The following is a 576,716-nucleotide window of genomic DNA, read 5'->3' as shown; positions in this document are numbered from 1 at the left end:
CAAATGGTTCACCCTTAGTATTTTCGAGCGGAATTGGGTGTACGGGTTCGGAATCTGCGACTATGGTATTGTGATGAAAAGATATTTCAACCTTTTCCTTAGTTAGAAAGTCTATGCCGATAATTCCATCAGTTGGAATGGGTAAAGGGGTCTCGAGAACGTGAAATTTCTCGGGATTTGTGAAGAATGTAATTTCGGTGGTTCCTAAAGTGTCGAGTCGTTCAGTAGTGATTCCCTTTATGGAAACTGAGTCCCAGGTATCGATTACTGTGCGAGGGGCCAGTGCGTCTTTTCTAATTACATTTATATCAGCACCCGTGTCGACTAAGAAACGAGCTCTGCCGTTTCGCAACTCCGGGGCTTTTAGAGTAACGACTGGTCCTCTACCCTGGACTTCAGACCACATTACGAATCTTCGACGGTCAGAAATCTGATTGATGATGGACGCGTTTCCGTGAGGTTCGCGCTGTTCGACGTCGCGTCGTTCCGTCGAACTGCGTTGGAGTTTAAAGAATCTTTAGATGGCGCGGGAGAAGTAGGTCTCGAATTATTTTGCTGATTTTGCGGGTTATTACTGGTGTTGTAATTCCCGTAATTATTTCTGTTATAGTTATTATAACCATTATTACCATATCTTTGATTATTGTTATCGTAGTTGTTACGATTATTGTAATTATTGGGATTATTATTACTGTAATTGTTGTTAGAATTGTTCTGATTGTTATCGTGGGGAGAATAATTTTGATAATATGGCGTATTGTATGGTACTGGAGGTGGGTATGCTCCAGGAGGTGGGTATTGATATGGCATTGGAGGTAGGTATGGCATTGGAGGGAAGTAGCCCGGTGGAGGGTAGTATGGATAATAACTTCCAGGTGATCGACTTCGTGAACGATAAGGCGAATTGCTACGCTCAGGATAGTTACGTTTGTCACGTGGTGGTGTTGTATCTCGCACCGGAGATCTACTATATGAATTAGAAGATCTAGTATGGTCTTCGCGAGTGAATCTGAACGGTATTGTATTTCGACGTTCTTCGTCTTGAAAACTTACTGTTCGAGTTCTGCGCGGTAGATCAAGATTTACGGATTCGGATTGCGCGTAGGCCAAATAATTAGAATTACGGTGAGAGCTACCTCTCAGGTCTTCCTCAAGCCTTAATGCGATCTTATATGCATCATCGAGAGTGCCAGGATTTTGTACACTTACTCCGTATATTAAATCGTCTGGTAATCCACGTTTAAATGACTCGAGGGCTAAACCGTCTAGCATTTTCTTCATCGCGGTTACCTCGGCGTCGTTATTAAAGCTTTCGTTCAAGGCGGTTACTGCGTTAGCGCGAATTTTCTTTATTCGAGTGTAGTAACTCAGAATTGATTCGTTTTGTTTGAGTCGGATAGCTTGGATATCCGCGCAATATTGTGGATACGTTTTCTTAGTGGCAAAATATTCTTTAAGCGCGGCTGTGAGAGTATTCATTGTATTAATTGTTTTATCCGCGATCGCGTCTCTGGCTGTTTCCTTAAGTTTGGACTTAACTCCGTTAAAATAAGTGTTTTCAAGATTTTCTGGTACAATTGTAAGACCGTTTCCTACGTCTTGTAAGAACGCTTGTAAAGGCATGTTTTTACCATCAAAAGTTGGGACTTGCATTAACGCTTGATGTAGCGTCATACTTTCCCCGAGGGACGTGATCATTTGATCCGTAATATTCGCATGTCGGGTTATGTTCTGGACTTGTGCGTCTAAAGCGTCTTCGCCATGTTCCGACATTTTGATTATTTATGTTGGAAAAGGTTATAGGGGTAATATAGAGATAATAAGAATGAGAATCCTAGTAAGTAGTACGGGATTGGCAAGGAAAGCTAGATTTGCAATAGTCAGACGCAAGTGAAAGGTCGCGCCGACAGAAAATATTCACTAATTAGTTGTTACCAAATTTTAGATAGCCTTGTATTAAATTTATAATTTGTTTATTGTAAAGTAATTAGTGTTGAAAATGTATTAATTATTCAAATGTAAGTGTTGTGTCTGTTTGTGTTTGTTTATCCTTAGTTTCAGGATTTTTATTGATACTACTGTCAGGTGAATTATCTATTTCCTGAAGTTGTACTGAATGGTTTGATTTTTCTCTTTTTACTGGATGTGGATTCACTGTCCCTTTTTCTAGTATAGCTATTAATTTCCGTATTTGAAATTTTCTCCCGGCACGGTGGCCACGTTTCATTGGATAGTGTTTGAAATTGTGTGTAAAAGTAAGAGTGAAATTAGTTTATTTTATAGAACTGCAATTATTTTTTTTTTTCCGAATGTGGGTGATTTATTTCCTGATTTTGTAAAGTATTTGTTGGATTTTGTAAGGATAGTGGTATTGTTACGGGAGTATATGGTAATTCTCCCCTATGGTATATTGCAACTAATTTTCGTAACTGATACTTTCTTCCGGCGCGTTTTCTGGTTCTCATTAGATATTTCCAGGCTGTACGTACAAGATACACTTCAAAATTGTTCCACTGATCAATTAATGAGTGAGGTAATTTAATAACTGGTCTTACGAAATATTACAAACTTTTATGGCTTCTTGAAAATGAGTGGATGAGTGAATAATGAATGAATCGCCTGGAATCCGACAAGAAGTCTGCGGTCTTCTAAGCAATCGATGAAAGGTTGAATAAAATCCGACAATAAGTCTGCGGTCTTCTAAGCAACCTCGATTAATGAGATGAGTAATGAGTGAGTAATAAATGTTCCAAGATTTGCCAAAAATAATTTGCAATTTCGGGTGCGAAAAAGTAGCGAGTTTATTGCACGTAAAACCCGGTAGTACTATGAAATGAAAGAATCGACTTATCCTTAGAAAAACCACAAATTTATTCACTGAAATTGACTCTAAGTTTAATAATTGAATTTATCGGTAATAAATTGAGTTTTCTTCTAATATTTGCATACGCGGGTCAAGGGGCGCTAGCGTGTAATTAAATTTCAAAAATCTTCTAGGTATATCGACTGGTATAAGTTTGTAATTAATAAAATTCTGTGATCTGTTAGCGTGTAAATATTTTGTTATAAAAGGGCACGGTGGTGCGTCTTTTACGATTGCAATTAATCTTTCTATGTAAAATTTTATTTTTGTTTGTTTATTGCGTTTTAGTGTAGATGAGTTAGGCATATAACGTGTAGTGGTAATAATATGTGTGGCTAATGGAATTGTAGGTAACAATAAATTGTAGGAATCTTTAAAATATTAAAACTGAAAGTGTAAAATTTCCTCAAATAAAGATTTATTTTGAAATAAAAATGAAAGAAGATTTTCAAAAAAAATAAAATCGCAAATAGTTTTAAGAATCGAAAAATTAAGATTTTAATTTCAGAGAAATTCAGAAAAGTTTCTTGGGAATAATTTGGAATTTTATTCCAGGATTTTATTTAAAAAAAAGTAAAATAAAGATTAGTATAAAGAAAAAAAAGGAATGTTTCAGGTAAAGGTTGAAAGTTTTAAAATTTTATGATTTTGAAAAGATTTCGAATTAGTTTTGACGTGTTGAATATTTTTGAATTTTCTGCGATGGAAAAAAAATGATTTTAAAAATTGAAATAATAATTTTTGGTTGTGATTTTGAGAAAAATAGTTTAATGACTGAGTTAAGAAAATAAAATCAGTTTTTGTTTTACTTTGAAATGTCAAAAAGAAAAATTTTGTTTTGAGAGTTTAATGTAGTTGTTTAATTTGTAAAGAAATTGATAAAGAGATTTCTTTTTGAAAAGTAGAAAATATTGTTGATATGAATTTTAAAAATTTTAAATATAGAATTTTTAAATTTGAGAATTTATTGAATGTATAAAATTTATAAGGTTTTTGGAGATTAAAATTTTGAAGATTAAAATTTGAGAATTGAAACTTAAAAATTACAAGTTGAAATATAACTCGGAAATTCCAACAAGGCAGGACGTTTGTTTTTTTGATTAATTAAAATTATAAGAATCGAATGAAAATTTATAAAATTTTTTAATAAAGGAACGATTCACCAGCGTATCCCACCGCTGTCACCAAATTTTTCGACTGTCACGATCGGAGAGAGTGAAGGCGACGGGCGAAGGGTTTTATTTAATTAATTATTTAGTAAAACTACCCAAAATATTTATTCTATTACTCAACCAAGGAGCCTAATAGGACCGTCACGTGGCTAGTGTGAGAATGTTTAATATTTGGCAAGTTTTTATATACTAAATAAGTCTATTTCGTACCGAGCGGAAGTACGATAGACAATCCCGATCGTTGACCTGCGTGGCTTTAGGGTAGGTCAGGGATTTTAAAGCGAGAGGGAAGTAGGTAGGTGAATATGGGCCCTCGAGAAGTCCCTGTTCCTTTACGTCTGTCTCTTACTGTACCCGTTAACTTACGAATGTTAGAGTGAGAGGTATAAATAAGAGAAGATGTTTTTGATTAAAAAAAGAAAAGAATCTGTATATTCTGGTATAATATTATAATAAGGTTTACATTGGGTATGTTATAGGTTTAACAATATGTATATATATATATTTTGACTTACCACTCAGCTGGAGGTGGTTTACAAATCTGCGCTGATCACACTCTCTCTCAATTCACCGATTTGAATTTATGATCGCGAAATTGTTTTATTTAATTCGCCGGAACACTGCACTGTGGCGTCGTGATTTTACCTCAGCGGAATTACTGCACTATCCGGACTCGGAGCTACTGGGGTGCCAAGCGGATACACTCCCCTATCTACCGAATACGAATGCGGATATTGAAATTTGTTTTTAGGATTTCGATCTAGGAGTCTGGATTCCTAGGCTATAGACCGTCACGAGACCGATGATCCTGATTTGGGTGAGTCGAATCGACCGTGATTTTCGCGAGTTTCTAAAATTTAAGTATTTGGCCAAGGAGTCCGATTGCCTAGGCGGTGGACCGTCACGTGGACAACGATTAAAATTTTACCTCTGATTCGCGGTACTAACCGGACTTAAGCCGTTAGAACTAATCGGTACTTTATTAAAGTCTGGAGAGCTTCGGAGAGATTATTTTTGATCGACTCGAGATCCGGCAGAGTTTAATTCTGATTAGCGATTGACTGCCTTCGTTAGATTTTCGGCAGTTTATATACTCTAGTTTTTGAAGGGAAAGTCATAGATTTTTGGTGCAATCATTGGGTCCATCTCATTAACATGATGAGTAAGTACATGATTCCGGGAATAACTTTCTAAAAATTTAGAAAAGTCCATATATGGACATCGGATGATATCGTTTTGTCAACAACAACGGATGAGTAAGTGCTCTAATAGAAAAACGAATGGCTAAGTGCGTAAATCCGTTTAGTCATATCATGGGAACGTATGCAGTGATTTCGAAATATGTAAATTAGATGGTCGTAAAATTTTTATGACCGTTGAGTCAATTAGAGGTCCGGTGCACACGTGCAGGTGTTCCGTTAAGTCGCAGCTATACATACTTTGGGTACTACGCCCGTACGCATACATACATACATTCTCTCTTATAAATGTGTTGTGAATAGGTGTACGCAGGTAAGTGTGGATGCAAGATGAGTATACGGCTAGACGACATAATTGGGTTTGAGCATAGGCTCTGCCCTTTTGATGGAGAGGAAAAGAGAAAGGTATATTGTCATATCGGTCGATCTCTGTTTTCTTACTCGTCGTGCATGCACTTACATAGGTACCTGAGAAGATCTCAACGCAAAGATTTTTGGGTGTGGCTTTGTCTACAGTTTCAATAATAATAAAAAAAAACAAATCCTAAGTTGCAGTTAAATCGCAATTCATATGTATCAATCGTTACAGTTTCAAAAGTAATTTCGCGGTTTTTAACAGGAATTTACCGATTATCCTGTTTCCTCGAATGTTCAGGTGATTTTGAATTTCTTTAATAGTTAAAATGTAAAAATCTATTATTAAATTTTCCTTTCTTTTTCCAAAATCTATCTGGTAAACTTATGTCTAGTAGTATGTTTCTTAGTTAAAAATTTTTTTTCTCTTTTTAAAATAAAGTGGTGGTAAAATAGGAATCTTCCTCAAAGATAACCATAGATATGTTTAAATTAATACAAAAATTTGTAAATGTTTTCAAAAATGGCCCCGAAAATTACGGGATCAGTTCCTAAATAATTAGAAGAAGATTGCTATTTTTACCACGCGAATTTTTTGTTTGATTATACATTTCTCTTATCTTATTTAGGTTGATTATATTGGTGCATTGAAGTCGGAGAGACGGAGACCTCTGGATGTACGAGTTGGAGTTGTACGCCGATTTGCGGAGAAGGAGACACGAGTTGGTGTCGACGGGTGCTCTTGGAGTTCGATGACCTCTGGTTGATCCTTAATTTGGACTGCCTTTGGTTTGAGATCGGAGGTACGTTTGGTTTCTATTATTGTCTTGTGAGGTACCTCGACTGGCTGCTTGTTTTTCTTGTAGGTGAAGCAGCGCCTCTTGCCTGAGCAGATACAAAATTTGAGGAAAACTGGAACGATGAGAATGACACACAAGATGACGAGGATGGACATATTTCCCGCCGTCATCGTTCGTTGTATCTCGTCCTCCTGATGATGCAGCGCTATTTCAGACATCCGGTTTTCTGTTTCTTCTAGTCCTGCTCCCCAGGGTTGAAATTTATCGATTGTGTTTAACGGGTCGATGTTCTTTTTAAAGAGAAACCCTGAGACTTTGGGCTCAGCTGTTAAATTTGTTGACAGTGTTTCCAAGGTTAAATTTAACTTCGGCAGCGTGATATTCAGCTGGGTGATTTCTTCATCTATACTTTTGATTAAGTATTTTCCGTTTTTCATTTCGCATCTGCCCCGGATATGGATCATCGCTGTTCCATTGATGTAGTAGTCTTTTTCGACTGGGTCCAAACATTTGAGACTTAATTTTTCCTCTTTGCAAGTCGAATAAGCCCAAGAGTTTGGTTGATTGAGCTTTATCCACGTAGTTTTGCAATCGGGGATAATGCGGATGTTGCAAGTCCTCGAAATGTCTTCTGTCGATTTCAAGAGCAGCTTCATTTCGCAGTCGACTTCTTCAGGATCTTCTGTAGATTGAAATGGAATATCGGGACGACACGATAGATCTTCTCCGATGGTTCTGCATTTATTTATATATTCAGAGTCTGCCAGGAAAAATCTTCGCAGGCCTGGATCTGTAACCAAGAACTTTTTGGATGGTAAAATGGTCAATTTCATAAGGCCCGGTGTAATAAACATCGAGTTTATTCTTCCTTGGCTCTTTTAAAACATAAATGAAATCACCAACCTTAAAGGTTCTGGCATGTATGTGCCGATCATAACGAATTTTGGAATCCTGTTTTGCCTTATTGAGACAATCAGCAGCGATTTCTCTAACTTCTGATAATCTTCCCATAAGGTCAGCGAGATAATCAGAATAAGTTTCGATTCTGGAATAATCGGGGAATTGGGTTGGCAACCGAGCTCTTCGACCAAACATCAACTCAAATGGAGTGAATTTGGTGGAAGTATGCACATTGGTATTGTAGCTCAACGCAGCAAGACCCACATATCGATCCCAGTTCGGATACTTATCTGAAATCACTCGCAAAAAGTCTATCAGTGGTTGATGGCTCCTTTCTAAGGATCCATTTGACTGGGGGTAGTAACCCGAAGTCGTTAATCGTTGTATTTTTAAAACTTTTGCAAGCTGTTGTATTATTTTCGAGGTAAATGACGTACCTTTGTATGAGAGGATGACTCTCGGGCACCCATAATAACACATATATCGATCGACAAGGGCTTCAGCCACCGTTGTCGATCGGATATCGGGTATCGGGATCGCGGTTACGGCTTTCGAAAAGTTATCCTGAATCGTTAGGATATGGACATTTCCACTTCTGGTCATTGGAAGTGGTCCAACGGTATCGATGGAAATTTTCTCGAAGGGCTCGAAGGGAGTATCGGTTATCATCATTGGTTGTTTAGTTTTTATTCGCGTGAGTTTGTTCTTCTGGCAAATTTCGCATTTCTGGATAAATCTATAGATCTTTTCCTTCATGCCGGGCCAGTAGAATCTCTCGCGGATTCGCCAATAAGTTTTCACGACACCTTTGTGGCCTGCTATAGGGCTACAGTGGTTTTCTTCGATGATTTTATCGCGTAATTCTTCGGCAGGAACTTCTATATTTCCTTCGCAAAGAGTTACCTCGATTGGACAGTCGCCCAATTCTTGTATGAGATAAGGCTTTATGTTCAAATCGTCGAAATCATCCCCCTGTTTCGCTATGCGGAACGTATAAATCTCATGCTTGAACATGGACGCTCTCAAATTTCGTAGTCCTTCGATTAGATCTGTTAAGTCGATTTTTTCAAAATGATTTTTCTTGACGAAAACGGTAAAGATGGAGCATTGACCCAATTTTGTGACAAGTACGTCACCCAATTTTGGTCTAGCCGCTTTCAGGTCTTCTCGATTGATGAAAGTAAGATCTCTCAACAGACGTGAAACTGGTTTCATCATCTCGCAATCCAGAGACAGGAAATGCACCATGTGATCTCTCACATACGTGATTCCATCTCGACTGTCTTTGAATTTAATTCGATTTTCAGGCAGTTTCTGAGGTCTGTCAGATTCAGAGCCAGATGAAGAAGAAACTTCAGGCGGTGAGTAGTTTTGACTACTCAAATCTTCGGCTATGTCCGAAGATGGAGGATCGAAGACGCACCATGGAGCTTGATTCGGAAATTTAGGTGGCAAATCGTCATCCACAGCCGGCTCATCCCCCAGTTGTTCGTCAACAACTTCCAGATGTGTCACATGGCGAGGATCAGATTCGTTTGCCTGCTCATTTCCGTCGTCTTGTTCTTGGTGTACTTCTACTTGAATCACCGTGGCTTCGTCATCTTGTGTGATCTCTGATTTGTTTGATTGAGAAGAGCTCTCTTCTATTCTCGTCAGATCATTTGTAGAATTGTTATTTGGTGATTTGGGTTGCTGGTTTTCGTTCAGCAACGTTTTTTCATTTTCATTAGTTTTTGGAGAGACTTCCTCCATTCGCTTGGGAGTTTCCTGGTGTGCTATACTGGAAGATGCAGCTGGAAAATCTTCGGTGTTCAAGGTTTGACAAGTAGAAGGTCTTGCTATGATGGTAGAATTTCGATTGTCTGGTTCTACCTCGTCATTCCAATAGAAGGTTTTGGAATGGTCATCGTATTCCAGCCCTTTGTGCTCTTTCTGTGCAGCTCTCAACACAGTGTGTTTCCACATGGGAGTAGATGGACTTGAACCACCACTCAAATATTTTTCGCGAAGTTTGGTAGCTCGCGACAACGGTGGAGTTGCTGGATTTGTTTCAACTTGGACTTCTGGTTCAGAGCAGCTGGCTTCGCTGGAGTCTTCATCTTCTTCAGTATTTTCATTATCTCGAAGAAATTCTTCTTCTTCTTCTTCTTCCATTTCTCCGGATTCGTCCGGGTCTTCGTTTTCATCGTATTCGTGCGGAAGGTAACTCTGTTCAAGATATTCTCTGACTTCCTTGGCCACCTGAGGGCTGACTACTGGCAGTGGATTGTAGTAGTCGTCTGGATGGACAGAGCAATCTGCTTCTTTATCTGGGATGTTAACGGTTCGTTGTTCGAGAGCTCTGTTGAAACGTTCGAATGATTTTCTCAAATCTTCCCGCATTTGTTGTCGATTGATCGCCACGCGCGAATTTTCATCCCCCTGATCGCTGGAACTTTTATCCTGTTCGTTCATCAGGTACTCTTCGTTCATGAGTCGGACTGCTTCTTCTTCCTCCTCATCTGTTTCTTCAGAATTCGTTTCAGGTTCTGGTTCTGGGTCTACTGGAACTTGAGGGCCTGATGATGGTCCCGGTTGATTTTCTTCGAATACGTCGTCTTCGATAGACCCTGAAACGTCAGGTTCAGCAGTACTTATTTCGCAATAATTTACCTTTTTCCGATTTGGGTTCAGTTCTGTAGCTCGCCTCATTCGTAGACGAGATGCAATTGTATCACGAGGTTGCGGAGCGCTGTTAACGCGGGGTTTATTTTTGCCTCCCGGTTTTCGACCTCGTTTTACTGCTGCTACTGCCTCGTCGTCAGGACAAGAATTTTTCTTGAGCGGTAACATTACAGCTTCTTTGATGGGTGTTTTATCTGAATTGATCTCTGCCGGAGATCTTCCTTCGGGATTGTAAGATAATCCTTCGGCATATTGCTCGGAGATTTTATGACGAACAACAACAGAGAATTTATATTCACTTAATTTAGATCTCCATTTGATTTGGCGTTCTGTAACGGTTTGGCTATCCTTCAACCAGGACATACAAGGACTGCTTGTATACAAGGTGAAGGGCTTACCATAGAGGTAAGGCCGGAATTGTTGCACCGCATACAAAACCGCCAAACATTCTTTTTCGTTATGTGTATATCTGGTTTCAGTTTCTTGCAAAACTCTAGATGTACATGAGACAATTTTCTCGACATTTGCATCTGGGTTTTCAGGAGTTTGATCTTCATTATCGAGTTCTTGGCTCAAGATACCCGAGATGCCAACATCGGATGAACTAGTTGCTAGTATAAATGGTCGATTAAAATCTGGGTAAGCGATGAATGAATTCTCGCACAATGCATTCTTTATGTCATCGAAAGTTTTTTGAGAATCAGCTGACCAGACGAACGGTTTAGTTTTTCTGGTAAGGTCAGTGATTGGTTTCGCTCTTTCAGCGAAGTTTTCAATGAAACGTCGGTAGTAGTTAGCTAGTCCCATAAATTTGCGCGCCTCCGTATGATTACGGGGGTGGGACGCATTTTTAAGGGATGAAATTTTCTTTGGGTCGGGTTTTACGCCATCTTTAGTGATAATGTGACCCAAATATTCCACCTCGGGGCAGAGAAATTTACATTTCTCGGGCTGAAGAGTTAGCCCCGCCTCTCGAAGGCGGTTGAAAAGTCTTTGCACTCGTACTTCGTGCTCTTCAAGTGAAGATGCGTAACTTACGAAATCATCCAGGTAAATGAACAATTCGGTGCCTTTTAAACCACTCAAAGTGGAGTCCATCATGCGTTGGAAAATTGCCGGAGCGCACTCAAGCCCAAAAGGCATACAGCAGTATTCCTAATGGCCATCAGGGGTAGAAAACGCAGTTTTCTCAGCATCCCTGGGATCCATTGGTACTTGATGGAAACCGCTTGCAAGGTCAAACACGCTGAAATATTTCGCTCCACCGAGTTGATCTAGAATGTCAATTATGAGTGGTAAGGGATAAGCATCCCCGATGGTTATCTTATTCAAATTTCGGAAGTCGATAACCATTCTCCATTTTTTATTACCTTGCGCGTCAGATTTCTTAGGGACGATCCACGAGGGCGAATTATACGGAGATTTTAATTTACGTTTAATTCCTTGTTTGAGTAAATTATCGACTTGTTTCTTTATTTCCTCGCGATGTTCTTGAGGAAAACGTTATTGTTTGATTCGGACTGGCGTATCACTTGTGGTTTCGATTTTACAAGTGAACTTTTTGGAGCGACCCAAACGATCGCCAGGAAGATGAAAAATATCATGATTTTTCTGAATGAGTTTAAATATTTGTCTTTTTTCGAGTCGATTGAGATGGTCCGTCGGAATTTTATTAAGGATCGCGTCGATACGCTCCCTTCTGGATAAGGATTTCTTTTCGGGTGAGGAATCAGATGTTTCAGAATTTCCATCTGAAAGATCTGGATGGTCGTATACGAATTCCTCGAGAATCTGAGGCTCAATGCTGATTTCTGCCGGGTCAGATGTAGTATTGATGACCATACACGTCGCTTGACCTTCAGCCACTGAGACAACAGCTTCGCCCATTAAGAGTCCTTCCTCCAGAGGAATCTTACGGAGATAGCCTTGTTTGATTTTTGTATTCAAGATAGGTACGGAAACAGACATTCGCATACGGGGTGGGATTACGTATGAACGAGATGGTTTTACTCCTAGGCTGAAGTATAGAGGTCGGGAAGGTCGAGAGAATAAATTCAGAGATTGATGATGGTACGAGATTTCTGCCTGTTCCTTTCTCAGGAAGTTGTTTCCCAAAATGCCCACGCCATTGAAGGGTAAATTACCCTCACAAACGTGAAATCGAATTTTGGTTCCCAGAACTTTCAGTTCGACAGTACCGGTCGTCTCCATGGGATGCCCATTCAAACCTTGGAGTAGCATCGTGTCACCACGATCCACTCTAATTTCGGGTTTAAGGGCAGAGGAATTTATCAGACATACATCCCCCCCTGTGTCTACAAGAAAGCATTGTAATTCTCCATGAAGGGAATTACACGAGTCAAAAATTTTTGGACCTGTCCCTAAGGACAGGATATACCCTCCGTCAAGGTCGTCTTCCATCGTAAAAGGGATAGGACGGGTAGGTCGATTTTTGAGGACCAACGTATTCCAATAAAAGGAAATGCCAGCTCGTTCTTTGATGAAAAATTCGTTTCCAAGGATACCCGGGTAACCTCCAGGTGATCTAGGTACAACCTGGAAACAAACATCTACTTCAAAGACGTTGAGCGTCACAGTTCCGATGATTGGCATACTGCTGGTCGCTATGCCGCCCACTTTACCTCCGTTTTCAGGGTAAAAGATGGTATCATCCCCCAGAGCGTCGATACAAAGGAGGTTCAGGTCAGAACCTGTATCCAATAAAACTTCGCAACCACCCTGGAAGAGGTCTGGAGATTTTATCCAGACTCTCGGACCTTTACCGATTACTAGTGCGAGGGCTTCGGGCGTTGAAGGATTTTGAATTCCTTCGCAGTCTGAGGCCTCTGCTGGGCACTCATGGATCGGCGAGGCTCGCGGGGCATACTCGCAGTCGCCTCGGCCTGTCGAGCGCCCATCAAGTTTAAATGATCGTCGTTGTTTTTCCTTGGGGCGGATTTATTCGAGTCGCGGTGAGGGCAGAACGGACAGTCGCAACATGGAGCGGCTAATTTCAGATGTTCCAGTTGTTCAGTGTCTATGTCATCGGGGTCAAACGTCACAGTCTTTTGTCTGGCTGGAACTTGCTCATCTGTACGTGAACGTGGAGGGCTTTTCTTGTACGTTCGTGGAGTCAAATCATCGTCCCGGTTCTGACTACGTCCCCCTTTACTTGAGGTGTAAGCGTAAGTTAAGTAGTCTGCGGACTCTGCACTGTCGTCAGAGTCTACACTGTCTTCGTCGTCTGTGTCATATTTACTCTGTCTGTGGTTATTTTTAGAGTAACTAAATGTTCGCCCTCTAGTCTCTCTACGATCGTCGAAATCGTCATAATCCCGACGAGGTCTCTGATAGTCGTCTCTCGAGTAGCGTCTGTTATAGTCTCGGTCATAGTCTCGACGGTCTTTATGAGGATTACGTGAAAACTCGTTAGAATCGCGTTTCCGAGCAGGCCGCAAACATTCGCGAGTTCGCTCTTCTTTAACCGCCTTGTAAAGCTCTTCTAGCGTTCCGGGGTTTTTTAGACGCGCAAGACATTTTGGGAGGTCAGGCAAAGCGGAGTAAAGAAGGTCGAATGCAACCTTTTCTTGTTGCGACATGATGGCATCTCGATTCTCGGCTGGTAGTGCAGCTTCCAGGCCTTTGATCATTCTGCGTAACCTGAAATAAAAATCTTCGATGGTTTCCCCGTCTTTCGGGGACGCTGCAGCTAGACGTTTGTGCCAGATAAGGGCAGGATCGCCGTGACGAAACCTTTCGCCCAGAGCGTCGAGAAGTTCTTCAACGCTGTGAATCGGAGTATATTCAATGATGCTCTTAGCACGACCCGAAATTCTCTTTGCGATTTTTGCAACGAACATGTTATGGTGGTCTGGGAGGATGCATGGTAACCAGCTTCATACGATTGCGTCAAATTCTCTGAAATCTTGTTCGCAATTTGGGCCTTCGCCGTTAAATTTACGTAGCTCTCGATAGAGATCTTTGGCCATATCGTACTGAGTTGGTGGGGTGTTAGAATCGTGCAAAGTAGCATCCAGCCGGATGAGGGGTCTCTCGTTGTCGGGCATTTCCGCTTGTAAGCCGTGAGCTGGGGGAGGCGTTAGATTCCTTCGCCTCCGGTGTTGTCTACTACGAGTAATGGTGGTGACCACACCCTAAGGTGAGGGTGAAGCGACAATTTTATGAGTCGCTAAACTCGAAATGTAAATTGCTGACTTAGTCAGAAAGAGAGAGAAAGAGTTACTTTCGACAGCTCAAAGCTGGGACAATAAAGTCGATGTTTGACTTTTCGCTGACTCTGCGGTTTGATCGCGAAGTCGCGGACTGTGAACTCAGGTGTTTCGCAACTCGATTGAGGGGCAAAAAACGCTGAGTTCGCAATACGTGGAGTTGCTAACCGTTAGGGTGTGGCAAGTCCACGAAGACAGGGTGTGGCACTTTCAAAAATGCCACGGAAATATAATTTTGAAATTTTTTTTTTTTTTTGAATTTTGAAAATAGGAAAATGACCACAAATCTACCTTTAATCTCAAAATTGGTAGAAAAATGATACCTGTGGCTCAAAAGGAAGGATTTTTTAATTTCGAAAATCCCACCGCTGCCACCAGTGTTCTTTATGTTATGTCCGCCGCTTAATTTTTAATTATTTATCCGGGATTTCTCCCTTTGGTAGCGATAGTAATTTTGGACAAGCGGGTTGGAGGGTGCGGACAACAATAAAGAATACGAGGAAGAAATTATCTTCCTATAATTTATTATTTATAGTGGATCTTTTTGAAAATTAAGAACCCAAACGCCTTCGAAGAGACTGGTGCTCTTGTTTAAGCCAAAGTATTTTATGATGATAGAAAAATAGTTCTTTCACCTACCTTTCGATGTCAATTCTTCTAGTGCGGCAGCTATCATCCCTCCAGAACTAAACAGCTCACTCGGCCTTCCTGTAAGGTTAATAGAATGGGTGCGGCTGGGTTGGTAGGATGATGTCTTATGTACTACTTTCGAATGAAAATCGAACGGCTTGAGTGATGAACTTGATCTTTTATTTAGTATTTTAAATTACAACGTTTTAACAGAACGTCACTTGTTCACTCTAGTTTTTCACAACTTTTATATAATATGTATTATAAGATTATTTATCTTATCGGATATTTTAAACAGATTTTTATTTATAAATGCGTCCTTTCTCACACCCAAAAGGGGTTTTAATGCGCAGAAACTCGGCACAAAGTGAGATCACAAATTCACGTGATTTGTGTCACAATTCACTCGAACCGAATAGATCTTCGAGATCTTTCAATTGCAATTAAGAACTATACTCTACACGATAGTTGACTATCAGCCGAGTATCTAACTCAATTGGCAATTTAATTTATTAATAATGACCGTAAATGAATAAATTAATATCCTACACGAACTTAATCAGCCGGATACCTAGATCGATTTACGGTATAATTGATTTGAATTTTTGTAAATGAATAAATTAATATCCTACACGAAATTAATCAGCAGGATACCTAGATCGATTTACAATTTATTTAAAGTGAATTTTGGAAAACCGTAACTGATAAAATAATATCCTACACGAAATTAATCAGCCGGATACCTAGATCAGCAACGATTACTTATTGCCACGTCAGAAGATTTCTGCAATAAGATTACGGGCTATCGACGCCGTTTACGCGGACCAAGAAGTTTAAATAAAACTGAGGCCCTGAGCCATGGTGCTCAGGCTTTTTATAAACTTTGCTTTGACAATTGATGGGGAATTTTTAATTATCGTCATTGGTGGAAAGTGACGACAGTTTATTGTTTATTCGTTAAACTTATTGCAGTTGTCTTTCCACTATTCTTTGCCGCATAAAAAGGTGAAATAGCTGACGCTGCGTTTTCGCGCGCTTTGCAAAGAGGAGCTCAGAAATAATCATTATAAATAATTATTAAAAATAAAAAAAAATTATTTGGACATAACATACTGTACCATACTGTACTGCATCATTACGGTGATGCCCTACAAGCTCCCTTGTGCAATGGAGGTGCAGTGGCTAGGAAAACCACAGAGAAAACCTAGCCAGTACAGTTTTGATTTGGGTGAAACTCCAGTGATCGATAAAATTCCTATTTTACCGACCACTGGATCTTCATCCCGCGCCTAACGATCAGAGACCTTCGTTCGAACCCGACGCGTGGCTAAACGGTCACCCAGCCAAGTCGTGATCATGCTCGATGCTACTTAACTTCGGTGATCGCCCGAGCCACGCGCGTGCCGAACGGCTGCCTCAGCCGTCTAATTAATTATTTATTAATTTCAATAAATAGTTTTAAAAACAACTTTTTGTTTCACAGCTTGATGATCAGAGCATTTTTTAATTATTTTTTCGTTTGCACTACGAATTTTTCCAAAAACGATTCAATTTTTTTGAAAAGATTCTCAAAATCGTCGCTAGGTGGTGCCTTGCAAAAAGACAAATGATAAACAATAGATAATTACCGAGTTTGTGGTTTCTACCATACCAAAATGCCTCCTAGAATCGGAAGTTTTTATAGAATCGCCTCGTTTCTCCATAATAAGTACAGTAAACGCCTAACTTCTGATATAGAGTTTCCGGATGAGATCGTAGAAAGAATGATATCTCAAAATGATGTTGAAAACACGTTAGCTGATGAAGTACAACGAAATGGCTGGCAACGGAAAAAACTACCATTCCAGTCTATATCATCAAGTGATCTAGAAGATTTTCCAGAAATGACGGAAAAAGATCTTCAAATTTTTTTCACTGGATCTTATCAATTTAAACAAGCGATATCGTACTTGTCAGAAATGATAGATGACTCGGGTAATATCACTATTCAGTATGTTAAAGACCATTCGAATATACTAAAAGCTGAAGTTCAATCACGTCATATAAGCAGAAAAGTTAATAGATGCTTCATTGACTATAAACCAAATGCTATTGGACACAAAAGTGTCGTGAGACACAGCTGTGAGTGTGAAAATGGTCTTAGAACTATTGGATGTTGCTTCCACGTTGCCGCAATTGTTTATTATTTGTCGCACGAAAGATACTTATAAAAACTTCCAAGGCCTGCTGCAATATTGAGTAAATTATTCAACAAAGACAATACTACAGTTGTAATTGAAGAAGACAGTGACGAAGATTAATGAAACTTTTTTCTGTGAAATATTTATTATATTTATACCTCTGATATATTTTTTTTTCTTTTCATTTAATTGTTTATTTATTTAAACCTAATTTGATTTTGTATAAATCATCAAGCTGTGAAACAAAAAGTTGTTTTTAAAAATATTTATTGAGATTAATAAATAATTAATTATTTTTAACTATTATAATTTTGTACATTGATGAAAAAATTTTTGTTATTGTTTTAAATACAAAATATTATTCCTGATAGCTACAAACTATCTGAATATTCCTCAAATTAAAAAAGTATAGACTAAACTTTTTGAATAGATGCATTAATTGAGCTGAAAAATGGTTTTTATTTTTTTTAACGATGGCGTACCTTTTTCAAAAATCTGAAGAAATTATGTGTTATAGGGGAGTACATAAGGCTTAAAAAAAAAATAGTTTCATAATTGTGCCAAAATTGTATCATAGTTAAAAAAAACAATTTAGAAAAAAATAATTTTTTTTTCAAGGATCTTATGAAGCTATAAAACTGTTAATTATTTTTTTTGAAAGCTATTATGAGCTCCTCAAACATACTAAATTTTTAGACCAATCGGTCGAGCCAATCCTGAGAAAAAAAAATTTTTCTATTTTTTACATAATATTTATTTTCTTGGAAACGGATTTAGTTAGACATCTGAAACTTTTAGGATCTTAGTATTTTATTAGTACCTACATATCCTCTAAGTATCATTCAAATATATTTCCGGGGCCGATTCACCATACTTATACCCCTAGGGCTTTTCAGGGGGGCCGTTCTGCCCCACCCTCCCCTACTTAATATTAATTTTAAGGGCTCAAACTCTCAGGGAATTTTTTTTGGAGTACTTCCAACAAAATTTCGGGATGGGAGCGAAAAAAAAAATAGTCGGTTCAAACGAAGCACCCTAATATATATATATATGTAATTAAATGTGATTACACCTGACTAATTGTCAGACCAGTGACCATACACTGTAAAATATTACGGTGTAAAAATTAGACCCGGAGGACTTTACACGGCCGTGTAGTGTAAAATATCGGTGTAAAAATTCTCTCGGTGTAAATTTTCCATCCGTGTAATCATAACCCGGTGTAATCTACTTCTTTTACATCGTTCCATGTTACTCGGTGTATTTTTGTTGAATAATCATATACATTTATTTCAATTATACATATACATATATACATAGGGGAGGGCGGGGGGGGGGGCAAAATGGGTCCCCTAAAATTTTGGATACCTTGAAATATTTGGGGGCAAAATGGGCCCCCCAAAATTTTGAAGATGAAAAGTATTTGGGTGGGGAGAGGGGCGAAATAGGCCACTGAGCCAAAAAGGGCCACTGAGGCAAAATGGGCCCCCCATAATTTTGAAGTTTAAATGCGTTTTGGTGGGGGGGGGGGCAAAATGGGACATTGAGGCAAAATGGTCCCCCAAAATTTATTAACATGAAAAGTGTTTAGAGCGTGGGGAGGGGCAAAATGGGACACTGAGGTAAAGTGGGCCACTGAGGCAAACTGGTCCCCAAAAAATTATTAACATGAAAAGTGTTCGGGGCGTGGGGAGGGGAGAAATGAATCACTGAGGCTCAATGGTCCCCCAAAAATTATTAACATGAAAAGTGTTTGAAGTGTGGGGAGGGGCAAAATGGGTCACTGAGGCTAAATTGTCCCCCAAAAATTATTAATATGAAAAGTGTTGGAAGCGTGGGTAGGGGCAAAATGGGACACTGAGGTAAAATGAGCCACTGAGGCAAACTGGTCCCCAAAAAATTTTTAACATGAGAAGTATTCAGGTCGTGGGGAGGGGCAAAATGGGTCACTGAGGCAAAATGGTCCCCCAAAAATTTTTAACATGAAAATTTTAGGGGCGGGGGGTAAAATGGGCCGGAAGACTTTGAAATATATATATATAGGGGAAGAGGAGCGGCAAAATGGGCCCCTTAAAAAAAAAATTTGCAAATCCTCAGTTTTTTTTTACTTGTTTTACTTTTTTTTACTCCTTTGCCAAGTATTTGACCTTAATTTGTTCTGTCTATTAGAAATAAAAAATCGTAAAATGTGGGGCAAATGGGCCCCCATCAAAAAGTTTTGATAATGTGAGTTTTTCAGCTTATTTCACTTTTTTTTCCTTCGGCTGAGTTTTGAGTGTTAATTTGCTGTGTCTATCAAAATTAAAAAATCCTGAAAAGTTGGGTAAAACGGGCCCCCCACAAAACTCAATGTATGTTTCTCGCTTGTTTTATGTTTCGCGCCAAAACATATAATGTTTCAAATAAACTGCGCATGCAGTTTTTGAAGCCCGTCTGCTCATTTTACCCCCCCTTCCCCCAAAACTTTTCATGCTAAAATTTTTGGGGGACCATTTTGCCTCAATGTCCCATTTTGCCCCCCCCCCACCCAAACGCATTTCATCTTCAAAATTATGGAGGGCCCATTTTGCCTCAGTGGCCCTTTTTGGCTCAGTGGCCTATTTCGCCCCTCCCCCCACCCAAATACTTTTCATCTTCAAAATTTTGGGGGGCCCATTTTGCCCCCAAATATTTCAAGGTATCCAAAATTTTAGGGGACCCATTTTGCCCCCCCCCCCTCCCCTATGTATATATGTATATGTATAATTGAAATAAATGTATATGATCATTCAACAAAAATACACCGAGTAACATGGAACGATGTAAAAGAAGTAGATTACACCGGGTTATGATTACACGGATGGAAAATTTACACCCAGAGAATTTTTACACCGATATTTTACACTACACGACCGTGTAAAGTCCTCCGGGTCTAATTTTTACACCGTAATATTTTACAGTGTATGGTCACTGGTCTGACAATTAGTCAGGTGTAATCACATTCAATTACATATATCTATACTAATATATAAATCTATAGGCTCTGTCTGTACATTTTGTTTTTATTTCGAATGATGCGTCAAATATCATTTTTATGACCTACTCATATCGTATTTACCCTTTTTGGAATTTTTGTCTGTCTGTCTCTCTGTCTGTTTGTACCTTTATAACTGATCAACCACTCATCTGATTGAGATGAAATTTTTTATACATATACAAGATGCTGTCACTTAGAATATAGGCTACTTTTTAAATTAATGATTAATCAGAATTCGGGTGTATAAATTATTTTTCTAAAAGTACAATAAAAAAACAGTTAAATTACAGCCATCAATTGTTTTTATTCCATTAGCGTCAATTGTTTTTATATAACGCATATTAATTTTTTTTTATATTTTTTTTCATAGATTAGATTTTGTTTCATTTATCAATTGTTTCTGTCAATTAAATTGATAGGTTATCCCAATGCCTTATTGAAGAACTAAATAACTTTATTAATCCGTCAAAATAAGAGTTTCTCATCTGACTTATTTGTAACTAAGTAAGAATGTAAATCTATTTAATTTATTACTTGAATTTATTTAATTTTTTGTATGATATATAGGATTAAAAAGACAAAATGACATATCTTACACAATATGAAAAATAAATGAAGATCATAACCTATAAATAATCATTTATATTATTTATCAACCCTTTTTGTGCATTAACTTATATAAACAATTTGGTTTGAAAGATAAGTACTTGATTTTGCTTAGTTATTTATAATAATTTTTTTATTTTTGTATGCTAAGTTAACCAAGATTGACCAATTCAATATAACTTATAGTGATTAATAATTTTATATTTTATATCTATACTTCTATACTAATATTTAAATCTATAGGCTCTGTCTGTACATGGTGTTTTTATTTCGAATTATGTGTCAAATATCATTTTTATGACCTACTCATACATTATCTACCCATTTTGGAATTTTCGTTTGTCTGTCTCTCTGTCGGTTTGTACCTTTATAACTAATTAACCACTTATCTGATTGAGATTAAATTTTTTATACATATACAAGATGCTGTCACTTAAAATATAGGCTACTTTTTGAATCAATTGTTACTCAGGATTCGGGTATTTAAATTATATTTCTAAAAGTATAAGAAAAAAACAGTTCAATTACAGCCATCAATTGTTTTTATTCCATTAGCGTTAATTGTTTTTTATATTTGTTTTATCGATTAGATTTTGTTTCATTTATCAATTGTCTATTATTATTGAATTCGGGTCCATGCTTGTTAATTAATTAATAAATATCATTGCGTTTTTGGTCTGATCAACCTGATATTTATTAATTAATTTATCAATTGTTTCTGTCAACTGAATCGTATATCACAGTTTATTAAACAGTCAAAATAAAAGAGTCTAATCTGACTTATTTGTAACTAAGTAAGAATGTAAATCTATTCAATATAGTATCTCTGGAACTATAAGGCTTACGGATATAACAGTGCTATTGCTGTTACTCTGGTCGTCCTTACTAAGAGCGCCACTGGAAGTAATAACGACCTCCCAGAGCCGGATCTTGGATCGTCAGGGTCGGTGTAATTTTGTTTAATTGTAAGAGAAGGAAGAGGAAGGATAATTTATAAATAAATCAATATAATTTTAACTTTCCACTTTTATACCTTTTTATTTAATTAAACCTTTTTAACTTATTATCGTATAACCTTGTATGTTGCGTAATCACAACTACATTCAAATTTGAATGTAGTTGAACTTCCGGCAAATAGAGGCAGCACCTACTGGGGCCTAGTGTCCATCTATGAGAACTTGACTTGCGCTGTGCGACGCATGCGCATGTATTTTTCCTGCCTCGTGGCAAGAAGACCGACGCCATTATCTATTCGTTTTATATAATTTCAAGTGACACCACGTGTTTTATATAATCTATTAAAATTGCGCTCATCTCGAGTAACTAATTAAAAGTAATCAAGAAACTACATCAAGGGTTCATAACTTTATATAAAAATATAATTATTTTTATAATCGCGAGCTCCAGAGCTCATAAAATAATTAATAAATAACATCAAGAAATCCAGTGTTCTACAACCTGTTCCTGAGGAGGTTATTCTCGACGGAGAATCGTACAGGTGCTTAATTTCTACCTTATAAATTAATTCAAGTGTTCATCAAACCAAAAGACTCAGTTTTGTTATTTATTTGATTAATATTATGCTCAATTTTTTAATTAAACTAAAAGTTATTTTTCGCTCAGTAGCCTCTGTTATCATGCTACCACGTGTTCACCAGATAAATTAAAATCAGTGTAATTTATCATGAGCTCATTAAATTCAATTTAATTAAGTGATCATCCCTATTAAAAACTCAATAAAAAAAATATTTATGTATTCAGTGCTATTAAAAATAGTAATTAATGTGTTCAATAATTCACTTCGCTCAGTAACCTCTGACATCATGTTACTTATTATCATGACATTTTTGCATTCAACTCAGTGTTCAATTAAACTCAACTTGATTATTTTTAATTCATTATTTACTCGAGCTCAACTCAATAATTTGTATTCAATTATTCACGTATTCATGAGCTCAGACATTTAACAGTATTTATAAATTAAATAAACTATTTAATTTGCAACCCAGTGATATTTTGTGCTGTGACAAATAAAAATATTGTTATATTTTTAAATATGCGTATTTTTCAAACATCCCAACCACCAACCAGTCCTGGCATGTCTTTATTTAATTATTATTACAACATTGTACCTTATAAACCTTTTAAACCTTATAAATTCAGACACATTTTAGCACATTACATTTTGATTTATCCGGAAAAAATAACATAAAATGTTATTTTTTTAACTTTTCAGCGCCGATATCTTTTGAACTAATCAACCGATTTTGACGTTTGAGGTGGCAATCAGCGCGTTTTATTGAGTTCTAGAGCTGATTAGATTTTGAAATTGATCAGATCAGTCACTTCAAAGATAATCGAATAAAACCGTATTTTATCATTTCTTTCGCCAACGATATCTCTCGAACAAATTAACCGATTGAGATGGTTAAGGTGGCATTCGACGCGGCTTATAAAGTTCTAGAGCTGATTAGATTTTGAAATCGATCGGTCAAGTCGTTTCTGAGAAATCACTAACAAACTAAAAAAAAAAATTTTTTTTTTTTCGTAATTCGCCAATATTTTCGAGTCTACTTAACCAAATGATCTGAAATTTTCAGGAAAGTTGAGGGCCAACAAGCTCTTTCGATTGCCACCTCAACCATCCAAATCGATTCATGAGTTAAAAAGTTACAAAGAGTTTACACACACACACACACACACACACACACACACATACACACACACACACACACACACACACACACACACACACACACACACACACACACACACACACACACACACATACACACATACATACATACATACATACATACATACACTCGGACATCATTCTGAAAATAGTCAGAATAGCTTCCTAGGACCTCAAAACGTCGACATCTGATGAAAACTCGACTTTCGAAAATCGGGGTGGAAACAATAACTTCCCAATTTTTCGAAAATCGTCAATTTTCTTAGCGGGAAGTTAAAAATTGAAAAAAAAAAAATTTTTGAAAAAAAAAAATTTTTTTCAAAATTTTTTGTTTTTTCAATATTTTTTGACAATCAATCTTTTTGATCAAGGAAACGAAGGTTATCGGTAAAAAAAAACATTTTCAAATCGAAAAAATGAACAAAAACCGAGAAACTACCAATTATGGTGATTTTTGACAAAATCGATAAATTTAAAGCTTTGGGGCACTAAGAATGAAAAATCGCAGCGATTTGAAATTTTCAGGGTTTTTTCAGGACACTTTGAGATTGAAAAAAAGATGAAGATATCCTTTGTTCATCCGTTATATCCAAAGTTATAGCAAGATTTCCGAATATCCTTAAATTTGTGAATTTTGACCTGTTTTTTACTAAGCATTATCGCCTTAAGAAAAATTTTTCTATCAAATGCCACTAATTTTGCCTTATAGAGAATGTTTTCCAGTTTTCGAAACCCTGCTTCCATTCTCTGTACGACCAATACATCCGGAGTTATTGATTATCAAAGCCAAAATGGACTTTTTTGCTTTGATCAATGGTAACTCGGCGCCAAATATTCGTAGAGACTTTTTCAGGCCGCCAATTAAAGGGCATAAAATTTCCTAGAAAAGTCACACGGTCGGATTATTCAAAACAATTTATTGACGCCCATAGAAGTATTAAAAGACCAGCAAAAATTAAAAAAAATTTTTTCGTTGGTTTTCTTATGATTACTTCGGAACCGTACATGATGAAAAATTTTGAGGTCCAGATCTTAAAACTAGAAACTTGAGGCTACAATTTGCTTTTTTTAATTTTCTTATACGACCATTTTTCACCGAGTTACAGCATGTTGAAAATTACCTAAAAATTTCGGATTTTTTTTCTATCCCTTAATTTTTGTGACCAGTGTATATATATATATAAATACTAGCCGTTACCCGCCCGCTTCGCTGGGCGTAAATTACAGTTAAGTGATGATTTTTTCATTTCATGATTAAAAATATTTCTATACCTATGGCTTTGACCGATGACTTCCTCGGTAATTGTATTGATATTATTGTAATGAGCTATAAAGAACTAATGACAAAATGCAATTAGAAATAATTCCACCACAATCATAACGATGGGACAAAAAAAGTTATTTGCTTATTTTTTTTTTAGTTGAAAATATAGGTGTCACGCGTTTTGGTCCCAAAACATTTCATCCCCGACAGCTCATCCCCGACACATTATCCGCACGACTAATCATCCTCGGACAATTAATCCCCGACAATATATCTGTGAGATAAATCATACCGACGACTGTTCATCTTATGACATCTTAACCATGACAATCTACCTTATATTGATAATTATTTCTAATCATTTTTTATTTTAATCAATATCTGTACTAATATCAAGCACATCAAATCAATGAAAAAAATTATCTATACTTTTTTCCATCAACCGAATATTATGTAACTTTGAGTTTAGTGACCCAATGATTTAATTGGAACAACAACAATAATAATAATAATAATAAGAATAATTACAATAATAATAAGGATATTATCTAAAAGATCATTTAAATGTAGTCAAGTATCGCGACTTCTGGATATTATGTTGTCTTGTATATTCAGTTGTTTTGTATAAGTGCCTTAAGCAATCGTGATACTAATTAGTTAACTATATTAATCGCTAAAAAATAATGTTAATAAGTAATTAAGAGATAATATTTTATTATTAATATAAAGTAAATAATTATTAACGATCGATTATGTACTATGGTGCTAAATGATGTGGTTATGAGAAAGTGTGTATTAAAATTATATTGATAAAATGTTCATAATTAACTATATTTATAGCTGGTTTATTGTATTTAATATTTTTATTGAAGTATCAATTGTCCAACAGGAAAATTATCGGGTATTATTTGTCTAAGTGTAAGTTGTCATTGTCATGAATCGTCGCGGGGATGAATTGTCGGGGATGAATTGTCGGGGATGAATTGTCGGGGATAAGTTGTCGGGGATGAAATGTTTTGGGACTAAAACGCAGTGAACCGAAAATATAAACGTCTCTTTCATCAGATCTCGGACAAAAGACGGAGTTCTTAATATTTTGATTGAAATGTAATTATTTTTTGTTTTTTCTTTAACATAGATTCATCGAAGTAATTCACTTAAAGAGTGTATAAAAAATTAATATTGTACCTTTGAAACCCATTTTACACTGAGAAAAAAAAAACTTTTTTCAAGTATATAAATGTTTGTATCCTACCGAGTAAATATTTGTTTAATCTTAGTAAAAATGTACTCCGATCAAGTATATTTTCTTAAAATAAGTATAGGAATTCTTAAATCAAGAAAACATTACTCGGTTAAAGTACATATTTACTATGATTAACAATATTATTTGTTTGTATAGTACCGGGTAAATATTTCTTTAAATGAAGTATTTATACTTGGGAAAAGTTTTTTTTCAGTGTAGTACATAAGTTGACGATACAATTAATCGTTATACTTAATTTAAACTTTGTAACACATATATTTAAAAAACGGGAATACATTAACATTTGACACTCCCGCAAACTCCTTTAGGAGTTGAATCTATTAAATCCGGTTTATGAGAGATACTTACATAGAAAAAAAAGTTATCTTGAAATAAGAAAATATTTTGGAAGACAAATGTTTTCGGGAATCAAATCAAGATTTTCTTGAGCCGAGAGAATTTGTCTTGGTTAAAAAAAATTTGCCTTGGTCAGAGAAGATTTCTACTTTATCTGAGAAAAATTAGGTTTCCAAAAAAATTTTCTTGAATCAGAAATATTTATCTTCAGTCGAGAATTTTTTTTTCTGTATACATGACAAAGTTAACGTTCATGCCGAGTTTAAACTCTGTAACACATATATTCAATGAACGGAAGCATATTAACCTTTAACACCCCGCGAACCCCTTTAGGAGTTGATTTTATTAAAGCCGTTTCATGAGGGACACCTACATGACATAATAAACGTTCACGCCGAATTTCAACTCTGTAACGTATGTATTTGGATAACGGAAGCACATTAACGCTTGGCGCAAACCCCCTTAGGAGTAAATTTTTTCGAAGCGGTTTTATAAGGGATACCTACATGACATAATGAACGGTCACACTGAATTTCATCTCTGTAACACATATATTTTAAAACGGGAGTATATTAACGTTTGACGCCCCCGCATAGCCCTTTTGGAGCCGATTTTGTTATAGTTATTTAGTGAAGGGTACTGACATGACATAATAAACGTTCAGGCCGAGTTTTGAGTCAGTTAGACCTATACTCAAAAAACAGGAGTATATCATCATTTGGCGCCCCTGCGAACCCCCTTTGGAGTTGATTTTATTAAAGCCGTTTCATGAGGGATCCCTAAATGACATAATAAACGTTCATGCCGAGTTTCAACACTGTAACGTATGTATTTGAAAAACGGAAGCATATTAACGCTTGAAGCCTACGCAAACCCTGTTAGGAGTAAATTTTATTAAAGCCCTTATGAAGAATACCTACATGGCATAACAAACGTTCACGCTGAATTTTATATCCGTAAGCCTTATAGTTCCAGAGATACTATATTGAATAGATTTACATTCTTACTTAGTTACAAATAACCCTGGTTAAAAAAGAGAATTAAAAAGGATTGAGCCATGTAACGGGGCCATTTAAGATAGGATTGGTAGTATTAAAAAGGATTAAAAATATTGAAAAATTAATTCTTTTTAATGCTTTTGAATTCTCTTTTTTAATCAGGGAAGTCAGATTAGACTCTTTTATTTTGACTGTTTAATAAACTGCGATTTACGATTCAGTTGACAGAAACAATTGATAAATGAAACAAAATCTAATCGATAAAAAAAATATAAAAAACAATTAACGCTAATGGAATAAAAACAATTGATGGCTGTAATTGAACTGTTTTTTTCTTATACTTTTAGAAATATAATTTAAATACCCGAATCCTGAGTAACAATTGATTCAAAAAGTAGCCTATATTTTAAGTAACAGCATCTTGTATATGTATAAAAAATTTCATCTCAATCAGATAAGTGGTTAATTAGTTATAAAGGTACAAACCGACAGAGAGACAGACAGACGAAAATTCCAAAATGGGTAGATAATGTATGAGTAGGTCATAAAAATGATATTTGACTCATAATTCGAAATAAAAACACAATGTACGGACAGAGTCTATAGATTTATATATTAGTATAGATATTAGACTGGGCCAAAAAAATTGACTATTTTTTTTTTCATTTTTTGTTAAATTCACTCCTTCGAATGTTATTCAAGGTTGAATTTGAGTCAAAACGATTTCAATAACGTGAATAACTTTCGAAGGAGTGAATTTAGCAAAAAATGTTAAGAAACCTTTTTTGTAGAGCATTAAATATCTTTCGAAAACCTGTCATGGTCTTTATTAAATATTGATTGATTCGTCAGTTACAAAATTTAAAAGTAAAAATGTTAAATCGAAAAAATATATATTAATTTATTAAGCTTAATTAATCGGAAACGGCTTGTCTGACGAAAATTTTCAATTTGACCTTTTTTGTAGGGAATTTAATTTTACATAAGAATAAGTGGAAATGAATTTTTTTTACTTCAATGTTTTAGCAGTTCTGACGTAAAACATCAAATTATGAATTAAAATTAAAAATAGCGATGATAGACCTCTTAAAATTAATATTAAGGGCTCAAACGTTCATGAAATTTTTTTTTTGTCATTCTGAATAATATTTTCGATGTAGCTATGAAAAAAAAAAAATAGTCAATTTTTCGGCCCAGTCTAATATATATATATATATATATATATATATATATATATATATATATATTATATATATACATACATATATAAATTTTTTAAGGGGTCTACCCTCTTTAGACGGGCAAAGATAAGGCTATTTTCACGAATTTTTTTGACCAGTATACGTCATAAATATGGACATAAAAAGTGTTAGGCCTAAAAAATACACTATTTGATTACACAAGAAAATTTTTTTTATATTTATTTTAATCAGTTTTTATACATAAAAATGAGGGAGAAGACTCGTCCAAAAAAAAAGATGAGTGTGCGCTGTTGATAAAATATCTGGAATGGATGATCTGAAAAAAAAAAAAATAGTTTTAGATTCAGTAAGTAAATGGCTATAGCGCATATCATACGATTTTTTTTTTTTTTTTTTTCAAAAATGACAAAATGGCAGCCATTTTTCGAAAAAGTACGAAAAATCACGTTTTTTCCGTCGTTCTTTGCCAAAAATAAATAGTTAAACTCAAAATTTCAAAAATCGTATGATATGCGCCATAGCTATAGTCATCAAGAACATGTGGTTAAATTTTGGTAAGGTTCGGTTGAATAGTTTCGGAGATTTTATCAACAAGCCGTCCAAAAACGTCATTCCGAGAAAAACGCGTTTAAAGTTTTCTGTAACGAAAAATCGTGAAAAAATCTTACTTACGTCTAATCAGCGATGCCTGCACCATACATTATGCCTTCATCTTCTTCATAGTGCACATTTTCATCCAATAGTATATTATAATATTATACATTTGTCAGTATACCTGAAAAAGGTTGCAGCTGCTAATGAATACAAAGGCAGGTAGGCCGTACCGCTCCGAAAACGTCGTCCAAAAGTACAGTTAGACTGCTCGGATCTTTATAAATTTTCAGTATGATACTTTTGAATATGTATACTTTCAAAAAATACAAAAAAAAAAAATTCGATTTTTTCAAAATTCTAAAGAGGTTAGACCCCTTAACGAATGGTATTTTTGAACTCTACTCAACTAACTATGATAGTTTATGACGAAATTCCTTGAAAAATCGACCATGAGGACAAATACAATAGTTAGATTTTTGAAAAAATCTACCTAAAAATCGGTCTATCGGTAGACCCTGCGGGCCAGCCCAAATACTTACCGCGGGCGATTCCGAGTTGAGCGTGAGACCCAAAATTTACCTGAGCCATGTCCGAGTTGAGCGCAGGGTCGTAATCTCCTCATCCGACTTGAGCGCCGGATCATAATACCCTCGTCCGACTTGAGCGCAATCAGTAAATTCATATCTGACCGGAGAGAAACTCTACAGTGGTAATATTACCAATTAAATTTTTAAAATTTCACACGGTAAAGTCTCGCAAATAGTAAACTTTTGAACGTTATGTTTCCACATGGGGGCAAAGCAAGTAAATTCATTACCACTTCTCGATCTCAAGGTCAGAGCATTGAAATCAGTGCAATCCATCCGTAACTACGGCGGACGTAGTTTTACCCATACATTTTATTATGAGCTGCAAAAAATATTCGGCCCACATCCTTGTGATTTAATTTCAAAGTAAAATCATGATCTTAGAGCTCGAAAACATTAGTATAAATACATTTTCGAGCTCTTCGAGCTCGACAATACCTTTGCTTCCCTTTGTCACGTAACCATTCAAATTAATTAGTAATAAGTAATTAAAAATAGTGATTAAGTTTAAATTTGAGTGGTTACGCGGGCATTTCGTTGCCACGCCGGTGAGACAGCGTTTGCTCGCGCATGCGCGCGGTGTGACTGAGAGCACGTGTGTGCGAAAATTTTAATTTTTAATTTAAAAATAATTACACTTATCATTTATTATTTATAAGGGAATATTTATTATTTTGCGTTATTCAGGGGACATAATGTGTGGTCACATTATGCCCCAATTATTATTTTTATTTTATTTCGAATTAATTGGATATCCGGGTATTGTGGAAATGAAAACAGTCACCACAGAGGAGGGGAAAAATCGATATTTTCCCCTGCAATATCGACGGATAACATGCGGTGTTAAATAATTATTATTTAATGATATATATGTTTTACGATTATTATTTTGGTAAAAATAAATACCATATATATATATTCGATTTATAATGTATCATTCAGGTGGGGAAAAATTGTCTTTATAATTTAAATAATTAATTCAAAGGCCCGGGGCTAGGTAACAATGATAATTATAATTAAGGGCGATTGTTGCGCCACGTGGGTGGCCAACAAGTGGCCGGCCCATTAAGTACTCAGAAAGGTACGGAGAGTACAACTGAGCAGACGCTGTGTCACTTTATACGTTGCGGATACGTTTTGAATCTAACTCAATTAAGTTTGTGTAATATTATTATAAATTGTAAGCTTGTGATCGATCTAGTAAAGATCAATTAAATTGTCTCATTCTCCGGGTACGAGGTCTATTTTTTGGAAGTGAAGCAGTAATCAGTAAGTACTTTGATTTCTCTCCATGCATTGTTACCTGTAACCTCCCCGGGGATTGTTGGAATTCGCGAGTCTAATGATTTGAGGGATCTATATCTCACCACCCCCTGAATGATACCTTTTCATTTATAAAAGAATTAAGGGTGATAAAATAATTATATTTCATTTAATTTGTGATTTAATATTGGAAATTGCGCGGCTGTGGTAGTCCGCTGTATGGATGTATCGATAGTCGCGTATATCGATAGCTACCTATATCTATACACCTATAGCTATAGCTATACACCGGCTACGAAAATAAATTCCTAAGCCGGCGACGTAATAGTTCGCAGGAAAAATTCCTGGGTAAATAATAATAATTATTAAAGGAGAATTATTATTATTATTATTAATTTATGATTTATATTATAATTTATTATTATTATTATTTAATTAATTAACCCCAAATTATTATTTATATTTTTCTTGTTTGTCTACCCCAGCGGTTAAGCAATTTATATTATATTTTTTCTTATTTAATAATTATTGAAAGGGTGATAATTATTTATTTTAAATAATCCATGTAATAATTGGAAATTTATATTGTGATTGAGAGTGAGTGTGCCGTATCTTTCTCCCCCTGCAAAGTGTAAAGGGGTAACCCAAGGTGGTGATAAATATTTTATGGACATTTTGTTTATTTATTTGAGTGAATTATTATTATAATATATTTCTGTTTTATATTGGATTTAAATTCAGAATTTCTTTTGCATTATATAAATTCTGCCCCCAGGGGTTTATTAAAGATTATAATTTATATTATCAGTGGAATATTGTATCAAGGAATTTTTGATAATTTATATAAAAAATTGGAACCAACAATTCTCGGGGAAATACTTTATATTTATTTTCCTGGGTCTTTTCCTGCTATATTTAATTTCATTTATTATTTATATATATATTTTCAACTGTGCATATTATTTTCTCTTCTTGATTATTTCTTTTTTTTATTATTTCTTTCGATTAAATCCGCCTCGTTACTGGCTGTACTCGCTCGGATTTTCCCTCGCAAATTTCCCCCTGATAAAAATTTTGTCCGTTTTTGAGAAACGGTCTGGCGCCTACGTGCACTAACCCAGCTTGAGGAGCTGGTCCAGGCACACTTTATAATTTATTATTTACAATTTTAATAACGGTATTATTTATTTATAAATTTAAAATTTAATCGAGGTGACATTTATCAACGTTTTATTTTTCCGGACTTTCGAATTTATAATTTCTTTGTTTTTATTTTTCACGTGGGTGACCACATGCAGTACTGGGATATTTCGCGTCTCCGTCGCAAAATTTAGACTAGTATTTGTTATATGGCGCCCAACGTGGGGCCAGGGGGTCATTAAATTTGAAAATTAAAAATTTTTCTGTGTAAAAATAAATTTGCGAGTTTCCACGGAGGAGTGGGTTAAAATAAATTTTTTATTGACGGGTAAAATAAAATTTAAAGATTTACCTCATCTAATTTATATTAATTTAATAACTATATATTATTTTAATTTATATACGCGTTTATTACATTTAATCGGTATATATTTTTACATTTAAAATGGAATCGTGGGAAGAAATTTTTGCCGAATCTGACCGGTTAATTAAATTAATGTCGTCGGTACGGGTACGTGGTGGCGCGACGGACGATGAATCTACCGCGAGTAATAATGACGACGCGATTAATAACGGCCAAATAGTTAATAATGATAACGCGGCAAATAACGTGGACGCGGATAAAGCGGGTAATGATAAAAACGCGAATACGGATGAGAAACGGGATTCTCACGTGAGCGGAACCGATGACGATATTTCGAGCGCAAGACTCGAAAACAGTCGTGGGCTTGCACCCCAACACATGATACCAACGATCATCCCAAATCGAGCGAACCGATCTGGTCGGGAGGTAGAGATCGTGGGTGAACACACTTCCCTTGCCCATGCGACTGACCCTGGGCATAGGCGTGGCCGGGGGCGCGGGAGAGCGTTACGGACGGCCCGAAGTGTGGAATCACATGACCCCTCTACTCCACTGCCAGAATCTGAGCTCACGTGGATGTTACTGCGACCGGATGATGAAATTCGTATGGTCTTATTCGGTTTAGGGTTATCAACCACCGGGGGTAGAAATAAACGACGCGATCGGTTAAACCGTTATCATAAACGGGCTCTGGGAATTCCGAATATACCCTGGGATCCAACGCGAGATGAGTTGTCTCGCAATGTAGACGCACGGGCGACTGAATTAACCGACGAGGAGATTCGTCGATACCTGCTGTTGCAGCAGGTGAATCCAGCAGGTACCCGTGAGGTAATTCAGGATCGTTTTCAGCGGTTATTGCGACGCGAAGACGGGGATTACGAGGCACCCTGGAGTCTCGCTACTGATGAGTTGATCCCAGTTGGCCCGGAGGTACCTGAATTTCCTAATGGCATGAATGGCTATGTCACCGGGGCAACACTCGTGCAGGCACTGCGCATGCTGGAAGAAAAGATGGAACGCGGACAGCAGCAGTTGATCGAGATGTTGAGTCAACCCGCGAGAACTGACCCGATTCGCGCGTCTTCACCACACGGTGGTCCACCAGTACCTGCAACACTGCCAGAGCTCAGCGCAATACCTGCTGTACCTCAAACCACGAGTTCCAGACGTAACGCGAGGTCTGTCAACATACACGACACCCGCGTACATCATCAGGCGATGAATCCGCTGGCAACACAACCTGGTGGCAACACAAATCAACCACCACGGCAAAATACCAGGTCTGGTGCCCCTCCCACTGCTACCCCGTCACATGTTCATTTTCAAACACCTCTGAATCAACACCGTGGCCGAGTTTCGGACCGACATCCCAGCAGTTCATCAAGTGAGTCGGATTCAGACGATAGTTATACGTCTTCCTCATCTGAATACCACTCCCACCGTAGCTCGGGCCGCGAAAAACGCCATTCATCACGCGTGTTCGCTCGAGATCACGGCGCCATTGCTAGAAATTGGAAATTATCGTTTTCTGGTGATGGTAGTATGACCAGCGATGAATTTTTGAGACGTCTGGTCGTGTTAACGCGCAGTGCGGGGATTCGTCGTACTGACAGACTTGCTGTGCTGCCAGAAGTCTTCAAAGGCAAAGCGGAAGTCTGGTTCAGCGCCAATTGCCACCGATGGTCGAGTTGGGACTCGTTTAAGTCCGAATTTTTGACGTGGTTTAAGAGTGGCGGTCGGCAGCGTGAAATTCGGGCTGATATTCGTGCGCGTAACCAGGGGTCGAAGGAAACGGCGCGTGATTATTTAATCTGTCTTCAGAATTTATACTCGCGTCTGAGACATCCACCATCGGAGCGTTCGCAAGTCAAACGGGCAACAAAGGGGTTGTTACCCGCTTACTGGGACCATTGTCCACTCGGTGAGTTTAATACTTATCATTCGCTGTTGACGAAAGCCACACTGGTTGAAGAAAGATGGAAAGCAGCGAGAAACCACCGTCAACCACCACCGAGAGAAGAAGCGAACATAAAAGAGTGTTCGTATTCTGCAGGTATCCGACCTCCTAGAGATAATCGAGCTGTTATGCATGCAGTTGAGACTACTGCAGAACACTCTGAGTCAACCAGTGGTTCACAGTCGGCCCAGGGGAAGAAAAAGAAGCGTAAATCACGCAGATCTCGCCGACAGAGAGTTGCTGATCAGGATTTGGCACCTGTCATGCCTGCTGGACCTGATCAGTCGGTGAAACAAGTCACTGACGGGGCAGTGAAACTCCCGAATCAACGCGGGAACGTGCAAAGCCCGCCACCGGACCGACAACAAAGCCAAAGTGCGCAGAACCGCGGCGCAATCCCGAAAAATAACTCGGGAATGCCACAACAACCCCCGAGGACGTCAAACCTGCCTCCGAATAATCCTCCGAGGGGTTCAATGAACGTGAACAGGGGCAATCAAATGCCTCCGGGTTATAATAATAATAATAACTCGTCTTTTGCTCGTAATTTGGGGCAAATGGGGCAAAACAGACCCGCGCGTCCGCGATTCTGTTATAATTGTGGCTCGCTTGAACATTTGGGTTATTATTGTCAAGAGCCACGCCGAGATATTTGCATGAGATGCGGTGTAATTGGAAAGACAGCTGTTACGTGTGTCTGTCATGTTGACAGTCGCCCCAACGCCTTCCAATTGCCAAAAAACGACGAAGCAGCCCGCCAGTAGAGGGTGGCGGTGCTGGACGTTCATCAATCCCTCCAAAAACAGTCACCAGGGAGCGGGATTCGATGAATTTACGTCGTATTGTCGTCCAGGCCGATATTCATGCTGTTTCTGTTCCACCGTGTGAGGCCAAGTGTGAAGAAGATGCCACACTTGATGAATTAACCGCGGTAGATGATCGAACAGCTGTTTCAATGCCATTTATGCGTCAACCTGGTGATGAAAATGATAATTTTTGGAAATTACGTCACGGTAAACCCCGTCCCCAAGTCACTATCAGGGCTGGTACTCGTAAAAAGGTTGCAATTATTGACACCGGGGCAAAAACGACCGCTTTTGGCGACTTCGCGAGAGAATTAATGTATGACGGGTTCCCATGTCTTTTTGAAGCTCGACCGACGCGTTTTGGGATGGCAAATCGAACGACTGACGTGAGTGGAGGCGTGGTAAATGTAAAAATGACTCTCGATGACGTTGAAGAGGTCATATTTCCGGTCCATTATATTCCTCGGTTGGGAAACCTAAATTTAATCGGTACAAATTTCATAAATCATTTTAATATGGAATTAGATTTAAAAAACCGATTTTGGCGCATACGTGGCGGTACCTGGCATAATTTAACGTTTGAACCTGAAAATAAACCGCGTAGTGAAAACGTCGCAGCGGTACACGAACTCACGCAAAATGAAACTGCGCAGTTACGTGAATTTTTAGACGCGCAGCGTAAATTAATGCCACCGGGTTTGGGTTTGACCTCGCTGGTTGAGCATGAGATAAGACTCAAAGACGAGCGACCTATTAAACAACGTGTATATCGTCGATCACCAGTGGTCTTGCAAGCATTACACGAGGCTATTGATAAAATGCTTGCCGATGACATCATTGAGCCTGCTCCAGCATCGGAATGGTCCAGTCAGCCTATCATGGTTAAAAAGCCTGATGGATCATACCGCATGTGCGTTGATTTTCGCGACGTAAATACTGTGACAGAAAAAGACACATATCGACCGCCGGATATGATTGAAATACTCGAGAAATGTCGTGATGCGCATTATATTACGACACTCGACATGAACTCCGCGTTCTGGCAAATTTTAATGAATCCAAACAGTCGCCAATATACTGCTTTTTGGGTCCCCGGTCGCGGTCTTTTTCAGTATAAACGTATGCCGATGGGTTTATGCAACGCACCGGCGAGTTTTCAACGCGTAATGGACAAGATAATTACCCCAGATTTATCCCCATATGTTTTTGCATATCTGGATGACGTAATTATTGTCACCCCGACGTTTCAGAAACATCTTGAGATGTTAGATGTTGTCTTAAGTCGGTTACGCAACGCCGGGTTTACTTTAAATTTCGATAAAAGTAAATTTTGTCAGCCCCAAGTACGATTTTTGGGCTTTTTACTCGATAAAGATGGACTCAGGCCAGACCCTGAGAAAACAGAGCCAATTTTAAATTACCCGCGGCCGAAAAATGTCAAACAAATCCGACGTTTTAACGGTATGATTAACTGGTATCACCGTCACTTAAAAAACGTCGCGTGCGTGGCCGGTCCGTTGTATCGTTTAACGCGTAAAGATGTACCGTGGAGATGGACGGAAGCTGAGGAAGAGTCTTTCCAGTCTTTAAAGAAAGCACTCGCAGAAGCTCCAGTCTTGTCGACACCGGACTATACGTTACCGTTCACACTATATACGGATGCAAGTCAGTGTGGACTTGGTGCAGTCTTAGTACAACGCAATGGTGATCGCGAGTACTTGATTGCGTGCGCGAGTAAGGCACTCAGTAGCGCGGAAGCCAACTACAGTACGACCGAAAAGGAATGTCTAGCGGTAGTGTGGGCCGTACGTAAATTTAGACATTACCTCGAAGGTTTTAAATTTACAGTCGTAACTGATCATGCCAGCCTCCGGTGGCTTATGAACGCGCGGGATCCGACGGGAAAATTAGCCCGGTGGGCTATGGAGCTCTCTGAGTACGATGTGAAGATAGAATATCGGAAAGGGGCGGAAAATGAGGCCCCGGATGCCCTCTCGCGGATTTATGAAGACCAGGAATTCGTCGTGAGTCAAATTAACGCGCTGGGTGAGGCCGGTAATGACGAGTGGTACGAAGAAAAATGTCGTCTGTTAATATCCGACCCGGAGGCACTACCTGACTACCATTACGAGAATGGTAGATTATATCGAAGACGACCTGATTCGATGCGGCAGATACTCGGGGAAGATGACCATGACTGGAAACTAGTCATACCATCTGACCAACGAGAGCGTATACTGCAGGCAATTCACGATGACGCGCAAGCAGGTCACTTGGGTGTTCAAAAGACTTACGCGCGGGCAATCTACTGGTATTATTGGCCTGGAATGTTTCGTGACATACAAGATTATGTTAAAAACTGTGAACGTTGTCTTGAATCAAAGCCAGTACAACGAAAACCGATTGGTTTCATGTCACCGAGAATACCGGGTGAACCATGGGAAGTCGTAGCAGCTGATACGATGTCGTTTACGCGTTCTCGCGCGGGCTACTCGTATTTACTCGTGTTTGAGGATTTATACACACGATGGATCGAGTGCGTACCGGTTCGAGCTGCAAACGGTAAAACTGTAGTTAAAAGTTTTCGACAGTTTGTTATCAACCGTTGGGGCGTACCGCGCGTGTTTTGGACCGATAACGGGCGTGAATATTTAAATCGAGACGTCGTAGAGCTCGTTCAAGAGTGTGGTATCCAGCATACTACCACCCCACCGTACCATGCCCAAGCTAACCCGGTTGAAAGGGTCAATCGTAATTTAAAAACAATGATTATGAGTTACTTGGGTGATGATCATCGCGACTGGGACGTAAATATTCATGAATTCCAGTTCGCGTATAATACTGCGGTACATGAGTCACTCGGAGTGAGTCCAGCGTATCTAAATTTGGGCCGTGACCCATGCCCGATACGAAATTTTTGGCATACAGACGATAATGACGTCGTGGTTGATGATAACGTTGACCGCAGTGGTTGGATACAACGTATGGATCGTATGGTAGAGTTACGTGATATTGTCAACCAACGTATCCGACGATCATCAGAACGATACGCGGCTTATTATAATAATAAACGTCGAAATATTTTATTTGAGATAGGCGACCACGTGTATAAACCTACCCACGTCTTATCGAAAAAGAGTGAGCAGGTTGTGGGTAAACTTGCACCGCGATATGCGGGCCCATTTGTCATCTCGAAGGTGGTAACTCCAGTTATCGTTGAAATGGAGACTCCCGAGGGCAAATGCATCGGACGTAGCCACGTAAAATTTTTAAAATTAGTGAAACGAGCTGAAAATGTCCGTCAGAGGCAGGTCGATGCAGTCGCATGGTTAAATGTCTTATCTATATCTACTACTTGACTTCTATGCGCTTATCTACTGCTATCTATCACTATTATTACTCTGTTGCTTGTCTACCACTGTTCTACTGCTACCTACAACTATAACTGTCGCTTGTGAATATTGTATTAATACCTCCAAGGGAATTGATATAAAAATTAAAATGATTATCTAGAAATGGCGCTATCCAAACAACAAGTGATGCGGTATGTTGAGACGTACCACGAGCAGGGGGGCATCGGAATGATACCCCGAGGTTCCGCGACATGGAAGGCGCATCTCACACTTCTGCTGCAGCAGAAGATTAAAGCTATCAACAACCTTTCGATACGCCGGGCCGACCTTCGACCTGGATGTGCCAGGTGTGGACAGCAGGGACACCCAGCGAGACGGTGTACGGGCCAACCTCTGGAGGACCGCCCCTTTTGCCAGGAGTGCCTCTGTTTTTACACGGGCGAATGCCGGGGAGCACACGGCCGACTCCATCTGGCGGCGCGAGGAAGGTGCATGATCTGTGTACGACAGTTGCAGTATGGAGTATGCACCAACGGTCACGGGGATGCGGCAGATCAACTGAGCACACTCCCGTGGCTTGGCTGGCTGACTAGTGACGAGCGCATGCGGCGGGTCTATTGCTTGGACCAGACGGGTCCCAGTGACCCTAAAGTGGCGAGTTTGGAGGCTGCGTAGGAAGATGGGTGGCTGGATACCACTACTGTCCTACCTTTTTTTTTTTCTCCCTAAAATTTTATTATTATTCTAATTTTTTTATATTTAATAATTTATCATTATTTATTCAATTACTATGTTCATTACGTTGTAAGACGCCCGGGGTAATAATTACCCATCAGTTTTTTTTGTTCCTGACAAATAAAGAAACGGCGCAACCCATTAAACTTTGAGTTCATATTTATTTGTGAAAGTAAAACTAGTTCACCTCCTCCCCCTCCCACTGATGGTTCGTGCGAGTTGGCGAGTGACAGGTTGGTCGACATTTCATTTGAGTTTTGGTTTATTAATTTTCTTTTGATTTATTTGATTATTTTGAATTTATACCCAGTACAAGAGATCCAGGTATAAATATTGAGTTTCAGGTTTTCAGGTGGCTGTGCCGGCGAGGGAAATGCAGAGTCTCGCCCGTATTTTAGAGGGCTAAAACACGGCCTGGTGGGGGGGTGTCACGTAACCATTCAAATTAATTAGTAATAAGTAATTAAAAATAGTGATTAAGTTTAAATTTGAGTGGTTACGCGGGCATTTCGTTGCCACGCCGGTGAGACAGCGTTTGCTCGCGCATGCGCGCGGTGTGACTGAGAGCACGTGTGTGCGAAAATTTTAATTTTTAATTTAAAAATAATTACACTTATCATTTATTATTTATAAGGGAATATTTATTATTTTGCGTTATTCAGGGGACATAATGTGTGGTCACATTATGCCCCAATTATTATTTTTATTTTATTTCGAATTAATTGGATATCCGGGTATTGTGGAAATGAAAACAGTCACCACAGAGGAGGGGAAAAATCGATATTTTCCCCTGCAATATCGACGGATAACATGCGGTGTTAAATAATTATTATTTAATGATATATATGTTTTACGATTATTATTTTGGTAAAAATAAATACCATATATATATATTCGATTTATAATGTATCATTCAGGTGGGGAAAAATTGTCTTTATAATTTAAATAATTAATTCAAAGGCCCGGGGCTAGGTAACAATGATAATTATAATTAAGGGCGATTGTTGCGCCACGTGGGTGGCCAACAAGTGGCCGGCCCATTAAGTACTCAGAAAGGTACGGAGAGTACAACTGAGCAGACGCTGTGTCACTTTATACGTTGCGGATACGTTTTGAATCTAACTCAATTAAGTTTGTGTAATATTATTATAAATTGTAAGCTTGTGATCGATCTAGTAAAGATCAATTAAATTGTCTCATTCTCCGGGTACGAGGTCTATTTTTTGGAAGTGAAGCAGTAATCAGTAAGTACTTTGATTTCTCTCCATGCATTGTTACCTGTAACCTCCCCGGGGATTGTTGGAATTCGCGAGTCTAATGATTTGAGGGATCTATATCTCACCACCCCCTGAATGATACCTTTTCATTTATAAAAGAATTAAGGGTGATAAAATAATTATATTTCATTTAATTTGTGATTTAATATTGGAAATTGCGCGGCTGTGGTAGTCCGCTGTATGGATGTATCGATAGTCGCGTATATCGATAGCTACCTATATCTATACACCTATAGCTATAGCTATACACCGGCTACGAAAATAAATTCCTAAGCCGGCGACGTAATAGTTCGCAGGAAAAATTCCTGGGTCAATAATAATAATTATTAAAGGAGAATTATTATTATTATTATTAATTTATGATTTATATTATAATTTATTATTATTATTATTTAATTAATTAACCCCAAATTATTATTTATATTTTTCTTGTTTGTCTACCCCAGCGGTTAAGCAATTTATATTATATTTTTTCTTATTTAATAATTATTGAAAGGGTGATAATTATTTATTTTAAATAATCCATGTAATAATTGGAAATTTATATTGTGATTGAGAGTGAGTGTGCCGTATCTTTCTCCCCCTGCAAAGTGTAAAGGGGTAACCCAAGGTGGTGATAAATATTTTATGGACATTTTGTTTATTTATTTGAGTGAATTATTATTATAATATATTTCTGTTTTATATTGGATTTAAATTCAGAATTTCTTTTGCATTATATAAATTCTGCCCCCAGGGGTTTATTAAAGATTATAATTTATATTATCAGTGGAATATTGTATCAAGGAATTTTTGATAATTTATATAAAAAATTGGAACCAACAATTCTCGGGGAAATACTTTATATTTATTTTCCTGGGTCTTTTCCTGCTATATTTAATTTCATTTATTATTTATATATATATTTTCAACTGTGCATATTATTTTCTCTTCTTGATTATTTCTTTTTTTTATTATTTCTTTCGATTAAATCCGCCTCGTTACTGGCTGTACTCGCTCGGATTTTCCCTCGCAAATTTCCCCCTGATAAAAATTTTGTCCGTTTTTGAGAAACGGTCTGGCGCCTACGTGCACTAACCCAGCTTGAGGAGCTGGTCCAGGCACACTTTATAATTTATTATTTACAATTTTAATAACGGTATTATTTATTTATAAATTTAAAATTTAATCGAGGTGACATTTATCAACGTTTTATTTTTCCGGACTTTCGAATTTATAATTTCTTTGTTTTTATTTTTCACGTGGGTGACCACATGCAGTACTGGGATATTTCGCGTCTCCGTCGCAAAATTTAGACTAGTATTTGTTATACCTTTTTTATAAGCTTTTCAAGCTCAAAAGGGTTACGGTTTATGTTAAAGTTAACAAATTTAGAATCCAAAATAATCAACGAATGAGCGTTTTTTATATACTTATTTACAATTGTGTTCAATAATTAGTTCAAAAATAAGTATTTACGTGATACGTTGTATCTACATCGTGTAAGTATATCGTGATACCAGCGAACATGACGATTTTTGAGCAATCACTTCCAATCACTTATATAGAGAAGAACATATCAGTTTTGAGTAATTATGATGTTTTTAAATAAAAAAAAAGATATAGATTTTACATTCATTATTCCGTCAACAATATCAGTTCCAGAGCTGATCAGATTTTGGAATTGATCGATTCCATAGTTTCCGAAATATTCACGAAAAACGAAAAAAAAAGATTTTTTTCCTTTCTTTCGTCGACGATATCTCTTGAACAGATTATCCGATTGAGACGGTTGAGGTGGCAATCGGCGCGTTTCATTGAGGTCTGGAGCTGATAAAATTTTGTAAATGATTGATTTAGTCGTTTCAACGATATTTGCAAAAAACCGTTTTCTATTATTTCTTTTGTCGACGATATCTTTCGAACGGATTATCTGATCGAGACGTTCTTGGTGGCAATCGAAAGCTTTTATCGAGTTCTAAAGCTGATGAGATTTTGGAATTGATCGATCCAACAGTTTGACAACGGGGCCAGTCTTGGCACAATACTGGGCTACCGAGGCTCGGCCTCCCAAGGTTGGTCCGAGATCCGGCCAACGTTCAAGTGACAAGCCTTGATTTGCCAGTCTTGGGCCAAGATTCAGCAGACAATTAATTGGCAAGCCTTGGTTTGCCAGTCTTGGGACAAGGTTCAGCCAATGCTCAAGTGACAAGCCTTGGTTTGCCAGTCTTGGGACAAGGTTCAGCCACTGCTCAAGTGACAAGTCTTGGTTTGCCAGTCTTGGGCCAAGATTCAACAGACATTTAATTGACAAGCCTTGATTTGCCAGTCTTGAGCCAAGATTCAACAGACATTTAATTGACAAGCCTTGATTTGCCAGTCTTGGGCCAAGATTCAGCCAACACTCAAGTGACAAGCCTTGGTTTGCTAGTCTTGGGCCAATGTTCAGCCAATACTCAAGTGACAAGCCTTCGTTTGCCAGTCTTGAGACAAGATCAGCCATTATTCAAGTGACAAGCCTTGGTTTACCAGTCTAAATAACAAATGGTACATAAAAACCCCTGGCTTCTGTGAATAGCGTAACAGTGGATAAGACGCTTGTGTAGCAGTTATGAAGGACCAGGTTCGAGACCCAGCAAATGCAAAAAAAAAAATTAGTTCCATCGATCCACCTGATTTCTCTGTGTACAAATTTATTTCCATATGTTACCATCACGCACATGTTTACTAATATTTTTTTTTTTTAAATTTATTTTTAATAAGCACCTAGCTTATTTAGCAACAGTCTTGGCACAATACTGGCTCTCGATATTGGGCCAATACTAAGATGCAGTCTTGGCACAACACTATCACTCAAGCTTGGCTGGGTGTTATCATTTCGATGCTTAGACAGACTTGGGCCAAGCTTGGATTTCAAGCTTTCCCCAAAGTTAATAAGTCTTGCGTCAAGCCTCGGCCAAGCTTGGGCCTATTGTTTCTTCCTATAAGGGCATACAGACATTGCTCTGAAAATGTCAGAATGGCATCCTAGCGCCTTCAAACGTCGAGATATGATGAAAACCCGATTTTTGAAAATCGGGGTGAAACCAATAACTTTCCGAATTTTTTGAAAATCGTCGATTTTCTCAGCGGGAAGTGAAAAATTCCCGAAAATCACCTATTTTTTCGATTCTCACAGTGGCTACCCCCCTTAAGTAAAAATTTCATGTCCAAACCAAGTTAACTTGAAAATTCTCCCATAGACTTAAATTTTATTACCCGAGCACTTAATTTAACATCATCTAACATCGATGAATATTACAGTTCCCACGAATTTTCCGTTGATTTTATTACCCCGAAAAGTAGAGTAATTCTCAAGAGCTCCTGTCTTTTAAATCAAAATTTTATTTCCTTCTGTCTCGCTACTAATGGAATTAAAGAGTTCATATCCGTCCGCTAATGAAACTAACGGTTTCCCATGGACTCGGGTAGCCGATAATTTTCTGACGATACAATTTTCAGAGGTCCAAAATTAAAATAAATGTCACTTAAATTTACGATTTCCTATGATGAAGTCCTAGGCCAAGGCATCCGGATTGCTAGGCTGGATTATAACAGGGTATATCTCAACCTTGCGAAGTTTGACCCCTTTATTAATTGTTGTTAATAAGCGCGCCACTGGAAGATAAGTCTCGGCCTTCCAGAACCGGAGATGTTAAATAAAATTTCAGGATCGTTGAAGTTAATAAGAGTGAGGAAATTGAGGGATTAAATTTATTGAACACAAAATTTTATTCTATATAATTCCCAAATTTTATTTACCAAATGACAATGATGCCCACCGGGCTTTTATCTTACTTATAATTAACTTATAACAAAGCTGTTTACCGGACTTTTTATTCTTACAACTAACTAGTCCCCTGGACTTTTATTCTTAAAATTAATGAGTCCCCTGGACTCATACGCAAATGGCCACCGGCCAGATCCCCTGGATCTTTATTAATAACAAATTAAAATAAAATGGCAGCTTGCCAGATCCCCTGGATCTATTAATCTAAAATATTTCCACCGGAAATTTCTTCTATTTCAGACACACACACACACACGTTTTAATTCTTAAGTCCCCAGGACTGTTTTCACACACACACGTTTTATTGATTAGTTGTCCACAGGACTAAACTCACACGCACACGTAATTACAATTTATAATTTTACTGACTCTACAATTTTCATTCCTTTAATTTATTTTAATAACTTAATTTTTTTCAACAAGACAATTTTAAATTCTGGGTCCTTTCAAGCATCAACGTTGGGTCAGAAAAATTTAGTGATGCTGAAGTGACGCCAGGGACTCACGCTATCTCTCTCTATTTCGCGCGTCTAACTCTGTCTCTCTCTAATTCGTGTACTAGTTGTCTTCGCATTAATCTTTTACTTAAAACAATTTACAATTTGAACTGACATCAATTAATTAATAAAATATTCTTTTAATCACTATATTCACAGCACTGATTTTTTTATTAATTTTAATTTATCAGTTTTATTATTTATTGTATCTCAAATTAATTTTATGACTAAATTTTATTTAAATTATTATGGAACAATTTCTTAATTAATAGTTTTATAAATTATAATTTCTGGCTTTCCTGCCGAGAAATTAACGACGGACCGCGTCACTTATTTTACAGATTCTGGCTTTTCTGCCGAGAATTTCCTCGTAATATTTTAACCCGGAATGGCAATTGCCCACGAATTAACTTCTTAATAATTATGATTCTTATTGATTGATAATAAATTCTGGCTTCCAGCCGAAAATTTATTTACCTCGGATATAACTTCCTCGATCCAAATTTATCGTGGCGTCTCCTGAAGTCTCCTGCCGATTTCCGTGTCAGTTTCCACCTCGTATCTTCCTCCAATTTTACTTCAAATTTAATTTATTAATCTGTGAAAATTCAGTACAAATTAGTCAGGTAAATTTTAATGTATTGGTTTCCTGCCGGATACAAGAAGTAATCATCTATTAACAACTTAAGCTTCTGGAAGGTTCCACTCGTAAACTCTCCAAAACTTAGATAATTACCTGTTGCTTTTCACGTGTGGTAACTCGTCTGTGTCCTATGCCGGTCCGTCCGACTGTGTGTATTTTCACTCTAGTTACTCACTTATAAAATCTAAGTTCGCGATCCCTCGGACCTTATCGGAAAATTAACCACTCCTATTTAAATTCTAAATGGATCTGCAAGACGAGCCCCTTAAATTGGCGCGCCCGGTGACAAGTCGATAAAATAGTAACGCGTATGGGGTACTCAGGGTAATTGATCAACCGCGGAAAATCAGGTTGATTTAAATTGGAATATTTAAATTTTTACCCCGTTATGAGATACCTAGATTAAATTTCTAAGTTCGCATCGAAATTAACTAAACTCTGTCACGTGACGTCCACCACCTAGGCAACCAGAGTCTTTGTTCGAGACTAGTTGATCCTTTTAATAAAACCTTAAAAATCATCATAAACTCACTCGAAAGCAAAGCTGGTTCATCTGTGTAGCGTGTAGTGCGTTCGTGTGAGACGGATTCGACTTTGGAGTGAATGTGTACAAGTGCACAACCACACATGTTCTTTTTGTACATTGTTAGGGTATAATCTATTTTTTACAATAAAATAGACCCGATATCCGCGTTTCCCTTATTTGCTGCTGGAAATAACTTGCCGACCAGGACCAAGCAGCGATGCCCTGGTGCTTATATGATGTAAAGGGCGCCACTTAGTTTTGAAAAGATAAAAACTAAGAAAAATAATTTGACTAGCTATAGTGATAGAGAGAGGCTCAACCAGGAGTTCGTAGGTGTGGGTTGTCCGCGGCGACTTATTATTATAAACAATATTATAGTAGAGAAATAGAAATGTATTAAAGAAAAGTAATTATAGATTACAAAAGAAATAAATCATAACCCATACATTACATAGAAATGAAAAATAGACAATAGATTAAATAGGGAATACCACTCTCGCGAAGCCAACAGTATACGTAAAAATTATCCAAAACTTACAATGCGCAGTTCTCGACACGCTCACTTATTTATTGCTACGACGATCTCGTGCGGGTTCACGTAGACTCTGGCGACGGAGATGACTCCTTGGAGATGTATCAGGATCGGCTACTTCAGCTTCCCCTGGATTTTATATGCACCCTCGTGCGTTTGCTTCGTCGCAGGTGCGACAAGATCCAACCAAGTCGGATTCATCAAGTTATGATAAACGCCGTAACGTTTATCGGTATTGTTAGAGATAACACTCAGTGACTCGAGTTTATCTCTCAACAATGAGTATTATAATACTACCACCAGCACGCGACTTGCGTCTGATGATCAGTATAAATTATTTATTTAATTTATAAAAACTTCTAGAGTAACAACAGCGCACTTCTGACTTGTGCCTGAGGTTCACCCTTAATTATTTAATAACGAGTAATAATAGCGCACGCAACAATAGTGCCTATTATTCACTCTTGAAAGTTAAATGATTAAAATAAAAACTCGGTGGAGCAAAACACAACACGTGCTTGCCCTTTAGTGGTCTTGTTCTAAGTGTCGCCCGTAGCGTCTTACACCGCAATGCCCCCCTCATTTTCCCATTGACCCGAAGATCACCGATAATGGTCGAAAATGATGCGTTCGGGTTAATTGCAAGTGCGTAGACTTTTTTAAAGTTGACGCGGCAAAATTAAATTAAAAGCGCGCGCGTTACCGAACGACGGTAAATAATATTATTATTATTATTATGAATTTATTTACCCCGTAACAACATTGGTCTCTTTATTTGCTGTCCTTTTTCTCCGGTATACAAGTGCTAGTAATTTAAGTTATAGTGAACCTCAAGTAAGACAGAGAAAGAACACGGTCTTCTCGAGGGCCCATATTCACCGACCCGACATCCCTCTCGCTCAGAAATCCCTGATCTACCCTAACGCCACGCAGGTCATTGAACGGGACGGTCTATAGTACATCCGCTCGGTACAAATAGACAAATAAGTTATAAAACTATACGAAATTATAACATTCTTATGTCAGCCAGGTGACCTCTAATTCCTTGGTTGGATGACAGAATGAAAATAATTTTATACCCGGGAAAAAATGTTTTTATAAAATTTTATAAAATGATTTTTTTTTCCCGGATGGGTCACCCATCCAATTAATGTCCAACCTCGATGCTGCTTAACTTTTGTTATTGAAGAATCGTAGTCTGCTCCACTCGTCTATTGGTCACTTGTAGCTCAGAAAAATTCGTGGCTGTATTGATGATTACTCATGAATTCTGATCAGCCATATTTTGTAGTATTAATTTATAATTGTATATAAAAAAAAGATTTGAATAATCCAACTATCGACTGTTTAATGGACATAAAATTTTAAAATTAATTAAATTTATTGATTTTCAATGATTTATATCTTTGAATTAATGGCGAAACCTTTGAACTTTTCCTTGAGTAATAAGGCATTTATTTTAATTGATAGTTAACAAAATAAAAGTTTAAAAACATTAAATTCAAAATTATTACACTATGCAATATATTTAGACACTACAAATGTCCCGATTTTATCAGCCTGGCGAACTACCACCCGAAATTTTCGTTACCGACGCTCGCTAAATAAATGCGTAGCTCCCGTGACGTCGCAGGACGGCACGAGGAGGGGAAAGACGGTCACAAACCTCAAACCTCAAGCATTGATCGACACTTCGATCTATCCCCTGGTAGTGACCACCACGCGAGATTTTCTTAGTCATTCTTACTAATATTCATACTACTATTAAGCGACTACTCATCAGAACCTTAAATAACTTAAAAGTTATTGTCTAATTTAATATTATTAATTATTTTCTACTCATACATTATTAATTTTATATTAGGTGATTACTCACCACGTTTATTATCATTACTAGTTAATCAACTCTAGTCTTAAGTATAAGTATCCAGTTTATTAAATATTCCATTAATTGCGTTACCGAGACATTACAAGTCTTGTTTAAAGTGTTATTTTTGTGAAATAAAGTTGAGTTTATCGTTATTGACGCAATACATTATTACTGAACCACTGCCATTCACTTGTTCATTTGCTACGACCGTCTATGTTCAACCAAAAGGGTCAATCAAGGACGCAGAGTATTGTAAGTAAATAAAACAATATAACTGGCAAACGTGAGAACTTTTGCCAGACAGCAAAAGCATTAATAAGAATTAATACATATAAATCAGGGAGCGGAAAATACCCGAACAGCGTAACCCAATTAAACGTCTTGATGAGTTCTGAATGAGTTCCTATTTATGATTTGGACGTCTTAAAAACACGTTAAAGAAGTCTTTAAGAAGTTCTCAAGATGTCGAATGCGCCACCTAGCGAACTCAGTAAGACATCTTTAAAAGTTCTCAAAGAGTTCTCAAAGAGTTCTTTTTTCTGACTCCGCAAATAAGACTTCAGAATGAACTTACCATGACGTCTTAAGGAGTTCCTAATTTTGACTTCATTTTGACTTCAAAAAAGTTAAAAAAAGAATACATTTAGACGTCACAAAACTGACGTCTTATTTATGAAGTCTTCAAGAACTTTTAATTTAGAGTTCTTAAAAATGACACCTTTAAGAAGTCATTATAAGACTTCTTGAAGATTCCTTCAAAAATACGTCGTAAAGCAGTCATTCTGACTTTAATGCTGTCTGGGAATATAATTGAGCATTATTTTGAATTTTTTTCGTTAAACTTTTTCAAGAATCGAGTGCCGGTCGAAAAATGTTAAAGACTTTTGTACTATGATAAAAACTATTAAAAACTTTTTTATCTTCCTTTGCATCCAATAATTGTGCAAAATATAATTTTTCTTAATGTAAATAACTTACAAAAAGTTTTAATAAAATCAAACTTATTCAATATTCAGAATTTTTTTTTTTTCTACATTTTTCCGAGGCTACCCTGTATATATTTAGGTAATCAATTATATTTTTTATAATATAATTATCATATTTGTTTATCACCATATTTTGCCTGCATTAATGAAATTTTTAACGTCCCGCTGAGAAAATCGACGATTTTCAAAAAATTCGGGAAGTTATTGGTTTCACCCCGATTTTCAAAAACCGGGTTTTCATCATATGTCGACATTTGAAGGTGCTAGGAGGCTATTCTGACATTTTCAGAGCGATGTCTGTATGTATGTATGTGTGCGTGTGTGTGTGTGTGTGTGTGTGTGTGTGTGTGTGTGTGTGTGTGTGTGTGTGTGTGTGTGTGTGTGTATGTAAACCTCTCATATCTTTTTGATGAATGAACCGATTTAGATGGTTCTTGCGGCATTCTAAAGATATCTTCTAAACTTAGATTTTCAAAAAAATTTTAGACCATTTAGTCAAATAAACTCTGAGATATTTAAAAAATACGAAAAAAAAAATAATTTTTTTTTTCGTTTTTTTTTGGATATCGTGAAAACTGTTGGATCGATCAATTCCAAAATCTAATCAGCTCTAGAACACGATAAAAGCTTCCGATTGCCACCAAGAACGTCTCAATCAGATAATCCGTTCGAAAGATATCGTCGACGAAAGAAACAGTAGAAAACGGTTTTTTGCAAATATCGTCGAAACGACTAAACCAATCATTCCCAAAATTTCATCAGCTTTAAACCTTTATAAAACACGCCGATTGCCACCTCAACCGTCTCAATCGGATAATTTGTTCAAGAGATATCGTCGACAAAAGCATAGAAAAAAATCGTTTTTTTTTTTCATTTTTCGTGAATATTTCGGAAACTATCGAATCGATCAATTCCAAAATCTGATCAGCGAGATACATCTGATCGAGAGATATTGTTGACGGAATAATGAATGTAAAATCTATATCTTTTTTTTTTTCATTAAAAAACATCATAATTACTGAACATAATTACTCAAAACTAATATGTTCTGCTTTATATAAGTCATTGAAAGTGATTGCTCAAAAATCGTCATGTTCGCGAGTATCACGATATATTTACACGATGTAGATACAACGTATCACGTAAATACTTATTTTTGAGCTAATTATTGAACATAATTGTAAATAAATATATAAAAAACGCTCATGCATTCATTATTTTGGATTCTAAATTTTCAAACTTTATCATAAACCGTAACCCTTTTGAGCTTGAAAAGCTCACAAGAAAAGAGAAACAAAGGTTTTTTTGAGCTCGAAAATGTATTTATACTAATGTTTTCAAGCTCTTGGAGTTCGAAAACAGCGGGAAGTTTAGGGGCTGGCCTGCAGGGCCAACTGATGCCCAGATTTTTTTTTTTTATGGCCATTGAAAATTTTGTCTATTTACTTTATACTTCTAACATTTTTTATAATAATTTGTAATAAACTTTATAAAATTGTGTGAAATTTTATCAAATTTTACAGAATGTTACTCCACACTAGATGCAATAGTGACATTAAATTCTCTAAAGTTATATAAAATATTATAAAATTTAATATAATTTAATAAAATTTCATACAATTATATGAAATTTTATCTAATTATTACTCCCTTTATGAGATCTTACTTTATAAAATTGTATAAATTTGTATAAGATTTTATAAGATTGCATACAATTTTATGAAATCGTATACAACTTTATAAAATTTTATAAAATATCATCTAAATATTACTTCTCTTCTAAGGACTTACTTCATAAAATTATATAAAATTTCATCTAATTATTACTTCCCTTTTAAGATCTTACCATATAAAATTTTATAAAATTTTATAAAATTCTATGAAATTTGATAAAATTATATAAAATTATATGAAATTCTATAAAAGTTCGCTGTACAGTCTTATAAAATCTTACAAAATTTTATAAAATTGTATAAAATTTTATTTTATTTTAAAAAATTTCATAAAAACATTTTTTCCCGGGTACTATAATTTATAGATTAATAATTGGTGCCCAATCGTTTATATGTTCTCACACTAACCACGTGACGTACAATCGATCTCCTTGGCTGAGTTATAGAACGAGGTCATTCGGTATTCCGATATTAAATAATAAATTAAAAATAACCCTTTCGCCCGTCGCCTTCACTCACTCCAATCGTGACACCATCACGTTACAGTAAACATTGTTACTTGAAATTACGAATGTTGCTATTTGTTATGTGAGTGATTACTATTGTTGATGAGAGTGATTATTAATCGATGATATTGTAACGGGGTAGAATGCTTCCACATTACAATTTAAATTTAATTTCGACACGCGCCAAAAGATCCGCCCTCCTTCTCCAACAACTGTCAATAATTGAGAAAATGCAGTCACTGATGCGCCGGGGTTGCTACGGTCGAGTCCCGACATTTGGTTTTAGGGGTTGGCTAACCTGAGTGGAGAGGTACGAGGCCAGAGATGACGAGCGATTGGTCTCTTGGCTCGCAGCAACCGCCGTGGACGGACGTGCCTTACTACAACTACCACTAACATCTTGGTTTCCACAAATTTCTATCTACTCCTACTACTACTACACGTGCTGCTAGTCATCATTCAAAAATGGGCCAAGAGCGTATAAGCCCACGGCTCGTGGAAGCTTATTCCTTTTATTAAGTTAATTAAGTTTATTGAAACCGTTATTTATATAATATTGATTGTGGATTGGACCTGGTTGATTGGAAAGGATTGGAATGGTTCGGTGGACTTGGAAGGAAGGACTGGTTATGGTTTTGGTCTTGGAGGAAAAGGATTGGTGGAAAGAAGAACTGGTTAAGGTTGGAGATTGTTGGAGTAAGTGAACTCGTTTTGTTATTGTCGGGTTAGCTATTTGTTTTGTAAAATAATATTTTATGATTGGAGTCGTTTACTAAATTAGAGTCAGTAGAGTCACATTGTCGTTAATTAAATTAGCCGAGTCAGTTATCTTTATCTAGGTCAATCATCGAGTCAGCGTCATCAGTCATTTTGGTTATTGTTCATCTTTCATCAACTATCTGTAAAGCGGCTTCGTTAAATAAATGCCATGGTTTTTATGTTTAAATTTCACATATTAAATTAATTGATCCTACCTTCCTGATAAGTTAGGTATAAGAATTCTTTCTTCTAATTTTAATACTGTGTGGTCCAGTACGGGGCTTATCCTCACCTTGAGGTACTGAGACAGTCAGACAGGTTTCGCAAAACACCTTAAGTTTGTAGTTGTATAGTTGTATTACTAGCAATTCTCTTGCGATTATACTTTACTGTCCAAGTTTTCTGATTATTATAAATAAAGCTAGTTTAATTAAATATTACTGTACGTTACCGGCGATATACTCGCAATATAAAGCTATACTTTGCCATCTACATTATATCCAGCGCTTGCATTTTCTTGTAAGTAATTTGTATTGTTATAATTGGCAAAAAACAATCATTGCAATTGTTAATTATTCACTTTATCTACTATTTGTTCATCCTATTCATATCCTATTTTACTGGTAAGATCCTTAAATAGTAATTCGACTATTGATAAGAATAATCTAGAATTTTATAAGCCGTGAGGTGGGTTAATAGGTTTCATCATACGTTGCCGAGTTTGAATAAGTGCGGGTTCTTGCTTTGCAAGAATCCTAGCCCATTGCTCTGTCCCAGCAAAATAAAAATTTCGTAAAGGCTAGCCTAAGCCAGGGTTCAACCCGCGAATGCTGGTGGCTGCTGGTAAAAATCACAAAGAGAAAAAGCGATTTGTCTCAATGTAAAATATATGTGCGTGTATTTCACATATATTCTAATTATATATTTTATATACTTTATTTATATGCCAAATATATTTCACATACACCATGAAATATATTTTATTTCCATGGGGGTAAATACAATATCTCAGGAATAATTTCGACTCATTATTCCGTTGAGTTAAAATAAAGTATTTTGGTCTAAGAAATCAGTTCTGTCAATTGTTTCGTATGAAAGTTCGTTAACACAATGAATACACCGCCGGAAAAAAAAAACAAAATTCAAGTAAACATCCCGACTAGAATTTTTCATAAGGGCCTGATGAGGTCCTTATCGGGTTAACCTGATTCCAAATAAGGTCCCGATCAGGGTATCCTGACGAGGATCCTGATATGGATGCAACGCTTAAGACCCTTGAGGTCCTTATCGGGATTGCCTTATCAGGTCCTTACCGGGATATCCTCATCAAATCCTTATCAGGATTACCTTATTAGTAATTACACTAATGCAAAAAATTAAAGGAGCAGAAAAATTTTATAAATTTTTTAGTGATTTTTGGAAGGCTGTAACTTGGTGAAAAAAAATCGTATCGAAAATTTAAAAAAAGCATTTTATAGCTTGAAATCTCTAGTTTAGGTGTATTTTTTTCAAAATTTTTTAAAAGCTCCGATTATTGCGCAAACATGAGAAATACCGCGAGCCAAAAAATTTCTAAATTTTTTTTTTTTTCCGAAGAGCCCACGGACCGCGGAAAAATTCTTTCAACTAAACGAATGCATACATCGTTTAGTAAATTTATTCAGCTTCAATTTGGTTTTTTTTTAACCTCGTAGGACGATTTGTCGCAGAGATATCAGCCTTCAAACAGAAAATGATCCTTTTGGCTTTGATCTTCGATATTTCAGGTACCAATGATCGCACAGAAAGTTGAAGGGCGGCGTTGAAAACTTGAATAAATTTCCTACAAGACCCTGTCATCATTTTTTGAAAAAAAAAAATTTTTTTTATTTTTAACATCCATTAGAAGAAAGTACAAAAAAATGACTTTTTTTGGTTTTTTAGTAAATCAACCGCTACTCTGCAAATATCGATAAAAAAAATAATGTTGCCAGAGACTTTTTTAGCTTAATGTACCCCCAAGACCCCTGTAAATTTTTAAATTGATCTATCGAACCGTTTTTTGGGAATCATCGATCAAAGTTTAGCTAAACAATTAAAGGAGCAAGTTTTGTTCTTAGTAAAATCGAAGAAAAAAAAAAAGGCCATTCGGCAGTCGAAATGGAAGGTAGATTTATAAAAAGGCACATACAGACATATCTTGTGATACATGTTAGTGTATATAGACATGATATGATATTAGGCTCGTTTTCTTAGAGTGAGGGTAAAAAGAGACAACGACTATTTTCGATAGAGAACTTCAGATAGTCGATTCGACAAAACATTTTATAGGTAACCTAACAAATAACCTTCACGGAAAAAACTATAGAAAATTTTATTAGTATGAGATCATAATTGTAATTGCTATTACGATGGCAAGATCAGATATAATTTTAAAACTACAGGTACGATTGAAACATCATAAATATTAAAAGAAATACTTTTAAAATATAAAATAGCTGTGAAATTTGCAGTTTATTTTGTTCAGAATAAAGTACAACTGACAAAATTGTATTATAATGGAAAATACATAAGTTATGTGGAATGAAAACCTTATTTTCAACTTTTATTGATTTCATGAAAATTTCAAGGCTATCAAATTATTGAAAGAAATACTCGAAACATAAAGGTTACGGTCATAAATTAAAGCTTATTAGTCAAGCTTTAGAATACTTTTTACAGAAATTATCTATGAGTTTCAGTTTTAAAGTTATATAAACTTTAAAAGTGAATAAAAACTGATTTTTTCGAAAAATCGTGAAAATTTTAAACAGCCATAACTTCAAAACTATTTGAACGATTCAGCCCATCTTTGAACTTGATCAAGATAATCGCCTATAGAATAAGTGTGAAAAATTTCATTAAGATCCGATAAGAACTGTAGGTGCTATCGTAATGACAAGACCAGTGATAATCATAGGGAGTAGAGGTATATTTGATCCATCATAAGTAATAAAAGAAATACTTTTAAAATATAAAATAGCAGTGAAATTTACAGGTTATTTTGTGCACAATAAAATACAACTGACGAAACCGGATTATAATGGGAAATTCATAAGTTATATGGAATGAAACCCATATTTTCAACATTTTTTGATTCCATTAAAATTTTCAAGGCCATCAAATTATAGGATGAAATGGTCGAAATATGAAGTCTAAGGTCATAAATTAAAGCTTATTAGACAAGCTTTCAGATACTTTTTACGGAAATTGTCTATGAATATTAGTTTTAAAATTATATGAACTTGAATGTGGAAAAAAATTGATTTTGTCAAAAAATCATGGAAATTTCAAAAAGCCATAACTTCTAAACTAATCAACCGATTTTGCCCATCTTCGAACTTAACCGTGATAATCGCCCATAGAATAAGTGTGAAAAATTTCATTAAGATCTGATAAGAATTGTAGGCGTAATCGTGTCCTCAAAACTGCGTTATATCCCATATATATATATATATATATATATATATACATACATATATAAATTTTTTAACGGATGGTATTTTCGAACCCTACTCAACTAATTATGATAGGTTGTGACAAAATTCCTTGAAAAATCGACCATGAGGACAAATACAATAGTTAGATTTTAGAAAAATCTACCTAAAAATTGAAACTTGTTTTTTGTGTTCTAAATTTTTTTTTTGACATTTTTTGGAAATTTTTTATTTTTTTTGTCATTTCCTTGCATTTGCTGAGTTACCAACGCAAAAATGTGAGAAAAGTCGAGAAAAAAAATTTTTTTCATTTTGATTATGATTACACAATTAAAGGAACAAAACTTGCTCCTTTAATTGTTTAGCTAAACTTTGATCGATGATTCCCAAAAAACGGTTCGATAGATCAATTTAAAAATTTACAGGGGTCTTGGGGGTACATTAAGCTAAAAAAGTCTCTGGCAACATTATTTTTTTTATCGATATTTGCAGAGTAGCGGTTGATTTACTAAAAAACCAAAAAAAGTCATTTTTTTGTACTTTCTTCTAATGGATGTTAAAAATAAAAAAAATTTTTTTTTTTCAAAAAATGATGACAGGGTCTTGTAGGAAATTTATTCAAGTTTTCAACGCCGCCCTTCAACTTTCTGTGCGATCATTGGTACCTGAAATATCGAAGATCAAAGCCAAAAGGATCATTTTCTGTTTGAAGGCTGATATCTTTGCGACAAATCGTCCTATGAGGTTAAAAAAAAAACCAAATTGAAGCTGAATAAATTTACTAAACGATGTATGCATTCGTTTAGTTGAAAGAATTTTTCCGCGGTCCGTGGGCTCTTCGGAAAAAAAAAAAAATTTAGAAATTTTTTGGCTCGCGGTATTTCTCATGTTTGCGCAATAATCGGAGCTTTTAAAACATTTTGAAAAAAATACACCTAAACTAGAGATTTCAAGCTATAAAATGCTTTTTTTAAATTTTCGATACGATTTTTTCTCACCAAGTTACAGCCTTCCAAAAATCACTAAAAAATTTATAAAATTTTTCTGCTCCTTTAATTTTTTGCATTAGTGTATTTTTAAAAAAATATTTAATTGCAAAAAAAAAATAAGAGAATTTTAATTCGATCGAGAACGTTATCTATTGTATTGAGAGCATTAATTAGAGGGGGAGTAAACATATTTATTATTGATGAAAAAATCCCGATAACTGCTGGGCTCGAACCTGCGTCCTTTCGATTCAAAGTCCTCGATGCTATCCACTGGGCTGACATACACAAGTGATCTTGAAAGTGTAAATATAATATTCATTACGATGTCAAAGAATAACTAATGGAGGTAACTAACTAATAAGAGGTAAAAAATCTGTGCTACAATGATTGACGTGATTTTTATATAATATTCTTTTGTACTTTTTTAAATTTTTAGCCTGTAAATGAAATATTTAAAGGGATGGGATAACTATTTTTTTGAATAAGGATATCCAGATAAGGTCCTGATCAGTAACTCGTCAGGTTAACCCGATGACAAATAACTTTTTTTTTAATAGGGATATCCTGACGAGGTCCTGACAAGGAACTTGTCAGGTTTGTCCTAATCCCTGGTGGACGTCTACGACGTCGCAGTGCGCGTCACTGCGACGTTGCACAATATAAATCAGAAAAATAGCTTAGTCGTATCATATCATACAACAATAGAGTAAATTAATGATAACAGAATTAAAACAACTTTGAAAAAAAGAAATTTTGAAAACTAATAAAAAATACATTCATAATATCGCGGTTCCAATTTCCCGCGTCTATCCAAAGTCGTACGACTTAGAAAGCGACTTAGAAATTTTAATGATAACGTGTAATGGAACAATTAATAATTTAACTTTTAGTAATTAAAATTCGATTCTATGAGTCAGATTAAACTATTAACGTCGATCCGTAGTCGTACGACTCAGAATGCGACATGAAATTTTTCATTGCCCATATAAAATAAGATTATTCGTAATAAATGACTTGGTCATTTTAATTTTACATTATCCACGAAAAATAAAGACAATCAAATTACCAAAATGCATAGATAAAATGGACCATCCCACCATCCCTGTCATGACAGAACTATTGATGTCGACCCAAAGTCGTACGACTGGGAAAGCGACAAGGAATTTTTTACTGCCCGTATAGAACGAAATTATTATTAATAGATTTTATGTTAATTATAAATCGATATTAATAATGAGACATGAGTGTACTGAGATCCAAAAAGCCATTAACATAAATCACCACCATATCATGTCTGTCTTGACAGAAGTATCAAAGTCGATCCAAAGTCGTGCGACTGTGAAAGCGACACGGAATTTATTATTGCACGACTCATAATGCGAAGCATTAGGGAGTGCTTTACGATCGAAAATTTTTATTCACCTCCTTTCTACAACTATTTCTGTTATTATCGTCTTATTAGTGAACAGAAACATCTCACATGATGCACCAATTTACAGACAATGTAATAAAGATTATTTCTGCGATTTTCAAAAACAAATTCAGTGCAATAGAAACGAGAAAATCATTAAAATAAACTAAAATATTTTCCCGTCAAGCAGTAAAAAAATTTTGTAGCTTGAAAACACAATATCTCGAAAAAGAATCCATAATTTAACTCCATTTTTTTTTTAAATGACTCGTTGTGCCCTAGAAGGATTTGCTTTCGAAAATGGCTATCTAACTTTGTGTTATGCAATTGTAATTAATAAAAAATTAAATCGCATTTTCTTTAATTTTAGCCTAAAAAATATGTGTGGACATTCGTTTTAACAAGTGCGAATGCGTGGTATTTTTTTTCTCATACTATAACCCAGTGTGCCTGCGCCATACTTTTAACCGATTCATTTGGCGCGAGTATTTCGAAAATAAAAATATAAAAAATTGAGATTAGACGAATAAATAAATAAATAAAAATAATAAATAAACAAGTGAAAAATAAAAACAGAAAAAAAAAGTAAAATTTTTCACAGATCGTACGGCGAAAAATTTCGGAATTTTTTACGTTTGAAATTTATTATTGTTTTTTTTTTTATTTTAAATAAAATTATTTTTTTTTATCATTTTTATATAAATAAATAACATTTGTCCTTCAAATTTTATTTATTTTTATTTTTTTTATTTTGCCTGCGACATTACCCTTTCGGAATATTTTAATGTTTACGATCAAATAAGCATTATGAGTCGTGCACTTTTGGATTTTCCAAACTTTTTTATATATGCAATCAGATTATTATTAATAAATTTTATGCTAATCGTAATTCGATATTAATGATGAGACATGAGTGTACTGAGATCTAAAAAGCCATGAACAGAAATGACCAAAATATCAGTTCTGTCTTGACAGAAGTATCAAAGTCGATCCAAAGTCGTGCGATTGTGAAAGCGACACGGAATTTATTATTTCATATATACAATTAGATTATTATTAATAAATTTTTAGCTAATTAAAATTCGATATTAATAATAAGACATGAGTGTACTGAGATCTAAAAAGCCATGAACAGAAATGACCACCATATCATGTCTGTCTTGACAGAAGTATCAAAGTCGATCCAAAGTCGTGCGTTTGTGAAAGCGACAAGGATTTTTTTATCCCCATATATAAAAAGATGTTTATTAATAAATTTTTTGCTAATTATAATTTGATATAAATGATGAGACATAAGTGTACTCAGATCCGAAAAGCTGTACATAAAATTAACCAACATATTATCCCTGTCTTGACAGAACTATTGAAGTCGTACGACTGGGAAAGCGACAAGGAATTTTTTACTGCCTAGATAGAATTAGGTTATTATTAGTAAATTTTAGGCTTATAATAGTTCGATATTAATAATAATCCATGAATCTACTGAGATCGAAAAACCTATGCATAAAATTGACCAACATATCATGCCTGTCTTGACAGAACTATTGATGTCGATCCAAAGTCGTGCGACTGTGAAAGCGTCAAGGAATTCATCATTTCCCATATGCAATTAGATTGTTCCCTCGCGGATTCGGAATTACTTCGAAATCATGGTGAAATTTCGGTGAGATCATAGTGGAAAGATAGGGAACCCATGGTGAAATGACAGTGAAATCACTGTGATTTTGTGCCATTTGCTTACTGTGATTTTATTACCATTCGATGGTAATTTTATGATGATTTCACCATCGATTCATAGTAGAATCATGATAGTATTATAGTTAATTTACAGTAGTATAGCTGTAAGTTGACAGTGGTATTACTGTGTATTTACAGTGATTTCACTATTAGTTTATCCTGGATCTGCAGTGTTTCAGTCATGCTTTCTCGGTAATAATTCCGTCATCATATAGTGATTTCACAGCAGTCTTACTATAGATTCTTCGTGAAATCACAATAATATCGCTGTGAGTTGACAGTAATATTACTGTGATTTCTTAATCATTTAATCCTGGATCGGCTTAGTTTTCATCGAGATTTAGGGGCAATATTGAGATTCTATATTTATTGATTCAAAGATAATAATAATAAAATTAATAATAATATTGTAATAGCAACAATAATCTTAATCTTGGTTTTTCAATAAATAATTTTTCTTGTTTAAAAAATTTTTATATTATCTCTTTGTACGACTTCATGTAATTCCTCTGGAGGATTAAATGCGCTATTTTTTTACCCTTGGTAAAGAAGGAATTTTAATTTTTCTCAACGTATGATGGGACTCGAACTGCCGACCCTTCGATTGAGAGCAGCTTAAGTCATGTACTTTAGCCCGCTCGGCCACCACACGTATTTGGAACTAAATATTTAATCTGTTACTTTATGCTATTCAATACTATATATACTCAAGACTAAGCTTTAAGAAAAATTATTTTATTGAATATTATAAAATTAAAAGAATTCGATATTTATTATTATTATATTTACTATTGAAATATTAATCTAAATGATGTTCTCTTTATTTTTTGCAATATTTCAAATTCAATTTATACAGTTTTGAAAAAAAAGTTATTCATTTTTTTTTAATTATTTATTTTTTTTCATAATTCTGAAGAATTTTACCGTCTTAAGCTTTTATAAAATTAACTATATTAGATAAATACAGATAAAGTTTCGCTCGGAAATTCCTAAAATAGCTAAATTTATAATAAATAAAATACATATGTGCCCAAATATTTGCTAAACTTACAAATAATTATAGAAGCATTTATGAAATAATTAATATTATTTTTTTTTTAATTTCATTTCTATCGATTAATGACATTAAAAATTCGAATTTTGATTTTTAAATTGGATTAATGATAGATGTACCGTATCAGATCACCATCAAAGTAGAGTTAAATCATGAAGAGAATACTAATAATCTGCTGTGAAAATATCATAGAGTCACAGTGCTAATACTACTAGGTCTCCATGGGATCACAGTGAAATCATTGTAAAACCACTATGAACTGACTGTGAAACTATTTTTAAGCCGCAGAGTTAACACCATCAGATTACTATGGAATCACAGTGAATTCTTAGTGAAACCACGATAAACTTATTGCAAATCCATGATAAAGCCTCAGTGTTACCATTGTTGGGTTACCATAAATCGATAGTTCATCGACAGTAAGATTATCATGAAACTATGGTAAATTTATTGTAAGCCTACGAAAGAATCACAAGTGAAATCACAATGAAACTACCATAAAATTACTGTCAAATTACTACAGAACCACAGTGACGAAATGGCACAAAATGACTGTGAATTCACTATGAGATTACCGTCAATACTCAGTAAACTCAAGGTGAAATTGATTTCACTGTGATTTCACTGTGATTTTACAGTAACTCCGAATCCGCGAGGGAATTGTCTTGACAAAACTAGTGAAGTCATTTCGAAGTCGTACGACTGGGAAAGCGACAAGGAATTTTTCACTGCCAATATTGTATTAGATTATTATTAGTGAATTTCATGCTACTTATAATTCGATAGTAATAATGAGACATAAGTATATTGAAATCCGAAAAGATAAAAATAAAATTGACCAACATATTAATTCCGTTTTGACAGAACGATTGAAGTCGATTCAAAGTCGTCTGATTGGGAAAGCGACAAGGAACTTTTTAATCACCACGTGTAATAAAATGATTTGATAATTTCAATTATTCTAATTATAATTTAATTTAATTAGTGAAATATTAGTGTACTGGAGATTTTAAATGACATAAATGCAATCGACCAACATGACGAAACTATTCACGTCTATTTTAAGTCGTATGACCGAGATATCGACGTAGAACTTTTTGATCACCACGTATGATAACAACATTCGATAATTTTATTTATGCTAATTATACTTAAGTGTTAGTAGTGAGACATTAGTGAAGTGGTGTTCTGGAAAGCCAGAAGTAAAATTAACCAACATACCATCCCTGTCGTGACAGACCTATTGGCTTCTATTAAAAATCGAACGACTGAGAAATTGACATTGAATTTATTATTACTGATGCGTTATAAGATTACCATTTATTAATTTTACGTTTATTATCGTCCGATTAAGTCCGTGATATATTTATACAGTAGAATGCCTAAAATGCGCAGACTAAATTCAGCAACAAACCATCGCTGTAGTGACAGAACTATTGACGCTTATCCTAAGTTGTACTACTGAAGAAGGGACATAGAATTTTTTATCTGCTCAATAGAATATAATTATTGTTTATTGATATCATGCCAATTATAATCCGATATAATTAGCGAGACATTAGTGTATTCAGATCCGAAAAGCCACAAATAAAATTGATCAACACACCATTTCTGTCGTGAGAGAACTATTGACGTGGTTCCAAACTCGCACGACTGAGAAAGCGACATGGTATTTTTTAACGCCCGTATAGAATAAGATTATTCTTCATTAATTTAATGTTCTTATCAATTTGATGTTATTTGCAAGAAATGAAAACAATGAAAATCCCTCAATGCATAGATAAAATTGTCCAACACACTATATCCCCGTCGTGGCAGATTTATTTACGTGTATCTAAAATCGTACAACTAAAGAAGCGACATGGAATTATTTATTGCCCGTATAGGATAAAATTATTCTTTATCAATTTTATAATAATTATAATTTGATATTATTAGTGAGACATTAGTGTACTGAGATCCGAAATGCGGTAAATAAAATTGACCAGAACACTATTCCTGTCGTGAGAGAATTATTGACGTCCCTAGCAGACCTGATTTACCGTAAATTTACGGTAATTTTACCGTAAATCTACCGTAGAATACCGTAAAATTCGAGTTGGTTTACCGCAAATTACGGCAAACCCACCGTACATTACGGTAAATCCACCGTAATTTACGGTTAATAGGTATTTTACGGTGGATTACCGTAATTTACCGTAATTTGGGTCCGTTAGGGACGTCTATCCAAAGTCTTATGACTGAGAAAGGGGAATGGACTTTATTATTGCCTATACAGAATATGATTATCCTTTATTATTTAAATTTTATCAATTTTATCGACCGGCGACGTTCAATTGTTGTACGTCATTAAGTATGACTCCGGGAAAAACGAATCGTATATGGTCATATGGCTATATGTGGATCATATATACCCGTGTATGACCATATACGGCTCAGACATAGTTCCCAAATGATTTTATATATGTTTATGTATGGTCATATATGGGAGCCAAAAAAAACTAATTTTTCCTTTCTTGACTTGCCATGAAAATATAGTTAAAGATGATGAAAAGAAAATCTGGTAAAGTTTGAGCTCTTAATATTAATATTAAGTGGTACTGTTTCGTGATTTTTAATTTCCCATTCAAAGACCATGGAAAAAAAAATTTTTCATTTTGGAATTTTGTATCTCACCAATGACTCATTGTACAGATATGTTGAGTTCAAAAGTTAGAGCTTGAAGTCAATTTATAGTAAACTCCAAGATCTTTTTACTTTGTCGACGAAATTATCAGACTTATCTCAAAATTTTATAAGAACTTTTTTGTTGAAAATTTTATTCTCTACAAATTATTATCAGTAATGATTTTTTAAATTCCGCATTGTTTTCTAGTTATTTCCATTTTAATGTCAGGCTCTCAAAAAAATGATGTTCTGATTGATTTTAAGAGCTTGAGATTAAAATGAAAGTAACTAAAAGACAATGCGGAATGTGAAAAACATTATCTAGAAATAATTTTTAAGGAATAAAATTGTCTAAAAAAAAGATTTTAAGAAATTTTGTGATAAGTCTGATAGTTTCGACGGTAAAGTTAAAAAATCTCAATATTTACTATAGATTTGACTTCGAACTCTAATAACTTTTGAACAGATGGGTTTATCAAAAAATGATAAAAGACTTTATTAACTTCATGCTATGAGAATTGAACATTTTCCAAGACGAACCACTCTCATCGCGAGAAAACTATTGACATCGATCCAAAGTCGTACGATTGATAAAGCGACATGAAATTTTTTATGACTTATATATAACATAACGATATTTTATTTAATCAAATTCAATTATAATATAACTAAATCTGTAAACGAGTAGTACAGTCAAGAGCCTGAAATTTAAAAATCGAAAATGCTTTTATCGATGTCCTATCCAAACTATCCACTTTAGCCCAATGTCGTACGTCTGAGACAGTGACATGGAATTTTTCATAACGTTTCCATAATAAAATAATGATCTACTTTATGGCTTTTTGTATCTCATTACACTTATGTCTCATCATTAATATCGAATTATAATTAGCATAAAATTTATTAATAATAATCTAATTGTATATATGAAATAATGAATTCCGTGTCGCTTTCACAGTCGCAGGACTTTGAAACGACTTTGATACTTCTGTCAAAACAGACTTGATATGGTGGTAAATTTCATTTATGGCTTTTTGAGTCTCGGTACACTTATGTCTCATCATTAATATCGAATTATAATTAGCATAAAATTTAATAATAATAATCTCATTGTATACCCTCGCGGTCCTGCAACCACCGTGGATCCACGGTGAAACCACCACATCGTGGACCCACCGTGGAACCACTGTGGATCCACCGTGGTTTCGTGACATTTCACCACAGTTGATCCACAGTGGATCCACAGTGTATCCACGGTAAATCCACAGTGTATCCACGGTGAATCCACAGTGTATCCACGGTGAATCCACAGTGAATCCACGACAAAACCACGGTGGATCCACGGTGAATCCACGACAAAACCACGGCGGATCCACAGTGGATCCACAGTAGACCCATTGTGGATTCACCGTGGTTTTTCCGTGGATCCGCCGTGGATCCACCGTGGTTTTTCCGTGGTTTTACCGTGATTTGACGCGAGATCTTGACATGATTTTTCAGTTGAAATAGTGATAAATGAAGACATTTCTAAAAATCTAACTCAAGTAAAAAAATTTTTTCCGTAGTTTTATCGGATGAAAACGTAAAATTAATTTTTGTACGCGTGTAATTCAAATGGAAAAATAGAAATTCATTGAATCTCATTAAGAACTGAGATATAAAGCTGTGCTTTAAAGGGAATTTTTTTTTGTCTAAAAGCAGTTTTTTCTTTGGACCACTCTAGTATGTATATATAATAGTGATACTTTACATAATTTTTTTATCGACTTAATTAACCTAAAATATGATGCAGCAATCATAAGACTTTTTTTTTGTCCAACTTTCTGTAAATAATAATTAACGTTACCTCGTTGATTTTCAACAACCTCACGAATAAAATTATCTATAACATTGTTTTGGAGTGATAACTTTTACGTAATTTTATTGATCAATTCCTGAAAACTAACTAGTAATTTTATTCAAACACGATATCAAATGTTGCAAAGCATGTAATAATTAGCTGATTTGCTCAAAAAATTCTGTGGACAAAGTCTTTCGAAATTCAAAAAATTTTTATCCCAATTTTTTTTTTAATTATGTATTTGTTAATTAACAAAATTTGTAAAAATGGAAGTAAACAATAAAACCTCGATAATTCTTAAACCGGAAGTCACAAATTTTTTTCTTCTTTTGGACTTGTTCGTTGAAGGCTTTAGAACAGATCCTCGTTGGAAAAATTGAAGATTTTCTATTTTTCATTTTTTTACAATGAAAAATGCTGAAAAATAAAAAACATAAATAAAGCAGAAAAAAAATTTTTTCTCATGATCCCGAGTGATGCGGTTTTTTATTACAAAAAGCCATACGAAAATAAATTTTAAAATTTTTTTACCATAATTGTTTAAAAAATTTTTAAAAACAAATGCGTTATTTATAAGATAGTTGAAAATTTTTTTTTGGAAATATAATTAATAATCAAAATAATGATTTTTAAGATAAAAATCATTTCTTAAAAAAATTTTTTTGTTGCTTAAAATCGCATTTGTTAGTTAACAATTTTTTTTTGCAAAATTTTTTTTTGAAGTATCAATTATCGTCGGCATTATAAATTCGTCTTTTGACACTTAAGTTTCTAGCAACAAATTATTTTGCACACGGCAACGTAATCCGCCAAAAATTTTAATAAATATAAAAAACTCCAAATAACACTTTTCACAGCTGCACAAATTTTCTACAGGAAGTTTTAATACACGAAAAAAATTCCTCTGCGGCAATTCAATTGGTTTTGTTAAATTCTATTAAACTAAAATTGATTTGGGACAACTAAATTTTATTACGTTAACATGATCTATTTTCTCAATTTTTAATAAATGATTTAATAGACTCTATTTGGTTGACATTGTTATGTCCGACTTCGCAACCTTTTTTTTTTTAAATTCATGTTGAACGCTCCAAAGGAATAAATATTCCATTTTCTCATAAGAAACCTGGAGTAGTTCAATTGCAGAGATTTATTCTCCCGTCTTCCATTCCCTTATTCTTAGTCCCCACTTAGTAATAATTATGGTCACTCTAATGCGTAGCAACACCCACAATTAACATTGAGCTAAATTAAGTTCCGTCAACGGGACATCTCGTACTATGTAAGACGTTGAAAACCCCTCCTTCCCAAACTCGGACCCCCATGGTTCCATCTACGAAAAATTTTCAAGAGCAACCACTCTACCGAGCACAGGCTTGCTTTCCGGTCACTAGTTGAATTCAAAGTTTTCAACAAAGAGTCGCAATTTGGTACATAGTATCTTTCGAAAAAAAACAAACCGCGGAAAATTTTATTCAGGAAATAAAATTCGCAAACCATAATATACAAATAAAATAAAACCGACCACGTCGCTTTTATAAAAAAAAATACAAAACAAAGTAAAGAAAAGTTATAGCAGTGAAATAAAGAAATATATATATATATATATAAAATATACCGCTCCAAGAGAGAAAAATAAAATCGCATCGCGAAGAAAAATCTTTAAAGAAAAGAAAAGTAAAACAAAGAAAAAGTGTTATCGGTTGTGAGTCCGTAGTTAAGTGTTAATAGCACCGTTTAGTGCATTGAAAATTGAAAACCAGATATTGTAACTAACAGTGAATACATGCGGGAAAATAAAAGAAATAACCTTTAAAGAGTATCATCTCTAATTCCTTTGGGAAAATTAAAGGAATTTTATTCCATTTAAAACACAAAACTAATCTAATAAAGAATAAGAAAATATCAGTGTATACTTAAGTGTAACAAATGTTTATGCATAAAAATAAAAGCCTTTAAAGAGTATCATCTCTAATTTCTACTAAGAAAAATTAAAGGTATTTTTGGTTTGTAAGCAATTAAAGTTTAATAGTTGAATAAAACGAAAGAAAAAGTGAAAGACTGTTTTTGTGCTTCATTAATTAAAATTAAGTTAGTTAATATTGATCACCCTTCCTCGCCGGGTTATCGCTTGCACGAGAGAAAGAGAAATCGTCAACCATTTCAAGGAACACATCTCAGGAGTCCAAGGGCCTACTACGAAGGAGTCTTCAAAAGGGGAAAATAATCAACGAGAATTATCACAGCAAAGGTAGGAAGTTTATAAGCGACTATTTTATCTTTAAAATTCTTTAACAAATTTTCCATCGGCCTCAAAAATTTAATTGGAAAAAGGACGCTATAAATTCCAAATCGTATGTATCAATTCGCACATTCTATAACTCATTTTTAGTAACCTAAGAATTAAAAGAAAACTTACATCGAAACGTATCCCTAAAATAAAATAAAATAAGGCTTGAATAAAACATTTAAGCCGAAAATTGCATGTGTTAGTCCGAACGCCCCAATCCACGCAACCAAATATTAATTAAATAATAGTCGGACATAACAACATTAATAATTCTCTCTCTAAGATAATAAAATCATTTGGTTAAGTTAAGAAAATATTTATTTAATAGACAACTAAATTATTTTACAGTGCCAACAACCCCAAATATTAAAGCAACATATTATTATATCAACTCTAATAAATATTACTTAGACACAAAAAAATATATCCATTTAGAATAAATATATATATATATATATATATATATATTTGTTCGAGATTAATGAATATATATATATAATCCTAATGATTATTGATTTAAAAAGTTATGATGCTCAGCAGCAGCAGCGGAAGTAGTTCAGTGCTCACCACTAGATCGCGCCCACCTTTTGTAGTGTCCCTGGTAAGATACTTATTTTAGAAGTTATAAATTCTGATCTTGAAGCATTCATGGAATAGTCCAGTCGATGCGCACGAAAAAATGGTCAAAGATCATTTTTTCGGTGGGTAAAGATCGATTTTGAAAAATTTTTTTTTCAAAATACTAGAAAAAATATAAAGAAAAAAGTTACCATAAATTTGGAGGGTGATCTTTTTTTTTTTATAAAAAAATTAGATGTAAAATGAAATATCTCTAAAAGTATTGAGAAGTTATCGAGACAAACTGGTATCATTGTTTTTGGGATTTAATAACGAACAAAATGAATTTTGAACGAAATCTCTACGACGAATAGTTGCTGAGATAAAAATTATTAAAGCGCGAAAAACGAAAAAGCGCGTCATTTCGTTCGCGCGCGGATAAACAAAAGAGTGTAACTCGGCAGCAAATCGATACTTTAACAATTTTTTTTCATTATTCTCTTAGTAAATCATATATCAACCATAAAAAAATTTGGTAACTTCCAAAAAAATTTTTTCGAATTTTAAATTTAAAAAAAGTAAAAATCACTTTTTGTTAAATAAAAAATAGAAAAAAAGAAAAATAAATAAAATGACCTAATGGATAATTTTGTTTGAACCATTACCCAAATAATTACGGGTAATGACAGTTAAAAAAAATTTTTTTTTCATAAAAAAACCCGTTTTAAAAATTTTTGAAATTTATCAACAATTAAAAAAAAAAAAAATATATTTTTTTTGATACGACAGAAATTCATCTCGCGAAATTCTGAATCGAATGGTATATACGAATTTTTGTCGATTTTTTGAAATTTTTCCTTTATAATTTTCAATATAAGGACTTAGAAAAATTTCTTGCTACGGGACTTTAAAAAAATAGGACTTCGGATATCTTCGGGAATTGCTAGAGAGAGAAAGTAGTCATTATCCGTTAGAAAACGACACTACGTCTTATGCCTACTTTCTCTCTCTAGCAATTCCCGAAGATATCCGAAGTCCTATTTTTTAAAATCGATCTTTACCCACCGAAAAAATGATCTTTGACCATTTTTTCGTGCGCATCGACTGGACTAGAATGCGTTACTCGCTGAATGTTAGCAGAGAGGTGATAATCCATTTTTGATAGTAATACAGGGGTATCTTGTATTACACTATGACATTAATGTTTTCTTGAACTATTTTTGTCAAAGTACAAAAAATAAATTTTGAGGTGAGATCAAAATATACATACGCGCTTTCGCGCTAAGGCATGTGAAAATCGGTCTTCGGTCACTTACTATCAACCCAGCAAAGATGAATCTAGTTTATAGTAAATTTAATTTTTTAAGACTTATAGCTTTACATCGTAATTCAATTGTAGTTTCACTCTCGAATTTTTCATTTTTTTTATTTGATAGTTGGTAAAATCTATTTTTAGTTAGTGCTTATGTATTAAACGGTATAACTATACCATAAAAGTACGTTGAAAACGTACTGCAAACACGACAAATAAAACCATAAAACCACTATGAATCCACGGTGGGAACCACCGTGGATCCACCGTGGTTTCAACGTGGATCCACTGTGGAAACCACCGTAGATCCACCGTGGATTTATAGTGGTTTCACCGTGGATCCACGGTGGTGTCACGGTGAAACCACGGTGGATCCACGGTGGATTTATTGTGGTTTCAAGACCGCGAGGGTATATGAAATAATAAATTCCGTGTCGCTTTCACAGTCGCACGACTTTGATACTTCTGTCAAGACAGACTTGATATGGTGGTCAATTTCATTTATGGCTTTTTGGATCTCAGTACACTCATGTCTTATTATTAATATCGAATTATAATTAGCATCAAATTTAATAATAATAATCTCATTGTATATATGAAATAATAAATTCCGTGTCGCTTTCACAAGAGAATTGGCAGGGAGCCTAGTATATGGTGGGGACAACTGAAACGATCGCAGCGCTCGCTGTGGATACAATTTCGTTAAATCATGCTCTCTTTGAATATAAACACATGAAAATTAAGTTTAAAAATAGTTCATAATAGTTATTGTGTCGTTCATGTTTGCCTTTGCTCATCGTTTAAGGTTAAAACAATATTTTATAATTTATTGATTCAAATCCGGGTTGGATAATGATTTTTATCATTGGCTAAAAATTATTTTTTAACCCTTCGTTACTCGCGCTATACGGTGATTCCCTGTACAACACTACTTAGGCTAATAGAGTTGGCGTGAATATGAGTGAGACACTAGAGAAAGCGCGTGTAACGGAAGGTTAAAAAAACATTATGTTTTTTTAGTTACGATTTACAAGCAAATTATCATGAATTAAAATAAAATTATTTTCTTCAATTTTGTTAAAAAACTCAATTGACTATTCTACTATTTTTTAAACCATTATCATTGTAGTTGTCATATATTATTCGTTTTGATTTTATCGGTTAACCTTATTCTATTCTAAAATAATAGTGTTTATTGTTTATTAAAATTTTTTACACTTAATTTTTTTATCGAAATATATTCAATTTAATTTTCTCTATCAAAAATACAATTACACTTTTTTATTTATATCATTATAAATTTTTATATTTTGATTTTATAACGAATTTTTATTTTTTACACTGATTTTATATATCTTTTATAATTCTCGAGCATGATTTTTTGTAGCCATCAGATGTCGTTTTCGTCGCGCTCCCTGCCAATAAGAGAAATCTCAAGGATGAGTCCGAAAATCTCCTTATTAAGGCTGGACCACACAGCTGCAGAGTTAGGTTCTAATATTAATTTAATCAATCACTTAATGAGTGGTCGCCAGACTCAACATCATTAGTCGATCAAGAATAACTATTTCAATAAATTAAATAAAATATATCCAAATTTATTTATGACAATTTTGTGGCAAACAGATATGTTCTCTAATTTAATATTCAATATTTTTAACAATAATAAATCTTTAAATTTCCTGACAATATTAACGTGTTTTAAAACTTAATTAATTTTCAGTTCAATATAAATTTCTCAAATTATAATAACAATTATCACTTATTCTAAATAATTTGCTGGTGAGGTAAAATCTATTCTAAATCACACATACACACTCTGTCCGCAATTATAATTTTTCAATGCCGCAAGTTCTGGGTTGACTTTCCGAACCTGAATTTTATTTTAATTATTTTTATTCTAATAAATTTTATTTAAATAAATTTTCCAGTGATACGGTCGGTGAGACTCAGCACCAAGGTCACAATATTTAATAAGACGCTACCGACTAAATTTTAGCACCTTCTAGAGAACGGTCTGTGGGACTCAGTATCTCTAAAAAAAATACCTGCTAAATTAAATTATTTCTAAATTCCAAAATTATTAATTATTAATTAATTAACCAGTGGTCGTTAGACTCAACTGAATTAATTACTTAATACGACGCTTCCTAACAAAGACCAAACCCAGACACTCAAACAATATGGCGACCGAATGCTCTCGAACCCACGCCGTAAAATTCACTATTTCTTTTATAATTTATATTTTACCTTGAATAACGTAATTATCAAATTTTCCCGATAATCGAAACTTTCTCATAAAATTTATAACATACACTTAAATTTCCCCTTTTTTAACAATAAAACCGGACTATTATTTATTACCAAAATTTTCTGTTGAAACGTGGGTGACTCGCCTCCGCCATTACATGTCCACTGAACGTTCTGCTGTTATGTTTGACTCGTCGTCGTACGCCTTAGCTTGTGACGCAGATCTTGCCTTCCTGAGTATAATGATATCTCAGCAACCAGGAGAATGTTGAATTTATATACGCGGTCTTTAGACTCAGCGTATTAATTATTTAAAAAAAAAAACTGGCTTCCACTGCAGCCACAGCTTCAAAGACGTTATTTTAAAGATGATTTGTTCGGGGTCAAATTAAGACGCCCGAGACGACGATGTCCAATAAGTTAATATATAATTGGGGTCTTTCGACTCACCATAGCAGCAACGTGATGTTAAGACTCACTCTTATAAATACTTGTGTAATGTATGGATGATCTTAAAAGTGACTGATCGCCAGCAGCACCAGGCAGTGAGTGTCGCAACTTGCGACTCTGAGTATTTACGAAGCAGCGAAGTCCCCACTCTCGGATGATGTCAGTACCGTATACTTCTTTATAAAATTTATTGTCAACCTATAACAGGCGGGACTCGGGGCCCCTCATGGTACCCGTTTGTCACACGGCCGAAAGATTTTAACCAATCAATAACAGTCCCAGTATTAATTTATTTGACGGCGTGGGGGCAATGGTAATGCGTGGGCCGAGAGCGCAGTCGAATAAAAATTCAAATAAAATAATTAATTTAATTTAAAAAATCCCTGTTATAATGTTTTTTACATATATTGGATTATGTATTTATCATAATATATTTACTTTTATATAATGTTTTGTATTTTTCTATATATATTATCTCATATAATGCTCAATATATTCTTATCATATATGGATAGTATATATATAATTTATAAGTATAATATAATAAACTTGATATATATATCCATATATTTTGACTCCTATAATTAGTGGTATATGGTCTCTATATAATTGATTATATATGAAAGAATTTATATGATTAAATATATATGGTTCGCGGTATATTGGAATTATATTTTTCCAGTATATTAAAACTTATATCTTTCGCAATATATTGAAATTTTATTTTTTCAATATACTTTTTCAATTTCTACACAATTCCACAAAAAAAAGTCAAATTTATTATTTTTTCTCCTTCTTTTCATTGACCTTATATTTACTGGCAACCTTAGAAAAGTAAACAAAGTGCCATATATTTTACAATATATTGGAAACCATATATTTTGTAATATATTGGAAAACATATATAAAAAATATAAAAAATACTATTTATTAATTAATATACTACTTTCAATATAATATACCAATATAAAAAAGATGTATTAAAATATATATGTAAAACATACATAAAAAGTCATAGATTGATAAATACATTGATAATATATTCTAGCAATATATTTTTTTTCAATATATTATCATATATTAATACGGCAAAAATATAAATATTATTTTATGTATTGTACAATATATCACATTATAATATTCATATATTTTATCATATATGTTTTCACATATAAAGTTTTTGCATACGGGTAACCACTGAGTATAGTTAATCAAATTTCTTATCCTTCAATTAATTATTCCTAGTGACAAGGAAACGGGTTGAGACCTGGCCCTGACAGTTTCATTGTATATAAGTTAGTCTAGTCAGTCAACTTAGTACCAAGAGGCTAGGTTGACTGTTAATAATAACAAAATCTCTTGGTGGCGCCTAACATGTAATCCTTGCCAGTCGCCATTGTGATCGTGACTTTGAGGTGTGGTTCACCTTAGCATACCAAAGGGTCATCGGTTATAACTTGATCAAATATTCTGAAATTTTCAGAAAAGTTGACGGCCAACAAGCTGTTTCGATTGCCACCTTAAACATTCAAATCGGTTCATTAGTTAAAAAGTTACAAAGAGTTTACCCACACACACACACACACACACACACACACACACACACACACACACACACACACACACACACACACACACACACACACACACACACACATATATATATATATATATATATATATATATATATATATATATACATGCATACACTCGGACATCATTCTGAAAATAGTCAGAATAGCTTCCTAGGACCTCAAAACGTCGACATCTGATGAAAACTCGATTTTCGAAAATCGGGGTGAAAACAATAACTTCCCGAATTTTCGAAAATTTACAATTTTCTTAGCGGGAAGTTGAAAATAATACCCGTTTTTCATTGATAATTTATTTAAAAAAATGTAAAGCGCACTTGAAATAGAATATGCAAAATGACGTGAAACTTTAACTTTTTTTATATATGTGAAGATTTTGAAATCTAACTAACTTTCAATATTTTTTTAATCTATTACTCTAAGCAATTATTAATTTAATTAGTAAATAATAAATACTGATTAATATCAAACACTGATATTGGAATTTCGAAAAAGTTTAATTACCTACTTTAAATTGTTAATTTTTTGTAGTTTATTTAATTTCAAAATTAAAAAATATTCCACCAGGTAAATAAATTCATACCTTCCTGGAAATGAAAGGTAAAAAAAATTTTCTAAGGCAACAAATTTTTTAATAATATGTTATACAAAATAATGAAAAAAAAATAAATTATTTTCATCGAGTAGAGTACTTAAAAACAAAAATTTCAAATTGTTATAACTTTTTTTAAAATATAAAAAAAAAATTCATCTCCGAGAATAGAGTTTATAATTTTTTAAATAAAACAAAAGAAAATTTTTGAGAAAATCTTCATTTTCCAGCGAGTTATGGTTTTCCTAAAGCTGTAACGATCATCCCCTAGCTTCTAGCCACTCTAACTCTGTTAATTTTAATAATAGCCAAAAAAGTAAAAGGACCATTTTTATGTAAAATTTAAGGCTCCATAAGTTTTATTGAGAACTTTTTTTTTCTAGCCCTTACGGTTTTTTCAAAATTTGTAAAAAACACTTTTTTTGAATTTTTTTCAACCCTACCCGGAGGGTGCTTGAAAAATTTTCTTCACTATTTTATTGTAGACACTTAAGAGTAACTTATATCAAAAGTTCTGATACTTATCTTAAAATTCGCATTTAAAGGTCTATTTTACTGGACTCAAAAGTTTCTTGCTATAAATGACTTTAAAATACAATAAATTAAACGCTTAACGATACAATTATTATGTCATAAAATTTACGAATAAATCTTGAATTAATGACACTAATTGAATCAACAAATATGTAAGTTTATTTAATCAAGTTAGTATTAACACAATTGTATTACGTGAAAATAGTGTAACGTTTAAACTACAACTTCGTCACAAGTTTCTCGGTATACAACGAGATTAACATTCTGTGAGAGCTAGTGCAAGAACCAATCTCTCAAATAGAGTGTCCCGACAATAGTTTCCACCTGACTTTGTACGAAAACTTAAGTTACTAACTGCAATAAGTAAATGCAAACTAAAAACTGTGTAAAGACTATTACCGTACATTAAAAAAATTTAATTTCATTTGTAAATACATAATATACATTAAAAATTTTATATCAAATATTTCAGCTATGGCAGAATAAATTTTTGTTGAAATGATTTTTGTATTAATACTTATTGTTGGTAACAGAGATTGAACTACAAATTTGTCGTTAAGTAATCGCTTAATGTTATTAAATAATGAAAATGAAAGTATCACTTAAGTTCAAAAAGTTCATAAACTTATTAGAAAAATTTATTTATTCGGAAAGCAATAATATTTACAAAGCAGTAAAATCGTTCGGCTTCACACTGAGACTGCAAAAAAGATTTCCTTTTAAAATTGAAAATAAAATTGAAAAAATTAATTAATTCACAAATTTAATTGGGAAAAACAATTCTCAAAAGAAGTTATGTATAATTTTTTGTAAAAAATGATTGAAGTTTAATAAATAAGTTTTGGCTTATGTTTTTCATAATTTGACCATAACTTTTACTGAACGTATTATTTGGAAGTGAATACATAAAAATATATCATCATAATTATAATAAAAGTAGAGCATCAAGGAACACAAAAGTAATTATTCTTACCGAGGAAGTCTATAACTAACAATTTAAAATAACTTTTATTCAAGCATGTCTATCCCTAAATACGAAAAATGATTTACTCCATGCTAAGTGTATATCTATAGTTTAGTCGATTCAAATTGTTTTAAATTATTTCAAATTGTTTTGAATCATTTTGAATTGTTTTGAATCATTTCAAATAATTTTTCTCAATCAGGGATGTTTAAAAAATATTTTATCAATCAAATAAATTGATCAAATTTAAAAAAAAAAGCTTTCTTCCAATGTAACATTTGTTACTGATAGCTTACTTCATGTAACAATTTATTTCATTGAGAAAATACACTTGCAGATTTAACCACGATTCCATTATTAAAAATTTTTAAAAATTTATTTCAGATTAATGGTTGAATTTTAATTTAAACAAAGTTTAAGTGTTTTATTATTAGTTTTAAAATTAAAAAAAAAATACCGCAAGATAAGAGACCCAATACGCAATCACTCATGTATTTATATATCTGTATCTACTAAATTTGACTAAATATAGATATATGAATACATGGAGTTGTTATGTCCGACTATTATTTAATTTAATATTTGGTTGCGTGGATTAAGCGTTCGGACTAACCAATGCAATTTTCGGCTCAAATGTTTAGTTCGAGCCTTATTTTATTTTTAGGGACACGTTTCGATGCGGATCTTCTTTTAATTCTAGTTATAACTAAATAGAGGTGTCTTTCTATTTATATGTATATATAATATGTTAACCGATACATACAGTTATGAAATTATGACTCCCTTATTTCCTCCTAAGTTGAGGCTGATTGAAATTTTGTTATCGAGTTTAAAAGAGAAAATAGCCACTTATAAACTTCTTACCTTCACGATGATAATTCTTCTTCGATTACTTTTTTTTCTGGGGGACTCCTTCGTTGTGGACCCTTGAACCCTTGAAGTGTGTTCCTTGAACTGATTGCCGGTCTCTGTCTCTCTCGTGCAAGCGATGTTTGAGCGAGGGTAGGTTGTTAATATTAACTAAGTTATTTTTAATTAATCAAACACAAAAACTGCTTTCACTTTGGTTTTCTTTTTATTTTAATTTAGAAACTTTAAATTGTAGCAATGATAAAATGCCTTTATTTTTTCTTAATAGAAATTAGAGATGATACTCTTTAATGGCTTTTATCTTTATTTTTGAACATTTATTACACTTTTTGTATACACTGATATTTTTCTATTCTCTATGTTTTTAATTTTATGCTTTACCGGAACAAAATTCCTTTAATTTTCCTGAACGGAATTAGAGATGATACTCTTTTAAAGGATTGGACTTTTATTTTTGAACATGTATTCTTTTCGTTACAATATTTATTATTTCAATTTAATTACACTGAAAGATGCTATTAAGCACTTAACTACTAACTCACAACCGATAACACTATTATTTATGGAAATTTTCTTTTTCTTTGTATTATAAATTTTTCCTCGCTGTGCGATTTTATTTTGCTTTCTTTGAGCTGTATATTTTAATATATATTTTTTTCACTGCTATAACTTTTCTTTACTTTTCTTTTCTATATTTGTTATAAATATATAGTATATATATTTATTTAATTGGTTTGATAATTTTATTTCCTGAATAAAATTATTTGAGAAATTGTGTAAGGATACTGCTGTACCTAATTTGCGACTCTTCGCTGAAGTTAATCAACTGATAACCGAAAAGCAAACCGGTGCTCGGTAGAGTGATTTTGCTCTTCGAAATTTTTAACGCTGCAACCATGTGGGTCCGAGTTTGGAAAAGAGGAGGTTTTGGTATCTTGCAGAGTGTGAGATGTCCCGTTGACGGAACTTAATTTAAGTCAATGCTAATTGTGGGTGTTACCACGCATTAGAATAATTGTTGTAAGAAGTAAGTGGGGAACGAAGAATAAGGGAATGAAAGACGGAAAAAGAAATCTGGTACGACGTTTCGTACCGCTCAATTGAACTAGTCCTGGTTTTTCTTATGAGAAAATGGAATATTTATTCCTTAGGAGTGTTCAACATGAGTTTGAAAAAGTTTGCGGTCGGACATAACAGAGTGAATAAGTAGGGGAGACCGGGTATGGTTGTCTCACGGGTTGGTTGTCACAGCGGTCATAACAGACAACTTACCGAACGAAATATAAACATTGATCAGCGTCGAAAAATCGGTGGCGAAAGGGAGGTTATGCCGTCGTGATTCTTGGACGCCGATCGATGAACTGATCGCCACAAATGACCGCTGTGACAACCAATCCATGAGACAACCATACCCGGTCTCCCCTACTCGTTTCCTGTTCGGGTACTAGGTTTTTTACCTTATATAACTGCTTGACAAGTATATTTTGAAAAACGAAAAAACAAATGACATATATATTCACAAAAAGTGGAAATTGAAATGACGAGAAATTTTTCATGAATTATCAGATTTAAGTCTTTTATTAATTACAAATAAACAAACACGATTTGAATAGTGAGTTTCAGAAAGGCTCTTGAAATCAAAAATATAAAGCTGATAAAAAAGTAATTAGGCTGATTGACTAAGTACACTGAGAGAAAAAAATGTATATTTCCAAGTAAAAATTCTTAATTCAAGTATGAGTTTACTTAAATAGTGCCGAGAAAATATATTCTTAGTTGTAGTAAATGCATTGCCTGTAGAAATTTATGAGTAGATTGAAGCAATTGCTATACAAATAACAAATATTATACTACAATGTAATAAATTTTTTCTTGTTTTTAGTATTATGAGTTAAGTAAACATCCCGAATAGAATTTCTTCCTGATTTGCCTAAAGTACCATAAGGACCTTATCAGGTTGATATAAGGTTTGCCTTATCCCTGGTGTACGACTGCGACGTCGCGCGACTAGTCGCAGTGCGCGTCACTGCGACGTCGCACTATATAAATCAGAAAAATAGCTTAGTCGTATCATATCATACAACAATAGAGTTAATTAATGATGACAGAATTGAAACAACTTCAGAAATTTTGAAAACTAATAAAAAATACGTTCATAATATCGCGGTACCAACTTCCCGCGTCTATCCAAAGTCGTACGACTCAGAAAGCGACTTAGAATTTTTAATGATAACGTGTAATGGAACAATTAATAATTTAACTTTTAGTAATTAAAATTCGATTCTATGAGTCAGATTGAACTATTAACGTCGATCCGAAGTCGTACGACTCAGAATGCGACATGAAATTTTTCATTGCCCATATAAAATAAGATTATTCGTAATAAATGACATGGTCATTTTAATTTGACATTATCCGCGAAAAATAAAAACAATCAAATTACCAAAATGCATAGATAAGATGGACCATCCCACCATCCCTGTCATGACAGAACTATTGATGTCTACCCAAAGTCGTACGACTGGGAAAGCGACAAGGAATTTTTTACTGCCCATATAGAACGAAATTATTATTAATAGATTTTATGCTAATTATAATTCGATATTAATAATGAGACATGAGTGTACTGAGATCCAAAAAGCCATGAATGAAATTGACCACCATATCAAGTCTGTCTTGACAGAAGTATCAAAGTCGATCCAAAGTCGTGCCACTGTGAACGCGACACGGAATTTATTATTTCATATATACAATTAGATTATTATTAATAAATTTTTAGCTAATTATAATTCGATATTAATAATAAGACATGAGTATACTGAGATCCAAAAAGCCATCAATGAAATTGACCACCATATCAAGTCTGTCTTGACAGAAGTATCAAAGTCGATCCCAAGTCGTGCGACTGTGAACGCGACACGGAATTTATTATTTCATATATACAATTCGATTATTATTAATAAATTTTATGCTAATTATAATTCGATATTGATAATAAGACATGAGTGTACTGAGATCTAAAAGCATGAACAGAAATGACCACCATATCATGTCTGTCTTGACAGAAGTATCAAAGTCGATCCAAAGTCGTGCGACTGTGAAAGCGACACGGAATTTATTATTCCATATATACAATTAGATTATTATTAATAAATTTTATGCTAATTACAATTCGATATTAATAATAAGACATGAGCGTACTGAGATCTAAAAAGCCATGAACAGAAATGACCACCATATCATGTCTGTCTTGACAGAAGTATCAAAGTCGTTCCAAAGTCGTGCGACTGTGAAAGCGACACGGAATTGATCATTTCATATATACTAGGGTGGCCCAAAAAAACCGACTATTTTTTGTTTTCGAGTCTCTTATGAAAATTTGTTGGTTTAAGATCTTTTAAGACGCCTCTCCAAAAATCAGCTCGATAAAAAATTTTCAAGAGGTCGCTCACGAATTTTGAAAATTTTAAAAATGATCGAAAGTCTGATTTTTTTGTTCTAAATTTCTTCTTTCTCGTGGCAGCTATAGTTTATATTTATGAAATCATGACTACGCTGAAAATTTGAGCCCAAAATTAAAATATTTAAACGGCGCTCAAGAATTTTGAATATTAACTGATAATATGTAACTAATACTTTGAATTAGTTTTTGTATTTTTTTATAACTCAATTATTGTCATTTCACTCAAAAATAACTTTTGCATAACCGAAAATATACAGGACGGTCTCAAACAATAAAATTAGGTAAGTTTTGAATAAGCAAAAAAACCTAAAAATTGAATTGAAAAATAAAAAAGTATGTAAATAACTTATTATTTATATATCTCGGGTTGTATTTTTGTTCATCATGATACAAATTGATGGTGAAAAAATTGAGAAGCTTTATTATTAATATTCAAGGGTCGCTCGAAAACATCCAAGAGACAGTACTCGAAAACATTAAAAATTCTTGAGCGACGTTTAAATGTTTTAATTTTGGGCTGAAATTTTCTGCGTAGTCATGATTTTATAAATATAAACTATAGCTGCCACGAGAAAGAAGAAATTTAGAACAAAAAAATCCGAATTTCGATCATTTTTGATATTTTCAAAATTCGTGAGCGACCTCTTGAAAATTTTTTATCTAGCTGATTTTTTGAGAGGCTTCTTAAAACATCTTGAATCAACAAATTTTCATAAGAGACTCAAAAAAAAAATATAGTCGGTTTTTTTGGGCCACCCTAATATATACAATTAGATTATTATTAATAAATTTTTAGCTAATTATAATTCGATATTAATAATAAGACATGAGTGTACTGAGATCTAAAAAGCCATGAACAGAAATGACCACCATATCATATCTGCCTTGACAGAAGTATCAAAGTCGATCCAAAGTCGTGCGACTGTGAAAGCGACACGGAATTTGATATTTCATATATACAATTAGATTATTATTAATAAATTTTATGCTAATTATAATTCGATATTAATAATAAGACATGAGTGTACTGAGATCTAAAAGCATGAACAGAAATGACCACCATATCATGTCTGTCTTGACAGAAGTATCAAAGTCGATCCAAAGTCGTGCGACTGTGAAAGCGACACGGAATTTATTATTTCATATATACAATTAGATTATTATTAATAAATTTTATGCTAATTACAATCCGATATTAATGATGAGACATAAGTGTACTGAGATACAAAAAGCGATAAAGTAGATCATTATTTTATTATGGAAACGTTATGAAAAATTCCATGTCACTGTCTCAGACGTACGACATTGGGCTAAAGTGGATAGTTTGGATAGGACATCGATAAAAGCATTTTCGATTTATAAATTTCAGGCTCTTCAATGTACTACTCGTTTACAGCTTTAGTTGAATTATAATTGAATTTGATTAAATAAAATATCGTTATGTTATATATAAGTTATATAAGTTATATATACTTCTGTAAAGACAGGCATGATATGGTGGTCATTTCTGTTTATGGCTTTTTGGATCTTAGTACACTCATGTCTCATTATTAATATCGAATTATAATTAGCATAAAATCTATTAATAATAATTTAGTTCTATATGGGCAGTAAAAAATTCCATGCCGCTTTATCAATCGTACGACTTTGGATCGATGTCAATAGTTTTCTCGCGATGAGAGTGGTTCGTCTTGGAAAATGTTCAATTCTCATAGCAAGAAGTTAATAAAGTCTTTTATCATTTTTTGATAAACCCATCTGTTCAAAAGTTATTAGAGTTCGAAGTCAAATCTATAGTAAATATTGAGACCTTTTAACTTTACCGTCGAAACTATCAGACTTATCACGAAATTTCTTAAAATCTTTTTTTTAGACAATTTTATTCCTTAAAAATTATTTCTAGATAATGTTTTTCAAAATCCACATTGTCTTTTAGTTACTTTCATTTTAATCTCAAGCTCTTAAAATCAATCAGAACACCATTTTTTTGAGAGCCTGACATTAAAATGGAAATAACTAGAAAACAATGCGGAATTTAAAAAATCATTACTGATAATAATTTGTAGAGAATAAAATTGTCAACAAAAAAGTTTCTATGAAATTTTGAGATAAGCCTGATAATTTCGTCGACAAAATAAAAGATCTTGGAGTTTACTATAAATTGACTCCAAGCTCCAATAACTTTTGAACCAATGGATTTATCAAAAAATAATAAGAGATTTTTTTTGTAGAACGTTTAATTTCCTATCGAAGTATACCCTCAACATATCTGTACAATGAGCCATTAGTGAGGTACAAAATTCCAAAATTAAAAATTTATTTTTCCATGGTCTTTGAATGGGAAATTAAAAATCACGAAGCGGTACCACTTAATATTAATATTAAGAGCTCAAACTTTACCAGATTTTCTTTTCATCATCTTTAACTATATTTTCATGGCAAGTAAAGAAAGAAAAAATTAGTTTTCTTGGCCTCCCATATATGACCATACATAAACATATATAAAATCATTTGGGAACTATGTCTGAGCCGTATATGGTCATATACGGGTATATATGATCCACATATAGCCATATGACCATATACGATTCGTTTTTCCCGTCATACTTAATGACGTACAACAGTTGAACGTTGCCGGTCGATAAAATTGATAAAATTTAAATAATAAAGGATAATCATATTCTGTATAGGCAATAATAAAGTCCATTCCACTTTCTCGGTTATAAGACTTTGGATAGACGTCCCTAACGGACCCAAATTACGGTAAACCCACCGTAAATTACGGTAATCCACCGCAAAATACCTATTTACCGTAAATTACGGTATTCTACGGTAGATTTACGGTAAAACTACCGTAAATTTGCGGTAAATCAGGTCTGCTAGGGACGTCAATAATTCTCTCACGACAGGAATAGTGTTCTGGTCAATTTTATTTACCGCATTTCGGATCTCAGTACACTAATGTCTCACTGATAATATCAAATTATAATTATTATAAAATTAATAAAGAATAATTTTATTCTATACGGGCAATAAATAATTCCATGTCGCTTCTTCAGTTGTACGGTTTTAGATACACGTAAATAAATCTACCACGACGGGGATATAGTGTGTTGGACAATTTTATCTATGCATTGAGGGATTTTCATTGTTTTCATTTCTTGCAAATAACATCAAATTGATAAGAACATTAAATTAATGAAGAATAATCTTTTTCTATACGGGCGTTAAAAAATACCATGTCGCTTTCTCAGTCGTGCGAGTTTCGAACCACGTCAATAGTTCTCTCACGACAGAAATGGTGTGTTGATCAATTTTATTTGTGGCTTTTCGGATCTGAATACACTAATGTCTCGCTAATTATATCGGATTATAATTGGCATGAAATGCCAATGCATGAAATCAATAAACAATAATTTTATTCTATTGAGCAGATAAAAAATTCTATGTCCCTTCTTCAGTGGTACAACTTAGGATAAGCGTCAATAGTTCTGTCACGACAGCGATGGTTTGTTGCTGAATTTAGTCTGCGCATTTTAGGCATTCTACTGTATAAATATATCACGGACTTAATCGGACGATAATAAACGTAAAATTAATAAATGGTAATCTTATAACGCATCAGTAATAATAAATTCAATGTCAATTTCTCAGTCGTTCGATTTTTAATAGAAGCCAATAGGTCTGTCACGACAGGGATGGTATCCCGATGAAGAAAGATTTTGTCTAATCATATATGATCATGCATAATTGTCTATATATGATCAGATCCAATATTGGCCAGGTCTGATCATACATAACTTGATCTGTTTATATATGAACAGATATGATTATAAATAACCATGCATGAACGAATATAGTCATTTTTGAATCTCATTTAGAATATCTGTAAATTATTAATTAAGTAACTTAATTAGGATTTATTGTCTTTATCAATGTAAATGTCGGCTAAAATTAAATAATAAAAAAAAAAAATTATTGTCCGTTGAATACTATTTTACTTCGAGGTCACCCGTCCAATTAATGTCCCATGCCGATGCTGCTTAACTTTGGTTATCGATGGATTGTAGTCTGATCCTCTTGTCTGTTCTACACTTATAATTAAGAAAAGTTTATGGCATTACTTAACTCAAATATTCAAATTGTTACTTTATACTTTTAAATTGCTGCCGAAACCTTTGAACATTTTTTAAGTATTGAGGATTTAAGTTTGATTGATAGTTGACAGAATAAAAATTTAATAACTTTGATAATAAAAAATTGTTATATTATTTTATATATATATATATATATATATATATATATATATATATATATATATATATATATATTAGAGTGGTCCAAAAAAAAACATTTTTTTTTTTTTTTTCGAGTGCTATTGTCTCAATAGCTTCTTTTAGATATAAAAAAAATCCCCTCCAAAGCCCAACTTGATATTTCAATTTTTCATGAAGCTCAATGAATTTCTATTTTCCCGTTTAAATAACATGTAAAAAATTTTTTTTAAGTTTTCATCCGGTAAAACTACGAAAAAAATTTTTTTTTTAATTTTTCGTAAATTATTCTTGTAGGAAATTTAATTCTCTACAAAAAAGTACTGAAGTAGTTTTTTCGTAATCCTAATGGGTAAAAAGTTATTGAGCTGTAAATACTCGCAATAAAAGAAAATTTAATCAGTTATGATTTTAGAATCTATCTTGTGTCACATTTCCTTTTGCGAAGTATTTAATTATGTAATTTATGTTTTTTCCTAAATAAAAAAATTAATTTCAGCATACATCCGTAAGTATTACGAATAAAATTTTGAAAAAAATTTAAATTCAATTTTAAAAATTCCTGTCATCTACTTTCCGTCGATAATATCATTCGCTATACCTTATATCGCCATCTATCGTAGTAACTTTATACATAACACGTGAAGAATATTATTAATCATAATACTAACAAAATGTCAAGTGAATCTAAAAATCAACATGTGTATTTAGTAGGCTTTCAAAGCAGTGCATTGAACAAACGAAAATTGCCATCTCAGCGACAAGTATTAAGTGTTTTTTTTTATAATTTGAATTTCCTCAAACAATCTGTTCGTGAAAGCGCACGAAATCCCTCGCAGATTTGAATCACGGTGAAAACACGGTGGGTTTGTTCCATTTTACCACTGTAATTACGCGGTGTATCCACCGTGATTACACGGTGGCTTGACCACCGTGTTTACACGGTGTTTCCACTGTGATTACGCGGTGGATACACCGTGGAATCACGGCGGTGAAATTTCCCAAAGCCACCGTGGAATCACGGTGGATGCACCGCGTAATCACAGTGGAAACACCGTGTATACACAGTGGTCAAGCCACCGTGGAATCACGGTGGATACACCGCGTAATCACAGTGGATACACCCGGTGGTGAAATGGAACAAACCCACCGTGTAACCACGGTGGATCCACGGTTTTTACACGACCACGGTGTTTCCACCGTGATTCAAATCTGCGAGGGATGTATTGAATGAGGTTAATGACATTTGGAGTCTTACTGGTATACCAGTAATTAAACCATGTAATGCAATTTCAAAAATTGTAAGACTCCATAACGAGTGGATTCTATTAAAAAAAAATAAGTCTTGCAATACACAAACCCAAAAGTCGAAAGAAAAACGATTTTCTTTAAAGTTGGATCAAATTTTCGATTTAGCACTCCAAAAGTCTTTTAACCAGCTCACAGAAACACAAAAAGAATTTTTATCAAATGAACGTAGTGCACATAGATCAAGCCCTATTATCTTCGAAACAAATTCACAAACACACAGTGATGAAGGTATCTGATTTAATATTAATGCTTAATTTACTGAATTAATTGGTTTGAATTTTTATCTAGAATAATTTTTGCAATAATTTTTAGAGTTAACTCGAAGTTTTTCTGGCCTATCTACATCAACTGGCAGTAAATCTTTTCCAAGTTCAGGTGAACTCAAACGTGAAATTTCAAATTTTGAGAATGAGTTACCTTCTCGTCTTAGACCAAAAAAGAAAAAAAACGTGATAGATCAGAAACTAGTTGCGACCCTAGATCGCACACAAACGAGCGATCGAATGGCTGCATACCTAGTGAATTCCGTTGCTAAGAACTTCGACGTGGATGTGGATAAGATAAATACTAGCAGAAGTTCTCTACGACGACATCGCATGCATCAACGGCAAGCAACTGCTGAAAATTTGAAAGAAAAAATTATCTTTCCATCATGTTTAGTATTGCATTGGGATGGAAAACTTCTTGATGATTCAGAAAGTGTCAAAAAAGTTGAGAGATTGCCGGTAATAGCAACAGGACTAGATTTTGAACATATTTTGGGCGTTCCCAAATTAGTTACTGGAGACAGTAAAAATCAAACCGATGCCATAATTAAATTATTAGATGAATGGAAGATTAAAAACAAAATCAAGGCTTTATGTTTTGATACTGCTGCTGTTAATACGGGTAAGAAAAAGTACTCACTTGGAATGATTTATTTATGTGCTAATTTAAAATAATTTTCGTAGGCTTGAATAATGGAACATGCATTCAGCTTGAACGTGAGTTGAACAGAAATCTTCTTCATTTGGGTTGTAGACATCATATATACGAGTTGGTGCTTAGAAGTGTCGCAGAAACGTGTTGGCCGGTTACAAGTGGTCCTAATGTTGCAATATTCAATCGCTTCAAAAATAATTGGGAAAATATAAATAAAGAAGAATTTGAGACTGGAATTGAAGATTCTGAAGTTGAGATAAAAACCAGAGACATGAAAGACGAAATTCTACAATTTATTTCAAGTCAAATCAAAGTAATATTCTCATTTTGTCTATAATTATTAATTTTCTTTTTATATTAATAATTTTTATTATTTTAACTGCTACAGGAATATCAGCCGCGAGCTGACTACAAAGAACTGTTGGACTTAACTTATATTTTTTTGGGAGGAACTCCATCAAGTCACTTTGGATTCAAACGACCTGGAGCGATGCACCATGCAAGATGGTTATCGAAAGCTATTTATTGTCTGAAAATTTTTATGTTTAAGAGTATATACCATCTATTCTCTTTCTCACACACATGTGAACGAACGGAACTGTCCTTGTTGCACTTACATTAGCTAGTGGAAATTTCAAATGAGCCGTTCTCAGATATAAACTGCAATATCCGAACGAAAAAAATTTCATTCGATAAATAATAAGTTTACGCATCGAATGACATATTTTATTTAATAATTTGGGTCTTTACCTGTGAAAACGGTTCATTTGAAAATCACCTGGTACACTCTCTTAAGAAGCAATTTAAAGTAAATGCCAAAGAAATACCTCAGCTCCGAGACATATGTCTATTTATCGTTACAATTTATGTAAAAGCGTGGTGTCAATGCCCTAATGCCATTAAAGCTCCAAATCAGGATTTACAGTTTTTGAAAGACATCATCAAGTACAAAGATATCAACAGAAAAATTTCGAGTGCAGCTATGGATACATTTTTAAGACACGGGTGGTACTTGTCAGAATCTCTTGCCCCACTATCTTTTTTCGACGACTCAATACCTCGAGAGATTAAATTAAAAATGATTAACTCATTTAAACATAATGAAAGTGTTTTAGATGCTAAACGGATCAGAGTACAAATATCTGAGAATATTTGTGCCCTAGATATGAGTGAATTTATTACCAAAAAATCAACAGTTTTATTTGATTCATTTAACTTGCCATACGATTTTCTTAACATGGATCCTATGTTATGGAATACAAATAAAAACTATATTGATTGTTTGAAATTCTTCAAAGAACTAAAAGTAGTCAACGATGTGGCAGAGCGTGCGGTTGCTTTAATTGAAAAATACAACCAATGTGGGACCAAAGATGAAGAACAAAAACAATATCTGTTACAAGTAGTTGCTGCTCATAGAAGAGAATATCCGAATTGTAATAAGAAAAATTATTCATAATTCGCAGTTAATACTTCATCAAAAGACATGTGTAAATTATATTATAAATAATCTAAATTTTGATAAATTTTGAAATAAATACATGAAGTTACCAAAAAAGTTTTCAAAAAGTTGAAAATTATTTCAAATCCATAAAAATTAAATAAATTATCCAGTAAAATTGTCAATTCCCTCAAAAAGTTGATTTGAAACTACCTTTCTTCAAATTTTCTTTTATTGTGAGTATTTGAAGTTCAATAACTTTTTACCCATTAGGATTACGAAAAAACTACTTCAGTACTTTTTTGTAGAGAATTAAATTTCCTACAAGAATAATTAACGAAAAATTAAAAAAAAAAATTTTTTTGTAGTTTTACCGGATAAAAACATAAAAAAAATTTTTTTACGTGTTATTTAAACGGGAAAATAAAAATTCATTGAGCTTCATGAAAAATTGAGGTATCAATTTTCCAAAGCTACGCTTTAGAGGGAATTTTTTTTATACCTTAGAGAAGCTTTTGAGATGATAGGCAAAAAACTTTTTTTTTGGACCACTCTAATATATATATATATTTTAATGGAACTATATACATAATTAAATATTTATAGGTTTCATATATATAAAGTCTGGTCAGATCTAATCATACATAGACATATATATAACTACATATAAGTTTATATCAGTCATGTCTGATCAGATCCAATTATATATACCCAGATAGCAAAATGACGTCTTGATGAGTTCTGAATGAGTTCCTATTTATGATTTGGACGTCTTAAAAACACGTTAAAGAAGTCTTTAAGAAGTTCTCAAGATGTCGAATGCGCCACCTAGCGAACTCAGTAAGACATCTTTAAAAGTTCTCAAAGAGTTCTCAAAGAGTTCTTTTTTCTGACTCCGCAAATAAGACTTCAGAATGAACTTACCATGACGTCTTAAGGAGTTCCTAATTTTGACTTCATTTTGACTTCAAAAAAGTTAAAAAAAGAATACATTTAGACGTCACAAAACTGACGTCTTATTTATGAAGTCTTCAAGAACTTTTAATTTAGAGTTCTTAAAAATGACACCTTTAAGAAGTCATTATAAGACTTCTTGAAGACTCCTTCAAAAATACGTCGTAAAGCAGTCATTCTGACTTTAATGCTGTCTGGGTAAACTTATGCACGACTATACATGAATTTATATTAGCCATGTCTGATCAGATCTAATCATGTATAGACTTATATATGATTATATATGGGGTTATAACAGCTAGGTATGATTATATCTAATTATATATAGACTCATATATGATCAGATCTGATCATATATAGACTTATATGTGGTTATAAATGGAGTTGTAACAGCCAAGTATGATCATATCTAATCATATATAGACTCGTATATGATCAGACCTGATCATACATAGACTTGTATATGATTATATATGGGGTCATAACAGCCAGGTATGATCAGATCTAACTAAATATAGACTTATATATAAATAGATCTGATCATATATAGACTTATATATGATTATATATGGGGTTATAACAGCCAGGTATGATCATATCTAATTATACATAGTCTCATATATAATCAGATCTGATCAGATCTAATTATATATAGACATATATAATCAGATCTGATCATATATAGACTTATATATGGGCTTATAACAGCCAAATATGATCAGATCTAATTATGTATGGGGTCATATATAATTATATATAATTATATATGACCCCATATATAATCATGCATGATTATATATAACTTCATATATGATTATATACAATCATATATGATCATATATATGAACATATATAATCATATATGATTAGACAAAATCTTTTTTCATCGGGATGTTGGTTAATTTTACTTCTGGCTCTCCAGAACACCACTTCACTAATGTCTCACTACTAACACTTAAGTATAATTAGCATAAATAAAATTATCGAATGTTGTTATTATACGTGGTGATCAAAAAGTTCTACGTCAATATCTCGGTCATACGACTTAAAATAGACGTGAATAGTTTCGTCATGTTGGTCGATTGCATTTATGTCATTTAAAATCTCCAGTACACTAATATTTCACTAATTACATTAAATTATAATTAGAATAATCGAAATTATCAAATCATTTTATTACACGTGGTAATTAAAAAGTTCCTTGTCGCTTTCCCAATCAGACGACTTTGGATCGACTTCAATCGTTCTGTCAAAACGGGATTAATATGTTGGTCAATTTTATTTTTATCTTTTCGGATCTCAATATACTTATGTCTCATTATTACTATCGAATTATAAGTAGCATGGAATTTACTAATAATAATCTAATACTATATTGGCAGTGAAAAATTCCTTGTCGCTTTCCCAGTCGTAAGACTTCGAAACGACTTCACTAGACATCAATAGTTCTGTCAAGACAGGCATGATATGTTGGTCAATTTTATGCATTGGTTTTTCGATCTCAGTAGATTCATGTATCATTATTAATATCGAACTATCATAAGCCTAAAATTGACTAATAATAATCAAATTCTATCTGGGCAGTAAAAAATTCCTTGTCGCTTTCCCAGTCGTACGACTTCAATAGTTCTGTCAAGACAGGGATAATATGTTGGGTCATTTTATGTACAGCTTTTCGGACCTGAGTACACTTATGTCTCATCATTTATATCAAATTATAATTAGCGAAAAAATTGTGAATAAAAATCTTTTTCTATATGGGGATAAAAAAATCCTTGTCGCTTTCACAGTCGCACGACTTTGGATCGACTTTGATACTTCTGTCAAGACAGACATGATATGGTGGTCATTTCTGTTCATGACTTTTAGATCTCAGTACACTCATGTCTTATTATTAATATCGAATTATAATTAGCATAAAATTTATTAATAATAATCTAATTGTATATATGGAATAATAAATTCCGTGTCGCGATCTCAGTCGCACGACTTTGGATCGACTTTGATACTTCTGTCAAGACAGACTTGATATGGTGGTCAATTTCATTGATGGCTTTTTGGATCTCAGTACACTTATGTCTTATTATTAATATCGAATTATAATTAGCTAAAAATTTATCAATAACAATCTAATTGTATATATGAAATAATAAATACCGTGTCGCTTTCACAGTCGCACGACTTTGGATCGACTTTGATACTTCTGTCAAGACAAACATGATATGGTGGTCATTTCTGTTTATGGCTTTTTGGATCTCAGTACACTCATGACTCATTATTAATATCGAATTGTAATTAGCATAAAATCTATAAATAATAATTTCGTTCTATATGGGCAGTAAAAAATTCCTTGTCGCTTTCCCAATCGTACGACTTTGGGTCGACATCAATAGTTCTGTCATGACAGGGATGGTGGGATGGTCCATTTTATCTATGCATTTTGGTAATTCGATTGTATTTATGTTTCGCGGATAATGTCAAATTAAAATGACTATGTCATTTATTACGAATAATCTTATTATATATGGGGAATGAAAAATTTCATGTCGCATTCTGAGTCGTACGACTTCGGATCGACGTTAATAGTTTAATCTGACTCATAGAATCGAATTTTAATTACTAAAAGTTAAATTATTAATTGTTCCATTACACGTTATCATTAAAAATTCTAAGTCGCTTTCTAAGTCGTACGACTTTGGATAGACGCGGGAAGTTGGAACCGCCATATTTTGAATGTATTTTTTATTAGTTTTTAAAATTTCTGAATTTTTTTCAATTCTGTTATCATTAATTTACTCTATTGTTGTATGATATGAGACGACTAAGCTATTTTTCTGATATATATAGTGCGACGTCGCAGTGACGCGCAGTGCGACGTCGTAGTCGTCCACCAGGGTATAACGGCTAGTAATTTTATAAAACTGTAATATTTTCAAATTAGAAAAAATTTTATGACTTGTTAAATATAGATTTTTGTTATAAAGAATTGATTGTTCGATAAAATTTATTAGTATTTAGTAGAGAAAATAAAATAAATTTGTTATTAAAGAAGCCCAAAAATCATTTATTTGATATTTTTAACCTTTATGTTTATGTATTTGTGCTTTTTGTGAGTTACGTATGGAGTAAATAAGCAAAAATAAAGTTCAAAATCTCAGATTAACAGAATTCAAGTGATTTTACAAAAAAAATATAATCTAAATATAGAGTATGATTTTTTTTTTTGCAGTTTTATTGGAAAATATTTGAAATTTTTTATTAGTATTATTTTTGATCGCAGATATCTTTGAACGGTTGATTTGAGGAACTTTGACCTTCAGACGTTTTTTGTAGAGCGTGAAATTTCCTATAAACCCTCTCTCTGGGATGTCGCGTAAACAAGCCATTCCGAAGTAATTAAAATTCGAAAATAAAAAAAAATTTTTTCCGTGTTATTTAAATGGGAAAATTACAAATAAATTGAAGGAAACCTTAATATTAATATTACGAGCTCTAATAGGTGCCAAAATTTTTGTTTTTACATGTACTTTCAACATTACAACACAATTGAAAAAAAAAAAAATTTTTTTTTTTTGAAACACCCTAATATATATATATATATTAGGGTGGTCCTTATTTTAAACGTTTTCGAATTTTTATGCTCCCAGAGGCTTATGTGGTTCGAAATAAATAAAAAAAAATTTCCTCAAAGTTTCAGATCTCTATCTCAATTTTAACCTGTGCCGCACAGCGATGTAAGTTTCCCATTTAAATAACACGGGGTTTTTGGCATTGAACGATAAATTTTTTATTCCGGCTGACGGAAGTGTTCGAAAAATTTGAAACTCTGTAGACTTTATCCTTATATTAGCAGCTACACCTCAGAATTTTTACAGATTTTCAGCTACTATAATTTTCGGGGTACCGCACGATAAAAAAAAAAAAAATTTTTTTTTTTTATTTTTAGCTAAAATTTTTTTCAAATAACATATGAAACCACTCTGCATCCTTATCAGAAGTTCTTACTTTTTTCACTCTCGCACCCAAGTGGGTGAACGGCATATCTTTGTTGCACTAATACAGTAATCGGGAGCTTTGGACGAGTTTTTCTTATGAACAAACGAATGTTTGCAAAAAATTAAAGCGCACTTCACTAGATTAGGCAATAGTTCATGAATGTGCAGTAGAGTGACCCTCAAAGGGATGATTTTTTTAATTTATTACGATCACCTCTCAAAATGGTTTCAATTACAACAAAAAAAATTCCCTTAAAGTTAAAGCTCTTAATTTTATCGAGAAGAGTTACCGCAAAATATTTTTTGTGATTTTTTCAAGAAATATTTTTGTTTATGCTATATGACTTTGTGTCTTTTTCAAAAATACATTATGCATTCAATTGACATCTGAGATCGGTATATCTATGCCACTAATCATATTACGCCTTAGTTTAACATTTAATAAATATTATCAATAAATTAAATTTCTATCAATATTTGCTTAAATAAGTTGGTCACCGTTAAGTTTATTATTTGTTTTAAGCAATAAATAATAAACAAAAGGTTGATAGTTGTGTGTATTATAATATCGAAATAATTATTTATTTACAGTTTTATAACTATAATAAATTATTAATAAAATCGATCTTTTTTATAAATAAATAAAATAAATTGTAAAAATCACGAAAACGAAATTTGCGGCACGTGGTCCCGTTGGAATTAAGAGCTCAAACTTGAAGGCAATTTTTTTTCTTTCGTAATTGAAACCGTTTGTAAGGTGATCGTATTAAATTCAAAAAATCCTTTTAAGGAACACTTTACTGCACACTAATGCAAAGTTCCTGATTATACTGTATCAGTGCAACAAAGATATACCGTTCACCCACTTAGGTGCAAAAATGAAAAAAAGTAAGAACTTCTTGTAAGGATGCAGAGTGATTTCATATGTTATTTGAAAAAAATTTTAACTAAAAATAAAAAAAATAATTTTTTTTTTTTTTCATCATGCTGTGCCCCCAAAATTATAGTAGCTGAAAATCTGTAAAAATTCTGAGGAGCAGCTGCTATTATAAGGATAAAGTCTACAGAGTTTAAAATTTTTCAAACAATTACTTTAGCCGGAATAAAAAATTAATTGTTCAATGCCAAAAACCCCGTGTTATTTAAATGGGAAACTTACATCGCTGTGCGGCACGGGTTAAAATTGAGATAGAGACCTGAAACTTTGAGGATATTTTTTTTTATTTATTTCGAACCACATAAGCTTCTGGGAGCATAAAAATTCGAAAATGTCCAAAATAAGGACCACCCTAATATATATATATATATATATATTGTGACGTTATTTTTTTGGACGAGGCTTGGATTAAGTTGACGTCACAAGCACCAACTGATTTTGGGGCATAACCGAGCATGGTAACTCAAGATTTAGAGTTTAGCTACAGTAAATTACAATTTTTATACAGTTTTTTTTTGGTGATTGAGTTATAGTTTAAGAATAAAATATGGAGTAACGTTTGGCTACAGAAAATTTATTATGGGATATGGGTTGAGATTAGAGTTTGGTAAAAGATAAAGTTTGAGTTTTGGAATTTACAGTTTTTGGTGTATTGAGTATGTGGAAAAGTCGGAGCAACCGTGGAATGGGGCTCAAGTAATTGCCACCCGGTTATATCTGATGTCAGAATGCTTGCCTGACCCTATGAGACTTCCATGTGGAGTGCAGAGGTCTAGCTGAAATGCTAGCGCTCCAAAATAAGGACTATGGACTAGGTGTATGAGATCAGTTTTTGCTATTATGATTGGCAGGACTCAGCGATGGTTTAGTGACCACTATCGTTGTGGAAGCCGCTATTTCGGGTCATTTTCGGAGTTTTGGGTTTTGTTGGTAGGCCACAGTGGACAGCTTTGACCAGTGTGCTGCTGAGGGTAACCGTTGGTCACTTAAATTTTAGAATTTAGTCTGCGATCTCACCGAAGCCAAGTCCAGGAGAGCGCACACATTGGGATATCCATGCTCAATATCGAGTTGGAGTTATGGAGTAAAGTATAGAGAGCCGGCATAAATGGCGATGATGTTTTTAGTTTGGGGAGTACAGTACAGGGATTCGACTCTGGTCGCTCGAAGCGAGCAGACGTGTTCAGGAGTGATGCTTCAAAAAGCTATACGTTGGAATTATCGTTACAGAAGTATTATGTTAAACAGTGTGAGACGTTACTTGATATTTTATCCATCAGTAATCACACGGAAAAAAAATTTTTTGTAACCGCAAGATAAGATAACTTACAGTAACAAATTTCTGCGTTAATATACGGATAATGAAGCATTCGTTATGACTACAATGTTTTTGTAACTCTAGCAAATCGTTTGTGGCGCCTAGCAATGGTTTGTAACTGCAGCAAAACTGTTGTGTTGCAGTAAAAAAAGTGATTTGTTAAAATAACAAAATGAGTTTGTAGCACTAACAAAATTTTTGTCCCCACAAGCTAAAATTACTTAGAGCAACAAATGCTTGCTTTGAAATACGATGATATTGATATCATTTGTACTCATAACAAATAGGCTTCTTAATTACGACACAATTTCATTTGTTATTATAAAAAATTGATTTGTTACCGTAAGCTAATCATGTTTGTCAGTATAACAAAATTTTTCGTTATCCCGTCTTTTGTTATGAGAACGAATTTTTTTTTTTCCGTGCAGGTATGAGATAATTATTATAAATAATTAGTCGAGTTCGAGTTAGAATCTTGAGGTATTATGCTACGGTTTTAGTTCAAGAACAGATGTACGATCTGTGAAAAATTATGAGAAAGTAGTTACAGTTTAGAGTCATGTTCGCGATCTATTGTTAATATTATTTTTATGAAATAATTATAAGGAATATGTTAGTCAGTAAGTTAATTATTGCCTAATTAACGTCAAAATGAGATCCAGGTACGTTTGTCGTACGATTTTGCTAAAGAAAATATGCTAGAGTAATGAATTTAAGATTATTGTTCTCGTTCACCGAGTACTATTTGAGTATCGGCTGGCTGCAGTTATTTAATTATTTTAATTAATTATTTTTAATTAATTTAGTTACAAGGTTTTGACGCGCATTATTTAGATGCCAAGTTGCCGTCTGGATTTACTCCCCCCAAGCCGCCCAACTTTAATTTGGCTTGACTAATTAGTGTGCTACATGGCTTGGGGAAAGTAGAAAATCTTAGAGGGGACGAACGAAACAAGCGGATAATTGCTGTGACCCAAGAGGAATCAATCAGAAGACGACACTGGAGCTCTAGTGCGCCCACCGATCGGTCGTTTTTTTTCTTGCGTTACTTTGCAAAACAAATTCTTTAAGTATATTCCAAAAATTTAATCCAGTGAATTTTGAGTGGTTTCTTTTGCTGTGTGGTTAAGTAAACTAAGTGCTGCAGTGTCTTGGATATCCATCTCCAACCATTCGTTGCGCCGTCGTGCCTGGATTTTGTCAACCTCAAGGACATCACCACTGGAGGCCCGGAGGATGGACCGTCGACCGATACCTGCAGTAAGTCCCGATATTTGGTCGCCACTTATATATATTCTATAATATTTTGCATATAAATCATCTCTCTTCAACGCGATAAATTTTCCGCCAATTTTGCTCATTTGCCACGATATTTATTCCCGCGCATATCACTCAATAAATTTCCTCAAGTTACTTGTCATAACTATACACATATATAGAGTTAAGGGGAATATTGTACAAGGGATTTGGTTAAATAAAACATATAATTTACATTTATTTGAGTATTAAATATCAATTATCACCAGAGTCCTATAGATTTTAAGTTGAATTTCAGCCGCGTGTCCCGCTCACACAGTAAAAAATATTGTGTAAAATCAACACAGTTTGTGTGTTAAAAACGGTTGACACAAAATTTGTGTTGAAATTTCGACACAAACTTTGTGTAACCCCTTTTTAACACAAAGATTATGTTGAAATATCGCCACAAGAGGGCGCAAAGAATTCCATAGTAACACACAAATGTATTAATAAAGAGTGTATAACACATTTTTTATGTTACAAAAAGTGACACAAACTTTGTGTTAGTTTAACACAAACCGTTTTCGACACAAATACACAATATTTTTTACTGTGCAGGACGAGCCGACTCACCTCTGAGAATATCAAGTTTCCCGACTCAGAACCAGTAGTAATCCACCTAAATCTATGATTAAATTAATTAATAATTAAATTCGGGAGATATTTATTAACTGTGGTTCGTGGCTACTGGACACGAAGTAGCCGGGGCCCACCGTTATATTGCTTGTTGGGAACCCGAAAGAAACAAGTGGAGTGGCCCTTTACATAGGGTATGGGGAGAACTTGCGTCCCACCACTAATCTATGCAAGCAGTTCACCAGAGCTGAAGTCTGGTACCATGGGGGATCCATTCCAAGCCCCACTTCGACCAGAGTCTCTCTATTTCCTGAGATGGGAGGAGTGTTTGGGTCCAAATGAGGTCGGTCTCGTGGTGGTTGTTGGTGAGGCACCCACATGCAATGCATGCCTAATGGGTAAGCTAATGTGGGCTTATGTTCATATTTCGGTTTTATAATATATGGTGGTGTTGATTATAAAAATAGGGACCACACGCAACGCGAGTATGCCCAGAAGGACGAGGTATCGGCTTCCGTGGAGGAGGTGGACTTAGGTCCCGTTACATTAATTAATTCGTCCGGATTTACCTGGCGAGTGGGCAACCCCCGCCATTTCGTGCCTTAAAACATCATGGCGGCCACAAAAAGCTCGCAGATTAGAGATCACTAGGTGATGGATGAGGGCAAGTGTTTATAATGGCGTGTCTGAAATCTTGGTGATTATATTCCTAAGTGGAGGTAGCCCTTATGGGTTGGGGAAGAACTTGCCCCCCACCACTCCTATGCAAGCAGTTCACCAGAGCTGAAGTCTGGTACCTTGGGGGATCCATTCCAAGCTCCACTTCGACCAGAGTCTCGCTATTTCCTGAGATGGGAGGAGTCAAACGGAGGTGGGCTTAACGGCCCCGTTGCATTAATTTTTTCGTCCGGATTTACCTAATTGTTGTATTTTTCGGATTCAGTATTTTGTTATAGCGAGTAAGATTATTTGTATTATATTCTAGTATTTTATTTATTGTTAAATAAAAATTGCAAATCCGCTAATAATTTACACGAGTTTGGGATGATTTAACCCGGACCACTCCCTCTCTCCATAAACCTACACACTGAGCGACACCACGGCATACCGTAACTCTGTTCTTAGTGTTCCAGTCTCTGTCTTGTTTTGCTTGTAAGTTTTGAACATTTTAGTTTTAGTTTTGAATTTTACTTCTGCATGGTTTTGGTGATAATTCCACAGATCAAAAATTATCCAGTTTATTTATGCGTGGTTTAGGAAATAACTCCACAGATCAAAAATTATCAAAATTTTCGTAATTTACTGGTTTGGTGATTCCAGTGATAAAAATTACCTGGCGCCCTATTAGTATTGAGACTGGAGGCTAAAGGCAGAGAACGAAGTTGTAGCGCAAAAATTAGCGTATAGTTTTTGCGTTATAATATATATATATATATATATATACTTCATATACAGGCATACATTATTCTATATATTATTTCTGAAAAAAATAAATATTATTTCAAATTTAATTTTTCCCGCGACTATATTTAAGCGCCCTTCATGCGCCCCAAATAGAGTACAGACCTGATGTTTACATCTGTCAAAATAAAAAATAACTAGATGATGAATTTCACGCTGAAATTTATTCGATATTACGCTTAGCAGACAATTTATAATTACTGTGAGTTATTTGTTAAATATTCTACATATCTGTAAAATTACGAGTATGTTGCCGTTTTTCTGATAAATGTTTTTATTAATTTGTAATATCCTTTGTAAAATAAATACGACATTGACAGTTCAAGGTCATTAAAAATTTAATTTCTCAATTTCACGTTTCAGGACATTTTTATCATAACTTATAAAAAACTTACACAAACTTGGATTCCAAAATTTAATTTTATAAAAATTACATACCGAATCTATAGTACCATTCACATGTGTGAGTGAATTCGTACGCATCGTAAGTGGAAATCTGTCATAAACAAGGAGAATACAGGTCATAGGCCGACTGCCACAATTAGAAATAATTAGATTCTAAGAAAATAAATTAGAAACTTTTTAATGTAGTATTGGTGCAACAATACAATAACTTTTTGTGAGAAAATAATCTTTTAAGATCTCTGAATTAACTCAATACATTAACATACTTAAGAGGATATGCCATCTATTCTCTTTCTCACACACATGTGAACGAACGGAACTGTCCTTGTTGCACTTACATTAGCAAATGGAAATTTCAAATGAGCCGTTCTCAGATATAAACTGCAATATCCGAACGAGAAACATTTAATTCGATAAATAATAAGTTTACGCATCGAATGACATATTTTGTGTAATAATTTGGGTCTTTACCTGTGAAAACGGTTCATTTGAAAATCACCTGGTACACTCTCTTAAGTAATGTATTTACATCATTGATTTGTCAAAATATTTATTTGAAAAAAATAAAATCAATAATAATAATTAGACTTATACACTAGTTTAAGCTATGATCTTCAGTTAAATTCTTCAAAGAATATCACACAAATAAATCATGTTTAGAAAGCACACTAAGCTAAAAGCAGATTAATTAATCACCTTCATCTTGATTGGCATCCTGTACTGTAAAACTATAATGATAGATAAGGGAAAAAAATGCTTCGGAAAATATTTTGTTGGCTAATAGTACCCACAAAAATATTTTATTTAATTATAACGAAATTTTCCACAAAAATAGTCTCACAAATTGTACGTTAAAATCAATAGTGTTTACGACATGGCTTAAAAATATGAAATATTACAAATAAATTAAATATCTTATAATTTCTGTGGTTTGATTCATCGAATTGATGCTAAAAATATTTTAAATTAAAAATTTCATTTCCTACACACTGATTTAAATGAAATATCTTTATAGACAATTTCAAACCAACTGCAAAAAAACGTTTATAAATAGAGTATCACCAATTATTCAGCTGAGACCGTTTTTTAGATTGAAAACTAACGTTTAAAAATCTATTTTACTGTAAAATATGTGGCCAACAAATTTCAATTTATTATTTTTTTATTTAACTCAAACATGAGTTATAAATATTAATTATCGTTCAGATTCTTAAATTATTTCAACAGTACTGCTTCCAGGGCATTTATTCTAAATATTTCAAGTCTATATTATTATTAAATTGATCGTATGACAAGTTAATTAAAAAATTTCAAATTAAAAATTGATGATCATGATCACAAAGCTGTAAAAACTTAATAATCCTACTCGGGAATACATTTGTCTCATTTACGTATCTTGGATACATAAAATTGTATATATCAAAGATATTGAAAAGCAAAAAATATATCTTAATATTTTACATTTGTGTAAACTGTGCAAATGATTAGACGAAATGACTTGGTTTTTTACTCACATTATATTTTATTATTTTTCTTTCAATAATCGAATATAATAAATATAATGTTATTTTTTAATCGGATGAATTTAATTTACAAATATTTATAGAAGGTTTTTCATTGTTATACATAATTAAGTTTTAATAATAAAATAAATATATATTTTGCCTAATTTATCCTGAGCAACCTCGACATCCACAGTGTATGCATTCAACTATCCTACCTTCTTCTAATTTTCCTTTAGGTACTCGGCAAATACAATTCGTACCGAAATTTGTATCTCTTGTTTGGATACATCTTAAACAGCATAGATTTTCATAGCCCACTTTTTTCCATTTCGCTATAAGGTTTTTATCAGCAATATTTTCATTTAAACAATAGTCATATAATTCTGAAAAATTAAAAAGTAATAACTATTAAAATCAATATCTTATTAAAAACATATCACAGAAATTCTATTAGACCATGCTTACCTCTACTGATTGCTTTTCTCCGATAAAATAGGTCATAGATGTACCTAGATTTTTGATGATGAATTTTGAAAATAGGCCACAAAGACTCTTGTTTTCTTTTTCCTTCATGAGGTTCTGTTTCAGCTAAAGTTTTATAAGTAAATAAATAGTAGTAAAATTTCAATGGTAAAAAATAAAGTTAATACCTTTTTTTTTTTATTAATAATTGATGGCAATCCAATCCATTTTCGTAAATTCTTTATTGGTGATATTTCATTGGCCTCTCCGTGCCAAAATCCTCAGACCAACTGTTGAATTACATTATTCAACATTTATTTGCAATTTACATTTTCAATTAAGCAATATTTAATATTTTACAAGTTATAATATTTTGTGATTATTTTTTTTTTTTTTTTTTTTTTTTATTTAATTCACCATGTATGTAGGCCAGCGTCGCCTGTCACATGGTATACAATATTAACTCAGCTCATTTTTCCTATACCTGGTATGTTTTTGTGCGGCTGTGGCCCGACTTGTGCTTGTACTGTATTGCATCATTACAGTGATGCCCTACTACCTCCCTTGTGCAATGGAGGTGCAGTGGCGTAGGAAAACCACAGAGAAAACCTAGCCAGAACAATTTTCGGTTTGAGTGAAGTTCCAGTGATCGATAAAATTCCCATTTTACCGATCACTGGATCTTCATCCCGCGCCTAACGGTCAGAGACTTCCGTTCGAACCCGACGCATGGTCAAGCGGTCACCCAGCCAAGTAGTAGCCCGAGCTACACGCGTGCCGAACGGCTGCCTCAGCCGTTCAATGTTTTGTGATTATGCAAAAACTTTTTCTATTATAACTATTGAATTCGGAGGAAATAGGACCAGAAAATAAATAAGTTACTTGAAATAAATTGAACATTACGTCATTTATTTATGACTTCCTCAGCAACTAAAAACAACATAAAAACACAAACTATTTTTCAGCACATAAAAATTGTTACAATAACAGCCATTAGGTTAGATTATTTACCTTATTATTGTAATTCAATTGTCTATTGTATAGAAACTATGGAGAAAGACCTTATATCGTAAAATTATTGCCATAATCAGACTCATTATTATTGTAAAACTTTGATTTTAAATTAATTATTGTTAATTAAACTCAAATTTTTAACTATTATGGTTGTCTCTATGTCACAACGGTTTCAAATATAATTTCATATTATTATTATTGTTATTATTATTATTATTATTATTATTATTATTATTATTATTATTATTATTATTATTATTATTATTATTATTATTATTATTATTATTATTATTATTATTATTATTATTATTATTATTATTATTAACTAAATTAATTAATTGTTAGTAACTGATTATAAATCATACTGAGGTTATTTACATCTGATCTGAAATTTACCGTGTCATTAATTTTTATAAAATACATTTCACTAATATTTCTTTTTATCCAATTTGGTTCTTTGTCAACAATTGTAATATCTCCGAATTTAAAATTATGTCCAGTGTCAAAATGGTGAGAACTGAAAGCTGTTTTATTATCCTTGATAATATTAATATTCCTACAATCATTTTTATGTTGTGCTACTCTTTTCTTTAACTTCTGTTTTGTTTGACTCACGTAACATAAGTTACATTCACATGGAATTTTATACACTATATTACATTGGTCCAGAGTTTCAATCTTATCTTTAAGACTTGAGTATAACGATTGTATTTTCTTGATATTATAACTAGCTAATTTGATGTTGGTGCCTTTTTCTATTATTTTAGTGTAAATTTTATTTAAACAATATTATAAAGAATATTTTATCTGGAATCAATATTTAAATTTAAATTGAAAAAAAAAAAATACATGTTCATCATAGGTTAATTTTAATAGTTTATACCTTAATTATTGTGATGATGATATATTGCATCCTTTTTTCCTTTTTTTGTTTTTCTCAATAATAATTTTCATTATTATTATCTTTTTTGAATTACATTTAATTATTGGCAATTAATTGGATATTCGATGTGAACTGAAGTTATATATTGTTTTCTTAATTTAAATTGAATTAATTAATTAAATTTATAAAAAAAAAAAGGAAAAAAGGATGCAATATATAATAATCACAATAATTAAGGTATATATAAACTATTAAAAGTAACCTATGATACACATGTGTTTTTTTTTTTTAATTTAAATTCAAATATTGATTCCAGATAAAAAAAGTTTTCCATAATCACAAAATATTGTAACTAACTTATAAAATATTAAATAGTGCTTAATTGAAAATGTAAATTGTAAAATAATGTAATTTAACAGCTGGTCTGACGATGTTGGCATGGAGCGGCCAATGAAATATCACCAATAAAATATTTATGAAAGTGGATTGGATTGCCATCAATTATTAATAAAAAAAAAAATAATACACCAATCAAAGAATATATTCAAGCAAATAAATTTATATATATTGTAACATGAGGAAATTCGACATCGACCCGTGGTTCAATATTATTTGAAATATAATAAATAGTTTTTTTTTTCGGTATATATATGTATATTAGAAGACCTTGGGTATTCCCGATCTAGCCAATCGAGTCAAATTCATGTACGAATCAAATTCACGCCTCATCCAAATCAAATTCAATTTTTGAAACCAGATCCAATTCATGGATCGGCGACGGGACGAACCTCAGGGCCAAAAGACCTCACACTCTTTATGTGAAAAATTCTTTCGACAACCACTGGGATACGAACCCACGCCTGGCCAGTGATCAAGTTCGAGAGGCCTAGGTCTTACGCCTTAGACCGCTCGGCCATGATCACCGGTTCATAAATCCCCAGTTCCATACGTGACTTGAACGTGTACACATCGTTCAATTCTCTCTCATGTGAAATTTTTAAATAAAGTGATTAAATAAAGGTGATTAAAATAAAAGTGCTTCTCGTATGCGGAAAAGTGATAATATATTAAAGTTCATTGTTGAAATTAAATTTAGTATATTAAATTAATTTATTTATAGTAAATTGAGTGTGTTAAATTAAAAGATCACGGCGTGGGCAGGGGCACACCACTCCAGCCTGTGACTAACCTACAAAATAAGCTTAAATAATTAAAAAAAACATGAACAATAAAAGAAGATTAGAGAGTAAATCTACGAAGGACCTCTCCCCGTTGTATTGGAAAAAAAAAGCTAACCTCTCATTTGATAAGACAGACAGTAGTAAATTCCATCTTATTGTGCAACTCGCCCCTGGAAGTAAATTTGTGGAGCTCACCAGGCTGAAATTCATCCTCCATCAACCGGTTAGATGGGAAAAATTGAAGAAAAAGACCGTTTTCCAGTGCAGAAGATGCCAGAGAGTAGGACATTCAAGCGATAACTATCACCTAAGCTTCAGGTGCGTAAAATGTGGCAAAGACCCCGGGTCCATAAAAGCAGGCAACAAATGTGAAGTGGAGAAAAATAGTAATAAAGAAATGCTAAAATTTATCAACTGTGGAAATAACGGATACACAGCGTCACAGCAGTCACTCGAAATGAGAAAAACTCTAAGAATAAATAAAATTAATAAAATAAGTAAGTTAGTCAGCCCAGGCTTATCATTCGCTGAAATGGCCTCCCATAGGAACCAACACTTCCCGACTATCCTCAGCCAGTCAAAACAAAAGCCAGCAGTTGAAGAGCACGATAAGCAAGCATTTACCGGCAGTCCAGGGAATAACTACAATTTTACGTCAATAGAGGACACTCTAAACGAATTAAAAAATAGCGTAATGAACATATTAGAAATTCAATTCACTGAAATGAACAAAAAAATCACGGGAAATTCAAGAAATATTGAATTTCTATTATCAACTTACGAAGATTAAAAATGGAGGACAACGAGCAGTCCCAACTTAACAGCTGGAGAACAAAACAAAAACAAAAAAAGATTTGACTTCGAGGAATTCATCAATATCAACCAGATCAACATAGCACTGATCTCAGAAACAAAACTTGATAGCAAACACAAACTAGGATTTCTAAACTACGCATTCATACGAACAGATCGACCAAATTCCAAAAACGGCGGGGGCACCAATACTCATAAACAATAAAATAAGTTTCACAACCATACTATACCCAAACTTACAAAATTAATAAAATAATTTAGTATACAACAATTGAAATAAATGTCAATTCTAATAACACACTCATCATATTTAGTATTTATGCAGCTTGTAACAATAATAGAACATTTATTAATGAACTTAATAAAATATATACAGAACACGAATTGCGAACCTCCAACGTTTATTTCATAATGGCAGGAGACCTTAACGCCAGAAACAGAAGCGGGGGTGGTCACTACACAAATAAAAGAGGAATGCCACTAAGTAATTGGGTTGAAGAGCACGGTATCTGAAACAAAACAACATTATATACCCCAGATAAACCAACTTTTCCTAGTGCAGGATCCTTCCTGGATCACTGTTTAGCAGACACCCGTATCGAATTGACTGGATTAAATAACAACAAGCTTACTACTTTATCATACGACAGCGACCATTCTGCTATTACTTTCAACCTTGATTGCGCAGAAATATTCAGGGGATATGCAGAGCCCACACAACCATCTATCAAAGGCCCTGGGACGATAAGAATACAGAATCGGCCCCAGAAAAAAATCGGGCTCATAACTTCAGGATATATTCGTACCTATGAAATATTTCGATACAGCAAGTTTCAGATTTTTATCTACTACCACGTCTGAATGAATCGAAAAATACTGAAAATAATTAAAAATTGTTATTCTTTGCGTCTTGTTAATCGAATGATCTAGTAACCGGATATGATTTAGGGCATGATGGTAGCGTATTGGGAAAAAAGTAAGAGCCATATTTGTCTGTAAGAACCTAAAAAAAACACGAGATTTTATTCTTAATTTTGATTTTTAAGCGTGTTACGATAATCGTAAAAATATGAGACTATTTTTTTTTAATTTCCCATTCGATTTCCGACGAAATGATGAGCTTAGGAAATTTTTTTTAGGGGTACCACATTTCGAAAAAAAATAAAAATCGATTTTTTTTCATGATTAACTTCTAAAATGATAAAATACAAAGCTTTTGTGAATATTGTACTGGTAAAAACAACGAAATAAATTCAGAACGCTCATATAAAAGTAATTGTTCTTTATTCAATAACGACTATATTAATATCTAATTATAAACTATGAAATAATAGTTAATTCTGACATAATTTTGAAAAACTCCAATTAGAATAAACTCTTAATAAATTCAAATCTTCAGCATAGAAGCGCTTTTGTATGAGATGATCGCTGCAACATCGATTTCCATCCGGAATAGAAATTCTTTTTTTGATAAAGCATTGCATACGGGCAACTTGAGGAACAACTACCATATTCCGGTTTAAACAGAACATACACAACAATATCTATGAGTTGCAACTTTTCTTTTTATTTGAACTTCAATACATTCTTCTGTATCATCAACACATACAACCTCTAGATTAAATGATGGATCATCAGTACTTGACTGAGACAAAGTCAGCGATGATAAGTTCGATTTAGTTCTTTCTAACAATTCACTTGCATCTGAAAGTAATTCATCTTCCAATGATGTATCCTGATCCTCGTCATCAAGTTACGTTTTCTTATATTTTTTTGAACGACAATTAAAACACAAAACATCACCATCTACAATTGGATGATCAAAAATCGTTGAAAAATCTTCAACATCTTAATCAGATTGTAGATGTTTCGGAGTTCCTCTCGTTTTTTTTATGAATTTTGAACAAATGCAACACTTAGAATTATTTGCTCTAGGTGTCAACATATTTTCACTTAAATAAAAATATAACCAGATAAAATGAACTATTGAATGCAAATAAAGGCACGACCAGTTCTTGATTAGAATGTCAACAGTACGTAATTTTGAGGTTATCGGCAGAAATAGTGGATTTTCATGAAAACAAAAAACAGTGTTATCAGTTTCGAATTACAGTGCCATCTCATGGTTTTTGAATGAACTGAAAGTTGAGCGGGAAAGTATAAATTATCTGAAAACTCGTTGAATTATGTAAACAATAGTATTTGATACAGATTTAATTATTATAGTTAGAAATAAAGATTGCAATAATAAATATAGTTCATTATATGTAAATAATTACTTTTATATGAGCGTTCTGAATTTATTTCGTTGTTTTTACCAGTACAATATTCACAAAAGCTTTGTATTTTATCATTTTAGAAGTTAATCATGAAAAAAAATCGATTTTTATTTTTTTTCGAAATGTGGTACCCCTAAAAAAAATTTCCTAAGCTCATAATTTCGTCAGAAATCGAATGGGAAATTAAAAAAAAATAGTCTCATATTTTTATGATTATCGTAACACGCTTAAAAATCAAAATTGAGAATAAAATCTCATTTTTTTTTGCACACCTCGGAGAGGTAGTGCTCTACTATCACCAAATCAAAAAATCACGATCCACTCATCTTAAATCATTTCCACCAACTTTATATTTAGGTTCTTACAGACAAATATGGCTCTTATTTTTTTCCCAAAACGCTACCATCATGCCCCAAAACATATCCGGTTACTAGATCATTCGATTAACAAGACGCAGAGAATAACAATTTTTAATTATTTTCAGTATTTTTCGATTTATTCAGACGTGGTAGTAGATAAAAATCTGAAACTCGCTGCATCGAAGTATTTTATAGGTACGAATATTTCCTGAAGTTATGAGCCCGATTCCTTTCTGGGGCCGATTCGGTATTCTTATCGTCCCAGGGCCTTAAACTTCAAAAAGACAAATTGGCGTTAACTGACACATCATCTCAACGATAATTATACAGAAAAATTACCACATGATAGAAACTTAACAATAGATGAAATCAACTCAAGTATCCTCAAAATAGAAGAAATTTATTCCCGAGAAGTTTTTTTTATAAAATTTTTTCGAATTCCGCATTGTTTTCAAGTTATTTTCATTTTAATGTCATGCTCATCAAAAAAATAGTCTTCTGATCGATTTTAAGAGCTTGACATTAAAATGAAAATAACTAGAAAACAATGCGGAATTCGAAAAAATTTTATAAAAAAAACTTCTAGGGAATAAAATTGTCTACAAAAAAAAGTTCAATGATATTTTGTAATAGGTCTGATAGTTTCGCCGGAAAAGTAAGAAAATCTCAAAATTTAATGTGAATTCGACTTCAACTTCAAATAACCTTTAAACAAATAGATTCCTCAAAAAATGATAAGAATCTTTTTTTGTAGAGCATTCAATTCCCTATAAAAATATGCCTGCCAATTATTCCTATGACGCATCGTTAGCTACATATAAAAATCAGAAGACGTAAAAAAAATTTTTTCCATGTTATTCTTATGGGAAATAGAAAAGTGCAATGCGGACAATGTTAAAATTAATATTAAGATCTCTAATTTTCACAGACGTCTTTTTTATCTAAACGAAACTTTTGAACTTGTTTGGAAGAAAAAAAAAAATTTGTTTGTTTTTTGAATCACCCTAATACACACATATATATACACACACACACACACACACACACACACACACACACACACACATCGCTCTGAAAATGTCAGAAGAGCATCCTAGCACCTTTAAATGTCGACATATGATAAAAACCCGGTTTTTGAAAATCGGGGTGAAACCAATAACTTCCCGAATTTTTTGAAAATCGTCGATTTTCTCAGCGGGAAGTTAAAAAAAATAAAGATTCATCAGACCCGGCAAGTTACAGACCAATAAGTCTCACCATCAATATCAGTAAGTTTTTTGAAAAGCTCATTAAAATCCAACTCATGGAACACGCTGACGTAGAGAAAATTATACCAGATAATCAGTTTGGATTCCGAGCGAAACATTCCACTGTGCATGCAATTAATAACGTTGCATCCGACATCAAGAAACATCTCCTTTTAGGCAGACTGGTCGGCACGGTATTACTGGATCTGGAAAAAGCGTTTGACTCGGTGTGGTTAAACGGTCTAATATACATACTAATCCTACTCAAATTCCCCGATACACTAGTTTTATTAATCTGCGACATGATACATGGTAAGTCCTCTATCACCTGGGATGGTATTAACATATTATCTTCAATTTTTTATATTCTGGAAGGGCTTCAACAAGGCACAGTTACGTCACCAACGTTATTCATTATCTATAGCAGCTAAATTCTAAACTTATTTGAACTAAATTCGAATAATAATACACACTCTGGGGCTTATGCTGACGACGAAACAGTATACGTGGCAGACAATAAAATACCGGCAATACAAACAAAACTCACCAAGATAGTAAATCAGACATATCACTACTATAAAGAATGGAATCTCAAAATTAATCCACAGAAATGCGAGACCATTCTTTTCAGAAAAACAGTGAACGAAATCTCCCCACTGACGGTCCCACTCATCAAAACTTTCAAAATCACAATTACTGACAGAGACACTGGAGAAGAATACGAAATCCCTAATAAAGAAGTAGTCAAATACCTCGGAGTTCATTTTGACTATTTATTTAGAATGAACAAACATCACACAACACAGTTGGATAAAGCAAGGAAAGCTTTCAGAGCTAACCACAAAATATTCTACAACAGAAACATTGAATCAAAAGCTAAACTAATCTACTATCAACTACTTGTCAGACCGATCATGGCGTATGCGGCTTTAATATGGTGGAATGTAGGGCCGTCAGTGATGGAACTCTTCCGAAAATTCGAAAGATCGTATATAAGAACATGCTTGGGTAAATACCGCTCAGCCGAATCCGACTATACCAGGTGCTTAAGCAATAAAATAATTCATGATCTTGCCAACATACCAAGATTTGATACCTTCTGTCTAACACTGACAAGGAATTATTTTAGCGCCATCTATCAGATAGATAACGACATCATCAAGAATCTGAAAATTAACGATAACTCACAAGTGATAAGGATGGCAAAAAGTAACTACTCGCCCCTCGAGATGTTTACGAATCTGGATAAATTAGGATGTATCCAGGACGAACATAATGTACCGATGATATACCATCTTCAAAGGCACCGAGCTAGAAAAGCAATCTACATTGACATAGAAAACATCCCTGCCGAAAAATGGGTGTATTCTACAGCACTGCCAGACAGAGATCAGGAGTCACTAGACAGATTGGCAGAGAAATACTGGTGGCTTCAAAAAGAGGCCAAGCATATGGACGAATTGAAAAAGAGAGCCAGACTGAAAAAAGCTCAGCAACGACAAGAACAACGAGCAAGAGCAGCAAACAATCGTAGTACGATCCGAAATGACTGATATTCACATAATTAATTATTAAATAATTTATATTTAAAAAATTATATTCGTAAATGATAGATAATGCCTTAAGCAGAAATTTTTTGTATATATGTATATAATGTCACCCATACCCCATCCCCCTCCCTTATCCCCAACCTCTTCCTTCTCCTCCACTACCTCCTCTTCCCCCACCCCATTACCTTCAAAGGCTTGTGACAGTGACAATGGTTTTTATTTAAATTTTTTGAAATTTCTTTTTTCTACCATTGAATTAAATTTTGATTTTGGTTCTAAGCAGAAAGCTGAAACTAAAAAATAACAGATCGCATAATGGCATCGAATAATTAAAAAATTATAATGCAAGAGTTTTAGATAAGAGCATCACCTGATGCCAAATCAAAATAATAAGTGATATTAATGATTAAGTTGTTTTTAAAGAATTTTTGTTACTTATATATGTATAAAGAAATAGTTTATAAATAAAAATCTTTTTCAAAACCAAAAAAAAACCGGTTAATAAATAGTTATCCGATGAGCAAATTCTAGTGACATCTCGAATCAAAAATTTCGACTTCGACCGAGCAATCGATCCAACGCATGGATTGCGAGAGATCCGGCTGAGACGTCGAACTGAACAGCCGCGTTCCGGTATTTTGAACAATTCGACTTCGACCAAAAAGAATAATTTTGATTCCGACTTTTGAACAGTGATTTGCGACTTTCGAGAACGATCCGAGTTGTGATTATCGAGTAATTAACGCAATCGACATAGAAATATTTTCGACCGACCGTAACCGCCTTTTTGTGACTAAGTGAACAAACATCGGCGCGAAACTGAACAAAGTGTACGATCGAATTTCTGATGAACGAGTGAACCGCGTTCGTGTAATAATTAAAAATTAATTAATTAATTACGCGTAATAACTGTATGATAGTGCAATTTAACGCAATACAGAAATAAAATATTATTTCTATTTTCTTTCATTCGAGCAATTCTGAGAATTACGGATTATCTGTGTCTAATTCGCAACAGCAGTCTTGTCACCTCACCGTGTAAGAATACTCTGACGTCACTTGTCAAATATTTCGCTAATATTTAGGCTGTATGTGTGTCTCCGGACAATAAAATAACTGATTTTTTTTTATTTATTCAACCGACTGTTTTCTTTTTGAGTACGAACTGACTTTGTTTTTCGATCAACTACGACTTTTGTGAGAAATTCCATTCATATCGAGTCAAGCCGAGACCGGCAATTTATATTTTGTTTGTAACCGATAATTTTTGTGATACCGATCAATTTATTTTCTGTATTCAATATACGACAATTTAATTTTTTTGTAATTCTGATAAATTATTTAATCGTTATCTTAAGTGCCTGCCCTTTCCCGATCCGCTACCCTGAGCCGATTTATTTTTGATAATTGTTTATTGGTGATTATAAAATCACATGGCGCTCAACTTTAAAAATTTTGAACAAGGTTGCCAAATTGTACGTGTATTCGGACTTCATTCCGGTAGATCCTCAGTGGTGAAAAACCCGTTATAATATATACACAGAAAAAAAGAAATTCTCGACTGAAGGTAAATATTCTTGATTCAAGGAAATTTTTTTGGAGACCTAAATTTTCTCAGATAAAGTAGAAATCTTCTCCGACCAAGACGAATTTTTTTTAACCAACACAAATTCTCTTGGCTCAAGAAAATCTTGACTTGGTTCTCGAAAACGTTTGTCTTCAAAAATATTTTCTTGACTCAAGATAACTTTTTTTTCTGTGTATATATATATATATATATATATATATATATATATATATATATATATATCAGGGTGTGCCATTTTGAGGCGACTTTTTTTTCAACAAAAAAACAGGCTGAAAACTTGAGGGAAGGTAAGAAAAGAAGCCTGTTAAAAGCGGAGCTCTTAATATTAATATTTAAAGGTGCCTACTTCTAATTTTCCATTTCCCATTTAAATAACATGGGAAAAAAAATGTTTTATTTTTGTATTTTTCTAGCTCAGCATTCGCACCTCACATAAATAAGTCCATAAGATATTCTTGCAGAGAATTTAACGCTCTACAAAAAAGTTATCTTATCATTTTTTGATAAATCCATCCATTCGAAAGCTATTGGAGCTGGAAGTCAAACCTATAATAAATTTCCAGATCTTTTTACTTTTCCAGCAAAACTATCAGACTAATCAAAAAATGTCATGGGATCTTTTTTACAGACAATTTTATTCCCTACAAATTATTTGCAACAAAGTTCATTCGAATTCCGCATTGTTTTCTAGTCCCTGGCGGTTTTGAATCACCCTGGAAACACGGTGGATCCACGGTGGTTACACGGTGGGCTTTTTTTCATTTTATCACCGTGGAATCAGGGTGGGTACACCGTGTAACCACCCTGATTCCACGGTGGTAGCACGGTGTACCCACCCTGATTCCACGGTGTATACACGGTGATAAAATGGCACAAACCCACCGTGTAACCACCCTGGATCCACCGTGTTTCCACTCCCAGGGTGCCTCCAGACTATTCCAGGGTGATTCAAGTTATGAATATATCTCTACAAGAATATGCTATGGACTTATTGATATAAGGTGCGAATGCCGAGCTAGAAAAATAAAAAAATAAAATTTTTTTTTCCTACGTTATTTAAATGGGAAATGAAAATTAGAAATAGGCACCTCTAAATGTTAATATTAAGAGCTCCGCTTTTAACAGGCTTCTTTTCTCACCTGCCCTCAGGTTTTCAGCCTGTTTTTTTGTTGAAAAAAAAAGTCACCTCAAAATGGCACACCCTAATATATATATATATATATATATATATATATATATATATATTAGGGTGGTTCGTTTCAGAGCAATATTTTTTTTTTCAAGGTGCTGACTCAAAATCTTGTAGAATATATAGAAAAAAAAATTTGGTCAAAATTTGAGCCCTTAACTACTATTTTTAGAGGTCACCAATTCATTTGCCGGGTTTCCCGTTTAAATAACATACAAAAATCATTTTTTTACACTTTTCTTCACCGTAACCTGTAAAGAAATTTTTTTTCTACTTAGATCATAATTTATTCTTATAGAGCATAAAATTCTTTAAATAAAAGTATGTCACGAAAAAATTGTCTGACGAATATTTTTATTACGTAATTAGTCCTTAATGTGCTTTATATGAAAATTTATCTTTAATTGGATTCAAGGGCTAAATTATTGACTCTATGAATAAAAGTCAAATAACAATTTTGTAGGGCTTATTGAGCTTAACAAATTTGTTGTATGGAACTAAATTCTGTTATCAATGGCTCAACAGTTATGAGCTAGTTAATATAAATTTCAAGTATAATATAATAAATGTAATATAATTAGACTTTTTTAACTTCCCGCTAAGAAAATCGACGATTTTCGAAAAATTGGGAAGTTATTGTTTTCACCACGATTTGCGAAAATCGAAATTTCATCAGATGTCGACGTTTTAAGGTTCTAGGAAGCTATTCTGACTATTTTTAGAATGATGTCCGAGTGTCTGTATGCATGTATGTGTGTGTGTGTGTGTGTGTGTGTGTGTGTGTGTGTGTGTGTGTGTGTGTGTGTGTGTGTGTGTGTGTGTGTGTGTGTGTGTGTGTGTGTGTGTGTGTGTGTGTGTGTGTGTGTGTGTGTGTGTGTGTGTGTGTGTGTGTGTGTGTGTGTGTGTGTGTGTGTGACCAGTCTATAACTTTTTAGCTAATGAACCGATTTGGATGGTTTAGGCAGCAATCGGAAGAGCTTGTTAGCCATCAACTTTTCTGAAAATTTCATATCATTTGATCAAGTACACGGAAAGAACGAGATTGGACTGGGTACAATGTCGGATGGTACTGAGTCCCATCTGGTGTGAAAAAAATTTACACATTGGACCTGCTACAATCTACATTGTAGTGGCTACAATGTACATTTAACTCAGTCCAATCTGAGATTGTACTCAGTTCCATCCAAGATGGGGCTGCGTAACATGGGACTGAGTCGAATCCCGCGTGGTGGTGGCTACGATCTTACATTGTAGTCAGTCCAATCTATAGGATGGTAACCAGTCCTATGTTACCGATGGGACCTATTTAAATCTAACATTTATTCAGTTACCATGCTATATTTAACTGACTACAATGTAGGATGGGACTCAGTACCATCTCACATTTATAAATTTAATGCCGTTAAAGGTTACTTTATTTGAATTTACATAGTTTTATTTTTCAGTGCAGTACAAGTGTTCATGTTCATTTGCATATTTTCATCTTTTTTAATTTATATGTGTTTATTATTAAAGTAAATTATTTTCAATTTTTATTCTTTTAATATTTAAAAGGTAAGTTGCTAAAAGTATCAAATTTTAAACAATTTAATAACGTTTTACATTATCTCAAACACTTTGTCTTCAAACTAACTATTCTTTTTTTTTATTTATTTAACGATTAAAATAATTAATGATACTGAAGTTAGCCGACGTCTAATAATTTTTGGATTTTTTTTTAAGCGAGAAATTATGAAAGAAAAAATATTTCCAAAAATTGCACTTATAGTCTTTTAAATTTTCTACATGTGCATATTTTTAGTTTTGTTTTTTTTTTTTTATTCAAATTTAATTGTTCAAAAAAAATCAAAAAATTTTTAATTGTCTGCTAAATTCAGGATCGTAAATAATTAAGCATATTTTAAATATTAAAAAAGGTTATGCACAATAAAAGTTTAAAACTTGCTCAATTTTTATTTACTAAGCATAGTTTGAATTTTTATGAATTTAATATATTAATTTGATATATTAAATTCATAAAATATATATAATATATTAATTTAATATATTAAATTCATAAAAATTCAAACTATACTTAGTAAATAAAAATTGAGAAAGTTTTAAACTTTTATTGTGCATAACCTTTTTTAATATTTAAAATATGCTTAATTATTTACGATCCTGAATTTAGCAGACAATTAAAAATTTTTTGATTTTTTTTGAACAATTAAATTTGAATAAAAAAAAAAAAACAAAACTAAAAATATGCACATGTAGAAAATTTAAAAGACTATAAGTGCAATTTTTGGAAATATTTTTTCTTTCATAATTTCTCGCTTAAAAAAAAATCCAAAAATTATTAGACGTCGGCTAACTTCAGTATCATTAATTATTTTAATCGTTAAATAAATAAAAAAAAAGAATAGTTAGTTTGAAGACAAAGTGTTTGAGATAATGTAAAACGTTATTAAATTGTTTAAAATTTGATACTTTTAGCAACTTACCTTTTAAATATTAAAAGAATAAAAATTGAAAATAATTTACTTTAATAATAAACACATATAAATTAAAAAAGATGAAAATATGCAAATGAACATGAACACTTGTACTGCACTGAAAAATAAAACTATGTAAATTCAAATAAAGTAACCTTTAACGGCATTAAATTTATAAATGTGAGATGGTACTGAGTCCCATCCTACATTGTAGTCAGTTAAATATAGCATGGTAACTGAATAAATGTTAGATTTAAATAGGTCCCATCGGTAACATAGGACTGGTTACCATCCTATAGATTGGACTGACTACAATGTAAGATCGTAGCCACCACCACGCGGGATTCGACTCAGTCCCATGTTACGCAGCCCCATCTTGGATGGAACTGAGTACAATCTCAGATTGGACTGAGTTAAATGTACATTGTAGCCACTACAATGTAGATTGTAGCAGGTCCAATGTGTAAATTTTTTTCACACCAGATGGGACTCAGTACCATCCGACATTGTACCCAGTCCAATCTCGTTCTTTCCGTGTAGACTCGAAAATATCGGCGAATTACGGAAAAAAAAATTTTTTTTTTTTGAGTTCTCAGAAACGACTTATACGATCAACTTCATAATCTTATCAGCTCTAGAACTTAATATAACGCGTCAATTGCCGCCTCAGCCATCTCAATCGGAGTATTCGTTCGAGAGTTATCGCGGGAGAAAGAAATGGTAAAAATCGGTTTTTTGCGAATATCTTCGAAACAACTAAACCAAACAATTTCAAAATTTTATCAGCTCTAGAACTCAATAAAGTACGCCAATTGCTGCCTTAACCATCAAAATCGGTCAATTCGTTCCTGAGATATCATGAGAGAAAGAAATGCTAAAATCGGCTTTTTCGAAAACAATGACACACAAAAATATTTTCGAGCTCGAAGAGCTCGAAAATATACACAACAATGTTTTCGAGCTTAAGGAGCTCGAAAACAGCGGGAAGTTTTGGGGCTGGCCCGCAGGGTCAACCGATAGACAGATTTTTTTAGATAATTTTATGCTCTATGAGAATAAATTATGATCTAAGTAGAAAAAAAATTTCTTCACAGATTGCGGTAAAGAAAAGTGTAAGAAAATGATTTTTGTATGTTATTTAAATGGGAAAACTGCACAGAAAAAACAGTTAACTTGGTTCAAGAAAAATATTGTCTTCCGAATTTTCTTTCTTGATTCAATAAAAGTAAAACACTTGATTCAAAAACTTTTTTTTGGTTCAAGACAGTAAATTCTCTTGCTCCAAAAAAATTTATTTTTGAAGCGAAATTGAAAATTTCTTGGTTTAAGAAAAAATATTCTTGGCTAAAGAAAATAAGTCATCTCTTGCCAAAAAATCAACGTGTTGAACGAAAAAAAGTTTAACTTCGGCCAAAAAACTTTCCTTGCCCGAAGAAAAAAAATTTTTACTCCAAAAAATCAAAGTTTTAAACGAAAAAAAGTTAACTTGGGCTAAGAAAAAATTTCTTGTGTAAGAAGGACACTTTAATATATTTCACTTGCTAGTAGATAGAACCAGATATTTATTTAACAGTTAAACATTATTGAACCCGACAACTAATCGTATAATATGGACAGTTAATAATAAGTAATATAATAAGGGTAAGGGAGAGAGTAGCTAGATGACGTCACGTTGGGTCCTCTCGGAGGGTCCCGTCGGAATGCCTCTTCTTCGTCAGCCTCAATGTCCAACTCGCCCTTCTCTAGTGGGGGTGAGCCTTGTCACAGGCTGGGGGTAGCTCCTGACGTCAGAGGCTACAGGCCTCAAGATGCCTATCGAGCAAAAGGCTCGATATTCAGGAACGAGTAGCTTACACTTGGCCCAAGGAAAAAATTTTCTTGCTCCAAAAAATAAACGTCTTGATTGAAAAAAAAAACCTTTCGGCCAAGACAAAATCTCTTGGCCCAAGAAAAAAATTCTCTTGCTGCGAAAAATAAATTGCTTAAGTGAAAATAAAAGTTGATTGGGCCAAGAAAAAAAAATTTCTTGCTTCAAAAGTTTGCTTCTTCAATAAAGACTTAAATTTTTCTTAGTCAAAAATGTATTTTCTCTTCGACGGGTTGACGTGTTAATTCTTTTTTTTTTTTAGTCTGAAACGTAATTTTTTTTTCCGAACTAAATTATTCAAGACTTGAATTTCACGTAAACTTTAATATTAAATATTAAAGTCATGATGTATTATAGGGTATACTATAGTACAATTCAAAAGAGTACTTGTAGTTCTGTCAAATGACAGAAGAGTACTCGAACAAAATCGTAATGAAATTTGAAATATAACACTTCTGAAATAAATGTCTTACCAGGGACACTACATGTCGTAGGCGCTATCTCGTGGCGAGCACCGAACTACTCCCGCTGCTGCTGTCTAGCACCGGTGACTTTCCCCTTCTCCATATCGATCTTTTCTCCCAAGAAATTTTTTCTCTTGGCTCAAGCAACTTTTGTTTTCTTGGTCGGAGAATACAAAAATACTTGCGTAAAAAGAATAGTACTTGTTCCGAAAAATTTTATTTTCTTTAACCAAAAAAATGCAATATTGCTACAAAAAAATAATGTGTCTTGCTCCAAAGAAAATATCTCTTACTTTGAAAATTATAAACTCTTGAAACAAGTGAAAATTTTTTGATTTAAGCGTAAAAATATGTTGACGTGAGAAAAAAAATTTTGATTCAAGATAAAAATTTAAAGATAAATGTTTATTTGGGGCAAGTAAATATTTATTTTCCGAATCGGTTGAAAAAAATTTCTTGAATCAAGTATATTTTTCTCGATTCAAGTTAACTGTTTTTTCTGTGTGGCAAATGAATTGGCGACCTCTAAAAATAGTAGTTAAGGGCTCAAATTTTGACCAAATTTTTTTTTCTATATATTCTACAAGATTTTGAGTCAGCACGTTGAAAAAAAAAATATTGCTCTGAAACAAACCACCCTAATATATACATTAGGGTGCGTCATTTCGGAGCCAGATTTTTTTTTTTTCAAGTGCATGTGGAAAAAACCATAGTTCAACACAAAAAAAAAGTCTCGCGCAAGAAAAAAAATCCTATGTCGATTACAGACCTAGCTCATTGAAAAATTCGATTTTCCTATTTAAATAACATGGGAAAATTTTTTTTTTAGCTTCAAGTATTTTTAACCTCGTTAACAAATCAATAGATCAAATAGACTAATACATATTTTTGTAGGAAATTAAACGCTCTACAAAAAAGGTCTTATTATTTTTCGATAAATTCATCTATTCAAAAGTTATTAAAGCTCGAAGTAAAGTTGGAGACCTTTTTACTTTTCCGGTAAAACTATCAAACTTATCACAAAATTTTATGAGGTCTTTCTGTTGACAATTTTATTCTCTACAAATTATTGTCAGTAAAGTTTTTTCAAATTCCGCATTGTTTTCTAGTTATTTTCATTTCAATGTCAAGCTCTTGAAATCGATCAGTACCACTTTTTTAAGAGCTTGAAATTGAAATAAAAATAACTAGAAAGCAATGCGGAATTAGAAAAAACTGCACTGGTAATAATTTGTAGAGTAAAATTGTCAACAAAAAAGACCCTATAACATTTTGTGATAAGTCTGATAGATTTACCGGAAAAGTAAAACCATTTCTAACTTTACCTGGAGCTCTAATAACTTTAAAACAGAAGGATTTAACGAAAAATGATAAGAGACCTTTTTTGTAGAGCGTTCAACTTCTTACAAAAATATGTATAGTTTATTTGATCTATTGATTTGTAAACGAGGATAAAAATACTTGTAGCTAAAAAAAAAAATTTCCCATGTTATTTAAATGGGAAAATCAAATTTTTCAATGAGCTAGGTCTGTAATCGACATAGAATTTTTTTTCATGCGGGAAAAATTTTTTTTAGTGTTGAACTATGGTTTTTTCTTGAAAAAAAAAAATCTGGCTTCGAAATGAAGCACCCTAATATATATATATATATATATATATATATATATATATATATATTGTAACGGGTTTTTCACCACCGGGGATCTACCGAAGTGAAGTCCGAATACACTTACGATTTCGGCAGCCTTGTTCAATTATTATCAAGTTGGGCGCCAAGTGATTTTATAATCACCAAATAAACAATCATCGAAATATCGGTTCAGGGTGGCGGATCGGGGAAAGGTCAGGCACTTAAGATTACGATAAAGAATTGATCAGAATTAAACAAATAATCAGTCGTATTTTAATTACACAAAATCGTTGATCGGTATCACAAATCGAAAATAATCGGTTTACAAAACAAAACAAATAAATACCGCTGTCGGCTTGACTCGATATAAACAAAACAAAATTGATCGTAGTTGATCGGAAAACAAATCAGTTCATTGCTCAAAAAAACATAGTCCGTTGACGAAATTTAAATGATATATTTTTTTTGTCCGGAGACACACATACAGCGTTCGTATTAACGAAATACTTGACGAGTGACGTCAGAGTATTCTTACACGGTGAGGCGACAAGACTGCTGTTGCGAATGAGACACAGCTGTTATCTAGATAATCCGTAGTTCTCAAAATTGCTCGAACGAAATAAAATAAAATATAAAATAATATTTTATTTCGGTAACGCGTTAAATTACACGATCAAATAATTATTACGCGTAATTAATTATTTAATTAATTATTATTACGTACGCACTGCACTTATTTTTTATCAGATCGGTTACACACTTTGTTCAGTTTAGCGCCTGTGGCTTCGGCTTGTTCACTTGTTCACGAACTCGGTTATTGTCGGTCGAAATTATTGGTCACGATCAATTGGTCGTTGATCAAACTCGGATTGATCTTACATGTCGTAATTCAAATCGTTTATACGTCGGAATCAAAATTGGTCGTTTGGTCGGGTCGAATTGTTCAAATACAAATAAAAACGTGGCCGTGCAGTACGGCGTCTATCCCGGATCTCTCGTGACGATCCCAGTGTTGGATCGCTTGCTCGGTCGAAGTCGAAATTTTCGATTCTAGATGTCACTAGAATTCGCTCACCGGACAATTATTTATTATTTCAAATAATTTAAAACCACGGGTCGATGTCGAATTTTCCTCATGTTACAATATAAATATCACATATATATATATATATATATATATATATATATATATATATATATATATATATATTAGGGTGGTTCAAAAAACAATTTAATTTTCTTTTTTCGCTCTTACTCTCTGAAACGTTAGTGGTTGCACGGAGAGAAAAATATCGCCAGATTAAGTATACGTATCGCTATTCTGGGTATACGCTGTATAGTCATCTTACTTAAAGATACGCTGTATAGCCAATTCAGCTATACAGAATATCCTCACAGTGGATCGTCAAAATGACGATCCGTATCCTTATTTTAGGCATTTTATGAATCGCTGACATGACTATTGCGCAAACTCTGTATTTAGGCATCCGGCAACCGAGAACGATGATACGAATAGCCAATTTAGCTATACGGATCCTCACGCTGACGATACAGATACCTATATCAACGAAACTACATATCGTTATAAAGGCTATTCGTCGTATTGTTAAATTAAATAAACGAACACTTAACCTAACCCAAATACATATCTTTATTTTAACGATACTATAGATTATTAAATTAATACGAGAGTATTCCTAAATTCGGTATACGACTTGTTATTCTGACGATACGTCATTTGAGAATACATTGGATAGTCATTCTGGCGATATTTTTCTCTCCGTGTGCGGGCCAGCCCTAAAACTTCTCGCTATTTTCGATCTCCTTGAGCTCGAAAAGACTGTTGTGAATACGTTTTCGAGCTCTTGAAGCTCGAAAATACTTTTGAATGCCGTTGCTTTAAAAAAAAAAACGTTTTTCACCATTTTTTCTCCAACAATATCTCTCAAACGAATCGACCGATTGAGAGGGTTAAGGTGGCAATCGACGTGGTTTATCAAACTCTAGAACTGATTAGATTTTGAAAGCGATTGATTCAATTTTTTTGTAGATATTCGAAAAAAAACGTTTTTCGCTATTTCTTTCATCAACGATATCTCTCAAACGAATAAACCGATTGAGACGATTGAGGTGGAAATCGACGCGTTTTATCAAGTTCGAAAGCCGATCATATTTTGAATTCGATTTATTGCTTCGTTTTTGAGATATTTCAAAAAAAATAAAGAAAATTTTTTTTTCAATTCTTTCGACAACGGTTTCTTTTGAACGAATGAACCGATTGTGATGGTTGAGGTGGCATTCGACGCAGCTTATAAAGCTTTAGAGCCCAGTCGATTTTGGAATCAATCCATCGAGCGCATTAAGTCATCCAAAAAAAAACATTTTTGAAAAAATTTTATTTCTGAAATATCTCGGAACGCACTCTACCGATTAAGCTAAAATTTACATTTACAGCTTCTAGACATTAACAAGCCGCGTCGAATGACACCTCAGTGATCAAAATCGATCCATCCGTTCAAGAGTTATAGATATTGAGACAATGTGAATTGTCGTCTTCGTCCTCAGCCTTGCAGTTCCCATTTTTCACCGTCTCGTTGCCGTCTGAAACTACACAAGTCATAGTGCTGTGGTCACATGACTAATTATCACGTCGACGCATGTCCGTAAGGATGCAGTGGGGACAGAGTCCCGAGGCTAGCCCTACGCCCAAAATTATCCGTCAAACACTTCGATCCTGGATCACTTAGCGTACAGACGTCTTCCTATTGATTATTCGGAATCAATACTAGCAATTTACTTGCGATTCTGTTAATACGGGCAATCTACTTGCATTCTTCGTAAATCGGGCAATTAACTTGCGTTACAGTTTGCATTACTAGCAATTCTCTTGCGATCATACTTTACTGTTCTAGTTTATTAATTATTATAAATAAAGTTAGTTTAATTAAATATTACTGTACGTTACCGGCGATATACTCGCAACATAAAATTATACTGTGCCATCTACATTATATCCAGCGCTTGCATTTTCTTGTAAGTAATTTTTATTATTATAATTGGCAATAAACAATCGTTGCAATCATTAATCATTCACTTTACCTATTATCTGTTCATCCTATCCATATCCTATTTTACTGGTAAGATTCTTGAATAGTTTACAAAAGTATTATTAATGAAGTTATAAATAGTAATTTGACCATCAATAAGAACAATCTATAATTTTAAAAGCCGTGAGTTAAGTTGATAAGTTTTCACATACGTTGCCGTGTTTGAATAAGTGCGGGTCTTTGCTTTTCAAGAACCCCAGCCCACTGCTCTGTCCAAGTAAAATAAAATTTGTTAGAGGCCAGCCTAAGCCAGGGTTCAACCCGCGAATTCTGGTGGCTGCTGTGAAGTTAGTCAGGATAGGTTCCTAGAACCTCAAAACGTCAAAATCTGATAGAAATTCGGTTTTTGAAAATCGGACCGAAACCAATAACTTCCCGAATTTTTGAAAATTTTCAATTTTCTTAGCGGGAAGTTAAAAATCCTCCCAAAAGATGAGCTCTCTAGCTCAACTCTAAGAGGTCGCTATTTTAATTTTAATTTCCCATCTAATTAACATGTAAAAATTTACTTTTTCACTAAAAGTGTAATTACTCGTAAGCTGCCCAATATTTTTCAAATTTATACAAAGATCTCCAAAGCTGGTTCCTCAAGCTTTCCAAAACCCTATGATAAATCAAAATTATCGCCAATTGAAGCTAACAAAAAAAAATAAAAATTAACAATTTCATTTTGAAATACAAAATCGATACTATTCAGATAGCTTCAATTGGCCCTATCCAAAAATTCCCATAGAATTCACTCAACTGCGACAAAAACCGCATAGAATCCTATAGACTGTATTGGTTCCTATGCAGTTTTTGTCGCAGTTGAGTGGATTCTATGGGAACTTTTGGATAGGGGGCGTTTCAAATATGATAATTATGACTTATCATAGGGTTTTGGAAAGCTTGAGAAATCAGCTTTGAAGATCTTTGTATAAATTTAAAAAATATTGAGCTGCTTACGAGTAATTCACTGATCTCTATATAACGTTGTATAGAGATCAGTGGAGTAATTACACTTTTAGTGAAAAAGTAAATTTTTACATGTTAATTAGATGGGAAATTAAAATTAAAATAGCGACCTCTTAGAGTTGAGCCAGAGAGCTCATCTTATGGGAGGATTTTTTTCTCGGCAACCACTAACGGTTCAGGGGGTAAGAGCGAAAAAAAAATTAAATTTTTTTTTGAACCACGCTAATATATACAATATATTGAATATAGATATTGTATATATTAAACAAGAAATAAATAAATACCTTCACGCATTTTTGATTCCAACTCTTCTAAAGTTGGTTCGATGAGTTCCCATCCTTCTGGTGGTGGTTTCTTACTTCTACGTACTTTTGGCATTTTTTTTATCAAATATCTAAATTTGACTTTACAAATATGCTCACAAATATTTTCAACGTTTAGAGGTTAGCTTAAGGTGTTATTTGTTGTTACTGATTATAGGTTCAGTTTTAAAAAATAATGTTATTATATCTCACGTGGATTAAACACGTTTAAATAATTACTGAAATGGACTATCAAGTATTATTTTCTCACTAACTTGTAAGAAAATCTAATAGGATACAAAAATTGCTTGAATAAATGGATGTACCTATAAAAACATAAACACTACACGTATACTGGAGCTACTGAGATCGTTCCCTTCAGTTAGCATGCAATTCCCATACCCCCACCATTAAATGATGAGCAAGCTCTCAGTAGTCTCACTATACACACTGCTGCCAGAACGCGGACGAAAAGTTCGGTAAAGTTCCCCTTCTCAAGCATCGTTTCGGCTGTATGTGATTTGTGATGCTAAAGTGATGCTTGGAAAGGGAAGCTTTTCGTCCGCGTTCTGGCAGCAGTGACACTACATCATCATGTGATATACATAACCCTGATAGCCACACTTTATAATTAAATATAATTGCTCAGCAAGTTCTGCAATGAAACATTTACGGCTAACTTAACGACAAGTTTCTGGCAAGCCTCGCCTGGATAATACTTGCGTGCAAGTTGATGCAAATCAATTGCCGTCATCTGAATGTAATTTAACAGAAAAACTTGCCGTTAATTTCAAGTGAAACTTTCAATCAACTTAACGTCATTGTCTGACAGTAACACTTGTAGTCAAATTGAATTCAAGTTACAGACAATGTACTGTCAACTTAATATAAAGGTAACTGTTCGCTCTCCAACACTTTCCTTTAAGGGTGGGCCGCACCTAACGAAATCCTGAATTTACGAATTCTAATTACTTTTTGAATATTTATGGGACTCGGATGATGAAAATCTTCCGAGGAAGTTCGTCTTCTGCTTTTAGTCGGAAGCTAATAAAATTGCTGTTATGATAATTATTTAATAAATAATTAGAATTCTTAAATTCAGGACTTCGTTAGGTGCGGCCCAGCCTTAAGTTGGCTTCAGAATACGGCAGTAGCTTAAAGTTAAAACCCTGATAGCCACCTTAACCTAAGTTAACTTCAAGCTACTGCCCTAATAGCCACTTTAGCTTGAAATTGACAGTAATTTGATGTTGAAATTACCTGCTGCTCGAATTTGCCGACAATTTGACAGCAAAAGTTAAAATGAACAATTTGCGGTTAATTTCCCTGATAGCCGAGTTGGCTAGAAACTGGCGTCAAACTAACAGTCGCAACTAGTCGCCAAGTTAGCCGCAAAAGTTGGTATTTCCAAAGTTGATAGACACTTTCTCAGAAAGTTGGCGGTAACCTGTAGCCAAAAGTTGCAAAAGCTAGAGTTGTCGACAACTTGTCGTCAAGTTGGTCGCAAACTAATGAATGCCAACTTTTTGACGAGCAACTCGTGCTATCACCCTGATAGCCACACATTACTCAGTAAGGCTTACAGAGCAACACTTTCGGCTAACTTAACGAGAAAGTTTCTGGCAAACCTTAGTTGGATAATCCCTAATAGCCTCTTTGCATTAAAATTGACGGTAATTTAATGTTGAAATTACCTGAAATCTGCTGCCCAAATTTGCAGACAATTTCACAGCAAAAGTTGAAAATAAAAATTTGCGGTTAATTTTTCTTCAATTTTAAGGTAAACTTGTACGAAAAAAAACGGTCGGTAATGTTCATTCTTACCATTTCAAAAGGTAAGCAAATTTATACATAAAATTGTCTACAAGTTGAGCGTAAAAATATACTTAACAATTTTTCAAGTCAAATTAACGATAAATTGACATAAAATTTACCTGACAATTAAAGACAACTTTTTTCTAGTCAACTTTTGAAGTGAATTTGCATTCTAATTCGGGCATTGAATTTACCTCAAATTCAATAGCAAGTTGCATACAACTTGTCGTAAAAAACGGAAAAGTCCGAAGTTGACGGGAATTTGAAAAAAAATTCAACGAAACTTTTGTACAGTAAACTTTTGCTCAAGCAAACTGTGCTATTAGGGATACTTTCCTTTAAGTTGGCTTCAGAATACGGCAGTAGCTTGAATGTAACTTGACAGAAAAACTTGCCATCAATTTGAAGTGAAACTTTCAATCAACTTAGCGTTATTGTCTGACAGTAATACTTGTTGTCAAATAGAATTCAACTTAACAGACAACTTACTGTCAACTTAAAGGTAACCTGCTTGCTCTCCAACACTTTCCTTTAAGTTACCTTTAGATTACGGCAGTAGCTTGTAGTTAACTTACGGTTAGGGTGACTATCAGGGCAGAGGGTTTTCCTCAATTTAGGAAGTAACTTTTTTTACGATAAAAAAAAGTCGGTAATGTTCTTTCTTACCATTTCAGAAGGTAAGCAAATTTATACATAAAAATTTCTACAATTTGACGGTAAAAAAATACTTCACAATTTTTCAAGTCAAATTAACAATAAATTGACATAAAATTTGCCTGAAAATTGACACCAACTTTTTTCTAGTCAACTTTTGAAGTGAATTTACATTCTAATTCGGGTAGTAAATTTACGTTAAATTGAATAGCAAGTTGCATACAAATTATCGTAAAAAACGGAAATGTCCCAAGTCGACGAATAATTGAAGGAAACTTTTGTAAAGTAAACTTTTGCTAAAGCAAACTGTGCTATTAGGCGAATACTCATCCATTTTGATATTTCAGCTCAATTAATTTTTGATTTTTTTATTATGAAATATCACTAGTTAATGTTAAGTACTACCTACTTTGAATAAATTTTGAATTTAATGAATAACATTTTATTTATGAAATTGTTTTTTCTTTTAATAATTTCTTTTTTTCATTTATTTCAGACCAATATATCATGAGAAATTATAAATAACTAATTAATTATAATTAAATCAAAAGCTTAACAAAAACGCTCTTGTAAAATGTTTTTAAAATCGTTTTCAAAGTAAAAATGATAAAAACATTTTATTTTTATTTTAAAAATTAATTTTTCTTCATTTAATATTTAAATACTTTTTTAATTTTCTTCGTTATCGACTTTCCGAATAGTCTTATCTATGAATTACTTCATTATCGACAATATTTTTTATCTGTGGATATTGAGTAAAGATGTCTTTGAATATAGAGGACTTTGAGTAAACATAATATAGATGAGATGTCTACAAAAATTTAGTGGAGTACAGTTGTCATTGAACATAGTTGTCACTGAGTATAGATGTCGTCTTTGTGCTTGAGTAAAGAAATTTTGAGTATAGATGAGTATTCGCCTGCTATTAGTGTGCCACATTTTGAAGCCAATTTGAAGGAAAGTGTTGGAGAGCAAACAGTTACCTTTAAGTTGACAGTACATTGTCTGTAACTTGAATTCAAATTGACTACAATTGTTACTGTCAGACAATGACGTTAAGTTGATTCAAGCTACTGCCGTATTCTGAAGCCAACTGAAAGGAAAGTATTATCCAGCCAAGGTTTGCCAGAAACTTTCTCGCTAAGTTAGCCGAAAGTGTTGTTCTGCAGACCTTACTGAGTAAGGTGTGGCTATCAGGGAAACCTCACGTTAACCGTTCCGCACGCTGTTCACATGTCACGTTCCTCGTTCCTATGTTTCTACATACATCTCGTTCTCTGTTACCCGCGTTTATTCAAACGTCTCATTCTCCGTTCCTCCGTTTCTACAAATGTCTCGTTTTTCGTTTTTCCGTTTCTACAAATCTTACTTTAATCAAATGTTCGGTTTATCGAAAGGAACTTTATTCAGAGATAACGTTCATCAGAACGGACATTATGCATCCATTACGTTGTTCATTCTGACGTTTCTCCGACCGTAACTTTTATCTGTCGTTCGTTTATTCATACGTGCCACTACACACTTTTACTTTTTATGCAAATGTGCGTTTTGTGTAACCTCCGTTAGGCACAGGTTGTGGCACCCATCTTAGTAACATACTACATTTTTCTTAATTATGTACTAATTACTCTTATCACAAGCTCTGAAGCTCAGATTCTGACTAACCAAAATATTCTAAGCATTTTTTTCTTTCCGCTGATATCACTTTCATTGAAATCTGAAGTCACATTTTATGAAATAGAGTAAACTATGTGATTTTCCATAAGGATCAATGGTAAAGACAAACATTTTTTAATATTTATATCCTTTTTTCAGCTTTCTGTAGACCTTTAAAAATTTAACTGGTTCATTATCATATAATAATGTGCCAATATGCCAAGTTTCATTAAATTCTGAACGTCAATTCTAAAAATGATAGTACTACCTGACTGGGTCGTACTGGTCGTACCCAACAAATTCTCAAATTTTAAATTTCTAATTAATTGCACGCCTCTGACACGATAGCAGGAGAGGTTGTGCTCTATAATCGAGTCGTCGCGAAAACCGGATTTTCCTACCTTCAATCTTTTTAAATATTTATTGGACTCGAATGATGAAAATCTTCCGAGGAAGTTCGTCTTACTCTCTAAACATGACTTAGTGAAAACAAGTGAATATTCACTCATTCAAAGTGCAAATCGAACCACTAATTGCAAAAAGTGGTTCGATTGGCACTCCGAAGTAGTGAATATTCACTTATTTCACTTATTCATGTTTAGAGAGTATGCATTTTTCCGGAAGCTAAAAAAATTGCTAACTTATTTGTATTTATGATTGACCAATACTAGGGTGTGTTCGAAACGTCACTGTATATAGGTAAAAAAAAAAAAACTTTGTAACGTGAAATGTCTACATAAAAATTGGTTTGGTATAAAGTGATAAGCAATCTCTCTAAACATATCCCGAATTGTATTCTATGTATTCGTTCAGAAACATTCAACCTCTTGTTGAAACACAGATTTTTTTTTTTTTTTATTTTCAGTCAGAAAAAATCACTCACCCGTCACTATGTATGTTAATGAGTAAGATAAATTTTTTATCTTGAACAAAAAAAATTTTTTTTTTTTTTTAATTTAAGTAATTAAATATTTTTATTCATAATAATCATATTCTGAATGGAATTTTATATAAACAAGTGGATCAAAATATTATAGCTATCTTTATAATTTTCTATAATGTTGTCGTTTTTAAAAAAAATTATCGAAATGAACATCAACGACCTCTATAGAGTGTTCAACAAGAAAAAATGTATGGCCTTCAAAGTAAAAACGTTCGCGCAGGCGTCGACATAGCTCTCCTAGCTCCAAATAATCCAACCAGATCTAACTTCTCAATTGTTCTCAATAAACTGAATTTTGTATTAAAATTAACGTCACGAACTTCAATACGTTTTACAGCAAACAAACTTTTAATTCACAATTTTTTTAAATTAAAAAATAAAATTTAAATTAAAAAAATGCCACGAGGTAATTTAATAAAAAAGTTTTCTATTTAGAATAATACTGTGAGAAAGTAAATAATTTTTTTATTAATATAAATTTTACAACCTCTACAACTTTTCAAGGTTCTTTTTGATGATGTGTATATTGTTATCTTGATTACAATTTATATTTATTTTTTTTTTTGTTCATAGGAAAATTTGTTAATCACAAGGGTCGAAATCGTCATTTCACCAATCCTGAAGAATTGGAAGAGCAACGGCGTCAGGATGAAGAACGAAAAAAGTGGAGAGTCAGTATTTTATAGGTTAACCATCCGCGGAAAACCTTGGAGAAATATTATTTTTTTAAAGTACTAAGTTTCCGAGTATTTCGGTGACAATAAACATAGAAATTTATAGAATGATGTCCTTTTTTTTATAGCAAAATAAAAAACAAAGTGATACATCGAGTGATGAAGATGAGGAACCTAAAGCTAGCAGTGCCAAGTCTGTAGATCCTGATGCTTCGGAGTCCGATGACAGTGATAGTGAATCCGAAGTAGATTCAGAAACTGAAGTAATAATAGAATAACTTAAGTTATATTATTAAATGAATAAATTCTTCATAACACATTTTTTTTTTTCATTTTTAGGGTAAAGCTAAAGGCGTGGAAAATTTAATTGAAGTAGAAAATCCAAATAGGGTGCAGAAGAAAACCAAAAAATTATCGAAATTGAATGAGTCATTAGCTGAAACTACAAAGCCTGAACTCTCTCGAAGAGAAAGGTCTGTATTTTTATTAATAATTTCTTTATTTACTTTTTTTCGTTAATGTTTAATTAATAATTTTAGTCATTGCTTATTAAAAACAGTAATTTTGAATTATATATTGATAATTATCAACGCTCATTCAATTTCTAGTTCAATTATCACTCATACGATTACTAATGCGATATTTTAATAAATTTTATTAAAAAAAAAAATTGAATTGTAGATAAAGTAATACTAGTATTTAATTTACTCCGTAAAAATATTATAATTTGTAATTAAAAATACAAGTCATCAAGTAATGATAAATTAAGTTATCACATATTGCCAAAAATTAATTTAAGTTTCATCATATTTTAATAACAAGTTTGAACACATGTAAATGTTTACTCATATATTCCTAATTGATGATTAAAATGTAAATTATAATTAATTGATAAGAAAATATACATAAATTATTTGGTAAAAGTATATTGTAGTAAACAGAACTAATTTAAGGTATAGTAAAAACTAAGTTACTTGGTTATAACAATTGCTACTGTATTAGTGATAATATTAAAAAAAAATTTTTTTTTTGTTTTTACAGGGAACAAATAGAAAAACAACGAGCATATGCAAATTATCAAAAACTCCATGCTGCAGGAAAAACTGACGAAGCACGTGCTGATTTAGCGCGTTTAGCCATAATTAAACAACAAAGAGAAGATGCAGCGAAACGAAGAGAGGATGAAAAAAAGCAAAAAGAAATGGCAGCTCAAAAGAAAACTGAATTGACGCAAAAAGCACTTGGAAAACGAACTTAAATATGTATAATATCTTTACTGTAACACATATTCAAACTTTAATGTAATTTTTTTTTTTTTTTGTTCATAATTACATATTAATATTATGAATGATTATATGATTCAATCTCTACTTTCTTATCAATAAAAATTTATTAAAAATTACTCAAATAATTAGTATTGTTATTTCATCACCAGATGGCGAATTGGTAATACAGATAAATGAATTTGCTTATTTTTTTTTTTTGCCCGTCATTTCAATTGCGTGATAGTTTATTAAGTATAAATAATAAAAATTAAAAAAAAAAAAAACAGTTCTAAAAACATAAGTATCGACTAATAAAAACAATATATATTGTTCCGAGGAAATAAAATTAATTAGTAAGTTAGAGAAATTTCATTTCATTTAAAGAACAATGTTGAAATTAAATGTAAGATTAAGAATACTATATATAAATAAAAAATAACAATTAACAGCGGAATTTATTTTTTTGTTTTCAGATTACCACCAACAAATTGCCGGTTCAGGTAGAAAGGATTTTTGAAAACTTGGTCACTTTGAATTCACCAAAATCACGAAAATTTTCTAAAATGTCGTTTGAAACAGAGAAAGGTAGAAAATAAAATACTTATTATACATGATTTAATAGGATTATATTGACAAAATTTCTATTCTCAGTTTTTTTGATTAATTAAAATTAGATATCTTTGATATTAATTAAAGCTAGTAAACAGCTAACCCGCCTACTGAATGTTATTTTAATAATAAAATTATTCAAACAATAATGTTCCTGATCGAGTATTAGGTCTTTCACCTTATTGTACATAAGAAAAATGGATGAAATTAGATTGCCAATTTTTTATCGTTAATATTTCACTTTTTGTATTTTTTAAGTCAACAAATATTAATTATGAAAGTTGGGGACTCGATGATACAATTTTTTTTTGTTTTATAAAAAAATCTATAAATATGTATGATAACGTTTTTACTGTCATGTTCATGTTGAAAAAATGTTTTTACATATTATATTAATTGAATAAATTATTTATATTATCATAGAAAAGCTTATCCAATGTAGTGATAGTTCTCATCGATAGCTTTATTTACAATCTAATTTAACTGGTTTTATTGAAAGTATAGATATTTGCCGACTTAAACATGATATAATCATACATGTTATTTTAGTTTAATAGTTAAATTTTATTTTTAAGAACGTTTTAAAATTTGAATATGAATCTTTGAATAAAAAAAAATATATAATATGTAACAGCAGTTAGAAATACATTTAAAATAATAAAAAATAAATGGCGTAATCCTCAAAAACACGCAAATTGGAAGTACAACAAAAAATTAATTTCTCCAAGTGATTTTGCAACTAATAACCCAAGTCTGATGCCTCAAATTTTAATTGTTTTTACTCCAAATTTGTTCTAATAAAACATACTTTCCAACATGAGCACAGATTTATTATAACACAATTGCAAATTATTTTCAAGTAATGACATTTAATTAATTTTTTAGAACGATTTTTAAAGATGGAATTAGTAGAGAAAAGAAAATATTATCACACAGCTGATATAATAACTTCAGATCAACTTATGACATGGCCAGATTATTGGAGAAAGAATAAAGATTCCATAAAGTCAATTGATACTGAAGAAATAGAGAAGACTAAAAAAGAGTTAGCCAATAAAATATCGATAATGCAAGGTGACATTACGTCTTTAGAAATAGATGCTATTGTCAATGCTGCAAATTCAAGTCTGCTTGGTGGTGGTGGAGGTAATGATAATTATAAATAAATTTTGTTACTTTCACTATCTATTACATAACCCATAGTAATAATAATTATTATTATCAAATTGATAATTTATGAAACCATTTCATTCAATAGTTGATGGAGCTATTCATAGGGCTAGTGGGCCAAATCTCAAAAAAGAATGTGCAACATTAAATGGATGCAGAGTTGGTGAAGCAAAAATAACAGGAGGTTATAAGTTGCCAGCTAAATGTTAGTATGATAAATCAAAAATATTACTTTTTATTAAAAGAAAAAATTTAATTGTTAGATGTTATTCATACTGTTGGACCACGTGGAGAAAACCCAGGAAAACTCAAAGAATGTTACTTAAATAGTCTTAATGTCGCTAAACAAAATAATCTAAAAACAATTGCTTTTCCATGTATATCTACTGGAGTTTATGGATATCCTCAAAGACCAGCTGCTAAAGTTGCTATAACTACAGTCAAACAATTTTTACAAGAAAATGTTAACGATGTAATTTGATATCAATTTTTTATTATTAATTATCACCATTGTTATTATTTTGCCTCAAATAATTCATATTAATATGTTTGTCTATATTTTTACAGATTGAAAAAGTTATTTTTTGTCTATTCCTAGATACTGATAAAGAAATTTATGAGGAATTGCTCCAAAAATATTTTGCTACAGATTAAACAGTTTGCAAGCAATTAATAACGTCGTAGTTTTTATATCCAACCCAATTATTATTTTTTCACCAATTTTAAGGGTATTCGCAGATAGTGCCCCCCACTTTTTAAAAATAAGCAATGACTTTCATCTGTCATAACCGTATACAAATTAATTTCATCAATTAAAGAACAATTAAAACCTCAATTGAAAAAAGAACAACGTAATAGTAATTTCGCCGAGATATAGAACTTTAAAAAATTTACGTACAGCTGTTATAAGTTAGGAGTTGAAAAAAATTTGTTGAATAAATTTTAGTCTAAAAAATTTGAAAATTCGAATTATAAAGTTGAGATGAAGATTTTACTGAAATTTAGAAACAAATTTCGTTTAACTTCCAATTGATATTAACTGTAAGTAATTTTTTTTTAAATCTATATCCTGGCGAAATTGCTACTACGTTGTGATTTTTTAAATTCATGCTTTAATTCGTTTTTAATCAATTGATAAAATTTTGATACGCTTATGACAATTGAAAGACATTGAAAATTTTTAAAAAGTGGGAGGCACTGTCTGAGAATGGCTTTAAATAAAACTTTCCTCAACCTAAAATTATTATTTTAATCTAACGACGTATACAGTAAAATATTTTCCAAAAAAAAAACTAACTACATAGCTACTTCACTGTATATTTTTTAATAAATTCTTTTATCAACAGCTCTAAAAGATGTTCGAGAAAAATTTTTTTTTAAATGTTAGTTATTAAGACTTGAACAAAATTTAATTCAAAACATGTATATAATTTAAAAAGAGGTTTAACTCAGAAAAGAAACCTGAAAAACGATGATCTTGAAACACATGATTTCTGATAAAATTTCAAAACCTCAAAAAATTTAATAAAGATTATCAAAATGAATAATAAAATAATTTTTAGGCCATTTTATTCAGGGCTTGAAAGTTATTCAATAAAAATACCAAAAATTATTTTATTCAAAAGTTTTCGATCACGATATCTCGTGATCAGATTAACAGATTGACGCGGCATTTGCGACAATTAAAAGTTCTATACTATGAATTAGATTAGATTTCGAAATTAATTGATCTGATCGTTTCCAAAATATTAGCAGAAATTAAACTATTTATTTTTTTTCAAATTTTTCAAGTAACTCAAATTTTAATAAATCGATTGATCTCATATGAGAAATAATTTTGATGACTCACTAAGTCCTTTCAATTACTGCAAAAATGATCTAGAGCGATCAAGTCATGTAGTAGTTATAAAACATTATACCATACAATTGTATTGAGGATGTTGTAACGAAAGTGAAACTGATCTTTTTAAATATTTTAATATCTAGAAAACAAATGCCTTCTTCTCTTGTTTTATAGAAACGCGACTAGAGTCAGTCATTCATATATTGACAATTACACAACGAATATCTTGTATCTCAATAAACATTCTTTTTTTTGCCTTTCTTTTACCACTGTAAATTGTGTTATTTCTTATTCGAGTGTTGTTATTGTAATATAAATGATAATAATTTATAAGTTACTAGTTATTACAATATTAGTTTACAAATTGCTCCTTAGACCCCAAAACGTCGATATTTGATGAAAACTTTAGTTTTTAAAATCTATAACCAAAACCAATACTTGCCTATTTCTTTTTTTTTTTTTTTTATTTCAAATTTTTTTAGCGGGAAGTTAAAAATAAAATAATTGAAATAGATGAATAATTATTGTGTGATGGCAGCACATTAGAGAGCAAATGAACAACATACAACCTAGAACGAGGAGAAAAAGGTAGGAAAAGATATGTACATCAGCGCCATAATTTAGTGCTCCAGCCGCATCGTCTCGCCTGACGATCAAGCCCTGACGGTGGTAGCCATCTTGAAAAATGAGAATGTGTAATGTCTGCATGTGGTAATAGGTGGGGGACGTTTGTTAATGTGTGGTGCATTTCGATCGTGAAATCTGTCACAAATGGGTAAATATTTAGAGTATTTAAGTGTTTAATTGACTTATATATTATTAGTTTTATTGTTTTTACAGTAATTATAAAATAAAAAGGTTTAATTGTGGCGGGGGCATGAGGCGACCGTTCGATCGTGAGTGAAGAACGGGTCTTGTGTCAACTGTAGATACAGTTTCGAGAATTCCCTTCCGCGGCTTCTTTTGTATATTGTAATTATATCGTTTTATATATGGAGTATTGTTATAACGAACAGTGGTGATAAAATAAAACAAATAATGAGTGTTTAATAATTTTGAATTCTTAAGGATTATTAAATTAGCGGGTGAATTATTTATTTATTCTGCTTTGAAGTATCATGGACAGACATACAGAGTCCCGTAATCCTGAATGGCTGCCTACTTTCTAGGTTACTGACGGATAATCATGTCTGTCTGTTAAATCTGGTAGTGTGTAATATTTTTAAACCGTGTAGTTTATGAATAATTATGTATTATTAGTTATATTTTATTTTTTATTAATTTATTGTCTGTTAGACTGAAAATTAAATTTAATTGTTAGCACACTGTTAGCTAGATGCATGTGTCAGTCTAAATCAGACAAACCTCCCCCGCTGGTTATTCTAGCGCTGTCACCGCCGTTAATGACTTTTACCTTAGATAAGCGTGCTACGATTCTTTATATATGCAACTGTTTGCCTACGTAAGTGTTTCTACTAAAATCACACGCGAGTGGTGAGTATAAAAATATAGGATGAGAAAATAGTATATATACATGTATATAATAAAAGTTATGTAGGAGGAGTTCAAAATTACTCACTAACTAGTACCTAAATAATTTCTAAAATCGTTTTCACACATTGAGATATTTTATTTCAGTAAAAATCTTACCCTTTCATTTTAAGCTAATCACTAATCTAACAAAGTAAATTCAATTTTATATAATTTTATCTTAATGCTCTTCTCGCTGGTTGAACTTATTTATTTTTTTTAAATTAGCAACCTCGAGAGAGTACTGCAGTTCGAATCTGCGAGGTCGAATCAATGGTGAACAAGTTTACCAGTCCCTTCACTTTCAATGTGATTATATTGTAAGACATAGTGATATTAAAAGCCGCTTCTTCCGTTGCTATTTTTCTCATATTTTTATTATTATTTATTTATTTCTTCGTTTTTTTCCAAGGTCGACTACGCTTTCTTTTGACGTCCTCGTTCTTAAGTATATCTATATTCGGAAATGAGAGACATCACCTTCGATCGAACGGCTTTCCTGGATTTTATTTTTTTATTAACTAGCAATACTTATATTTTTTATTTTGTTTTTTCTAATTCATGATTTTGCCGCTAATAGCTCATTTTTATTTATTTTTAAGAGAAACTATTTCATTACAAAGTACAAGTTAATAATATTAAAAGTGTGTATATGTGTTGATAAAATATAAAGAAAATATATAAAGCTTATGAGATTCACGGGGCTTAAATATTTGAGCCAAGTGTAACCAATTTGGCAGCAAGGTCTCTCTCTCTCTTTTTGGGCCAAACGAGCAAATGCTCGTAGAATAACGCCCACTCTATCGTCCAATCATCAGACTAATTGCGAGTTCACCGACTTAAACTAGACAGCAAATCATTTAAAAACATTATATTTTGACAATTTCCTCAGTTTTTTCTCATATGTATTTCTTACAGAGTACACATATACTGTTCTTTTTTTTACATATACTATATCCACACATAAATATAAATACATATATTCACATCCGGTCAGGAAATATCCTTTGAAAAAAAAAAAATGCTGTTATTATGTGGATAATTTCTCGAAAAATATTACTTTTGTTAAAACCCAAGTTTTATATACTTTTTTTACTCAGCGGATGTATAACAATAAAATGATAATTTTAATTACGGAAATGTACGGTTATTTTTTATAAGTATTATTAATTTCTTAAAAAATGTTAAATTAATATAAATGTATAAAAACAAAATTAAATATATTTAAACTTTGACAATAATTACGTTCAGCTCAAGTACATCGTAACTTGGTCAGTTAGTGATATGATGATAATATTGCATGTATGTTTGAGATCGATGCTTATAAAGTTGTGGATTTGTGTAAATTCTAAAGGTCAGGTTGGAATTAACGTGTTCTCTATTAGCGTTTGTTCTAGGTTAGTAAGTGCATGATGAAAATAAGCTAAAATAAAATAATGTCCACGTATTGCTTACACAAAAACAGTATTCTTATGATTTAATTGGATCTATCTTTAAGTAGTTATTATTAAAGTTGAATAATAATTTATTGGACGAATAGCATTTTTTGTTGATAATTATGGTAAAAATAGCGTTAATAGCCAGATTACTCAATATTTATTTAATAATTAGTGAAACAAGTATTATATTTATCAGAAAAAAAAAAAAATTATTTTTTAGTTTGAGAAATTCTCTGTTTACAATCAGTAAAATTTTTAATTTTTATATTTTAGATAGCATTTTATGAAATTTATTCTTCGGTCTGGTAAAGTTCCCCCTACATCTCTATATTTCATGTTAGTGACTGTAAATTAGTTAGTATGAATGATGTAAAATATAGGTTATTTCACTTAAAAAATTACCTGATGTTATATAATTTAATTTTTACTAGCAGTATCAATGAAAAAATAATACTCAGTTAAAGTGCCCAGTATTTACTATTTGTAGCAGCAGTTTATCTCGTGATATTTAAGTAAATTTTATCTTTTTATTTTCTCCATGTCAAGTAGTAATTAATATTTTGCACGACTCATGATGCGAAGCATCAGAGTATGCTTTACGATCGAAAAATTTTTTTTACCTCACTTCGGCAACTATTTCAATTATTTTCTTATTTTTCGTTAATAAAATTAAAGGTAAAAATGTATAACTGAAGCGTGTCTCATTTTAGACTGCAACTTTAGTTCTATATGATTTAAAAATCAAAGCTTTTTTTTTAACCGCTTCTTTAAACCAGAAAATCGATAAAAAAAAACTGCGAAATTTTTATTTTTAAGTAAATTAAATAGTTTATATATAGGGACTTTAAAATAAAAAAATATTCTAACTGTAGGTTTCTAAAATCCGATATTTTAACGAATAAAATTGTTTTAAATGTAAAAGGAAAAAAAACGCTTTAACATAGGGCTAACCCTATTATGATGTAGAGAGCTTTTATTGCTTTGTATTACAATACTCAACTAACGCGGAAGGAAGCTGACCTCCTTCACTTGAGGTCTGGCCTGAATCAACATCATCAACGTCACGTCAAGTAGCGCATTGCAATCAACAATATTCGCCATGATAAACGTTTTTAAGTGGTTACTCAATAAAAAAAAATATTACTACTTAAGTTGTGCAACAAAAAAAACGCAAAAAATTTTAACAAAAAACATAAATCATAAAATGTAAATTATCGCAATTGTTAATATATATATATATATATATATATATATATATATATATATACGTACACATTTTATATTGAACAATAAAGATAATTTATTATGCTACGTCATACACTTTCCACGGTAAATAACCGCAGCGATACGTAAACCTGTTGAGGAAAAGATCACATGCTTTCACCAATTTCAAGCAAATATTTATATAAATTTATATTATTTCTATGAAGTGCAAATTTTTTTGTCTCTTTTGTCGAAATTTATAATTTATTAAATATTTTATTTTTCTTTTTGTTTTTTTTTTACAGGCGTAAAGGCAGAAATCATAGCATTGAAGGGCTGGAGGGTTTAAGGCAGTAATCCTGGCTGGCCTATAATGTACAATAATACCATGCGGAGCACATTGCAAACTGTTCCAGAATCTGTGCCCGCTGACCGCGTCACAAATTCTAAAGTAAGTTTTAAAATTTTATTTAAATGTAAATTTTTGTCCTGGTAAATAGAAAAAAAAATATTTGTATTAGTCTTGTCTTGAAAGAAAAAAGGAATTTCGATCATGTTACAATAATTATTATTGTAACAAACGAAATTTTTATTGGTGGATGCATCATTTTGAAGCCTCTGCTTTTTATCATAAATATACTTAATGGAAGTGGTGCTTTCATGAAAATATTGTTTATTATTAATTCCTGAATTCATAGTATTTGATAATTTCATACATTCTCATGTCCTCGACTTTTTTTTATAATTGATGAATAATCAATACAAGTGTAGTGGTCAGTTGATTGTTGAAGAAAAAAAAAACATTGTTTCTATTATTGTCAACTATTTGTGATTCAAGTGTTTTAATAATAAGACGGTCGCTTTCAATAATTGTTCGTTGAGCTCAATTTCAATTCCATCCGTGAAACTCTACGCTTTGACATTTGCCATAAATCATTTACGCTATATTTTAATTTATTTGCTTATTAGTAAAACTTATTTGTCCCTACACATAACAGTGTTAATTATTTTTGAGTTTTATTTACACGAACTTTTCAACTTTAATATTGCAATCATTAAGTACAATTATGTATAATTTATCATTATTTATAACCGTTGCATGACACGAGCTAAATACTCAAAATTATAATTCAATTAAAAAAATTTAAAAAAATCCCGTTAGCCAGCCACTATAAAATAAATTAATAAAGCAAATGATATTAAACAACACTTTTTACAAATAGAAAAATTAATAATTTTATAGAATTAAAAAAAATTATAATATGACTTTAGAAGCAGTAAAAGTTAAATTTTATTCAATATCACTTATGTAAAAATTGCTCTGAGAATAATTAATACACGGAGAAAAATGAGAATCTAAAATACACGAAATAATAATAGAAAATACATCAAATTTTATTATGCTAGTCTACCAAACCTGAAACATGCCACTTTTTTTTTAATTAGTGTAATCTATGCTTATAATATTCGTAGTCTAGCATAACAAAAATTACAATCATACTTTAAAAACTGAGTTGAGTAATTTATAAGAATTATTACTTAGTATAGTAAATTTTGTAGTTCTTAATTTTATTTTTATATTCTAGCATAATATTTTCTATCAATCTATTTTTTTACAATGCCGGCATAATAAAAATTGGTGAGCTATATTTCTCGAGAAAAGTGTGTGTGTGTGGGTGTGAGATAGCTTTGTCTCTCAACTGAAGATTGCACTAGTTTAGTGGTATGGTATAGGAGTGAAGTCAGGTTTTGAAGTTCATTTTTTTCCGATTTACGGGCGCGATCACTGGTCCTGGTAGTTGATTGACAAATCCTCTATCCACATAGCTGATAAACCTCAAGTGAAATTTCATTTCATTGACACATATTTACCGAGTTATCCTTTGTTTTATTCAAATATTAATCCAAAAAGAGACGCCTCGTACGCTAATGTTACGATAAAATAAATCTTGAATTTTTTTTTTTAATTAAGAAATTTATTGATAATCAGCTAGAAATCCGTGATTTTTTTAACTTCCCGCTAAGAAAATCGATGATTTTCAAAAATTTCGGGAAGTTATTGTTTTCACCCCGATTTTCGAAAATCGAGTTTTCATCAGATGTCGACGTTTTGAGGTCCTAGGAAGCTATTCTGACTATTTTTAGAATGATGTCTGTATGTATGCATGTATGTATGTATGTGTGTGTGTGTGTGACCGGTCTATAACTTTTTAACTTATTAATCGATTTGAATGGTTAAGGCGGCAATTGAAAGAGCTTGCTGGTCATCAACTTTCCTAAAAATTGCAGATCATTTGATCAAAAAGACTCGAAAATATTTGTGAATTACGAAAAAAAAAAATTTTTTTTTTTTTAGTTTTTTATTGATTTTTCAGAAAAGAGTTGAACGATCGACTTTAAAATCTAATCAGCTCTAGAACTTAATAAAACGCGTCGATTGTCGCCTCAAACGTCAAAATCGGTTCATTAGTTCAAAAGATATCGGCGCTGAAAAGTTAAAAAAATAACATAAAATGTTATTTTTACCGGATAAATCAAAATATAATTTACTAAAATGTGTCTAAAATCATAACAATTCTTCCTCTTTATAGTCTTTTTTGATCATCAAATGTCATCTAACTTGTTCTTTAGTTTAAATCATATTATCAGCAAAAAATTGAAAAAACACAGTTTTTAATATTTTTCTCGGATTTTTCATATATTATTGCTCTCTGACCTAAGTCAAAACTCACTCAAATCTTGATTTTGATCACTGACATTGATTACTCCCTCAATAAATTTATTTCATTGAACATAATTGGGAATAAAAATTTAAAAACCGCTTCTTCATTAATAATTTTCGATTCTTAACTTGTCAAACTTTATCAAAAAATGTAACTTGATAGATCTTGAAAAGCTCATAAAAAATAATCGCACACAGGAAAAACAGTTAACTTGGTTCAAGAAAAATATTGTCATCCGAATTTTCTTTCTCGATTTAATAAAAGTAAAACACTTGATTCAAAAACTTTTTTTGGTTCTAGACAGTAAATTCTCTTGCTCCAAAAAAATTTATTTTTGAAGCGAAATTGAAAATTTCTTGGTTTAAGAAAAAAAATTCTTGGCTAAAGAAAATAAGTCATCTCTTACCAAAAAATCAACGTTTTGAACGAAAAAAAGTTTCACTTCAGCCAAAAAACTTTTTCTTGCCCCAAGAAAAAAAATTTCTTACTCCCAAAAATCAAAGTTTTGAACGAAAAAAAGTTAACTTGGGCTAAGAAAAAATCTCTTGGCCCAAGAAAAAAATTCTCTTGCTCCGAAAAATAAATTGCTTAAGTGAAAATAAAAGTTGATTGGGCCAAGAAAAAAAAATTTCTTGCTCCAAAAGTTTGCTTCTTCAATAAAGACTTAAATTTTTCTTAGTCAAAAATGTATTCTCTCTCCGACGGGTTGACGTGTTAATTCTTTTTTTTTTTTTTTAATCTGAAACGTAATTTTTTGTTTTTTTTTCCGAGCAAAATTATTCAAGACTTGAATTTCGAGTAAACTTTAATATTAATATTAAAGTCATGATGTATTATAGGATATACCATAGTACAATTCAAAAAAGTACTTGTAATTCTGTCAAATGACAGAAGAGTACTCGAACAAAATCGTAATGAAATTTGGAATATAACACTTCTGAAATAAATGTCTTACCAGGGACACTACATGTCGTAGGCGCGATCTCGTGGCGAGCACCGAACTACTCCCGCTGCTGCTGTCTAGCACCAGTGACTTTCCCCTTCTCCATATCGATCTTTTCTCCCAAGAAATTTTTTCTCTTGGCTTAAGCAACTTTTGTTTTCTTGGTCGGAGAATACAAAAAATACTTGCGTAAAAAGAATAGTACTTGTTCCGAGAAATTTTATTCTGTTTAACCAAAAAAATGCAATATTGCTACAAAAAATTAATGTATCTTGCTCCAAAAAAAATATTTCTTACTTTAAGAAATATAAACTCTTGAAACAAGTGAAAATTTTTTGATTTAAGCGTAAAAATATGTTGACGTGAGAAAAAAAATTTTGATTCAAGATAAAAATTTGAAAATAATTGTTTACTTGGGGCAAGTAAATTTTTATTTTCCGAATCGATCAAAAAAATTTTCTTGATTCAAGAATATTTTCCTTGATTCAAGTTAACTGTTTTTTCTGTGCAGGTAGTAGCATTTTCGAGCTCGAAGAGCTTGAAAATATATTCATAGTAATGTTTTCAAGCTCCTTGAGCTCGGAAACAGCGGGAAGTTTTGGGGCTGGCCCGCAGGGTCAACCGACGCCCAGATTTTTTTTTTTTTTTAATCAAGAGACACGGTAGAGTCTTGCGCCAAGTACACGTTACATGTGATCAAAAAAAAAAAAAATTAACATTTTTGAAATCTAAAAGAAATTCTGAAACTAAATCATAATGTATATGTGTGAGTGTAGAGCGCGAGCATACTGTGTATCTTTACCGTAGACAGAGTAATATTCGGCTCGCATTTTTTTAAACTTTTTTAAAAAAATATTTTTTTACAAAATTCGTATTTCAGTCGGAAGATAATTGATTGTTCGTCCTAAAATTATGAAAGTTTACTCATTTTAGTAATGAGAACTAATTTAAATAACTAAAATTCATTAGCATATTCTATATCGTTCTCTTTTAATATTTTTACAAATTTTTTCATGCGTTTGGGGCACTCACATAGAATAAATATAGTTAAAAAGATTTCTATCGACTAAATTGAGAGTTTGAATTAAATATCGTTAAAAATGATTGGAATTCGATTATTTTTCGATTGTATTTCAATTAATAGGTCCTCAAATACTAGTTGACTCCAACTTTCAGTTGAATAGATACACTGATAATCACTTAATTCGAAACTTTAAAACAACTTGATAACTGCAGTTTGCCTTTGTTCAAAATCTATCGTTTAAATTTGACAACAAATTGACAAAAACAATCTAGAAGATGAAGTTTTGGTTCACTTCCCTAGCGAACCTGAAATACGGTAAAAAACCGAAATTTCGGTGAATTTACGGTAAATTACCGTAAACTACCTTACAACCCCGTAATACCGTAGTATTCCGTATTGCTACCGAATTTTGCGGTAAAATTGCGGTAAGTTACGGTAATCTACCGCAAAAATCCCGAAATGGGTATAAAATTCTTTTATGGTAAGCCTACCGTATTCTTACCGTAAATTTTTTGTCTGCCACCGTAGAATACAGTTATCTAAATGTATTTCTGTAAATTTGGCAAGTACTTAAAGTTTTACTACAATTTAGTAACTTTTACCATCTGGGACTCAAAAATAAAAGGCTAGAAAAAATGGCTAAATCTACCAACAAATAAGATAAACCTATCTTAGAAAATCTACTACAATTCAGGTATGGGTTAAATTGGAAATGCTATGAGAAAAATGGACACAAAAAAGTTGATGTACTAACATTTTTCACTTTCATTTATTCATGGTGTCCAAAAATTGAAAGTATAGAAAATTTAAAGCTTACAAACCAATAAACGGATGTTTATGCAAGATTATTATGGTTGTAGGAAATTGAACGCTATACAAAAAAAGTCTCTTATTATTTTTTGATAAATCCAACTGTTTAAAAGTTATTTGAGCTTAAAGTCAAGTTTATAGTGAATTTTGAGATATTTTTATTTTTCCGGCGAAACTATCAGTCTTATCACAAAATGTCATAAAAATTTTTTTGAAGGTAATTTTATTCCTTCCAAATTATTACGAATAAAGTTTTTCGAAATTCTGCGTTGTTTTCTAGTTATTTTCATTTCAGTGTCGAGCTCTTAAAAGCAATCAGAAAACTATTTTTTTAAGTTTTTCCTTCTTTTAAGTTTCATACATTTGAATTTGCCGGGCTATTTTGAGACAGCTGAAACCTGAAACACGCTCCCTCGTGTGAGTAGCTGAAACTTGCTCCCTCGCCAGATAACCAGCCATTAGATTTTCTGCGCAGTGTCTCCTGTTCATTTTATAAGCGTTACATTATTGAATAATTATCATTGTGGATTTAAATGATAAATCAATTGATTTCAAATAATTGAAACATGAAAATTTATGTTATGTGATTTTTTACATTTTTTGCGTGAGAATATGCTTAACAAGTGATTATAATAATCATTTTAATTTTTGCACTGCAAACTCAAGTGTTTTACTTTTAAACACATAAAATGTTTAAAAGCTTGTAGTCACTTTTTAAACATTTTATGGTGTTTTATTTAATGAAAACGTTTTAAACGTTTAACTTTAATGCACTTAAAGTGTTTTTATTAAATCACTTAAAATGTGTTATGATCTAAAAACATTTAAAGTGTTTTATAAATTTTTTAATAATACATAAAAAATTAAAAATCATTAAATTATTTTTGTAGGATTATTTGTTTATTTTATTTTTTTTTAAGTTTCAATTCATAAATGAATAAAAATTACATAAAATTATAATGAATATTCTTAGGGAAATTTCATTTTACATTGCATGCAAATTACATTTTTGTTTTTTTAATTATGAACTATTGAATTTTTTTAACGTAGGTGTTGTTTTGTATTTTTAATCAAAAATAAACTTTAATTAAATTAAATTATAACAGAAAGAGAAAACATTTGAACAAAAAACATTTTAGTTTCACACATTCCAACTCTAAATCACTTTTTTTCTATTAAAACTTATCTGTTTTTCTTACATAAGAAAATATAAATTGCTATATATAGCAATTATTTTATTGTATTCGTGTATCTATAGATTATTAATTTTTAATGAAGTAACGTACTAAAAAAATATTTCCATAACAATTTGAGTTTTGCATTAATAAAAGAAGAAATTAAGATTTTTTTTTCAATAAATTAAAATTAAATAAAATGCTTGGTAATTATCAAAGTAAAAATTAAGTCCAATACATTACTTATTTATTTTCTTCTTCTTTTTCTTTTTCTTCTCGTTTTCGAATGAACTTCAATAAAACTTGATTTTTTTTAATTATAGTTCCCAACACTTCACTGTCGATGTACTCTAACATATTTGAGTACTGTTTAGGAAATACCGTGTCCCAAACATAGTAAGCTGCTAATAAAGTAGCTACCACCTTTGGTACTGTAGGATTGGAAACTTGAACTCTGACATTGGTATCAGCAACAATAAAAGCAGCGCTGATTTCTTTATTATCAGAGTATATAATAGCTCGAGGAGACTCGTTCTCTTCAGTCACAAGACAATCAGTAGATGAACGTGCCTGTAATAAAATAAATTTTGAGTAAGGTAAAAGATCCAGTTATTGACACTGGCCAAGTTATTTACACTTGCAATTTTATTTTAATTAAAAAAATAAATCAACTCTAGTAAACTAATAAGTATATTTTTGAAATCATAAATTTTAAGATAATTTATTTTTTAAGAATATTTTATTTTTTTAGTTAAAACATAATTGCAAGTGTCAAACAACCATGCCCGTGTCAATAACTAGGTTCTTTACTTTAATATTTATTTGTTTAAGTACATATTAAAAGCACATTAAAAAATGATCTAGCTTTTTAAAGTCTTAGTTTCTATACAACTAGAGTATTAATAAACTCACTTCATAATAATAGAAAATATAATAAACCTTACTTGTTTAAAAGTAAACAAAGGCTTAACTTCCTTCTTTACTTTTCTGGTCACAGCATCATTCAGTTTCATTACAAGGTCAATTTCAGAATTTTCATCTTCATCTTTGACTTGAAAATAATTTTTCAATCGAAAAAACATCAATTGTATGTTTTTAAATATCGAATCCTCAGTAGTATTTTTTAAATTATAAAATTCGAAGAGTATCTGTTTAAAATGAATTTTAAGGAGTAATTACTTTTGTTAGAATATAAAAAAATTAAAAAACTAAAAAAAATCACTTACCGAATCACAATCATTCAAATGGGGATATTTTTTTACCACTTCCAAAATTGATTTAGCTTCATTTTTTATCCAATTGAGACGCTCATTTAATGTTAACTTAATAAGACGTTGGACATGAGGCGTATTACCTTCTTTCCCTTGTTTTTTCTCCAATTCCAATAAAGCTCGGCTAACATTTAATGTAGAAACCTCAGATCTATAAAATTTAATTCATTTATTACAAATAATTTTGATAAATAATCATATTGAGAGGAAAAAATATTTTTATAAAGAAAATATGTTTGGCTAAAAAGATTTATGCTTAATAAATTCTTATCAACAGAAATTTGTCAGCTGTTTTCAAAATCAAAATACATTTCAAAACAAAAATTTCCAATAAAAAATCTCTCAAATGAAAAAAATATAATATCTATAAAAAAACATATTCTTTCTTAATCTAATAAATAATTATGATATGTAAAATTATTTAAAACATACGTTTCATTTGATACTTCCACTTTAGATGTTTTGGAGACATGATTGATATTTTCTTCTGCATTTCTTTTTTTTCCTTGCTTTTTTAATGTGGTTCTGTGATTCCTTACCCAGGTACTTAATTGAGTCCTCACTATATCCTTTAATAAAAAAAAGTTTTGTTTTAACTGTAAGTCTAGTAAATTTACTGTTATTTTTATTAGATTATTGTAATTGAATTATTGACTAATAAAAAAAATACTTACGTAACCTTTCGGACCACCTTTTAATAATGGATAAGCTGATACAATGGTGCTAGCAAGATTTTGGTAGTCAATTTTTATCGGCTGTCCATCAGTTGTCTCCCATAAAAATGATGCCCAATGATAAATCAAATCTTTTTGTGATGCTAGAACTCCCAAATCTTCAACTTTTTTTTTCAAATCATAAGTTAAAGAAGGTAATATTGCTGGCATCTTGATAGAACCTGGTCCGGTTTTAACGATACTTATAATTTTCTTTGACTGATCAATTTTTTTTTCGTCAAGACTAACTTTACTATCTAGTGGGATTTGCGACTAAAAAAAATAAAGTTAAATAAATACATAATACTTAAAAATAATCAAATTACATATTAATTTTAATTGATGATGAAAATTCAACTTAACAATTAATTCAATTTACTAACCTCAGAATTTTCTTTAGTTGATGATGCATCATCATGTCCATTTTCGATTAATTTTTCTAATTCTAAATCATTCAACGGTTCTGTATATAGAATTTTATAGGGTAAATTTCCATCATTTCCTTCTAAAACATCAGGTACAGACTCAGGTGTTGGCAGTAAAAGAATATTCAACTTCTCTTTATCTTTTACAATGTCATCATCTTCCACGTCGATCCACACATCTTCATCATTATCTTTTTTTTGTACAACAATAACTTTATTTTCAATAAACTTTTTTAAACACGTATCTCGTTCACAAATATCACGAATTTTGTCTCGTATAATTGCAACGTCAGAGACACTTGGATCACGTTGAAACTTTACACATTTTGAACGCCCTTGCAAAGAACAAAAGACTTTTTTGTCCATTTTTATAATTTTTATCAATAAAGAAACGACTTTACGAATGTATACTTAAACTTATTGTATTTTTTAAATTACTTATTAACAACAATAAATTTACATTTGTTATTAACACGACAAGGGTAAGACTTATCATGGAATGCACCTCAAAAGCGGGAAAACAAAATAAGAACGAACCTTCTCGTACTGCCGGACTCGCTAGCTTGTGTACGTGCGTGTATGTGTAACAAGCGCTAGACCGAGATGCCGCGTAGCGCCAATGTGTATGGGTGAGATATACACATAACTTGACTGAGAAGCAGCGTTAATCATCTTCCAAAACAATTTAAACACTTACACATCTAATAACTTATGTATTTATCTTGAACTTATTGTAAAGTATGCCTATGTATATGCACCATTTGAATTTTCAATAATATATTTTACATTTATGTGAAGTACTCTATTTAATAAGTGTTTTACAATAAAAATGTTTTACAGATAACCGTTTTTTCTTCTAGAAACGTTTTATTTGCTAACACCTGATTAGTTTCAAAACGTTTGACTGTACACTAAACGTTTCACAAATTAACAATGTTTTATTATAAAACAGTTTGAAGTGTATTTATTGGTAAAACAGATGAAATGTTTTAAAACTAAATACTAAAGTGTTTAAGATAATTTTATTAATCACTTAAAACGTTTTAATACAAAACATTTAGATTAAAAAAACACCTCAGTGTTTTACTTTAAAACATGAAATAAAACACTTGAGTTTGCAGTGTGTTTATGACATGCTGAGTTTATTGGTTAAGTTTAGCGTTGTTGTAATAAGTTAGGAAAAATAATTAAATTCGATTTATTACGTGCTATTTACAAGAATTATTTTATTTTTAACTTAAATTTAAATTTTTCTAATAAATTAATTTATTCTAAACTTAAAAACCAGATTTATAGAAAATTTCTAGATTTTTTTACTTTTCCGGTGAAACTATCAGGCTTATCATAAAATGTTAGAGTGTCTTTTTTGTACACAATTTTATTTTTTACAAATTACCTCCAATAAAGTGTCTCAAAACTTCGCATTGTTTACTAGTTATTTCCATTTTTATGTCAAGCTCTTGAAATTGATCAGGACACTAATTTTTTTTAAGAGCTTGACATTAAAATGGAAATAGCTAGAAAAAAATGCGGGATTTTAAAAAACATTATCGGAGATAATTTTTAATGAATAGAATTCTCAACAAAAAAGATTCTATGACGTTTCGTGATAAGTCTGATAGTTTCACCGAAAAAGTAGAAAGATCTCGAAGCTTCCTATAAATTGGACTTCAAGCTCCAATAACTTTTAAACAGATGAATTTCGCAAAATTTACGGTACAATTACTGTTTCTGTGAGCATATCTAATTTTACGGTATTTTTCGATATCACTACCGTAGTTTTCGGTAATGTCACCGTAATCAAGTACGGTAATTCTACGGAAAGTTCCGGTAAACTACGGTAGATTCCGCGGAAATCACGGAAAATTCCGCGGAATCTACCGTAGTTTTTCGAAACTTTCCGTAGAATTACCGTACTTAATTACGGTGACATTACCGTAAACTAGGTTAGTGATACCGAAAAATACCATAAAATCAGATCCGCCAGGGTTTCCAAAAATGTGTCCAGTACATAATATCTAAATGGCAGACAAAAAGTTGATTTACAAAAGTTAACGGTTATAAGTCGTTTTTACTCATGGTTTTGTTCTAATAAACTCAAAAATCACAAAACTGATTGATTCTAATAATTTTATAGCTTTAAAGGCTGCAAAACTGCATTGAATGCTGCCTTAAACATCATAATCGGTTAATTAGTTTGAAGGATAGCTGCAATAAAAAAATTTAAAAAATAACAATTTACTCAGTCTTCTCGAATAACGCATAATGTAATTCATCATATGTTCCAAAACTTATACCGACCCTTTGGCGTCATAGTGCTTGATGATCGCTGCATAAATATTATTTCCAAATTTTTGAAAAATTACTGTTTCTGAAATTTTTTCCGGATGTTTCATATATTAACTCGCTAGTTCAATTCATAGTTTAAGTAACTCTTTATCTTTATCATTTTTATTGATTTCTGTCTAAATACATTGAATTTATCAAGCATAATCGCCAGCAAAACTTGCAAAAATGATCCTTATTGATGATTTTAAATTTCACGAACTCTCGGAGATTAATACACTGTAAAAAATCACCGGAGTAAGTCCAAGCGGTGTAGGTGTTAAAATCAGCGGTGTTAAATTTCAACACCGAAAGCGGTGTGAAAATAACGCCGCCGCCGGTGTAAATATTCTATACCGGTGTTAAAAAAAATTCTCCGGTGTTAGAATAACACCGCTGCCGGTGTAAATATTCTAGACCGGTGTTAAAATAACGCCACCGCTGGTGTAGATATTCTTTACCGGTGTTAAAATATTTTACTTTGTGAATATTTGTACTTACTCGATCACTATACTTGTTAATAAATAATATTCTTTATTAATTTTCATAAAGAACTGACATTTTTTGTGTTTTATAATCTTTAAAGTTAATATTCCAAGCGGACGCAGTTTACCCAGCTTTTACACCGGTATTACTCCGCTTTTACACCGATATTACTCCAGTTTTACACCGGTTATCCCGCTTTTACACCGATTACCCTGATTTAACGCCGGTATTTTTAACACCGGTGAATTACTCCTCCTACACCGGTGTAATTTTATTTAAACACCGGGTGGAATTAAAATGAGTCCATTTTTAACACCGCTCTTTTTACAGTGTACAAAACGTTACTTTGTCGATCTCGAAAGACTCGACAAGACTAATGTATTCAAAAGTATTGTTGAGCTCAAAGAGTTCAAACATGTATCGACGATAATGTTTTCAAGCTCAAGCAGCTCGAAAACCGCGGGAAGTTTCGGGGCTGGCCCGTAGGGTCAACCGTTTTTTAGATTTTTTTCTTCTTGTACATCTCAAGCGCGAAAGCACTAAGTATGCTTTACTGTCGCTTAAATAATTTTTAATGTTCCATTCAATTTTATTTATACACAGAACAAGAGTAATTCTTGAACCAAAAAGCACATTGTCTTCGGAATTAGTTTCTCGAACCAAGCAAAATATCTTATTTTATTAAAGTAAGAAATTATTTGGAGCGATAAATTATTTACTTCGCGGAAGACATCATTTTCTTAGCCTGAAACCGTAATTCTTCAAATCAAGAAAAAACTTTTTTAGGCCAAGAAATTTTTTTCTTGGCTCGATGAGAACATTTTTTTCTCAACTCAAGAAATTTCTTTCTGAAGATTGTTACGTTATTAAGTTACGAAAAAATGTCTTGTTCTAAAGTTAATTATACGGAGATTTGAAGAGTTTTCAAATTAATACTGAATTTGAACTGAAACGTTAAAAAAAAATCATTTTTAAAAACTATGTATTCCAATAGTAGCAAGTGATTTTTCTATAAAACAGTAAATTTATCATCACTTATATAAGTGAATAAATTAATAAAATTGGCTTTGGATCCGTGAAATTAACGTCAAGAATTTTTTTTTCTTAATTTTATGTCAGGCATTCATTGGTGTACTTTATTATTATACTCAGCCAGTAAATGACTGACCAATCATTTAATGATGAGTGAGAATTTGTTAATATCAGTGAATCCCGTCTGTTTAATTTTATTCGTCCGTTAATATTATGAAATGGCAAAATCAAATTTTTCAACCAAAACAAATAAAAGAATTGCAACTTAAAAGAATGCATCAAGTAAGAAGTAAGTTACTAAACGTAGTGCAGCTAATAATTCCAAAAAAACTTTATACAAGATTTTCATATATCAATGAAATTTCGAAAGAGGCTATTAAAAAGGTTAGCCCTGATTCAAAAATCTGATTGAATCTGATTAAAAAATTGAATCGGATTCAATCGGAAAAATGACCGATAAAAATTTATTATTTTCCCATTGAATCCGATTGAAATTCAATCTGTAAATCAGAACGCTTTTTCGTACAAAAGGTTTCCTCCTAAACATGGATATAGCTTCTGTACTAAACTGTGTCAAAAAAAAGCATATCTATAGAAATTAATTTTGATATTTTAATTAATAAATCCAATACATTGGTCATTAACTGGACTATGTCCGGTCATTCAATGGACGAAAACGGTCATTCAATGGGTCTTTCAATTTTACACACGTGATGAAATGTAGGAAATATCACGGAAAAATTAGAAGAGAAATGATTTCTCAATTCGATTATAAAAGTTCGACTTAGTTTTAAAATAAATTATTTAATTTATCTATCAAAATAATTGTCGGTATAACAAATCAGTCACTGGACATTTCACCCTATATTTACTTTTAAACCAATAATACTTTTAGAATCTACATCACAAACAAGAATATATTATGGCACAATTCCTTAGAAGTTTCGAAATGAAAATTTTTACAATAGCTAGATTTTAAAGATATCTGTTTAAAGTAGTACTATCGGTTTTAGAATTGACTTTTAGAATTTAATGAAACTTGGCATATTGGTACATTATAACAAGATAATGAACCAGTTGAATTTTTTAAGGTCTACAGCGAACTTAAAAAAGATATCAATATTTAAAAATGTCTGTCTTTACTATTGATTTTTATGAGAATTCACAGAGTTTTATTTCACAAAAAGTGACTTCAGATTTCAATAAAAGTGGTATCAATGAAAAGAAAAAAATGTTTCGAACATTTTGGTTAATCAGAATCTGAGCTTCAGAGATTGTCATAGAGTAATTAGTAGTAAATAATTAAGAAAAACGTACCATGTTAATTACATGTGGCAACGCCGCCGAATAGATTACGACGCGCGCAAAATTTAAACATGCATCCAATGCGGTATGTGGGGATATCAATGTTATACACATTTCTTAGTGCAAAACATACGACATATTTTTTATTGATACCAGTTACATTAGTAAATAATGCAGCAACCCATTTTAGTAAACAAACATGTAAAGCTAATAACTTGTATAATAGAGTTTGCGCAATAGATTTTTGCGCATGATCTTAAATTTTGAGTAAAATCGAGTTACTGTAAGCATACTTCTATCTCTTTTAGTTTTACGTGGCGTTGAAATACACTAATGCAAAAAATTAAAGGAGCAGAAAAATTTTATAAATTTTTTAGTTATTTTTGGAAGGCTGTAACTTGGTGAAAAAAAATCGTATCGAAAATTTAAAAAAAGCATTTTATAGCTTGAAATCTCAAGTTTAGGTGTATTTTTTTCAAAATTTTTTAAAAGCTCCGATTATTGCGCAAACATGAGAAATACCGCGAGCCAAAAAATTTCTAAATTTTTTTTTTTTTCCGAAGAGCCTACGGACCGCGGAAAAATTCTTTCAACTAAACGAATGCATACATCGTTTAGCAAATTTATTCAGCTTCAATTTGGTTTTTTTTTTAACCTCGTAGGACGATTTGTCGCAGAGATATCAGCCTTCAAACAGAAAATGATCCTTTTGGCTTTGATCTTCGATATTTCAGGTACCAATGATCGCACAGAAAGTTGAAGGGCGGCGTTAAAAACTTGAATAAATTTCCTACAAGACCCTGTCATTATTTTTTGAAAAAAAAAATTTTTTTTATTTTTAACATCCATTAGAAGAAAGTACAAAAAAATGCCTTTTTTTGGTTTTTTAGTAAATCAACCGCTACTCTGCAAATATCGATAAAAAAAATAATGTTGCCAGGGACTTTTTTAGCTTAATGTACCCCCAAGACCCCTGTAAATTTTTAAATTGATCTATCGAACCGTTTTTTGGGAATCATTGATCAAAGTTTAGCTAAACAATTAAAGGAGCAAGTTTTGTTCCTTTAATTGTGTAATCATAATCAAAATGAAAAAATTTTTTTTTTCGACTTTTCTCAAATTTTTGCGTTGGTAACTCAGCAAATGCAAGGAAATGACAAAAAAAATAAAAAATTTCCAAAAAATGTCAAAAAAAATCAAAGAAAAAAAAAAAATTGAAACTCTTTTTTTGTGTTCTAAATTTTTTTTTTGACATTTTTTGGAAATTTTTTATTTTTTTTGTCATTTCCTTGCATTTGCTGAGTTACCAACGCAAAAATTTGAGAAAAGTCGAAAAAAAAAATTTTTTCATTTTGATTATGATTACACAATTAAAGGAACAAAACTTGCTCCTTTAATTGTTTAGCTAAACTTTGATCAATGATTCCCAAAAAACGGTTCGATAGATCAATTTAAAAATTTACAGGGGTCTTGGGGGTACATTAAGCTAAAAAAGTCCCTGGCAACATTATTTTTTTTATCGATATTTGCAGAGTAGCGGTTGATTTACTAAAAAACCAAAAAAAGGCATTTTTTTGTACTTTCTTCTAATGGATGTTAAAAATAAAAAAAATTTTTTTTTTCAAAAAATAATGACAGGGTCTTGTAGGGAATTTATTCAAGTTTTTAACGCCGCCCTTCAACTTTCTGTGCGATCATTGGTACCTGAAATATCGAAGATCAAAGCCAAAAGGATCATTTTCTGTTTGAAGGCTGATATCTCTGCGACAAATCGTCCTACGAGGTTAAAAAAAAAACCAAATTGAAGCTGAATAAATTTGCTAAACGATGTATGCATTCGTTTAGTTGAAAGAATTTTTCCGCGGTCCGTAGGCTCTTCGGAAAAAAAAAAAAAATTTAGAAATTTTTTGGCTCGCGGTATTTCTCATGTTTGCGCAATAATCGGAGCTTTTAAAAAATTTTGAAAAAAATACACCTAAACTTGAGATTTCAAGCTATAAAATGCTTTTTTTAAATTTTCGATACGATTTTTTTTCACCAAGTTACAGCCTTCCAAAAATCACTAAAAAATTTATAAAATTTTTCTGCTCCTTTAATTTTTTGCATTAGTGTATGAAAATACCACAAAAGTCAAATTACACAAAGCACACATTTGACACTTGTAGTATCGATAGTACTACTTTAATTACTTTATCACTTAGTAGCTTTATTTATGTAATAAATAATTCTTTTTAACTCTTTACAGTAATTCATACTTACATAAATACATGCTTGCAAATGACATAATGATAAATACGAAATTGTTTAAGTATTTTGATAACAAGACCACTAGATGGCAGATAAAGCACTTAAACTAAGCTGTAACATATCTTTGACCATTGAACAATACACCAAAAAGGCAATTGCAAAGAATAAGGCTGTGAGAAAATGTAATTGGATTGTTAAGACTACTTTTTTTTTATTTGATATCTAACTTTAAATTGCTATGAAAAATCGATACTGACAAGCAAGAATAGAAGACCTTCAGACGTCTGACGAATTGCACTATCGATTGTATAATTAATTAATGCATTAAGCTAATAGTAAAATTGAACAAATATTTAGAAGAGCGAAGATGACCAAACTTAAAAAAAAAGATATATACTTTTTTATTTAATCGAAAATACTTTGATTAATATAACTTTGAATCAGTCTAAAGTCAATGCTGTTCCATTAATTAATACACGCAGAGAATTTTATAGTAAAAACTCCCAAAAAATATAAGGTAATGGTGGGATGCCTCGATATTCTTGAGAACTATACTATTTGTTTCACTAATTTTTCATAAAATTTTATTAAAATATACTCCTAAAAACAACTATTTTTACCATGCCATATAGTAATGTCTCTCACTTATCGAAAAATCTATTACTTTATTTCAATATTTACAATACAAAATCACTAAAAAAAATCTGGGCGTCAGTTGACCCTGCGGGCCAGCCCCAAAACTTCCCACTCTTTTCGAGCTCAAGGAGCTTGAAAACATTACTGTGAACATATTTTCGAGCTCGAAAATGCTATTACCTGGGATTATTTTTTATAAGCTTTTCAAGCTCTACCAAGTTAGGTTTTTTGCTAAAGTTTGACAAGTTAAGAATCGAAAATTATTAACGAAGAAGACGTTTTCAAATTTTTATTCTCGATTATGTTCAATGAAATAAATGTATCGAGGCAGAAATCGATGTCAGTTATCAAAATCAAGATTTGAATGAGTTTTGACTTAGGTCAGAGCAATAATATATGAAATATCCGAGAAACATATTAAAAACTGGGTTTTCTCAATTTTTTTGCTGATAATATGATTTAAACTAAAGAACAAGTTAGATGACATGATATGGTGATCGAAAGAGACTATAAAGAGGAATAGTTGGTATGATTTCAGACACATTTAGTACATTACATTTTGATTTATCCGGAAAAAATAACATTTTATGTTATTTTTCTAACTTTTCAGCGCCGATATCATTTGAACTAATGAACCGATTTTGTCGTTTGAGGTGGCAATCGGCGCGTTTTCTTGAATTCTAGAGCCGATTAAAATTTGAAAACGATCGGTTCAACCGTTTCGAAGATATTTGAAAAAATCCGTTTTTCACCATTTCTTTCTCCAACGATATCTCTCGAACGCATTAACTGATTGAGATGATTAAGGTGGCAATCGACGCGTTTTATCAAGTTCTAAAGCTGATCAAATTTTGAAATTGATCGGATAAGTCACTTTAAAGATAATTGAAAAAAAAGAGCCATCCGGCCTTACCCGGAATGAAAAGGTAGATTTCTCATTTAGATACAAAAATTTGGTGAACTTCATAAAAAATAAAGTACTGAATTAAAAATACGTTACGGTAGTGTAAACAATTTTATATGTTATTTCTAATAACTTCGAAATGATATGGCATAACCTAAAATTATTTAATAAATAATAAAAAACGATGATTATTACATCAAATAAGATACTTATTTAAAGCTACAACATGAATTTCAAGGAATTGAGGTATGCCATATCATTTCGAAGTTATTAGAGGGGTAAGCTGCAAAAATAAGCTTTTTCTATTTTTTGTGAAATTTTCGAAATCATCAAATTGTTAGACAAGATCTTTAAAAAAACAAGTAATATAGTGAACATTGAAGCTAATCATGCGAATTTTAAGATACTTTTTACAGAATTAAGTTATCATTTTCGGTTTAAAAGTTATTTACAGATAAAGCCAGAAAATTCATTTCCATGACAATTAAAAAAAAATTTCAAACACCCACAAAATTATTTAATAAATAATAAAAAACTATGATTATTATATCAAATAAGATACTTATTTAAAGCTACAACATGAATATTTCAAGGAATTGACGTATGTCATATCATTCCGAAGTTATTAGAAGGGTAAGCTGCAAAAATAAGCTTTTTTTTTTTTGTGAAATTTTCGATATCATCAAATTGTTAGAAAAAATGTTTCGAAAAATCAAGTATTACAGTGAAAATTAAAGCTAATCGTTCAAATTTTGAGATACTTTTTACAGAATTGAGTTATCATTTTCGGTTCAAAAGTTATTTTAGGATAAAGCCAGAAAATTCATTTTTATGAAAATCAGAAAAAATTTCAAACACCCACAACTTCCAAACTAATCGACCGATTGGGCTCATCTTCGAACTTGATCAAGGTAATCGTCCAATAAATAAGTGTATAAAATTTCATTAAGATCCGTTAAGAATTGCGAGCGCTATCGTGATGACAAGGCGCGTTATATTGTATATATATATATACATACATACATACATATATAAACTTTTGGGTGGATGGTATTTTTTGACTCTACTAGGTAAAATAAGATATATGGTGACAAAATTCTTTGATAATTCGATCATGAGACCCATTGCAATAGGCCGATTTCTAAAGAAATCTACCTAAAAACCGTTTTTTACCATTTCTTCCCCAACGATATCTCTCGAACAAATTAACCGATTGAGATGGTTGTGGTCGCATTCGACGCGGCTTATAAAGTTCTAGAGCTGATTAGATTTTGAAGTTGATCGTTCAACTCGTTTCTGAAAAATCAATAAAAAACTAAAAAGAAAATTTTTTTTTTTCGTAATTCGCCAATATTTTCGAGTATACTCGATCAAATGATCTAAAATTTTCAGGAAAGTTGACGGCCAACAAGCTCTTTCGATTGCCACCTTAAACATCCAAATCGGTTCATTAGTTAAAAAGTTACAAAGAGTTTACACACCCACACACACACACACACACACACACACACACACACACACACACACACACACACACACACACACACACACACACACACACACACACACACACACACACACACACACACACACACACACACACACACACACACACACACACACACACACACACACACACACACACACACACACACACACACACACACACACACACACACATACATGCATACAGACACTCGGACATCATTCTAAAAATAGTCAGAATAGCTTCCTAGGACCTCAAAACGTCGACATCTGATGAAAACTCGATTTTCGAAAATTGGGATAAAAACAATAACTTCCCGAATTTTTGAAAATTTACAATTTTCTTAGCGGGAAGTTAAAAAACTAAATGCAATAGAAAATTTATTAATTTAAACTTTATCAAAGATCTTTCAAATTCGAGTTCGTTCAATTACGTGACATATTGAGGCGCAAGCGAGCATCTCTATGTAAAACATTGTGTGAATTTTCTTTTGTATTATAATTATAGATATTGTTTTCAAATGCTTATTATGAAATTTGTGAAAAGTTTAATAGTTAGACTATTTTTATTATTATCAATGGTGATTTATTTAAATAAATTAATTATAATTTATTTTATAAAATTAACATGCTTATATTTTTTTGTCACAAAGTGATTGTATGTATGTTGAGCTATTAAATGCACCTAACCCAATTTTTCAGTTTTCTTTTAATTATGATTTTCTTTTAATTTATGTTTTAAAAATATTTTAACTTAGCATACTCAATTAAGATACAAATGGTAAAAATTTTTAGAATAAAACTTGCCCTGTTGCTTTATCAAAATTACAACGCACATTGTAAATTCTGTTCAGTGAAAAATTTTTATGCTATCGGTATTTTTACCATAATTCTACACTATCCTCGTGCTATTATTACTATAGTAATTTTCATATAAATTTTTTATGTAAAAAATACCGTAAAACTCTCTGAGTATATATTGGGCGAGTCATAAATGATTCCCTTGAGACTTCTTGAGCGGTACATTTCCGTTGCTGTTGAGAGCTAAAACAACTGAGACCATAATGGATTAGAAGTATGTCGCATGGTGCTTGAATAACGGGATTTCGTCGCACTTATTTGTTGTTTCAAATGAACTGCTCGACTTATAAATTTAAAAATAATACGAGTGAAATATAATATGCGTTCATGTTCATATTTATTTATATGTGATTTTTTTATTTTGACCTCTCAAATCTCAGTTTTTACGCAAAAAAAATCCTCTTTAAAGACAAGTAGTCGTCACCAAATCAGTCTGTTAATTTTAAACCAATAACTTTTTAAACATTGAATTACCAAAATTAAAATTTTTTTTTTCAATTTTGAAAATCTTTAAATTACGGTTATTTCTAAATTATCGGACCAGTCGTGCTTTTTTATGTACTTCACAAAAGTATTTCTCAAAAAATATACGTGTGAAATTTCATTTTAGTATTCTAAGATATACAAGAGTTATTGCAATGACAAGGTTTCACGAAATCATACGAGTACCTATTTACATTCATAAAATTTGAAAATATAAACGTTAAGTGACAAAAGAAGAAGGACAATAAAGCTTATACGATGAGCTTAAAGGCCATTCTTAGACGGGGCTCTCTACTTTTATTTAAATATTCAATGACCTTGAACTTTCGTAATCGTATTGAAATTTTATTAATTGATTTTTAAAAAATTCAAGCAATATTTGAAAAAAGGATAAAGTAGTTATAATTTCACTAGAATATAGATTTTAAAAAAATTATTTCATAATTTATTTATCTACAAAGTTTGATATTTTCTGTCACAATATTGGCATAAAGATTTTACTAAAATTTACTAACCAAATTTAGTTTAACTTCTAATTGATAGTAAGTGTAAGTAATTTTTTAAAATTTATTTACCCTAGCGAAATTATATTTACGTTATCCTTTTTTTAACCATTGCTTTAATTTTGTTTTATTAACTGATTAAACTTCAATACAGTTACGACAAATCGAAGTCAAATATTTTTAAAAAATAAGAAGGGGGATACTGTCTAAGAATGCTTTCAACATGCATTTTACCAAATTCACCTGGGTCGAAAAGTTTGATCTGTATTAAAGTAAATAAAAGTTCTAAGTTTTTTTTTACTTTTACTTTTTATTTGTATTTGATTAACATGTAAAATATGATCGATTTTTGCCCGTACTATTTCTTATATAGACTACTTTCAGAAATCAGACTTTTTTCTAAGAATATTTTGTCTTTTGTTTTTATCTAGATAAAAATTGGACACTCTTTATTATGTTGAGTTTGTTTCTGATCATCTTTAGGTCGGAAACAGACTTGAATTTTTTTTTAAATAACTATAATGATAAATAATAAAGAATCAAAAACTAACAAACAAAAGTTTAATTTTATTTCATTGATATCAAATAATGCTTATTTTATTAAGTAGATCAGCTCGAGGAGCTCAAAAATATTATTGTTAATACCTGCTCGAGCTCTTTGAGCTCGACAATACTTTTAAATGCGTTGATATTTTCGATCTCTTCGAGCTCGTAAAATGCTACATTTTGCGAATTTACTCACAATTTGCGTATTTTTATGATCTATTGAAAAAACGGGACTTTAAAAATTTTTCTTGCGCTGATTTAGGGATCCACGAGAGAATACTCGTATTTTTGTCGAATTTTCGCCTTTCAGTTAACTTCATATCATTGTATGACATGAAAGTAGGTGACCCAAATTCTTTTTTATAGAAATCTCTTCAGGTTAGCATCTTACTAAAATTATATTTACAATATATATACTCAGATAGTCAGATTTGCAAAGTAAATAATTGCTCAGCAAGAGTTATCATCAACTTGACGACAAGTTGTTGACAGTTATAAGATATTCCTATTTTTGACTACAACATGAGTACAAATTGAACCACGAGTTGTTGTAAATCGACAATCAATTTTTGAAGTCAAGTTGACAGGAAGTGTTGATGGAAAGTTGTGGAACGAAACTGAAGAAAAAAAAGTTATTTTAATTGGATGGACGCTGATAGCCACTTTGGTTACAATTGGACAGAAAACTACTGCCGGAATTTGACGTAAAATTGACTGTAAAGAGTTGTTGTTTAATTAGTTGACGTCAACTTTCCTATAGCTTCTTGTCAAATTGAAAATAACTGTTGTTTTTCGGCTACTTCCTCGCAACTTTCAGGCTACTCTTCCTGTAAACTTACTTCCCAAAGGTGACAGTCGATGTTTGTTCGAATATCTCATAGTTAGCAACAACTTGTCGTCAAAGTGAAGGAAACTTTCACTGATTTGAAATTGACGGATTAAAATGCATAAAAAAATAATTTGGAGCTTGAAGAAATAACTTAATTTTTTAACTCTCAGAAAAGAGTTTTTTATCAAAAGAATAGTGAAGTAAATGATTTTGCTCTACAAAAATATTTGAAATCGTCCAAAAAACAGATTATCTGTAAAAAGTTGCGCCAAGTACACGTTCAACATTGATTTCAAGCTACATTGAAATTAATATTCTTACACGGTAAGAAATATTTTGCGGATATCACTATGCCAGTATGGGCGTGAACGCCATACTCTATGGTATCGGAGATTTTTATAGGTTATAAAATTGTATGCATAGATGATTCAACCATTGCGGGAATAGTAACATTGGCAATAGTTGTTGCGGACGCCGCAATGTCAGTATGCTCACCAGGCCTATACTGCATTGCCGTATCCACATTACTTTTGGCCAATAAACTTAGTCTAATGACATCTATATAGTTTTGGTGGTAATACGATAGCATACATTGATTGACACGCCAGAAATTAGGGCGGGAAAAACTAATAGCATTGTGCCCTCGGCACTGTAGTATGGGTCTCAGGGCCATGCTGTTTCGTCGTGCCTGCTATTCATACGTGTGAGCAATACAATAGCTCCAATACTATACAGTATAGTAAATAACGCCATACTTCTAGGACTCGTTACAATACTGTCTTGGAATATTTCACATACTATTTTAGTATCTGTCTTGAGACGATACCAGAATGGTGTTGAAGGCTATGCATTTCTTACCGTGTACAATATGAGTAAATTAATATTATTACATGCCCAGCAATGCACCAGCGGTGATAAAAATGATGTAGATTAATTAATTAATGTAAAGGGACTGAAGTCCACCTCCGTTTTACCGGAGGGCGTTTCCGCGCCCTTTTGTGCATACACGCGCTGCGAGGTCATCCCCATCTTCCGACCCAGATGGACTCTTAGCCGAAAAATATAATCAAGTGACGACTAAGGTGGACATTACCGGAGGTATAATCAAAAATCCTCATTGCGCGTGGTATCTAACCACAGCCACCACAAGTCCTACCTCTTTTGGTTCCCAAACACTACCATCTCAGAAAATAAAGAGACTCTGACCGCAGTGGGCTTTGAAAGTGGCCCCCCGTGGTACCAGACTTCCAGCGCTGGTCAACATGGTTGCTTGTGGAAGTAGTGGGATGCAACTTCTCCCATACTCTATGTAAAGGGCTTCCTCCACGTTACCTTTCTGGTTCCCAACAAGCAACTATCCGCTTGTTCATTCCCTGATAGATTTTCTACTTTCCGAGCTGTGAGACACTCTAATTATTTCAGCCAAATCAAAGCTAGAGAACAGCTCGGGCAAAAAAAAAAAGAAGAAAAAAAAATTAATTGAACGGGGCTGTTAAGCCTACCTCCGTTTGATGGGAGGCCGACACCTCACCCTTTTGGGCATACTCGCGCTGCGTAACCCTATTTATAAAATCAATTTCCACCATATATTATAAAAGCGAAATATGAACATAAGCTCACATTAGCTTACCCATTAGGCATGCACTGCACGTGGGTACCTCACCAACAGCTACCACGAGTCCGGCCTCATTTTGACCCAAACACTCCTCCCATCTCAGGAAATAGAGAGACTCTGGTCGAAGAGGGGCTTGGAATGGATGCCCCATGGTACCAGACTATCAGCTCTGGTCAACTGCTTGCGTCAGATTAGTGGTGGGATGCAAGTTCTTCCCATACCCTATGTAAAGGGCTACCTTGACTGTTATCTTTCGGGTTTCCAACAAGCAATTATCCGCTTGTTCGTCCCCTGCTAGATTTTCTACTTTTCCCGAGCTAGTTACACTCTAATTATTCAAGCCAAATCACAATAATGAGCGCATCGGGGGGAGGGGGGGGGGAAGAGTAGAGCAGAAGAACTCATGAAATGACGGACGAAGGGTCAATTTTTTCTGTCAGCCGAAGAACCGATCGGCAGTTCGAGTTCATCATACGCCAGAAAAAATAAATTTCTAGTAATCCTGGGCCGTTGCAAAAAATTGGTATTTTTTGTTTTAAATTTAATATTTTTTGTTTAAATATTAACGTTGACAGACTATGTATTACTCTAATACTGAGTAATTTTTTAAAAATCGTATATTTAATCGATTATTGTGAATACATCATCTTAATCTATTAATTTTTACTCCATACGATTAATTTTTACTCCCCAATATACCATTCTTTTAAAACCATTAACTTTTTGATGAAAAACTGCTTATAACTCGAATAAATTTTCTTATCTATGGAAGTAATTTTTACTCTAAACTGCAGAGTAATATTTCAGTAGTCTCTGTTAATCTTCGGTTAATATCGGCTTCAATTAAATGTCTTTTATTTTGCTCGCGACAACTTACGTGTTACGCACACAAACGTAGGGTTGGAAAAAAATACGATCTCTGTATCTCTCTATAACTCTGGATCTCTCTCTGAAACTTTCGTTTCAAGTTAAGTAAAAAATGTTTGTGAAGAAATAAACCTAAATCTCACGATTAAGAGGTAGTTTAACGTTGCTTAACTTTGTTATTTCAAAACCGATTAAATAATGAACTCTTTTTTTTTTTTTTTAAATTCCGGACATGATTGAAAAATAAAATAATTTTAAAAAACTAATAGATCTGTGACTTTAAACGAAAGTAATTCAATTTCTGTCATAAAGACTGAGATTTTAGACCGTCGAAAACGATCGGCGCTTCGATCGATACATTAAATCATAGAACTACATTAAAATTGATCAAGCTCGATTAATTTTATACCAAAAAAAAAAAAAGGATAAGTACAAAAGTTCAATTTGTCACGAGAATAAAATTAAAATTAAACATGTAATTCTGAAACCCTTTAAAAGAGAAAAGTTAACAAAAATAAACAACAACGTTGACAATATTGAATAGTTTTAGGTATTTCTTGTAGAGTATTTAACACACTAAAAAAGTTGTATGACATTTTTTCTAGAAAATTGATAGCTGGAATAATAATAGCCATTAATTATGATTTTTTGGGGAAAATAAAAATTTCTGAAGTTTGAAGTCTCATAACTGTTGAAACATTGTAAATGCATCCATGTCACTAAAAGCAATTTTAAAGAGGACTACGGGCCCTATAAAACGAGCTCAAAAACCAGTCGATTTCTCAAAAACTGCCTGGGTAGGAATTTTTTTTTTTAAATGTGATGTCGTTCCCATGCTTTTTAAATGGGAAAACTTTAAAAATAGATCGCGATCTCTTAAAATTAAAATTGAGGGCTAAAATTTTCAGGAAATTTTTTTTTTGTCGTCTACAATAAAATTTTCATGTAGGCTAAGAAAAAAAAAAATGTTCGAAAAATAAAAAGCACCTTAATGTACATACATACGCTCTCAATCGTTGAATCATTTTCTACAATTACGTAACCAAGTTTAAAATATCATTAATCAGAGAATTACTTTTGAGAAATAAAATTAAATGATTCTGATATTCAAAAAATTTTTAATAAACTAAAGGACTATTATGGATTTTTTTAATATTATCGCAACCATATAATCACCGACCTAAATGTTTATCGATATATATAACTTAAAGTCTATTAAACACCCTTACAATATTTTTTTTCTCTTCGTAACTGCATTGAATATTAATAAAACCTTATAGTATTTATTCATCCTTACAATAATCACTATAAACTGAAAAATAAAATATTGAATCTTTTAACTATTTTTATAGAACACGATCTACTTGATTACTCTTGCACTAATTACTGTAAACTTGATGCATGCCTCAAATGCTAAGCATTAAAGTGTGATTTACTGGCGCATAGTCGCTGTTTCGTAAAATACTTACATAAAATTATTTCAATAAAATGATTCTCAATTTGGTATTTGTTCAGGGGTTTTAGAAACTTGAAAATCTGATTTATATGATGGGCGATTTTTCCAATAGATGCACTCGTTTATAATTTAAGAAAAATACAATTAAAAAGTTTTTCACAGTCTCGGTTTCAAGGATAAGAATTAAGGATGTTAGTCTGAGTCGCTGTGATTTGAGCCGTCATAAGTAATTCATCAACGTAATTCTTATTGCAGAGGTTGTCACTCAATCTTAGAATTAAAATCTATTAAATATCAATAATCAACTCTTTCCTATTCAAAAGATATCAGTTAAAATTTATGAATTTTCTGAAATTTTTCTCAACATTTATCATCGATGTGCCTTTCTATCTTTTTTTAATTTATGTATTCGTATACCTTTTGCTCTACCCTACGCATACTATCTTCCCATATGTGATTTTCCTCTCCATACTCTACACTAGTGTGTGTGTAAGAGACATATGATGATGATCATGATGTAGGTGTTATTGTATAGGTGTCAAGGTGTATCGCATAATTAATTTTTGCTTGAGTCAATTACGTTACGAGAAATTTTGCTATGAGAGATTTTTGCTGAGAAGTTTTGATGCGAAAAATTATCGCGCACAAAAAAAGGTGGGGAGCCAAGTATATATATATATTAGCTATAGTATGTATATTCAGTACTATCGTCCCTACAAAAAAAATCTGTCTATCGGTTGACCCTGCGGCCAGCCCCAAAACTTCCCGCTGTTTTCGAGCTCTTCGAGCTCGAAAATACTTTTGTATTCCACTGTTTTCGAAAATAACCGTTTTTAGCATTTCTTTCTCCCACAATATCTCACGAACGAATTGATCGATTTTGATGGTTGAGGCGGCAATCGACGTGTTTTATTGAGTTCTAGAGCTGATTAGATTTTGAAGTTGATCGTATAAGTCGTTTCTGAGAAATCAATGAAAAACTAGAAAAAAAAAAATTTTTTTTTTCGTAATTCGCCAATATTTTAGAGTCTACTTGATCAAATGATTTGAAACTTTCAGAAAAGTTGATGGCCAACAAGCTCTTTCGATTGCCGCCTTAACCATCCAAATCGGTTCATTAGTTAAAAAGTTATAGACCGGTAACATACACACACACACACACACACACACACACACACACGTACATACATACATACATACATACACTCGGACATCATTCTGAAAATAGTCAGAATAGCTTCCTAGGACCTCAAAACGTCGACATCTGATAAAATTTCGATTTTCGCAAATCGGGGTGAAAACAATAACTTCCCAATTTTTCGGAAATCGTCGATTTTCTTAGCGGGAAGTTAAAAAAAAACATTAAACTAGCTGTTGATATCACATTTTTATTCATTTTATCTGGAGGTTAGCTTTTCATCATACTATTTTTCAACTTCCCGCCAAGAAAAATTAAAATGGCAAAAAAAGACAAGTTGTTGGTTTCGATCTGGTTTCTAAAACCTAGTTTGAAACAGATCGCAACGTTTCGAGGTCCTAGGTAGTTATTCTGACTATTTTTAAGATGATTTCCGAGTGTATGTAAATATTTTACAACTTTTGAACGGATTAACTGATTTAGATTTTTGATGTGGCATTTGAAGCAGCTTATTAATTTCTAAATTCTATGAAAAGCTAAGCTTGATTGGTACACTGCCTTCCGTGTTATTCCGAAACCTAAATTTCGAAAATATGTTTTTCCGATAACTCGGATCGAAAGTAGAGCTTGATTTAGATTTGGTTGTCTTAAATCTTGACTAAGTAAGACGAAACCAAGGTGAATCCGCGGTGTTTTAGATTAACTGGCTTACTCTCACGGGAGGTATCCCTCTCTGATTTCGATGAAACTAAGATATGTTATTATCCGCCGAAATCTAAGGGAAACGTACTTTTTTTTGGCTGCGGAAAAACATATATTTAGGGGATGAAACCACCCCTCAAAGACTCTAAAGGGGTGTTTATCAAGTTTCGTATACTTGTAGTTTGAATAATCGAATGGGACCAACGGCATCATTTTCGGGGTGGAAAATAATAAAAAGTGTCATTGGTGTTATAATAAAAAAATAAATAGAACAAAAGTTATAAGGGTTGAAATCCACAAAAACTTTTTTTAAAAAAAAAATATCCAATGGATTTTAACGAAGCAAACGGCAATCGAAAGAGAAAAAAAAAGTATAGGATACGTCTTTTTGGGTTTTTCCGAAAAATCAAGTTTAGGGGGTGAACAACCCCTAAGTCTATCTACATTGACCAATATGAAAACATCAATATTTTTATTAGCGTTGGTTTTAATTCATCGAGAATTATTGTTTGATACATTTTTAAGCAACGAGAACATAATAATAATATTATTTTCTTATATTTTACTTACCTTATTATTTTTAATTCTACATGGAACACAGTAAAAATTATTGTGTATCTGTGTTAAAAACGGTCCGTGTTAAAATTTTTGTGTTGATTATTTTGTGTCAAATCAACACAATTCTTTGTGTTACTTTAAAATTTTTAATCGATTTACTCTTCAACACTTTATAAATGTTACTTACACGGAGAGAATTTTATGCTAAAAGTTACCATCACACTCACGCACACATGTACACACACATGCACACGCTTACCCACACACATGCACACACGCGTGCGCACGCATGTACACACGCATACATGCGCACACTTATCCGCACACATACACACCCTTATCCGCACACACCCTCGCGCACACAAGTACACACCCGCGCACACTTACCCGCACAAATGTACACACACATGCGCACACTTACCCTCACACATTCACACACACCCTCGCGCACACATGTACACACACGCACACTTACCCGCGCATTCGCCCGCACACATGCACACACACATTCTTAGTTAAGAATTTTTACAATATTGAATGGAAATAGTTAATAGTATAATAATCGATATTATCAACATTTATTAAGTGTTACTTCAAAATCAACACGAAAAAAGTGTTGAAATTCAACTCAAATAGTCTGTGTTGGAAAATAACACAAATATTGTGTGGACCGTTTCTAACACACAGATTGTGTTGATTTTAACACAATATTGCACACCTCAATCGCGAAAGCGTTAGGTGTGCTTTACTGTCACTCTCTCACTCTCGGCCCTTTCACGGACTTTAAATCCTCTCTACTTTCTTTATAGTACACCAAAGTTGTTAATGATATATACCATTTTAAAGGAAATTTATTAAGGAACATTTTTCAATGCAATCCTTATTTGATTAATGATGTGATTAATTTTAAAAAAATGATTTAGTCCGAAGCCCTCAGTGCGTCAATTGTGGTGTTCGGACTCGTCTAAACACGATAACTTTCGAAAAACAAGACTTATCGACTTAGTTTTTTTTTTATTATCTGTGTATTTCTGATCACAAGAACCCTTTCAAAAATTACTATCTGATTCCTTTTTGTTTTGGTGTAATTAATAAAAAACGTGAAAACTGATTCTTCGTGAAAAATTTAGCTGCTATTTTTACTGTTGTTATTATTTTTTTCATTGTTTCTCTCTATCAACTACTGGTGGCAGCACTAGCGTATCAATATGTTTGAAAAAAAAAGCGACATTTAAGACAAAACAAGGCGGGATATTTAGAAAAAAATGTTAGTAAAAAAATATTAAACTGAAAATAAGAAATAAAAATAAAAAAATCAAATTGATAATTTGTAAGTTGAATAAAAGTTCATAACAAAAAAAAATATATTAATATTATATAATAATAAAAGTAATGATTAAAAATAAATTGAGCGATTGAGGTGTGCACTTTTGGATTTTCCAACATTTTTTTACTGTGAAGATATGCCAGGTGGTCACCCCCGATTTTGCCGCTGCTGAAAGATGTTATTTTACTTAAAATTCTAAAAGACTAGAATTTCAAAAGAGTAGAAAGAAACAGTAGATACGTGTTTTAGTGTTAAATATATATATATATATATATATATATATATATAAAACATATATATTGTAAGGGTATGCTCATGCTTCCCCGTACCAGGAAGTTCGGACAATCCTCCGTCAGTAACTCGGGCAATTTTGAGTACTGGGTTCTGAAATACCTAGTATCACTGAGTACGCAGCTTGATTACAGAATAGGTGGGATGATGTAATTAATTTATTTTGTGTTATGATTCTTTTTATTATAATATTATTTTATTGGTTTAATTCATTTTCTGATCATTTACAAACGTAATCTACTGAATATATGTACATTTATATTAGAAAGATAACTAAAAGAACTATTTCATTAATGCGTAAATGAGAGATCCTGGGTCTGATCTCATGAGTAATATAATCGATTAGAAAAATTTATTTTATACGATATTACTATTTCTTGTGACAAAATCTAATAGTTTAAATAATTTATCTTAATCATCTCTATCAACACGTTATAATTGAAATTTCAAGATTTATGTAATGTTCAACAAATTAAAAGAAAAAGTAAAATTTAACAAGATTCTAAATATAAATAACTCCGTGTTTGGCAAACTTGTAATTAACTGCTTGTAGACTTACATCGATGATCTTCAAATAAAGCATTCTGGACGTGGACTGCAAAAGACTTGATTGACTCTTTGACAAGACGATTAGCAACGATTCGACATTATGGCACTGATTTTACTATACAGATTTAAAATGTAATTTATTAACTGACTAGATTTTTATAACAATTAAACTGACTAGACTTTTTCAATACATAAACGGACTTGACAATAAATTAACGGACTTTACAATAAACCGACTAAATTTGATTAGTATAAAGAGTACATTAGAGATATGTACTTGGTGAGCTGGAGAGTGTAAAGTAAGGACCTCGCTAGGCGTCCTCAGCCCTTCTCTACAACTCCCAGCTAAGTGAGAATTCAAGTGAGATCTAAGTCGCTGACTGAATTTATTGTCAATTGCTCGCCCTTATATAGCCGTAAATCTAGGAGGGGTCATTCACGTGACCTCGTCTGAACTGCCGTCTATGATGTTTGACACACTGACCCATGGGCCTCTTTCGGAGCCTCAGCGAACCGGGTAGCGAATAAGTGAGCTGATAAGGGTAGTGAGTGAAATTCGGGACTTTATAAAATGGCGCGACCGATTTGAGCAGTCGAACCTCTAGCTGCCCCGTCACAATATACACGGGAAAAAATGCTGGAGTAGAATTTACCACACCAAACTAGTAAAAATTTTACTACACTTTGTGGTCGCCGCAATGACAACTGTAGTAACATAAGCCACAGTGTGCGTGATATTTTACTACTATAGGAGTTCTGCTTACTACTGTAATGTGGTAAAACTTTGTAGTTTCCACAACTACTCAATGTAGTATAAAATACTTATTTTGTGGTTTTGGGAACTGGTCCTTCGAGCCGGATTTTAATAAAGTGTTGTGCAACGTGAAATAATAGTGAAAAATTAAGTTGGAAAAAGTGGTGAAACTACAAGTGCAGAGCCAATCAGTACAGCGGATTACAAGAAAACACTTACCTTTCTAATTATACCAATGATTTCTCAGATAGTACCGGATCAACCTATTCATCAAGAAACATTGAAAATTCCATCTAATATTAAGTTAGCAGATCCTTTGTTTTATAAGCCCGCACCAATTGACCTGCTTATAGGTGCAGGTACTACTCTCTCTCTGCTATGTATAGGTCAAATCAAAATCTCTTTACCTGCACAGCAAGAATTATTCCTTCAGAAAACACTGCTTGGTTGGATTATAGGTGGAGCAGCGCCTTCAAGTAAATACGTCAAACCAGCAGCATGCCATGTTACAAATATCAATGATTTTGACCTAAATAAATTCTGGGAAATTGAAGAATGTCCAAGCTCCAAAAGATTTACTCCAGAGGAAGAGGAGTGTGAGCAGCATTTCCAAAAACATATTACAAGAGATCCAACTGGTCGCTACGTAGTAGCACTACCATTCAATCCACGTATTCCAGCATTAGGAGACTCATACCACTTAGCCCTCAAGAGATTGATAAACACCGAACAAAAATTAAAAAGAAATCCAAGTTTAAAGACTCAATATCACCAAGTTATACAAGAATATTTAGATTTAAATCATATGTCTCTAATTCATGATCAACCGACAGCCACCACCAGTTATTATCTTCCGCATCATGCTGTAATAAAGGAAACAAGCATGACCACCAAGGTGAGAGTTGTATTTGATGGTTCAGCAAATACAACAACAGGTATATCATTAAACGATAAACTGTTCACTGGACCTACTATTCAATCGGACCTTTTTTCACTTTTAATTCGTTTTCGAAAGCATCCAATCGTTTTAACAGGTGACATTGAAAAAATGTACCGACAATTTTTAGTGCGGAAAGAAGACAGAAAATTTCAACGTATATTATGGAATCATGGTAATAAAACACAATCCTATGAATTGAATACAGTAACCTTTGGACTTAGACCCGCACCATACCTGGCTATCCGTTGTTTACATCAACTGGCCCAAGATGAAGGTCACTCGTTTCCCATAGCAGCCAAAATTCTGACGGAGGACTTTTATGTAGATGATCTACTCACTGGAGCCCAAACCAAATTAGAAGCGATTCAAATGCGACAAGAAGTCTCCCATATACTTGCCAAGGCTGGTTTAATTATTCGTCAATGGGCATCAAATGACAGTGAGGTATTAAAGGATATTGCCAAAGAAAACATTAACCCTCATTTACAGTTGGGCGACACAACATTAAAGACTTTGGGCGTCTGCTGGGAGTCAAAGACCGATAGCATAATGTATACAGTTAATGCTATTACCATTACAAACCAGACTAAAATCACAAAGAGAACTATTCTGTCTGAAGTAGCGAAAATTTTTGATCCTCTAGGACTATTAGCACCTGTTATTATCATAGCTAAAATTCTTCTACAGAGATTATGGTCCGAGAAACTCGATTGGGATGAATCTTTGCCACTGGAACTTCACACTGAATGGAAAACCTACTGCAGTCAACTGCAGTTATTGAACCAGATATCTTTTCCCCGGACGATTATGTCATCAGCAATAAAAAATATACAGCTACATGGATTTTCAGATGCAAGTGAAAAGGCATATGGTGCTTGCGTTTATTTGCGTGTACTTGACCATCAAGGTAAGACGCGAGTACAATTATTGTGTGCCAAATCAAGGGTTGCTCCATTAAAAACAATTACCATACCAAGATTAGAGTTGTGCGGTGCACAACTTCTAGCAACGTTAATTACAGCTACAGTTTCAGCCATTAAGATGACATTTGATGGAATTTATTGTTGGACTGATTCAACTATAGTTTTACATTGGCTCAATACATCACCTCAGCATTTAAAAACGTTTGTTTCCAACCGAGTGGTAGACATTCAAAACAAAACGATTATTGACAAATGGCACCATGTACCCACAAAAGATAATCCTGCAGATCTTGTGTCAAGAGGGGTTCTACCTGCTGACTTTCTTTCAATGAAAATTTGGAGAAAGGGACCTCTATGGTTAAGCGAGCCCCAGAATAAGTGGCCAGTCACTAATTTACATTTCAGTAAAGAAATACCTGAGCAACGGCGCTTCACTTGTCTGTTTACCACCAAAAGAGAATTTACAACATTTGACAAGTTTTCGAATCTTGACCGTCTGATGCGTTCGTTGGCTTATTGCTTCAGGTTTGTAAGAGGGCGTCAAACAAAAGGCCCATTAACAGTAAAAGAATTACGGGAAGTAGAGATTCGAGTAATTAAGGCAGTTCAACGTCAAGCTTTTGCCGAAGATCTTAAAATTCTTAATAAATTGGACTTGTCAAAACATACAAATGCTCAACTTTCAAAATTAACCCCAATGTTGGATGATAATGGGATAATGAGAGTCGGTGGTCGTTTATCCTTCTCTAATTTACCCTTTGATGCAAAACATCCTATTATCTTACCGAAAAATAACCATGTCACCAATCTTTTTATTCGTCATACACACAGGATACATTTACACTGCGGAGTGCAACAAACATTGTACATTTTGCGGCGCAAATACTGGATTATTGAAGGTCGAAGCCAGGTATACAAAATCCTCAACAAATGTGTACAATGTTGTAAAGCCAGACCTCCTACTACTAATTATCTTATGGGTAATCTACCTAAGCCTCGAGTCAATCCCTCACGTCCGTTTAGCCAAGTTGGAGTAGATTACTGTGGACCGTTTATCCTTAAGGAAAAGAAATTTCGCAATCGGGCACAAATCAAATCGTATGTTGCTGTATTTGTGTGTCTTGCAGTGAAAGCAGTCCACCTTGAATTAATTACTGATTTGACATCCGAAGGTTTCTTATCAGCATTGAGAAGATTTGTCTCACGACGTGGGTTGTGCCAAGATATATATAGTGACAATGGGACCAACTTTGTTGGTGCAAATAATATTTTACGAGAATTGACCGATGAACTTTCCACGGCTGAGGCTCAAGAAAAAATTCAAGGGTACCTTACTACCAAAGGCATTCAGTGGCATTTCATTCCACCACAGGCCCCTCACGTTGGAGGTTTATGGGAAGCTGCAGTAAAAAGTTTTAAAAGGCTTCTACAACATGTGGCTGGACATGAAATGCTGTTCACATATGAACAATTTAACACTTTAGTAATTGAAATCGAAGCCATCTTAAATTCAAGACCACTAACTCCTATTTCCTCAGATTCAAACGATCCCTTAGTCCTTACCCCCGGCCATTTTTTAATTGGTGATTCGCTGACCAACCTTCGAGGTCATGATTTTACAGATATTCCAACTAACCGCTTATCAACCTGGGAACATATTCAAAAGGTAAAACAAGATTTTTGGAAGCGGTGGAGCTTAGAATATCTTAATGAACTCACTCGTAGAACGAAGTGGGACAAACCTGAGCCTAATATTACTCAGGGAGCAGTCGTTCTCCTTCGAGATGATAATTCCCCACCAGCACAATGGGTGATGGGGCAAGTTATCGAATGTTATCCAGGTGATGATGGTATTATTCGTACAGTGAAAGTGAAAACCTCAAGAAATACTTTTGTTCGAAATATTAAAAAACTTGCAATTTTACCTGTGTGCGATGATTCCAATCAGAGCAAAAATTGAATATTTAGAGACATTAAGTTGCTCGGCTATGACCTCTCAACGGGGGGAGAATGTTTAAAGTTATGACTGATTTTTATAATATTGTAGTTCAACATTTCTAATTTTTATTTTATTCCAAATATTTTTAAGATAACTATCGGCGTTGAGAGCATAGCCAATTTTAATTCCATTGTTTGACAATATTTTAGTTTTATGATTTAAGACCCTTTTTTTTTTATATATTGTAAAACTTCAAAATGTGAGTTTCTCTGAATTTGAGTTTAGATAATTTACAACTTAATCCTAAAGGCCTCTTAAAATTTATTCCTTAAGTAAAATTTAAACTTATTTTCCCAGACGACGTCGTCCAGCTGAACTAAATTACTTTATTGCCTTTTTCCTTTAAATGTCTTCTGTCCTAAGCCTATGTCGATATCATATGGTCTCCAGTTTTCTCTAAATAATTTCTAGCCTTTCTAATGTCTCGCTCTTTTCTCTGGTCTATCCTTTCTCGCAATACCTCCTCCTACTCCAAGGATTGTTACTCCTACAATTGCTGATTCCCAATCACAATGTCACGTTTCCCACCTTTTCTAAACACTTAGATTTTTACATACAGTTCAAGGGTCCTGAGGTTAAAGGGTCTCAGATACAAGACAAAAATAATAAGACAGTTACCACCAAGAACCCAAACCGTTTAGTTGAGACTTGCCTAGTTCTCATCCTTACCAAAATTCAAAGCAAATTCCATTTTGAAGTTATTACCGAATTTGTTCATTGATTTATATTCACCATTTTTGTTCAATTAATTTATAAAAGCATTTTGTTCATTATTAAATTACATCAGTTACTATATTGAAATTCAAAATAAAGAAACATTAATAAGATATTAATTTAACTTATTAAATTATTACAATTGCATGAACATTAACATCCCATCCGCGATTGTGATAAAAAACAGGAACCACACAATTTTATATGAATTGGTATCTGTTACTATTTTTGGAGCCCACAATACCAGATTACTTGTACAATCTACTCCAATGTGTGGTAAAATGATTGAAAGAAGAAAATAACAGCGCCACCTATAACTTTTTTACTCCATTCTGTGGGTATTCTCAACTTGTGTCATTGTATTTATTATTATAAATAATATTATAAAACATTATAAATAATAATATTTATAATTAAAAATATTTATATACATAATTAAAAATCGAGGCGTGCAATTATAATTTATATAATTTAAAAAAAATATATATATAACAAATATAATACAAAAAAATTTGTTTTGTATTACCTGTCATTCTTCCTTTTGCTTACCTCACCTACAACTTCTATTAAATTTTATTTCTATGCTCTTATCAGTGAATCGTGATTTTAATGCAATTTTTCAAATCATTGCCTATTGAGTATTTGTTATTTATTAGAATTATAACTTTTAAATCGATGTTTTTTATATTTTCTATTAATAAAAATTAATACTTAATTATTCTAAGTTTATGCTTATACGAGAATTTATTAATTACAAATATATTTTTAAAATTATCATTATCGGGTATTGATAAAAAGTAGGCTTTTGAAATTTAAGTCCTTATTATTTTAAGTTATTCATTAATAAATTCATTTTTATATCCTTTAATTTGATATACTATAAGTCTGAAGAATCTAAGATTAATTTTTATATTTTTATAACGTTTTCAATATCATAAAAACTAATGATCGTTATCTAACAGATATTTAATTAATACATTACGAATAAAATATATTCTACTATGTTGTGGAGTAAAATGAACCACAGTGGTTATTTAATGCTAGTTCTTATTACTACTTACTGTAGTAAATGGTACTACAGGTTGTGTACCACAGTGTACTAGTAACTGTTACTAAACGTGTAGTCATCCTATATATTACTAGTCAGTGTAGTAAATGGAACTCCATTTGTAGTAAATTTAACTACACATTTTTTTCCGTGTATATATATATATATACAGAAAAAAAAATCTTGACTCAAGATAATTTTTCTTCAACCAAGAAATTTTTCAACAGGTGGAATAAAAACCAGGAATTTCTTGAACGAAGTCAAATAATCTTTTGAATTTTAAATCTGGAATTAAGAAAAAAACTCTTAAGCCAATACACATTTCATACTTGGTCCAATAATAGAAGTACTTGTTTTAAAAATTTTCATTTCTTGGTAGAATAAACATTTTTCTTAAACTAAGCCTGTTGCTTACTTGAACCAAGAAATAAAAATATTTGGTTCAAGAAAGTTATACACTTAATTAAAGAACAATGGCGTTTTGAAATAATAAACAGTACGAACTTGAACTAAAAATAAAGGTAGTTGGTTTAAAAAATTTAAACTTTTGGTTTGAGTAGTACATTTTCTGATCAATCGCACAAAAAATCTCAAACCAAGATAACTATTGAATATTTTTTTTTTAAAAAAAGGTTTTGTGAATTTCAACCCTTATAAATTTTGTTCTATTTATTTTTTTATTATAACACCAATGGCACTTTTGATTATTTTCCACCCCGAAAATAATGCCGTTGGTCTCATTCGATTATTTAAACTGCAAGTATACGAAACTTGAAAAACACCCCTTTGGAGTCTTTGAGGAGTGGTTTTATCCCCTAGATATATGTTTTTCCGCATCTAAAAAAAAGTACGTTTCCTTTAGATTTCGACGGAGAATAACATATCTTTGTTTCATCGAAATCTGAGAGGGACACTTGGTATACCTTCCTTGTTTAGTCACGATTTAAGAAAACCAAGTCTAAATCAAGTGCTATTTTTGACCCAGGTAACATCAAAGTTGTTGAACCGGTTGATTGTAATTTTTTTTGTGGTGTCAGAGGCTGAAAAACTTGCGTCGATTGCCGCATTGGAAATCAAAATCGATTAATGAGTTCAAAAGATATCGGTGACGAAAAATTCAAAAAATAACAATAATCGTAATTTTTTTCTAATTATTTTTGATTTTTTGAATTTTCATAGATCAAGGCTAAACATGACTTTTTTCGAACTTAAGGAGCTCGAAAACAGCGGGAAATTTTAGGGCTGGCACGCTGGGTCAACCGTTTTCCAAAATGTTTTTTTTATTTTTCGAGCGTTTAGTTTTCCATGAAAGATTAATTACAAGCTTACGTACATATATCAATTATCGTATGTCATACAAACGTATGAAAAAAAAAAAAAATAACCAAATCAAGAACAAAATGTTTTATATATGATATATATGGGGCATTCCACGCCAAATCAACCACTTTTGAACTCGACCCCTTTAATTTGGCTGAAAATTTTTTCTCTTTTTCTACCCTATCAAAAACGTTTCTCATAATTTTTTCAAATTTTTTCACCCATCCGAAAAAAAGTTATAAATTTTTGAAAAAATGGCTTTTTTTTATTTTAAATAGCTATAACTTTTTCAAAATTCGACTGATTGGGACGTTTTTTTTTTCAAAATTTTTGTTTTTAAATGTACTTTTTGAAAAAAAATACAAAAAAATTATTGCAACCTATCTTCATTGTTTTTTTGTAGATTTTTAGAAAAAATCAAAAATTTTTCGATGTTTACCATTTTCGATTTTTTTTTTTTATATGAAACTTTGACATTTTCTGCAGATCCTCAAATTTTTTCAGAGTGATGTTTTTTCGATTTACATTTTTTTTTTCCAATTGAAAAAAAAATTGTTTACAACTAGCCTTATTTTTCATGACAGCATGCTTAAAATTTTTGAGAGTGCTCAGAAAATTTTCAAATTTGGAAAAAAAAAATAAAAACAATAAATTTCAATGGCAATGTTCGAAATAATTTGAATTTTGTTCGAAAAATCAAGTTTAAAAATAATGCTGGCAATTCAAAAAAAATTCCTTCTACACTCATTGTTTTATGGTTAAAAAAATTTTTTTTTTTAATTGCCAGCATCTGTCCAAAAATGAACCAAATGAAAACTTTTTTTTTTCATTTTCTTCGTTTTTAAATGTAGTTTTCAGAAAAAAATACAAAAAAATTATTCAGAAGGTCCTTCTATTTTTAAACTTGATTTTTCGAACAAAATTCAAGTTATTTCGAACATTACCATTGAAATTTATTGTTTTTATTTTTTTTTTCCAAATTTGAAAATTTTCTGAGCACTCTCAAAAATTTTAAGCATGCTGTCATGAAAAATAAGGCTAGTTGTAAAAAATTTTTTTTTTCAATTGGAAAAAAAAAATATAAATCGAAAAAACATCACTCTGAAAAAATTTGAGGATCTGCAGAAAATGTCAAAGTTTCATATAAAAAAAAAAAATCGAAAATGGTAAACATCGAAAAATTTTTGATTTTTTCTAAAAATCTACACAAAAACAATGAAGATAGGTTGCAATAATTTTTTTGTATTTTTTTTCAAAAAGTACATTTAAAAACAAAAATTTTGAAAAAAAAAACGTCCCAATCAGTCGAATTTTGAAAAAGTTATAGCTATTTAAAATAAAAAAAGCCATTTTTTTCAAAAATTTATAACTTTTTTTCGGTTGGGTGAAAAAATTTGAAAAAATTATGAGAAACGTTTTTGATAGGGTAGAAAAAGAGAAAAAATTTTCAGCCAAATTAAAGGGGTCGAGTTCAAAAGTGGTTGATTTGGCGTGGAATGCCCCATATATACATATCTTTATCTTAACATGAGTATTCTAGATTTGCATTTTCCGGATTTTCCAACAAGTTTTTCTTTCTATTTTTCTTTCTTTTCTGAGAACAATAAAAAGAAGTTCATTCATATTATGCATTGTATATGTAAGTTTATTTGTAACTACCTTTCGGGAAAACTACTAACTGATTTAGATAAAATAATAATAGATATATTCTTTAGATTTTCACGGGTACTCCTATAATATCTATAAATGGATTCGGTGCATTAATAAGTTTAAAATTTTTGTTTTTTCACTTAATTTTTTAAGTTCGAATATGAAATAAAATAATAATTTACAAGACAGACACAACTATTGTACATATAGTTATTACACCAAGATCAATAATTTTATGATATATCACAATTGATTAGTTATTCCAGAATATTTTATTATTCATTCGATTTTTAAACTTGTCCGTCCTTATATTACATTCTTTTATGACTTGCATAACCTATTACATCAATCCCCCCTTCTTCAGAGTTAATACTTAGCAAGTAACCAGAAGGTTTTCTTCATTATAGTAAGAACATTAGTTACACAAGAAAATGAATCTAGGCGCGGTTATGCCGTTTTAATTTTCTATTCAATCGACTATGAACACCAATATAACATAATGTAATCTATCTAATACAAATGAAGCTCCATTGGTCCGTACTCTATTCGGCGACGCATCATGTTACGAAGAAGATATAGTATAGAACAGAGAATAAGTGAAGATAGATATAAAGAAGAAGAGGGGTAATATCGTATACATATATATATATGCGTGTGTGCGTGTGTGTTGTGTCAGTGATACGAGTATAGCAAGTATCTGTCGGTACATGGCATAAAACAGTCAAGTCGCGAAGTAAAGGCGGTCGAAGGCTTTCAGCTCAGCACAGTATTAAAAAGAGACGGAAGAGAGAGAAAGAAAGAGAGATTATGAAATTAAAGGAGTGGGAGAGAATAGACGTGGGGGATAACAGAGGATAGTATACTGTATTGAAGAAATATAGAAGCGTAGTGTGACGCACACAGGCCCCCCGGTACGACATTGGGTTACGTATCAAGCCAAGATCCAGCAACAAAGCTTACTGCTGGTTACCGCTACACATGTCCCGATACTGTGTGTTTCACATACTCTTGTTACTTAAACTTAATATTAACTGTAATAACTGTTTAATCAGTATGAACACTGTGTTTTTGTTTTCTAAATATAAATATTATTTACTTAACATGAATTTAAATTATTAAGTGATTAATTAAAAGGTGGATATAATTGTTTTACTGTGATTTAAAACCTGAAAAAAATAATAATAATAATAATAAAAATAATGCCACGTAAATAGTGCGAGGATAGAAAGAGAAAGAGAATTTTAACATTGCCTCGTGGTCATTTGTGTGCGCCAGCTGGACTTCTTAATTGTATATACGAAGATGCTTTCACGTACTAAAAATCAACGTTGCGATTAATATTAAATTTATAGCTTGTCTATAAGAAAAAAAAAAAGGTTTATAGTGAATATAAATAAATCGTAAGAATCGATTAATTTCAAGTAGATTTTTTTTGTTTAGTTTGTTATTTTTTTTTAATCTTACTTTACTAAAACTAATCGTTATTTTTTTATTTTTGTAATTGTTATACTTATAACGATGAGTAACGTTATGGCACCTAGATTAATTCACATGCACTAATAGTAGGAAGGACATGCGTTAAGAAAATGTGTCTGGTGTTGTGGGAAAATATAAAAATATATGGTAAAATGAAATCAAATTGAAACGTTGCAACGTTGCAACATGGCGTGACAAGAGAATAAGTTAAAGCTAAACTGTCAAGCTGGCCAAGAGAAGTTTCCGTGCATAGTCATAAATGTGCCACAACCAAGTACTTTTTAACTTGATTATGTTAATAGTATTAAGAATACGTTTTAAAGCTTGATGCTTCAGTGTATAGTTATATTAATTTCGATTTTTTATTATTCATTGGAAAATTTTTCATCAGTTGTCAAAATTAATCAAAAGTTATAGATAGTTATGTCAAAGTTCGTACGTTAACTTTTACTGTATAATCCATCGAAAATATTACAACTATAGGTCAAGTAGATAGATGTCCTGGTCGTGAAAGATTAAATTGTCAAGTTGATTGTTAAACTTGTGGGTGTACTAGTCAATTTAACATACTTGTCTCGTTACTGAGCTGCATGCCATGTAATTGATAATTAGTCTATTATATTATCACCTAAATGATAAATTTAGTTAGTTTGCATTAAAAATAAGTATTGAAAAGTAAAAATAAAAAAAAAATATACTTATTATTTAGTATTTATTATTTTGTTTTAAATTCGCGTGTATTATAAAAATATTATTGTCTCATGAGAATGTTTTTTTTTGTTCTCGTTATCGTAAATTCAATTACCCGTAAAATCAACAATTACAAGTAATTGATAATTTAAAAATATAAAGCTATAATTATGTCGTTATCATTTTATAGTTGTCAATTGTGTTGAGCTTAATATAATTTATGATATAAGGATTATTTTATAACTCAATAAAAGTTTACTATTTATACATATTAAGAGTCAAACTGACTTGAAAACGCAGTGAACCATTAACACTCGTAAAATATAAGAATAATTACAATCTTCACGGATGATGGCTAGATGACGTCAGTTGTCTGATATTCACATATTGTTTACTACGTAAATTACAAAATTGTTAAAGAAAACCATAACTTTCTCCTATATGTCATTAGAATGTTTAAATTAAATTTTAACCAGTGAATTTATGGAAATTAAATATTTTTAATTATTATAAATATTGAATTCTGATAAATTATTTTGACACTTGTATTCAGAAGAAAAAAAAACATGAAAATAAACATACAATTATTTATATATTCATTTAATATATCATTTTAAATGCAGAGAAAAATAAAATTTAATTTTAAGAATAAAATAAAACAAATTAAATAACTTTTTGATCCTCGCACTATAATTTATATAAAATAAATAAAAGTACAAATATAAAAAAGTGATTTATTTATTTACTTATTTTTAATAAGACTATAAGATTGTGTAATTGAATTTATCTTTAAATTATTATTTTGAATAGTGTTCATCAATCCAATTTAATTTAAATAAATAAAGTATTATTGAAAAATAAAATAAAATTAAAAAACTTATTATTGTGAAATGTATATCTAATGATACGCATGATGGAATCAAGTGGGCATAGGGTAGCCCCAACAAATAATCTATTAAAAAAAGTAGATTATAAACCCAATGAAAGTGCCAATGAGAGATCAAGTGGAGGCGGTGGTGGAACTCATATTGCTGCAACTGTTAAAAATACTGTTCGGAGATTGTTACGTCGAACTAAAAGTCATCGAGATACATCGTCTGTTTATCCTACTACGATAACATCCAATAGTACTACGACTAAAACAACAACAGTAATACAACCAGCAATAACAGCATTACCAAATGTAACTTCGGTTACTAATTCAAGAGCTACGGTCATAAAAAATATTGTTAATCCAAATGATGGATCTGTGAGAAAATCTCAACCTCCACCACCAGCACCTTCTTCTCAGTATCGAGACTCTGCTAACAGGACAAATACGAGTGGAAGCAAGCGATATTCAAGAACCCGATCTAAGTTGAAGGTAAGGACAAGATTTAAATTGAGATTGGTAATTCCTGTCCGAAGACCATCTGTCTTGTAAGCAAAATAATGATTCATCCACAGTATAGGTGTTGTATTTAACCATCACGTATATTATTACTCTTTTCCTGTTCAATTTGAATATTTTTTATTCGCTGTTCACTACTTTTGGCACTAGTATTAAGTTGGTGGATAAATTGATATTAAATTCTCTTATTTTTATTGTATCATGAACCACATATGAATTACAAAAACACAATTTATCAAAAATACTTTATGATTACTGCAATAAAAAATGTTTCATGTACGAAAAAACATCCTTTTTTTATTAGGCTCTTTAATGTATTTATTGATGAATTAAATTTCAAGGTCAATTCGAATTTAAAAAATAACATTTAAACATCTCAGTAGCTTTGATTTCTTTTGTTCCACGCTTTGTTAGCATATCAATATACCTTGTATGGAGACTAGATTGGAATGATGACGTAGTTAACCATTTTTAACTCATAAGAGTTGAAACTTTTGTTTTTTTATTTTCAACTCTGATGACTAAATTAATTTATAAAATATCTTCATTGTAAATTTTTTTGTTAGTCTCACTTTACTTAGAATATTACTTATTGACAAGAAGATATACGCTAGTGTGTTTGAATGAGTAATTAATAATTGAGTTTTATGAAAACTATATATTTAAATAATGAAAAAAAAAAAAAAAAAAAAAATTCCATTTGATGATTAATACAAACTTAATTGAATGGTTTTATAATATCCATGTTTTATTGGTTTAAAAATATATATAATATATGTATCAATAATAACTATTTGGAAGTAGTTTTTTAATAACCTATATTTTGTTACTCTTTATTTAGAGTAACTTTATTTAGAGTGAATGAAGTAATAATAATAATAATGATAGTGTAATAATAGTAATTAATATTATACATTGATATTTCAACTAACCATAAGATTGAGAGTAGTATTAAGCATTTATAAAAATCAATGTTTTGCCTTTATTTATCTATAAATTCAATATATTTTATCATTATACTTTCATATTTACAATAAACGCAAATCAATATACTTTTTATGACAATATTTTGAGTGAACAACATTATTTTATTACTATTATTAGTAACATGATATCTCTAGCTTTTCTATAGCAACTTCCTTTCACTACACTACTTGTTTTAACAGCAAAGTACACCTTAGATAGCAAACAATAAAACAAAGAAAATAAATAAAGAAGCGAAAGTAGAGACAAATAGGTTGCTACTTTTGTGGTTAATTATTTGCTATTTTTATTTTTACATTTTACAAGTGTAGTAATTGTACTTTTAAAAAATTGATTATATTTTGTATAGATTATATTTCATTTGTATATATTTATTTTCAATAACGTTTCAATAAGATTGTTTTTTAAATGTATGTGAATTTTATTTCAATGAATGTTATTAATTATTACTATATTCAAAAATAACTGTCTGAATCACAATGTAACAGCGCATGACTTGACACCCTGCATTCCAACTAAACGCTACAGAATCAAAGGAATACAAAGGAATCTTTATTTATTTTCGAGGTCACAATTGGTCTCTTTTATATATATATTAAGGTGGGTCAAAAAAATCAACTATTTTTTTTTTTACAAGTGACACGGAAAAATGGGTTGCTAGACACCTTAAAAAAATTCTAACCAAATATGAGCTCTTAATTTTAATAGGAAAATGGTGCTCATCGCAGTTTTTTTATTTTTTTCTCAGTCTAATAGAAAAAAAATTCATACCTCATCATTAATTGATTGTACAGAAAAATGTTCTTGAAGAATTTTGTAGGAAATTTAATGCTCTACAAAAAAGGTATCTTGTATTTTTTCCGTAAACCTCACCATTTGAATGATATTGAAGATTTAAGTTTGATTATTTTAAAACAAATTTCATTTTTGTTTATGAATTTTATAACTCGACAATAAATGACTATTATAAAATGCGCAATATAAATTTTTGTAGGAAATTAACTGCTCTACAAAAATGGTGTCTTACGTTTTGGCGATTACATTAAGCGTTCAAAAGATATTTATCATCTAACTTTCATGTGTACTGATTTTAAAAGTTTTTGAGTAGATAATTGAAAAATTTCAATTTAACTTATGAATTTCATACAAATTTCGTTTTTTGTCACTAATATTAGTATTATTTGAGTTTTATTTTCAAAATTTTTTTGGAATAATTCTAAACATTTTATTTTTAATTATTAGAAATCACGATTATGTTGTTTTTTTTTCGATAAAGTCTCCAAAATGGCTTTAAAAATGTTTCCACTGTAGCTGGATATTGTCCAAGGGAAAATTTCTTCTCTAGAAAATTTTTGTTTTGTATTTTATTTCTTATTGCAAGTTGTTAAAGAGCATCGAAAAAATTACCCGACTTACAACAAAAATTTTTTGAAAATTAATAACTCAGTTGAAAATTGAAATAAAAAACTTTTTTATCACTAATTGGACATTGTTTTTCTCTGAAACTGAAACATATCATAATATCTTTGTAATGAAAACTTTGCTTTTTTTATCAACAAATAATTAACTAAGCGATAAATAATGTAAAATTTATTTTTTTAAATGTAGACAAAAATACTTACACGTAAAAGAAAACTTAAAAATATTTTAAAGTTTCTCAGTTGATAAAAACTGAAATTCGTGTAAATTTCCTCAAAATTAATAATTTAAATTGATATTTTTCGAATATCCAATCAAAAACTCTTAAAATCAGTGCACATGAAAGTTCGATGATGAATATCTTTTGAACGCTTAATTTAATCACTAAAACACAAGACACCATTTTTATAGAGCAGTTAATTTCCTACAAAAATTAATATTGCGTATTTTATGATAGTCGAGTTATTGTCGAGTTAGAAAATTCATAAACAAAAATGAAATTTGTCTTAAAATAATCAAACTTAATTTTTCAATATCATTCAAATGGTGAGGTTTACGAAAAAAATATAAGATACCTTTTTTATAGAGCATTAAATTTCCTACAAAATTCTTCAAGAAAATTTTTCTGTACAATCAATTAATGATCAGGTATGAATTTTTTTTTCTATTGGACTGAGAAGAAAATAAAAAACTGCGATGAGCACCATCTTCCTATTATAATTAAGAGCTCATATTTGGTGAGAATTTTTTTAAGGTGTCTAGCAACCCATTTTTCCGTGTCACTTGTAAAAAAAAAAATAGTTGATTCTTTTGACCCACCCTAATGCACATCTCATTAAAACTATCGAAAACATAACTCATCACGAATAAATTAAATCTATTCAATAAATCAAAAAATCTTGCGAAATTTAAATAAGTAAAGAAAGATAGGAAATTACACAATTTTCAAGGAAATCATCATTAAAGTTACTACTATATAAATAACAGTATCTTTATTCATTTCTATAATTAAAATGATTATTTTTTAACTGAGGTTTCTATACGTTACAAATACTAATACTTTTTTGTATTGAGTCAGTGAAAGTTTTTATTTTATTTTATTTTGTTTATTTATCGTTTTTCATTTTATTTTTTTTTTTAATTATCGCATCAAAAAAAAAAGAGTAACTTACTCGGCTTGTTATTTAAATAATTATTGTACACGTTAATTCTGTAATCAATATTAGTTCCATAAAATCTCAAATTTACACATCTATTTATACCTGACTATAATTCATGTCAAATCCCATGCATTGATAAAGACTCATAATTATCAACTGTTTGAGGTCATCAGACGTAATTTATTATCTGCCTGGTTTACCTCATCAATTTAGGTGGAAATTTCCGGAGAAAAATAAATAATAATATTTACAATATATATATTCTTCACTTACATTTATTTATGGATTACAATAAAAATAAAGTAAAAAGAAAACCAACAAGATGAAAAATAATAATAATAAAAGATAAATACAGGAAAAAGTTAAGAGAGGGATACTAAGTGTTTTAACTTCCTGCTAAGAAAATTGCAAATTTTCAAAAATTCGTGAAGTTATTGTTTTCACTCCGATTTTCAAAAATCGAGTTTTCATCAGATCTCGACGTTTTAAAGTCCTAGGAAGCTATTCTGACTATTTTTAGGAGGATGCCCGAGTGTATGAATGTACGTACGTATGTAAATATTCTATAACTTATGAACGGGTGAATCGGTCTTTGAGGTAGCATTCGACGCGGCTTATTAATTCCGAGGTGCTGTGAAAAATTGAGCTTTATCGGTACAGTCTGTTTATTTATTTCATATGCCAAGGCAACAGCCGAACGGCAAATTTTTACAAAAAACAATAATACAATCACATAATTTTATTAAAAATATAAAAATACATTGTAAAAAACAGTTTAAACATTAATTTAGCAATACAATAGCAATAGAATAAACAAGCCTAGTAACTAACTATTTAGCTCAAGATCTAGGAAATAATTAAACGCTTTAGTTTCAAATATCTCAACGGAAAGTGAATTTACGAGATCAATCAGTAACTCTTGCCATAGACGAATATCTGATACGACGAATGATTGCTCGTAGGAGGTAGTGGCAAAATTTTGAATTTTAAAAGAAATATTATTATTCTTTACTGCTAAGCCAGCTTAGATTACGACGATGGTGCGTGATATGCTCATCTCGCTTTAGATTGAAAATAAATTTGACTGCATTATTGACAATCCGCTGTAATTTACTATCAAGCCCCTTTGATGAGTCTAAGAAAACAATAGAGCAGTAATCAATAATTGGCAAGATAGTAGCAGTGACCAATAATTTTTGGCAAGACTGTGAAAGAACATTTTTCTTGTATTTAAGACTGTTTAGCGTAGCATAAATTTTCCGAGAGAGCTGTGAAACATGAGCATCCCACAAAAGATCATTTGACAATCGAATACCTAAATACTTGGTAGTATTTACATATGGGATAATATTTCCATCTATCTATAATAATTTGTGGTAGCTGACAATCTTCAAGTAATTTAAGTTCACGTCTACTGTCCAATATCATAACTTTTGTTTTCTGAAAATTTATCAGCAGATTATTTTCTCTAGCCCAATCAGCTACAGCCTATACATCGATAGTAATCTGAGCAGCCGCCTCATTTAGCCAAATAACTTAAAGTGCACGGAGAGAAAAATATCGCCAGAATGGCTATCCAATGTATCCTCAAATGACGTGTCGTCAGAATAACGATTCGTATACCTAATTTAGAAATACTCTCATATTAATTTAATAATCTATAGTATCGTTAAAATAAAGATACGTATTTGGGTTAGGTTAAGTATTCGTTTATTTAATTTAACAATACGACGAATAGCCTTTGTAACGATATGTAGTTTCGTTGATATAGGTATCTGTATCGCCAGCGTAAGGATCCGTATAGCTAAATTGGCTATGCGTATCATCGTTCTTGGTTGCCGGATGCCTAAATACAGAGTTTGCGCAATAGTCATGTCAGCGATTCATAAAATGCCTAAAATAAGGATACGGATCGTCATTTTGACGATCCACTGTGAGGATACTCTGTATAGCTGAATTGGCTATACGGCGTATCGTTAAGTAAGATGACTATACAGCGTATAGCCAGAATAGCGATACGTATACTTAATCTGGCGATATTTTTCTCTCCGTGTGGAGATAGGCCCATTCATCATCCGCAAAAAGTCCATACTTGCAGTATCTTAGCCTCTTTGCTACTCCATTTATTGTAATCAGGAATAGAATCGGACCTAAAAGAGAGCCCTGAGAGACTCCTGAAGTAGCACTGACTGGTATTGACGGAATATTTGAGGAATTTATAACAGATTGAGATCTCCCAGTGAGATATGATTGGAACCAAAGGATAGTTTCAATGGAGTAACCCAATTCGTATAATGTAACAAATAATATTTTTTGGTCGATGTGATCAAAAGCCTTCGTATAGTCACACCTCAATCGCTCATTTTATTTTTAATCATTACTTTTGTTTAATTTTTTTTTTTTTTATTAAAATTTTTTCTAAATATTCCGCATTTTTGTTATAGATGTCGCTCTTTTTTTTTAATCCTACTGTTTTACGCTAATGCTGCTGCCAGTAAGTTGATGGGAAGAAAAAGAGAAAAAAAAAAATTTACTTTTGTAATAATAACAAAGTAAAAATAAAAATGGCAGCTAAATTTTTCGTGAAAAATCAGTTTTACGATTTCAATAATTGCAATTAAACTAAAAGGATTTAGACAGTAATTTTCAATAGGGTTCTTGTAATCAAAAATACAAAATAAAATGATACTAAAAAAAAAGTTAGGCCGATCAATTGTGTCTATCGAGTTATTTGGTTTACTAAGTTTCATACACGACAATTGACAACTCGTGTCACTAGGATTCAAATAATTTATATTTAATTAATAGAATAATTAATCGACTTAATATTAGGTCGAAATTAGTCTTTACTAAATTGTCTTTGTGTTGGTATAAAATTTGACCCATTTTAGTGTAATCGAAAAAGTCTAGAGATAATTTAATGTGAGTGAATGAGTCAAAAAATTTAGAGCGATCATAAAGCACCTTCAGCGCTTTCGCGCCTGAGGTGTGCAATAACTTTCGATTCTCATACGTATGCGGTGGTGGAGCGCTCTGAGTTCCAGGGACTGGACTCTGTTCGCGAAAGGTCGGCGGTTCGAGCCTGTGAATCGGCTGAAATTTTTCTGATGATTTTTCATAGAAAAATACGAACGACTACTTATTATACCGACTAAATCAGTTATTCATAACATGGACAAGGATGCCATCAATTAGATGTACGACGATGAGAAAACAGACAATGGGAGAAGGGAGAGGGGGGGGGGGTGAAATCAGAAACCCGAATAGAACCTTGTACTACGAGAGTAACGGTAAAAGCCGGAAAAAAATAATTCACAATAAACAAATATTAAATAAAACCAAAAAAAATAAATTTTTATTATTTGAAATAATAAAAATGAGGGTTTAGAACAAAAATTATTACTATGGTTGCATAAGATAAAACAAGGAGCGACTATGAAATTATATATATCAACTTGGAGATTTTTATTGTTTGAAACTTTAAAATTTATTCTCTAAGTTTTTATTTTTACTATAGTCAGTCTAAAAAATATCATCCTGCCAATGAAACTATACAATTCGAAATAATAATTTTTACTATTGGAAATTTTAAAAGCTATATGTTTACCCCGTACTTTTTTTCTTTAAGCATAAGTATATTTTAACAGAACACTCATATATTTTAACCTTATACTTTATAATATACAACAAAATCACACCCGGGCGCTGCAGTAATATTTGAAACAATAAAAAGTATTGATAATTCGAGTAAATTTTAACATTTTTTTTTTTTCCGTGTACACAAAATAGGTTTAGTCGAAGTTCTCTTCTCAATATATATCTTTTTTTGACGCTTCGTAAACTGTCTGGGCGTAGTTATCTGCATGAACTAACTTAGATGCACTCCAATAATCATGTAGGATAATACCTTTAACGGATTTTTGTTGGCTTACTTATTTATTTCTTTTTTTCTTGTAAGATAAAAGATTATTATTAAACCGAATAATAATTTTTAAAAATGTATAATTTTACTAGGCTCTGTAATAAACCGTAAAATAAGTAACAAACAAAGCTTAGTTTTTTTCTTATAAATAAAATAATTTAAAAAATGTCAGGTGTTATAAGTAAAAATGTGTGAGGTAGCCACATGTAATATAAGTTTGTGTCATTACAGTTGCCTATATCGTGTAGTGGGCGTTGTAAGTGTGTATTTTAAGATACACTCATGTGATGTCTTCTCCCAAGTTGATTTGAACAAGAACAATTTATACGGAGGCCGTGTATCACTCATAGTAGCATAGCTTTGGTTGGTCAGTGACTGTGTATACCGATTAACAGCATTCACTGCCGCCACCTGACGGTAGTAAGAAACGAGTCTCCGTGAGTTGTCAAGACAATAATCCTTTACATTGAATAAACTCAAGTATTTGATTCATTATTTAATTTAACATGCTGTTACATAAGTTAAAAGTATGTTATTAATACATGCATAAATAAAATTTTTTGTGACGAAATTATACAAAAAAAAAAGTGAGAGAAAGAGAGAGGAAGGAAGACTGACAAGTGTCAAAGAAATATGTGAAACAAAAAAAAAATAAATATAAAGTATCAGCAGACGCTTTAAACCATCGTGTATTTTATGTTAACTGCGTTGTTACTATGAAACTTAATGATTGCATAACTGCATGTCAAACGGAAGCGGAAGAAATACGCTGAATAAAAGCAATGGCACTAATCAGATTGCAATTCAACTCATCGTTAACATGGAATTTTTTTTTTTAAGTGTGTGACAACAATGTTTAATTATTTGTTTTATATTAATTTATTAATTTCCAATGTATTTGTGTCTGTTTTATTTAACTCAAGATCTAGAAAATTTCTCATCTAAGACAATGTTTTTTGAAACTCATTAAACCTCTGTACTTCAACTCTATAAATTTACAGTGTAAATCAAGAGTCTATTGTATGTATATGTATCAGTCTAATTGTGATCAGCTTTAAAAACATACTGATAACAGAATAATAATCTCTCTGTAAATATTACAGCAATATCGAGCTATTAAAGTTATATATTTTCGATCGTTTGCTCGACAACGATGTTTCAAACTTTCATTTTTATCCAAAAGGAAGCGTGGGCGCTCGAGCGAGTTTTGAGAAGCGATTGTACACGAGCTAGAGGTTAGAGACTTTCTAAGCGCTACATAACGTACCAGTAAAGCCGCGTGTGTCTGTCTTGTAACCACGAGAGATACTTTGTTATCCTTTGAAAAACTTTTAAATTATAAACTTACATTTAACATCTATCCTCTATAATAAAATTTGTAAATATAATTGATTTAAATTTCACAAAAAAAAAATAAATAAATAAAAAATTTAGTGCTTATCAGACAAATTTGCAGTAAAAGTGTAATATCAAACCGGATTACATGTTAAAAGTTAGCATTTAAACAGTGAATGTTTGAATCAGTGCTTAAATCGAGCTTAAAATTATATTTTATTACGACATTGCTTTGGTTTATATTTTTTTTTTTATTTAATTGTATAATTTTTTTTTTTTTTTTTTTTTAAATTGAATTATGTCTATGAGTCATATTAAATTTTCCTCCTTTACAATATCGTATATAATATTATATCGCATCGGTAGATCAGTTTCCACGCACTCAAAGACGGCTTTCGTGAATCCTCGATCATGACTCACGCATAGTTCCACTCGTTCTTGTTTCACTCGGTCCACTGGCTTTCCTCCTCTTCCGTCCGCCTCTTTACCGCACTACCTTCAATTCTGTCTGTGTCGGTTTAAGTAGTAGACTTCGAACCTGCGATCGAGTACGAAGTAAAGGATAAATCGACCATATTAAGAAGAAAAGAGAACAACAGTAAAAAAAAAAAATAAATAAAATAAAAGGAACAAGTTGGATAAAATAAAAAAAAAAATATAAATGAAGGAGTGGCATTGGAGTAACGTTGCATGGTCAACGCGTTGTTCAACTTGTGAACGAAGATACTTCTTATGCTAGTTTTAATCCTAAAATGATAATGATACTTCAAGTTACAACGGCTATAACACTAAGCACAAAATATAGCTATCAAAAGTCGCTTATCAGCAGCTGGCTGATAACAAAATTGTTACGACGGGGCTTGACTATCGTATTGAGAGAAGAAATCAACCAGTTATTTCTTTGCGGGCGTTACGTTGTCTTAACATTTTAAAAAACAATTTTTTCGTAATATATACGTTTACTGATGTATTTTATGTAAAAAAAAGAAGTCATAGGTTGTTATAAAAATTTATTTTTATATTTATATTCATTTTTATTAACTTTTTAAAAAACAAGTATTTTTTTTTTTTTTTTTTAATTACACACACTCAAGTCTTGAAGTAATCAAATCAATTTGTGACAATACTGCCAAGGCTTTTGATTGATGAGATAAGACATCAAGACAAGGCCAGACATCTTACACGACACATCTAATTTTTTTTCAATTTTAAAAATCATAATTTTTTTTTATACAGAAATAAAAACTGGTGTTTTTTTTTTTTTTTTTTTTTTGTAATACAATACTTGTTGCTTATTGTACGGCTTGCTTATTTGGTGTCTCCTGGTTTATTTGTTAATGGTAAATATAAAAAAAAGGTCATGTGCATTGTTGAAAACGATAACTGCTTGCTAATGAGACTTTACAACGTACTCAGGACATATTTTTTATTTTCTTCATTTTAACAGAACACGAAAAACTTGTTGGTATGATTATCAACGTGAAAAATTTGATTTAAAAAATTGTAAAGTTGATAATTTGAAGTGAACTTGATAAGAAGTTAAAGACTTAACGCCATGGCTGATCGAGGTAGTCGTGTTGTTGAACTACGTAGTGTCGAACGTAATGTTCAACCATCTCAAGGTTTAGTTGGATCAAGAAAAAATTTTTTGATAGTTGGATCTCAAAAAAATAATGAGTTTGAACAGGATGATGTAAAAAATACCGAATCATCAACATTTGATAATCTCAAGCAGTGGGAATTAATTGAAGGTGATCGAGGTCTTAGAGTTGTTGAAAAACGACCAACTTTAGAATGTCCATTACCACAGAGTTTTGACAAATATTCTATACCTTCTTCGCCATCAGTTTCTCAAAAATTTCCAACAGATATTGAAGTTGAAAGAAGCTTTTGGAACGAAGATATCGTACAAAAATTTAAAGCTTTTGAACGATCTAGTATTATTAAAACTGTATCACCTCCAATCAAACCAATGAACAATAAAAGTAATAATGGTGAAACTAATTGTGAGAATCCAATTAAATTGGATACTATTTTAAAAACTGAAAATTCACCTGCGAATCATAGTATAGACATGTTGGATCAGCTGGAACGGCAGGTTAAAGCTATTGAAATGGGGACTATTGCTGCTCGTACTAAATTACGTGACAGTACAGATTTGCAGCCTCAAATTCAACTGCGTTATCGTGAACATGAAGATTTATTAAACAATGTTACTGATGATGAAATCGATGGGTAAATTAATTATTATTTTAATCATCATTAAAAATTATTATAGATTTATAATTATAAAAATATAAAAATTAAAGTATTAAAATAATTGGATATACTAAAATAAAGGGCATCGCCACTACAACGAGGTGAGGCTATGCGAAATTCTACTGGGAATGCAGCAATCAAAAGACCAGCAGTTAAGTTATCAAGAACAGCATCAGATACTAGACGTGGTCAGGAAACAGAAATGCCTTTGAAAGTTCAATCAAGAGCCCAGCAGTTAGCAAGGGTAGTAAGACCTGTAGTAGTTAAAAAAAGTGATTCTCGTCACCGTCCTGAAGTTAGTGGAACCCTCAAACCTCTCACCGACATCATGCAGAAAACTATTCAAGTTCATCAGAAGGTATTAATGGTTAATGCTCTTCATTTATTTTATGATTTTTTAATTTATTAAAGAACTTGTATATTTACAATACTCAATATAATGTATTTTAATTCATATATATGTGATGATGTAGGGGTTGCTAGTAGAATTTGTCAATCAGCTGACCTTTCTCAAAGTTTATTCTCAGCAAGCTCCTTAATCTAGCCGTATCACATATGGGACTATTAAACTAATAGTTTCGTCACTATCAAAAGAAAGTCGATAACGCGCATGCGTTGATAAGCAGGCGAGCGGATAGCGACAAGGGTGACTGGCTCGCGCACTTTGCCATGTTGGCGGGAGTGGCGTCATGTATTGATTCTCCCTTTCATCCCTTAGTTCATGAGACAGTCGTGATTCGAAACTGTTGGTTCTCTATATGATAAAATAAAAATGATTCTATTTTTCTTCTAATAATGAACAAAAGATATTTAAAAAATGATAATTTAATTTTAATTAGATAAAAGAGAACCATACATGTTTTTAATTTAGTTATTTAAATTAAGTTAATTATGTGACATGAAATATTTAAAAATATTAGATTAAATATTTTTATTGATAACAGTTAAACATATAAATAATAATTGTGATAGTTTACAAATGTTAATAATATTTTCGAGTTGGAGTTCGAGACATTATCTTGTGGCTGGTTAAAAAATTATGACGCTTAAAGAACAAAAAAAGGTATCGCGACCGAATAAAAAGCGTGTAGTGAAGGTGCTCTTTTGGGATCGTAATAGAACTTCATTTAATTTCATTTATCCCATTATCAAGCGATATCGTAGATTAAATTAAATAATTTGCCGATAAACAATTATCACCCATATTGTTTTATTTTCTTTTCGTATAGTATTTAAATCATTTTTATGTCTTAAATTTATTATCTAATATTGAGGAAAATACCACTATCATTTTATAATCTGTTTTTACAATATTGAAGAATGATTTGGGGACATATTACACAAGTCATTCGTCTTACTTTTTTAAAAACTTTCTTATGACAATACTATTTACTTTTTTCTGTTTATTGATACGAAAAAGATAAAAGGAAAATTAAAAATATATTAATTACTAGATATAAAGTTTAAAACTGGCGGTTTCCAAGGTTGCTACTGTGACCGCTTGTAAAATGGTCACCCGTGGTTTACTGAGGGTAATAACATTAAATAATTATAATGTCTACTCTTAATAATTTGAGTGAAGAGTTTATTTATATCCTTCATGTAATAATTTTAATGTATAATCCAATATATTAAAATTAAGTGAACCACACAAAGTTACGCTCAAGTTTAATATCATATATATACATAAATTCTATAAATATTATTGGTTTATTATTTGGTATGTTTAATAACCTCGATGATACAGATTGTCGCCGTTTTATTTAAATTAATTGATATCTTGCTGCTCTAAATAAAGTTCAATTAATTTTACAGCTCAAGTTACCATTTCTTAATACATTAAAGAATATTTTATTTCACTTGACATACATCAAGATATTTTTATTTTGATACTTTTGATAAAATATGTGTACGTCTGTTGATTTAATAAAAAAATTTATGAAACGTAAATAAAAGTTGTGGATCATAATTGCTTTTTTTTTTTTTTAATTAATAAATTTCTTCTTATATTTAAATCCAAATGATGTGTCTACTATTAATATGATAAATAAAAGAGTAAAATATATTATAAAATAAGAATTATTAATTGTACAGTTATTTAATATTATTTAAATTATGTTTTATTAGACTGGAGATGGCGTGGGAGTATCGAGCAGTGGAGGTCGACTTTCCTCAAGGAGTCGAACCTCCGAAGAACCACACATTGGCAAGTACAAATTACTAAAAACAATCGGTAAAGGTAATTTTGCCAAAGTAAAACTTGCTAAACATATACCAACTGGAAAAGAAGTGGCTATTAAGATAATCGATAAAACTCAATTGAACCCAGGCAGTCTTCAAAAGGTTATAATTTTTAACAATAATAATTTTTATAACTTTAATAATTCAATAATTTTAAATATACTTTTAAAATAAATTTTTAGCTCTTTCGTGAAGTAAGGATAATGAAGATGCTTGATCATCCAAATATAGTAAAGTTGTTTCAAGTTATTGAAACAGAAAAAACATTATACTTAGTAATGGAATATGCAAGTGGTGGTGAAGTATTTGATTACTTGGTATTACATGGAAGAATGAAAGAAAAAGAAGCTAGAGCCAAGTTTAGGCAGATAGTATCTGCTGTGCAGTACTGTCACCAGAAGAAAATAATTCATAGAGATTTAAAAGCTGAAAATCTTTTATTAGACAGTGAAATGAATATTAAAATAGCTGATTTTGGATTCAGTAATGAATTTACACCAGGTAATAAATTGGATACATTTTGTGGTTCACCACCTTATGCAGCACCTGAATTATTTCAAGGTAAATATAAATTTTTTAAAAATAATTGTTATTTTAATAATAGTAATAGCAATATATAATTATTTATTTGAATTATAGGAAAAAAATATGATGGTCCTGAAGTGGATGTATGGTCATTAGGAGTTATTCTCTATACATTAGTATCTGGCTCACTGCCATTCGATGGTTCAACCTTACGAGAGTTAAGAGAAAGAGTATTAAGAGGGAAATACCGAATTCCTTTTTATATGTCAACTGACTGTGAAAATTTATTAAAAAAATTCTTGGTGCTCAATCCGACGAAACGGGCCTCATTAGAGGTACGTGGTGATAAGGTTCGGGTTTATTTATCTTTCTGATTGAATAAACTTAGTATATTAAATTAATTTAAAATTAAAATCTTGTATATTTATTATAATTATTTTGAATACCAAATCGTATATATTAAATCCAATAGTATGGATAGAATAGTTTATTTATATTTTTTAGAGACTAATTGTTTCTTCAGAAATAGTTTACATCCACTATTTATTTAGAATAACTGGTTCAAACTGTTTGTAATTGTTTTAGTATTTCATTGTAGCTACAGCAATTTTATCTTAGAGTTCAAATCAGTCTCTCTACTTAACGCTTTTGAACGATTTGATATTTAAAATTTTAATATTATTGAAAATTATAGTCGTAAAAAATAATCAAATATCTATATATATACATATATATTTATATTTAATTATTTGTTTATACATTTATTTCATTTTAATAGAATATAATGAAGGATAAATGGATGAATATGGGCTATGAAGATGATGAATTGAAACCGTACTTAGAACCAGAACCCGATTATAAAGACCACAAGAGGATAGGTGAGTCTGCCAGTATGTACATAACACTTCCTACCTATTTAATTTGCAAATTGTGTAACTCATTTTTTAGTGATTTATTTGCACAATCACGTGTTTGTTGTTGTCATTATTATAATTATTTTAATGTTTTAGTTTATTTTTAATTTATTCATTGGGAAAATAAAAATTTATCATTAGGTATTAATATAACTTAAATAAATAAATATTATTAGTTTATTATTACAATATTGTGATATATAATTTATGTTGCACGTTAATATTGGTAGAATTGTATAAATACTGCTGGGTTGTAAATTAGTAATGGAATGAATTATTAATGGCTCGTATTCTTGACTTGATGTGACTATGCCTCTTGAAAAATTTCATTACAGAAGCCCTTGCTATTATGGGATACTCAAGAACTGAAATTGAAGACTCATTGGGACAAGCTAAATATGATGATGTATTTGCCACTTACCTTTTACTTGGACGTAAAACTACTGATGTAAGTGAAAAAGACTAATAAACAAAAAAAAATATACATATATTAAGGTGCTTCAAAAAAAATTATTAATTCTCTAAGAGGTCGCTATTTTAATTTTGATTTCACACCTGATTAACATGTAAAAAAATTTATTTTTTCATTAAAAGTTTAATTACTCGCAAGCTACTGAATATTTTTTAAATTTATGCATAGATCTTTAAAGCTAATTCCTCAAGCTTTCCAAAACCATATGGCAAGTCAAAATGATCGCCAATTGAAGCTAACAAAAAAAAAAAATCGGTCTATCGGTTGACCCTGCGGGCCAGCCCCAAGACTTCCCGCTGTTTTTGAGCTCCTTGAGCTCGAAAAACTGTTGTGAGTACATTTTCGAGCTCGAAAATAATTTTGTATGCCGTTGTTTTCGAAAAAAACCGTTTTTTACCATATTTTCTCCAACGATATCTCTCAAACGAATTGACCGATTGAGACGGTTGAGGTGGCAATCGACGCATTTTATTGAGTTCTAGAGCTGATTAGATTTTGAAATTGATTTATCTAGTCGTTTTTGAGAAATTTCGAACAAACTAAAGAAAATTATTTTTTTTTAATTCTTTCGTTAACGGTTTCTCTCGAACGAATGAACCGATTTTGATGTTCGAGGTGGCAATCGACGCGTTTTATCGGATTCTAGAGCTGATTGAATTTTGAAAACGTTTGATTTAGTCGTTTCAAAGATATTCGTGAAAAACTGATTTTTAACATTTCTTTCTCCGACAACATCTCTCGAACGAATAAGCCGATTTTTATGATTGAGGTGGCGATCGGCGCATCTTATTGGGTTCTAGAGCTGATTAAATTTTGAAGTACATCGATCGAGTTGTTTCTGAGAAATTGAAAAAAAAATTTGTTTTTTTCGTAATTCTCAATTATCTTCGGGTCTACTAGATCGATATTTTTCAGATAGCTTCAATTGGCGTTTTAATTATGATAATTATGACTCATCATAGGGTTTTGGAAAGCTTGAGAAATCAGCCTACATAAATTTAAAAAATATTTAGTAGCTTACGAGTAATTGAACTTTTAATGACAAAATAAATTTTTACATGTTAATCAGATGTAAAATTAAAATTAAAATAGTGATCTCTCAGAGTTGAGCTAGAGAGCCCATCTTTTGGGAAGATTTTTTTCTCGGCAACCATTAACGTTTCAGGGGGTAAGAGCAAAAAAAAAAAAAAATAAAAAATTTTTTTTTAAGTACCCTAATATATATATAATATATATTATATTAACATAATAATTATATCAAAATTCTATTAATATATTAATTTTATAATCAAATATTTTAGCCTGAGAGTGATGGCTCGCGGTCAGGTAGCTCATTATCACTGCGTAACATTCCGCCACAAGCTAGTTCAGGTGCAGGAGGCGGTAGTGGAGGAAGTACTGGTGGTACAGTTCAAAGCCCTTCGCATAGAGGTGTTCATCGTAGCATTTCTGCAAGTAATGCTAAACCCAGTAGACGTGCATCTGCTGGTGTAGAAACTCTTCGTAAGTTTGATCAACTCATTTAACTAGACAAAAAAGTTTAAATATTACATTCAATTCATTATTATAAATTTTTTCATTAATTAATTTAATATGAAATTAAATTTAAATTCTTTTATTTATAACATAAAAAGAAACATTTTTTAGTATTTTTTATGTACAATTCCTATTAAATTATTTTATTTTTCATGTACAATTTCTATTAAATTGTTGATTATCAGGTGGAGTACCAAGTCCAGGTAATGCAACGAACCATAACCATGCTTCAACTGTCACTGGTGGAACAGTAACTGCTAGTGGTGGTAGTAATTTTAAACGTCAGAACACCGTTGATGCAGCGACTATTAAAGAAAACAGTGCACGTGTTTCATCGACACGAACATCAGCACCTAAAAATAATCCAGGGCAGCTTGATACCAGTGAGTTTATTTATTCTCAACTGATAAAATCTGAGAGATTAACACATTTTTGTTTTAATTTCATTTCATTTTTCATCTTCAACGACATTTACTTTCGCTACGTTGACAAAATTCATATATATATATATATCATTTAATCAGATACAAAAAAACTCATTTTGCAGATATTTTTCAAAATAACTTATTCAAACTCTACCATTCATAATTATAATTCTATTAAATTATTTATTTAGTTTTAGTTTTAAAAATTTTATTTTATAATTTGAAATCTCGTGATTTCAATGGATTTTTAACTTATACTTTTATTCTTTAATGATTTATTTATAATTTTGTTGGCGTACGTTAAGTTTTTTTGTGTTGAAACACATCTAATGAAGCTTGCAGTGACAATGTTTATTCTAGGCGTCGGTACGAGTCCTGGTGGTAAAGGAAGAGTTGGAAAGAGTAATACTATAAATGCAGGGGTAGGTGGTGTACGACCTCTTACCTCCCCTGCTCCAGGCTCCGTTGGTCGACGCAGTACTATCTCTTATGATCAAGCTAAAACGTCCTCTTCATCTACCGAAAGAACTAATGACGTACCTAGGTATAATTCTCAAATTACATTTTTTTTCCAAGAGCTTTATAATCACTATGTATGTATAATAACTATTATAATTTAATATTACATTCACTAATCACTTTTATGCATGATTAATTTGAAAACTAATTGAAGTGATATTTTATTTTCTTACTAGATCTTGTTGATCTAGTAATAGATTAATAAGAAAAAACTCACACTTTAATTTTAAAATACTAATAGATTCCGGAACTTAACAATGATTTGCAATAATTTTTTATTTCTCATCAAGAGGGTAAGAAAGTGTATCTAAATTAATAGCAGAGTGAACGAAACTCAGTGAGATTATTTATTTTTTGCATTATTATAGCATGCTTGCTGCTGCCTGCCAATCATAAATCATATTCACCAAAAATAAATATTCATTCATAATTATTGATCTCATAAAAATTTACAAAACTTTTAAAGCCATTAAACTCATATTAATTAATCTATTCAAACGTATAATTATCGCTACTTATATTTTTTAAATAGCGTTATTTCTTTACTATTTAAATTCGTTTTTTAAGTCAATCATTGAAATCAAAATATTAAAAAAAAAAAACAATATAATAGCAGGCGTTACATTTAAATATTATTTTTGGATATACTTAATTTAACTAATGGATCAGGATCGGGACGTTTGTTGATAAGTTTTTTATACAGCTTAACCGAGGGCCCTAGGCCAACGCGAGGTCATATCAAGTCTGCCAGCATCAGTGCAAGTCACAGATCTACGAGTGGTGTAGCTCCCAGCGATCAATCGCTACTGGATACTCAACCACGGAATGTTCACAACTCCTTACTCACAACGACTGACCCTCTTAGGCAGAGGTACAGGCTCCCCATCGTATTTTTTCAATCGGCATTAATTATTTAATTTTTGAAAGTTTAATATAGATTTTTTTTTCTTTTTTTTTTATCGAGATGATTAAAAATATTATTTATTTATTTTTTCTTATTAATATTAGGCCACTAACTCTCTTGGGGAATCTATACATCGATGTCGAATATTCGCAACTACTCACGAGTTTAGTGGGACTAGTTGATTTTCATATTATTTTATAGATTTTCGTCTGTTTACTCAATTTTCCGTAACTAAATACTCGATCAAATCATATACGTAGGAGCTCTAGGATAGTTTTTGGTCATATTGTCATTTCACATTTGTCATTAGTGCATGATAATTAATCTTTAAATATTTCTTTATTTCATCATTTATTCATATTTTTTTAATTATCTCAAATACTTTCGTTACTAGTGTTTATATACATACATTTCTTAAATATTGATAAATTTTTATTTCACTAAATAATAATAAATTAACTGTAGTCATTAAAGCAAAGTTGCTTGAACTTATTATAAAATCTACTGAGCTTCGGAAATGTTTAATCACATTCATAAATATTGCTTATTGTCAACGTTAAAAATTTTGTATTTTAAATTCAGGTTATTACACTTTCTCTCCACAAACGGTTATATGTATATACTATATATAGGGTAGTTGTCTGGTGAATAAATACTTAATCAGTGAATAAACACATAGTTTTTTTATCTTTTGACATGGAATAAATTCATAAAATTATAATTCAAGTTTTAAAAGTCGTAATCGTCGATGAAACAAAAATTAAGAAATTTCTTTTTTTTTTATGGTGTAATTATAATGAAAATTTCAATTATAAATATTAGAGTTAAAATAATATTTGTTCACTGGTCGTGTTCATTCACTAAATCAGTCATCTTATATATATATATATATATATATATGGCATGACCATGCATTCTCTAAAAATTTTGTGAATATCAATGATTGTAATGTATACTAAATAACAGCTACTTTTTCTTTTTCACTATTATTATTTATTACATTTTAGAAAATTATTTAAATTAAACAAAAATAAGTTTTGTCACATCATAATAAGAATATGTATATTTATTTATATTTTTTACACCAGCATGGGAGTATCTCCGAGTAGCAGATTGGCAACACCCACGACACCGGCATTTCCACGAAATGTACCAAGTCGCAGTACGTTCCATTCTGGCCAAAATCGAGCGCAGAGAAATCATACTCAGGTTTGTGAAATTAATTAAAATGATTCAGTTACTTAGTTGAATATTTTTTTTTTTGTTTTTTTTTTAAATTGAACTGAAAGTTGCAAAAATTACAGGGACATACTCATACACAGGATACAAGTGCGATAAGTCCACTGGCAAGACCATCATTCTTTTCGAAATTGTCGTCAAGGTTCTCTAAACGGTAAGTTTAATTTTTTTTGTTTTTTCCTATTTATTTAATAAATCATTAGCTGCTTAGATATTTTGCATGTTAATACAGTAAATTCCACTCTTTTAAATACAATAATTCAATTTCGGATTAACTTTACTGATTATTCTAACAAAAATCATTTAAAAACTATTTGAATCCTTAATAAATTCATAGTTCATTAATATTTATTAATGATCATTCATTTTTTTAACAACTCATACTGCATATAAACAATATCTGAAAATGATCAATGAATTAAATAAGTTTTATTTTATGAAAAAAATATATTAAACACAAATTTATTTGACCCAAATACTATCTTACTTATTTATTATTGTAATGAATGAATCCGAAGAATTATCGTATCTATTGTTGCTTGCATGCTATTTTATGTGTTTGTTTTAAGGATGCACAATGACTATGTATTATTATTTGTCAAAAACCCTCACGGGATAACGATGCATTAATGAAAAAAAAAAAAAAAAAAAATGAAATAAAATAAAATAAAACGAATGAATAAATAATTAATATTATAAATACAGTAAAATCAGCTGTAATCCAATGAGTTAGCAGCGACCATTATCAGTGAAAGTTATATTTTAAATGTAGCTTATTTAAAGTTTATTTTGTTATTATTTATTATCGATCATTTCGCACACGTTTTATTGTTTATTATCCTTGATCGATCGATAACAAACCTGCTTGATGGTGTCCTTATTTTATTCTATTTTATTTATTTTTATTATATTTGGAAAATATAGTTATTATTATTAGTTTTAATGGTAAATATATTTAATGTTATATAACTATTTCTACAATATTTTTATTAAAAAACTGAACATATACAGTGTACTTGAAATATTACATAATATTTATAATATTTAAATTTACAAAGTTCTTCAATTAAAATTTTTTTTTACATCTAAAAATAATGGAATAAATTTTATGACAATGTTTAAATTTAAAATTAAACTACCTCGCATATTCATTGTGCATCCCGTTTTATTCTCTTACTTGTAGCGAGGCATATTTTTTAAAATTTTATATAAGATATAGCTATGATTGTATTATCAAATATATGGGGATGGCATGTTAAATACTTGCCGACACAAAATGCTTTATCTAAAGGTGTGAATCACAGAATAACGGTAGTATCTTTATAATTTTAAAAATAAATTAATAATTAAAATTATCTTTCATGAAATGGTCACTGTATACATTATCGAAGTAGTAAAAATTACAATAAATATAAAAACGTAATAAATTATTTGCATAGCCATTAATGCATCATTAAAATTTATAAATTGCGTTTTTTTTCTTTTTTATTTTGTTTTGTTTTACTGATATCGGTTAAAATTATATGCTGCAGGACTTGAATCCAAGTTAATTGGCTCCTACTCAAGTTCAATGATGACCAAAGTCATAAAGACGCGATTTTCCGCAAACAACCTCATGACATAGTGCACTGTGAGACATGAAATACAACTAGCCCTTAAATATCTAGAATAATAATAAATTTTTAAGATGCAAGAATGCAAATAAGTCGTGACAGTCGAAGCTCAATGGAAAATGTGATTTATAGAACAAAAAAAACAAAAAAAGAAACATTAAAATGATAAAAAATAATCGTTTAATAATTAAACAACAAGAAAATATTTTTAATTCCGTTATTCTGTGGTGCACTTAGTTGAAAGTAGATATATTTCATTTTATAAACTTTGAATGTTAATCGACAAAAACAAAAAAAAAGTTAACTATAATTGTGTCTATAATATACATTATATGGATAAAATTGGTATGTAGAAGCTCGATTCGTTTTTCACCATTTTATATATATGTATATATAAATTGATGAAAAAAAAAAATGTCTTCCACATCGATAATATTATGTAGACGTTAGTAGTGTCGATATTGGCAACCAGATGATTGCCTTATGCACTTACAATTAGAGGTAGCACAGAACTTTGTGCCTTCCCTATTTCTGCTTGTAAATCATCACTTTCAGTCACACATTAAATAATAAGTAATATCATTTCATATTTTTATAAATGGGTCATTATATTTGGGTGTCAATATATTTTTTATTTTTTATTTTAAAAAAAATGCCTACTATTTAAAATTATTTCTTATTCATGTATGACTTTTTTTTTATAAGATATATATATATATATATATATATATATATATATATATATATATATTTTACTATATAAATAATTCCTGGTAATAAAAAATTCTCTGCTTACAAATCATTAAAATTAGTTAGCTTATGCTATAAAACCATAGCATTAGTGAAAAAAAAAATTATTTTAGTGTAAAAAAATAAAAAAGTAATAATCATGTAATGCGACATCGCCAGCGTATAAGTCTACAATAACTATTTAGTTATCGCGAATTTATATGTCATTGAAACAAAAATGGATCGGTTAATTATAATGGTCCCATACATTAACAGGTTTTCTAAGTGAAAAGGTGAAGACTCGCTTAGTTTCTTCATGCTGAAACGAGAGCGAGTGACAGACTGGCTAACTCACGCATCGGTATACTTGCCAAAAGAGCTGCATATTCCAGACACTAGATGATTCGTGAAAACTTCTTCGCATCGGAAAAAAAAAATAAAATTATTTTCATATTACTATTAAAAAAGTATATTAATTCATATGAGAACAATTGACAATTAAGTGTATACTATAAGCTGACTCTCAAAAATTGGCAATCGTTCAGAATAATTAGGTTTATTATTAATTATCAATATAAAAAATGAATTTTTTTTTTTTTTAATAACAATACTATCAAATTTCAAATGTTATATAAACATAAGTATTTATCTATAATAATCAATTGATAACATCGAAGAAAAATTAATTCAGGCTATATTGTGTCATTAGATTTGACTGTGATCTCATTACTTTCATCATGACCCGATGTTCTTTGTTTCAATCGAATCCAGCTTAGTTTACTTTCACTTTTTTCCGCTTTTTAACGTACAATTAAAAAAAAAATGCATTTTTAGGAATTAGTTGAGGTGTGAAATAAAATTAATTATTCGTTTCATAATTTAATAATTATTCTTTTTATAATTTAATTGAAGGGGAATAATGTAAATCTATTCGAATATTACTTAATAAGATTTGTTCATACATTGACGCTTTTTTGTCTTCTATTTTATAATCAATAATAAATCAGCGTCAAAGTTAAATTCACATATATTATAAATAAGAGACTGTATAAAACTATTATTTAATTGATTAACTAAATAATAGATTTTATAAAATAATAACTTAAGATTGATTTTTTTTGGCATAACTAGTAGCATTCATTATCGATTATATGTTGAGAAACTGATTTTTTTTTTTTGTTTTTTTTTTTTTTTTAATTAATTTCATTGATTAACTCAGATAAATATTCCGATACATATATTCATAAACACCAAAAGTATATTATACTTAACCATTTTCACAAAAAAAATAAGTATATATTTTTAAAAATTTCGGTGTATAATTGAATTAAAAAACAGGAGCTTACTGATGCATCTCATTACAAAAATATATTATAACACTAAACAAATTATAATGATGGGATTTCTAAAGTATAAAGATATGTATTTTAGATTAATACAGTTAATTTTCATAAGCAACAAAAACAACAACAAAATATACGAATTAATAATTATGATAATCAGTTAAATAATTTATATCAATGTAAAGCCTTTGTTCTAAAAATTATTTTTATTTTTGTTTCGTTTTTTATATTATCAGTAGCATGTATTATAAATTTTGGTCATGCTTTACTGTAATATAAACGCATGAATGTAGTTAAATTGTAAAATTATGCAAAAAAAAAAATTATTATGTTTATTTTTCGGTAAGTTAAAATGTATATGTCATAGTAAAATTTGGCAAAAATGAAATTACGAAGTAAAAAACATTGAAAAATAACAATTAGATACATTTACATTAAATGACGATTTATAGATTTATATATATTAACTTTATTTCCTGTATAGCCTGTACTATTTGCTGCTCTTCAATTGTGTACCTGTGTAAACTTAAAAAAAAAAAGTATTTATATATATATTTTTTTTAACATTAAATTTTTCATTTTTTTTTTATATGATTTATATTATTTATGTAATTTGTTTGATTTTCTAACGTTTGACAGTCAGGTATCATTTGATGAAAAGCAGTAAATATACTACAAAAATTGCAGGATAAAATGATTATTTAATAATATTAAGAAGCAATAATAGATATAATTTCATTTTAATAAATATTTTGAAAACCGTCTTTTAAATGTTGTATAAATTTATTTCTTACTACCTATATTTAAGAAGTAAACTTTTTTAGACTATTTATTAGTTATTTTTATATATTCTTTATTTTACTTTAATTTAAAAATTAATTATTTTCCATAAGTTTTATTTAGCTTGCATGTTATAACTGTTTTGCTATATATTATTTGATAATAATATTTAACTAGCCTACTACATTTTGTTATATTAAAAAAAAATATATATATATATATATACACACAAAATAAGTGTTAATGCTTAATGCAGTTAATAATTAAAACTGAAAAATTATTTACAACTCAATGTATAATATTAAGCCTTTTGAATATAAAAAAGAATCAATTGTTACTTTTTAACGAAAAAATCTTAACTTAAGTAATTATATTTAATTGTTGAAAATTTGATAGTAAGTTTAAAAATTACACTTTGATTTTTGTTTATGATTATACTTTAAATTCATTAATTTTTAGTGTATGTAATTATAATTTCATCGTTGTAAAATAATTTTACTTACAATTATAATTTATTTATTTTAATTAATAATTATAAATTGATGAATTTTCAGTAAAATCTTGAATAATACCCCATTAATTAATTAATTCATTAAATTGAATAATTGATGGAATTAATAATTACAATTAAAGGATTAATTATAATGACTACACGCTGGTGATGGTCGTAAATAAGAAAAAATGTTCATTTCATTTATACAGTTCAATCATCGTTAGCAATCGCCTTTGTTTTGTTATTTCAGCGCCATGGACCAAACCGCACCCCCGAAGCATCCAGTTGTAAGGTATGTTACTTATTGTTACTTAATTTTACTTATTAAACTATTGTTTATTTTTTTAATCATATTATTATTTTTAAGCGATATATTTATAACTATTTTCTATTGAACTGCGCAATTATTCGTTCTCACCATGTTATTAATAACATTCATTTTTAAGTTTAAAAATCAACTCAATTAATCATTAAATAATTAAATAATCACACAGATGACAACAGTATCTATATACTATATAATAAACTGTATACTTTAAATTTATATAGGCCAGCATGTGCATGGAAAAACCGCGTAGTTTATAAGAAATTTATACAACTTCTTTTTTAAATTTGCATGATGTTTATTCGAAACATATTTTATTAATTTTAAATGGTGTTGAATATTATAATTTATAAAATTATTTTTCGTTAAAAAAAAAAAAAAAACAAACAAAAGAGTTATTAAAAATAATGAAATTATAGTATTTAGAAAAATAAAAAAGTTATTTAATTTAATATTTATCTCAATAAAAAAAATAATTTTGTACATTTATATTTATGAATTTTTTTTAATTTTTCAGTGGAGCAACGACTAATGATGAACAAGTTAAACCACGTAGCTTACGTTTTACTTGGAGTATGAGGACTACAAGTAGTCGAGATCCGAATGATATTATGGAGGAAATACGTAAGGTAAAAAAAATATTTAAATAATCATACCAAGATCGTGTCCAAATTTTGTGAGTCGATTTGTTTATTTCATAATTATTAACATGTTAAAATTATTATTGAGCATCAATGTATTTATGGTTTTTCAAAAATTCTTGAAAATTATCAACTGTATTTGCAGCAACAACAGAAAATTTAATAATGTCATATTTTTTAAATATATTTTATAATTTTAACAATTCTTCAAAAATTAGTGTTATTATTGTTATCTTTTAAAATAATGTAAAATTTTTATGCCATACGTTATTTAAAAGCCATGAATATATATTTTATTTTTTACAGATTTATAGTTACAACAATTTCAATTTACAAGTCCATTTTTTTTTTTTATAGAAAATTTTATTTTCATTTTCGTTGCATTCTTAATATTCTGAAATTTCCACTAAAAAAAAAATATTTCATATAAAAAATCTTTTGATTTATTTAATGATTAAACATATCGCGTGCCAAATGCCAAAAGGGCGTATAAAAGTTATACGCTCTTTTGGCTTTGAAGAACCAAAAGGGCGTATAATTTTTTTGTTTTTGGTGCCAATCGTTTTGTAAACATGTTCTAAGCCTAAAAATAAAAAAAAAATTTCCAAAGCCAAAATTTTTTTTTCTGCAGATCTTTACGTTTAGAGCGATTCTAAAAAGAATGACAAAAAAAATTTTTTTATACGCCCTTTTGGCATGGAACCCTATCTAACTGCTGTAATACGCCCTTTTGGCATTTGGCACGCGATATAAAAGTAAAAATAAAAATATTTAATTTAAATATAACTTCATGCAATGGTGACGAGAACGATCATTCAAAAAATTAAAATTTTAACAGATTTTTATTTATCATATATAAGCAACAAGCTCAAAAATTTTGCACAGGATCACTAGTAATGAGATTTAAAAATAATTTAAAAAAAATTTAATTATATATAAATAGAATTTGTGATTATTTTACTTTAGGTACTGGATGCGAATAAATGTCAATATGAACAGCGAGAACGGTTTCTTTTGTTATGTGCACATGGAGATGCAGCAACAGATAGTCAAGTTCAATGGGAAATAGAGGTTTGCAAATTACCTCGGCTTTCATTGAATGGTGTACGATTTAAGCGAATACTGGGTACATCAATAGGATTTAAAAATATTGCCAGTAAAATAGCTAATGAACTCAAGCTGTGACTGCCGGCTGCGGGTGGTTTAACAACTAATGTTAATCCATAACCCTTTCGTGAATTAAATTATTCATTGACAGATGACAAGGATTTATCATATTACTATTATGCCTGGAATTCAGACTCAGACTCTGATGATTCAGATACACGAGAAGTATTTGTTTAATTGTCTTTTAATCCTGTAACAATTAACTAAAAATGTCTTTAAAAAAAAAAAAAAAAAAAAGAAAATCGCGTAATAATTATCATGATTGAAAGATGTTAATGGAATTAATGAATAGTTGAAATCAATATGATTTAAAGATCTAACTCTAATAATGGACGATTGTCTTTTCGTAATCATTCATTTCCCTTCCATCTTTCCCGTGTGCCAAACAATAAGGCCCGGTTTTTAACTTTTTTTTTCATGGGATCAAAATAAATTATTATTATTATTATTTTAATTTTTATTATTATTACTATTTACGTAATAATTAAATCAATTATTCTACGATAATTTCTACATCATAACATGAAACTAAACTTAATGGTCGTGATATACAAATTTTTTCCTCTATCTCATAACTCATAACTACGTTATGAAACGATTCAATAAATTAATTTTAATCGAACAATTTAAAAATAAAAAAACGTCATGGGTTTTTTCGTAGTTGATTTTCATCTATCAAATTCATGATTCCCACAGGAAACCCTTGGGATAATTATTGTACCTGTTAATGATCTAATAAAATGCATAAAAAACGTCTAGAGTGTCGAAATACAATAATGCTATAATTACAACATTATCTATATAAAGAAAAAACAAAAAAAAAAAAAAATAAATAAAAAAAAGAAACCAAAATCTGCCACCAATCTTAATTTTCAAAGAAACTTCTCAGAACAATTATAAATATATTTACAATGTGGCATAAATGTTTTCATTGTGGACGTCCATTTTAAAAGTCAAGAGTGCAAAATTTTTTTTTTTATAGATAAAAACGATTTGATATTTTCTTGAATTAAATTAATTTTTTTTAATTGTATTTTATTGCATAAAGTTGATTAGAAAAAATAGTTGATTAGTTGAATGAATAGAAACTGGAATCGCTGCTGGCTGAGTAAAAAAAAGAAGAAAAATAACTGTTCGATCAGTCTTACGTCTATTTGATTGTAAGTTTATATCAATTAATTAATGACAACTTTTTTTTTTAATATACGTAATTGATGAATGTGAATAATTAGATAATGAAGCATCTGTAAATGCTTCAATACAAAAATATTGAGCCGACTCAGTAAAAAATAGTAACATAAAATGATAATATTAACTATAATAATGATTAATGATTATTGCTAATACTCGTATCTATTGTGAATAATAATGAACTATATACATATATAGTTTCGTGAAATAATTCAATTACAGATTTTAAAAAAGTAATATCGTAATGATAAGATCTGGTACATCTAATTGAAATAAAATTACTATAACAAGAATAATATTAGGTTTAGAAATTGGCTATTTTATGCTTAAATTTTTTTTATTACCAAGTAATTTACGGTTCGATAAATCAAATAAATTAATGAAAATGATTTTTGTGAAAGCGTTTGAATCGTGCTAAATAAAAATTATAATTTGTATATTGTAATATCAAAAGGTACTAAATTATAAAAGTCTCTGTGCATCTCACTTAAAAATAATAGTACATCAGTTATTATTAAATAATTCATTACGGGATGTGTTTTGTATTCGCCTACTGATTAATTTAAAATAACTTGCACAATGAAAAAAATATATCAAATACTTGAAGCGAAAATAATTTATTGGCAATGTTTATATTCATTTTTTAATATTTGTACATCATACTAACGAATTGAAAAAAACTGTATGTCGTACGATATTCATAAATGACTGATAGAAATCGACAACAGTTTTAATATATCATAATTATATAAAACGTAAAAAAAAAATATATAATACCAAAAAATCAAAATTAATTTCATGGTAGACGTTGATAAAACAAGTGACGATGGCAACGGGACTTATTATTTTTTTTTTTTAACAAATCTGTACAGTATCATCATAGTTTTTTTTCATTATTTTTCATTTTCATTAAATGTAATATAATATGATTATCGCGTCATATTTCAATTGAGCTAAGTTAATAAGAAAAAAATATAAATAATTAAAATTAATTAAACACATTAAAGATCATCAATGCAATCGTCAATATATATATCAGGATGCTCCGTTTGAAACGAACATTTTTTTCTTCTTCGTTTCCCATTGAAAATCGTCTTCTACATGCTAAAATAAAAATTTAGTCTAATTTTAAGCTCTTAATATCAATTCTAAGAACTGGAGCAACGTCGTTGAAGTTTCTACATGCTCAAAGCATATAAATCTCGATTTTTAGGTAAATTTTTCAAAAATCTAGCTATTATATTTGTCCTTATGGTCGATTTTTCAAGGAAATTTGTCATACCCTCACGGTTTTGAGATTGCCGTAAAAACGCCGTAAATATTCAGCATTTATGCGCATGCCGTAAATTTACCGGTATAATTTGGTATTATCATGGTTAGAGTGGCCAGTTTTTTTTACTGTAGTTATGCAGTATATTTACTGTACTTGAACTGTAGAGTTACCAGAATACTACAACTACAGTAAAATTACTATAGAAATGCCGAACTTTTACCGAAAAATGCTATATAAAAACCGTAATAATACGATAATTTTATAATAATAAAATCGTATTTTTTTGGTAATAATACCGTATATATCCTGCGATTTTGCCAAATTTATGCTGATATGATGAAAAATTGTAAAAAATTTGGTTTCATTTTTTGTTCGCTTCTGCATTTAAAATCATCGAAAATGTGCAAAATGTAAAATTTTTTTTATTTTATTCTATTAGTTCACACATTTCTTATTCAAACAAAATAATGTAAGTGAAGAAATTTACAGCGATCATAAAGCACCCTCAGCGCTTTCGTGCTTGAGGTGTGCAATAACTATCCGGGAAAATTGATAGTTTTAATTTTTTTAAGTTTGTTTGTATCCAGATAAATACAATTAGTATCAACCTTCAAGTAAGCGATTTGGCATAATGGTTAACAGATCAGACTTTGAATAATTAGGACTCGGAATCGATCCCACGAGTTGACGGGTTTTTTTTTTCATGAAAGTTATTGTATATACATGGTAGCCACATTTCTGGAAAACCTGGAAATATCAGGGAATTATAAATATACTGGAAAAGTCAGGGAATTTTGTCACAAAGCCGAAAAAATTTTCACTTTCTTTCTTTTGACTTGAAAAATCCGACAAATTTAGTTTTCTGTCTAAACTGTTCAAAAAGTAACGAGGCGTGAATGCGGTTGTAAAACCATGTTGAAAAAAAATTAGTAGAAATTGATTCCAATAGCGAAAAAATGAAGCAGTTAAAATTATCAAGGCTGTTAGAAAAAAATTGTCAACGAGGAAGAACCGTCAGTAAAGCACCCCTAGCGCTTTCGCGTTTGAGGTGTGCAAAAAGTCTTAGTAGAAACCAATCGCCAGGATCTTCAAGCTCTTAACATCCATATGGACAAGTTAAAAAGCTAAAAACATTAAATATATACATTAGGGTGCTTCGTTTGAGATGACTAATTTTTTTTTAAGTCCCATGTCAAAATATTTTTTTTCATACTGAAAAAAAAATTTTCACCAAAGATGAGCTCTTATTTTTAATTTTCAGTACTCGCTAAATGAATTTGAAATTTTCCCATGTAATTAACACGAAAATTTTAATTTTTTTATTTCAATTATCTACAGCATCGCGGCATTTCAAGATATTTAATTGATCATAGGTGGAAATTACAGAGGAATATTTCCTCTTTAAAAGTGCTTGTAGCTAATTTATGTTCTGTAACCGGCCTCACCGATAAAAAACCTTAAAGCCAATTTTTTTTTCGAATTTCATGGTTTTTGTTATTTTACTCGCAAACCACTAACTTTACGACAAAAATGTACGTGACTTTTTTTTTTTAGAGAATTTGATTTCCAGCAAAAGAAGTTATGTAAGCCATTACCGTAGAACTAGTAGATTTCGGAATAAATCCAATTAAACATCTCAAAATTTAAAAAATCGCAGTTTTATCCAAGATTTTAGTACTTTTTATAAAATTAGGACCGAAGAAATATGTAATATATCCTGGTTAATATATCATTAAAAATACATCATGTTTAATTGGCTTTCTCTCGAAACCTAGTAGCTCTACGGTAATGGCTTAAATGACTTCTTTTGTAGGTAATCAAATTTTCTACAAAAATGTCATGTACAGTTTTGTCGTAAAGTTAACGGTTTGCGAGTAAAATAAAAACCATGAAATTCGAGAAAAAATTGGCTTTAAGATTTTTTACCGGTGAGGCCAGTGACAAAATATAAATTAGCTACAAGCACTTTTAAAGAGGAAAGATTCCTTTTTGATTTCCATCTATGGCCGATTATATATCTTTAAAGACCGTGAAGCTATAGATAAATGAAAAAAAAAAAATTTTAATTTATGTGTTAATTAAATGGGAAAATTTCAAATTCATTTAGCGAGTACTTAAAATTAAAATTAAGAGCTCATCTCAAAAATGATATTTTGACATGGGACTTAGAAAAAAAAAATAGTCATCTCAAACGAAGCACCCTAGTATACATAAGTAATGAACCAATGAGTTTCACTATATTTATTATTTGCAAACTTCATTAATACTTTATTAATATTCTATGAAATATTCTTATTTATGAAATTTATTCTAGTAAAAAAGGAAAAATTATTCATTTAATAAATAAAAAAAAAAAAATGAACATTGACAAATAATAAAAAAAAGTTTCATTTAACGACAATGATTAATTACACCGGCACACAAAAAAAAAAAAGTTCTCTGTACTTTTGACGGGACCGATTTATTCCCATGTATTTTGACCCGCTGAATCCGAATTCAAGGTCCGTTTAACCCGTATACCCTCAGATTTTCAGAAAACTTTAAAAAACCTCAAAAATACACAAAAATCGACCGTTTTTTTAAATTTATAAATTTTTTTAACCCTAACTAAGCATGATTTTTATGTATTTCGGTCCTCCCCATACTAACCTGAAGTTTATTTGAAACATTAGCCATTTAAAGTCTGAGTAAATTCCAAAAAACCCCAAAAAATTGCAAAAAAGCAAAAAAATTCTTGGTATTGTGATGAAAAAAATATTTTGAAGCATATTAAAATTTTTTTATGTTTTAGGCCAAAATATTTTATATATATATATCACAGATCGAACAATATGATTTCTTTTATTTATTTCGATTTAAAAATTGATTTTTGTTATACCAAATTTTATTTTTTTCGATTTTTTGGGAATTTTTGCCATTTATTTAAAATCTTAGAGATGTCTGAGCTATGGATGTTCGAGAATTATATGTGACAGATAAACATACATGAAAATAATTATTTATTTAGCCCTATAAAATTTTTTTCATCACAATACTAAGAATTTTTTTGCTTTTTTGTAATTTTTTGGGGTTTTTTGGAATTTACTCAGACTTTAAATGGCTAATGTTTTAAATAAACTTCAGGTTAGTATGGGGAGGACCGAAATACATAAAAATCATGCTTAGTTAGGGTTAAAAAAATTTATAAATTTAAAAAACGGTCGATTTTTGTGTATTTTTGAGGTTTTTTAAAGTTTTCTAAAAATCTGAGGGTGTTCGGGTTAAACGGACCTCGGATTCGGATTCACCGGGTCAAAATACATGGGAATAAATCGGTCCCGTCAAAAGTACAGAGAACTTTTTTTTTTTTGTGTGCCGGTGTTATTGATTAAACTGACTTATACCATTTTATTTTAAATTAAATAAATATTTCCAATGATTTAATATTACTACACATAGTCAGGGAATTTTTGAATTGTTTGACTGGAATACCTGGAAAAGTCAGGGAATTTCGATCTCAAAAATCTGTGGCCACCATGATATATAACTTTATAAAGTTATATATAATTATATATAACTAAATAAAGTTATATATAATTATATATAACTAAATAAAATTTTATATAATTATATATAAATTTTTTTCCGGGTAGAACGGTTTGATGCTCCAAAAGTGCCGAAAATATACGATAAATATGCTGTAAAATTACGGTTTTAATGCTTTTAAAATACCGCATTTTTTCTGTTTTATTACCGTAAATATTCTGAATTTATTTCGTAAATTTTTGGGAATAATGCGGCAAAAAAATTGGCCTAAATAACTTGAGTAACATCATATTTATGAAGTACTAATACCGTATAATTCCAGTATTATTTCGGTATTTTCAAAACCGCGAGGGTAACCTATCATAATTTGCCGAGTAGGTTCTAAAAATACCGCTCGTTAAAAAATGTATGTACATATAACCAGCATTATCATTACGATAGCACCTACAATTTTTATCGGATCCTGATAAAATTTTCCACACTTATTTTATGGGCGATAATTTGATCAAGTTCGAAGATGGGCTAAATCGGTCAATTAGTTCAGAAGTTATGGCTGTTTGAAATTTTTACGATTTTTCACAAAAATCAGTTTTTCACTGTAAAAGTTCATATAACTTTAAAACTAAAAGTTATGGACAATTTCGGTGAGAAGTATCTTGGAGCTTGTTTAATAAGCTTTAATTTTTTACCTTAAACTTTATGTTTCGACTATTTTTTCTGATAATTTGATAGTCTCAAAAGTTTGAACAAAATCAATAAAATTACTGAATATGATTTTAATGGCTGATAACTTATGCAGTGCACATTATCTCATTCTGTTAGCTTTATTTTGTAGCTAATTAAATCATTTTTTAATCTCACTGCTACATCATTGTTTGAAAGTATACATTTCATTAATTATGAATTTACAGAATTTACAAAATTCTTAGAACGTCTTTAGAAAAATCTACCTTCCATTCTGGCTGCCAGATTTAATTAAATTTAAGTAAAAGACTAAATTTCATACAAAAAATGTTGTATACTTTTGTTCCTAAAAGTCAACCGTTTACAAGTTAAAAACAAAAAATCACCAATTTCATAGGAAAGTAGACTTTAAAGGCTTTCATGCAGACTGTAGTTGAAGATACTGCTAAGAACATACGGGCTTTTTCAAAGAGCAGACAGTTCTCTTCAAATAAAACTTTGAACTAATAAGATACGTTAATATGGGGCTGAGTTTAATTCAATAAAGAGAAAAAAATCGAGATTGATATGCTTTTAGCATGGAAAAGCATCAACGCCGTTGTTCCAGTGCCTAGAATTGATATTAAGACCTCAAAAATGGATTGAAATTTTATTTCAGCATGTAGAAGATGATTTTTAATGGGTAACGAAGAAAAAAACATGTTCGTTTCAAACGGAGCACCCTAATATATATAAAAATTATAAGTAACATAAAAATCCTGTTAGTAGTAATGACAAGTAATTCCTTCATATATTGAATATGTATCTATAATCAATAAAGATACAATGATTCACGCTGCGTTTGCTTGCTTCAATAAATGTAAAAACTCGTTATTAATATTTATAAAATGATACGTTTAATAAAATAAGAATATTATTTTAGGATTAAAAAAAAAATACAAAAAAAGTTATAAACTAAAATAATAATAAAAAAAAAGTATATGTTGGTTGAACTGACATGAATGATTAAAATTAAAATTAATTTATTAACACTTTCACGAGCTCTTACAGAGATAACTTAAAAGATATATAAAAGCAACTCTCTCCGACAGTGAACGTGTTAAAAAAGTTTTGAAAATAAGTATATATTCTTGTTTGTAAGTAAATGTTTATGACCAAAATTTAGAAAAACGGATTAGTGATGCTTATGCAGTCATCGATTAATAATGCGAAATGCGTGTTATTTCATTGAACAAAATACATACACACATCACACATTTATTCTTTTGTAGATAGACGAAAAAGCTTTGTTAAGGGTTTTCTTGGTTTTCGGTATCTACCCAAATGTAGTAAAAAGAAAAAAAATATTTATAATAAAATTGTAAAATGAATAGTTTTTTAATCAAGTTTCCTAATTAATTAATAATTAAATTAATATATTACAAGGTAAGTAATTAGAATTAATTTTTCACTTTTAATTATAAAAGTCCTACTCATTTTTAGAATTATTTAAAAGAATTTTTAGAAATAACTTTAGTTTAATTAAAAAAAATTTTTTATTTTACTCCAAAGAAAAAAAAGTTTTTTTCGGTTGATCAACATAAACTTTAACTAAAAAGAATTTATTTGTTGTGAATCAGTTGTTTTAAATATAGATAATAAAAATGTTTGGAAAGTCCAAAAGTGCACGTCTCAAATGATCATGTTATAATATAAAAGGTAACATTTAAAACTAAATAAATTAAAGAACAAAAACTAAACTGACATCTGGTTAAGTAAGTAGTGCATACATGAGTAAAATAGATAGATAGTATACGTCATGGAGAATAGAGACAATAGTCTCTATTCTCCATGGTATACGTATAAAAAACAAAATGAGATATATGAATTTGGTGGTGAACTATATATAGCTAATTTGGAAACCCAATCAGTGGCTCCACCATGTTAAAACTACGATCAAGATGGTAAAGAAGTATAAAATATGAATATTAAAAAGTGGTACTCAACCACTCTGAAAATACTTCTTACTTGTTTATTTATTTATTTCTAACTTCCTGCTAAGAAAATCGACGGTTTTCGAAAAATTTGGGAAGTCATTGTCTTCACTCCGAAGTGAAAATCGAAATTTCATCAGAAGTCGGCGTTTAGAGGTCCTAATAGGAAGCTATTCTGACTATTTTCGGAATGATGCCCGAGTGTGTGTGTATATATATATAAGACTGGGCCAAAAAAAAACAATTTTTTTTTTAATGATACTGTGAAAATATTAATCATATGATGACCAAAAAAAATTATCGTGCAAGTTTGAGCCCTTACTATTAATATTAAGAGGTGTATCATCGCAATTTTTGATTTTCTTATAATGAGCAGGTTTTTGTCTCATAACTCTCAAACAATCGAGATAAACGATATTGACTTGAATGCATTTCTTGTAGGAAATTGAAAATTGAATCTAAAGCTTCAGACATGAACAGATATGAACAGGCATGGACAGGTGTGATCAGAACTAAGCGTATTTAACGCTTCAGACATGAACAGGCATGGGGAGGCATGATTATTCTTTCCCGGGAATCTATAGATATTTAATACACCGTGAAACGTGTTTCAAACGACTACAAAAAACTATAGTTTCGCTTATGGCCTTAAACATAGAATACATTTAATATATGTTAAAATAATACACTTGTAACACACTTGATTTTAGAGTGAATAATTTGATAGTCTTGAAAGTTTGGATCAAATAAAAAAATCTAGAAAAAATGGTTTCAATTCCAGATAACTTCTATATTTCTCATTATAATCAAATTTCGACAGTTATATTTTGTTGTGAATGAAATAATCTGTAAATTTTACAACTATTTTATATTTTCAAAGTATTTCGTTTATAACTTTTGATGTTTCAAACGTACCTGTACACCTTACACGGAGAAAAAAATATTGTTCTGAGAAGTATACTGTATAGTTACAGTAAAAATACGAAAAAGTTATTTACTAGATTGTTACTGCAACGATCTACTGTATCGTTCTGACAACAATACGGTAGATAGCTCTGAGACCTATACTGTATCGTTCTGACAGCTAAACCGTATCGTTCTGAGCCCTATCTGACGTCACGTGCGTTGGAAATGATATGAGACGTTTAAAAATCTTTATCATTAATAAATAAAAAATAAATTAATAATTTTAATTAAATAAAATAATTTATTTATTAAGCGTCTGCCAGCAACAATTATACCCGATACACAAAATAGACACGAAAATGGATGCTTAAATAAGTTAGGTGGTGCCTATCATTATTCTCTACCACACGGAAAAAAAATATTGCTCCTCGAACGATCTAAAGTATAGTAACTCGTAGATCGTTACCACAGAATACGTATGCTTATGGTAACAATACCGTATCGTTCCAGTAACTATCTATTAGATAGCTGTGAGCCCTATACGACTTTCCGTAGTCGCCACCTCACACGGCACCGTCTAACCTAACCAAACATCCATTTTCGCGCCAACTTTTGAATATTGTATAATTGTTGCTAGCAGAAGTTCAATAAAAAAAATAATGTAACAAATAATTGTGATGTTGAAATATGGATCCACGGGTAATTAATAAATTAACAGAGTAGAATCTCCATAACTATGTTGATATATTTATTGATAAGTATTTTTTTTATGCTTTTTATAATCAAATATATTCATAACTAAAAATCTAAATATTATATATAGACGATGTACGTAGCTTATTTGAGCTTGAAAATTTCATAAAATTACAATTGCATTCTAGAGTACTTTCGAGCTCGAAGATGTATTCACAATAATGTTTTCAAGCTCCTTTGCCCAGAATTTTTTTTGAAAATTAAAAAAATGGCTGCTATCGACAGATTTATCTCGATTTTCGACCAAAAGATCTTTAGTTGTGTTGAAAAAAAATCGAAATCGTAACTGTCCAAAATCGCGGCTCCACCTGTTTTTTTAGAAGCAAAAATCCAAAAACAGGCAAATGCACGGAGAGAAATTTCAAATAAATATGCCTGTGCAGCATAGTAATAATTACATTACTCTATAGTTTGTGTCACGCCGCTCTTATGTGACTGCTTATACAAACTATAAAGTAATACAATAGGACTTATGTCGATGTGGAAACTTCCAAAATGTCGATTTGATGTTGTCTTCGAAGCATTCTGCCTCCCCGGGTATTATCGTTTGCGCATAAATATGTGTATGACTTGGAATTGAGAAACAAATAATTTTTTAACTCAAATAGGTTTTTTTTCTCTTTTTAAATCATAATTTTTTAATCGTAAAATTTCAAGGATGTATAAAAGTATTATAGGGAATAAAAATAAATAGAAAAACTTTATATTATATCACGCGATATTGTTTTTATTTTTTTTTCACGAGGTACACGAGTTTTATTGTATTACATTATCGCAATAATATTATTATAATAATCAATAATTATTTATTCAATTAATTCTCATTTAATGAATTTATTTTTCATCATTTCGATAACCATTTTTTCTCATCAAAGTCTGCTGTATAATTTATTTTAGTTAATATATATATATGTATATATAAATATACATATACATATGTATTATCATACTTTCAATGGATTCAACAACATATATTTTTATCTCTATATATTTAAATATTTATATAGGTATGTGTACGGTGTATGTACATACATAAGTACCGAAGTATATAATCATCTTAAGATTAAATGTTTTTTATTCTTTATCATTGATTTATTTATCATTTATATTTGTAATGAGGATAATAATTAATTCAAATAAAATACTACTAACATTAACTCACTGGACTGAGATATGACTGTAAAACAAGTGTCATGTTTGTTGTTATTATTATTTATTTAGTAACTTTTTTTTAATAATAATTCACTTCACAGCATATATAAATATATGTATATATTGCTATATCTGAATAAACACGATACAAAGGAACAATAAACAATAAATAACAATCGTGGTAAATCAGAAAAGTAAAAAAATACTATCAATTAATTGGAATAATGATAAATATGGTTTTTTATTATTATTATTTCAAAACTGTAACAATAAAATGCAAATATCCAGTACGTGTTAATTAAATTACTAACTTAATAAGCTTTTTTCTTCTTGCTAACAATATTTTTTCTTTTATTAACCATCTTTTATTTTATTTTTCTTGACGTTAGGCCCTTTACGATTATTATTTATTTATTTTATTATTTTTTTTTTTTACTCAAATCTCATAAAAAATGCTGCACTTAATTAAAATTTATGTAACAAACATACTTTACTTCAATTAATTAATAAATAAATAATAATCAACTCACGTATAACACATTTTTAATATTTACTTAATTATAATTTTAACCATAGCTCATATAATTTTTATTTTTCATTTTTTTTGTTTTTTTATTTTCATAAAAAAAGGGAAGCTTTCATTTTTAAAATCTGCACTTTTATGAACAATAATTATCATTTTCAATTCAATGCACGATCAATTGGCTATTTTCGAAAAAACCTAAAAAAAAAAAATAAATAAATAAATACTTATTAAATTAAATAATATACACATATTTCTACATTTAAAACTATGTGTAAACTACAATTCGGTTGTATATTAAATAGATTTATTATTTATTTTCTTTTATTAATTTATTTTTATAATTATAATAATAATAATAATTATTATTATTATTATTATTATTATTGTTATTATTATTTTTATTATTATTAGTATTATTATTATTATTATTATTATTGTTGTTATTATTATTATTATTATTGGGTTATCTATAAGTAACTAACAACAGTTATTTTTTCTGTACAGAGGCGGGCGCAGCATTTATTTTATTTTAACACATTTGTGAATTTTGTGCGATTGATTATACGAGCGATGATTACGCAAAAGCATTTTGCAGACTGCTTATTATTTAAAGTATTTATTTTTAAAAAGATGTTTCTATTTAATATGTTTGTTTGAAATTTTATTTTTAATTACCTTTAATTACGCGAATGACTGGCTATTAAAAAATAATTAATTTAACATAGTGATAAAATAATAATGATTGATTTATTCATTTAAGATCCTCGTCTTCATCGAGTAATTCATCCATTTGTTGTTCCCAGTCTTCTGTTCCAATTGCTGCTGATGCTGAAGCTAATGTTGATGTTGTTGTAACATGTTTAGCTGTCTTTGATGATGTAGTCTTTTTATTTTCACCTGGTACGATCTCGAAATCCTTAAGTTCAGCTTCCAATTCACCTTCCCACTCTTCTTCTGCGGAGAGAGTTACAAGCAGCGTTGAAGCTAGCTGATAGTTTCGCGAGGGTTATTGGGTATGTTGTGTTTTTATTTATAAATATATATAATATATAGTATATAATATATATAAATATATATATATATATATATATAAATATGTATGCACGTGTGTGTGTGTGTGTGTTTGTGTGTGTGTGTGTGTGTATGTGTGTGTGTTTTATGTGTTATATATTATTTATTTTGTATTAGTGTATATTTGGGTAAAAGAATTTAATGAAATGTATGAAAAAATAAACGATACAATACCGTAATTACGTATTAAATTTAATGATGTAGTAATGAAGGTTTTTTTTACTAGGAAAAAATGATCAGATGAAACAATAAATAATAATTACATGTAATTCAAACTCATGGAGAACTCAATATTTGAATGAATCTTTCCTCTATTATTTTATATTCATAAATAATTTTAATTAATAGAATCTACTGTTATTTTAAATGACTTTTTTTGCTTCAATTTTCAATCCGAAAATATAGTCACATAAATTGCATCATTGATAAATAAACTTATTTATTACAATAGTAACTATAATATAAAATTATAATAAATAATTTTATTTATTTATTATGTTTTTTTAAAATAATGATATTTAAACAAATTCAATAAATTATTATATTTTATTAATAATTTTGCGCTGCTCAACACCCTCTTTTATTTTATAATAATTACGATTTGAAGACTTTATTTTTAATAATTATTTTTTAAATGTATGTAACAGATTTTTTTATTCACATATTCATATTTGTTAATTATCATTTATTTGCGTACAATTAATTTTTTTCTTTTTTAATCAGTAAATTTAAATTAATTCAATTCAGTGCCCACGTCCACAACTATTTTAAAAGCCTCACACAATTAAGTTTACCACCAAGCGTTTGGAACTGTTGTAAATATTGCACTTTTTTTTAAACCTTCCATTTAAAAGGAAATTAACGACAAAAAAAAATATATATATATATATATTGTTTTTATTTTATCTGTTTTACGGTCAAATGGATCGACGTTATAAAGAGACGCTAGCCATAAGCTTTTATTAATTTTTTTTTTTACTCTTTACTCTTCTTTTATCTAGTACTGTCATATTGCGCTGATATATTCCAAAGTAACGCGTAGTTTATTATATTTTCCATGATACCAGCATCGAAACTTGAAGTTTCAGTGTCTCTACAGCCCGTCGAAACATACTAATTTCAAGCCGATGCTGCAAACAACTGCTAGCGAATTCGTAATTCAAAAATACCTTTTTCTCCTCGACGGGCGGAAAGCGTCAACTTTCGTCCCGCTGTGCAAAACGAAGTTGCCGCTTTCCGCCTCCGTCGAGGAGAAAAATAGCATACACTCCTCGGGAAGTAAATAAGAAAGCCTCAGATCACATGTTTGTTGACCTCGGCTTCGCCTCGGCCAACAATTACATGTGATCTGAGACATTTCTTACTTTACTTCCCTCGATGTGTAATATACTATATACAGCGGGCAGAAACATGCGTGTTTCTTCCCTTGGGAAGAAACACAATTGTTTCTGCCCGATGTCAGTTATATTTAATGTTCATTTGCAGCCTTATTTCTCTCATTTGTTTACTTGTCACTTCAGTTTACTCATTTCATTTTGTAAGTGACAATTTAATTAACCAAATAAAATTAATAAAAAATGAGTGAAAATAATATTTTTGTCTTATTTACTATTTAATAAGTGACTGTAAATAACATATTTCTCATTCTCTAACAGTTCTCCACATCTCGGCTTGAAATTAACTTGTTTCTTACTGGCTGCTGACACTGAATCTTGAAGTTCCGGTGCAGGTAATCATGAAGAATATATTGTGTGACTCAGGATAAAACACGATTTCAGACTGCGGGTGATGTCAGCCCTCGCCTGCGGCTCGGGCAGCCAACCTCACCCTAGTCTGAAATCGTTTTGTTTTATCCCTTGTCACACAATATACTATTACTACCCAGTAAAACACGTATTGTCTTTCAACAAATTTAATTATGTACCTATTTTATTTTATTCAATTATTTATTTATTTTTTTTTTCATTTTTATAATGTATTCAAATTATTTTTTTTTATATTTATTATATAATATATATTTAATTTACTGTCTTTTAATATTTATACTTATTACAACTTACAACTTTATAACACGGAAAAAACGAAGTCAAGGTAAGATTAGTTTTGACGTAGACGGACAGATTAACAGACAGATAATCGAGTTATTTTATTTTTATTTAAATTTCCTCACATATTTCGTAATTTTTTTTTTTTTTTTAATATTAAATTTATTATTTTATTTTTTTGCTTTGTATTTAATACTTTTATTTTATCAACGAACGTCTCATCTAGATTTTTTATAATAGTAGTCTATTTGCGAGTGGTTTATATATTATTGATTATTATTGAGTTTTTTGTTTTTTTTTTTTTTTGTTAAATATAAGTTAACACTTCACATATAATGATACACAATGTTTTTTTTTTTTCAATTATGAATTCAATATATCAAGTAAATAAAAAATTATTAATAAATAAATTTAAAAAAAAAATTTAATGAATGAATGACGTTAACAAGTGTTTTGTGTCTTGATAAAATAATAATAATAATCATAAAATATAAAAAATATTAAATAAACCATAGTTAATGATAAAAATAAAAAATATTAATTGAGAGTTATAAATGAATGATAAAGAAGGGTGTGGTTTTGGATTATACAGGATTCTCCTCTTCTTAGGCTGTAGAAAAAATAGAATAATTGCTTTTTTTTTTAGCATTTTTTTTATGCTGCAAAGCATAGATTATAAATTAAATAAAAAAATAACTGCACTAGCAATATAACTACAAATTTCAAACATTCATATAATTAACTGCGAAATGTGCTTATGCAAAAAAACATTTTTGTCAAAGCGCTTTTTTTTTATTTTATTATATTATCTACTAAAATATAATTTTTAGCGTGCTTAATTTTTGTTTTCAGAATTATTTAAATACTTACGATCACTTGCCAGTTGATTGTTCAGCTGTCGAATTTATTAACCCAGTAAGAGCAAAATTTTTATGGAGCTAACACATTTTTTTTATTAGATTTAATTAACAAAAAATAAAAATTTGCTCTTGATGAATTTTTAAATTGGGCAAACGTATTGTTATGAAAATTTTTTTTTTTAGCTTATCAAGAAAGTAATTATGCTAATTAATGTACTTTTCAATGTTTTTAAATTATAAATTGATTATAATTAAAATTATTTATCTTTCCATAAATTTAAGTACAGATTAAGTCCTAAAGTATATCTACATAAAGTTAATTAAATTGTAACACTGTAATAATAATTTATAGACCCAATTATCAAGAGTAACGAAAAAAAAAATAATAATAATAAACAAATACTCTGAACTAATGAGACAGGCGAAAGATTAGTATTGAAGAAAAATCCCTTTTTTTTTTCTTTTTTGTTCTCCGTGAGTTTGAACAAAGTATTATACACTATCTACTGACCTTTTGACGCTTTTGTTCCCAACTTTTTAATACTCTCTTTGACTTGTTGTATATCTTTATCAGACGTCCGAGTACTGTCAGAAATAAGCTCGTCACTTGTCGTTTTGGGAGTTGCTGTTACTGTTGTTGTTACCTTGGTTGTTACTGATCCTGATGCTGCTGTTATATCTTTAATAACTTCTTTATTGCTCTCTACTTGAACATTATGCAGGGATAACACTTGCATCTAACTAACTAACTCAGTAAACTAACTACAATGTCACTAATAATCAAGCCAACTAGTGTACAATAATTGTGTAACTTTACTACTATGTTCAGTAATTTATTTTAAATAAACAAAAAATCATTGTATAACTATCATTTTATTTTCGAACCTCAATTGTTTAATTGTTGATTTGATAAGTACGAACTTCATTCCACTGTTGCAAATTGTGAAAAAATAAATTTTAATTTTCATCGTTTTAGTTAAAGAGTTTAAGTTAATTTTTTTGTGATTGTTAAAAAAATTATATATATATATATATATATATATATATTAGGGTGTCCCGAAAAAAACAAATATTTTTTTTTAACGTCTTATGGACTCAAAAGTCACTTCATATTATAAAAAGAATCCTCAGAATTTTGAGCAAGACACCTCTAAAATTGAGCTATCACAAAGAGGGGTCCCCTTTCCCATTTAAAATACACGCGAAAATTTTTCATTTTAGTTTTTCGTTAATAAGACTGTGAAAGAGTTTTTTTTTAAATTTCACTTAGTATAGTATTGTAGGAAATTAAATTCTCTACAAAAAAAGTGCTGATTCATTTTGTACGTCAAATGAACTGGGAAAAAGTTGTGGGGCTTCAAAAATCAACAAAAATTTAGTTTACTCAGTGTTATATTTTTAACTTTCCGCTAAGAAAATCGACGATTTTCGAAAAATTCGGGAAGTTATTGTTTTCACCCCGATTTTCAAAAATCGAGTTTTAATGACTATTTTCAGAATGATGTCCGAGTGTATGTATGTATGTATGTATGTATGTATGTATGTCCGAGTGTATGTATGTATGTATGTATGTATGTATGTATGTGTGTGTGTGTGTGTGTGTGTGTGTGTGTGTGTGTGTGTGTGTGTGTGTGTGTGTGTGTGTGTGTGTGTGTGTGTGTGTGTGTGTGTGTGTGTGTGTGTGTGTGTGTGTGTGTGTGTGTGTGTGTGTGTGTGTGTGTGTGTGTGTGTGTGTGTGTGTGTGTGTGTGTGTACGTGTGTGTAAACTCTTTGTAACTTTTTAACTAATGAACCGATTTAGATGGTTAAGGTGGCAATCGAAAGAGCTTGTTGGCCGTCAACTTTCCTGAAAATTTCAGATCATTCGATCAAGTAGACTCAAAAATATTGGCGAATTACGAAAAAAAAAATTTTTTTTTTTCGTTTTTTATTGATTTCTCAGAAACGAGTTGAATGATCTTCAAAATCTAATCAGCTCTAGAACTCGAGAAAGGCTTTCGATTGCCACCAAGAACGTCTCAATCAGATAATCCGTTCAAAAGATGTCGACGAAAGAAACAGTAGAAAACGGTTTTTTGCAAATATCGTCGAAACTAAACCAATCATTCCCAGAATTTTATCAGCTTTAGACCTCAATAAAACGCGCCGATTGCCACCTCAACCGTCCTAATCGAATAATCCATTCAAGAGATATCGTCGACGAAAGAATGAAAAAAAATCGTTTTTTTCGTTTTTCGTGAATATTTCGGAAACTATCGAATCGATCAATTCAAAAATCTACTCAGCTCTAGAACTCAATAAAAGCATTCGATTGCTCCCAAGAACGTCCCAATCAGATAATCCGTTTGAGAGATATCGTCAACGGAATAATAAATGTTAAATCAATATCTGCTTTTTTCATTGAATAACATAATAATCATTGAACAAAATTACTCAAAACTAATATGTTCTTCTTTATATAAGTCATTGGAAGTGATTGCCTAAAAATCGTCATGTTCACTCGTATCAGGATATACTTACACGATATAGATACACACTGTAAAAAATCCGGAGTGAATCCGGAGTGAATTGGGAGTGAAATAAAATGCGAATTCACTCCGGATTCACTCCGCCACTCGGAGTTCCGGAGTTGTAAAAAAAATCACTCCGCATGCGGAGTGAATTGGGAGTTTTTTTTTAGCGGAGTGTCGCGGATTTTATTTCACTCCCAATTCACTCCGGTCCGGAGTTTTAATACTTAAATAAATTTATATTAATTTATATGAAACTGCTAAACAACGTGTGTGTGCGTGTGTGCAAATGTGTGCATGTGTGAAAATTTTTGCGTGTGTGCAAATTTGTGCATGTGTGCAAATGTGTGCGTGTGTGCAAATATGTGAGTGTGTGCGAATTTGTGCGTGTGTACAAATGTGTACGTGTGTTCGAATGTGTGCGTGCGTGTGTGTGCGAGTGCGCATGTGTGCCTAAATATGTATGTGTATGTGTGTGCATATCAGCTGATCAATAATGTAATACGCGAATTTTTGCTTCGATTTTATTATGTGGAGTTATATTTTATTAATAACATTTTCAAAACTCCGCTCCGGAGTGAATTTCACTCCGGAGGGATTAAATTAATAAAAAATTATCTACTCCGCGAAAACTCCCCTGCGGAGTGAATTTCACTCCGAGGAGAGTGAATAATTAAAAATTCATTCACTCCGGATTTAATCCGCATTCACTCCGCGAATTTTTTACAGTGCAACGTTTCACGTAAATACTTATTTGTGAGCTAATTATTGAACATAATTGTGAACAAATATAAAAAATGCTCATTCATTTATTATTTTAGATTCTAAATTTTTAAACTTTAACATAAAACGTAACCCTATTGAGCTTGAAAAGCTCATAAAAAAGGGAAACAAAGGTATCTTCGAGCTCGAAAATGTATTCACAACAATGTTTTAGAGATCAAGGAGCTCGAAAACAGCGGGAAGTTTTAGGGCTGGCCCGCAGGGTCAACCGATAGACAGATTTTTTTTATTTTTCATTTTTATTGCATCAAAAATTTTTTTTTCAAATTTTGACGAGCATGCTCATGTAGGAAATTTAATTTTCTACAAAACTATACTAGGTGAAATTGAAAAAAAAAATTTTTCATAGTCTTAATAACGAAAAACTAAAATGATAAATTTTCGCGTGTATTTTAAATGGAAAAGGGGACTCCCCTTTGTGATAGCTCAATTTTAAAGATGTCTGGCTGAAATTTTTTGAGGATTCTTTTTATTATATGAAGTAACTTTGGGCCCATAAGACATTAAAAAAAATATTTGTTTTTTTTTTTGGGACACCCTAATATATATATATATTAGACTGTTTTTTTTTGTGACTATTTTTTTTTTCCGCTCCCATCCCGAAATTTTGTTGGAAATACCCCCAAAAAAATTCCCTGAGAGTTTAAGCTCTTGATATTAGTATTAAGTACTTTCCCAGAGCAGGTGAAGATTTCCCATTTAAAATACACGTAAACTTGGGTTTTTATTTTTTAAACTTCTATAACACCGTGGCATTTTATGAAATCATCTCGCCCAAAGTCGGGATTTTCTCAGAATTAAATGCTCTTCAAAAGTGCTCACTGTCGCGAAGTCGTAACTCATGCGGATGGGGTAGTACGGACCGCTAAACCGAATTTTTTCATACAATTCTTGTTTTTTCTCTCATTATCTCATAAATAACAAGACCTATAGAAAAAAGATAAATGAAAATTTTATAGAAAATTCAATTTCCTACAAAAAAGATCCTTAGCACCAAATCACTACGATTGATATTTTCTGAGATATTAATTATTGAAGTTTACGTGCCATTGAATTCCCATAAAATGTCGAATCAAATCTTAGAAAATATTGATTTTTTATCTGACTAATATCTCAGAAAATATCAATCTGAGTGATTCGATGCTAAGGACATTTATTTTAGGAAATTAAATTTCCTATAAAATTATTATTTACATTTTTTCTGTAGGTCTTGTTGTTTATGAAATAATGAAAGAAAAAATAAGAATTGTATGAAAAAATTCGGTTTAGCGGTCCGTACTACCCCATCCGCATGAGTTACGGCTTCGCGACAGTGAGCACTTTTGAAGAGCATTTAATTCTGAGAAAATCCCGACTTTGGGCGAGATGATTTCATAAAATGCCACGGTGTTATAGAAGTTTAAAAAATAAAAACCCAAGTTTACGTGTATTTTAAATGGGAAATCTTCACCTGCTCTGGGAAAGTACTTAATACTAATATTAAGGGCTTAAACTCTCAGGGAATTTTTTTGGGGGTATTTCCAACAAAATTTCAGGATGGGAGCGGAAAAAAAAAATTGTCGCAAAAAAAAGCAGTCTAATATATATAGGGCATTCTACGCTAAATCGACCACTTTTGAACCCGACCCTTAGATTTGGCTAAAAATGTTTTCTCTTTTTCTACCCCATCAAAAACGTTTCTCATAATTTTTTCAAATTTTTTCACCCAACCGAAAAAAAGTTATAAATTTTTGAAAAAAATGGCTTTTTTTATTTCAAATAGCTATAACTTTTTCAAAATTCGTCTGATTGAGACGTTATTTTTTTCAAAATTTTTGTTTTTAAATGTACTTATTGAAAAAAAATACAAAAAAATTATTGCAACCTATCTTTATAGTTTTTTTGTACATTTTTAGAAAAAATCAAAAATTTTTCGATGTTTACCATTTTTGATTTTTGATTTTTTTTTTATATAAAACTTTGACATTTTCTGCAGATCCTCAAATTTTTTCAGAGTGATGTTTTTTCGATTTACATTTTTTTTTTCCAATTGAAAAAAAAATTGTTTACAACTAGCCTTATTTCTCATAACACCATGCTTAAAATTTTTGAGAGTGCTCAGAAAACTTTCAAATTTAAAAAAAAAAATAAAAACAATAAATTTAAACGGTAATCCTCGAAATAATTTGAATTTTGTTCGAAATATCAAGTTTAAAAATAGAAGGACCTTCTGAATAATTTTTTTGTATTTTTTTCTGAAAAGTACATTTAAAAACGAAGAAAATAAAAAGAAATGTTTTCGTTTGGTCCATTTTTGGATAGATGCTGGCAATTCAAAAAAATTCCTTCTACATTCATTGTTTTATGGTTAAAAGAATTTTTTTTTTTTGAATTGCCAGCATCTATCCAAAAATGGACTAAACGAAAACGTTTTTTTTTTTATTTTCTTCGTTTTTAAATGTACTTTTCAGAAAAAAATACAAAAAAATTATTCAGAAGGTCCTTCTATTTTTAAACTTGATTTTTCGAACAAAATTCAAATTATTTCGAGGATAATCATTTAAATTTATAGTTTTTATTTTTTTTTTCCAAATTTGAAAGTTTCCTGATCACTCTCGAAAATTTTAAGCATAGTGTTATTAGAAATAAGGCTAGTTATAAAAAAATTTTTTTTTCAATTGGAAAAAGAAAATATAAATCGAAAAAACATCACTCTGAAAAAATTTGAGGATCTGCAGAAAATGTCAAAGTTTTATATGAAAAAAAAAAAATCAAAAATGGTAAACATCGAAAAATTTTTGATTTTTTTCTAAAAATCTGCAAAAAAAACAATGAAGATAGGTTGCAATAATTTTCTTGTATTTTTTTTCAAAACGTACATTCAAAAACAAAAATTTTGAAAAAAAAACGTCCCAATCAGTCGAATTTTCAAAAAGTTATAGCTATTTAAAATAAAAAAAGCCATTTTTTTTCAAAAATTTATAACTTTTTTTCGGTTGGGTGAAAAAATTTGGAAAAATTATGAGAAACGTTTTTGATGGGGTAGAAAAAGAGAAAAAATTTTTAGCCAAATCTAAAGGGGTCGGGTTCAAAAGTGGTCGATTTAGCGTGGAATGCCCCATACATATATATACGAGCAGATCCCGCCCGCTTCGCGAACAATAAAGATGTATTACTAATATAAATTATATATACATAAAAAAAAACTTTTTCATTAAAAATATTGTCTGCATGACAATACGATTTCTCAACATTAAAATTATTATCAGACATTTAAAACAAAATTTTCTGTACTTTCAAATAGGAATTTAATTTGATGATGATGGTTATTATTATTATTATTTTCAGTACTTTTTAAAATATTAATTAGAAAATCAAATAAAATTACATCATTTCAGAAAAAGGGCAGATTTATATATTTTATATTCTTTTGTTTTATTTGAAAAAAAAAAAAACAATTGATAATAAATATACTTTTTTCACGAAAACCATAATAATATATAACAAAAAACCTTCCTTGAAATACACAAAATTTTGTGGTGTAAATTTCATGTCAAAATATTCAGTAGTTTTTACGTGATGCGCGTTCAAAAAAAAGACCTATCATTTTACATATATAAATAGATATATATTATATATTAGACTGATTATTATATATATTAGACTGATTAAAAAAAATCGACTATTTTTTCTTTATCCAGGACACACACTCAAAAGTTTCAGTAGGATAAAAGAAGACGCCAGTTAAAATTTGAGCCCTTAACATTAATATTAAGTACTCCCTGATTGCGATTTTCTATTTCCCATTTAAATAACATGGGAAAAAAAAATCTTAAAATCGATCCAAACATTATTTTTAAAGATCTTGACATTAAAATGGTAATAACTAGAAAACAGTGCGAAATTTTAAAAAAACTTTATCAGAGATAATTTGTAGTAAATATAATTGTCTACAAAAAAGGTTCTATGACATTTTGTGATAAGCCTGATAGTTTCGCCAGAAAAGTAAAAAAAACTTGAAATTTACTATAAATTTGACTTCAAGCCTAAATAACTTTTGAACAGATGGATTGATAAAAAAAACAAGAGTACTTTTTTGTAGACCGTTAAATTTCCTACAAAAATATACCCTGGGCTTATTTGTACAATACGTCATTACGAAGATATAAAATTCCAAACTTAAAATTTTTTTTTCCCATGTTATTTAAATGGGAAATAGAAAATCGCAATCAGAGAGTACTTAATATTAATGTTAAGGGCTCAAATTTTAACTGGCGTCTTCTTTTATCCTACTGAAACTTTTGAGTGTGTGTCCTTGATAAAGAAAAAATAGTCGATTTTTTTTAATCAGTCTTATATATAATATATATATTAGGGTGCTTCATTTCGGAGCCAGATTTTTTTTTTTCAAGTGCATGTGGAAAAAACCATAGTTCCAAAAAACCATTGAAAAATTAGATTTTCCCATTTAAATAACATGGGAAAATTTTTTTTTTTTGCTTTAAGTATTTTTAACCTCTTTAACAAATCAATAGATCAAATAGACTAATACATATTTTTGTAGGAAATTGAACGCTCTACAAAAAAGGTCTCTTATCATTTTTCGATAAATCTATCTGTTTCAAACTTATTAGAGCTCGAAGTGAAGCTGGAGATCGTTTTACGTTTTTCCGGTGAAACTATCAGACTTATCTCAAAATTTTGTAAGGTCTTTTTTGTGGACAATTTTATTCTCTACAAATTATTTTTAGTAAAGTTTTTTCAAATTCCGCATTGTTTTCTAGTTATTTTCATTTCAACGTCGAGCTCTTGAAATCGATCAGGACCAGCTTTTTAAGAGCTTAACATTAAAATGAAAATAACTAGAAAACAATGCGGAATTTCAAAAAACTTTTCTAAAAATAATTTGTAGAAAATAAAATTGTCAACAAAAAAAACCTTACAAAATTTTGTGATAAGTCTGATAGTTTCACTGGAAAAGTAAAACGATCTCCAACTTTATTTGATCTATTGATTTGTTAAAGAGGTTAAAAATACTTAAAGCTAAAAAAAAAATTTTCCCATGTTATTTAAATGGGAAAATCTAATTTTTCAATGAGCTAGGTCTGTAATCGACATAGAATTTTTTTTCATGAGCGAAAATTTTTTTTTTGTGTTGAACTATGGTTTTTTCCACATGCACTTAAAAAAAAAAATCTGGCTCTGAAATGAAGCACCCTAATAAATATATATATATATATATATATATATATATATATATATATATATATATATATAATAAAAATTAAATCTTTTATGTGATAGTACAATGTGAAATGTTAAATGTAATAATTTGGCTTGATAAGTTTAAACACAGTGCGTTATTTAAAAAAAAAAAAAAGAAAAAGCATTATCACATAATAATTATTTTTCTACTTTTAAAACATAGTAGTCATAAAAATGCAAAATACATATAGTAGTAATTTAATATACGTAGTGATGTAATGGTTATAACAATTTACCTTGAGGTTGATCGATGCTGCCAGTGGATGTCAGGCTTTGATTAGGATTGCTTTCTGCTTGACTTGCCATCGCATTTAATTCGTGACTTTGACGAAGTAGTGAGACTCGGTAAAAGTAATTACGCCAAAAGTTCTCCTCACTTATCCTGTAATATATATATATATATTAGGGTGGTCCTTATTTTGGACATTTTCGAATTTTTATGCTCCCAGAGGCTTATGTGGTTCGAAATAAATAAAAAAAAATATCCTCAAAGTTTCAGGTCTCTATCTCAATTTTAACCCGTGCCGCACAGCGATGTAAGTTTCTCATTTAAATAACACGGGGTTTTTGGCATTGAACGATTAAGTTTTTATTCCGGCTAAAGTAACTGTTCGGAAAATTTGAAACTCTGTAGACTTTATCCTCATATAAGCAGCTACTCCTCAGAATTTTCACAGATTTTCAGCTACTATAATTTTGGGGGTACAGCATGATGAAAAAAAGAAAAAAATTATTTTTTTTATTTTCAGCTAAAAGTTTTTTCAAATAACATATCAAATCAGTCTACATCCTTATCAGAAGTTCTTACTTTTTTTCATTCTCGCACCTAAGTGGGTGAACGGTATATCTTTGTTGCACTAATACAGTAATCAGGAGCATTTTTTTTCAATTACAACAGAAAAAATTCCCTTAAAGTTTAAGCTCTTAATTCTAACGGGAAGAGTTACCGCAAAATTTTTTTTGTGATTTTTTCAAGAAATATTTTGTTTATGTTATTTGACAATGTGTCTTTTTCAAAAATACATAATGCATTCAATTGATATCTGAGATCGGTATATCAATGCCACTAATCATATTATGTCTCAGTTTAACAGTTGATAAATATTATCAATAAATTAAATTTCTTTCAATATTTGCTTAAATAAGTTGGTCACCTTTAAGTTTATTATTTGTTTTAAGCAATAAATAATAAACAAAAGGTTGATAGTTTTGTGCATTATAATATCGAAATAATTATTTTCTTTACTATAATAAATTTACGATTTTCTAACTATAATAAATTATTAATAAAATAGATCTCTTTTATAAATAAATATAATGAATTTAAAAAATCACGGAAACGAAATTTGCGGCACGTGGTCCTGTTGGAATTAAGAGCTCAAACTTTATGACAATTTTTTTTCTGTCGTAATTGAAACCGTTTGTGAGGTAATCGTAATAAATTTAAAAAATCCTTTTAAGGAACGCTTTACTGCAAACTAATGCAAAGTTCCTGATTACTGTATTAGTGCAACAAAGATATACCGTTCACCCACTTAGGTGCGAGAATGAAAAAAAGTAAGAACTTCTGATAAGGATGCAGACTGATTTGATATGTTATTTGAAAAAACTATTAGCTAAAAATAAAAAAAATAATTTTGCACGACTCATAATGCGAAGCATTAGGGAGTGCTTTACGATCGAAAATTTTTATTCGCCTCCTTTCTACAACTATTTCTGTTATTATCGTCTTATTAGTGAACAGAAACATCTCACATGATGCACCAATTTACAGACAATGTAATAAAGATTATTTCTGCGATTTTCAAAAACAAATTCAGTGCAATAGAAACGAGAAAATCATTAAAATAAACTAAAATATTTTCCCGTCAAGCAGTAAAAATATTTTGTAGCTTGAAAACACAATATCTCGAAAAAGAATCCATAATTTAACTCCATTTTTTTTTTAAATGACTCGTTTTGCCCTAGAAGGATTTGCTTTCGAAAATGGCTATCTAACTTTGCGTTATGTAATTGTAATTAATAAAAAATTAAATCGCATTTTCTTTAATTTTAGCCTAAAAAATATGTGTGGACATTCGTCTTAACAAGTGCGCATGCGTGGTATTTTTTTTCTCATACTATCACCCAGTGTGCCTGCGCCATACTTTTAACCGATTCATTTAGCGCGGGTATTTCGAAAATAAAAATATAAAAAATTGAGATTAGACGAATAAATAAATGAATAAAAATAATAAATAAACAAGTGAAAAATAAAAATAGAAAAAAAAAAGTAAAATTTTTCACAGATCGTACGGCGAAAAATTTCGGAATTTTTTACGTTTGAAATTTATTATTTTTTTTTTTTTATTTTAAATAAAATTATTTTTTTTATCATTTTTATATAAATAAATAACATTTGTACTTCAAATTTTATTTATTTTTATTTTGCATGCGACATTACCCTTTCGGAATATTTTAATGTTTACGATCAAATAAGCATTATGAGTCGTGCACTTTTGGATTTTCCAAACTTTTTTTCTTTTTTTTCATCATGCTGTACCCCCAAAATTATAGTAGCTGAAAATCTGTAAAAATTCTGAGGAGTAGCTGCTTATATGAGGATAAAGTCTACAGAGTTTCAAATTTTTCGAACAATTACTTTAGCCGGAATAAAAATTTAATCGTTCAATGCCAAAAACCCCGTGTTATTTAAATGGGAAACTTACATCGCTGTGCGGCACGGGTTAAAATTGAGATAGAGACCTGAAACTTTGAGGATATTTTTTTTTATTTATTTCGAACCACATAAGCCTCTGGGAGCATAAAAATTCGAAAATGTCCAAAATAAGGACCACCCTAATATATATATATTTTTCAATTTATAAGTGGTTTACGGAGTAAATTTTTTTTTTTTATCTTAAAAAATTTAATTTTTTAATGATGAAATTATTTGGTAAAAAATAAATAAGTGATGGAATAAGGAAATTTGAATCGTTTTATGTACTGAGGAAATAGTATATTACACTACAAGGGAAGAAAGTTGAAATTCCTGCCCTGTGTGATATGATGCCCGAGGCGAAGCCGAGGGCATCATGACACACAGGGCAGGGCTTTTAACTATCTTCCCGTGTGGTGTATACGATTTTTCTTTATACCTGGTCGAAAGTACGTTTATTAATTACATTTTTGAATACTATAAACAACACAACCACGTTTTGCCTTCAGCTGACAGGTCGGCCATGTTTTTTTTATTTGCTCCCTATTGACGCGCCTCTTTCGGACATACATAAAACTTTAATTTTTTTCCGTCTCCCTTTTTTTTTTTTGTTGCGTTTTTGATGCCTGCCCCGCGACATTTGAAAGCACGAGCGAAGCGAGTGCGTCTGGTCGGCGGGGGCAGGCATCAAAAACAAAACAAAAAAAAAGACATAATTATACTTATAAAAAATAAAAATAAAAAATAATTATTTTTTTTCGAAAGAAATAAATTTATGCCTATGAACAAGATTTTTTTTCCTGCCAATAAATAATATATAAATGAATACATAAACTTTCAATAATTAACCTCGCCTCTGCATCAAAATCTTTTATCACCTCATCCTCGTCCATAGAGTCATCAGATGATACTTTTTCAGTTATTTTATTATTGCAAGTACACTGTTTACTTAAAATATCACAAACAACGAGACACAAAAACACTGACGTACATATAAATAAAGCAACGATCTATGATGTTATCGTCAAAAATTTTATTGATAAAGTGGTAGACGTTCAGTAGATGGCAGCAGCCGGCTGTTTCCGTAGGCACGAAATAGTATTTTACACACCTAGGGAAGTAAAGTAAGAAATGTCTCAGATCACATGTAATTGTTGGCCGAGGCGAAGCCGAGGTCAACAAACATGTGATCTGAGGCTTTCTTATTTACTTCCCGAGGAGTGTATACTATTTTTCTCCTCGACGGAGGCGGAAAGCGGCAACTTCGTTTTGCACAGCGGGACGAAAGTTGACGCTTTCCGCCCGGAGGTGAGAAAAAATTTTTTGCTCCCGGCGATGTAAGTGGGGCGCGTGTAACTCCACTAGGAGAGGGAAATGAGACTTTAGGCCTTAAAATTAGGGAGGGAAGTGCGTACTTTCGACTAAGGGATAAAGAAAAAATATTTAGATACATAATATTGGACTTTTATTCTTGTTGGGTAGTTTTGCTTAGGGTAAAACAAATATCTATATTGAAACTAATTTATAGGAGATTTTATACAAAGAAAATAAAATTATTGTTTCAATAACAAATGAAGGAAAAAATATATCTAAAATGAAGTGTTTACAAAAAAAAAAAAAAAAAAAAAAAAAAAAAAAACATGAATAAAATTAATTCACTCTACTAAAAAAATATTTGAATAATTATAAATTTTTATATAGAAAGCTTATCTAAATTGTAAGTATCTATATATACGAACTCTATAAAAAATGTTTCGTTAAAATTAACACGAATTACGTGTAAACAAATGATTTACACTCGTTTATATATTATTTTACAAAAGTCGATGTGTAAAAAAAGTTATGCACATGTATTTTTAAAATAACACAAATAAATGTTAAGATAGGAAATTGACGAAATATTCTATACTGCGTATACTGTAAAATTTTATAATTCTATAAAATGTTAGTATAAATTTTATAAAATCTCACAGTAATTTTTTTTGTAATGATTTTTTTTTAATGGATAATAACAATCATAGAATTATAATATTTTACAAGAGTATGTTTAAATAGATATTTATATTTTTAGATCATCTTTCCATGTAGAAATTTATAATTATTCGGATTTTTTTGTAGTACGGTATATTAATTTCATTTAATTATTTTTTATAAACATTGTATTTTAGATATATTTTTTTATTTTAATCGGGTAAAGTATCAATTTTTTTTACTTCCCGCTATGAAAATTAAAAATTTTCAAAAAAAGGGAAGTTATTGGTTTCGGTCCGATTTTCGAAAATCGAGTTTTCATTATATCTCGACGCTTTGAGATACTACGAAACTATATTCTGACTATTTTCGGATGCACGTCCGCATGTGTATGTTCGAACGTTCTTTGTGACAATCAAAAGAGCTCACCAAACTTAGAGCCGAATAGATTTTAGAGTCAATCGGTTAAGTAGTTTACAAGTTATACGAAAAATAAAAAATCAATAAACAATTTTTTTTCAAATTTTTGTCGCATAACTTATTGCTCCTCTGATTTATTTTTAAGTTTGATCAAATCTAAATCTCAACAAGCTCTTTTGATTGCCGCAAAACACGTTCAAATCGGTTGATTTGATCAGAAAATATCGTCTGACAAAAATTAGTTTTTTTCAGCAAAACGTATATATTTTTAGTCCATCTGTTTTTTGAGCTTAAAGAGCTCAAAAGTTTACTAAGTAATTTTTACTTGCAACGGCGAAATATTTTTCTTAGTGTATAGATTGATTTAAGTATAGACTTATTTATTTTACCCCGATCAATAGTAATGAACAGTAATTAACATCCAATATTGTCTGTTATAATATGATCAAATAGATGATTACATATACTATCATGTATGATCATACGTGATATCAAACATAACTATTTATACTCTTGTTTTATAGCATGTATGAGTCTTAAAAGTGAATGTTATATCACATTATATGATAATTGACAATGTCATGCATAATTAAGTATCAAGATTTAAATCCGTGTGTAATTATATAAGATCTGCATAATCACATCTGATCATACATGACTACAAAAGTTTAGCTGATTTGAAAAAAAAAAAAAAAAAAAAAAACTCAGATATGATCATGTATAATTAAATCCGTTCATTTTTAATATCTGATTACTGATTAGATAGGTTTATGTATGATCATATGTGAGTATTTTGTCCCGGGTAATTAAATACTAACTAAGACTTTTTAAGATTATTAAAATTTTTTTCACTAGTAACTTTATAAAGCAAAAAGAATATTGCACTTAATATTATTATTTTTTTCTTTAAATAATATTTTGTTGCTAAGTCATATCATGTTTCTTCTGATAGATAAATGCTGAGAGTTGAAAGTCAAGAGTTCTTTCTACAAAATTTTCATTATAGTACTTACTTATTTATTTAATGAAAAGTCAATGAATACTTACACTTTAGGTACCAATTCGAACCTCATGCTTTCTAAATTAGGATCAAGAGCAAGTGTTGCTTGAGCCATAGGTTGTACAGCTTCAAAGTCCCAATCAAATTCAACACCTGGTGGTGGAGCTCTTACAAAGTTACGGCGATCCTATTAAAAAATGATAATTATAGTAAAATAAATGATTTAAAATGAAAAATTGCTAGTTGTTTTATTATATATTTTAAAAATTTATTTATTAATTTTTTTGAAAATAATAATTGCGGAGCTTTGTTGTGTAAAATTCAACTCTCGTTTAAGTTTGTTCAGAGACAAAAGAATTTATAAATATAATAAGAAAAATGAACTTTTCTTAGCACAAAATATTACTTACAGATGAAAGAGCTAAACATTCTTCACGCAACACATCTTCGTTTGGTGCTCCAACCCATGGAGCTACAGCCTCACCTTTTTCGTTATTTTTACCAGCAATAAAAGCATCTTGCTCTTTATTCAGTTCTGCAATCATTCTCTGAAAAATAGAAATTAAAAAAAAATGATGTCAAATTTTTTATTAATTGTAAAATCGGTGTAATATGCATAGTTTTATGATAAAATATAATTTGAATACAAGTGAACTGACAATTTATCAATTAGTTTAAATTCAACTTATAAATTTACGTTTTAGTTTTATTTCTATAAATCACTCGGATATATTTTTTTAGAATAGGATAAAACTAAACATTTACTTTTAAATATATTTTTCTGTACAATTTTTATTTTTAAATATTGTGCAGTTTAGATTCTAAAACATAATTTGTCAATTAAGCAGATAAATAAAGCTGTTATTCCTTTAACACAAAAATTAAAAAGTCTAATTGTTAAGTAGTCACCTTAAAAAAAAAATTCAAAAAAACAAATATATATTTGGTTTTTTTTTTTAAATTATCGCATACCTCAAGCGCGAAAGCGCTAAGGTTGCTTTACTGACACTTATCTTTTTTCGACTATTTCACTCACACAACAATATTTCTATACTCTTTTAATTTTTTAAATGTTTATAAGTACTGTAGAAATAAAAAAATAAAAAAGAAACGATTAATGAAACCGTCTGATTAAGTTGGTCTACTGCGGATAAAACAGGAAAAAACATTTATTTGGGCCGACTCGTTCGTTCAATATCGATTTATAGTTGTGGAATGTTCTTGTGCGCCAAAGTACCCAACTAACACATAAAATTGTTATTTTCTTCTATTCTATTATACTCTACACTTACAATTGCCGTGTGGAACATTAAAATAAGTATAATTTAAAAATTGACTATTTTAATTTTCAGCCAGAATGTATGTGATAGAGCACTAGTTAACAATGTGAATTAAAAATACTAATTAATGTTACTTTGAGTAGTTTTGTATGCAAATTCAGCGTAAAAAATGATAGCGAAAAAAGTATTTTTTTTTTTTTTTTGATAAAAAAAAATCAATAAAAGAATAAAGATAATGTAAAAGTGATATCCATTTTGTGTTGCATGGAAATTTAATTATTTTCATCTCAAAATTTTACGAGTATGTATCATTTTTTTTTTCTTTTTATGATAATTGTCTTTTTCAGTTTTAAAATCCTACCAATATTATCTGAAAAAATAAAACCTTTCTCTCATCGAAAATGCATTTTATTTAATCTATTTTTCTACTTATACACGGAAAGAAAAACATGGGAATTTTTCCAATTTTACTTAGGAGAAATTCCCTTGTTGACATGGCAAATTTTACTTTATCAACATGGGAAATTTTACTAGGGAAAAATGGGAATATAACCATATTTTATAGGAATTTTACCAATATATTATAGGAATATCTTCCATGTTGCTATTGGAAAAATTTCCATGTAGACATGGAAAAATTCCTCTGTTAACATTGCTAAAATTCCTTAATTGACATGGGTATTTTTACCATGTTTACGGAGTAACTTCTTCTATATTGACATGGGAATTTTCCCCATGTTGACAAGGAAAAAATTCCGTTGTTAACATAGTAAATATTCCCATGGAAACATAGTATAAATATCCATGTTGGCATGGGAAAGATTTCCATGTCAACATAGGAAAAATTGCTATGTTGCATGGAAAAAATCTACAAGAAGCTAAAATCACTAAAATACCAAATATTTTGGTCATTTGTATCATTTAGGCTTTAAAGCGATAAAATAGGGATGTGTGAAGGTTTTTAGATTTACGAAAATAGAATTTCAAAGTTTCCGAAAAAATTTTGTGTAATTTAAATAAAATTTTTTTGTAGCACCTACGAATGAACAAATGTTTTTATAAATTCGATTAATATAAACGAGTACGTAAAAATCAATTAGGGGAGCCTGAGGCACGAAGGCCTCCTTAAGCCGGTTTTTTCTTTTTGTGGCTTTTAACCATCAAATTCATGTATTTTTCGTCTATTTCGGAAGAATCAATTAAAATTTTGTAAAAAATCGAAAAGAAATTTTTTTTTTCTGAGGCACGAAGGTCCCCCCCCCCCCAAAAAAAATTATAAGAAATAATTTTTTTTTTAATTTTCCGTCAAGTTATGACCTCTATAATGATTTCATCATATTTTAGGCCAATATGTGATATGTGGGGTAAAATAGACCACTAAAAAAAAAAAATTGTAACGAAAAAATTAACTTGACGGAAAAAAAAAAATTTTTTCGTCACAATTTTTTTTTTCGAGTGGTCCATTTTGCCCCACATATTACATATTGACCTGAAATATAATAAAAACATTGTAGCGGTCATAACTTGACGGAAAACGAAAAAAAAAATTTTTACCTAATTTTTGAGGGGGACCTTCGTACCCCAGGGGGACCTTTGTGCCCCAGGCTCCCCTACATCGTGTTTCCGACAGTATATAATCATCAATTCAATTGAATTATTTTGATTTACTTCATAAATTACGTTAAAAAAACATCAGTTTACAAATATTTCTCTTTTATATACATGGGAATTTCTACTTTGTTAACATGGGAATTTTTCCCATCTTAACATGGGAAATTTTCCCATGTTGACATTGGAGAATTTCCCATGGCATTAGAGGAATTCCAACAATGTTAATATAGGAATTTTTTCAATGTTGATATGGGAATTTTTCCCATCTAAACATGGTAAAAATTCCCATGTTACATTGGAATTGTTCCTATATTACATAGTTATTTTTCCAATGTTGACATAGGAAAATTTACCTTGTCAATATAGGAATAATTCCAATGTAACAAAGCAAAATTTACCATGTGACATTGTTACAATTCACATGTTGACATGGTAAAATTTACAATGCCAACAAAGGCATTTTCCCCAAGTAAAATTGGGAAAATTCCCATTTTTTTCTTTCCGTGTACGATATGGACAAAAAAGTGCATCAATTGGCTGACCTAGCTGATGGGCATCTTCAGAATTTATATTTACTATATTGAAATTATTTCAATTCAAAAATACTGCTGTATTATATTATATATTTATACAGGAAGAAAAAAATTTAGGAAACTTTAAATATTAAATATTAACAACAGATGAGTAAAATAAAATGAAAATATTTGAATAAATGGTTCAATTAAATGGATTAACTTTCAAATACCGTTTTATGGTAAACAATTTGAGCCTATTAGTTTTTTATCGTACAATGTCAGTGTAATGATGTAGTAATAGAGTTTACCTGGTATTTAATTCCTGATCTATCGTCTACTACATAAAATTTTTATAGGCATATCTATAAATATATATATATACACTGATATCTACGTAATGTCATTCAGAATATTCTGATAACGGACATTGATTTTTTCAACCCTTGACGCAACGCTTCTCTTGGGATATTTTGACACAAGTATCAGAATTATGTATTCTAGTCATGTTATATATATATATTTACATATGTATAATATAATATAATGTCAAAGTACATAGAAGTGATTGAGTTCAGTATATGCTTTACGTTATTTGATCGATAGATATCGACTGAACGAATATATATATATATAAGGGTGCGTCATTTCAGAGCAAAATTTTTTTTTTTTTAAGAGCTTGTGGAAAAAACCAAAAATTACTACAAAAGAAAAATTTTCGCTCAAGAAAAAAAAATTCTATCTCGATTACAGACCTAGTTCATTGAAAAAGTCTATTTCCCATTTAAATAACACGGGAAAACTTTGATTCAAACTATGAGTTTTTCGAACTCGTTATAACAGATTAATAGAGCGAATAGACTTATACACATTTTTGTAGGAAATTGAACGCTCTTCAAAATAGGTCTCTTACCATTTTTTTTGATAAATCTACCCTGTGGCTGCCACAGGGCCAGTCCTGTTGCAATCATAGGAATAGTCTTGAAATCGCGACAAATATATAATATAAGTGAATTAACGGAGTTGGAGACCAACCCCGATAAAAATATTTTTTTATTATATATATATATATATATATATATATATATATACATATATATATATATATATATATATATATATAAATATATACATATATATGCGCGTGTATGCACACATGTGTGTGCGAGTGTACACGAATGTTTGTGTGTGTGCATGTATGTGTGCGTACGTCCGTTTGAGAGTACGCACTTGTGTGTATGTGTGTGTGTGTGCAGAAAAAAATATATATTACCGTCGTTGATTCTCAACTCCATTAATACACATTATTACTCTTATTATGAATCTGAGATTATTCCTGTGGCTGCAACAGGAATGGACATGTGATTGCAACAGAAATAGACCTGTGACTGCAACAGGACTGATCTTGTAGCTGTAACAGAAATATCCTGTTGCAGCAACAGGTTATTCCTGTTACAGCCACAAGATCATACTACAGTAACGTTGCTAATGCAGCAGCATTGCTTTTTTTTCCGTGTACGAATAAAAATTAAATTAGAGATAATTTATTTAGACAGCCGCTAGGGGTAATTATTATTCGTAATTGTGAGTAAAAATTCATCTGATTGATTTTTACTCACTGAAAGAGTAAAATTTCGTAATTATACACGGAAAAAAGAAAACTAGAATAGTTACTGAATAAAATGTAAAAACAAGCCCGTCATATTAAGCCCCTTCGCATCATGAGACGTGCAATACTTCCATGAAAAGAAAAGTACTTGTTCCGAGAAATTTTATTTTCTTTAACCAAAAAAATGCAGTATTGCTACCAAAAAATAATTTATCTTGCTCCAAAAATAATATCTCTTACTTTAAGAAATATTAATTCTTGAAACAAGTGAAAATTTTTTGATTTAAGCGTAAAAATATGTTGACGTGAGAAAAAAAATTTTGATTCAAGATAAAAATTTGAAGATAAATGTTTACTTGGTGCAAGTAAATTTTTATTTTCCGAATCGATCAAAAAAAAAATTCTTGAATCAAGAATATTTTTCTTGATTCACGCTAACTGTTTTTTCTGTGTATAATCGCTAATATTGGAGCATGGGTCTTGGCTTAGCGCAACGTGCACTCACATATACTATTTTGAAAATATTTACTGACAATTGAATAGAATTAGTATTTTTGTACATCCAGCTAATTGCCGTGATACTGTCTAAAATTTCAATAATACTTAATAATAATAAAATTTCAGTAATAGTTTCACTTTCTACATTAAGGTTCATAATTGAATGCTCGCACTGTAAATTTTCTCGAACCACTCAACAAATTTTCTTATTTGATACTTTAAGGGCGATAGCCACTGTGAGGATCGAAAAAATAGGTGATTTTCAGGAATTTTTTTGACTGGAATAATAAAGGAATTTGGGGATCGGGTTTTTTTTGTTTACTAAAGTATATATTGAAGATAATTCTCCTAAATTTTCATTAAAAAATATCATGTTGTTACAAAGTTATAAGCATTTTTGTGGAGCAACAAAAAAATTTCCCCCACCACGGTGTCATCTCTAACTCAAAAACGGATTATCAGAAACAAAAAAACCAAACGGCGTTGTAATCTGTATGCATGTGGTTATCGTTGCACATAGGGGATTTTGAAAATTTGAATTTGAAAAAACATGGCGACATATTAAAAATTTTTTCGTTATTTTTTCTCATTTTTTTGGATTCAAACAGCCCTAAAAAATCTTAAAAATCAAAATTTTCAAAATCCCCTATATACAACTATAGCTACTGAATAGACGAATACGGCAAAAAAAGTTGCGAATCGGTTGATATTTATGCAAATTACAGATACCACCAGTTCAAAAAAAGTAGTTTCGAGAAAAACGCGTTTAAAGTTTTTAGTCGATGCAGCGGTCAGTTGACGCGCTGTCACAAAAATGACTATAACTTGAAAAATATTCGGAATTTTCATATAAAACTTTAAATACATATTTTTGAACATATACACTTTGATTTAATAAAAAAAAAAAAAATTTTTTTTTTTTGAAATTTCACAGTGGTTGTCCCCCTTAATTTTTACACAACGGCTAAACTGTAATTTTTACAGTTTTAAAGAGGAATAAATGATTTTTTAAAGAAAAGAACTTTCTGTGAGCAAAAGATAATAATTATTTTACATTTTGTTGTGATCGATTTACATTTTCAAACTTTAAATATTACTGCTTAAGTTGCAACTAATTTTTTACAGGATAAAATTTAAAAATTACATTATACATTTTAACTTTTGTAAATTTTAATACGACGGGCTTGTTTTTACATTTTATTCTGTAACTATTCTAGTTTTCTTTTTTCCGTATAGAAAAAATTTTCAGCCAAATCGAAGGGGGTCGAGTTCTAAAGTGGTCGATTTGGCGTGGAATGCCCTATATAACATACTATTATATTTCTAAATAAAAACTGATTTGATTTAATTCTGTTGAATTTTTAAATCAATGAAATCACTACAATAGGTTTTTCTGCAGGATTATTTCATTGTTCAATTAAACGCAAGAGTATATATATATATATATATATATATATATATATATATATATATATATATATATATATATATATATATATATATATATATATATATATATATATGTATGAATATGGACAGGAAATAACAGGCGGCAATAATAAAATCGTTACTACCGAATCTATATACTTTCTTGTATATTGTTTAAAATAACTATAACATTTGAAAATTATTGTTTTTTTTTAATATTTAATAGTAAAAGCTGGCATTGTCCTTATATCTATATCGAACAATACGTGAAGAGAATACAGAACGGTATTATGTGATCTATGTTATAAAACATACATGTCACGTTTTTTTGAATTCATTAAATCACTAAAATATATGTATCAATAGGAATATTAAAACGGAAAGAATATATGTTCTGTTTTCAGTTTATAGATTAACTTTGTGATAAATTAATTAGCTTATTAACATTTGTATTTATACAACGAAATACTGTAGATATATTTTATAGACATGAGAAATTTGATAAAAAATAATAAAATACTGATGTATAGCTCAATTGATTAATAAAGAAATAATCTGAATTATTACATGTAAAATAATAGATGGAAAGGTACATTTTATTTGCGGAAATTCCTATTTATTACGTGCCATCATCCATTAGTGAAATCGATGTTTTCGTGGTTATTGTTTTCTGATATACATATACTAGCTGCGAACACCCGCTTTGCTGGGTTATTTGTTGGTGGTGCATTTAATTGTGTTAAATTTTTTGAACTGTTCTGAAATTTCGAAAATGACCTGATAAGTTCTGAAATATTCGAATGTCGAACATCACTACAAATCAATTCCGATCGTTCTCAAATATTTTTCGACGAGGTTGTTCCGATTATTTTCGTGTGATTTACGACTTTAAAACATATTTTTTAATTTTTATAAAATTTTTCAAATTTTTAAAACAATCCAGAGCATCCTACACCGATAAAATTATTATTAAGTAATTTAATGTTTATACATATATAGGGGAGCCTGGAGCACGAAGGCCCCCCTCAAAAATTAGGTAAAAATTTTTTTTTTATATACCGTCGAGTTATGACCTCTATAATGCTTTTATTATATTTCAGGGCAATATGTGATATGTGGGGTAAAATTAACCACTCAAAAAAAAATTGTAACGAAAAAATTAAATTGACGGAAAATAAAAAAAAAAATTTTTTTTATCATTTTTGGGGGAGAGGGCCTTCGCGCCCCAGGAAAAAAAATTTTTGTCGATTTTTTGCAAAATTTAGACTGATTCTTCCGAAATAGACGGAAAATAAACGATTTTGATAGTCAAAAGCCACAAAAAGAAAAAACCGGCTTAAGGGGGCCTTCGTGCTCCAGGCTCCCTTACTCGAATTTTCTAGAATGTTATCTGATTTCCTGAACCTTGCAAAACATTCTAGACTAATTAGAATCGTTTTTATGAGATTTGAATGAACTACCTATAATCTGGAGCTTTCCGAATGATTCTCCAAATATTCGCAACAATCTAGAACATTCTAGACTCATTAGAATTTATTTCAAGTGATTCAACTCAACTAAGTTCAGTTTGGAGCATTCCAAATGTGTCTATAAATTTTTAGAACAAGAAAACATACTTGACTAATTAGAATTAATTTCAAGTGATTTAATTCACTGAGTTCAATTTTGAACATTCCAGATGCATCTCGAAATTTTTAGGACAATCTAGATTATTCTAACTCATTAGAATTAATTTCCAGTGATTTCAATCTAATTAGTCTAAATTGGAGCATTCCCGATGTGTCTCGAAGTTTTTAGAACAATCCAGAACGTTCTAGATCAATTAGAATTAATTTTCGAATAATTTATAAACTTAATTTATATTTTTGGAATTTTTTAGTTCAGTTGTTTCAAAGATATTCGCAAAAAACCGTTTTTTACCATTTCTTTCTCCCGCGATAACTCTCGAACGAATTATCCGATTGAGATGGCTAAGGCGGCAATCGACGCGTTTTATTGAGTTATAGAGCTGATTAGATTTTAAAGTTGATCGTATAAGTCGTTTCTGAGAAATCAATAAAACACTAAAAAAAAAAAATATTTTTTTTTCGTAATTCACCAATATTTTCGAGTCTATTTGATCAAATGATCTGAAATTTTCAGAATTATAGACCGATCACACACACACACTCGGACATCATTCTGAAAATAGTCAGAATAGCTTCCTAGGACATCAAAACGTCGACATCTGATAAAATTTCGATTTTCGTAAATCGGGGTGAAAACAACAACTTCCCGAATTTTCCGAAAATCGTCGATTTTCTTAGCGGGAAGTTAAAAATAATCGGTAGCAGCTACCGATTGGCAGTCGGTAGCCACTACCGATTTCAATTGGTAACGGCTACCGAAACAGTCGGTAGCTGGTATCGATTATTTCGGTAGCAGTTACTGATCGAAATCGGTAACTGCAACCGATTATTTCGGTTCTACTGACGAATTTTAGTGGACATCAAAAAACTATTTCTAAGGGATGTTACACGGGATGTGTGTAGGAGTGTGCGTGTGCGTGTGTCTGTGTGTGTGCATGTCGCATCCCTAATACCAAAAAGGCATATAATTTTTTTTTAATTCACCTATCGCTTCATAGTGAAGAAATTGATCGAAAAACAAAAATTAAAATATTAATGCCAGAATGGCCTATAACAGCAAGCATATGCCTTTTTGGCATTAATTTTATTTTTAATTTTTTAGCTAATGCCAAAAAGGCGTATAAATAAAAAATCAATAAAATCAACGAATTGGTTCAATTAAATATTTATTAACAAAAAATGAATGAATTTAATATTTTAATGATTATTTATTTATGCGCCTTTTGAGCACTAACTAAATAATGAAAAATCAAATTAATGCCAAAAAGGCATGTGCTTGCTGTTATAGGCCATTTTGGCATTAATACTTTAATTTTTGTTTTTTGATCAATTTCGTCACTCTGAAGCGATAAGTGGCTCCTAAAAAGTTTTCACCGAAAAATCTGAAAATCAGTCGTCGAGCTTCAAAATGTTTTTTTTTTTTTTTAAATTCACGACAAGACCATTATCCACATAAATCCAGCTACTCAAAACTCACTGAAAAATTTCGAAATTTTTTTTGACTTTAATTTTTTCCCTTAGTATATTTAAATTTGAATTCACGGGTTCAACTTCATGGTAATATACTTTTTTTTTATATGCCTTTTTGGCATTAATTACCATTGTCCCTAAAAGCAAAAAGGCTTATGTATATTTATAGGCCTTTTTGGTTTTAATTGTTTTTATTATCAAAATATTCATTTCAAATCATTTCTAAGCGATTGAGCAAAAAAAAAAAATTATATGCCTTTTTGGCATTAGGAACGCGATGTGTGTCCGTGTGTGCGCGTGTGCGAGTGCACATGTATATTCCCCTGTGTACGTAACTGATACCAAAAAAATCGGTGATAGCTACCGAAATAATCGGTAACGGCTACCGAAAATTAATCGGTAACAGCTACCGATTATTTCGGTAGCCGTTACCGATTGAAATCCGTATCAGCAACCGAAAATTAATCGGTAGCGGCTACCGATCGCCTACCGATTATTTTTTTCCGTGTAGACTGAAATTACTTGAAATTAATTCCAATGAGTCTAGGATAATTTAGACTATCCTAAAAATTTCCAGATGCATCTGGGATGCTCAAAATTACGCGTTTTATTAAGTTCTAGAGCTGATTAGATTGTGAAGTTGATCGTTCAAGCCGTTTCTGAGAAATCAAAAAAAAAAAAAAAACTAAAAAAAAATTTTTTTTTATAATTCGCAAATATTTTCGAGTCTACTTGATCTGATGATCTGAAATATTCAAGAAAGTTGATGGCCAACAAGCTCCTTCGATTGCCGCCTTAACCATTCAAATCAATTGATTAGTTAGAAAGTTATAGAGCGTTCACAACCACACACAGAAAAAATTTCTTGGCCCAAGAAAAAAATTCTCTTGCTCCGTAAGGTGTAACGTTATTTATTATTTATGCAATAAAAAAAAAAAAAAAAAAAAAAAAACCATATATGGAGCAATGTATTGATACTCGTACTTGGCCTCGAATAATCTTCTTAAAAAAAAGTTAAGTCAGGTAGAGTACAGTAGTAGCACGTGGTAGTAGAAGAACATGACTTATACTCTGCGGATGTGAGTTTATTGATCCGGTAAGTGCAGCGAGAGAGTAGTATAGGAAGACTAAAGAGAGAAGGTTCGCGCTTCTGACGTAATATCAGCTGTACCTTCACAAAAAGTGGAGCAATAGAGAATTTTTTTTTCTATTTCCGAAAGACCCTTAAGCTTATTTGTTATATTTTTTCAATTTAATATACGCTTTTTCCTTACAGATTTATCTTGACAAATCATACTTTCACAGGTAAAATAAATTTTAACTTTAATTGTCATTTTAGTTATAAACTGTCTAGTGGTTAAAATTTTTTTTTACCTTCAATGACAATTTTTAATATTTGCTTTTAAAAAAATAAATACGGATCATTTTCACAAAATTTAAAAATAATTTTTTTTTTTAAGTTATTATTTTTACATGAACCCTCATAATTTTTAATATTTTTCAATGAAGATAAATATAGCCATACTTTTTTCCCTCATAAATATTACCTCTTGTAAGGCAATGTAGTATAATATTATGAATAATAAAAAAAAGTATACGTAATGCAAGGAGCTGACAAAATACATGCATATACATAAATTAAAATTTAAAAATCGATCCTACAGTAGTTTATATCATCATAAAAATTGTGTTCGAGTAAAGTGAATTATACTACTGATAAAAAATGAAAAATAATACGTTTAAGTAATGGTTATGATTAACTATGTTTGATAGTTTTTTCGGTATTTACACTGAATGAAAAATACTTTTAACAAGATAAATATTTTCGATTAAATAATTTAATTGATTGATGATCATTTAGAAAATATATACCATATGAAAATCTGTGGCGTGAACGCAAATTAAATCCGGAGCGGATGTTTTTTTTATTTATTTCATCTCACGGAATGAAATTCACTCCAAAGCGAAATTTATTTCAACATTAAAACTCCCAATCGGTGTAGATGCGGATTGAAAGAAAATTCACATCACTCCAAAATCACTCTGCTGAAAAAGAACTTCTTCGTATGCAGAGTGATTTTTTTAAACTCCGAAACTCCGAGTGACAAAGTGAATTTGGATTTAAATGAAATCCGTATTCACTCCAAATTTACCCCTGATTTTTCACCGTGTATTGTCTCAATAAATTATCATTATTTTTCAAAAAAGTTTCTTGACACTAAAAATTATGATATTGTTATAAAAAATAATTCTTTCTTTATTTATTTATTTATTTATTTATGTGAAAATTAGTAATTGTGAAGATAAGTATAAGCTTTCTTCTCACTAAAAATTAATTTTTTTTAAAGTAAAATATTTACAATTAATTAAAATAATTTTTGAGTGAAGAGATTATATACTTCTTAACAGTCTTTTTTTTCTCGGTGTTCCAGTTTATAGTTATTATTGGTATTTAATTTTAATACCTTGTATATGAAACTTTGAGTGAATTAATTATGAAAATAAATGATAAAAAATTTAAATAAATAAATAATAAATGGATATGAAAAAAAGAACTCACCGTTCGAACACTTTCTTCCAAAAGAAGCTTTAAAATGTTATCAAGTCATGGGATTAAACGTAATGAATGTATAATATGTGTATGTATCATATGTTAAGTATTTAAGGTAGATTTTTATATAATAAGCAAATTTTGTACAAGCTCAATAAAAAAAAAAATGATAACGGATATTATCTAAACTGATAAAAGATTTAATAAGTCTTAATAAATATATTTATTTGGAATTCATTCTGTAGATTACTTTTAAAAAAGTATTTTGTTGTTTAAATACAATATTTGTCTCAATAAATTTTCCTTTCATATTTATAAAATGAACGACTACATAAGCGCCACAGCTTTATTATACATAAAATTACAATATATGTACATCTACATATATATTATTAAAATAATAATATGATTTGCATTTGATGAATGACAGAAGAATAATTAATGATTTAAAATGGTCTTTTATTTAATAAATGACAACAAGGATATTTTTTTATTTTTAAAGAATATTTACTGTTGACCTCAATTATCATAGAGGCTCATCAATTTATTTTATAGAAAATAATTTATTTATTCTTACGAAATTGATAAATTTCATTAAATTAATTAATTTCATTAAAAAAATTTTTATTAACTGTTTCTCAATTTTAAATAAATATTTACATAATAATTACTGTAAATAAATAATTTATGACAAATGAACGAATTTTTATTTAATACAAGCAAATCTTTTCATCAGTATATTAGTAAAGATTAAAAGCAGATGATAAATGTACATAATGTTAAAGCGATTTAGATGAAAAGAAATTCTGTAAAGGTTATTTTTTTATTTAAATAAAAATAAAAATCTAGAATAGTTTGGATTTAATTGAATTTACGGAGCGATTACAAAAAAAATTATTGATGCTTGAGTTGAACTGAATGCAGTAATTTAAAATCGTTTTATTTTATATATTTATAACAAGTTTAGTAGAATAATTTATTTAAAATATTTTACAGTTTTAAATAATATCAAAAATTGAAAATAATTTTAATTTAATTTTAAATCAAATATTTAAATAAATAAGTTTTATAGATTCAAATGTTATACGCATTTAATCAGTAAAATTTGTACAACAAAATATATATGTATATCGCAAAAGATTATGAGCTTTATTAAATATGTATGAGTTTATATATATTTATATATTTTTTAAAAATCTATCTCAGAAACAGAAATTTGTAATGCAGACTGTGCGAATATTAATATAGAAATGTCATGCGCGTTGAATCCTGACATTGGGGCGTCATCAAGACAGATCGATTGCATAGAAAGTGTGTATTACAAGAGAATAAGTAAAGTAAAAGAAGAAAAAAAATGGATTTCAATAAGCTGATGGTTGTGGATTTAAATTGCCGCTTCAGCGCATAAGTTTAGGTAAAAGCAACGACTGAACAGGCATCGAAAGTATGAGAGGGTGTAAAAGTCGATTGCAGTGGGAGAAGATGAGGATGAGGGTGAGAAGGCCAAAAGCAAAATGTGGGTCGACGGCGTCTATGTCCCGACCTAGATATATCTAGTACATGTGACGTCATAACTATAGCTATACAATGAACAACATTTAAATCCCGCTATCAAAGAATGCCTATCGTTAAATAAATTGAGGGTAGCCCACCCTAACTCTTATGGGATTTTCTCATTTGTCATGGATTTCATCCATTTATCATTCAAAAGCCTCCAAGTCCTTCATATTTTATTTATTTTATGTGTATTTAAGAAATTAAAAAAAAAAGGTCTTTATCTAGATTCGACGTTTAACTATTGCTCGAGAACATAATAGCCAAGAATTTAAATATAAAATCTGAGTATAAGTTATTAAGGTAATGCGAATAATATAATTACATAAGCTAACAAAATTTTAGCATTGAGATAATTTTTTTTGAATGAAATTGTATACAATAAAAAGATTAAATAATAATTATCCACGGTTTTTATTAAAGGTGAATATCTACAAGAGTGGCTTAAAAAAGATTTTGATTTTTTTGCGCTCTCACTCTTCAAAGAGTTAGTGGATAGAAAAGAAAAAAAAAAATTCATGAAGTTTGAGCTCAGCTAAAGTTTAAGAAATCGCCTTACAATTCAAACAACTTTCAAAATATTAAAAGAATCGACTGTTACTTTTTTTCAAATTTTTTTTTCTTACTACGGCAAATGTTTTCAACATAGAGGGTGTCCCAAATCCAGTATAAAATAAATGAAATGATCTGAATATTTCACTTCAAAATATGAATTTTTAAAAGTCGGTTCAAACTATCAAAAATTCAAAAAGTTGCAATATTCTTGTGCGTCTTATTAAAATTTATATTTTAAAGTACAATTTTCAGGAAATCATCTGTTTTTTAGTTATTGCACAAATACTTGATATCATTTCTTTGTAAAATTTTCTATGTTTTAGTAAAATAATAATTTATTAACTTTTCTTAATTAATTAAAGTTCTCTCAATTGAACTTTAAACGCAGTCGAAATAAAAAATATTGTTCGAAGCGTATGATTGAAAGGAAAAATCCGGTATACTTGTATTGTCAACACTCGTCGTAGGTTGAGTTACATTATCAATGAGAATGTGTCATAACTCAAGACTTGTGTCGCCAAAACAAACATACCGCAAATCCACGTTTCAATCCTATGTATTGAAAATATTTATTTTTCACCATACCTGCGTCGAAAGTTTACATTCCTGCCCTGTTTTGAGGGAAGAACGTCAGTCTTTTCTTATATTTTTTCTACAAAAAGAGTCAAAAATTTAAACTTTTAGATGCAGGTCTGGTGAAAAATCGTATACACACTACGGAAAAAGGTAGGACGTCCCAATCTGTGTGTTTGCGACCCTCACCTTTGGCTCAGGTAGGCAATTATACACGTGACTTGAAATGTCCTAATTTCCTCCCTAGGTGTGTAAAATACTATTACCATACACTAACTTTTCAAAGGATGAGAGCAAAAAAAAAACAATAGAAATTTTTAACACGATATTTTTAAGTGAAACCAGAAATAAATAAATTTATTTCACAGAATTAAAAAATTTATATTTAGTCAAAATTTATTTAATGCAAAATACAGGAATTATCATTTATTAAAATCTATAATATAAATTTATAATTTATTAAAAATTTAACTTTTGAATTAAGGAACCGATGCTTTTGGAATTTTTTTAATTTTCAAGTTATCAAAATTGTTAAGGTATTAATATATAAATAAATTAAATTGGCATATGAAAAGAAAACGGGATTATCTATTTGATAATTGACACAGACTAAGTAATTTGTAAATAAAATATAATTATTTTCAGTCATCGAAAATTTTAATACGTAACAATTGCGTAAAGTTCATGAGAAAGGATAAAGTTTATTTATCGCGGTTGGAAGTTTAGTATTTCACACAACTACTCGACTGTCTTTCATTTATTACGGTAATAAAGGCAATTAATTATTGTGGCTAAACGAAGATGTTTAAAATAATAGCAATAAACATGTATAACTAATTATAATTTATTTAAAATAAGAAAATTAAATGATGAGTCATGCATCTCAATAAAATAATATTTTTTATTAATTAAAAATAATTTATCACTTATGGATGAAGTTTTTTGAAATATTACCTGGTTGTTTACCTGAATAAATTTATTACATGCAGTGAGTAAGACATGAAAAAATAAACATTAATTTACTTGAAAAAAAAAAAAATAAATAAATACAAAAAAAAAAAGATTGACTACTATCTACTTTAGATGTTAAAAAAATTTTAACGCAAATTATTTTAGTACTAGTTATAATTTATACCATAAGACTTAAGAGAATTTTAGTCTGAAGATTAAAATTTAATTATTAAAAGTACTGAATTAACAATTACTGAAGAATGTTTCTTTTTTTTTTCATTTTTTTTTTTATTTTCAGTGAGTCGATAGAATTTCGTTCAACCCCAATTATCACATACTAGGTCAATTAATTTATTTGAAGACTGAATGGCGAAGTAAAAAAAGTCTAATAAAATGTGAAAAAAAAAAGATTGGTTGAATTGAAATAATTGATTGTATATTTTAAAACGCAATTTATCAATTTTCTGTGTCAATTTCATTGTCCTCATAATGAAAAGTACCAAATGAGTGTTTTTTCTTTAATATTTTAGCTATTGATTTTTTTTCGTCATTGTGTTTACGTCTCATGAGAGCACAAGTAAAAGAAAACGTTCAAAGTATAAAGAAAAGCTGAGTAGAGTCTCTACAGAGTTAAAGTAAAATATAAAGTAAAAATGGCGCAAAAAGATGATAAAAGTTTATTAAAAGTTTTGATAAATTTCTTGTTAACTATTTTGTGGGTGATGTTATTTTATTAAATTAAATGTACTAGACACATAAATATATCATGTACAATATCGAGAGTTTTCGAAAGAATACTTTATAAAATTTAATGGATATATAAGACCATATAGTTTTATTATAAAAGAAAAAAAAAAAAAAAAAAAAAAAGAAACAAGTAAAAAACATGAAGAAATGAAAAAATGATGTCGATAAAAATAAAAGTTATTGTATAAAATCAATCAAGAGAAAATTCATCTTAGTTGAAATGAGAAAAATAGTGAATATTTGTTTATAAAATCTCGTAGATTATGTAGTATTAATACCTAAAGTATTAGATTGACATTAAGTAAGTTGTTAACGATAGAGAATTACATCTAACTGATAAATTAAATTACAGAGCAGCAGTAACAGCATCAGTACGGCAACGATGGTCTAATAGACCATCAGAGAACCAACTAACCAGGGAATGGTGCTGAGAAATAATTAGACCTTGATAGTTGATATCCACGCAGTGATGTTGCTACGAGAAAGCTAGTATGCCGCGAGCTCATTGAGATCACAAAGTTACCAGATGACAAAGTAAAATATTAATTGAAAAATTATTTGAGAATATTATTTACTAGTCTAATATTTCAGGAGTACATTAAAATTATTATATTTAGTTAATAAAAGCAAATATATCTCAATGTTTATGTAATGAAAAAGTTTAAATGATAACATTTATTTTGAATTATCAACTTAAATTCAAATTAAATATACAACACTGGAAAAAAAAATATACGGCGATAAATTGTATGAAGCATACACGAAATTTTAAATTAAAAAATTAATATAATCTTCAATATAAAAAACAATAATTTTTTGGTTACAAGTTATAGCTTATAACTAAAAATTTATGAAACGACTTGTTTTTAAAGCCATCTAAGAATATGTAGAGTGTAAAAGCCTACAGATAATTTTGTACGCAGTCTATGTGAAATTTGTGAGAGAAATAGTATGCAAAAAGTTTACACGCAACATCTGTGATGTGTAAATATATGTGCTTACAAATTCTAAACACAAACTTTATGCATAAAAGTAATTTTAAATCAAATAAATGTTTAGCATAAATAAAAAACAAATTTTATATTTTTAAATAATTAAAAAATAACAATAATTATAAATATTGACGAAGTTGAAATTTTAAAAGATTTCATAGAATTCTAACTTTTACATTTTTCCTCAGAATGGAATTTTCATAAAATTTTGCCGTAATATATGATAATTTGTCAAATACACTAAGAGAAAATTAGGGTAACCATTCTTAGTACGTTTATAAAATATCAACCCCTAAAGTTATGGTAATAACTACTAGGAGTAATGGGCTATACACTCAAAATTTCAAGGAAAAATTTCAACGAATTTTTATTATGCTGTCGACCAAACTTAAAACAAGAAGTTGAGTCACCAAAAAATTATTATGCTGCACTATAATTATTATTGTGAGCCTCTAAAATTTTGTTATTCTCTAGTATGATTTCTATTTTAGATGAATAATTTTCATTACAATGTATCAATAAGTTTTAAATGTCTAACATTTTTTGTAGTGCAGCATAATAATTTTTTAACGACTCAACTTCCTGTTTCAAGTTTGGTCAGCATTATAAAAATTCGTAGATTTTTTATCTCCATTTTTCTTTGTGTATATAGATAGGAATGGTTACCATAATTTATATAGGTGCCGTTCTTATAATCGATATTTCCAAAAAACCGGTTACTATACGTTATGAGAACCATTCCCATAATATACTGTAATTATTACTAAAAATTTATCTGGCAATAGAAGCGTTTCATTGACTTCTAGAGCTGACTAGAGTTTGGAATCGTTTGGTTCCGTCGTTTCAAAGATATTTGTAAAACATCGTTTTTTACCATTTTTCTCCCTTACGATATCTCTTAAACGAATCATCTAATTAAGACGACTTATACGGCAATCGACGCGTTGTATTGAGTTTTAGTGCTGATTAAATTATGGAATCGATCAATCGAGTTTTTTATAAGAAATTTTAAAGAGATTAAAAGAAAATTTTTTTTTTTTTTATAAATCTCAGAGTCTATTTGATCGATTAATATAAAATTTACAGGAAAGGTGATGGCCGACAAGCTCCTTGCTCCTTCGGTTGCCGCCGAAACCATTCAAATTGGTTGATTAGTTAAAAAGTTATAGAGAGTTTACACATACACACACACACGCACACACACTCGGACACCATTCTGAAAATAGTCAGAATAGCTTTTTAGGACCTCAAAACGTTGAAAACTGATGAAAACTCGATTTTCGAAAATCAGGGTGAAAACAATAACTTCCCAAATTTTTTGAAAATCTTCCATTTTCTTAGCGGGAAGTTAACAAAAATGAAGTAATAATATAAAGAAATTTAGTATTAGATATAAAGCGGAAAATAAATTTATTCGATTGACCGATTCACCCAAAACGTGACAATTGGATGTGACAGAGAGATACTATTGTAAAGTTCAAGGCTTGGGCAATCGATTCATCATGAAATTATTGTGGTATAGGGGCTGTAATATGGCTTTTGTATTGTATTGTCAAACTTTCATCGATAATATGCCATATATAATATATTTTATGCTACCATTAGAGCCATAGAGCTTGGAGATAGTGGTATGGACTAAAAACCGCAGCCTAAATACTTAGGGTTGTATCCTTGGTTTCAAAACAATACAACGGATGTATAACCATTCAAAGGTACGATAACATAACAAGACACTACACAGCGCGTTGAGTATTTGAAGGTGTGTCCGTGTTGTGAGGGTAGCGTCTCTGATGGATCAATACGGTGTGGTGCAAACCCATATTCTTCTTTGCTACATTATATTTCTAAGACCTATGTAAAGACTTTATTTTTCTCTTTTCATTTTAATATATACTAATATTAATATACTGACATGTAGTACTATTTTCCCTGGCATTTTCTTCTCTATTTTTTTTTTTTTTTTATATGTCTTTGACGTTTATCTTTGTTAACATGACAAGACCCATAGAGGCTTTAGACAAATATCTCGAGACACTCAGATGTATGTTGGATTCATTTATAAGTAACGTCAATAAGTACATGTTTTTTTTTATGTTTGTAATTGCAACGCGGTCGTGCATTTTTATGCTGCTATTTATTTTTTGTATCATCATATTGTAATTACTTTTTATATTGATAGAGTCACAGTGAAATTGGTAATTTTAATGGAAAAAATAAAAAAATCAAATATACTGTTGGGTAAAAATTTAAAAGTCAAATTTTTTTGAGAGCAATTGAAATAAACATTAAATGTTGTCAATATTAAAGTATAAATTAAAATTTATAAAAGTTTAAATGATTTTAATTTAAAAATAATAAATTATTATAGTATTAAAATTTTTTGTCTCTTCAATATAAATTTTAAATTATTATCGTTTCCAATAATCGATTGCATGTAAATTATTATAAATATTTAATAATTTATAATAAAATAAAATAAAATAAATAAATTTTATTATAAAAATAAACTGCGTTCAAACATTAAAAGAGATTTAAATGTTTGAACTGACTGACTATTGATATGTTCATTCTACTTGACTAGACTACTACTCTCTTTTATATAGACTCGTACTCTTTGCTGAGTAGTCCTTATTATATCAGATCTAAAGACTCGAACGTGTCTCACACACGTACACATGATAAGGGCATACTAGTGAGTTTGACAAGCCGTTAATGTAAAACAGTTTACCTCAGATACTACTTTTAGACAAATTCAACGAGTCATCGATATTCGGAACTTGAAACCTGAGCGCAAAAGCTTGTTAACAGATGACCAACTTGACTCGTCAATATTCATACGAGCTTGTGATTTGTCATTTATATAAATATCAATATATCTATGTATAAATGACTAGTAAATGTAGATATACTCTCATGAATAAATAAATATTTGGGCTATAAGTCTTTTCTATAACCTACATTTTATATAAAATCAAAAATTCAAATGACTGCACTGAAGCATCGGTGCATTAATAAATTTTCATTTATTTGTTTTTTTACTTTTATAATAAAATAAAAAAATGTATCGAAAAAAAAATAATTGCTAATAATATCCGAGATGAGACGAGGAAATAAACAAGTAAAACTAGTCAATGCTTAATTGAACGAATACTTTTTTTTGTTTTCTCTTTTTATAAAAATAAAATATTATTTTAAAATAAAAAAAGTGAACTTACATTTTCCTCAACAGTTTTCTTGATTTTAGCACTTGCTTCAACTACCGTTTTGCCAGCTTTGTTAACAGCACTGTAGAGAAATCCACCAAGACTTTTAGCTCCGGCCAAGGCCTTCGTTGAAACTAAAGAAAATAATAAAAATTTAAAAGAAATTTGAGAAAATAAAACGAAAATTAGACTTATTAATTGTTTATAAGCTTAATAAAAACTTGGTGAAAAATATAAATAAAAATTAATTATAATAGAAGCTTGGGGTTTTGATATCTCTGATGTCATTTAGTGTGAGAGGTCGAGGTGGGATTATCCCAGGTTGGCCTAGAATCGACTGTACTTTTATGGACTTTCGTACGGAAGACGCAAATATACCTGGACTATAGTAGTAGTACCAATAAAGCTTTTCATAGTATGGTACGCCGTGCAATTTCCTTTCTTCATTTTCTCTGATTACATTTAAAAGACAAGACGTACTACTTTATATTTCGTGATAATTTATTTTCCTGAATTGAAAAAATTTTGAAAAACAAATAAATTATTTACATTAATAATTTTACTTTAAATTTAAAGCAAATTACTTTAAAATATTGACAAATTCAAATCAGCCATAAATATATATTTATACATATATCATTATAAATAAACTTATATATATATACTTTATTTTTATATTACTTTAAATTTCCAAGACATAAATTTCATAAAAATTAAAATCCCAATGTATTTTATTTCAATAATGGTTTATTTTTTTTTTTTTTTTTTATTATCCGAAAGCCAATTAATTTTAAATAATATTAATTTCAAAGCTGACTTTTTGAATTAAAATCCATGTCAATATCTTGATTGATCACAAAGAACATATATTTTTAAATAGTTTCATTAGATTTTCATTAAAGATTATGCTTTAATTTTTTAAATTATGTGATATTCATATAAAATTCATAAATTTTATTAAATTTCCATAACAATAGTGCTTGACAATCGAAAAAAAATTTAACAGCATCTATTAAGAGGTAATTATTTTAAAAATATATTAATTTAAAAAAAAGTTAATAAAATAATATTTAAAACATAGTATAAAAAGTTGATGAAACTTTATTTTTTATTATGAAAATTCAAAGTTAGTGATGTGTAAAAATGTCAAAAGTTTTTTTATTCACATCAAATGAACAATGGATGCTTTTCAAAAGGTTAAAAGACAACAAGGTCACCTTCAAAAAATTGTTGTGTCCTAGACGATGGTAATTTTATCTTTTTAGAATCAAGTGAATTTTCCAAAGGCCAAGATGATGAGTGTCGAATAGTTCGTACCAACATTATATATATTTATATGATTTTCAAAGTTAAAAATTATTTAAAAGAAGAATTTCAAAAAGTAACACAAAATTTCAAGTGATGTAAAAAAAAAAAAAAGTAAAAAAAAAAGTTTGCTAATATACTACACGATAAAAGAAAAACTTATCAGCAACAACAACAATAAAATAATATTAGTAACTCCTAAATAAATTAAAAACAATCACATTGAATGAGATTTAAACTATTTTTGAACACTATGTCCGTTTATTTTGCTATTAGCTGTAGTCAATGTCAGTGTGTTCTTAGAGAAAATAGATAACAGAAGGTTTGCAAGAGCAATAAAGAGAATAAGTGAGGGAATGAGTGGGTGAGTGAGTGAGTAAGTGAGTGAGAAAGATAGAAAGTGGAGTGTTGTGTATTGATCGGGGTGAAATGGACCAACCGCCCCCGGACGCGAATGACTGTAGCTCGTTGTCGACTGAATCCGCTTATAGTTCAGAGAATTCAAGAATCTCTCGGTATTTTCATATACGTACACCCACATTTATGTATACATAAACGTACATTACACAAATACTTAAAATATTTCGAGTCATTAAGTCTATGGTACAATCTTGTTTGTGGCCAATCAGTTTTTGTTTATAACTTAGTTAAAAAAAAATAAATACACTTTTCTGTCTTATTAGTTATCATCATTTAATCTAGATCTCTTTAAATCCGCTTTGATTCCGTGTTATATTAGAAAATGTCAACACAGTATATTTTTTTTTAGCTATCAACCCTTTCGTGTAATATTGATTTTTCATTTTAGTGTTCCTTAGAGATTTACGTGGATTTGTTCAGGATGAATTAGTAGGACTCCTGGGATATTTTTCCTAGATCTCTGTATATTAATCTGATTTTTTGTTTTTTTGTCATTTAAACTTTTTTATTGCTTACCAAGAACTTTTCTGCAATGTAGTAAATCAAATGATTTTTTTTACACTCATGAAATGAGAAGTTATAAAAAAAAAAAAAAAAAAATGACGTGATTTTTTTTTCACATTTCTGCAAGTCATAGCGAATTCTTTGGAGATATTAAGGTTTTTATGTTTTACTGTAAAGTTATATAAATTATGAAAAGTAGTTGGTTGTAGGGTAAAATGTTTAATCAAGATTCCAATAAAGTTATACCGAACAAATGCATGCAATTAAATTTTCCAAATTTTCTTTCTCTCTCACATGTAGAGAATTCTGTGGTTAGTTTATGAACAATCATAAGTACCAATAATGAAAATGTAGCTGGTGGGTATATTGTACATATTTTCTAGAGTAAGAGAGGATCTATATAATTTCATATATAAATATATATATATATATATATATATATATATATATATATATATATATATATATATATATATATATGTATGTATTTAGTATGTAGAAGAATTGTTCAATTGCAGGTCCGTGATTGAGAGTACGTAATCAACTGCATATCCTCGAAAAAAAATGTTTTTAAATTGAATTCAGTTATAGGAAAGTAGATTTTAATTTTATCCTGTCAAAAAAAAGTACAACTAATTTATAGATATTTTTTTGTTTTTTTTATTCAAATTAAATATTTTTTTTCTATTTTTTACGTTTAGTCTGTAGTGAAATATTTGTTCAGAATAAAAAATTTAAATATTATTAAAAAAAAAAAAAAAACAGTAAATATATTACTCTTTTTAAAATGAAAATTCAAATAATTTTTTAAAAGCAAAAAAAATCTTACTGCTCCACTTTTTCGTTAAATAAAGAATAAAAGGTATTCAGAAGCTAGAAAAACTTAACTATACGGCTCTTTTTAAAAATTGTCTTATAATAAAAATTGAAGAAAATTATATCACGTAGGATGCTGCACGTGGCACTGCATTTACAAATTATATTGATAGTAAAAAAATAAAGTTATGAAATTTTACCAAAGCAATATTTATCCTATCGTAAAGAAAGTAGTTTATACTATTATTTTTTTTTACCACTTTAATTTAAAATGTGAAAATTTTTTCGACAGATAAAGAAGCCCCTTGAAGATATCATGGATCTCAAATAATTTTCTGTACAATTACAAAGAAAGGGATCACGACAGTAAGATATCAGAACAATCGATAAATTTCTAGAGAGACTGAAGTAAATGTACAATAGATTTTGAACCTTTTGGTTCTCGGATTTGAGACGCTGTATGTGTTTTAGTCCTTGACTTCATTTTATTTCTGTACATATAGATGTATAGCAAGAAGTAATGGTTGTATATGTATAGTTGGAAACTTACCAGCACCAAATGGTTGTTGACCATCTTTGTCCTCAGTTGGTGTACCTTCAAGGCTAGCTGGACCACTGTCTGCACCTCCAGTAGCACTATTTTAATAAAAATTGGAAAAAAAAAAAAAAAAAAAAAAAAAATTATATAAGTATTATTGTACTATTTTATTTAAAGCATAAAAAATATATGATATGCGGAAACTAGAACTATAATGGGAACGTGCCCAGCAGCTTGTAGTACACAATCCACATACCCTGAGACCCACCTGCTTGCGTCATCATCTTTTACATGATCGGGCGATGAGCCCTGTACAATCTCCCGCGGTGTTTGATTATCTACAGCTTCAGCAGATGCAGGTGGAATTTCACCAGAACCTTCAGTGGATTCAGCCGCACCACGACCTGATAATCCAGGAATACCACCACTCAACCATCCAGACATTTGTGATTTAACTCCAGCAAGCATTTCCATTTTACTACCTTTCGTTGGACTGAAAGAAAATTCTATTTGTTAGTAATTTGTTTTATGTATTTATTTTATTTTTCATTTAAATAAAATTTATGATTTTTGTGCTTTTAAAAAACGTTTCTTTTAATTTGATAATTAACATGCTAGACTTTTTAAAGATTAATTGAATGGCATAAGATCACTTCAATTAATTATTATTTAAAATGTTATTTGAGAAACTATTAAAACTAATTTCTTACGGCCGAAAAATTAAATAAGAGTGTCAAGCATTTGCTACGTGTTTAAAATTAAATTATAACAAGAAAATTGAATTTTTTATTTGCTAAGAACGAAATTATTTTTTAATATTGTGATATAAATTTAATACTAATTTGTGTTGACTTAATTACTAATGTAGATTGCAATGTAATTTTATACAAGCAATTTTAAATTTTATAAAATAATAAAATTTTATGTTGCGTATTGATAATTGGTAATTAAATTTTAATAGAATAAATAATTTTTTTAAATTATAATGTTTTTAAAATAAAATAAACTTTTTATTTGTAACAAAATTTATGTATAGTTAAAATAAAAAGTCTATAAAGATAAAAAAATTAAATTTATCTAGCCTATGAATAAATATATATTTTATTTTATAATTAAAAAAAAGCAATGCAAAAGCATGACATGTGGTTTATTTGATAATAAATTCGTGCGTTGGTGTTGCACTAAAACAACAAACAACTTTTGCAAAAACTAAATATATATTTAATTAAAAATTTTATTTTTTTGTCTATAAATAAAAAAATTAAAATTTCAAAAAAGAATTACCTGATAGATAGCATAAATAAAATGTAAACCATGTTTTCGTTTATCTTTTATGTTAAAATATTTTCTTTTTTTAAGTATTTTATTTTTGAATATGTGGACATACATCCTCTTCCTTATTTATTTAGAGTATTGAATTTAAGTTTGAGAGAAAAAGATAGGCATGTAGATCGTGAATATATAAAACTTCTCATGAATATCGCATGTAAATGTGAAATTTTTAAAGTATAAAATCATTGGTTAAATTTTATAGTTTATTTTATTTTTTTTTTTATAGAAGCCAAGTTTATGTTTTGTTTTAATGCAATATTTTTAAATATATTTTGTACATGCTGATCTTTCTTAATCACAAAAAAGTCAAGATTTTAAATTGAGAGAAAAAATTAATTATTGAAAAAACATTCTTGATCAAAGAAATTAACATATTTTAATTTTGCAACGATGTAATGTATATATTTTGACTACAAAATCACAATTTCTTTTGTAGTAATTATTTACAAAAATAAAAAAAAAAAAAGATTGTAATTTCTTCAATATAACAATAACTTTATTGCAAATTCGCAATTAATTAATTTTTCGGATCAATAATGTGTTTTTTTGGCAGCGGGTATTTTATCGTCGGGTATTTTGGCATTAGTTCAATTGTCGTGTTACTGTTTTTTTTTTTTATATAATATATAAGGTAAAAGTCCTAGTACCCGATCAGGGAACTAGTACTCGATCACTCCATGTATTTGTATATCAATATTTAGTAAAATTTGGTAAATGTAGATATACAAATACATGAGTGATCAGGTACTAGTTCTCTGATCAGGTACTGGGTCTCTCACCTTATTTTTATATATTTTTCTCAGTGTAATAAAAACAAAAAAAAAATTATTTTAATAAAAAATAGCTGTCCTGTATTACATGTGTAGGTATATATTATATGTATTCTGTTATAAATTTAGGTATAAATATTATAAGTAAAGGTAAAACTGGGTAATAAAGATCTAAACTATATTAATTCCTGTCACCACGAGATACGATAGACGATCTTCAAGTCGGTTCACGGTCTCGACTGTTATATAATCGACCATCACCACTACACGGTACGCACTACGAAAGTCCTATTACTGTTTCCTATCATCGTACATATATTGCTTGCAAGCTTTTAACATCCCTGAAAATTTCTAAATTCCAGGTTCGTATATAGAAATATTGCTTAAACTTTATCTATTATTTTCTCAATAAAAGATTATCAAAGTATACCTACTTTACTTGTATTTTGTAATTTATAGCCGATAATTTTTTTTTTTAAATGACAAAAAAAAGTAGACTTAAAAATCTTATTCAACTTTTGTTTATGAATTATTAGTTTAATTTCAAAAATTAAGAAAAATATAACTTTGAACGATTTTAGTTGAAATTCATATTAATTTAATTATCATATTTAAATTAAATTAAGTAGCAGGTGTTCGTTAATTCATTCAATATTAAGTATATTTCGCACAAAATAGATTTAAATGATTTTTACTTTAATCGATAATGAAGCCATTAAAAGAAATTTGATTTAATATACGATCTATGGTATGATTGAAAAAAAAAAAATATATATATATATATATATATATGTATTATATATTAAGGATGTGCGAAAAATTCGACCTTAATAATTATTCGTATCAAATCGAATCGAATAATTTGAATTTTCGAATAATTGGAAACTTTCTGAATTATTCGTGAGTTTCCGTTATTTAATTATTCAAAAATTTATCTCTTGAACGACTTAAAATTGTAGTATTTTTACCAATAATTCAAATTTTTGCTCAGACATGAATCGAATTCGAAAGTTAACGAATAATTTGAAAAGTAACGAATTATTCAATTCGAATTTCAAATTGAATACTTAAATTCGATTCGATTCACACACCCCTAATATTTATATAACTGTCGGGAATAAATTTATTGGGGCAACCTATTATAATTCACACCTAAAGACCAAAGATAAAATATATATTTCTCTAGGATCGATATAATGAGATGCCAATAAATCCTAAACTTTATGACGTAATTTATTTTAACAATAAAATAATTCAATTTTACTATTGGGATTTTATTTATTTGTTCGGTTTCTCGATCTATGATTAACTGATACTATAAAATTATTCATAGAACAAATTGTTTTAATTTTTCATATAAAATTTTTAATTATTCGAACATAAAGTCATATAAAATAAGCACTTACAAATATAAGCTGATAACGTTCGAATTTACATCTAATTACGTATAATCAACGTGGTGTCCATAAAAAAAAGTTGTACTCTTAATTGAATTTAATAAATTAAGTAATTAAAATAGTACATTCTTAGACAGCGCCCCGTATAATTTTTTTAAAATATTTAATGACCTCGAACTGTCATAACTGTACTGAAATTTTATCAATTATTTAAGAAACAAAAATTAAAATAACAATTGAAAGAAGAATAATGTAACTATAATTTTGGTGAGATATAAATTTAAGAAAAAAAAAAATCACACGGAAAAATGAAAACAAAGGAAAAATTAGTTTTACACAGTAACACGGCGCTTCGAATAAAAAACTGAAAACATTTTAAAAAATTCTGTAAGAATTACTGTTTCAAAACAGCTTCGGAATTTTATTAAAAATTTTGTTATTTTCAATTATTATGTTATTTTTATTAAAATTTAGTAATTTTCACTTAATTTTTTTTTAATTAATTAATAAAATTGTGATATGACTATGACAGTTGAAGATCATTGGACATAATTACAATTTATTTATGAAATTTAATTGTATTTTTTAATTAAAAGTTTAACTATAGTTGAAATTACAGTAATAACTATAATTATAATGATATTGACAAAAATAATAATAAATAAAGAAAACTTACGATTAATCGATTTCACAACTATTGTAAACCGTTGAGATGCATTTACGTAATATCAAACTGGAGGGTTTCTTAAAGATTCTAGACTCGTACGACCTCTCTTTTATTCACCGATAAAGTTTAAAAAAAACTCAGTCATTTTTTGTCTCATGAAAAATTATCAATAATAAAAAAAAAAAAGACAAGATAAAAAAAATAATTTTTTTTCACTATTTCAAGTATTAAAATATTTAAATACATTACTTCTTATGAATATAAAATCAGATTTTTAAAATAGTTTTTTTAAGAAAAAAATTTTCATTTTTCTTAAACTTTATACTATTAAACATCAGATCGGATTTGTAATTAATATCAGGGTCAATTGGAATTTTTCATCTCTAATAAAAATTAAACTTTTTTAATATTCTATACACAAAAAACATTTAATTCATAATAAAAAAATATTTTATGAAATTTAAATATTGGTGTACTTTCATAATTTAAATGTCATAAAAACGAAATTAAATAGTTTTACAGGATTATTTTCACAAACAATTATTTTTTTGATAATACTGATTAAATATATTTTTTAAAGCTTTTGTATAAAAAAAAAAATAATAAATAAAAGTATAAAAAAAACTGTCGTAGTTTATCGATCGTGTTTAAGGGAGAAAGACAGTAGAGGGAAAGGAGGGCCGGGCTCGCTAAAAATCAAATATCTGCGTGACGAAGGATTTTGTGTAAACGCCATACGAGTCAATTGTTAATACCGTTGTAAAGATTTTTTAAAATAAAGATTAAAGATTATAATTAAAATCATTGTAACCATTATTAAATTGTGTGAGTTTCCGGGCGATATCACTGACACGGTCATGCATCGCATGACTATTATCATTAAAAAAAAAAATCAACAATTAAGAGAAATCATTACCAAATAATTTAAGTACTAAATTACATGAAATAATTTGAAAGTACCTGCTATCTTCAGCAGTAGGTGATGTAGGTTTTTCTTCAGTTAATTCAGTACCATCTTCACCTTTCTTTCCCATCCAATTGGACACCTGATTTGTCAGGCCGGAAAACATCGTGTATAAGTTTTTTTTTGTTACGCCTTACTTGTCAACGTATATTATTATTATTATTTATTGTTAATTATGTGTAAAGTTAATAATTAAATTATGAGTTTTTAATTAAATGTCTTTAGCAAACTATTTCCACCGGGTTTTATTTTATATTTTTGTTTTTAACGTCCGTGTTTAGTTTCGGATAGTAGATTTTATTTATTTATTTCTATTTTTATTTATTTATCTTCTGACAGAGTCACGTAACCTCTAACTAAATTTCGAATACGCAGGGTAAAGAGCTCGGTGTGTCTTTGCGATTCCAGGCTCATCGACTGCGTACATTGTGCTTGACAATTTAGAGCACGCATGCGCAATTTAAATAAAGAAATTTAACTGCGCGTTGACCGTGAAGTCTTCCATAGTACTAAAGGTAAAGAATATAATACTCAGTTGATAAAACAAATTTTTAGTTATCGATTTTTAAATTTTATCAATAATTAAATTACAATTAAAATTTATTGTACTGAAAATAACTGAGGTGAAAAAAAATTTTTAATTTTTATAGAAAAATCGACTAATATTAATATCAAATGTGTTTATTTAAATAAAAATTTTTTTTATCTACTACTTTAATTATTGTATATAATAATATTATATTGAAATATATTAATTGTTGAATTATATTCGATTCATCATTCCAACTATAATAATTTAAAAAAATAATAACACTAGTAATGTTTAAATAGAAGGATAAAAAATAATTTAATAGTTTAGTATGACGGATCGTGGGTCAGGTGTGGCTTATAACTGAAAATTTAATTAAAATCTAACAAAACCACTTCGATTAAGTGCACAATTTAGTTTTGTTTGGTAGTACACATTATAATAATTACATTTATATCATATGTTAAACTAGTTAACTAACATACAAAACATAACAATTTACATATTTTAAAATTGCATTTGAATTTAAATACAAATACTTTTGAAGAAATATTTAAGTAGAAATACTTTTTTTTTTTAATTCAAATTATTGTATGGCAATAAGGCAGAAAGGCAGAGGAATTAATTGCTTTTGAAAGGAAATACAAATAGTGTAAATTTTTCATTATATTTATGACTTAGAAAAGTATACATACATACATGTATAATACAAACGACTTTTTTTTGTTTTCGAGTCTCACATGGAAATTTGTTGGATTCACAAGTTTTAAGAACCCTCTCCAAAAATCAGCTCGATGAACAACTTTTAAGGAGTCGCTCGAAAAATCAGGAAATTTAAAAAATGATTGAAATTCGGTTTTTTTTAAATTTTTTCTTTCTCGTGGCAAAAATTGTTTCTATTTATAAAATCAATACCATGTTTAAAATTTTAGCTTAAATTATAGATTTTCAAATGTCGCTCAAGAATTGTGAATATGAACTTATAATAGGTAACTAATATTTTTAATTAATTTTTGTATTTTTTTATTACTCAATTATTATCATTTCATTAAAATATAACTTTTGCATAATTGAAAATATACTAAACAGTCGTAAATAATAAAATTGGGTAAAATTTGAATAACAAAAAAGAAAACCTAAAAATTGAATAAAAAAATAAAAAGTATGTAAATAACTAACTTTTTATATACGTCTCGGGCTCTATTTTAATTCGTTATGATATAAATTAATGGTAAAAAAATTGAGTTGCTTTAATATTAATATTTAAGGCTCGTTCGAAAACGTCAAAAAACAGCACTTGGAAACATTCAAAATTCTTTAGCGACGTTTAATTATTTAAATTTTGGGCCAAAATTTTCAGCATACTCTCTTTTTTACAGATATAAACCATTGCTGCCACGAGAAAGAAAAAAATTAGAATTTTAATCATTTTTGGAATTTTCAAAAATTGTGAGCGACCTTTTAAAAATTTTTTATCGAACTGATTTTTGGAGAGGGTCCTGAAAATATGTTAAATAATCAACAAATTTTGATATGAGACTCGAAAACAAACAAAAGGCGGCTTTTTTGGATCACCCTAATATATACTAAAAATTCTATTAATTAATAATAATATGAGTAAAAGTATAATTAATTAATTAAGTATTAGTTACCTATTATGAGTTATAATATTCAAAATTCTTAAGTGACGTTTGAAAATCTATATTTTAAGCTAAGATTACTAAAATATTATTATATATTATTCTATTAGTATATTGCTAATACAAAATAAGTATTTTAAATAAAATATAAGAAAGTATTTTAAATACTTGGGGCTTTAAATAAGTATTTGAAATTTTTCAACTCGAATTCTTTACAATTTCAAATAATACAATAGCTTAAGTTCATTCTGTAACTAAAAATTTTTTATAAAATATTATGAAACTTCATTGGTCATTAAATTTATTTAAAGATACTCAGCGAGAAAAATATCAGAGAAATACCTGATTAATGTAGATAAGCTTCTGATTTATTTGCTAAGAAAATCAAGTACTTATTGATGAGGAATGATGAATGTTCAGGACCGATCATTTAAAAAAAAACTCTGATGATCTGAAAAATATCAGAACCACGGTAGTTTTCACAATAGCAACTGGAAACTTCAGTAAGTTTTCTATCAGATAGTAGTGACCTAATCATGTCATTCCTTACATCGGCTGTGAGATTCACCCAGTATCTTATGATGAACCGAACAAGTTATACTATTTTAAAAGTTTCACATAGATAATTAATATCTCAAGCATGAACTTACCTTTACTTATTTTAATATATATATATATATATATATATATATATATATATATATATATATATATATATATATATATATATATATATATATATATATATATATATATATATATATTTGAATGCTTTTTTTTCTTGATTTTGAAGATGAACATACAAATGAATATATTTTCAATCATTAACAATGTTAATTAATTTTTAAACTGATAGAAAGTCCTAAATTATCCCTATAATATCTTTTCAATTTAAACCTGATAAATTAAAAAATTTAATATAAAATTAATGATAAATAAAATAAAAATAATTTACTATTAATATTAAAGAAATAAAAAAAATAATAACCATGGCGCGAATTTTTAAATATATATTGACAGCATGGCGCTAAAATCTAGTTCTCATCCCATCAATACTAGACCCAGCCATCATAAATTTCTCTCTTTCTCTCTCTCAGCTGCAAAATGGTGAGTAGTGTGCTTTTTACCGTCATTAAATCCGTCCACATCTTGATAATTACTTGTAAAATAATAACTATTTTACATAAATAACATTCGGTAAATTTAAAACTATCTTTACATTATAGTATTTATCTCTAACAATTATAACTACAATTAATATAAAATTAAAGTTACAATTGTTTACTCATCTCTAACCTTAAATTAAAACAATTAACAAATTATACTTATTTGAATCTCAGCTTTCAAGTGATCCTTCAAACATGAGGAAGATATTAAATGAATTTTATAAGGAATCATAACAATAATTAAAAAAAAAAAAATTTCACAGGCTCGTGGGCCCAAAAAGCATCTCAAGCGTTTACACGCACCGAAAGCATGGATGTTAGACAAGTTGGGTGGTGTCTTCGCACCCCGTCCATCAACCGGACCCCACAAGCTAAGGGAGTGTCTTCCTCTGGTTATTTTCCTACGTAACAGACTGAAGTATGCTTTGACCAATTCCGAAGCAACTAAAATTGTCATGCAACGTTTGATTAAAATTGATGGTAAAGTTCGCACTGACATCAATTACCCGTCTGGTTTCATGGGTAAGTTTTAATAATAAATACATAATTGGCTTTATCGAAGCTATGACTTTTTTTATCATAAAATGTTATAGTCAAAAGTAAGCCAATAATAAATAAACTCTTTTTTTGGTCACTGGTTAAGTCTAATATTTTTTCAGTATTACCCTAAAAGAGTACAGTTTTATTATTATTATTATGTTATATAAAATATTTTTTTTAATAATAAATAGTTTATTTGTTTTAGACGTTGTTACCATCGAGAAAACTGGTGAATATTTTCGATTTATTTACGACGTCAAGGGACGTTTTGCTGTCCACAGAATTACTCCTGAGGAAGCTAAATACAAGTTATGTAAAGTGCGTCGAGTTCAAACCGGACCAAAAGGTATTCCATTTTTAGTAACACACGATGGCCGTACAATTCGTTATCCAGATCCAGTTATAAAAGTTAATGACACAATTCAGTTGGATATCGCTAGCAGTAAAATCATCGATTCAATTCGTTTTGAACCCGGTAATTTGTGTATGATTACCGGAGGTAGAAATTTGGGCCGTGTTGGTACAGTTGTCAGCCGTGAACGTCATCCTGGATCATTTGATATTTGTCATATTAAAGATGCCCAAGGACACACTTTTGCTACGAGGTACATTATTATTTCTATTTGATTAATTTTATTATTATTACTTTAATGATGTTACAGAATAATAAAATGTTTATTGTTAATGGTTTCTTTCTTTATTTTATTTTTCTAGATTAAACAACGTCTTCATAATTGGAAAAGGTGTTAAGCCATACGTCAGTTTACCCAGAGGCAAAGGTATCAAGCTCTCTATCGCTGAAGAACGTGATAAGAGACTTGCCGCTAAAGGACTTAATTAAAGTGGCAATGATTCTTTATTATCTGCAGATTTTACTCTGTGTAAAAACACTTTGAATCTTGATAAAAAAAATATATCATGAAAAGTATTTATATTGATTTGATTAACTAATTTTATTTTTTATTTATAATAATTAATATGTTATCTTATAGTTAATAGAAATAGAATAGATTTATTGTACTGAGTACAATTAGTAAGTTTAATACGGTGTTTGTAGCTATATATAAATGATTGTGTGTAACTTTCAGCAATTAAGATTTATCAAGTCGATCTTACCTTATCGCATTACTCAATTCAAGTCGTTAAAGTTTTACATATCTGGGACAATAGAAATTTTCTCTTCGTATTATTTATCGTAAAGAACTTTATATTATTTATATAATTATTTTTATTTTATAGTATATCGTGAAAAATTTTAATCAGAGTAAATTTTTTTTTAATTTACAAAAAAATGATTATAACACGAATGCGCCTAAACTCTGTATGAATAAGTAGTCATTCATTTTAACATAATTATTTTTGTTCAAATAGTAGCTATTGTCGGAGTTATCTATCTAACAATCTTGTCATTTTTATCTTTCGTAATTTGAAATTCGGATAAGTAAATTTATTGAATTATACTTTGTAAAATTGGTCATGGGAAAAATGAGGTTATAAAATAAAATTAATTTTTATGCTTGCAATAGTAAAATATATGAATTGAAATTTTTTTTTATTTTAAATGAAAATATATAAATATTATTTGAATAAATAAAGTTAATAATGAATGTAATTTCTTTTTTTTGTTTAGAAAATTGATATGCTTCTAATATAATTGACATGATTTAAAATATAATTTACTATAGGTTGAAACTCAGCAAACTTCATATTTCCTGAATTCAAATTTTTCAAGTTTCATTCTCCATTGGTCGGGTATCCGACCGAACGTCGTTAGTCGCTATTTCACGATTTGTTCATATTAATAATTATCTATTTATTATTTATTACTATATAGTGGATTTTCCTTAACTTCTTAACTTATTCCTAATTATGAATTCCCCCCATTTCATTCAAAAAATTTAGAGTCAGACACCATATTAGCCATTGCAGTAATAAACGAAATAGTTTTTAATATAAATTATTCCTAAAGTTTTTATAATACATTCAATTGAAAGAAAAATTGAAGCTACCGACTGAAAGATATTTTGTTTTTCTCTTAAGGGCATTCTCTGACATTACCTCCCACTTTTCAAAAATATTTAATAACTTTCAACTGTCATCATCATATTAAAATTTTAGTAAATAAAAAAAAATTAAAACCTTTATTGAAAAAAGGATAACCTAGTCGTAATTTCGCTAAGACATAGAATTTAAATAAAAATTAGGGGAGAGTGGGGTGGCCCCGGTCCTTTAAGAAATAAACGTTCAAAATTTTTCGAATTATCCTTATTAGATTATAAAACGGACATTATCTTATTCTATGGAATCTAGAGAACCAAAGACACATACTTAAAAATGAAAGTATGAAACTAAATAGAAATATTTGATGAATTAAAAACATTGAAAGTTTGACCGAGGCGACCCAACGTGTCGGATCGCCCCGGTCATTCGGCGGGTCATCCCGGTCAGTATTAATTTTAAATTAAAAATTAAGAATCCAAAGTCGTATTGCTGAAAATTCATGAAATTAAAATTTTATTTTGTCAACTGAAACTTAAGAAGTAAGAAAAATGTAAAATTAATAATTAGCAACATTTAAACTCACTTGAATGTTATATAAGGAAGTGCCCATGATGAACAAAAAAATTTTTAGCTTAAATTTTAAAAAAGCTTACCTTTTAATTAACTAATTACTTGTTAAATAAGATATTAGTTAATATTTTTATTAAGCGAACACACGAATTTTCATTCAAAAGACAAGTGAATGAATTGACCATTGTGACCCCATAACTTTGACTGGTACGACCCCAACTAATTTTTTAGAAAATAAACTGAATAAAAAAAAATCTGGGCATCGGTTGGCCTCGCGGGCCAGCCCCAAAACTTCCCGCTGCTTTCAAGCTCGAAGAGCTCGAAAATATTCTTGAAAACGATTTTTTTTTATGAGCTTTTCAAGTTATAACAAGTTAAGTTTTATGTTAAAGTTTGAAAATTTATGAATCGGAAATCATCATTAAAAAACGGATTTTTTCAGTTTTTATTTCATTATATTCCATAAAATGAATGGATTCCGCCAGAAATCAATGTAAATAATCAAAATAAAGATTGAAATGAGTTTCGATTCAGATCACAGCGTTAACATATAAAATATCTCGAAAAAATATTGAAAACGGTGATTTTTCAATTTTGTTGTGGATAATATGATTTGAACTAAAGAACGAGTTAAATTACTGTATGTAGTGATCCAAAGAGACCATAAACACAAAGAGTTAGCATGATATAGAATACATTTTAGTGCATTGTATGATGATTTATCAGGGAAAAATAACATAAAATGTTATTTTTCAAACTTTTGACGCCGATGTCTTTTGAACTTATCAACCGATTTTGACGTTCAATGTGACAATCGACGCGTTTTATTTAGTTCTAAAGCTGATTCAATTTTGAAGTAGAATCAGTTTAGCCGTTTCGAAGGTACTTAGAAAAAACCGTTTTTTAGCGTTTCTTTCTCCCACGATCTCTCGAATAAATAAGCCGATTGAGATGGTTGAGGCGGCAATCGACGCGTTTTTTTTAGTTCTAGAGCTGATTAGATTTGGGAGTTGATCGATCGAGCCGTTTTTTAGAAATTTAAAAAAAACTAAAAAAATTTTTTGTTTTTTGTTTATTTTAAATATATTTCCACGTCTATTTAACTGATTGATGTAAAATTTGCAGGAAAGTTGATGGCTAGCGAGCTCTTTCGATTCCCACCAAAACCATTCAAATCGAATAATTAGTTACAAAGTTTTAAAGAATTTACTTACATACACACACACACATATATACAGACACTCGGATATCACCCTGAAAATAGTCAGAATAACTTCCTAGGACCTCGAAATACCGACATCTGATGAAAACTTGATTTTCGCAAGTCGGGGTGAAAACAATAACTTCCCGAATTTTTCGAAAATCTGTGATTTTCTTAGCGGGAATTAAAAAAAGGATTGATAATTATACTTTTACAAAAATTAAAATAAATTAAGAAGTGTCTGTAGATAATATACATATCAATTATAAACTCTTTTCTTCGTGTGAAATATATATAAACTGACACATATTTTTTTTTTTTCAATCAATTGATAAAATTTTGAGACGTTTATGACAGTTGAAAGCCATTGAAAATTTTTAAAAAGTGGAGGCACTGTCTAAGAATGGCCTTAATTGTCCTTAGATACTGAGCGTAAATTAATTGATATATTTTGAGAAAGGACCCTAAAAAATTGAATGAAATAAAAATAGTACTAATATATTCTCAACTTCTGGACATTTGGAGCATTGATCCTAATCCCGATTAAAATATTTCAACTAAAATAAAAAAATTGAAAGTAAAAGGGAGTAATAAAATAATTAATTATATCTATTGAATATTTTTGTTTTTTATTTTTTAACGTGATAAAAAAAAATTCAATGATCTATATTACATGAGAATTTATTCAAACATTTAATTTTAATCGAAACAAAAATATTTATTAATTTACAAATGAAAATTAAAACAACATTAATTTCATTGATTACACTGAAAAAAATTTTTTTTAATTTTCAACTTTATCTGTAATATATTTGCTTACGACAACGAGGACAACAAAGTGTGTAGTTTAATACTACAATTTTTGTACAATATCAAATTTATCTTTGAATCCAAGTGTTTCTTTTTTCGGATCATATTTTTTACGTGCCGCCAATTTAGCGCGTAATTCCTTGGCACTCATTTTGAGATTAAGACTTTCTTTAGTCGCTGATACATTTCCGTTCCCCGTGCTCAGGTGCTGTTCTGTTGCATCACTCCCAGTTTCACTTGTAATTAAATTTTCATTGTTATTATCAATATCACTGCGTCCATTTTCTCGCTCTTGATTATTGTTTATTTTCTCATCTTTTGAATAGTTTTCATTCGTTGACGCGGCCGTACTGCCGCTATTTGAAGTCGTATCATTTGAATTATTTTTATTCGATTTATGTTTATTCTAAAACAAATAATCAAATAAAAAAATTAGTAAGACAATTACTTAGTTGTAAAATAAATTTAATTATCTTATATTTTTATTTGGATATATGATATTAAAGTGTACTATCAAGAAAACTTAGACATGAGGTAAGAAAAAAAATTAGATAAGCTTTGTAAATTATTACAAAGCGTACATATGAATTATACGCCGAGGATTTCTCTTATCATTAGTATAAGCAAAAAAAATAAAATAAAAATTATGATACATTAATTTTTTTGCCATTATCAAATGATATAAATGTTCAAAAAAAAAATTTAATGATTCATCGGATTATGAGTAAATTAATTTCGAAGTAGAAATTAAGTTATTTTATCACGTTAGAAAATTATTATGAATTACAAGTCATAAATATGATGGAAGAAAAAAAAATGAAATTATATTACGAGTAAAAATTATTAAGTTCGATGTACGATCCATGTGCTTCTATGACCTACATGATTGAACAAGAAAAGTAAGAATATTAAAAAAATAAAGATGAGTTGGATGCGTGTCGCGTACCAAGGCCGATCGTGTCTTGTAAACGCGCTACTTTTTTGCTATTGCTGTTATATCTATAGCACTCGTTTTATAAGAAATTAAGTTATTTTTTTTTGTTTTACAAGACCTCATTTATCACTTAACTAATTTGAATTGGTTCCACTTAATCTATTTAATTATTAAAGTCGGAATAAGATGATAATAAGACATTTTTTTTTTTTTTTTTTCAAAGTGACAATAAAAAGAGAGATCATTGGACGGATCAATTGGTTATTGACCGTTTGACTATAATAATAATTAATAAAAAATTGTTAGATTTTCGGTTGAGAGATCAATTATAGTGTCACGCGTCAAAATATAAATAGAATAGTTAATTTTTTATGTTTTATAAATGTATAAATTAAATATTTTATTTGTGATAGTTGAACTATTGTATATCAATATTATTAGACGCATGGTTCAGTCAGCAATAATTAATATGAGTACATAAATGATAATTTGGTGTTAATACTCTTGTATATAGATGCATAAAACACATACATGTAAAGATATTTGATAGTGGTATTGTAGGTAAGAGTAGTGTTCAAGAATTCCAATAAGTTGTGTTTAAATGCAGTAAAACTGTGACAGGAGCGACTGAAACCGGTTTTCCACAGAGTACGGAACGCACGTAACTTTACTCGCTGTCTCTGATAGCGAACACGTGGTCGTGATATATATCTTTCCTCATTACATTAATATATATTTGAATGCTTGTGACTATCAATACTGTTAATCGATACTTAATATCAACCATCAATTGGACAAAATATAAATCTACATATTAAATATAAAATAAGTTAAATAAAATAAATATTATTAATTTATTATGGTAAATGGTAACATGGTAACAGTTGACTGGTTTTGATTGAATACAGCTCAAGGATCATAAAATGTTGGGAAATAACTCAAAGAGAGACATTGAATGAACATTCTAGGAAATCGAGTATGCATGAAGACGTAACGGGCTGGATTAAATGAGTACATGATCAAACTAAGTCTATTAAATGTTAAATTGTCATTACTCATTATAAATATATATACGTTAAAGTGGCTCAAAAACCAATTTGAATTTTGTTTTCGCTCTCAGTTTTTGAAAAGTTAGTGTACGGTAAAAAAAAAAAAAAAATTCTCACCGCACGGAAAAAAAATGAATTATGTAAATTGAGAAACGACAAGTAATATTATGATAAATTGATCAATAAATACTATCATTCTAGATATTAATTTTTTAATTTATAATTGAAACGTAAATAATTATAGGATAAATATTAAAATTTATTATCTATGCAGGAAAAATTAATTTTTCAATTTTAAAAATCGTAACTTAAACATTAACAATTTTCAAATTCCCTATATTGACATCCAGGTTCCGGGTTGTAATTCCAAACACTAATTTTTAAAGTTTATTTTTTTCTGTGCAAGTTTGAAGTCAAAAACATAAATTTGAGAGGTCGCTCAAGAACTCTAAAAATTTTGGGAATATTAAAAAACCGAGCGTTCCTTTTTTTAAAATTTTTTTTCTTGTACAGCGAATGTTACTACATTGAATTTTACCTTGAAATATGAATTTTAAGAAAATGCGCAAGATATTCGAAATTTTCCGAATTTTTTATAATTTTCAGTGGGCTTAAAAAAATAATGCTTCAAGGTGAAATTTTAATCCGTATAGTAATATTTGCCGTAGCGAGAAAAAAAATTTGAAAAAAAGCAACACTCGATTTATTTAATATTTTCAGTGAAAATTTTTTTAATTCTCGATCTTCTTTTTAAGCTTTAATTATTGCCCAAGTAACTTTTCAAAGAGTAAGAGCGAAAAAAAATATAAAAATCATTTTTGAGCTACCCTAATATACACATAAATATATAAATAAATAATAATAATAATAATAATTTAGTATATTTATCAGGAGAACAGAACAAGTTCTTGATTCAATTCAAATATTATTATTATTATTAATGATTATCGAAACGCTAGAGTGATTCGCGTTTATAACAATAATATGGCTACAATAATTCTTTTACTTCGAGTTTTTATTGCACAATAATGTTTCAAGGTAGTAGTTAGTTTTTATAAGAAATATGATGAGAAAATATATATTGTTTATATTTATATAAGTATGTTAATAAATATATGTGCTTTTTCGATGACAAGATATACGATGAATTAAAAATTTATGTTCAATGTTGATGGTAATGAATTTGTTTATAATAAAAAATATCTAAGTATTTTGGGATATCAATGGAGATAAATAGTTTCCGGTACGGACGTTACTTCCAACTTCCGCTATAAAATAAAACAATTGCATTATAATGATAGACAATTCTCGAGGTTATAAGTATATTGATGTTTGAGGTATTTCAGTTGCCATGCAAATTTTGACAAAAAAAAAAAAAATTTTTATTTTTCAGCATTTAACTTGAGTGCTCAAACGTCATAACAACGAAAAATACTTTTGCTATAAAATTGATTGTGACATTTTATCATTTTTTTTTTTTTTTTATTACTTTTTAATGACTCAAAGTTAATCGTATTTTTTAATTAAAAAGATTATGCTTAAATAAATAGTATTTTATTCATTTCGATAATTATAGAATCATGAAACTCGCAAACAAAATTTACACACGATAAAATTTTTTTTTATTGATCGTCTAATGCATTTTTTTTTTTCTAAAACATCCCAAGTACAATAAAACATAAAAAAAAAATTTAATTTTGACGGTTTGCTAAAGAATGTTGTCTTTCATTGATACAGAAAAAATTAAATATCCAATCTCAAAGTATTTAAAACAAAAAAAAAACCGAACTTTTTTTTTTCTTTTTAACTTAGATTTTACTGAGTAAGTAACCCAGCAATGCAAGAAAAGTCGAAAAAAAAATAATTTTTTTATTTCGATGATGATTACACAATTAAAGGAACAAAACTTGTTCATTTAATTGTTTTGTGAAACGTTGATCAATCGGTCCGGACAAACGGTTTAATACATGGATTTGAAAATTTACAGTGCTTTTGGGAGTACACACAGAGAAATTTTTAGTTAAAATTACCTATAAAGCTTGATACTGTGAGGACATAATATCTAAATATCTAAATTTCTCCCATGCACATTGTAAAGTATGCTACTCGATAGCATGTAAATAAAATGCAATTTCTACTAAAAACAGTAAAAATTTACTTACTGGCTAGATGATCTTAAAGTACCAAACTTTATGGGTAATTTCTAGTCAAAAATTCTCTGAGTGTACATTAAGTTGTAAAATCACCTAGTAACATTAACCTTTCCATCAATATTTGTTAAGTAGCGATTGATTGACTAAAAACCTATAAAAAGTCATTTTTTGGACGTTTTCCAAATCTATATTGAGGATGATAAAAAAATTTTTTTTTTTTAAATCGAAAATAACGCTTATGGGGGGATTGATTTAAGTTTCTAAAGCTGCCCTCAAAATTACTGTGCGACCATTAGTTACTGAGATATAAATAATCAAAGACAAAAGGATCCTTTTTCATTTGAAGACTGACATCTCAGGAACGAATTGTGGTACAAAGACAACAAACAAGCAAATTGTAGCTGAATAAATTTCCTAACCGAGATATGCATTGGTTTTCTTGAAAAAAATTTTCCTGGGCCCGTAGACTCAAAAAACGAAACCAAAAAATTTATTAATTTTTTATCTTGAACTATTTCCTATGATTACGCAATAACCGTGACTCAAAAAAAAATTTGCTAAAAGATCTTTAAACTAGAGATTTCAAGCTTCTAAATGCTTTTTTTAACTTTTTCGATACGAACGCAGTTTTCACAAAAATACAGTCTTCCGAAAATCACTAAAACGTTTCTAAAAATTTTTTGTTTCTTTAATTTTTTGGATAAGTGTATATATATATACATATATTGATACACTAATAAGTATTTATGAAACATTAAGACATTGAACTAACAATAACATAAAAACATTTGAAACTAAGGCACAAATCGAAGTCAAGACCTTTTCACTGGTACCAAACTTAATTTGGTTAATTTTTATTATTATAGAGACTATTCTTTATCTGTAAATTGTCTTATTGAGAAGGTTAATTGTAGTTTAGGTTTCACTATATTTAAAAATTGGTGTATTACCGTATGGTGGATGGTAGATGGACTCAATATATATAGAAATACACTAAATATTTCTTATAATCTCTTAGTAATATAAATAATATTCATGTATATCCAATGATATTCAGCTATATTCAATGACAATAACTAAAATATCATTTTATTTAAAGGAAATAAATACGATCATCGTTTTTTTCGCACATAATTTAAATGTGTTGCTAATGACGTAGATAAATTGATGTATCTCGATACTTGAAAATAACACAGAATTGAAACGACGAAAAGGCATAAATTCAACTCAAGACTTTAACAACGATACCAAATTTAATAACATTAACTAATTCCGTCATAAAGATATAGTTGGAACAAAATTTTCCTTATTCTCTTAATGATATACATAATATGTATATATATATGAAATAAAAGTTTTTTGTTTAGCTTAAATACAACTTAATGATTAGTATCTAATCTAATCTATAATTAAATAAAATTTTTAAATTGCTGTCTGTTTTCATGATTTTCACTGACCGATAATTTAACCATTTATCTTCTATGTTATTATAGAAGAGAAATAAAAAAAAAGTATCTGAGGGTCAATTGCTAAGGATTTAATAAACAATTGAATTTAAACCATATTTAATAAATTTTGTCGTGATAATCGAGCAGTCACGCAGTGACTGCAGGTTGCTCGTTTTGATTAATAGACAAAATCCATGTAACTATATTATATATACATAAATACATATGTATGTCAAATATATAAATATACGTGAAAGTAAATATAGAAAAAACGTGGTTGACGTACAGGTACGTTGACCCCGTAAAATTTATCACAAAATAAAAATTATCGTTCATATATTTTATCTGAGTGTTTAATAATTTAGCACACTGTTTCTCGTTACTCTTGCATAATTTAAATAAATATTTTTATTATAAATAAAATTATTTAAAAACATTAATCATAAAATAAAATGATTTATTATTTCAATTAAATACCTGGATTAAAAAAAAAATTTTTATACTTTTTTTTTCTAATGGAGTATAGAATGAAAATATAATAAAACAGCTCCATCAATTTATCTACTAAAAATAAAAAGCTAATCTTATCATTTTTTTCATTAATAACCACTCGAGTTAAAATGTATTTAATCAATTTTTAAAATTTATTTTATAACTTTTTAAATAGCTTACATTTATTTACCAAAAAAAAAAAAAAAAAATTATAATAATTCCATTAAATATTTTAGTGAAAGTTTTTTTTTAAGCTTCAATTATTATTAGTCACAATTTCGTCTGATTAGTTGAATCAACACAGATGTTTTTTAAAATTATATATTATAGTCATCCATAAATTTAAAATAAAATGACTATTTTATTTACTGCCTATATACAAAAAAAAAAATTGTTTTTTTTAAATTTATCGACTAGATTATAAGAATTGTTATGTCAACAATACGAAAAAATAATTGATAATTATCGCAAACATATATAATTAAATTTTCACATGAAAAATAATAAACAAGTAACATAATTAGAATTCACACGACTACTTAAAAATGAATCATTGTTACATCACCTCTTTATTTTTTTTATTCATTAAAGTGGTAATCGGAAAAAAATTTTTTATCATTAATGCAATATAAGTACTATCTTAGTGCACGCTCTTTTGTTCGCCAAATAGCTGTTTGCCCATTCAACTGTTTCCACGACATTTGTGTGCGTTGAACGATTATCTGCGTGCGACAAGTAAATTTGAGTGCGACAAGTAAACTTGTCGCACTCAAATTTACTTGCCGTATGCAGATTATCGTATAACCCACAAAAATGTCGCGGCAACAGTTGAATCAGCAAAAAGCTACTTGGAGAATAAAACAGCGAGCACTAAGATAGTACTTATATTGCATTAATGATAAAAAAAACTGTGTTCAATTCGTGCGGTGTTGTCGATTACCCACTCGAGCGAATGAGCGCACTCACTTCGTTCGTGCGCTCAACTTCGCTCTCGTGGGCAATCGACAACTTACCGCACTAGTTGTACAATATACTATTTTATCATGAATTTCTAAGTCAGTAAAAAAAAAAAAAAAAAAAAAAAAACCTTAAACTCATGAAGACTAATGAACGAAAAATAATTAAAATTTCAAAGATAAAAATATGTTAACTATTAAATATTGATAAGCTGCAAGTTAAGACATAGATTATTGAATGAGTTATGTTATCGTTAAATATTTAAAAGTATTGATAATTAAATAAATGCTGATTAACATATTTTTAATATTTTTCAATATGACCTTGAGGTATTTCATTTGTTATTTATTTATGTACGACATCAGGACGACATTTGATTGCAGACGATACACACGTCGCAACTTAGAAAGTCATTGAAACGACTATAGATTTAGTATGTATATAACGTTGATACCAAATATATATATATATATATATATATATATATATGTGTGTGTGTGTGTGTGTGTGTGTTTATTTATTAATATGTACGTATGTATATTGGTACATACATACTTTACGACACATGTTTGCAATTATCAAACATAATCGACTTGACTGCAATGCAGTCTATAGATGCATTTTTTTTTATTTAAAAATAAAAATAAAAAAAATTACAATTTGTGTCACAAGTGTGCGTATATGTATTGAGATGTAGAAAGTTACTTGCTGAAATGAAGGTGTTAATTTTTTTTTTTATAATCATAATTAATATTGTTTCGCAAGTGTTCATGAGACGTAGACTAATTTTTATCATCGTTTATTTTTTTGAAGCCAACTCTTATTTATTACGCATTTTATGAATTTAACAATCATAAGCTAATTAATATTAAACAAAATTTTACGATTCCTCTTATTAACTTGTCCAGATCAATTTTTCTTTTTTTTTTATTTTGTAAATTAATTACCCATGAAATGATGTGGTACTTAAATCAATTATATCAAATAAAAAACATTAGTTAATTAGGATAAAATAATATTAAATTAAAAGTACTAAAATAAAAATGTTCGGCCGCCCGATCTCAAAACCAAAAGGTTAAAATTTTAAGAGTGGATTTTCAGTGTATTTTTACACTTTATGGTGTTTTTTTTTAATTATTTTATTTTATTTATATTTAATTCGATGGAATTATTATTCACATTAAAGCAATGACTCACAACAAATTTGATCTCTTAATGTAAAGATGTTTGGTAGTGATATTTTTTTTTAATTTTTACAATTTTATCTTTTTAACTTTGTCATTAATTACCTTTTTTTGTAGTAAAAATACTTTTAATAAAAATCGAAGCAATAAATATTAAATTATAAATTACCGAAACTCGCAAAATGCAATAAAAATGGAAAAAGTGATTTTTCAAACCTTGTCCCAAATTTCAAATCAATTTTAACATTTTTTTTGAAAGCTTAAAATCAATTTTTTTTTTCTAATTAAAATAAAGTATTAAATGCCCAAAAATGGAGCAGTGATCACAAAAGCTACTTCTACCCTATACCATTAGCACTTTCATTTATTTTTTTTTCTATACAAATAAATAAATTACTAACTGTAATCGATTATACGAGCTTTTCAAACAGTAAAATTGAAATATACCGCCTATACAGGGTGACCCTTATATTTAGTTTCGATTTTAATTTAACGTTTATCTTGAATTTTTTGTCTAAAATATTGTCTTGGTTTTAGTCTTGGCTTAGTCGTGGTTGCTGTCTAGGATTTTGTCTTAAATCTTGTCTCGATTTTAGTCACGAGATTCGTCTTGGTTTGAGACTTGAGTTTTGTCTAGGATTTTGTCTTGAATTTCGTCTGGATGGTTATATATGATATTTGCCGATTCGAATGTTTCAAAATAAATGACTATTTATATTTGAATTAACTTCTATATATAAAACAATTAGATGTGAACTTGGCTATGTGCAACGCTGCAAAACTTATTATTTATTCTTTTATATTTTTTTTCTATTTTTAAAGCGCGTTTTTGATTGGCCACTTTGAATATTTGATAACTTCCACAATATTCAAAATTAAGAAATATTGTTCAGGAACTTTCTGCTCAGAATTGTCTCCTCAATCTAACTCTCACTGATGTAAAACTAATTTTGTATCACCTTGTTTAATATTATATTGATTTCATATTTGAAAGGATAAAAAAATTTTAATTGATAAAATTAATTTATTGGTTGAATAATTACTATTTTTTTTTTACTTTGGGGAATTACCTTAATCGAGTTCGAAGATAAGCAAAAATTCGAATCATGAATTTTTTCTCTTAAAATTGTTCAATACAACTTATGTAATTAACTTGAATCTGTAGAATATTTTATAATAATTATTTCTACTCTTCCTAGCGCTGTCAAATGGTATTTATTTTTATTGAACATAAAGTAAGAGCTGTATCTGCGTTTTACAATCGGATAACAGTTTTACTCCAAATAAATGTATTTTAAAACTTTTAATATAAACAATACATTATTAAAAATAAAAATGAATTACGACACAAATAATAAACAAAAGCGCGGGAACTTACATCGTTTAGAGAACTGATACTTCCAACAGGACTCTCGTGTTCAATACTTGCTGGATTCTTCTCGGGCGTCTTGATTACCTTGATGCCCGACATCGTGCCCTTGATAATAATGTTGTTGGCCTTGTAATATTCGTCAGCCTCTTGATCCACAACAAGTAATTTTGTTTCATTCGGAAAAGCTTTAATACGATCAACAACTTGTTTGTGGGTCTCATTGTCAATATTTATTTCGTTAACTTCGATAATGCGATCACCTTGACGTAATCCCGCAGCTTGACTTGGTGACCCATCATCAACTTTGCCAATAAATTGGCCCTCCTTGCCGCGCTCTGCGTGAAGATTAAAACCATAACCATCAAAATCATCCCACTTTACTATGTGGCAAAAACGTGCACACGGTAGCTTATCATTTTTCATCGACATCTTGTTAAATATTATTTTATTCACTTAAAGAAAAAACTCCGCACTTACGTCACTAATTTATTTTTTATTTTTAATTACAATAAAAAAAAAAAAAGCGCGCGAACTCAATTATAAAACGTATCGGTAAATCAAAGTTAATTAGATTATTAATTAAACTGTACACTTTTTTAATTAAATGATTTAACGAGACTGATATTTATAATGTAATAACGTGTAAGGCAGCTTTAGAATTTAGTAAAGTTGTGTCTCTCCTTTCAACATTCCTCTTTTTTTAAATATTTTATTTTTTCTATTAGCTGACCACCACTTTTTTTTAAAGTTCCAGACTCTTCTCAACATTAACAACTTTCTCTCTTTCTCTTTCTTACTCACTTTCGCAGTCTACCTGTCACACCGATCTTCGCCGGTTCTTCTATTTTTATTCTTCTTCACTTGAAATAAAATTTAAAAAATATATTAAGAAAATAATAAATAACTAAACAATAACAAAAAAATTCTCGCCAAGGACGTATCGATTATATAAATTCGTAGGTTTAAATTTTTTAAAATTATTAAACACGACTCGAAGGATATTTAGTATAACGTAATAATAATTATACGGTATGGTATAGACGGACATTCACCGAAGACACGACGAATGATCCATGCGAGGCACTCGCTGACTCGTGACAAGGAGCAAAGAGAAGGCTAAGAAGGTAAGCTTGCCCCCCAAATGAAAAAGTTACAATATGAATTCCACTGGGTAGGGATATAATACATCTGTTACGTTTTACGTTTTTAAAATCTTTCTGACTTATAATCGACAGTGGCGACATCATCAAACGACACGCAACACAAAAAGTACCGATTTGCGGGGGTATGAGATAACGCGGGAAATTTTTGAATTTTAAATTCTTACGCGCCATTATTTATTGGCGCTGTTGTCAAAAATGCATCAACAGGAGAGATATTTGTTTTATCCATATAAATTTTTAAAGCAACACATGTATATACATATATTATCAACTTACCTTGAGGAAATTAATTTTTAATGATAAAATGTAGAGGACAATAATGATTCATATATTTTTACTTATATATGAATGTAAATGTGGGAAAAAATGTGCGTAATTGTGTGCGCAAAAACAATTGTGCCGAATAAACAAATGTTTCGTAATCGTATGTTACAATTAGGGAAATAGATGGATCTTGTTGCGATAAGTAATGCTGGTACAAGTGTGATGTAATTCGTTGATATAACAATGAGAGCATTCAAACAGGTAGATGCGATAACTTTGTTGCATTTAAATAAATATTATATTCAAATGGCAAATGTAAGAGTTCATTTAATATTATAGAAATATGCAACAAAAAAAAATTGTTTTTTCTTTACATTAAATATATAAAAGTAATTGATAAAATTTTAAGATTTTTAATTTGATAGTAATCAGATATTATATTTATTTTACTAGTTGAGGAAGTGCGACATCCTGTAGATCCACGCGGTACCAGTCTCTGTTTTATATGGCCTCGGAATCATGGTTACGAAATGTTGTTTGATGTTGAGAATAATGCAAAAACAATTATACGTATGAGTGCAGTTTTTTTATGCTATCATGAGTTTTATCTTAATTTTAAATTTTTCCTTTTGCGGTAATTCAAGAAAACATAGTTTTTTTTTCTTTCATTGAAAAATATCAAATAATACAGATAATATTTTATTAAATACTTTGTTAACTTTTTCAATAAAAAATTTAAACACGTAAGCTGTTTTTTTCCTTAGGTAATTAAAAAACTATTGACCCAATTTATTTGAAATAATGATTATATTTTATGAGTTTAAAATACTTATAACAAATTATAAAATTTACTTTTAATTAATATCACTTTTATCAACACGTAGTCATGATTATGTATTATCATAAATAATTTATTTAAAAATAATAATCCATCGTCTAGAGTTTTATGAATATTTTATAGTTTATATACTATATTTTTTTCGATGAGTAAAAAAAATCAATTACGTTTTATATCAAGAAGTCTTAAATGATTCAACATTATAAAAATAATTATTCAATAGATGAATAATATTTTGAACTTGAATTTTTAAAAATACCATCTACTAGTTGGAAAATGGAAAAAAGTTGTCTTAAAATAAATTATGCTGCGAACCACAAACGCACATGCGTTTAATATTTTTCAAAAATTATTCTTAAATATTCTCTGTACTGCAATAATCACCTCGTCAAAATTTTTAATGCGTCCAACATAGGCTACTTATAATGTTCAGAAACGACAGTTCTATGCTTTTATAATAAAACTTCAAATATATTTAAGGTTTATTTAAAATGTTATTACATTTAGCCCAATCAGTAATGTAATAACTTTTTATAAATAATTTCTTTTCAGATAAATAATTTCATAATTCTAAAAATAAAATAAAAAACAATTTTACTAATTGTCATATCTAGATCTACGGCCATTTAAAAAAATTTATAACAGAGAATAACTAAAATAAGAAAAAAAAAAAAAAAAGAAACTTTACTGTGTTACAAATCAGGAATGAATTTTTAATGCAAACGTGTTCCATTCCTTGTAATTCCAGAGTTTAGTGAAAAATCACTCTGGTGCAAAATTTTTTTTTAAATAATAAAAACAAAACTTCACTTCGGAGTAAGCTTTTCTCCGTAAGAGAATTAAATAAATAAAAAATCAATCGCTCCACATCCCCGTTAACATTTGATCTGCATCTACTCTGTAAATTTTTTTACAGGTTAATGAAATTTTTAAAACTATAAGGTAAGAGACCCAGTACCCGATCAGGGAACTAGTATCCGATAACTCATGCATTTGTATATCTATATTTACTCAATTTTACTAAATAGTGATATACAAATACATGGAGTGATCGAGTACTAGTTCCCTGATCGGGTACTACAAGTTTTTTACCTTACTGATTAAATCTCATTTTGTAAATTTTTTACAATATTAAGCTATAAATTTTAGAAAAATATTATTTCAAAATTAATCTTTAAATGATTTTGTGAGTCAGTGATTTATTTTTTTTTATATCATTCCCAAAACAAAATAAATATGTAATATTATTAGCTATTTAAAAAAATGGAAATTTGAAACTTTTGTTGTGTAAGTTCCAACATGTATTTAACATAATTAAGCTAATATTTATTTTCGTTAGAAAATTATTTTATAAATAGTCAGGAAAGTTTATTTTTTAAATTTTAAACCGCGACTATTTTAAATCAAGTTAATAAATCTTACTCATCTTGAACTTGATCAAGTTATTCATTTAAATAAGAGTGTCCATAAATTTTCATTACAATCCAGTAAAAAATTATATATCCTATCGTGATGACAAGGCAATGCTATATCAGATATAAATCTATAAATATATTTTTCATACTTCCTCGACTATTTAGGACATGTGGAAAATTTTTAAAAAAAGTTACATCATAACTCAATGTTCTATAGCTAGATTTATTGTAAATAAATATATAAATATATATACATTGACGTTTTACATTTTTAACATGACGATTAAATACAACCAATAAATTTATATTATAAAAAACTCATTATATTTGCAAATTTATGAATAATATATTATTCATGTTTTATGAATATGATGGCCTAAGTGATATAAGAAGTGTCCCAAATTCTTAAATAAAAATACAGACAACAAATAAAATTTTTGTATTTATTTATTCAAAGAAAGTGAAATTATATATATATAAAGTTTGATAAGTTCCTGCATGTACAATTCTTTTATGTATTAATTTTAAAACTACATCATTATAACACCCTTTTTGTATTCTCAGGGTATCTTTGTGAATCAGCTATGATCATATTCATGAATTATGACAAATCTTAACATTATCCCTCGTATCTACACATATATATATATATATAATATAATACTTATCTTTACATATTTACCACATTGTTAACACTAACAATATACATCAATCGTTTACGTCAGACTTATTCAGTGGAAAATTTAATTTATTTCAGACATCATTTAATTATTATTATTATTGTTTTTTTTTATTTTTAAATTTAATAGAAGTATTCAAAAAAATCTTAATAACATTTAGTGTTTACTTAAAGAAGAAAGTTTTTTTTTTATTAATAAAATAAATTACTTAAAATAATAATTTAAGTAATTTTTATTTATTTGATACTGTCGTTAAACAAGTCTGCGGTGAAACGACAGATGACAGAACCGTTATAATTTTCTATAAAAACTGCAACTTGCGGTAACAAGTAACAAGTTATTATTATACGATAAAATATATTTTTTTTTAATTTTATCACACGATTTAAAGTTTATGATGTACTTGAAACGATATTAAATCATTAAAAATTGTGACTCATAATTATTTTTGTAAATTGTCATTCTATTATCAATTATTTAATCACGCCTCAATTATATATTTTTAAAATATAACTCCGTTTCATCTTAGTAATTATTGAAAAAAATATACATATAAATATAAATATATAAGTATTTTTGCAAAAATTAGCTGACATTTTTTTTTTAACTATAAATTTTTTTATTATAAAAATAAAAAAGTGCGCACGTTTTATATAAAAACTTATTTTTCAAATTTTAAATTATTGTTAAAAAAAAAATAATTAAATTTTACTTATTAAGAATTTTAGTAATACGACAGCAATAATAGAGATTTTTTTTTTATTTAAAAAAAATTAGCGCGGGGTTTAAAATTCAAATATTACGTCCCTGCGCATATGAGTATGCGTAGAAACCCTGCGCAGAATTTATACGACAGTAAAATATAGTAAGAGGCAATGCTTGGATAGTTGTCCGCGACCAACTGAACATTACGGAGTATAAAAACAATAAATAATAAACTGAATATTCAAATTACCATAAAAAATAATTTTAACAAAAAAAAAGTTAATTAATTAATTATAAATAGTGATAAAAATATAGATAGAATTGTTTGTTTGTAAATACAAAAAGAAGTTTAATAAAGGTGGTTTATAATAATAATGAATTATAAATAAACTCACGTCTGATGTGAGTCGTCCAGGTGATTCGTCATCTCCAACAACAGCTTGTATTTGATTATATGAGAGTTAAATAGCAATCGTTTATAGTTTTATAATAATAATACACAATTCAATGAAACTCTTACGTATTTTAAATATTTACTGAGATTCTGTAGTACAACATGTGGAGTCCAACACACGTACAGGTAACAGGTATGTGTCAAAATTTGCTGATGTTTATTATTGTTTTGTCTTTTGTCTCAATTTTAATACAATAACCATTGTTATAATTTTTAATATTCATACAGCATTTAATTCAATTTTTTAGGTATAAAAATTGTTAAATGATATCAAATGATGAGGGTAAATGTGTATTTATTTTCTAATAAGTAGGTAGGTAGGTCAAATAAGTCAAGGTACCGTTCACGAGGCCAATATTAAGATTCTAACACTTAATTAAATGTTCACACGTTCATTACAATGACTCCTTAATAATAATTATTTATTAATATTTAAGTTTTATGATAAAATAAAATTATTTTTTTAACTTTGCATTTGTACGGATCCAGTGAAACCATTTAAAATTTAAGTAAATATATCTGCGTACTTGTAAGCTAATGTAACTGCCAACTCCACTTTCTCAGTAGTTGTTGATCATCATGATAATGATTGTGTCTTGGTTTTAAAACCGTTACATTACATGTGACACCGATAAAAGTTTATTATTTTTCAGTTTATATTGTTTATATTTTTTATTTTATAGTTTATATCTCATGCTTTCATAATTAATTAGTAAATACGTAGTTAATTATTTAATTAATAATAATTAACAATTGAGTATAATAATAATTAAAGTTGAATAAAGTTATTTTTTTAAGAAATTGATAAAGTTACAGTGAAAACACGTGACGCTTTGAGAAATTGGATCGCGATATCCCTGCATTCGAGCATGATATCAAGTTATTAAATTAAAACGAATTTTTTTATTTATTTATTATTCATTGATTAAATATCACTAGATTAATTAATTTTTATAATTTCATTTTATATATATAAACAAAGGGTATGTTGCTGTACAATAATTACTGATTATTTAAATAGATTAATAAATATAATGGGGTAAAAAAAAATAAATGAATGTTTAACGTGGGGACGAAGTAGACGAGAAAATCTCGAAGAAAACGACTTAAACATACCTTGGATACCTGAGCAGTATTATTATTATTATTATTACACTATTTAGAAAGATGTATTCAATGTTCATCATCGTCCAGTCACGTACAAATAAAAACACCAGTACATGTACAGCCTTTCCCTTAGTTTCTCATCCATACAAGACTTTTTCTTCTATTCTATTCCCTCTGCTCCGTAGTCCGTGAAATAAATTCTCAAACGATTAAATACTTTTTTTTTACTATTAATTTAAATAATTAAATTTTTTTTAATGATTGTAGATTTGAATTGTTTTCAAATTTAAAACTTAAAATTTTCCTTTTTTTTTTTTAATAAAATAATTGAAACGTAGAATGTCAACTAGTAATGGCAACTCAACATTTAACTGGTTATTTGACTTGTTTGACGACTCCAGAATGCGTGAGATCAGTGACAGGATGTTGCACTTAAGTGCACGCATGTTTTGCTTTATAACAATTAAATAAAATAATTAAACGGTTTTATAATTACGCCCTTATTTCAATTAATTATATATTGAATTTATATATTTATAAGTAAAAGTTACTTTTTTTTTTGTATTTCAGTTCAAAGGGCACGAGGATTGTTAACAAAAGGAAAACATAGTGAGTGTTTTATGTATTTAAATAAATTATATTGTATGCATATTGTAAATTTATATGAATAATTTATAATTTTAAATATTAAATATACTGTTACAATGAATACAATTCGTATGAGGAATGTTTTTAAAACCACGGGAAACGGTATATATAATTTTGATCATAAAATATATCCGAGTATACTGATGCAGTAAGTTTATACGGTGGTAGTGGTGATGGTGATGATGAGTTTGTGTAAAAGAATTCTCGTAAATAAAGGCGTGGTATTAAATTGTTAAGGTTTTACAATTTGCATACACCACATAGACTTTTATTTATTAAAAAAAAATTTATTTATACATTTATCAGACAAATAATAGATGATTATTAATTAACAGTAAATTGTTTTGAAAAAAAACATAATAAATTTTAATGTTGACAATTAATAATTAATTAAAAAATATAAATAGAATAAATTATTTTATATTATGACCTATAATTTACGTATGACATATAAATAATAAAAGATTTTTATATGATTAAATTTATTATTTGACCTTTTTTTTATTTAACCGCCTACTTTATTTTCATCAGAGACAAACGACTGCTTCGTGACAATCGCACTTGGCAAGGAGAAATATCAAACGTCAGTTAAAGAGAAGGCCAACGAGAATGTCGAATGGCACGAAGAATGTGAACTACAGATTCCTTCGCAGGGCAATACGGCGGAAATAATCCTCACTGCTCTTCATCGTAACTTCCTGGGCGTTGACGAGTTCTTAGGAATGGTCAGCGTCCCATTGTCAAGCTTCGATGTCTACGAGAGACCAAGAAACAGATGGTAAATTAGATAAATAAACACTTGTTATCATAATTGATAAGACACACCTATTTGATAGGAATAATAATTATATTATATTTAATGTCAATAGGTATAGCCTTGGGAGTAAGCCCGGTAAAGAAAATACTAAAGAACGTGGTGAGCTTGAAGTTAAAATAGGTTTTATTGTAAAAGCTGGAAGTCTTACCGATTTGACGCGTAAGGAACGTCACAAAAGTTCATTGGGTCAATTATCTACGGCAGCACAGTCGATTGGTGGCAGTCTTTTGAGTATTGGTAGTTTGGAGAAACGTAAGGGTTTGAAAAAACTAGCTAAATCTATTGGGAATCGTGTGAAAGGAAAAAGTAAAAGTAAATTGGGACACGATCATGATTTTGACGAAGTAGAAGAACATCATATTAGGCCGACTAGACAAGAACCTGGTGAAGCTGATCCTGGTGTTATTAGCGAAGATGATGAATTTACGGTCCGTTTATTTTTTTGAAATTTTTACATTTATATATATTAGAAATTCTATGACAAATATGATAGTGTTGTACTTTTGGATTTTTTATTTGTTTGAAAATTAATTATTTTTTTTTAACTTCTCGCTCAGAAAATCGATGATTTTCAAAAATTTCGGGAAATTATTGTTTTTACCCCGATTTTCGAAAGTCGAGTTTTCATCAGATGACGACGTTTTGAGGTCTTAGGAAGCTATCCTGGCTATTTTCAGAATGATGTCCGAGTGTCTGTATGTGTGTGTGTGTGTGTGTGTGTGTGTGTGTGACCGGTCTATAACTTTTTAACTAATGAACCGATTTAAATGGTTAAGGCGGCAATCGAAAGAGCTTGTTGGCCATCAACTTCCTGGAAATTTCAGATCATTTGATCAAGTAGACTCGAAAATATTTGCGAATTACGAAAAAACAAAATTTTTTTTTTTTAGTTTTTTATTGATTTCTCAGTCAAAATCTAATCAGCTCTAGAACTTAATAAAACGCGTTGATTTCCGCCTCAACCAGCTCAATCAGTTAATTGTTCAAGAGATGTCGCGGGAGAAAGAAATGGTAAAAAACGGTTTTTCGCGAATATCTTTAAAACAACTCAACCAAACAATTTCGAAATCTAATCAGCTTTAGAACTCGATAAAATGCGGCGATTGCCGCCTCAAACATCAAAATCGGTTAATTAGTTCAGAAGATATCGGCGCTGAAAAGTTAAAAAAATAACATAAAATGTTATTTTTTCCGGATAAATCAAAATGTATTGTACTAAATGTGTCTGAAATCATACCAACTATTCCTCTTTATACTCTCTTTTGATCATCATATAATGTCATCTAACTTGTTCTTTAGTTTAAATCATATTATCAGCAAAAAATTAAAAAATCACAGTTTTTAATATTTTTCTGGGATTTTTCATATATTATTGCTCTGACCTAAGTCAAAACTCACTCATATCTTGATTTTGATCACTGACATTGATTTCTGCCTCAATACATTTATTTCGTTGAACATAATCGAGAAAAAAAATTTTTAAACCGCCTCTTCATTAATAATTTTCGATTCTTAACTTGTCAAACTTTAGCCAAAAACGTAACTTGGTAGAGCTTGAAAAGCTCATAACCAATAATCGCAGGTAGTAGCATTTTCGAGCTCAAAGAGCTCGAAAATATATTCACAGTAATGTTTTCAAGCTCCTTGAGCTCGAAAACAGCGGGAAGTTTTGGGGCTTGCCCGCAGGGTCAACCGACGCCCAGATTTTTATCCACTGCTAATTTCACAATCGCAGTGTGAATTGAATAATGAGCCTATGATTGTTTACACTGTTAAAAAAATTTTCAAAGTGAGCACGGATTTAATTCGAACAAAATGAAAAAAATTTATATAATTTGGCTGCTTAATGGGTAGTTCCTCAGATTGGGGTGGCCTAAGATACTCGGCTGACATACCAGCAGTTACATGCGAAACATTTCAGAAATCTAGTCATCCAGTAGATTTTTTACTTTCCAATTCTTTTTTTTTCCGTTGCGCGAAGAACGTTTCGATCTTCAGATATATGAGTTTTTTATGTATTTAATCCCCTCGGAAAGAAATTTACTCGGGAGGGGAGTATATTTTATTATTAACACTCCGGATCAGAGTTAAATTCATCCCTAAAGAAGGTTTATTTTAACATTTAAAATTCACATCACTCCGGAATCACACCACTGAAAAAAAAAAAAAAAAAAAAAAAAAATTTAAGTCGATGAGTCTTGTTTTTTGAAACTTATCGTGTTTAGACGAGTCCGAACACCACAATTGACGCACTGGGGGCTTCGGACTAAATCATTTTTTAAAAATCACTCACATCATGAATCAACTAAGTATTACGTTGAAAAATGTTCCTTAATAAATTTCCTTTAAAATGGTATATCGTCAACAACTTTGGTGTACTATAAAGAAAGTAGAGAGGATTTAAAGTCCGTGAAAGGGCCGAGAGCCAGAGAGTGACAGTAAAGCACACTCAACGCTTTCGCGATTGAGATGTGCAAACACTAATGAACTCGTATGCGGAGTGGTTTTGTCTTCAAACTCCGGAGCTCCGAGTGACGAAGTAAATTCGGATTGAAAAAAATTAATATTTACTCCCAATTTTTTACAGTGTATGTTTTTTTGAGAATTTTCAAAAATTTGAGAAATATTTTTTCTCTTCTTAGTCTTTACTAGCGAACAAAATTAGTGTTTTATCTGCATATTGCTTGTAAATGATTAAAAAAAATTACATTGATTTTTACTATACAACAAAATTTTGGAAAAAATAAAAAGCATCATCGGTCCTATCAAATTAACACTGAAAATACGATATTAACAATATATTTACATATGAATTTTTTCAATACAAAAAAAAAAAATTATGAAAAATGCATCAGATAAAAAATTTTAAACTACATATTTTTAAAGAAAAAGACGTTCAAAATAGTTTATTTTTCGTAAAGTTACGGCTATTGAAAAAAACAAAACGTTGTCTAATAAATGGCTCCATAAAGATTTGCAAAAAATAAATATAATTTTTTTAGACAGATAAAAAACTAAAGTACGCTACCGTTATATTTGTCATGAAATTCCATGCATGTGTTCAATTTTAAATTAATTAATAAATATTTGTTTATTTTTTTACAGTTTGACGATTTATCACACAAAAGTTCAGCATCATCACTGAATGCTCCAGTATCAAGTGGCTTAACTTCCGGTTACTCTAGTAATTCAACAACACAAAGTTCACGTACAACTGATTTTAATGTATCATCTGCACCTACAAATCCAGCTCCAAATAAACCACCTCGTTTTACCACTGGTTCTAATTTAAATTCACCACTACCCACAAATAATATTAGTGGTATCAATAACAACACTCATAATAACAATAATAGTAGTATTAATAATAATAATAATATTAATAATAATAATAATGATGATGATGATGATGCTGAGCAAGACGAGTGGGGTCGTAAGCTTTACGGTTTACAATCGTCAAATATAAATACTAAAAAATGGGATAATAAATTAAATCCTAAAATAGTAGTAGATCAAGCAAAAGATAACAATAATCACGCACTTACAACGTCTTCAATTAATTCATCGCCATCAACAACCACAAGATTTCGTGATACTCCAGAACCACCAAGTCCAGCTCCACGTGAAATTATTCAGGTTAAACGGATAAGCAAGGACGATAAAACAATAATGAAAGATCGTAACTCTAAAGAAGAAAAACAGTTGATCACTGGTAATAGTGGTGGTAGAGATCGTAGTCCTAATGTTAGAGAAGATAAAGTCGGTAATAAAAGTCAAAAGGACGAAAAAATATCAAAGAAAGATAAAAAAAATCGAGAGAAAGAATTACTTAAGAATAAAGATATCGGTGAAGAAGTTAAACTATCTTCTGAAAGAATTATTATTGGCGGTGAAGATGCTACTAAAAAAAATAATATGGGAGTTAAAAGTCGGCTTCCTCATGAAGTTCTTGCACAGTTTGATGGTAAAACACGTGAGGTAATAAACTACAATTATTATTATTTTTATTTCTTAAATATATTATTGTAGCAATAAAAATATCTTTTTTTTTTTTTTTTAGGATCTCATTGAGTTGGCTTTACAATTACAAACAGAAGTTAATGATAAAAAACGACGGCTTGCCGATCTTGAAGATTATATTGATTCACTTTTACTCCGAGTTATTGAAACCTCACCCCGGATATTACAGAATCCGTACTCGACTAATCATCGTTTACTATAGTAATACTTACAAGTAATTATACTTAAGTTCAATCAAATCTTCCGAGTACTGCAGTTAAATTGATATTTTTTATAAAAAAAAAAAAAAAAAAAAAAAACAAAAAAAAAAAGTTCTTTTAATTAAAATTGCCAATAAATTACATTAAATATTAAAATATAAACACAACTAACGTTATACGTTAAGGAATTAATATTAATTAAATTTATTGGTTCATAGATCGACTGAATAAAATCGTTAAAAAAATCATTATAATTATCAAATGATTATTAATAATTTATGTTAAAATGTCTTCCTCTATAAATTATATAAATTTGTAATTTTAGTTTCTGTCCGTCCTGATATAAAATTATTTTGTTTTTTTCCCAAAGAGTACTACCATTAACACAAAGAGATAATTATGTTGAACTTATTAACACGTGATTATAATAATTATTACATTGTTATCATTTAATTAAATCTAAAGCCAGTGCCTTACGCATGATAATCAATAATAAAATTAAAATATATTCATAAGATGAAATAATTTTATTAATATTGTAAATTTTAATTTAAATATATATCTATATATTTTATTTAATGTGTACTTTTATGGATTTTATTAATTATTTATTAAAATTAATTTGGTAGAAAATTATATAAACTTTTTTTTTACTGAATTACCGATTGACTTTCATTGTTTTAGTAATATCTTTTGTAATTTCAGCTAGATGGCGTGTAGTTGCAATTTATTATCTTGTTGGTGTATTTAAAATTAAATATTTAATTTACTATAAATGCAAATAAAAATTGCAAATTATTTTGTTTTATTTGATTATTTTCCTTGTATCTGGCTTAGAGTAATCGAGTAATGAATGAAAATTATATAAAATCATGATGAAAAAAAAAAAAATGTATATACATGAATTTTAAGTCAATACAAGTTATGCAATTTAATTATACAAACTTTAAGTCATACAATAGCGTGATTAAAGTCAGTTGATAGTTTAATTTTAAAATGAATTAAAACTTTTTAAAAAAGCACACTTTTAAAGCGATGTCGACTTATTTTTAAACGCAATTACATCTCTGATTCTTATACTCTGTAGGTTAAACTATATATCTTAAATTTAGAAAGAAAAAAAAGTTAGGAATCGAATTAAAAATAAAATTTAAACTTGAAATAAAAGTTTTTCATCAACGTCTGCTTTCTTAATACTGCTTTTAATTTTTTACATCAGTTTATAAATTATTTAAAGTGAAACACACCAAGTCCTTTGGTAAAAATAAATTTTTATTGTCTTGTTTTATTACAAGACGAATAATCATTAATACGTTTTAGTTTTTCATAAAAATCTGTTACCTAAATTTTGAGTTTAAATGTCTGGAGCCTGTCGAAATGAGACACGTTATTATTCTTCGCTTTACAATAAACAAATTTTATTTTGACAATACTGAAATTGAATCATGGAAAAAGTCTACATGCCCAACACTGTAAAAAAATCTGGAAAATCTTGGACCCTGCGGACCAGTCCCAAAACTTCAAGGAACTCGAAAATAGCGGGAAATTTTGAGGGTCTGCGAGTCAACAGTTTTTCAGATCTTTTAACTTCCCGCTATGAAAATTGCAAATTTAAAAAAAAAAAGGGAAGTTATTGGTTTCGGTCCGGTTTTCGAAAATCAAGTTTTCATCAGATGTCGACGTTTTGAAGTCCTAGGAAGCTATTCTGACTATTTCCGCACAAAAAAAAAAAAATTCTCGACTGAAGGTAAATATTCTTGATTCAAGAAAATTTTTTTGGAGACCTAAATTTTCTCAGATAAAGTAGAAATCTTCTCCAACTAAGACGAATTCTCTTGGCTCAAGAAAATCTTGACTTGGTTCCCGAAAACGTTTGTCTTCAAAGATATTTTCTTGACTCAAGATATCTGTTTTTTCTGTGCGGATAAACGACCGCGTGTGTGTGTGTGTGTTTTTTAACTTTCTTGGTGGCAATTGAAAGGGCTCACCAATACTTAAAATGGTTTAGATTTTAGAGACTATCGGTCATGTAGTTCACAAGTTATACAAAAAATAAAAATAAAAAATTTTTTTTTTTTAGGTTTTTTGCGTATAACTCATAAACCAATTGCCCGATTCGCCTCAAAATGTATTCAGTTCTAACTCTTGGTGAGCTTTTTCGATTGCCACCAAGAACGCTTGAATCGGTTCATTCCTTCCAAAGATATCGTCGGACAAAAATTATTAATTTTATTTTAATGGAATGTGTGTTTTGTCGGTCGAACAATTTTTTGAGCTCAAAGAGCTCGAAGAGTTCAAGAATTTACAAGTAATAATGTTTTTCGAGCCCTGAAGTTTTAGGGCTGACCCGCAGGGTCAACCGATAGACAGAATTTTTTTTATGACACGCCCTCATATATATATAAGCATCATTCTAAACACGTAGTGTAGCTTGGTCGCTTTTCACACGTGAGCTTTTATTGTTCCAGGTATTTTATTCTTTAAGTATCCTCCTAATTTGCGAAGCCGCATGATCGATTGAGTCACAACTGTCTGCACGTGACCTATCATTATTTTTGAATTTCAATAAAAATCGAATAAATGCAATTGTTACTCTATTGTAGTCTTTTTTACGCATCAAAATTATTTTCAAGTATAAAGAAAAAATAATTTTTTTTTTGTTTCTAATTACTTGATTGTAATCAGTTCTAGAAATATAAACAACGTGATTAAGTGAATAAATGTGGTCAAAATAAAAAGAGTATTTAAAATAAATTTATTGAGATGGTTATGTTTGAAAACAATAGGAGCTGTAGTGGTAGAAAGTACGCGAGCTAAACGGGAGTTTCTCTTATTAGCGTATGAATTTGTGGAAAAGTTTAAACGGCCCTTGAGGTTTCTATTGTCGACTGTGTGCCAGTGTTAGTATAATTGGCGTCCACGGTATTTTGGTCTGGCAATGGGCGCAAAGCTTAGCACAAAAGACAATTCGGCGAGGCATTTATATTATAGCCCGCGGGTCTTGCAAAGTTAATTCGACTACAAGAGCTCAAGAGCCAATGATACCCTCCACATACCTCGCTAGTGTACTGTGTGTTATAGCTCTGCATAATGAGCTCTCGAATGAAGTAAAAGTAAACTAAGCATAAAGACCATGAAGAAGCAAAAAAAGTTCGTGAAATAAAACAAAAAGAAAAAAAAACAAAAATATTTTAACAAGTATCCTTGCTGCCCAGATCAACATTGTTTCAATTAATATATGTTTTATCAAATGTTATTCGATGTTTTATCTAACTTTTTTTTTTATCTACATAAAAAAATATACCCGTTTTATTAATTAAATTTTCATAACTCTATTATTTTCGTTAAATGTTAATAAAGTTGTTTTGTTTCAGATCCCAAGATGAATTTAATTAAATTGACGAGTACAAATGGAAAAATATGTTGTGCTACTGCTTATTATTTTTGAAATAAAATACTATCAGTTTTTTGGATCATGCAATTTTTTATTTTTATTAAACAACGTAAGTAACATACGTAAATACAATAGAAAATAAAAAATTCTACATTTAAACTAATGTTTTCAACTTGATTTTCAAAAAACGAGTTTCGATCAGATGTCAACGTTTTGAGATCCTATGAAGCTATTTTGACTATTTGCGGAGTGATGTCCAAGCGTCTGTCTGTCTGTTTGTGAATGTGTTTGGTGTGTGCGTGTGTAAATTTTCTATAACTTTTAAACTAATTAACCGATTTGAATGATTCTTGCGACAGTTGAAAGAGCTTACCAACCGTAAACTCACCAGGAAATTTCAAGCTATTCAATAGCCTCTGAGATAATCAGGAAATAGAAAACAAAAAAAAAACAATTTTTTTTTAGTTTTTTCGAAATTTCTCAACAACGACTTTAGAAGCCGCACGTTATCTTATAGATTATCCTATACATTTCTGCTCATACACTGTAAAAAATCACCGGGGTAATTCCAAACGGTGTAGGTGTTAAAATTATCGGTGTTAAATTTACCCCCGAAAGCGATGTGAAAATAACGCCGCCACCGGTGTAAATATTCTAGACCGGTGTTAAAATAACGCCGCCGCCGGTGTAGATATTCTTTACCGATGTTAAAATATTTTATTTTGTGAATATTTTTACTTACTCGATCACTATACATGTTGATAAATGATATTTTTTATTAATTTTCATAAAGAACTGACATTTTTTGTGTTTTATAATCTTTAAAGTTAATACTCCAAGCGGACGCAATTTACCCCGCTTTGACACCGGTTACCCCGCTTTAATACCGGTATTTTTAACACCGGTGTATTACTCCTCCTACACTGGTGTAATTTCATTTTTACACCGGGCGGAGTTTAAACGAGTCCATTTTTAACACCGCTCTTTTTACAGTGTATCATTCCATACATTTCTGTGTGAAAAATGTGTGGGGCAACGTGTGCCTGAATGTGTGGGTCATTGTGTGCTTAACTATGTAAGACAATGATTGCCTTAAATTGTGTCCTAATATTTCGATTAGTGTCCAGGAAAAGATCTGAAGTCATTGAAGTTATAACGGATTTACAGAATAATGTTTTTAAATTAATCGAATATTTGTATCCATGTAATTTTTAATTTTTATAATTTCGATTCCTATAATTCAAATATCGTTTTATTATTATTTATTATATCCCCGGTACGTTACGAGTAAAGCAATTTTCATTTTTTTATCTATAGATTACATATATTTACACACGTATTGTCTACTTTTTTTTTTTCTACATGTCTTAGTATTTCCCCTCCCATACGAAGTACCTGGCTCTGATAATAAGTTAACCTGAAGGATTATGTTATTATAAGTTGACGAGCAAGAAGATAAATCAATGCAGCTGGAATTGACGTCGATACCACGCAGACAGATGCTGTTGAGGTACTGTAACTTTCAACATGATCGCAGTTGATGGCTTATACAACCTTCCGGCAAAGTGACGGTCTCTCTCGTTGATGTTTCTTGCCTATCAAGTGTCGATGAAGAGACAAGCTACGAAAGTATGCTAGACTTGAATATAACACAACTAGTCAAAATTGCTATTTAATGTAACATTATTATAGAAGTTTTTTTGTTTTAAATAAATGTTGTAAACAATAAATTTCTTCTGCACCCTTCACGAAAAAAAATTATCGGTAGCATCGGTAGCATAATTTTCACCGGAAGTTTTTTTGAAATTTCTCAAAAACAACTTGATCAATCGATTCCAAAATCTAATCAGCTCTAGGACTCTATAAAACGCGTCGATTACCACAAGAGCCATCTCAATCGGATCATTTCTTCAAGAGATATTATATCGTTGTCGAAAAAATTACAAAAAAGTGTTTTTTTTTTTTAATAAATTCAAAATCGCTGAACCAATTAATTCCAAATACTTTTGGAATTGAAGACTAAAAAAATGCGTCAAACGATGCCTTGAACTTCAAAATCAGTCGATTAGTGCGTGAGATATCGCCCAGGTAGGAAAGAACAACTGGGCAAGGTTTGGACCAAGCCTTGGCCAAGCGTCACTAGGATTATGCAAGGCTTGGCACGTGCCTTGGCTGAGCATTGGGCCAAGGATTGGTCCAAGCCTTGGATGATAGCCATGTCCCCAGCCTTGGGAAACAAAATATCAAGCCTCGGCCGAGTCTTGGGAAACGAAAAATTGAGCCTTGGCCAAGGCTTGGGAAACAAAAATTCAAGCCTCGGCCAAACCTCGGGAAGCAAAAAATCTAAGGCTCACCCAATGCTCGATCTAAAATGTTATTATTTAAACTAATAAATATAATTAAAAAAAAGTTTGATCACACTTTTATCAACATTACATTGAATTGTAATTAACTAATTACTGAATTAATGGGAAATAACGAATAAAATTATTTGGGGGCTACCGGGGTTCGAACTGAGATCCTTCTGATTACTAGGCCGGGACGCTATTCACTGTGCTAAATCTGATGTCCAAATAATCATGATTTTTTTGCTTGTTAATTATTTAAATACAATTTAATTTAAAAATATTAAATCGTAAACATGGGGTGAAATGTAGTTTTATTTAATGAACTTAAAATTGTCTAATGAGTAATGACATATTTATATCAATTTGTAATTTTATGATTTGATATAAATGAATAATTTAATGCAAAATAATCTGTAATCTAAAAAATCAAAAAACACGTTTTTTGGGTTCACAATAATGACAGATAAAAAATATCGAATTGTTATTTTTTATTAAATAACAATTAGTAATTAAGCTAATCGAAGGGAAACGATTTATTACACCTAAAAAAATTTTTTTTGAGTATTATAAAACCAAAAATAATTGTCAAGAGAAAGAAATATATTCTTAATGTTGAAAACAATTTAATAAAAAAAAAAATTATCATTTTTTGGAGAGGGGCCTCTCTGCCCCACAAAAAAATAGTATATTACACAACTAGGGAAGTAAAGTAAGGAATGTCTCAGATTACATGTAATTGTTGGCCGAGGCGAAGCCGAGGTCAACAAACATGTGATCTGAGGCTTTCTTATTTACTTCCCGAGTAGTGTATACTATTTTTCTCCTCGACGGAGGCGGAAAGCGGCAACTTCGTTTTGCACAGCGGGACGAAAGTTGACGCTTTCCGCCCGGAGGTGAGAAAAATTTTTTTTTGCCTTCGTATCCACCAATGATGTGAAATGTAATTTTTTTTTATGTATATTACATATAAAAAATTTGAATTTAATGAAATTTCATCAACTTTCAGAATTTTTTTTTTCAACTTTTTTAAAGGATACCCCATTTTGACCGCCAAAAATAAAAATTTCATGTTAACTAAAGTTTTGTGCATAGCAATAACTAATTAAATGAAAATTATTGTATATCAAATAATTTTACTTTTTAAAAAATATCAACTCTTGATATTAATCGTATACTCGGTAGACCGTTATGCCCTGGTCTTCTCTGTATACATATATATAGATACATGCAAAGTTGATAATTTTAATATTAAATAAAAATTTAACCCAGGCTGAGGCATTGGCCAATGGTCAGCTGCCAAGGCTCGGCTTGACAAAAATTAAACTATCGGACCTAGCCTCGGCCGATCCTCGGGCCAATGGTCAGCGGCCAAGCCTCGATTTAACAAAAATTAAACTATCGGGCCTGGCCCTGGCCGAGGCTCGGGCCAATGGTCAGCGGCCAAGGCTCGATTTAAAAAAAATTTAACTATCGGGCCTGGCCCTGGCCGAGGCTCGGGCCAATGGTCACTACCCAAGGCTCGGCTTAATTTAATGAAACCATTGGACCAAGCCTCGGCCTAGACTTGGGCCAATGGTTAGCTGCCAAGACTTGGCTTAACGTAATCAAACCATTGGGCCAAGCCCTGGCCGAGGCTTGGGCCAATGGTCAGCTGCCGAAGCTTGGCAAGTGACAACAGGGCCAAGGCTCGGCCTATCGTCAGCCTTGGCGATTCCTACCTGGGCGGTGATGAAAAATTAAAAAAATAACAATTTAATTCATTTTACCCAGATAACACATAATATAATTCATCATATGTTCCAAAACTCATGCGGGTCCTTTGCTTTCATAGTATTCGATGATCGCTTTATAAATTATTGCAATCAGTTAGTTACTTTAAATTTTGAAAAATCAAAAATTAAAGTTCATGTCAGTCTCCATTTTAATCATTTCCATAAATGCCTATTCAAAAACATTAAATTTATCAAACATAATCGTGAACAAGACTTTAAAAAACGATCCTTATGGATTATTGTCAATTTCTCGAGTTCTCGGAGATTAATACAAAACTCAAAAAGCTCGAACATACATCGACAATAAAGTTTTGACAGTGAGAAGTTTCGGGGCTGGCCTGCAGGGTCAACCGGTTTCCAGATTTTTTTAGTCCAAGATATTCGTAATTATCATTTGTAGAGAAAGATATTATTTTCAATCAATATGTAAAAAAAATGTATATACACGACATAACAAAAAGGTGCTTGATAATTTAATATTCAAATATAAATGATTTACACATATTTATGTAAATTGAGAATATAGTTTTAATTAAATTTCTATACACTGAAAAAAAAAAAACTTTCCTCAAGTATAAATACTTAATTTTAACAAATTTTTACTCAGGATTATACAAACAAATAATATTCTTAATCATAGTAAATATATACTTCAAGCGAGTAATATTTTCTTGATTTAAGAATTCCTATACTTATTTTAAGAAAATACACTTGTTTGGAGTACATTTTTACTAAGATTAAACAAATATTTACTCAGTCTACGATACAAACATTTATATACTTTCAAAAAGTTTTTTATAATCGAAGTAAATTCGGTGTTTTATGGGATCAAACTTAATTTGTTTATTGAAGTTTGACAACAATAATTTGTCGGCCATCTTCAACTGATCCTTGTTTGCTATCGTATACAACAAATTTTTAATGCAGCACGTAGCACTTGCAATCGCCCATACTTCACGGTTTCTTGACTTACACTTTACGCTAAAACAGAAAACCAAAGACCGTTTTGAATCATGAGGCCAATACTGAAAAAATCGGTAGCGGGTACCGAACAATAATCTGTATCTCCTACCGATTAGTAATTAGTAGCTGATACTGATTATCTTTTTCCGTGTTGATAACCCAATCGATAATTGAAGATAAATTAAGCTTTAACAATTAATGACAATATAAATTTATAATTAAACTGTAATTTGAATATACGATGATTTAATTGAATATATATATAATATGAATATATTTATTTTTTATCACGTCATCGATTTTAACGGTCAGTGTCCGTAATACTAGTCAGCTAGTGTAGTTCACTACATACTAGTACTGGTACGTCAGTAATATTTATATATATATTCATAGCTATAGCTATATACTCTTATCGACTGGAGTCCAGCCAAGTTAGCTGATTAGAGAGTCGTCGTGGTGTGTGCACATATAGCGTGCGCGACAGATCTTGGACACTCATGACCATCGGTTTTTCTCACTTATCCTACATAAGCCTATACCTATATTGTAGTCTGATATGCTGTGTAGGAGACTGGAGAGAGTGCAGAGTATAAAATCAAGCTACACTGATATTATGGTACATATAGAAGGACGCTGACATCAGCACGATGCTCATCATACTCGGCTGTATGTAGTTAGCGATTTGGAACAGTTGCTCTTACTCGTTATACAACCTCATTTTTCCCTTAACACGATATTATTTTTTTATTCTATTATCCATACTTTGATTTATACGTGAAATTTTTTTTGTTTATTTATGATTATACAAAATTTTAGCCTGTTTATTTTTTTATTATTAAAAAAAAAAAAATGGACTTTTTTAGTAATGCAGTATGAGAATAAAAAGTGTAATAAAATATTTAAATCCACATTTTAAAAATAAAATCTAAATAACCGAGGGAGTTAAAAAGAAATAGTAGTTATTATAGTTGACACAATTAAATACTTAATAGTGCTTCATGTTTGCACATGAATAGCGTGCATCTGCCAAAGACGGTATGTGTGTAGTAATAATGACGGTAAAAAGTTAAAAATAAAATAAAAGAACAAGAATGTATATAGTATGTAAAGTAAAATAGTAAAAATATAGGAAAGATTGGCACGCAATATAACCAGGTCATTCACTCGATAACGTGCTACCCCTTGTCGCAACGACCTATCAAATGTACATAAGCCATCATAATAGTCAGGTCATAGTTATTACCGTCCGGAGACACGTATGAGGAAAATATCGATTAATAGTTGACATACTGGGTATACTGTAGTAATATGGGATATAGAGTAGTGTTAGAGCCAGGGTGTAAGGGTCATCAGGCATCTCGCTCAACTACTTCCTTTCCTTCTCTTCCCTTCCTCATTATTACATATTCTACTATTTATTCTGATATTATCTATATCTTTATCGTACTCTCTGTCAATTATTAGTAGATTGGTTTAACTTTACTCTCTTTTATTCTCTCTCTCGCTAATTGTTGTTATAGATAATAGTACACCACTGTACTATGTTATTACAGTAAAACATATAACAAGACTTAGTTACATGGTCGCGTTGACGTCGTTCACAGAGCATCGCTTGACTGATTTAGGAATAATGTAACAACCAAACGTTGGTTTTTGGCTTGAGGCTCCCTCCAAACCGGCAAACGCCAGATCAGCGTCATACAACTTGCTACGACGGAAACATCACCAACACCTCTCTCTTTCTATATATATGACGTATTCGCTTTGCACAAGTCGACATTATTGCCAACGTTGTTTGCATGATTATTCGAGTAGAAACCAAAATGCTCTCTCGTGTATCTTATGCAATACATATCCTCTCCACTGATGCTATTGAGGTTTCACTAATTAATAATTGTGCGACTGAAGACTTTAATTAATTAATTAATACTAATTGTTGGCTTCATTATACAGCATAGTAATATCAATCTTTTTATTAATTGACAATTAAAACAAAATCAGTTATTGATTTATTGACATATTTTTAACAAACAATGACATATATTTTAAAATAAGTTTAACATAACACAAAGATTAAGATAAAATTCCTTATGGAAGTTGATGTGGATGACTCAATCATGCATTTCGATAATTGTAACCGATTGATATTTCATTAATTTTTATAAATAAATATTTTATTTATTTAATGAATATATTTTCAAACGGTGATGTATAATTTGTATATAAACGTACATATATGCGGATATATTTAACGTGTATATGAAATGTATATTAATGTGCTTTTGGGGCGTAACGAAATCTTGGTTGACACGGCGCATTCGCGTTTAATTATAACGAAAGCGTCATCTGATTGCTGTTACTGTCGTGCATTATCACAATGATCAAGTGACTAAAATTCAAATGCACGGTAATAAAATACCAGCGGTATATACAAAAGGCTTATGTTGGCTATAAACATATGTACAATAACTTTTCGATAAATTCATTTATATATGATTAATTTAATTTCAATGAATGTCAAATAACACTTTAGTATTGATATACTTCAGCTCATTTAGATCCAATATATACACAGAAAAAACAGTTAACTTGGTTCAAGAAAAATGTTGTCTTCCGAATTTTCTTTCTTGATTTAATAAAAGTAAAACACTTGATTCAAAAACTTTTTTTTAGTTCAAGACAGTAAATTCTCTTGCTCCAAAAAAAATTTATTTTTGAAGCGAAATTGAAAATTTCTTGATTTAAGAAAAAAAATTCTTGGCTAAAGAAAATAAGTCATCTCCCTGAGAAAAACGGATTAGATCTATTTATATCTGGTTAGATATGGGATTTGAGATATAATCAGATCTAGTTATATCTGATCAGATCTAAACAGATATAACTATATCTGAATTGAAAAATACATCAGACCTGATCAGATCTAGTCATATCTGATCAGATCTAAACAGTTACAACTATATCTGGATTGCAAAATACATTAGTCATGAAAAGGTCTTATCATATCTGGCCAAATCTAAACAGATATAACTATATATATATTGTTTTTTCCGTGTACCTGAATCAATTTAGTGAAATAATTATGTTTCTGATAGACAGCTTTTTCTATTAAATATAAATTAATTTAAGTGTTAAAACTTCGTACTGGAGTGAACGCTTATTAAAATAAAATCCGCGTAACTCATCCGAAATCACTCCGTTAAAAAAAAAAAATCCATATTTGCTCTACATGCAGAGAAAATAGAAATTTTTTAAAACTGCGGATCTTCGAATGACGGAGTGATTTCGGATTGAAATAAAATTTGTATTCATTCCGAATGCACTCCAGATATTTTACAGTGTACGAATATTTTTCGATAGGAAATATATACAAAGATGTAGATATATACAAAGCATATATCTACATAAAAATAATAATGTAAATCTACATAATATATAAAATAAATATATATTTAAAAAAATAGGTGAAACATTTTCACGACTTCTGCTCATGAGTTTATATATACATAGACAAGCTCATCTTGCTCTGAATAAATATTGAAAGAGAACTTTCGGACTATTGTTCTGTGGGAAAACTCATTGTGAAAATGCATTCCATTTGCAACATTCAACTTCTGTGACCACTTAAATTTTTTTTTCTCTTTTTATTATCTATTTGTTTTTATTTAATTTTTTGTTTTGCTTTTGATACAAATAATATGATATTATTTTAACACAAATTTTTATTTGGTTTTTTAGCTAAAAAATAAAATAGTAAATAAACTGCAAAATAAAAAAATAGAAATTAGATCATCGCTTAATAACGCTGATCTTAACGTGTCTCAATGAAAATAATTGTTATTTTTTGAATAAAAATATATGAATTCATTAAATCTCGCTAGCTGTTGAAAATAAAATAATAATTAACAATTAAAATAGAGTAATGTGTTTGATGCCATTACAGTTTAAATTATTATTATTTTTATTTCCTGTAATAGTATTCAATGTATATTGAGTTTAAATAAATTTTCGAGCTATCATTATTTATTTTATCTATTCAAATTTTATTTTTAATTAACTATTATTACATTATACAGATGCTTTTTATTTAGTGTAAGTTCAAATTTATTTTATATGAATTATTATTCAATATTTAAAAAAATATATTTTATTGCAATTACTTAAGTGCAATTTTTTTTATATGAGCTATTTTTTAACCTTTTAATGGTCGTCTGTATACGGACACCCCAAACTGTCGATTTTTTAAATTTTTGCTGCCTTATCGTGGTTACCAAAGGTTTGCCGAAGTCCGGAATGCCAAATCTGCGTCTGACTAGAATTCCAGTGCGGCATGCAAAAAGACCAATTCGGGACGAATGAGGCTCTCCGAAATACAGCAAGCCTTATTTGAACCGTGTCCCGTCCTTATGAGGAAAACCGAAACTCGATAAACCAAAACTTTTCCAAACTTGTTTGTCATTAGGAGTTTTCGGCAGGGTGTAAAAGTTCAGTGAATCTTTGGAATCCCTGACTAAAATCTGATTGGGATGACCGAAGGCTTGCTAAAATTAGGCATGCCGAATTCGGCTATTATTAGGAAAGTTTTCGTCATTGCCTAAGTTAGGTATATCTTTGGAATTCCTGGCTGGTATACGGAATAATATTTTAATACCATATATAGCCGGCTAATTAATTCCTACACAGAAAAAAAGGATTTCTTGGCGCAGAAAACTTTTACTCACGCCAAGAAAATTTTTACTTGTCCTAAGAAATTTTCCACATTATGAATTGAAAACGTCAATTTTCTTGGGGCGAGAAAAAATTTTCTTGAGTCAAGAAAAAAATTTTTGGGGCAAGAAAAAATTTTTAGTCTTAAGAAAATTTTTGTTTTGATTTCATAATGAAAATTTTTTCTTGTCCCAAAAAATCCTTCTTTTCTGTGTACAAACTGTGAGGAATGAAGCTATATCAGATTACTACGTTCTGAAATAAAATTTGATGATAAAATTACTAATCGAGATCAGAAGGTAGAAATTTTGACACTATTACCTATTGATTGGAGCATTAACCAAATTTGTGACGTCATAGGTGCTACGGAACATATGGCAGCATACTATAGTGTCAAAATATTCGGAGGAAAAGGAAAGAGTTATGCCAGTGCTAGAGAAAACAAAAAGAAAATCGGTGAAAAAAAGGTAAAATAAAGTTCTTGAATTTTATATAAGTGACGATGTTAGCCCATATTAAAAGAAACGATTTAAAACGATTAAAAAAAAAAATTTTAAGGACTTTTTAATGCTTTTGTATACTTCGCTGCCCAGCAAAGAAGATTTCCTTTCTATTCGAAATGATGATGGCCAAAGACAACACATAAAAAAACTCATTTTGTGTAATCTGAAAGAACTGTATACTGTAAAAAATTCGCGGAGTGAATGCGGATTAAATCCGGAGTGAATGCGGAGTGAATGAATTTTTAATTATTCACTCCCCTCGGGAGTTTTCGCGGAGTAGATAATTTTTTATTAATTTAATTCCTCCGGAGTGAAATTCACTCCGGAGCGGAGTTTTGAAAATATTATTAATAAAATATAACTCCACATAATAAAATCGAAGTAAAAATTCGCGTATTACATTATTGATCAGTTGATATGCACACACACACACACACACACACACACACACACACACACATTGTTTAGCAGTTTCATATAAATGAATATAAATTTATTTAAGTATTAAAACTCCGGACCGGAGTGAATCGGGAGTGAAATAAAATCAGCGTCACTCCGAGATCACTCCGCTAAAAAAAGACTCCCAATTCACTCCGCATGCGGAGTGATTTTTTTTAAAACTCCGGAACTCCGAGTGGTGGAGTGAATCCGGAGTGGATTCGGATTTTATTTCACTCCCAATTCACTCCGGATTTTTTACGGTGTATCAATCATTTAAAGAAAAATATCCTGACTGTCGCATCGAATTTTCGAGTTTGGCTTCCTTGAGACCTATACATTGAATACTTGCCGGATCAAGCGATACACATACTACTTGGGTGTGTGACGCTCATCAGAATATCAAACATAATGTTAGGTAAACCATCTAAAAACTTTCTTTCTTTCTATAAACCTAAATAAATTTATTTTGTGACGAATTGTTATTTAAACGAATTGTTCCTATAATATTGTAGTAGTTGGTATCTTAAATTAATATCACTTATACACTACAATGATAACACACTTATATTAAAAATAATAACACCACAATTAACAGCAGTAAAAGAAAGCAAGAGCAATATATAGTTTATTGAGATACAATGTTTGCTGTTAAACTGTCAATATAAGACTGACTGACTTTAATCGCGCATCTATAAAACAAGAGAAGAAGGCATTTGTTTTCTAGCTATTCAAATATTTAAAAGATCAGTTTCACATTCGTTACAATATTATGGAAATCATTCCCATAATATGTAGGAATGAACCTTATATTTTATACACTGTAAAAAAACACCGGGGTAAGTCCAAGCGGTGTAGGTGTTAAAATCGGCGGTGTTAAATTTCAACACCGAAAGCGGTGTGAAAATAACGCCGCCACCGGTGTAAATATTCTGTACCGGTGTTAAAAAAAATTCTCCGGTGTTAAAATAACACCGCTGCCGCTAACTCGATCACTATACTTATTAATAAATGATATTTTTTATTAATTTCCATAAAGAACTGACATTTTTTGTGTTTTATAATCTTTAAAATTAATACTCCAAGCGGACGCAGTTTACCCTGCTTTTACACCGGTATTACTCCGCTTTTACACCGATGTTACTCCATTTTTACACCGGTTACCCTGCTTTTACACCGATTTTACTCCGCTTTTACACCGGTTACCCCGATTTAACACCGGTATTTTTAACACCGGTAAATTACTCCTCCTACACCGGTGTAATTTTATTTTAACACCGCTCTTTTTACAGTGTAAGAATCATTCCCAGAAATTATAGGAACCATTCCCATCACATTATAAGAATGGTTCCTATAACAGTATGGAACTATTCCCATAATATTATAGGAATGGTTCCCATAATGCTAGTGGAATAGTTCCTATACCATTATGGAAATCATTTCCAGAATAGTATGGGAATATTTCCCATACTACTATAGGAACCACTTCTACAATACGCAGAAATATTATTAAGTATAGAATTAAAAATTCAAAAACATTGAAAAAAAAATTCGTATTTGGCAAAAATATTAAAATTTTTAACAAAATTTTTTTTTTCAACAAATTTAGCGTCGAAGAAACTTTATTTGATTCTCCATATCATGAGGGAAATTTCTACACTGTTTTGCAAAAAAAAAAATTTTATGATGTTATGGGAGTGGTTCCCATATTGGTATAGGATCTCTTTTCACACCATTATGGGAACTAGTTCCATAATACATAGCAAAACTTCCCATAACTTTCTTTCCGTGTAGCATTAACTCATGATCAAATAGTGCTTTTACTGCAATATAGTGACTGTTTTAAGGTAATTGTGTGTTCTAATCCATCATCTGATTGCTATTTTGAAACATGTGTGAAGTGCCCAGGAATCGACGTTCTTCAAATTTTTTTAGTTTTTTAGTGATTTCTCAAAAACGACTTGAACGATCGACTTCAAAATCTAATCAGCTCTAGAACTTTATAAGCCGCGTCGAATGCCACCTCAACCATCTCAATCGGTTAATTAGTTCAAAAATATCGCCGCTGAAAAGTTAAAAAAACAACATTTTATGATATTTTTTCCGGATAGATCGAAATATAATGTGCTAAAATGTGTCTGAAATCATACCAACTCTTTCACTTTATAGTCTCTTTCGATCATCAGATAATGTCATTTAACTTGTTCCTTAGTTTTAAACATATTGTCAGCAAAAAATTGAAAAAACCCAGTCTTTAACGTTTTTCTCGGATATCCCATATATTGTTGCTCTGCTCTAAGTCAAAACTCATTCAAATCTTGATTTTGATCACTGACATTGATTTCTGCCTCAATATATTTATTTCAGAGAACATAATCAATAATAAAAATTAAAAAGCCGCTTCTTCATTAATCATTTTCGATTCTTAACTTTTCAAACTCTAGCATAAAACGTAACTTGTTAGATCTTGAAAAGCTCATAAAAAGATGATTCCATGTAATAGCATTTTCGATCTCGAAGAGCTCGAAAATATATTCACAGTGATGTTATTAAGCTCCTTGAGCTCGAAAACAGCGGGAAGTTTTGGGGCTGGCCCGCAGGGCCAACCGACGCCCAGATTTTTTTTTGTTCTTTTTACGATATTAACATAGTAATTTTTGAAATCATTTTTAATCAAAATAGGTCTTTGTTAAAATTACGATGATAAGTAGTAAAAAATGTAACCTACGTAGTAAATTTCAAAATAAGACATTTGAAAATTGATGTTTATAAACATATAGTCCACGATTACGATGTTAACATTTCAAATTTTAATGGAATTTTCTTTCCGTGTCCCTTACAGGAAAAAACAATAGGCCCAAGCTTGAGTGACAGTGTTGTGCCAAGACTGCATCTTACTCTCTATATCTGAAACAGTGAAAACCACTGAAAAGTAGTGTATATACACTATTTTACAGTTATAAGTATACCACTTGGTATACTTATAACTGTGAAATAGTGAAAAGTCACTGTTTCAGATTTAGAGAGTAGTATTGGCCCAATATCGAGAGCCAGTATTGTGCCAAGACTGTTTCTAAATAAGCACCTATACTTATTAAAAATAAATTAAAAAAAAAAAAAAAAGTTAGTAGACATGTGCGTGATGGTAACATATGGAAATAAATTTATACACAGAGAAATCATGTAGATCGATGAAACTAACTGTTTTTGCATTTGCTGGGTCTCGAACCTGGTCCTTCATGGCTGCTACACAGAAAAAAAGGATATCTTGGCGCAAGAAATTTTTTCTTGCCGCAAGAGTATTTTTTGCAATTTTGAATGAAAACGAAAATTTTCTTGGTTCAAGAACAAAATTTTCTTGAATTTAGTCATCTTGGCATAAGATTTTTTTTTTATTCAACCGATATAATATATGTTTCTTGAAGTAAGAAATATTTTCTTAAAGTGAGAAAAATAAATATTTTGCCCCAATATATAATCAATTGTCCGAAAAGTAAAATATTCTTTGTTTAAGAATAATATATTTTGAGTTGAGATAATTTGTGACTCGAGTCAAGAATTAAAAGTACTCGACTCAATGGTAAGAAATATCTTGGTCCAAGTATTTTGTTGTGTTGTGGCGAGTAAACGTAGACGTTTGAACCAACAGCAACTGCGTTCACGGCCCAACGCAAAAATTCTCTTGGGAAAGCTAACTGTACTATACTAAAGTGGCGGTAGTGTAGACTCTACATTGTACAGTGTGCTTACTGGATATAGGTAAAGTAAACGAACGTTCAGGGAATGATCGGATAGCATAACTGGTAAAGCTCTCGCGTGATGCCGAATCGGTCTGGGTTCGATTCCTACCATGAGCAAACCATTTATTTTTTCTTAAGTTGTTCATAAACCATTAATCGAGGATGTTTATTTCTTATCCCCTCTACTGCCGTATCGTGATATTCTGAATATACATATATAATTTCCTGCTTCACAACATTTAATATTTATACTAGGTTAGATTCACTCAAAAATATAGGATGATATATTTTTTCAAGTAGAGTCATTTATTTTCTTGAATCGAGACTACATTTTTTTTAAGTCAAGAAAAAAAAATCATCAATGGAAGAATTTTATGTCTTCCGTGAAGTAAATATTTGCATGATTCAAGAAAAGTTATTTTATTAAGTTAAGATTGTAATTTATTTAAATCAAAATTAAAATTTTCTCATTACAATAGACCGTTGTCTTGAGTCGATAATGTAGTTTTCTCAAACTGAGAGTAAATGTTCTTCTGCCACGCAAAAAAAGTTCTTGGTTTGAGATGTTGATATATATTGTGACAATTTACTATACTCACCAACCAAGACAGAAAAGTATCTTGTTTTAATAGTTTTTTTTACTTGGTTGGAAACGAAATAAATTTGATTCAAAATAATTATTCTTGAATCAAGATTATTTAACTTGAATTAAAATTTATTTATTCTTGACACAATATTTTTATAATATTAGTCGAAGAAAATGTTCTCGGATTAAAAAAACCTAATTACTCAGCCCAAGAATAAAAAAATGAAGGCAAAAATTATCTTGGGCCAAGTCAACCTTTTTTTCTGTGTAGGCAAGTGTCTTATTCACTAGGCTGTTACGCTATTCACAGAAGCCAGAGGTTTTTAGGTACCATTTCTTATTTAGATTGGTAAACCAGGGCTTGTTACTTGAGTATTGACTGAATCTTGGCCCAAGACTGAAAAGCCAAGGCTTATTAATTAAATGCCTGTTAAATCTTGGCCCAAGACTGGCAAAACAAGGCTTGTCAATTAAATGTCTATTGAATTTTGTCCCAAGACTGTCGAATCGACGCTCGTCACTTGAACGTTGGTCGGATCTCGGACTAACCTTTGGAGGCCGAGCCTGGGTAGCCCAGTATTGTGCCAAGACCGGCCCCGTTGTCAATATTTTTTTTTCCTACAAGGGGTATGCAACTTCTTTTGTTAACGGTTTTTAAAACAATTTTATGGTCTTAAAAATTTTAGAAAAAATCTATCTTCACAGATTTATTCTATAGTTACTTCTGAATGATAACTTATAAACCTCAATTTCGTAAAATTCATTTCGTAGTTTATGAAATAGGCATTAATTAACACCATAATAACTTTTTTTTTAATAAATTAGTGTATGGCACCTGTCGAAAAGGCATCAATAGCTTGTGTACATTAGTATGCAAGTTACTGCGTTTTTCTAAAAGCAATTACTGCTTCTTACGTAAACACAGTAGTACAGCTTATTCGCATTTTTACCTTACATCACAAAATAATTTGTATCCGCTTATAGTCATTTTAATCTACCGCCGAATCCCAGACTCAAACGCTAGACTTTAAGGTCTTGAGGTCTATGAAGATATATCTAGTTATGGTAAAATTTTTTACCATCAATCCGATAGTATTGAATACTGTCTAGATGATTGTATAAATCATCTAGATTGTAGCATTCACCATATTTATAATAATTGCTATAATCTAGATGATTTATACAATCATCTAGATAGTATTCACTACTATCGGATTGATGGTAAAAAATTTTACCATAACTAGAAAGTAATTCCTATTATTTAATTTTCTCAGTGTACTTATATACAGTTCTTTTCAAATATACATTTCCTTAAAATTAATCGTAGACAAAAATTTAAAGTTACATGTTATTCATTGTTAATTTCCGCAGGTCAAGCAGGAAATAATTGTTTCTGTGTTCGAAGAGCTCAAGGAGCTTAAAAATAGCGAGAAGTTTCGGGGCTCGCCTGCAGGACTAACCGTTTTCTAGATTGTTTTTTCAAAATAATAAGTGTCTTCATTTTTTTTTTTTTTTTTCAGATGAATTTAAAATAAAGTAACAATTGGCTTTTACTGAGTTATGAAATTAAAAAGCCATAAAGTTCACATTATCCAGGTGACATTTAGTATCTTAAATTTAAAGATCGTTACGAACGGATTAAAGTTATAGTGAAAACAAAAAATTAACATTTTACTCTAGCTTCGATAATATTTAAAATATATTAAATACGGTATGCATAATTTTTTTCACATGAGAATATATAAATTTAATATTAACGAACTATAAAAAGTAATAAATAAAACATTTTTATTAATTAAAATTTCAAATTTATTAAGACAAAATGAAATACAGAAAGCCATAGAGGATAATATGCATAGTTATCGTGTATATTATGTCGTGTTTACGAGAAGTTAGCCCGAGTGGGTACATATATGTATATATATACACATATATCGTGATAATTAAAGGTATCCCTACCATTATATGATCAAAGTAAGCAATAGTACGATATAATACGATAGGGAATGCAAGGAGTAGAGTAAAGGGAGCTAAACAGAAACTGACCGTCCAGATCGTCTACACCTGTACTGCTGAACATACGGTCCAGAACCATAAGAACAGAGCAGACGATAGAGTAGGATGATGATACGAGAGAGAAAGAATAATATATGTATTAAGAAGAACAGTAGCAAGACAGTAAAAGCAGCTCTGATATCAGCAGCATCAGCATCAGTACCAGTACCAATACCACACACGGTTTTCTCTCTTATACATTAAGCCCAGAGCCCAGCGGTACTCGTTCTCATGCTCATCTGCTCTCTACATCCGCTGGTCTACTCTAACTCTCAGTGTAGTACTCTGGTCTACTTCATTCGTGTGGGTCGTGTGCTCCTGTCCCCAACAAAGACAGACATAGGTGTCGAGAACCTGGGGGATCTGGGGGTTGTGACGATTCGTTGAGCTTCGTGCGCGTGCTCGTAGCTCTTCGTAATAATTCGTATATTTCCGTGGATCTCTGCGGGGGCAGAGGCTTACTCTCTCTCTCTCGACGAGACACTCAGCGACTGCTCCCACCAGCTGGCGGGGCACACACGCGTTTGTTCCTTCGTCGAACGAGGTCGTGAGTGGATACTCGTATTATTATTATTATTATTATTATATGTATATATATTTTACATATATATAATAATATTATAAAAAAAAAGTATTTTTTTATTTAATATTTATAAATACGCGAGTGATAAAAATAATGTTTCGTGTTTACTTAAAATATTTATCTATTATTTTTTTTATTTTTAATCCCTCCGATTTTAGTTAAACGTAACTAGTATTAATAAATAATTAATTCTTATTTAAAAAAAAAGTGATAACAATAAAAATAAATACTTTATTTTAAATATTTCCCGCGCTTTATGCCTAACACTAACACTGACTTGTTTAAATTAATTACATATATAAAATTGAAGTGGTAAATTAAAAGTTTTACATAAACATAAACATGATTAGATGACGGAGAATTTATTTAAAATCCATACTATTAGTGGTATCAATAATTATTTTAAAATTTGACAATTTAAATAATAAAATAACATACAAGTGAATTTAATGGCTGATTAAAAATCTACTTAATCTCCTTTATTTCTTAAAAAGTTATTTTCAAATACGATTTGAAATTAAATTTGTTACAAGTTTGTTATTGGAGGATCAATTGGTTTTAACATTTTTATTAAAAAGGATAAAGTTTGTGTTGCAGGACAAAAGAGGTCACTGCCGTGACAGTGCAGTTGTTTATTTTAAACGTACGCTTTTATTCGCTCTTCCGGGTTATGAACTCGGGTAAAAAAAAAATATAAAAAGTTTTAAATAAAATTAAAATTAAATCAAAATACGTTGAGTGTAAAGATCAAGTTTAGTTTTTATAAAGTACATAGTGACGTACAATATAGGACGTAGTGTAAAAAAGTTCAAATTTGAAGCTTAAGCACGCAAAGATACAATTGTTGGATTAATTATAATTATTTTGTTTCCTCTCCGGTACTAACGAGTTACAGGTGTTGATAATTTTGTTTTATGTACGTCGAGTGTTTTGTTTCTATGAATTTATTTTAAGTGATAACTATGACTAGATTTTATTTTTCGATGGAAAAATGTCTAACGCCCACTTTATTACGTCATGATTATTGTAATTGATATTTTTGTTTTAAAATTATAATAATAAAAAGTGATATTATTTTTAATAATGCTACGTGATAATTTTGATTATACGGATTTTTTAAAAATTGTTATTACTTCTAAATTGAGTGATGATTAAGTGAAAATTTTATTTAAAATTTTAAAAAGTAAAGATAAATTTGTGAATAAATGTTTAGATGTGAAATGTCAACACGGATTTTTAAAAATTTGATATCTATAAAAAAAAAAAAAAACATGTGTATTGAAAGTCGTGACTAATGACATTATTGTACTATTGAATTTCTAGTCCGTATGAAATTTTTTTTGATTATTGAGTTGCATTGGATATGAGACCAAGTTTTTCAATAAAAATAAAACAGAAGAGAAAAAGTTTCGAATTAGTTATTTTATTTTTGAGTGTTTCTTTTCATTAATTAAAACTCGTGCGGATTTTTGTGATAAAGTTTTAAGTGGTTTATTTAATTTAATCGTCAAATGTCCTAAAAAAACTCGGGAATAGATTTAACAACGTTAAATTGCAATAATGGAAGGCGTTAGATCAATTACTGGTGATAAATCCCGGGACTCTGTCCACATGATGCTGATGATTATCCTCGTGGGATTTTTTATATCACCGATTGTTAAAGGTAAGAAATCTATTACATTTGTTACTTGAATACTTATTAACTTGTTAAGTATTATAAATATTATTTATCTTTTCAAGTTTGTCAGAATAATATGATTCATAAATGTACCTGAAGATTGGGACGTTTTTCGCGGAACGAAAATAAAAAAAAAAAAATGAAAAGTTAAAAATCTACTAGATCTAGATTTCTGAAATATTTTGCATAGGTGCTAGTACGCCAGCCGAAAATTGCAGGCAACCCCTGACTACCCCTTAAGCAGTCAAATTACATAAATGTTTTTCATTTTCGTTGGACGAAAAACCTTCCGATCTTCAGGTACATCTTCATAAATCAATATCATCATGAAATTGTTGCCTATTAAAAATGCATTTTACCTATACACTGTAAAAAATTTTTGGAGTGAACTCGAATTAAATCCGGAGTGAATGCGGAGCGGATGATTATAATTCCCTCGGAGTGAAATTTACTCCAAAGGGAAGTTCATTTTAATACTAAAACTCCGAATCAGAGAGAATGTGGATTGAAGTAAAATCCAGACTACTCCGAAATGACTCCGCTGAAAAGACAAACTCCCTATTTACGGGTATGCCGAGTGACAGAGTGAATCTGGATTTAAATAAAGTCCGTAATCACTCCGAATTCACATCCGATTTTTACAGTGTATAGACTCAATAGATTAGAAATTTACTCTAAATAAAATTAAAAAAAAAATGATATATATATATATATATATATGATATATATGACATAATATCATATTTTTTTTATCTAATTTAAATTATAACATACCGAATATTTTAAAATAAACTAACGAGTCGTATAGCAATAAAAATTTGCTGAGAAAATTCTCGCCATAAAAAAAAAAAAAAAAAAATGAGGAAAAGAAATATTTATCTCTATAAAAAATTTTCCTTACAATTTTCACGGCAATTTATATACATTTTTATTTTCTTACATAATCTATATATTTACTATCGGGAAAAAAAAATTCCGATCACTCAACTCTACTCTCTTTGCTTTCATTTTATTTATTTATTTTATATCCTCAATATAAACAATACTATTTACTCCAATTCTTTTGTACACACTGTATATATATTTGCTTAAATATTTCAGCAATAAATGTAAGCAAATATAATGGAATACAGTTATAAAGGATAATTATTAGATTAAAATTGACATATCCTGCGAGAAGAAAATTAATAGCTGTACCGGAGTAAATTGCTATCGATTTAATGATATAATTTATTGATGTTAATACCGTTTGATTCTGCAAACCTAATAATCTTCTAATGATAAGTTTGATTATGCACTGAAGCGCAATAAGCGCTTAATCATCAATAAATGTATCTATACATTTATATATATATATATATATATATATATTAGACTGGGCCAAAAAAATCGACTATTTTTTTTTTTTAACGATACTGTGGAAATATTATTTGGAATGACAAAAAAAAAATTATTGTGAAAATTTGAGCCCTTAATTTTGATATTAAGAGGTGTATCATTGCAATTTTCGATTTTTTTTAAATGAGCGGGTTTTTGTCTCATAACTCTCAATCCATCGAGATAAACGAAATCGACTCGGATACATTTTTTGAAGGAAATTTGATGTTCTACAAAAAAAGTCTGATTGAAATTTTTCGTCAGATGAACCGTTTCCTTATAATCATGCTTTGAACGTTGGTATGATTTTAAAATTTGATTGTTCAACTTTGGAATTTTGTAATTCATGTAAAAATAAGTTTCCGGAAAAAGACAATGAATATTCTTGAAGGAAATTGAATGCTCTACAAAAAAAGTCTCTTAACAATTTTCGCTAAATTCACTCCTTCAAAAGTTATTCAAGGTTGAAGTTATTTAAAACGACTTCAATAATCTTGAATAACTTTTGAAGGAGTGAATTTAGCGAAAATTGTTAAGAGACTTTTTTTGTAGAGCATTCAATTTCCTTCAAGAAAATTTATTGTCTTTTTCCGGAAACTTATTTTTACATGAATTACAAAATTCCAAAGTTGAACAATCAAATTTTAAAATCATACCAACGTTCAAAGCATGACTATAAGGAAACGGTTCATCTGACGAAAAATTTCAATCAGATTTTTTTTGTAGAGCATCAAATTTCCTTAAAAAAATGTATCCGAGTCGATTTTGTTTATCTCGATGGATTGAGAGTTATGAGACAAAAACCCGCTCATTTAAAAAAAATCGAAAATTGCAATGATACACCTCTTAATATCAAAATTAAAGGCTCAAATTTTCACAATAATTTTTTTTTGTCATCCCAAATAATATTTTCACAGTATCGTTAAAAAAAAAAAATAGTCGATTTTTTTGGCCCAGTCTAATATATATATATATATATATATATGTATACAAATTATCAAGACCGTTTACTAAATTGTAAATTGTTGATCCAATAACGCAGAATAGCATCTGCGCGTTCTCTTTCTCTTGTGGTAATATTTAATACGAATAATGTTTGCGGTAAAGCGTAATACCACTGGTTTAATTGTTTCAAAGACTCTGTCCAAATATTTGTTTCTCATGAGTTTCTCTTCTGATGCTACTGCTGCAACTGCATTGCTATATTACTGGTGGACTCTCTCTGTTTGGTTGGAGATTCACATAACAGTTATTGCACTATGCACTAACAGCAGTAGTACCAGCAACGGCAATAGGAGAACCAGAACTCTAGCCGTTTTAGATCGGCACGTAATCGGATGCCCGAAGTTGCACCTGTGCGTTCAATCTAGGCTCGACATATGCCTCACATTATTAACAAACATCCGCTCGTTTTAATATGTATATATATATATATATCCACTATTCAACGTTATGTCCCTTTGCCTTCGTATTCGTATTCGTAAAACGTCATTTAACTCGCCCAAACAATTAGTGTTAAGGAATATTATTCTCTTGGTTAGTTCCATGAAAATAACGCACAAAATTGTTCATCCTCAAGAAGACTCTTCATTTTGTATAAAGTCTAACTCGGTTAAATTAAACGGCTCATCCGTATGTATTTATGAACAAGAGTAGAGAGAAGACTTTACTTTAAATATATATATACTTATCCTCTTTGTGGATATACATAATTTATATTAATTTGAATAGTTAAAGATATACTTACAGTCGCGATAAATTAATTTTTTAAAATATATTTTATTTATTATTTACTTGATAATTTAATGCTGACTTATTTATTTTTAAAAAATTATTGGACTAGAAAAGTTTTTGTTTTTTAATAAATTTAAAAAGTTTTTATTTTTTTTTAAATTACTTAATTTTACATCAGTGGCTTTTTGGGTTGTACTACTTAATTGCTAATTGTAACTTTATAGAGCTTCTGAATGAGCTCTATTTACTTCGTTGAATTTATTTAGAATAATTATACTCTTTGGCGTATTTTATGAGTTGTGAAAAAATAATTTAAAGTTACTGAAATAAGATGAAAACTAAAAAAATAAATTTTAGCAAATTTCATCGCGATTTATGTTTATATGTAACTGAGTTTAGTAGAACTAGCTCTTATACTCTAGCAGGTTTTTATCGACTTTGGCACGTTCAGACCATAACTTCCAGACGTTTGATTCGTCGATTGATTAAATGCGTGAGAGTTTTACCTCTGATTTTGTTTGATTTATAATATACCTTCACACTTTTATTGATTAATATATATAAATATATGTACATTTAACGATTTTTTATGGTTTCGTTAAAAATTAATATAATCTGATTTTTTCAGACTATTGTTAAAATTTTTTTTTTTAAACTAAATTTAAAAGTATTTATTCGAAGAAATAAGATCGATTAATATTCTCAAATACGCCGCATAATAGAATAGATTGAGAAGAAAAAATTGATGATAACTCGATTTTTTGTGCACGGAAAACAAAAACATTTGTGATCAGCTTATCACGATTTTCTGACTGTTACGATACTTGTTTAGATATTTGGAGGTTAACGACACATATAGTGGTGGTAACTATCATACTGTGGATGGGATGAAATAGATTGGTAAAATCACAATTTTCCGTGTCATCGAAATTAGATGATAGAACCACGATTCTAAAAAATTACCGTAACCCGTTTTAAATGGTACCCAATTAAATTAATTTAGCGGGTTTTATTATAAAGATACTGCTATCAAAAAATTATATTTATCCTGATAATAATATATAAGTAAAAGACCTAATACCTCACCAAGGACTAGTACCCAATCAATATATGTATTGGTATATCTATATCTATATTTATAAACGTAGATGATATACAAATACATGAATCGATCAGGTACTAGTCCCTGATAGAGTATTTGTTATTTTATCTTATTAATTTTTTTTTTTTTAAATCTTAACGTCACCAGTGACTTTTATAGAAACTCATGACATGTAGAGTATCTGTGTGAATATATAGGATAAAGCATTAGGATGCTACAGACGACATAAAAGGTGATTGTAATATGACAAGGACATTGAAGATGAGAGATATATAAGAAGATTGAACATAAAAATCAGAATATTTCTTCTTCTGCATTTTCTGCATACGTACCGTTTTCTTGTATCTATGTATGCAGATATGATGTTGAGAGCGAGAGCTAGTGTAGGCTATTTTTGTTTTATTATAGTCTTTCGCTGTCGAGACATTTTTTACTCGATTTTACGGGGTATCGAATTGGAGGGTGAGGGGTAAAGGAGAGAATGAGAAGCAGGATGATATATATGATAGAAAGCCAGAGACATTGGCTGATGTTGAGAGGGTATACGCTGTTGAGGGTTGTAGTAGTATTGCAGGGGAGGTGATAGAGGATGTGATGGAGATGCTGGTACTACTTCTGCATGTGTGGGTGATGGTGGTGGTGCCAGAGCCAACGAGCGTATGACGTTGAATACGAAAGTGCTATTCTACTTTACTCTACACACTACTCGCGACTGTCACTATAAAGGTGAATGCACTTGTCCACGTTATATACGTTGTCCGGGTGCTGTATGCGCCAGATATCGTTCGACCAAAATGGATATCCGCTTCGTGACCGTGTGTTTACTATAGATATTTTTTCAATATACATTCATTTATATATATATATATATATATATATTTCATCAGGCGGTCACAACCTACCGACTTGTTTCAAATCATTTTTTTTTTTTTTTTTTTTCAATTCAACTTGTTGACATTTCTATTTTTTCTGTTGGTTTTTTTCTATTTTAATATTATTTAGAACGCTTTGAAATATTACATGTGCATTTTTTACAAAAAACCGCAGAGTTTACTTTTACATTGAGTAGTGTATCTGACAATTTTATTAAGGTAGATAATTAAACTTTTTTTAAATTTTGGAACAATACAAAACATTTTTATAATAGTATGATATTCTGTTGACATTTTAAATATAAATCTCGTGTAGTAATTACTAATTTTTTGTATCATCAAAAACATTTTACTACATAGAAAATTGCTTGACAAAAAAGATGAATTTTATACAATTGAAATTTAAATGAAAATGAAATATGTATTATGTTTACACAACATCATAGACACAAATTTATTCGTTTATTTGATGAGTTTTCGTCAAAAAAAAAAAAAAAAAAAACTACAAGGAATTTATATAAAACAGTTTAAGTTGCAAGAAAAGTAATTTAATATACAAAACTGCATTCTTTATAAAACAAAAATCGAAGTTTATTAATATTTCACATTTTTATAAGGGAATTTGAAACAAAAAAAAAAAGAATTGCTTTCTTTTTTTTCATAAATTTTACGGAGACTTTTGTCTTTCATTAACAAAGTAATATATGATAATTGCCGTTAGAAGTTTCTTCATAAAGTCAAGTATGTTTTTCTCCCGAGGTCAAAGTAACTTTGACTTTGTCTTCCGACTCATACTCTACTATGTAGAGTTTGCCTTAACTTTCAATCTTTCTATCTTTCTCTCTCCATATATATATTTGTTTGTTTTCTCTTTTTTGTTCATGTCTATCCTTGTCATCATCCTCTTAGTACAGCAAATTAACTTTAGGCGTTGCAACTAAAAGGAGCGTCTTATTTGGCCAATGTACAAGTAGTAGTTACAATAATGACTTTAATTATATGTATATATACATATATATTTATAGATAAATTTTGTTTTTTTTGTCTTTGTTTAGCAACAATTGCATTCTAAACTACTTTTCTCAATAAATTTTCTCTCTCACACTTCTCATCAAATAACTCAACGTCAGCCGGAAACCATCTATAACCACTGGCTACAACCTTCCTTCGCCTTCACCAGTTTGTCTTTTGTAGTAAAGCAGGTGGTGTAATTACGGATTCTCGAATTAGTCTAATTTCACTACTACCGTCTCGTTTATTTCGTTTGTAAAATTTTTTTTCCCGTGTTTATTTTTTATTTATTTTTTTTATGCTTACATCAACGTGTCCTTCCGTTGACCTTTCACCTGTAACGTACAAGTATAAAAAAAGAAAAACGAAATTAATATCTTGAAAAAAATACAAATACATATATATTTTTTTCTTTACGAAAAATATCTTTTCATGTTTTTTTATACAACCTTTCATTCAATGTTTTTCTAAGGATTTCCAAGGTTATGAGAAATTATACTGATTTATGAACTCGTAAAATATTACGGACTGCGCGTGAGAGAAAAGAAAATTATAAAAATGCCCATTGGAAAAATAATCGAATCGGGAGTATAAAGAATTTTTATACGACTCAACTCTATGCGTGTAAGTATATTCACATGTGAATAGAAAAAGTTTAAGTTATGATATCTATATATTTTATTATAAAATCTATATATATGTATGTGTGGATAGAAAATGAAAATGTTTAAAAAACTAAAATAAACGATAGAGATGGGAGAGTTAAAAAGAGCTAAAGAACGTTACTCCCAAAGACATAAGATTGGAAAAGTAAAAAGTTTAACGAAAACTCCGTTGGGGTTAAGCCAGAAGCGATTGTCGAAGAAATTCACGACGTCTAGTTCCCTTTCGTTTCTCGTCGCAAAATAGTGTGTCCGATGGATGAAAAAGAGTTTGTTGAAATATATATATACACATATATGTTTTTTAAAACATTCCAAAATTTATTTTGTAAATTATTTTGAATTTTTTTTTTTTGCCGTTTTCGAAAAATTTTGTTTTTGTAAAAAAATAGTATGAAATCAATTTGATTTGTTTTCTTAATAATTTACTATAAAAGAATTCCCAGTGTCAAATTACTCTAAATGTATTTTAATAATCAACTTTAAAATATTTACAATTTAAAAATTTAATTAGCTTTTTATAATTTTTTAATCTAATATATTTTAATCAATATATAATTGCTTTTTTAACAATATCATCTTTGGATTTTAAACTGACTTAAATCTATTATTAATTAAAATCTTTTACATTAAAGTTGATAATAAAAAGTGATTACCAAATCGAAAATTAACAATTTATAGTAGGTAGTTGAGCTTTTTTGAAAATCGAATGTGTCAGTCGAAAAATGTTAATGACTTATTTTATGATAAAAACTATTAAAAATTATTTTTTCTTCATTCGCATCCAATAGTTATGTGAAATGTAATTATTTTTTACGTAAATTACTTACAAGAAAATCAAATTTATTTAATATCCAGAATTTTTTTTTTTCCACTTTTTTTTCACATTATTTTTTTGTAAAATTTTATCAATTAATTTAATAAAGAATTGAAGTAATATTTAAAAAAAGAATAACGTAGTTACAATTTCGCCGAGATATAATAGATAAAAAAAATGACTTACAGTTTATCAATCAGGAGTTAAGCGAAATTTGGTAAATAAATTTTAGCCTGATTTGACATTTCGATATATAATATTGATTTTGAGATTTTACTACAATTTACTTACCAAATTTCGTAACTTCCAATTGATAACAACGGGAAGTAATTTTTTTAAAAATCTATATTTCGGTGAAATTGTAACTGCGTTGTCTTTTTTAGTAGATTTCATAAAAATCTAACTATTGTATTTGTCCTCATGATGGAATTTTCGAAAAATTTTGCTACTCCTAAACTCAGCTCGGCGAGCTGAGTCAGGAAATACATTCACTTCAAAAGTTTATATATGTATTTATATATATATATATATACATATATATATATATATACAATATAACGCGCCGTTCTCCAACGATAGCGTCCGCAATTCTACACCGATCTTAATGAAACTGAGTAAACTTATTCTATGGACGATTACCTTGGATGAGTTCGAAGATGAGCTGATTCGGCCAATAAGTTTAGAAGTTATGGTCAATTGAAATTTTGTAAAATTTTCAAAAAAAATTTGTTTGCCGCTTTAACTGGATGTAACTTCTAAACGGAAAGAGATAGCTTATTTTCGTTTGTTCTATGTAAAAGCTCGTTCGATTGCCTACAATTTTGACTATACAGCTCATTGATTGGACCATTTTTTATAATAGATAAATGGTTTTGAACATTTACAAAATATTATAAAAGCTAATTTTATGCAGGTTTTCACTTTGATTATAGCCACAATTTCGAACCGATCACCTTAAAACTTAGTATACGTATTTTGTGCGTGACTACCATGTTCGAGTTTGAAAATGAGCTCAATCGGTCGATTTGTTTAGAAGTTATAGCATTTCAAAATTTTCAAAATGTCAAAAATTCATATTTTTACTTATTCTTCCTTCAATATCTTTTGAATGTGATAACTTATCGACTTTATATTAAATTCATCTGAAAGCTCTTCAAATAAGCTTTAATTTTCATGCCTATACATATGCCTGGATTACTGAAATTACTTATTTTACCATTCATTTAATGAAATTTTGCTATTGCATTAGTCCTCCTACTTCTTAGTAAATTCATGGAGCTACTTAAATTCATATTATCGCAGTGTGACACTTATAAAATCCAAACATCTCAATTCAATGGGTATATACAATTTTGTTTTACCGACAGTGTATAAATGATATGATATATCAATAACAAGATTAACATTAGTTATGATGATAATATTTTCCATATCTACTCGTCGTTTGATATTGTAATAGGCTTTTTATTTCAAATATTAGTACTAATTTCAAGCATGACACTGTGATATATCACAATCAAATTTTAATCTTAGAATATTTTATTAGTAGATTTTATTGAAAGCAAATTATCGCCTTTGTCCTTATGCTAGAATTTTCGAGCATTAAAACCATAATCTATCATAATTTTTTGAATAGGGTCCGGAATACCATTGGTCCGATAGTTTGAATATATGCATAGGTATCTTTAAATAACGTCAAATCAAAACATATAGTGCATTATCATCAAAAATTCTTCTGAAGCTCATTTAGTTAGCTTCAATTTTTGGCATTATACTTATAATTTTTTGATTTTTTTGTTTTATCATCTCGAGAATTTTCAAGAAAATGTCAAAAAAAATTTTATTTCATTATCAACTTTTATTTGAACAGTGAAAAAAATTAATTAATGAAAAATCTACTTCCATTTCGGCTGCCGAATGGCCTTTTTTTTAAGTAATGCCTTAACTTTGTTTTAATAAATTAGTGATGAAATTTTGATACGATTAAACAGTTCAAGTCATCAAATATTTGTAAAAGTTGGGGATATTTTCTGAGAATGCCCTTAAACTATTCCTTCATTTATTTTTTTATTTTTCATTTAATTACTCTCAACCGTTGTCAATTTATTTCACTGTTTGTTATTTAATACATAATATATAGTGAAAGAAACTCATATTCGTTTTAACTGGGTGTCCCACGACCCTCGTTTTTTTTTATTTTAGTTAAATAAAAATCTTTGATTTTTAAAAATTTTATAGATAAAAGTAATCGGAATTGGATAATTTTATTTTTTCTCTTTAAATAACAGGAACTATAAATCAACAAATAATTATGTTTCTTGAATTCAACCATTAATCTTATCATATAGTATGTACAAAAGAAAGAACAATAGAAAAAAATAGGAATCAGGATGTAAAAGTTAAAAAAAAAAAAAAACTGAAAAAACAAAAAAAGTTATTTGCAATTTCACGCTCGCAGCCTGAACCCGGAATCTCATTAAGACCGACCGAGCAGCGTCACGTTGACGTCGATAGCAGGTGAGAAAGACATAGAGAGCCAACGTGAATCTATATATATATTTATCAATGCATAGTGGTAGTATATAGAATAGAATAGTAGTAGTGTCAGTACGCAAGGACTTGAAATTTATCGCCACTTGTCCACTTGGTTTCGCTCGTCAGTGAGCGACGTCGACTCATCGATTGCCTGCACAATGTATATATCTAATATATATAGCATATGTGTCAAAGAATTTCTTTGATCGATTGTTAATACTTTTTTCCAAGATTATTTTTCTCATATCAATTTTTTTTCTTTTTCAAACATATTTTTATTTTAATTTGTTTTTTTTTTAATTTCATTTTTCTTTAAAATTTTGTTCATTTAAACTTTTGATTCGATTGCAAAAGTTATACGGCGTCGTGCTAGTTTTTTTACAATCACTTTAAAGAAAAAAACTCATTGAAAATAAATATTATCTATTACATAGCACACGGTAAAAATATTTATATTTCTTTTAGTTAATATTATTTTTAAAACTGACGATTATTATTTATCATAACTTTTCGGTAACTCTTCAAAAGACCATATTATTGATAACAATCTTATATAAACTACTTATTTACGGTTCCTTGGTTACGCACCTTATGTTAGCTATTTAAAAGGAAGTTTTTAGCCGTAAGTGGGGATAGAGCAAGGAAAATAGATCCGTAACATATAAACTTATGAATAATTATTCAATTTTTTCTTCTCTTTAACCGTCGCCGCTGGTTTCTTACGATGTATTCCCACCAGTTTGACACGACAGGTGTCCAATACAAATATGTTAATCTCCATATTAGGATATGTTTTAAACAATTCAATTGAAATTAAAATAAGACATGCACAAATTTAAAAAAAAAAAAAATTATGATTAATAAATTTTATTTAAACGTTTTATTTTTAATAATCTCTGTATTAATAGAATATAGACATTTTACTTTTAGAGGAAAGAGACGTTAAAGACGCGATCGTTATTTTACTGAATTTACATTTGATTCAGTCTTTGGTAGAATATATTCCATTGGAATAAACGACAATTACATTCCCTGAACATTCATCTTATCTTTCATTTACTATCTCTGTCTCTTTTACTATATTCTGGTACGATCTTTTACATGCACACACTAAAAGCAATCGTATTATATATACAGTACGTAATACGATACAATTTGCATAGGACATTTTGCAAACTCCGAACATGTCTCCCGTTTCAATTCAATGAAACACGAGTTGATAATTATTACTTTAAATAAAGTTATTTTTATAAATAATATAGTAGACGGTGATAAATTAAACGGCAAAATAAAAAATTTTATAATAAAACTTCCAGAAAATGTATTCATTTAACATGATTAGTACAAAAATTTGAAATTCTTCATTTCTCAATACTTTTCTTGTATATAAAAGATTAGATTGAAGTCTCAGAAATCGTCAAAATTTTCCATTTCCGGAATTTCCATCCCATTAGTAATCGGTACGAAAATTCGAAAAAAATTCGAATTTGTAGAGTTCTCGAAAAAAATCAGCTTGAAGTCGCAGAAATGGTTCAAACTTGCAATTTTTTAAGGATTCGGGTTGAACTTTTTTTTTTACACAAGAAATTTCAAAGTGATGTAAAATATGTGAGATATAAAAATGAAGCTTTTTAGGAAATTTTTAATTAATAATTATTTATTCGTTCTATAAAAGTGAAATACAAGTACATCTATATAGTAATTAAAACCAGTATAACGATTTATAATAACACAAAATTTTATCTAATCTTTTGTATAATATCTCTTTGTGTCGCGGTATTTAGTGATGATCAGTGGCACAAAAACAATAAGAGTTAATTATATTCATTTAGGTATTCCATCATGTTTCGGTGCCTTTAATATTAATTCGAGCGATATCGATAAATAGTATTATTCTTCCATTTAACCAATAGAATTTATTTGAGCGATAAAAAAAAAATTGAAAATGAGTTTTTGAAAAAACGTAGAAAGAGAGTTTATTTGTAAGATATAAAGAGATATTTATCGTCGGAAATTCGTGTGAGACCAGACTCTATGTAGTGTATATATATCTATATATATATATATATAACGTCCTTACAGAGGTAGTCTACGGACAACAAAAATAATGTCAAAATAAAATTTATTTTCTTACTTTTATTTTATTTTACTTTTTTTATCCCTCTAAATCTACTGTCTCATTGTGGGCTTTATAAACGTATATACCTTTAAAACAATTGTCCTAGAGCCTCGAAGACTTTTCTTCGAGTGCACCTTCATATTTATATGTTATGTTGTTATAACTTTTTCTGTTTCAAAATGTTTGTAACCAATTTTCATATAAGTTTAACAAATAATATGTCATTATAAAGAGATTTTGTAAAATTGACGTATAAATCTACTTAATTGGCAATCTTGAAAATAAACTTATTCTGGAAAAGCTTTAAGTTCAAATACATACAGGATGAAGTTAAACTTTTAAAATATTTTTGTTTATTGAAAAGACATAGAAGAGAAAATAGAAATAAAGTTCAGTTTTTTTTTTTATCACTACATCATTTTATTTGGGACTATCGATCAAGTTAATGCATTATATAAAATATTGTTCATTCATTTAAAATCCTTTCTAAAGCCAACAGTAAATTTATCTCATTTTAATATTTACTATTACGTTAACGATGCGGATATGACGGTAAATATAAATTATATGTTATGTCCTTAAAATTTCATAATTCAGTCATATAGACTTATAAAAAAAAAAAAAAATTACATAAATACGTATAATCCCATGTGACTTTTCCCTAGCACTTTTCTTTGTTTCACTTCATACTACATAATTTTTTTTTTTGCTTATCTGTATTATACCAATGGAAAGGAAACTAAAGTACAATTAAAAAAAAAAAATAAACATCATTAAAAAACTACTTTATTGTTATTTGAGTACAAGAATGATTTAAGACAGTGAGAACTCAAATGAAATTAACCTTAAATTTTTTATAAATATTTTTACAACTTCGGACTCGTGAAAAATACAAGATGCGAGAAGACAAAAAGAAAATTTGAAACAAAGTTTGAAAAGAAAATAAAAAAACAACAAAAATAAAGGTTGCCAACATCTAACAACTTTGGAGCAATTTTAAAAATGCGCAACATTATATTTTTGTTTTTATTGTTTGTTATTTTTTTTTACTTTTTACTTTTATCAACGGCTATGTAAAATTCTGATGGCGTAGGTGCGTTGTTACAGGAAGTACTATAGCTCTTCGCGCCTTCAACTATATAGTAATAGCCATTACATATATATTCACTTACACATACAAAATATATATATATATATATAAATACATACACATGCATATGTAAGTAAAAAGTCGACATATACAATAATAGACCTATAGCTTGTTCGTGACAATGCGACGAGCTTGTCGTTTCTGAAATTGCCCTAGAGAAAATAAAAAACAAAGCTTATCCATATATAGAAAATAAAGAAAAACAACAAAAAAATAATAAAAATAAAGACAGAAAGTCATAATAGAAATAAGGATATTTTTTTTTTATAAATTGTATTGAAGAAGTTTCAAGTTGATAAATTTAATTAAATTTTACTAAATTATATATTGAATAGTTACTTTTGAAATCCATATGGATCATAAATATTCATGTGAGTAATGTATTGAATACTAAATATATGTATATTGGTATCTGATCATTTTTTACCGCAAAAGTTTACATTTCCGAAAAAAGTAAATTGTTTTTGGTTATATATGTATCGCAGATAGGAAGCTTTGCCTCGTGTATTTTCCCATGCGTTCGTTTCCATCCCCTTAAATACGGATAGGGTACAGGAAAAGGAGGATGTGGGAGAAAAGTAGGAAGAGAATAAGGATAGAAGAAGAAGAGAAAGAGGTTTTCCTTTTGTGTTACTGGCGCGACAGCTTGGCTCTGTGCACTGGCTGTGATAGTTTCTTCTCTGTACTCTCTTCATGACACTCGATTTCCTTCCTCTTTTCCTTTTCCTCAAACTCATCTTCCATCTCTTTATTCACATCCTCCTTTTACTCATACTCTTCCTATACAACCATCTAACCCCTTAACTTTCTCCACCCTGTCTGGCGCAACTTATACTATTCTTTTTTTTTCGCCAACCCTTGCAACACTACAACGCGATGTAACTCTTACGACTCCACCCCCATCCTTTACACCCTCTTATTCCCAACAACTGTACCAGTGTCTTTCTCTTTCTTACTGGTCCATACTATTGCTGTTGTTGTTATTGTTGTTGTTGGAGTAGTAGTATCATTACCGTGTGTGATTGTCCACGTAGTATTTTGTAGTAGTAGTAGTAGTAGTAGTAGTAGTAGTAGTAGTATAGTAGTAGTAGCATAGCGGTACTGCGAGAAACTTTAGAAAAGCGGCAAAATGAAATGGCAAGGACTATTTTGCGTGAGCCAAATGTCTTTGTTCACCGGGAGTAAACCGGTGACGGAAGTGTGCACGAAAGCGTGAGGGGACAGATTGCATACGATACAAACGCTTTTTTTTACTTTTTTAAATTGTCTTCTTCTTTCTCTCGCTCTCTTTCTTCTATGTTGCATTTCAGATTGATATAGATTTATATATTTCAATATGTACTTATTTAGATTAAATAGTATTTATCCATAAATATTTTGATTAATTTCTTATTAAACAATATGTAATTATAACGAAATAATTGTTTATATTTTCTTTGTTTATTTCTTTGACAAAAAAAAATTTAATAAAAAATAATTAAAAAAGTTAATTGAATAATTGTATAAAATTAATTAACAGTAACGAAATAAAAAAAAAAATTGAAAATAGATAAAGGTTGATATAAAAGAGAGGTTAAGAAAAATCTTGATGAGAGATAGTTGGTAAAATTCGATTAAAAACACGAACACTCGATGAATGCCAGCAATTAACGCCCAAGTAAGAGCTGTCGAACTAGATAGATGAGTAGGAATGGACGCAAGAAGAGTGCCCTGTAGTCTGGTGCACACACACACACGCACATATACATATATATATATAGATATATAATAGTAGAAGCAGATAAGGGAAAGAGCGTATAACTAAGAGTTAAAGAAACATACAAAGATAAAAAAGGCGTTATATCTAACAAGCGTTATATGTCTATCTCGGTCTATCACACTGTCGTTTCATCTAAAGTAAAGTACTTTTCCACGTAGCGTGGCGTATGCGGCTTGTAACCAACGAGAGAGGAAATTTGGATCGACGCCAGGTTCAATCTATTATGCCATTAGACAACGAGGATACCATCCGGAGTCCCCTTATTAAACTCTCCTCCGACGCCTTTTTTTAATTGCTTCTCACATAAATATGAATTATTGTTTTTTTATTTATGTTAAATTACATCGTTATAATACATGTGAAAATATAAGAGACCTTTCGGAGTAATATAATACTCATTTCCTCTTTTTGTCATGTATATTTTATATTTTTTTTCCCATCTAAAATATTATTACAAATATACATCTTTAACAATACAAGTTATCTTTTTAATTTTTAAAAATGATTTTTCGTTGTTGTTGTTGTTGTAGAGTCAATCGACCAAATTTCCATTAAAGTTTCGTATATATATTTTTCTCTTTACGATTGATGGCTTCACGACGATCACTACTTTCTGCTATTGATACTCTACTGTAAAATGAAAGTTTGGTAGTATATAGTAGTTTGGTATAGTGTACAGAAAGTAGAAATAGGAACTGGAGGTAGAGAATGGTAGCACAGGTGAGCTTTATAAAGGCACGTAGTAGTAGCTTTAGAAGAAGATCGAGTAAAAAGATAAAGCTAGAAAATATATTGCAATTCGATAACACTTCACGTTCAATATATATGTATATATATATACTTCGTTAAAATGAATAAAAGCTTGAAGACTTTAATGACATGTTATTATTTTGTCACTGTATTTATTTTAATACTTTTCTTTTTAAGTAAAAAAAAAAACAATTGTTTTGATATTTATTTAGTTTAAAATTATCTTGAGCTTTTGGTATGATTGAAAAATATTCTGGCCGTTACTTATGGAGTAAGTAATTTATAAATGTCAAAAATACAGACTATCAGGAATACTTGAGAAGCAGTTTGCTCTTTAATAGAAAGCTATATATATATAGGGTTGTGTATATGCTGTTCACCTTTTCCCTCATCTCATCTCTTGTGCCCCCGGGCTGTGTGCCCTTCCGGCTTTAAGTTTTTTAAAAGTCCAAGAAGTGTATCACACAAAAGTGGCTTTGTTACGCTTACAGCTTGATTAATCGTCAGTTTTTATCCTTTTTATTTTTTTTTAGTAAAAAAAAAAAATTTGAATAACAGTCACGATAAAATATACATTGACTGTCTGCTGACCGTTGATAACTTTTTCATCATGACTTTACTATTAAAAGTTATTCATAAATGGCTGTATGATAATTTAATATTTTAAATTTAAGTTTTTAAAAATATTTTTTTAAAACTAAAGATCGGTGGTTCGATTCTATCTTCAATTTTTTTTTTTAATATACTTTTTTTTCTCATTGATAATATACAAAAACGTATGTTATGTATTAAGTTTGTGGTAAAAAAACATGAGAAAAAGTAAATGATAAAATATTTTTTTATTCTTGTGGAATTAAAACGTTCAAGATTCTATCCTCTTGATACACGATCCATAACGTCAGAATGTAGCTGCTCAATTTTTGTAAGATATATACTTCCAATTTTCTAATATATATATACATATATATGAGCGTGTTCTACTCAGTTTCGTCTTCATTGTTGCCACGTTATATAGGTATCGCCAATGTTCAGAGCTTTTTCAGGGTTTTTCTCGCCTTCACCTCAGCGTGGGGATTTACAACGCCCGGGAAAATTGTTTCTACACATACAACACACAATTTTATACAAAAAAAAAAATTATGTATATATATATATATCGAGAGAGAGAGAGAGAGAGAGAGAGAGAGAGAGAGAGAGAGAGAGAGAAAGAGGCTTTTGCCACTTTAATATACCTGTATATATTTTTCATTTTATCTCTCTTTTTAGTTTTATTGTTGCACAACATCGTAAATACGTCGTTTCGCTCTGCTTTACTCGGTTGAAAAATAAAAAAGGGAAAAGCTCGTATGAGTTAGCTACCTCAATGTGTACATTTTGTGCAAGCAACATATATGAGAAACTAGTGAAAAGTGAGGCTGCGTTAACTGCCACACTGGCAAAGACAGATTGCCATGATAATATCTCGTCCAGTCGTACTCTCTACTGTAATTGTTTTAGAGTAATTACTAAGTCGTAATTCATAAAAATAAAAACAAAAACTATATGTACTAGTGCGGTTTAAAAAAAATTTTTTTTTTACGCTCTTACCCTTTAAATAGTCAGTGTATGGTAAAAAAAAACTCTCACCAAGTTGAGCTCAACTAAAGTTTAAGAGGCCGCTTTTCTGTACATTTCCTTAAAATTCATTTTTTTAAAGTAAAATTCACAGGAGCTCATTCACTTTCTAAGTAGCAACATTCGCCGTAACGAAAGAAAAATACCCGGGTCAAAAATAAAACTTGATTCAGGCTCGCTTCACCTTATTTTATTTTGAAGTTATCGATTTCCCTTGAGTCTACTGAAAAATTTTTTTCAAAAAACTTTTGGGACACTAAAATTTGTTCAATAATAATGATACTAGTTTTAAATGATGTACCTGAAGATTGGAACGTTTTTCGCCGATCGAAAATAAAAAAATAAAATGAAAAGTACAAAATCTACTGGATCTAGATTTTCAAAATGTTTCGCACAGATGCTCGTATGTCAACCGAAAATTGCAAAAACCCCGAATTATCCCTCAACTTACCTCAAGCAGTCGAATTACATGAATTTTTTTTCATTTTTGTTTCGCGAAAAACGTTCCGATCTTCAGGTACATTTTTAAATGACGGTTTAAAGATAATTTGTCACCTAATATTTTGGGTGGTCGGCTTTGCCTGCCCTTTTCCTACATTTTCCCTTATATTTAGTTAATGGTAATATATTTTAGTATCACATTGTAAATATATTTAATTTTTGTTTATCATATTGTTTAGAATCAACTCTTGATGATGAAAATGAAAAATGAAAAAAAAAAAAAAAAAAACGAAAAAAAAAAAGAAATATAATATAGTGAGTGTATAGTTGTATTATACAAGTCAAAGTGTGGTTGTGGTAAGTTTATATACCTACGTGAACAGCATTAACATTCCATTTTGTTGGGGCGCAAAATTATTTCCGACGTTCATACTAGCTTTAAAGTCGGGCTTTCGCGAGTTTGTGTATATGAGAGTCGGGAAAAACGAGAGAATTTGAGATCTGTTGTTAGAGAGAAAGAGAAAGAGAGGGAGAATGTAATAGGGAATAATACAAGAGCTGCGCTATTATACAGTAAACAACATATATACATATATACACTGAAAAAAATAATCGCTAGCTGCTAGCGATTTTTTTCTTTAGCAGCTAGCGATTTTTAATCGTTAGCTGCAAGCGATTATTTCGCTAGCTGCTAGCGATTTTTTCTTTAGCAGCTAGCGATTAAAAATCGTTAGCTGCAAGCGATTATTTCGCTAGCTGCTAGCGATTTTTTCTTTAGCAGCTAGCGATTAAAAATCGTTAGCTGCAAGCGATTATTTCGCTAGCTGGAAGCGATTTTTTCTTTAGCAGCTAGCGATTAAAAATCGCTTGCTGGAAGCGATTATTTCGCTAGCCGCTAGCGATTTTATCGTTAGCAGGTAGCGATTAAAAATCGCTTGCTGGAAGCGATTTTTTCTTTAGCAGCAAGCGATTTTTTCTCTAGCAGGTAGCGATTAAAAATCGCTTGCTGGGAGCGATTTTTTCGCTAGCTGGAAGCGATTTTTTCGCTAACACTGACTTATCGGTTCCTTGTATAAAAAAAAGTTAAGCATCGGTATAACTCGAAAATAAAACAAATACTGTTTTTATCATTAAAATAATTTATAAATATACATATAAATAAATATATATATATGTATATATATGTATATATGTATATATATATATGTAAATATATATATATACATATATATATATATACATACATATACATATATACATATATATATACATATATATATATACATATATATACATATATATACATATATATATTTTTATTTATATGTATATTTATAAATTATTTTAATGATAAAAACAGTATTTGTTTTATTTTCGAGTTATACCGATGCTTAACTTTTTTTTATACAAGTAACCAATAAGTCAGTGTTAGCGAAAAAATCGCTTCCAGCTAGCGAAAAAATCGCTCCCAGCAAGCGATTTTTAATCGCTACCTGCTAAAGAAAAAATCGCTTCCAGCAAGCGATTTTTAATCGCTACCTGCTAACGATAAAATCGCTAGCGGCTAGCGAAATAATCGCTTCCAGCAAGCGATTTTTAATCGCTAGCTGCTAAAGAAAAAATCGCTTCCAGCTAGCGAAATAATCGCTTGCAGCTAACGATTTTTAATCACTAGCTGCTAAAGAAAAAATCGCTAGCAGCTAGCGAAATAATCGCTTGCAGCTAACGATTAAAAATCGCTAGCTGCTAAAGAAAAAAATCGCTAGCAGCTAGCGATTATTTTTTTCAGTGTAGAAGCAGCACAAGTAGTCATCGCAAGTAGACTCATGCCGGAAGTTTGACAATTCACGCTGCGGACGGTAAACTTAATGCCAAGGTGAACCCTTTTGTTGTCACTAACAGTCGATGATAATAAGCTCCGGCATTATTGTTCCATTTTATTGTCAACAAAGGAGGTGTGTCGAAATATTTATGCTGTGCAATCACATTACGACTTTTATATAATTTTTTTAAATTTTATTTTCACTTAATTATTTCTGTTGTATTACTTTTATCAGTAAAGTATTTAATCGTACCTGTTATTTATAAAGTAATTAAATTTTTTATTTTAAAAATAAATTATAGGTTTAATATTATTTTTTTAGTGTTAGTTATTTAATTCCTCCGCTACCTAAGATTAAATGGAAATAGTATAATATAATAATTTAGGCAGAAAAAAAAATTAATTAGTTAATTAAAAAAAAAAAAAAAATGTTATTAATTTTTTTTCAATATATTTTTATTTTTTCTATTACTTTTTATGGTAACTAGAACGAGTAACTATAAAATTATTGTACGCCTTCGATAAAGCCCCGAAGGCTTTAAGCAACGACATCTTTATGAGATGTCCATAATAATGATAATAGTATGATTATTATTATTATTGTTATTATATTTTAATTTTAAAGAAATAAAAAAAAAAAGAAAAAAATAGATGTTAAGATTTAATATATTTTACGAAGGCGTAGGTTATAATTGCGTGTTTTCAACGGTGACAGTGAAATTTTATATAAACGAGAATTAAAATAAAATAAATATATATGAATAAAGAAATAAAAATAAGTAAGAAAGAAAAAGAAATAACAAGAAATTTACGAGGAATTGCTTCTGCGTGGGGAAGATTGAAAGAACTCACCTGACAGAGGTATGAATACATTTATAATTTGAGACGTTATGTTAACTGAAAAAGAAAATGCCAAGTTATGGTTATGAATAACTCAAATTAAAACTTTTTTAAATTTATGAACAATTTTTTTTTCTTTCATTGTTGTCTAACTTTTCATTTTATTTTTACTTCTTTTGTTAACTTAAATCTTTATAACAATAATTACTGTAATTAATATTTCATTAAATTTATATTAAAATTTCATTTAAATTGGTGGAGTGATATAAATTTTTTTATTTAATTTCTTTAGTAGGTAATTGAATATTTTTCATTGATAACACTGTGGAAAATAATTATTAAAATTAATAAAGTTCAAATAGTGAAGCAAAAGTTTATTTCATAAGACAATTCTTGAGATTTAATTTTGTATGATTAAAATTTATGACAAAGAGAACTCGGAAATATTATTACCAATCCTTTATATTTATATTTTTTTTTAACTTCTGCATTACACGATTAAAACCGTAGTTTAATAAAAAAAAAAAAAAATTCTTCATACAATTTAAGCTGTTTAGTTTTTTACTTTTTATTTGTTACGCTCACTTTTCATCTAGACAATATAACGGTATTATATCTAGCCTCAGTGAGATAATATATATATGTATATATACATACATGGTCATGGTCCACTCTCAAAGATATAACAAAATAACAATGTTAATGACAAAAATAAAAATTTATCATACAGGAAGAGTTTCATTGTATTTTTTGATCTTTATTTAACATAATAAATTGAAATAAAGGTAGATATCAAATATATATATATTTATATAGGTTGTAATATATACGATTATATTTTGTCTCATATAATATCTTCTTTCTTCAGTTGTTATTTATCTTTCATATTTTTTGGTATATATATATATATATATATATATTAGGGTGATCCAAAAAATAACAAATTTTTTTTTTTTCTTCCAAACAGGTTCAAAAGTTTCATTTAGATAAAAAAAGACGCCTGTGGAAATTAGAGCTCTTAATATTAACATTAAGAGGTCCCTCATCGCACTTTTCTATTTTCCATAAGAATAACATGGGAAAAATTTTTTTTACGTCTTCTGATTTTTATAAGTAGCTAACGATGCGTCATAGGAATAATTGGCAGGCATATTTTTGTAGGGAATTGAATGCTCTACAAAAAAAGATTCCTATCATTTTTTGAGGAATCTATTTGTTTAAAAGTTATTTGAGGTTGAAGACGAATTCATATAAAATTTTGAGATTTTCTACTTTTCCGGCGAAACTATCAGACTTATTACAAAATACCATTGGACCTTTTTTGTAGACAATTTTATTCCCTAAAAGTTATTTCAAATAAAGTTTTTTCGAATTCCGCATTGTTTTCTAGTTATTTTTATTTTAATGTGATGCTCATAAAAAAATAGTCTTCTGATCAATTTTAAGAGCTTGACATTAAAATAAAAATAACTAGAAAGCAATGCGGGATTCGAAAAAACTTTATTAGAAATAACTTTTAGGGAATAAAATTGTCTACAAACAAGGTCTGGTGATATTTTGTAATAAGTCTGATAGTTTCACCGGAAAAGTAGAAAATCTCAAAATTTAATATGAATTCGACTTCAACCTCAAATAACTTTTGAACAAATAGATTCCTCAAAAAATGATAAGAATCTTTTTTTGTAGAGCATTCAATTCCCTACAAAAATATGCCTGCCATTTATTCCTATGACGCATCGTTAGCTACTTATAAAAATCAGAAGACGTAAAAAAAATTTTTCCCATGTTATTCTTATGGGAAATAGAAAAGTGCGATGAGGAACCTCTTAATGTTAATATTAAGAGCTCTAATTTTTACAGGCGTCTTTTTTTATCTAAATGAAACTTTTAAACCTGTTTGGAAGAAAAAAAAAAAAGTTTGTTATTTTTTGGATCACCCTTATATATATATATATATATATATATCTATATGTATATGACAGTTCTTGCTTGTTTGAGCTCTACAAGACGACAATGCTGCTGGAATTTTCGGCGTGCAATGCTTCTTTGTGGAGATCAAAAAGGTAAATTCTCATTTTCATGAAAATTGTTTGGAATTTAAACCTTTGTTTTCTAAACCTGAGCCTCATGGAATTTACTTTTGTTATATTATATATTTTCTTATCTTATAAATATCAAAAATTTTTTCATGTCTAATATTTTATTTGTTATTTACTAATTTAATTTTTAGAAATATACATTCAACACCAATTAAGTTGAATCTTTTAAACTAAAAATAGATTTTATTCGATGCGTTAAAAAATTTTAATGAATGTATCAACATCTTTTCACATACATTTTTAGCTTTTATATAAATGTTATTTATTGTTTACTTTAATGTATGTTAAAAATCGTATGCAGCTTTTTGTTATTTTTTTTTTATAACAAAAATCTTTTATTTCAAAAGTTCTATTAGAATATATATATATTCTCCAAAAATATTAACAACAGTATAAACCTATTTGTAAAAAATTTTAATCTTCAATTCCATAAAAGCTATAAAAAACAAAAAGGTTTTTTTACTTTCATCGAAAAAATATAAAAAGTGCATATATATAAACTAAATGTAACTTTTTATAAGCCATTAAGTAATGAAATAATTTTAAAAAGTATATTTGAAAATACATTCGTCGTAGAAGGATCTAAAAAAATCAGTTCTCCAAATCAAAACTAAATCCTCAATCTCTTAACCCCAACATAACTCAAAAAAAAAAAAATTCTAAAACTTATTCGCAAAGTAAATAGAAGTTTAGTATAAATTCAAGCAGTAGCTTTTATCAGAAAAATTCCATCTGCTTGGGATGATGTAATGGATGAAAAACTACTTTGCAGTTCGTAAAGTGTTGACAAAATTCCATCACAAAAAAGGCCAACAGCAACAACAACAACATCAACAACAACAATTGGCTCTGTACATATCTGTAACACGTCGAAACATTTTTCTGATTACTCCAATCTTTTTGTAGCTCATTCTCGTCTCTTTTTATAAACTTTTTTTTTATCCATTGCAAACGAAATATTTTTCCATCTTCATGCCCAGCATATCCATGTCCATGTCCATGTACATGTAGTAACGATCTGATGATAAGACGTGAATTAGCACACTTTTGCAATTATCTCATTGGATGCAACATGCTCATTGCAGACACACAAAAGCTTTGAGTATTGTTTTGAAATGAGTCTCCATCGACCCAGATTCGTCTTTTTTTTATTCCTTCAACCGTTTTTTTTTTTTTTTTTTTTTTGTTAAGTATACATGTTATAGTACTACAACTACATATACTTGGTATTTCTCCCGAGGTACAATGTAGAAATGTGTGTAATTAAATGAAGATAAATAAATAACGATAGAACGTAACGTGATGACAATGGTATATTATCAAATAGTGAATAAACGTGTTGTTGTTTTATCAAGATTAATTTACAATAAAGTAAAGATTTTGATTAACAGACTTAGTGATATAGTTTATCAACCACTGGTGTAATACCGTTGATGTTATTTTTAAAATATATACATAATGTAATGTAGTTGTAGGCAGTAATTGTATGTCGAGCATATATGTGATATTCTATTGAACTGGTGTGTAGTATTAAATACAATGGAATAGACAAGAGTATTGCGTGGCGTAATAGAGTATAGGGTTGCCGGTTGAACCATTCGAATAGAAGGGGATGTAGATACATTGCGATGGTAGGGAGAGATACTGGATGACGTCATGGACCGAGAGATCGATCCGGCATCCGCGGTCTGTGAGTCTGCGGCCGCTGCAACCTACAGTTCCAACCCATGTCGTTGCTGCTGCTAGTGCTACTGCTCTGCTACCACTACTGCTTTTGCTACTGCCTGGGCCCCCGGCAGCCTATTTTAGATATATATCTTGACGTTAACTTTCATCTATATTATCTTATGTATATATATATACATATAACATTATTCTTCAGTGTCTGAAGCGAGTAGAATAAGATAATTTTACTACTCTTTTTGAAATCGTTAAAATTGCGTTGCGGTAAAATGTCATGCGTATTCGTTATATATTTTCTCGAGTAACGAAGCTAAAAAAAAAAGGGTTTTTTTCTTTTTCAAAGCTACGGCTGTTTTTAACAAGTACAAGTAATAACGGTCTAGTAGAAATAAAATTGTACTACTGCTATTTTTACATTTTGTTATTAAAAAAGATAAAAAGATATATGTATATATATGAAAACTTCAAGAAGGGGGACAAGATTTTTTAAAAAATTTTCATGTGCCATTCTACTTGAATGTCGGTATTTTTTTTTTTTTTTTTTTTTCATTATATATAACATACATATGTGTATGTTTGTATCGTTATTTACCCTTTGTATTTTTATTATTTTATTTTATTTATTTTTTTGTTTTTTATCATCTTTCCAACCTCGTTAATTCACGCCAACGTTCGCACACCCTTCCAAGACTGGCGCCAATGTGGTATAGGGTTGCGGTTACCGCGTTGAGAGTCCTCTAGGAGGTCGATTTTGTTATTCCGTGGTGTGCGTTATACACTCGAAGAATGAAGAGAAAAAAAGAGCTCTTTAATGGGCTAAAATATGTATATAAATATATGTACATGTATTAAAAATTAGTAAATAAATAATTACATACAATTGTTTGCTTTGTGAATAATATAAAATTTTATGTGCAATGTAACAAAAGTTACTTTTACATTTAATTGCTTATAAAAAATATATCTTATTATTTACAGAGCATGAATTTAATTATATATTATTTAAAAATTTAACATAGATATATAAAGGGAAATATAACTAGGTATAAAAGTAAATGAAAAGAAATTGAAAAAGTAAAAGATGTAAAAATCTGAATAAAATGTAGTCGGTGAGTAAAAACGGCTGGATATAAATTTATTATCATTTATATAGTTGCGGAACAAAACTAAGTGAGCACAGTATACCCAAAATCGTTAAAAAATAGTACAAATTTATTTTGTTATTATTATTATTATTTTTTGTTTTTTGGAAAAAAAAATAGAATTTGAAATTTTGCTGTTGATTTTCCAACCTCATTAATTCACGTGGGCGCTCCGAAAGTGCCTGACAGAGGGTTGCCCGTGATCCTCATGTGTGTCTGAAGGAGCAATAAGGGCGTAAGGATGCAGACAGAGAACAAGAGAAACGCGTAAAGTGTATAAAATAAAAAATGAAAAAAAATTTTACTTTGCGTATGCACGATGATGGATATGACATATACTGTGCTTCGTTATATACATATATATACTACACTGTGTATATATTGATTGCAAGGCGCTAACAATGATGAAGTTAGCAAGTGTAGGGAAAACCAAGTACATCAGAGACACCCCAAAGTATCTCTTGTGTAAACATCAAGTGTCGAAAGTACCAAATGTTACCTCGACTCGACGTGTCGTTATTTGTTTTCAAGGGATTTTTAAAAATGTTGCAATCACGTGTAAAAATTAATTAATACATTTTTTTTTTGTTTTTTGTTTTAACTTACTATTTTTATTTTGTAAAATAATTGATATTTATTTTTATCTATTATTTAAAATATAAAATAAATAATTTTATTTTTATCTATTATTTAAAATATAAAATAAATAATTTTATTTTTAAATTAAAGTGATATAGATTTTTTTTTTTTACGTAATACAAATAAATTACAATCGTAAAAGTTGATGGACTATAATAAATCTTGTGTGACGGAAACTGAAATACTTAAAGACTAAAGACAAGTATTTGAAGGGAGAATGCCCAAATATCCAAGGGATTACGACCCCTCTTTGGTCAGACTGTTTTGGTATTAAAGAAAGAAACTTTTCAAAACTGCCGTAGGGTCAATTAATCAGTAGTATAATCATTTATAAATGTCAATTAAAGGTTGAAAGAAATTTTTATTTATCTATTTTCACAAAAAATTAATTCAATTTATATTATTAAATAGATAAAATTAATGAACAATTATTCGCGCCTTTTCTTTTTTTTTCTTTTTTAGCTATTTCACGGTATTTTGATACATCACTTAGTTATCATTCTATCAGAAAGATTTTAACGTAGATAATGATATTCATCACCGAATCAGAAGCTCAGAAGCCTGGAAAATAGAGAAGGGGCACTCGAGCGCGAACGAGACTTGGCGGACACGAACACTAAGTCTATATATATGTATGTATGCATAAAGATTTGAGTGTGTATGAGAAGAGATGTTATATGTACATGAAGTAAATTCACTGATTTGATGACAAACCAAACAAAGCAAAGCTCGTTTGACGTATAGCATTGCAGTAGTCGGACCTCACTGCATTTTAAAACAGGTTGGAAGAAAAAAGAAGCAGTAAAATTAAAAAAAAAATAAATTTTAAGTGAATAGAGACATCGATAAATATGCAGAGGTTGTTAATACATTCTCTTGTGGCAACTTTTATTCTATGCCTCGTTTCCTATATATATCTCTAAAGAAAAAAAATTATACATATTCAGCTGTAGTAGTCATTCGTTCTTTTACCCTCGAGCACATGCCTACTTGGAAAAGTAATAAAACTCAATTGTTAACGTACTCGATGAGACTAATAAAATCATGAAATTACATTTTGTACGGTGTTAATTAAAGTTTAAGTTTTCACACTTTATAAATTTTTTTAACTTTTTTTTCTCAATTCATTTTGATGAATTTTAAATATATTTAATTGATATAAAAAAAAATATTTGAGTTATTTTTTTTCTTTTTTTTTTACATGCACAAGAATTAAAATATTTTTTTCTAGACATTTTAAAATTTTTAATTTTAAGATAATTTTAATTACTCATGTTTTTCATTCTTGAAATGTATAATGCGTATTTTCATAATTAAAATAATATCTGGCTGAGAAGTAGTGTAAGAATGAAGAGCAAGCGTTATATATATATATATATATATATAAATTTTCTTTACTTTATTTTTTGCGCTTGAAGAGATATGACGAGCCTGAGGCTACTTAATTTCGCAAGAATAAACTTAGAAATGAGACTAACGAAATTTTATTTTAATTTTTTTATTCACTCATTTATTTACTTTTTTGAACATATATATACATATATAATATATATATTATGTTTTATGTATGATTATTTCGGGTAGACAGTGGGCTTCATTTAATTCCATTATACGTTTAAAAAAATATACGTAGGTGGAAAATTAACGTTATTTTTATAATCCCGTAATCAAATTAATTGAGAAAATATCAATCCAAGTTGTTAATTATTACCAAGATATATGTTTTTGAACAAATATGTCTATAATATAATGAGTGTGATATATGAATTAGTACATATGTTTATGTAACTTTTAATCTATAACAGAGAAATTTAAAAACCATAAATAAAAAAAAAAATAAATTTTCTGAAAATAATTAAAAAGTTTGAAATACTGTGTAACTCGATAGTATAATTAGAATTATATGTGGAATATAACGGTTACATATATTATAAAACCGGTTTTCATCAATCTTTTTTCATCAACTAGAAGTATAATTTAGTACTTTTGATTTGTACTTATGATTACATCTATTAGTAATAACTCGTTAAATATTATTTTAATAGTTTACAGAAAACGCCTGTCATAAGCAATCCCGTTAAAAGCAACTTTCTTTTACCTTCCTATTCGTTATGACTTATATGCTCCTTGGCTCTTTTGGACTCTCAAATTTAATGTATCAACACTCGTTGTAAGCATGTTACTTTATGTTAAAAAACATTTTTTTAAATAATTATTTTTTGTAAATACATGTGATATTTCAACTGAACAACATTTGTATGTCATTAACTTTGATTTGTACAGAATTTATCCCTGGTTATTGTTTTTTTTTAACGCAATTTCAATCGTTGCTTATAACGAACAACTTGTGACGATTGATATACGTACCGCACACATGTAGAACTTGCACCGAGAACTGAGATAGAGGGGGAGGATAAGTCTCGTATTTTTCTAATAATTTGTTCTTCTCTAATTCCTGATCATTGCTTATAACGAGCGTTGACTATAATATTTGTTCACACTGAGAGAAAAAAATGGTTTTCTGAACTGGTAAACAATAATTAAATAACACTTTCACGGTTGACTGCAGTTTCATTGGTTAATATGATATATGGTTAACCGTAACAGAAAAGTATAGTTGACATGACTCTTTATTAGTAAATTCAACTATTTTAATTCAGTATGACCAGAAGCAAATTATTACGACAATTTTACTTTTATAGTTAGCAAGCCCAATGCGATTAAATTATCATCAAAAAATAATTACATGAACTATTTGATGATAAATAAACTAAAATAGTTACTTGTACTTTTTTCATTGGTTGAGATAAATTAAATAAGTATTTTCATTATTATTGCTAAAGCATAAGTTCTGAAAAGTAATGTTCAATAGTTATTATCATGATGAAACGAAAACTGTTATTAATGTGAATAATTGATGCTACTATTTTCAATCAGTTTCTAGAACTTAGATATAGTACAAATAACTATAAACATTAATTGCGATTATTATACTGTTTTACTCATTCCTTCATAGTCACCATTACCATGTACCCTTCTCTTAGTGAAATCAAAAAAATTTCATAAATTTTCAAATCTATTTTGAACAGTTTTTAATTTATTATTACATATGTAAAACAATTAATTAAAATACCATATGTGATAGTTAATTAATTAATATATATTTGAGGTAATAATGCAAAACCGGGAATATCAGTTGAAAGTTTGAGAAAATATTTGGCAAGTTCCTGAGGTAAATACCTCAAATAAGTCGATCTCGTGTAAATATTTGAAGTATGTGGGTGGATGATATCAAGTTCATTATTGAGGTTAGGGATAATGAGTAACCCTATGCTCAGAGAACCGCGTGATGTTTAATAAACTAGAAGGTCATACGTAGGAAAGTGTCATGGCAATTTAGTCACAGCCACTACAACCCACACGAGGATAGTCCGGTATCCTATACACTTTAACACTGGCTTATGTATCTCATAGTAACTTGGTCTCGTGACCTCACTTGATGTTACTCGAGTCCTCAGGAAGTAATTTTACCAAAAAGTTTCATGTCGTGTAATTCTTATCTCATGATTTTCCTTTGTCCTCTTATTTTGCCATCTATCTATTTTACCTCTTCAGTCATTTCTTTATGTATATTTTTTTTTTTTTTTTCATATTCTCCATAAAAGATTTAGAAAAAAGAAATAAATAAATAAGAAGATGAAGAGAAAAAAGAGTATCGTGAGTTCTGGAACTTTAGCTTCTACCCTAGCATCAGTAAGACCTCGTTCAATCGTCAGAAATACGCGTTCATGAGCACTAGAGAAAAAGCAGAGTCGTCTTCCTAAAGTCGAGTATCGAATTAAGGTCACGCTATTGCCTCTTGTCGCGGCTTTAGGAGCTCCAGTCTTTGTGTGACAGAATTCCTGAGTTCAATTTGTGCTTTTACAAAGGTATAAAAAGAAATACGAAAATTACCAGAGCGTTAGTAATATTATATTGAGAAAATCTTATTTCTTTTATCTTTTTACTCAAGTCCAGTGTTCACTTCGTGTATTGATTTTAATTTTTAGTTCACAATAATAAAATTTTTTTAAAATCAACAAGACTAAAAGTATCTGATAGTGATGTGAATATTGAAAAAAATTTTGTTATTAAATTTTTATCAATTTTAACGTCGCTCATATATTTGTTGTAAACTAATGTAGATTTTTTTCAAATATTTCCTGGGTCAAAGCATCGAGGGAAAATTCGGTTGCGATTAAGCGAACAGGACGTAGTCAGAGCAAAAGCAATTTGTCGATGCCCAACCACCGTCGAGTTACAGGAATAGGACGATGTGGTATATATAATATATATAGAGTATAGTTATACTGAGTCGAGGGAGAAAGAGAACAAAAATATAGTAAAAGAGAATAAGCAAGTGAGTTGGTGCCTGAGTGAGAGAGTAAAATAACAGGAAAATGGAAGGATACTGCTCCCACTTGACCTACGACCTTTCACGCTGCTGGAGACTGTGTCGGGATCCCCGTTGTGGTGGTAGAGGTGATGCTGAATACATTGTTGTGTACTAGCTGTAATACTAGCTGCTTCTGTTGTTGCTGTTGGTGTACCAGTAAAAATCTTGGTGATGTTGGTCGTACAGAGTAGAGGGTAAGCAGCACAAAGTGCCGTCGTTATTTATAAGGACAAGGCGGTACCACACGACAGAGCCAAGCGATTTGCTAAGTTTCTTATTTGACAGCAATGAACATGAAACTAAATTCAAGATTCATGTGTATAAATCCTTAAGTCATATATATGTATATGCATAGTAGGAGACGGGTGGGCAAAATGGACCAACCCAAAAATTTGGTACAAATTTTTTTTAATCGTCAGTTACGACTCTTATCATCCAAAAACTTTTTCTCAGTAATTTTCCAGTGGACTCACTGTATTGTTGGTTTAATCATAACTATTTGGTTATTACCCATACTTTTTCATACTGTTTCAAGGATTCACATTGATTACTATGACAGCAATCCGGATTTTATATGTATATCAATACGTATTGCCGTAGCAACCAGCTATATATATAGTTATTTTAACAAAATATTGTATGGGTATAACATAGCAATCTAGGCTTTACGTAAATAAAGTATTGCTATATTAAAAATCTACAATTTTTTAAACTTTAATATAATAAAATATTTTATGATCCCGAATGTCTTTTACGCTTTTCTTTTTTTTTTCTACGTTAGCTGTCATGATGTAATTCTCCCTGTACAGCTTTTGTCAGATTTTATTTAACTCCCTTACTGCTTATTTGTCGTAATGTCGTGAAGCTTTTCCAGCTAATTAGCGAGACAGCAGTTACGATATAATATTTCTCTCTTTCTTACTCACATCAACTCAACTGCTATTCCACAGCATGTAGGTGTGCAAGTGAAGAGTAATGAGTTTTATAAAATGGCATCGTGGCTACGTTATCCTCAAGAGAGTACACCATCACCATAACACTGTGTACTCTACTGTACTGTCAACATTAATGCTGGAGACGTTTGTTTGGTCTTAGTTCTGTATTTTCATGATAAGTTATTTTCAACAATTAATTAATTACATATACATACCTTATTTTATAATTTTTTAAAAGTAATGAAAAATTTTTATAAGTAATTAAAAAAAAAAAAAAACAAATAAATAAATAAATAAATTCTTTATAAAACGGTTGTACGACTTAAATAAAAAAAGGGGGAAGTTAACTTCTTAAACTTTTTTTTTCATGTATCAATGCTCAACAAAATGCCAGCTTCAGTACAGTTCTTCTTATACACTTCTATTCTTTTCTTTATTGTTCTTTTTATTTTCTTTTTCTTATTTTAAGGGAAGTCTCTTGTCTGGTTATATATATGAAAATAAAATAAAGTTGAAAAAAAAATCAACCATAGTGCCACGTTTTGCTTTATGAAATCTTAACTTTGCGACAGTTTTTGAACAAAGTTGCGAGGATGAAAAAAAGCCCAGGAAAGAAGAAAGACAAAAAATTTTAAAAATAATAATAGCAATAATAATCCAAATAAAAATATATGAAGTCAACTAAGTCTGTGGCTTACAGAATTTTTTTTTTATTTTTAACTTTAATATTAATTATTTTTTTTATAAATATTCTTTATATTATTAAGATAAAATTCATTGTTTTATTTATTATATGTTTATAGTTGTTAAAGTGTTTTAGTATTTTATATATTTGTTCAAAAATTCAATTCAGCAGAGTTGTAGCAAATTAATTGCCGATCAACGCCTGATCCTGCTATACATATATTACTCCTGTACACAACTAACGAGTATTTATTATATGAATATTGAGAGTTTACATTCAATGAGATGGAGAGTATTGATAATCTATAGACACGTGTACAAAAGTAAACTTTACTCACTTGCAATTTGATATAGATTGTGTCAACAATTAAGTTTACTCTAAATAATATATATATATATATATATATATATATATATATATATATATATATATATATTGGACTTCTCTTGTACAGCTCAATAATTGGTAACCTACAAATATTTACATACAATCATATTCTTATGCATTAAATGAAACATTAATTTTAATATGACATTTAAATTATTCATTAAAATTTATCAAGGCTTGTAAATAATTAATTTCTCCCATTAAATATTATTTTGTCATCACATTTATTCAATTTTAATTATTCAAATTTTACCAACTACATTTTTTATTTTAATTGCATAAATTTAATATTAATCACAGAACAAAAAAAAAACAGTAGCAAGAAAATTTTCTTATTCTTTTTTAGAAAAAAAAAAATTAATTAATAAATACTACATAATGTGTTAACGATGAACCAAGTAGTTTCGTGACTAAAAAAGGTTTATAATTTTAAATGTCCATCTTACGTACGTGTAATTAATTATAAGTAAAAAAATAAAAAACGTGATAAGACAAAACAAAAGGCATCAATATAAAACATAATAATCAGGAATCGTGTGAAACTCGTTGCTCACATCCGCGCCCAAGTATATTTCAGATAATTATCCACACTAGTTAATTAACCAAATGGGAATAGCAGGGGTGTACATACAAGCTCACTAGTAATATATATGTATCTCATTCTATGGAGGTAACATGGGGATCTCTATGGTCGCGAAATAGTGGCGTGAGAAACAACGCCTAGAGCTTGAAATGAGTGAACCTCCATCACTAACACCCCAACAGTAACACTAACATCAACACCTACACCTACACCAACACCAACACCAACACTAATACATCAAGTAGATGGATGATATGCGTCTACGCGCAACTTGAATTCCCACTAATTTACTGACGTACCTTTACTTTACGTCCTGCTTGTGCTACTACTGCTGGTTCTTACTGCATTGCTACTTCCTTGTATAATCCTCCCTCGTCTTGAAGTGTAGTTCTCACCCTCTTTCTGTATCTCTTGCGTGAACAACAGCCATATAAATGCGTGTATGTATGTATATATGTATACTACATAAGTATACATATAAAGATACAAATGTCAGTAACAAGAGTATACCGGAAACATATATGAGTGTATCTCATCCTACATTGCCTTGATCTTACTCTCTTACTCTTATTCACTCTTATCCTCTTTCAATTATTCTGTAAGCTCGTATTTTTATTCATTTTATTATTATTATTTTGTTTTTTAACTCTTATCATTTCTTTAATACTTTTTTACTTGTCAGTGTTCTTATTATTTTGTCTTGTTAAGTGAAGTAAATTGGAGATGTAACAAAAAAATTGAATATATTTCTGTGCATTTAAATTCAAGTATAATCTATTCATCTATTTTTTTCTAGTTATGTTTACTTTTTCTTTAAGTTAAAAATTCTTATCAATACCAAATTTATAATATCATAATTTATTAATAAAAAATAATATTTTTCATACGATTGGCTATTGAAAATTTCATATGACTCGCTCAAGCATTTTTTAAATTTTCTAATCGATCGGATTCTCGTTGAAAGTTGTAATGCACCGCGTTGTATAGGTAATGGTGTAGTGTATGCTAGTCAACCAAAAGAAGGTAAATCGTTCATTTTTAAAACTACTTTAGATAAAAAAGAAAATCAACGAGTCATATATATCTATATATATGTAGGAACGTCAAGAGTCAGTAGTCGCGTATGTACACGCGTTATCATCTCCGCCAAAGATCTGCAAGAAGGGCAATTTCTGTATAACAAAAGAAAACGACCATGCTAGTAGTTGGTACATGCACGCTGAATTTACTGGAAAAAATATATCGAGTGGAAGTCCGATAATCGACCTCTCTCAAACGGAAGCCTCGATGTTCCTTTTTACGATACCTCTTTTTTTATTTTTTATATTTTGTACCTCCTTCTGCTTTATCTTTCATCCATCTATATATAATAGATACCAACATATATATATATACATATATATTGTATATATAGATGTCTTTTCGTGACTTTTGATGACAGTGACTACAGCAATATCCTAAGATAAGTACTTGATCTTTCAGTGATCAAGATAAGAATAGATACTTTGTTTCATGTACAAAGCAAGTACTAGGAGATGAATATAAAGAGCAACAAAAGAGTTTTCTTCTCTTTTTTTTTCTTATGTAAGACCCTTTAAATACTTTACTTTGACTAGCTCATTTTTATCGTTATCTTGAAGTATATTTGCTATTTTTTCAGCCATTGCATGCTCTTTTCTATGGCACAAAAATAATTTTTGCATGTCACCTGCATTGAAATTGCGAGTTTTGATGCCCGTTTTACCAGTAGAAACCATGTGATTTAGCGGGCAGAAACTGATCAGTTTCTCCCCTAGGGAACAAGCTCATTAGTTTCTGCCCACTAAATTAGTTTCTGGCTTGATTTCATTCCTGTCACAGAATTGTATTTGTTTATTGTAAATTTCTATTTATATCATTCTAATAACCAACCAACTTGACAGTTGTATAAGGAAAATGAAAGAAAAATATGAGTTCCAGTAAACAAAATCTGAAAAACGGTTGACCCTGTGGGCCAGGCCTAATTCTCGTTGTTTTCTAGCTCAGAACTCATTCTCGTCTGAAATGGTCTTGTTTCATCCCTTGCCACGCAATATACTATATATAATATTAACAAAAAAATATGATAAAATATATGAAAAAAGCCGTAAAACTTTTATTAAGCGACTATTTCTTACTTGTGATTTTGCAATGTAAATCGGACAGTATAATAGTATCGCTGTGATTACTCGATTTATCAGAGTCGCGTGGTGAAATTCAAATTTATTATCAGAAAAGCTCCTTTGATATATATATATATATATATACAGACTATATAAAGTTAATATCCTTAAGGAATTTGTGTGAAAATTCCTCGTTAAACCTTCGTCTTTGTATTTGACATCACGATAACTCCGAGACAATAAGTCACAGTTAACATTTTCAAAAGTAAATAAAATACTAAATTCATTAACATAAATCAAAACTTAAAAATACATATATATATTTAACAACGAGGTTATTAAATGTAATAAAATCATTAAACAATCTAATTACGTGAAGCAATATTTTATTTAACAAACAACGTAACGCAGTGTAAATTATAAGTAATCAATAGAATTAAAGAAATACAAATACGCATGTACTCGTCTCAGTGGCTAGCGGTTAATTGCTATGCCCTTTTCGTCCTTGAGTAACGACTGCTGTGTCCGACAAATGTCGAAATTAATTGATCATTTAACGATTTTTATATATATATATATATATGTTTCACTTTTGGGCCTTCGCTTTTAATGCAAACAGACGAAAATCTATAAAATAAACGAGGAATACAAATATCACAAAAAAAAATCTAAAAAAAAATTATAAATGAAAATAATAAAAAAAGTAAAGAATAAAGTTCTTCGACAAGGAAATAATTTGCATATTGATCTTTAGAATAGCGAGACGCTGAAAAGAACTAACCTATCCCAGAGGCTCTATTTCTCCATCTTCTTAACTCTCATAGTCTTCTTCTATATACATATACATATATATATAATCCAACTTCTATTCTACTTCCGTTATTTAATTCTATCATGATCCTCGAGGTTTAAATAAGGAGATAATATTTTCAACGTGCATCGGCAAATCTCTATTTTATTATAAATTTCTAAACGGATTAAAGAAAACAACAAATAAACAGCCATGCATAGAATAATAAAAAAATTTAATCAATCAAACGGTTCATTTTCAGCGTCACTTCTCGCAATTCCAGATCAACGATCCTAATCTCGCAGTCACTTATTTTTTTATTATTATTTCTATTTGTTGGATTTTTATTTTTATTTTCTTTACTCTTTTTAGTTGTTTTTCGTCAACTTTTTTATAGACTCTTGGCACAATAGTTTTCGTAATTACTGAGAATCGATTCCAATCAATTGTATGCATGACTTGCCCTTTCGTATATTTTTTACTCCATGTATTGATGCGTTTCGTAAAATCATGTCTGCGTTCAGACTAATTGCCGTCAAACAATTAACCTGTGTAGGCTTCACAGAATCTTTTACCTTAATTTCTAGTCTCATACATTCACTACATTCTATATATTGACTTCCTCTACAAAAACTTTATACTCATAAATAGTAGATTACTCCATGTCAAAATATTAAAGTTTATTTTTTCGTAAATAATGTTAATTATAAAAATTTATTTAAATTAAACCGACAGAATTAATTACACATGGCTCATATTTAATTAAAACTTTTGAAACAACGCATCACATACAACATTTTAAAAGCTTGATACATCTAAAATTAAATATACATAGCTTATTTTTGAAGCTTTATCATATATTCATAATATAAATTAGTTCAGCCAACAAGAATTATATAAATACATTGAAAATAACTTTAACTGATATTTAAATTTAGCAATAATTATAATTTTTTATCTTTTTTATATAATAATTTCTCTATTGAAATGAAAATCGTATTAGCAAACAGTTATTATTGAAGCTGAAAAAAATTATTTAACTCATTTTAATCTCATTTTATGCAATAACTTATATAATATATGTTTATCGGGAACTCTCTTCCATATATTTTACCACTGTAAATAGACTTACGGTAGCCAGATTAATTAGTACTCAGGAGGATCTAGAAATTGGTGTATACTTTTCCAAATATAAACAGAATAAAATAAATAACAATAAAATTATTAAATGGATGATAATTATAATTTTTCAATGATTTTTTTTTACATTTAAATGTACATATTAAATAGAACTTTAAATTAATTAGTATTGTTTATTACTTTAGTTGTCTAAAGTACACGCAGTTCTCTTACACACCGTTTTACGAGTAACTCCCGGAAAAAAATTCCGTCCACTAACTTTAGTAATCCTGAATTACTCGGTTAATCCTGGATGACGCATACTCGCTAAGTTTAAACACTTTATTTTGCTCTACAATAGACGTTGTATATATGTATGTGTGTATGTACTTACACTGTAAAAGAAGCGGTGTTAAAATAAACTCACGCTAGTGTAGCGGTGCTACTTACTAGTGTTAAAACGGTGTACATGCGGAGTAAAATAACTCCGATCGGAAGATAAGAGTGTTAGTATACGTGTTTTAAGATCTACAAATCAGAAAAAAAAATAATATTTTATTTTTTTCGCTGATGCAGTTTGCATAGAAACTCCATCATAAAAATCTGTTTCCCATACTTTATGTAATAACTTTATATTTTTCATAACTATATTTTATATAGTTATACTTTATATGTTTTTAACATAAATTTAACACTGATAACCTTAACACCGGGATAACGCGGACGTTTACTGGTTTTTAATCTTCGCATGAAAACGGACGATTTTTGAAAAATTCGGGAAATTACTGTATATATCTGTATCTAAGTAACATTTTTGTTTTTATGATGATTATTTTCTATGATATTACATTTTAATTAAGAATCAATAAAAAAATCATGCAGACAATTACATTGACATTTATCTTTTGAAAATTATTTCAGTGATACACAATCATATATGCATGTATATAATCGTTTGGCTCGTGTTCGAGAAAATCCAATAGATTGACATACGATAACGTCATCTCTGATGAGTGACAATTGAACTTATTATCACTGTAGTGAGGTCAATCAAATGTTTTTGTTACGCTTGTCGATTTCAAAAAGCATTAGAAAAGATAAAAAAAATTCATTGAATTAAAAAAAAAAGCATTAAGTACATTTCCATTAGTTGACTCCATTTTCCCGAGATTTTTTATTAAAAAAAATTTTTTTTTTATTTTGCACTTTGACAATTGAGAAAGTCGCGGTGGCATATGAGCAAGCACTTCAAAGGCTGAAACACAAGAGAGCAAAAGGCGAATGTATTAAAGTGTTGCTCAAGGGATACACTTTGGTACGCGAATAAGTGCAGTCTCGGTTGTAATGGACTTGGTCGCCGTCGTTGTTGTCATCGTTGTTCTTGTTGTCGTTTTCAACGTCGTCGTCGTCATAGTCATAGTCATAGTCATAGTCATCGTCGTTGGACTGAAAACCATTTGGTTCTTTAGCAACGACACTGCTATCAACCAGTTTGCCAGTGTAGCATATACTTTTTCGATGTTCACCGGTAATGGCTTCGTGGCGAACACCAGCTGCTGTTCTCGTGCCACGCGCTAATCTCGACTAAATGCTTTTGTAAGAAAAAAAAAATTATATGTTATTATTATTATTATATATATTTTTTTTCATTATTAAATGAGCTTGATCTCAATATCCTTAGTTTTATTTTCATACTTTATATATTTTCAGCATTTTTTAAGCATAAAAAAATATCACTAGATTTGATGTATACATTCTTTAAATGGACATATATTTTTATAGGTAGATATAAAAAATTTATAGTTAGAATCATATAAAAAATAAATATTTCTCACTTTACTGCATATTGTCACATTTGATAAAATTTATCTATTTATATATAAATGTAAACGAGTTTTTCTTTTTTATCCTTTGTTATATAATATCGTAAAACTTTTTTAATTATTATTATTTGGAGAGTTGTTTTGTTTTTCTTTTTAAACATTTTTTAATATCATATAGTAAAATTAAATTTGTATTGGAGTTTTTAACATTTAAAATAACAAATTAAATATATATTTATAAATACATAAATTTAATTTGAATTAATAAGTCTCGGTAACTGACAAAAAATATTCTATCTATAATAAACGTATAAATTGTAATTTATAGTATAAATTTTTACCATTAAATATTTCCAATATGATGATCAAGTTCGATAGTTTTTTAATTCTCATTTTACGTGAGGATAATTCATAATTTTGTTTTTTTTGGAAAAATCACAGAGTTGAACTAATTTTTGTTTTTTTTTTTATTTACATTAGCTGTATTTAGGTTTAATCAATACATAGTTGGGTTGGTTAGGTTGTGTGCTTGTATTTACCAGTTAATTTTAACACGATAAATCTGATAAATTACACAAAACAAAATGTCAAAATAACAGATTCTGTGTTCAATTATCTAATATAAAATTTTTATTAACATACCAACACAATGTGCCGAATTAACACAAAATTTCGACCTATGTATGTTGGACTTTTGAAGTTTGCTAACAAAAAAATTTTTTAAAGCGTACAATTTTCATTATCTGAGAATTTCCATTATTAATAAGTTTGACTATTCGTAACTTGACGATAGTTATATATTTTTATTATTATTATTATTATATAAACTACAACGTGGATTATTATTTATCATCAAGGGCCCAAGAAGATAATATCACGTAATATAATCCTCAATAATCACGTATGGAGACGCACGGGGTGTGGCTCGTCGATGCACAAGCTCTCTCTATTTATCTCTCTTTCTCTCTCAGCTCTGCAGTAGCTCGTGCTGCAGAGACTGCAGTCCGGATTGCCCGGGATTAACTCTCTCCCTGTACAGCAAAATGGAGTTTACTGTGGAATAGCAGCAGTAGCATCGACGATAAAATTCTTTACGGTTAAGCTCTGTGCGTGTACAGTAATTTTTTTTTTATGCTTTTATTTCTGTCATACTTTTTTTTTATTCGTTTATTTAGCATTCAGCTATCTAGCTTGAAAATATCGTTTGTAATGCGAGCATCCACATTCACAATAGTGGATTACAGAAAGTGTTTGTGCTGACGACGACGTATACACACTGTAGGATATGTGGATCAAATCACTGTGGATAGTTTATCACAATTGAGCTCAGGAAAATAAATTATTTTGATTCATTTTCTCATAAACATACTGCGAATTTTAATTTTATAATTTTAAATGAATTTTAACAGGCTCATTTTGTTAAAAATATATTAAAAAAATGATAAATTACTTGAATAAAAATGAAAATATTCACAAGAGTAGTATTCTCATATTTATCATGATGAAATATTGGAATAGTTGCACAGTAAACAGGTCGAAGCTATATAAGCCGGTTTTCTCCAACACTTCACCCTCCCATCTGACATTGCATCTTGCTCGAGCACGCGTCGTCAACTGGTAATATTACATCGTAAAACTCATGTGCACTTGCATACACTCACTTACACTTTGACTTATTTTATACTTATACATTTTCTAAAACTATAAATATGAATGCATACTTACGTATAATTTCTATTTTTAAAATTAATATATATTTTAAAAATGTTCAATTTTTATGACAGACAATATTTAATTTTTATTTGAATATTTATAATAATAGTATACTCAGATTTATTAAAATATCAATTATTTTATAGCATTTTGTATTTTTCTCTCACATATATCTGCGGCAATGAAAATTTTTATCTTGATCCAGATGGTAAATTGGGCATGGGCAGCTCGTGCGCAATGCAAAAACTACGATCTATATATATATATATATACAGAAAAGTTAAGATGAAGAAGAAGAAGAAGAAGCGATGAGTATATAAGAGTGAGAGAGGTAACAGCTTGCAAGCAGGTGAAAGATTCACCTGTCTCGCAGCTGGCAAGGCATTTATACAAACACGTGGATGCTCTTCATCTTAATGTATAGCGAGTAAGATTCAGAGTACACTTTGTAGTGTAGACCAACTATAGATAGAGGAGAATGTACTCATCATCCGTAATGCTATATATATATATATATATATATATATATATATATATATATATATATATATATATATATATATATGTGTGTGTATACGAATATGCACAGGTGTTACTGCTAATATACTTACACTAATACCATAAGATATACTAATGCTAAAGTATTACAGTAGGTTGAATTAATCAACAAATAAATGCTTTGCTTTAGGTTTCACATATGCGTGTATATGCACTCAGTTGACATCCATACCTGATGTTGATGGATTAGTTTGTTGAAATTGAAGCTGGAGTTGTAATTGTGAATGTAGTTTTAGTTGTCTTTGTCGGATTAAATACATACAGTAGTTTTAGAGTGAAGAGCATAGAGGAAATTGGGGATAAATTCGCAAAGCGATTTGTGTTCTAATGCCATCAGTGAGAGTCGACCACATTCACTGGGTAGTTCTCTGGTATAGTGGTTCCCTCTATTCACCTGAATATTTAAAGCTGCGAGCTTTACGGTCACTATCTAAATACATATATATCTACCGCTATTGCTATTGCTGTACTGTACTGCTGATGCTGATGCTTTCCTATACACATAATCGATTTTATAATCCCGTGATTTTGACCATCAATTCTCTGTGAATATACTCAAATTTACTATCTAATTTACTTCATTGTTTTCTGACAATGAAAAATGTATTTAAAAAAAAAAACAGGGACATTTTTTTTTTCATAGCAGTTTTTAATCAACTTGATAGTTGGATATTTTTGAAGCTCTTAACAAACATACAAAAACTATAATTATTTACTGAAATATATGTTTCGTATTTATTCTAACTTTTTTTTTATTTGTGTTACAGGTATGTTGATGCAGCAACTGTTTATTAATAAAGAGTGGAATGAAAATCTTGCAGTGATTCAAATAATTTAAGGGTATGTAAATTATTGGTTAAAAAAAAAAGTTCATTTAAGTATGTATGTATATTATATAAAGAGTAAATAAATAGTATCTAGGGAAATTGATGAAGAAAAATAGTTACTTTTGATAATGGTACATACATGTTATGTAGTAAAATGTTGAAGTATGAAAAGGTTGTTTGAGTCAACCGAGTAACGAGAATGCACTCGGCAGTCATAAATCGAAAAGATGGGATTCCCTTTCTGCTGTGGATAACGAAACGAGAAATTGAAAAATGAAAAACGAACATAAAATATATATAGTTAAATAAGAAAATAAAACTAATAAATATGGTTGTCGTTGTATAGAATCGAGCTTTAGCTATCATAGAAATTTCCAACGACATTAAATATCGATCGCACAGATTGAAAGTTACGAAACGGGGTGGATAAATTAATTGATTCCAATTATAGAATGTTGGAATACAGCAATTAGTTTGGAATCAATTAGCGACGCCTTTAACAGCTTCGACTTGAGAGAGTGCAGTGTCGGTGTAATAGAATTAAAATCAATTTTATAAATAAATCAATTATTAATACACCATGTAATATATTATATCAATTTATTATTACATGTTATCTTTTTTATTTCATTTAAAACTTGCGAAATTACTAAAAAAATAATAAAAATAAGTTTTGCGTTTCATTTTTTTTATAGGCCATAGCCTCCGGCATGATGAATTCGGTATTTCCATTCTAATACAAAAAATACTCTGAAACCGATTCTGAATACGGCAATTACCCTTGTGGCACTAATTTTCTTTTGTTTTTTTTTTATACCAACATGTTCGCTCTTGTCATTTCTTTTTTGTAATTTATTTTCTTATTTTTAAAACTAAGTGTTAAATGGTGTTGAGGTTAATTGCCCTATATCCTGACACGACATGTGCACAAGTAGCGATTAGTTTTATTTTATCTCATATACACAAATTCTTTAAATTTATTTCTGAAAAAGTCATTTAAAGTTGACAATTTATTTTTAAAAAACTATTATTTCTTTAACAATTGAACTGTCATGATAAATTGAGAAGACCGGGGTAAAATGAGACACCATTTTTTAAACAAAAAAATGCTTCATTTACGATTTGTAGAAAAGAGTGGGGCAAGTTGATCAGTCCGGACAATGTGGCTAATTTAAAATTTTTAGTAAAAAATAATTCAAATAATACAAAAAAAAAAAAAACTGCATAAATATGTGTATTTTTGTTAGAGAAAAATTTGTGTTAGCTGCACTGCCCTTGATCAAATTGTCCTATTATTTTTTACAAAGTGTAACGAAACATTCAATAAAAAAAAACAAAAATTGTCTCAAAAGTATTGAATCATTTTGCCCCGGTCACCCCTTTATTTTTGTTTCGTCGTTGAAAGTATCGCTTAAATTCAAGAAAATTTGTATTTTTAAATGTTAAAATTTAAATATATTTACCTCTTTGACTATTAAAAGCTATCAAGGGTTTTTCAAAGTGCTTTTGATGTTAAATTAGATTTATGTAAATTTATAACATTAAAGTGCTTTTTGAAATGTTAAATTTGAATATAAAGTTAACAATTTTGAAATTTAAATAGTTAAATTGTTAAGCTCGATAAAGTTACAAAAATACAATTTAATCGCACTTTAAAATGATGACATACTAAGTAAAATAAAATTACATAAAAAAATTGACTAATTAAAAATAAAAATAATTTTTATTAATTATAAATCGTCAGTTTTATTTGTTTTATAATATAACTTAACTTAACATATTAAACAATAAAGTAAATTTATTGCAATTAGTTACTATTTTACATATATTTAATAATATATGCATATTTAAAACAAAGTGCAAAATTTTTCCATGCGTAATTTAATAATCTTATATTTTCTATCTCATTTCCACGTCAATTTGTGACAAAGTAAAGTAAGATACATTATATAGACAGACAGTTATAAGTTATCTTGGTTGGAAAATTAAATTTTCCAACACGCATGTTCTTGTTAAAGTCTAGATAACGGTGCAAGCTAGTGTACAGGACAGGGTGGCTGTAGAATGAGCTTGAGGCAGCCCGAAGGGCAGGGAAACGAGGAGACAAGACACGAGAAAAGAGGAAAGACACTGAAACACCAATAGAGTCGGATAGTCTATGAAACTTTGTGGAAGACAAGTTTAAGCGTCGGTTCGTAACTACAGTGTAGTTGTAGTTGTAGTTGTAGTAGTATAGTTAGGAAGGGACTAAACTCTTCGACTGAGTTTGGGATTTGCATGCCAGTGTTCCGTGGTTCGAAACCTACCCTTGCTTTTTTTTCTTCTTTATAATTTTTTTTTTTTTTACGCTACTGTGAAAACTCTGTCGTATTTGCTGGCTTATTCTTTACTTTACAGACATGAGCGAGCCATTAAATTGAAAAAGTTACTGCCTCCAAGCAGTTCGTCGACTGTTTCATATGAAACTTATTGTCCTGAACATTAGGATCATAAAGAAAGTAACAAATTCCTGATGATTTAAACATTTTCTCTCGTTTATTATTATTATGTTTTATCTCTTTAGATAAAGCTCGTTGTTCCAAAACATATTACAATGTTTTTTACAAACTTAGTTATTTATTTTTTTAATATTGTCCTCGTGTCTCGAATATCCCATTTCAGTAAACTTGGTCTAGTTATTCTAAAAAATGTTTGAAGCAAGTAAAGGTGTGTGCATAAAAATCCAGTTTTATCACCATAATTTTATCATCACTTAGTCGATTATATCACAAGTTAAATTTATTATCAATCCGTTATGCTCAACCTTACAATCAATGACCATAAAAATAGATCAAGTTAATATTTAACATTATGATCAATCATCCGTTAAACAAGGCAAGTGTTTTATAAGCGATTAAATTTTTTATTATTAAGTTTAGAAAAAAAAAAAATAAATAAACAAAAAAAAAACAACTTAACAGAAATACTTAGACTCATCAAACCGGTTGAAAATAATTGAAATGACTTTTCCGGATGTATGAGTTAACGGTTAGATTCCATCGTCTTCCGTCATTTGATGAGTGGCACGTGCAAACATGATTAGATATTAAATTATAACATTGGTTGATTCAAAATTGGACAAGTTTATTGAACTTATAGTTATTACCGTTATCCTTATTAAATAATATTTCTGCATAAAACCCTTTCAGTTTAATGGAAAATTAAAAATTTATATTCATTTAATTTTTAATCTATCTCTTGAAGCTACGACTTTTATTTTCTATTTTTAAATTTTTGTCATTCCATTGCCACATTAGAAGACGAACATTATAAATGTAGATTACACTAATTAAAAAAAGTGCCGTGTTTCAAGTTTGATGGTAGACTAGCATAATAAAATTTGATGTATTTTCTATTATTTTATATATTTTTGAGTCTGATTTTTTTGTCCCTCTAGAGATGCTTGCTTACGCCTCACCACGTCCAGTAATTTATTCTAACCTGCTATCAGTAATAGAATAAACTAGAAGATCCAAGTATTTTCGAACGAACTCGAATTTAAAAGATTTTTGATAAAATTACGATGATGTGTAGCACAAAGTCTTAAAAAAGTTGGAATTTTTAGATTACAATTGATGAATTTTCTATTGCTCTTAGCGTTTTTAGTTATTTTTTATTGTGAACAGCAAAATAATGTGATGGATTTTTTGATAAGTCGGAAATATTACTATGCGGTATAGTCTAATATAGTACAACAAATCTCACTCCACCTATATCAACTTCAAAATAAAAATACACAGGTAACATTTGTCTTGATATCTTCTCACCAAGAAAAAAAAGGTAATGAAAAAGCTGACGCTGAAGCCAAAAAAGCACTGGAAAACCCTGTCGAACCTCAAACAAAAACAACCCTAATGCAAAAAAATAGATACACAATCTACTGTACCTAGATGACAGCAAAGCTATAGCTACAGATAAAACATTAACAAGAAAAGACCAGGTGATCTTAACTAGATTAAAATTAGAACACACGAACCTAACTCATAGCTACCTCATAGACAAAAAAGAACCCCCCAATATGTTCACGTTGCTTCAGCCCACTATCAGTGGAACACATCTTAAACGACTGTCTACAGTATGGAGACGAAAGAAGACAAGCTCTGCTGCCTCAACAGGATTGCAATTATTTCTCCACAGAACATCGTACCAAATTGCTTAAATCCATCAAACTTACAAAAATGCATAATAAGATTTAATAACTAATAAACAATAAGACTAATCAGCCTACTGTAACTCCATAAAATCCTCTTACTTAATTTGTAGCTATTAAAAGGCAACTTATACAATTGTTCTAGCATTCCCGGATAATATTTATGTAATTTGCATTGTAGCCGCTCATGACCTGAGTTGTTCTATAGCGACTTTAAATAAACTAATAAAAAAAAAAGTATGTGGTATAGTATAATTCCCAAGAATATCAAGTTGTTTCACCGTTACCTAAAATTTTTGAGTAATTTTTACTGTAAAACTCTCTGCGTATAATTGTCCAATAAATTTAAGAAAAGAGGCGTTTGAAATAAATTATACATAAATTTTTGATAATTTTACCAAACGAATTTTTAAACTGATAAATACAAAAAAAAAAAAAAAAGTAATAAAAAATTGGGTTATAAAATTAAAAATATAAAGATAGAAACGATAGAGTATATCGGTAACGCCCCTTAAAAAAACGCCCGTTGCTTTTCTCTCGAGAGTTCGTTTAGACTATGTAAAACACGTGGCAATATTGCTCTTGTTCCTTATTCATGCCGAGAATATTGCACTACTATTTTTTATTTTTTAGCTTTAAAGTTTTGCATATTTTTATTTGCAAATTTTTGGAAAACAGCTTTTGTCTTTGAGCTTTGAGGATTTTAAGAGCAACGATATATAGTTTTACTTGTGACAAGATACAATAGAATAAAGTTGAATAAGTATCCTCACGAAACCTTGAGGTCGATCGATAAGAAACACTGGATAAACCTGGATACAAGAGTAGTCTGTATCTCACGTTAGTCTCTTCACTCCCGATTGAACTGACGGATACCTTGCGATAAGGACGTCAAGTCACGTGTTCGTTTGAAGAGAATTGCTTTATGTGTCGTCAGAGAAGAAAAAGAAATAAAAAATATAAAAAATACAAAAGTTTAAACATAAAATAAAATAAACTAAGAATACATGCTTTTTTGGTATCCGCATTTCCCGAGTTAACTCTTGACTTGAAAAAAAAAGATAAAAGTTAACTGAAGTTAAATAAAAAAAGGAATAAAATGAGCTAAAGGATAAAGGGAAAAAAGAAATGACCGTGAAATACGTTTGAAAAAGTAAAAAAAATAAAAAAATTTCTTTAAAAATTGATCGACTGAGCAATGGATTAAAAGTTGTGATATTTACTCTCAACAGTTTCCGTTGGGTCTTGTCAAAATACTTTCAATCATGATCTATCGTTTATACATTCGTCGAATTTCATTTAAAAAAAAAAAAAAAAAACGACTACAAAATTTATTTCTTGTTAAAATTTTTTTTATTTCCTCAATTTAATAATTAGTTTTCTTTAACTTATAATTTATTGATGTTTTAAGTAAAAAAATTTAAGATTTAACAAGAAAGTTATTATTAAAGATAAAATTTAAAAACACGAAAAAAAAACATAACAATAAAATATAATTGTTTTAAGATAATTATATGTTGTTTCCGTAAATCCCTTGATGCATCACGCAATCGAGCAATCTAAGAAATGACGTTATCGATGTATGCGCAAGATCTATTTCAGTCTAACAGTACATTTAATGATCATGGAAGAGATATAGGGGAGGGTGGGGCAGAGCGGCCCCCCTAAGCCAATTATTATTTTTTGTGGCTTTCAACCATAAGATCACTTTACTTTTGTCCTATTTCGAACAAATTTATGGACATTTTGCCAAAATTCTGAAAAAATTTTTTTTTTTTTTGTGGGGCAGAGCGGCCCCCCTCCAAAAAGTGATAAAAAAATTTTTTTTTTAAATTGTTTTCATCATTAAGAATGTATTTCTTTCTCTTGACAACTATTTTTGGTTTTATATTACTCGAAAAAAATTTTTTAAAGCGTAAAAAATCGTTCACCCTCGATTACCTTAATTACTAATTGTTATTTAATAAAAAAAAAAACCAATTCTATAATTTTATTTTATTTCAAAAATTTATCAACTAAAAAAAAAAATTTAATTTTTATAAATTTTTAGTGATCAAATTTGCCTCTTACATAAAGAAACGGCCGAAAAATATGAAAAAATAATTTTTTCGGAAGTTTCGGCTGGTCTATTTTGCCCCAGGTGTTATGCGTAGGGCTAGAAATGTGGAATTATAATAATTTTTTTTTAATTTGACGATAAAAATATGAAAAAATCACTTTTTTTTAATTTTGGGCTTGTCCATTTTGCCCCAAATGTCATGCGTAGGGGTAAAAATGCACAAACATATCGGATTTATAGTAATTAGTCGAAAAAAAAAAAATTTTTTTTTTGGTCAAAATTTTAGGGGGGCCGCTCTGCCCCATGGGGGCCGCTCTGCCCCACCCTCCCCTAATATATAACCATCACGAGAATTTAAGGGGAAATCTATTATATATAAAGCCAAAGTTTCCCTCAGAAATGGATATTTCACCGTATTATTCCCTAAGGATTATTAACTCAGTCAATCAGGATGTTATATATACTTATGATGAATACAATTATTATTATCATTATCATCAATATGTATCATATGTTCTCTCACCTGTAAAATTCGATTAATTATTCAGTCTGTTTAAATATGTAATAAATATTGTACTCAATTTTCATGTTCACATAAGTAAATACTTAGCTCTTAGCCATTTAAACTTTTGAATTTGAGTTCAATATGTAAGTTGTGAATTTCCTTTCACCAGATATTTGACGCAGTCTTTTATTACACCTTCTATATATATTTTAAACTCAACTACTCGGCTTCTATTCGCCTAAGGAACTTTGTTGGCTCACACTCGTTTTTTTATCATATATCCCAGAGTTACGAAGAGAGTCATACATATATATTTCAAGATGATGTAAAGTTTTGTTAGAGTTGTTACATTAGTTGGCAAACATACTTTATATATAAGTAAGACATATTGAGGCATGGGTAAAGATTACGGTTTAGATATTCATGCTTCATCTTATTCACATATGTATGTATGTATGTATGTTACGTTGAAGTATAGTACATACATTATAAGATCGTAGGTATTTTGTATTGTATATATAATATCTTGAGATCTTAGCTCGAGGAAACATCACTATTGAAAATGTGATAGTGCATTGTAGGGCATTACGGAAGCCTATACCAAGACAGCCTGTCGTTTGCTACGGATGAATAAATTATTAACTCAGACCGCAGTTCGCATAGACCACTAAGAGCTCACTTGCTTGTTTCCAATATTATATATATAGATGGATATTAAATATAAATGAGGTAGTTTGATGATCGATTAGGGAATATTGAACACTCGAACTGTGTGACTAGACCAATTCATTTTATTTTATAATGGATTTTCTATTAGAAGCTTAATAATTTAATCATTGATGCTGTCTCTTGTTAATTACATCCAAGTAATTTTTAGTTTTTTAATTGATTAAATAATTTATTGTCAAATCACACTTTTTATTTTTATTTTATTTTCTCATGGATGAGTTTTAAGTTTTTAATTACTGAATAAAAGTATTATAGAATATTTTTTAAGTTAATTAAAAATTTTTTTTAGTAAAATTGAATGATTGCTTTTTTTTTTTTTTTTTTTTTTTTACATTATTACTATATTAATGCAAGTGATAACTTTTTTTATGGAAAGACTTTAAAACTTTTCATAATTGTGTGCATTGAATAATGTAATTAGATATTCAGTTGAATTTTTTGTCAGAGTAAATGGATCTTTTTCTCGTGATGTATCAATTGTTATTTTTTTTCATTTTTGAATGTAAAAAAAAAATGAGTAAATATAAAATGAAGTGTTAAACATTTTAAATACGATTTATAAAATAGTATTTGCACGGAAATGTGAATCTATTTGAGTTTTTTAGTCATCGTTCATACTGCACATTTTTCGTCTCACGGATATAGCGACGCATTCATGCGTATGAATACCGCGTGTGTATGTTTTTATTTTGTGATATAAATAATAATAAAAAAGTTGTCAACTGGTAGCTGTATATGTAGTCCGATCGATATAGTGAGATGAAAAAAAAAAAAATACCGAGCCTTTTATTTATTTTTATAAATTATCAATAAATTAAAGAGCATTATTATATAAAAATAATTGTGATTGTTTATCAACAGTTTCAATATACCTACTGAAGTAGAATAATAAAGGGAAAAAATGTGTTTTCCGTGGATGTAGAAAAAAAATTTTATAAAAAAATAAATTCCTGAGAGATTTACTGTACCCTGATATATACATATATATTTGATGAGATTGCATTGAAATATGAAAAGTATGCAGAGTGCACGGTATTGGAGCTCGTGTATGATCCACCAAATAGAATCTCAACTCTGGTATATATTGTTACGAGCTGCATAACATAACCGTTGTCGAATGAGATCTGGGAGTAGAAACGCATAATTAACTATTGATCAGGGCGGTGGCTCGATGAGAGCTTCCCATTCCTATACACTCCACCTGTTGCCTCCGTATATACTCTCTCAGCTACTCTCTTTCGTGGCGAACGAGCTCCAATGAAACTACTACACTGAATATTGTTCCGCATTCGTGCAGCACACCAGCTTCTCTAGCATAGCTTTACACCACAACTACCAGTTAAACTGACCCGTAAATATTTCATTTTAAAAATTATCTCATATTTTTATACCCACATTTTTCCTCCATGACAGTCTTTATTATCAACTCCAATATCATACCTCCTTTATCATAGCTACCAAAATTTTATTAAGTGTTTAATGTTTTAGCAATAATCCAGTAGCTCTATACTAGCTTGTGCTCAAGTTCATCGTATAAAATAATAATAATAATAATAATAATAACAATAATAATAACATAAAGTTGGTAGTGCGAGGCCGTTCGCTCGTGTCGAGGACACTATATACATATACATATATAAAAGTACACTAGGACTTAGGTTGTTAAAATGAGAAGGACTATAACATAAAGTGGTTGTATACATGTATACATTTATATCGAGAAGTGAAGCAAAGAGTTTAAGAGTGAAGGAGAAACAGGTCAAACGGGTTTAGTTGAGTTCTCGGTTGAAGAAACAGGTAGTATAGAGAGTTGGACTTGAACAACCAGTGTAGCGTTCAACGCCACTCGACACTGTTCAACATTAGATGCTGGACCTGGACTTTGAGAAATATCTCTTTGTACAAGTTACAGTAATAGCCAACGACTATATATGTGTTATGTATGTATACAGAATACAGTATACATATAGATATAGGTTGTGCTGACCAAAGACCAAAGACGAAAGAAGAATAGAAGGGGAGAGTAAGCGTGTCTGAAAAGGAACAAGATAAAAAAAAAGCGAATGTGGATACCAGTGGGGGAAATGAGTAGCTACTCTTGGTTGTTGTATGTGCAAGTTCACAACAGCAAGGCTTTACTGACGATGACCAAGAAGTAAGGCGCTGGTAGAGTTTCCGGTGAATGGCGAGCGCCGGCCACGAGCCAGCGTCCAATCAGCACGGGAAAGGATGAAGAAGCCACGCGTAACCATACCCTGCAGTCTTTCTTCTTCTTCGTTTTCTTATTTAGCTTTATCGGCTTCTTCTTGTGTTTTAATTTTGGTTCTCTATTCTCTTATATTTTAGATTTATTTTTTCCCATGGTTTGCTGTTTACTCGTCAACTTGATACATTTAAAAGCTACTGACTATATTTTGTTTTGTTAAGTACATTGCAAAGTGTATATATGTACATTATATGTACTTTTTGTGTTAGATTAAATTTTTTATTTCAGTATATTTTTAGTGTTGCTGTAAATTTATTTTATCATGAATAAGGAGACTGTGAGAGATCGAAGCGTGAACAAGTCGGGATTTTTATAGTTGATGTCCTTCAAGAATAAAATGACGTTGGACGACGTTTAACTACTCCCATCGTTCATCCGGTTGGGTTATTTTGGTACTCGATGATAAAACGTCAATTATTATAGCGTACGCATGATAATAATCATAATCGTATTAATAACAATAATAAAAATATTTATAAATTTTGCGTGAGAGTTATTTCAGTTGTTGGATTCATCTCGTGGGAATAAAAACTGATTCTTTGTGCATTATTGTACATATATATATATATGTATATATACATATCCTATGTATACTGTACACACGTACATACTTTGATATATGAATCTTGCGTGAATATAATCGATACTCTCGGTTGTGTATGTTATTTTTATAAAAGAGACCACAACGTGGTCACTGGAGCAACTTTGTCTTTATATTTCTCAAAATAGTCTAGATTTTTTTAAACTTTCTACTGCATTCATTGAACATTAAATTTTATTTGGAAATTTATTACAATTTTTTATTTTTCAATTAAAGAATTAAAGACAAAAATAAACAAATCGTACAGGTGGAGAAATTCTAGATAGTTTCTTTCTTTTGTACTATATACTTTATTTTTGTAATTTTTTTGTTCAGACAAATTTTTCGTATTGGCAAAATGTAGTTCTAAAAGTTGTTGCACACTTGTTTAAACTCGCCGGTTAAATTTCCCAATTCGATTGAAGCTGGATTAGATAAAGGACAAAGTAAACGTGTGAGTAATTTAAATGGAAAATGGCTCGCTTTGTTATTACTGTATATATGTATGTGAACGAGCGTGGGTTCGTTCAAGTTATATTTCAGATGTCGGACTATTTTCCGTGATGGGCATACGAGATGACGAATGTCATGGAAAACGTGCATCAGTATAGGTATGTACGTGAGTGAGAGACCCGAAAACCCGGAAATGTTGACGTAGATTCCCGAAATTTGTAACCGTCACTCGCACACACGTCAACGGCAGCGTTTACCCCAACGGCAGTGTATATATATATATATATATATATATATATAATTTTGACGTTTAAAATAAATTTTACGCATAAATACTTTCATCGAAATACCTGATACGAAGTTAATTAATTTATATTTATCATCAATATATTTTTACTTCACTAGTGAAAAGTAGAAAAGAGTTATACGTTTGACCTGAAAATTTTCACGTTCCATAACTGTCATTAACCTATCGATCTCAATGAATTTTTCATTTTATGATATGATAAAAAATTTATAATGTGAAGAAAAAAAAATAATGATAAATAAACAAATAACATCCAATGTAGATTCGAACCACAAACTCAACGTTACTATACACAGAAAAAAACGATTTCTTGGTGAAGTAAATTTTGTCTCGCCCAAAGAAAATTTTTACTTGCACTAAGAGAATTTTTCCAGTCGTAAGAAAATTTTTGTTTTCCATTCATAATGCGAAAAATTTCTTGGATCAGGAAATTTTTTTTTTTCTGTGTTTACAAAAACTATCTGCTGTGAATTACTTAGTTAATGCTAATTTTACCTGTCAACATTTTTAATAATTATATCAGTTTATAAACTTCATCTTAATAACGCTATTTTTTTATATTTATTTTTGTGGTGCATATTAATTTACATATTTCATTGAATTTTTCAATAAACATAATGAAAAATTATCAGATTCAATATTATTACCGTCTCTTGTATACTTGATAGTTGAAAAAAGAAAAAAAAAATAATAATGAAACAAAAACAAAAGAAATTTTAAAAAAGCGAAGGGAAAACGAAAAGCACTCGACGTTAACCAGTGAGGGATGAACCTCGTTAAAACCGCCCGTTGCTGGAAACAACGAAAATACCCTGGGGATATAGTTTACTCCCAAGCCGATAAAACGATCTGCATTTCCTCTCTTCATCTCTTTCTCTCTCTTATTCACTTATTCGGTTTTTCATTTTCTTATTAACTGTCTCTCTTTCTTTCACCTAGTCTCTTTGGTTTTGGGCTTTTCTCTTTAGTCGTTGCTACACTGGCATTTAAGCACTTTGTTAACGTTTAAATATTATTTCAACTACCCCGGGTTACTTTTCTTCTTGTTCCATCTTCTATCATTTTCTCGCTCTTGCAACTATTTTCTTCACACCTTATATACATTTTATCTTACCGAGCTACAGCAAAACCGTAACTATTTTCCATCTTTGATTAGTTCTAAAAAGGTATACCAGTATAAATATGTAGACAACCAGACAGAAAAATTAATATAGATAGACATTGTTAATTTAATTATTTACAAAGTAAATTTATTCACTTTCTTATTCTTATTACTATGTTAATTTAATTATTATGTCTTTGAAATGTAATGTCAACATACTTTATTGGAATATTGTATTATTTATATTCTCTTTCATTAAAGATTCTTTTTGCTCGGGTTTCTTTTGTCCTTGGGCATTTTTATTTCTTTGATATACTCTCATTACAATAGAGACTTTACATGGATCTTTTAAATATACTGAGATTATCAGAAAAAAAGTTTTAATATTTTTCATAAATACTTAAAATTTCTATTTAAAATTTTCCGCATTTAAAATTAAAAATTTAGCGACAGAAGAGCACGTATTTCAAGGTCTAAGAAATTTTTTCCAATTATTTTTTATTGAATTCACGTATGCGTGAGTATATGTGTAAGCTAATTATTTGTCGTACGGTATCTCTCTAACGGGCCAACCGATCTCAAAATTCAATCAGATTTATCTTGATAAACCCCTTCGATTGCCGTGAAGCGCATTTAAATCGATTGATTAGTTTTAGAAATATCAGATATACTGTACGACATTAATTACTTTTTTTAATCAAGTTTTTTCTATCGCTATCTTTAAAAAAGAAATAAATGATTAAAACGGTTCGAATTTTATTTGCGGCAATCGTAAAGACTTTATTAGAGAGTTAGACTCTATTTAAATTTGAAATTGATCGATTTAGTATGTATATTTTTTATAAATAATTCGTAAATTATCGTATATAGTTTGGAGGATGGCCCGTAGGGTCAACCGGTCCTCAGATTTGTTTCTGTGTATTCTTTTTATTCTTTTTATGGCAACGACGGAAAATTCCAATCGCTAAATTTATCCGTAAAAATATTTTTTTCAAAATAAAAAAATCCATTTGTTTGTTCTATACTGTTAAGTGTAAAAAAATTTGTTTTTCTTTTGTTCGAGTTTAACCAGTGGAAAGTTTCAGGGCCGTTGTACAGATTGTTGTATACTTATTTTCAACATAATTTCTTTTTACGACAAGTAATATTTGTACATAGTAATTAGAAGTAATTAAACAAAAAATGTAATATTCACTATGTGTTCCTAATTATTAAACCATATAGTATAGTGGTTTTAATATTCAATCAGAAATTTTAAATTTACTCACACATTTATTTGTATTCAAAAACAAACAGCATAGTTACTATACCCATTAATGGTAACTCAATATTATACACGCAAATTTGTAACTTATTAATTTTGTACAGTGTTGTTAACATTGTATATATATATATCATAAATATATCTCTCATATGTACATCATTAATAATTAATAATAAATTACCTCAGATAAACCACATTCATGTTAATATGTTTAACATTTCTATTTATTTAATGAGTGTTGCACGATAAAAACTACACAATATACATATTATTTATTAGCCACAAACCAAATAATTTGTATTAGTAAAACAAATCTCATTATCTTTCGTATTATTACCACAAATACAAAGTATTATGTAAGCAAATTTTCATCCTCATACATACTGTATACATATACATAAATATATAAATATCTATATCTATGAGTTTATGGATTTCGTTGAAAAGCACCTCAGCATATTCTGTTCATACAGATAGATTTACATCTACTTATCTTATATATATATATGTTTGGATATATGTGCTATACTTGAGTCACAATAAAGTACATGTACGATTATAAATAAATAAAAAGAAAAGAAGAGTGTATTCAACGAAATTTAAGCTTAAGTATAAAAATACAATAATAGAAAATAAAAAAATATTAACCATCATTTTATTATTGTACGTTCATTATTTTACATTTTTATCTGCGCTGGATTCTTTCAGGAAACATACTCACACATAAATAAAACAGCAAACTAAACATATATATATGAATATATGAATTTTTATTTTAACTTTATTCACTACAATAATAGTAGTGTCTCTGGTAAAAATTATACTAAACTAAAAATGATGGTGTGCGTATTGATTCCAACGAATATTTCTTCGACATACATTAGATGCATATAAACCAGCATTGAGAGAAGTTATACTGATAAAAAAATATATGAGAACCATAGTCACGTTTACTCAACCTTCTCGTATACGATTATATTTTCTTATACTACTCCTATTACTATAACTATATCTACTACCACTGTTATGATAATAATAATAATAATTAATATTATTATTATTGTCTGCTAGCCTTTGGTTCATACTGCCATTATCTGTAATTTCAACCGCGAATACTCTAACTTAATTCGGTTTCACAAGCTCATAAGCTTTCTTAAACCTGAAAATAGCTTGCAACGTATACCTGCAGATTTAACGAATGAAGTTAATAAAAAAAAAAATTATTAATTGAAAAATATTATTTAATTTATATAAATAAAGTTTCTCAAGTATCAAATGGTAATGTAGAACATGTAAATAATACATAATGTTGTTTTGATTCTGTAGCGAGATAAATTAGTAATTGTCTAATTGTAAGCCGCTGCATTATGTATGATAGTGTCCGATGTGGATCAAAGGGCGAATGTCAACGGCATCCGTACCCTGTGGTGCTTTCATCTATATTCTGTAGGGATATGAGCAGAATCCGAATTGTACACATAACTGGAATGTTGAGAGTACAGACAGAGACAGATATCATATATATATATATATATATATCTATAGAGAAACGTGTTGTGATGATGATCGGGATGATATAGATCTGTTAGAAATGGGATGGGAGGTAGCGAGAGAAAGGGAGTGAAATGTGGATGGCGCCATTGCCACGAGTCCAAACAGTAACCGACACAAAGCAGGGTTAACTCGCTATGTCAATTGACGTACGGAAGCCAAATGTCGCCCAATTCTAACCACCGCGGTGGCGAGACTCGGTTGATGCCTCGTTAACCAATAATGCGCGTATGATCGAGCCAATGTAGCACTACTTACATGTAAGTGTTGGATATATATCTAAATATATCGCATATATATGTATAGTGCCCTCAATACATGTGTAAAGTGCCCTCAATATGATCTGACGTGTTTTGGTTTCACCCTGTCGTTAATTTTACTCTCCGAATATGCAACTACTACTGTGATATATATATATATATATTTTTTTTTTTTTTTTGTTAAAAGTGAAATAATAAAAAAATTTTTTTCTAAACTTTTAAATTTTCTATTTTTAATTACACTGTTGCTGAAGTAATTTTACAGTTGAGATGATACTCGTTAGTTTGGCTTCATTAACTTCAGTTCACGACGAGTGAAATGAAATTCATCTCAGCGTTAGGGATTGTGGCTTGATATATAAAGGGCGGTTTATGACTCGCTAAACCACGTACTACTTTAACCATCAGCGTGCAGGAGTGATAGTTGAGATGAAAATTTATTGATGAACAGAAGACAATTTATTTTTTACATTTACCCAACCTTTTTAAGGCTTAAGCATTGTTTTATTTATTTATAATTTTTTTTTTCTGAGTTCCGGTAATTCATTTTATTAACATCAAAAGTTGATGTGATTATACATAAAACTTAAAAAAGCAATTGTGATACAATGTAATTAAGATTAAAGAAAAAATATAAATTTAAGTTGTTTTTAAATAGTGTAATTAAAATTTTTTTATATACATGACCTAGTTTTATTTAATAAAAAATCATAGATTAAAAAATAATGCTTCTTCCGTTTTTTTTTTTTTTTTTTTGATCAATCATAAAGTATTCAACGATGTGACCAAGTTGAATAGAAAAAAAGTGAAATAATAAAAGAATGGATAAAGAATAAAGTAGAGAATAAGAATGAGGATGATTACTTCCCGGGAGAATTTCTCCACAAGTTACGTGGGCGTGGTGCGATAATTGTTACGTGCTAATTCGATTTTACCCATTCAATCGCTCCCAATTGACCTATTTATTAAGCTCTCAAAAATAGTCCCCGTAGACGTACATTGTTTTACCGAGTAAGATAATTGAAAATAAAATTGAAAAAATTTTTAAATTAAAAAAGTTTTTTTTCTCTTTTTTTTTTTTGCATAAATTATAAGATTGTAATTAAATTTAAATTTATGTTTAGAGTGTGAGTATTAATTTTTGTTTTTGTATATTTTAAAATTTAATCTTATGATTTAAGGACAAAAAAATAGTTTGTTTGCCAGATGTTGCTTCGCGGGAGACTGAGAAACGATGCACGTTATTTTAGTGAACCCATGCCGACGCCAACTCTCCGTGAGACAAGTGCATACGTCGTTTAACCCACGCTGTGTCTTTAACACACATGTGTATAACACACATTACATAGCACATTTTATCAATCTTTCTCATCCCATCTTCTTTACATCAATAAATACTTGTATATATATTTTCAAACGTACGGTGTCATTTTACAGCATTTTACTTAAAACAAAAATTAATAGGGATACTGTAATTGATGCCTTTAATTTTTTAAAAATTATTTATTTAAATCATTACCTCTATGTCACAGTATTGTTTTGATAAATAAAAAATAATGTGAGACGTTTATTTTTGTTTATATATACTTACTTTTTATACCGAGCCGGATTTAAGGTGCCGAAAAAAAATTAATTTGAACCCCGTTGAAAAATTTGACAGCAGGTTTAGAGAAATTTAGACCAAACAACTTGACCTCGACTGCTACACTACTCTAAACCTGCCACACATGCGGCAAACATGTGTTCCAAATTGCTTCTACCCTCTTGTTTTTTTATTTTTTTTATTTTTATTTTATTCCCTACTAGAATAAAACTACCGAGATAAAAAACAAGACATTTTACAAAAGATTACATTTTTTTTTTACAACCAGATTTATAAATTAAAAAAAAAAAACTTAGTATTTTGAAAGTACTAAATATTTTATACTTCTTTATTGGCGTAAACTTTTGAACTAAAATAATAAAAAATTTTTAAATGCTAACTTTAAGGTTCTTTATATATTTAAAAATTATAAATGGAGTTTATCAGCTCTAGTAAATTATTAACGAGTTTTATAGACATCTATTAAGATGTTAAAATATTTATCGATATTCCAACGACGCAAACGTTAAAAGTTTACTCAGCAACGAGAAAACACTCAACAAACATTTTCTTTACAATTTAACTCAATTAGATTTTGATTGCATTTCATTTATAAGTACAAACTTACAAAATAATTCAAACTAAATGTTTTCTTGTTAAATATAATTGTCTGCATTATTTGTGTATTATTGCAGTTATATTCACGAACTACTAATAATAAAAATATATTCTTATTGATTTATACGTATTTATTTTAAAAATAATTGGTAGCAAATAAACGGTATTAATTTTCATAAATAAAATAGTTGATTGAAAATGAAATAATTAATGGGAGAAAACTCGTGAAGATAAATCCTTAAAAGTGAAAACGAACCAATTTAGGATAAAGAATAATTGATAGAGGTTTTGAAAAAAAGAGGATAGAATAAGCGAGAAAATATATGACGACGAGACCTGTTTGGCTTCAATCCCGGACAATACCGTATTCGTTGGATCCTTTGATTGGAAAAAAAAGTCGTCAGGTTTCTTCTTTTCTTGTACCATAATCAGTAACTCCCGCGTCTTTTCAATAAGGAAAACTAGATTGACAGCTTCTGCCGCTACTCTTGTTGTCTCAACTCTCATATGTCGGCTTTATTTTTTTTTTATTTTATTATCAAACTAACACGTTGTTAAAAATTATTATCATCGTTGAAAATAAACCAGTTTAAGCGTCTGATACTTTTTATAAATAAATTTAACTACATATAAATCACTTAATAGTTTAAATTCATAAAATAAAAAAAAAATGTGATGAAAGCCAAAAACGTGCATTTCAATCAGTCATTTCATTTTTTTGATCATTGCTTTTAATTAATTTTTGTTATTATTCTTTTAAAATTTTAATGTTTTTTTTTTTTTTTTTTTTTTTTCACTATGTATTTTCGTTTAACTTGTTGATCATTAATTTTATTTTTTGGTTTCTTATTTTCAGTTTTTTCTTCAACTTTTTTTAGAGATTTTTTTTAAATATCCTATCTTTGTCCTTAGATGTCGCTTTTTTTATCTGTGTGAATATCAAATTTAATAGTCCAGAATGTAAGTGTAGTAGATTAATACATACATGTATTTCTTATGTTAACATTTTATATTTTATGATTAATATTTTGATATTTATGCAAATAAATACGAATTATTTATTGACTAAAAAAGCTAAAATATATTCAAGAAATTAATTAATCAATAAATAATTAGGATTTATTTGAACGCCCTGGGTAAAAAATTTCAAGCCAAAAAATAATAATAATCTTTCTCAGCCCAAAAGTAGCCGAAAACACGTCGACTCGATTTATCGGCCTGTTTATTAAGGATAATAAAATTTCGACATATTTTCGGCCAACTTTCGGCCTCTTCCAATAAAATTTTACCGCTTCAGATTGATTTCGGCCAAACATTTTACCCGAGGTATTAGAATATTTCAAAAGTATAGTATTTTTTAACTTCCCGCTAAGAAAATCGACGATTTTCGAAAAATTGGGAAGTTATTGTTTCCACCCCGATTTTCGAATGTCGAGTTTTCATCAGATGTCGACGTTTTGAGGTCCTAGGAAGCTATTCTGACTATTTTCAGAATGATGTCCGAGTGTATGTATGTATGTATGTATGTATGTATGTATGTATGTGTGTGTGTGTGTGTGTGTAAACTTTTTGTAACTTTTTAACTAATGAATCGATTTGGATGGTTGAGGTGGCGATCGAAAGAGCTTGTTGGCCCTCGACTTTCCTGAAAATTTCAGATCATTTGCTCAAGCAGACTCGAAAATATTGGCAAATTACGAAAAAACAAAAATTTTTTTTTTAGTTTTTAGTGATTTCTCAGAAACGACTCAAACGATCGACTTCACAATCTAATCAGCTCTAGAACTGTATAAGCTGCGTCGAATGCCACCTCAACCATCTCAATCGGTTAATTTGTTCGAGAGATATCGTTGGCGAAAGAAATGATAAAAAACGGTTTTTTTCGATTATCTTTGAAGTGACTCATCCGATCAATTTCAAAATCTAATCAGCTCTAGAACTCAATAAAACGCGCCGATTGCCACCTCAAACGTCAAAATCGGTTGATTAGTTCAAAAGATATCTGCGCTGAAAAGTTGAAAAAATAACATTTTATGTTATTTTTTCCGGATAAATCAAAATATAATGTGCTAAAATGTGTCTGAAATCATACCAACTCTTTCTCAATATATTCTCTTTCGATCATCAGATAATGTCATTTAACTTGTTCCTTAGTTTTAAACATATTGTCAGCAAAATATTGAAAAAACCCAGTCTTTAATTTTTTTCTCGGATATTCCATATATTATTGCTCTGATCTAAGTCAAAACTCATTCAAATCTTGATTTTGATCACTGACATTGATTTCTGCCTCAATACATGTACTTCAGAGAACATAATCGAAAATAAAAATTTAAAAGCCGCTTCTTCATTAATGATTTTTGATTCTTAACTTTTAAACTCTAGCATAAAACATTACTTGTTAGATCTTGAAAAGCTCATAAAAAAATGATTGCATGTAATAGCATTTTCGATCTCGAAGAGCTCGAAAATATATTCACAGTGATGTTTTCAAGCTCCTTGAGCTCGAAAACAGCGGGAAGTTTCGGGGCTGGCCCGCAGGGTCAACCGACGCCCAGATTTTTTTTTAGCTTTTGCTATAATCAAAAAATAAAAAAATTTTGGAAAATTCAAAACTGCACACCTTCATCACTCATTTTATTTTTTTATTATTACATTGATTATATTTTACTTTAAACTTATTTATTTATTTTTTTTTTTAGTTCCATTTTTTTAGTTTTTTCTTTCAATTCAATTTTCATTATTTAAAATTTTTTTTAAATAATTCCGCCTTTTTTTCGTAGACGTCGAAATAATTTTTAGATTATTCCGCCTTTCATTTTAAAGTATTCCTCCTTTTTTTCTTAGAAGTCATTTTTTATTTTTCAATCCTACATGTAAGTCCTATAGTCCTGCTGCCAGTAGTTAGTGGAGGTCAAAATAAAACGAAAAAAATCTAAATTTTTCATTAATTACCGGTTTTAAGTTTCTTATTAATTACAATTCAACAAAAGAATTTAGATAGTGATTTTCAAAGGATCCTTGCATCAAAATATTCTAAGCTACTGAAAAAAAAATTAGGCAATTTATTATATTTTTCGAAAGTTTTATCGTGGTTCTGAAGATTCATACAGGAAAATTGACAGCACTGGTTTCTTGGATTAAAATTATTCATTTTAGGTCAATGAAAAAATGAATCGACTTAATACTGAGTCGAAATTAATCCTTAATAAATTATCTTTGTTCTAGTATACAATTCAATTAAATTTAGTGCAATCAAAAAAGTGTTGGGGTGATTTAGCGTGAGTGAATTAATCAAAAAAATCATTTTGATCGTAAGGCACACAGCGCATTCGGGCTTGAGGTGTGCAATAAACTTTCGTAAAAGATTGGGTACACAGAAAAAAAAAACTATCATGAGTCAAGAGAATTTGTCTTGGTCAGAGGAGATCTCTATTTTATCCGAGAAAATTGAGGTTTTCAAAAAAATTTTCTTCAATCCAAAATATTTAGTTTTAGTCGAGAATTTTTTTTTCTGTGTTTAATAAAATTGAAAAAATTTTTAACTCTCCAGAAATGCATCAGTGAAATTCACTGCGAAGTAGTGAATATTCACTGGAAAACAGCTATAAATATACCACTGGTGGGATTAGTGGTATACTTATAGCTGGACAAATAGTGACTATCCACTAATTCGCAGTGAATTTCACAAATTCATTTTTAGAGGGAAGAGCTGCAATAAATAGCATCCATAGCTTATGGCTATTTTAACACGAATCATTTCATTTATGTCAGAATCATAGATTCTAAAAAAATCATATTGTTTTGTACACCTCAAACGCGCTGTGTGTGCCTTACGATCGTAGTTTTTTTTTACATTTTTGGTTGTATGCATTTTTTTATTCATAAAACTATTGATTTGGATATTACAGCCAATATGAAAGCAAACTTCTAAAAGAATACCAAAATTCATGGTGAAAAAAATATCAAAAACATTTCTCATTCTCGACAATGAAAAACAAAAAGAAACTTACGATGAACGATGAACATTTAAAGTGTTAGAACAATGAACAGTATTGCCTAGAGGATTTGAATTTAATGGCTTTTTGCTTACTCACGTTCTATTCGTTTTCATTTTTCCTATTTTACCTACATACATATATACATATATTTACTCATGTATAATAGCCATATTCAAAATTATTCATATCTCTTTTTATCTATATACTCCAACAGCTCATGTTCTATTTTTATCTTTTTCTTTAAAATTTTTTTTTTTCCCCTTAACTTTTCTTGTCTATTTTTCAATTCTTCTTTTTTGCCTATTTTCATATTCCAGGCAATAGAGCTTTTTGGAATTGTCGGATGCAGCTCAAAAGCATCGTTATCGATTCTTTGAGATCAAAGAAAATTTTTAAATCAACATGACAAGCTGTGTTATGAAACGCGCTAGGTACTACAATTCTTTTTTGTTCTTTTTGTACAAGAAAAAAAATTTTAATGGCCTAATTATGTGTCACTGATAATTAAAACGTAAATTTTGATCATAAAAAATATTAAACTTAATGGTTTAGTAGTTTTAAATTTCATACACTAATAATCTTTACTTTAATAGTCATAATTAGTCTTGCTATTTCTATGACGAACGCATTTCAATTAAACTTGACATTATATTCGTGATAAAATTATGCTCTATCACATGACTAAGTTTACTGTTATTAATATCTTAATTAAATTTTTAATTCTTATTTAGTATATTTTTAAAAATAATTTAAAAATTTTAAAATAATTTATTAGCATAAAACAAATTATTTTTCATTTATATGATTCGTTTAATAAAATCATAACTAATGGTAGATATTATTGTAAAAAGATCTCATCGATGAAAATGATTGAGAAAGCCCGTTAAGTCTTACTTATGCACTCTTAAAATATTTCCTCTCAAGTTTTCTCTCTCGATTCGCAACTCTCGTTCATTACTCATCTGACACCGAGGGTTCTTTCAAATGACTCTTCAAAAGTCATTTAACGAAAAAACTTACCCGCAATCTCTCAATCAAAAAATAGAAAAAAGAAGTATTAATTTTATAAGATAAAATCGGAGCTTAAACCTTTGAAAATCGTTAGTTGAAGAATAATCTTTTCGTTATATAATTAATTGAAAGTATCATCTTTCGCAAAAATTATTCCTGAATACATTAATGAGTATTCATTAAATTTAATGGGTCATTATTATTTTTTACTAAATAATTAAAATCTTATAATAATTCATGATTATTTTTATTATTATAGATTTATTGATGTTTAAAAAAATATATAAAATGTTACAGCAATATCCGAATAATAAATATGATGTGAAAATTACATATCACATATTTATTTTAACAAAAAAATTTTTACTAAATAGTCCGTTTTGTCTTTCCGGTCCTATCTTGCTCACGCTTTACGTATTTAAATATATGTTTGCGCAAAAAAACAATATTTCATATATGTGTTACATAGATTGTTCACATATATATATATATATATATATATATATATATATATATATATATATTTCTGTGCGGGAAGTTTTAATCTTATATCAAAGACGGTTGTAAAAAATGCTGGTAATTCAATTAGGCCATCACAATCCATTACAATTTCTGATTACACATACATACCATCTAACAATAAACGAAAAAATAAAATATGTCACATTAAATTTATTTGTTTTTAATATCAATTTCATTCATACTAATAATAATAATATTAATAATAATAATAATAATAATAATAATAATAATAATAATAATAATAACAATAATAACAATAACAATAATAATAATAATAATAATAATAATAATAATAATAATAATAATAATAATAATAATAATAATAATAATAATAATAATAATAATAATAATAATAATAATAATAATAATAATAATAATCCATTCATTTGTCAAGTACAAACAGAAAACTCGATCAACCATTTCTCAACCTATATATAAGAATAATGATACCCACAAAAATCAAGCCAATAGCAGTATCGATTGTGAGAATTGCCGGATGACACATTCTCAGTTACATTATCCACCCTACATTCATACATACACATACAAGTATATATGTATATACAAGACTTGTTAATATTTTCCATCTTCAACAACCGTAACGCATCATCTCAGTTTCGCGGTTTTATATTCTCTCGTATCCCAAACACACATTCATCCATGAATAATCCACAATATCCTTTTCTTCGATATTATCTCACGACCTCCGATTACGTCTTGCAATTGGTCAAGCAGTCTTGTTACATAGATACATACATTCATTCATCCATATATATTACAAAGCAATCGTACAGATTGAAACGAAAGTAGATTTAGCTTTAGCTGAGACCGTCTACAATATGAACCTTAAACTTGTCGAGTCAGCTTATATTTAACCTGCATATTTTTTATCTACTAAATCGAACATAGATATATATTTTTTTTCTATACATTTTACGTGTATGTATTGCAAATACATACTTTCTGTACCGTCTTGAACGTAGCCTCGAATCAACTTGAACGTCCTTCAGTTATTAAAGTAAAAATAAATGAATAAATAAATACCAAAAAAAGAAAAAAAAACAATTTTAAAGATATTAAAGGTTTAAAAAAGAGAAACTGTAGTTGAATAAAAAAAAGTATGAAAATGTTGGTAAATATAGTTGCGTACAAAGCAAATGTACATTTATGTGTGTAAGAGAGTAACGAAGAAAAACGGTAATGAAGTTGAAGATAAGAATAGAGATAGAATGAGAATGAATGTAGTAGGAATAAGGTTGGGTTGAGACACGCGACGCGCAGGGTGAGGTAGGAGGTAGCAGCGAGCTTGGGAACCGGTTGGGAGCTCTTATCCTCGTTTCACCTGTACCATGCCCATATTACATCTCCGTTGGACGCCACGCGAACGACGGACGACTCTTGTGCACCTGCAGTTACCGCTCTTTCTTCTTTACTCTACTCTTCTTTTCCCCGCTTCCACTACCTTTACTTGTCCTCCTTCTTGGACTCGCATCAGTTGGCTCTACTGAATACTTTACCTGTACTAAACTCGTATACTCTCCTATCCTCCTATCCTCTACGAGTTCACTTGCTATGGCTCTCGTTTGGAGCCATTCCCGGGACGAGTTTCATCTTTTATCTATGTTACTCGTTTATTTTTTTTTTATCTTGTCTCTTGCTCAGACTCTCTTAATACTACCCGACTACCACACTGCACATACCCATGGATATAAAATATCATGTCGACTATGTACTGTGTTCTGCGTTCTGTGTATTAGTAAGTCTTGGGAGCGTATCCCGGGCGTCTGGACCGGTCCACCGAGTCCATTTCACGAGGGAACTTGTCCATAATGCCTGAGGCTATCATCCGCAGCAGCCAATCTTACACTGTACCAACTTTATTTTCTATTCTGCTCTGTTCTCTTCTATTCTATTCTATTTTATTATAAATAAATATATAAAATGTTTGTGTTCAAACTATATTTTTTATATCGTTGATTTTTGTTTTATTTACTGACACTATTGGTTGCCAATGTGCTAACTTTCGTTCTACAGGACTATTTGTTTTAATTTTCCTATGACTTTTATTTTTATTTTTTTCTCATACAATATTGGCAATCATTTTATTGCCAATGTTTATTTATTTTTACAATGAAAACTATATATGAAGACAATTTGTTCTTTTAAAAAAAAATAAACATCGATACGTATTTATTTTTTTATTCAAGGAATACATTTAAAATTCTATTTTCGGTTTTAACTTTTTTTTTTTTTTTTTTTAATTGGATAAAAGAATCGACATTTCGTAAACCACTTACTTAAACAGAGGAGAATGAGAATAAGAAATAAAAAGAATGAAGAGTAGAAGGAGGAGGAGGAGGTTCGTGAATGAAATCTTCTCACGTGTGCGAAAGAAATGAGCCTTATAGCCCCTTCCCCCATCGTAAAAGAATAGAAGTAAAAGGAAGTTCAGAGGAATGGGTACGAGGATCAGAGAGTGCGAAGGACCTGACGAGCTGAGAGGATAATGGAGTAAAATAATCAGGTAGTCTGTGTGTATAGTATATGTATATATATGTGTGCATTTGTGTGTGTCGAGAGTTGTATAAGAAGAGAAACGTCGTCGTGAGTGTGCGAATAAGTAAAGTGAGTGGTGGTATAGTTGGAGAGACGAAAAGAAAAAGGAGTGAATAAGGAGATGAGTCAGGAGGTGCCACAGACACGTAATTGCGCATTAGCTCGTCGTTGTAATCCAGAGGATGAATGAACGAGCGACGTAGAGCCAACGTGAAACCGCAGGTTGACGATGCTGTGCTTGCTATGGTATGCTGTAGGAGTGAGGCCATGGAGTTGGTGAGAATGAGCGAGATGAAGAGAACCAAAGGGGTTTTCGTATTGGATAAGAAGGGGATGAGAAGGGGAATTTAAGTGAGAAGGGCGAAGTGAAGAGGAAGGTAAATGGAAGCATCCGAGTGTAAAGCCACGATCGGACTTAATATTCTTACTCACTCTCTTACTCTTGATCTCTTTCTTATTTTGATGATGAGAAGCTGTAGACAAAACCGGTTTAACTGAAGCTGTTGATGCTGTGTATAAAGAGAAGAGTGCAAGACTTTGTTAACGGTGGACTTGAATAATGTCAGAGAACTTGAGATACGTATTTATATATATGTATATGCATATACACATATATACGGGGGGTAATCATCGAGAGACACGAACATATCGCGGGAGACATGAATGACGAGAAACCCGCATGGAAATTATACGTATACGCAGCCTTCAATTTTATTCATTTAATGCTCAATACTAAAAAAAATAAATTATAAATAAAAATAATGGTAATAATGAAAAAAAATTAATGCTTAAATTAATCATTCGTGGAAGTCATAACTATACGATGGTTTTAAAATTCTCAGCAATCGATTAGCATGAGTTATATTATTTTATCTTATTTTTAATTTAAAACGTTTAATGAGGAGAAACTTTTTATTTTATTTTACTTTTTCATTATTATTATAACTATTATAAATGAATATTTATGCATAGGTTTGGTAATATTTTTATACTAATTAAATAAGATTTAAATTAAATTAAATTAACCGTCATACGAATTTATAGGATAGTAAAAAATGTTAAATTAGCCAAACCATATGAGGAAACGAGAGAAAAAGGAAGTGTTGAATTTGATCTGAGGAGTTTATGTACGTGGGTGAATGCTGTATGGCTTCTCACTAAAGTACACACAGTCCAGCTGTTGGTAAACATGAATGAAAGTAATTTGATACCGTCAAAAGTATCCAGTGCTTTTTTTTTTTTTTTTTTTTTTGTTCATATAAAAAGCCTTTTAATTTCAATTATGATTCAATCTACGGATAATTGGAAATCAATTATCCGTAGATAAAGTTATTTTTTATATAAAATTTTGTGTATTTTTTTTTTTAATTGAGTGACAATGAAAATAATGCTATTTAAATGTCACTTGATTTTTTAAAATTAACTTTAAATACATAATTTTTGTTTTAAATTCGTGTTTTATATGAATAATGTAATTAATAGAGAACGGTTGTAAAATTTTCGGATTAAAGGTGAATAATTTGAGATATAGTAAATGAATGAGGAGTTGTTACGGCTGGATTATTTTCTTAGATTTCGTCGATTAGCAACGGACGATGACGGGGCCCCAAGAACATCAGACAAGAAGATGGAGAAGTAAAGAAAGAGAGAGAATTAAGTTGAAACGTGGGAAGTTGCTCGACCGGCTTCCGTACTGTTTTATTATCAAACTGTGTATATATGGACACATAAATAACTGATTCGTGAAATATAATTATTCGCTCGGGAGTGATTTCCGGTGGCTGTTGTTTTTTATTTACTTATCTCCTTCTCTTTTCATTTTTTTTTTTAAATTCTGTTTTCGTAAATTTCCTTTTTTTATACATATGTTAAAATTCAAACATTAAATCGCAAGGTCGGTACGGTTATTACAGGAAAAAAAAAAATATCTATATATACATACACACATACATAAATAAATATGGGTATCGTGAGATGAAATTTTTATTTCGTAAAATATGTAAAGATAACACTGTAAATGTATATCGCGTGTTACCATAACGCAATTAACATTTAATTTCTTTTTGTTTAAGCATAAAATAATTTTTTTGAAAATAAAAATTGATTTTTTGGTTATTTTCAATAACTATATGAACTTAAAAAAAGTATAAAAATTTATGAAATAGTATTTACAATAATAACAAATAATGTTACAACGCTTAAAACTAAGAAATTGATTAAAAATATTATTGTAAAATATATGAAGCATAGAAAAATAATAAAATGCATGCAAATTATATCAAAGTAGCTCGAAGATACAGTTGATCTAGTGTAAATTATACATCATGCATGTGAAAACTTGCATGTGTAATAAAGCTACCAGTATGTAGTCTTGTGTTTCTGTATTACTCGACAGACAACAAACTCCCTCGATCCTGTTAATGTAGTACACAGTCTATCGAAATTCCAAGGTAATTTCCAAGTATTTACTTAACATATTATTTGATAACTTCTTCAAGCTCAGTATCATTTTTATGCTTTATTAATCAATTTTCATTTCAATCAATATATATTTTCTATCCAGGAATTTTGTCCTATAAATGGTGCACTTTGAAAATGATACCCGAGTAAAAGTCACTGCTACGACTATGTCACTTTAAATTGGGATTAAAGTCATGTCTGCTGCCAACATAAACTCTCTTACATATATATATATATATATATATATATATATATATATATATATATATATATATATATATATATCTTTTGCTTTCAAAATTCAACAGTGATACATTTGAAACTGAAGCTTATTACGCTAAAGCTCATCTAAAATGAAATTCAACCAGAGTATACTATCCAATAAAATTATATTACGTCACAAAAAAAAAAAAAAAGAAATAAGTTTAAAGGAGAGGAAAAAAGAAATGAAAAATACGCATTATGTAAAGGTGTATATAATTTATGTAAGTGAAAAGACTGTAGAAAAGATATTAAGCCATAAGTAGGAAAAAAAGGCAACACTCGTAATTTCTTTCATAGATTTTCAAAAGAGTGCTTACTACTGCTCATTTAATATTTATTACCACGTAGTGAAGAGTCTTTGCTTTACCTCTATCTACTCTACTCGCCAAATATTCTTCAGAACTGCTGCTGACAAATTTTTATTTTTCACTCGTACACTCGATTCTATTTAGACTTGGACGTAAATGTAAACGTAGATGTAGACGTAGTTGAAGTTTTATAAAGTAGTCGTACTATACATATATATGTGAGCACTGTTTAAGTAAAATATAAAAACCAAAAAAATGTAAACAGAAAAAAAGAAAGCAAATGTTGAGAAAGATATATAAGTGTATAGAGTGGGCCACTCAACCACCTACTCTACTCCATATCGATCTCCTTCGGTCCTTTTTACTCTTTCATCTATTATTATGCTCCCGCGTTCTTTGTTTTATAGAACCTGGAAAAATACTCGACGTTGATAGAACAACGTGTGATATTTTCTAACGCAGGTATATATGTATGTAATGTGTATGTATAGAAAAGAATACGCGTGAGACAGAATACACGATTCAGATCTTTTTCCCACATACATATAGTCTAGCATAAAATAAGTACGGGTGTGTATGTCGAATGAAAATAAGAGATAGAGATGCCAACGGAGCTTGAGGTGTTCTCTAGATCTCTTCTCATGCAGATTCGCTCTATTCTCGTTTTATTCTGCTCATGGCTCTCGTTCCTTATTTTTATTATTATTATATTATCATTATTATCATTTTTTTTTTACTCTTTTATTTCCGTTTCAATGGTAAGCGTGGCTCTTTTTCCCGCTACTTCTCTTATTCATATTGTATCTATAGAATGCAGTCAGACTTACACTGTCCAAGGTGTGTATATAAGTTATACTGATATAAAAAAATTTTCATAATGGTCACATCGAATGATTATTTTTGTGTACGTGGATGATGTCACTTCTTCTGTATGTATGTTTATATGATGAATCTCAAAAAACGCGATGAATCGACTTCTTTTTTTTTTTAACTCCAGAATTTTGTTGAACAGAATCCTACTGAAAATCATTATTCTCATGAAGATCAAGTCGCCGGTGTATTTTACCAAAGCCATTATCTTATTTCTCACGATTTGTTTTTATTATTTCGATTTTCTACCGAGGACAAGTAACCGTATTGGTGTTGAAGTCTTAAAATGAAATATGCCGATTTATATAAAAACGAAAGCGATTGATTTGAAAAAAAAAAAAAAAATGATACATGACAGATACACAAATTTAAGATTTGATATTTATAAGTCAATCGATAATTGAATTTATAATTTTTACATATATAAAATAATAATTAATACACTTTATTATGAAATAATAAAGCTTCGTTAGATTTTTAAAGTATATTTTTATTGTTAATTCAAAATTATTTAATGTTTCTACGAAAAAGTATGTAAGAAAACAAAATTTATTTTTACTTTCATAAAAGACAAAGTACAATTAAACTTTGTTTAGTAATGCGTATAGAAAGAGTTTGAAATAAAATTCTTATTTAACAAAATTTACATTTGTATTGAAGTAATTTTATATTACGTTATTCGTCCGTTAACTATTTAATTATAAACTCTTTCATAAATGTACAATGCAACTGTAAATCCTATGAACTATAAACTTTTCTCAGACGTCATACAATATATATAGTGACCTAGTAAATAATTGTTTCACAGATTCAATGCAACGAAGAAAATAACAGAAGCATTATCTTTATTCTATTGTTGAATAATAAATAAAAACTTTTTTTAATTTTTAAAGTTATACATTTTTCAAGTTTTAATTATTCAATTAGAGGCAAAACAATTTAAAATATACATACACTATATTGTCTGCGTACATTTAATATATTATACATTAATTAACTAAAATCCATTAGTCACGAGTGACGAGTAAAATATTTACATTTCAATCACTCAAGTATTCAAATAATACGTCTGCGTATAATATAATTTGATTCCCTCGAGTAAACACAATTTTTTGTATTGTTATAATCCAACGCATACCATACGCAATATAAATACCATACTTTGTTTCATTTAAATCGTTAACAAAAATATTTTATTACATTTTTTGACGTTTGAGAAAACAAATATTTTTACACAAACGTATTTCCTGCCCGAGGATATTAATGTTAAAACTCAGTTCATTACGAAAAAAAAAACTCCAACAAGTCATTGTAGTCTGAAAAAATTTCACCTACATTACTCCTGACATTTTTGTTAAACATAAACTCAGACCATTCATTTACATATACATTGCGAAAAAAAGGCCGGTGTGAGTCCACGCTATTTCGTTGTTAAAATTATCGGCTTTAAATTTAACCCCGAAAACGTTGTTAAAATTTCTCCGTAAATTCAACAAAAATTTCCATCATTTTTTTCTGTTCTGTACTCTCTAAAACTAAATTAGTGAAAAATCACTAATTACTTGTGAATATTCACTAATCTAAATTGTCCAAAGTATACGACTATGAATTAGTGACTATTCACTTTTTGAATTAGTAAAAATAACCACATATAGAATTAGTGAAAATTTCACTAATTGAATTAGTGAAAATTTCACTAATTGAATTAGTCAAAAATGGACTAATTCACTTGTTAATGAGGATTTATTTGGAAAAATATTGTATTTTTGCTAATAATGTTGTATCAAAATTTTTATTTAGATAATTATTTCAGCAAGAACATACATATAAGTTACATTAAATAATACACTTTGGTTATAAAAAAATTAAAAATAGTTATAAAACACAAAGAGATTTATAAAATCAATAATTAAAAAACTTAATTAACTGAAACACAGCTGTTATCGTCATCATCTTCAGAACCATCATTTATGTTAATATTTATTATATTTACGTGGACAGAAGATACCACACTGTACGGGTGCACGTCCATTCCATATACGTAGAAGTCCATAAAATTATAAAAATTACGGAGACTGTGAGGGTACTCGACGTTTAAAACGTAAAATATTTTGTATAAGACGTCAAAACTTATGACCCGATTGCCTTTATCTTTTACACTGATGAACCACCCATCTCCGTTGATAAAAGTGCAGTCACGAGACTGTCCACTTACAGCCACTAAATAAGGTTGAACGCTCATTTTACTTTGTGCAGTAACACTGCTTACTAACTGGTCTAAATTAGTACCTTCCTAGAAATGAAAATCAATATAAGATCATTTAAATTATTATCATAACAAAGTATTAGAAAGATTAATGTTGTCAAGAAAAAATACACACTGGTTCAAGTCTAAGTAAATACTGATTCGGAAAATCTAGTTTTAACGGTTCCTCTTTTTCATTGTCCTCATTGACTTGCCTCTTTCTTCCCTTTCCTTTTCCTTTTCCTTTCCCTTTCGGCGTTTTCACCGAATTGCATACGGGAAGCAGCTCAACAAGAACTAATAAAGCTCGTAGATCGTCTATAGCATTATAACAAAATATAAAAATCAATACAGTCCGATGGTTTTTTAAGTAAAATATTTGTATCCGAGTAAAGAAATACCATTAATCATTTGATGATTAAGAAGTTAAAATAATTATAACAATAGTAATAATAATAATAATAATAATAATAATAATAATAATAATAATAATAATAATATAAATAATAAACCACGAATTAGTGCATGAGAACAAAATTATAAATCATCATTTACTTACTGTCTCCAATATAAGAAGATGCTTTGTACAAAACTGGTCGATATTTTTTTGTATAGGCCAGGATTTTTGGAGTATAAATAGTTGGGAATTTTGATAAAAAATTATCTGCTTGCTTCGGAAATAATGCTTCAAATTCCAAATTTATCTAAACAAAAAAATTAATGATAATTGTTTTAAAATTACAAGAAAAAAATCGTCTCTACATAAATCTAACTTTGATATTTTAATTAGATCTGCATAGATCTAATTTTTTATAATGTAGCTCTACATAGATTTGTGAAGATCTAACTTTATCTACGTATATTTAACTTTAAAAGTAGCAGATCATCAAATTGTAATAAATCAAAAGATGTAATGATATCAATTTAAAATTAAAATATAAAAATGGCATCTATATTACATTGTAATTACACTATATAAAATTTCAATTGATTTTTCCCGAAATATCATTCTAAGAATAATCTTACCATTTCGCCATTGTAATCTATCAGCCTTGGATACATTTCAAAGATTTCGGTTATACTAGGATTAGTAGAACGTATCCAGTCTCGTCGAAAGTTTCTGGTGTCTTTTAAGTACGATATTATTTGCTTTTTATTGATCTCTGTGGGCATCTTTAATTTCATTGATGAAATCTATGAAAGATAAAACAAAAAATTTGAAATAATTATGCAATTGAAACTTGTGAAAGATGCATATAAATATTGTTAGAATATTCACCATTTCTCTGATCAATTCTTCAGGTAACTGGTTATCAGAACTGCTTGTAGATACATGTGTATTTTTATTTTGTTGACTTGTTTTGTATTTTTTTTTCGAAGGGCTCAAAGTTTTTCTGATTGTTATCAAGCGGTTTTCTATAAAACCTCGATTATTTGTTGATGTCTCATTATAATAGTGCTCCTGAAAATAATATACCTATAAGTAAAAATGTATGCATTTTATTAAATATAAAAACATACTTACATATCCTACATTAAGTTTAGTATCTTTCAGTCGAGGGAATTCGCTTGTTATTGCCTTGGCGAGGGCGAATTTAGCTTCTTTTGGCGGGTAACTTAAATTATGTTTAAGTGTTTATAGTAAAAAATATATTAAAACTTGTGACACACAAATAATATCATTCACTTACTGACTATCTTGAGCTTTAATCAACTCAGCGACCACTATCCGTATTAATGATTTACGATTTTCTTCGCTCCATGAGTCTTGAATTGATTCTAATATTGATTTACCCTGAGGATGATTGAGCAAAGTATTTTTGATTGTGCCAAACCGCTGTGTACATAAAATTTAATCAATAAATAATTATATAGATCGTTAATTATAATTGATCTTTTTTACAAGCTACTGAAATGAAGTAAAAAGTATTACTGAGAATGTATGTGGTGATTTCTGAACCACGACTGAGCTAAGATTGGAGGAATCCGATGACGATTTTACATTTATAAAAGACAAAGTAGGAGTCTGTTTAGAGCAAGAAGGCATATTCAATGGATGTCCTTGAATAAAAGTAGTAGATTTTTCAAAATTAATTTCGGTAGTTTTTGTCAACAATCCATCATCTTCAATAATATATGATCCATCTATATTTTTTTTTAGATTTACTGATTCAATAAATTTTAGAATACGTTTTCTTGGTCCCATTTTTATATTTAAGCCGATGAGATCTTTTTCCGATAGATCCAAAAATACTGCCCCATCAATACCTTCATCTAAAAAATATTAATATCAGTATGACGTTTAAGCATAAAAATTAAAATCATAAATAATAGTTAAGCAATAAGCGAAAATGAATATATTTGTGAATCATATTCATAGTTTTATTAATTAAAACGCATAATTGAAGTAAATTATATTAAAAATTAATAGATTTATATTAATTATGTATTTTTAAAATAAAAATTAATATTTTTAAAAAAATCACAAGTAGAAAGCTTGGTAAAACGAGCTTAGTTGAGAGGTGATGTGGAAAAAAAATAGAAAAAAAAATAGAAAAAAAAATTAATTAATTCTCACCACAAAGTGATGGCAAAGTATTGGGAATGATACGTCATAACAATATATGACGAAGACTAATATATAAGTCATTTGATTCTGGTTTCGTCCAACAACAGAATGGTTTAAAGTACGGAAGTTTACATGTTTCAATAAAAAGACCTGGATCATCGTCATTGTCATTGGACTCAATGTGGTAAGCATTTAAATTCGTATCAAATTCAGTTGTTATACAAACTGAAACTAAGAAATGTACATCGCTGTTTCTTAAAACAATAATTTCTTGAATACATCCAAACAGACATAAATTATCTTCTCTAGTAATTGAAGTTTCTAAGCATACATACAAGCCAACTCGAAAGTCAACCCCATTGACTTTTACAGAATTACAACGAAATACTTCATCAGTATCAATATAATCTAAAGAATGGAGAGATTCTCTACTTGCTGTATCTTCAACTGCAACAATATCTCCGTTAGACGCCATAAATCGATTAATTTTCACGTCAGCTGCACCCCACTTAGCGCTCTGACTACACTGACATAGTCTTATTAGCGTTTTAGGTAAATTTTTAAAGTTGTGAACATTTTGAGCACGAAGTCTAATGCCACCATGTTTTGCTTCATACCTCATGCACCAACGGTTTATCAAAGGTCCCATCCATCGGATACATTCTACATAATGACCCATATGATGAAACTTATTTATAGGATTTACATTTGGAAACAATATGAGGAAATTAGTATGAAAATTGGTAATTAGATTCTGTAGGCTCCTCAAATAACGACTATTAATTTTGGGAGCAAATATAATCTCCATTATTTTTAATAAATTTAATATAAGTGCCATATGTTTATCTCCTAGAGGAATTTTATCTGCCACCAAAAATGGAAAAGCTCGAATCAGACACCAGATTTGCATAGCTTTTTGGCTTAATGTATGTTCACTTTTACGAAGCATTCCATCAGTAAAATTTGCAGAAGGTTTATTTGTCATTTCAATAAATCCATATTGAAAGGACATAATTTTTCCATTAAAATATGCACAGTTAAATTTTTTCTGAACTAAAATATATTCATTTAACACCAATTTGATTATCATAGGACATATACCGCACAACAAATCATGCATCACGTCAAAAACTTTATTATCAGAGACATGAAAATATCGGGACTCATGTAAGCAGCATTCTCCTCGAAGGCCAGTTTCTGATTTTGATTCAGCTGAAAAATTATTTTGTCTAAGGAATGTTATATGTTGATCATAGAGTTCTTTACTTCGCTTCTGACCAAGCTCTAAACTTCCAGAATGTAAATCATTTCTGCTATACATACACATCCGACAAAAATGATTTGCTGATGGAGCAAGAAAATTAAAGACATCATGAACGGCCAATCCATCCCCACAAAATGCTGCGATAGAAGCACGAAGAACAAATTCTCCTTCAGTTGTTTCAATGGATATACCATCATCACTCTCTAAGTGACGTAATTCTTCGAAAAATGGAGCAAGTATTTTTTTAAATCCGTATTTCTTTGCATCTGCGTCAGAACACATTACAAGGACATGTATGGAACTTAATTCGGAATTTATTTGAGGTGGTAAATTCTGAATGGTATAGTAAAATATACCAAGTTTATGGACGCCAGTTTTGGAGCCTAAAGGATTGACAGTTTCCAACTCATCATAGTATATTTGTAATCTCAAAGCATGAGGATATCGTGAAAACAATGGATGAATCTCAAAGTATTCTCCGTCAACAAATGAAGCTAAAATATCGTCGGGAGATTTTTTTTCAGACTCCACAGCCTTTCGTATTTCTGGACTGGACATAACCAGAGTCAAAGTCGGAATAACCGGTACATATTGACAAGTTTCCAGGACCTGTTTAGGCATATAAGTTCCAGTACTTTTATCAAGAATACTGTCTATCCTATATCCAAGAGGGACCTCAATTGGCTCTATGTAGTGACAATGCTGTTTCAATAATTCGATTTGGCCATTTAAAGTTTTAAGTCCGTCAAAAGGGCTATCAAATGCAAATGCTTTGAGCACATCCTTAGCTTCATCATCGTGTAGTTGTCGCGTATTAAAAAATTGTTCCACCTTCTGTTTCAAGTAATCACGAGTATGAAACAAAAGTTGCTCACACTCATCCAGAAGTTCAACTAATAAACTTGTTGTCATTGAAGGTTTGCATTGAAATTTAGCAACCATTTGAATTACATATTTTCGTAAATCAAAGTTCATCACATTATCATCGTTATCATCGGGAATCAATGGCTCTTCGTCATCTTGATAATCGTTATCTATATCATAATTATTATCGTGATTGTTAATACCAACATCGTCAATTCTCTGACACTGAATATTAATATTAATTTCATTATTTTCTGGTAAAACTTCACCATAATTATTGTTCAAATGGTGTTTATTTATATGGTCTCTCAGAGTATAAAAATGATAAAATCGACTCTGACAACCATTTTGGCCACATCGAAAACCAGAATCCCCCATTCCCCGTTTAAGTGATAACCCATGATCATTTACAAGATGCCGGCTCAAGCCGTTCAATGCTCCTGGGATTTTTTGGTTACAAAGTGAACAATTTAATGACTGCATGTTTAATATTTTAATTAAGATCTATAAAAAAAAGAGCCTGAAAACGTATAATTGTTCATTTCAATAAAGGACATCAAATATCTAAGTATCTAACAATGAAGCTTTCTTGATCTTAAAATATATTATTTTATCATTTAAAGATGTAAAAATTGCAAACAAATCAATTTAAAATGCCGAAAAATTTAGACAAATTAATTATTTTTAACAGAAATCTGTTAAAAAATAAATATTAATTAAAAATAATAATAATAATAAATGATATGAACAGGTGGCTCATCATGATTTTCTGTTTCCCATTTGAATAACACGGGGAAAAAATATTTGAAGTTTAGAATTTTATACCTCGGCAATAGCTTATTGTACAGATGAGCTGAGGATATAATTTCTTAGGAAATCAAATGATCTAAAAAAAAAAAGTATCTTATCATTTTTTGATAAATTTATCTGTTCGAAAGTAATTGGAGCATGAACTTAAATTTATAGTAAATTTCGAGATCTTTTTACTTTTCCGGCGAAACTATCAGACTTATCACAAAATTTGATAGGTTTTTTTTTAGCCAATTTTATTCTTTACAAATTATCTCTGACAAAGTTTTTAAAAATTTCGCGTTGTTCTCAAGTTATTTTCATTTTAATCTCCAGCTCTTGCAATCGATCAGAACACTATTTTTTTAAGAGCTCAGCGTTAAAATGGAAATACCTGAAAAGTTATGAGGAATGGAAAAAACTTTATTAGAGATCATTTGTAAGGAATAAAATTGTCCACAAAAAAGATCTTATGACATTTTGTGATAAGTATGATAGTTTCGCCGGAAAAGTAGATAAATCTTAAAATTTACAATAAATTTGACTTCAAGCTCCAATAATTTTTGACAAGATTGATTTATCATGAAATAATATTAGACTTTTTTTTTATAGAGCGTTTATTTCTCTACGAAATTATTTGTACAATGTGCCATTACCGAGGTATAAAATTCCAAAGTTCAAATTTTTTTTTTTCCCATGTTATTTAAATGACAAGTAGAAAATCGCAAACAGGGAGTACTTACTATTAACATTATGGGCTCAAATTTTAACTGTGGTCATTGTTATGCTACTAAAATTTTGGAATGTGTCCTTAAAAATAAAAATAGATGACTTGTTTGAACCGGCTCAATATATATTCATATATACTCATAAATTTCAAGTATCTGTATGAAATACTTTCCAAATAATTGTTTTTATTTGTATTTAAACATTTTTTCAGTGTTTTTTGACTGGTATTTTTATAATCTAATTAAAGTTTCTTAACTTTCAAAAAAGTTGCAAATATAAAACACACACTTTTATCAAATATTTTGACAAATAAAAGTGAATAATGAATTATTATATATAATGAATTATATAATTTTATGTATATTAGAATTTAAATTGCCATGGTCATACCTTCGAAAGTTTTTAGGATTTCTTGATCGTCAATTATCGACTGTAATTGTGTAATCAGTTCATTTACACTCAACGATGAGAAGTCCATCACATATATTTTATTTATTCATGTAAATAATTTTATTTTAGGAATCTGCAAAAAAAATACAATTAGAATTAATATGATAAATAACAATTAAATATTTTCAATTTATGCCTACAATTTACTTTTGGTTGTTATTTTGTCAATTGATTAATTTAAAAAATACTACTCATCTTCTTGATTTACATCATTTAATTTCTATTATTATTATTATTATTATTGGTAATTAATAATAAAATTTTTTTAGCAACTTAATCAATTTAATTAACAAATAAATTACTTTAGTATGGTAAATATTTATATCATAATTATAATGCATAACCTTAATCTATTTTCAATTGTGGTTTTGATTAAGGTTCAGTAAAAAAAGTTAGAGTAAATATATTAAGCTATTAACAAATAACAAGATGTATTATTTAGTAACAATATTAGTTTTTTTTTTTAATAACTTACCTGAATTAATACTGTTCACTTGTATTTAAAACTTATCGTAATTAATTTTATCCTGAACTTGATAATTCAATGATAGAATAAAAAATTCTTAAGTGAGGCGCCACTAGTAATCACTGTAGAGAATCCGGGGAATCACTAATGAATTAGTGAATCTAATTCAAAATCACTAATTTTGTAGTGAATGTCAAGACCACTATTTCAATTAGTGAAATTTTCACTAATTTAGTTTTAGAGAGTAGAGCTTAAAACGCTTATGCTCACACCTTCGGACTGTTACCCTTACACCGTTTTAACACCAGTCTAATAACACCGCTAATTATAACTACAACACCGGTACGAGTTTATTTTAATGGGCCGATTTTTTTACAGTGTATTATGTTTATGCCTCTATATTAAACAACACAATATTCTTAACACATTGAATTTTATAATCAAGAGATAAAAAAAAAAATTTGATTATTTTATAAAATGGATTGTTATTAATAATTGTCAATTGAATCTCTGTTAAAAAATAGTGCAAAAAAAATGTATCATTTAATTCAAGCTTTTTCTTTATTTTCAATTTTAATTGAAACATGAACCTATACGCCCGCATAATATCCTGCTATTGGCATTGATTACGTGTTTGTTAAAGGGTTGGTGGGTCAAGAGAACAAGCCATTCAAATAGGATCGTGAAACGTAATTTAATATCCCGTCGTCTTTTAATTTATGAAAATTATCTCTTTCTCACTCTCTACATATATGTGTATTTCTATATATATATTTATGTACAAGATTATAATACAGGGTTGATTTGTTTTTATAGATCAAATAGTAATCTGCAGTTTGTTTTATGTTTATTCATGCTATATATATATATTTAATAACGCACAAGTTGTGAAAGTAATCCAATCATAAAGTGATGTGTAGCGTCCTTTTCATCTGACTTTATGTTCCGTAATATTTTCTCGATTAGTCTAAAGACTTAAAGAAACTTCATACAGTGTTAGTGTGTGTGTGCATGTACATACTGAAGTTCGATATCAAGTTTTAATAACTTTCCTTGTAATTTTCTATGTTACAATCCAGTAGAGGCCATCATTTGTACGTCTATATATTCTTTATATAGAATCGTATGTCTTAAAATCAATTTAAAAAAAAGCCAAAAATGTCATTTTTTAATTTAAAAAAAAAAAAATTCAATTTAACTTCGGATTACAAAAAGTATACTGTACAAAAATCGGTAGTGAACATAAATTTTATTAAAATATGAATTCACTCCGTTTCTCGGAGTTTCAGAAGATTAAAAAAAATCAATCCGCATGTGGAGAAAAAAAGGATTTTTTTTTCAGCTAAGTGATTTCGAAAAGACGTGAATTTTATTTTAATTCGTATCCGGAGTTTAAAATAACGTTATGATAACCATCCTCCGGAGTGAATTTCACTCCGACGAGGTTACATAAATAAAAACAAAATCCACTCTGCATTCACTCCGGATTTAATCTGCGTTCACTTCACAGATTTTTTACAGGGTAAGAAATTATTATAAAATTATGTGGAACGGTATATATGAAGTTAAACACGTAATAATAAAGCAATAGTAAATGGTTTTTTAATAATTTTTTTCTTGAGATATTCTCAGGGTGTCTTAATGAGAATAAAAAGGAAATTACTGTATATAGTAACACGAACGGAAGTATAAGGATATGCGATTATAACCAAAGGAAACAAATCTATTCTTGTTACTTTACTCTCACGAATTTATTGAACTTGAACCTTATTACATTTGTTTATTAAAACATTAATATATATACATATATATATTAAAATATGATACTGATAATAATTTTCGTTTAAGTAATTAATATTAATAATAAAGAATCAAGGATATATATGTTTGTTGATGAAATATAAATTTTTTAACCAGAACCAGATATAAAACTGAAATGACATCCAGACGAAATTAAATGTTGAATTGTTGAACGTAAAGCAAATTGAGTTTTGGATTCTATGCATAGCCTATGGGAGTTCCTATTCATATTAAATTGTCTTGGTTTATTTTTTATTTTATCATTGGTTATTTTTACTTTTTTCCTTCAATCTTCTGGTCTAAATAAAATCAATTATCGATTAAAATGATGCAAAAAAAAGAAATAAAGTAGAAAATATAAACAATAATTTTATTATTTTTGTTTCGATGCAACAAGTGTTTCTAATAAGCCCCACCTATTATTAACTCGATTTATCTATACATATGTATTTTAATAGAGTTAAACGCAAAATTGTAAGCTTACATAGTTGATTCTATTGTATTAACAATTCGCTCGAAGCGCGAGGATAATCAAGAGTGTCGGTGAGATAAACCGTGAAATTAGTGTAACGTTATAAAGCCGTCAGGACAGACAGAATTGTTCAATTTGAAATTGGACAACATATAATACATATATATATATATAGTTAAAATCCCTTTGACATTTCAGTTCGATTGGTGTTTCGTATCTATTTGGATCTTCGTTAGCCTGCTGCAACTGTCGGGCTTGCACTGATAGACTTGTCTATATGTGCATTCTGGCAATGTCTCTATACCGATGCAGTGCCGCTACAAATCTTCCTAGTCTCGCTTCATCGTTCTATCCTAAATCTCCTTGTTAGTTCAGCAATGTACGCGAAAATTCTCTCTGCAGAATTTCTCTTCTCTCCCCTCAGTTTAACTCTTAGCTTAGTTTTTTGTTTTTTATTATCAAACTATTTGCCACGCTAGCTAGTGCACAGCATATTAGTTTTGAAAACCGAACTTTTGGCGTGTTCTGCTGAATTATCGATTAAAACAAAGTGGAAGAAATAAATATAGTTGTAGTTGTAGTAACTACAAAGAAAAGGATACGATGTAAAGAACGATGGCTTGCTCGCGTGTTCACATTATTTCTATTGAGAAGAAACGATACCGTCTTATATACTCTTCTCAGTAACTCTATATACATTTCCTTCATTCCTTTACCTCTCAACTAGCTCAACTACTTCTACATTTCCAAACTCATTTCTCTATTCGTCTTCTTTCATTTCTCTTCAACTATCACCACCATAACCTCCCTTATTTCCTCCAGAAAGTCTTTTACAACCGACTTTTTATTCCCTTTACCTTGCATCGCTTTTCCGGAACACGTCCGACAGATAAACACGCGATCTGTCGCGTCACCGTTTCAACAGTAGACAACTCACTTGGAGTTGGATCTCACACACTGGCTCTATCCCAATAAAATAACGGGATTTTTTGCTCTTCGTTTTTATTTATATAATTTAAAGATTCATTGTGAATTCTGACAGTGTACAAAAAACTTTGTAAATTTATTTCCTCTTGTCCATGTGTTAGTAATTCAATTCTATTAAGTGTAACAAATTTCTGTATAAAAAGTAAATTTAATATACTTATCTAATTTTATTTTATTATATTATGCAGATAATTATATGCGAAAAATTATCCACAGTTTTAAGGTAACGGTAGGACAATTCGATATGCTAATTAATTATACTATTTGTTTCAGTCATTTTTAATAAAATTTTATCAAAATATACTCTAAAAGAGAAATATTTTTACTATATTACATAGTAATATTCTTGACTTATCGAAAAATCTTTTACTTTATTTTAATTTTTACATTAAAAACAACTAAAAAACTAAGTGCAATAGAAAATTCATCAATTTAAATTCAAAAATTTCAACTTTTTTGAAACTTTGTGCTGCACAGTATGGTAACTTTATCAAAAATCTTTTAAATTCGAGTTTGTTCAGAAATGTTCGGCACTTTTTTTTCATTTTATTACTGACAGTAGGTGAGAATGAATTAAGTGATGTATTGAGGCGTAAGCGAGCTTCTGTATTTATCAAATCTTTTGAATTTTCTTTAGTATAATAGATTTGTATTTGAATGTTTATTTAATTTTGAATAAATTTAGTAGATGGATTGTTTTCATTGTTGTTAATAGTGATTATTAAGATACATAAATTATAATTTATTTTACAAAATTAACATGCTTATATTTGTTGTTACTAAGTGATTGAATGTATGTTGAGCTAATGAATGGTCCTAACCCATTTTTTTTTTCAACATAATTTTTTTTTAATTGATTGCTTCTATTTAAATTTTTGCGAATATTTTACCAAATATTATAATTTAGCCTAATCAATTAAGATGCAGCTAGTCACCATTTCTAAAATAAAATTAAATCTGTTGCTTTGTAAAAATTACAATGCACATTGTAAATTCTGTTCAATATAGATGAAAAATTTCTGTACTGTCTCGGTAATTTTCGCTGTAATTTCATATTGTCGGTATGTTACTATTACCATATTATTTTTTCTACAATTTTTTAGGTTAAAAATATCGTATAATTCTTCGAGTAAAGGTTCCTTTTTATATAAATTTTATTTTAAAAGTTTGTCTCATTCTAAAGGCCGTTAATTATTCAATTTCTTGCTAACAATAACAAATTATCTCGTATCTACATTTTTTTTTTTTGGTTTTCATACGAAAAGCAGTCAATGGACAGTAATAAAGATAACATTAGTAATAAAATGAACCTCATTTTTTCACTCATCTTTTTAATACGACATAAATGCATGTATTTTAACAATCACCATACTTTTTTTTTTTTTGTCATTAGAGACGGACACGATGGACATTTTCGCTTGGTTTAATATTTAATGCGAAATTTTTTCTACCATCTGCATTCATAATCATTTTTATTTATCCGTCAGCCTTCACTTATATTTTCATACAAATTTTTTCTCTGCACTAATTTATTCAGCAATTTGTTTGCGGAAAAATATTATTGATCTTATAAATGAAATGTATACGTAGTTGTTATTAATTAACTCAAGCAAAATAAATATAAATATTACTTTAGATAAAGCTGTATCCAGAGATCTAACTGAGAAAAGTCATAAGTCATAAATTATAATAACTAATAAGTAAAATAATTGAAATTGACTTATTTAATTTTGTTGGTCTAATTTCCACAAACAATATGAGAGTCAAAAGTGCCAGTGTGCCTGCTATACTTTCTTTACCTTTGATACGAGTTATACATCTTTAACTTTATTCACAGACACGCAAAGAAAGGCATAGCTGGTAAACACAAAAGCCATTACGAAAACATGCCTCTGATGATCGTGTAGCTTTGACGCATAGCTAGCTAACATATACAGTTCAACATCACTATGTACCATCCACTTTGTGACTGTACAAACTTTATCAGCAATGTCAGTAGTGGTTACCCTCAACGCTACTTTGCTATAAATTTATACCTCTTTGTCTCCTTGCATCATAACTTGTTTAATGTTTGCTAAGGTTATTTTACTCTTCATATATTTCTTTTAATTAAAATTGAATTTAAATTAAATAAAAATAAATGAACATATACATGTTGTATATCTTTATGTCTATTTAAAAGTTTATTAATTTCTCAAGGGTAAAAAATATATTTCAACGTCAATTTTATTTGATCATCAGGGTATGCATTTGTATTATGCAACAACATCAACAGTAGTAGTAGGGGTAGTAGTAGTAGTAGTAGTAGCAGTAGTAGAAGTGGTATTGGGAATAGTAGTAGTGGTAGAGCAATAGAGCGACAGAGTGAACTTGACGCAGGGGAGTAGAATGGTTGTTTTGTCCTCATGATTTGCAGCATCTGCACAGAGCACCTTTAACAAAAGTCAGCTATTCGTCTCACTCTCGTTAACTCTTTGGCACTTTCTCGTTTACTCTTTTTCTCTTATGTTTCGCTTACTTCAGCAAACCGTCCATTCGTATTTGCTTTTGTGATTGTGTATATGTATATATGTAAGTTGAATAATTATTTTGTTAGTGAAACGAGTAACGCACTTTGAATGATATTGAATTTATGTAACAGTACACTCAACAAAACCACAAATTACAACTTAAAGTTTGATTAAGAACATTATGAGAACATAAGAGAGTTTAAAACAATGCATTTAAATAAAAATGATTTAATTATTTGGATACAATTTTTTATATAAATTATATTTACTAAACATCTCAAGTACTAAAGCGTTAAGTCTGCTCTATCTTTAATTTATGTAATACTCTAAAATAGTAGAAGAAAAAAAAGAGGAAACAGTTATAAAAAAAATACTCAAATAATAGATAAGCTTGGTGCTATTTTAAGTCGACTAATTTTGATATTCAGATCGTAAAGTTATAATTTATTTTTATTTGTTAAATTAATTAATTATTATAAATAAATTAAAAAATATATAAGGTAAAAGACCTAGTACCCGATCAGGTATTGGGTCTCTTACACTGATAGAAGGATTTCTTAGCATTTAAAAAGATTTTTTAGTATTTAACAAATATTTCTTATATTATTTAAGAAACGATTTCTTAATAGTTAAGAAATCATGTCTTAAAAAATGATTGAGAAGTTACGTATATTAATTGAGTGGAAATATATAATTGAAGACAAGAAATTGTAACATTTAATAAATTTAAATTATTACAGGAGCGTTTAACATGTACATTTTTTTATTTTAAAATTTATATGACAATTTATTTAATTACAACATGATACAAGAGACATATATTTATTTTTAATAGACAGGTAAAGTAAGTGTAACAATTATGGACAGTATATGACCGCGCGTGTATATAGTTTAGTGGATGAAAACGATGTGTCATAACACCCGGGAGAAAATGATACTAGTGGACACTTGAGAGAAACGACCAACGACTAGGTTGGCGAAGCTACCAAGGGTAATTCATTAGAACTTGAACGACAAACTCGATTGGGAGCGTTTATCCTTTTCGCTCGATTACTTCTCTACTTGACCGTTTAACTCGTAAGTCCTCTCTTATTTGTTTTTTTTCTCCATCTTCCATTTTTGCTACCACATCCCCTTTTTTTATTTACGACTACCACTCTTGGGGGTTAACTTTTTTCGACGAAACCCTTTAAAACATACGATGAGTAATTTAATTACAATTAATCATTGTATATCTACTAAGAAAAAATATTTTATTACTTTATTGGTAAATATATATTTTATTTATGAATTAAATATATTCTATCTTGATAAAGTCGATTTTATTTAATTAATATTTAAAACTTGGCACTTCGAGCTTTAGAGATAAATATATAAATAGCCAGCATATGTGGCTTTGACAATTTGATATAAATTTTAACGAAAACGGATAATTGATATATTAATTTAGAATTTAATTATTTTATACAAACTTCAAAATTAATTTAATTATTTGTATATAACGTAAAAAAAAATCGATATTCAAATAAATTAAAATATTTTATATTTGATTAACCTCGTTTCATTTAACAATCATAATAGTTGAATTGACCGCAGTAACAGCGATAGTAATAATAATAATAATAACAATTATTATCATTATACACTGTAAAGAAAAAACGGTGCGTCCACGCTATCTCGGTGTTAAATTTAACCCCGAAAACGGTGTTAAAATAATAATACAAAAAGAAATTTTTATTGTTTCAAAAATTAATGATGCGACAGATTTACGAATTTATGGAAAAATCCGAAAAATATTTGTCTGCGATTAAATGTTGATGTTATCGTAGAATATATGAGAAACAGATTTTTATGATTCAAGTCTCTTTGCAAACTAAATCAGTGATAAAAAATTAAATTTAATTATTAGTGATTAATTTATCATCTTTAATTCAGTTATTAGCTTGGGAAAAACATCATAATTATAATTAAAATAAACTTTAATAATAGTGACATTTATTATTTTGTAGATAATAAAATTGTTTTTGTATCAATTAATAATATTTGCAATTTTAACAAAATATTATTATTGTTTTTTTTTTTTCTATTTTGTAGGTCTTTTAATACTTATACTTTTTCCTCATTCACTAATAGGAGTTATTTTACGCGGCATGTACACCGTTTTAACACCGGTTGGATAACACCGCTAAGTGTTAAAATAAGTCCATTTAATCAACGCTTTTTTATGGTGTAATGATAAAATAAATTAACTTTTTATTTTTACAATATACTTTCAATTGAAATATTTAAAATTTAGTATTGATGAAATTAATAATGCGAGATTGAAAGTTTCAGAAAAAAAAAAAAAAAAAATTGAAAGTAACATTATAATCTTGCTATTAAGCACACGGCTTAACTAATGGATACTTTACATCAATTTTTAATGATACTTATCTTCGAATTTTTTCGTCATTATACTTTATAAAATATCACTTAAGGTACACTTAACTGTACTCAAAGTATACTTATCTGTACCGATTTATTACAACTTAAACAAAAAACTATCGACAAAAAAATTTTAGTATTTTTTATTAAATTTAGTTATTTATTTTATGTTCATCCTCCTTTTATTTATTCAGGCATACAATTTCTGTTGCTAATAATTTCTTTTTAATTTCATAATTGGCACAATGTGAAATTAATAAAACAATGCACCTCAAATATCATGGGTAATTTATTGAACAAAACGAAAGTAATGACGAAAATTTGTTTCCACATGAAGTTGCCTGCCAATTATTATCATTTAAAAAGCCGATAGTAATACTTTGTTATCAACCAATTAAATTTATTTTAACAATAGCGAGATGGTTTTTATTTTATTTGTTTTTTTTTTTTTTTAATTATTAAATGTATAAAATCAAAATTAAATCATTATTTGTACAGAAAAAAAATAGTTTGAATGATTTTCATCATTTAAAACATCATAGTAATTAACGAAACAAAATCACAATATTTTATAAATAACAGTATGTACGTTTAACTTTTTCGATAATCATCACGTTCTCTGCTCAAAAATATTGATAAATATATACAGTTTAAATAATTAATGATTTATCATTAAATACTATCAGCAGCAAAGTTTCAGAGAAAGTGAGCGAAAAAGAGAAAAAAGAGATAGAGAGATAGTTGGTGAATGCGTGAGTGATTCTATTGGCATTAATGGCAATTGATTAATCAGTTGATTGAACCTTTAAACATCAACTGTACGTGAGAACGATCCAATGGAGTCTTTGAAATTATTGGCGATGAAATTTGAATTTCCGTCGTTTTGTCGTTGCCGAATAGTCTAATTGAACATGAAATAGAGCTCAATGAAGTGGAGTATTATCGTTGAGTCATTAACTACAATATGTCTTAGTTAGGTTTATCAATTGTACATTGCTACCTATCATAATGATGATGATGATCATCATCATCATTATCATCATCATCATCGTATAATATGGAAAACGCGATATTATAGATTTATCATTATTAATTGCCGTAACTAAAAACCCTTGAATGTTCGCTCATAATTAAACAACTATTAATTTTAATGCATAGTGAAGCTGCTACTGCTGCTTCATCATGATATTGCCGCGCCCGAAAGCTGCCCCGATCAATACACATCTCTACCTCCCACATACCAACTGCCGGTTCTCGGTATGCCGTTGGTGAGAAACCTTGACAAGGTCACATACCAGGACCTAGATTTTTGGCTTAATGCTATAAATCCATTCTAAATTTTGTCATTTCTTAAATTCATTATTATTTACTAGATACTTTTATAAAATTTCAAATGAAAAATAAATTACTATATTTTAATAAAATTAAATTAGATTACATTAATGAGAAAGTTGGTTGTTTTAAGTTTTTCAAAAAGGTTTAGTACACCATAAAAAGCGGTGTTAAAATGAACTTACATTAGTGTAGTGGTGCTATTGCAACCTGTATATTATTTGAAAATTTTTAATTACAGATTATGTTATCAGACAATATTTGAGCTAATAACACCGAACAGTGTGAAAGAAAACACTCATACCGTGTTAAAAGTACTCGCCTTGATATTTCACACCATGAAAATTTCAAACCGAACAGATAGTGTAAAGTTCTCGGGGACCGTTTTCACACCAAAAATTTTTTACAGTGTATATGCAGAGTAAATTAACTTCAATCGGAGTATGGGGGTGTGAGTATACGTGTTATAAGTTCCATAAAACAGATAAAAAATAATAATGATAATATTTCGTTAAAATTACGAAATTATCGTTAGTTGAGATAAAAACAATTTTAACCTATACAATAAGCAATGTCACTTATACATATGTATAAATATATATGTATACACACTTATATAGTTAGGTATGAGTAAATTTATCTTACGAAAATAATAAAACAGATGAGACATTAAGGATCTCTGGAGAGTCTTAACCAACCGCATAGCATGAGATTGCCATCGCACGAGCTACACGACAGGTGGTCAACGTATACTACTGGGGTAATGTTGTCCCTCATCACTTGTACACATTTTCACGTCGTACGGAAATCCGTTGAGCCACTTCACAAAGTTTGTTGTTCAACAGTATCATCTAGTACCGGTATTCCTACACACTCCATGACTGCTATACTGTTCTAATTTATTTACCAACCCGTTCATTTTGTTGACTTTACTCGTACATTATATTGTCCCAATATCATATTATGTGCAATATTCACAACTTTAATTACATTTTCATAAAACCTAAATATTAATCTCATAATTGGATTTTAAAATCGATTTTTTTTTAAATATCACATTAATATAAATTATTCACACGGAATTCATTTTTCAATTTGAATTATAATGATTAAAAAAAAAAAATTGAAATAATAATAATAATATAAAACCAATATTTGAGGATAAATGAAAATAAAAAACTAATTTTATCAAAAGTTATTAAAGAAGAAAATTGGAATTCCATCAACAGTTATACAACATTGTCGGTGAATTTATCTGTAAATCGATCTACTGCCAATAGTCATATACTATATATATAGTACCTAGTGCAGTGCCGATTAAATGTGATTTAATAGGAACTCGGTACTTTTCAATCATGGATTTCGATCCAAACTACACAAACGAACACATGTTTGCGTTATTGTATTTCATACATCACATATACCTATACATGTTATTATTGTATAAACTGTAGATAGTGTACATACGGTGTTAAAAGCCAAAAATAGTCAACAAAGTTTATTTAGTTTTTCTCGTAATTCTTTAAACCCTCACATCATATCCATCGACAAAATACTCTGTGCCTTTAACCGGGTATTCTCATATTACTTGCCCGTACTCTCTTGTTTCTCATTCTCTTGTCACATATACACTCATATACATACGCACAATATAATAATAATGATAATAATAATAATAGTGATATGCACTGATAGTTTCGCGTGCGACATGTCGTCATTTTGATCTCCCTATATTTTATAGTCTTTTATTATTTTATTTTTATCTTTTTGTACCTCGGTATTCTCTTTTGTACTCGTGACTAATTGTTAGCGTATACGGGTGCTAGATTCACTTGAATTTATATTTTTTTTTCACACAATAATTTATATAATTATTCAGCAGAAAAATATTTTTCATCGTTTGTTTATTTCCAGCAAAAATATTTTTTTTTTTAAAAAGTATAATGAAAAAGTGAAAGCCGGTGTAGCCACTGAATGATGAAAAATATTGCTAAAATTTTTTTCAGTACGTATACAGTATTGTTTTAACGTACGGTAATTAATAAACTCAACGCGATATATATAAATGGATGTATACATATTTTTGTTATGAAGGTTTATTGGATTGTCGTTGCGGAAATAACGATAATATTGCTACTCGTGTGACAGGAAAAGCAGGTAAATTTTCAAACAAAATTTCCACAAGGGTATTGTGTAAATTTCCAACAATATTGTCATCTCTCTTTTGTCTTTCTCTTTGTTTCTATTCATCAAAGGTAAATTTTCGGTCCAGCAAATATGCAAGGACCACGAATACACGTACAAGTGTATTCTATATATCCATATATCTATACATACATATACATATGTGTGGTTTATACTAAATATATATATGTAGCCAGGTAGCAGCTAACAAATACGGTGCCGGACCGTTGCCTTGAAGCTGTTATCCGTTTCGCTAGGTTCACTAGGTAATTCACATGGCAATAGATTGAACGAGCTTTTCAAAACGACCGCGGTTTCCTTTCCAGAGCTAATCCCATCATTGCTGTCTACTCATTTATATTATTATTATATACTTTTTTAAAATTATTGTTAGCTTTTCTTTACGTCAATTATCATCAAAAAATAGATTTAAATTACACTGATCAAATCCAATTTATAAAACTATTTTTAGTTTAAATTTTATTACTTCAATTTACACAGTTAGAAATTTTGTGTATTTGTGTAAAAAAATAATTTGGTCAAATTTTTTGTGTTGATTTTTAACACAGAAATCTGTTAATTCAACACAAACCGTTTGTGTTATTTTACTTGAACAGATTTTTTATGTTAAATGATTGGAAAATCTAGAATGTAACACATTTCTTGTGTTATTTAAAAATTAACACAAAATTTGTGTTGTTTGACTAAACGTTTCCGCGCGATTCTTCATTACTATAACCAAGCAAAGCATTGTAGCGGTATTGTCTGCAGGGAAATTTGGATTATAATTTATTTACAATTAAATATATATACATTTTACTATTAAATTTAGATAACTTTCATACCTTTTCGACCTGGTTCAATTGTTCGCTAAATTGACATGAGTTTTACTAAGGGTAGATCAATATACTTGAGTTGGTTAGGTTATGTGCTTATGTTTATTAGTTGATTTTAACACGAAAAATGTGTTAAATTTACACAAATGTTCTGTTAAATGTACACAAATTTTGTGTCAAATGAACAGATTTTATGGGTTCAATTTTATTTAGCATAAAATTTGTGTTAAAGATCAACACAAACGCAATGTGTTGAATTAACACAAAAATTTGTGTAGACCGTTTGCAACAGACGATTTGTGTTGAATTTAACACAAAATTTCTAACTGTGTACTAGGGTGTGTCATTTTAAGGCTATTTTTTTATTTTTACTGCTATACCAGAAAATCTGGTAGTATATAGAAAAGAAAAAATTATGTCGCTGGGCTAAAGGATTTGTCCAATAGCGGCTTAGCTCATCAAAAATTCGATTTCCCATTTAAATAACACGGGAAATTTTTTTTTTGAACTTTGAGTATTTTTAACTCGTGAACAAATCAATAGATCGAATTGACTAATACATATTTTTGTAGGAAATTGAACGCTCTACAAAAAAGGTTTCTTATCATTTTTTGATCAATCCATCTGTTCGAAAGTTATTAGATCTCGAAGTAAAGTTGGAGATCTTTTCACTTTTCCGGCGAAACTATCAGACTTATCATAAAATGTTGTAGAGTCTTTTTTGTTGACAATTTTATTTTCTACAAATTATTGCGAGTAAAGTTTTTTCAAATTCCGCATTGTTTTCTAGTTATTTTCATTTTAATTTTAAGCTCTTAAAAATGTAGTGTTCTGATTTCAAGAGCTCGACATTGCAAAGTCTGGATATTTTTTCTTGGATATTTAGTCCAGTTAACGTTTTTTTTGTTGATCTGTTTTTGGTCGTTTTTCAAACTCTTCTATTGCTTTTAGTCTGCCCTCTGAAAAAAATTATTTGATTCCAAGACGTAGGTCGAAAAATTTAATTTATTTATTTTAGTTTTGCAAGTCGATAGACACTTTGTTAAATAGATTAAAAAAAAGGCATAAATACGTAAAGAAACAATAAATTTACTTATAATTATTTTTAATGAAATTTAAATTCCATTGAAATAATACATATGAATTTATATTTATAAACGTTAGTGACGTCACTGTAAATGTAATACAGCACCCTTAAGCGAAATAGTGGTTTAATATTTACGCTAAGTGCAGTCAGAAATACATACTAAGTTATTTTGAATGCTGGTTTTACGACAAATGGAATGAGGCTATAACTTTATCTATTTATTTAATATTTTACATTACATGTAGAAATGTAGAATATATGAATGATATTTTAAATATTTTATTGAATAATAAAATCGACAAAAACAAAAGTAATTAACTTTATATAAACTTTTAGTGTTACTGATGCGATCCATAAAACCGTTCATGTATTATAATGTCACAATTATGTTTTCCGCAAATTGCATTTTTCGAGTGACATAGCACGCTCTAGCATACTAGAATTACACTCCACAATTTCACTGGACTATGATGATATGGTTTGCACTGACCAAGATTGCAATTTCACGTCATACTTGATAAAGTACGCTATTCATTCGCAATGATTGATTATGAAATTTCATTTATATAATATTATGAATGTATGTGGAAAATTTCATTTATTAACATTAATTTAATTTATCGAATTTGCGAAATATTTGAACCGTTTTATTGCAATTAATAATATGTACAAATTATAATTATATCATATTATTAAGATCGTTATGGATTCTAAGCGAGATTTTACATTGAATTTATAAATAATAATCCCCTGCAATGTTATCTGATTTTAAATTATATATATATATATATATATATATTTGTGACTATTATCGCACATTTCCGTCCTGTAACCGTGAAAAGACTCTTACGTTGTCTTTGAAGAGTCTTCCGCTGTTGAAAGTAGAAGAGCTGGACTATAATCGAGCCGAGTGATCTTAGAAAGAAATGAAAAGACGATAATGACCCTTTGTAGTAGAGTTAAAGAAGAATTTTTTTATTTTTCTTTGATTTTTTTTTAAATCTTTTATTTCACTTTCCTATTATACATATTATGATTATTATTTTTGTTTTTATCTATATTGTTTTTTAAAACAAAAAATACATTGTTTTTCTAATACTTTATTATATTTTCATCAAAATAATTATTTTAAAGTAAAATCCTATGATATGTTCATTTTATTTCTCAAACAATATTCGACATAAAAAAAAAAAAGTGGTAGGGAAATATATACAATGATTCAATATTGAAAAAAATAGACCATTAAAATGTAAAATCAAAACAAAGAAATTGATTTTTTTTTTTTTCAGAATTTTTATTCAATTTTGAATTTGAATCGTTTTATATATAAGCAATCATCGTTTTTTTTTATTCTCATCTCACATTTCTCATTTCTTTTCTCTACTTTTACCTTTATTCATTCGTATTTTATATTTTTCATCATATATTTTGCTTCTCAAAACATCCATTTTAGTCTTATGACAGTGACGTCAACAACTTGACGCAATTTAAGTAAATTCGAAATTTTTCCTTTCGTGTTATAAGAAAAGCAATCAGTGATAAATTTAACCCAAGCATAGAAAATCGCAAAACTAAAGTCTGACAGAACTATATAAGAAACTTTATACTGCTGCTGTTACGATCTTGACTTTGTTTAAATGATTCAATTCTTCGTCGAAGAAAATGTACCCAAGTTGAACGACTATTTCTAAATACCTTTCTTTTTATTCCATTTTCTTTTCGTTCAATTTATTTTTTATCTTCTTCTTTTTTCTATGTACCTTAAACGGACACCGTTGATTAGACATTGACAAACGATGTAAAGTTTTAGATTGAATAGAAATAAAACAAACATTATCAAACTATTTTCCAAGACACAAAAAAACGTACCTTGTAAACTCTATTCGACTTTACGAAATATATAAAACCATTTAATTCCATTTTATTACTATTATCAATCCAAAGAAATAATCTAAGTACATTAATAATCGATTATGTAAATTATTCATAAATCGATGAGGATAATAATATTGAGCATAATATGAATTGTGAAGTGTGTGCCTGGTCGCATTATTTCATTAAGTGATGAGATCGATAATAACCGAGAAAATTATATACTCATTTGAATTTATGTATACATGCACAAACTCATTATATATATGTATATATATATAATAAAAGATACATTATATTCACTCTACATAGAATGAACCAATGAATTTAACCAATAATTATATTCTGTTTCGAAATTCAATGAGGGCAACGTACTCTCACAAATAGAACGTCGATCCAACATTGAGCGTCTCGCTTATTTGCTATTTCTCTGGTTTTCAGGTAAGCCGCCAATCACTGGTCACCAATGTTACATTTTGCTGTGACTCGCAGAATTTATCCGGTATTTGGTGATGTATTTTTTTAATGTTTATTTTATACAATAATTGACAATTAGATGAATAAATACTATATGCATAAATAAATAAATATATATGTACACAGAAAAAAAACTTGCATCATATGAATCTACTTGAGCCAAGATTATCATTATGATGAAAATATTTTTTTTGGTTTAAGAATATTTTTTTCTCAAAACTGATATTCTTGATTCAAAAATACGTTTCTTCGATTGATAAATTGAACTCTTGACCCAAGCACAATTTTGTTACATGGAAAAAAATGTTTTGCTTAGCAACCCTCAACCTCTTGTTTCAACTGTTTTACCAACTTAAAGCAAGAGATAAGAACTCAATTCGAAAATATCAGTCTCTTGGTTCATAAATAGCTCTAGCTGATTGTCCAAATCATGGAGAATAGAGCAATTTCTCTACCGTTTTCAGTATTTATAGTTTAAATTGTGGTTCAATGTTATTCCGCGTCTAATACGAAAATATCTTATGTACCTGAAGATCGGAACGTTTTTTGCAGAACGAAAATAAAAAAACGAAATGAAAAATCTACTAAATGTAGATTTCTGAAATGTTGCATATGTCAACCGAAAATTGTAGGCCACCTCTAACTACCCCTTGCATCACTTTTAAGCAGTCAAATTACATAAACTTTTTTCATTTTCGTTGCACGAGATTGTTCGGATCGTTAGGTATATAATATCTTACAGTTCCATAATACATTGACATCAGTTTAAATAACTCAAATTTAATATTTGAATTTATTAACAAACAACAGCATTACAGGATTATAATCTTTTATCCATTTATTGCAATTTATATATAATATAAGTATCTAAATTTATTGCCCTCAATAGCCTCAACGGATCCAATTTAATTGCAACTCGTTAAGTATTGAAAATACATTAATTTAATTGTCAATATAAAAGTCAAATACCTTAAAAGCAACTTATTACATTTATATAGGTTTAAATTAGCATCAACCCATCAAATGACAGAGTTAAGAGCGGAAAGTTAAAATAATAAAAAAGCTACGAAACTCAGGTTAAATATTATATTATAAATGTATATTTTTTTGCATATATGACTTTTAATTACATGCATTCAACGATAAATTTTTCTGCGAAATGATGATAAAATAATTGTTCATAAAAATAAAATATAAAATTTAAAAACCTGTAAGCAGAGATAAAGCTTGGAAACTCATCTAATCGGATTACTTGAGCACTTTCTATGTAAGCTTTAATTTTACTTTTGACATACACAAGTAAAAATAAAAAATTAAATGATTTAATTAAATAGAAATTTATGCTATGGCACTTGAATAATAATAATTATTTTTTTTTTTTATCACTGTAAATATTTATATTTATATTTTTAAATACTCAACAATGGTGAATAGATTAATCGAATTATTTGAGTGAATAGAAGTGGCAATGTTTTATTTTTTTCATTGTGCACGACCGAGAATAGATAAATAAATAAACGTGGAAAATTTGAATTTCGAAATAGTCGAAGGAGGCTTGCATAATCGAGTTCGTTGAACGACAAACGAGAACCCAGAATAGAGATACTTGATTTACTCTGTATGAAACTGGGATGTCGTGCAAAATGTCAATGTAATATATAGATATAGATATAGATTGAAAGTTCACAAAGACAACGACGAGGGAGTAGAACGTTAATGCAACTCAATATGCTATGATTTAATAATGGTCCATTGTCTCCTATTAAATTGTCATTCGTTCACAGTAACTACATCGTCTTCTATACTCCTCTAAGAAATTCATACGTTAACAATAGATCGTTCAAGTATCGCTTATTTTTTATTTGTTTATCTCTGAAGTATTGTATAATATTTTATTTATTTTTTATAACGTCATTTTGCATAATACACTTTTATGATAAAGTTAAAAAAAATTTAGATCCAAATTTATACTTTTAAAATTATATCAGTGATAATTTTAAAAGTATAAATTGAAATAATTTTACAATTAGTTGACTTGTGACATCTTACAGACAATTGCGCTTTTCAAAAATTTTAGTTTTATTCTATTTACAAAAAAAAAAATATATTTTAAAAATGTTATATTATTCCATGATAAAGTATAATAATTATTTTGTGTATAAAAATTATAAATTTAATTATTGACTGACGTAAAAATCAAATCTTAAATCAGTGTATCCGTCATGTATCATTAAATTTTTTTTTATCAATCGCTTTCATTTTTTTATAAATCGGCATATTTTATTTTAAGATTTTGACGCCAATACGATTACTTGTCCTCGGTAGAAAACCGAAACAATAAAAACAAAGGGTGAGAAATAGGATGATGGCTTTGATAAAATACACCAACTACTTGACTTTTATGAGAATAGCGATATTCAATAGGATTCCGTTTTAAAAAATTCTGGATTTATTAAAGAAAATTAAGTCGAATCATTGCGTCTTTCAAGAGTTATCATATAAACTTGTGGCCTGGTCGTACATACAGAAAATATGACATCAACGTACAAAAAAAAAATTTCGATGTGACCATTATAATTAATCGACTTAAAATACTATCAGATTTGTTCCTTGGAGTTTCGTCTGTAAAATATTGCGCTTATTATACTATTTAAAGTGTATAACATGAAATATTCATAAAGAAATCTAAATAAAAATTAAATTAAAATTTTTCATTGTCATTTATAAAAGTACTGAACTTATTAAAAGTTTAAAAAATTATTAATTAATACAAGATTTTAATAAATTAAATATTAAATATTTTAAATAAATTTTATCTTAAAAAAAATTTCAATATTTGTGTCACTATAAATCACTCAAACCTTGACTTATTTTTTTTTTTTTTTTTATATCAAATTTAATTGAATATTTTATAAAGATTTTAGTTAAATTATGAATAAAGAAAAAAAATAAATAAATAAAAATGAATTTGACAAAATATTCATCAGTAGTTTGCGTGGATAATTAATTCAATGCGGAAAAAAGTTTTTTTTTATTCTCTTTTTAGAATTTCCTTTACTAAAATATATCGTTCGACGTTTTATTCTTTTACCTTTTTACATATTCATCATAGGATGACATACATATTAAAATATTGGAGGAAACAGTTGCGTCTTAACTTGCTACACTTGTGGAAAAAAGTATAAAGTTTTAAGTTTACACGAAAAAAAAAAAAAAAATGAAAAAAAGGAGAAAGTAAAAAAAGTTTAGAAAAACAAAAAGAATAAAAATGTCACGTCATAAGTTTTAAAGCACGCACACGTAGTAAATATACATGAATGTATGTGTGTGTACAAGGGAAGCAAATCGACGTGCCATTGTTGAGTTTGCTCAAATATTCATGCGTGGTCGCACCTGTTATATTTTTCATCCTATTTCTCATCGGCTCATCAGTTTTGCTATAACCCTCATTTACTACAGAATAGTTTCACTATCATTTTTACTCACATCTTTTTTTTCTTTTATTTAAAAAATTTTTTTACCCTCGAAAAAAAATAAATTCGGAAAATCTATAAGTACATACCTCAAACGCTTATATTATGTTTTCAATTAATTTATTTTCAGATTAACACAAAATATTTTTTGACGCCACAATATCGACAATTCTTCTTTGCTTGATCGAATAAATTAGTGTTAAATAATAAATAAAATAAAACCAAAACTAACATTAAATTTTATAACTTGCATTCAATTTAAATGCTTTGTTAGATGTCGTAAAAATTTTCGTCTCAGCTTGAATTTTTTTTTTTTTTTGCCACTATCATGCCACTTTTTATGTTAACATTGGACGACAAAAATAGAAAGAAATGAAAAAAGAGGTGTGCAAAAGAGCCACCTAAGTGCAGCCCGGTAGAAGGCCCATAATAGAATATATGCATGGAAAAAAAATATTGAGTTTAATCTCCTCGCGTCGCGTTTGAGGTGTGCAATATGCTATAGGTTATATAAAAAGATTTACAATCGGCCATTGCTTATAATTAATTATACAAAAAAAAACTATGAGGATTACAAAAGTAAAAATCAAAAGAGATTAACTAGACAAAACTCTGAAGATAATAAAAAGAAAAAAATCCGCCCGGTGAATGGTTCGCGGGAATCATGTTTACGTACGTACATCTCTATAAACAGACCAATTGACGTCCAATTAAAATTTTTGTCGATCAACTTTTTTTTTTTTTTTTTTATTAATATACTCAACAACAAGACTAAATTACATTGAAATTGTTTCTTGGAGTGTCCTCTGGTTATTGGTAGTTTTTTTTTTCTTACTTAGGCGCTATATAAAAATTAGTGGATATGATTTAAGTTTTGACAAAAACCCGGTAGTTCAGTTTGGGGACAGGAGAGCACTATCTTCGCTTTGCGTTCGAGCCGTGCAAAAATATCTCCTCCATAAATTATTTCGATCACAATTTTTTATTTTTTTATAATTAAAATAAAGGACAATAAAATATTGTATTAAACTATTGATATTATTTAATATTCATTAATGGATAAATATTATATTTCAATTCAAATATTAGTGGTGAAAATATTTGTCAATTAATCACATAAATAAACATACAAGTTGATGTATGTATATTAAATTGTAACTATTATCAATTTAAAAATATAAATTGGTATTCTACATAAAATTTATCAGTGTACAGTAATGGTAACTAAAAAATATTTTCTAATTACTGAAGTCCAATCAGAAAATAGAGGAGATAAATTGTGTAGTACATGGTACCGGTGACAAACTCATTCGTACATCGTGTTTTTAATTTATAACCTAGTTAAAAAATACCATGTACCATTGTAATTGGATTTTATTTTTCATTATTTTTAAATTTAAATAATTGAATTTTAAACTAAATAAAAATAATAATAACAAATTTATATTATTATTTATCACTCAATCAAAGAAATTAATTTTACGTGACTTACTAAGTATTTTTTTGGCTAAACATTAATGAATATGAAGTTAATTATTAGATGCTTTTTGGATTTACCGAGTATTCATATGCCTAACACGGAGAGAAAGCTCATTATTACAAGGCTATAATATATATATATATATATATATATATATATATATATATATATATATATATATAACGTACTAGTGAGACGAAAGTATAACACTCTAAATTATATTGTAGGCAAAAGTTCTGAATTGCTAGCTTATATATATATGTGTATGTGTGTGTGTATATAAGTGTATACTGTATCATCTGTGAAATGATAATAGTACTGTACATGCATCAATGAATAATACAAATATAGGTCATTTGTGTTTTGCAACACGAGTCATCATCTGAACCCAACAGTGAAACGAAGCAAATTGTTTACACTCGTCAAATTGTTTGTTCGTTGCACAACTCTACTGTTGATTTATGGCAAATGTTGTCGTATTCATCAGGATTATCCATTTGTACATGTTTGTGTGTAATTTTCGTAAGACAAGATAATGATTTACGATTTAAAATTAAAAATTAAAATTCATTTATTTATTAACATTGTTATATAAACATATATATGTTTATTTTTTTACAATATAACTAACGTATATAATTGTAATTACTGAGTTTAAATAAATTTATCAGTAACCGTTGGATATAGAAAAATATTTATTTAGTGATGTAAAAAAAAAACGTCAGGTAATTTTTTTTTTTGAAATAAAAATACTTTCCGCTCATGAGTATCAAAAAATAAATTTAGTTTAATTCTTAGTATTCAAACTATCTCAGCGTGAATCTAAATTCTACTCAACGTACATTTATAGTACACTATAGAGAGCTCTAGCGCCAATTTCAAACTCCAATTTACATGATAGCGACTTTGCAACGGGAGAAACGCGTGGAGGGAATGGGAATAGAAGGGAAGTAAAAGACGAGGGAACGGGTGCGAGGACGCGAAAACCATGAGCACAACCACTCGACTAGTCTCAGCTGTATAATCGCCGAAGAGAGGAGATGCTTTACTATACACAGCGTACAGAAGAGGCGGATGCGGTAGCGCCAAATGCAGGAAGTACCTAACTGGGCGTTTATATAGAGGCGTACATTGTATACGTATATATATATATATATATATATATATATAGATTTATATCGATCATCCGTTATAATTATACACTCATATAGGGATTGATGCGCGAGAAAATGTGCACTGAAAGTGGAGAAAATTAGAGCAATAAACTGAGTGCAGAGAAAACACAGAGGTCGATTGCTCTCTGCTACTCATCTCCACACCAACATACATCAACTTATAATTTTGGTCTGCAGTATAATTATTAAATGAATTTATACCTGAGTAACTCAGTAATTAATACTCGAAACTTTATTTTAATTATGTAAAATCCGACTGAACTTAAATTTGACATTCGTTACTTGATATTTTATTTTAGTTAAATAAAATTATAAAAATTATTTTAATAAATTTTCGAGATAGATATTTTTTCATTATTTACTTTTTAATTGGACGTAGCGTAAATAATTTAAATTGCACTCAACAGTTATAATTTTCATTTGTCGATGACAATGACATGTACATTAAATGAATTGACAGCGTGTTAATTCAATTTGAAATACTGTCATATTCAGGAATAAAAAATTTCATTCGAAACATGTATGAGTTATTGTTATTATATTTGTTTATAATTGGGTACTGAACGAAAAAGAAAAATTTTTTTACGGATGTGTTATGTGAGAAAGGCTTATGAGATATCGGTTACGCGGGGGTGAAAAAAAACAGTTTTTTTTTATACTTCCGGTAAATAATATTGAGATGTATAAACTTTTGGAGACCTCAAGTACTAATTTTTGTAAGGCTTTATGGATCCAGATGGTTGGTGGTTTTTATTTATTTTATTTTTTCTAAGTATATTAGTCAACAATTTTTCATTCGTATTTTTATTATCAAATTAATTTTAATAAATATATATATAAAATTCTTTTTCTTAGGTCTCAAAAGTTACTTCGAGACCAAAATATATATATCTATATCATATATATATTTTTTTTTATTTTAATACACTCAGAAAATTTTATGGTATTTTTCATTTAAACAATTTGTATACAAAATAATATGGAGATGGCAACGTTTAAAAAATATGGAATTATAGCGAAAATTACCGCGACAATATAAAAATTTTTTTTATGCATCGAATTTTCTATTGCACCTAGTTTCTTTTAATTTTTATTGTAAACATTAAAGTAAAGTAACAGACTTTTTGATAAGTCGGAAATAGTTTTATGCGATATAGTAAAAGTACATGTACCTGAAGATCGTAACGTTTTTTCCGGAACGGAAATAAAAAAAGAAATGAAAAGTAATAAATCTACTGGATCTCCATTTCTAAAAAGTTTCGCACGTCAGCCGAAAATTGCAGGCCACCCCCAACTACCCCTTAAGTCACCTTTAAAGTCAAATTACATAAATTTTTTTCATTTTCGTTGCGCGAAAAACGTTTCGATTTTCAGGTACATAAAAATACTTATCTTTTAAAGTATATTTTAATTTAATTTTTTATTAAAAATTACTTAAACAATTACTATTATACATTAGCATATTGAATTGTCCCGTCGTTACTTTAAAACTTTGGGTACTTTCGCATAAGATTCTGTGCGTGTAACAATAAAACTAAATATGAAAAATGATTGAATGAATGGTAGATAATTTAAAATAAGCATATAAATAAAAAGATATAGAGCAACTAAAAATCGCACGCGATAATCTTGATAATAATAAACATCTGATCAGTCGGTGTGTGTCCTCAGGCTAACGCGCTAATAACGCTTTGCATGTGAGTTAAAGAGTTTTGGCTATTGAAAATAAACGCCAGAACTTAATAATACGTTCATATGTATATATATAATGTACTCATGCGAGAGGAAGAGAGAAAGAAATAAATCGCCATCTGCTACGGAAGCACGAGACGATGAGTGGCTTCACTCAGACAAACAAAATTAAATGAGAAACGAAAACGAGAAAGAAGACGTGATTGAAAATAAAAATTAAAGGAAATAAAATAAAAAACAACAACGACAAAAAAGTAAATGAAATAAAAGTATTTAATAATAATAATAATTAAATAATGCATTCAAATGCATGTGTTTGCGTTCTTTTGATGATTCACGAACAATAAAAGCATGTTTAAACTGTGGGCGATATAAATCGCGCCTCCACTACTCTATTTGCCTCCTGTTGTGGCGCTTTTTTTTTATCGCACGTGGCTAAATTTTATTTGTTTCACACTTTTTTTGTTAATCGTTATAACTTTATTGATAGTAATCCCACGATTTAATCATTTTAATTATTACTATTATTTTTTACACTTGTAATGAATAGACATTACATAAATTTCATTTATTTATTTATTGGTACACTGTAAAAAATCGGGAGTGAATGCGAATTTTATTTTAACTCGAATTACCTGTGCCACTCGAAGTTCCGAAGTTTTAATAAATATCACTCTCTATAAGTATTTTTTTATCCTCCGCATTCACTCCAGATTTAATCTGTATTTACTCCGAAAAATTTTGACAGTGCAAGTTCATAATATCCAAGTATTAGAAAAACGGTTGTATGATTGGTGAAATATTTGTTCGTAAAAATTCGAAATGTGTTTTATGATTTAAAAGCTAAATCATTCATATTGTATCCCATCCTCGACATCCCTCTGTAAAAAAGATACATGACATATGGAAATTCGTTGGGAAACCTGGAGGGCAAGTAAAGCAAAATGGTCGAGTGAATAGCAGTGTAGGAAATAGCATAGCGTTGAGTATAGTGTAGAATATAGAAGTAGAGAAAGCTCGAAATACAAAGGGATGACAAAAGAGAAAGAGAGAACTCGGATAGCTACGATACACGAATACGCCGTATATAAGAAATTCTTAGCTATTTTTTTATTTTCTTTTTTGCTTATTTTTCGGTTCCTACATATCTTTTCTTGTCTTCGGTAGCTTGTCTGTGAAATAATGGCAACATAAGGGAAAGAATATAAAACGATATTCTCTTGTAAAAATAATATCGAATTGTGATGTCAAGGAAAAATAATACCCCATATCTTGTATTTCATTTTTTCCATTATCCTTTCATCATTTTATAAATTTGTTACAATGAATACATTGTCATTCATTAGCTACTAAATTTTTTTATTTACTTATTTGTAATACCTACACGGAGAGATAAATTTTATCAGGATGACTATACATAACGCTATTATAGTTATACTTAATATAGTCATCTTTCTTCATAATAAGTTATATATTGTCATTTTAGCTACACAAAGTTATCCCTGAGTCGTCAAAATGACAGTAATATTGTCATTATAGGTAATAAAAAGATTTCTCATAAGACCATCCTACGAATAGTATTTGATTAATGAAAAAAAAAATTTTATTGAAAAATGCATACCATTTTTCTAGTTTTTTTTTTTAAAGTTTTAAATATAAATCATTAACTTCATTGCAAAAAATCTGTATCGCTAAAAATTAGACTGCCACCCAGCTATAATAGGCGGGCGAGCGGGTATATTACTATTAGAATATAAATACAAACGGAAATGCGATTTTTTACCATAAATGATGTTATTATATATTGAGTAGCGATAAACAATGGATGAAACTTTGTGTAATATTTAACGAGCTTGTCAGACGTCGGAAATATAAAATTTTAAATTTTCATCACGTAATAAATATATCTGTTGAATAATAGATGTGTTTATATATCACATAGATAAATAAATAAAAAATAATAATATATATTTTATTTATGTAAAACAAATAATTATATTAAAATTAAATAGTATTTCATTAATTATATAATTTGTAAAATTAATATTTTCTTTACGTTATTCAAATGAAAAATCCACATGCATGAAATAAGTAATATTACGTGATGGTTAAGGGTCATATATATACATCCATATGATATATATGTGACTGTTGATTACAATAATTAATTTCATACGTTATTCTACGATCTAGTACGTGTATGCTTACACGAATGTGCACAAACTCAGAGCACGATTCAGCTCGACTCTTTACTTTTCCCATCGCGTCAGTAATTACTGTATCCTATAAAAGGGTGGGTGGAAACTGAAAAATGAATATAAAAAAAACTGAAGAAAAAAAAAGTATTTACCTTTGAATAGCAGGATGTGAGCGAACGCGTGAATTGTACGCAGAGCGTGGGAGTCTCGAGACAACTATAACCTAGAACATAGTGTACTGTATTAAATGAGTACAAAAGATCGAGGATGATTTTAATATAAAAAATATAATTATTCAAATAAAGTAAAAAAAAAAATTTCGTCTGAAATTTTTAATAAACGCAATTAAGTTTTATTCAAATATTATTTATTTTTAAAAAACATTTATTTATATTTTTATAAATAGTTGTATCGCATTTTTATTCAATTATTGAAACGTACAGTAACTAATTAATGGTATTAAATGTAAATTAATAGTTTTTTTTTTTCGCCAAATACAATTTAGTTGAATTAAAAAGTTATATTCATAGCAGCCTCAGCTTGTTCGCTTTTTAGTAGCGTCTCAATAAATTGGATTTTCTTTAAACAAAAAGCGCATGATAAACTTTGTTGTCCAAGAACCGAACGTTGATAAAATATAAAATAAAAAAATAAATAAGTATAAAAGTCAAGATAGAAATAGTAGAGTGAAAATGAGTTTTAGTGTTATGAGGATGAAAAAAAGATGAAAATGAGTTTTCTTCTTTTTTACTATACGGTAAAATCCATTTGCCGTAAGCTCCTCGTAGTAAGCTTATACGGACATCTTTTTGAGATACTAGAAAACACTAAGATGATCCCGTGTTCTCTTTTCATTTTGCAGTAACTTTGGAAAAAAATTAGACGAAAAAAGTATAAAGTGAAAAAAAAGAAAAAAACAAGACCGGTGAAGGAGAAGAATCGCAATATGAAGAAACTTAGAAGAAGAGGGTGGCAAAGAAAATGTCGCGAAGCATGATACAGAGTAAGCGAAGCATGAAATCATTTATCTCGCAAGTAAGGACGAAAGAACGAGGCATTTTCTTCCTTCTTACATGGATTTAAACTTTTTCATCTTATCCTTTCTTAACTCTTGTGTACTCATCGTTGAGTTTTTCTCTTCACGCGGGACAAACACGTCCCTCGTAATGTATATCCTCTCTTAAAATAACAATAAAAAACAATTTAAAAAATTTTGGAAATTGTTGACCTTAAAGGCCAACCCCAAAACTTTCCAAAACAGTATCGCCAATACATTTTCAAGCTGTTCGATCCAGTTCGCCTTTGATCTACGAAAATTCAAGAAATCAAAAATGATTAACAAGATGAGGATAGTTTTCGTTTTGTCGATTTTTCATCGTCGATATCTTTTAAACAATGTAATAAACCGATTTTGATGTGGGCTGCGGCATTTGACACAATTTTTGAGCCTCTAATGCTAAAAAAAGTATTTAGAATCAATCAGTTTAATGATCCCGATGTTATTTAAACAAAAAATACTTTTTCGAAATATTTTCGTTAACGATATCTCTCGAACCAATGATCCGATTTTGTTCATTAAGGCGGTATTTAATGCGGATTTTAGAGTTTCAAAGCTGATTAGATTTTAAAATCAATCCATAAAATAAATAATAAAAGTTATCCGAGAAAAACAATTTTTCTCACTCAAGATTCGCACAATCTAGAAATTGATCAGCAACTTCGAATACCGCATCAAAGTTCTAAATCGATTAATCCATTCAGAAGTTATAGATTATTTACATGCGTCCATACACTCGGACATCATCTTGACAATAATCAGGATAGCTTCCTATATAGGACCTTAAAACGTCGAGATCTGTTCAAAACTTGGTTTTCAAAAATCAGACTGAAGCTAATAACTTCTTTTTTTCTAAAAATTGTCATTTTCTTCAGCGGGAAGCTAAAAAATTTTTTAAACAAATACTATACCTTATTAAAGAAATAAAATAGTAATTTGTAATTTTGTTAATATTCTTTATAATATTATTAATCCACTTAAAAAGTGCTAATTATTATTTATTATTAAAGTCCCTCTTATTTCTCACAATTTCACCATCATCCACTCACATCAATAAAAGCTAATGCAATACCTGCACGGTTCAACGAATCGCGCATAATTTTAATCTATATTTGCACCCTCGAGTGTTCTCTATCATATAGTCTCAATTGAACCTCTTGGTCATTAAAAGCTTCGCCCCTCTAGTCCTTTGCCCGATACTGTATATATATATATATATATATACCGGGCAAACCGAGGGTAAACAATCGCACCCGTTTAGCTATATTTGTAAGGGTCTCAAGTACTTTTTAAGACCGAGGCGAAACTCAAGTACTACCGTCGGTTGGTTTCATTATTTCACTCTTGACCGACTCAATAATATATATATATATACATTTTTTATTTACTTTATTTTAATTACTTTTTCTTTTATTTTTATTCATAACTTTAACAATTTATTTGTGAATGAATAATCACATTTAATACAAATGTAAGCATAAAATTTTTTAAAATTAAGATAATCCAGTAATTTTAATTATGAATAATTTTGATCTTCTGATAGAAAGAAAAAAAAATTATAAAGCTAATAAACCTCAGAAGTCCATCGTATTGAAGACAACATTATCTACTTTTCTATCTACTTGGATTTCTGACAACTCATTAGCGTTGGTAAAATCTCAAGTGAATAAGTAAGTTGCCGTAGAATAAATTAAAGTATTGAACTGACTGTCAAGCTTGGTGCTTTCTGCTCCAATGATCGTGAATATTTTATCCCCTGATAGTATTTATCCAGCTTGAATATAAAATAGTAATAGTAACGTTAAGTAAATTTCTTAGTTAAATTCAACGTTTATATTACGTTTGCAATCAACTAGAAACACATCTTCTGTGAATAAAGTCTTGCGTTTAGATCGATTGCGAGGATCATTATCTCTGACTATGTTGGCATAAAAAATAAAAAAAAAAATTGTTAAAATAGGGCAAGGTTTTGTACATTGAGGACAAAATCTCAAGTGTCTGGTGTCTAGTTAGTCTATTTTAAATGTCATTGTCCCAGTCCAAAATCTCAAATGAACTATAGAGATTCTTGAGAGAAATGGAGTACATAAGTATAAATTGAAGATAAGGTTTTGAATAAAGAAAGAAAAAGGAAAAGATATAACTCTTTAGGGTTAAAGGAAATTAAACGATAAAATCGTTCAAGCATGAGTAAGAAAAGAAAGTGAAGTGGATGCGGAGAAATAGGTAGTCGAGTAAAGCACAATAGTATTGAAATTAAAGTAGTGGCAGTGGTAGTGGTAGTAGAAGTAGAACTTGCAGTAGTAGAGAAAAGGGTATGGCTGGGTAGCACATCGGTGGTTAAATCCCGGCGTCTGTTGGTTTAATCTTCGCGCAGCAGAGCTTGGCTATTTGCCAACTAAACGTTAACGTAACAATACCCAGTGCCGAATATAACGAGAAAATTTAAAATCATTTTTATCATTTTTTTTAATGCTTTTTGTTACTTTTTTAGTGTGTGCATATGCACGCTGCTCTTATCTAACAATATCAAGTTACTGCTGCTTGAGAAGAGAGAATTACAAAAAAAACTACCTAGATAAATATTAAATTTCCATTATTTTTTTAAAGTTTTTAATAGAGCTTTCGATACTTTTCTTGTTTGATTAAATTATTTGAAATCAGTGAACTGTAATGTAAATTTGTTTTTTCAAATTAAAGTTGAGTTAATTTATTTAGCTTATATTAGTGACAGAATGTTAGGGTCATAAAAAAATGGATTTTTAAATTTTGAATATTCAACCATAATTTTTATTATTATTAGTTTTTTTTTTTCTATCGTTACGAAAATCAAATATTGGTAAAGTACTTCACAACAATAACATGTTTGTATTATCAAACTCAAAAGTTTGTCAATTATTTTCGAAAAAATTAATTAAAATTTTCAAAAAAAAACCCACATTGATAAATCAGAAGTGTAATAATCACAAACAATTTAAAATGTACTGAGTGCAATTGGGAATACTTGATGTTCTGAATCCTTTAAACTTAATGACCAGTTTAATTAATTTTAATAATTCAAATCAATAACTAATAAATTTATACTTTGGCTAATTAAAAGGTTTTTTTTTTAAGCACGCTTGGATATTAGATCATATCTTAAATCGTATCAACATACCAGCAATTTATGTGATACATTAAAATAGTAAAATTCAGATCAAAAAGTAAAACATTTTTTTTTTTTTTCGCGATAGTCTTAGATTTTTGTTAAGTAGAAAACTAATATTGAACGTCAGTATTTTAATTCCCTTTGGATTATTATTAATGAATTGAAAAATATACCGGATCAGAGGGTGGGCAAACCGGAATACCTCAAAAATTTTGTAGAAAATTCATGACTCTTATCATCATTTATGTACAATTTTTAGTATCCCAAAATGTTTTTTCAAGATTTTTCTTTTTGTTTTATACAAACCTTTTTTTTTTTTAGTAATTTTTCAGTGGACTCAATGTATATTGTTGGCCACAAAAAATACATACGATATCTTCTTCGTTGTATTTAAATATTATATGTGATTTATCTTCAATAACTTTGGTTTTCAACATCTTCATTCATAAACGGTATTAAAAATCTCTTTTTACACTGAGATTAAATATAAACAAATTTATTATTGTCATTTTTTCTTGAATAAAAAAATTTTTTTTAATTTTTTTTGGAGGGGGGGTCTTTTTACCTGCCCTTCCTCTACATACAAGTATATTTAAGAGAGACTGTCCTAGTCGAAAAATAAAACCTCATTTGAACCCTTATAGCGCAGAAACAAAAATAAACGTGCCATAGAGATTCAAGCGAAGTTCTAGAGTACATTTGAGGTTAAATATTTCGCTGTGGGTGGGGTAAAGAGAGACCGCATTTCACGATACATTCGTGCTTGAGGTGTGTTATTGTAACAATTAATAAATTTTATTTATTACACAAGTATTTGAGATATCTACTTTTTCATTTAAAAAATTTTTTGTTTAATTAAATAGGTTTCATACAATTAATATTAACTCGAATAAAATAAAAAATCAAATGACATACAATCTCTTCAGCATATAGAGTTCGAGCGCAATTTAGTGGAGTTGTTCTACACACTAGGGTAAAGGTCACTTTTTCCTTTTTTTTTACCATTATTCTTTGGAATGCCCAAAGGGCGTGATACACTTTTTTATGTCAAAACATTCAGATATTTTATTGCGTTTTTTTCTCCATGCTTTGTCACGTCAAGTATTATGAACACCGGATAAATCGTCGGGTCGCGATGGGCCACTGGTCGTCGGTTATTATTGAACAAAAGGCAGCATGTGCTTTAGAGAATTTTTTTATGCATACACTATGTATATTCTATGGAATTATAATGTAAAAAAAAGAGTTTTACATATATTAAAAATATAAAATATTAATGAATATGTTGAGTGAACGTTTGAACCTTATAGTCAGATTTTCTTTCAACGTCAGAGACCATGTCAAAGTCAAAAAAGTGTATATATATTTATAGGAGTAACAAAAAAATATGCAAATATATATATCTATATATTTATATAAAATACATAAAAGCAGTGAGTTGACTACTCGTTCGTTATTTTGCTAGCTCTCTAGTTATCCTTTTCGTACATTTTGTCCTTGTGCGCCTGGAGGCCACGGATGTGTGTGACACACGAGACAACCGCGTTCTTTATTCTCTTTTACTCTTCTTTCGTAGCTTCTCGTTTCTCCAGTCACGGTTATACCGTGAAACCATGAAAATATTCACCTTCCTGTATCCTTTGTAAACTTTCTCGCTGTATATATCTACAGACAAAAGTGCAGTCAACTGCAAAGCCGCATTCACCGCATTAGTGATGATTTTTTTATTATTTCATTTATTTACTTTTTTTTTCTTTTTTATATTCGCTCAAATAATATTTTTCTATTGGATATTTAGATAAAAAATTTGCCGTTTGAAATTGTCAAAGGAGATACATGTATAAAGAGGTAGTCAAAGAAAATATTTTTTTTTTATTATTATTTTAATTAATCGAATTGTTTATTTTTTATAAAAGAAAAAGTTGAACATTTTTGTTTTTCAAATTCATTCTCTTTGAAAATTATTCGTAATTGTATTTTTTCATAACATCGTTAAGAAGATCCTCCCGCTGCACATATGAATCAATTAAAATTACATACTGAAACAATAAAATTTTGTAGAGCTAAGAGTAAAAAATTGTTTTATTCACGAATACAAATTTTTTTATTATATTCTATTTTTATTTTATTAATGAATTTGACAAATTTTATAAATATGTACTAATTTTTATTTTTTATAACCTCATCTAATAGCTTAATTGTTATATTAAACTAGACTAGGTACTGTAAATTAAATTTTTTTTATTTATATACATGTATTTATTTATTTATTTATTCTTTTAGTTTATCGTAATTGTTCCGATTTATTTTAAGTCTCCAGAAAAAATATTAGCCTAATCAAAATTTTCGTTATGTATATTAATTGAAAAGTTAATGAGAAAATTTTCAACCCCAAGAGACCTAATTTTCCAAAAAAAAGTTAAAAACCACTTTTTTGGTCCATAGTGATTGCAGGAAAACTTGAAGGGATTTCAAAATAAAATAAAAGTTCTTTAATTAAATATCGGTAAAATATTAATAAAAACTTGATAGACATGAAATTTTTCAATTAATTTAATAAAATTTTAAAAAAGTATGATTACTATTTTTCTATGGGGCTAAAAATCGAAACGTTTTTAGCTAAACGAAAATAAAAAACTACAATAAAAATTTAAAAATCCACTAGATCTAGATTTCTGAAATGTTTTGCATAGGTGCTAGTATGTCAGTCGAAAATTGCAGGCCACCTCCAACTACCTCTCAAGCTTAAGTCACCTTTAAGCAGTCAAATTATAGACATAAATGTTTTCATTTTCGTTGTGCGAAAATCGTTTCAATCTGCAGGTACATATTTTTTTTCTGTTTTGTAAATCTTAAAATAATCATACTCACACTCATATTTCGATCGGTATGAGGTTACACCGGTGTTAGTTCTTTTGAATATCGCTCTGGTGTTGAAAAAAGTCCATTTTAAAACCGCTTTTTTTACAGTGTATTAATTAAAATGAAATTATTTTCCCTTCAAACCGAAACTTTGAATACAACTATGCGTTCGCCGTTCATAAAAAACTATTTTTAATTGAAAAACTTTATAACTTATAGAATTTATGGTGTTTCTTTAATAAATGATATTCCATCATCTAGTTATTTCTTATTTACTTTTAGTTATAAGATTTCCAATAATTATATGATGGAAAGACGATAAAAAAAATCTAAAAATTAAAAAAAAAAAACTGTTTGGCCAAAAATTAGATCTCGAGTTTTTACAATAAACGATTCAATTTGTAAATAATTTCTAAATTTAATATGGGAAAAATTTATTTTTCAAATCTGAGATAGTATAAGTTTATAATATGTATTCTATACTTGCTAGTATATAAAATGACATTATGGAACTTCCAAATAAATCATATAACAAATATGGCAGCTCACTACCTGAACGAGAGTTGACGGTAAATCATGGTTGGCGGACTTTGGCCTCTGCGCTTCGTTTCCAACGTGAAATTTAAACTGGATATTTATTTGTATACTCAAAAATATATACATATATATAACGTGTAAATAAATATATATGTATATGAGTTTTTTATTTATACGTATTCCGCTAACCAACTTCCTGTTCGCTCTAAATTTACCGATATTTTTTCATCATAATTTATTGGAAAATTTTTTTTTATGTTTTTAAATTAACTGAAGGTCATTAAAAAATATATGAAGAAAACATTTGGCAAATTAATTTTATTTGTTTATATTTCACACTAGAATTATGATAAAAAGTACCAGTTCAATGAGCTGACGTTATTACCAATCCACGTGAAATATTATTATGTAATTCAACGGGCCAATTGATTTAATTACATTTATATAACTTATTGCATACTAATGCTTGACGGATTTTCACGTTTATTGTTAAATATTAAAATTTTTTTATCTTATTCAACTGTACAATATTTGATGAATAATCTGATCTGATGAATAATGATCAATCTACCAATACCCTCAATAAAGTAAATAGAGAGAGAGGAGGAAAAGGTCGGAAAATGAGCCTCTTAAAATTATAATAGTGAAACAGGGAAAATGAGCATTTGCGGTAACTACTAAAAATCCAATTAGAATATTCAATTAACAAATAAGTCGATAATAGTTTTATGTTTCGTTTTTAATCATTTTTCAACAATTACTGGTAAATAGTAGAAGTAGTGGGAAAAGAAAATATTTTCAGAACTTTTCGTTTTCGTTAAAAAAAAGAATGTATGAATATATTTAAATATATTTGTTTTAAATATATTTTTAATTCAACCATTAAGAAGAATTGAGTAAAACAAAAAAATGTCAGTAACGACATCTCATTTAAATTCATCCGCAGTACAAGAAAACTAAAAAGAAAAATATATAATAAATGAAAAAAAAAAAAAAAATAGAGACGTTGAGCAAAAGTTAAGTGGGGAAACGTGAATTCTTAATTATCGTTAGACATAAAAGCCATGAAGCACAAAACGAGGTGAAGAAAAAAGCCAAGCAGTACTATAAAGGTATAAGTTTAAAGAGAGAACTAAGAGGGAGGTAAATAGGAGCCAGTTGCTCGTGTCTTACCGACGTTTCAGTCGTATTACATAGATGAGTCAACGGATAAGCTATCCCATGTAGTGTTAAGGAGTTATATTGCCCCGTGGGAGAATCCCACACAGTTCACCATAGCGGAACAAAAATATAACCCCGTTTTTCTTTCTCTATCGTTACAAAGTTAACCAAACCAAGAACTTAAGCCTTCTCAACTCTACATATAGAGATATATATACGTTCCCTTTACACCTTGGTCTGTGATCTAACCACCTTGCCCTCATTCGTCACCCTTTTTCAAATCCTCAGTCTCAACTCAAGAAATTAACGTTATGGAAACGGAAATATTTAAAAAAATGAAAAAAAAATACGCTTTGAATTTTATATATATTTTTTTACGAATTAGATAAATTGTCTTCGGTAATTTGATGTTCAAAATATTACTTCACTTATGAGATGTGTAATTTAATTTAAAAAAAGTATAGTTCATGTTAACTTTATTAAATTTTTTCATCAGAGTACATTAATGTGAAACGATCGATCATTTTTATAAATGTAGTATTTTTTTGTTAGATACAAGTAAGATTTGAAACTTTTTTAGCAAAAGATATAAAAAAAAATCTTGCAGAAAATCATCAGGTCACGGCGAATGAAAGAAAATGAAGAAAAAAAAAATAAATACATTGTTGCTATTACTCCAATTTCTTAGATTTCTTTTCATAGTCTATATATATATAATTTTCTATACATGAATCTAAATGATTTTTATAGCAATATGTTTTTATGCCATAAACAAAAAAAATATATATTGTAAAAATAAAAATAATAAGATTAGTGATGAAGATTTATGAAAAAATTTTCTACTTCTAGTATAATATTTATATTTATAGTTTGAATGTAAATATATTTATTTTATGTAAAATAGTTGGATACTTTTGACAGAAATCGGAAAAGTACTTTTGTCCGAAGAAAACACTTACCAGTTTGAAGTGTCGTATCTTTCAAATACTTGAAACAGTTATTCAGCGACAGATAAAACAATCGTATAAATTTTTCATAATACTATATATAAATTTTTTTTCTTCTGACTTTTTTTTTTTTATCATGACTCCGCCAAATAAATTGTTTTTGTAAAAAAGAAAAAAATATTCATGTGCAAGGTAAATTTAAAAATAAAAACTAATTATTTTTTAAAATTACGCTCTTAATTATACATGAATGATCAAAGCTTGTAAACTATTTTATTTTTTTTTATATCCGTTAATTACTAAGGATCATATTTCATATAAATTACAAAAGCTCGTGTGTTATGGTATATAATCGGTTATAAGCTCGATAAATTTTTTACGGAGAAACATTAAAAAAAAAATATGTGAATTACAAAACAAAAAGTCACCTGATCGTGAAATTTTTTTAATACTTTACATCAACATTTTGTTCTAAAAAATACAAATAATAGTATACATAAAGGCTTTATCAAAGCAAAATACTTGCATAATTTCTGCAAAATTTTCTTTTACCAAGATTAAATGCGATAAATTTTTAACAAAGTCAAGAGAAAATTTCATTTTATTATCTACATAACTCTAGCTACAAAATAATTGATTAAATATATTTTTTCGACAAAGAGCCTTTTAAAATCTGTATATTGAATGCATTCAATTTCTACCATGATTATAAAAAAAAAACCTGGATTTTGAATTTGACAACAATGCCGCACTACTTCTCCGCTTCGCGTTCGAGGTATGCAAAAAAAAATTAAATTAAAATATGAATCCAACGTTAAAACTATTGGCTTACGCTTATGTGTTATCGAAACAAAGAAAAAAAATTGAATGTGCATAGTTCTTTTTTTTCACCAACACATTTTGACTGGGAAAAAGTTTCGAAAAGTCAACCTTGAATTATTGTGGAGTAGGTATGAATGCAAAGACCTCAAAATAAAAAATAGAACCATGAAAAAATGATGTTACTTTTTTAAAAACTCCCTTTTTCGCTTTTCTCAATTTTTTTTTTTTTTTATTTTCCACTAAACTAGCAGCAGGGTTAATCATGCTTTTGCAAGAAGCGGATGCTTGCACCCGACAGCTACGACCTCACGGCGAATCGCTCTTCTTTACTCTATACTCTTTACTTTAACTTCAACTCTCTTGCTCTCATCTACAACTAAACCGTCAAGTTTCATTTACAGCCAAGTTTTCCTGGCGCTTTTCCTACGGATTTTCCAATCGCCAGACGAAAGGTCGGGCGCCAGTCCGTCGGTCCTCAATTAAATTATAACTCGTCCATTCTTTCTCAAAAACCACCTCCACCAACTCCACTTTTCTTCTTTTTCTTTTTTTCCTCGTGTTTTTAATACAATTCTGAAACTTTTTGTTTTACGCTTGTGAATCCACGGCTAAATTTTACCACTTGATATTGTACTCATTTCTACTTACTCTTGGCACATAACGCGCAATAATATCACACCATAATACTTAACAAAAATTACCCTCTACCTTAATAAAATTGAGAAAAACAAAACAAAATAGTTACCATAACATTTATCTCAATAATAAAACTTATCTTTATATCAATCTGCTTTTAACATTCATAAAATTATAATTTGCTAAAAGTAAAAAGTGCAAAGCTTACAGTCAACTTGAATAATTTTAGCCCAATCAAAGTGATAATATATCACCTATTTCTTAAAAATATACTTAGGATGTTTTTTAATCATAAAATGGAGTGTTTTTAGATTTTAAATCGTATTTTGATTACATGTATAGGAGACCGAGCAAAATGAGACACTATTAAAAAAAAAATAATTACTTTTGGTTTTAATATGCTTAGCTGCAGTTTGTAGAAAACTATGGGGTAAGCTGATTAGCCTTGACAGCGCGGCCAATTTAAACTTTTCATGAAAATTAGTTATTTTTGATTCATATGACTAAAATGAGGGTGTACAGATAATTGTATTGGTGTCACAAATCTTGGATGATGCTGCATTGTCTACGAGATCGAGTATTTACACCTTTCCTGCACGAGCGAAGTGAGTCTTGGATCTTGTTAAACGCTGAAAAAAAGTGCTAACTATTACCATCTTGCAATAGGGAATAATCACCATCTGAATGTGACAGTCAGTATCATGCTTTAATGTTAACTATTCGTTTTTCGTATAGTAATATTTACTACTGTCGATAATAATAGTTACGATTTAGATAGTAATATTTCTTTTGTCTGAACAATTTTTAAATTTTGCCTTTCGAGATAGTAATGATTATCATCTCGGATAAGAATGCTTTCCATCCCCGATAGGAAAAGTTAACATAAAAGAATGAGAATCATTAAAATATAAAGAAGGGAATAGTTACTTCGTTAAGATGACAAGTGTTACCACTTTTTTTTCATCGTGTAATGTAACATAACCTAAGCCGAGAGTTTACTATACAAGTATACCGAATTTCTCATTTTTAACATACGTATCGAACAATAGTTATTATTACCACTGTCTTTAAAGTTTGATTGAGAGGGAATTCAATCATAATTATGACAACATTAAAACTTATAGAAGGTACAATTCAAAGGTTAAAATATTGGACTGAATAAGAATAACAAAAACATATGATCGCATTGCGCCTGCGCGAGTAAATAAATAAAGTGATATGAGTATACAGAGATAAGGCTTCTACTATTTTCTTTTTGATTGAAGTGAACGACAATCGCTCAATGATTTGTATATATTTCCTATAGCAAATTACTTTTCTGCACGATATGATCATGTCGGAAAATCAAACAGATGATTTTTATCAAACTTTAAAGACAAGGGTTATAAAAATGTATTTTTTGTTCTCTTAAGTGTTTGTTATCTCAACTATTTTATTGAAAACTGAAAAAAGTTACTACGAGTTCCAACATCGGCTACTTTTGAAACTTTGGTTTGAACTGATCACTTGCCTTATTCTTTTCTACAAATCGTAATAGAGTAACTCTTAACAAAATACTACATTGTGTGACAAGGGATAAAATAACACAATTTCGGACTAGGGTGAGGTGCGAATGCCTGAGCCGTAGGCGAGGACTGATCTCACCCGCAGTTTGAAATCGTGTTTCATCCTGTCCCACGCTATATTTCATGTGATTATCTGGATTTAAACTTAAAGTTTCAGTGTCAGCAGCCAGTCAGAAATAAGTTATTTAAGATCAATAGTGTGATCAACTACTAGCGCAAGCGTAAATAATTATTTGAAATTTATGATTAAACAGAAAAAATAAATACTATTTATTATTTAAACTGATTATTATAAAATTTAATCATAAAGTCATAACTGTCACTTTAATAAAAAAAAAAGTCATATATAATTGAACATCTTCAAGTACTAAACTTTATAGATTATTAAAAGTTATAATTTAAATTTTATTTAAAGTTATTAAATTAATAGATAGTTTAATAATGTGGAAATCATTTTAACCAAAGTAATTGGCGTAGATCGATTAAAGTCACCTACATTAAACCTTTTACTTTGATAATTATTTTTTTTTCTTTGCATATAGATTGATTTATTGCTTGCTAACGATGTTCAAAAACTTATTTTTAAACTCAAGACAACTTATACTTTATTGAAAGTTGTATCGTAAGCAAAATATGTATTACAAATAAAGTGTTTTATAATTTATATACTTTAATGAACAGTTAAAGAGATGAAAATTTGATAAACATATGTAGGTTATTATTTAAAATTACCTATTCCGTTATAGATTTAAAATGCAAATTAATTTTAATGGTAGAAAGAAAAAAAAAAAATTTTCATTTAATCGCGATATTAACATAAATTTATGAAATCCTCTGACTTACGGATATTGGTTATCTGAGAATCGAAACAAGCTTCTTTTAACTTGAATCTCAGTGCCATTGAGGACAATAAATCATGTGGAATCTAGCTCTAAGAAGAGTTTTGTGTTACGCTACGCTAGTACGATTATCAGGATTACAATTTCTCCAGTAAATTGCGAGTAGCATAGGATCTTTATTACGCGTCGGATATAAAGGAAATGTGACTATAAAATAAAAAGAGAACATATTTAAAAAAAAAATTGTAATTGAATAAAATAAAATAAAAAATTTTTAAATAACTATAAATAAAATAATAATCGTAAGAAAAGGACGTGGGTCCAAGGTCAGTTGTGTCGTTATTCTTATCTCAAGTAATTGACAGCATCCGCTCGGTATAAACTATCTCAGTTTACCTTTAGGCAAGCCTTGAGATGTTGATGATACAGGTGGTGATTTCTACACTAATCGACTATAATATTTTCTCTTCTTGATAATTTTTTCTTTATTTTTTTCCACTATCTGATTTATCAATTACTTGAAATTTCAAATCACCTATTACTTAAATATTAGTAATATATTTAAAATTTTTTAACTGTTAATTTGACGAAAAATAATTAATAAGAAGGTTTTGTTTTATTTTGATAAAAGTAAATTTAACTCATGGTAATTAAATTAATATAAAATTAAATTTATTGTAATTGGATTTTTTTTTATGGTTGATGTGCTTTTGAAAACAAATTAAAGATAATTAATAACGAAAGCAAACTCACGGTAAATAACTAAAAAATTTCTCACAAATAACTTTTTAGCTCAACCCCTCATGTTTTGTCTATTGGGATTTATAAGCCTCTTTGGTTTTGCTTGAAATGAAGGGAAAACAGATTTAGTTATATTCATGTACATCAACTTTGTCATTGGAGACGAATTTTGTAGACGAGGGATTTTATACTTTTACATATATAATTTGTATATATTAATGTTAATGAAAGAGTCAGTATGACAGCGTAGGGTAAATAATAATAAATGACGGGGATGTTATAAAAAAATGAGTACAGTTATGTACACGCGACAAAAAGGAAATTAAAATGAACAAGTCTCAGTTTAGAGAGCGGAGAGCATTGAGGAAAGAAAAGATGGTTTGACTCGAGTTTGCCTAACGAGCGGTTTATACTTTGGCCATAGTACAATGAGTATTATTAACGTAAAGTTTGTTCTCCATTAAAAGTTTTCTGAATTTTCACAAACTAAGATTTTGTTCTAGATAAAAGACATTATTTTATGTACTTATATATACATTTCATGGTTATTATTTTAGGTTTTTAATGATAACAATAAATGTAATTTTAATTTCAATTGTTTTTAATTTTAATTAATGATGAAATACTGTATTAAAATAGTGTGATAAGAGATGAAATAAGATAATTTCATCCGAGGGTAAAGTTTGCTACTTGAGTTGAAGATGAGGTCTAACATCCCACAAAGTCTGAAATCATATTTTACCCTGGGCCACATAATATATCTGTCACAATTACCTGTAGTAAAATTTAAAAGTTGAATGTATGGAGCTGGTCAAAAAAAGGGCAATATAAAGGGCGGACACTGTAAAAAACCGAGTGTTATTTCTGAGTGGGTACAAATTTTATTTCGATCTGAATTCACTCTGAGTTCTGGAGTTTTAAAAAAATTACTCTGCAAATAGAGCGAATAGGGAGTTTTTTCTCAGCGGAGTGACGTGGATATTATTTTAATCTGCATCCCGCTCCAATTTAGAGTTTTGATGTTAAAATTAATAAGAGTTATCGAATTATTGATTACATAAAATCTTGAAATTTTTATATCAAAAATATATGAAATAGAAAATTTTCCGAGCACAATTTTTTGTAGGAAGAAAATAAAAGGTTTCTTGAATTTATTTAAGTACACCAGAAAAAAATAGTAACACCAACATCGTTATTCTAACAGCACACCTGGAGCTAGATTTAACACCTGACACTGCTGAGACACACCCTTTTTTTACAGTGTATAGACATTTTCTATCTTAAGAAAGTAACCGATAGTTTTTAATCTATTAAATCTCATTGATCTGAAATCAGAATTGCTTCGAATGGCTGACAGCCACTGAAATTTGTGTTTCAATTTAGATGATATATAATTTAAATTTAAAAATTAAAAAAAAATTATCAATTGTAATATATTTTTTTGTAAAATAAATAATAAAAATAACGATTGGTAAAAAATAAAAGTATATATTTTTATGACAATAAAACTGGTAGAATTGGCGTGAGATACTTGAATGTTGGAATACGCCCCTCGATGGTTCTGCGTCAAAAAAGCGGCGAAGCCAGCGAGAATTCACGATTACATCTCGTTCATTCGTACGTACGTCCGTACGAAACGTACGAGTATAGAGGGTAAATGTAGACGAAAAAAGTGAAGTAAAAAAAAAAAATTTTTTATATAAAAAAGAGCACAGTGAGGCTAGTTACGAATGCCAACGGAGAAGCAAAACGAAATGTGGGTGAGGGTAGTTCAGTGGCGGCGTCCACCGATCCCAAACGCCCGTAAATAATCCCTCGTGTCCAGTGAAAATATTCGCTTGCCGAGTCGAGAGCTCGTGCTCGAGCATGACCTCGTAAATAGTCGGGAAACAGCGACGAGATGAATGAACGGCCAGTCAAGAGAATATAGAGAAGGATTTTGGCTTTGCAAGTTAAAGAGAGTGAGATGATAAATAGAAATCTATTTTCGATGCAATTGCTTTACTTTTTTTTTTTTTTTTTTTTTAATACATTTTTTTCAATTACAAAGAGACAGTGAATTATTTTAAAAATTCATTAATTAATAACTTAAAATATACAATAGAGTTTACATTGTATAAAGAAATAAGTATATAAATATATACAAAAAAGATTTATATAATAATAAAAATAATAATTGTCAGGATGAAAATCATCCAACTATAAAGTAAACCGTGTACCGCATTCTCTTTGAAATGGTCTTTGTTATAGCTACTCGACTTTATATTTGTATATATGTTAGAAAAATATCACTGTGACCAAGAATAAGAATTAAACTCTAATGTTTTCTCTGTATACGCATTTCCTCTACCATTTCCTTTATATTATTCTCTTCTCTTCTCTTCTCTTTATCTTTTCTTTTTTTTTTTGCCACGACCACTTCTACTAAAAACATCCAACATTAACGTTAACGTTAAAATAAATATTTGTGTTGACTAAATAAAATACAAAAGACTTTGATTCACATCATTCATGTTAATAAAACGTATACAATAAAAGGTAAAGTATAAATTAAATAGTATACAGAAACTACTGTGTTACCAGTTTTATAATAACAGTGATAATTACGAGTAAATAATAACTATGAGAATAATGAAATTATATTAATGAAATAACAGAGACGCAACAGACTTAGTAATAACAAGAAAAGCGTAAGATCTGACAATGACCTCGCGTGATTATGACAATGGTACAATCATCGCATCATATAGTTACTTCATGAGAGCTGGAAGTAGTTACTATATATACATATATACATATATATATATATATATATATATATTCCGCTTTATGCTATACACTGCCGTGTATATTCGGCCATATCATATGTATCTAGATAAACGCCTCCCAATTATCCACACTCTGCCTTCTTCACGCTTCACTATTATATAATTTTATACTGTACTATATATCTATAGTCATTATCATTTCATGCTTGCTTCTTATCCCATGACTTTTCTTATCATCATCTCCATGCAATCTTTGTCCATTTTTTTTATTCACTTTAATAAGTTTACAAAAAATTATCATTTATTCTGATAGTAATTACATCGTTAGTGAACAAATTTTTTTTTTCTTTAAAGTAAACAGAAAAAATTTGAAGAATCCAAAAATGCATACTTCAAATGTTATGGGACAGTAAATATAATGAAAATTTGAATTTGTAAAGAAATATCTAAGTGAAGATTTTTAAATTTTAAATTAGAATAACTTGACAATTAGTTGATTTGTGACATCTTACAGACAATCGCGCTATATTATTCCATGATAAAGTGTATTAATTATTATTTTGTATGTAAAAATTACAAATTCAATCGTTGATTGACTTAAATTTCAAATCTTAAATCAGTGTACACGTCATGTATCATTAAATTTTTCTAAATCAATCGCTTTCGTTTTTTTATAAATCGGCGTATTTTATTTTAAAACTTCGATGCCAATACGATTACTTGTCCTCGGTAGAAAACCGAAACAATAAAAACAAATGGTGAGAAATAAGATGATGGCTTTGATAAAATACAACAACTACTTGACCTTTATGAGAATAGCGATATTCAATAGGATTCCGTTCGACAAAATTCTGGATTTATTAAAAAAAAAATTAAGCCGATTCATTGCGTCTTTCAAGAGTTATCATATAAACGTGTGGCCTGGTCGTACATACAGAAAATATGACATCAACGTACAAAAAAAAATTTTTCGATGTGACCATTATAATAATCGACTTAAAATACCATCAGACTTATTTATTAGAGTCTTGTCTTTAAAATATTGAGCTTATTATCATTTAAGTGTTTGACATAAAATATCGATGCGTTTTAATGTTAGCGAAACGGTCAGAAATCACTTATCATTTTGATGCGACAACAAAGTACCTTAAGCTCATATATAGTTATTGAGGTGTGCAATATTTAAAATTTTCACCATTCATTTCTTTAATAAATTACATGAATTAGAATAAAAAATAAAAAATTTTTTATCTTCACACACTTAAACTACCAAATAATTTTCTTTCCCTACATTGAAACCAATATCCATTTAAATATAAAATATGTTAGCATTATTATCGAACATCTGACATATTAAATCTGAAATCCATATAAAAGTTAACGGTTGTCGGATTAATTACACACAATAACAGAAGTCAAGTTGGCCTGACAATAATCCGTCATATTCGTATAGGATTTGCCATCGGCACTCGATTCTCTCTACCCACACCAACATAATTACCTCCTATCTCTCTATATACTGTTCTTGTAAGCTTGTCACAGTGTTACATCGTCGTCGGCTAATTATGCTTCTCTATCGTGTGCTGGTTACTCCACTGAATCCACTTCTGTCACTCGTGTTGAAGTACATGCTTTATACACGTGTGCGTACCAATTGTATCACTGATGGTTCATGTCACCCATAGTACAAGTACTAGTTGTTGTACTAGACGTAGTGGTAGTAGCAGTAGTAGTAGTAGTAGTAGTAGTAGTATTGTGGTTTTAGTAGTATAGTAGTAGTAGTACTTCTACTACTAGTTGTATAGTAGAGTCAAAGCGACATACAAGTCAAGAGTAGAGAACTAGGGAGAAGCTTCTACCACATGTATAATAGCAATGGAAGTGAGAAGTGCAGTGAGAATGGATCAGAATGGAAGATAGAAGACAGAAGACTTGGTGGTAAAAGCAATGCAAGTAGAGTTGGAGAGAAGTGGCTCCTCACGTCCGTCACGTCGACCGCGTGCACTTTACATTACCAGACAGAGGGGCATGTTAATCAGCTTGTGAAGTTCATGTTTTGCCCGCGGGTGAACAGCCTTACCTTACCTTACCTTACATTACTTATCGCACACCCTTGTCTCTCACTTATTTCATCTTTTTCACTCTCTCCAACATACTCATACCACTACTTCTGTCTTTTACGGTATACACATATATGTCATGTGTCTCCATCTCTATCTAAACTGCTTCTGCACCTTGTTCAGCTTTCCCGCTCTATCGATCCGAGTTTGCGTTATGTTTAATTGCAACTCCCATCTACGTTCTCCAAGACATCATCCCAGGTTCAACTATTAACGTAATTATATTTTAACACCAGTTTCCAGTTTTTATATGGATACATTGAATACATATATCCATCTATATCGCCGGTTTTTTTTTTTTTTGTTAGATATCTAGTTTAAGTAGTAACGGATAGGTATGTAATAAATGTCGAACGGTTTATTTACGTCTATTAATTGAGATACTGCGCATAGATGATTCATGTAATTAATACGATGATTCATATAAAAACATCCGCATTCTATAGATTTTATCACAAATATTTTTAATAACACATTACACGCTATTTTAGTAAAATAATTATATTTTTTAACTCATTGTTATCATTAAAATCAATAATTTAAGTTGAACTTATGAAATGAAACGCGTTATATATATATTTATTTATTTATACTTACGTAGTGATCTTTTGTGCTGGATAAAAGACGATTGTCTTTTGTCAGCAAAAATAGCGTCATGTTTGCAGCAGCACCTCATATTAAATTAAAAGACATCTTTTATTATTATTTTTTATTTATTTCTTTTAACGTTTACGTACCTATATATATATATATAAGTACAGAACAGAAGATAGACAATGAAAAGAGACATTTCTTTTATTTTCTGGTTGTTCTTCTCTCACTTCATTTAAACGTGACAAGAACTGTAAATTGCCGGTATTCAGTTTATTATTTGACCTCAATAGTTTTATAACATGGAAACTGAAGTTTTTATTGAGAAAAAAAAAATCTGTATTTTTTTTTCGATTTGATTGTAAAACTTTCAGTACTAAAAAGTTTAATGGAGACAAGTTTTTGGCATGCTTAATTATAAATATTAAAATATCATATAAATCAACTGGATTACCTTATCACGCGGAAAAAAACAGTCATTTAGTTACTTACGGAACGTTGACTTTAGCGATTCGATTTCAATTCATCGCTCGAATGAATAACCAACTGCTTTACTCCCACTGTCTTCAAATAGAAGAAAAAAACTCAAAGCGACTATCGAAAAAAAAAAAAAATAATAATAAAGAGAACAAGTATATCATAAAGTTGGGATGCTTTATACGGTTTGAGGGTAAGGACACTTGCCAGATTTCTACTGATCTACACACTCAATTTTTCTACATCGCTTAAGACAAGTCCACGACAAATTGCAACAGACAATGCCAAAAAATTATGCATCATCGAGTGCAATGAATCTACGTGCACCAATTCCTGCTTATGTCTGCTTACTTAATCTCTTAATTCGTCACTAAAAATTAAAATTGAGAAAAAATAATAATAAATAAATATAATGTACAATTAATTTCACAACGAAACAAAAAAAATCTGATTTTTAAATGAATTTGTTTTTGTGCTTTTAAATATTGCTTGCTATATAAATTTTATTGCAGAGTTTAATTAAACTCTTAATAAAATTATTCATCCAAATACAAACATATTGCAAAACTAAAAGAGCAAAACAAAACGTAAATTTACTCAAACTTCACGAGTCTTTTTAGTAATAAAAAGTGTAGAAAATTGAACGAAAAGCTAAGCGTTTCGTAGAAAAAAATTAATTAATTAATAAAAATTTGAAGAGAAGAGAGGTAGACTAGAGTGAAATACCATAAAATAATGGAATACCCTCTATATTAACTCAATAAATTTATCAAAGTAAAAAAAATACCTGGTATTTATTGAGAATGGTATAAAAAAGAATGTGATTTTTTTTCATACCATTTTTACTTATCTATTTTTACTGCAGTCGTCGTATTATTTAAAAAAATATACAATTTATATATAAATAGAAATCATAAATACATTTAATAAAAAATAGAAACAAAAAAAAAATTTTAAAACTTTCTACTGCGTTTTAAACGAACAAAATTGTAGTAGCATGAAAATTTGCTGAAAATATTTATTTAGTGTTTCAGTTTTAATGATTGAAATAAAAAAAAAACTATTTGTTTTGGTTGTTTACACTAAAAACAAGGAATAAAATAAATTTTTAAAATTTTTTACGAGTATAAAAAAAATAACAGAGGTTATTATTTTATTTGTTTGTTTCAGGTGACACAAATCAGCAGTATTTCAAAGTAAGACCTGTAAATAGTTCTGTGCAAGAAGGAGGAAAAGTAATGATACCATGTGTCGTTGGAAAACGAATGGGAATAGTACAGTGGGCTAAAGATGGTTTTGCTTTCGTCATCCAACCCGGTAAGCTCTTTCTCAAAGAAAATTTTCTGACAGATTACTTTCATCTCTTGATCCACGTCCTATTTTTCGTACTTATTTTTCGTTCTTATCTCATGCCGTCTGATACTTCTGTAGCATTTGTTCAATATATTATACGATATTCTTAAAGTACACAAAGACATTTTAAATGGATAAAACTTTATTTTGTTATTTATTTATTTAGTTATTTTTGTTGTTGCTGTTTAGGTGGTAGTATTGTTGGTTACCCGAGACTTAAATTGGAGGGTGATCAAAATTCAGGTGTTTATAATTTAACGATACGTGATGCCTCATTGACGGATGATGGAGAGTATCAGTGTCAAGTTGGTCCTTATGGAAAAATAAAAGCAATTCGTGCTAATGCTAACCTCGTTGTCATATGTAAGTACTTTATTTATTTTATTTTTTAATTTAAATTAAAATTAAAATTTAATAGTGATACCATGTCCATATGGATATTGATATTTTTTGTATTATTTACAATTGATGCACAGAATTTAAACATCAATTCATTGAAAATCATTCAAAGTGCCCTTGTCAGTATTTAATAAACTTTTATTAAAATAATTGATCCAATAAAATATATGAAATACTGATATTAATAAACAGTAATTTAATTTTAATATTTTATTCTTAATAGTAAATACACCCATATATTATATTTGAGTTAAATCCTTTATGGCTGAATATACACATAATGCGCAACAAAACGTTTGGAAATCAAAAAGTACACACCTCAATCGCTCATTATAATTATTATTATTTTATTTTTCAATCATTACTTTTATTATATTATTATTTTATAGTTAAATTTTTTTTTTCATTATTAGTTTTTATAGAACTTTTAAATTATTGATTGGATTTTTTATTTTTTGTAAATATTCCGTCTTCTTTTCTTAGATGTCGCTCTTTCTTTTTCAATCCTACTGTCAAACTAAAAAAAAAAAAATAATAATAATGATAAAAATAAAAAAAGTCAGCTAAATTTTCTTAAATTAATGGTTTTTAATTTTCTATTAATTACAATTAAACAAAAAAGATTTAAATAGTAATTTTCAAAAGGGTTTTTGAAATAAAAATTACAAAGCTAAAAAAAGAATCAAACCAATTTATATATTTTTCATTGCACTATTTTTTTTGATTAAAATAATTTATTTCGAATCCATGAAATAATAAATCGATTCGATACCGGGTCGAAATTAAGCCTTGAAAATTTTTCTTTTTAATAGTATACAATATACCCTATTTTCATATAATCCAAAGAGTGTAGAGATGATTTAACATGAGTGAATTACTCGAGAAATAATTTTGATCGTAAAAGGTACACTCAGTGCGTTCGCGCTTAAGGTATGCAAAAATATGTATGAAAATTTACACATAGATTTTATGTCGATTTATAGATTCAAGTTTAAAGTTATATATCAAAAAATGGATCATTAATTTTCTTATATTTTTTTAATATTTTTGTTTAATTACTTTATTTATTGTTTTACTATTAAATTATAAAACTGTAGTAATTTATGCTATATGTGTACTAAGAGCGAATAATTTAACAATCATGTCAATGTATCATAAGCCTTAGAACGAATGGCGTAATCATGATTGTCAATAATATCGAGAGCAAAACTAAATAAAGTCACTGGTCGTGACATCTCGTTACTACGTTAGTATAGTAAAATTAAAACTGGAAAGTTATAAGCTATTTAGCGCACTAGTGCGGATAAGTAAAATGTATAGGCGAGGCTGAATACATTTGGCGCATCCAACACGACTTACAGCGCTCGGAAATTTAACTTTCAAAGCAGGTATTACAAAAAAACTATAGTGCATACTTTTTTAAAGAATTATGAAATCTTTGCAGGCTCGTAAATTATACTAATTAATAAGTTCACTGTCACATGTTAACTACTGATGTCGTTAATGAAGCAGTATATTGAAATTTAGAGAGATAATAATTTTTGTTAATTGTTATTATTCATATTAAATAGGAAATTTTATTTTGACACTATCTTATACTTATATATATTAAAAAAGAACTTATATTTCTCACGATTTCTTTTTTTATTTTATTGTATTTGTTTATCGAAATATTTTTCTTCAAATTATTGGGGGTCTTCCGTTCACTGCTCAAACTACCCTATAATAATATAAATAAAAGATAAATAATATATTTTCCAAAAGGAAAGTCCGTTAAAGTACGGAAATATTAAAATAAACTGACAATCAAGATATTAGATATTTCCGTGCAAATACTCAGTATTTTAATAGACAACTATTTGGCACTCGATTCCCCTTTAGAATTTTTCAAAGTATAATGATCTCTAGTTTATTTATTTTTATTAAACTTTGTTTTTAGTAATATTATTATTATTATTTAGTTTATTTCATTTTTATTTTACCATTACAACGCCGGAAAAACTCGACAACTGACTGAGAAACAACGATCTTGGCAAAGAAAACACCCGTAACCTTTTTTTGTATTCCCAATTGTCCCCTTTCCTGTGTCACGGTCTCACATGCAGTATCTCAATATTTCGAGGGAAACGACGAGCTAACCCGGTCTCCAAGTCTCACGAGAGCACTTTAAAATTCCCAAAAGTACTCGTTCACTTCTAACATGCATATACGAACTAACTAAGTGTCACATTTACTATATATATATGTATAAATATATAACTATATGATGTCCCTTTTATATAAATTCATATAAACAAAAATTTTAAATATAAAATAAATTTTACATCTTATTTGAATTATTTTAAATTTATAATTCAACGTACACCGTAAATAATGGAAAAAAATTTTCACTATGAATTTACTCCGTCATTTTGAGTTTTGTAATTTTTTTATATTTTAAATATAAAGTAAAAATAGAGTTTTCCGTTGCAGTATGACGATGTTAAGAATAAGTGGATTAAAAATTTTAAAAAATTGTTTTTAAATTTTTTAAAAACAATAATAGAGATTGGATAAATTTCAATTTAAAAAAAGTTGCATTCATCTCAATTAACAGGTTAAGTGTTTTATTTGTTGATAGTTTTTATTCATATGCATATATTTGTTAGTTACTTTTCAAAGAAATCGAATTATTATATTTGTTCTCGTGGTGGATTTTCCAAAGAATTTTGTCATAATTTATCATAATTAGTCGAGTAGGTTTCAAAAATACCATTACTTCGAAAATTTAAATATGTATGTATACATAATATAACCGGCCTTGTCGCCACCATAGTGTCTATAATTCTTATCGGATCTCAATGAAATTTTCTACGCCTATTCTATAGGCAGTTACCTCGATTAAGTTCGAAGATGGACTAAGTCAATCAATTACTTCAGAAGTTGTGGCTGTTTTAAATTTTCACGATATTTTCAAAAATTTATGTTTTTACAATTAAAGTTCATACAGAGGTTTTTTTGAAAAATCTACTTTTCATTTCGGCTGCCAAATGGCCTTTTCACTTTATTCTCCACTGAACAATGAATAAAATAATATCGAATTTTTTTATTAAATAAGAAAAAGAAATTACATTTATGTTGATTAGTGATAATTTTTTCTTCTACCAAAGTTAAAAAATCACAAATGACAGTCAAAGTAATTTAAAATATTTTAAAAAAATTTCTAAATATTAAAAAAAAAATAATAATAAAGTGACGTTAAAACGAATTATTTGAAAATTTTCAGTTTAAAGATAAATGGCCGAAAAATGAGTATTCATAAAAAAAAAAAAAAAGCAAAAGAGAGAATAGTTTGGTTGAGAGGAAGAGGAAGTAAAAGAAAGAATTGTACGTGACGTAATTTTTAAAGCTTATATACCAACGATCGTTTGTCGTGAATGTCAAGCAATAGATGACAAACTGATACGAGCTATCCGGTGGACGCGGTATTATTTATTACTATCTCTTCGTCATCATTGAATACCCGTACGCACACCGGGAAAACTCTGCTCGCAATTTTAAAATATTTTGCTGCTGGCAACGCCGGCAATCGGCGCAACCCGGGAGCCATGTTCCCGTCATCAAATATCAAAGTCAATTTTTTTTATTATTTTCAATTTTATTTTTTTATTTCCACCCACAAAATCAACACTCGTCCGTAAACAATTTCGTGTCAAATATCAAAGATTTAAATCAAAAAAAGTTTTTTTTTTATTTTTTATTGAAAAAAAATAAAAATAAAAAAAATCAAGAATGTGTGATAAGGTCGTGAGAGATTATTAACTTGGTCGTACAAAAGGAGCTTTTGAACATATAATAGGAAATGTTGGAAATTCAATCGTGCAAAAGACGTTAAAGGCGCACTGTGAAAAAAAGAACGAGAATGTATAAAAGAAAAGCGTACATAGAGAGAAAACTAGTGAGATTTGGAAGTAGAAGATAGAAGTGTGGTCAGTGACACGATTTCCTCGTACACTCGATATTTCCGACGGGAATAGCCTCCAATATCCTTCAACACCAAATCCCATGTTATATAATATATATAAATAGAATGTCTACTACACTATTTGACACACGAATACACACGTGAGTACGATCTGCATTTCTCTTGTGGGTACATTTAAAGTGATTGGTGGGACGTAACTTCAAAGAATATTTTGCTAATCAGATGCTAAAAATTGCATACTTTACTCAAATATTCTTTAATTCATTATTATTATTATTTATAATAATAAAAAAAACGATAAAATTTATTTATAATAATATATTTTTCAAAGCTACCGTAGATTCAAATAAAAGAGTCCATTATTAAAATTTGTAAAGAATTGTATAAAAGGAATTTCATTAGAACCTTTTTGAAGCGAATTTATTATAATTATTGAAATATATATATATTTATAAACGGTTGAATAAATGTAATGAAGTTTTTCAGTTACATTTATTATTTTTTTTTGTTATTTTTATTGAGTCTCCTGAGATGTAAATTTTTAAATACGTGTATTTGCATTGCGGGCTCCAGCTAAGATTTTGTCAATAACCACAAGTCACGACTAAAAATCATCACTTCTTGTAACATGTGTGTGTGTGTGAGTGTGTGTGTGTGTGTGTGTGTGAACTTAGCAGGCGTGTGAACAAAGGAAAAGAAAAATAAATATTAAAGTCTTCTCTCTTTTGTCATGGGAATATATTTCTTTCTTTATTTTTTTTTTTGTTTTTCTGCAACTTTTTCCGCTATTGTTCTTTACATTTCTGTTTTTTTTTTTTTTTTTTTTTTAATTTTTATTCTTTATTTTTCATTATTATTATTTTTTTTATTTTCAAAAAGCTCACTAGACTGTGAAAGCATTGAAGAATCGAATATATAGCGATGATGAAAGAAAAAAAAATCTGTACAGACTGCTAGTGCGTCATCATTTGAATGAAAACTCTTTCGGATGTGTTTCTATATATACATATATGTATAAAGGATATAAAATAAATTTTCAATACATCTGAATTAATTAAAAATATATTTTAGCAAGCTGTTTTTTTTAGCTTACAACTTTCCAACGTATGTACATAATTAAATTTAATGCTGGATTAATATTTTAGTTTTAAGTACTTTGAACTTTCTGCTAATGTCAATGTATAAATTTTTTTTGAAATATGTATGTAACATACGCAGATACATTAGATTGAATTATCAATGTGTACCTTCAGTAAAGCTCACAAAAGTACAAAGTTGGATGAGTAAATCGATGGATAGTAAGCTCTTTGAAAACTCAACGGTCGCGCCAATATTTGCCCTGCCACCAACTTGAGTACCGGCTACTTCACTACCAAGCTCTTATACATAATACTGTTCCTTTTTTTTTTTTTTTTTTTTTTTTTTTTATATTTTATTTCTATTTACTTTTACCTCGGACTTAATAACTACTTCACTCAGATTAGTTACTATGCCTCGTTGCATCTCTATTTCGTTAAATTATTATTAGATGAAAATGATAATTCAAAGTTCTTAATTTATAAAATTGTATTTTATTTTTTAAAATGGATCAAAATAAAAATAAATTCCTTTGAGATTCATATTTGATACTTTTTTACCCACTCATAGATTTAATATTCATTTCTATTTTATAAATTTAATATTACTTGTTTGAATACATACATAACAATTACACTAATAATTTATGACAATCCTTTTTTTTCTTTATCAAACAATATTAAAAAATAAATTTATGAGATGTAATTGAAGCAAAAAAATTTAATAAAATAATAATTGTACGAAGAGTAGATTTATGTATCAACTCAATTTCATAGTATATTTAAAATTGTATATCTGTATTCGCAGTTGTGTGCGATCTGTTTCACGCTTTCTCGAGTATTCCACTAGGAATAATATAGAATATATGAGCGTTTTGGGTACTACGATGTGGTCGTACCACACGTGGAGCTTTACTACTTCGTTGCTGGGCGTTATTCAAATTTCATTTATCCATATGCTATCTACAAACTATGCAAACATAAATTATATTAAATATATATGACATTTTGATTAATGATCAGCACACAAAATTACTTCTGATATATTTTTAAGACTAAAAATAGTTTTAACAAATTACTAGAAAATCCAAAAGTACACACCTCAATCGCTCATTAAAATTATAATTATTTTATTTTTTAGTATTACTTGAATTGTATTGTTGTTTTATCGTTAAAATTTTTTGAAAACTTTTTCTCTCAGTTCAATTTTTTATTATTTAAGAAATTAAAAAAACATTTCGCCTTTTCTTTTTAGAATTCACTTTTTCTTTTTAAATTCTACAGTCACACTCGTGCTACTGCACAAATAGTTAGTGGAGAAAATTAAATAAAAAACAATAATAATGAAAATAAAAAATGGTAGCTTAATTTTTTTTGAAATATTTGGAAATTCATTTTATTTTTTTTGTACTTGAGTAGTTTTTTTTTTTTTTAATGGTGATGTAAGGAATGTTAAGAAAAAAAGTTATAATCATCGATATATTTCAATTGTAGATTTTTTGGTATTTTTTTTTTTTTTTTTTTTTTTTTTTGTGATATATTTTTATTCACTTTGGCAGCACAGCGATCTAGAATTATTTATCACGAGACAACATCAAAGAGGGTTTCACCACTAGTTTTCGAGTCGGCAGAATATGTCCTTGTTATCAGAAAATACGTCGTATAAAATGCAAAGACACGATTTCTCAATTCACTCGACAGTATTTCTCAATATATGAACTTTTTTTTTCTTATTTTTTCTACGATTATTATTATCATAGAATAAAATCCATCAATTTCATTTTTACTTAATAGAATGAAACCTCTCGTTTATCAAAAATGTTAAAAAAAAAAAAGTGTACAGTGAAAATAATAAAGTACTGCCAACAACGCTTTCAAGTTATCGAGAAACTAATTAATTAAAAAAATTTTTGTTGCAAACAAATATTATTTTTATCAATTAAAAAATTAAAATTTCCCGCTAAAAAATCCAACTCTGTCAGCAAAAGTTCAGCCGTAATCAAGGCGACGACGAACATTTTTGACACAAACAATAGGTTCTATATTTATTTAACTTACAATGCTAAATATTTTAACATGATTAATAATTTTTATTGAATAAAAAAACAATACTTAGCATTATTGGCTTGAATAAGTTTTAATTAATTCAGGTTGTGATTAATATTTTCTTAAATTAATTTAATTGTTTAATTCAGCTTTTTCTTTTTCATAAAAATTTATGACGAAATAATGACATAAATTTCATTGATTTGATAAATGGTAAATTGACTCAACTCTAAATAATGTTGACTCAACTAGTAATGTTTTGTTGAATAATTATAAAGTAGACTAGAATAAAAAAAAATTTAATTTTCACAACTACGCCAATCATTGAAAGGAAAATAGTTGAGTTACAAAATAAATTACTTTTTCCTTCACTACTTGGTTATGATCAAGTTATGTATTTGCACTAAAGCGTATGCATAGTAATAATTAATTGTATAGGAACTGGTAGAGAAAAAAGTAATTCTTTCGCTAATTCAACTACATAACTTTTTCCAACGACAGCGTAACTTGCAAAGAACTTATCCATTTCTTTTATATGTAGCCAAATACAAGTTGTTGTTTAGTCAACGATACTTCTATTGCAGTGTAATATTTTCTTTAAACGTTCATTGCAAATTATAAATTTATTTAAAATGATAAAAAATAAAAGCTTAATAAATTGCTTACCACAACATAACGTTTTAATTTATTTATGTGACATACAGTATAACAAATAAATTATATAAATAATTTTGACATTAATATAATAGTAAATAGTTGAGTATTTTCCTCAGTTTAAATATTTACACACACGTTTATGCCAACATATATTTAAGCCGTAATTTTCCAAGTGTGACTGTCGAAAAACTTTTAACATAACATTAGTTTATGAATGTTAAAGTAAATATGACAATGATGAAGTATTATCAAGTCCATAAATAATAAAGATTTAAGAGTTAGCAATTTATTATGTTTGTAAATAACACTGTTAATCATGATGTAAATTATTGAGTAAAATGAAGCATCAAAAAATATATTAAGGATGAAATAGTTGTTGAGGTTAAAGTGGTAAGGATAATATTATTCTAAAGCTCGGAACTTTACAGGAGTAGTAAGATTAACGATTTCCGACGGCTGATATCGTTCACCAAAAAGGATTAAAAACAAAGCCGATTGTCGGTTCGTCCTGGTGTGGTTTAACACACCATCCGCAATACTTGTTTGTTGAGAATTCTCGTTAATCGTAGTGGCATTAATGTCGTCTTCGATGAGCGTAGTAACCGCGAATTATGCCATTAGTCTGTAACATCAGATAATTGTTTCAACGATCCGTGCTAGTGTTAGTTACCCACCACATAATAATCTCAATATATATATGTATATATATATAATTGTACGCCATAAATGAACGTGCTTTCTGGCTATGAGAATAGAGATAATACAATTAGAATTATAACAGTCGTCAATAATTACATAATACTTGACTACTACTACCGCCATTAATTTAATTTATATATCTTCAATCTTCATCTTATTACTATATCAAATTTAGGGTCATCATTAACTTTATTGTTTTAATTATAATAATAATAATTGTATTGATTGCTTATAATTACTTACCGTTTAACTAATACATAATTAACAAGATTAGGTAATAATTTTCTATAAGAGATAAATTTATTTATTTATTTTTATTACAAAAAATTCAAGCTTTTCATTTCTTTTAAATTTTGGGTAAAAGTATTTTTATTTACATACTTTCTTTTATCTTATTCATTTTAACTTTTTTCGTTCGAACAATTTATTCGTTCACTGAAAAAAAGATTTATTTGAGCCAAAGCTATCGTATATTTGGATATGGCCAAATAAATATTTAATTGTGAGAAAGATATAATATATTTGATTAATTTATTTGCGCGAGATAAGTGATTCATTTGTGGTAAAGAAATGATCTAATTGTTGCAAATAAAGTTGAGTTGGGTCATGCTCTTCAAATATATGTTAAGTATCACTAAATTCCTCTTCTTCATCACAAATTTAATAACTTTACCATAAATATATCATTTACTTACGATAAATAAATGATATATTTCAGTCAAGTTATCAAATTATTCGAATCAAGTGTCATATTTAGTTATACCAAATATATTTATTTGTCATCAAGAAATATTTTTAAAAAAGTCACAAATAAATTGATTTATTTGGGACAAATATTTATTTTTTTCAGTGTTCACTCTTCCAAATAACATTTCAACATAAATCATATTAATTCAATCAATAATTTTTTTAAATTTAATTTCCGAATGAACGGAAAGTCAGACGGGCAGCTTTTTATTTATATAAATAAAATATTTTTTGTGATATATATATGTTTAAAAAATTTTGAGCTTAAAAGATATAGAAATAATCTTTTTCATGAATATATGTGTGTGTGGATTTAATCACATAAATACGGATGGATTTGATCTAAAAGGAATTTATATACGCTGTACGCTGAAATATTAAATTTTTTTCTGAAGGTACGGAAAAGACTGTTATATAGCAAAAAAAAAATAAATAAATAAAATGAGACGATGGAAGATTAAATTCGCGCGAAAAAATCTAAATAAGATTCACTGTATCTTGTTTATGGTCTTTACTTAAGAAACATGAGAAAAAAAGTATTTCCATTAAACTATTTTCCGCAGAATCGATAATGAACAATGCACGTGTCTCGGAATATATTTTGCTTATTTTTGAACAACAGTATTCTGAGTATATAAGAGTTCAGATTAATTTTTAGTGAAAAAAACAAAAAAAAAAAATTTAATTATTATAATAAGCACAATAAATTATTAAAATTACTTGAATACTTAGCAAATTCAGTTATTTTATCATAATGAAAATCTCAAGTATTTAAAATATTTTCATTACTACTTTAAATATAATATTTAGAAAATTTTAAATACTTGACAATTTAAATTTTGTTTATTAAATAAAACATAAACGAAATCATTAAGAACAAAGATATGAGATAAATGAAATGAAGGAGAATGTTATAGGAATATCTATTTCTAACTGATGGTCTGTAATGTTGAGAATCTGTGTGGAGCTAAGGATATCGAATAATCTACACGTAGTCTTCTCAGTTGCCATAACGCTCGCGTTCCATGCGCGTTTATACGTGACGTATAATGTAAGCTACGCGCGTATTTCCCCTCTCAATAGTTCTCTTTCTTGTTTCTCGCATTCATCCCTTTCACTCACTCACTCACTCACTCGATTCACCATCTCTTGGTATCGTGCTATCACATTTGCTCTATTTCTCTCGAATTTCACTTCTTAGTTATTCCATATATGATACCACAGGGATATAATATTACTAACAAACGTTTACAAATAAAAAAGTCATCTGTGATATATAAAATGGAAAAACGATCATATAAGATTTATCAAACCGATAATATTATAACTAGGTGTTAAATTTTTATTATTTAATGTTAAACCTATATCATTTTTAAAGATCTATAAATAATCATAATAATAATATGTATATTGAATTGATTAGGTGTAGTAAAATAATAATCAGTGTCTTGCAATGTAAAATCGATAGAATCATAAGTTTACAGTAATAAAGACTAATTACAGTGATTGAAGTTGATTCAATAGTTAGAGAAGATTGATTTTTCGACCAAATTCAATTTCAGAGCTTTCGTCTGTATTACTGTCTAAAGTGTAGCGCAAGTGCTCACGATTTACCCGATGAGAGAGAACCAAGCCAACATGGTTACAGTGCATAGCGTCTAGTTACTGAATAGTAGTAGTAGTAGCAGTAGAGTAGTAGTAGTAGTTGATGCTGCTACTAGAGAACGAAAAGGACCAAGGATGCCAAAGAGCCAAAAGCTAGAGTGAGTTACTCTTATATAAGACCAAGAGCTAAACCAAGTGCTTGCAAGAAATGATGTGATGGTGCAAAGCTCAGTATACATACACATACAAACACAACTCATAGTATACGTGTCATGGATATAAATCGATCGTAACTCTAGTTGGTGTAGTTACAGTGAGCTAGTAGCATCCAAGTAAAAGAGCGAAGATAGAATTATATATACACGGATAGTTTTAGAATGAGACAGAATGTGAATACTAGTAGTACTAGTAGTAGTAGTAGTGGTATAGAGTATCCACCTAGGAGGTAGAATAGGTATATAGAGATGAAGAGGAAAGTTTTTAGGCTCTATGCCAGATTATCCACCCTCCATTTATCTCCAGAGTCTAGCAATGCTGTTTCGAAATTCGCTGAATTCTCGATCAACCCGGTCATGTCCTCTTGGGTACACTGATAATTGTTCGTTTTCCCTTGAGCCTACCTAATGTCAACATTTAATCCTTCTTAATAACTTCATTCAGCTCAAATAGAAACTCATCCAAATCATCTCATTTTATGAATTGTTGGAGATTCATTTATGTGTATTGAATAGGAAAATATGTCTATATATGTACAATATATTTAAATTACATTAAATAATGCTGTAAAGCAGGAAAGTATGTCTTTATGCACACACACATACGGGAATATATACGTGAAGCGTTCCAATATTTTCGTATTAAGGAAGGAAAATAAGGATAGGAAGGGATTGGGAAGAATAAGGAAGGGACCTTTTCGATGAACAGTTTATAGATAAATTGAGAAAAATAATCGTATAATCAAACTGGGAATCGAACCCAGACCATATCGGTTACGCGACGAGTGCTCTACTTTTTTTCTTGTTTTTTTTTTTATAAAAATTTATTTCTTTTCAGTCAGATACATGTGAAATCACAAGTTAAAAAATTCAACTATAAAAATACCTTAATTTAACTAATATATCAAATAATATTATTTAAAGTTTGCTTAGTACGTGCGTACACTCGTAGACTAGAGTTAGCTAAGCTGTACTTATGTTTTTCGATATCAAGCTCTGCCATTGACTATTTACTTACAAAATTCTAAATATTTTTGGTTAATGAGAATGATAACGGAAAAATAGACCTTAAAAAACCGTCTTAAACCGACTGTGTAGTATTAGTATAATGTATCGTATTCTAAAAAAAATATCACAAAGATTTAAAAAAATGAATGATAAGTTTCAAAATAACAAACATTGCGCAGTATATTTTATTATATTTATGTAATTTAAATAGAAATTACTTATAATTCGATAATAAAAGTATAGTTTAATTAATATTTGATGCATCCAACATTATGTTTTTAATAATTCATTTGATCACAGCTATTTATATTATACATATAAATATAAAAATGATTGTGCCAGCATAATTAAATTTGTTGACCCCTCTATAACTATATTGCTGCAACGAATTATACATATGAACATCATAATTTTCATTTTTGATCGGTGAAATATTATAAAAGGAATAACGAATGTTACCACGTATCCTATAGTTTTTAATATTCGAATAAAACAAACGATAACTCGATAAATACGTGTAAATAAAATGCGATTTCACTTGAGGTCTACCAACTATATGGATATATATATACATAAAAGTGATTTTTTTTTTGTGATATTTAAATAGAAATGACAACAGATACTATATTACGCTCGTGACACCTTTTGAAACTCTGTCGTCGTTTCAGTTCCATTCGTCTTTCACTTACCTAACCGTCTTGTTCTTAAGTGTTCTGACCTAGTTTACCGATTAGACAGTTCGAATTGGCTTGAGAGAAGATCGTCAAGGGGTTAGAGTCAACGATCGTTGACTATAAGATGACTATGCAACCAAGACGTGCAGGGAATTGATTGCATTTCAGATCTTAAGTACATCGAAATATTGATGATTTTCAATATTTCTAAATGAAAATTTTTATTTTATATCAAATGTACATGATTTTTGAATGAAATTCAAGGGTCCAAGGAATGTATATATGTATTTAAAATATTAGCAGCATCATCATAATAAATTATCCTTCGTTTACCATCAATATTTCGTCGGTTAATGTCGTGCAAATTGCCGGAAATTACGAGTACGTAGCTCCTGACTGTCTAAGTCTGTAAAGTACGTCGGTTGGTCGGTTGGTTGGTCGGTTGGTTGGTGGGTTGGTTCGTTGGTTAGTTGCACAACGGATGTGAAATTTATTACCTTACCTGGGTAGCTCGGAGCGTGCGAGCGACGTCTTCGGAAAGATTCACGTCCTCTATCCTGTCTCGACTTTCTCCTGTTAAAACTTCCGTTTTTCTCTTAAACTTTTTTCTTTTGTATAATTTTTTTTCCTATTTTTTTTTTTTTATTCTCAATTCGCATTTTTCCTTCATTCCATTTCTTTCCCCATTGCCTCCTCATTCACCGTCTTTTATTTGATTTTCAGTAGTTTTGCTGAGGAAATCTCGTCTGGCCAGCTGGCCAACTTGCCGTTTTCTTCAACTTGAATCGTCTTATCCTGCACACCATATATCTATATCTATATATCTATTTTCGTTTTACTCTTATTCCCTTCGTAGTTTGCTCGCGCGAATCTCGTGGGCTGCTAGGAGATCCTCATCTGCAGGGGGATGATGAACAAGAAAGGCAGAGGGAATAAAGGGTAAGAGCTGGGTATCGATTAAATTACTTTTATTTCCACGGCTTCGAACTCGCTAAAACGACGGCTGAAAAGGCCAAGTGAGAAGGATTTAGAATGAAAGAGAGAATGAGAAAGTAAATACAAAAAAAAAAAAAAATTAATAAAGAGAGAGTAAAAAAAAAAGAAAACGATTGCAGAAGAAAAGCTTGCGATCTGATAGTTCGTAACCGATGAAATTCATTCGAGTTTAGCGAGTAAAATGGTTGGATTGGATAGTTTAGTGGTAAATCCAGGGCAGAGGATGTATATATATATATATATATATATATATATATACATTTACAATTTGATAGAACCAATATTGGTATCCTGTCGACGACGAAAACTAACTTGGATATAAAAATTTCATTATTTAAATAAAGATATCCATTTAAATGTACTATTTATAGTATTTCATATTTTTGTTACCCAAAAAAAAATTTTTTTATTGAATTTTTCTTTTCTACGATATTACTTAATGTTGCAATCATAATAATCATGAAGTATAAGTAAAATAAAAAATTTATAAATATTGGATCATTTCAACAAATAGATATTTAAGATGGTCAAACCACGTTCACAACATATATATATATATATATATATATATATATATATATATATATATATATATATATATATATATATATATAAAAGAAAAGAGCTAAGGCCAAGTCAGACTTTTATGAGAATCGCATTTAGCAAGCCGTACGTGACGTTCTCAATCCCTCAAGAGTTTCCTGCTGTCTAACTCCAGCATCCAGTCTTCTCTAGTTTTTCACAAACATATAAATATACCTACACTTACACTAGAACTGAAAATTATTTTGGACTATTTTACTTCCTTAAAAATGAGCTTAAAAAAAAATTATAACTTTTGCGAATGAAAAAAATTGATTTAAAGAAAAAAAAAGTATATTATAAAGGACTTTTAGAAAAAAGTTACCTATTTTTTTCTTTAAATATATAAAAAAAATACTGAAAGCTTGTAAAATTAAAGCATAAATTTTGTTATATCAATACGAAATGTTTTGAGAGTGCTTAAGGTTGATTAATTTCCGTTGATTTAACCCCTGAAGGACATTGACATTTGTTCAAGTACAAATCGATCTACCTCCTAACATTCCGTCTCTATTCCTCTCTTACACTGTAAGAGGATCGTTTGGTTGTATTTGTGCCTGTGCATATAACATCAAGGCATAGACACAGGTACTAAAGGTACAAGATACTGGCAGTATCTATCCAATACCAACAGCACAAGTGTAAGTGCAACAGACGAAATACATACCTCCTTTTCGATGTTGTATCTATATATACATCAGTATAGATGTTACTCCTCAATCGTCTAGTTCTGCCAGTTTAGTTCTGTTCCACTGGGAAATTCTATGCACGAATGTATACACGAGGCGTTTACGCTGTCTGATTTGCGACGACGGTGTTTAGACTTCTATATCTACCAGTTAAATCTTCGTGAGGAGAAGAAATACTATTTTACTCCTTACTACTTTCAGTACAACTATAAGGCGTAGCAGACACATTTTGATGTTTCTATATTGAAAATTTCTACTGTATATAAATAAAAAATAATTATTATTATTATATTTTATTGAAACACGCAGAAAATTTCATAGTAAAAGTTACCTAAAAATTTTAGGTAACGGTGGAACAATTCGATATTCCAAAGTGCTATAGAAAATTTATCAATTTAATTTTAAAATTCTAACTTTTCTGAAACCTTTTTGCTATACATCATGGTAATTTTATAAGAAATCTTATAAATTCGAGTTTGTTAGGAAATATTTTTTCAATTATTCTAGTACTGTTAGTACACGGAAAGAAATTTCCTTCAAAAATTATCATTAAATTGACTGTAATCGTGGGACGAATGGCACGACCTAATCATTTGTCGGTAAATGAAATAATTTTTAACTTTTTTTCAACAAATTTTACCGTAGTCTACTGTAAATTTTATTCGATTTTCGGTAAATTTTATGAAGTCTACCACAAAATAAATAAATTTTTTCGTAATTTTTATTTCAAAAATGGTAATAAATAAAAGCGCCGCATTATGTCCCACGATTACAGTGAATTTAACGGTAATTTTTAAAGAAAATTTATTTCCGTGTAGATTAGAATGAATGAAGTGACGCGTAAGCGAGCATTTCTATGTAAAACATCTTGTGAACTTTTTTTGTATCATAATTATAGATTTATATTTGAATGTTTATTAAATCTTGGATAAATTTAATAGATGGACGTTTCTATTATTGTTAAATTTGATTTATTGAAATAAATTAATTATGATTTATTTTAAAAAATTAATATGCTTATATTTTGTTGTTGCTAAGTAATTGCGTGTATTTTAAGCTAATGAATGTACTTAACCTATTCTTTCCAGCTTTCTTTTAGTTATAATTTTTGTTTTATTTTATTAATTTAAAAATTTTTCATGAATGTTTGCCAAATATTCTAATTTAGCATGATTAATTACGATGCAACGTAAAAATTTCTGAAATAAAATTTAATTAATTTGTTAAAATTACAATGCACGTAAATTCTGTTTGATGTATAAGACTCGTCTTCGGCTCCGGTAGGCAATTACACACACGGGTCGGAACGTTCTATTTTTCTTCCTAGATGTGTTATATAGTAATTTCTTACGTTGCTATCATCATAATGATTTATCTTTAAATTTTTTATGTAAAAAATACAGTAAAATTCGTTGAATGCAGTAAATTAAATTAATATAAACATGTATAGAGAAAGAGAGAGAGAGAGAGAGAGAGAGAGAGAGAGAGAGAGAGAGAGAGAGAGAGAGAGAGAAAGAGATTAAAATAAAAGTTTAATCAAGAGTAAACTAAAATTTATGAGGAATACTGAGATTTAAATTTAATTGATAAAGTATGGAAATGTAATCTAAGATAATAATTAACCCTTTGATCACGGTAGTAACTTTGATGATGATTTATGTGTGTCTGTATATGTATGTTTGTTTGTGTGTGTGTGTAGAAAGTGATGGTGATTGGTGACGAAGCAAAGTGTGTTCAAATAGAAGGGAAGCAAATTCCAAATATATACGTGTATAAAGTAGGGTTACCGAAATTTCCGGATTGAAAATAGGGTGTAGAGGTATTCTGGTATTCATACTTGGGTATATTGGGAACTTTGATGCAAGTTCTGAAGCAATGGCCTGAGAGTTCAGTTTAACCATTAGCCAGGAATACCATCAATCAATTATCATCACATTCCTCTTGATATTCCCCTCTAGTACAATTTGATGCTATCTGTCACCTATTATATGTACTATATATATTTATTTATACGAGTGAATGTATATGGGTTTCTAGCGACTGACAAATGATTATCACTGACACTCACGAAATATTATTTAATACATAGTATTTAATTCAAGACTACATTTATTGAGGTCAATTAAATAATTTAATTCGTAGAATTCATTTTACAGTACTGACCTTTTTCGTTATTTTAAAATAAAACCAAAAATTAAAATAATCAAAATAATAATTTAATCAAATTTTCTTTTCTTCTTTATTAAAATTGATTTCACTACAAATTTATTGAATATCAAAAGAGATTCTCTTCATAAATTCATATTTCATAAGTCAATTGAAAAATATATTTCTATATGTAAGCGAACAATAATTTTCTTTCTTAGTTAATGAAGAGAAAAAAAAATCACTACAAAAGTATATATCTAATGTAAATAAATTTTCATTTGCAACTTTGATTTTAAAAAATATAAAAATGAACAAAACTTGAAATAATTAAAACGTAATTGCTATAATTATAATCAATTTATTAATTAATTGCATAAATAAAAATAAAAAACATATTTAGTTATTTGATACAAAGAAAAATTTAATTGAAAAACTTTTATTTTTATAAAAAAAAAATCTAGTCTAATTAAAATGTACTTTATTGAAGTTTCTCAAACAGAAATGGACTTCAATTTATTTTAAAAAAATACAACGCATATTGAAATAAAAATAAATTATCAATTTACGAACATAAATGAATAGAATAAGAATAAAAAAAAATGTAAATTTTTAATTAACAGACAGCAATAATATTTGAAAAAATTTTGTATCAAAGTGCACTTTAAACGGGCATGATATGGACAGCAATGTGTAAACATTGTATCATCTTGGTGGTCGTCAAATGATATTCCTCCGTACTACTCATCTTCTACATTGCCCGTTGTAGTTGTCGTTGTAACTCAACGCCCCTGACCGCTTATTAGTCAGAGAGACGAACGGATAGCAAACACTGGCTAATCGAGACTCATCAAAGTGGCGTCTGATCCCAAGGGACTTGTGTCTTCTCATCTAGACGATGAAAAGCGAGAGGGCATGATGAACAGAAGAGTATATAGAGTATTCGTGTGCAGTATAGTACTATAGTATAGAGACACTAACAGCTTTGGTATGGTGCTACTACCACTGTTGCTGTTTCATCTGTTATGCAACTGAGCGAACCTAAGTGTATTAGTAGCTTATATAATACACTTTGAATATGTCAAAGATGACACGTGCATTAAATGAGATTGTCAACATTAGATACATATATAACCATATGCACACTCTAATGTTCATTTATTTATTTAGGCAGTTAAATACTTAGTGCCGAAAGCTTAAGTATATATACATATATATTTATAGGAGAGAGTGGAGAATGGTGAGGTATCTAAGCTAGTATATCATTTTTGCAGATTTTAATCACAACTTATCTATTTTACCTATTTTTATAAAATCCGTTTTCATTTTTCAATATTTTTAATTTTAAGAAATTTTTTTTTCATACCAAAACACAGAGTATGTCCAAATTTTTTTTTATTTTGTCAAAATTTTTAGATATTCCATTTTTTTCTGCTTTCTAAAAATGGAATTAGTGAAATTCACTTCGAATTAGTGAATATGCACCGGAAACCAGCTATAAGTTTACTACTGGTTGAATTAGTAGTATACTTATAGCTGGAAATATACTAATTCGCAGTGGATTTCACTAATTCATTTCTAGACAGTGAGCATTTCAGACCACTCTTAAATGAATAGCAATCACCAAGAAATAAAAAAATTTTTATAAAAGCGGAATTTTGTTTTTCATCAAATATTTAAGTGCCCTATTGCACTTTCGATATTTTATAGTGCTTCAGAATTTTGAGTGCATGAAAAATTTTTAAAGCTACAAAACAAAAAAACTATTTGTATATATATATATATATATATATATATATATATATATATATATTGTTAACTTCATGCTATCAATCGCTTAAACTTCTCGTTAATTAAATTTTCCAATCGATAGTTCAGCTGTTATTGCTTTCATTCGAGCCATTGTAGTGTACATTAAAATATCGAATGTCAATCCAATAACTTCAGTTTGTATACATTGTATAAAATACACATGCTTCCGAGACAATGATTTTTCGAGTACTTTGGCTTCGGCAGTAGGTTATGATTCACGAATTTTTTTTTTTTTAATTTCCCTTCAGAAAATATTTATTTTATTCTATTTATTTATTTATTTATTTCTTTTGGGTCAATCGAAAATTCTTTGTAAACAGGTCATTTTTATTTAATCAGTAATGATAACAGAATAAAGATAAAGAATTCGGGTTATTTAATAAATTATAAAATTTTTTTCGTTTGTTGAGTAAAAAATAGTAAAAAATAATGGAGATGGTTTTAATTAAAAGTAATGTACTATGTAGTATACAGACATAATCCTTAAACGAGTGAGACGTAAAAAAAGAGATTGAGATCTGGGTAGTCATGGGAGAAAGAGAATGAAGGAGTAAGATGAGGAAACAAAATGTTAAATAATATAAGTATATTGCAAATAATGCATACAGACACAAGAGACTAAAGAACTTTACGGTGAAGGCAATACAAGGAAAACTAGGAAAGCTAAAACAACGTAACTAATGTGCATTAACATTCTATGAGCTCATTTATGCACATAAATGTATATTTATGTATTCTTTACAATAGCAAGTAGTGCACCAAAGTCGTACATTAAACTCGAGAGGCATCGCTGCTGCGACCCATGAGTATTTCTATATACATAAGTATTCTTATTGTCCAAATTTAACTTATCAACTTTCTAAATAAACTTTTTCATATGTTTTATTTTACATTTTTTCGTACCTAATTGTTGGTATTTTACATAGTAAAAAAATAATCAATTTACTTTCTAAAAAAATACTGTTTATTAAACTAGATAAGGAAAGAAGGAAAAATAAGGTATCCTTACAAAACTTTTCACTCTTTTAAATCCCAACTCTCTAAGACCGGGTGTGTAATTGAAATTAATACACTTGTCAAATTACATTGAAATCCCATAAGCAAACTATCGATATTTAACACACCATGAAATGTGTTTAAAGCGAAGTAACTACAAAAAACTATAGTTTGATCACGACTTTACACATCGAACACATTTAATGTGTGTTAAAGTGACAAACTTGTTTTTAGAGTGAATTCGCAGTGCCCTATTCAGTTTTGAAAATAGTGTTGCTAACATTATTTATATGTTAGTGATCTGAAATGACCGTAATTTTGTTTTATTCAGTCATTTTAGTCAATGAAGATATGAAAAATCTTGGTTTTGATTTTTTCTTCTGATTATTTATCAGTAAGTTAAGAAAATTTTCAAAATCGAATTTTAAAATAAAGTTTTTTTACTTAATTAAGAATAAAAAAAAAATAAAAAAGTAACTGAACTAAGTAATTGTTAAATTATTCTATCAAATTTACAATTCAATTGTTAAAATAAAATTTATAAAAGCTTAATAGTATCGGTGTCTCAAATTTCCTCATGATCTCCGTTTTGCTCATCGTACAATTTTTAATAGAAAATATTTAAGGCCAACTTAGCTTCTCTTTGATTTTATTTTATGAACAATTTTAGATAGTGTATTTTACGTTACGGATAAATGGTCAATATTGATTTGAGGAATAACAAATAAAGTGTTGTTATGGTAACAAGAAACATCTCGTGTTAGTATCATGAATCTACCTCAGCACATCAACCGCCACGAATAACGTCAATGCAGATCAAAGCAATTGGTTTTAAGCACAAAGTTATACAGCATGTCCTAACAGCCGTTTGAAACATGAAACACCATTTACACACGTGGTGGTTGATGTTCACTTCCTGTCCATACACCATACACTATACGAACAAGAATAAAAGTTTTTGCCATTTTATAACACACCTATACCGTGTTCACAATAGCACTATTATAGCCACCTACTACATCGTATAAACACAACAACGTGTTAGATTTAACTAAAAGAAAAAAATAAATAAATAATTGTTAGAGTTTATCTTTTTACACAGTAGTGCAATAGTCTCTTACGCGCTTGCACTAGAAACTTTATTAACGACGTGGAAAACATCTGCATTTCACAGACGTAACCACTAAAATAAACCCTTCAAAAAATGAATTTACCTCTTATAGGGTAGAAGTATCATTTGCGGTCACTGCTCCATTTTTGGACATCTAATACTTTATTTTAATTAATGAAAAAGTATGAAATAAAATTTAAACTTTAATAGTGGGATGCAAGTATCTTTGAACACATTTTAAAAATTTTTCAAGTGTCCAAAAACGGTGCTTCTACCCTCTATATAAATTTACTGTTTATAATGAAATAGTAATCACCTTGAAAATATGGATTTTACTATCATATATTTATAATTATAATTTTTTGATTGATTTTTGTCATTAATTATAGGGGAAGGGTGGAAAAGACGCGAACGTGTTTTTTTCCAAAATTGATTTTAATTGTCATTTACGACTCTTATAATAATTTTTGTACAATTTTGAGTGTCCTAAAATTTTTTTCAAAATTTTTCCAGGAATTTTTCAGTGACTCATTGCATTGTTGGCCACAAAAAATACATGCGATGTCTTTTTCGCTGTATTGAAATATTATAACTTATTTATCTTCGATAATTTTGGTTTTTCGGCACCTTCAGTTTCTAACTGTATTGCAAATCTCTTTTTTTCACTGAGATTAGATATAATCAATTTTACGATAGTCATTTTTTTTTAATTAAAGAAGAAGAAAATTTTTACTTTTTCTGAGGATGATCCGTTTTCCGTCTAGGGAAAAAAAAAAGTTCTCATTGCAAAATTGTATTCAACTGCACAAAAATCTATTATATTGTTAGTTGTCCCTTTTTGCCTGCCATTCCCCTACTTTTTGTACAGTAAATGAAAACACATGCTAGTTCATTCTTAAATTTATTTTACATGCTGAAAATAGTAAGATTTAGATTTAAAGATAAATATTTTGTGTATTCTGTAATCATAAATTTCTTTCATCTTTATTTCAGAAAGAATCTTATTGAGACAGTAACATTCTTTATCATTTTTTTATTTCTTTTCTAATGAAAATTTTTTATCGAAAAATTCTATTTCCTTTCAAGTTTTGTCTGTTTCATTTATTTACTTTATTACGAACAAGGTACGTTAATTTAAAAAGAAATTTATTGAAAATTTTTTCCGAGATATTTCCTTGAGTTCACTAGTATAATAATGCGATACTTATAATAATTTACAACGAGTTTAAAAATTATTAAAGAAAATAATTTAAATTAAAAAAAAAAAAACACACGGAAAAGTGTTGAATAAGTGACGTAATTCTTCAGGTAGAGTATTAAGCACTTGCGTAAAAAATTTGAATTTCCATTGAAACTATTATGCTACCGCTGAATATTTTTATATATTTGCATGATATATTATTGATTGTATAGCTCTGAAACAAAACAAATGCAAATGAATTTTTATGAATCTAAACCCGACACAGAAAAAAAATTTAACTTGAATACAGAATTTTTTTTTCTTCAAAGTTGAATTCTTGTTTTAATTCATTTTGTTTTCTTGATTAGATAAAATGTTAGGTTGCATAATAATCGAAAAAATTCTTCATTTTAGTATTTTTATCTTTGTTGAAGAAAATGTATCCTTAATCAAAAAGTTATGATACATTTGAACGAAATTATTTGACTCTTCTATCAAAAGCGCGATATTCTTGTCCCATTAGTATTATTCTCTTCGTTTGAGACACTAGCGACTTGTCTCAAGACGGCACTTTGTCATGCTCTACATTTATTTGTTTTTTTTTAAATTAAAAAAATAATGCCAGCGTTCTTCAATATTGTTACGTTCCAAGTTCATTTTTAAAAACGATTGACTTCGGACGGGATTGAACTCGTGTTCTTTGAGTTAGAATAACCTACCCTGATAGCCACACCTTGCTCAGCAAGTTCTGCAGTGAAACATTTACGGCTAACTTAACGACAATAAGTTTCTGGCAAGCCTTGGCTGGATAATACTTGCGTGCTAGTTGATGCAAATCAACCGCCGTCATCTGAATGTAATTTGACAGAAAAACTTGCCGTCAATTTGAAGTGAAACTTTCAATCAACTTGACGTCATTATCTGACAGTGACACTTGAAGTCAAATTGAATTCAAGTTACAGACAATCTACTGTCAACTTAATCGCTTGCAACTTAACTGTTTGCTCTCCAAAATTTGCTTTTAAGTTGGCTTCAGAATACGGCCGTAGTTTGAAGTTAACTTGCGGTTATCGTAGTTATCAGGGTATATTTTTATCATAGCCTAAAATTTTAACTACAAATTCTGTAAAACCAGTATAGAGGTCTCTCTGTTCTCCATGATTTAGACAGTCAGGTGGGGGTATTTAAAAACCACGAAACTGAAATTCTTGAGCCGAATTTTTATCACTCTCGCTTTAAAACAGCAATACAGTTGGAACGAAAGTTTGAGGTTTTCAAAGCAAAAACTTTTTTTTTTCAATATAGCAAAATTATACTTGGGTCAAGAGTTTAAATTAATCAATCAGAGATTTTTTTACGAATCAAGAATATCAGTTTTAAAAGAAATGTTTTTTGAACCGAAATAAAAAAAAAATTTCTTCATAATGATATTTTTGGCTCAAGTAGATTGTCCTTAATTAAATATAGTATTTTTTTCTGTATATTATCATTTTAAAATCGCTGTTATTGCGTCAAAAAAAAATTTATTTTAAATAAACATGCTGAACATACTAATTAAGTTCAAATCTACCCACAAAAAACCTCTATATTTGCTCTGTATGCAGAGTAATATATTTATTCTGTATGCAGAATGATTTTTTGCAAACTTCGCAAGTTGAAAATTCAACTCAAATTAGTTCCGATTTAAATCCGGTTAAATTTTTAACAGTATAAATATTTAAATAATTATTAATTTTTTTTTTCTTTAATTCTATTTGAAACATCGGAGTATTGAATGTAGAAGTATCAATAATAATATAGTAAAATTCTCAGAAATCCTTCTTTTACCTACAATTGTTTAGTATCTATATATTTTTCTGATCTTCAAAATAAAAAGTTTGATACCCTCTTTCATTGATCCTCAAATCCTTATAAAGCTCTCAGCGTTATCACAGAGTATATAAACGATATATCAGATTTTACACAGCCATTTTTCACAACAAAAAAATAAATAAATAAATAGAATAAAATGAAAAAAAAAAAAAACGTAAAGCATAAAACAGATAATAAACTAACATCTTATTTTCAACTCATCAAACTTTTATTCGACCCTGTATTTTGACACTTTTATACCTTTCGTTAAGTTTGTATTTCACGTATATATTCATCCAAGATCGATGATCAAAAACTTTTTTCTTAGTACCGGAAAACTTTTTAAAGAGCTTGTCTGATATTCATCATTATGTATCTTTCATTTTTCATCGCTTCTTATCAAGTTAAGCTACGAATTACTTAACTTTCTCCATATTCTTTTTACATCTGGATAAAGAAAAAATTTCACAAACTAATGATAAACTTTTTAAAAATTTTACTACATAATAATAAAGGAAAATAATAATAATAATGATCTGAAAAATTTGTTATTTATAAGCATCAATTTTTTAACAGAAAAAAAATTATCAAACAAAAACGACATTTTAAATAAAAAATTACTAATATTCCAAGCAATTTTATAAATGAACGTCATGAATAAAAAAAAATATGAATTATTGCGATGCATTTTGATTATTAAAAATTATTCTTTATCATTTTTCTTTTTCCATAACATACATTACTGTCTAGATCCACTTCTTCTTCCTCTACTTAAATTTTTCCTAGTTCTTCTCTTCTCGTCTATTGTTGTCCGGACAGGATGGCACTCTATGTGAATTCTCAATCTACTTTATTATATATACATAGTCAAATATTGAGAAAGCCGTTCTCTGGCGCTCGCATTTATTATCCGAAACAGGTACCACCAAGCCGCAGGCACTTCGCATTTATATTCCAAACACTCCGGCGGCCTGGAAAGCTGTCGTGCGCGAACTTCCAGAGCGACCAACCGTTTCCACTAGACGAAGAATCGGTAGCAGCTCGAGCAGTCCCATCCTCGGCAAATGCTAAATATATTTATATATTTATCTAATATTTGACGACATTTTTTTTCTTCTGTATTCTTTAATCCTCGTTCTACATTTTTTGTTTTCATTTTTTTTCTTGTTTATAATTGACGAAAATTTACTCAACAACATTAGTCTGTATACTTGTTTATTTACTTGCATAAATTATTCGTCTATTAAAGTATTCATTATTACAAAATTAAAATTTATCATTTTATATCATTTAATTGCAAATAATAAATTAAGAAGATTTTACTGGTAAGCAGTGTTAAGTGACAAGCTCACAAAGTCATGTACTCTCGATAAAATTCCTTTTTAGCTTTACTCCTGGAAATTTAATGTATAGAAACACCAAGTAACAGTTTAAATTTACGAGCGATTCTTGAACGGCCTGTAAATTCTCTACTTGCCAGTGCTAACGATTCAAAACTTTTGTGAACCACGATCTCTACTTTTTTTTTCCTCGTATTCGCTTTCTCACCTTTGGGTTCATAAATTTTATCCACTTTTATTTTATTTCGATTTTTCATTTTAATTAAATTTTTATAAAATACTTAAAACAAGTTTAAATAGTAATTTTTTTATAATTAATTATTAAGTATTGCATTAGTTTTATTTAAAAAAAAAAAAAAGAAGAAAATTAATTTATTACTTCCCCATTTTGATGAAATCATACTTCGTATCATAAAATTTAATTTTAATAGTAGGCGTTGCGAATGTAACAACTGCGACGATGAGGAAGAATTATCAAGACCAATTTTTCACTCTTATTCATTTTTTCTTAATTCATACGACCCCTTTGACTTTTTTTTTTCTGCAAAGAACGAATCTTGGATGTTTTTTTCTTGTTGTTCATCATTATCATTATCATGATGATCTTTTCATTTTTATCTCTTTATCCTCTCTTTTATCACTTTAATTTTCCAAGCGGCGAGTAAAAGTTGGAGACTGCAATTTTATTTAATTAAATTCTGTGTAGTGTCTGTCAGTCTCACTTTAACATCTTTAGATTCGTCTACAGAGCAAAGTGATAAAATTCTGGTAAACTTTATCTTGTTTGAGCTTTATATATTTATACAACTACGTTATTACATTTTTTTTTAAACTTTAAAAACAAAAATCATTTTATTTAATTAAGGATTATTTTTTTTATTCCGCTAATAATCTATTTTTACGTAAAACTTGCGATACCCCAACTTTGCTGAACATCAATCAAATTTTAAATAAAACTAAAATCATCTTTTTTTTTTTAATCAAAATTTTGTAATTTTGTTATTTACACTGAAAATTTATTTAAAAAAAAAAACGCTTGAATGAATGATCTCTTTTTAAATACTTTGTATCAAAAAGAATGATTTTATCTAAATAACATTGATACAAAACCTATGAAACGTTTCAATGCAACACATTTAGATTCAGTATTGCTCAAAGCTAATTCAAATTTGTTTTTTGTATTGATTTTCTTTTTAAAAAATGTTCTTTTAAAATTTTATTTTTATTGAATAGTTGCAATACCCTCGCTCGCTTCACTACACGTCAATAAAATAGATTTTTTTAATTGAGAACTTTGTAATTTACTTTTAAAAGTTTTTGTAAAGAAAAAGTTTAAATAAACTATTCATTGTTTGTTAGAACTATCGATCTACTTAATCTTATGCTATCAGTTTTTTCAAAAAATATTTTTTAGTTAATGCAGATATTAGTTAGGACGATAAAAAAAACTTCTTTTCATTTATTAATATAGAAGTAAAAAAACCGGACGACCATCGAATAGAAACCAACTAAAATTTCAATAAACAATTTTCATATGATCCGTCTTGCGATTGAAAAATAGCGTAAATGCATACAGTATTTAAATTTCGTCTTCCTTCTACTATTACAATTTAATGATATGTAGATTATCCAATATTTTGATTAATTTTCAAAAATAAAAACTAGTAGTTTGCATTAACGTTTAGGTAAATAATTAAATTATGTTGGTTTAGTAAAAATTAAACAGATAAATTGTAAACGATTTTCTTTTTGACAGATTAAAGATTAAACAAACAGAGTCTTCTATTTTTGTTTGCGCGAAATGAATAGAAGGTAAAAGACCTAGTACCTGATCAGAGAACTAGTACCCGATCACTCATGTATTTGAATATCTATATTTAGTAAAATTTAGTAAATATAGATGTACAAATACATGAGTGATCGGGTACTGGGTCTCTTACCTTATAAAAGTAAACTCACGAAAAAAAACGATGCATGGGTTTGGATTGAATATAAATAATTTTATCTCGGAAAGTGTATCAACTTTTGAGAAGCAATAATTCTTACAAGAAATAACCTCTTTATTTTACAAACAAATGAATTAATCGATTAATTATATTAAAAAAAAATACTTGAATAAAAAATAATTTTTGAATTTTATAAATATTGAAATGAGTGATTTAAAAAAATAGAATTAAATATAATTAATAGCTCGGTAAAATGAAGTAGTCATAGAGTAAAAGACGTAGTATTTTATCAAGTACAGTGAACAGTAGAGCTTCTTGAAACCTAAATTTATTACTACGATCCTCGAATCATTTCCAACCTGCAGCTTAAAGTCGTCAGTAAAATCTCACGAGTTTGATTTACACAAAGAACGCGGGCAAAGCGTGAAAGAGGCGGAGACAACTCGGTATACTATAATAAAAATTAACGATCATTTCTCTTTCTCTCTCCCCTTTTTATCTTTTATTTCATTCTATTCTCTTCCTTTATACACACATACACACATAGATATATATTCACCAATTCTAGATTTTGCGGTAATCACTTCCATATATTCCGTCTTTACTCTTTTTTTTGTCTTCTACGTTTTTTTATTTTTTTTATCTCATCTAACTTCAACTTCACTGAATCCTCTCGGGAAAATGCAAACCATATCCAACTATTCGTCACAGAGGAATATAAAGACTATGACGAATTGTAACATCGAAAGCTCAATGAATTATCGTAGAGGATTATCCGACCCTCGAAATCTCAGTAAAGGAAAAAAAAAAATCAGGAAAACTTTCTCACGTACTCCCAACGGATACTCTATTTTTCATACAAGTATATTCTCATAATTCTCATCCTGTCATCAGTGAATGAATTGCAACAAAAACTTAAGAGCTAAAATTTTGTTTTATCTAAAAAAAAGCGTATAATTGAATATAACGTTGTTATATTATTTTTCTTGACTTTTTTTTTATTTAATTTGATCAATACATTTTATTATATCGATCATTTTGAGTATGTAGGATATGTAAGGCGAAAATAAATTTTAATAATTAAATAAAATATTTACAAAAATAAAAATGAAAAACATTTTTTTTCTTTTCATCATTATTATAAAAAAAATAAAGTAAGATTAGCATAGCAATTGCATTTTATAAACGTTAAAGTAAACTCGTGGTAGAGCATGTATAAGCAAACAACTTGGATATGTGGGCCAAAACACAAAAAAATTTTCCAATATCATCTCAGTGAATAAATTTTTTTTTACTGAAATTTTATGCCGCAAATTTGATAATAAAATTTAAGTATATTAATTTAAAAATTTTGTGTTTTTTTATCCCTTCAAAATAGTATTTGAAAAAACAATAATTTTTGGATCTAATTAAATTTTAAATTGTAATTTTGACATACATTTTTTTTTGTTTTATTTTATTGAATTATCAAAGGAAAAAAGCAATAATATTTGATAATGTATATTTTTAGCACCACCACAAAAGGTTGAAATCAGCAACTACCCGAACCAGAACAAAATTGAGCTGAATGTAGGCGAGTCAAGGAGTCTGGAATGCACAGTCAGCTACGCGAAGCCAGCTGCCACAATTGTGTGGTATCGCGGAAATCATGCGATCACAGGAGGCGATACTAACGTCACGCCAATCTCGATTGAAGACGGTAAGTCAACTTGTACCGCAGCTTTTCTATATATATATATATTATATATATAGTGATCGAGAATAAGAGGGAATAAAAAAATACTGAATAAAATGAAAAACGTGGTGGAGAATGGAATAAGGTCACCCTTGACTCTTCTCTTTCTCTCTTACGTCAAAGACAAAGGGAATGTGATAGACGTAACGTCAGACGCTAGTGAAAAATCTAAAGTTTATTCGTCCATGTCTGCCCACATATTTATCTACTCTACTGTTTTATTATTAATTTTCTTTATATTATTAAATTTAAAATCCCAAATATTTTATTTCTCATTTAATGATTGAATATATATTGAGGTGGCCTAGAAAATAGCCCTTTTTTTTTTTTTCGAGTCTCATGGGAAATATTTTGGTTTAACGTTTCAAGCCCTCTCCAAAAATTAACTTAATAAAAAATTTTTTAGTGATCGCTCAGAAATTTTGAAAATTCCAAAAATTATTAAAATTCAGATTTTTTTTCTAAACTTTTTCTTTTTCTTGTCAGCAATAGTTTATGTCTGTAAAATCATGACCGTGCTAACAATTTAAATACTTAAACATCGCTCAAGAATTTTGAAAGTTTAGGAGCACTGTCTTTTGCACGTTTTTGAGCGACTCCTAAAAATTAATTTTAAAGCTTTCCAATTTTTTTTATTATCAATTTGTATCATAATCAATAAAAATAGAGCCCGAGACAAAAAAAAATGAGTAATTTTTATACTTTTTCTTTTTAATTTAATTTTTAGGTTTTTTTCGTTATTCAAATCTTAACCAATTTTATTGTTTACGACTGTCCGGTATATTTTCGGTTATGCAAAAGTTAAATTTTAGTTGGAATTCAAAATATTATTTACATATAATAAGTTAAGATTCAGAATTCTTGAGTAATGTTTAAAAATCTATATTTTGAGCTAAAATTTTCAGCATAGTATTGAATTTACAGATAGAAAATGATTCTGACACGAAAATAAAAAAATCCAAATTTCAATCATTTTTGGAATTTTCGAGTGACCTCTTAAAAATTTTTTTATCGAACTGAATTTTGGAGAGAGTTCTTAGAACATGTGAAACCAACAAATTTTCATACAAGACTCAAAAAAAAAATAGTCGCTTTTTTTGGGTCACCCTAGTATATGTATATATCTTTTTTTTTAAATCATTACACTGTAATCTTTTTTTAATGATCAAGTTATTATAAAACAAGATTTGTCATAGCCAAGCACCCTCAGTGAATTCTAAACAACAAGAAGGAAAAAAAAATAAATAACTTCGACATTTGCTAGCATCAGCAATCACGCGGAAATCCCAATGACTCGTGAAGAATATCGTTTTTCCCGTTCCCTTATAAGGTCGACCACCACGAAACTTGGACGGATACGAATTGGGTCGGTTTCAAGTTTCATGAGCACAGGGGTTCTTTATCCTCCATCCCCTATTTTCTATCACTCTCTATCCTCTTTACCCACTATACTCGTTCTCGCCAGAGATCACAGCAAGTTGAGACGCGAAATGAATAGCATGAAAAGGGACAAACTGGATAAAAAAAAAATAGATATAAAAGAAGAAGCAGCAGAAGTAAAAGTATAAGAAGAGGAAGCAGAGGAAGATCCCACTGGAACTCGACGACATTTCTCAAGATTCCCTTACACAGCTATCGATTTATCTCCTCCTCCCCCCTCATCACATCAGCCCCATGTCTATAACCTCTCAACCCCTGCCAAAAAAAAAAAAAAAAAAAAGAACACTATTTTCAAAGTTCTCTTTAACAACCCCGTTCTTCACAAGCAACTACTTATTTTCTGGAAGTCATTTTCTCCAGCAGCTCAGTTGTTGGAAAGCCCACTCGCTTGCTCTACTAGCTCAACACTCTACACTCTCTTTAGTTCATACCCATCGGATTCAAACTTACAAAACAATGAAAAACGAAATATCACTTCTTAGAAAATATTTTCCTCCTCCTCATCCGCCTCCTTCTTCATCTTCTCCTTCGTTTCCTCCTTTTTCTTAATCTTTGTCTTTGTTTTTTCTTCCTCTTCAACTCGTTGCTGGTTCACCTCAAGATCCAACAGTGAGCTTTTATACATAACTCTGGCATGATTCCAACTTTTAAAATCAACGTTTCTGTTTTGTTCCAACCTTTTCCCTCCCTGTTTTACTCCTTTCTTTTGTTACTCGAGTTATTTTTTTTTTATTTTTATTTTTCTCTTTTCTCATGCCTCTCAACCTTTCTCATTGTTTTTTACTCTTCACCTCCAACCACTACTTCCACTACTTCTACTACTATTACTACTAACCACTAGTACCTATGTTCACGAACTTGTTTTACCGTTCTTTCTTCGGTTGTTACCAACACATGACATTTGGATTTAAATCTTTAGTAGAAATTTATCCGCCAAGTGCTAAAGAGAAATGGTGGAGAATAAAAATATAAAATAAAAAGAAAAAAAAATAATAATAATAATAATAGCAAGAAGAAGAAGAAGAAGAATAAAATAGTTAGAAACAAGAACCCGAGAAAGGTTGAATTGAAGGCGTACAAGAGTCTTGACTGTAAGTTAAATCGCAACCGCACAAGTACGAGTACAAGTTTTGTGAGTTGGACAGTTGGTAAGAGCTAAGAGCCTTCAGGCTAAGGCTTTTACCTCAAATTCAACCTTAAGTTTAATCTCTACTCACATATCTTCAACTTTCTATTCACATTTATCGATTCACTAACCAATTTTAATATTTTACTATTTTATTTAGATTTTTATAAGAAATATTTATCTTAAAGTTGATTGTTTTTATTTGATATGCTGTCATTGGTTATTTACTTCAGATAAAGATGCACCAAAACCCGGTGAACCGAAGAAAAAACTTCAAAAATATGATACACGTAGTTCGATAACTATTGTGCCAACTGTCGAAGATGATGGTACGGATTATGCTTGTGAAGCAAGGCATCCGGCTATTCCTATTGACAGGCCAATGAGAGCTGTTGTTAAGCTTTCTGTTTTATGTACGTATATATGTATATATATATTTACTTTATTTTAAACTTTATTTAAAACTGTAATTTCAACATATTAATATTAATAATAATTTAATGGTGATTAAAGTACTTTGAAATTATAATCGGGAAAATTATTTCAAAAATTTCTCATAAATCTGGATATTAAATAATTAATACCTTAATGGTAATTATAATTTACTTTGAATTTATTATGAGTCATAAGTCCATATACGGATAATTTTAATTAGAATTTATAATTTTAATTAATTATACAAATTTTCTGTTTCAAAATTCTGTTATTTTATATAATTAATAAAAAAAAATTTTTTTGTTTTAAAAGAGCTTACCATTAAAATCTCGTTAAAAACTCATTACGAAATAGCTTTCAAGTTATAGATATGAGTTCTTAGAAATTTATTTAAAAAAAAAAAAAAAAAAGAAAAAAAATTATCATTTTTATAAATAAAAAAAAAAAGGTATAACGTGAATATAAATTATTAAAGATCCACCTGGTCCACCGTACATTGAAGGATATACTGAGGGTGAAACAGTTCAACGGGGACAACGAGTTGAGCTAGTGTGTAAATCACGTGGCGGTAATCCGCCAGCTCAGGTGGTATGGTTCAGAAATGACGAAGTAAAAAGCAACTTTTACCGTACTGACGATAGAATATCCCAGAATGTACTGACATTCGAGGCGCAATCTGAGGATGACAAAGCACGATATCGCTGTGAAGTATCTAATGTCATGAGTGTAACACCTCTCAAAGTTCACGTTGATCTCAGTGTTCTCTGTAAGCATAATTATAGATTAAGCATCATTTAATACCTGACATACACTTTTAATTAATTTAATAACCCATTCACAAATAAATTACACGTCTATCAAATTATTATTACTATCAATTTTATTTATATAACTACTTGATAATTACAGTTCGTCCAGCTTCAGTAATAATAACGGGTCCAACTGAAGCTAAAGCAGAGGAAACAGTCACAATTATTTGTACAACAGAAAATTCAAATCCCCCAGCGGAAATAAAATGGACTGTTGGAGGTAGTGAGTTTAATACAAATAACTCACGAACTTTTTTAGCGCCCCAAGGTGGTTATATTACAACATCAAATATAACATTTAATATTAACCGTGATGCTAAAAGCGTCGTTGTTATTTGCCATGCGACTAATAAAAAACTTGCTGATCATACTATGAAAGCACATACCATTAATGTTATATGTAAGTAATTTATTTATTATTCTTATTATAATCATCCTTTTATTAAGAGAATAAAGTAAATTTTATGACAGCCATATCTCTATAATCAAATTAGTTAATGTGATTGAACTTGGTATCAACGGAAAGATCTTGACTTAGATTCATGCCTTTTCATAGTTTCAGATGTTTCTATAAGATAGTTAGGTATATATCTTAAGCTCTCTGAATAATTCGGAATACATTTAAATTTCGCGCTATAAGATATTGATTGACTTTTTTTTTTATTCATTGTTTAACGGTATTCCGAAATAACTATTATTCAATTTGTTTGTCTTTGATTGTTGTTGAGATATTTTAGAAAAAAATAGTACCTTAGACATCTTTTGGTATCGAGTGTTATACTCAATGTTACTAGATGTATACAATCGTTTATGTACATGGAGAAATTATTCTGGTTTAAAATGTTATGGTGTCATAATAGAGCCGGTCCATGTTGGCCACCTGACGGAAATTTAAATAAACACACGCAAAAATTACTATGGCCATAGTAAAATTTACTATGGTTACAGTAATTTGTGATATAATGGTTGCAAATTTTATTACGGCCATAGTAATTTTTGCATGTGTTTATTTAAATTTCCGTAAGGTGGCCAACATGGCCCGACTTTACTATGACACCATAGCATTCCAAAAGAGAATAATTTCTCCGCGTAATGAATGCATGAAGAAAAACGCCGTTGAATATTTAGTTAGCGTCTCGCACTTGGAGTTATAAAAATAATTGTTTTTATTATTGTAAAAAAGATCGATATCGATTTGGCATTACGTTGCATCAATTAATTGAGATGAAGAAGGTTATAAATTTCCGCTGACGTTGCATTGGTCTAGACATGCGTATGCTGATTAATTAAATGCGCTTGTGCAGTTTAAAGATTTTAGCTAAAATTTGAAATGACGAAAAGATGGATAGATTCATTAGTCCTTCAAATGAAAATACATGCTAGTTAGTTAAAAGTTGAAAAAAAAATGAGGCCTGATTCCTTATTGATTATTTCAAAATTTACAGCTCGGTATTGGTTACCCAGAAACTTAAAGATATTCATATACTCATATAACAATAATTTTAAATTCTTGAGCAAGTCTGCTCTCAAGATCGATAGGTGCTAGTGTTGTTTTCTACGTATGTGTCTTGCTGCAGATACTTGTGGCCATATTTAAATTGCAAGCCTTACACAAGAAATTCGTGCCAGAGTATAACTCAATTCTGGAGGAAGATTATAGTTGAAAATAGTTGCCCATGGCTTACTCAATATCTGCACAAGGCCCAAAATTGACCTTGAGCCTTGAGCAGATCGTGACACGAAATATATTAGACGACTAATAAAAGAGAATGTGAACGTGTGTCGATTTTTCTTTTTATATTTTTAAAATTATATAATTATACAGTTATTACAATCGATAAATAAGAAAAGCTTTGGAAAAAAAAATAAAATTAAAAAAATATCAAATAAATTTAATAGTGATACTCGAGCAGTCACGTAAGGAGTGCAGGTTGCCAGTTATTATTATTAATTTTGTTCTTTGTAGATCCGCCAGCAAGTTTAATAATTTCTGGTTACGAAGAAAATACGGCTATTGATGCTGGTACTATATTAAAGTTACTTTGCGTTGCAACTGCTGGTAATCCTCTTGCCAATGTTACTTGGTATAAAAATGATAAAGAGGTAAATTTATAATTGCCGTAATAAATTTTTAGATTAATAATTTTATTTAACTTATTTACTAATAATAATTAAAATAAACAGATAAAAGGAACAGTTTACACAAGAGATCATGCAGTATCAAATGAATTAGAAATTCTTATAAACGCGTCGGATAATAATGCGCACATAAGATGTGATGCCGTTAACTCGGCTACAACTATTCCAATGAGTAAAAAATTTATTTTAAAAGTTCACTGTAAGTATTTAAAGATATTTATTAACCATTAAATTGTATAATTACTTAATTAATTAATTAACTTTTGTTAAAATAGTCCCACCGGCGCAAGTAAAAATAACACGAGTACCCGAGGAATTTAGTGCCGGTGCAGTAGGTAAATTAATATGCGAATCAAGCGCGAGTAATCCACCCGCAGAAATGTCATGGTGGAAATCAGGAATAGCTGTTGAGGGAACTAAAAATACAACACGCGTGGGACTTCACGGTGGATTTGTATCAACTGTCGAGCTTCAGCTACAATTGACTGAGGATATGAATGAAGAAGTATACACTTGTCAAGCTCGTAATGCTGAAATGGAACGAACAACACATGACGCAACTGCACTTAATGTTTTATGTAATTTATTTTTATAATCATTTTTAATGATATTAGTTACACTGTAAAAAATTTTGTGAATAAACGGGGATTAAATGCGGAGTGAATCCGAGGTGAATGCGAATTTAAATAAAATTCACATCACTCTAAAATCATTTCGCTGAAAAAAAAACTTCGTATGCGGAGTGATTTTATTTTAAAACTCCGGAACTCTGAGTGACAGAGTGAATTCGCATTTAAATAAAATCCGTACTCACTGCCGATTTTTTACAGTATATTAATTAAAATTAATGATATATTATTTAATTATTCATTATGTATAAACAGTTAAACCAATATTTACATCAATGGATCCAAACGAATTAGTGGGAATGGAAGGTGAGCCTTACGTAATATCTGTAACAGCAAAAGGTAATCCAAGTACACTTAATTTCACGTGGATACGTGATGGTTTGCCATTGAGTCGTGACAGCTCACGAATAAAAGCACGTGACTCGACATTAAACATCACACGTTTACACCGTAATGACGCGGGTACTTATATATGTCAAGCAACAAATAAACAAGGATCATCATTTTATCAATTAAATTTAACTATTCAATGTAAGTTAATAAAATAATAAAAATAGTATTTAATAATCGATATAAAAAAAAAAATAAAAAAAGTAACCAGTAGTAATAATAATTTAATGGACTATGTAGACGCGGCTGAAATCAAACGGACATCCGAATCCGGAGTAGTGTATACGCCAGATACGGAGGCTAAATTATTTTGCGAATTGGATGGCAGTCCCATTGGTGATGAATATGTAACGTGGTACAAAGTTGGCTCGAGTTCGGAACTATCTAGTCGTTATTCGACCTCCTTTGCAAACAAAACATCCTTCCTGCATATCAGCAATCCAAGTGAAGAAGACGTTGGAGAATATCGTTGCAATGTTAACAATGGAATTGGAAATGTCACATCTAAACCTATTCTATTCATCACTAATTGTATGTTTAATTCTAATTTATATTATTTTCATTAAATAAATTTTAAATTAGCCTTATTTTTAATTAAACATAAATTCTACTTATTTATTTATATATAAATTGTTTTTATTTTTTTTTCATTTTATTTCAGTTGAACCACAAATTACTAATACACATTTAACAAGAAAAGCTGCTGCTAATGTTGGGTCAGACGTTAAATTATACTGCCGAGCACGTGGATCACCTTTACCTAAGTTTATCTGGACATTTGGTGATAAAACGTTATCTCCAAATGTTACTACAGATAAATATAAAATTACACGTAAAGAGGTAAATAAAATAAAAATAAAAATAAATTAACAAAAATATTTTAAATATCTTCAACAAAAAATAATTTTTATTTTTAAGTTATCAAAACTTGAAGCTCAATCAACACTATCCATAGTACGTGTAACCCAACGTGATTATGGAAAATACAATTGTCGTGCATTTAATTCAATGGGTCAAATAACAGACGTCGTACATCTCGATGTAACTTCGCCGCCTGACAAACCGACAGACCTTCAAGTGTCAAATGTAACTCACGACAGTGTGACATTAATATGGAAAAAAGGTTTCGATGGTGGTCTACCGACTTCCTATCGCATTCGCTGGCGACAAGCACTTGATTATCAAGACAATTATTATTACCTTGACATACCACCAGGACAATACACCGCAACTATCGGCGGACTAACTTTGGGAACTTACTACGTCTTTAGTATAATGGCGCGAAATATTAAAGGCGAGAGTCCATTCTTGCCTGATCTTGTTAAAGTTCAAACTCTCCGTAAGTATTTTAATATATATTTTAAGTAATAATAATAAATACAATAAATCCATAAACAAACAAACCAACAAATAAATATAAAACAACTTCATTGCTATCCAATCATACATCTAATCATTCATTTCAATCATTAAGTCGCTAAATAATATTATTATTATTAAGTGCTATTTAAATTATAACTTTTAGTTAAAATACATTCTTTGCATGGGAAAGCTTATACATAAATTATGGGGCTAATAAATTCATTGACGGTTAATAAAATAAATAGATAATTAAAGTAAATATTGCCCAGTAGTAATTTATAACTATCGTATTGTAGCAAAGAAAAAAAATTATAATTAGTTATTTAAATTGCGGCATGCAATTTTCATGTTCAACGAACGTAATATTTAAATTATGAAATTTTGCATGCCCAAATTATAATTAATAATCATTTAAATAATAATATAATAATTATTATTTGAAAAATCTGCATTTATACAATTAAAAAAAATTTTTTTTTTGTTTATAAAAAAATAATGTTGAATAAATATCAATTTTTTGAAAACAGATAAAAAAAAATTTTTTTTTAATTGCAAATTAAATGGTATTTGCGTTTTAAGTAATTTTAAGTAGTACAAGTAAATAATATGACGGCCTTAGTAGTATTGCGTGTGAGAAAATTAAAAAAATATTTGCGGATAAAAAAAAATGTAGAGTAACTAAAAACGCAATTGAAGTAGATTGATTAAATGATACATAAACGTAACTAACGAAACGGCCAGGTGCATGAGTAACATCCGGGTGACGGGGTTAATGGCTTGGGTTACAGGGGAAGCGCCACCGACAGAGTTGACCGCCAGTGAGATTAACTCCTCCTACACCATCGTCATAATCATCGTTGCATCCGCCTGTGCTTGTCTACTCATTGCTACACCCATACTCTATGCCACACTTAAGTCAAAAAAGAAGATACATCGCTCTGGTAAATATTTATTTATTTGAATTTTATTTTTTTTTATCTCCACTACAACACAAGGACTCGATAAAAGCCATAGCCAGCAGGATTTATTGGAGAAAAGTGATTTTCCGATGAATTATATCTATACAGTTGCCGCAACCTCCATCATCTTTTTTATTATTAATCTATTCATCATGTTATGGTACATTGTACGAAAGAGAAATAAGGCCCGTAAGTTTTGAAAATTAAATCCAGTTTATTTTATTTTATTTTTTTTTAAATTAATTATATTTGTTTACAAAGTTTGTGCCGTGACAGTTATATTGAAATTACGTTTCTAAGATTTATTATTTATGCTGATGAATAATTTTATAAAAATTCACCAGCGGACATAAGTAAGAGTATAAAAAAAAACCTTTTCATAATTAAATTTAACACTAATGAACAAACTTGTAAGAAGTACAGTTCGTGCTTGTGAAAGGTTTGTTAATTTAAATATATATTTGAACGTGTCAGTTGAAATTATTTCTTTTTAATTTAAAAATTTTTATTACTTATATAAAAATTTTAATGAAACCAAATATTATCTTTCATTGTATCGACATATAAAAGTTCAATGTATATGGAAATAATTATAAATATTTTTTTTTTGTTAAGTTCATTGAACCCCTTGTCTTCTATTACAATTATAAATAATGGATTAATATGCTATCACCTTTTTTTATTACTATCCATCGACTAAATTATTATCTAATTTTGCATAAATAATTGAAAAATGAAGCTACAGTATTCAAATTTATTCCAATGAACTTAACACATCACTTCTGTAATTTATTTAAAAAAAAAAATTTATCAAGTTTATAAATATTGATTATGGTTAAAAGAAGCGAAAAAGTTTTATTTTGTTATTCAAAAGAGAGCAAGTGATACATAACGCAGAAACAGAGGCGAATAAGTTTATCTATACTTATAAAACAAAAAGGTTTTTTTTTTTTTCCTATAACAGTCGTCACTTAAAAACTACAAAACTTTTCGACATACAATTTTTTATACTTAAGGCAACGTAGCTTAGGAAGGTTTCAACGTACTTGCAATATTTAATCCAAATCCATCTCTTTTTTATTTTTAATTTTATTTTTATATATTCATTGCGCGTTAACAAAAATAAAATATACTTTTGTTAATTTTTTTTAAACTGTTAAAAAAATAATTTATATTTTTACTAAGCCAACATTATTTACTTTTTTAACTAAACGTCAATGCAAAGTACCCATTGTTATTTTAAAAAATTGAACAAAGTATTAATATTGGATAATCTACATATCGTTAAAACGCGAAAATAGATGGAAGATGAAATTTAAATACTGAATGAATTTACGCTATTTATCAATCCCAAAACGGAGCATATCAAAATTGTTCATTGAAATTTTCATTGGGTTCTATTCGATAGTCATCCGGTTTATTTGCTTCTATACTAATAAATAAGAAGGCGCATAACTCTTGTGAAGAAAATTTGTTCCAAAAATGTTCCAAAGTGAACTTCCAAAATTGAAACAATTTTAAACTTATAGTTGAACATTTTTGGAACTTTTAAATAATTAGAAGTGTGAAAAATTATCAACTAGTGTGCGTTCTTCTTGAGGGTTTTTTTTTTATTTTTGAAGCGGAATTGATTTGAATTGACAATTTTGTGAATTCATAATAAGTTCATGATTAGTTCCAATTATTTGTTTATTGGACTATTTTTGAACAAGTCAAAAAGTGACAAAAAATTAACGTTCCCAAAAAGAACTAATAAAAGTAAAAAAATGTTCATAAATATTTTTATTTTTTTCTTGCCTCATATCTAAATAATTCTGGTTAGAATCGTAAATCTTCATAATTCCCAATTAATTCCTATTTTTTCTGACGTTTTTCAAACCCAAAAAATTTTCAAATCAAATTATTTTTGCATTAAAAAAAAAAACGCACAGGAAAAGCTCTTACCAGTTAGAAATTGTGTTCACTTTCTAATTTTTTCAGTTTCAAAAATTTTCAAATTAAAGTTCAGAACTATCTCAATTTTGGAAGTTCACTATCGTGTACGTTTTTGGAAAATTTTTTGAACGAATTTTTTTTAGACGAAAAACTATAAAATATTTGTTGCAAAAATTGATAGCATAAGATGAAGAAGATCGATAGTTCTATCAAACAATAAATAGTTTATTTGAGCTTTTTTTTTTCAATAACTTTTAAGGGGATACGCTACCGGACCTCTTTCTCACACTCAGAAAAATAAATGGGACTATCTTTGTTGCACTCGTTGAGTAAATGAGAATTTTAAAACAATTTTTCTCGGAGACGAATTAGAATTTTTGAAAATACGAAATTTCTAGCCCTCTGTTAAGGTTTTAAAAAACGCTAAAGACTCTCTATTTTAGGTTTCTAGTGTTTGTCCGTAAATTAAATTGAATTGGAAATCGGTTACCGTTACCCCTTAAATGTAAATTACGAAGTTTTTAATTAAAAAAATCTTTTTTTTTTTTTAATTTTATTAACGCCCATAGTGAAGTGGACGAGGGTATTGCAAGTATACAATAAAAATAAAATTTTAAAAGTATAATTTTTAAGAAGAAAATCAATATTAAATGCAAACTTGAACAAGCTTTAAAATCTAAAGGTATTGTATCGAAACGTTTCATAGGTTTTATATAAATTTTGTTTTTAAAAATAAACATCCTTTCTTATATTACGTAACAACCAGTATTAAATATGTTATTTGAATTTTTGTATTCGAACTATGATATAGACTAAAGTCTGTAATCCTTTGATAAAAAATACTGAATAATGGTTTTATATCTGTAGAAGAATCATCGAAAATTCAAAAGGCTATAGCTCCAGTCAGAATAATCGATTGAGATATAAAAATTCATGATAAAACTTTAAATCTCTCCTCTAAGGTGATTCGGAAAATTTATAACTCGTAATATTTAAAAAAAAATCACGAATCAAATAACGATATAAAAAAAGTCTTAAATTTTTTATTGCATTTTATTTCTTACCTACAATTTATAAGTAAAAAATCTGATGTGCTACAAAAATAGGTTTTTTAAAACTCTTAGTTTCACTTCAATAATAAATTCATAAACTTTTTATAATTTTTTTTAACTATAATACTATTTAGTAGATAATTTATTTTTTACTTCAACATTTAATTGAACGCCAATGAATTGATGCAGAGAAATTGAAAATGAAAAACTTGAAGCTTACGAAATAAGCTTTTAAATTAATTTATCGAATTACATTGAAAGAAAATGTTGGTAACTTACAAAGAGACATAAAAATCGATTTAAGTCATCATTAAATTGGACTTAAAATTATTTTTAAAAGGCTTTACAAAGTACACACTTTGAATTTTTAATTTTATTTTTAAGAGTTAATTAGAAATTCCCTTATTATACTGGAAGAAATAATCATCAAATAAAAATATAAATATATTAAAATTATTAAAAAAGTAATAGTTTATAAATAAAATCAATATTTTTTTTTTTTTTACTGTACAAAGACGTAATTTTAATGAATGGCACTGAAAAACTTTTAATTTGTAAGCTCGTGTAATCAAAAAAGAATAATCATGTAAATTAGTAAAGGTAAAAATTATTTTCTTAATTAAAATTATACATTTTTAAGTTGAACATAAGAAAATATTCTGGAATATAACTAAAAAAATATATAAAGCTAAAAGTAATATTATTAGTAATTAAATTTCTAATTAAATGGTGAATAATTATTAATTACTGTATTATATTTCTGTATAGATATCAACAAATCCCAAACAGCGGACATGTATGCACCTTCAACCGTGAATGGGGACACGATGACAGGGGAATTGAGTTCAGTCTCGGACGAGAAGAGCGACGTTAATTTCGACGCTAATGATTACGTGGTCAGTGCGATCAGTCAGTATGTTCTTAGTAACAAGTAATTACGGAGGGTAGGTCTGAGTTCTGTTAACACTTTTTTTTTTTTCTATCATTTACTCTTTTTAATATTTTTTAAAAATTAATTTTCTTCTCTAAACTCAATCTTGATTTTTATTTTATTTTTTTTCCGTTGGCTCTTCATTCATTTATTCATTTAATACCTATATAATTTACTTCTTCATTAAATATATTTATTATTTAAATTGGTTTATACGCTTTTAATTTTCTTTCTCATCAGATCAGGTCTATCTCCAATAAACTGGGGGGTTGTAATTAATTAATCATGCTCCAATGTGCATGGCCCGAGTAATTGCAATGCTAATGAACTTAGAATACCGTAATATTAATTACTAATAATAAATTATAGATGTAATTAATTAATTAACCATAGTTATAATAATAATTTATTTATAAATAATAATATCCATTAGTTATTTAAATTTAAACAGAAGGTTCTAGACTAGACAGCGAAAAATTTTTAATTTTATTCGAGAAATTGGTCAATAATAATTATAACAAAACTCATTAAAAAGTATAATACTAAATATCAGTTATTCGTATCAAATTAAATAATAATATTTAATTCGAAATTTAAATCGAAAAATTTTAATTATTCAAAAGTTTTTGAATTATTTAAATAAAATTCGAATTATTATTAAAAATTTTTTATAAATTATTATATGTGAGTTTAAATGAAATATTTGATGTTCACATCGAATATTCAAATTTGAACTAAATAATTTCTAATTTTTAAATAATTAAAAAATTTACGAATAATTTAAAAACTAGCGAATCACTTGATACCACGAGTTTTTCGATTAAAATTTCGAGTCGCATATTATTATTTGACTCAAACATTATACGCGCACCTTTTCATAATAAATAAAAGTATTCAAAGAACAATTTTTTAGATAAACTTTAATTATTTGAAAGATAGCATTCCCCTTATTAAAAAAAAAAAAAAAGTTTTAGTCGTTATCGTGAAAATATTTAAGTAAATCGATTATAAAGTTTTTCTTTTATTTGCCTCACCTGTTGTTACCCAAAGTTTATACAATAAATAATAATTTTCTATTTATGAATCTACGGGCAATAAATCAAGAAAATTTAATTAAGTTATTTTTGGCCAATTCCAGGAAAAAAATCACGATAAATAAATTTTTTGTTGACACTTTTAATCTAAAACCTTCTTCGAAATTAAAATTAAGTATAAATAATAGTTTTAATATAATATATAGTTAGTTATATAATGAAAATAAATAAATATTTTTTACGTGTAATTTATTGTGATTGAAAATAGGATGAGGGGAGAAAAACTGCAGCTAGTACATATTTAATAGATCAAAGTATACAAGATTTTAATAAGGGCGGTTTGGAGATGCAAGTACACCATCAAGGTACCCTCGGTAGACGAATCAATCATATGCCAAGTGTGATGCCATTAGATTCACCACCACAACGAACTACTGCCAGTGGGACACTCTCTGGTGGGTCAACTACTACATGTCAACTAACAACTGCTACTCGTCTTGAGGCTCTCAATAGGTGCAAAAACCTCTCAAGTTTATTGCTCTTGATTGATGTAATCCCATTTAATTATTGCTGGCCAGACTATTATTATAAATATATTTTTCTACCAGCTTATTTATTTTCGTAATTATCAATAACTTTTATTATTATGCAAAAGTACAATCTCACTCATTTCTAACTTTCAAAAATCGAAAAATCAATATTAAATTTTTTTTATTTTTATTATTTAGTCGTGTTAATACTTTCTTTTTAAAAATTTTTCATTCTTCTGAGCGGAATATTAAAAAAAAAAAATTAACACATTTTAAAATATATTTAAAATCTTTTACCCATGAATTTTACAAAAAATAGACAAAATTTATGATTCAATCGATTAATTTTTTTTTAGAGAACAATGTCACGACCGTGAAATAAAATATTTTCAAAAAAAAATTTTACACTTGAATTTTTCAATTTTTTAGTAACAAAAATAAATGAGACCATACTTCTGTATAATGCTATAATTTTTATAAATTTAAAATTTAAAAAAAAATTTTTATTTTTATAGTAATTTATTTTGCGCACAAGTATTATTTTTTAAATTATTCACAATAAATCTACTACACGCCAAATGCATCTCTGGCTTTAAATTGCCATTGTAAATTGAAATTAAAAAAAAAAAAAACATTTTTTTTATGCATGATTTTCAATAATGTAGATTTTATTTATATTACATTTATTAATATTTTCATTCGTTCATCAAGCTTCACTTTAAAAAAAGTCTGGTCAGCCATCATCCCTTTGACTGCCTATCATTTGATGTTGATTTAAATCCTTAAAAGAAAAAAAAATTAAATTTTCATGAGCAATCATCTACATATTTATATGTTCATATATAACAGAATCAAAACGAAAAAAAAAAAAGAAAAAATGAACATACTCCTCAATCAACTTCATCATTAATTCATTTAATTCTGGCATGAATTACTTGATCAGCTGCTTGATTGATTACAGTTTACAAAACACTGACGCAAAGAAGGATAAAAAAAAATAATTAAATAATAATGATGATGAAAACATCATGAGGCACGCAAAGCTAACAATACACTTGCGAGGTTTTTGTTTTTTGCATGCATATTTAAATAATTTTATTATTAATTATTAATATATAGAGATTAATCTTTGGCATATATTGCCATTGTTTGTTTAATTTTTAATAATTATAAGTTAGCATTAACCCAATTTTTTTTTTTTTTTAATGAAAATAAGTTAATTTATGGTGACAATTATTCATTTTTTGATAATGAATATGTAGTAAGCTCGTTAAAATTATAATAGCATTAAATTCTTTGGTATTGATAAAACTTAAGCCGATTAGTCGCAAGTTTTTTTTTATACATTTAAATCGTAGTGACAGTTATTTATAAAAAAAAACATATATATATATATATATATATATATGTATTTTATGTGGAATTTAATCAATTATTTATTGATTTAAAGTTAATAATTTATTGTTATTTACACGGAGATAAATTTTAAAAAACGGGTGCTATATTTTATGATCATAATATTTTTATTTTCTCATAATGGATGGGAACAATATTTTCAAAGTACCTATTATATAAAAAATATTTATATAAAGTCGGTACGGGAATTATTACGATATATTATGGCTGTCATTCCCATTCATCACGTTACAGATGCTATAAGGGAGCATACAAATTTTTTTTTTGCTAACCGACTCAAAATTTATCGTAATTCATAGATCTATTGAAATAAATTTTTTTTTTTACTGTTCGATACATTTTTGTTTTAAAAAATAGAAAATAACAAATAAAAAAAACTCCAATTCATTTGAATTTAAACTAATTTTTTTTATACGTTCTTATGGTACATAAATATAATAAAAAATATAACTTATTAAAAATTTGTAGATCAAAACTTAGAAATTCCAATCAATAAATTTTTTTTTTTTTTATTTTATATTATTTTGAAACAAAAATGTATGGAGTAGTCAAAATAAAAAAGAACAAAAAGAAATCGCTAGAAATTTAAATTGATCAAAAATGATTTTTTTCCTTCAATTACGAAAATATATCGATCAGTCGAAAACAAATTTTAATCCTATCACGTTACAAGTTCCATGAGAGCACATATTCTAGCATAGGATCAATTGAGTTATTTCATCTAGAAATATAAAATTGAAAAAATACAAATTTTATTTTTTTTTTATGCGCTCTCTTGGTTCCCGGGGTAGGTACCGGAAGCTATAATATAAAAGCGTATAAAAAAAATTCTTGAATCTGTTTTTTTTTAATTTAGAAAAAAAGAACTAGAAAAAAATTTAAAAAAAAATCTTTCTTTTTTAAATCAATGGATTTTTTTTAGCCGTTTAAAAATGACTAAGTACAAATTTAATACGTTTTGGATTTTTTCTATACTCTCTTATGGCACCTGCAACGCTCTTATATTTTCCAATCAACACACTATCAAAAATTTGCGAAGTGAACGCGGAATAAATCCGCAGTGAATGCGGAGTGATTGCGGAGCAGATGACTGTTTATTTATTTAATTCTCTCGGAGTGAAATTCACTCCGGAGGGGGGTTTATTTTAATACCAAAACTCCGAATCAGACTGAATGTGGATTGAAATAAAATCCAGATTCCTCTGAAATCACTCCGCTGAACAAACTTTCTATTTATTCCTTATGTGGAGTGATTTTTTTAAAATCTCCGGATTTCCGAGTGACAGAGTGAATTCAGTTTGAAATAAAATCCGTACACGGAAAAAAATTAATCGTGAATGCAACATAATGCAGTCTTGGTAAATAAACATGATGAAATCATGTTGCATTCACATGATTTGTCATGTTTCGGTTACATGATAGTCATGTTGCGGTAACATGAGAAAATCATGTTGCATTCACATGATTTTTCATGTTTCGGCTACATGATAATCATGTTGCGGTAACATGAGAAAATCATGTGAATGCAACATGATTTGTCATGTTTCGGCTACATGACAATATGTGGCAGCAACATGATTATCATGTGAATGCCACATGATTTTCTCATGTTACCGCAACATGATTATCATGTAGCCGAAACATGACAAATTATGTGAATGCAACATGATTTTATCATGTTCATTTACCAAGACTGCATCATGTTGCATTTACCATTAATTTTTTTCCGTGTAATCACTCCAAATTCACTTCCGATTTTTTACAGTGCAGAAGGTCCTATAACTATGTAAATCCTCTTATAGTATCTATAACGCGAATCAACAATATATTGATTTTATTCCCATATAATAAAAAGTCAAAAATCCTATGTCATTAAGGAAACCTTTCTCATAATTCAATAACTGATTTGACGTATGAGCTGTTTTCATAATAATTAAATTTTTTTCTTAAAGAATACAGGATTATATTCCATAATCCCAAGTAACTAATCTTATGATTATAAACGGGCTGTTTTTCCCATAATTATATGGAAGCCATAGCTATAATTTTCTCTCTGCATAAAAAAAAGAAAAAAAATGGGTTGATTTAATGAAATTATAAGAAATGTAATAATAAAAAAAAAAAAATAATAATTTTTACAGTTTCGAAATCGAGTTACATCGGGAATCCCAGTCCAGCCCCACCCAGCGACGTAAATTTCTACAGTGTGGAGATGGACAGTGGCCGTTATATGGGTTATGAAACGAACCCTAGCCCGGTCCCGGTATTGAACGAACCCGGACCAGGCGCTTATTATCCGTCCCTTGGCAGCGGGCATCACCACGTTGGTGCGTTACACACAGCAACGAATACTGGGACACTGACGAGGAATCGTACACTTCCACGTCCTGTACCCCCGCCCGACGTCACTGTAATGACTGCAGGAACAAAATCACCCCAACCCCCATCAGTGCCGCCTCCGCCAATTACATTTGCACGTGCGGGCCCCATCCCCGTACATTCCCACGGACATCCGTTGTCAACTTTCACCTCGACACCCAATTACTCCGACATTGATGGACATCTTGTCTGAGATTCATCCGTCGTCTCGGACGTCCGCATCGGTTATTATCATCATCATCACCATCATCATCTTGCACCCTCACCGACGCCGAACTCCGAGACGCGAACACACTCTGAACGGGTAACACGACTCTAATTTTTATTTAATGGTAATAATAATAATAATAACAACAACAACAAAAACTAAATAAACAGTGAACTTAACTATAATATTATTAATAAGCTGAGTGAGTGTGACATACTTTTAAAAACAGTGCAACTAGTGGTATGGATAATGGATATCAATTTTCATCAATAGAAACAATCTCTTTCATAAATTTAATAATTAAATATGTATATATAAAGATAAACCTCGAACGGCTGATACAATGCGGCTCGGATGAATTTCTTAAATTTATTAACGTCCATTTTTTTTTTTTTTCACACGAAAATACAATCCACTTATAGTGTAGTAATTCGTGACGTATGAAAAAATGCCGAGTACCCACTAACTATTATTATTATTATTATTGTTAGTTAGTAAGGACAATTTACTAAAATAAATTTTTGGGAAATATTTGTTGACTTTACGGCTTGAATTGTGTTGCAGCAAATAAAGTTTCTTTCACTGCCGCACTTACAGTCAATACATATGTATGTATATATATTTAAATATTAGTTACAGTGGGATTTATTTAAAATGGTTTTACAAGGATATTTATTCTTTATCCTCGACCTCTCATCAAGTCTGATAGTATAAATAAATATATACCTATATATATTTATATACGAATGTCCTACAGTAAATTAATTACATATTGCTTTCCTCGGTACGTTCATGTGCTTATTCACCAACTGCCAGGAAACACAACAAAAAAAAAAAGCATTTGTTTTTTTTCATACTTTTTAAGTTTACGATGTCGTTAAATAAAATTGATAGTTACGTACAGATGGAATTATTTTAAAAATCTCTGCACGGTGATATTTTTTATTTAATTATAGTTTTTTTTCCATTTCATAAAAGACATTAATTTTAAAAAATATTATAGATATAATTAATTTATTAATTTACAATATGATTATGAAATAGATTATTATTTTTTTTTTTTTCGTCAACAAGAGTGGGTACCATTTGGCTTAAAAAAATTTTTTTAATTGATTTTATTTTAACGTATCATTAATTGGTTTGTGTAAATATATAAAAAGTAAATCGTCATTGATCTTTCATTTATAGATGATTATTAAATGATAAAAAAATAGTTTATAATTAAATAAAATGACACGTGAAAAATAAATGGATCATATGAGGGTCTCTTATTTATTTAAAAATATGCTATTATTGATAAATAAATAAATAAATGATAAAATAATTGAAAAATAAAACGTTGAAATGGTCTGGAATATTTGCTAAGGCATTGAAAAGTACATTTTATAAATAAAATGTATGTTTAAAATTTATTCGCGTTATATTTGAACGAAAAAAAAAAAAAATTAAAAATCAATACGTGTTTTTGTTTATTGAAAAATAAAATAAATATAAAAAAAGCCTAAATATTAATTACTCAGCGTATATATTTTTGAAAAAATAATTAAATTTGTTCTGAAATTTGATAAGTTACGTTTATTAATATTTAATACTTCTATTGCATAAAATACACTATTTTAAATTAATTAATATTTGAAATTTTCATTAATAATAATTATAAATTTTATTTATTAATTATAAATTAGTAAAATATTTAAATTGTTGGTTAATTAATAATAAAAATAGTAAAATTTTTAAAACAAAATTAAATAAATTTATTTGAAAAAAAATTTTTTGATTAATTAATTAGAGTTTTAATTAAATAGTGTATTTTAAGCACAAAGTATTTTTTAAAAATTTTATAAAGATTTAAAAAAAAGATATTTAATTAGCATACGCCAATTGTTATTTAATTATTGCAATTATTTGTTACAGTAGATACACAGGCTTAAGTATAATTATTATTATTATTATTGAAGAAAAAAATAAATAAAAACGTGTATTGTTATGCTGTTGTGTGTGGAGCCGCACTGATCGGCTTAGACTGATAAAAAAACTCATAAAATCCTTAAAAAAAATAAATAATAATAATTAAACAAATAAATAATAAAATAAAATAAAATAAAAACATTCACGTATGCTCAATTAGAGAACATGTTCGCGCATAATTAAGAGTTCTATTTACATATACATGTTTTATATTTGTAATTGATAAAAAAAAAATAATAATAATAATTAAAAATAAAAATCGTCTATACTTAATACTTAATTAATTATTATATAAAAAAAAATATTAAATTAAAATCCCTAATAGCGTGAAAGGTAAAGAGGATAATAAAGTTGATAGATTGTGTAATCTCCAAAGTATTTGCTCATCAAAGTGCTAGACATGTTAATAATTTAAAAAAAAAAAAACATATATATATATATATAAAATAATTTAAAATATAAAACGGACCGATATTCGTCCAAAATGGTACCTTGGAGATGGACAAACCACCATCTGAATGTCACGATATTTAAAAAATATTTTAAATTTATTATTATTATTATTGATTATTATTAATCATTATTCCGTTGATCATTGTAAGGTATAGTCAATCCTAATTATACAATCATTAAGGTATGAAAATAAAATATAAATAAATAATTAGAAATTAATTATAATTAAGTTTAAAAGTAATTAAATGTTTTAATGTATGTAAATAGTGTAAATATATTTGAACAAAAAAAAAGGTTAGATAGATATGAAAATTAATTGAAAATAAAAATAACGAATTATATCAAGGCTAACAGAATTAAAGAGAGTGAAAGAAATATTATTTAAAAGAAAAATATGTATAAATGATGGAGCTTTTGTAATAGAATATCCGTATCTTTGTAATATTCATTTGTTGTTTTTTTTTATACTAAGTATCTGTAACTTTAAGCAAATAATTGTAGAATACAAATTCTTTTTTCACACAAATTTTTCTTAATTTTTTTTCTTTTTTTTTACAAATAAATATTTTTTTATTTACACTAGAATTTTTTACAATAATATTTTTCACCATAAACAATCACAAAAATATAATTAATGCAATTTTTTACTGCATATTAATATTTAGATAAATAAAAAAAAAAAATTTACTAAAATTATTAACATTCTTTTTTTTTGGAAATTTTTATTTGACACATACCTCTTTTGTGGTATGTTGCTTCCATTTATGTGCCAACAACAAAAATAAACAAAAAGAAAAAACAACAAGAATAACTTTTTTTTATTTCGATGAATGTAAAGTTGAATGAAAAAAAAAAAAATAAAAAAACTAAATAAATATTCATTACTTAATAAACATTACGATGATAAATATAAATAAAAAGTGAATTAAATGTTAAGTGTAATGAGCTAAAGATATTAATAAAAGATCACTTATATAGGAGCAATCATTAATGTTTTTGAGTCCAATGTACACACGTTAAAAAAAAAGGTTTCTCCATTATAAATAACAACGTATCGTAAAAAAATAATTTAATACTCTTTGTCATCAGCATAAATGTTACTGTAATAAAATTGTCTATTATAATAATGAATTTATTTATTTAAGTAATGAAGTAATTTAACATAATAATTAAATAACGATTTTTTTAAGACTCAATTAATATATATCTATTTAACAGATGGTACTATTATTTATTATTACAATAGACAATTTTTTTACAGATTGTATTATTAATAATTAAATTAATTAATTAATAAATAATTGTAAATATATATAGTATTTTTACATTCTAATTCTAAATTCCATTTCCGATTCTAAATGGTACATTACTCTGTGTGCTTCGCCTGTCATCTCTGTATCACTCGACAATCTCTCTGCAATCTCATAATCGCAATCAATTTTTTTTTTATATTTACAAAAAAACGAACAAACTTATACTAAAATGAAAGACAAATTATTATTGATGTATAAATATATATTAATTTGTTTATTGATTTGATATTAATTTTAAAAAATATTTTTAAGTTACTGCCAAATTATTCCTGCCTTTTATAATAAAAAAAAAAAAAAAAAGAAAAAAAACAAGAGTGAAGTCAACGAGTTTCGCTAATTTTAAACATATTAATAGATCAATTATCTTAAAAAAAATTTTATAATAAAATTTAATTGCGTATGTGTGTTGTCGATAAAAATATAAATATAAATATATAAAATAAATAAAATAAAAATAAATTAAATTCAGCTCAATAATTTTTATTATTTATATTATAATTGTTTCTTTAGTATTTCTTTATTTAACGTATGGAGACAGAGTGAAGCTCAGCAGACTAGTCCTTAATTTAAAACCAAAGTAATGAGAAATAAAAACGAATGTAGTGATGTAAGAATCTCCATCGTATTGTACTGCATTTAAACAGTTCGGCATGGCAGGTGTTACCCCACTTCCATGTCCAGCGATCATCAAAATGATCGTTGCCGAACTTATTTATTCTCCAACCCATCGTATTGTACACTTAAGTGTCTAAAACCAAGATAAGTATGTTTAAATGAAATGAAAATAAATAAATAAATAACAATGAAAAAAAAAAAGAAAAAAAAACAATTTAATTATTGTAAATTAGATTAGACAATTAAGAGATAGGTCAACAAAAATTAAGCGACTCTCTATGAGTATTATTTTATATTATTAATTATAAACATATTGTTTCATTTTATTATTATTATTATTATTATTATTATTATTATTATTATTATTATTATTATTATTATTATTATTATTATTATTATTATCAATATTATTATTATCATTATTTTTATTGTTTCTATTATTTTAACGACATTTTAATTTTTAATCGTTAAACACATGCATCATTATCATTGTATCTGTACATCATTTTTATTTTGTTTTCTTTTTTAATTATAATTAAATTTCAACTGAAAATAATAATTATTCCTCTTAATTTTATTTAAATATTTAAATAATTTAATCCATATCCCATTTCCTTATTGTGTTATGGCTATTAATTAGCTATTAAAAAAAATGAACATTAAAATAATTCAAGTACTAAATTATTATATACATCTATATAATATATATATACATAAATATTTTTTTTTGCAGTCATAAAAATAAAAACAGAACAATTTCTTTCCATTGGATGAATATTAACGCGCTCCAATTGTTATCTTCTCTTGTAAACATGAATTTATATATGTATATACACATGTATATATTCATCAAAATACTATCCATTTATTTAATTTCACTCCCACTTTTTATTTAGAAGGTAATTTAAGTTATTAAAGCCTTCGTGATGACCACAGTTACTTGCTCTCCCTCTTTTTCATACTTACTCTCAGGTTGATTTTACCGCGGAAAAGTTTTGGAAAATATTATGAAAGAAATTCGAGAGAAAAAAAAAAGTATATTTAAACATATATACAATGGCAGCCGTAAAAAAATTTAATTTAAAAAATTTTCCTTTTATTCTTCAAAAAGTTAGTGTGGGGAAAAAAAAATTCTCACTAAGTTTGAGCTCAAAAACTTTCTTTTTTAAATTAAAAAAAATTTTTTTAACTTCCCGCTAAGAAAATCGATGATTTTCGAAAAATTCAGGAAGTTATTGTTTTCACCACGATTTTCGAAAATCGAGTTTTCATCAGATGTCGACGTTTTGAGGTCCTAGGAAGCTATTCTGATTCTTTTCCGAATGTCCAAGTGTCTGTAAGTATGCGTGTGTGTGTGTATGTGTGTATGTATGTATGTAAATTCTTTGTAATTTTTTTACTAATGAACCGATTTGGATGGTTAAGGCGGCAATCGAAAGAGCTTGTTGGCCATAAACTTTCCTGGAAATTTCAGATCATTTGATCAAGTAGACTCGAAAATATTGGCGAATTACGAAAAAAAAAAATTTAATCAGCTCTAGAACCTAATAAAACGCGTCGATTGCCACCTTACTCATCTCAATCGGATAATTCGTTCGAGAGTTATCGCGGGAGAAAGAAATGGTAAAAAACAGTTATTTGCGAATATCTTTGAAATAACTTAACTAAACATTTCCTAAATCTGATCAGCTCTAGAACTCAATAAAACACGTCGATTGCCGCCTCAACCACCAAAATCGGATAATTCGTTCGCGAGATATCGTGGGAGAAAGAAATACTAAAAAAACTGTTTTTTTCGAAAACAATGGCATACAAAAGTATGCTCGAAGAATCCGAAAATGTATTCACAACAATGTTTTCGAGCTCCTTGAGCTCGAAAACAGTGGGAAGTTTTAGGGCTGACCCGCAGGGTCAACCAATAGAGAGATTTTTTTTTCTTGCTACAGTAGATTTTATTATTTATCAAAAACTCGAAAAACTTTCAAAGCTTTCGACAAATTTTCGAGCTTCCTAAATTTAAATTTATTAAATTAAACTGGTTTTGATTTTATTTTTTTTACCATATACTAATTTTTTAAAGGGTGAAAGTAAAAAACATGAATATTTTTTTGAACCACCCGAATACATATGAGTATATAAATTTACTTTTTCGTAAAATAAATGAGATGAATGAAGAACAAAAAGAAAAGAAAAGCTATAAAGTAATGGTAAAAAAAAATGACTTTTAACAGATTTGACCCGGTAAATCGAAACTACGTCGATTGAATTATTAAACAGTAGCAGAGTGTTCAGTTAAAGAAGTTATCTGTAGTCACATAGCGTTCTTAGCATCGCTAACAACAATCTTATCGGATAAATTTATCTTGACGAAAAAATTCACAACTTTCGTTTGAAATACATGTGGAATTGAACATTTGTATTCACAAACATTTATTTAACAAGAATTTAATCATTTGAATACAAACAATCATCTATATTTCACTCTCACACTTAAATAAAAATCACTCAATTAAATATTCATAAAAAATAATTTATAGTACAATTTTCTTTCAGAAAAATTTTTTAATTCCAATTTATCAATTTTAAATTCATTTAATTATCTACCGAAACAAGTAAGTTGATTAATGTATTTCAAAAAAATTTAATGAATTTTAATATTTAAAAATTAATTAATCGTGCAAAGAGAAAATTAATTATTTCAACAATTTGAAAATATTAAATGAAAGTTTTAAATATTCCTTTCTCTGACAATTCATAATAATATTCTAATATTTTCATACAAAAAATCAAAATAGTAATAAAAAAAGTACTTAAATAATTTTTTTGCTTAATCAAATAATTAAAAAAATGAATTTTAAAATATCGATTAAATAATTTCTGAAAAGTCATGTAGAATCATCTTTTGACCCAATACGATTTATTATTAATATTATTATACTAAATTTTATTATCATTGCATAGGGAATAAAAACAGCTTGTAAATATAAACTATAAAATCCGGTTAACGTTTAAAATAAAATATAAAAAAGTCTTTTTCCCCATCCAATATATCAAACTATAACGTTAAACTAAACATGTATATGGTTAAATTGTAGCCAATGTTCTGGCGTACTTGATTACAAGAAGATTGCTTTTACCTTCTCGCGAAATAAGAAGGGATTACTTGTAGTATAAAATAACCTGGGAAACTGTATCGCTAGCCAGTTCATATACGAATCCCGTCATTTATACTACGGGATAACAAATTTAGTAATTTAATTATTTATAAAAAAAAATAAAAATTTTTTTAATTAATTTATTTATAAATTCAAATTTTTTTTGTTTATGTAAAAATTTAAAACAGTGATAATGTTGCGAGTGAGTATTTTGATTTGTTTAAAAAAATAATTTTTTTTTTTTTTTTAATTAATTAATTTGTATTTTTTTAGATATTATTTCTTATTTCATCAATTTTAATGACTTCTACTGGTCTCACTGTTGGTGGTAAGTATTTTTAATTTATTTATTTATTACAAAAAAACAAATTTTTTTTCCATCGATAGAAAAAATTTTTTTTCATAAAATAAAAAAATAGAACACTATTTCTCCGCTCCGCGTTCGAGGTGTGCAATAAATGGGAAAAGTATTTAATTATTGTTAGGAATTGATAATGACCTTAGAAACGGTGAACTTGAATATTGAGGATAAAAGATTCCTAGCGACTAGATATAAAAATGAGTGTTCTACTTTCCTTGTAATATGTAACGTTATGCATGACACACATGCTCGATGGCATGCATCACCGGGTTCGCGTAGTTTAGCTCCATGCCGACGGATTAGAAAATCAAATGATATAAATTAAAAAATAATAATAATAATAAAAATAAAACAACAACAATAAAGGAAAAAAAAAAAATTAAAAAAAAAAACGTGGAAATTACATCTGATTTTTTTTACGACTTTCTCCCAGGATAAATTCTCTTACTCACGAGTTAGTAGATATCACTTGCAAATTGGAAAGGCCGTGCATTTTATTTCATGCTCAGTAGAATCTCTTCTAAATCATCAAGGTCGCGGAATTTTATTTCTAATACCAAGTAGTGCATAGTAACCGTTATAAAATAAATCAAAAGTATTATTTACAGTCAATCAGGTTTAACACTTAAACTATTTATAAATATATCATTTTTTAATGTTTATTTCTTCTCTCCTTTTTTATTTATTTATTTTTTTTTTCTTGAAATACCAGCGGGATATACAGTAGGAAGTAGAAGTCGTGATTATAATTCCGGAAGCTACAGTACATCGGGTGGTTTTGTTGGTCTATCATCATCATCAGCATCCTCACCGGGATCACCATCATCGTCGTCGTTAATATCGAAAGACACCCACGCAGACTTAACGGATCAATTAACGAGTAGCGGTAATTATGGAGGAGCAACATCCCACAGATACTCTACATCATCTGGCGCACATAGCAGTGGTGCAAGTGATGACAATACTCAGTCCAGTGGGTACGGCAGCCACTCAACCTCCAATAACGATAATATAAATAGCATTACGGGTACATACACAAATGATATCTATACATCGACAGATATTAACCCATACTCAGGATCATCGGACAACAGTTACGCGAGTGGTAGTCATGGATCTCCATCATTAACAAATTATGCTAGTCATTCAATTGGTTCTGATCATAATTCAATCGACTATGGTTCCTACGGTTCATCATCATCATCGTCGGCTAATAGTTATGGACCAAAAACAGCTTATAATTCAAAACACCATCCTCATAGTCACGGTAGTCCTTATGGAATTGCATCAGCATTGAAATTCATGTCTAATCCACATCCAAATTATCCATCAACAAATCATTTAAATTCTTACTCTGGACATATTGGTAGTTATTCTGGTGGTAGACATGGTGGCCCTGGTAGTTTAGGAGGTATTGGAGCGCATGGAGGACCAGGTCTAGGTGGTCCAGGTACTTTGTCAAGTCATGGAAGTCATGGAAGCCATGGCTTAGGCGGCCCAGGTGGTCCAGGTCTAAGTAGTCTAGGTGGACCTGGTGGTCATGCTACTCTAGGAGGACCTGGTGGATCTGGTTTAAATTATCCAGGATCAGGACATAGTTATAACGAAGGGCCACGTTATTCTGGATCATCATTAAGCTTTCTCAGTGGTCATGGAAGTGCTCCAGGAAATTTTATGCATGGTGCTGGTCCATCTTCATCAGTTCATCGTAATATACCTTCATTTTTACTTGGTGCTGCTTCTAGTGTTAATCCCACATTCGTCAAAGGCCCATCGTCATTTTACTCGGGTGCTTTTGGTCCAAAATCAGGAAGCAAATATATAATAATTAAAGACGGCGGTGGAGTTGGGCCAAGTCATTTAATGCATCCAGAAACAGGAGGAGGATACTCCTCGGGAATGTTTGCCGGTGCTGGTGGTTACAAGGTGAGAAGTGCGGGACCTTATTCCGCGGGTTCGACGGGACACTTTGCTGCTGGAAATTATCCAAGTCATGCCGGTCACGTTTCTTCTTCGGGATTTTCAGGTAGTACTGGGCATCATCATGCTCCTGCAGGTGCATCAACTGCTACAGGATCTTTTTTCGGATTTAAATAAAAAAAAAAACATACTATTGTTTAATTTATTTATTTATTGCTTAAATTTATACTTAATTATATTTATATTTATTTTGTGTGCTGTCTTAGTGTTTTTTTTATTTTGTACTCTGTTACTTATTAATAAATCTATTTATAATTTAATTACTGTATTATATTATTTATTTTTTTATATTATTAGAATCTGATTTAACTGAAAGCGATGATGCACTTTGTGGTGGTGTTCGAAATATTTTTGGTTTTGATATAAATGCTTCATCTTCTTCTTCTTTCTCATTGGTTACTTCATTAAATATTTCTTGTGGTTCACTAACACTAGAAAGTTATTGATTAAAAAAAAAAAATTAATACTATACAAAAAAAAAAAAATGTAACAATCGATCAAATTAAAAAATATAATTTTATTTCACAAAAACAATAATAATTATTTCTAATTCAAGTACTTTTATTAAACTTACAATGATGTGATAGTACTCAATTCATCGTCAACTGAAACACATAATAATAATAATAATAATAATAATAATAATAATAATAATAATAATAATAATAATAATAATAATAATAATAATAATAATAATAATAATAATAATAATAATAATAATAATAATAATAATAATAATAATAATAATAATAATAATAATAATAATAATAATAATAATAATAATAATAATAATAATAATAATGAGTAAAAAATTCACGCACTGCAGTTTATGTAAATTTATCTCTTATTTTTCTTTACTTTCGTTCGATCTATTTTTTTTATCGTTTTTTTCGAGGTCATTATTATAGATTTAGACATTTTATAGAGAAAGTCATAAACTTTTAACCCAATATAGACGTTACACTTCATTTATAATTCATATTTATTTTATAAGTTTCTTATATAAATAAACATATATATGTATAAAACTTAAACCACTATAATATAACTTTAGAAAATGATAATTTTATTTTGTCTTACTTACTGATTTCTGGGTCTTGAATTGCAGTTAAAGTTTCATCTGTAATTTCTCTGTAATAATAATTTTAATTTTATTGTACTTAAATAATATACTTAACTATAATAAAAAAAGTTGTAAATAAATAAATAAATAAAATAAACGCACTTTTTATAACTAGATAAAGTACTTTCTTCAAAATTAGTTATAGACGAATTCATATTTGATGTATCAAACGGTAAATTAACTTTCTCATCATCAAAAACATTTAATGATGACGTAGATATTAAATTACATGATTTACTGGTTGTAAATTCATCACAATTATCAATTGTTTCACTTAATGAAGATAAATTAAGGTCTGTTAGAATTGTTTCTTCACTTAATAAGTTATTATCATAAACATTCAGTGTAGAAACTGAACAATTAACTTTTAATTTCTTACTATCAATTAATTCTTCATTACTTTTACTATTTTCTTTTATTTCTACTAATTTTATTGGGTTAATCATCAATTTATAATTTATCGGCGTTAATCTTTATAGTAAAATAAATTAAAAAATAACTAAAATAAAAAATGAAAATTATAATAAGTAATTACAATTACCTCGGAGATTTGCAGTAGGATTCACCGTTCTGTAAATTTATATCATTAATTGATTCATCCGTTATTTTGACATCGTGAGATTTATCACCCGGAAACATGTCCGGAGGTAATGAGTAACAAGTAGCTAATAGCGTTTCACCGAATAAATCACCAGGATTGACTTTGACTGGATCCATTTCATCTAATTCATCATCTAGATTATCATATTCTTCACGATCATCATCATCATGGATAACTTCTTCAATTATTTCATTATTCGGGCGCCTATGTCTCAATAAAATGTGATCGAGATGTTTTCTAAAAATTTTTAAACTTGCGCATTAATCAATTGATTCTTTGATTATCTTAGGAAATGTAATAATACCGTTTTTTTTTGTTTTTTTAATTTTTTAACCCACTACAACTGAAAATTTTCATAAAAGACTATTGATTTTGGTCCAATTTTCGGAACTCTAGTTTTCAATTGATATTGACGCTTTGAAATGCAAAGAACCGTTTCTGAACATTATTAAATGAACCCGTCGATCCGCCGGCGCACGCGTGTGTGTGTACGCGCGTGTGTGTGTGTACGTGTGTGCGCATCGTACACGGAGAGAATTTTATATCAGCGCTAACAATACTTCTTCTGTAGATTCTACTATCTTAGATGGTAATTAAATTTGTAAAAGTCAAGATGATAAATATAATAATCTAAATATTATAGTCAATATAATATAAGAAGATGATTCTTAACATCGAGCGATCGTACAATGTACGATCTAGATGGTTACATTTACCATCAAAAGTAGTTAAAGTTACCAATCTCATGATAAAAACTACACAGTAAAGACGAACATTGAACTTTTGAATAATAATACATATATACATATACATGGCTGTGTGCACGCGCGCGCGAAAAACGTTTCAATCTTCAGATCCATAAAATTTGGCACGAATGTTCCTTACATTTGCAAGAAAATCATCCATTACTGGTATTTTTCCGAAAATAGACTCCGAGGGTCTCGTTGAAATTTTCAACAATAATATGAATATGATATATTCTAAGCAGGCGAAGCTGCGGGTGAAAACTAATATATATATATGATTCAATAAAATCTTAGCTGAGTCTCAAAATAGTTGTTTTGGTAAAATTGAAAAGTCTAAATATGGTATAATTCCGGTATAAAAAATTCACAATTTTATCGATGTATTGTGTCATAAAATTAGAAATTATTGAAACAAAGACTCAAAGTTGACCATATTTATCAGCATTATTATGAAACTTTTTTGGTCTAATTGAATCAGCTATGGAGTTAATGAATCGACTATTCAATTAATTAATTGATTAATAATAACCTTAATTCACCAGTTCTATATCGTCGATGATACTCTAAAATAGATCCCAATCCAATGATTTTAGCTTCTTTATTAATAGCACTATTAGCAATAAAATTATTCAGGGATCCATTAACATACGGTAAAGCCTGTGAAAATAAAGAAAAAAAAAACATTCTTTATAATAATTTATTCTAAAAAACTAAAATCCGTATTAGTATATTATTAGTATTACAGGCAAGTGTTCTAATGACAGTAGAATTATTAATGTTGATATGAGGATCGTTGGCATCGCAGCAGCACGCACTTGTGCCTCTTTCTGTAGTGATAAATTCATTAAAAGTGCTGTTGCATATTCTAATCTGTACGTGCCCATTGTATGACACTCGGCTTTCAAATGATGAATCAACCATTCTACAAGACCAGCTGCGATCATGTATAATCTCTGATTTCTTCGTAAAGAAAGTTTTTGTAGTGTTGCGATTATCATGTCACAGGTAAAAGCGTCTATTGATTCAGCATTTTTGCTATCTAAACACTGTACTATCTAACAAGTTTTATTTTTATTATTATTACTATAATTTTCAATTGAATTTTTTTTAATTTAACAGTGACTTTAAATTAAATTTTTACCACATTTAGAATAATTGGACCATTAGCCAAATAATTCCTGCCGGATTTAAAAGAAGCAAATGTATTTAATAAACGTGCTGCTGATTGTTGTAAAGGATGTGGCTCTACTACATCTAAAGGTATCAATAAATACGGCAAAATTGATGATTTTCCACTGTTATCATTAGATCCATCTTGATTTTTATGTAAATCCAATAAATCATTTTTTATGTACTCCATTATTGTTTCATTACGTTCTACTGGCTGACTCAATGTTATTTTCTAATAATAAAAGACATTTTTTAGTTATTAATTAGTAATATAAAAATTTATAATTATTATTTATCAATTACCCAACGTAATGCTTGTAAAACTAATAATTTTAGCTTAATATTTGCATTAATAAGATGTAATTTAATTTTGTTATAATTTAAATACTTCGATAATAATGGTACAGTACTCAGCATTGATTTTGTATTGCTTGAATTAAAATAATCATCATCTTGCTCAGATTGTATCTAGACAAAAATAATATGAAAGTTATATACATATAGGGGAAATCCAAGACAAAATGAGACACCATTTTTAAGACTGAAAAAATTGTTTTTGTTTAAAAATGTTTAGTTACAGCTTGTAGAATAGGAGTAAGTTAATCAGCCGAGACCGTGCGGTCGAAATTTTTTAGCAAAAGAAAATATTTTTTTACTATCGTAGCTAATTTTGACTTAAAGTCATTTTTGCTATTTATATGAGAATTTTTAAACTGTTCGCACTGTCCGGGCTGATCAACACCCGTCCCTAAGCATTTTTTAATAAAAATTAATTTTTTTTTTGTCTCAAAAATGGTTTCTCATTTTACCCTGAGTCACCTTATATTAGACCACATTATATTGCAGTCAAAAATTTTTTATGGTCACTGTTTTTAATTTTTTAGTATAGAACAACGCAGGGAAAAAATGAGACACTGGAAAAAAGCCAAAAATTACCTACGAAAAATTTCACTGTCAAATTTGTACGTCAGGTAGATTTGTTAATTACAAGGATTATAACTTTATTTTTTATTCAAATTTTGATAAAATAACTTGCTAAATTTGACGTCGAAGTTTTATACAAAAAATTTTATGACAATTTTTAGGGTAATTTTATAGCTTTTAAAAAAAGTTCTTACGAAAAAAATTGATAAATTTAAAATTAAAAAAATTTTAAGTACTTTATATTTAAAATTACATCACAGTAAAAAAATAATTCAAATATTTCTTCGATGCAATTTAAATCCTTCAAGAAAGATAATTTTTTATTTATACACTAAAAAATTTTAAACAGCAACCATTAACAATAAATGGTGGCTACAAATTGACAGCTTTTAATAAGTAAAATGTTGCTTTTTAATAAAAAATAATTACATGTTCAGAAGAAAAATTGTAATCAAAAGCATCTGGATAGATTTGTCGACAACTTTGAAGTGTTACACGTAAATCAACAGGTTCACCGTGTACAGATTTCTCAATTGATTCGGTAAATACACTTGCGATGTCACGTACTTTCTGGTATTCCGAGTACAATTTATGAAAACATTTTTTTAATTTATGATATTTACGATTTACATTATACAATTGAGATTTCGTCAACAATAATTCATGACTTGTATAATTATTGTCCGTATTTGGAGTATTTAATCGACGAGTTGCTGATGAGTTTATTATGATTGCTGGATGATTAAATTCACTTGTACGTAGTATATTTGTTGGATGTATCTCATCGGTATTTTCAGTTTGTGTACTTCTTTAATAATTCACAAATTTATAATTACTTATTATAATTTTAATTAATTAAGAGCAATTAAGTATAAACATATGGTGCATTGTTTTTGGCGAATATGTAACTCCTATTTTAATTATAAGTAGATACTATTAAAATATTATTAGGATCTCGTAAGTTTCAGACCCTTACCTTCATTAATTTTTATTAAAAAAAAAAAAAAAAGTATTAAAATCAATGAGTCATTCAGCAGCAAAAAATAAATCACATTAAACTCTTCAGTACTTTCTGTTGATTTTTAGTATATTTTCTTGTGTGACAACGAATTAAAAATATATTTTTTTTGTGAAATAAAATAATCTATCATTAGTATTTTAATGTTATATTATTTTAACTAAAAAATGGATAAAAATCATATTTATATTAAAATGAAACTATGCTATAGTATATTTTCTGCGAAAATATAAAATTCATTGAATTTTAAAAATTTAAAAAGAAAATTAGTGCAATGAAATAGTAGTAAATTATGAAACATATAATTATTTCAAAGACTCAATTTCGTGAAATTAAATTATCGTATAAATTATTTTCATAAAAAAAAAAATAATAATAATTTTAAATATATTTTATTGTTCCATGTGTTAAACGAAGTAGAACTATAATTTTTTTACTGAGAAATGATTTATTTATGTTCATTATACATAAATATTTAAATAAAGTAAATAATATGAGAGTTATAATGATAATGTCGTTTAAAAAAATAATAGAACAAAAAAAAGTTCGAAAAAAATTTACCTGAGAAATAGTTTTTTTTTTCCTCAAGATTGATTTAACTATTATAATTTAACATATAAAGATTTTTTTAGGCAAACAAATGCGGATGAAAATAAATTTATATATGAAAAATGAATGAAACAGTATTGTGCATGGGTGTATAAATATTCGCGCATAGAAAAATACATTAAATAATTGTATATCCGTTTTGCATATAAAATAAGATAAATAAAATAAATGTGTGTTAATATTTACGTGAAACATAAATATATATATATATATATATATATATATATATATATATATATATATGAGTATATTTATTCGTAATAAAAAGTTTTACATATACTTTATGCATTTGTAAATTTTTTACATATGAAAAACTTTGTTAAAAGTGAATATATGATACCTATAAAATTATTTGAGTATATTTTCTATACAATAATCTAGATTCGCCGGATTCCATATAAATTTCTTATAGAGATCCAGGTACCCAGATTCCTATTTGGATTTCCCACATAGGAATCCAGATATCTAAGTGCCGATATATATTTTTGTATAGGAATGCAGATACCCATACTTTTCTAATACATGATTTCCTGTACAAATCCATACTTTCCTATGTTGGCTCCTAATGGATTCTTATGTGAATTCATACTTTCTTACATGGATTCCTATGGATTCCCATCTGATTTTACATATATTTTTTAATAGGGTTCATCCAATTATCTCTTATATTGTTATATTATTTAAATAATTTAATTTTTTTAACTACGATACTATTAGAACAAAAATGCATACTTTGTATGCATACTGCTCAACATTATTTTTTTTACAACTGTATAAAACAGTATAATAAAAAAATAATAATTTATTTTCAAGAAATTCAATGATAACATACTACTATCCACTTTTTTTAGAGACTCTTTCATACTCTTTAATAGAAAGTGAAGTTTCATACCGAATTTATACGGTCTACGCTGTAAAAAATTGTGGAGTGAACGTGAATTAAATCCGGAATAAATGCGGATTGGAATGAAATTCAGATCACTCTGAAATCACCCCGCTGGAAAAACAAACTCCCTGTTTACTCCGTATAAGGGTTTTCCTGAAGCTCCGAAACTCCGAGTGATGGAGTGAGTTCGCGAAATTCACTGCGAATCAGTAGATAGTCACTATTTTTCCAGCTATACCATTAATTCAACCAGTGATAAACTTATAGCTGGTTCCCAGTGCATATTCACTAATTAGAAGTGAATTTCACTAATTCCATTAATAGAAAACGGATTTATATAAAATCCATAATCACTCGGAATTCGCTTCTAATTTTTTACAGTGTATTTATTATTAAAGAGTTCTAATATATTTGTCATTATTATATTGTTTTACGTGATAACCAAATGAGGTACAGATCTGAAACTTTTTGAGGAATCAAATACTAGAATATATATTGTTGAAGTAAATGTAGATTCTACTGCGGATGCGTCGATCATATTTTCCCATAAATTTTAATAATTATAGTAATTTTCAAAATTTCAATTAAAAAATCAAAATTACATCAGATTTTCATGCACATTACAACAGTTTGGCAACCATCGTGCCAATTAAGTTATTCAATTTAATAAAAAAAAGCAGTTTCAAATTAAAATTCTCAGATTAACTTCAAAATTAGAGATATATTAGTTAAGACTGAAACCACTTTGTTTTTTCCTTGTTGATTAAAGAGATTTTTACAGCTAACACACTAATAAGAAAAAAATAACTATTTTAAAGATCTTTTCGAGTAAGAAAAATTTTGTTGGGAATATAATTTTTACAAATAAGTTTTTTAGAATCAAGAAATTATTAGAATACTTGAATCAACTACTTTTCTGGTAATATAAGAATTTAATTCTTTGAATGAAAAAACGAATAAATTATTGACTCAAGAAAGTAATTTTTAATTTCCTGCTAAGAAAAGTGAAAATTTTTAAACATTCGGGAAGTTATTAATTTCGGTCCGATTTTCGAGAATCGAATTGTCATCAGATCTTGACGATTTGAGTTCCTAGGAAGCTATTTTGACTATTTTCAGAATAATGCCCGAGTGTCTACATGTAGAAAACACATGCATGTATGTGTGTGTGTAAACTTTTTTTGTCCGACAATATCTTTGGAACGATCAACCGATTCGAACGTTTTTGGCAGCAAGCGAAAGGGCTTCCCAATACACAACTGATTAGATTTTGGAGTCGATCGGTTGAGTAGTTTACAAGTTATACAAAAAATAGTAATAAAAAAAAAAATTTTTAAGTTTTTGTTGCATAACTAGTAAATCGTTCGACCGATTTCTTTTTTTAAGTTTGATCAAATCTAAGTCTCGACAAGCTCTTTCGATTGCCGCAAAACACGTGCAAATCTATTAATTTGTTCAGAAAATATTGTCGAACAAAAATTACTTTTTATCAGCGAAATGTACACACTTGTGGTCCAGCCTATTTTTGAGCTCGAAGAGCTCAAAAGTTTACCAATAATAAAATTTTTGATCTCTCTGAGCTCAAAAACAGCTGGAAGATTTGCGTTTGGCCTTTAGGGTCAACCGTTTTTCAGTTTTTTTTTCATAAGAAATTTTTTTCTCAGTGCAGTTTATATACATATTTGTTCTTATTGTTTATTGTTTTGAATTGTAATAAAAGTAATAATTATTGAATAATCATTACGGTTACTGTTTGTTTTACCAAATAGTAATTTTTGCTTAATTTTTTTACCTTGAAAATAAAAAAAAATTATAATACTGAATTATTTTAAAAACCCTAATTTAATATTTAAATTAAATTTAAATTGACATTCAAGTAAAAGCGAGTTAATTAATATATCCTTATTATGATAGTCGTAAATTTTAGACTGCAGTACTATCCAAATTTACCTTTTATGTCTTTAGAATATATATGACTATGATACTCATAACTGACATGTTATTTTTCCATGCTTATTCTTACATATTAATAAACATAAAATGAATCTTACCTAGAACAAATAATAAATTTTTTATTACTCATAATATCTGATTCTTCATAATTTGCTTCCAAAAAATCTGGCATATCACGATCATTTATGCTCAGTGGAATAAATTTACTCTTCAAATTTTCATGTTTACTATCTTTGCTCTCCGATTTAACTTGATCAGATATTTCTACATTCGATTTATTCAATTTTATGAAACCACTGGAAGTACTACGATCAATCATAACTTTTCGATTTTTTGTAGATTCCCCGGTTATTTTTACCGCGTTATTTGAATCCATAAAATTCATTTTTTTTTAACTCAGTTAAACAATTATTGTTATTACAATTTATCAAACAATTAATTAACTTTACTTTTATAAATAAATTCGAGTGTAAATTAAAACGTCTTGTACCTGGGAAAAATTTCCATTTACTGAAATATAAAAATCAATATAATGAAACCAAAACAAACATATATCTATACATAGATGTTAATATATACATGTGTATAATACAAACATTTATCGATCGTTTTTTTTTTTAATTAAAATATTTAAATTCCAAGTCCTTATATATTTTTATATCAATTATTGTATTAGTAATTTATAAACACATAAGTAAATTAAAAAATGTTTATTTAAATTACTAATTATTAATTTTTTGTCATGAAAATTAACTGTCAGACTTTTTTTTTATCAAAACAAATGACTAACCTCGTGTTACTCGATAGAAACAATAACAATACAATAATATAACATATTAAATAAATAAACAAATATGGAAAATAATATTTCAAATGCATTAAAACCTACAAATTTAATTAAAGACGTAAGTATTATATTTTTTTTATAATTAATAGGGTAAATATTAAAATATTAAAAGGTTTTATAGGTTAGGCTTTTTAGTTATTTTAATTTTCATGTGCAGGATAATTAGTAATTTAATAAATTTATTGATTGATTTAAATAGGTACCACTGTCAGCATATTATATTCAAAATTTTATAAATGATAATGAAGAAGAGGAATTAATAAAATATGTAAATTCATCTCCGTTACCTAAATGGACACAATTAAGTAATAGGAGATTACAAAATTGGGGTGGAATTCCACATCAAAAAGGTATGATTGCTGAAGAAATACCAAACGTAAGTATATATATATATATTTTTTTTTTATTTAGATAGTAAACTACCCAGTCCTCGGCTTTTTTTTTAATTTACCCTCTTAAAAATGATTTTTTATGGGTTTTTTTACGTCACAAATTTCTTAGAAAATTTTTTTGATTCTAGAACAATTAAATTTTAATTTAAAGCTTGTAACTGTTGATTTAGATATCACAGTAAAAAAAAGCCGGCATATAAATAAGTAAGTTTGCAATGAAACACTAGTATTCAGATGATAATAAAAGTCGCAGAAATCAGATAATTTTTTTATTATTCTAAACGCGATACTTGTGAGTATTATAAAGTTTTGTTAATATGCACAAAAAACTTTTTATTATTATTTTATTTTATTTAGCTTTCCATAACTACTTCATTAAAGTAATAATTTAGTGGCATAAGAAGGCTGGTTTAATTATATCTATCTAAAGTAAACAAACTCAATTATTGTCTTTATTTTGTTTACTTATTCAATGTAAATGTTCCACAAGTTAGGCATTTAAGGCTAAAGCTAAACTTTCAGTAGGTATATAAGTACAGTGGTCTTGCTATAACTTTGACAGAAGGGCTTGAAATTCTTGAAATCAAAGTTACACTGAAAAAAAAAATGTAGTTATCGTAACCATCTGAAGTAGTGCTTAATGGTAGATAGTTGTCACAACAAAATGTATCGTTAAATTGGGTAGGTGTCATTCAGACAAAATCTTTATTACACATATTCCGATTGCCTAGATCCTGCTCATCCAGAGTTTGATTACCTACAATCTCGATTAAAAGTGATTGTTTTTAAATAGATCCAGCTTAAACAGAATGATTTTATTTCGCCAGTATTTATATATTTATATATTTACAGTAAATATAGATATATTGACAATGATAATTCAATCCTAGATTAATAAGCTCTTGGATTAAACAACTGCCCCTAAATCATCAGTTATAAATTAAGAAATCATGTGTAAAAGAGATCTATCTTAAAACAATCACTTCTAATCAGAATTGTAGATAATCAAACTCTGAGTAAGCGGGATTTAGGCTAAAGGAATGTACACAAAAACGATTCTGCCTAATAAACTTCTGTCTGAATGATATCTACCCGTTAAATTTGGAATACTAGATTGCCGCATTAACTATCTTCAATTATGAATAAAAGTATTCTTAATTTAACTATACTATGTGGTTACATTTCCTATGCTCGGTATTTTGCTGGTTTTAACGATTCTGAAAGATTACTATCAAAGCAATCCTAATTTTTAATTTAGCAATCCGAATGGTTAATGTAGCAATCTGGATTGTGAATATATCAATACTGGCTGTTAATATTACAATACGTATTGTCGTAGCAACCATCTATATAGATAGTTGATTTAACAAAACATTGTATAGGTAATATATAGAAATGTAACTTTTACGCAAATAATGTATTTCTATATTAACAATCTACAATTTTTTAAACTTTAAATAGTTACTACAGCCTATCGGTATTGCTCTTACAGCAATATTTTTCAGTTTACAGAATAAAAAAATGTATTATTATTTTTATTTCGGTTGACTTTCAGAGTCTTCTCTTTGAATATATATTAATCAATTAGTACTGTATATTTATTGATTTATTTACGCTAATCGGCTTTATACATTCTATTTAACTTTTAGAAAAGTAGTGTTTAATCTAAAACTGCACATAAACGTGAATATAATATAATATAGTACTTTAGTGACGTGGTAAAATATTTTTTGTATTACTCATGCGAGAAAAGTAGTATCTTGACGCTCGCTGTTGCGTTTGAAAAAGAGCCGTTTGCCCATTTTAAAATTATGCGTGAGTTTTTTCATAAATAAAACTGTTATTTGAGTGCGACAAGTTTACTTGTCGCACGTAAATTATTCTTGGCACACGCAAATTTAGATAAAATTGCTAAAATTAAAAAAATAATAACAAAAAAAAACACAATCGACATATTAAAACTGAATTGAGGTTGACGCGTCTGACAGTTTAATTTAATAAATAAAATTGTAATTAAATTAAAATTAGTTTAAAAACGAATATGGAGTCGGAAATAATACCGGAAACTCCAGAAAGTTCGAGCGACGAATCCACACCACCTGAAATTCTGAAAAAAGCCGATGAAGTAAGAAATAATTTAGTTCCTCAAGTATCGAGACCCAAATATGAAGCGGCTTACAATAAGTTTATGGAATGGCGAAGAAATAAAAAGGTCAAGAGCTTTTCTGAACCCATTCTTCTGACTTATTTTAGTGAACTTGCCGAAACCAAATTACCGTCAACTTTGTGGGCCACTTACTCAATGTTGCGAAGTATGATTGACATCAAACACAAAATTAATATTTATAATTATTCGGGTTTGATCGCTTTTTTAAAGCAGCAAAATAAAGGTTTTAAACCAAAAAAAGCTAAAACGTTAGACGCTGAGCAAATAAATCAATTTTTGAACCAAGCTCCTGATAATCAATTCTTGGCAATTAAGGTTAGTTATTTTTAATACTTTTGATCACTCTTTATCATTGAATAAATAAATACATAAACATACTTCATACTTATTTTATTTTTTAGGTGGCTTTGATTTTTGGGGTTCAAGGTGCGTGCAGGCGTCATGAACTTTGTGATTTAACAGTGGACAATATAATCGACAAAGGTGACATGTTGTTGGTGAAAATTCCAAAAACTAAAACCGGCAAAGCAAGATCTTTTGTCGTGACGGATGCGTTTTATCAAACTTATAAAAAATACTCTTCTTCACGCCCAACAAACTTAGCTACCAAGAGATTCTTCGTGGGTTATCGGAACGGCAGGTGTACGAGGCAAAATATTGGCATTAATACGTTCGGTAGCATGCCAAAAATAGTAGCGAAATATTTGAATTTAGCAAACCCGGAGTCTTACACAGGCCATACTTTTAGAAGAACATCAGCTACTCTGTTAGCGGATTCTGGTGCTGATCTTCTTACAATAAAAAGGCACGGAGGATGGAAATCCAATCCCGTTGCTGAAAGTTACGTGGAAGACTCAGTAGGTAATAAAAAACGGATTAGTGAGCAAATTGCACGTGCCATATCATCGAGACCATCTACTTCACGCGAACATTCAGACTCAAACAACCCAATTTTTGGAAAAACTTCTGAAGAACCGATGAACATCACTGTGATGCATCAAGAAAATGAAAGATCCGAAATTTTAGAGCAGGTTTCATCTAAAAACGCCATGAATTTGAATATTACATTTACGAACTGCACAAACATTTCAGTTCTTTTAAATGACACTGAAAAAAAGTAACTTATTTATGTTGCTGTTGTTGTTCTTGTTATTTTTTGTTCTGATCAAATAAATTTATATTCATTTGTAATTAATTGATACTTTTTTGAATGCTTAATTTTTCAGCTATTATTTCTGGTCCGAAAAGGCTTTGTCCTTTTAAAAAATTGAAAAAATTTATTTTTTGTTTATTAATATTAATTAATTTTTATTTATTGTTTAAAATATATTTTTTTCTTCTTTTTAAACTTTTTATTTGTTTTGAGGGACTGGGGGGGCTCCGCCCCCCCAACCCCCCGCCGGGGCTTCGCCCCTGGACCCCACCGGGGCTCCGCCCCTGGACCCTGCCGGGGCTTCGCCCCTGGACCCCAATTTTGTACCCACATATATCACCGCATTTGTAATACAAAATAGTATGTGCAACTCGTGCGACGTTGTCGATTGCCCACTCAAGCGAATGACCGCACTCGCTTCGCTCGTGCGTTCAACTTCGCTTTCGTGGGCAATCGACAACTTGTCGCACTTGTTTCACAATATACTATTATCTTTGTTGAGAAAGATAACAAAGAATTCCTAAAGAAATTTATAGAAGTACTGTAATCATTAACTAAATTCACTATCTTGTTTCTCGGCCCAGAATTACACATACACAGATAAGAAGAATTTCTTGACGCAAGAACTTTTTTCTCGCCTCTAAAAATTTTTTCTTGCCCAAGAAAATTTTTGCTTATAATTTATCGTGCAAAAAATTTCTTGGGTCAAGTAAAAATTTTTTACGCAAAAAAATCCTTGTTTGCTGTCTAACTTTTTGATGATTGAGTTGTACCCAACACCCTGTATGATCTTGAACCCGGTTTATTACAGACAAGACCAAATTGTTCCAGTATTTCTGAAGAGTAAATCTGGCCTTTTATGGTTTTGTAGAAAAAATAATTTTAAAAAAAATTTCTGCTTTTGGTTAACAATATTTTTTGATAAAAATATGTTTTAAAAACATTAAGGGAATCATTTTTGCTATAAACCATGAGACATACTATTACAATATCTATGGAATACACGTTATGTAATAACAAAAAAAAAAGCATTTTGGTACAGGCGAACTTTTGGAGCATTTACCCTATAACTAGAACGATAGAAAATTCACTTGTAATGCATAATACAAAAAAAATAAATAAATAAATAAAATGAAGAAAGAAAAAAATTCAATTTCATAAAATGTCTGAAAACAGCAGAAAAACTAAATATTTCATGGAGATTGGTTCGATGTTACAATATCTAGGCCAAAAATATCTACCGTCATTTTTATACTTTCATTAAACGTTTATTACGATGGATATTTTTCAATTAAATATTTTGACCAATCACTAGAGAGGTTTTTTTTTCTTATTGGCTGTCCTCCCATGAGGGCTATGCCACACCTAGAGAGGTTTTGTCGCATGTCAATAATTAATGTATTTGATTGATCATATATACAGAGAAAATTACATTACTATTGAAAAATAAATATACATTTAACCCAAGAAATATTTTATTAATTAAAAAAATCGCACGTGAAGTGAGTTATTTATTTTAATGAACAAATTATTTTTTCAATGTCAAATCATTTATATTTAATAAAAACCATATTTTTCGACAATAAACACAATTAATTGATTAGATTACTAGAAGCTTCAAATAAGAAAATGTTTTTGAAAAATTTGTTTAATAATGTTATGAAATAAATCATAACGTCTAATATACTTCTTACAGTGTTACTAATTGGAAATTTTATTTCAGAAAATAAATAATTATATTTTAAAATTATATTATTGAAATATATCCAGGAGTTAGTCAGTGGAAGGAGGCTAGCAATCGGGTATTTGAACCTGATATTAATTATTAAATAAATGTAAATGTTTTAATGTTTTAGTTTAAAATAATTTAGGGGTGTGCGAATAGTTCGAACTTACAAATTATTCGTATCGAATTGAATCAAACTATTCGATTCTAACTTTGAGTTGAATAATTTGTAAGTTTTCGAATTATACGTAAATTTTCTAATAATTCCAAAATTTTCTTTTGAACGACTTAAAATTGTGAAATTTTTTTCAATAATTCAGATTTCTACCAGAGGTAAATAAATTAAGCTCAGACACAAATCTATGAAAAAATTATTTTTTTTCGACTTCAAAAACTCAGCTCTCCATTTAATAAAAATGGAGAGTTTGAAAATTAATCAGAATTTTCTCGATTCGAATCGAGTAATTTTAAAAGTTACAAATGATTTAAAAAGTTGCGAATTATTCGAAAATTCGACTTGTCCGATTCGATGTTATATTCGATTTGATTCGAACACGATTCGCACACCCCTAAAATAATTTGTTATTTAATAAGTTTAAAGTCAGTATGTAACATCGTCTATTAAAAATTATTTTATTTTATTTATTTATATGCAAATATCTACAATTTACAATATTTATAAATATTACAATTTGATTAATTATAAATTTATAAAATTCAAAAATTTCGTTTGCACAGTTAATGACTTAACAGTTGATTTAATACAAAGTATATTTACACTCAGAAATAAGTGTGATTTTAATAAAAATAAATTATTTTTTAAAAGTTTTTTTTGTAGGTGCAGTCAATGTCAAATTCTTTTATAGTCTAGCGCTGGAAAAATTAATAATTAAATGATTGGTGGACTTTATTTATTTACTATTCCAGTATAAATATTTGAATGAGACAATTAAAATATTTTAAATACTTTAGATAGAAATTCACACTTTCAAATTTGAATTAAAATATAATAAGCTGGTTTTTTTTTTGAAAAAAATTAAAAATACTGCAGTTTTGATAAAAATGAAGTAAGATTTTTCTAAAAAATAATTATTGTTAATAATTAGAAATTATTGTAGTATTACATTAATTGCTAATTAGTTATTTTAGTTTATAAAAAATCATGGATTTTAAGAGGGATTTTTTTTCCATCACTATCGATTGAATTAATCATACTGTCGTTGATGCACTTGTACAATAAATGGAAATTTTGTCAATATTTTGTTTTTAAGATATCACTGCTGGTTTTAGAATTACAATGAAATTTACCTTATCACTATATCATGATAAGAATAATATTCAATTAAATTTGTTGAAAAACTTCAGAGAACCAGTAAAATGTGATAAACTCTGTGTACTGTTAAAATTTTTTCGATTTTTAATGATACGGGTCATGAAAATTTTATGAAATTTATGAACTTCACATCAACATCGATTTGTTCACGTAATTAGAAAATTAAAGCATAATCTTTAATGAAACCAAAATGTTACTATTTAGAAATATGTATGTGTTCTGTGTAATTATCAAGATATTGAATTGGATTTGAATTCAAAAAATTAAAGCAATACAGTACCAAATTTTTGTTTAAAAATCTTCATGAGTTTGTGGTAACTGCGAGTTTGTTAAAGTTTTGCTATAAAATTTATAGTATTTAAAAACTAATTATAAATGAGAAAATAAAATTTAAGCTAGAAATATCTTGTTTCGTACAACTATCAGCTTAAAAATTAATGATATTTTAAATCAATTGATTTATGGACAGTAAGAAGAAAACAATTATTAAAATAAATAAAAAAAAATAGATTGTGATTTAACTTTTTATGACATTTCTGACTTGAAAGATAAAAGTAATGTGAAAATAACGTATACAAATAAGTTAATTATAATGATATATATTCATAATTGATTTGAACTTGTGAATAACTTGAAGTAATTGGATTTAAATTTAAAGGAAAATTTTCAAGTGTGATTTTTCATAAAGCTCAGTGTTAAATTACGAAATTAAAAATTTAACTGGTTGTCTGTGGCTTTTTAAAATTTTAATAAAATTGTTTTTTATGATTATCTACTGATATGCCATTAAGTAGTCATGAACAATAATTTTAAAATCAACAGTACTACACGGAAAGAACAAGATAGTACTGGCTATCCCGGATTATACTCAGTCGCACTTGAAGTAAAAAAAAATTTCAGATAGTAACCACTTACTCCTGAATTATACTCGGTTCTATCTAAGATGCATGTGGTTACCATGTAGGATTGCGACCAGTATAATCTAGCGCTGTAAAATCTAAGATGTAACTGTATTAAATCTGAAATATAACTGAGCTTAATCTGAGATAGAACTGAATATAATCCAGATGTAAGTGGTTACTATCTGAAATTTTTTTTTTCCTCAGATGTAACCAAGTATAATCAGGGATAGTAGCCAGAACCATCTTGTTCATTCCGTGTACCTTAAAATAGGGTAGAGGTACCGTTTTTGGCCACATTAGGGCTAGTTTTGGACCCTTGGAAAATTTTAATAAATTAATTTGTTTAAGACGCAATGACATCATTAATTTTTTAAATTTGTACCAAGATACTTTTATTATACTATTGTGGTACTATGGTACTATTAAGTATATAATGGTACTTCTACCCTATATTAATTATAATTTTTATCAATAAAAATTATACGGATTGGAATACGATCTGAATTGTCTAAATAACCAATCAACAGTTGATATTTATTATAAATTATTAATTTTTTTTTTTTTTTTTTTCGATCTAAATAGTGGTTAAAAAAATATATGGACAGAATATCATCATTCAATATTTTTAATAATGACAAATTGCCAAATCATGTTTTGATTAATGAATATTTACCTGGACAAGGAATCATGGTAATTTTTTAAATAATAATTTTATAATACCAATTAATTTTTTAGAATATTTTTATATTTATGTGTACATATATATATTTTTTTTTACAATACAGGGACATACTGATGGACCACTTTTTCATCCTATCGTTACAACAATAACTTGTGGATCTCACACACTTCTTGAATTCACAAAACGTTTAGATACTAATGAAGTATACAACAATAATTTACGTCATTCTTATTATTATTACAAATATTAACCAATAAACAATTTTTATTTTTATTTTCAGGAACAAAGACAATTGAAACCAGAATTTTCATTTATACTTGAACGAAAAAGTCTGTTAGTACTCAAAGATAAATTATATCATGATTACTTACATTCAATAAGTGAATGTAATTACGATATAATTGATAAAAATTTAATACGTAACATAAATTTATGTTCAAATAATTATGACGATGGTGAAAAACTTGATCGTAAAACAAGAATATCACTAACAATTCGCCATGTGCCAAAAACAAGTAAATTAAAGCTTAAATTTTAATTTTAAAAATACTTTTAATGACAAAATTTTTAATTAATTAATTAATTAAAGTTCATTTTTTAATTATCATATATTTTGTAAAGAACTTAATATTATTATTGAATAAAAAAAAAAAATTAAGTTAATATTTTTACCGACAGTCTACTTATTTACACTAATAATATTTATTATAAATGTATAAAATTCAAAATTGAATTTAGTCATATTTATTATGATACTTGCATAGGCACATCCGTATCTTCATAATTTTCGAGACTGACATCCATTATCTCTTCATCGGATTCATCTAACATCTCTTGCAATGAATGTATTGATGATATTAATACATGGAATTGTTTTCTTCGCATTTCTAATTTATGTTCCAGCTGTTCTGATTTTTCCTGCATTCAAATATAAATAATTAGTAAGTATTATTGTTTGATACGCACTTTTTTATTTTTAAATGCTAATAAATTATGGGATATCTGTTATTTGCACGCTTTTTTAAAATATCCCAACTAAAGTAATTTTGTATTTTTGACCTTCCGAGTACACAAAACATCGCAAAAATGTTCATAGCAGGCGACTTCCAGTTTAGAGAAAATTCTGAGTTTTAAGTTTATCATTCTTTGGAACTTAAGGCCATTCACAGACAGTTTCCCCACTTTTTAAAAATTTTCAATGACTTTCAACTGTCATGTGTATCAAAATTTTATCAATTAATTAAAAAAAATTAAAGCATCAATTAAAAAGAGACAGCGTAGTAGAAATTTCGCCGAGGTATATATTTAAAAAAAATTACTTTCAATTGACATCAATTGGGAGTTAAACGAAATTTGGAAAATAAACTTCAGTAAAATCTTCAAGTCAATTTTATAACTCGAATTTTCAAGTTTTGTAGACTAAAGTTTTTTCAACAAATTTCGTTCAACTCCTTGATAACATTGATAACAACTAAATAATTTTTTTTTAAATTCTATATCTCGGCGAAATTACTTCTATGTTGTCCTTTTCTCAATTAAGGTTTTAATTACTTTTTAATTTATTAATTAAATTTTAATACGGTTAGGACAGATTAAAGTTATTGTATATTATTAAAAAATAAATATTCAATGTCCTAACCTTGTTCTTGAACTGTTCGGAAAAGAATCAAAAACGTTCTCAATTGGCGTTCAAATTATGATTCTGTAGTATGAGTTTGAATGTAGCAGATATCAGACAAATTTAAAATTATAAATAAGTAGAGTAAATAATTTTAAAAAATATATTCATGAAAAATGCACTTATTAATTTCAAAATTTTTTAAATGCGCATTTTTTTAAATTTTAATTATATTAACTATTTACTCTATTTATTAATAATTTTAAATTTGTCTCTCTGCTACATTCACATTCATTACTGAAGTTAGCCGACGACTAATAATTTTTAGAATTTTTTCAAACTGATAAATTATAATATATATATATATATATATATATATATATATATATATATATATATATATATATTAAAAAATTGCACTTGTAGTTTTTAAAATTTTATACATGTGCATATTTTTTCGTAATTGGTCTGTTAAAAAAAAAATCAAAAATTGTTAATTGTCGGCTAACTTCAGGATCATTGTTTTATCATTGTCCAAATCAGCAAAATTTCCAAATAAAAATATTTTAGCTTCAAAAGTATTAAAAAACGCACCGAAAAATTTTTTTGAACCATTTTCGAAACGAATCTTTTTTACACGGATTTAGTTACCCACATTTGTCTTACATGAATAAAAACAAAAACTTAATTGATTAATAAATGAATAATTTACCTTTAAAAATCCAAGTTCTTGTTTTAAAGTCTCCAATTTTAAATTAGTCTCCTTTCTGTCTGGCTGTTCATTGATAACTTTGGCAAGGACGTCATACTCAATTCTATTCTTACGTATCTGTTTGGCTTCTTGTAATTCAGCTTTGGTAGTTTCAATATCACGTTTAGCTTGTTCTATTTCAACTTCAATATCTTTTGACAATTTTTCATAATTTTTTAACTCATCCTGACTCATAGTTGAAACAAGACGAGATTTTTTCTGTGCAAATTCACACTGTGCAAGTGTAGCCAAAATACGTTCATGTAGAGTATTATCAACTTCGGGATTATTTGCCCATTTAATAAATGATTTTAATAACATATTTATACGTCTATCGTCACCAATACCATCACCGTCTACAAGTAGACGTCGTCTTATTACTTCTTCATCAGACATTTTTATTTATTTATTTTCTATAATTATTTACAAGCTTTATAACCGGCACTTTGAGGTTATAATTTTATGTTTATATTTCGCACACTTACTTGGAACTGAGTCCGTAGAAAAATGTGACTTTCCCCTCTATTTTTCTACAATTACCATTACTGCGCATGCGTTTCATTGCAAACATATACCTATACATATAGGTATACTTTCTTCAATGAAACCAACGCATGCGTGGTTTTAACAGTCAGCCATCTTTGAATATTAACGCGGGAAATATTTGAATTGTAATTTTAAATTATGACTGATCATCTTTTGTTTCGTAGTTGAAACCCCCTAAGTATTAAATTTTAATACGGTTGGTATTCTTTCTAGTTACTGTTTGCTGTTTACTCTTTTGTTCTCTTCATTCTTTCTCAGGCTCTGCTTAAGTCTAAATGCTAATTCTTTTACGTCTTACAACTTTAAAATAAATTTATAATTATTAATATTTAAAATCAACTTTTTATTTATTGCTCATCATGGTAAGTTTTATTTAAATTTAATTCTAATTATTTATTATAATACAATATAATATAATTATTAGTCTTAATAAATTTATCAATATATGAAATACACTCGAAAGTATTGCGTATATTATTTATGATACTGAATTTAGCCGCCGTATAATAATTTTTGGATGCTTTTAGAAACGAGAAATTATAAAAAAAATGATATTTAAAAAAATTGCATTTATAACTTTTATAATTTTCTACATGTGCATATTTTTAGTTATTTATTTTTTTTTTTTGTAATTGGTTTGTTCGAAAAAAAAAATTCGAAAATTGTTTATTGTTTTCTAACTTCGGGACCATATTATTTTATGAGTGAGAATGTAGCAGACATCAGACAATTTTAAAATTATAAATAAATAGAATAAATAATTAAACAAATAAAACTTATAAAAAATGCAATTATCAATTTCACAATTTTCTAAATGCGCATTTTTAAAAGATTTTATATTATTAATTATTTACTCTATTTATTAATAATTAAAAATATATCTGCTGTCTGCAACATTCACACTCGTTATCATTTTTTATAAAAAAAGGATTCGAGAATATTTTAAACTTTTTTTTGGTATTAAATATTATCTAATTCAAATTGGTTCGATTTTCTTTTTTTTTTGTGAATGAGATTTGTCGTGTAATTATGAATTACACTTGCATTCCAATCATCTTTCATAACTCACGCGTTAAATTTAATAGAAATATATGAAACATTATACCTTAAATATTTGGAAAACAAAAAATATTTACATTAATAAATTCCTAGTAATTGAAGTTATAAGTACTTCCTGTTGTAATTCCTTCTGGTTTCAGTGTCGTGAAATATTTAATCGATAGCTGATTAGTAAAATATTAAGAAGGGAAACGGGTCTGAGATCCAAAAAAAAAAAAAGCATATTCTTGGGATTTTTTTTTTTTTTTCAGAGTACCTTCGTTATTAAAATTCTTAAAATTGGTGACATTATTAAGCATCATTTCAAGAATATTCTTCTAAATTTTCATTAAAAAATAAGCCAGTGGTAGTAGGAAGAGCCGAGTCACCTCAAGAAAAAAAGTCTCCATGTCATAGGCCGGATAACTCATGACTGCTTTATCTGATATCAAAAAACCAAAAAGATTTCTTTAGTAAGGTAAAAGACCTAGTACCCGATCAGGGAACTGGTACCCGATCACTCCATGTATTTGTATATCTATATTTACTAAATTCTACTAAATATAGATATGAAAATTTTTTTGGTTTTTTTTTTTATATCAGATAAAAAGCAGTCATGAGTTATCCTGCCTACGGCATGAAGACTTTTTTTCTTGAGGTGACTCAGTTCTTCCCACTACCACTGGCTTATTTTTCAATATTTTTTTATGAAAATTTAGCAGAATATTCTTGGAATGATGCTTAATAAAGTCACAAATTTTAAGAATTTTAATAACGAAGGTACTCTGAAAAAAAAAATCACAAAAATATGCTCTTTTTTTTGTATCTCAGACCCGTTTCCCTCTTAATAAAAAGAGATTAAGCCGTATTAAAGCCGTATTTTTTTTCTATTATATTTAATGATTAATGTACACAAAAAAAAAATAATTCCTTAGTGCAAGATAATATTTTGTATTATGAATTGAAGACATAAATTTTCTTAGAACTAGAAAAAATTTCTTGACGCAAAAAATTATTTTTCGTCCCAAAAAATTTTTATTTTTATTTTATAATGGAAAAAATTTCTTGGGACAATTGAAAATTTTCGTAAAGTGAGTAAAAATTTATTTCGTCAAGAAATCTTCTTTTTCTGTGTATGCATACATTTATTTATGATTTCTTATTTTTAAGGCCAATAAACTCCCGATTTACAAAAGACGCAGTTACTTAAAATTCGTCGAACTGGTAAACTTTTTTATGATTTAAAATTTTTATACATTTTTCTTAGTATAAATTATACAGATTTATTCATAAAGTTGATTTAATTCAGGCATTTGCTATTATGGTAATAATATTCCAATGGCGTACAAACTATAACGACATGTATACAGGTTGGTTGTGTTCGGGTGCAGCTATTGGATATTTAATTAATATAAGTGGTCTAATAATTGCTGCATTAATGGAGAAACCAATACATCGACGTATTGTATGTATTTTTATTATTATATTTTATATTAAATTATTAATTTATGATATTTCATTACCCTGATTGAAAAATCCGATTCACTTCAATAGAATTCAATTCAGAAATATCCGATTAAATTGAGTTTAATCGGAATGAATCGGTTTCAATCGGAAAAAATGCACAAAAACAAAAATATTATTTTCCCATTAAAACCGATCGAATCTCATTCAAAATTTTCAATCGGATCTCAATTGGATTCAATCGAAATTTTTAACCAGGGTACGTAATTGGATAATAAATATTATTATTGTTTACAGGACATTTATTTCAGTGTAGTGGGATGTATTCTGTTCACTATTGTTTCATTCATGGTGCTTGGAGAATCCCGAAATATTGATCAAGTGGTCAAAGGATGTTTCTGTGTCGGTCAATCTATTTTATTTCTCATCGACATAGTTATTACTTACCGAGCTGAAGAATAAAGTTGATTAAAACTTTTCTGATATTTTTTTCACCACAATTACGTTATTTCTTTATTTTCTTATAATTACAAGTAATCATTATTTTTGCTTTGCCGTGTAAGCAATACGTGCAGTTAATTTTTTATTATTAATAATTAATGTATGCATTTTTTCTTAATTTTCTTTGATAATTAGTTGTTTAATTACAACAATATAAGTGTTAAAATACTTAATAACATGTTTATTTAATAAGTAATTGAAATATTTAGTTACGTAAACTTAAATTTTTCTACTTAAATATTTTTGTAATTCCTTGAATTTATAAAATAAAAATTTAATTATGAAATAAAATAATTTTCTAAATTAGAGAATTAAATAATGAGTACTTATTATTTAACGTACAAATAAAAAGTTATAAATAATAATTGAAATTATAAAAAAAGAAAGAAACTTGATAGAGCATCAAGAAGAAGTAAACATGATTCTAAAATACATAGTGATCCTTTAGCAATATTAAAACTACGTGCGTCTTGTAATGATTTTTCAAAACTTGTCTTAATACTTTCAAAAGTGATAACACGAAAATCATTTATGAGTAGTGATCCAGATAAGAGAAAAAGAAAAGTTCCAATGAGACAAAAGGTAACATTCTACAAATAAATAAATATTTAAATTTTAATTTAATTACATAATCATTATGTAAATAATTGATAAATACGTACGGTGAGTCTAGTAAGAGGTGATGCAAATGTACCACTGATAAGTGATACAAATATAATAATTAAATATGCGACAACTGTACCAGTCGCAATATACTGCGTTGGTATTGATTCAGCATTTATTTTGATATTTAAATAAGGAATTGTTAATGTATTGTTTTGTGCTTCACTAACTAAGTCATTTAAAATATTACTGCTGTTCTTGGGCTTTAAGTAATTTTTTGTTAATACGTCAAGACCCAAAACACAACATACAACTATCTGAAATTAATTTGTATTTAATATTTTTATAACCATCAAATAGATTCTTATGGTAAGCAACTGTCATAAAGAAATTATTGCTTTAATATTGACATTAATGTCGAAGTTAAACAATAATTTGTTTTAAATTAAAATTTTAAAGAATAAGTTTGCTAATTATAATTTTTATTTTAACTTACGAGTTGTAAAATTTTAATGATTGAAATTGATGGACAGCCCATGATAATTTGATCAAGACAAGGACAAAATATAAATATTTGATCAGATTAATAAAACACAATTCAAAAATTATACTTCATTTTTTTTTTTTTTATATATAATCTTCTATATTATTAAGAGAATAAGAAAAATTTTGTTCCCGCCATATCTATATGATAGAATTGGTTAATGTTATTAAATTTGGTATCATTAAAAAGGTCTTGACTTGAATTCATTACTTTTCATGGTTTCAACTCTTTTTTGTTGCTAGTCTTTGAGATAAATCGATTTATCTATATCATTCGAATTACATTTAAATTACGCGGGAAAAACGACGATCGTGTTAATTTTATTTAACCAAATTAACATCTTAATTATTCTGTCACTAAATATGATTGAATGTCACTGAATATATAGCTATATTATTTATATCGTGTTACTAATTCCAAACGACATATTTTTATGCTCCTTTTTGGTTTAGGGAGCTTCTCAAAGCCAAAAGAGCATACACAGAAAAAAAGGAATCATTGACGCAAAAAATCATGAAGAAAATTTTTAATTACCCCAAGAAATGTTTTGCATTGTGAATTGAAAACAAAAATTTATTTAAAACTAGAAAAAATTATTTAGCGCAAGAAATTATTTCTTGCCCAAAAAAATCTTTTCTCGCCACAAGAAAATTTTTGTATTCAATTCATAATGCATAAAATTTCTTGGTGTAAGTAAAAATTTTATGCAGCAAAAAATCTTTTTTTTCTGTGTATTTCATAAATTTAGTAGTGATATTTGGGCAGTCACGTAGTGACTGCAGGTTGCCAGTATTAATTATTTAGACAATCGAAAATTGAAATCATTTTACGAAATAGTTTAAAAGAAAAAAAAATTTATTTGATAAACTAAAAAAAAAAAAAAAAATACGCAAACAACAGAAAGTTAGCTCCTTAATAGTAGTTTATTTATCGAGTGCGATCGTGTTTAAGACGCGAGGTGTAAAGATTGGTGCCCGAGCCGAAGGCGAGCTTGAGGAGCCCGAAAATATTTTTGTGAATACACTTTTGAGCTCTTCGCATTCAAAAATATTCTTAAATGTATCAAGTTTTTTGAGCTCTTCGATCTCGGAAGAAATTAGATCTTCTCTTGTTTTACAACAAATCGAAAGATAAAAATTAATTTTAAAAAAGCAGTTATTAATTTTATATTTATTTTTTCGTCGACGATGTCTCTCGAATGGATTATCCATTTAAAACGTTTCTGGCGGCAATCAAAGGCTTCTATCGAGTTCGAGAGCTCAAAAAAATAAATTATCAAACTGAAAATATTAAAAATTTGTATTTAAAAAGAAATTTGCAGCTCAATAACAAAAGATTTAAATGTTCAAAAAGAGCTACATGCATATGAGTAGATCTATTGAGAAATAATGAATTTCAACTGTGAATTAATTATAAAACATAATGATAGTCTCGACAGAAATATTTATTGTGTATTAAAAATTAGATTTTAAGTATGAAACATTTGATTCTTTTAATTTGATCTTTATTAATTTTCAAAATAGAGCAAATAAAATATACATATTCTCAAATTATATTCCGATCTTCACTAAAAGTCAGTAATCATAATAATAGACAATATTACATTTTTAATAAAATCTTTTAGCATTCATTTTATTATTTTTTTCCTTTTTTTGTATTTGTAGAAAGAATCGTTTAAATATATATAATATGACAATAATATTCTATAAATATAAAAAGGTGGTAAACGTTAATAAACGTCGATGAAATATTAGTTATTTAAAGCAATCAATGACGATCATAATTATTTCCAAGTAGCGTGTAATTGTAATTAGATTAAGTGTATTTTAACAAAAAGTTTGTAATATTAAAAGCTTTTAATAGATAACATATCTATATGTGTGGCCTAAAATAATACCGCATTGATAGAAAAACCATTAATTAACCGATCATTTTATGATTTATTTCTTAGAAAGATTAAATTTTATAATTAAATAATTACGATTGAATTTTTTATTTTATTTAATTTATATACAAAACATTTGATTAATTAAATGGGAATGTATATACTCTGTACAATTTACTCTGTAATAAATATACTCTGTACAATTATTTTATTTGCATTGGAGGGGGGGGGGGTGAGAAATGTTAATTAATTTGTCGATGGATCTTTTGTATCATCCATACTGTTTTATTTCTTGTCGATACCACAATTACTTACTGAGTTGACAAATAAAACTTTTTAAGTTTATTTGCTTTATTTTACTCATTTCTTATTTAATTTTTTTCCTATTCTAAATGATTACGGAATTTATTTAATTCATTATTGATCATAATTATCAATATATTCCATTATTCAATAAAATAATTCGTGTGTTGAAAAAATAATTAGGTAAGAGGCTGCAATTGTATTATGAAATAAAATAATTATCAAAATCACAAAATTAAATAATAAATATTTATTACTTAAATTAAAAAATATTAGTTAACAATAGTTAAAATAATTAACAAGGTAGAAAACTGCAAAGAGCATCAAGGAGAAGTAAACATGCTGCTAAAATACATAATGGTCCTCTTGCAAGATTAAAATTACGTAAATCTTCTAATAATTTTTTATAATCTATCTGTTTAATACTTTCAAAACTGATGGAACGGAAATCGTTGATAAGCAGAGATCCAGATACGACAAAAAGAAAAGCTCCAATTATACAAAAGGTGACATTCTATAAATCGATAAATATTTTTATTTTTATTAATGAAAAATTTTTAGTTGCGAGAGAGTGAGCAACTACGAACACTTAGAAACCGAGGCTAATAGGGGAGGGTGGGGCAGAGCGGCCCCCATGGGGCAGAGCGGCCCCCCTGAAATTTTGACCAAAAAAAAAATTCTTTTTTTTTCGACTTATTACTATAAATCCGATATGTTTGCGCATTTTTACCCCTACGCATGACATTTGGGGCAAAATGGACAAGCCCAAAATTTTGAAAAAGTGATTTTTTCATATTTTTATCGTCAAATTAAAAAAAAATTAGTATAATTCCACATTTCTAGCCCTACACATAACACCTGGGGCAAAATGGACCAGCCGAAACTTCCGAAAAAATTATTTTTTCATATTTTTCGGCCGTTTCTCTATGTAAGAGGCAAATTTGGTCACTAAAAATTTATAAAAATTAAAATTTTTTTTTTAGTTGATAAATTTTTGAAATAAAGTAAAATTATAGAATTGATGTTTTTTTTTCTTAAATAACAATTAGTAATTAAGGTAATCGAGAATGAACGATTTTTTACGCTTTAAAAAATTTTTTTCGAGTAATATAAAACCAAAAATAGTTGTCAAGAGGAAGAAATACATTCTTAATGATGAAAACAATTTAAAAAAAAAAAAAACGAAAAAAAAAATTTTTTTTATCACTTTTTGAAGGGGGGCCGCTCTGCCCCACAAAAAAAAAAAATTTTTTTTCAGAATTTTGGCAAAATGTCCATAAATTTGTTCGAAATAGGACAAAAGTAAAGTGATCTTATGGTTGAAAGCCACAAAAAATAATAATTGGCTTAGGGGGGCCGCTCTGCCCCACCCTCCCCTATTGAAATAATTTAGGTCATTTATTAATTAATTAAGAATATTAGTTTTTTATTTATTAAGCAGAATTATACAATTTAATCAAATTTTTAAATTAAATAAATTTCAAATAAAAAAAAAATATCGTATCATGAATGTTTGCCCGCGGACATTAAATCCGCGACTTAATAATAATTTATTTACTTTATTTACTCATTTCGTTTTTTCAGTACCATTGCAAGCGTGCGTGTGTCAATAAACTATTGTAATCACACACACACACACACACAACCTTTGAAAAAAGGGCACATCACCGATATACAACGTCGCGGATTTAACGTCTGCGAATGAAACGTTCGGAAACCAAAAATTTAATTTTTGTTTTTTGACTTTATGGGGCAATAACAAACAAATTACACAATATAATCTCACCGGTTGCAATTGTTTTATCTCTGCAATTTCACAATATCAATCTTAAATATTGAATTTTCGGGTGTTGATGTGATCTGTGTTAATTTTTTTTTTCTAAACTCGTTATTCATTTTTAAATATTTTAATAATGATAGATGTTTCGTTTTTTATTACCCCATGAAGTCAAAAAACAAAACTTGAATTTTTTTTATAAATCACAAATAAATTGTGAATAAATATTGAACATGTAAAAATTTTTTGAGTTAACGTGTAATCTATTTTTGTCATTATTTATTTTTCCGATACTACATGGAAAAAAATAACTAGGTGGTGCAACATGAACCAGTCTAGGTGACTCACCATGAAAAATCATGTTGCGGTAACATGACATTCATGTTGCAGCAACATGAAAAAATCTTGTTGAAACAACATTAATTTTCATGTTGGTGTAACATGAATGTCATGTTACCGCGACACGCAAAATCATGTTACCCCAACATGATTTTTCATGGTGATTCACCTAAACTGGTTCATGTTGCACCACCTAGTTATTTTTTTCCGTGTAGATATACATGTTAAAAAGGGGTCTGAACTTTTTTCTATATCACACTCAAGTCGACTAACGGTACTATTCTTGTTGTACTGCGCATCAAATGGAAACTTCGTCCACGTTTTTCTCTTCAACGAGTGAACACTTGAAAAATGAAAACGGATATTGCTAAATTATAGAATGTTGCTTCGAGCTCCGTTTTTAATTTTACGTTCAGAGGTTTTGTTTGAGAGAAAAACTTGGACAAAAATTACTATAGACCTTCCTTAAGCTATTTTTGAACATAAGGAAAAACGTAATTTTATTTTTTCATAATTTTATTTTAAACGCTATGTTTAGGATAACCCTGGGTTCGTAATTACTTTACTCTCTCTAAAATTTAATACTTATAAGGTGAATAATTAATTTTATACGTACAGCGAGTCTACTAATAGGTGCTGTGAATAAGCCGCTGATAAATGATACGAATATAATAATCAAATATGCGACAACTGTACCGGTTGAAATATACTCCGTTGGTATTGATTGAGCATTTATATTAATATTTAAATAAGGAATTGTTATGTTGTCATTGGAAATTTCATCAACTAATTCATTTAAAAGAGTACCATTTATACCATTTTTAGGCTCTAAATAACTTTTTGTATGGATATCGAGACCAAAAATACAACATACAACTATCTAAAATTAAGAATTATAAATTAATTAATAAACTAATATAAAAATTGGTGTTAAAGTTATCAGTGTTATCAGTGTTTAATTTAACGCGATAGCAGTGTTAAAATTCTTTCCGGTGTTTAAGAAAAATAGTTTTATTTTTCAAGTATCAGAATTAGAATTATATTTCAAATACTAAAAAAAAAAATTTTATTGTTTCAAAAATTAATGATACGACAATTTTACCAATTTATGAAGAAATCCAAAAAATATTTATCCACAATTACATGCTAGTGTTTATTGTATAATATATGGGAAACGGAATTTTATGATCCAATTCTTTTTGCAAGCTATACCAGCGAGAAAAATTAAACTAAATTATCAATAACTAATTTATCATCTTTCGTAATATTTACCCAGGTCAAAAATAAAACTTGATTTAGACTTGGTTTAGACTTATTCGACTCAAATTATAAGGCGAAAAAATCAAACCTAAGGTGAAATAATTTTTATATAATAAGACGAATATATACTTACGAAAGTAAGGCGAATAAATAACTTTTTTTCGACTTAATTCAGCAAGTCAAAAGTAAGGTGAATGACTATCGTGCTCGAAGTAAATACGAATAAGTTCAAACTAAGATAAAAAAATACGAATAAGTTGAAATAAGTTGAAACTAAGATGAAAAAAGTTCAAAAAGTTGAAAAAAATTTAAGTTAAGTCGAAAAAGTCGAGATCTTATCGAAAAATCGTCGGCAAATCGATAATTTCAAAAGAAAATAAGGTGAAACGGGCCTGAATCAAGTTTTATTTTTGACCTGGGTAATTTACTGAGTGATCAAAAATTTATACAATTTGTTCAGTTTAATAGAAGTGACTATTATTTGTTATTTCTGTTATGTAAATCTTAAATCACTTATGCCCACACCTCCATACTCCGATCGAAGTCATTTTACTTCACATGTACACCGTTTTAACACCCTTTGAATGAAACCGCTATTTAGCAATGCTATACTGGTATAAGTTCATTTTAACACTGCATCGTATTAAAGTAAGTCTATTTGAACACCGATTTTTTTTAACAATATAACAGTGCCAAGTATTGATCAAGCTCCATTTAATGACCGGTCGCCCAAATACCCTTGAAAATTGGTAAATTTTATTCATGAAAAATTTAGAATTTATGACTACATATTTTTCATAAATTAAATTCAGCGATTTTTTATTATTAAAAGGTATTCAGGTACCCGGTCATTAAAAGGAGCTCGATCAATATTTGGGACTATTACCTTACACTGTTCAAAATTTTCATGAGAAATTTAAAGAAAATTACATACTTGAAGTTAATCATGAATTCAAATCAGTCAAAAGTATAAAATATAAATATCGTTCAAATTAACGTATTCATATACTTTATGTTTCCATTACATTAAATTTTAAAGTTATAAAAACAATTAAAATCACAATCTGTATTATTTTTTTTTATTTCGATGATTGTCGTTTTAGCGTCCATAAGCCAATTAATTTTAAAGCAAGACTTCAGGTAACTCAAATTTATCAAAAACTAATTAAGGTTTTTAAAAAGAAGTCATTACTGTATTTTAAAAATTTGTTGGATTTAAATCCGTCAATATTTTGATTAATTATTTTAATTAGATTATGCTTTAATTTCTTAAAGTACGTAAAAAATCAATATTTATAAAAAATTAATAAATATTATTAAATTTCTATGACAATTATCTTTGAAAATCGAAAAAATTTTAACAGTGTACTCGTGTGGCAAAAATTCATGTCAAAAAAGTTTATCACAGTAAACTTCCAAATTTTGTGCAGCTTAAAATTTTTAGTTGTACACAAAAAAAATTAAACTTTAAAAATTAGTGTTTGAAATTATAACCCGGTACCTGGTTGTCAATAAATAGGGAAATTTAACATTCCAAACAATAAATTTTATAATACGTGTTATAATTTTTTAATGTTCAAATTACGATTTCAAAGTTTAAATATTAATTTTTCCTGCGTAGACAATAAATTTTAATATTTATCCTGTAATTATTTACGTTTTAAATAGAAATTAATTTTGATTTTTGAAAAGTTATAAAAAAAGTTAAGTCGAAAATTCTAAATTATTTAAAATTTTAAAGTTTGCTGTGATGAACATTTTTGACATCAATTTTTTTTTCTTACAAAAATTTTAATTTCAAACTTAAAAAATAATTTAAATTGATAATATTTTAGACTTACAAATTGTAATATTTTTATGATAGAAATTGATGGACAACAAGCCATGACTACCTGAAGCCGTTAAAGACAACAATAATTATTAGATTAGATTAATAGAAGATAATTATACTTTATTTCCTCTAAAATAAAAATAAGTTATAAAGTTCAAAGTTACAATATTTTTTGTCATAATGTAAGACATTAAATCTATTTATAAAAAAAAAAGTTTATAAAAAAATTTATTGAATTGATCAGTTATCAAAAAAATATTATTTCAGATAAACAGAGAATAATTATATAAATACTAATTGATATGAGATAAGTGATAATTATGATAATTTATATATTAAAATATCTTACCGATTATTTTGAATTGTTTGATGAAAGATTAAAATTAGCTTGAATAAAAAAAGTATTGAATTTGATGTTACTTCAACGAACGGGTATCAATCACTGGCACGCTATCGAAACCACCAACGTGTCATAGTGAATGTAAGGCCATAACACGATAAGCGTTCATTTTTACAGCAATCAACTACTACGACTCACCGATGTTTTAACAAAGATATTAATGTGTATTAATAAAATCGTTTGAAGTACAAAAAAAAAATTCGATAAGAAATCTTGAGCTATCTTAACAATTGAGGATAAGAAAATATTTTGTAAAAAAATTCGTTTGAAGCTAATAAGTTTTATTATGAATAAGTGAATTTCAAGAATTGTCGCATAAAAATATATATATTTTTTTTATTGTATAATATCCTATCAGTAATTTGTACACATCAAAGATAGACACTGTATTGCATCGATATTCGCAGCTAACTGGGTTATATTTGTAATTTTTTTTTATATATTTTCGTCGAACAATAATGCAAAGATTATTAAAAAATGAAAAAAAACACATTTGGTTAAAAGTTTCACAATTGTTGAGCTGACCGATATTCATGATATTTAAATGACCTTAGTGCAAATAATCAAATAGCAGATTAAAAAAGATGGATCATTTTTTTTCTTGATACAAAATTTTGTAGCATTTTTAACTTCTCGCTAAGAAAATAGAAAAATTTTAAAATAGAACATTTTTACAAAATAGAGAAGTTTCTGTTTTCAATCGGAGTTTTTATGATAGGTCGACGGTTTCAGATCCTAGGAAGCTATCCCAAATATTTTTACGATGTTATCCAAGTGTATATCTGCGTGTACATATGAAGAGAAATTTACAGTAACGATCACAATATTTCATGAAATTGGTTCCCATATTGTATGGGAACATGTTTTTAACTTCCCGCTATGAAAATTGAAAATTTTCAATGAAATGAAAGTTATTTGTTTCAGTCCTATTTTAAAAAATCGAGTTTTCATCAGATGTCGAAGTTTTGAGATTTTAGAACGCTATTCTGATGACTATTTCTGGGTGGACGTCTGCGTGCGTGTGTGTGTATGTATGTAAGCTTTTTTTGTCCGACGATATCTATGGAACGAATCAACCGATTTGAATGTTCTTGGCGGCAATCAAAAGGGCTCACAAAGACTTGAAATTGTTGTACGAAAAATGAAAATTTAAACATTTTTTAAAGTTTTTGTTGCGTAAATCGTAAATCGCTCGACTGATTTGTTTTTAAGTTTGATCTAATCTAAGTCTCAACAAGCTCTTTCGATTGCTGCAGAGCACGTGCGAATCGGTTGATTTATTCCGAAGATATCGTCGGACAAAAATTATTTTTTTTCAGCGAAATTTATATATTTTTAGTTCAGACGTTTTTTGTGCTCGAAGAGCTCAAAAGTTTACCAGTATTAACGTTTCTCCGAACTTCAAAAACAGCGAGAAGTTTTCGGATTGGCCCATAAGGTCAACCGTTTTTCTTATTTTTTTTTTTAAGCATTGATTGTAGGAATGGCACCCATACAAATTATGAAAATCATTTCTATCTCTGTATGGGTTTCTTTCCCATACGATATTACAATAGCTCCTATGGAATTGTGATAATTATCCGTCTGTCTTAATGATAAATTTTCTTTCGATAGTATATGGTAATCATTCTCATTCTGATACTTAATTATGTAGTACCATATGTGCTCTTAGAAATCATTCCAATGTGGATGTATGATTTATTCATTCCTATTTGCTTACAGAAATTATTCCTATGACTATGGGCTATGGCTATCATGACCATAATTCAGATACCACATATAATATAGGAGCCTTTACCATACTTATAGAAATTGTTTCTATAGTTACAGAAATTTTACCCAGAAATGATAGATTTATATCCCATTACTCTAGATAATTATTACTATAACGGTATGGAATAACATTTTATTAAAGTACTAAGAACGGTTACCATGATATGCGTCCCATACGAAAAAAATATATATCCGGATATATCCGGGCCAATCTGCATATATGAGACATATATTTTTATATGTGTCGTTTATATGCAGATTGGCCCGGATATATCCGGATATATATTTTTTTCGTATGGGGTGCCTGCGTGTGTGTCACACGAACCACTTGCATACACTTTTCGGACATTTTAACCGGAAAATTTCCATCAGCTCGAATTCTCAATGTGGAAAACTATACCTTTAAAGTTTCGTTGAGGTGAATATATAGTACGATATACTTTAGTCGGGTACTCTTGAATTTTATTTAATAAAATGCACTGTGTAATCCAATAGGACTCGAGTTTTAGAAAAAAGGAAAGGGGAAAAGTAGAAGGAAAGCTTACCATTCATATAATTCATGCACTCGACTAATTTATTCCTTTGTTATACATTATACATTTCGTAACTGGTTTTATCGATTACTGTGATTTTATTAAAAGTAAATATATTTTAATAATTTTAATACAAATATTTTATTACTTTATCAATAATATGTGATATTTAGAATGCCAGTATTCAACGAAATAGTTATCCGTCAAAAATTTAACAAGTACTTGATAAATAGTGAATTTAAAATTCTAAAATGGTTTTTCATTCGTCATAAACGCCATTTTGAAATGATCGGGTGTGTTTGGTACGAAGAGCTTTGTAATGCTGATATAAAACGAAAATTATTATTTATGCAGTTTGCTCACGACTTTATTCAAACTGGACGAAAAATGGGTTTGTGTCAATTGGCAGAAGAATTTACAGATTACTTATTCAAAGCATTTATATTTTTGAGTCAAAATGAAAAACTGAAAAACGATATGAGGAAAATGTTAAATCAATGGGAAACTCGAGGACTATACAAATCTGAAATAATTTCAATCAGAATGAGTTCTCTAAATCTTAGTAATGGATTTAAAACTTCGGGTTTATAATTTTGTCGTAATTTATGCTTAAGTATTTTTATCTTGTATATAATATAAGTATTCATAATGACTTTTATATTTTCAAAAAAAAAAAAACATAATATTGTAAATTTATTTTTCCTACTTTAAAATTGTTTATTAAATTAATGTTGCATATAAAAATAAAATTTTTTATTAATTAATAAATTTTTATTTCTTTAATTAATAATTACACAATTTTTTTGAAAGAAAGAATTGAATCAATTAGTAAAATAAGACCTTCAACGATGCTTAATGATCCTCGTACATATTCTCGTATGAATTTATGTTCCATGTCTTCAAAGTGATAACCAGGAAAGAATTCCGCAAGATTATGTCTAACTTGGGCATTTTTATTCTTAAAAGCATAAATAATTCTTATTCCAGATGCAATAAATAATATAAATCCAATTAAATTGAAAAATCCATGCTGGTAAGACAACAACAATTATTCATTCAAATTATTAAAATATAAATTTTGTTAACTGATTTTTATTGAATTATACGCTGTAAAAAAATCGGTGTTAAAACGAATTAACACCGGTGTAGGTGGTGTCATTAGGTGGTGTTAAATCGGTGTAAAAAAAAAATCCACGCACAGAAATTAGAGTAAAAAAGTATATTACATATAGAAAATTATAAAAATTCAATGAATATTATCTGGAAGAAATTTTAATTTTGCTATGTACTTATTAAAATAATTATTTATGTTATATGTAATTTATTTAAAAATTACACAATTTTACGCCCACCATTTCAATCACCAATAACTAAATTAATTATTGAAAATACTGTTTAACTGTAGTGATCGAGTAACTAAATATTCATAAAGTAAAAGATTTTAACACCGGTAAAGCATATTTACACCGGCGGCGGTGTTATTTTAACACCTACACTGCCTAGACTTACCGCATTTTTTTTTTTTACAGTGTATAAGTGGTTATTTAACTTACGATAGTTCGATTTATACGAATTTTAAGTAGTCCACTAAAGAATAGAACAGATATTATAATTAAATTTCCTATTTCCGATCCGATATCTAAAAACATCCATGGAAAAACATCAATAGGAAATATTGAATATAAATGTAATCCTACAATAGTCCACAACACTATCTAAAATAATGACGAGTTTAGACAATTGTATTATTAAATTATTTTTTAAAATTACCCGATGAAAAAAGATTTTATACAATTGTATAAAATTATATATAAATTGGATAGAAAAAATGGCCCGATCCAATTGTATACAATCTGTATAAAAATTGTATACAATTCTATATAATTATTAACAATTCTATATAATTGCAATTATATAGAATCGTATATAATTATATAGAATTGTATACAATTTGTATAGAATTGTATACAATTTCTATACAGATTGTATACAATTGGATCGGGCCATTTTTTCTATCCAATTTATATATAGTCTATATATAATTGATATATAATTTTATACGATTGTATAATAGTATATTACACACCTAGGGAAGTAAATAAGAAAGCCTCGGATCACATGTTTGTTGACCTCGGCTTCGCCTCGGCCAACAATTACATGCGATCTGAGACATTTCTTACTTTACTTCTCTAGTTGTGTAATATACTATTTCATCCGGTATCTACAGAGAAAATTAAAAAAAAAAAAAAAGTTGTCAATGACTTACATATTCTATAAATTTGATAATAATAAATTTCACATGAGAAGGTTGATTATCATCAGATAAAATGGTATTATTCATAATTAAATATAAATAAAGTATTTCTAAAAAACCAGTAAGTAATTAATAACTTGATATTTAATTCCATCCAACGTCAATGCGATTTTAAAACTGATTTTTTGTGTAATTCCTCGAAATTCTATTAAATGTGTTCCGATAAGTAATAAAGTTAATTACCTTTATGTTTAAGTGGGCCAGTGAATGATCGATATTAAGTATTGTCAACATTAAAACTATAAAATCAATAATGATTTCATATACGTGGCGATTTTTTTTGTCAGAAAAGAATTTTTATAATGAAAAAAATTTCAAAGAATTAATTATTTGGAAGCTACAGAAATTTGAAATTATAGTAATTGGAATGAATAGCTCATTAAATTTATTTTAGTTATGTATCAATAATATTTTTGTATTTTTTATAATACTTAGTGCGAAAGTTCGATTATCGAGAGCTGCCTGGTGGTAACAAAAAGGCTGATTCCCGTGTAATTTCGTCATTACCTTTAACTCTTTTAACACGGAAGCTGAAAGTATTTGGGGCATTTCATGCCAAATCACCGAGGTTTTGACCCGACCCCCTTCGATTTCGCTGAAACTTTTTTATCATTTTTTATCCTACTAAAGACATTTTTCTGAATTTTTTCAGATTTTTTTACCCAACCCAAAAAGAGTTACGAATTTTTGAAAAAAACCGCACTTTTTTTTTTTATTGCTATAACTTTCTCACAAATTAATCTTTCGGCACTTTTTTTTTTTTTCAAAATTTGTGTTTTTAAATTTAGTTTTCAGAAAAAAATACAAAAAATTTTTCGGAAGTCACGATGTATGAAATATTTCAGTTTTTTCAATAAAACCGTTATTTTTTCGAAGTCCGAAACCTTCGATTCTCAATTTTTTTGTCTAAAAAAAAACTTCAACCAAGACAGTATTTAACCCCGCTATTCCCATTTTGTGCCGATTTTCCTTTATTTTTTAATTTTTTCCGATTGAAAATAAAAAAATTTCTAAATGTGGCTTATTTTTTATGACTTTACGCTGAAGTTTTTTTGGATTGTTTTTAAAAGCTCAGGTTGAATAAAATTGGACAAAAACGACCGTAAAGTAAATAAGGGGCAAGGATTGATTTTTTCGGAAGAAAATTCCCAATTTTTAAATATAGTGAAACCTAAACCTACAATTAACCTTCTCAATAAGACAATTTATAGATAAACTCAGAAAAATATAGATAGCCTTATAAACAATTTTAGATCAAATTGAACGGAATATAGTATAGTACCGGATATCTCAACTGGTAGAGCACTCGGCGCGATACCGACAGGGTCTGGGTTCGATTCCCAGTTCGGGCTATCTATATTTTTCTGAGTTTATCTATAAATTGTCTTATTGAGAAGGTTAATTGTAGGTTTAGGTTTCACTATATTTAAAAATTGGGAATTTTCTTCCGAAAAAATCAATCCTTGCCCCTAATACACTTTACGGTTGTTTTTGTCCAATTTTATTCAACTTCTGAGCTTTTAAAAACAATCCAAAAAAACTTTAGCGCAAAGTCATAAAACGTAAGCCAAATTTAGAAATTTTTATATTTTCAATCGAAAAAAAAAATATAAAAGAAAGTCGGCACAAAATAGGAATAGCGGGGTTAAATACTGTCTTAGTTGAAGTTTTTTTTTAAACAAAAAAATTGAGAATCGAAGGTTTCTGACTTCGAAAAAACAACGGATTTATTGAAAAAACTGAAATATTTCATATATCGTGCCTTCCGAAAAATTTTTTGTATTTTTTTCTGAAAACTACATTTAAACGTTTTTCGCGGAACGAAAATATAAAAAAAAAAAATGAAAAGTAAAAAATCAATCGGATCTAGATTTTTGAAATGTTTCGCGCAGGTACTAGTATGTCAGCCGAAAACTGCAAGCCACTCCAACTATTCCTTAAGCAGTCTAATTACATACATTGTTTTCATTTTCGTTGCACGAAAAACGCTCCGATTTTCAGGTACATTCTTTTCAGATATAATAAATTTAAAAAATAGTCACAAATGTCATAATGAATTTATCAACAACAATTACATTATAAAAGAATGCCATCTGGCAACCAAAATGGAAGGTAGATTTTTCGAAAATTTTCAGCACGGCTCCAATTTTTCGCTAGCTCACGTCGAGTTCAAAACGCAGGTGGCCCTTGTTCATTTTTACTAGGGTAGAAGCCAATTTTTGAAGGTCAATTTTTCAATCCAAGATTCGGAATCCACGATTTAAATATCGCGTTACAGATACCATAAGGGCGTATACCTGCAAAATATACCGCTGAAAAGCCATAAGGGCGTATAAAAATTTTTTTTTGGGAAATTGACGTAATTATGTTCTATAAGTATAATAGACACAAAAAAAATTTTTTTTCAAAAATTAAATTTTTTTGTCCGCCTTTATGGCTCTCGAGGTTGGTACCAGGAGCCATAAGGGCGTATAGAAAAATTTAACTTCCGGAATCAATGTGATTGTGATCTTAAAGTATAAGACTGATAAAAAACATTCGAATTTAGAAAAATTTTTTTATTGTTAGTAAAAAAATTTTAATTTAAAAAAAAAATATATATATTCTTTTAAGTATAATAAAAATAAAAATTTAGAAATTTGATTTTTTTTACGATTAAATTTTTAGAACATAATAACGTCAATCCCCGAAAAATAAATTTTTTCATACCCCTTATGGCTCCCGGTACCCACGCCGGGAGCCATAAGGGCGTATAAAAATTATACACCCTTATGGCATCTGTAATGTAACGCGATATTGTTAGTATACCTACTTATATATTAAATTTACGAGCGATACTAATTTAATCACGTACTACTAAAATCTCGGATTGACAAACTAGCTTTAAGTAAACGTGGTTATATGTTATGTCTATAGGCCAAGTTATTGATTTAAAATCTGATTAATATTTGTTTATACTTATGGATAAACGAAAATGTGTTTATACTTATATGTTAAGAAACAATAATACGTACATAATAAAATATGTATTGATGAAAATATACTCAATTCATCGAAAATTCGAGATTTATAAATAATTTTTTTTTCTAAATTTTTTATTAAAAATATTATAAATTTTTTTATAAAAAGAAAATTTCTACGTAACTTCTAAACTGATTGAAATGTTTATTCCATCTTCAAAATTGATCAAGATAATTACTTATAGAATGAGTGTGAAAAATTTTATTAGGATGCCTTAAGAATTGAAGGCGATATGGTGATGATAAGACTGGTTATATTCATACGATCATACGGCGCACTTTTGAAACATAATAAGTAATAAAAGGCATACTTTTATAATATGAAATAATTTTGAAAGTTAAAGATTATTTTGTTCACTACACGGAGAAACTTTTATGGTAAAAGTTACCATCAAGTTATAGTACAATTTTTAAACTCAATTATATGATTGATAATATCATTTAAATTATTAAAAAAACAATCTGAATGGTAGTGTCTACCATCTGTATGGTAAAGTTTACAATTATTTATGATAACCAGAAATTATAATTGTTATTATCTTAAATAATTACTACTATTATAAAAAATCGTAATTCTTAATAACCTGATGGTAATGGTTACTATCAGCCAAAATAATGATGACCATCTAAGCTATTAAAAAATTAAAATATAAACGTTATAGTCTGACGCTTGTCTATGTGTAATTTGATTAACTGGGGAAGTGATTAATTTCACACACACACACACACACACACACACACACACACACACACACACACACACACACACACACACACACACACACACACACACACACACACGCACACACACGCACACACACACATGCATACATATATCTACGCACGTGCACGCACAAATGCGACACTCGCCCGCGAACATGCACACGGGTGCGCACACACCCGCGCGACCACATGTACACACACGTGCACACATATACTCTCGCACGTACACATGCACACACACGCGCGAGCGCACTCATGCACACACTCACGCGAGCACACACACATTCTTAGTTAAGAATTTTTACAACTTTGAATGGTAATTACCATGTTACCTGTTAACAGCTACCATCTTCTATTGTAACAATTATAATTTTTAATAATTACAATTAGCATTTTCGATAGTAACCGTTACCATCATCAATTGTAACGGTTATCATTTTCAATTGTAATACTGATCATTATAACCACTGAAAAATGTTATTACCATTTTAGATAGTTAAAATTACAATTTTTGTATCAGGGATAAAAACCATAATTAGTAATTGTCTTGATTCTGTCCAAATTTTTAAGGTTATCAAATTATTGGAAGAAATAGTCAAAACTTTAAGTTTAAGGACAAAAATTAAAGCTTATTAAACAAGCTTTAAGATTATTTTTACCGAAATTGTCTATGAGTTTTAGTTTTAGGGTTATATGAACTTTAACATTGAATAAAAACTGATTTTGTTGAAAAATCGTGAAAATTTCAAACGGCTATTTAGAATTCTAAATATGTATCTTAAGATACCATTAACACTTTTAAATAAACGTTTTCTAATTTAAAAATTAACCGAGATGTCGACAATTATGTTACTTTTCCCTCTATTTTTCTTAAGAACTTTCATTAAACTTAAAAAAAATTTTAATTACAATACACGCAATTTCTCTATTTTGAACTTATTGATTTCATTTGAAAAATTTAGGTGAAAATACACAAAATAAATGAATAAAAAAAAACTTACTATCTCCATCGTGATAATTCCGCACGAAGTTGAATCCTCGTTGAACAACCGATGATCTATGACTTCCCGAAGTTGAAAATATTCTGCCTTCTCCAATGATTTAAAAAGTATGGGATTCGGCCGGACACTTGTTGCCACAGGATTTTCAACCATATCCCTGACTCTTCTAAGAGAGATTGACAATTAGTTTTCGAATCTTTCGGCTCGTCTCTTTTCTTCAATATGCCAATAATAAAGTTCTTAAAATCAGCTTCCCGGTTTTTGAGTCACTGGATTTTTCGCGAGACCACGTGACCTACAGTGCGGTTAATTTAAAATTTCGGAGTAAATAAGTAATCCTAATAATAATAATAACAGTTATAATAGCAATAATAAAATTTAAAATAATAAATCACTCTACGAGTCACATAGTGCTCTTCACACACACTTACGCGAAACTTTACGACGATCTGGCAGATCGAAAGTGCCATCAAAATGATCTGGCTTTTTGGGATTATTTATGTTTAATTACCTAAATTACCCTCTCAAAATTGCAGAGTGCCTCAAGATCATTTTTTGAATTAGTTTTACAAACCACTTTTTACTAGTCTGGCTGACATTAAGTGCCGACTAATTGATCTGGCTTTTTCATGTATCGATTCTTTACATATCTAACTTCAATATATATATATAAATCAAAATGCCTCAAAAACATTTTTTGTATAAGGAAATTTTCCTTTTTCAAAAATTCAAGGGTTGCAGGGGGGCTGCTACCCTCCAGCTAGACCTCGATTATCTTTTTTAGGGGTCTTTCAGGGACACACAAAAATTTGCTAAGTGCCTCAAGAACCTGCCCAAATTTGCTCATCAGCTCTCGGACTATAACTCAGCTTAGAGTCGTTTTACCAGCGTTGACTCTCTGCACACTACACCCACTAGACAATCACTCACTTACATGATATTAAAATTAATTAAGTTTCTTATTTAAAAAAAAAAATAATTAAAAAATGCGAGTTGTATGCTACGTGCGCTAAAAAAAGTAAGCAGATGAAAATGATTTGGTAGTCATCAAAATAATTACTAAGAAATGTTGGAAAACTCAAAAGTGTACACCTTAATCGCTCATGATAATTATTAATATTTTATTTTTTTATTATTACTATGATTATATGATTATTTAAATAATTTTTTTTCATTATTAATTTTTATTTAACTTATAATTTTATAAATTACAAACTTTTTTTAAATTTAATCCATATTATTTGAAATTATTTAAAACTATTCCTCATTTATTTCTGTGATGCCACTTTTTTCTCCTCATTTCTGCTGTACGTACGTACTATGACGTAAAATTAGTTGGTACGTCTCAGGCTTCCGGTGTCGACAACTTGCCAGTACAAGTATTCAGATCGCTTAAGGTAGAATTAGCACCACTGATCACCAAACTTATCAATCAATCATTGGACAACGGATATTTTCCTACACTGTAGAAGTCTTCGTTAATTACTCCAATTCCAAAGGTTCTTCATCCTGTATGCCCATCTGACATACGACCGATATCCATATTTTGTTCTATGTCGAAAATCTGTGAAAGAATCGTACTTGATCAAATTATTCGTTATCTAAATGAATATGATACTAATGGACCCCAGACAAACTGGATTTAGAACTGGAATGGGTACACAAATAGCAGTTATAAGATTCGTTTGATGATATTCGGTTAGTTATTGATGAGCAAATGATAACTATCGCGGTCCTCATTGATCTTGCCAAGGCTTTTGATTCGGTTGACCATATTTAACTCCTAAACAGACTTTTTAACATTGGCTTTTCTACAGAAGTTGTACGCTGGATGTATTTTTATCTAACTGGTTGGAAGCATGCAGTACGTAATAATGACAATATTGTATGCCTTAAGCGCGAGCGTAGGTATGCTCTACTCTCGCCTAAAAATTAATAAACTGGAGTCCGTCAGAGTTTTATTTAAATAAATAATAATATAGTGGTTAAAGTAGATCGGCCTTTATACCCCAATAAAAGAAAACATCAATGGTCATTTTTCTAAACAATAAACAGCTGGTCCAACCCACAATTTGGATAAAAAATGAGTTTTTCAGAAAAAATCCTGTAAAATACATGTAACACTCTTCTTGTAATCTCCATAACTTTCGGAAAACAAAACTAATTCTTTTGAATTTTATTTCAATATATCCGTAAATTCGTTCTAACAAACTGATTAAAAAACCACAACTCTATTATTATTCGTTTGATTATAAAATAACAAAATGTGTACTGTCGAAGCTAAAACATTTACATCTCAGGCTGCCATATATAAAAAAAATATATAAACAGAGTTAGTGAAGACCTGCTTCTTCTATCGGAGCGTGCTAGATGGCGTTAGCAAAGATTTCCATTCTATCCGCAGGAATTTTTTTATATTTTCTATAATAATTTTTTATTATAATAAATTAGTTTAATAGTTCCTTAAATGTAAGCAAAAAAAAAGAAAAAAATAGGAGTCTTCATGAAAAAATTAACAAATCGTAACGTAAACATTTAATCTAAATAATTCGTGGATGACACGACCGCTTAAGGCATGCTCATTTGGATTTTCCAAACTTTTTATTTTATCATGGCGTTTACCAGGTGTGCCTCAGGGCAGTATTTTAGGACCAGTGCTGTTCTCATTATTCATAAATGATCTTAAAATTTAGGTCCGTTGTTGGTCTAGAATCGAAGGTCAGGGTTCAAGGAACAATTTTCATTTTGGATTTATTAAGTTTCGAGTAATAGATTTGAAGATATTGATCTATATAGATTCATGTAGATAAAAGAAGATTTTTGAAATATTGAATTTTATTAATAAGGAAGTAGGAACTATAGCAACTTTCATTAGTGTTTGATTAGGAATCGATCAATAGTTTCTAAGATATCGATCTATATAGATTCACAATGATAGAGGTAAATTGTTGGGAATTTCTTTTTCACTCTGGAAGTGGGAGCTTTACAAATTTATAACTTTTGTAAAAATTGAGATTAAGGATCAGGATTGGGCTTAAATCAAAAATAATACTTTCAGGAACAATTTTTATTTTTGGTTGATTGAGTTTCTAGTGATAAATTTCAAGATATCGAATTTTGAAGACATTAACTCTTAAGTGACTCATGAAGTCTACTTCTCTTTTAATTAAAAAATTCCATCTATAATTTTTGTCAAAAATTTAGAATTATTATGCCAAGTAACGACTTATCAGACAATGACCTCGCCAACATCTGAAGGCTTCACAGCACACACTGCCAGCCAGTGGACCACACTGAATAGAAAAAAAAATATGAGATTACATTTTTTTTTTTTTTTCGTAAAAATATTTACGTTTCTATTAGAAATCATAAATTTATAATTTGACTTACTGGTTCACGTGAGTTTGAACAATTCTTGGCATTCAAATTAATAGCCAGTGCAATTAGTAAAATAATTATGAATAATTTTGATGTCATTTTCTAAAAAATTATCAATAATTAACTGAAATGGAAAAACTAATTTAGAAAATTTTCAAAAATTCATAATTACCAAATTAATTAAAATTAAGAAACGTCTTTGGACTCAAATTAACAGTTAGATTATTCTCGATTTCTAGGCGACCTTCAAGATGAATTTTTTATTTTCGGAATTCGAAATATCGATTGATATAGACAAGGTTTGATTTTTATAAAAATTAATTTTTTGAAATTCAAAGCTTTAAAATTTAAAAACAATAATTTTCAAATTTATTTATATTAAAAGACGTAATTAAGTTCGAATTAAAGACTTTCCGTTATAATTTTTTTATTACTATTTTATTTGTAACTGAAATTAATTATTAATTGCTTACCTTAATAAATAATTTAAAAGCTCGTTACCAATCCGCATGTAAGTATGAATTATATAAAAAAATTTATTTATATCCATTTTTATCAAAAAAAAAAAAAAAAAAAAAGTAACAATTGAATAAATAAATATTTGCTGTCAATATAAAAATTAATCGCTTCCTGACAAATAAAGATAATAAACTGTCGATGTTCTAATTTCACGTTTGTCCGCGTTCTTAATTTGATCATATACATTTTTTTTGCTTTTTAAAATAAAAGCCCTAGTAGTATTGTCTTAATCAAGAGACTTGACGAATTTCCTTTAAAAATTTCTTACGGAAGATTTAAACAAGACTTGAATAAGATGGATTTCAGAAGTAAACTAGCCGAAGATTTCATCAAGGCTTGCTTAAGACTCTTCTTAAAGACTTACGGAGATCTATAGAAACAGTGTGCAGTAGTTCTTAAGCAAGATTACGTACCATACAACAATGTTAGGTCAGAGTTGCTGCAGAATACTCTAAAACATCGGGTTTCTCTATCAAACTCAACGCCGTACTTTTGGCATACCCAGTGGCCCACATTTTAATTTAAAGTGCTTTAAATTATAATAATATTATCACATGATAACATTATATCGAACATTGAGTAGGCGCCACGAAATTTACTATACTAATACTGAATGGACGGCTCGTGAAGTAACGACGAGGGCTTCCATGGTCAAGTATCCCCTAGCAGATTCGAATTACTGTACTTTACTGCAAATTTGCCGCATTTTACGTTAATTTGCGGCAAATTACGGTAGAATGCGGTAAATAACGACAAGTTACCGAAATTTGTGGCTTTTTTACCGTTACACAGTGAAATACTAAATTAAATAAATTTTTTGCACACAACAAAATGGGAGAGGATCATAGCAACAAGAGAAAGGGGTCATTATCACCTAACAACAGAAACATTAAAATAAGGACAGACCAATCACCAACAACTAATGCACAGAAAAGGTTGATAGAAGAAAATAGGTATGACAGCAAAGATGTGGGACCATATATCGTGTACGTTGCCGACGAACAAGAAGGTAAAAGCTTGGGAAATTTGCACATCATGTCTATAGGAAAAAAAATGGAAGGTTTTTATAATTCTATGCTGAGTATTTCACCAGCTGGTAGAGAGAAGTACAAGATCGTTTTGGACAACTTCATTGATGCAAATAGACTGATGGACAGGATAAAAGAAGATATCTGTCCACATTGGGTGGCATATATCCCTATCCAAACGTTTTATAAAGTAGGTGTTATGACAGGGGTGGATCCAACTCTCAGCGAAGAAGAGATTAAAAAGGCGATAAAGTTTGAAGAGAAGGACACTCACTTGGTCAGAGTACAAAGAATGAAAAGAAAGGTAAAAATGAACCAAATACCAGGAAAGTCATCAGAAGGAACATCAACACAACTGGAGAACACAACAGCAGTCAAACTCTTTTTCAGGGACAAAATATTACCTACAAGAGCGTCCATTTACAAGGTTAGTAAACCAATTACTGAGTACATATCTAAGCCAGTCATGTGTTACAGGTGCGTAAAGTTTGGCCACCTAAGAAAAGATTGTAGAAGCACTCAAAGCAAGTGGCAAAAATGTGGACTTACAGATCACGAGACAAGTGAGTGTACAGCCATGAATCCAAGGTGCCCGAACTGTGGACAAGCTCACGAGGCTCTTTCAAAGAGTTGCTCACAGTGGCAATTACAACAAGAAATAATCAATTATAGTGTTAAACGCAAGGTGACAAGAAATGAGGCAAGAAGAGCAATAAAGGAAACTACACTGAGAAAAAAATTTTCTCCTGACAACTAAATTTTAGCTATGACAAGAAAATGATTTGATAGCCAATCATATATTTGGTTGTTTTCACTAAATATTGTATAATTCACCAACAAAACAAATTATTAGAAACTATAAAATATTTAGTAAAGATAATTATGCGTTAAGTAGCAAGCATAAAATCAAATTGATAAGCTGTAGATCTTATAAAGTAGTCATAATGAAATATATGAGTGATCATTATAGAGAATGAGTTATTAACAATAATTAAATATTATTTTAAAATGACAGAATATTTATTTAACAGTTAAATAAATGTATATTTAGAAAAATAATTTATTTCTTTCACACGTACTTTTTTTCGTATTACGACAAAAATTGTTCAGGACAAACATTGATGTCATAGAGTAATACAGGACACCCCTATATTATTATCAAAATATTCAGCGGATAACCCATCCCGTGAATGCTTCAAGCTGGCGAATATAAAAACTCTGAAATAAGTATCTTACCAGGGACACCACAAATGGTGGGCGCGATCTAGTGGCGAGCACCGAACTACTCCCGCTGCTGCTGCCTAACACCATAACTTTTAAATCAATAATCATTAAGTTCAAACATATATTTATTAACCTCGAACAAATATATATATTTATTTTAAATGAATATATTTTTTTGTGTCTAAGTAATATTTATTAGAGTTAATATAATAATATTTTGCTCTAATATTTTTGGATTTGTTGGCACTATAAAATAGTTTAGTTGTCCATTAAATAAATATTTTCTTAACTTTACTAAATGATTTTATTATCTTAAAGAGAGATATATTAATGTCAACCAAATAGAGTCTATTAAATCATTTGTTAAAAATGATAAAATAGATTATATTGACCTAATAAAATTTAGTTGTTCCAAATAAATTTTAGTTTAACAGAATTTAACAAAACCAATTTAATTGTCCAAAGAGAAATTTTTTCTCAGGGTAGAAGACAAAGAAATAAACAGCAAAACGAGTGGGACACAAGTGAATCACTGAACACGTCAACACTTGAGTCAATCGATAGATCCTTTTATTTTGACAATGAACTGGATGCCACTATGGAGTTCGTCGAAGGAGAGAATGACCAAGCATCTCAAACAGATGCATCAGGGAACGCTGGAAAAAAGATTATCAGTATTCAGGGACAACAGCCAATGGAAGTTTACGCGAGTCCATTCACACAAGAACAGATGAAGGACTATATGGACAAACTGGTGGCCAAAATGGTCCAGACTACGGTCAGCACACTCATGGAGAAAATGATTACACGAATACTCGAAATACCAGGAATAGAGCAGTTCAAAGAGGATATAGTGAAAGTTGTTGAACAAACCGAGGCGGAGGACTCGATCAAAGCCAAAACATGCCAGCCAATTTAACAGTAACCAAGGCCATCAAAATCTGCCAGTGGAATGTGAGGAGCCTCTGGCAGAGATGGGACTCTATACCTCAATTTGTCTCGGAACAACAAATAGACATATTACTATTAACAGAATCCTGGCTAAAACCGGATCATAAATTACAACTCAGAGGGTATAACATAATCAGAACCGACAGGGATACAGATACTGGTGGTGGAGGAGTGGTTTGCTTTATCAGGCAGGACATGTACTACCACAGGATTCAAAATATCAACACGCATAGCAAATTGGAGCACATTATATTCAAATTAGAGGCTGGCAAGGAGGAATATCACCTGGCAAATTTTTATAGACCACCGGATGCTGAAGCGGCATTGACTAGGCAGCAATGGACAAATTTAACGGAAGAATTACAAAAATTCAAAAACTTAATAGTCTGTGGGGACTTTAATGCCCAAAGTCCAGACTGGGGTAGTACCAAGTATAACTATCAAGGTAAACTGCTGGAAGAAGTACTAGAGGACACAGGATTTATTGTCGTTAACAATGGAAGCCAGACAAGAGTACATAATGCAGATAATTGTGTTAGTGTACCTGACATAACCTTTGTAGGAGGGCAGTTGATCGAAAAAATAATATGGGAAGTATTCCCTGACAACATGGGCAGTGACCATCTTCCCATCATCATCCGGATAGACAAGGTAAACTTCTATAAAGAGAACAGTGGTAATAAAATTAGTACAAGCGGAATGGACGACACAAAGTTCGCCTCTTATGTAGCAAACAATATTCAAACGAAGGATAATATAGATAGAAACAGCTACGGTAAACTCGTAGAAATTATAATAGAGGGAGTAGAGGACTTCAAAAAACACAATCAAGAAAACAACCGTCTAAAACCCACAAGCATATAAACAAGGAACAGGAATCAGTTATTAAAAAAAAAGCACCCCCACCTGCGAGATGGTGGAACGAGGATTGCAGAAGTAAAGTCCAGTCAAGAAGAAGTGCTGTTCGTCAATTTATGCAACATCCCGGAGTAGAATCATATGAGGAAGCCACTGCAGCTCACAAGGAATTTAAAAAAACAGCAAGAAAAGCCAAAAGAGAAGCGTGGAGGTCATTTTGTAATAGTATTTCTCCAACTATGGAAATCAAGAAGATGTGGAACGTGGTAAAAGGATTTAAAAGAAGATTCAGTAACCGAAACTCAACAGAAATATTCTCACCTAATGAACCAGCTATAATAGAAACAATTAATAAATTGACAGGGGAATCGACTATATCCATGAATAATGAATATGTTTTACAAGAACCACAAAACTCTACTACAGAGCGCAGGGAAACGTTAGAGCAGGAAATAACAGTTGAAGAGGTCAGGACGGCCATTGAAACATTTAAAAAAAAGAAGTCAGCACCAGGGACAGACCAAATTAAATACGAACTAATAGGCAAATTACCACAGGAAGCAGTCGTTCTGCTCAGTAAAATCTATAACCATATAATACAAGAGACGGAAGTGCCTGAAAGATGGAAAGAATACAGGGTGTGTCTGATCCCGAAGCCATCCAAGGGATACAGACCGATAGCAATGTCCAATTGTCTAATGAAAGTACTCGAAAGGATAATAAATGACAGATTAATGTGGTGGATAGAATTCAATAAAATATTTCCAAAGGAGTTTTATGGATTCAGGAGGGGCAGATCCTGCGTCGAAAACGCTGCAATACTGATCTCAGAAGCCAATTTAGCCATGATGCAAGATCGGTACATGGGTGCGCTATACTTAGACATCAAAGGAGCGTATGATAACGTTGACATCCCGACATTAATACGAGAACTCAAATGGCTGGACATACCAGAAAAACTTATATTAATGATAGAAAAAATGCTACGTGAAAGAACACTACATTTTGAAATTAATGGAACTAGGATAAAGACAGAAAGCACCAGGAAGGGTCTTCCGCAAGGGAGCATCTTGAGTCCCATCTTGTTTAATATATACATGTTAAAGGTAAAAAGACAATTACACCTGTGGTGTAGATTCCTATCGTTTGCTGATGACTATGTTCTATACATAGCATTGGAAGACCTGCAACTCATAAAATCAATTTTGGAGGAATCGTTGGATAAATTAAACGTCTGGTTGAAGGCCAGAGGATTGGAAATCGCACCAGAAAAAACTAAAATGATGATATTTACCAGAAGAAGAAAGAGGGACATTATCAGTTTGGATCTCCAAGGTAAATCCATTGAGGAAGTGGAAGAAACAAAATTTTTGGGGATCAACATTAACAATAAACTCAACTGGAATCGACACACTGAAACAGTAAATAATAAAGCCAAGCAGGTTAATAACATTATAAAAGCAATCGCAAGTTGGAGATGGAGGGCACACCCATTCTCAGTACTCCAGGTCTACAAAGGCTTGGTTAGAGCCACCATTGATTGGGGACTTATTTTTTACCAGGATACAACGGTCACAAATCTCACCAAGGTCAAAAGGACCCAATACGCTGCGCTGAGAAGAGCTACTGGCAATCTAATCACTACGCCACTAAATGTATTACTGCATATAGCAGCAGAACCAGACCTGGACAGTAGAGCCAAATTTCTCACTAGGAAATTCCTCGCAAGAACCATGGCCAAAAGTCGAAACCAATTGGAACCGACCTTCAAGATAATTCGAGCATTTAGAAACAACTTGATTGTAAAAAACAAGGAAAAAAAAGGAAAAAGATTTGCTACCACATTATTTAAGACTTGGGAAGAAGAACAAGACATATGGATCAGACTAAACAAACATAACAAGCCGAACTTAGCAACAGTTACATATGAAAGTACATGTAATAAGATCACAATAGATCTAGAAACAGGCAGAGATGCAAAGAAAAACAAGGAGGTAAACTCCAGATGGAATCAGTTGAAGGAACTCAACTATCCAGAATACAAAACCATTTATACGGATGGTTCTAAAACAAAAGCAGGAACAGCAGCAGCAGCAATATGTATGGAGACACAAGAGGGGATAGAGTGTCAATGGACCCACAGGTATCCATAATGGCAGCAGAAGTACAGGCCATAAAAATGGCCATCAGAATGGCCATTAAACAAGAATATAAGAATACGCTGATATGCACTGACTCTCAGTCCACACTAATGGGACTAGAGGGGCCAGGAACACACAGAGACTACATAGGACTGCTAGAAGTGAGACAAAGTATCTGGGAAGCAAGAGAAATGGGACTAAATATCGTTATGATATGGACCCCAGCCCATAAAGGCATAGCAGGAAACGAAGAAGCTGATAAAATGGCTAAAGCAGCCATAAATGATACTGAGATTCAGAACAGGATGGGTGGACTTGAAGCAGATCACTGCAATGAATTATTTAAGGAAAAACTAAAAAAAGAAACTTTCTAAGAAATGATAAAATATTCAAAAGGAAAAATATACTTTGAACATGTGATGGACTTTAAACTTAAACCCTGGTTCCATGGTCTAGGTTTAACCAGAGACCAAATAACGATCAGCAACAGATTAAGAAGTGGACACACTCAAACTAAAGCACATTTATATCGGATGAAAATAATAGGAGAGGCGAGCTGCGAGTGCGGGGAGCCAATCCAAACTGTAGAACATATCTTTTATAATTGCAATTTAGTTGATAAGAAAACTAGGAAAACTTTAATTAACAGGCTTGCTAATATTATTTCTTCTTTGGTTACAGATTATGCGGTCCAGTCACTGATCATCTCATCACCATACACAGTGACTTTCCCGATTCACCAGTTTATAAAAAGTATTCACTTTGACATTTAAAAAAAAAAAAAAAAAAAAATCCTTTTACGTTATAACACCTAACACCTACTAACTATTACCCTACATAAAAACATTTCATTCAACAGATCCAAACATATACACATACCACACTTTACTAAATACCAACATACCAACAATTCAGTGTTTGGAAAACGGAAGAAAAAACAAAATAAAATAAAATTTAAAAGACTTTTTAAATAATAAATAAAAAATACAGAAAGTGGCACGTGGCCCTATCGGGACGATAGCCAAAAAGAAGGAAAAAAAAAATTTTAAAAAACTACCGTCTTGCTGCAGATACTGGCACAAAGTTTCAAATTGCAAGTCTTGTTCACGACTTGAAAAAAGACTTTGTGTTATGTTGTATTTAAAGTATTGGGCAGGAATATTGAAGATATCTTGCTCAAGGTGCATTGACACAGTGACTTGAGCTAGACGCACCAGAAATCACTAGCAGACATTTTGTTTGATCAAAGGAATGCAGAGATCATTTAACGTACATGAATTAGTCAAAAAAATAATTTCGATAGTAAAGCACACACCACAGCGCATTCGCGCTTGACTTGTGAAATAGACAATATATTAGAATTTTTTTTTTGAACTATCGAATTGCGATTAGAGAATAAGCTGTCATTATTGGTTAAAAAAAAAAATCAGAATCTAATTACTCGTTAATTATTTTAAGAATAACAAAATTTAAAAATATGATTAAAATATTTATTTTATTCATTTTTTTGCAAATCAATGATATAAAGTATGAAATCTATAATATTGTATATAAATATTATTAAAGTTAATTAACAAAGCGATGATGATAATATATTTCATTTTAATATATTATTGTAATTAAATATAACGTGATATATATTTTTAAATGATTTTAAATATAATTCGATACATATATTTCTATTTATTATAATGGCACGTATGCAGTAAGAAAATACATATATATAATTCTTCATCAATGTATATTTTGGAAATTTCAAATTATCAATTTTCCTGCTGAGAAAATTTAAAATTAAAGAATATAGTATACGGGTCCCGATTTTATAAGAAATTATATCAGGACTATGTTTTGATTGCTGTCTAAACTCATTCGTTAATCAAGAATAATCTTTTATGAATATTTCAAAATTGCTTGTTTATGAATTAATTTTTATTTTTAAATTCTCTTACTGCAACATAAAATAGAACTTTTATCGAATTCAAAAATAACGGGCAGTTTTGGGCTTGGCCCGTAAGGTCAATCGTACCTTTTTTTTTCTTTTTTGTTTTTGTTTTAAATTCTGTAATATAGTTAAAAACTTTTTTTAGTTTAATAATACGACCTTTGAGTAGAACACATTGTACTTTAGTGATTATATAAATACATTATTATTAAATATGTAAATATATATAAATATATAAAGTCAATAATGATTATTAAAATATAGGAATTTTGTTTTTACAGTCAAAAAAGAATTTATACTTAATATCCGAGAACAAAACATAACTTAACGAAAATGCGAAATTTCATTTATTTCCTCTTAAGGGATGTTAAATTTTTGAAACCCTGATGAAAAAAAATGATTTACTCAATGATGAATGTTTGTCTATATAGAATTAAATTGAATTGTTTTGAATCATGTCTAATCATTTTGAATCGTTTTTTTTCTTCATCAGAGTAAATAAAATTACTAACATTATTATTATTTAATGAATAATTAAAAAAAAACAAAATAGTTAGATATTCAAAGATATAAACTATAAATAAAAATTTTTACAATTAAAAGTAAAAACTCATAAGCTTAAGCTTCTCCGCGGAAAGTAAAAAAAGCGTCGACGAGAAATAGTGCGCCTTCAATAACACATAATGATCCACGAGCGAGTCCACGATCACGTTCAGCACTTTTATATGCAATTTGATTGAATGCGTCAATAACCAACGCTCCTGATGCAACAAATAAAACACAACCGACAAGACTGAAGAATAAGTCCTAGAAATATTTAATTAATTAATTATTTAATAATTAACTGTAATTCAATAATTATAACTAGACAAGTAATACATACAACACGTCGGTTAACAGGTGTTCCCATTAATCCACCAGCGAATAAACCCACAAGTATAATAAGATATCCACCAACAGTACCAGTTGATATGAAACGTGTTGGTAAATCGCCATAATTTTCTGAATGCCAATGTAGACCAATAATAGCGCATACAATCGCCTGAAATTAATTTTTTTTTAAATTTATTATTTAAGAAATCAATTGCATGGTGCACACACATACACACACACACACACACGTGTGATGTATGACCTGATATACGACGGACACGCATGTAATACATATATATATATATATATATATATATATATATATGAAAAATCTTTAACTTGCAATGACTATAAGTACTTTTATAGTTTGTACTCTTGTGCTCATTATTTTTTCCAGGTTACGAGTACAACTACATACTCAACTTTGTTTTATTTTTTTTTTAAGTATTATACGTTAGTATATAATTGTTAAATAATTACAATTTTAACAATCTTGTATGTAGAGTATTTGAGTACAAGGATTCAGAATTTTTTTCTTTAACTTTCCGTTATCAAAATGAAAATTTTCAAAAAAAGGTAAATTATTGGTTTCTGTCCGATTTTTAAAAATTGAGTTTTCATCAGATCTCGACGTTTATAGATTCTAGGAAGCTGTTCTGAACATTTTCAAATGTGCATCCGTCGTGTGTACATATATATTTATATATATTAGGGTGGTCGTTAAAAATTAAATTTTCTCAGGCGCCCCATAAAAAGCTTCTTTTTAGTGAAAACATACATGGGGAATTTGGTTTTTTCTTTTTAAGTAAAAAGAACACGTGCCGCATGACGATCAAAGTTCATTTTTCGATACAATCGCGCTTTTTTTTTTAAATATCTCATGAAATATGCAGATTGAAGGAAAAAGTCGTAGGAACAATTTTGTAGGGAATTCGATTCCTGACAAAAAAGGTCATATTCATTTTTTTTATAAAATGTGTATTCATGAAGATATTTTAAAAAAACTTTTTTTAGATCTGATGAGTTGAACGTTTTGAGGATTACAAATTTTGAAAATAACATTTTTCTAAGTATATAGAAACTATAACGAGCATTAATGATTGATATGTTACGCGTTACGAAGTTGTCTATATTTAAGAAAAAACGTTATTTTTGACATTCGAAATCCTTAAAATGCTCAATTGATAAGATCTAAAAAAGGTTTTTTAAAATATCTTCATAAATACACATTTTATAAAAAAAATGAACATGACCTTTTTTGTCAAGAATTTAATTTCCTACAAAATTGTTCCTATGATTTTTTCCTTCAATCTGCGTATTTCATGAGATATTTAAAAAAAACCGCAATTGTATCGAAAAATAAACTTTGACCGTCCTGCGGCACGTGTTCTTTTTACTTAAAAAGAAAAAACCAAATTCCCCACGTATTTTTTTACTAAAAAGAAGCTTTTTATGGGGCGCCTGAGAAAATTTAATTTTTAACGACCACCCTAATATATATATATATATATATATATATATATATATATATATTAGGGTGGGCCAAAAAAAGTGACTATTTTTTTTTTCTTTAGTTACAGTGAAAATATTGTTTGAGATGATGAAAAAAAAATTCTATTAAAATTTGAGCTCTTAATATTAATATTAAGAGATGCCTATTTGCAATTCTCCATTTCCCATTTAAATAACATGGGAAAAAAAATTTTTTATTTTTTTATTTTTCTAGCTCGGCATTCGCACGTAATATAAATGAGTCCGTAGCACATTCTTGTAAAGAATTTAACGCTCTACAAAAAAGGTCTCTTATCGTTTTTTGATAAATCCATCCATTCGAAAGTTATCGGAGCTGGAAGTCAAATCTATAATAAATTTCCAGATATTTTTACCTTTCCAGCAAAACTATCAGACTTATCAAAAAATGTCATAGAATTTTTTTTATAGACAATTTTATTCCCTACAAATTATTTTCAATAAAGTTCTTTGAAATACCGCATTGTTTTCTAGTTATTTTCATTTTAATGCCAAGCTCGTAAAAATAATAGTCTTCTACTCTATTCTGAGAACTTAAGATTTATCAAAAAATGATAAGAGACCTTTTTTGTAGAGCGTTAAATTCTCTACAAGAATGTGCTACGGACTCATTTATATTACGTGCGAATGCCGAGCTAGAAAAATAAAAAAATAAAAAATTTTTTTTCCCATGTTATTTAAATGGGAAATGGAGAATTGCAAATAGGCATCTCTTAATATTAATATTAAAAGCTCAAATTTTAATAGAATTTTTTTTTCATCATCTCAAACAATATTTTCACTGTAACTAAAGAAAAAAAAAATAGTCACTTTTTTTGGCCCACCCTAATATATATATATATATATATGTGTGTGTGTGTGTGTGTGTGTCTGTGTGTGTGTGTGTGTGTGTGTGTGTGTGTGTGTGTGTGTGTGTGTGTGTGTGTGTGTGTGTGTGTGTGTGTGTGTGTGTGTGTGTGTGTGTGTGTGTGTGTGTGTAGATTAATTTTTATGGTACAATATCATTGGAACGAATCAACCGATTTGAACGTTCGTTTGGGCAATCCAACGGGCTTATCAACACTTGAAGTTGATCAGATTTTGAAGCCGATTGACCGAGTAGCTTCCAAGGTATTTGATAATCAAAATCAAAAAAATTTTTTTTAGGTTTTTGTTACACTACTCGTGAGCCGCTTGACTGATTTACTTTAAAATTTAATCAAAGCTCAGTCTCACAAAGTACTTTTGATTGCCACAAAGCACGTGTATGCAAATCGGTCAATTTGTTCCAAGGATATCGTCAGACAAAAATTACTTTTTTTAGCGAAATGTATGAATTTTTTTTTTGCCCTAGCGTTTTTTGAGCTCTACGAGCTCAAAACTTTACAAATAATAACGTTTTCGAGCTCTCTCAGGAGTTTTTCAGATTTTTTTTAAATACTTCAAGAGGTTTGTAAGTATTCCAACAAGAGTAAATGTGAGTATTACTAGGGTTGCGTACACTTATTATTGAGGTTGATTTTTTATGGTAAATGCTGATGTAAATAATTACAATTTAATAAAAATTATAAATATTAATGAGTTTTTTATAAATTTACTGGCAGATTAAATTCTAATTTTATACCGATATTGTACTGTAATACTTATGTATGATTGTTAATATTTTTTTTATACCGAAATTCTTTAAAATTATACTCATTTTTTAACAATATACACTAATAGCTTTCTTTACTAAATATTTAATAATGGTCAACAAAAATACAGGTAATTAATTTGAGATCGAGGTTCTTACCTAGTCGTAACAATATGTAATTTGTGATATAATTGTAACTTATTGCAAATAATTACTAAAGGAAAATCAACATATCTATTAATTTAATATTTACTAATTTTTAATATATTAAGATACTAGATAATGGGCGACAGGTTAGAAAATAACAATGTGTAATTAATTAAATTATAAGGTGTAACATTTATCATATCAATGTAAAAATTCTCTGTTAATTAGATCTGAAGACGAACCAAGCAAATTGTGTTGAAAAGCAATCAATTTTTATAACAGTATTAATAATAAATAAGACCTTCAGATCAGATTGGCTATAGAATTCAATTTTCTATAAATTCTATTTATTATTTATAACTAGTAAATCGGATTTAAATTAAAATCAGAATGTTTTTTTACATATAATTTAAAAAAAAAAATTTCACATGTTTGAGACCAAACACTTTCAGATTTAAACTGAAAGTTTACATTTAACCAATTAGGAATATTTAACTATTAATTTGTGAATAAAATTTTTTTTCAGTAGTTGTATATTTATAAGAATATTATTCTATGCAAAAATATACTATTTGCTTTAAAATAAAATATGTACGATAATTCATCCCTATTATTTCATACTACTTATTGTTTTGTTGCATACACAGAGAAAAATCATTTCTTGGCGCAAAAAATTTTTAATTGCCCCAAGAAAAATTTTACTTACACTAAGAAATTTTCTGCATTATGAATTGAAAACAAAGATTTTCTTAGTGTTTTTTCCGTGAAACATCTACAGTTTTTTTAATCTGCTAAGGTTTATAGTAATTTTTGTCAAAATTTTACTACTAGATAATTATAGCAGTTGTCAAAAGTCGACATTAAAAATTTTTTTAATAATTAGAATATTTCGATTAATTTTTTTATTAAGTATCGTGATCAATTATAAAAAAATAAATTTGACTAAGCTTGCATGAGACACGAGAATGTTAAGAGATGAAAAATAGCATAGGAGTGGTTGAGATTCATTACTCATATCAAATAAAATCTAAGAAATTATTTATGATGTTCATCATGTTGTCAAGTCTTTTTATATATATATTATATCATTGAAATATAAAATATCTCATGTGATCTTTTCATACAGCTAAAAATGAAAATAAATCGTCGATTTATTATCAAGGTTAAAAATGCGACTATTTTATTTTTACACGTGTGACTGATCTGGTAAAATACTTTAACGGAATAAAAATTATAGATTACGTCATCTTGCAACCTGGTTCGTCTATTCTTTGTAAATTGACACTAGAATTGCGGGTTAGTATAAATTGTCAGCTCGTAGGATTTATTGTAATTTTAGATCTTCATTAATAAAAAAAAAAAACATCGTTGTTATGTGAAACATTTTATTAAAATAAATTTTATTATTTAAATAGATAATTATTTTGAAATAAAAAAAAAAAAATTTAGCACTTCCGTTTTAATAATTATTAATCAAGTGAGAGTATTAAACACTTAAGTAATAAGAAAGAGAGTATACAATAGAATAATAATTGATTAAAAAAAGAGTACTATATTATGTCATACTCGGTATGTCATAATTTGTATTCAACAGTTACACCTTACTAAAGACATGCAAGGATAAGACCTCGTTTACTCTTCATCATATTTAGACGCTTATTCATGATTATAATCAATGAACCTCAACGATCAAGAATGCAAGATTGTGTCATCATTTTTTATGACTATCATATATATTTAAGCATTTCATTATTAATAATAAATTCATTTAATAATTTAAATAAATAAGATTTTTAATATAAAATTTATTTCTCAGGTCATGTATTAAATATAATATATTACGATTAATTAATTAATCAAATAAATTATTTACTTACCAATTCAAGCAATCTAATAATTGAGAGTCTTGTAAAGCTCGACATGTTGCCTGATGAAAGAAAAACAAAAAATAAATATCTAATAGCAAATGAATCTGAATTTATTTAAAAATTGTCAAGATAATGGATTTGAATGATGGATTAAAAATATGTCGAAGCTGATAAAAAATAAGATGACATTAAAAATAGCTGGAAGGAATATGTTCTTAAATTAATATCATTTATAGATAATTATTTATGTATATATATATATTTAGATAATTATATTAGGTCAATTAAAATACTCATGAGTATTTAATTGTTAAAATTAATTAGAGTTTAAAATATATTTTTGTTTTGAAGGTTGATGAATAATTTATGATAATAAGAATCACGTAAACAAAATATATAAACAAGTAGGGTCAATAGAATGTCAGATTGAATAATTTGACCATGAAACTCCAAAAATGGTGAGTATTTTCAAAATAATAAATAATTTTTTTTACTTTCTAGTTAAATGATTTATTAGAAGAAAAAGAAAAATATTTTTTTTATTAAATAAATTTTATCAGAACGAAAAAATAAATAAATTAAAAATTGAAAGATAAAAATAATAAATAATAAACGTAAAAATACGTTTTATATGATACTTTAAAATATTAACCCACTTTCTTATGAACAAATTTAGACTGACAAATATCCCCTTGTTTAAGTAACCGGATGCTGGAATAGTATTTTGTGTTTCTACACAATCTTAACACGTGTGAAATAATATTGTATTAAGTACATTGACTTTATAATACTTTAAATAGACGTTTTTAAGGGGTTAGGGGTAGTCAGAATTTTCAAAAAATCGATTTTTTTTTTTTTGCATTTTCTTAAAGTATAATATTTTAAAAATATTGTGTGAAAATTTGAAGTGAATCCGACAAATTCTTTTCGAGTTATTTAACAATGACCAAAGGACGCTCGGGTGCTACGTGGCATTCGAGAGCAGGTAGCTAGAAACAGCTGCAAGCAACCGACCTTTCGGGTTTCATTGTCATGAATATCTCCCCATTTTAATGTATTTATAATTATATATATATATATATATATATATATATATATATATATATATATATATATATATATATATATATATATATATATATATATATATCCTTCTACATATATTCACAATTTGTAGGTAGTACAAGAACTGAAAAATAATTTTTGGTTGCCAGTATACCTGTAGTCGTTGCACTGATCAGTCGATAGTTTTGTGATAAATTATTTCTCAAGTGAATTAAATTATTAACCATGGGACGTGATTCTAGAAAGGTTTCAAGAGAACTTCGGAGTTCTGAAAAAATTAATAAGTCGCGTTCAGTCAAAAGAAAGAATGTTTTTAATCCGAAAACAGCCGAACGTGATGAAAGTATTCAGAGTACATCTTCTAAAAAATTAAAACAAAACACTGAAGATGATGTACCTGAAGACAGCAGTACTGAATTTCGAATAATAAATTTTATTCAGGTATTCACTGCAATTTCTGCTCTTATAAAATGTAAAAAATGTGATGGAAATGTAGTGTTTCAAACAGCAAGTACACGTGGGCTGGGATTCAAAATTGTAGTTGCATGTAATAACTGTGGAAATGAATATATTCCTTCCTGTTCTTTCGTTGGGCATTCTTATGAAATAAACAGACGTTTCATTTTTGTAATGAGAATACTAGGAATAGGATACGAAGGATTGTGCAAGTTTTGCGGCCTGATGGACATGCCGTCTTTTTTAGATAAATCTACGCATACAATTTTACTGAAACAGATTTTGAATTGTAGTAAAGCCGTCGCAGAAACCTTCATGACGAAAGCTGTGAATGAAGAAAAGCAAGCAATGCCAACAACTGAAAATGAAGATATAAATCATCTAACTGTATCGGGAGATGGAACCTGGCAAAAACGGGGATATACATCGTCATTTGGAGTTTCTTCTATAATTGGCTATTTTACTGGAAAGATTCTTGACATAAACATTAAAAGTGCATATTGTAAGCTATGTGAGTATTGGAAAAAAAAAACAAATACTGTTGAGTTCGAGGAATGGTATCAATCGCATGAAGATGTGTGTTCTGCTAATCATCAAGGGTCTTCTGGGAAAATGGAGGTGGATGCGATGGTCGAAATGTTTTCGTATTCTGAAACTAAATATGGAGTTAAGTATGCCAACTATATTGGTGATGGTGACTCCAAGACCTATTCAGGAATTATAAAATCAGATCCTTACGAAAATACAACTGTAAATAAAAAGGAATGTATAGGGCATGTCCAAAAGCGGATGGGGAGTCGATTACGTACGCTGAAGAGTAAACAAAAAGGTCTTGGTGGTCGAGGTAAGCTCACAGGAAAATTAATAGACAAACTAACTGTGTACTATGGTTTAGCAATACGCCGGCATTGTGATTCTATTGAAAATATGAAATCTGCTATAATGGCAACCTTTTATCACTACGGCTCGAGTGATGAAAAACCGAATCATGATATGTGTCCAAAAGGCGAAGAATCTTGGTGCTCTTACCAGCGCGCTGAAGCAAGAGGAGAGCTTGATACCTTTTCTCACGATTATTCTCCTTTACCTTCTGATGTTTTAAAAGCTATCAAGCCTATATACGAAGATCTTAGTAATGAAAATTTACTTTCAAGATGTGTAGGTGGATTCAATCAGAATAATAATGAAAGCTTTAACCAACTAGTATGGAAAATATGCCCAAAAACGGTAAATACTAGTTTTACCATCGTACAAATAGCTGCATACGTTGCTATGTGTATATTTAATGAGGGTATAAATTCATTATTAGTCTTGATGAATACACTAGGACTTAATTGTGGGCCTAATTCTCATCGGTATGCAGAAAGAATGGATGCTGCACGTATCAAAGTAGCAGATAAGCGCGCTAATGATAACACCCGAGAAGGTCGATTGCAACGTAGGCACCAGCAAATCGATATTTTGGAAGCTGCTATGTCGGCTGAAGAGCTATTATATGGTCCAGGAATAGATGACTCAGTGTAAGTTATTAAATAATTCTTATAATTCGACATAAATCCATAGCAAAACTTTAAATGCGTTTTTCTCAAAACTATGTTTTCTGAACTGGTGATCACTGTAACTTAAAAACTGCTCGGTAGATTTCAATAAAATTTATTGTACTTTTGAAATACATTAAAAACTCGTGCCTGATCGAAGGATTTTTTTTTTTTTTCAAAATTTCGATTTTTTTTTAACAATAAACTGTCGGTTTTTTTCTCGAAAATTTGAAAAAAATTTCCTGAGGCCGCCATTTTGTTAATTTCGAAAAAAAAAAAAAAAGCTTCGATCAGGCACAAGATTATCTATTAATAAAACTAATTTTTCTTGTCCGATTGATTTTAGATGAATCTCCAAGGACTTATGATGATCACCGCAAAGGACTTCGGGAGGAACGGGCTCTACAAAAACAGCGATAACTTTTTGAATTATTAATTTTTTTTTTTGAAATTTTCGTGAAGTCAAATCGAAACGTGTTCTAATAAAGCTATGTTTTTATTTTTGTCAAATAAATTAATTAACTACAAAAAAAAAATTATTGAAAATCATCATTTTTTCATACCCCTGAGTACCCCTAACCCCTTAAGTTAAATTCAATAGTATTTATTTTACGTTACGAAATTTCGTAATAACTTTTAATACATGTGTATTTAATTTAAGCTAGCCCATTTGATTAATATTCATAAATTTTTATTCATCAATAAGAAACGATATTAGTAATTTAGTGTTATGATTATAATTTTATTACAATATTAAGTAAAAAAATTAAAAAAAAAAAAAAAAACAACAAATGTGTGGTCCAGAAAAAAGACGCCACGCGATAAATCACAGTTTGAAATTTTTATAAATGAAAAAAAAAAAAAAAAAAAAAAAAAAAAATATTTCTTCAAAATTAGTTACTTTGTTGTGCTGACTTCATGTTTATTTTTCGTTTTCAATTAAGTAAACTACAAATTACAAATTTTTTTAGATAAAAGTACGTTGTGTTTATTTGAAAGGGAACAAATGCGTAGTACGGAAATGACGCCACGCAATAAATCAGTTAAAATTTTAAGGATAAAAAAAAATTTGTTTTTTTTTTTCAAATTAACTATTATGGTATTGTGTTTATGTAATGTTCAAAATAAAATGTTTTTATTTAAAAAAAAAGCAACAAGTCAATAATAATAAAAAAATTCTTACCACGTAATTATTTAACGGAAATATTAATTTATTTCAAATTTGAATTAACAAATAAATTTTAGTTTATGTTTATATATTTGTGGGAGGATAATATGCGACGTAGACTCACTGTAACTGACAACGATCACTTTAAAATGTGCTGCGTTTAATATAACTGTGTTCACTGTTGAAGAGAGAATGGTAAATGGCATCAATACGGCCGGCAAACAGCGGCGTAGCATCTACGACTATGCTTTTCGCATCTCTCCCACTTTTTTCATTTCTACTACGATACTATGCTATTGTACGCATATACTTATGAATGTGATTCATCTTTATATTTGACAGCTGCAGTAGTATATCTTACTGCTTATCTTTACTTTGAAATATAAAAAATTTCATGTTTTTTATTTTTTAATTAAAAACAATAAAATTTACATTAAAAAGGAAAAAAAATTCATTTCTGTCCATAATAAGTTGAATGTTTTTGAAACATATGTGTATACTGTAAAAAATCTAAAGTGAATTCGGAGGAGTAATAAAATATTTTATTTTAGCCCGAATTCACTTCGTCCGAGTTTTAATTTTAAAATAAACTACGGCTTGGAGCGAATTTTACTCCAAAGGGATTAAATAATGAAAAAATCATCGACTCTGCAGATTCAGTTCGAATTTACCTCGTCACTTGGAGTTCTGGAACTTTATAAAAAAAATCACTCCACGTTTAGAGTAAATAAGAAAGTTTTTTCTTCAGCAGAATGATTTTAGAGTAATTTGGATTTTATTTTAATCCACTTAAAAATGCAAATCCTTTCAAAATTATTTTTTGTTGGATAAGTAAAGCAGAATCATTGAAATTTTACCGTCAAGATATTGCCCGTGTTATAAAGATAGAACTTTTTTTGCTTCTTCAGAAAGAAAACAAGCTTCGATATTCGATGAGATTGAATTAACTATTAAAGATCGAACATGAGCAATTGAACCGTGTGCTTTTGAATTTTTAAAATAAAACTTCTTAATATTCATTAATTATTGATTAATGTAGACTTCAGTGTTGTAAATAATAATTTCTCCTTAGTCAAATTAATAAACTATACATTTATTATTTATTCAAAAACAATGTTAAGAAAGTTTTTAAATAAGAAATAATTACCCCGAAGCCTAACACGGGTACTTTCCATTCCACTACGGCACGAAGGACGGCACACGCCCTCAACGTCCGAGACCTAAAAAGTTTCGAAAACTCTCAGTCCGAGGCGTCCGATGGTATCTCATCATTCCGAGTTTATTGTGGCGAGTTGCCACCAAAATACGGTGGAAGGCGCAGCCATCATCGTTCGTGACCCATGTTCGAAATTCTCACCCCAAAAAACTCTCAAAGGGAGTGTGAGTGTACTGACATTGGAAATAATATATTCAAACTACCATCATGATGAGTACGTTTTTTTAACTTCCCGCTAAGAAAATCGACGATTTTCGAAAAATTGGGAAGTTATTGTTTTCATCAGAGGTCGACGTTTTGAGGTCCTAGGAAGCTATTCTGACTATTTTCAGAATGATGTCCGAGTGTCTGTATGAATGTATGTATGTATGTATGTATGTATGTATGTATGTGTGTGTGTGTGTGTGTGTGTGTGTGTGTGTGTGTGTGTGTGTGTGTGTGTGTGTGTGTGTGTGTGTGTGTGTGTGTGTGTGTGTGTGTTTGTGTTTGTGTGTGTGTGTGTGTGACCGGCTTATAACTTCTTAACTAATG

The 576,716-nt window shown here is 29.4% G+C and overlaps 22 protein-coding genes, 1 long non-coding RNA gene and 1 other non-coding gene across 64 annotated transcripts; 13 read left to right on the top strand and 11 right to left on the bottom strand.

Moving 5' to 3' along the window:
- Positions 1 to 62,076: 62,076 nt before the first annotated feature.
- Positions 62,077 to 87,642, top strand: LOC130666507 (uncharacterized). Its single transcript, XM_057467579.1, has 5 exons — positions 62,077 to 62,102; positions 85,973 to 86,095; positions 86,180 to 86,755; positions 86,818 to 87,101; positions 87,177 to 87,642. Exons 3-5 carry the CDS (start codon positions 86,371 to 86,373, stop codon positions 87,408 to 87,410), a joined length of 903 nt encoding a protein of 300 aa, XP_057323562.1. The 5' UTR covers positions 62,077 to 62,102; positions 85,973 to 86,095; positions 86,180 to 86,370; the 3' UTR covers positions 87,411 to 87,642.
- A 12,302-nt stretch (positions 87,643 to 99,944) lies between these two features.
- Positions 99,945 to 124,429, bottom strand: LOC130666511 (protein BUD31 homolog). The gene is made up of 3 exons (XM_057467584.1): positions 124,026 to 124,429; positions 101,145 to 101,267; positions 99,945 to 101,062 (listed from the first exon to the last, which is right to left on the bottom strand). Exons 1-3 carry the CDS (start codon positions 124,117 to 124,119, stop codon positions 100,845 to 100,847), a joined length of 435 nt encoding a protein of 144 aa, XP_057323567.1. The 5' UTR covers positions 124,120 to 124,429; the 3' UTR covers positions 99,945 to 100,844.
- Positions 124,430 to 129,338: 4,909 nt separating this feature from the next.
- LOC130666510 (28 kDa heat- and acid-stable phosphoprotein-like) lies at positions 129,339 to 131,187 on the top strand. The gene is made up of 5 exons (XM_057467583.1): positions 129,339 to 129,517; positions 129,685 to 129,782; positions 129,914 to 130,048; positions 130,125 to 130,258; positions 130,827 to 131,187. The coding sequence occupies exons 1-5, from the start codon at positions 129,508 to 129,510 to the stop codon at positions 131,041 to 131,043; spliced, it is 594 nt and encodes a 197-aa protein (XP_057323566.1). The 5' UTR covers positions 129,339 to 129,507; the 3' UTR covers positions 131,044 to 131,187.
- Positions 131,188 to 131,260: 73 nt separating this feature from the next.
- LOC130666508 (macro domain-containing protein CT2219-like) lies at positions 131,261 to 133,543 on the top strand. 3 transcript variants are annotated; one of them, XM_057467582.1, is made up of 6 exons: positions 131,261 to 131,403; positions 131,524 to 131,635; positions 132,545 to 132,805; positions 132,918 to 133,034; positions 133,093 to 133,301; positions 133,397 to 133,543. In XM_057467582.1, exons 2-6 carry the CDS (start codon positions 131,614 to 131,616, stop codon positions 133,481 to 133,483), a joined length of 696 nt encoding a protein of 231 aa, XP_057323565.1. In that variant the 5' UTR covers positions 131,261 to 131,403; positions 131,524 to 131,613; the 3' UTR covers positions 133,484 to 133,543. The 3 variants fall into 3 exon arrangements, with proteins under 3 accessions (XP_057323565.1, XP_057323564.1, XP_057323563.1); XM_057467581.1 differs by having other exon boundaries at positions 131,294 to 131,453; positions 132,918 to 133,013; XM_057467580.1 differs by having other exon boundaries at positions 131,295 to 131,453.
- Positions 133,544 to 135,311: 1,768 nt separating this feature from the next.
- On the top strand, positions 135,312 to 217,965 carry LOC130666504 (serine/threonine-protein kinase MARK2-like). Of its 14 annotated transcripts, none has more exons than XM_057467554.1 (19): positions 135,312 to 135,447; positions 135,741 to 135,878; positions 139,150 to 139,295; positions 193,245 to 194,032; positions 194,138 to 194,414; positions 196,184 to 196,399; positions 196,480 to 196,858; positions 196,937 to 197,172; positions 197,601 to 197,712; positions 198,072 to 198,184; positions 199,510 to 199,711; positions 199,930 to 200,127; positions 200,512 to 200,713; positions 201,392 to 201,559; positions 202,681 to 202,801; positions 202,897 to 202,985; positions 208,040 to 208,081; positions 208,632 to 208,743; positions 209,722 to 217,965. In XM_057467554.1, exons 4-19 carry the CDS (start codon positions 193,353 to 193,355, stop codon positions 209,938 to 209,940), a joined length of 3,366 nt encoding a protein of 1,121 aa, XP_057323537.1. In that variant the 5' UTR covers positions 135,312 to 135,447; positions 135,741 to 135,878; positions 139,150 to 139,295; positions 193,245 to 193,352; the 3' UTR covers positions 209,941 to 217,965. The 14 variants fall into 14 exon arrangements, with proteins under 14 accessions (XP_057323537.1, XP_057323548.1, XP_057323541.1 ...); XM_057467558.1 differs by having other exon boundaries at positions 135,322 to 135,447; positions 135,513 to 135,878; positions 202,915 to 202,985; XM_057467553.1 differs by having other exon boundaries at positions 135,323 to 135,447; positions 135,513 to 135,878.
- LOC130666505 (uncharacterized) lies at positions 145,596 to 148,792 on the bottom strand. The gene is made up of 6 exons (XM_057467568.1): positions 147,887 to 148,792; positions 147,465 to 147,776; positions 147,223 to 147,359; positions 146,746 to 146,941; positions 146,464 to 146,667; positions 145,596 to 146,089 (listed from the first exon to the last, which is right to left on the bottom strand). Exons 1-6 carry the CDS (start codon positions 148,292 to 148,294, stop codon positions 145,763 to 145,765), a joined length of 1,584 nt encoding a protein of 527 aa, XP_057323551.1. The 5' UTR covers positions 148,295 to 148,792; the 3' UTR covers positions 145,596 to 145,762.
- LOC130667190 (uncharacterized) lies at positions 171,063 to 174,650 on the top strand. The gene has a single exon (XM_057468680.1). It carries the CDS (start codon positions 171,063 to 171,065, stop codon positions 174,648 to 174,650), a length of 3,588 nt encoding a protein of 1,195 aa, XP_057324663.1.
- Positions 217,966 to 220,927: 2,962 nt separating the features above from the next.
- On the bottom strand, positions 220,928 to 270,818 carry LOC130666506 (synapse-associated protein of 47 kDa). 10 transcript variants are annotated; one of them, XR_008989688.1, is made up of 10 exons: positions 270,379 to 270,818; positions 265,509 to 265,745; positions 265,265 to 265,350; positions 261,682 to 261,803; positions 240,918 to 241,055; positions 240,555 to 240,694; positions 234,655 to 234,800; positions 226,393 to 226,587; positions 222,581 to 222,859; positions 220,928 to 222,100 (listed from the first exon to the last, which is right to left on the bottom strand). XR_008989688.1 is itself a non-coding variant. In XM_057467576.1 (9 exons), exons 2-9 carry the CDS (start codon positions 265,724 to 265,726, stop codon positions 222,657 to 222,659), a joined length of 1,248 nt encoding a protein of 415 aa, XP_057323559.1. In that variant the 5' UTR covers positions 265,727 to 265,745; positions 269,428 to 269,446; the 3' UTR covers positions 222,173 to 222,656. The 10 variants fall into 10 exon arrangements, 9 of the variants coding, with proteins under 9 accessions (XP_057323559.1, XP_057323552.1, XP_057323553.1 ...); XM_057467576.1 differs by lacking the exons at positions 220,928 to 222,100; positions 270,379 to 270,818 and adding an exon at positions 269,428 to 269,446 and having other exon boundaries at positions 222,173 to 222,859; XM_057467569.1 differs by lacking the exon at positions 220,928 to 222,100 and having other exon boundaries at positions 222,174 to 222,859.
- Positions 270,819 to 273,635: 2,817 nt separating this feature from the next.
- Positions 273,636 to 275,189, top strand: LOC130666758 (40S ribosomal protein S4). The gene is made up of 4 exons (XM_057468009.1): positions 273,636 to 273,658; positions 273,981 to 274,239; positions 274,463 to 274,862; positions 274,972 to 275,189. Exons 1-4 carry the CDS (start codon positions 273,656 to 273,658, stop codon positions 275,096 to 275,098), a joined length of 789 nt encoding a protein of 262 aa, XP_057323992.1. The 5' UTR covers positions 273,636 to 273,655; the 3' UTR covers positions 275,099 to 275,189.
- LOC130667248 (small nucleolar RNA SNORA16B/SNORA16A family) lies at positions 274,263 to 274,399 on the top strand. Its single transcript, XR_008989818.1, has one exon. It is a non-coding gene; the product is annotated as a small nucleolar RNA SNORA16B/SNORA16A family (small nucleolar RNA).
- Positions 275,190 to 278,643: 3,454 nt separating the features above from the next.
- LOC130666401 (Na(+)/H(+) exchange regulatory cofactor NHE-RF1) lies at positions 278,644 to 289,563 on the bottom strand. Its single transcript, XM_057467359.1, has 2 exons — positions 288,435 to 289,563; positions 278,644 to 279,245 (listed from the first exon to the last, which is right to left on the bottom strand). The coding sequence occupies exons 1-2, from the start codon at positions 288,855 to 288,857 to the stop codon at positions 278,883 to 278,885; spliced, it is 786 nt and encodes a 261-aa protein (XP_057323342.1). The 5' UTR covers positions 288,858 to 289,563; the 3' UTR covers positions 278,644 to 278,882.
- A 4,096-nt stretch (positions 289,564 to 293,659) lies between these two features.
- On the top strand, positions 293,660 to 301,285 carry LOC130666400 (rab11 family-interacting protein 2). Its single transcript, XM_057467358.1, has 6 exons — positions 293,660 to 294,080; positions 295,625 to 295,663; positions 296,234 to 296,480; positions 296,572 to 296,947; positions 299,625 to 300,497; positions 300,580 to 301,285. The coding sequence occupies exons 1-6, from the start codon at positions 294,050 to 294,052 to the stop codon at positions 300,739 to 300,741; spliced, it is 1,728 nt and encodes a 575-aa protein (XP_057323341.1). The 5' UTR covers positions 293,660 to 294,049; the 3' UTR covers positions 300,742 to 301,285.
- Positions 301,286 to 321,777: 20,492 nt separating this feature from the next.
- LOC130666475 (nephrin-like) lies at positions 321,778 to 500,765 on the top strand. Of its 5 annotated transcripts, none has more exons than XM_057467494.1 (18): positions 321,778 to 323,488; positions 451,941 to 452,087; positions 452,313 to 452,486; positions 481,372 to 481,560; positions 484,396 to 484,575; positions 485,073 to 485,363; positions 485,507 to 485,806; positions 487,373 to 487,509; positions 487,591 to 487,744; positions 487,821 to 488,123; positions 488,430 to 488,705; positions 488,805 to 489,095; positions 489,226 to 489,404; positions 489,483 to 489,903; positions 490,922 to 491,074; positions 494,641 to 494,768; positions 496,106 to 496,292; positions 499,925 to 500,765. In XM_057467494.1, the coding sequence occupies exons 1-18, from the start codon at positions 323,386 to 323,388 to the stop codon at positions 500,353 to 500,355; spliced, it is 4,044 nt and encodes a 1,347-aa protein (XP_057323477.1). In that variant the 5' UTR covers positions 321,778 to 323,385; the 3' UTR covers positions 500,356 to 500,765. The 5 variants fall into 5 exon arrangements, with proteins under 5 accessions (XP_057323477.1, XP_057323478.1, XP_057323479.1 ...); XM_057467495.1 differs by lacking the exon at positions 490,922 to 491,074 and adding an exon at positions 490,715 to 490,867; XM_057467496.1 differs by having other exon boundaries at positions 496,106 to 496,350; positions 499,925 to 500,169.
- On the bottom strand, positions 396,910 to 404,619 carry LOC130666477 (uncharacterized). 5 transcript variants are annotated; one of them, XM_057467502.1, is made up of 10 exons: positions 404,510 to 404,619; positions 403,975 to 404,107; positions 399,303 to 399,643; positions 399,061 to 399,206; positions 398,895 to 398,985; positions 398,649 to 398,831; positions 398,396 to 398,563; positions 397,929 to 398,073; positions 397,506 to 397,687; positions 396,910 to 397,417 (listed from the first exon to the last, which is right to left on the bottom strand). In XM_057467502.1, exons 2-10 carry the CDS (start codon positions 404,060 to 404,062, stop codon positions 397,043 to 397,045), a joined length of 1,719 nt encoding a protein of 572 aa, XP_057323485.1. In that variant the 5' UTR covers positions 404,063 to 404,107; positions 404,510 to 404,619; the 3' UTR covers positions 396,910 to 397,042. The 5 variants fall into 5 exon arrangements, with proteins under 5 accessions (XP_057323485.1, XP_057323486.1, XP_057323484.1 ...); XM_057467503.1 differs by lacking the exons at positions 403,975 to 404,107; positions 404,510 to 404,619 and adding an exon at positions 399,948 to 400,088; XM_057467501.1 differs by lacking the exons at positions 396,910 to 397,417; positions 397,506 to 397,687; positions 397,929 to 398,073; ... (2 more) ...; positions 398,895 to 398,985; positions 399,061 to 399,206 and adding an exon at positions 399,948 to 402,236 and having other exon boundaries at positions 399,506 to 399,643.
- Positions 500,766 to 507,909: 7,144 nt separating the features above from the next.
- LOC130666445 (keratin, type I cytoskeletal 9-like) lies at positions 507,910 to 510,475 on the top strand. Of its 2 annotated transcripts, none has more exons than XM_057467446.1 (3): positions 507,910 to 508,076; positions 508,148 to 508,199; positions 508,948 to 510,475. In XM_057467446.1, exons 1-3 carry the CDS (start codon positions 508,068 to 508,070, stop codon positions 510,330 to 510,332), a joined length of 1,446 nt encoding a protein of 481 aa, XP_057323429.1. In that variant the 5' UTR covers positions 507,910 to 508,067; the 3' UTR covers positions 510,333 to 510,475. The 2 variants fall into 2 exon arrangements, with proteins under 2 accessions (XP_057323429.1, XP_057323428.1); XM_057467445.1 differs by having other exon boundaries at positions 508,148 to 508,202.
- LOC130666444 (lisH domain-containing protein ARMC9-like) lies at positions 510,324 to 519,788 on the bottom strand. Of its 3 annotated transcripts, none has more exons than XM_057467443.1 (11): positions 519,344 to 519,788; positions 515,209 to 515,584; positions 514,159 to 514,323; positions 513,827 to 514,087; positions 513,429 to 513,740; positions 513,215 to 513,342; positions 511,880 to 512,176; positions 511,441 to 511,809; positions 511,300 to 511,346; positions 510,790 to 510,820; positions 510,324 to 510,646 (listed from the first exon to the last, which is right to left on the bottom strand). In XM_057467443.1, exons 1-11 carry the CDS (start codon positions 519,628 to 519,630, stop codon positions 510,493 to 510,495), a joined length of 2,427 nt encoding a protein of 808 aa, XP_057323426.1. In that variant the 5' UTR covers positions 519,631 to 519,788; the 3' UTR covers positions 510,324 to 510,492. The 3 variants fall into 3 exon arrangements, with proteins under 3 accessions (XP_057323426.1, XP_057323424.1, XP_057323427.1); XM_057467441.1 differs by having other exon boundaries at positions 515,209 to 515,587; positions 519,344 to 519,787; XM_057467444.1 differs by lacking the exon at positions 511,441 to 511,809 and having other exon boundaries at positions 515,209 to 515,587; positions 519,344 to 519,784.
- A 71-nt stretch (positions 519,789 to 519,859) lies between these two features.
- Positions 519,860 to 528,985, top strand: LOC130666446 (alpha-ketoglutarate-dependent dioxygenase alkB homolog 6). Of its 4 annotated transcripts, XM_057467450.1 has the most exons (5): positions 519,860 to 520,150; positions 520,292 to 520,468; positions 528,348 to 528,455; positions 528,551 to 528,649; positions 528,728 to 528,985. In XM_057467450.1, exons 1-5 carry the CDS (start codon positions 520,100 to 520,102, stop codon positions 528,983 to 528,985), a joined length of 693 nt encoding a protein of 230 aa, XP_057323433.1. In that variant the 5' UTR covers positions 519,860 to 520,099. The 4 variants fall into 4 exon arrangements, with proteins under 4 accessions (XP_057323433.1, XP_057323432.1, XP_057323431.1 ...); XM_057467449.1 differs by lacking the exons at positions 519,860 to 520,150; positions 528,348 to 528,455; positions 528,551 to 528,649; positions 528,728 to 528,985 and adding exons at positions 520,613 to 520,776; positions 522,738 to 522,966; positions 523,053 to 523,842 and having other exon boundaries at positions 520,319 to 520,442; XM_057467448.1 differs by lacking the exons at positions 519,860 to 520,150; positions 528,348 to 528,455; positions 528,551 to 528,649; positions 528,728 to 528,985 and adding exons at positions 520,613 to 520,776; positions 522,738 to 522,966; positions 523,053 to 523,842 and having other exon boundaries at positions 520,333 to 520,468.
- LOC130666447 (THO complex subunit 7 homolog) lies at positions 528,489 to 531,319 on the bottom strand. Its single transcript, XM_057467451.1, has 2 exons — positions 530,778 to 531,319; positions 528,489 to 529,365 (listed from the first exon to the last, which is right to left on the bottom strand). Exons 1-2 carry the CDS (start codon positions 531,210 to 531,212, stop codon positions 529,195 to 529,197), a joined length of 606 nt encoding a protein of 201 aa, XP_057323434.1. The 5' UTR covers positions 531,213 to 531,319; the 3' UTR covers positions 528,489 to 529,194.
- A 250-nt stretch (positions 531,320 to 531,569) lies between these two features.
- Positions 531,570 to 534,540, top strand: LOC130666450 (uncharacterized). Its single transcript, XM_057467453.1, has 4 exons — positions 531,570 to 531,724; positions 533,571 to 533,624; positions 533,710 to 533,865; positions 534,162 to 534,540. Exons 1-4 carry the CDS (start codon positions 531,722 to 531,724, stop codon positions 534,324 to 534,326), a joined length of 378 nt encoding a protein of 125 aa, XP_057323436.1. The 5' UTR covers positions 531,570 to 531,721; the 3' UTR covers positions 534,327 to 534,540.
- A 159-nt stretch (positions 534,541 to 534,699) lies between these two features.
- LOC130666449 (uncharacterized) lies at positions 534,700 to 535,511 on the bottom strand. The gene is made up of 3 exons (XM_057467452.1): positions 535,465 to 535,511; positions 535,028 to 535,285; positions 534,700 to 534,955 (listed from the first exon to the last, which is right to left on the bottom strand). The coding sequence occupies exons 1-3, from the start codon at positions 535,504 to 535,506 to the stop codon at positions 534,737 to 534,739; spliced, it is 519 nt and encodes a 172-aa protein (XP_057323435.1). The 5' UTR covers positions 535,507 to 535,511; the 3' UTR covers positions 534,700 to 534,736.
- Positions 535,512 to 537,935: 2,424 nt separating this feature from the next.
- LOC130666487 (uncharacterized) lies at positions 537,936 to 543,401 on the bottom strand. 2 transcript variants are annotated; one of them, XM_057467520.1, is made up of 4 exons: positions 543,257 to 543,401; positions 542,918 to 542,968; positions 540,433 to 540,696; positions 537,936 to 538,214 (listed from the first exon to the last, which is right to left on the bottom strand). In XM_057467520.1, exons 2-4 carry the CDS (start codon positions 542,960 to 542,962, stop codon positions 537,996 to 537,998), a joined length of 528 nt encoding a protein of 175 aa, XP_057323503.1. In that variant the 5' UTR covers positions 542,963 to 542,968; positions 543,257 to 543,401; the 3' UTR covers positions 537,936 to 537,995. The 2 variants fall into 2 exon arrangements, with proteins under 2 accessions (XP_057323503.1, XP_057323504.1); XM_057467521.1 differs by having other exon boundaries at positions 542,918 to 543,036; positions 543,257 to 543,393.
- Positions 543,402 to 555,752: 12,351 nt separating this feature from the next.
- LOC130666973 (uncharacterized) lies at positions 555,753 to 556,548 on the bottom strand. The gene is made up of 4 exons (XR_008989774.1): positions 556,523 to 556,548; positions 556,222 to 556,387; positions 556,062 to 556,151; positions 555,753 to 555,964 (listed from the first exon to the last, which is right to left on the bottom strand). It is a non-coding gene; the product is annotated as an uncharacterized LOC130666973 (long non-coding RNA).
- Positions 556,549 to 564,327: 7,779 nt separating this feature from the next.
- Positions 564,328 to 575,188, bottom strand: LOC130666769 (protein snakeskin-like). The gene is made up of 4 exons (XM_057468024.1): positions 574,985 to 575,188; positions 570,752 to 570,801; positions 565,596 to 565,754; positions 564,328 to 565,519 (listed from the first exon to the last, which is right to left on the bottom strand). Exons 2-4 carry the CDS (start codon positions 570,794 to 570,796, stop codon positions 565,331 to 565,333), a joined length of 393 nt encoding a protein of 130 aa, XP_057324007.1. The 5' UTR covers positions 570,797 to 570,801; positions 574,985 to 575,188; the 3' UTR covers positions 564,328 to 565,330.
- Positions 571,571 to 574,325, top strand: LOC130666768 (uncharacterized). Of its 2 annotated transcripts, none has more exons than XM_057468022.1 (4): positions 571,571 to 571,796; positions 571,920 to 573,490; positions 573,591 to 573,783; positions 574,148 to 574,325. In XM_057468022.1, the coding sequence occupies exons 2-3, from the start codon at positions 572,033 to 572,035 to the stop codon at positions 573,654 to 573,656; spliced, it is 1,524 nt and encodes a 507-aa protein (XP_057324005.1). In that variant the 5' UTR covers positions 571,571 to 571,796; positions 571,920 to 572,032; the 3' UTR covers positions 573,657 to 573,783; positions 574,148 to 574,325. The 2 variants fall into 2 exon arrangements, with proteins under 2 accessions (XP_057324005.1, XP_057324006.1); XM_057468023.1 differs by having other exon boundaries at positions 573,573 to 573,783.
- Positions 575,189 to 576,716: the final 1,528 nt, after the last annotated feature.

The sequence above is a fragment of the Microplitis mediator genome, chromosome 4 (assembly GCF_029852145.1).
Source record: "Microplitis mediator isolate UGA2020A chromosome 4, iyMicMedi2.1, whole genome shotgun sequence".
NCBI lineage: Eukaryota > Metazoa > Arthropoda > Insecta > Hymenoptera > Braconidae > Microplitis > Microplitis mediator.
Note: the sequence above shows the minus strand (reverse complement) of the source record. Positions and strands in the feature narration are given on the sequence as shown.

Coding starts and splice junctions, on each gene's coding strand:
- LOC130666477 (XM_057467499.1), bottom strand. CDS start 402,549: ATGCAGTCATTAAATTGTTCACTTTGTAACCAAAAAATCCCAGGAGCA.
- LOC130666401 (XM_057467359.1), bottom strand. CDS start 288,857: ATGTCGATGAAAAATGATAAGCTACCGTGTGCACGTTTTTGCCACATA. Junction 279,246..288,434: donor GTATCAGTTCTCTAAACGAT/GTAAGTTCCCGC, acceptor TATTTGTTTTAG/AATAAACATAAATCGAATAA.
- LOC130666505 (XM_057467568.1), bottom strand. CDS start 148,294: ATGGACAAAAAAGTCTTTTGTTCTTTGCAAGGGCGTTCAAAATGTGTA. Junction 147,360..147,464: donor AAGGTGGTCCGAAAGGTTAC/GTAAGTATTTTT, acceptor TTTTTATTAAAG/GATATAGTGAGGACTCAATT. Junction 146,090..146,463: donor CTTTGTTTACTTTTAAACAA/GTAAGGTTTATT, acceptor ATTTTATTACAG/GCACGTTCATCTACTGATTG.
- LOC130666769 (XM_057468024.1), bottom strand. CDS start 570,796: ATGTCGAGCTTTACAAGACTCTCAATTATTAGATTGCTTGAATTG. Junction 565,755..570,751: donor TTATTAGATTGCTTGAATTG/GTAAGTAAATAA, acceptor AATTAATTTCAG/GCGATTGTATGCGCTATTAT. Junction 565,520..565,595: donor CACCTGTTAACCGACGTGTT/GTATGTATTACT, acceptor AAATATTTCTAG/GACTTATTCTTCAGTCTTGT.
- LOC130666507 (XM_057467579.1), top strand. CDS start 86,371: ATGGCTGCATACCTAGTGAATTCCGTTGCTAAGAACTTCGACGTGGAT. Junction 86,756..86,817: donor TACTGCTGCTGTTAATACGG/GTAAGAAAAAGT, acceptor TAATTTTCGTAG/GCTTGAATAATGGAACATGC. Junction 87,102..87,176: donor TTATTTCAAGTCAAATCAAA/GTAATATTCTCA, acceptor TAACTGCTACAG/GAATATCAGCCGCGAGCTGA.
- LOC130666444 (XM_057467441.1), bottom strand. CDS start 519,630: ATGAATTTTATGGATTCAAATAACGCGGTAAAAATAACCGGGGAATCT. Junction 511,810..511,879: donor TCCTACTGCAAATCTCCGAG/GTAATTGTAATT, acceptor TTTACTATAAAG/ATTAACGCCGATAAATTATA. Junction 511,347..511,440: donor ACTTTATCTAGTTATAAAAA/GTGCGTTTATTT, acceptor TTATTATTACAG/AGAAATTACAGATGAAACTT.
- LOC130666511 (XM_057467584.1), bottom strand. CDS start 124,119: ATGCCAAAAGTACGTAGAAGTAAGAAACCACCACCAGAAGGATGGGAA. Junction 101,268..124,025: donor GGAATCAAAAATGCGTGAAG/GTATTTATTTAT, acceptor ATAAAACTTTAG/CTGAAACAGAACCTCATGAA. Junction 101,063..101,144: donor GAGAAAAGCAATCAGTAGAG/GTAAGCATGGTC, acceptor TTAATTTTTCAG/AATTATATGACTATTGTTTA.
- LOC130666487 (XM_057467520.1), bottom strand. CDS start 542,962: ATGGCTTGTTGTCCATCAATTTCTATCATAAAAATATTACAATTT. Junction 540,697..542,917: donor TCATAAAAATATTACAATTT/GTAAGTCTAAAA, acceptor TCTTAATTTTAG/ATAGTTGTATGTTGTATTTT. Junction 538,215..540,432: donor CACCTATTAGTAGACTCGCT/GTACGTATAAAA, acceptor ATCGATTTATAG/AATGTCACCTTTTGTATAAT.
- LOC130666445 (XM_057467445.1), top strand. Junction 508,203..508,947: donor TACTGGTCTCACTGTTGGTG/GTAAGTATTTTT, acceptor TTGAAATACCAG/CGGGATATACAGTAGGAAGT.
- LOC130666400 (XM_057467358.1), top strand. CDS start 294,050: ATGTGGAGTCCAACACACGTACAGGTAACAG. Junction 294,081..295,624: donor AACACACGTACAGGTAACAG/GTATGTGTCAAA, acceptor TTTGTATTTCAG/TTCAAAGGGCACGAGGATTG. Junction 296,481..296,571: donor GAGAGACCAAGAAACAGATG/GTAAATTAGATA, acceptor TAATGTCAATAG/GTATAGCCTTGGGAGTAAGC.
- LOC130666475 (XM_057467494.1), top strand. CDS start 323,386: ATGGAAGGCGTTAGATCAATTACTGGTGATAAATCCCGGGACTCTGTC. Junction 323,489..451,940: donor TATATCACCGATTGTTAAAG/GTAAGAAATCTA, acceptor TGTTTGTTTCAG/GTGACACAAATCAGCAGTAT. Junction 487,745..487,820: donor ATTTATTTTAAAAGTTCACT/GTAAGTATTTAA, acceptor TTGTTAAAATAG/TCCCACCGGCGCAAGTAAAA.
- LOC130667190 (XM_057468680.1), top strand. CDS start 171,063: ATGATTTCTCAGATAGTACCGGATCAACCTATTCATCAAGAAACATTG.
- LOC130666504 (XM_057467554.1), top strand. CDS start 193,353: ATGGCTGATCGAGGTAGTCGTGTTGTTGAACTACGTAGTGTCGAACGT. Junction 199,712..199,929: donor TGCTGGTGTAGAAACTCTTC/GTAAGTTTGATC, acceptor GTTGATTATCAG/GTGGAGTACCAAGTCCAGGT. Junction 208,744..209,721: donor TTATGGAGGAAATACGTAAG/GTAAAAAAAATA, acceptor ATTTTACTTTAG/GTACTGGATGCGAATAAATG.
- LOC130666447 (XM_057467451.1), bottom strand. CDS start 531,212: ATGTCTGATGAAGAAGTAATAAGACGACGTCTACTTGTAGACGGTGAT. Junction 529,366..530,777: donor AAGAACTTGGATTTTTAAAG/GTAAATTATTCA, acceptor ATTTGAATGCAG/GAAAAATCAGAACAGCTGGA.
- LOC130666508 (XM_057467580.1), top strand. Junction 131,636..132,544: donor GTCGTTTGAAACAGAGAAAG/GTAGAAAATAAA, acceptor TTAATTTTTTAG/AACGATTTTTAAAGATGGAA. Junction 132,806..132,917: donor TCTGCTTGGTGGTGGTGGAG/GTAATGATAATT, acceptor TTCATTCAATAG/TTGATGGAGCTATTCATAGG.
- LOC130666446 (XM_057467447.1), top strand. CDS start 522,526: ATGGAGTCGGAAATAATACCGGAAACTCCAGAAAGTTCGAGCGACGAA. Junction 522,967..523,052: donor ATCAATTCTTGGCAATTAAG/GTTAGTTATTTT, acceptor TTTATTTTTTAG/GTGGCTTTGATTTTTGGGGT.
- LOC130666768 (XM_057468022.1), top strand. CDS start 572,033: ATGGGACGTGATTCTAGAAAGGTTTCAAGAGAACTTCGGAGTTCTGAA. Junction 573,491..573,590: donor GGAAAATATGCCCAAAAACG/GTAAATACTAGT, acceptor TGAATACACTAG/GACTTAATTGTGGGCCTAAT.
- LOC130666510 (XM_057467583.1), top strand. Junction 129,783..129,913: donor AAGAACGAAAAAAGTGGAGA/GTCAGTATTTTA, acceptor TTTTTTTTATAG/CAAAATAAAAAACAAAGTGA. Junction 130,049..130,124: donor AAGTAGATTCAGAAACTGAA/GTAATAATAGAA, acceptor TTTCATTTTTAG/GGTAAAGCTAAAGGCGTGGA.
- LOC130666506 (XM_057467569.1), bottom strand. CDS start 270,488: ATGTTTTCCGGCCTGACAAATCAGGTGTCCAATTGGATGGGAAAGAAA. Junction 265,351..265,508: donor GCAAGCAGGTGGGTCTCAGG/GTATGTGGATTG, acceptor TTATTAAAATAG/TGCTACTGGAGGTGCAGACA. Junction 234,801..240,554: donor TTCGAATTGGTACCTAAAGT/GTAAGTATTCAT, acceptor TATATATTACAG/GATAAGTGAGGAGAACTTTT.
- LOC130666758 (XM_057468009.1), top strand. Junction 274,240..274,462: donor TTACCCGTCTGGTTTCATGG/GTAAGTTTTAAT, acceptor TATTTGTTTTAG/ACGTTGTTACCATCGAGAAA. Junction 274,863..274,971: donor GGACACACTTTTGCTACGAG/GTACATTATTAT, acceptor TTATTTTTCTAG/ATTAAACAACGTCTTCATAA.
- LOC130666450 (XM_057467453.1), top strand. Junction 533,625..533,709: donor ACTTAAAATTCGTCGAACTG/GTAAACTTTTTT, acceptor GATTTAATTCAG/GCATTTGCTATTATGGTAAT. Junction 533,866..534,161: donor AACCAATACATCGACGTATT/GTATGTATTTTT, acceptor TATTGTTTACAG/GACATTTATTTCAGTGTAGT.
- LOC130666449 (XM_057467452.1), bottom strand. CDS start 535,506: ATGGGCTGTCCATCAATTTCAATCATTAAAATTTTACAACTC. Junction 535,286..535,464: donor TCATTAAAATTTTACAACTC/GTAAGTTAAAAT, acceptor AATTAATTTCAG/ATAGTTGTATGTTGTGTTTT. Junction 534,956..535,027: donor CACCTCTTACTAGACTCACC/GTACGTATTTAT, acceptor ATTTATTTGTAG/AATGTTACCTTTTGTCTCAT.